This window comes from Lissotriton helveticus, chromosome 6, assembly GCF_964261635.1.
Source record: "Lissotriton helveticus chromosome 6, aLisHel1.1, whole genome shotgun sequence".
NCBI lineage: Eukaryota > Metazoa > Chordata > Amphibia > Caudata > Salamandridae > Lissotriton > Lissotriton helveticus.
Genome location: NC_136067.1, coordinates 1,919,147,854 through 1,919,724,569, shown reverse-complemented (window position 1 = coordinate 1,919,724,569; position 576,716 = coordinate 1,919,147,854). Strand labels below are relative to the sequence as shown.

The 576,716-nt window shown below is 45.9% G+C and overlaps 1 protein-coding gene and 1 long non-coding RNA gene across 4 annotated transcripts; one reads left to right on the top strand and one right to left on the bottom strand.

The window, feature by feature from the left end:
- Positions 1 to 104,038: 104,038 nt before the first annotated feature.
- On the bottom strand, positions 104,039 to 396,887 carry LOC144763879 (inositol-trisphosphate 3-kinase B-like). 3 transcript variants are annotated; one of them, XM_078649872.1, is made up of 8 exons: positions 396,406 to 396,887; positions 345,930 to 347,412; positions 206,953 to 207,052; positions 185,417 to 185,630; positions 169,397 to 169,601; positions 145,420 to 145,521; positions 139,856 to 139,927; positions 104,039 to 108,334 (listed from the first exon to the last, which is right to left on the bottom strand). In XM_078649872.1, the coding sequence occupies exons 2-8, from the start codon at positions 347,235 to 347,237 to the stop codon at positions 108,119 to 108,121; spliced, it is 2,217 nt and encodes a 738-aa protein (XP_078505998.1). In that variant the 5' UTR covers positions 347,238 to 347,412; positions 396,406 to 396,887; the 3' UTR covers positions 104,039 to 108,118. The 3 variants fall into 3 exon arrangements, with proteins under 3 accessions (XP_078505998.1, XP_078506001.1, XP_078505999.1); XM_078649875.1 differs by lacking the exon at positions 396,406 to 396,887 and adding an exon at positions 395,694 to 395,714; XM_078649873.1 differs by lacking the exon at positions 396,406 to 396,887 and adding an exon at positions 354,494 to 354,728.
- Positions 396,888 to 396,898: 11 nt separating this feature from the next.
- Positions 396,899 to 409,103, top strand: LOC144763880 (uncharacterized). The gene is made up of 3 exons (XR_013596268.1): positions 396,899 to 397,129; positions 397,614 to 397,689; positions 409,003 to 409,103. It is a non-coding gene; the product is annotated as an uncharacterized LOC144763880 (long non-coding RNA).
- The last annotated feature ends 167,613 nt before the right edge of the window (positions 409,104 to 576,716 follow it).

Below are 576,716 nucleotides of genomic sequence, written 5' to 3'. Positions count from 1 at the left end.
GGGACGCTTACGGGCAGCTGTGCGCTTTACAAGTCCAACACATTTACACACACACATTGTATTATCACCAGCAGCATGGCTGGGGCAATGAGGGGTGTAAGCTGCAGCGCCTCCTGAAGAGAGCACTGACACTCATTTTTTTGTTTACAAATTGAGAACTTGTGGGTTTCATTTACTTAAGGGTTTAAATGCGCTTTTAAAGTCTCAGTATTCTCATTTTCATAAGCAGGCCGAGTTCCAAGAGTGTGAGAGGGGCAGGAGAGCCTTCAAGCCCACTCACGGTCCTTTCACAAGTGCAAATGCCTCTGTTTGTTTCTTTCTAAATGCTTCAAATGGGCCAGAAGCCCCACTCTCTGCTTAACTTTCTTTATTTTTTTGCCCATTAACTACGCTGCATTTTTTATTTTAGATTTGCAAAAGGTCTCTTGATAGTTTACACAGAAACGCTTTTTCGAATGTAGGCGTCACCTTATCACTTAATGTGCCATTAAAATTAACATTATTGCACACAGATTTGTATCAAACCTTCTATGCTTATGGAAAAGAAAACACATTTCGGCTTTGGTAGACTTTGAGATCCTGTGGGCAGCTTTGAACTCAGCAGGAATGGCAGGCGATGTTAGCAGCCCAAACTGCCCCATGGTCATTCTGTATGTGGCAATCAGCCCCACACAGAAGGACAATGGGCAGGGAGGGGCTGCTCTTGTGCTGGAGCATAGGTGCGAGGCGGCCTCTCACAGGGAACAGTTCTGTTCCCTGCAAGGCCCAAATTACGGACAAAAGGCGTCCGTTAAAGAAACCTTCACGGACAACGGATGTGAGGTCCAATTTACGGACGGTCCGTGAAATTTATGGACGGTTGGTCACCCTAGTGCACAGCCAGCCCATCAATCCTCCCTGCAGAAGCAATGGCCCCGCCCAGTCCTGACACTCGGCTTGGGATGGGTTGATCAAAAATAAAATAGTAAAAAATAAACTTTATTACCATTTGATTTTTCATCACTGGGGTTTTCTGTGGGGTCTTTTTGTTAGTTGGGAGGCACTCCTCCGATCTAATTAAGGAGCCGCTCGTGGCTATGCCTACCACATACAAGTCTTAAATTGATTACTGGGCTTACCTGTTGCATTATTTAGTCATACACTTTATCAATCAGAATTCTAGAAAGGCAGCATGTTTCAGAATCAAGGTGTTAACCACTTTCGTATTTGTAAAATGCCTGTCCCTTTCAGTGTCACGGAATGTCTGATCATTTTGAAGTCATTGCATGTATCTCCGTTTGTCAATGATGACGTTGCCATTAGTTGAGGAATCATGTAGTGGCGACCCCTCCGCTAAGGCGGAGGAGCGTTGCCCCACTGCTCACTGAGTGAGCATTTAAAAACGGAAAAATAAAATTAAAATAACTTAGAATAACTGTATTATAATTCAATTTAAATGTACTGGCTCTATTTGGGGGTGGGGCTGGTCTGTTCAGAGTCTGGTAGAGGAGTGGTGGAACCCTCCTAAGTGTGCATGAATGTTTGGCCGGCCCTCTGCAACCCAAGCTGCATTACAGCCTGGGTTGAGAACATGCCCAGGGTCTCATTTCCTGTCTGAGCGCGGAACCATGGCGCTCAGACAATCACAAAGCTGCATTGCAGCGTTGTGATTGGATCAGGGGAGCTTGGGTGCTTCGTGCCTCCACAGAAGCCAGGAAGAGGACTAGAGGATGGATGAAAGGTGGCAATCGGCTGCATCCAGATAAGTGGTTTTTTAAATTTATTTTTAATTCCCTCCTCTCTCCCTCGGCTCCCCCCCACGGCCGTTTGGTAGCAGCCTCTACTGGAGTCATGTCCTATAATGTGAGAATCATCACATGCCCATCAGTTTCTAAATGGTGGCACTTTCAGGCCATCCAACTGTTTCCTTCCCAGGCTCTTAGCTGCATAGGGCATGGACACAATGAGGCTCCAACTCTCATCCTCACTGCCTTCTAAATACCCATTCACTGCCAAATGCCCACACCACTCACCCTCATTGCCTTCTAAACACCCACTCTGACACATGCCCACACCATTCACCCTCTCTGCCTTCTAAAGACCCACTCTCTGGCACATGCCCACACCACTCACCCTCACTGCCTTCTAAACACCCACTCACTGACACATGCCCACACCACTCACCCTCACTGCCTTCTAAACACCCACTCACTGACACATGCCCACACCACTCACCCTCACTGCCTTCTAAACACCCACTCACTGACACATGCCCACACCACTCACCCTCACTGCCACATGCCCACCCCTCTCACCCTCACTGCCTTCTAAACACCCACTCTGTCAAATTCCCCTCTCTCTCACCCTTACCGCCTTCTAAACACCCACTCCCTGCCACATGCCCACACCTCTACCCTCATTGCCACATGCCCACCCCTCTCACCCTCACTGCCTTCTAAACACCCACTCTCTGGCACATGCCCACACCACTCACCCTCACTGCCTTCTAAACACCCACTCACTGACACATGCCCACACCACTCACCCTCACTGCCTTCTAAACACCCACTCTGTCAAATTCCCCTCTCTCTCACCCTTACCGCCTTCTAAACACCCACTCCCTGCCACATGCCCACACCTCTACCCTCATTGCCACATGCCCACCCCTCTCACCCTCACTGCCTTCTAAACACCCACTCTCTGGCACATGCCCACACCATTCACCCTCTCTGCCTTCTAAAGACCCACTCTCTGGCACATGCCCACACCATTCACCCTCTCTGCCTTCTAAAGACCCACTCTCTGGCACATGCCCACACCACTCACCCTCACTGCCTTATAAACACCCACTCACTGACACATGCCCACACCACTCACCCTCACTGCCTTCCAACCACCCACTCACTGCCACATGCCCACACCTCTACCCTCACTGCCACATGCCCACACCTCTACCCTCACTGCCACATGCCCACACCTCTACCCTCACTGCCACATGCCCACACCACTCACCCTCACTGCCTTCCAACCACCCACTCACTGCCACATGCCCACACCACTCACCCTCACTGCCTTCCAACCACCCACTCACTGCCACATGCCCACACCTCTACCCTCACTGCCACATGCCCACACCTCTACCCTCACTGCCACATGCCCACACCATTCACCCTCACTGCCTTCTAAACACCCACTCCCTGCCATATGCCCACATCACTACCCTCACTGTCACATGCCCAGACCTATCACCCGCACAGTCCTATAACCACCAATATATATATGCCCACGCCTCTCATCACCTCACTCACCTGAACACACCTCTACCCTCACTGTCACATGCACAATCCTCTACCCTCACTCTAACCAAACCTCACCTGTCCCTACATGTATATGCACACATTGCCTTCTAAATGTGTGTTACAATATCTGCCCTTACTTTCATTTAGAAGGCTTCAATTATAAAATGTTCCAAAGCAATCGAGACCTCCGGTGTGTCTCGTTTTTATAAAAACAGGAATGCCATGAACACCCTATGGTGAATTCATCATTGTTTTCATGTAATAGATACCTGACATTTGTACCTGTGCTTGTAGATCACATGGTGCCTGGAAGCCTCAATGGAACTGGCGTTTTAAACATGTGCACAGTTACGTCAATATTTACCAGAGCCCATTCAGACTGTACTTTTAATTATCTTTTCATCTACAATGACCTAGTCTGTATAAAATATGCTCAGTATGGGCTTTCCAACAAAAATGGATATCAACACCACATCCGTTTGCAGTTGAGCTGAAGTTTAAAACAGGTATTTATATCAAGACGATCACCCTGAAGAAGTTCCAAAGCAAGAGCGAAACACATTGGCTGATTCGTAAATATAAATTGTGGGAATAATCAGAGTTTTCAATGAGAAGCAAACACAGATTTAAGTCAAATATCTACTTACTAACTATAACACATAAGGAACTTGCGAGGAAATGGGATGTATTATATGGCATGATTGTGCGACCTCGCTGTGTAATAAACTTACCAACCCCTTTAGGACCCTTAGGTTTTATTTGTCAAACTTTAGCTGTGGCTCTGAGCAGCAAGGCTTACACAAAGGAACAATTGTAAAGCATTTAAACAGCACCAAATAATTGAAGAAGAAATCAACCAGACACTAAAGGAATCGGACACCAGTTTATAAAAATAGACTGAATTTTCATGTATTGTTGGACATCACAAAGAAAAAGATCCACTGGAGGGCTCTGGAGATATAGAATTTACAAAGTATAGTACAACAAAGTATTCCTCTCAACTGCGCACAAGCTCTGGCCAATTCAACAAATTTGACACTTAAAAAACGGTTTCACTAAAAAGATTGGACTAGGTGTAATGCAGTCAATTGGAGTCACTGTAGGTGACCAGCCCTCTAGGGAGCTAGACAGAGGGACCAGCAACATCCCCAAAACAGATACCTCAGCAGGTGAAGCAGTCCTCAGTCAGTTCCAGGCACTTTTATCCTTTGCAGGGCTTTCCTCCAGAAGTGGTCCTGATGCAAAGAATGAAGAATGCTGAAGATGCTCGAGGATGGTTGTAGGAGACTGGTCCAGATGCATAGGTGGGGAGGCTTGATATGTTTCACAATGGTGTCTTTATTCAGCTTTTAATACGATATAAGCATGCATATGTGTAAATGAAGACATCTTCCGAAAACGATGTTAATCCCTTTTTCATCTTCTTTTTATCCCTCTAGGAATTCAGGCGCAGATGGGCTCCCCAGATTCTCGGCAAAGAGAAAGGGGTGGTAACTAACTATTCATGGGTCAAAAAAAGAATTATCCGTCACCAACACCTTTGGTGGGTAAGAGGGAAAGGGGCGTGTCACAGTGGAAATTAGAAAAAGTAGTCAGCGATTCAGCGAGACTGAACTCAGTCAATATTCTCTCTGTTTCTATAAATAATACTTTCTCCCCTTTTGTTTCTCTCTTCAATCAATCAATCAATCAATCGATAAGCTTTATTCGATTTGTAAAACCAGAATCATAAAAGCATACAAGAAATAACACGTTAAAATAGATTCCAGTACATAGTAACTAAAGACATTAAAAAAAACATTATTTAAAAATATCCGATGGTTAAAAAACATAAAAATCAAGGGAAACCATGATATATTGCGACAGGACAATAAGTGGGTTCATTATAGTGTATACCCGTTCCATGAACTATGCCCATTCCAGTTATGTTGGGTTTACATCGTGTTTCTAGATCTAACAATCGCCCTCAGAAAGGTGGATACAACTGAAATGGTGTGTGCATTGTCTAAAGTTTTTAGTTTATGGTATGCTCCTCTACAGGTTCGCAGGCCCCATGATATAAGTAGAGGTTTTAGCAATCTTTCCCTTGGGTAACTGTAAAATGTGCAGAAAAGTATGCAGTGGATGTTAGACTGGTAAGAAATATTGTCACATGGACAGATTCTTTTGTCTCTTGACCAATCGTTGCAGTGAGGGAAACTAATTATTCTAAAAAAAGTATCCGTGCAAAAACGGGTCAGAAGCATACGGTTAAAAGGGGTTTGTTCAATCAGGAGATACTGCTGTACCCCCTCAGTAACAGTGATCGAGTGGTGTTCCATGACCGTGCTCTTAGACTTTTCTACCCGCCATCTTTACTCTCTAGATGCTGTAAGAGGAGTTTTTTCAGTGCTGTTCTGGGCACATTCACCATGCTGTCTGGATTACAAAAGTATTCTGGATGCCCAATGTCTTTCAGTAGGTCTTTGACATAGCTAATCCATTTGATGTTACCCACTCCGTCTAATGCCAGACAGTCCTTTCATACGTCTCTGTTCAGAGTGGTCTCTGGATTTACCCAGACATCGTGCCATAACAAGACAGGAGAAGATTTTATAATATCTGTAATGTATGGCAGGGCTAGTTCAATGTGAACCACATAGGTTGCGGTGCTCTTTGGGGTAGCCAATAAGTAGTGATGGAGCAAGAATTTGCACGTAAGCGACTTGCTTGGATCAAGAACCTCGAATAACAGTAATAAAATATAACCAACATGTTTGTCTTACTAATTTCCCCTTTATTCTGACATTTTGGGTATCCCAGTGATGCTTGCCTATGTGTTTACTCATCTTAACACGCTTGCCACTAAAATGGCCGCTGCTTGGCGGGAGTTCGTCTGCGCATGCGTCGATCACACTCACGTGACGTGACGTACTTGCAGTTCTGGTGGGAATCTTTGCGCTTGCGCATTAGCATTAAGATGGCCGCTTTGTGTTCTCGCATGCCGAAGCTTGCACTATCGCTTTCTGCATTTCTGTTCGTTTGCACTAATTTTAATGCTATAAGTTAGTATAAAGTAAGGGGAGTCATATAGGGATTCCTGGTATACAGTGTATTCATTTATTTCTATGTTCTAAATTGTTTTTTCTTACTTTTCATGTATCGTAAATCCTTGGGCCTGGGAGGGATTCAAAACCCCATCTTGGAAGTCCCTACTGCGCATGTCATCCTGGCAGAGGGAAGAAAACCTTGTACCAGTGGAACCCAGCCAGCTGGCAGCCACAGTCAAGATGCTCATGAGAACTGACCTGCGACCCAGCAGGACGAAGCTGAACTGTACTGCAACTGACACAATTGTATATAATCTTTGTAGTCTCCATTGTATTTTGTAGAATATGTCATGGGAACCCCAAATTCAATAGGCGGTCCCAAAAGATGCAAATTTGGACTTGTAGAAGTTTATCCTGGTTGGTGTGTTGACCTGTCCTACTTGAGGACCAATCGAAATTGCGGATTCTTACACTTGCAACATTTGGGGGGTGGTACACTGACCCGAAAACAGTATAACTAGCCTAGGTTTAGCTAGAGAAATTGTCCGACTTGTCCGACCCAATGCACTCAGTAGGTGACTGATACAGAGAGCTGCGGAGCACTCTGTCCGTAATTTCCACAAACCCAAGCGGGGTTTTAAAACTCTAAGTGCTGGCGGAGCACTTTGCTGGGGAATTCGATAACCCAATCGGGGTTCTGGCTGATAGCTGCAGAGAGGGTGGAGCGCAGGCGTTGCTTCCGAACTGCGGGTGCTGGTCTTATCTTGGTGGTCCTGTCCTGATCCTAATCTGGTTTTCCTGTCCTGTCCTGGGGTGTCCATTCTGCACCTGCTGGCCTACTGGCGACTGTCCTTCCTTGGGGTTTCTCCTGTCTTTGACTGACCCGGGGCCAGGGTTGGTCTCCACACCGTTCTAGGTAAATATAAATCTGAGGGAGCCCATTTTGCACTCTCCATTACCCTGCTTTGAATAAATTCGTACTTGCCCTTCATTCCTTTTTCTTACCTTCCCTTTGCTGACAAATGATAAAGTCCTACATTGTAGTGGTTATACTAGCATGTTCCAATTTTTCCCCATCCTATAAGCACTGTTCTAAATACTACTCATACAATATATAGATGTTCCTTTTCTTTACCCATCCTTTAATCGATTCAAGTAATTGCACCGTCTTATTAGTATGGTCCATTCTTACTTTACCTATAGTTCCTTTTCATGGGGAAATATTTCACTGTGAAATTCTAGTATGTTCCCTATTTTTCCCATCCTTTATATATCATACTGAGTCAAAGCGCTGAAACCTATGTATGTTCCCTGTTCTTACCTTCCCTTTAGACTCATAAATGGTTGGCCTGATTTATTTCCTATATGGATACGTGCTCTTTATAATTTTAGTTATTGACAGTTTATTGGCTGTAAACCTTATGCTTTCAGAATCTGACTAAACTAGATAAAGGTTTTTTGAAACTTTCTGAGTTTGTGGTTATTTTACGAGTGCAAATATAGAAAAGGTATTTTGGTGTCTGCCTTTCTTTTACAGCTAGCTCCCTGATCCATTTTGGTCATTAGGTACCCGTGACAGTGGAATGGTAAGTCGGGTACACTGGAAAATACAATAGGAAGGAAGCAGGGTTACTGGTAGTAGAGTGTAAGGTTACCTGATTAATAAATATGGTAAATTTAATTTTATGGGCCCAATACGTATATGGTAAACTTATGGTCGGGTGACCTGCGCGCTCTATCAGTAATTTTCTGGTAGCATAGGAAATGGTTAGGGACTAGTTAAAGTTAGGTAGGACTAGTTAAGATAGGTAGATAGGTTATTGGCTGCTAACTGTGAACATTTTATTGCTGCTAAAAGTATTGATAGATCAAATGAAAAAGTGCTTATTGCTTTGAAAATTATGAAATGTTTTAAATTGTTTTTCTTGCTGCTATATTGATATATGTTTTAACAAAAACTCGTTAGTGATTGTTATATGTTTGTCTGGAATGCCGGGGGGCAGAATAGCGGGTGGTGAAGAAAATACACGTCGCAGTGAGGACACTTACTCAAGGAAAATTGGTGCAGGTTAGGCAGAACTGGAAGCACTGATTAGGGTTTTCTGAATGAATGTTTGAATAAATGGTAGCAAAGAGTTCGCTGGCAAAACTTCTATTGTGATATAACCTAGTAAGGGTCACATGGAAGGAGTAGCAGGTTCATCTAAGCTTGATTGGTAGCAAAGGAGTTCACTAGTGAAACTTTTGGCTTAGTATATATCCCAAAGTGGATGAGTCAAAGGAGTAGCAGGTTCACTGATGCTTGTGTGAAGAGTAGGCAGAAGGGATCTACTCGCAGTATATGAAAAGTAAATAGAAGAAGTTTACTTGCAGTGAAACAAATCTTTTTTTTCTAGACACTCGAGTACAGTGGCGAATGTGTTTTACGTTGTAAAATTAATAGAGCACTTGCACTTTAAAGGGTAGAAATCAAAGCGTTTCTTACCTTGTGAAGGAGGAAGTCAGTTGTGGAGCTGCGCTGACGTCACTCAGTGCCGCACTGGTATTGGTCAAAACAGCGGGCGTATAGCTGAGACGGAATTGTAAAGGAGGGGGAGCACAGGAGCGTGAGAACTCGTTTACGAGAAACGCCACGCACCCATTAGTTGAGGTTATTTGAAATCGCACATTTGATTGGTTGCACGAAAATAAAAGACGCTTTTGTATTGGAAGTGATTTTGTAAACAAAAGTAAGTTGCGGAAAAGAATATGTGGCATACGTATACTCCAGAGACTAGACCTGATCCAAGATATCTAGGGTTTGCTAAAGAAAAGTAGAAAGGGTGTAACTGTAGCATTATGTACAGGAATAAGAGGAAAATGACCTTAGTAAAAAAGGTAAACAATTATTTCAAGAAAGACAAGCCTATCAAAACTTGAGAAGGGGTTGTCATTCCACCGCCTAATACTCCCGCATCATTCATGATGTTTGATAAAGGGTACCACTCTTGTGTGTGGTTGGAAAATTGGGTGGAATATACTAAAAATGACGGAGTTTTGGCATTTCCGTTAGATGGTACATTTAATAGCAGGATTCTGTTCAATTTGAGAACCCGAATTAATGATTTGCATCCCAGACCCAGATTAACGCAATATGAGGCCTTAGAGGAATGGGAGATAGAGGCTTTTGAGCGAGACAAACCCCGAATGGACAAAGGGTTAACCAAATGGTATCCAAAAGTGAAACAAGAAATCCGAGAGAAAAGAATGAAACAATGGAGACAAAATATGATAGTAGAAGGACTATACCCGATGATGGCACTAGAAGAACCCATGGGAGGGAAAAGGACAGAAAAGACCAAGCATCTTGTAAAGAGGGGTCCACACAATTTGGTTGTAGATAAATAAGTTGAGTTTAATCAGTGCACATGAAGAGACCTCCAGCTCCTTCCACAGCTTCTTCTTACTGGCACAACCTCAAGAGATAACATTCTAAACACCTAGCAACTAACAGAGAATTCTATTCAGCATAGATCCCAACACATCTCCCCCATTACAAATAATAAAAGAAATACAACATGAATAATAGCAATGCAATTACACGCCCAAGAAGATGGGAATAAAGTATAAAAGATCAACAATGCATGAAGATCAACAATGCATGAAGGACAAAAATACATTAAGGAGTTGAACACTTCGCAACATTACCACAGCTCCAAGCAGAACCATCTGACAATATAAGAACATTTCTTTTGACACACTTAATTTGCTTGGGTTGAGAGAATTTACTGTCACCCTTAACTACAAATCCACCCTTCCTTGTCACAACCCAATCACCCACTTTGAAGTCGTTCTCACGTACTCTTCTTCTCAAGTTATACAACAAAGCAGAATCAACTTGTTGTTTATCAACACCACACTTCACTCCCCTACGATCGACCCATACACACTCCTTATTTCTCAACCAACCTGGAACCTCCTTCACACCTGGTTCACGACCCTTAAGAGAAACAAATGGTGAAACACCAGTAACAGAGTGCGGAGTAACTCTGTAAGACCACATCATTTTTTTTAATTCATCTGACCACGTCAAACCATTAGCAAGAGACAATTGAATATTTTCCATTAGCAATCTGTTCACCCTTTCTACTAATCCGTTAGCCTGTGGCCTAAACAACGCAACCTTTTCATGACAAACACCCATTCCATCCAGAAACTCCTTCATCTCCCTAGAAACCAACTGCACACCGTTATCCGTCACTAAAGTTTTCGGAATCCCTTCGTTCAAGAACGCTCTCTCTAAAAACCCAATCACTCTCCTAGTGTCAATAAACTCAGTAGACTCCACCACAAACCATTTCGAATGATAATCTACAAGTACCATCAAAAATCGGTTACGCATTCCCAGTTTATGGATTGGACCCAAAAAATCTATAGCTAATTTCTCCCAAGGACGTTCTGGAAACTCAACACAATGGAGGGGAGGTTCTCTAACTACTTTGGTCTTGTCACTACTTGCACAAGCATAACAATTGTTCACAATATCATCAATCTCCCCATCCATACCCGGCCACCAGTAGGATTCTCGAATTCTCCTCTTTGTCATATTACGACCTAAATGGCCTTCGTGTGCTAGACCCATAATTTTAGATCTGAGACTGCATGGTGGAACCAATCTATTCCTACGCCATAATTTTCCATCCGCAACACTCAATTCCCCTTCAACATGAGAAAAGCTTTTCAACCGGACATCGCCATCAAACTCCTTAGACCAACCCCTAGTCACATTTTCCATCACTGTCATCAATAATTGGTCATCACTCATAGCACTTTCCCATTCAATTTTGTCGAATGCCAAAATCTCATTGCAACTGGCACTAAATTCATCATTTTCAAACCCCTCAGATACTATCGGCATCCTGGACAAATAATCTGCAACTACATTCTTCTCACCTTTGACATATTCCATGTCAAAATTGTATTCTAGAACAGATAATATCCACTTTGATATTCTAGGAGTTACATTCCCCTCCAGGCCTCTACCACCTTTGAATAAATGCACTAGGGGCTTATGATCTGTTCTTACTCTAAAAGGTAAACCCCACAGAAAATACCTGAAATGCTTGATACCCCAAGTACAAGCGAGAGCTTCCCTCTCAATTACAGAATAAGAAATTTCTGCTCCTTGAAGCCTCCTAGAAGCGAATCCAATAATTTTTTCAACACCATCAGAGATTTGAGACAATACTGCTCCAAGCCCCACACTACTTGCATCCGTGGTAACTAAAGTCTTGGCCCGAACATCAAAATGACCTAAGGTTGGTGCATGTAGAATTCCCTCTTTCACACTCTTAAATGCCTCCTCACATTCTTCACTCCATTTGAACACAACACCATTCTTCATTAGCAATCTTAAAGGTTCTACAACATTAGCGAAACTTTTAATAAATTTTGAACAATATTCCGCTAAGCCTAAAAAAGACCTAAGCTGATCTTTACAAGTTGGCGTAGGAGCATTATTGATCGTAGAAACAATGCTTTTTTTTGGTTTGATTCCAAGGCCCGAAATTTCATGACCCAAATAAGTCACACAATCACGCTTAAGTTGACATTTCTCTTTCTTTATAGTCAACCCATTCTTACTCATTCGCACCAACACTTCCGTCAAAACCTTATCATGGTGTGCACAATCTTTGCCAACAACCAACACGTCATCTTGGAAACACAAGACATTCTCTACACCCGCCAAAACCTTTTGCATCATTCTTTGAAATACTGCTGAAGCAGATGCTAGGCCAAAAGGCATTCTGCAATATCTAAATGCTCCTAGGGGAGTCACAAAAGAGGTGAGGTGACGTGATTCCTCGCTCAAATCTATTTGGTGATATGCAGCCGACATGTCGATCACACTAAAAATCACTCCACCACCCATTGCACTCAACATTTCAGAAATGTTGGGTAAAGGTTGTCTGTCTACCCAAATATTCCTATTCAATCCATTGTGCTTTGCACGCGTGGGTTCGAATCCCATCCTCGTCGCCAATGTAAAGAGGGGTCCACACAATTTGGTTGTAGATAAATAAGTTGAGTTTAATCAGTGCACATGAAGAGACCTCCAGCTCCTTCCACAGCTTCTTCTTACTGGCACAACCTCACGAGATAACATTCTAAACACCTAGCAACTAACAGAGAATTCTATTCAGCATAGATCCCAACACATCTGATGACCGGTGGGGATTCAAATGATGATTATTTGGAAGAATTGGTAATGAAAAATCCACCTCCTTATAATGAAGGATTAAGACCGGTAAGTGCAAGAGACACCTGTCTAATACCTCCTTATCAGGAGGAGCCGAGATCTTTGAGCCCAGGGAATCCGTTCCGGAAACCTAACTATGATTATGACACATCTGACTGCCCCGAATTATACTCCAACCCTGACTCCGCAAATAGTACCTGAAACAAGCCTGGAAAGAGTACTACAGGAGAGAGAGCGAGAGGTTATAGCTAAACAGAGAACAGAATTAATTCAGAAAATTTCCCAACTAAACACAAGTCCTGAAGCCTTGACAATTCCAGTAACTATTGGACCAGTTGTTCCTTTGTACGGGGATAAACAGGGGTGTCCCAAGACACCGATTATTACCCCGGCTGTAGTACAGCCAAGAAAAGAGCCCTTAATTATAGATGATCAGGCAAGTGAATGTGAATCTGTAATTTCCTTGATGGATTTGCCAGTAAGGGAGCTGGAGAGGGGTTCACAGAGAAAGAACACTCCTTTCAATTCAGGAGAAGTACAGATTGAATCTACTTCTGGTACTAGAATTGCCACAGTAGTGACTTCTGAAGAAATCGAGAGATGGAGTCGAGAATTAGAGAAACCTAATCCTCAATCGAAACCATTAGATATTTACAAATTAAGAATAGAATTGGAAGAACTGATGGCTGGAAATGTGGGGTTAGATAGACTAAATACTTTTTCTGAGGAAGAATTGCTGTTTATCTGCAAGAGTATCACCCGTAATACCAGGGTGTTCCATGAGAAATTAATGGACACCGCGGCTAGTATGGGAATAGATATTGGTAAATCTAAAGTGTTGCAAAAACCCTACAGAGCAGAGTTTTCAGACAAAGATTTAGAAAACATGAATGTGTCAGGGAAAAAGGTACAGATCAGAGAATTGTTGAACCTGTTACAAAAATGGGGAGAGTTAGAAAAATGGAAAGCCAGATGGGCAAAGAAAAAGGCGGAGATTAGATCAAAACAGACGGCTTCCGAATATGTCTTAAAAGAAGCAGATAAGGCAGAGAAATTGTATCCTATGCGAGAAGTACCAGGTGGAAAATATGTGCATGTTCCATGGTCCCGACAGGATATTGTGTCCTTTACCAATGATTCCCCAAAATTACGAGAAAAACCTGTGGATTGGTACAGGCAGGTAGAAAGATTTGTGAAGGTTCAGAAGTGCCTTTGGAAAGATTTGGATGGTTTCTTTGACATTGTAGTTTCTGTAGATTTGTGGACAGAATGCAAAACTGCTATTGATTGGCCTAGTGAGGAATTCCCGAGGGACCCTAACACAGGGGCTCCTTCTACTGACGTAATGAAAAAGTACAACCAGGTAATGTTGCATCTGAAGGGAAAAGTGCCTGCAAAGGAAATTGATTGGACCCGAATAGATAGAATCACCCAGAATAGAGATGAAACTGTGCATTCCTATTATGAACGACTGTTACAGGTGTTCAAAACGTACAGTGGTCTAGACAACATCGAGATGAAGGACATGACCCATTTCATTTACAGGTTTGTATTAGGCTTAAGACCTGAAATTTCACAATGGATCAAAGACAATAAAATCTGTTGGCAGTCTAAACCAATTGATGAGGTTCTGAAGTATGCCAAATATTGTGAGGATGAAATGGCAGACAAACGAAAGGCACTGAAAGAAAAGGTCATGTGGGCACAGGTAAAATTGGCAGAACAGCAGGAACAACAGCTAAATAAATTGACCAATAACCAGAATCAAGGCCCCGGGGGTGGGGGGAAGCCCAGAGTAAAAATGAGCAGGGAAGAGGCCAAAAAGAAGTTCCCCTGTCACGGGTGCGGACAGATAGGGCACTGGAGAGACGAGTGTCCTCATGTACAGAATGGTAATGTCCAAATCACTGATTTAAATCCACAGACGCAGAATGAGAAACCACGAAAGACCCAGCAATAGGTAAAAACAGAATCAGTTGCCTCGTGCACCTAGACAAAATTTTAGGAGCAAAGCACAGCAGGGTGAAGACACCGAAGTGTGGGAAGTAAGGGAAAATAAGAATGCAGCAACCTCACAATTTCTGTTAAATGACATGTTTCTCTGTGATGACACCTACTGACGGTGCCTGAGGGGGGAGGACGAGGAGTGCGGGCTTGGTGCCTCCTTGCCGGTGGACCAGTCAGGGCCATACATTGAAGGAAAGGTTGAAGGAAATGACGTCACCTTTCTGTTGACACTGGTGCTACCCGTTTTACTGTGAGAACAGCAGACGTTCCAAACCTACCCCTCTCGGGAGAAGCAATCCAAGTAGTGGGCGTTTCTAATCAGCTAATTAGTACCCCTGTTACAAAACCTATGGAAATCAAAATTGGAAATTTTAAAGAAATGCATAGATTTGTTGTTTGTGACTCCAGTCCTGTGAACCTATTGGGATGAGATTTGCTGTGCAAAATTAACTGTACTATCTTTTGCACACCAAAAGGCGTCGAAATTCAAACCCCAGACGAAGATGAAATTTATAAATTAATGTTAGCAAGACCAGACTCAGAAATTAAAAGACTGACAATGCAGGACTTACCTGAAGAGCTCCAAGAGACAGTGAATCCATAAGTATGGGATTTTACTGGAAAAGATGTAGGATTAATGGAAAATGTGGACCCAATTAAAATAGCCATAAAGGAAAATGCAGCATACCCAAATATTAAACAGTACAAAATGAGTGCAGAAGTAAAAGCAGGAGTTACCATTGAAATAAAAAGATTGTTAGAAGCAAACATCATACAAGAAGTAATGAGCAGCCCATGTAACTCACCCATAATTGGAATCAAGAAACCTAGTGGGAAGTACAGGGTAGTACAGGACCTGCGCAAGATTAACAAAATTGTAGTCCCTTGTTGTCCTGTCGTGCCAAACCCTGCAGTGATTCTATACCAGATTCCATGGAATGCTGGATGGTTTACCGTCATTGACCTATGTCATGCATTCTTTTCAATTCCATTGCATCCAGACAGCAAATTTATTTTCTCATTTGAATTCGACAGTCACGTGTACGTCTGGAATCGCGTCCCTCAGGGGTATACAGAAAGCCCCTCAATCTTTAATCAGATTTTGAAAAAATGCCTTGAGACCCTAATTTTGCCCAGAAAGTCCGTTTTGGTGCAATACATAGACGACCTTTTGGTGGCGTCTAAAAGTCTAAAAGACTGTGTAATTGACACCATTGCCTTGCTAAACCATCTAGGTGAAGGGGGGCATAAAGTATCACCAGAAAAGTTACAATTTTGTACCACATCAGTGAAATATCTGGGGCACCAGATAGAGAGAGGTATCAGGAAAGTCACCTCAGAAAGAATCAGGATAATTCAAAACATGGAATTACCAAATACCCAGAAGGAAATCAGAATGTTCCTTGGAGTTGTAGGGTACTGCAGGCAGTGGATTGTGGGATTAGCAGTCCTAGCAAAACCATTAATAAAGATGACCAAGAAAGGAGAAAGTGACCCTGTAGATTGAGATGATGAAAGCATGACGGCTTTCACCAAATTACGAGACTGTCTCTGTACTGCTCCTGCCTTAGGAATGCCCGATTACTCAAAAGATTTTGCACTGTTCTGTGACACACGAGATAATTGTGCACTCTCAGTCCTGACCCAAATTCATGGTTTGACTCGACGTCCAGTGGCATACTTTTCTTCCACATTGGATCCAGTAGCAGCTGGATTACCTGGATGTCTGAAAGCTGTAGCTGCAACTTGCATGAGTCTTGAACAAAGTGAGTCCATTGTTATGGGACATCCAGTAAGACGCCGTTTGGTGTGCAAAAGATAGTACAGTTCATTTTGCACAGCAAATCTCGTCCCAATAGGTTCACAGGACTGGAGTCACAAACAACAAATCTATGCATTTCTTTAAAATTTCCAATTTTGATTTCCAGTAACAGTAATTGCATTGATTTTACTGAGTTCAGTACCAAGCCACGCCCAGATATCAAAGAAAACCCTCTGTATAGTGAAGATTGTGAGCTGTTTATAGACGGCTCATGCATGAGACATGAGGATGGGGGCCGGAGTGCCTCCTACTCAGTATGCACTCTAGAGCGACCAGTGGAAGCATCCTATTTACATGGAGTTAAGTCTGCACAAATAGCCGAATTAATTGCATTGACAAAAGCTTGGAAATTTGGGAGAAATTTGAGAATAACCATATAACCATATATACTGATAGCCAGTATGGTTATGGGGTTGTGCATGACTTTGGCCAATTGTGGCTACAGAGGGAGTTCCTGACTTCTTCAGGCACCCCTATCCGAAATGGAAAATATGTACAGGATTTACTGGAAGCGATCCAGTTACCAAAAGAATTGGCTGTGGTCAAGTGTGCTGCTCACAAATCTGGCAATGACGATGTGACAGCAGGTAATTGTTATGCTGACCAGTTAGCCAAACATTGTGCAAAATACAAAATGGCAATCAACATAAAGGTTGGGGGAAATGGAAGCAGCTGCCAACTTTTGATGCTAGAGGGAGTGAATACATGGGAGGAAGTGAGAGACTTGCAGGAAGCAGCAGACCCACAGGAGAGGCAAAGATGGAGAGATTTTGGTTGTCGTAGGAGGCATGAAGATGGTGTCATTGTTTACCTTGATGATATGCCTGTGTTGCCAGACTGTATGATTGCTCCTATGGCTAGGCTGATACATGGAGATACCCATGTGGGCAGAGATGCGATGATTCGCATGTTCCGCCAGACATGGTTCAATTTGAAATTCAGAAGTGTAGCAGAGGCACTTTGCCAGAGGTGTTTGACCTGCCAACAATTTAACCCTGGAAAGAAAACTATAGTGCTACCAGGGAAAATTGGAAAGTCAGAAGGTCCTTTTATCAGACTACAACTTGACTTCATTCAGTTGCCCCCTTGTCGAGGAATGAAATACCTACTTGTCACTGTCTGCCTGTTTTCAAAATGGGTGGAAGCTTTCCCTGCTCGAAGAAATGACAGCATCACGGTAGCAAAGTTGTAACTTTGGGAACTAATACCTCGTTACGGTTTCCCAGTCTTAATTGAATCTGACAGAGGAAGTCATTTCCAGAACGAAATAATAAAACAGATCTGTGAAGCATTCAAAATCACGCTACATCTGCACTGTGCATATCGTCCAGAGGCTTCTGGAGTGGTAGAACAGATAAATGGCACAATCAAATCAAGATTGGGAAAGATGTGTGAATACACTCAACTGGAATGGCCAGATGCTCTGCCTCTTGTGTTGATGGGACTCAGAAGTATTCCAGATCGGAACACGGGCTTGAGTCCCCACGAAATCCTGATGGGAAGAGCAATGCGGCAAGCATGGGTACCAGGATACAAATTAATAAGCATATCTGATGATTTGGTACTGGAATACTGTAAGGAACTGGCTGACCAAGTGCGTTCTATCTCTTGCCAGGTTGGGGGAGAAGACGTCGCCAGGCCAACGACTCCAGCACATAACCTGAATCCAGGTGATTGGGTCGCAATAAAGAAGCACACTCGGAAAAGCTGCCTCGAACCCAGGTGGGGAAAGTCACGACAGGTGATCCTGGTAACCACCACAGCTGTAAAGTGTGCAGGAGTACCTCGCTGGATCCATGCCAGCCACACGAAGAAAGTGACTGAACCAGACCTAACTGAAGCTGAAGGTTGGACAGCTGAAGGATCCCACGACATCGGTCCTGAAGTAGCTGAAGAACAACCGAGCTCCAGTCAAGAAGAGTGGATTCCATTAATCGATCTGACAATCGACCCTATAAGAACAAGAAGTCAAGCCCAGTTAGATAGACATTGGGATAGTGAGGACGAGACAGGGGAAGAAGAAGCTACTCAGATCATCGAAATCCATGTAAAATCTGATTCTGAGGAGGACCAGGTAGGGAGAGAGCAGGTAATTGACACTCCTCCAAGAACCCCTGCACTAGAAAAGGGACAGATAGAAATTAGGGCGGAAGTTCATGCGGAAGAAAATCAAGAGTTCGAAGAGTGTGAACAGGAACAAGTAGGGTTAGACAATTGTGTTCAGGAAGAAGAGACCGAAACAGATCAAAACCAAGCTCAGCAAACACCTGAACAAGGCCAGTTTAGGGACCAGGCAGAAGAAACAGATGAAAGACCTGGACCTAGTCAGTTAGGGAACAATACAGGAGTTGAATTTGATCCAAATGTGCCACAACTGAACGAAAACAAAAGAGTGTTTGAAAAAGGCCAAGACACAGTGCCAGTTAAAAGACTCAGAAAGGTTGACTCAGTTCCTCGATTTGTAAAAAGGCTGAGATTGCGTTTGAAGACAATAAACGAAGAGCCTAACCAAATAAATGAGGTTTCGAGTCAAAGTGACCCAGTGGTGACAAAACAAAGGAGAAGAAGTGCTCGCATTAAAAAGCTGAATAACAAGTATTCGAGCCCTGAATGGACTTACTATGTACTGGAAGAATTAGAGAATCTGGAAATAAGTGATGCAAGTACTGAAAGTGACGAAGAATTGATTGCTGAACAGAGCGAAGACGAAGCAGAACCACCCTGAAAAGGTTACTCGAGTAAGCAAATTGTGCAGAGTTACAAAGAGGGGTTGAAGCTTGTTTTGAGCTGAAATGTCTGATTCTTCTGAGACTGGGAGACCGAGACGAGGTTGTTGTAAAACATGCTGCCAAGTATGTTTATGTAGTGTAGCAATAGTACTGATCCTCTGGATAGGACTAACAATAACCCTTCCTTCTATGATGAGCAAGAACCCTAGTTTGTACCCAAATAATAATTTACCTGACGATACTGTAGAATCACACACTAGAAGTACACCACAAAGAGTAGACTCATTGGACAAACCACTTAGCCTGAAACGGAGACAAATAGACATAGAAGCACCAGATGAGGAAGGATTACACTTTAACAAAATTAAGAACAAGACACATTTAAATGTTTTCGCAAACCTGTTATTGCATTATGTAGAAACTATGGAAATAGACGACTGTTATGTCTGCATGAAGCTACCTACTTCTGTGGCTGAAGGCGTGACTTATCGTCACCTGCCCTTAACCTATGGAATTTCCTGTAGTATACTAACTAGCTTATTTGACAAAAGAGGACCTTTACAGTATTACTATTCAAACTCTGACATAACGTTTTCTGAACTTTCTGTTCGAAGAAACCTGAACCCTGTACATACGACTAGAGATGTAGCCAAGTACATGAGTGATTATTTTCTAACTGTAGGAAAAATTAATATAGATAATGCACATAAAAATAACCTGACCTGTTCTTTACATGAAAAGGAAAAAGAATTTCTGGACATGGTAGAGAAGAGAAGAGAGAGTTTCCAAAAGAAAGCCAAAGACAAGAACCATAAAGTTCCTAAATGGGCAGAGAGTATAGGGAGCACCCCAAATGGTGGAGCTAATGCTGCGATGCTTCTGGATTTCGAAAAGAAGGGGAAACTCTGTCTTAAAAGGGAAATGACTAGTTATTATAACAATATTTTCATTGGTTCCAGTGAATGCGAACATAATTACAAAGTAATTGGAGGTTGGGGTTTCAAAGATGGGACAGAGCCTGTGTTTCCTGGAATTTATTTTATATGTGGGAACAAGGCTTATTTCAAATTGCCTGACCATTGGTACGGGAGTTGCTATTTTGGTATTGTCTTCCCAAAGATATACCATGTGGGGAAAATCACTGGAAGAAATGAAGAAACTAACCAATTAGTACGCAATAAAAGAGAAAGTGCTGGTGAAATTGTAGGAGATATTTTTAGCGCAATAATACCTGCAGTGGGAGTGGTTCTGAACACACACAAAATTTGCAAATTGTCAACAGTAGTAGATCGGTTATCTACCGACACTGCTGGAGGTTTCCTGATGGTCAATACTAAAATGGTTGCGGTCAGATCAATGGTTTTACAGAACAGACTTGCCCTTGATACTCTATTGGCAAAAGAGGTCGGAGTCTGCAGAATGTTGAAAGCGCAACATTGTTGCACTTACATACCTGATAAAAGTGTGGAAATCCAAAGGTATGTAAGGAACATTACTAATTTGGCGAAAGAACCCAAACCACTGGAGGTTGACAGTGCCTGGAAGAGACTTACTGATGGTCTCTCCGCCGTAGGTCATTGGTTTGCTAATTTAGGTAGAAGTTTGTTGATTAAAGTACTGGTGCCAATTGCAGGAATAGGTTTAGTAGTGTTCATTATATTCGTCTGTTGTAAATGTCGAAAGCACCAGAAAAAGTATACTGTGAACCAGAGAGGAGTAAAGAGAAATGTGGATGAACTCGAATTAGAAGACATTAATAACCAGCTTTATGAAAGGGTGAAAAATTCTCACCCTAATAAAGAAACGAAAGAGAAATTGAACAGAATGTTTGAAGAAATTGAATTGGGCAAAATGTGATAAGTTGGCATCTGGTTCTATTGATTTGTGATGATATAAAATATCATCAAAGAGGGGATTGATGGAGCAAGAATTTGCACGCAAGCGACTTGCTTGGATCAAGAACCTCGAATAACAGTAATAAAATATAACCAACATGTTTGTCTTACTAATGTCCCCTTTATTCTGACATTTTGGGTATCCCAGTGACGCTTGCCTATGTGTTTACTCATCTTAACACGCTTGCCATTAAAATGGCTGCTGCTTGGCGGGAGTTCGTCTGCGCATGCGTCGATCACACTCACGTGACGTGACGTACTTGCAGTTCTGGTGGGAATCTTTGCGCTTGCACATTAGCATTAAGATGGCCGCTTTTTGTTCTCACATGCCGAAGCTTGCACTATCGCTTTCTGCATTTCCGTTCGTTTGCACTAATTTTAATGCTATAAGTTAGTATAAAGTAAGGGGAGTCATATAGGGATACCTGGTATACAGTGTATTCATTTATTTCTATGTTCTAAATTGTTTTTTCTTACTTTTCATGTATCGTAAATCCTTGGGCCTGGGAGGGATTCAAAACCCCATCTTGGAAGTCCCTACTGCGCATGTCATCCTGGCAGAGGGAAGAAAACCTTGTACCAGTGGAACCCAGCCAGCTGGCAGCCACAGTCAAGATGCTCATGAGAACTGACCTGCGACCCAGCAGGACGAAGCTGAACTGTACTGCAACTGACACAATTGCATATAATCTTTGTAGTCTCCATTGTATTTTGTAGAATATGTCATGGGAACCCCAAATTCAATAGGCGGTCCCAAAAGATGCAAATTTGAACTTGTAGAAGTTTATCCTGGTGGGTGTCTTCACCTGTCCTACTTGAGGACCAATCGAAATTGGGGATTCTTACACTTGCAACATTTGGGGGGTGGTACACTGACCCGAAAACAGTATAACTAGCCTAGATTTAGCTAGAGAAATTGTCCGACTTGTCCGAATAGCTGACCTGTCACCGACCCAACGAACTCAATAGGTGACTGATACAGAGAGCTGCAGAGCACTCTGTCTGTAATTTCCACAAACCCAAGCGGGGTTTTAAAACTCTAAGTGCTGGCGGAGCACTTTGCTGGGGAATTCGATAACCCAATCGGGGTTCTGGCTGATAGCTACAGAGAGGGTGGAGCGCAGGCGTTGCTTCCGAACTGCGGGTGCTGGTCTTATCTTGGTGGTCCTTTCCTGATCCTAATCTGGTTTTCCTGTCCTGTCCTGGGGTGTCCATTCTGCACCTGCTGGCCTACTGGCGACTGTCCTTCCTTGGGGTTTCTCCTGTCTTTGACTGACCCGGGGCCAGGGTTGGTCTCCACACCGTTCTAGGTAAATATAAATCTGAGGGAGCCCATTTTGCACTCTCCATTACCCTGCTTTGAATAAATTCGTACTTGCCCTTCATTCCTTTTTCTTACCTTCCCTTTGCTGACAAATGATAAAGTCCTACATTGTAGTGGTTATACTAGCATGTTCCAATTTTTCCCCATCGTATAAGCACTGTTCTAAATACTACTCATACAATATATAGATGTTCCTTATTCTTTACCCATCCTTTAGTCGATTCAAGTAATTGCACCGTCTTATTAGTATGGTCCATTCTTACTTTACCTATAGTTCCTTTTCAGGGGGAAATATTTCACTGTGAAATTCTAGTATGTTCCCTATTTTTCCCATCCTTTATATATCATACTGAGTCAAAGCGCTGAAACCTATATTAGTATGTTCCCTGTTCTTACCTTCCCTTTAGACTCATAAATGGTTGGCCTGATTTATTTCCTATATGGATACGTGCTCTTGATAATTTTAGTTATTGACAGTTTATTGGCTGTAAACCTTATGCTTTCAGAATCTGACTAAACTAGATAAAGGTTTTTTGAAACTTTCTGAGTTTGTGGTTATTTTATGAGTGCAAATATAGAAAAGGTATTTTGGTGTCTGCCTTTCTTTTACAGCTAGCTCCCTGATCCATTTTGGTCATTAGGTACCCATGACAGTGGAATGGTAAGTCGGGTACACTGGAAAATACAATAGGAAGGAAGCAGGGTTACTGGTAGTAGAGTGTAAGGTTACCTGATTAATAAATATGGTAAATGTAATTTTATGGGCCCAATACGTATATGGTAAACCTATGGTCGGGTGACCTGCGCGCTCTATCAGTAGCGAAGAAAACGTTTTTCAATGCATTGGATGGAATCCACCTGCTCAATCCCTCAGAGGCCTGCCCCATATTTGCCAGTCGAAATGCATTTGGCCTTATAGATCTGGAGGAGTTCTCTAACTGGTCCACCACCTAACTTTTTTGCAAAATTAATCAGAGCACCCGTGGCTCTTGAAAACGCAAGGCCCCTAGTGGTTACAGCCGGTTGCCATGAACCCTTTCTCTCAAAATTGATACCAAGATAGCAAAATCTGTCAATGAGCTCCACCTTTCTACCATCCAAAAAGATTGGGCAGGGTATCCTTCTGTTTTTGGTTCCGCATGACATAGTGTATGTTTTTGAAACATTCACGCGGAGGCCTCTGATTTTCATAAATTCTGAGAATTTTTCCACCTCCTTTTGCAGGCCAACCCTTGTCTGAGACAAAATAGCCACGTCATCCGCGTAAAGGAGTATGGGAATAGGTGTCCCATTTACTGTAGGGTAGTCGTGGTAGGCTTCAGTAAGGTGATGTCCTACCTTATTGATGTATAGAGTAAAGAACAGGGGTGCCAAGATGCACCCCTGTCTTACTCCTCTATGGATCCGGAACATGTCAGAACACTCACCCCTCCTGCCAAACCTGCCCCATTGTAAAGCTCTTTGACAAACATAAGAATTTGATTGTCCAGACCAATCTCAGATAGAGTTTGCCAGAGCATCTCGTGGTCCACGCAGTCGAATGCGGAACTTAGATCCACATAAGTTACGAAGAGATTTATTTTTTTGGCGTGGATGTACTTAGCTGTTATTAAAGCCAGATTGAGTCCCTGCTCAATGGTTCCTTTGCCAGCCCTGAAACCATATTGTAGGTTGGAAATGACCTCATGCTCTTCCATCCAAACCTGCATTCTATTTAGGATGATCCTACCTGCGACGTTCATTAGGCCATCGAGTAGCGAAATTGGTCGGTAGCAGGCAGGATCATTCCTGTCCCCCCTTTTGAAAATCAAGACTACAATAGCCTCCGGCCAGGTGGAGATGAATCTCTTACAATATGAGAGCAATAAAGTGATAGCCCTATTCCGTGGGATATTCGGCAATGTAAACAAGAGAGGGTCTAGATCAGATAAAAGGATTAAACATCTGCCCTAGCCCTTTTCCACAGACAAATTATATGGATGTAACGATCCTTTTCTACTTCTTATCCCATTGCCTTCTGGGATTGGCAGTTCTTTTATACATGCTGTTGTGAGAAGTTATGTTTTCTTTTATCGAAAGAAGCAAGGGTTAATCCAGTTGACCCATTACCAACACCTTCCGTGTCCCATGTTCTTTCCCACACCATCCTCCCGTCTGGGTTAAAACAACACTTTTGTCCCCGGGAACTCAGTCGCTACGCCGCAACTCTCCAGAGTTGCGGCAGCTGACCAGCATCTTCTGGGGCAGTCCACCACTCCTCCGGACCGGCCTCGTCTTCTTCTCCCCGACAATGTCCATTGTCTTTCTCCTGTTCGGCATCTTCCTTGACAGTCTCCTGTAGAGTCGAGCTCATTCTCCTCTCTGTGAGAACTCGAGCAGCGATGCCTTCTTGAACGACCTCTGTCTCTGTACCCCAAATGTTTGAATGCTCTTTCATCCTCTCCTCTTTTGGTTTCTGTGGTTCCGTTTTCTCCTGGCGGTCTTCATCTGATTGGTTGCTGTCGATATGGGTCTTGCTGAGACTGCTTCTCAGTCCATAAAGGGGGTGAGGTGATCCTGGTCACAGGGTCAACATCCCTTGAAGGTCTCTTGGTGCTGGGAGGAGTCCTTTACCGAGTGTCACGGTCACTGGCCATCCCTTCCTAGGTCATCAACTCTTTATCTGGGGTCCCAGTAGTACCCTGATAGCATTCACGGGTTCAGCGAACTTGGGTGCAACTGTGTGCATTAGGTCCTGGTCGCTGGTGCTGCACGGCAGTGGTTGGCAGCGGGTTGAAGACTTTGGGCTGCTGACTTGCTTCATCAAAAGACACGCAATTGATGGACGGAATGCAGAACAAATCACAACATTCACCCCCAGTCAAGAGATCTGGGTGAAATCCATCATTCTTTTGCTCACCATGTCACCCAAGTTTAGACCTGACCATATGCAAATCAGTCTTGACCCTGTGCCTCATGGGAACAGTCCCCCCCCCAAACTGCCCAGCTAGGTCCTCCCTGGACCGGACACAAGCATCCTAGGACCAGTTTCCGTGTTTCGGGGTTTAACCCCTCATCAGCCAGGATAGCTTGAATCCAGTGGCGCTGTGAACCGGGGGCCCACGTCTGGCCTTACCCAGCACACTTATGGTGGGAAAGGAAAAGACACACAGCTTCTTCAGCTGTTGTGTACCTGTGATGCAAACAGGAGGCCAGTCATCTGGCTCTTGGCTTTGACTGGGCTCTGGAGAGGACTTTACCCTGAGCAAGACAGAGCAGGCACAGTCTCTCTTCTTTGCTAGCCACCATATGTAGCAGGTGGAGTCAATGACAGTGCAGTTTCTCTGCTGGTTCCATGGTGCAGTAGGGCAGTCCTTCAGTCCCCTCTTCCAGTCCAGTTGAGTATGGGGTGCCAGAAGTACCCTACTTATGCTCAGAATATGCCATCAGTGTAGGATGTAGTTGGTAGCCAATAGGCTACCAGGTTCCCTCTCACCTGATGACCACTTCCTGCAAAGTGTGGCATCTGGGCATCCCAGGATGCACCACTCTGCCCCCTCTTCCCGCAAGTGGAGCTCCCCAGCTCAACCCAGGGGTGTGGCTACCAAGGGGGCTACACGCACCTGGAAAACCAGTTTGGCAACTGCTTTTCAGCCTTCTGTCCCTGATGCCAGCCTGTCTGCCTGAACAATAGAACAGCCCCTCTCCCAAGTGTTATCCATTTGCCCTTCAAAAGCGGCTTCTCCTTTGAAGCTCGCCTTTTGGGCCAAGACCTGTGCGACGTCCTGCAGGAAGGAGATGGCACCTCCTTCCAGAGCAAGCCCGTATTGAATCCTTTCCTGCGGGTCAATGGCATGTCACCTCAGGAGGTCAGATATCTGTCTCAGTGTCAGGATCCCATGTGCAACCAGTATGGGCACAGGACACTAAAGGCAACAAAGTGGCAACTTTGTTAAAGTTTAAAACTGCAACTTGTTGCATTAATTTCGACTTGAGAATCAAGTAGGGCTTTATATAACAAGTTGCTTGATACCTTGGACGGCCCACTTTGGTTGCACCGTTCCAGAGTCAGCACATCTGAGGGGTCGGTGTATAACTCTGTACTCACTAATTGGGCAAGGACATGTACATGTTCTGCCCATGAGATATGTTGCACCCTGCCTTTGGACTCCATAGGCCTGCCATGGGGTGACTTACACATAGACCATGGGGGGAAGCCTGGTTTTGCCATTACTTTAAATTGCAAAGTTGGGCTAGCAGTTATGTCCTAATCTTGGATCATAGTCTCGATGTTTTATTTCTCACTGAAACACGGCTCACTCCATCCACACATGTAGAACCTGCTTAGGCCCTCCCTTCAGGTTATCACATTCAAAGATGAGATAGACTCGGAGGCAGAGTGGGCGGTTTCGCAATTATTCATAGGTCTAATATTGAGTACATTTTGTCCCATGGCCTTATTCAGTACTGTGAAAGCATGCTATTCAAACTTCATTGTAGCAAAAATATTACCTTCCCAGGCTTTCTGATTTTCAACCACCAGGCCCTTCTAAAAAGTTCAGGGAATCTCTAACAGAACGCTACTCTTCGCTCCCACTTCAACTGTCTAATTTTTACATCTTTGGATAATTGAATCTGCACCTTGATCTAATCAATGATGAGGGAATCCAATACTTTACTAATGACTTGGGTACCTTGCAATTAGCTCTATTACTAAATCTTTCAACATATAAGGCTGGCCATATGCTAGACCCTGTTTTTTCAAGCCTGTCTATTCTTCAAACAGCTGCCCCCATCCCAGTGACCTGGTCAGACCACTATACAGTGCCCCTGACCACTGATTTTCCCAGCGACGCGAAACCTTTTATTAGCGGGAATCCCAAGTTGAGAAGGCAATGGCAGAAACTAGACCCATCTGCCTTTTTAAGTTATATTGAGAGAAGTGTGCCCCCACTAGACTAACATATAGCGGGCAGAGGCTTCTACTCAAGTGTGGATTAGTTCTTCCTTGAATCATTTTATTCCTATTAGAAAGCAGCCCTCAACTGCTTGATTTAGTGAAACATTGCTCACAGAAAAGAAGCAATGTAAAAAACTAAAGCACGCTTGACCAAATCCTACGATGCTGAAGCAAAAATACACTATATGAGAGCGATTAACTGCTACCAGAAGATGATCAAAAGCACCCGTGCCGGCTTTTTAGCAGATTAAATGATAAATAGCAGTAATCCTTCTAAGGAAATCTTCTTTCTTGTGAATAACCTGATTAAGCGGACATCCACTCCTGGATTCGCGGAAACCTCAAATAGTCACTGCTACGAACTTGCAGATCATTTTGTAAATAAGGTCAGTGATGTTTATCTTCACTTTAACAAGGGTGAGGAAACAGTTAAGCCTGTCCCTCCTGACAGAGGGACCAACCACACACAATGGACAGCCGTGGACCAACTTGCTCCACTTGATATAGAGTCTATCTCTATCCTAGGGCGCCAAGTAAACTCTAGATTTCCGGATAACCCATTAAAACGTTACTATCTTAAAATTCCAGGAGAGCATCACACCTATTTACTTAGACCTCACTTTTTTCTGCCATTCCTGTCCAAGGTTGTGGAGAAACACACAAATATTCTTCTAACCATATTTTTTGAACAAAAACGAATACTAGATTGTTCCCAAAATGGATGTAGATCACCACACAGCACCACAACTGCTCTTTTAACAGTTAAAAAAGCTCTTTGCAGCACAACAGATGTTGGCAAATCCCAGACTGCTACTCTTAGATTTAAGTACAGCCTTTGACACAGTTCTTAATATCTATAGGCACAAAGAAGAAGGTCAGAGCATTAAGATCCAGCACCAGACGTTACTATGTGTCGTGGCCTCTATGTCCTTATAGCATATCGGTGCACTGGGTCTGGGATGTGACCCACATACATCCCAGAAAGGTGGTATACAATACATACCACCACAGACAAATAAACACAGATGACCCTGCCCTCAAAAAACACAAGTGAACTTTTTGTGAAGGCAAGTAATTTTGTCCAGTGTGCATCTGTATTTTAAAGAATGAAGCTTATGGAATAAAAGAATAAAGTCAACGTTTTTTCTACAATAAAAAATACGACCGTCTGGCTTTTTAATTTGGGAAGCTATCTGTTTACACTTTGTTCTGTTCTCATACTATGGTGTATAGTTGCCTTCACAAATAGTTCACTTGTGTTTCTCGAGTGCAGGGTCATCTGTGTTTAGTTTTTAATATCTATGTAAGAACTCTAGCTGAGCCGATGAAATACTTTGGGATCTCACTAGTGTCATATGCTGACGACGCTCAGCTGATCATCTCTGTGTTGCTAGAGTCGACAGATGACTGTGTTCACTTTAAAAACTGTCTAACAGGCGTTAGTGGCTGGATGCACATCAACTGCTTAAAACAGCGATCCTACTGTTGGGCAGGCACACCCATCTGTGGAGGGGTCAATGGTGGTCCTCCCTCCCCCTGAACCTAAAGGGCCCTCCCACTGAACCTAAATCTGTGGTAAAAAAAAATTGGGGTATGGACGGATGATTCTCTATTCTTTGAAACCCAAGTTAAGACTCTAGCAGATGTCGCCAAGGCATTCGATTGCGTATGCTGGACGTTTTTGTGGGCGGTGTTGGAATCAATGGCCATTAGTATGGGCTTCATCAAGGCTATAAAAGACTCTAGCCGGTCACTGTTTTGGCATTCTATAGAACCTTAAGCCCATCATGGGACTCTTGCCAACTGCAATCCTTCTAATTTCTTGCCTGGACGACTGTAACATCCTCGATTTTGGCCCATAAATATCTGTCCAGAATCGATTGCAGGCTGTCCACAATGCCGCCGCTAGGCTTTTTTGTCCCTCCATAAATTCAGTGCTGCTTCCCAACTTTTAGGTAAGCTCCACTGGCTACCTATTCAGAAGAGCAAGAAGTTTAAGGCCTTATGCATCTCCCAATAAAATCCTAGACACGCAAGGAGCAGCCAGTCTAGCTGCCTTGATGCAAATTGACATGCCCTCCAGACCATTATGCTCCGCTGATCTAAACCTGAGTCACATCCCGCGCTACATCAGATCCAGAATGGGAGGTTGCTCCTTCCTTCTCATAGCTCCCACCTTATGAAACTGTATGCCACCACACTTCAGAAAGATCCAAAATCACCTACAATTCAGGAAATAGTTGAAGACCTGGCTGTTCTCCATCTAGGATGATACTCTTGTTCTCTCTCATTGCTGCTTTGTCTCTTTAATGATTAGTGCCAGGAAGCCCTTTTTGGAGCAGACTTGCGCTTTAGAAATCATTTTAACATAGCATAACAGTTTAAACTTGTCTTTCAGCCTGCAAATGGCAGGCTGGATGTCTCGTTTTACGTATATCACACTCAGGGGCATAGCTTGGTTACTAAGTTTGGGGGGGTTTAAGATTCAGATTTTTCGACAATAACGCTGCCATATAATGTTAAAATGCATTATACGACAAGTTCTGTGCATGGGAGGTCCTTAAGGGACAGTGGAAAGGGAGAGGAATGCAGTTTGGTAGGAATACCATGTGGGAGAAAACACAATATTTGGTCAAATAACACACATTTGTGAAGACTTTCAGAACAGAGTGAGGGAGAGCATGTGTATGTGCATTTTTGTCTGTGTGTATGTCAAAATCTGACACCCCACAATAACCAACTGAAGTAACCTGTACCCAACTATTTACCAGAAAATACATTTATTAGGGGAGTGTAACATTCCAAACACCCCCACGGGAGCAACGTCCCTAGTCACACCCAGGGTGGCACAACCAGTGCTGCAATCCCTAGAGTGACCCTCAACCTTACATGCCCTGGGTACCCCTAGTATCATTTACTAGGTTCTTACAGGTAGGAGAGCTTGGCCAATTGGGTATGAGCCAATTCAACATACCTGTTTAAGGGTAAGGGCACAGGCACTGACTGCTGCAACACTGCAGAGGGATCAGGGATCCTTGGAGGTTGCAGTGGTCCTTTGGCGGTCTGACTGCCAAACTCCTAATACGGCGGTCAGACCGCTAATGTGGTGGTGCGGGCACCGACACTGCAGCAACTGCGGTTCATGGGACCGCTGTAGTCATAATCAGGCCCTTAGTCTCTGAAATGGAACTAGAAATCCTCCCCCTAAAGCCGCTGTAAAGTACTCTCATCAGGTGGATACTTGGCAGGAAAAGCTCTGAGCTGGAAAGTTCTCTCGTAAGGTAGATACTTTTTGCACCTGCGCCAGGCCAAGATTTCTACCTTCTGACTTGGTCTCTTTTTTTGGGATTCAAAATCCTCCAGCAGGATAAGTCTGAAGATTTTTCTGATGAAGTCCTCTCGAAATCAGACATCTTTGCCATGAGGTCCCACTGAAGGTCTGGAAAATCCAAAATGCTTCTTAGTTCTAACTTTTCAGACTTTCTTGAGCAGTTCCTTTTGGGATCTCAAGGCCCCCAAAAAATCCTTGCAGCAGAGGCCACCAACAAGGTCCAGTTTCTACTTGCCAGCTGGTCACACTAACAAAAGGCGTCTTGCAGCTTATGGTGTCCCTATAAGCACACAGGAGGCTAGCCAACTGACCCATTTATTTATTTTATTTAAGAAGCTTATAAAGCGCACGGCTACCCCCGACGGGGATGTCCCAGCACTACAGACTGCAAGCTGGAGAGAAATGAGCTGCTTATTCGATAGTAAACAACCAAGTTTTCAGTTTGCTTCGGAACAAAGGCTCCGAGTCAATGAACCTAAGATCCAGTGGGAGGCTGTTCCAAAGTTTAGCTGTTACTACGCCGAACGCTCTGCCCCCGCTTCTGGCACGACGGAATCTGGGTATCACCAGGAGGCGTAGGCTATTCGATCTCAGAGACCTGACAGATTGAGACAGTTTAAGTCTCTTTCTCAAGTATCCAGGGCCTAACCCGTTAAGGGCACGGAAGGCAAAAATCAAAGCTTTGAACTGGATGCGACGGGCAATGGGGAGCCAGTGCAGCTTCTTCCGGTATGGAGCAACCGAGTGGCGAAAAGGAATATTGCCAATCAGTCTCACTGCGGCATTTTGTACTATTTGCAAACGTTCAATTTGGTACAAAGGGGCGCCCGCATAGAGACTGTTGGCATAATCTAAATGCGATGTAATCAGGGCATGAACAATGGTTTTGCAGGAATCCAAAGGGAGGTAAGGAAAGATCTTCCTGATCATACGTAGTTTGCCGAAGCAAGCTGCAGTGATTTGCAGGACAATGCATTATCAAATTGAAAGCCCAAGTTTCGAGCTGTCTGGACTGGGACCGGAGGAGGATTAAGTACAGTTGGCCACCACTGAATGGCAGGCACCGCGGTTTTCTGATTAAAAAAGAAAACCTCAGTTTTGTCGGTATTCAGTTTAAGGTGGTTAGAGGTCATCCAGGAGCAAATATTGCTGAGACAGTGGCGAAAATTGATGAAATTGGTGTCAGAGTGATCTCTAAATGAAAACACAAGCTGAGTATCATCAGCGTAGGAGATCTCTCTGACCCCCCCAAGATTCCACCACCTTCGCCAGCGGGGCCAGGTAGACATTAAAAAATAGCGGGCTCAAAGCAGAGCCCTGAGGCACTCCGCAGAGAAGAGGTTTACCCTCTGATTCGAAAGGTCGGAGAAAGACCTTCTGAGTCCGACCTGTAAGGAAAGATCTAATCCAAGTCAGCACAGTACCTCCAATTCCCGACTGCCCCAGCCGATCCAACAGTATCTCATGAGATACTGTGTCGAAAGCGGCGGATAGGTCGAGGAGGACCAACATGGCCTCCTCGCCCCTATCCACACACTCACGAATAGTCTCCGATACCTCTAAAAGAGCGGTTTCGGTACTATAGCCTGTTCTAAATCCAGACTGCGAGTCATGTAACAATTGGTTGGATTCTAGTTAGTCTGCCAGTTGTTTCTGGGCAGCCTTTTCCAGGATTTTTGCTGGCTTTGGAAGGAGAGAAATCGGACGGTAGTTGCAGAATTGCGAGGGATCCGCATACGTTTTCTTCAAAATCGGGACTAACATTGCCTGTTTCCATGCCATGGGGAATTGACCCGTGCGAAACGAGGAATTCCAAATTGAAAGGAGTGGGCTGATCAGTACAGGGGCGAGATTGCCCATCACCTTAGCAGGAGCCGGATTAAGCGGCGACCCCAATTTGCATTGGACAATTAGACTTACGGCAGTCTCAGAAGTAAGCTCTTTAAAAGAATTCAGCGAGACTTTCTGAGAGTCCGGATCACTGGTCGGAGGGGAGGCCAGAACCGGATTGAATGAAGAAGTTAACTTAATAATTTTGTCCTGAAAATAGTCCGATAGCCCATTGCAAAGTGCCTGGCTCGGAGAACTCTGAACCATCATAGCGGGAGGGTTAACGAAGTCCTTCACAATCTTAAAAAGAATTTTAGTGGAGTTCTCTGCATTCTTAATTTGCTGGGTATAAAAATCTCTCATAGTGGACCGTTTTAATTTTTGAAATTTGCTTAGGGCAGTCTTGTAAATCAATTTAGACTCAGGATCATATGTCTGCCGCCATTTACGTTCCAGCTGTTTACAGCGGCTTTTTTCCTCTCGCAAGGCGGGGGAGAACCAGGGGGCAGAGGGCCTAGATCTAGTGGAGGTGATAGGTTTTAATGGGGAAATGTCATCAATAGCAGCTAAAAGAGCAGAGTTGTATTTCGCCACTTCTTCGTTAAGGTCCTTAGAGAGAGGATCATACTGATAAGAGAAGCGAGGATCAACGGCATCACATGTGACTTTATGCCATTTTCTCCCTATTTCCCCATTAAGAGTTGAGGGGATGGGTAGTAAAGGGGGAGTAAGATCAAAAGGAAGGAGGAAATGGTCCGACCAGGTAAGGGGGAGTGAGGGAAGAGTGGTGATACCAGGATGATTTGTAAATATCATGTCAAGAGTGTGACCTGCTGTATGGGTCGGGCCCTGAACTAATTGGGACAAAGTTAGTCCTTGCAAGGTCTCAATTAAATGAGACGCTTGTGGACAAGAAGGATTATCAGCATGAAGGTTAAAATCTCCTAGTACAGTAAAGTGTGAGTGTCTGAGGGAGAAATCCGCTATCATATGCAAAAGAGTGGCTAATGATGAAGTTAAAGCATTGGGGGGTTGTATACTAAGATGCCAGCCAGAATAGTAGTAGCTGAATCCAAGATCGTAAAATACATGGCTTCAATAAGCCCTATATTGGTTAGTTTCTTAAAAGTCAAATTAAGATGTGACTTTAGGATGATGGCAAGACCACCCCCAGTTTTAGCGTTATCACGATTGATACCTACCAGTCGGTACCCTGAGGGAATGGCTAGGTGAATGTCAGGTTTTGAAGTATCTTTGATCCAAGTCTCCGTGAGAAATAAGATGTCCCAGGCATTTCTGTTTGCCCTGGCCTACCCCCGCTAAACCTCCTGGCCCTGTCTGTTCTGTTCCTTAGAGCTCTCAGCGCCAGGAAGCCGCTTTGGCCATCGTGCGCTCTACAAATAATTTCATTCATTCATTCATTCATGGGTATCGAGTGACATCCATATCTCACTAGCGTGACGAGGGAGGGAGCGGCAATTGATCAGAGCAGCCTTTAACATCCGAGGGTAGCTCGGGCATTTAGCCAAATTCGAGGGCTGAAGGGGACGTTTCAGCCAAGGGGTGAGAGTGAGCTCACAGAGTGCACATTTGAAAGGAAGGCCCTCTAGGCTGAATGGGAAGCAGCGGGCAGCTGGCGCGCAAGTGCCTTGACTCAACTCAAGGAGCTGAGTTCTAGTCCAGCAGATCTTTTTGGCCAAAATGACAGAGGGACCGGCGCTGGGCGCGGGCCGGGCGCAGACGGGCTTGCGCCTGCGCGGACGGGAAGTCCCATTGTTAATATCCATACTAGAGGAGGGTGGGAGGCGTCCAAGAGCTGGACTGCTACCTTGCCTCCCCGTAAGATGGCGATTAGCCCTCTGACAGCCGGCGTCAGCGCTTCAATCGGCTGCGCCGGGAGGGAGATCTGAATACCGGGAGCCTTGGAGCGATGCAAATCTCGGCCACAAGGATCGGCAAAGTAGGTAAGCCGATAGTTAAAACTGCACAATTAAAATATTTACAACCTTAAAAATCTTACGATATGATCAGCCAAATGTGAAATTGTGAGAGATAGTAAAGAAACGCCCCCGGCTTCCGCCTCAGGGGAAAGTAGCAAGTAATCTGCAAGTGAGCTGAGTTTGGCGCCTTAAGTAACCAGGGAGGGCGGGAAGCGTCCAAGAGCTGGACCGCTACCCTGCCTCCCCCTAAGATGGCGATTAGCCCTCTGACAGCCGGCGTCAGCGCTTCAATCGGCTGCGCCGGGAGGGAGATCTGAATACCGGGAGCCTTGGAGCGATGCAAATCTCGGCCACAAGGATCGGCAAAGTAGGTAGGCCGATAGTTAAAACTGCACAATTAAAATATTTACAACCTTAAAAATCTTACGATATGATCAGCCAAATGTGAAATTGTGAGAGATAGTAAAGAAACGCCCCCGGCTTCCGCCTCAGGGGAAAGTAGCAAGTAATCTGCAAGTGAGCTGAGTTTGGCGCCTTAAGTAACCAGGGAGGGCGGGAGGCGTCCAAGAGCTGGACCGCTACCCTGCCTCCCCCTAAGATGGCGATTAGCCCTCTGACAGCCGGCGTCAGCGCTTCAATCGGCTGCGCCGGGAGGGAGATCTGAATACCGGGAGCCTTGGAGCGATGCAAATCTCGGCCACAAGGATCGGCAAAGTAGGTAGGCCGATAGTTAAAACTGCACAATTAAAATATTTACAACCTTAAAAATCTTACGATATGATCAGCCAAATGTGAAATTGTGAGGGATAGTAAAGAAACGCCCCCGGCTTCCGCCTCAGGGGAAAGTAGCACCTTTCAGTCCTCAGTACAGGCGGGGGAAGGTACAGCATTTCCAGCATCCATACAGGTCACAAACAGTTGAATTGTGTTGGACTATTGGTTAATTGCAACTTTTGTAGGATTCACTGGGCAGTGGAGAGGGTTGACTCCTGGACATTTGCTAACCAAAAAGAAAAAGGTTCACAAGAGAAATCCTATCTTGCAGCACATTTGGTTTGTCTAACTGAAAATTATCCCATCCCAAAGTGCACTATTCTGGGTTAAAAATCCAATGTGAAAGAACACTTCTGCCCTTGGAGATGGTTGGTGTCACAGGCAGCGGGTGTGTCCAGAGAAATGAGCAGTCGTACCCTCCTCAACCACATCAAATTGGTTCTGGGGACAGTTCCCCCTGCCACTGGGCTGGTGCCAAGCTGGTAATGATAAATGATGATAAAGGGCTGTAAATTTGTGTTCAAAACTGGCATGATTCAATAAAAAAACGAATTACCCATTCTCCCCCTTTAAAAGGAAAAGAGAAATAAAAAATAATAATAAATATAGTATTGAATTAAGTGGAACAAATATAATCTTCAGGTTTCTTAGGTTTAACAATGTTTCTTCCAAAACTACTAATCTTACTACTATTACTCCGTTCAGGAGTAACACAATGATTGACAACATCAGAATTGTCAATATTGACATCAACATCATCCCGTTCAGGAGTTTGAGAAGAGGCAGGTGGAACAGAAACCGGATTACAAATGGTACTTGGAGAAATCCACCAATATCTGTTAGAATTACATTCCATAACATTGTCATGCACAGCTTCACAGAGATCAATATTTCTCACCAAAGATAGTTTGCTCATATGATAAACAGAACCATCAGCTAATTTGACTGTATTTTTAGAAACTTTAACAATTTTCCTATGTGAACTAAATTAGCTTTTTCCTTTGGCAATCTTCCAACTGGATTTAACACAGACCCATTGACCCGCATGTAAATTGACATCTTTAACACCATGTTTTTCATTAAAATATGCACTGTTCTTTTCTTGAGATTTTACAATACATTCCTTAATATCATCAGCATCCCAATTTACTTTGTCACCCTTGTTCATCCAACCAGGATTTACTTAAGAAAAAGGTATTCTACTCCTCATGATGCTGAAAGGACTAAAACCTGTTGAATCATGAACAGTAACTCTGTAACTCCATACCATCTTCATTAATTCAGCATCTAAATTTTTCCTATTATGTAAGGCTTGCTGAAAAGTACCTTTTATTACTCTATTAACCCTTTCAACAATAGCATTTCCCCTGGGATGATAAAGGGCTGTAAATGTGTGTTCAATACTGGCATGATTCAAAAATGGTTTCATTTCTAATGATTTAAACTGAACACCATTATCAGTGAGTACAGATTTAGGAAAACCTTCTCTAACAAAAATGCCTTCAAGAAATGTTATCACTGAACTTGTGTCAATCTTTCTTACAACTTCCAACTCCAACCATCTAGAAAATAAATCCATTAAAACAATAATGAACCTTTGGGAACCATCATCCCAAGACATGGGTCCCATAATATCCAAAGCTACATTCTCCCAAGGTGAATTAGAGCAAGAAAGAGAACTTGAAGGAGGATTTAACTTTCTTTGTGACTTATCAGCTGTTCCACAACTAACACAAGATCTGACAAAACGTTCTGTCTCAATGTCAATTTTAGGCCACCAATATAAGGATTTGACAATACGCTTGGTACGCGAAATGCCAAGGTGTCCTTCATGACATAGTGAGATGATTTTATTTCTTAAACCAGAAGGTGGAATAATTTTCTCCCCTCTAACTAAGAAAAATCCTTCAGTACTCAATTCATTTTTCACTTCCCAAAATGCTTTCAACTCACCTGGAAGTTAATTTTTCTCAGAATTAAGCCATCGATTCTCAACCTTATGTTTTACAGTCTGTAACAACTCATCATTGGATTGTGCATCCATCCATTCTTTCTCCTGTAATCCTTTGCAGTCTTCGTTAACAAAAATACCTCTGCAGTAGTGTTTATCCTACCAGGAAGATACTGTACCGTGTAAATAAAGTCTTGTAGCCTCATTGACAACCTAGCGATCCTAGCAGAAGCCCTAGACAAACCATCAGTAGTAAGCACTTTTGTTAGTGGCTTGTGATCAGTTCTCACTATAAATTCCCTTCCTCAAACAAATTTCCTAAAATGTTCGAGAGCCCAAACACACGCTAATGTCTCTCTCTCTATAACAGAATACCTTTCTTTGGCAGGGGAAAGTGATCTAGAAGCAAAATCAATTACATTTTCTCCACCATTGACATTAGCTTGAGGAAGAACTGCGCCTAATCCTTTTCCACTGGCGTCAGTGGTAACAAATGTTTTCGCTAAGGAATCAAACCCTTTCTAAGTAGGAGATTTAACTATTGCTGACTTAATATCAAGAAAATAAGATTGACATGCTTCTGACCAAATACATTTGCTTTTGTTTTTAAGTAGTCTGTGTGTGAGAGCCCGTCCGATATTTGCACTGACACTTTTCTCTTGTTATTAACTTTCTGATTTTAGCCTTTTTCTGCGCCGGGTTCTCTCTTTAAAATCTGAAATTGTATTTTTGTGTTGTTGGTCATATTTTTTGCTCATTTGCACTAAGTATAGCTTTTCTTACTCCGCTTACCCGCACTTTAAAATTTTTGCCATTTCACTCGCTATTTGAGCGAGACTCTTTTCCTCCCTGGGTTCCACCGCATCGCCATCTGGGGTGTGGGTGACCTCGGGCTTTCTAGAGGGCGGTTTACTGAAAGGTGGGCTAGTGTTCGAGTGGGGGTTTACCGCACCTGCTTGCCTATTTAAACCGGGCAATGCTAGCGCGCAGCGGGCGCGCGCAGCAGGCACGCGCAACGGGCGTGCCGTTGGCGCGCCAGAGGCAAGCCCGTCTGCGCCCGTCAGCGTCCCGGAGGCTTCCAGCGCCGGTAGCGCTGTCGGTTCTAACGCTAGGGGCCCCACGCCTCAGGGGATTAGCTACGATATAGGCTTCCTTAGATCTCTGGAAAGAGGAGATTGTTGTCGCTGCCCTCTCATTCCTGACGTCTACAATGACGCGAACAACATTGCTGCTTGCACACGCTGTGGCTGGAAACCTCCGGTAACACTTTCTAGCTCCGGCTCTAGGATTCCTTTCACTTCGGAGCCGCCTATTATCACGACGCCAGGTACAGCCAAGCGTTTAGACTTCCCTGTTTGCTACTTAACGCACGCTCGGTGAGCAAACATGCTCTTGAATCTTTTTAATTTGATCACAGAACTTAAATCCATGTGTATGTTCCTGACTGAGACATGGCTCGGCGATTCCTCCGGCCCTGATGTATCAGTTGCCATTCCCCCAAATTATCTTATTTTCAGGAAGGACCGGGCCGTGGGCAGGGGAGGAGGAATAGCGATTGTGGTAGACGCGCGCTACTCCTGGTCCATTATTCCTACAGATGAGGTATCGCGAGGGGAAACACTTGGTTTCCTTCTTTCTTCTTTTTACCCTCACCACTCCTGTGCTGGTCGTTTGGTCTACAGACCGCCGGGCTCTAGCGGCACTTTCTTCGAAGTTCTTCATAGCGTCATTTCTCCTTTTTCTATAAAATACAAACATTGTCTGCTCCTTGGCGACTTCAACATTCATATGGATGTAGAGGAGGATGCAGACTCGATTAAACTGTGTGATGTCACGAAACCACTTGCCCTCACTCCTTTTCTTTTTTCCGCTACGCATAACAGAGGACACACTATAGACCAAATCTTTTCCACTAAACACATTATTATCGCATCCCCTCTCCCTCTGATCTGAACCGACCACTTTTTGCTTAAATTCAATATTGTGAATCCAGGAACACTCCCCCTCCTGCTCCTTGTTCTCAACCTAAGGCCACTCGTTCATATCATACTGTCACACCGGAAATGCTAGCGGACTCACTCGTCGCTCATCCCTGCGGGCTAACAGGCAGTCTGGAGGAGGACCTTGTCCTCTTCCAGGCTTGGCTCACTCAACGCTTGGAAGAACTTGCTCCCCTCTCCTCTCGCTCCCCCATGAGTTCTCGTGCTTCTGAGCCTTGGTTTACTTCTGCGCTGCACGAAAGCAGAAGACATTGCAAGATAGCAGAAAGAGAATGGCGTAAACATTACAGTCCATTATCTAAAAGCTCCTGTAGGGAGAAGTTGAAAGTTTATCATAGGGTTATCATGAGCGCAAAAAAAACATTTTGCCACGAGAATAGAGTCAGCCACAAATTCCAGTAGGGAAATCTTTACGATAGTTAGGGAATTTACATCGCCAAAGACCTCAACATCCAAACTTCCCGCTTCAGAAACTTGGATCAATCAGCTGGCCACTTTTTTCGTGGACAAAATTAAAACTATACAGGCATCTTTTGGGAGGCAGGACGCATCTAGGGAATCTATGTCTACTCCTTCTGTTTCTCACGTGCCCCTGGTAAGCCACTCTCTCTCTCGGAGTTTCCGACTCTGTCCCCACCCGCTTCCTTGGAATTATTGCTGAAGGTAAAATCTGGCTCGCCCTCTGATCCCTGCCCTGCAAAATTTTTAGCTAAGATGGCCCATATTATTTATCCTATTATTAACCCAGTTTTGAATTCCTCTCTGGAGTTAGTGGTGGTTCCCAGCATGTGGAGATAAGCTCATATTCTGCCACTATTAAAGAAGCCTAGTCTGGACCAGAGCATGCATTGTAATTATAGACCTATCTCCCTTCTGCCTGCCTTAGCGAAGGTAGTGGGAAAGTATGTACATGGAACATTATCGGCCTTTCTGGAGGAGGGGAACATCCTTCATAATAGCCAATCCGGGTTTCGTTCCAATCTGAGTACGGAGACAGCCCTGCTGGAGGTTACCGAATCCATCAAAGAGGTACTTGACATCGGAGGGAAGGCCATGCTGGTCTTACTCGACCTCTCTGTGCATTTGATACCGTCCCTCACAACCGTCTTCTTGCTAGACTATAGGAGATTGGTCTTAGAGGGACGATATTTGACTGGTTTAAATCGTTTCTTTCAGGTCGCCAGCAATCGATCTGGGCCCCTCCTTTCTCAGCCTCCATTCCTCCTTTGGAGGTTGGAGTCCCACAGGGATCTATTCTCAGTCCGACTCTTTTTAACATTTATATGTCCCCATTGGCTACTCTAGTTGAGGCTCACTGCGCCCAAATTGTATTGTATGCTGACGATACGCAGCTTCTTTTTACCTGCGACAAAAATGCAAATTTTCCGGGCAATCAAATCAAAGGCTGCCTTTCGGCAGTTTTCGCCTGGTTCCAACTGAATCAGCTTAGGTGCAATTCAGACAAATCGGAGGTTATTTTCCTTGGAGGTACACCAGATGATAATTGGAAATCCTGGTGGCCCGCTGATATGTTCCCCCCTTCGTCTGCCACAGAGTCGGCCAAAAACTTAGGGGTAAAAATTGATTGCAGCCTCAATTTTAAATCGCACATCCTTACAGTTGCAGGTCAGTGCTATGGCTTTTTAAAATGTCTCAAAAAATTCCTTCCACTTTTTTCTTTTTCTCACAAGAGGATTATTGTGCAAGCTCTTATAGGATCTCGGCTGGACTATGCAAATATACTTTTTCTCGGTCTGCCGGAGTATCTAATCACTCGCCTCCAGTTGGTCCAAAATTAGGCTGCCAGGGCTATATACGGCCTGAGTCGTAGATCAAACACTTCTGGTCTGCTGAGATCTTTGCACTGGCTTCCGGTGCGAAAACACATCTTGTTTAAGACACTGACCACTGCCTTCAAATCCTTACACGGAATTGGAGCAACTTACTTGAGGAAAAGGGTGCACTTTTATTATCCTGTCCGGTCCTTGCGATCTGCGTCTCTGGCCTTTGCCTCTGTTCCTAAGGTCAAGCGAGCACGTATTGGCGGGCGCTCATACAGACTTTTGGCCCCCCAACTGTGGAACAAGCTGCCAGTACATCTCAGACAGCTAAACAACCTCCTCTCCTTTAGGAGGGAGCTTAAGACCTGGTTATTCTCACAGTAAGCTTTTCTCTCAGTCTGACTAGGTTTCTGAGCGCCGGGACACTCGGTTCGAGTAGCTGAGCGCTATACAAAATTAACATAACATAACATAACGTAACATAACAAGTAAAGAACGCATTTCATGGGTTTTTTCAGAAAACTTTTCCACAAACTTGGAGTAATACTCCGCACGTCCTAAAAAGGAACGAAGTTCATCCTTGTTTTGTGGGGATGGAGCTTTGCGAATTGCTTCAAGTAATTTTTCTTTAGGTTTAATACCATCACAACCAATTTCATGACCAAGGTAAGTAACTTTAGATTCAGCAAATTTACCTTTAGTAATTTCTCCAGTCAAACCTTTTTTCTCAAGTATCTGCAACACCATTCTTAAGGTATCATCATGATGTTTTTTAGTTTTTCCCATGATGAGAATATCATCTTGGAAGAAATAACATCACGGATATCTCCAAATAACTGAACCATGAGTCTTTGAAAGACCGCAGCCGCCGATGCCAAACCGAAAGGCATACGACGGAATTGGTGGCAACCAAATGGTGTGCAAAAGGCAGTTAATTGTTTAGATTCAGGGTCAAGCATAATTTGGTGATACGCTGAAGATAAGTCAAGTGTGGAAAACCATTTTGCATCTCTAGTTAACGACAGCATCTCATCAATATGCGGCAAAGGGAATTGGTCTACAATAATGTTGTTATTTAATCCTCTTAAATCAACACAAAGATGGACCTTTCCGTTGGAACGCCTTGCGACGACCGACGGAGAGAACCACTCAGAGGATACTATAGGTTCAATTATATTGGCATCAATCAATTTGTCTAATTTGCGTTTGACCTCATCCCTGACGATGAGTGGAATGTTCTGTACTTTGTGAATTTTTGGAACAGCATTGCTCTTTAGCCTAATTGAATGCAAAAAACCTCTTAACTTTCCAATTTTCCCACTAAAGACATTTGGAAAATCATTTAGTGCCCATGTCTTTGTATCTTCAGCATCACAAGCCTCTAGAACTTGTTTGGGGCTATTGGGATTCAAGATTATGTCAAGCTTCCATTGATCCTTCCATCCGAGAACAGATGGTCCTTCCCTAGCAACATATAATTTACACAAATCATGTCTACCTTTGAACCTAAAAATCAACTCCTGAAAGCTAACCAGATCAATTTTTTCACCTGTATAACTTTCAGGATTGATATCAGGCTCTTCTAAGTGACAACTAATGGTGGAGTGAAAATGCTTCGTCCAAACATTTTCAGTGATTATAGTATATGGCGAACCTGAGTCCGCTGCAACTTGTAAGTTAAGTCCACCAAAAGAAATCCAACATAAAGGTTTGTTATCACCCTCATCTGAAATTTACAAAACAACTTTCTTTTTGTGTTGCTTACTGTTATTCTCATATTCACTATCATCTGATGTATCATCATCAATATCACTTTCTTTAATAAAAGCTACATTACTCTTTTTTTTGTAATTCTTGCGCCTGCATGCCTTAGCAAAATGTCCAATTAACCCACATCCTAAACATTTCGCAGCTCTAGCAGGACATCTATCATACCAAGCAGCATGATAACTGCTGCCACAACGATAGCAAATGTATTTGAATTGTTGTTTTTTCTTATTAAAACGGTCTCCTTTCTTTGCATCTTTCCTATCATTCTTTGAGTCAACCAACTGAGAGGTTTTGCTCTTATTGTCAGAAATTTTGTTGACTGAATCTGAAGAATCTTTTTTTTCAGAGGACAAAGTAGCTTTAGCGCAACGCTCCGATAATTCAGCCTTTTTGACAATAGCTATAATGTCCTTCAAGCTTAAGTCTCCTTCTACCCACAACCTATCTTGAATGGCTTTTTTGTTGGCATACATAACAATTTGGTCCCTAATCAAATCTTCATGCAAGGTGCCGAATTCGCAATTAATTGACAACTTCCTTAAAGCTGAAACATAGTCTTCAATGGACTCATGTTTCTCTTGTTTCCTTTGAAAGAAAGCATGATGCATTACTCCAACACAAACAGCAGGAGAAAAATGTTCGTCAAAGATCTAACAATGCAGCTTTGAAAACATCAACATCTCCAGATCTGTCCTGCTTATGTAGTTGACCGTAAACACGTTGTCCTTCAGGGCCAAGACAATAGATTAAAATTCTTTTTTTTCTTTCAGGAGAATACAATCCACTACAATCCTCAAGATTGGCTGTATAATTAAAAAAATACTCCTTCCATTCATTCCATTGAATAATTGGTTCTCCGGGAGAGGATAAAAACTCTTTGGGAGTGCTTAAATGGAAAGCAGAATCACCTCTCAGAGGTGCTTCACTCCGAGTATCAGCGTCTGTGGACATCATGAAATAAATTCAAAATAGCAAAGTTATTGAAATGAAAACACTTACTTCTTTTTATTAATTTTTTTTATTGAAAACATACACAAGGCAACCACAGAATACATGAATGCATAGACAGATGAGGGTCGTCCACATTATCACATTACAACAAAGTAGATGGCAATCGATGGGGGGGGAGGGAGGGGAGGGCCCACCGTGAGAGATCACGGGGAAGATGGGACAGAATCAGTTGCGGACACAGGCGGCACACAGATATTTCCCCTATAACGATTCCATGGGCTCCAGGTATTATTCCATTTACATGGGCGGCCCCGAGCCAGATAGACAGTCTTTTCCCGGAACATGCACCAAACCATGTTTTCCTTCCATACCTCGATCGTGGGCCGCCTTTGGGACCCCCACAGCTGCGCTATGTTCCGTTTAGCAATCATAGCACCCAATGTCACCCACTGAATCTGTGCTGCGTTTAGATCAGTTGGCTCCCAAACATTTAACAAACATTTCCTAGCTTCCGGTAAAAGAGCCACCCCTGTTACATTTTGCATCACTTCATGGACCTTGCCCCAATATTCGACCATAAACCGGCATTCCCATATGATATGTAAGAAAGTTCCCAATTGACTACAACCCCTCTGACAGAGCCCCTCCTGTGTAAAACCCACGACATAGACCCTGTGCAAGATTTTGAGCTGTACTAATCTGAGATGTGCCGGAATCGCAACCTCCTTCGGAGAGGAGATCGCCGACTGCCAGTCCTCATCGTCAAGTTCAAGGCCATCTCGGGTCCACTTTTCACGTAACAATATCAAAAGGTCAGCCCTACAATTAATCAGCTTTTTATAGACAAGGGAAATGGTGCTATCTGGCAAGTGACCATCCAATAAGCGGTCCTCTAAAGGGGTCGCCTCCGGTATCTTTCCCCCCTCAGGGAATGCAGACATCAATGCGTGACGGACCTGTGCATAACGAAAAAATTCCGTTCCACTCAGCTCGTACTCATCCTGAAGGGCTGCAAACGTCTTAATCTGTCCCTTCCCCCAGAGGTCCCCAACTTTAGAAATGCCAATAAGGTCCCATTTGTCAAAACTCTTGGTGTTCCATAGTCTGCCAAGCCTCTCAGAACCGAAAAGGGGGGTCGCTAATGTTAAACAATCTTTGCATCCAAGCGAAGCAGTGGCATCATGCCATATGCGTACCGCCGCTCTGGTCGGCCCGGTCAAACTCCTCTCCACTAACCTCGTGTATAGTGCTTTATTATAATTGCCGCCGGGAAGTATCCATCTATTCATGGCAAAGCCAGGATCCGAGTCGGTCCTGTACGTACCATGGTTAATAGCCCCTACTTGCGAAGCCCAATATTATCTTTTTATGTCCGGGAGAGCAATTCCCCCATCATACCAAGGGAGCGTCAGTTTAGCTAACGATATACGCGGTCTACCATCCCGCAACAACTTCCGTTGTAAACCTTCTAACTCACGAAAATAGCTAGCCGGGACAATATCAAGAGTATTCTGGAGGGCGTAAAGAAAACGAGGGAGCGACATCATTTTGAAAAGAGCCGCCCGTCCCAGCAGAGAGAGTGGAAGCTTTCGCCAGCCCGCTACGTCACGCTTCAATCGAGCCAAGGGAGGGAGAAGGTTTTTTTCGTATCTGACCACGGGATCTCCGGAGATGTATATCCCAAGATATGTAAATCCCTCCGTAGCTATCTGGATCGGACAATTACGAGGCAGGACAGGCGCATCACCGCTTAGAACGTATAGAAAGGATTTCGCCCAATTTATAACTAGTCCTGAGTTCCTACCGTTAGAGGCTAAAACATCACACAGCACGATCAATGATTTTCTGGGGGAAGTCAGGTAAAGCAGTATATCGTCCGCATATAAAGAGATGCGGTCTTCAAATTGCGGCGACCAACGAATACCCTTAATCGAAGGCTCCCAGCGAAGCCAAGCAGCGAGAGGTTCGAGGGCCAGTGAGAACAAGAGCGGGGAAAGCGGGCAGCCCTGTTGAGTGCCCCGCCCAAGACAAAATGGCGCCGAAACACGACCATTAACAACAACCTGAGCGAGGGGCTCCGTATAGAGAAGACGTACCCAGTCGATAAAGACCGGACCAAAACCAAATTTAGCCAGAACCGCCCACAAAGACGGCCACTCGACAGTATCAAAGGCCATCGTGGCATCCAGCGACGCCAATACGGCTGGCTCACGCAGTGTAGAGGCCCTCGCGAGAACCCCGTGTAGACGCCTAAGATTCAGCGCCGTATTCCTATGCGGTATGAAGCCCGATTGAACCGGATGAACAAGCTGGGCTGTATGTTGTGACACATGTGAGCAGGTCTTTTTCAGTGGCCCTGTTGGTTGTTTCCAACAGTGCCTCCCGATTTTGATTTCTGGCTCTCTTTTTACATTTAGTGATCACCTTTTTAGGGTATTGTCGTGCTTCCAGTTTTTTGCAGAGGTCATTTGCTTGTGCCTTATAGTCGTCGATCTTGCTGCAGTTCCTCCGTAAACGGAGGAACTGACTGTAGGGCAGATTCTCCCTCAGGGGACGCGGGTGGTAACTGTTAAAAGATAAGAGACTGTTCTTTGCTGTGGGTTTGAAGAAAGTTCTGGTCTGCAGATGGTCCTGCTCAACGTAAATTGTTATGTCCAGAAAGTCCAGGTTTTTCTTATCGGCAGTGTATGTAAATTTTAACCATTCATCCTGAGCGTTCAGCCATGTGTGGAAATTTAACAGACTTTCCATGTCGCCTTCCCAAATGAGGAGTATGTCATCTATGTAACGCTTCCAGAAATGGATTTGATGTTGGTAAGGGTTGTCTATGTTGTTGATGACCATTTGCTCGAAGTTGCTGACATAGAGCCCTGCCACGCTCGGGGCAAATGTGCTGCCCATCGAGGTCCCATGGCATTGTCTGTACAGGGTTGTCTCATATTCGAAATAATTTTTGGTCAGTGCAAGTCTGCAGCACTCCAGGACAAAGTGACGGGGGGTTTTAAAATATGGATTGGCATTTTAAAACCCCCCGTCACTTTGTCCTGGAGTGCTGCAGACTTGCACTGACCGAAAATTATTTCGAATACGAGACAACCCTGTACAGACAATGCCATGGGACCTCGATGGGCAGCACATTTGCCCCGAGCGTGGCAGGGCTCTATGTCAGCAACTTCGAGCAAATGGTCATCAACAACATAGACAACCCTTACCAACATCAACTAACATCTGCAGCATCCTAACTTCTGCAAGCATCTCCTGGCCTAAACCACGATTTGCCAACAAGCGAACCAGAAATCTGAAAGACCTCCTAGTCCACACCAGACCCAGACTGACCACACCGCAGAATCAAAGTACCCTTTGGAATCTCCCGCCCATCACAGGACATTTCCCATGTGGATCATGCTCGGTCTGCCCACTAACCAGACCCACAAGAGAAATACAACTCCTCCCGCACCTAAAATGGACTCTAAAGAACCACACTAATTGCAATACAACACATGCAATTTACATGATCACGTGCCCTTGTAATCTCAATTACATAGGCATGACATGCCGCAAAGTAAAACAAAGAATCTGCGAGCACCGCAGCAGTGTTAAATGTCGTAAAACAACGACCAAGATGGACAAATATTATCTAGAACAAAGTCATACAGTGAATGATTTGCAATGGATAATTCTCGAAACCTTGAAAATCAAAGACCACAATGCGGAACGGATACTGTTCGAAAAAGAACAGAGGTGGGTACACAGACTTGGGTCTGATGTGCGAGGTCTGAACGACAATATTCCGTGGGCCAGCTTGAACAGATGAATATATACATAGTATTGAAGTGAATAGTCGACCGTACTGAATTAAACGAGTTTAGAACTTACGCTATTAAATTAAATTCCTTGATGGGAATTGTCGACCAATTTTCTTCTTGAACATTTTCTCACTGAAACACACCCACCGACACAGGAGAGAGCAGTAGAGTCTTTCTTCTAGCTCTATAATTACAGAAGATAAAATAACCCCGGAAGTGAACTAACTCTACCGGGTACAGGACGGCAGAGTCAGCACAAGTAGTGCGGGAAGCGTGGAGCTACAGGTAACATCGTGAGTGGAGCTCTAATGGCTCCTACAGATAAGTACACCCTGAAAACTAATCTGTTACCCCTCATTATTACTATTTTTAGAAAGAGCCCTTTTCCCCCAGACTCCCTGTTACCCGTGGAAGCGCAGAACGGAGTGCGCGGAGGTATGTGAAAGTGTCGAATGATTGTCACAGAATAATCACACATGTATGCTATTATAGACATCTCGTAGACATAATCGGCACTTAATATTTAAACATTAACCGTGTGTTAACCTTTTACGACTTTAGCAATTAAGAGCCCCGGGTATAGCTAACAAACAAAACAGGACAAAACTACAGACTAGTTACCAGGTCCATGAGTATGTGGCAACTGCCAACAGTAATTGGTGAGTGTACAAGTATGGATCGTTTTTAATTTGCACAGTACGTACTGTATAGAAGTCCCATCACCCTCACCGAGGTCACCCTCATTGTTTATATTCACAGGCACAACATTGACCTTCAACCAGCAAAGGACTAATATGTCGCTTTGCCACACATACATCACCCGGTCCTGAAGAAAGCCCACCGACCCCCCAGGCAACTAGGGCTGAAACTAGTCGACCTTTTAACTCCAAGAAAATTGATAGCACGAGAATCCTAATAATTCTCTTGACGCATATCTGTCCATATTTTCACCACTAACTCGAATCCGGAATAATAAATATCCACTCTGGCTGTCCGAGTTGTTTTAACATCACATTCACCACTTGTCACTGGACACTACTGCTTTTAACCTCGGGTTACTACCTCCTGGCGGAGGATGCATACCAACTAACCCCGTGATTATGCAGACACGAGAGTGTGATAGCGGAGAACCAAGATATACCGCTACCAACAAAGATACCCACTCACGTGTATGAGGGTTTTTTACCAAGGGACATCCCAGCAACCTGATAACCCAGGTTAGCAGGACAAGTGATCCAACCCCCCCACAATTGATTCATAGATATAACGTTCCAAGGAAAGTGGTTGGATCCAACTCTTTTTTCCTCCTCCCCACCTTTTGATACATGAGTGAAATACCTCACAGCCAGGTCTTCCTACCCAACCCCCTCCCGCGCACCCACCCCCCATTGGAGCCTTAGGTAGGCAGAGGCTAACTTTTTTAAAGTTACTTTTCTAGTATATTTAACCGAAATACATACTTCACCATTTAGTTATACCATTAATAAATATTAACACTGGTTGAGGCATCTCTGTAGCTTATCTCAAACCAAACGTAATAAAATAGTATTGTAATTGCACTGCACCGTATACTCTGCCCTTAGTGGGAAGTTGAATGTGCCAATTGAGCATTAGCAAATAGCAGTCAGAGTACATAGACTGGGGACTGGAAAACAGCAGCCTGGTGTACAGATTTCAAATGCTAACAATACCAGTCAGAAAGAAAATGGGTTTGACAGCACAAAAGGGAAGTTTTCTAACACTTGTTACCTGTAAAATATTGTGGCCTTCTGGCCTCCATCCCTTCTGCTCAGGCACCAAGTTTCCACGGTTGTCAACTCAGCAGCACAATACTATTGATGACAGCATAGGAGAACAGAACTGGCTGACTACATAATCTTCAAGCAGGATAGCACTAACACAGAGGTCTGAGCAGCATAGAAACACAAAAGATTATAAAGAAAAACCATGAGAGAAATAATGCTTCTTTGGCAAACAATATATTACTACATGTAGCACAAAAGACATTGAAAGCACTGGTATATCTGGATCAGCACTAAACTCTGCTGTGTCAGTTACTTGTCATTGAGTACTAAAACTATTACCCTCATACGGGTTAAATGCAGAAGTATTTCAAAAGAGATTTCTGGGGCTCACATGCATGTTTTATGGCCAGCCACTTGCATGAGAGAAATGGACCAGCCCAGTGATGCAGGGCCACACAGGAACGGCAAACGCAGAGAGAGCTACTACAAAAGGGAATCTGTGGGTACATTTGGGAACTTTTCCTCAGGTATCGTCTAATGTTGTATATCCAGGTCTGCAGGAACTGCAGCCATCAATAGAGTTCCGGGTACACTGCCAGGGCACACACAAGGTGCCCTCTTGAGGCTGTAAGGGACAGCTCTTCCCTTGAGCTCTGTTAGAAATGGGGGTCTCTAGTTGGGAAGGGTTTGCACCTTGCTGCAAGGAGGGAACCTTCTTCCTAGTCAGAGTAAGGGGGATACACTTAAAAAATAACCCCTGCTGACCCCCTTGGTAGCTTGGCACTAGCAGCCAGGCTTATCTCAGAGGCAGTGTGTAAAGCATTTCTGAACGCATACAGTAATACAGTGAAAACACTACAAATGGACACCACACCGGTTTAGAAAAATAGGTAATCTTTATCGAAACCAAACAAGACCAAGACAACAAAAATTCCCAATACAGTAATCAAGATATGACTTTTTAAAAGGGAAAAAAATGTTCTGTTCAAAGCAAATTGCAGATGTGACACTTTTCACACAAAGTACCTTTGATGAGTTGCGCACATAAAGAAAAACTGTTGCACGGAAGGTGATGCGTTGTTTCCTTATGCCCAGGGAAGGTGATGCGTTGGTTCCTTACTTTCAGGGGAGATGATGCGTCAGTGCCTTACTGCCACGCAGGGGGGGGGGGGGGGCGATGCATCGGTTCCTTACTGAAGGGGGGGTGATGTGTTGGTTTCTTACTTTGCGGGGCGGTGATGCGTCGGTTTCTTACTATGACCTCAGTGTTCTTGCCGGCATGTCGCCCAGATGTGATGGTGAGGATCGGGAATGCATTGGTTCTTGATGCAGCGACACTGCGTGGCTCTCTCCAGCTGCGGTACCACGATGCGTTGGTTGTTGCAGCCGCACGGCAGGGCCTGCATCGGAATCAGTGCACAGGATTCAGTGTGCGGTGATTTCTCGAGCGGCGGCAGGCGGTAAGACGATTTCTTTGGCAATGCGGCGGAAAAAAGTGCGGATGTGTCGTGCTTCTCTAAGTTGCTTTACTTTTCCAGCTCCCAGCGGCAAACCGCCTTCAGAGGTTTAAAACAGTAGCAGGCACCTCTTAGCAGGTCATAACTCCCAGCAATGAAGTTCATGGGAGCGGAGGGTGAAGTCTTTGGGTCCCTGAGACTTCAGAACAGGAGGCAAGCTCTTTTTCAAGCCCTTGAAGATCTTTCTCAAGCAGGGGAGACAGTATACAGCAAAGTCCTTTCCTTGGCAGAGACAGCCACTGCAGGCCAACCCCCCCTCACCCGACAACACCCAGCAAAGGTGCATTACTTCTCCTCAGTTTCTCCAACTCTTCTCCTTGGCAAAAGTTCCTCTTGACTTCCAGGAGTAATGTAAAAGTCTGGGATCTGGGCCCCACTTTTTATACAGCAAATCTCTTTGTTCTCTGGTGGCAGAGAAGCCCTGTGCCCCTTCAAAACCAGTTCTGTCCTCTCTGGTGCGGCTGTCATCAGGAGGTGGAGACAGCATTGTGTAAGGCAGACCAGGCCCATTCAGGTGAAAGAGAATCTCTTCCCCCTACTCTAAATGCAGCCAAGGAATATTGAGCCCAGCCCTGACTCATCCAGGAACGGCAGTACACACCTCAACCCCCCAGTGGCTGTCTGAACAGAATGCACATCCCCAGCCCCTGTCACTCCAAAACCAGACCGTCACTATACAACCTAGCAGAGGCACATAGGATGGCTAAGCTAGAAAGTACCTACTTTCTAAAAGCGGTATTTTTAAAACAAGAATGTAAAAACCATCCTCACTAAAAGAAGTATCTTTATATTCTGAATTCAGGCATAATAAACGTTATTCTCCCATCTTGTTCCCATGGGCAGGTATGCTTATCAGTTGCTATAAGCTGTCTCCACATTCTATCCTATGGGACAAATAGCCATTCAATGGTGAAAAACTTAATTAGCAGTGTTTCACTATGAGGACACGCCACACACATCAGAGCATGTCCTACCTTTCACATACACTGCACCCTGCCCACAGGGATGCCTTGCCCTACCTTAGGGGTGACTTACATGTTTGAAAAGGGAAGGTTAGTGCCTGGCAGGGGGGTGCACTTGCCAGGTTGACATGGCAGTACTAAACTCCACACAGGCACCGCAATGGCAGGCCTGAGACTCTATTGCAAAGCAGCTTGTGTGGGTGGCACAATCTGTGTTGCAAACCCACTAGCCGCGTTTGGTTTACAGGCCCAGGGCACACACAGTGCACTGTACTAGGGACTTAACAGTAAACCAGATAAACCATTTACAGGGAGCATTTGCACTTTGGGACTGAACAGCAGTGGCAAAGTGTCCAAAGCATCTCGACCAGCAATAACAAATTTCAACCCACAGAAATATAACAGGCGGTAAAGGGAATAAATACATGGGAAACCCACGCAAATTATGCCAGTTCTAACAGGCTGACTCCTAAGTTTTAGGGTACCAGTTAGTGTAGAAGGGTTTGAAAGTAGGTTCTCTCACTCTCTCAGGCACACATGCTATAAAGGACCACTTACCTTCAAAACACCACCACCAGGAGAGGAACAGAAAGATGATGAGCATGCAGTCTCCATTCTAGTTACAACATTTTTGCATCTATAAACCCCACAGAGCCTCCTTAGGTGATACCACCCTCTATTTCTTTTCTGCTGCAGACAATGCAAAGGTGGGGTGCTCATTTTACAAAGGGGAGAACTGTCCTTAACCTAAACCCTCTTACTTCCCATGCATCTAGAGACATCATTTTGGATTCTGAGTTACCCATTCAGGGTCAGATCCAAACAGTTGCGAGGGAAAGCATTGGTAGGCTGGATTAGGTATAGCCAACCATATCTAATGTGGCTGGTTCCTCAGTGCATGTGAAGCAAGTGGACTGGCAGAGCACCAGTTTATTTCCCTTTTGCCTCTCCTTCCAGACAAATGTAACCAGACTGGTGGGGTTAGTGGGGCAGAATTGAGGGGTATGTGGATCTGAAGAGCTGGCAGGACATCGCTTGATTTTCCATATTTTCTCTCCTTTCCTGGTGGATAGGATCCGAAAGCGGATATGTGCTGGAAATGTGCCAGTAACATCCCAACTTTAGTTGTATCCTGGAAACAGCCCATGAAAAGGTACAATTGACATCCCAACATGTGTTGCCGCAGGGGTGCAAGTCATTTGTATGATATCTAAACACTCCCTCAGCATTTCCCACTAACTTGAGTTTTAGCTGGTGTAATCCTGTCACAGGGGTTACTGAGCCTCCATCAGAGGTGTCCATGTTAGACCTATGTAGAAGGGAGTGAATTGTCCCCATTACACTGATTCCCTGAAGGCTGCATGGATGTAGGGCAGCTCATGTATCGATCCAAGGTTTGCTTCAACAAAATAGCTCTCAGCTTGCCTAATGCATATTGTGAGGGTAGATTTCACATGGCAGGGAACTTGTGCTGTGGCCTAGCAGTTGTACCGTGGATAGCAGCCTGCATATCTGAGTAATATATATATCTGTTGAGCACAGAGTGGCAATACCATTGTTGTAAAATCTATGCAACCCCAGTAAGCCTCACTATGTATACATGCATCCCCAGTAGGCCTCTATGTATACATAGTCATTGGCCTACGTTTGGCCAGCAAGACATATGCTCTAGGTTTAACGCATATTGGCATATAAATACCAGCTTCATGGGCAGTATCTAACCTATGCGGCATTTATGTGAAGCTGACATGCACTGCAACATAAAAAATCACCTTGCTGTACTGTGTGAAAGCAAAAGGGCATGAATGCACATTGATTCCATGATAAAGTGCATCCCTGTCCTTTCATACGGGTGGCATGCTTTTGGCTGCCTAGCATTAAGGCAGGCACCCTTGCATCATGGTGCAAGGGGGCCTGCATTGTAGGCAAAATAGTTCTTGGGCAAGTAAGAACACTATTCTGGGCACTATACCACTGCAAATCAGTGTTAAAGTGCACGTGCTCTTCCCCAAAAACATGGTAACATTTGACTTAGCCACAATTAGCATTTTTAATTTACTTATAAGTCCCTAGTGAAATGTGCTACATGTGACCAGAGACTGTAAACTAAATGCTACTAGTGGGACTGCAGAACTGATTGTGCCACCCACTTCAGTAATCCTCTAAACATGCCTCAGGTCTGCCATCGAAGTGCCTGTGTGTACAGCTTTAAGCTGAAATGTCAACCTGCAAGTTAACACCCTTGCCAGGCCCAATCCTTTCTTTTTACTACATACAAGTTACCTCTAAGGTAGACCCTGCTACCTGCACTCACTGTAGCATACACGCGCTCGATGCCTGCCGATTCAGGGCAAGGCACCGAGCTTCAGGGAATCTGTGGCGGCCATCTTGGGGCGGGACAGAGCGGCGAGAGCGCTCTAGTGTGAGGGATAAAAGGAGCCCTCAGACAGAGTTTTCCGACCTAGCGAGCACTCGGGCAGTGTGTCATCTCACTGCTGAGACACCTACTCGAGGAGAACAGAATTGCCGATTTTTTATTGAAGTGAAAGTTTTAAAATTGTATTGTGTAATTGAGTTGAACTAGCGCATTTTATTAAAAACACAAATATTGTTATTAGCATACTTGCCTGCTACCTGCACTCACTGTAGCATACACGCGCTCGATGCCTGCCGATTCAGGGCAAGGCACCGAGCTTCAGGGAATCAGTGGCGGCCATCCTGGGGCGGGACAGAGCGGCGAGAGCACTCTAGTGTGAGGGATAAAAGGAAACAGCCCTACTCCGCGATAGCGGACGCGTTTTGAGCGGACGCGCCTCGTCTTCGCCGGAGTCCAGCCAGAGTCAGCCCGTCTGTGCCCGTCCGGGCCAGGCCGGGACATAGGGCACGACCCTCCGCCCACCTCATAGTAAAGATATGCTAACAGGTAACCAACTCAGGGCGTTACGCCCTTTTAGCCATGACATGTGTATAACTTTGAATCCTCTATTAGCTGGTGCACAAACATGCCCGAAGTGTACCCTTACCTTGACTAATTACCAGCCTTATCTCGATACCCCACAGGGGACTGTTTTTAAATCCCATCACCAGAAAGTGAATTCGAAGGAATTTTTATTCCTTCTGATTAACTGCCGTTCACTGCCCCAGCATAAATTAGATATTTTTCACCTATTGATTGATATAAAGCCCACCGCCATATTTTTAACTGAGACATGGCTTCATGATGGATCGGGCCCTGATGTTGCAACTGCCCTCCCCCCGAGCTATGCTATAGCTAGGAGAGATAGGGTAGGACAAATAGGAGGGGGCATTGCTATCATCTACAGCAGAGACTACGTGTGCACTTTCGAACCTGCAGCTATCCCTAACTGCGAGGCTGCCTCCTTTAAAATTTTCCTCAGTCCAAATTTCACCTTTTCCGGCCTATTAATCTACCGACCACCAGTAAACAACCCCTCTTGGTCAGTTGACTTGGCAGATTTTATCCTACCCCTACATTTAAAAGCCCAAAACTATACTGTACTAGGAGATTTGAATCTCCATCTAGATGACATCCAAAATAAGACCTGTAAAAATCTAATAGATGACCTCATGGTGTTGGACATGACATTACGAAATAGTGGTCCAACTCACAAAGCCGGACACTTGTTGGACCCTATAATATCAAACATGAACGAACTTTCATGGCTTAACACCACGCCTGTGCCTTGGTCAGATCATTTTCTTCAAAGGTTCGCCATTTTGCTAGAGCCCAAAAAAGGTTCAATTTCGACTCCCAGAGAATCTTTTAGAAGAAACTGGAAATTCCTAAACTTGGATGACCTGAACAATGCTTTGAAGGATGATCATCCAAATTTGGATGGAGACATGGATAGCATTGCAGAGTTAACACAAAAGTGGCTAACTGGTGCCGTTGACACCTGCTTGCCCCTAGCTCGTTGCAAAGGGAAAGTCCATCGCCCTCCTGCTCCCTGGTTCACAGAAGCCTTGAAGAAAGAAAAATCGACCTGTAAGAACCTAGAGAGGCAGTGGCGAAAAAATTACGATCTTTATCAAAAAGAAGTTTACCGAAAGGCCAGAAACTGTTACCATTCAGCATGCATGAAAGCTAAAGCTTGCTATGTTACCAATACTATTAACATGGCCGTAAATAAATCCCAGACTCTCTTTAACACGGTAAAAGAGTTAGCGGGGGATAACGCTAGAGCAGAATCTACCCCTCTTAATACCCAGCAGTGCCAGGACTTGGCCTCGTTCTTTACGAATAAGATTGAGAACATTGTCTCTAGTATTAAAAATGCCAACATGTCAACAGACGAACAAGGGAATAGTACCTCAGCCCCTAGAGTAAACTGTCGTCTTGACGCCTGGCCGCCTATTAAATTAGATATACTGAAGGAATTATTAAAATCAATCAAATCGGGTTCCCCACGGGACCCTATTCCTGTCAGTATCATAAACACATTAGAGGATGCTGCTTTAACTCCCATAGCAGAAATACTGAATGCCTCCATAGAGCAAGCCATAGTTCCTGCTCTATGGAAACATGCTATGGTCAGCCCCCTACTTAAAAAACCAGGCGCAGACCCTATGATATTGGCTAATTATCGCCCAATCTCTTTGCTACCGGCCTTTTCCAAGATCTTAGAGAGGCATATCCACAAGGCACTCTCAACCTATGTAGAAAACAATAATCTCCTACATTCGTCTCAATCTGGGTTTAGGAGTGGTTTTTCTACTGAGACGGCACTGCTCGGGGTCACAGAGAAGATCAGGGAGCTTATGGATGACGGCCAAACAGTAGCATTGGTCTTGTTAGATCTCAGTGCGGCCTTCGACACCATTTCTCACTCCATACTGTTAGACAGGCTGGGGGAGAATGGTGTCGAAGGCAGAGCTCTGGAATGGATTAGATCCTACCTATCCCTCCGCACTTTTCAGATCTCCTCTTCGGAGGCATGCTCTGAGGTATTCCACTCTCCTCACGGTGTGCCACAAGGATCAATTTTGAGCCCTCTGTTTTTTAATTTATACCTACGCCCACTGGCCAACCTTGCAGAAAATTTTGGCCTAAGTGTAATGACCTATGCAGATGACTCACAAGTCTTATTCTCACTTTCTAAATCTGATGTCTCTACTCCATCTGCATTAAAAGTAGGTCTCCAAAAAAATTTTTGTTGGATGTCAGACAACCAACTAAAACTAAATGGAGATAAAACAGAGGTTCTCCTGTTAGGAAATAGCAAAGATCTCTGGAATGATTCCCATTGGCCACCATCATTGGGTAAACTTCCACCTCCAGCCTCTCAGGTTAGAAACCTTGGGGTCACCATTGATGACTGTTTATCCATGTCCCAGCAAGCTAACAAAGTAGCAGGTATATGCTTCGCCATTCTCAAATGGTTACGCAAAATCATCTGGATGCTGCCACCTACTACCCAGAAGACCGTGGTCAATGCCTTAGTGACATCCCGGCTTGATTACGGTAACATCTTATACCTGGGCTCAAATAAGGCAGTGATAAAGCGTCTGCAACTAGTGCAGAACGCTGCGGTTAGACTGCTTTGCAAAATCCCCAGATCTGCTAGGATCACTCAACATCTCAGGGATCTGCACTGGCTTAAGGTCGAGAACCGTATTCGTTTCAAAGCCTTGAGCTACCTATTCAAAATTAAAGCTGGCACGGCCCCCAAGTATCTTCAGGCCCTTGCTAAGCCTTACCTCCCAAACCGCAACTTGCGTTCAGGTACAGCGGCAAACTTTGTAGTACCAAGGTTTAAACGAGCCAGAATAGGCGGGAGATCGTTCTCTTACCTGGGGCCAATGCTGTGGAACACACTGCCCATCCACATACGCAAAGAGGAAAGCTACGTGAATTTTAGAAAGAGCATAAAAACATGGTTGTTTAATAAATAATTGCTTTGTCTGTTTCTCTCCCTAGTGATATTTTGAGTGTTTTGCAGTTCTGGCGCCGGGAAACCCTTTGTGGGTAGCTGCGCGCCTTACAAATGCTATAAAATAAATAAATAAAATAAATAAATAAACCCTAGGCAGCCCCAAGGGCAGGGTGCAGTGTGTTTAAAAGGATGGACATGTACCTATAGGTTTTACATGTCCTGGTAGCAAAAAAAATGTAAATTCATTTTTCACTACTGAAAGGCCGACCTCTCCCATAGGTTAACAATGGGATTAACCTATTACATTTTATATGTATAATTTCCAATTTAGAAAAGTTCAATATTTCAAATTTAGTGTCTCTGGACTCACAATTTAAAATCACAACTAATGGTAAAGTTGGATTTTAGGGTACAAGTCTGAAAATACCACTTTTAGAAAGTTAGGTAACAAGGGGAGTTCAGCCCAATGGGCCAGTTTCTGACTGGGCCGTAAATAAACATGTAGCAAGGGGGAAGGCCAGGGCCTGTTTTGTTTTGGAGTCTTTAAATTAACGCTAGACCAAACACTTTATTTTCATTTCATCTGGTACTTTATTTATACCTTTTATTCCACTTTTTAAAAAATCTTTGTTTTATTCTCAAAGCAGAAAGAGACTATAAAGTCCTTATACAGAAAATGCTATGTACATATGGTTCACAAAACATTAAACAACAATATTGTGTTTCGAATACACAATATAAACAAACATAAGTGAGAAAAATCATAAACAAAACATCCTATTATCTTGATGATCTTGTGTTACCTTTAGCATCAAGGTCTGAGTATTATTTCATATCTAAATATTATTTTATAGACATTTCAAAGATGTTATATGCATCAATGTTTCAATTAAGAAAGAGGGAACACGGGAAAACTGTGGTGTCAAATACATGGGACTTTTCTATGTATATAGACCAAAAATAATTTCACAATTCCTCCATGTTCATATCCTATGTCATGATGACGCCAACGTGTTTCGAGTCTCTAATAATGAATATGTGGACTCTCATCAGGGCTCTTGATTTTTGGCAGCACTGCTTGTTTATGGACAGCAGTGTGTGTCCTGTCAGCTCGGTTATCTCTATCTTTTCTTCAAGCTGGAGTTGTTTGACTCCTGCCTATTTATTGTTTCAGTTATGACTCTGAAAGCCATGTTCACTATTAAACAGCGGGGAATTTTTCTTCGCTTTAATTCACTTACAGGAACATTTACAAGCTTTAAAAGCTTTGTGTATTGGCTCACGCCCTCGTGACGTACTTTAACACGAAGATACTGCAAGTGGGCCTCAATACTTGAGTGTATACACAGCACAACACAGGGAGTCTCCTTACTGTAAGGCCCTGTGTGGAAGGGAGAGGACAGGCAAGTGTTGGATTCAACATTTTACTATAGATTGCTGCTCCCTGGCTGCGCAGGGACACAAACTGCTGCCTAGCACCAATGCAGACAGTGTTGTGCAAGGGGGTCTGCATTGCTGACTGGTTTATAATTGTGCAGGAATTCACACTTGCCCGGACAACATTTATCTTCATTGGCATTTTCTTTTTGATAAGTGTGCCACGTCATGCAGCTCACGTACAAAAAACGAACACTTTTTGTCTTGATATCTCCCATTCCCCTCCCCTAGGGAGGTGTAGCATTGTTACAGGGTCCCTGTTCTGGCACATGTGCAAAATTGAATGTGAAAATGACTTAAAACATGTAACACCTCTCTGGGGCAGAGTAACACAGATTGCCTATTTTGGCCAGTGGCCAGGTGCCCTTGCACGTCTTTGTTACTGTCATTTAATGTATTGGGCTGCCATTGTGCATCCTTGTCTGGCACAAGTACAATAAAAATGCATGAGGAATATTGGCATGAGTGTCTGGCTAGTCTTGGTACAACCATCCAGAGTTATGTACTGATGATTATTTTTTGTGTGAGCAATGAGGTATTCACAATGGATAAATATGTCATATTTACTTTGCAAAATGTATGTGGAGGAGTAGAACAGTGTTTTAGCCTCACACCTCCCATTTATAGGTGGTAAGTATTTATGGACTTAGCAAAATCGGACTGTCTCTATCAAAAAAATGCAGCTTGTTGTTATACACTGACGTTACATAGGCAGACTACACACTGTGCATCGTACCGTTGCAATGGATGTAATTGGTGTAGGTACACAAAGACAGCCTGTGCAATTGACTTTAGATCACTCTTCTTCAGCTTCAAAAAAGTGGCTTTGGGTTCGAGTTATATCATGTATGTAGACATTTCAGAAACAACCATACAAAACTCATTATGGTTTTTACATTGGTTTGTTTTTCCAGACATTCAGATCCTCACATTACAACCTGTAAATAGTGGATTTGTCATCTCAATCAACGCATATCCAAAATGATTATGTATTGTGCAACTAGCATTCCTTTGGTTACACGTGACTTCACATTTCCATGCATTTAATCTGATAAGTGAGGAGGAAAAATTGTCATTAGCAAGTCTAGCATTTTCTTCTGAAACAAGTGGACAAGATAAACTACCGTATAAACAAAAAGTACAGTACTGGGCTCCAAAGAAGGTGGCTTGATGTCCTACACAGGACAGTTAGAAAAACTGGCCAGGGGACACAAGTGTTTATCAGGAAGTTATTTTCCGGAAACTGGGGAACTTTTATCAGAGGAGTTAGATGAGGTGTTCTGCCTTCCCTGGGAGTTGTGGTGTTGGACTGGGAAGCAGCTGGGTAATGTTACTAGCCTCAGGCACACACACAGAGGCAGCAAGATGTGGATCTGTTTATTTCTGACTGACACTGCTCTCTAAGGGGGCCCATAGAGGAAGCTTTCTGTTTTCAAGAACCTTCCACTTGCATGCAGTATTGAATTAATTCACAATGGTTCACTGTTGTTTATGTAACTAGTTGGTTCCAAAACCTTTAGACGACATCAGTTAACAAGCGTTCAATCAGTATTTATGTAGTGAGTTTGTGTTGAGTATAGGGATATCTGACGATTCATAACACTGCAATATCATTGTGGAAAATGTAAATATTTGCACACACAATCATGACTTACAGTTTCATTGCTCTCTTATGGAAACATTAGCTACAACAGCCCTTGAATTTGTGGCTGAGCGAGAGATACTTTCCCTTCTACTAGGGATGCTGCCCGATTTCTGATCGATTTTGCTGCTAATTTAAGACTTAATCCATTTCTGATTTTGCCTTTTATTCCGCAATGTTCCTATTATTGAGAGCTTTCATGGCGCTGGCTCTTAGCATTTATTGAGTTTTTAATGCATTTTAATATTTCTGTATTATACCTTTAAATTTTGGTAATAAACGTTCATTGTTTTATTTTATTTCCCTTTTGAAGTCACTTTTTGATTCAGTCTTTTTCGTACTGACTATTTTGAAATGCTGTTTTTAAACTTGTCTCTGGGACACATTGCTATAAGATTTTAGTTCAACACTATCCCGATACACCCAACATCCAGACATACTACTGAATGATAGATTCTAAGGTCACAGCGCACCCACAGAGGCATCTGTTATCACTGACATGGGAGAAAGAACTACTAGATGTGTCTGGTCAGCTGGGTTTTTCTTTGGTCATTATCCAAATTTCGAACATTTGCTATAGTCTAAGCAATTGTGTTAAATGTCGGTCCTTGCTGGCTAGAGCTCACTACAGGCCCAGAAAATGATCTACACCTCCTTTGTACAGAACAGAGCGCCAAGAAGTGGTGAACACTCAATGTCATTTTCTTTGACTTCCATGCTCCAAAATACCTTTCCATCTTTTCCCCTTCTTTTGAGGATGCTACGGACAATTTGTGAAGGTAGCTACAGTAAGGATGGTAACTCCCTTCTAGCCAAGGAGGCCTTGGGCTTTCTGCAACCTGGCAGTGGTTGCTACCTTCCTTCAGTCCCCTTCTGTTCTCAGATTGGACCAATCCCCTCAACTGCAGGTGAAGTTCTAAATGAAAGTGTCCCTCTCAATCCAGGATGCCCAGTTACACTAACCAGCAATACCAAATATAAGGATTTTAAATATTGCTGTGTTACTATATAGTTACAAGATATTGCCACTGCATTCTATATTTCTTACCGGGATGGGTACCTAGAGGGGGTTAACATGATCTTCCATCCGGGCAGCTAGAAGCAATTAAGTTTTTCAGAAATTCTTGAATAGTTTACTGGTGGTTAATTCATCAACCAACTTTATCTCCCAAACAGGATCTTAGTCTCTTTTTTCTGGATAGTTGCATTTTCACCTTTATTCCATGTGGGGCAGGAAAGTTCCTTTCAGTTTTTTGTCAGTATCGCGCCACATAAGAGGAGGGGATTTTTGTATATGTACAGGGTTAAAGATTCCAGGATCTGTGTCCGCTTGACAACTTGCCCCTCGTTTTATAGTTCTGGCAGATACAGTATATTTTCTTCTGCAAGAGACCCAAGTCACACATTTCCTAAAAAGTACTATACTGTGTGTTAGACTCTTGGGTGCTCAAGTGTAACCAACTTGATTGACTACTAACCAATGACCAGACAATGGACAGACCGTGACACTATTAAAGGTTGTCATTGTTGCCTGAACCCTAGTGGGGTGACCGCCCGCATACCAGCCATGCCTGGTAAATCTGAGAAGTAGGTCATGACTGGACCCCCTTGTTCTTCCTAACCATTTGCGAAGGGTGCCTGAGCAGGTTTTTCGAGTCCACGGAGACTGTGGTGGCGTTCTCTTTGGTAACCGAGAACAGATGTAGAAGGGCGGGCCGCAGATTTCTCTTGCTCCGGGGGTTATATATGCCCCGTTATACTTCAAGGACGTATGACTGTCATTTCGGCTGTCATCCAGTCTAGTTGAGATAGTGGGTTATACTTGCCATAGTACAATAATAAGAATTCTTGCCCCCACTACGGATATAGTATTCAAATCATTTTGAGGCTCAACCCTATACATACGGTCTTTCCTATTATTTTTCAGAAAATAGAGGTACATGTGTCAAGACTGTGTCGGTAGAACCCCCTCTGATCCTGGAGGTATATGGTTGCTAAATCGATGCCCTTATAAAGGCTGTTTGTAAGGTGCATGTGCAAAAGCTTTGGACCATTCGACCGGGACTTGAACTCTGAGAACGTTCCCTCTAGTCTAAGGAAATAAAAAGGACCAATGATATTTTGTTTGATGAGACCGTGACCTGAAAACACTTGGATTACCCTATTTGTTGACCTCTGTGCTGGAATTACAAAAGACCATCGAGCCCTGAGGAAGTTCCATTGGAAGGAAACGCGTTGGCTGAGGCTTTTTAAAGATTGAAAAGAATAAAGGACTTAATTTTGGCAAAACTGGAAGTTTTCTTTGAACTTTGTTCCTTGGTGCACCATCCTGGTTTTCAAAAGTTTAGCATTTGTATGGTGCTTTCCCCTTGTTGTGAATTGTCAACCATAAGAGGATGGTCACTTGAGAATAGAGTGAAAGAAAAACTGTTTTGCCCCCCCAATCATCCCCTCCCTTTTTTCCATTTCCATAATTCGTGCTTAATTTGAGCCAGTGGTTTCCAGTACTGGCACTTAATTGTCAGCACCGGCTGTAGTGATAGTCCACCACATGGTGACGCTGTCGGTCTAATTTTGAGATGAGCACAACAACAGAGTTAAAGAAGTAAATATACATTAAAAAAGAATAATAGTTGCCATTCATGCCCTTATTATAGCTTTGGGGGCCTGGAATAGTCTGAATTGTCACACTTGGAGTGCAATGGTCAATTGTTCTGGTACAGTAAGTGGCAGCACTGGCAGGGGCAATAAGCGGTACAAGCTGCAGCGGCCTCCTTAAAAGGGCCCAGGCACTTTATTTATTTAACAAATTAAGCACTGCACCTAATGTGCTGCAATAATTATTGAACAGAGTCAAAGCTGCAGAGAAACTCAGCTGTTGTGTCTACTTCCCACTCGAAGGTGTTTTTTGGCAGCCAGGTAAGCACCCATTGGTATTCAGAGAAAAGTCAAGCGTAACTGGCAATCATGTAGGCAACGTACAACTGAATCCACTTGAATGACTTTGAAGTGAAACTCCAGTCCCTCTTGTCTAATGTGTTCTTAGCAGATATGCACAGGAGTACTTTTTGTGGAATCTTCATTTTGGAGGGTGTGTGTTCACTTCTGTGCAGATCGCTATTGATCAGCAGGACTCGCATGGAGTTGGGTCATTCCCAGATATAGTCACTACCACTATCAACACCTCCATCAAAGTCTTTACAACACATCTGTTAATACACCCAGTGGAGTGAAGGCAAATGTATTCTAAAGTCTTATGAGAACCATTTGGCTTTGCTGGATTGTACATTTATAATTCCCACAAAGACCTCAACTTTTTGATGCAAGTATTAAGTGACTCTGGTCATGGGTTGGCTTAGTAGAGTCGTTAGATAAATAATCCTCTGGGTGAGTGGGGAGAGTAATTTATTTGCACTTTGTTAGACATACATTTAGAAAATGTGTGCAGGTCTTATTTCTCCCCCAAGTTGCTGTTAAAGTCTCCATTGCTCAATTCATATGGATAAGACTGTCACAGGGGGGTCACAGGGCTGAGCAGAGACTCACCGGAGGCCGTGAGGGCAACGGCCGCACTGCAATCATCACCGGCGCTCACTTTGCCGTGCGGGGAACGGCCGCGCCCGTGCAGTGGAACTCCAACTCCCAGCTGCCCCACCGCACCTCTGACGGCACTACTGCGCCCGGAGGCGCCATAAGACCGAGGTGCTCCGAGAGCCTACTGGGGGTCACAGGGCTGAGCAGAGACTCACCGGAGGCCGTGAGGGCAACGGCCGCACTGCAATCATCACAGGCGCTCATTTTGCCGTGAGTGGAACGGCCGCGCCCGTGCAGTGGAACTCCAACTCCCAGCTGCCCCACCGCACCTCTGACGACACTACTGCGCCCGGAGGCGCCATAAGACCGAGGTACTCTTTGCGCTATGCGAGATGCGCGCGGGCAGAGCCCGGGCAGAGGGGGGGCCATCTGTGGCCGTCCGGGGACGGAGGAGGACGGGACGGGCCCGTTCCCTAACATCTGCAGATTGGAAAGCGCCTGGGAAAACCCTCGGACAAGATCCGGGTCAGTACATGACACTCCTTTTGCCATATGATTAACAGGTGACGGTGAGAGGCACCTTGAACTAGAGACGCTTGGGAGTAATAGTGGGCGGGTGCCATTGCCTGGATATCTACTGATCAAAGTGTGGTGATACCTGGAAATAAACTGCTGCCTGACCCATAAAGAAAAACGACTAGCACATGAACATGGCAAGCACAGTGCAAACAAGGTCATCAAAATTAACTAATGGTACCCCTCTAGTCGCCTCTAATGGTAGTAAATCTAAAGGTATCCCTAAATTGATCCCGGACAAACCTACTGCCATTGATAGAATGCTACGTCAAGCATTAGGGAAAGTAGCATCGGAGATTGAGAGAACAGAGAGAAGTCTCTTACTAACTCCCCAACCTACTCCACTAACCCTGGAGCTAGACTCAGAAGACCAAACATCGCTATTAGACTCACCTGATCTTGAGATATTTGATATCCCCTGCGCTCAAGAGGGGACCTCACTGGTACGGGAGATAACCTCCGGGGTGGAAACACCACAAACCAGCGAGGCTAAGAAAACTAAGAAGAACAAGGACAGGCGTAAGAAAGCCACCCCGAATAAGGGCCCGTTAGATAGTTCCACCACAGATAAAAGGCCCACTGGGGAGGCTGCATTAAACACACAAGAGCCCCCAATGTGGCTAGCCCAAATAATCACCAACTTACAAACCCATCTAGAACAACTTATTACCAATCAAACTAAATTGATTCTTAGCAGATTGGACAAAGTAATAAGTTTGGTTAAAACAAAGGGGCTGCCAGGTGGTAGTAACTCTGCCCCTCCAGGTAAAAATCAATCGAGGGAGGATACTATCACTAGTTTAGAAACGCCATCTGTAAGGCAACATTACTCAACAACCCCTGACTCCACCGAACACACAACTAGAAGGCCCGACATTGCTCCCACCGACTTTGCCCGCTGCCAGTAGAGACGCACCTCAGGGAGCGTCAAAGGGCACACATCGAGTAATGGTTCATAGACAATCCACGAACCCCCCCATAAGCCAGGACCCACCAGAGAACAACACCAATAAGGGGCATTTTAACACAGCAGTAACCCTTAATTTACCCCCTGACGCAGCACCATATGTAATTATCCTTACAGGAGCCCCAGTGCTGAGGCCAGAACAGGTGGAAACATGGCGAACTCAAAAATAAAACCATGTTCTGGTTAAATAAGTGCAGGCCCCTGGTGGGCATGGAACAGGGTGAGATAATAATGGTCAGGCGGGTGAATTGGGTGGGAACCAGACCCAAGGAGGACACCGGGGACTGTGTGGTGGCGAACTTTAGAAACAGGCAGGTCGTGGATCAGATATTAAGTTAGGGTCCAACCTCTGAGATTAGCAACATCAGATCCATGCCTCTTAGTTTTTTTATCCCAAAGGGGTCCATAATCGGGGGAGTGCCACTGGCGAATTGAAAGCTAGGGAGTGGAATTTAGTGGCGCATAATCGTAGACCGCACCATGTAGGCATAAGGAACCAGGGCTGGATTGATCTTCAGAATAGATTCGGCCCTCTGTCCACCCTAGAAGGAGTAGATTGACTAGGGACAGATACAAACCCTAAACATATACAAGTTAGGGACAAGATTCATGGACAGACAAAGACACCTTTGATTAAAAACCTCAAAATGAGTTAGCGCAGAGAGGGGAAAAGTAAGGGGGCAAACATGGCAGAGAGTATCCAACCAGGTAGGGTAAGGGAGATCGAGTCAACGGGACTAGACAGTACTGATTCAGGCACGCAAGTGATAAATACAAATAAGGTAGCTGACCCTAATGAAATTACCATACTGGAAGGAAACGAACTTACTTATCCCCCCAGAGTCAGGTCAAGAAGAACAGCTGGGCGGGACGGTTTGAAAATACTATCCTGGAATGTGGCAGGACTAGCGGCCAAATATGAAGATCAGGAATGGAGGCAATACATCGCCGGGTTTCATGTAATATGCCTGCAGGAGACCTGGATGATTGATTGTAACCATTGCTCCCTGGAAGGGTTTAAGTGTTTCTCAGTCCCGGCACACAGGTCAGCCCCAGGGAGAGCTATGGGAGGGCTGATCATATATGTAGACCTTCTTATACAAGGGGCTGGTCCAATTTTAACTGGGCATCACAGAATATGATGGCTGTGGGCTTTCGCTCAAAAGGGTTAAACATCATCCTGGTTAATTGGTATAACGTGGTGGGGGCAAATGGGAAAGGAAATACAATAAAAGAACTAGATTCCCGCCTAAATGCCCAGCTGACGATGGTGCCAACAGCAAAATCGGCAGCAGCCCCATCTGTAGTCCTGGTAGGGGATTTTAATTGTCATCTCTGCGCAAACCTTAGGCCGCTGAATAAGGATTGGTCACGGTGTACAGTGGAGAAAGGCCCACATTTCTCGCATTCTATGGAAGGGGTGGAGTTAGATAAGGTGCTGGAAGGCCATAACTTGGTCCACACAAAGGACCTGATAGAGATGGGCAGTGGCGAGGAGCTCAACCCTACCTTTAAGGGCAGAGGATGTAGGTCTCACATTGACTACATTATGGTGTCACCTATACTTAAAAGCTGGGTTAGTAGGGTGGACATAGAAAATAGCATATTTAGCGACCACAACCCCCTGATGCTAGAATTAAAAGGCGTGACTATTAAAAACATATCATGTGGGGTAGGAGCGACAGGGAAGATATCGGACCAAGGGAGAAGACTTAGATGGTCTAAAATAGATGGTGATAAGTTTTACAAAAACCTAATAACTACAGGGGCAGATCCATTAAATACATGCCTCGACCCCAACATTGAGGGAGTAGGTGTAGTAATTGCATTTGAAAAGATGGCACACCTCATTGATGGACTATTAAGGACCACTAGGACGAGGACACCATTGACCCCTGAACCTAGATGGTTCGATAAAGAACGCTCAAAGGCACACAAAGAGCTCAAATCTAGCCTAAAAATAACACCTAGAGACAGTATTTACATAGCTCAATGTAGGTTGAACTACAAGAAAGCACAAAAAACCCGTAAAACCAGTCTCCAATTACAAGCTTGGGCGGATCTAAGAGAGGCGGCGGAAAGAAGAGATCTAACTGAGTTCTGGAAAATTATAAATAAACCATGTTTCCAGGACTCAGATGCCCCTCAAATTTTAAACACTATTCTGCCTGAGCTGTGGCACTCCCATTTCAGTAATTTATATAATCATACGGGTGAAATAAACAATGATGAAGGGCAGAGGTTAAAACTGACTGCACGCCTAGACATCACCCTGGCTGAAGTAGAAGGAGCAATCTTGGGGCTAGCTAAGAATAAGGCGCCCGGCCCGGATGGAATTCCTCCTGACCTATACCTCAGTAAAATTGAGCTGTGGGTGCCGATTCTCACCAGGGTCTTGAACACGGCAGTGGAGGCGGGTCTGCCGCGCTCTTGGTCCTCGGCCACCATAGTTCCAATTTTTAAAAAAGGAAACCGAGACGATCCCAATTGCTATCGCCCGATATCTCTGATTGATGTCACGGCGAAGGTCCTGGGTAGGGTGGTTTTAAATCGCCTGACCGAATGGGCAGATACCCACCGGGTAATAACGGACACGCAATATGGGTTTAGGGAGGGGAGGTCGACCACGGACCAATGCCTGAATCTTTACTTGTTGGTTGCAAAGTACACCATAGCTAGCAAGGAAGCTGTCTATCTGGGATTCATGGACCTCTCTGCGGCATTCAATCATGTGAACAGAGAGAAGCTATGGGCCCTGATGAAAGGTTTAGGGGTGGACCAGAATTTAGTTAACGTCTTAAAGGTTTTGTACTGGAACACAACAGCGTCCGTCCGTTTTAACCAAGACGGAAGTAAGACCTCACCATTTCCATGCACTAGTGGAGTGGGGCAGGGCTGCATCTTAGCTCCTTTTTTGTTTTCACTCTATATCAATAATTTAGACAGGGATTTATGTAAACTTGGAGTGGACTCCCCCCAAATAGGCACCCGCCCAGTTCCCGTCCTGCTTTATGCGGACGACGCGGTGTTATTAGCCCGGACACCGCGGGGGTTACAGAGGCTTATTGATGGATTTGTGAGTTTCATGGTCTCACTTGATATGACGGCAAATCTGGACAAATCATATGCTATGCTCGCGGGAGCCAGGCCAGATAAGAAATTTGCTTATAAGATAGGAACCCACAGAATGAATCTAGTGCAGTCCTTTCCCCATCTAGGTGTACTATTTGATGGGCTTCTAAAATGTAGATCTTTAGTGGACAAACACTGTGCCAAATTGGTGACTTCATCTGGTGCCATAATGGGGTATGGGAGAAGGCTGGGGAGATGGTCTCCCGAGCAAGTGATGTATTTGTACAGATCGATATGCTGTGCCAAGGCAGCCTACGGGGCGGAAATTTGGGGCTTTGTGAACATACACCCGGTCCAGGCAGAGGAAAACAAATTCTTCAGTAGGATACTGAAAGTTCCATCTAGTACATCTGCCTACATTCTACACGAGGAACTGGGAGAACCCTACATTGAAGACAAGATTAAGATCAGACCTCTTTTGGCCTGGGTGAAAATCTGGTATAACCCCGAGGCAGACCTCAGTAGACAAATTATCACAGACTGTTTGAAACGAGACAAATGGAGTTCTATCCCCTGGCTAAATTATGTAAAGTGTACCCTGGAGGCTATTGGCTGTAAGAATCTCTTTACAGAACCTGAAGCCCTTACTGCCCAGAACAAAACAATGGTTAAGAAAATGTTTGGGGAATGGACAATTGCCAGGAGGGCAGCTACCGAAGAGTGGAAATCTACAGTGGGGGCTTATAGATTATTGAGAATAGAGAGTGGAAGGGAACCCTATCTCTCACTGATTCATAATGCACAGGACAGATTTTACATGACCCGTTTTAGATTAAACCTGTTGCATCACTTGCTGGCTGATCCCCCTGGTTTTACCTTAACGGTCGAGCAGAAGGGTACATGCGGCTGCGACAATAGGTCTCCACAGGATACCCTTCATTTTGTTTTATTGTGTCCTTTTTATTCATTACCTAGGCGAAAGTTCCTGGTGGGTCTACTGAAACGGGCCAGGTTTAAACATGCTAAGGTAGCATTGGTGTTCTTGCAGATGGCTAATGATGCATATACCCTTTGCTGTATTACGAGTTTTATTAAGATGGCAGTGAGGCTAAGGAACTCAAGAGAGATGAGCTAAATATGATGCCCTATAATTTGAGATGTTGGATTAACTGAAATGAAATGTACTGGATGAACTATTTTTTAAATATTTTTTTAATGTTTTTTTATCTGTTTTTATGTACTTTTATGGTATCTTTTTAAGTGCCGAATAAAGAAATATTTGATTTGATTTGATTTGACTGTCCATGCTTGCTTCATAAACAACCTGAAGGCCAGCAATGTGCCAAGATTGTCTTCATCATATTTGTGTTCCAGTTTAGTCCAGAAAGATTCTGAATTCTCTTCCAGAATAGTATTTAATTAGCTGTAGATATCAGTACAGACTGCATGGATATGAATTCATTGTAACACAGTACGTTCTTCCTGACCACTGGGTCTGGTGGCTCAGCGGATTGATGATTCTACTGCAGGGGCCAGAGTTTGACCTCGCAGTTCAAATCCTAGTTGGTCCACTCAGCCTTTCATCCATCTGAGGCCAATAAAATGAGTACCATTGAGTTGGGTAGCAATAAACATTTGTTATTCAGTGCCAAGTCCTAGCAATAGATCTCACTCTCTGGTACTCACATTTGCAACCCATTATCAGCATTAGGAGAGCCACATTACATCAGGAGGACCCTTCTCCCCAACGTGATCCTTTATTCTCTAACATCACTACATTTTTAAGATCTGAATTTTCAAAACCCTGGTCGAATCATTGTCTTAGTTAGCTTGATGTCGATCACAACAGTGGCATGCCCGGTAACAAGTATTGGGACAATCTGTTTTATTAACTGATTTACCTAAGCTCTTCCCTTAATGATCCAATTTATTCTGGCTTTGGTCTTGTAAGCCTGTAAGTAAAGAGACTGACCTCCTTCCCCTGGTGGATCACTCTTCAACACGCCTTTAGCATGTAATTCTGACGGATTGCTTAAGATGAACCAGCTACTGTACAAAGCATACCCTTTTTTGCTTTGTGATCGGTCATATATATGTTTATGTTTATATATGCTTGTAAAGCGCTCAAATGCCGAGGCGTCTTGGCGCTGTGGTGTGTAGAGGGAGTGACTGGGGGGGTTGAGATCTTATACGGCTGTGAACAACCAGGTCTTTAAGCTCCTTCTGAAAAGCTGGAGGTTGGATTGAGTCCTCAGAAGGAGTGGCATCTTGTTCCAGAGTTTGGATGCGAAATGCGTGATTGCTCTGCCCACCTCCCCCCCCATCTTGCCCGTCTTATCCTTGTGGTACCACTGAGGCCCTGGTTGGCTGATCTGAGGGAATGGGTGGGAGTGTAAAGTGTAAAAAGAGCTTGGAGATCCACAGCACCACCGCCATAAATTGCTTTATGTACCACAGTTGGAGCTTTAAACTTGACACGCTGTTTGGTAGGCAGCCAGTGCAGGGTTTTTATGCCAGCCGGAGTTGGCTGGCCTCTGGGAATACCCAGTAAAAGTCTTGCTGCAGCGTTTTGCAAAGACTGCAGTTTTTGCAGCTGGTACTTGTCAATTCCCAGAAACAGGGCATTGTAGTAGTCAAGTTTCGATAATAGGAGAGCGACCATCACGGTCTTTTGGAGGTCTTTAGGAATGTACGGGAGTATTTTCCTCAACGTTTTTAGAAGATAAACAGTTTGATTTCATCATGCTGTTATCTCTGGGCCAAAGTTCAGTTTGGTATCAAAAATGATACCCAAGTTCCTGACTTTTTCTACTGGAGAGGGGCAGTCTCCTGCCTCCGAGGGCCACCAGGACTGCTACCATAGCGATTGTCCCGGCCCGAACTCCATCACCTCCGTTTTGTTGGTGTTTATTTTCAGATGGTTCTGACTCATCCAGGCCATGACCTCAGAGAGGCAGATGTGAAAACTGGCTGCTATGGTCTCTGGCCAATCACTTATAGAAATGACAAGTTGAGTATCATCGGCGTACGAGACCAAATCACAGCCATGCCTTCTGATGAGGTTTACCAGCAGGGTGACGTACAGATTGAACAGGGTGGAGGAGAGGGCAGAGCCCTGCGGAACACCACATGGGAGGATGAAACTGTCGGATTTTAAATCATCCCAAAACAGCCGCTGCTCTCTCGCCTCCAAGAAAGAGGACAGGAGGTCTAAGGCGGTCCCCCCTATCCCTACGTCTCCCAGTCGCTTTACCAGAGTGATATGGTCACGGTATAAAATGTTGCTGAGAGATCAAGGAGCACAAGGATCGCTCTCCCTCCCTTACCACCACCCTGTGGATTTTTTCTGTGGCAAGGATTAAGGCGGATTCAGTGGAATGGTATGAGCGGAAAACGTGCTGGGAAGGGTCCAGTAGTCTTTTGTCATCGAGAGGTTTAGTTAGAGCTGTATTTAAATGTTTTTCAAGCACTTTGGCCACCATTGGCAGGCATGCGATGGGTCGTTAATTATGAGGGTCAGTGGGATCTAGATACGTTTTTTTTAAAAGAGGAGTGATAGATGCTGTCTTCCAGATTTCTGAGTAGCAACCGGATGTTATAATTTGGTTAAGGACTGGGGTGAGGTTTTCACAGACTGTATGGGCCGCCTGGTGCATAATGGAAGGTGGGCAGGGATCTGTGGGCGCCCCGGATTTTATAGAAAGTAGAAGTTTATGCGTTACTTCATTTGTAGGGGGCTGAAAACATGTCCATATACAGGGAGGGGCAACCGTCATTGAGTTCCTGACGCGGGATGTTGTATTTATAGAAAAATCATTACAGATTCCTTGCACCTTCTGTTGAAAGTGTTTGGCCAATCTGTTACAAAAACCTTGGCTGGGCTTGAAAGTATTTTCTTGTTGTGGTTTAATTAACATGTTGACAGATTTAAATAATTCTTTTGTGGAGTTTCCCGCCTCCTTGATTTTAGTAGTAAAGAATTGTTTTTTGTGGCAGTGATAGCTTCCTTATATTGAAAAATAGTGTGGTTATATATATGTTTTTTTGGTTATCATAGTCCTGTCTCCAAATACGTTCTGCGGCACTGCAACAAATCTTTAGATGCTTAAGCTCAGGCGTATACCATGGTGATGATCTTTTAGCCTTTTTGACCGTCACCAGCTTTTCTGGTGCAACCTGATCTGCAGCTGACAGCAGCCAGTTGTTGAACTGCAGGGCAGCTTCGCTATGGTCGTTTCCCGAGAAGGCGGGACAAGGAACAAGTGCCAACTCAAACACACCATCTTTCAATTTTCCCCACCGTCTAGTTCGTATCTTAGATGTTTTAACTTGTGTATCAGAGTGTGGCTGTTCCACTTTGAGACCAAAGTATATAGCTTTGTGGTCTGTCCATGGAAGAGCCGTCAAACTAGAAAGAATGATATCGGGCTGCTTGTAAAGATCCCATCTAGCGTGTGCCCTGCCAAATGTGTCGGTTCTTTTACAATCTGGCTGAGGTTGAAGTCCTCTAAGTAATCCACCAGTCTGGCGGTGTCAGGGTTATCTTTGGAATCCATATGATAATTGAAATCCACCAGAATTGTAGTGTCCTGGGAGTCAATGTATGTTTCCAACAACGCCAGGAGGGCTTGGGGGAAAGTTGTTTTAGTGCCGGGTGGTCGATAGACAAGAATTTCTTGGAAACTCTGGAGATTTGGTTTTATACAAAAATGCATAGCCTCAGCAGGAAGAGTGGTCATTTTGTCTGTCTGCACTTTGCAGTGATCCCGGTAGATGATAGCTAGCCCTCCCCCTTTGCCTGTCCCTCTGTCCTGTGATAGGAATGCGTACCCGGCTGGTATAGCAATGTTCCAGTCGGGCCTGGAAGTGAGATCTGTCCATGTCTCCGGTATAAAAATGAGATCAGGGGAGGTAAGTTGAATTAAATCTTCCAGCTCATGTTTATGCTTGGGTATCGAGCGGGCCTTAAGCTGTAGGCCCTCAATGTACTCTTTACTCGTGTTACTAGGGGTCCTGTGTTCCCTTTTGGCGTCCCGAAATCCGCTGCCACGTTCACTGTTTCCCTCTTTAATGGGATTTATACCATTTCGCCCTTCTCCGGTATTAACTGCAGGCCAAAAGCCCGAGCATGTTTTAGGGTAGATTGTGAACAGGCATTTCCTACATAAAAACTCAGTCTCGGTGATGTCTTGAGGCGGCAAACAGTGGGGAACACACGTGTCTGGACGTAGCTCTAATAATTCGGACCTACCGTATGTGTGTGTGAGAGGTGAGTTGACATGGGGTTCTGGCCCTGGGCCCGCTCCGGCCACAGGCGCGCCCGCTCCAGCATGTCTGATATTGGGGATTTGGGGGGGTGGCCGACCAACGGGAGGCTCGCCCCCCCGGGGAAGTTTGGGGCACCGGAGGAGGGGGGGGGGGGAGGGGGAAGTTTGGCCATATGGGTGCGCCGTAGCGGCGCTTTTTGGGCTGGTTGGGCGGTTTGGGCTCCTTTTGGGCTGCCTGGGGACGCGGGGGTATATAGGTGGCCATTTTGTGTCACCGCGCACGTTTGTGGTGCGGTGACACAGCAGTCAGGTCGGGGAAACATTTTGTCCACTAGTGAATTCGCCCGGCGGTTGTTTGGCGGCGGTGCGCGGCTTGTCCGAACCGTGGGAGCGGGCTGAGGAGTGTGCGACGCTCCGGCGGTGTGTGTTGCGGTGATCCAGGTCGGCGGTAGGGGGCGTGAGGTCGGGGATGGCGGCGACGGACCCGCGTGTTGTGGAGGCACTGAGGCTGTTGGCAGAGGCGGGCCGCATGGACTTAATGCGGCCCGACGTGCAGGTGAGGCCGCCGCGGCGCGCTGCCATCGGCGCCGCGGCAGCTGTGGCGGCGTGCGACCCTCCGAGGTCGCGGGTTGCTCGGCGGGGGGGGAGGGGGGGCGGGGGGGCGGAAGGGGGAGGCCGGGCGGTGGCCAAGGCTCCGGCGAAGGCCGCGGCCAAATCAAAGGGGGGGGCGCGGAAGGCCCGGGAGGCGGGGCGGAAGAGGCCGCTCGTCTTCGTGACCGGTGGGGAAGGGGGGGTGGGGGGAGGGCGGGAGGAGGGGAGTGCAGCGGTGGATGCGCGGCCGGAGGGCCTGGGAGGTGTGGGGGAGGGGGGTGGGGATCGGATGGTTGTGGAGGGGGAGGGCGCGAGCGATGGTGGGGGGGGGGCGGGGGGGTGACAGTGCGGAGGGGCCTGCGGGGGGGGAGGGCGCTAGTGGCGGTGGGGAGCGCGGGGAGTTGGTGGGGGTGGGGCTGGGGGGGGCTGCTTCGCCGCTGCTCATTGAGGAGACAGATGTGGAGGAGGAGGGGGTGGGGGGTGGGGGGGAGGACACGGAGCTGGACTGGGGTGAGTCATCGGAGGAGGAGGGGGGAGGGGGGGCGAGGGGGCAGTTGGCGCTGGGGCAGGGGGCCCGGGGGGGGGAGAGGGGCCGGGCGGGGGTGAGAGGGCGGGGTGGGTCGGAGGCGCTGGGTGGCGGGAGGGGAGGCGGCGGCTTGACCGGCGAGGGGGGTGGGTCGGGGGGGGCGTTTGGGAGGGGCGGTTTTGAGGGGGGGGCTGGGGGCCGGGAGGGGGGCACAGGCGGGCGGGTGGCGAGTTTTGGGTGGGGTACGGGGGGCAGTGGCGTGGCCTGGGGGGAGGCTGGGGGGGTGGGGCGTGGAAGGGGGGTGGGGCCGAGTTGGGGTTTCGGGGGGTGGGGGGGGCCGGGGGGTTGGGCGGGGGAAGGGGCTTGGGAGTTGGGGGGAGGGAGTGTCCCGGCGCGGCGCGGTGGCCATTCGTCGGGATGGGGGAGGGGTGCGGCGATGGGGTGGGGTTTTGGCGGTGGGGGCAGCGCGTGGGGGGCGAGGGGGGTGGTTTTTACCCTGGCATGCTGGACTCCACCTTTTTTCCTTGGCAGGAGCTGTTGGTAAGGCGCTCGGGGGAGCAGCATGCGGCTCCCACCCACCGAGTGGATGGGCCGGCTCTGTTTGGTGCGGACGGCCGAGCTCCGACGAGGGACCTGGCTCAGGGACTGGGCGACTGGAGGCGAGACGCGTCTCCGCCGGCCCCTCCCCGATGGGTCTCTACGGCCGCCGGGGTTGGGGGAGTAAGGATGGACACGAATATTTCTGGATTGCCTGCGAGTGTGGTGCCTAGGAGGGGGAGTGTGGACTTGATGGATTTAATGCGGGTGTGTCGTGAGCGGGCGGGTTTGAGCCGGGTGGAACTCCAGTTGGGGGGCCAAAGTGGTGTGGTGCCGGCGGATGGTGAGTCTGAGGAGGAGGGAGAGATTCGGGAAGATGGGGGGGCTGGTAATGGTGTTGGAAGTGTATTTCAGGTGCCAGCACGGCAGGAAACTCCCAGAGTGACGGCCCCCTCGGCTCAACTGGTTAGGCGGCGGGACCCAGCAAGGACGCCGACCTTGACGCCAGGTAAGACAGGTGACGGCGCGGGGAGCGCTAAGAGGCGTTGTGTGCAGGTGTCCGTGGGGTCTGGGGGCGATGGGGAGGATGGGTGGCGGCTGGTGCGGGGTCGGTATGTGCAGGACGCGGGAGTCGGTACCGACGGCGGGGGGTCGGACGGGGCTGCGCCGGGCGGAGGAAGCGGGGTTGCGGCGGCGGGCGACGCGGCGCCGGGCGGAAAGGAGGCGGCGGGGGGAAGTAAGGAGAGTTGTGTAATCCCGGTGCGGAGGCTTCCGTACATGGGGCTGACCAAGCCGCTGGGGGCGCACCTTTCCGCGGCTACGAAGGAGAAGATTTGGAAGGGGGAATACATCGATATTTTGAAGCTGCTGCATAGGGAGTTGACATCGAAGGAGGGGTCAAAAGAGGAGGAGCAGGAGTTGGCTAGGCGCCCAAGGGTGCCCCTGACGCTGGACAATTGGTCGGCGGCGTTCCTAATTTACGCGAGCGTGTATTGCGAGAAATTCCCGGACAGGTGCGTCGCGCTCTTTAAATACATGGACGTGGTACGACGGGCGCAGGTGACGTACGGCGGGTATGCTTGGTCGCACTACGACGAGGAGTTTCGGGCTCGCTTGGCGGGGGACCCCGAGGCCCAGTGGGGGGAGCTGGATTCTGATTTGTACCAGCAGACGATGGGAGGGGCCAAGTTTGGCCGCACCGTCTACACGGCCAGCGGTTTGCCGCTGGCGTCCCCCCCCTTTTCGGCGCGCCCCACCCGTGGGGGGGTGGGTCAGGGCGCCTCCGGCAGCCAGGCCACAATCGGGGCCTGCTGGGATTTCAACAGGGGTGCCTGCGGGCGGGCGGCGTGCCGTTTCCGGCATGAGTGCTCTTCGTGCGGACGGAACCACCCGGCGCTGCGGTGTTGGGGTTCCGGGGGCCCCCCAGGCCAGCTGCCCCCGCAGGGGGGTGGATTTGCCAGAGGGGGGTCAGGCGGGGGGAGGGGTGGGGGTAGAGGGGGGGGAGCAGGGGCTCTGGGAAAGGGCTCGTACGCCGGTTAGGATCGAGCGGATGGAGCCCTGGTTGGCGGCGTATCCGCGGGCGGAGGATGCTGCGGTGCTGCGCAGGGGTTTTCGGGAGGGTTTTCGGTTGGGGTACGAAGGTCCCCGGATAGCTCGCTGGGCGGAAAACCTAAAATCGGTGAACGCGCACAAGGGCATAGTGCGAGAGAAACTGTTCAAGGAGGTCAGGGAAGGGCGGATGGCGGGCCCCTTCGCGGCGCCGCCGCTGCCAGGTTTGATCGTTTCCCCCATCGGGGTGGTGCCTAAGAAAGAGGAGGGGCAGTTCCGACTGATACAGCACTTGTCTTGGCCGGAGGGGGAGTCGGTCAATGCGTACATTTCGGCGGATTTGGCGTCGGTGACGTATTCGTCGGTGGACGTGGCGCGACGTCTGGTTGCGACGGCGGGGCGGGGTGCGCTGTTGGCGAAATGCGACATCAAGTCGGCTTTCCGACTCCTTCCGGTGCACCCGGCGGATTACCAGCTGCTAGGGATCCAGTTTCAAGGTCAATACTTTGTGGATAAGGCGCTGCCGATGGGGTGTTCCATTTCGTGCGCACTATTTGAACGGTTCAGCTCCTTCATTCAGTGGGTTTTTTCCAGGCGCACAGGCTCGGAGTCAGTGACGCACTATCTGGATGATTTCTTCCTGGTGGGGCGGCCCGGTGCGGCGGATTGTCAGCGGCTGCTGGATGGTTTGGCCGGGTTGATGGGGGAATTTGGGGTTCCCCTGGCGCCAGAGAAGACGTGCGGTCCCAGTACGGTGTTGTCCTTTCTCGGTATCGAGCTCGACTCGGTCGCCATGGAAGCACGCCTGCCAGAAGACAAACGGGTGGCGATGTTGGGTCTGGTGGATGACATGTTGGCGAGGCGGAAGGTGACGGTGCGGGACGTACAGGTGTTGTTGGGTCATTTGAATTTTGCGTGCCGCGTGGTGCGGGCCGGACGGACGTTTTGCCGGCGTTTGGGGCTGGCGTTGTCGGGTTTGCCATTGCCGCATCACCATGTGCGCCTCTCGGCGGGGGTGAAGGAGGACCTGCGCATGTGGCGGGCTTTCTTGGAGCGTTTCAATGGGGTGCCGATGGCGCCGGCGGAGGACTGGGAGTGGGAGGTCACCATGTACTCGGATGCGGCGGGCGTCGGTGGTTTCGGCCTGTACTGGGAGGGAAAATGGTGTGCGGAGCAGTGGCCGGACCATTGGCAGGCGGGGGGGAGGAGCATTGCGTTCCTGGAGTTGTTCCCCTTGGTGGTGGCTGTCACGGTGTGGGCAGGGGCGTTGGCACACAAGAGGGTGCTTTTTCGAGTGGACAACATGGCCGTCGTGCAGGTGGTGAACAGGCAGTCGGCTCGGGATCCTCAGGTGCTGAAATTGATGCGGGTGTTTGTCTTGCGGTGCTTGGACAATGACATACTGTTTCAGGCGCGCCACGTTCCCGGTGTGGACAATGACATTGCGGATGCCTTGTCTCGTTCACAGTGGGAGAGGTTCCATGGGCTAGCCACGGCGGCGGAGGAAGTCAGGACGCCGGTGCCGGAAGAACTGTGGTCGGTAGGCGAGGCCGGGTCTTTCAGTTGGTGAGGACGTCTGTGGCTGTGTCGACTTGGAAGGCTTACGAGCTAGCGTGGGAGGAATTTCTGCAGTCAGGTGCGGTTCGGTGTGGGGACAGGTGGCAGCGCGAGGAACAGGTGGTAAGATTCATGTTGGCGCTTATGGACAGGGGCTTGTCGCGGGTGTCAATTGCGGGAAAGTTGTCGGCGGTGGCCTTCATGGGGAAGATGTGGTGGGGTTACCCTCCGTCGGCGGGGGAGTTGGGAACCAGGCTGCTGGAGGGGTGGGCGAGGGAGCGTGGGGCGACAGTGCGGCGGCGCCGTCCCATTTCGGCGGTTTTGCTGGCAGGAGTGATTGGCGCGCTGCCGGAGGTGTGCAGGGATGTGGGCGAGTCGGTGCGTTTCTCTACGTTGATGTCATGGCTTTTCTTTGGGGCGTTTCGAGTGTCGGAGCTGCTGGGTGCAAGGGGGCGGCGGGGGGTGCTGTGGGGAGAGGTGGAGGTGCGGGACCGGGAAGTGGCGGTGTGTTTGAGACGCTCGAAGACTGACCAGCGGGGGGTTGGTACTTGGGTGGTGCTGGGGCCGGGCGACACGGAGGGGGTGTGCCCGGCGGTTTGGGGCAGGAGGTTGATGGCTGAAAGTGGCGTGTCGGAGGGGGAGGTGTTTGGGCGGGGTGGGGGGGGAAGGGTGACGGCGTCGCAAGCGTTGTGGGTCTTGCGGCGGGCGCTGCGGGTCCTGGGGGAGGATCCCCTGGCGTTCGGAACGCATTCTTTTAGGATTGGGGCAGCGACGGAGGCGGCACGGAGGGGTTGGGGTAAGGAAGAGATTCAGAGGCTGGGTAGGTGGAAATCGGACGCTTACAGGACGTATGTGAGGTTGAGGGAGGCGGATGGTGCTTTGTCGCAATGATTCCCGATGTTAATCTATGTGTCTTTGCAGGTGCTGTGGCGGGGCCGGATGTGGCTGTCCTGAATCTGTATATTGTGGGACATTCGTTCGTCAGGCGGGCTGAACGAGCGGAGTGGGACAGACATCAGGCGCTCAATTTGGGATTGGATCCGGGGTTGTATAGATGTCATTGGAGGGGAAAAGGGGGTAGGCGTTGGCATGAGTTATTGCCATTGTTAAACACGTTGGTAAAAGGGGGGGTGTGCCCGGATGTGGTGGTAATTCACCTGGGCGAGAACGACTTGGTGCAGTGCAAGGGTTTGGCGCTGCTCAAGCAGATGAGACAGGACCTGCAGGAAATCGGGAGGCGATGGGCGGGCTGCCATGTCATATGGTCAGAATTTATTCCCAGGCGGGTGTGGAGGGGAGCTGAGCGCCCAGGGGCCATAGACAGGGCTCGAAGGAAGATCAATCGGGAGATGCGCGTTTTCTGCGCCAAGGAAGGGGTGGGGAGGATGGAGCACCCGGAGTTGTGCTATGGTGCTAACTATTTCTTCCTGGAGGATGGGGTCCACCTGTCCAGGTACGGCATGGAGCTGTACATAGTGCAGTTAAAGGAGGCTATAGATGGGGCCCTGGGGGTGGTTCGGTACCCCAGGAGACAGGAGTCCTAGTGGGGGGGTCGAAAGTCGTAAGCGACTTTCGAGTGGCGCTGTCCTAAGGAAATAGGGTGGTTGGCTGGAGGCCTGGGACTGCATGGTAGCGGGGGTTTGGGGTCATGGAGGTCATTAGGGGCATCTAGTAGAGGGGCAGGTTGATGAGCGTATGTTGTTGGATTACTGTTGCAATGTTCGGGTTTGCATTTAGGGGTGGGGGTGGGGGGCTGTTAGGCAGTTGTTATTTAGTGAGCAGTAGTTTTGTGCGGCACAGGCCAAGGGGGATGTTTTATATGTGCACCTGATTCCAATAAAAGCGGCCTTTTTCACACACTTCTGGTGTCTGTGTCCGTGCTTCCCCCCCCCCCCCTCACCTACTGGTGTGCCCCAATGGGGATTTGGGGGGGTGGCCGACCAACGGGAGGCTCGCCCCCCCGGGGAAGTTTGGGGCACCGGAGGAGGGGGGGGGGGGAGGGGGAAGTTTGGCCATATGGGTGCGCCGTAGCGGCGCTTTTTGGGCTGGTTGGGCGGTTTGGGCTCCTTTTGGGCTGCCTGGGGACGCGGGGGTATATAGGTGGCCATTTTGTGTCACCGCGCACGTTTGTGGTGCGGTGACACAGCAGTCAGGTCGGGGAAACATTTTGTCCCACCCTCCCTCCCTTTTTTGCAGGGTTCCTTCGGGTTTTTTGTTTTAGGCCCACGCTGTTTTCCCCTTGCGGGGTGGGGGGGGGGGGGGGGGGTGGTCGAGGATTTGTCCCGAGGGGCTTTTTTGGTTGAGGGTGCACTTTTTAGGTTTGAGGTTGTGTTTTTTGTCGCTGGAACAGGTGCGTTGTGGGGCGCTGTCCTAAGGAAATAGGGTGGTTGGCTGGAGGCCTGGGACTGCATGGTAGCGGGGGTTTGGGGTCATGGAGGTCATTAGGGGCATCTAGTAGAGGGGCAGGTTGATGAGCGTATGTTGTTGGATTACTGTTGCAATGTTCGGGTTTGCATTTAGGGGTGGGGGTGGGGGGCTGTTAGGCAGTTGTTATTTAGTGAGCAGTAGTTTTGTGCGGCACAGGCCAAGGGGGATGTTTTATATGTGCACCTGATTCCAATAAAAGCGGCCTTTTTCACACACTTCTGGTGTCTGTGTCCGTGCTTCCCCCCCCCCCCCCCCTCACCTACTGGTGTGCCCCAAAGTGATGGTGGGCGGGACGGCTAGAGCGTCAACATCAGTGCAATGCGGACCCGGCAACTTCCGGGTACCTCAGGGGCCGAACGCGAGGGAGGCAGGGGTCGCGCTGAATGAAGACTGTGCAAAAATGAGCAGGTGAGAGCTGATATTTAAAAACACATTGTCGGAAGTTAAGAAATTTAGAACACGACCTAAATGTTTTAAAATAGAAAACGCCGCTAGGAACAAATATTCAGTGTCCCAGCAGAGTGCAAATAAATGCAAAATACAACCAGTAAAAGTTTCGGTGAGAGAACCAGGGCTAAAGCCTTACCCCCTACACGTTAAGCAATTTAGAACACGACCTTTTTGTTAGGCCACTAGAAGGAAGGGGCAGAGGGGTTAATATTCTTCAAGTCATGCTCTTTTCAGGGCTCTGTGTTCATGCTGCAGTGTTTTAGATTAAGCCTGTTCAGTTTAGTAACAAAGCAATATCCACCACAGATGCTGCATCAGCCTTGTCAACTCATTCCATACAGGACATGTTTGGTTAAGCTTAGAACAAGTGCTGGTCCTGCAAGAAGCTCCCGGAAGTTGTGGATCCAGAGAGCACACACATTTCAGACTTGGCCGCCTTTGAAAAATTGTGCCCTGTGACGCAAGACCTTGCAGGACAAAAAGTGTAAATGTTTACTGTACATATTAAAGCCAGCCCCATAATTACTTCTGAAACTCCAACTTCTAGACCTTCTTGCACAGACCGCACCAACCAAACGTGTTCATTATTTATAAAGACCTCACTTCTTTTTTCAGTTCTGGTAATAGAGCTCTAGATCTGAGAGGTTCAGCAATTTTAATTTACCTATTTTCTGCAAACAAAAATTGTCAAAATAAATCAAAAGGGACAGGCTACATTTAACATTCCTGGACTGTTTTTTGAATAATAATGTAAACCAAGCCTGTAAGAGAAGCTTGGACCAAGCAAACTAAAGCAGTTGTGGTCTTTTTTTTTTTAATCCGAAAACATTCCACACCTTTTAGGTGTAACTACTGACAGCCTTAGCTATCTGCCAGAGTTCATGTCATCAACAAACAAGATACAGAGAGCAGCTTTGGGCTACCCCATTTAGCCATTGGTTAATTTAGGCCGGCCCTCTTCAGCCATTGGTTGAACAAAGTGTCTCACATTTGTTAGTGGCGTAGAGTCCCGTGGCGCATAGTGGAATAGACTGTTGAAGTGTCGTAGAGTGGAGAACAGTGAACTGGCAGAGTGGAGTACAGTGTTGTAGAGTGGGGTAAAGTGAAGTATTGTACAATGTGGTAGATTATAGTAGTATAGAGTGCCGTAGAGTCGAATGGAAGAGTGGAGTGTCAGAGTAGAGTGGCGTAGAGTAGAATAGAGGAGTATACAGTGGAGCAGGGTAGAGTGGACCTGTGTACAGGGGAATAGCAAAGAGTGAAGGGGCGGAGAGTGGAGCAGCGTTCAGTGGAGGGGTGTAGAGTTGAATAGACTAGAGTTGAGTGGCAGAGTGTAGTTGTGTACAGTGGAATATTGAATAGTAGAGTGGCATAGAGTGTAATGGGGTACAGTGGAATAGGGTACTGTGGAGTGGGGTACAGTGGAATGGCATACTGTGGAGCTTTATGGAGTGGTGTACAGTAGAATAGCATACAGTTGAGTAGCGTAGAGTACAGTGTCAGAGTGTAGCGGCGTACAGTGGAGTGAGGAATATTATAGTGGTGTACAGTAGAATAGCATACAGGGGAGTGGCACAGATTGTAGTAGTGTACAGTGGTGTGGAGTGGCGGAGTGAAGTGGCATATAGTGAATTGGTGTACAAATGAGTAGCATAGAGTAACACAATGGAGTGGTGTGGATTGGAATAGCATAGAGGGGAGTGTCGTACAGTGGATTAGTGTAGAGTGGATTGTCGTGGAGTATAGTGTAGTGGCGTAGACTGGAGTGTCGTGGAGTGGAATACAGTGGAATAGCATACAGTGGCCTGGTGTACATTACAGTGGCGAGCAGTGAGGTAGAGCAGACTGGCGTGAAGTAGAATAGAGTGCACTGGTATAAAGTACAGTGAGGTACAGTGTAGTAGTTACAGTCAAATAGCATAGAGTGCACCAGCAGAGTTGAATGGCATAGAGTCGAGCTGAATACAGTGGAGTAGAGTAAAGTGGCGTACACTGGAGTGGAGGAATGTACAGTGTAGTAGTGTATAGTGGAGTAGCATAGACTGCAGTGGAGTGGTGCAGAGTGGCGTAGAGCGGAATGCTGTACAGTGGAGTGTTGTAGAGTGAAGGAGTAAAATGTAGTGGGGTAAACTGTAGTTGCATAGATGAGTAGCATACAGTTGAGTGAAATAGAGTGATATAATGTTTAGTTTACTTGTGTACAGTGTAAAGAAATACAGTGAAGTGTCATAGTGGAATAAAGCAGAATGGCGTAGAATAGCCGAGTGTGGAGTGGTGTGTAGTGGAGTCAATAGAGTAGTGGTTCACAGTGGAGTGGCGCGCAGGGGATTGGCACACAGTGTCACAGAATGGAGTGGTGTAGCGAGCAATAGAATACAGTGGAGTGGTGTATAGTAGATAAGAGTGGAATGACATCGAGTGCAGTGAAGGAGTGGAGTGTGATAACTGAAACAGAAGTAACTTGAAAGTGTGTGAATGGATGGAGATGTAATGTGTCCGGAACATTCATTATGAGGTTCAAATGGTCATTTTGGTAGTGTGTGAATAGTGTAAGTAGTGTTAAAGTAATGTATCTTAAAAAATATAGTTATATATTGCACCATGGCATAGCGAGATAAGTTCACAGTATACCAAGGTACATGTGTATGAGAGAGAAGTCAGTAAGGAACAAGTTACTTACCTTCGGTAACGATATATCTGTAAGAAACAGTAGTTAGTATTAGATTCCTTACCTTAGAATATCCCCAGGCGTCAGTCTGGATCCGGAAACTTTTGCGTAGCAGTACCCCTGCGCGTCGGTAGGCGTCGTCTGCAGGCGTCCCCTGCGGCTCCGCGTCCGTCGTCGGCGTCGTGCGCCGTGATGACGTCGCTGGAGTATATAGACGCTGCCTCCGCGCGCTGACGTCAGTTCTTTGCACACAGCTTTTCCGCGCCAGAACACGCAGAGCCATGTGAGAACCAACACTGGTGCCATTTGAAACTAGGGCCCTGAAAGGGATGTCCTTAACCCTAGGTATCAGTTCGCAGAACGGGGAGGAATGGAGGGGCGGTAAGGAATCTAATACTAACTACTGTTTCTTACAGATATATCGTTACCGAAGGTAAGTAACTTGTTCATCTGAAAGAAACAGGTTAGTATTAGATTCCTTACCTTAGAATAGATACCCCAGCAATACCAACCCCGGTGGTGGGTCTGCGAACCAATACAAACCTACACCAGAAAGTCCTGGAGGACCGAACGGCCAAAGAAGCCATCCCTCCGGACTTGACTGTCCAGGCAGTAGTGCCTCGCAAAGGTGTGCAGCGAGGCCCACGTAGCCGCCTGGCAAATGTCCTGCAAAGGGACTCCCCGGCCCAGGGCAGTAGTAGCCGCCGTGGCCAGAGTGGAATGGGCTCTGAGCCCAACAGGAGGCTCCTTCCGAGCCAAAGAGTAGCACGCTTTGATGCACAGGACGACCCACCGAGAGATGGTTCGTATTTGTACCGCCCTTCCCTTCTTCTCACCCACGTAGCCAACAAACAGTTGATCATCCACCCGGAACTGGCGTGTGCGATCCATATAAAATGAAAGCGCACGTTTTGGGTCCAGACGATGGAGCCGCTCTTCATCTTTTGAAGGATGCGGAGGCGGGAAGAAGGAGGGTAAGGTGATGGACTGCCCGATGTGAAAAGCAGAAACTACTTTGGGCAGGAAAGAAGGTCTAGTTCTCAGAACCACCTTGTCTGGATGAATGGACATGAAAGGAGGTTTGACAGAAAGAGCCTGGCGCTCACTCACTCTCCTGGCAGAGGTGATGGCAACCAGGAAGGCCGTCTTTAAGGTCAGGAGACGGAGAGGACAGGAATGAAGCGGCTCAAAGGGAGCGCACATCAAGAAAGTCAGAACCAGGTTCAAGTCCCACTGAGGCATCACGAACGGAACAGGTGGATACATGTGCGTGATGCCCTTCAAGAATCGCGTTACAATAGGGGACTTGAACAAAGATGGCTGATCAGGTAGCCTTAAGAAGGCGGAAAGGGCAGAAAGGTAGCCCTTGATAGTGCCCAGAGCAGAGCCCTGCTGGGCAAGAGAGAGAAGAAAGAGGCCTTTCGCCACGTCCGAGTTCAGACGCCATTCGTGATCCACCGAGCACCGACGGCTGAGTTCGTCCGCCCTGGCGTTCAGAGAACCTGCCAGGTGTTGAACCGTCAGAGTCACGCTCTGGCGTTCCAGCCATTGCCAGAGACGCAGAGCCTCCTGGCAAAGGGTCCACGACCCCACTCCGCTCTGCTTGTTGCAGTACCACATGGCGGTGGTGTTGTCCGTGAACACCTGCACTACACTCCCGTTGACAAAGGGGAGGAATGCCTTCAGTGCTAGGCGAATCGCCCGCAGCTCCAACATGTTGATATGGAGCCGGGACTCCGCCGGAGACCAGATGCCTCTGATCTCCGCCTCTCCCAAGTGGCCTCCCCAGCCCTGGAGGGACGCGTCCGTCACAACTACGTGCTCCGGTTGGGGAAGGGAGAGGGATCTGCCTCTGACCCAATCGCGGTCCGTAAGCCACCACTGCAACTGTCTCGCAGTGCCCTCCGAGATCAGGACATGGTCGGATAGGTTGCCTTGATGCTGGGCCCACTGAAACTTCAGGTCCCACTGCAGAGCCCGCATCCGCCACCGGGCGTGATGCACCAGAAGGATGCAGGAAGCCATCAGCCCCAGCAGCCGCAGCGTCAACCTGACCGAAACCCGGGATAACGGCTGAAAGATGGGAATCAGAGCCTGAATATCCCGGACCCGCCGTTCCGGAGGATAAACCCGAAACTGCGCCGAGTCGAGAACCGCTCCGATGAAAAGGAGCTTTTGAGAGGGACACAGGTGTGATTTCGGCACATTGATGGAAAACCCCAGCTCGTGCAGGAGGTCTGCCGTCATCTGAAGGTGGTGGACGACTGTCTGGGGCGAGCCCGCCTTCAACAACCAGTCGTCGAGGTAGGGGAAGACTGAAACCCCTAACCGGCACAGATGAGCTGCGACCACCGCCATCACTTTCGTGAACACCCGTGGGGCGCTGGTAAGGCCGAATGGGAGCACGATAAACTGAAAGTGCTCGTGGCCTACCGTGAACCGCAGGTAACGCCGGTGGGCCGGCAGGACGGGGATGTGAAAATACGCATCCTGCAAGTCCAACGCTACCATCCAGTCTTGCGGGTCTAGAGCAGCCAAGACCTGAGCCAAAGTCAACATCTTGAACTTCTCCTTCCGGAGGAAGCCGTTGACGTTCCGTAGATCCAAGATAGGACGCAGGCCCCCCCTTGTCCTTCTTGGGTACCAGAAAGTAGTGGGAATAGCAACCACACCCTACTTCTGGCCCAGGAACGCGCTCGATGGCCCCCTTGGCCAAGAGGGCCGTAACTTCCTCCTGCAGAAGTGCCAAGTGGTCCCCCGACACACGGTGGTTCTGCGGTGGCATGGCTGGAGGAGTGGTCTCGAAGGGGAGGGAGTAGCCCCTTCGGACGAGCTGCAGCACCCACCTGTCCGATGTGATAGTGCGCCAGCGGGAGTGGTGATGGCGAACCCTGCCACCCACTGGCGTCACATGGGCCTGAAAGCTCGGACTAGGAGGATTTGGAGGCCGATGCTGCGGGGGGAGGTGTGGCCTGACCGCGCCGTTGTCCCCGACCGCCTCCACGGCGGAATCCACGGCCGCCACCGCGTTGAGAAGTGTTCTGCGGTGCGTGGCTGGCAGCACGTGTGGGACCGCCCCTTCCTTGGCCACGAAATGAGCGAAACAAACCCGTTTGCTGGCGCTGGGTCGAGAGACCCAAGGACTTGGCCGTGACCCTGGAGTCCTTGAAGCGCTCAAGCGCGTGGTCCGCTTTGTCGCCAAACAGGCGACTGCCATCGAACGGCATGTCCATCAAAGTATTTTGGACATCCGCCGAAAAGTTGGTGGACCTCAGCCAGGCGTGGCGACGAATCGCCACCGTCGTGGACATCGCTCTGCCCAGCGAGTCGGTCGTATCAAGACCACACCTGATGGAATACCTCGCCGCGTCTCGGCCTTCAATCAAAGCCTGGCCGAGCTTGTCCCGTACCTCCTGCGGGCATTGCGGCAGACACTCCGCGACCGTATCCCACAGAGAGTGGGTGTAGCGGCCCAAGAGGCATGCGGTGTTGCAAGACCGCAGTCCCAGACTCAGGGACGAGAAGACCTTCTTGCCATACTGGTCGTACCTCTTTGATTCCCGGTCGGGCGGGGCAGACGGGAATGCGGTTTGGGAAGTTGAGGCCTGAATCACCAGACTCTCAGGGGTGGGATGGGTGGACAGGAACTTGGGGTCGTCCGGACACGGACGGTGGCGTCTGGCCACGTTCCTATCAACAGGCGAACCTGAAGCGGGCCTGGACCACATGCCCAACAGAACGTCCGTCAGGGCTTCATTGAACGGCAGCAGAGGCTCCTGTGGGCATGACTGCGGTTTGAAGACCTCGGTGAGGATGTTAGGCCTCACTTTTGCGACGGGGAGCTCAAGGCGCAAGGCCTTGGCAGCCCTCATCAACACCACTGAATAAGCATCCCCAGCCTCCGAGGCCACAGTAGGAGGCGAGACAAAACCAGGGTTAGGAGATTCGTCCAGACCACTGGCATCACCCACGTCACCTGTCCAGTCCACGTCATACTGACACTCGTGTGACAGAGGGTCCTCAGACCCCTCCCAACCCTCTCCATAATCTTCATCCTCACCATATTCAGAGTCAACGATGTAGACCGGCTCCTCGGGGCCAATGGGCCCCATCGGCGCCGGACTCGGCGTCAGACGACGCCGGTCCGACTCCGCACCCGGAGTTGGAGAGGGAATGGGGGTGGCGCCGCCCAGAGCCGGCGCTGGAGCTCCGACGCCGGCCGGAGCCGGCGTCGGAGCCACGGCGCCGCGCGGAGGCGGCACCACGGGTTGCCCGATGGAATCGGCGCCGGAGAGGCCGGAGGACCAGCCGGCGACGACCCTGAAGGGCCCAGCGGCGCCGGGGCCGGAGCCGGCGTCGGGGCCGGAGCTCCCGACGGCGTCGGGGCAGGTGCACCCGAACCACTCGGGCCCCCGGACGGGACCACCGGGCCTGCAGGCGCCGTAGGCCCCGCCGGAGGAGACAGCGCCCTCATGGCCATGAGGAACTCCTCTATCTCCTCGCGCGACGCGCCTTGCCCGCCCAGGGACCGACGGATATGGAGCAGGCGGCGTCGGCGACCCACGCGGGGCCGCGGGGGTGGGGCCACCCGAACCCCCGGCCGCATCGCGCGAGCGTCGTGGGTGCGATGAAGACGCCCCGACTTCTTGTGCTTCTTACCCGAGGAACCGGAGGAACGGTGACTACTTCCGGAGCGCTCGTGGTGGCTCCGCGACCGTTCTCTCGACCGCTCCCTCGACCTCCGGCCGGACCGGGACCGCTCTCGACGCGGGGCCGACACCCGGAGCTCGAGTAGCTTGCGGGACCGCTCCCGTCTAGCCTTACTCGTCAAGGCCCGGCAGTCGACGCAGGACTCCACGTCGTGGTCCGCGCCCAGACACCGGAGGCAGAGTCGATGGTGGTCGGTGACCGACATCGTGCGGTCACACCCGTCACAATTCTTAAAACCAGGCATCCTACCGGCACCTTAAGAGTTATAGAGTTATTTAACAAAAACTTTGGTCAAAAGACCGGAGTACTGCTCTTCGGATCTGCGCTAACTGGCGCGGAAAAAAGAAGAACTGACCTCAGCGTGCGGAGGCGGCGTCTATATACTCCAGCGACGTCATCACGGCGCACGACGCCGACGACGGACGCGGAGCCGCAGGGGACGCCTGCAGACGACGCCTACCGACGCGCAGGGGTACTGCTACGCAAAAGTTTCCGGATCCAGACTGACGCCTGGGGATATTCTAAGGTAAGGAATCTAATACTAACCTGTTTCTTTCAGATAGATAGGCTAATGGCTGTGTTTTCCAAAGGTAAATAGGATTCATGAAGTTTTTTGCATTGTTTGGCTGTCTACTGCATTTCGCTGCATTCTGGGTTACGGTCTTTGATATGGGCAAGTAGTTGGTTTTATTTTTGTTCCCCACATGTTACTATTTTATTAAAGTGGAAAATATCAAACCTACTACTTACCTATAGCTGAAGGAATAACGCAGAACACAGTCAAAATATACCTAAAAACCAAAATGGTTGCCTTTAACTTTGGTAAAAACAGACATTAGCCAATCACAAAAAAACTTGTCATCACTATGTACAGGATTACTTTTGCAAAATAGCACAAAAGCACAGCGACTACAAAGATCACTAAATTTAAATGCCTTATAACTTAAAAAAAAATACTTACCCTACTTATCTTTACTACCCGAAAGGATCATCTGTGCACCATAACGTGTAATCCCGCAAACTTTCATTCAAATTAGTCCAGCCGGTTTCAAGCTACACATGCGTACAAACTATATGGGAAAATGCATTGGTGTCTGAACACGTTTTAGGACCCCCCCTCCCTTTTTCCTTCCATCCCCTTGACTATATTCCCCAAAACTTTGCATACTCTGCCAAGGTAGAAAGAGGAATAGGTTTGAAAATTTGTGTACATTCATCAAACGGTCACAAAGTTATTAATGGTCAATTATCCTAGAAATCCTATCTCTGGTAGCCCTAATTATAACCACAGAGTGGCTTCAGCCACTGTGTGTAGTTATAGTTCCATTATTAAAAATATATATATATATATATATATACATATTTTTAATTGCATGGCATTGTAGCATAATTTGGGCGCTGCACCATACATCATCTAAAAAAAATATATATTAAAATTTGAAAATACACTGCTGTACACTCTACTAGTAAAATATGCGAATTTTAGTGCAGTTTGGCTGGGTTATGCTTGAGGGTGGAAAATACAGGTAAGTAGTAGGTTTTTATATTTTTTTGCTGCCTATTATCACTTAAAGTGGTAATAAGGCGGGCAAAATAATTATGTTTAATTTTTTTAAAAATGTTACAGAGTTCCACATTACTGCCTTGGGAGTATGCAGTACCCAAAAAAAAAAGAAATAAGTAAACGCAAAAAAAATGTAAAGAGAAAAGGTACATTTGATAAAAAACAGTCTGGTACTTCATAACTACTAGCGCAGTACACTCTAAACTTCCAAAATATATAGAAAAATAAAAATTGTTTTCTATACCTGTTACCCTTTACATAAAAAGGTAATAGGTAGGGGAGGAAACACTTACTAGTTACCTTTGTATAAGGACCTTACCCAAAATACAGCCAAAGTATGGGATAAATTACATAATGCCTTCCCATCGGCATGTACCACAGTATACCACAAAAAAATACCGCACTATACCTTGGAAAAATGTATCATTATTGACCAGATTTATTATTGTATTGCGTTACCCTAGTGTCACGCGTAGTGTCATATGGCCAATGCAATACTTGAGAGACTGATGCAAAGCCATCATGCAGGGCCTGCGTTAATTGGTAAATCTGGATAAATACACGGCAATGCAAATAGCGGTCTTGTGTTACTTTTCACACTATATTTTATATTCCTATCTAGTTTAATCTATATCCGTACGGCTCTCCATTCCAAGTAGCTCCACTTTATGCTATTCAACTGTATGACACTTCACGCTATTCCACTGTACACACCTCAACTCTAACATACGACTCAACAGCATGGTATTACACTTAACCCCACTCAGTGTACTCCTCTACAGTATATACCACTCTGCTCTATGCTATTTCACCCTACACAACTCCAGTGTATGGTATTCAACTTTACCCCAGTACGCTGTACACCTCTCCAATCTACGCCACTCCTGTGTACGCCAGTCCAGTATATGTTATTCCGCTCCATGTCACTCCACTGTACAACCATTCCAATCAATGCTATTCCACTGTGTGCCACCCCATTGTAGCACAGTCCACTCACTGATTTATTCCACTGTATGCAGATCTACTGGAAGCTACTCTATTGTAAGCGACTTCAGTGTACGATACTACATGCCACTCCATTGTAGGCAATTGCATTGGATGCCATTCCACTCTTCACCATTTCACTATTCCAGTCTACCCTACAGTACGCCACCTCACTGCCAGTCCACTGTACACTATTCAGCTCTCCTCCAATACACTGTAGTGGAGTTCCTATTATCCCAATAGGCTCTGCGCATTGGAATAATACCTTCAATAGTAAAGGCCTAGACCAGACGTTAACTAGGTCTACTACTGTCGATATTAGACTTAAAGTTTTGGGTTTGCCAGCTAGCTCAGAGTTCACTAGAAACTTTCTCGAATGTTCAGGAAGGAATTAACTTCCCTGATTAGACAAGAAGGGATTTAGGTTCTGACAACCATAGAACATGACAACTTTGCTCTCCCCTAATCAAGAGTGTATCTCGAGAGTCGTGTGAACAAAAGGCAATTTATTTTACTCAGTCAGTACGTGCATTCTTAGTCTCATCAGAATGTAGAGAAAAGGAAGAGACGGGCGTGTTCAATAAAAAGGTGTTATTTATTGATCAGTCTCTTTTCTCATACAAGAGAAATGGATCGATATTATTGCAATACTTATAGCTAAGTAAAGTGCATACATTAAAAGCAATAGTATGAAATAATACTGTAAAAACATTGATATGGTTTCTAAGCCATAAGTTGTTTTAAAATGAATAAAATATATTACATACACATATACATTTGACTAAACGTACTCAACTGGTGTTTCTAAATACGCCTACCCCGTGTACCTGACCTAAGCCTAATACGTGGGCGGGAATAGAAAGTTACAGTTTAAGTTAAGTTTGTTTTTGCCAAGTGAATAACTAAAGAATTCTCTGCGAGGGGTTATTCAGTTCTGTACCTGGAATCTAGGTTGAATGAGGGATGGTATCTCTCTCTCTGGTCTCGATATTCCAGGCTGCCTGCGAGGGCTACCCGAAAGCGCCGGTGCTGGATTTCTCGGCAGGAGAAAGCAGCGCGTCTCGTTCTCAGCGCGTCAGGAAGGCGGGGCTGCGCCAGCGGGGTCTGCTCTGCTCTTCGCTTCGGCAAGTATGGCTGCTCCGTCTCGTCACCACCGCGTGTGTTTGCATAGGGCAATATCGGTAATATTTATACCTTTAAGGTGCCGAGATTGACGTAAGGATGGACATAGATACGTCAATAAGGATGTCATACGACTTCCTCGTTAGCACATTCTTTTGCTGAAGTTCTCGGTGAAATCAAAACAATGGCCGCAGGGTTTTGCCCAGGTTGTCATAGGTTTGATTTGTTATGAGAACTCCGTATGCCTTATCAGGGGCTGGAGGAATATCGCTTGTCTAATTAGATCGCAAGCGTTATGACCTAATCAGATAACACGTTCCTGTGCCGTAGTGTGACTGCGTCAGATAACGGTATCTGCATCATGGGGGTTTTCTGCCTCATGGGCTGACTGCTAGTTAACTTGTTGGTTTGTTTAACCAGAATAGGGTCAGGAATAGGGGGATCGATTCAGAACCTATAGGAATACATCACAACACTGTATACAACTTCACTCAACGGCACTCCACTGTATATTTTTCCACTTCACTGTAGGTAACTGCAGTCTATGCCACTATAGTCTATGCGATTATACTGTAAGTGACTCAGCCATATGCCACACCACTGTATGTTATTCCACTCTACCCCACTCAACTGTACACCACTGCAGTCTAAACCACTACACGCTGTTCCACGCTATGCTGCTGTACTTAAGGCTACTTCACTCAATGCTAGTCCATTGGATGCCGTTCCATGATACTGTTCGCTATTCCACTGTATCCCACACCACTAAACTGTACCCCACTCCATTCTACACTATCTTATTGGAAAGCATTCTACCCAATGCCATTCCACTGTATCATATTCCACTCTACGCTACAGCACTGAACGCAATTCCACTGTACACCACTGCATTCTACAAAACTCCACTGTACACTACTGTAGTACACTGTATAACATTTGGCATGACTCCACTCAACTCTCTTGGACATGCAACTCGACTATATGATTTGCCACAGCACTGCACTATACTCTCCTCCAGTGTACTCTATGACACTTCGACAATACTCCAAACGACTCTCCTGCAACCTATTCCACTATGCCACTCCTCTTTAGAACACTGTACTCCACTCAGCCAGTCTACCACACCCTGCTCAACTGGGCAACAAGCCCAATCCACTGTTTAACAAAAGGCATTACTCCACTGTATAAGACTTTATTCCACTGTATGCTATCCCACTCCACGACACCGTATTCCACTCTACAATACTACACTCTACCACACAACAATCTACAACACTCTCCTCCATTGTACTGGACAGCACTCCAATTAACACTAATAAATGGAACTCAACACTGATTTGAAACACATTTATTAGTAAATAAAACCACTGAAATTCAATTTTAAAAAACAGAGGTTAGGAATAAGTTATAGTTTGGAAAACGTTATTCATGCTTTCTATACACACCCAACTTAAACTAGACAAGTATTAGAAATTCTAAAGTTATAGTAATAACGCACAATTTACTACTTGTGTAACGATATAACTGTAAGAGACATTAGTTAGTGATAGATTCCTTAACTTACAATATCCCCAGGCGTCAGCCTGGATCCGGAAAGTTTTGCTTAGCAGTACCCCTGCGTGTCAGTAGGTGGTATCCTGCGGCTCCGCTTCCATCACTGGCGTCGTCAGCGCCGAGATGACGTCACGGAGAGTAATTAGGCGCCACCCATGCGCCTTGACGTTAGTTCTGTACACGACTTTCTGCGCCAGGAACACAGAGCCATGCAAGATACTGACCATTGGTGCATAAAACTAGGGCCCTGAAAGGGATGACCTTAACCCTAGTAATCAGTCCGCAGAACGGGAAGGATGGGTGGGGCGGTAAGGAATCTATCACTAGCTAATGTCTCTTACAGATATATTGTTACACAAGTAGTAACTTGTGCATCTGAAAGAGACATGTTAGTGATAGATTCCTTACCTTAGAATAGATACCCCAGCAATACAACTCCGGTGGTGGGTCTGCAAACAAAATTACACCAGGAAGTCACGGAGAACAGAACGACCAAAGAAGCCGTCTCTCCGGACTGGACTGTCCAGGCAAAATGAATGGTAAACGTGTGCAGCGAGGCCCACGTAGCTGCCTGACAAATGTCCTGCAAGGGAACGCCGTGTCCCAAGGCAGTAGAGGCTGCCCTGGTCGAATGAGCACGCAGCCACACAGGAGGCTCCTTCTTGGCCGTGGAGTAACATGCTTTGATGCACAGAACGACCCACCCGGAAACGGTCCGTTTGTGCACAGCTCGAACTTTTTTGGCGCACATGTAGCCAACAAAGATCTGGTCATCCACCCGGAACTGTAGTGTATGCTGCAGATGGAAAGCAAGCGCACGTTTTGGGTCCAGATGGTGGAGCCTCTCCTCTTCCCTGGAAGGATGCCGAGGCGGAAAGAAGGTGGGACTTCGGGAGGGAGGTCGAAAGATGTCAACTGTTGCCGCTCAATCTCCACACATGGAGGTGGAGGCTGGACAGGTTCGGGTGAAGGACCGTCCCCTGCTGCTTGGACAGAAGATCCTCTAGAAGAGGCAGACGGATCGGGGGATCGATGCTCATACTAAGTAGGTCAGGATACCATACTCTTCAAGCTCAATCCGGAGCCACAAAAATGACTTGGGCCCGGTCGCGCCTGATCTTCTTCAGCACTCTGGGCAGAAGTGGTATAGGTGTAAAGGCGTACAACAGACCGCAGCTCCACTCGAGACGAAAAGAGTCTCCGAGCGAGTGCCGACTTGGAAATTCCAACGCACAGAACTGATGACATTGCGCGTTCTCTTCGGTGGTGAATAGATCTAACCACTGCTGAAAGAGACCTTGCGCCACATCCGACTTCAGATGTCTTTCGTGATCCATCAAGCACCAGCGGCTGAGTTTGTCCGTCCTAGCGTTCAGAGAACCTGCCAGGTGTTGTACTACCAAGGTAATGCCTTTATGTTCCAGCCATGTCCAGAGGTGCAGAGCCTCCTGACATAGGGTCCAGGACCCCACCTCGCCCTGTTTGTTGCAATACCACATGGCAGTGGTGTTGTCCGTGAACACCTGCACTACACTTCCCCGGACTGAGGGAAGGAATGCCTTCAGTGGAAGTCGGACAGCCCGAAGCTCCAAAAGATTGATATGGAGCCGGGACTCTGCCGGAGACCAGAGGCCTCTGATCTCCGCCTCTCCCAAGTGGCCTCCCCATCCCAGGAGGGACGCATCCGTCCCTACTGAGTGCTCCGGTAGGGGAAGGGAGAGGGATCTGCCCTGGACCCAATCGCGATTTGTGAGCCACCACTTAGTGTCGTGCAGTGCCCTCCGAGATCTGGACATGGTTGGACAGGTTGCCCTGATGCTGCACCCACTGGAACTTCAGGTCCCACTGCAGAACCCGCATATGCCACCTGGCATGTTGCACTAACAGGATGCAGAAGGCCATCAGGCCCAGGAGCCGGAGGGTCATCCTGACTGAAACCCGGGATAAAGACTGAAAGATCAGAATCATAGCCTGAATATCCTGGACTTGCTGCTCGTGAGGATAGACCCGAAACTGCGTCGAATCCAGAACCGCTCCGATGAAGGGGAGCTTCTGAGAAGGACTCAGGTGCGACTTTGGCATGTTGATGGAGATCCCCAGCAAATTCAGGTGGTCGGCCGTAGTCTGAAGATTGGTGACTGCCTGGGGCAAGCCCGTCTTCAACAGCCAGTCGTCGAGGTAGGGGAAGACTGATACCCCTGACCTGCGCAGATGAGCTGCAACCACCGCCATCACTTTTGTGAACACCTGAGGGGTGCTGGTAAGGCCGAACTGCAGCACGGTAAACTGAAAATGCTCCTGGCCTACCGTGAACCGCAGGTAATGCCGGTGTGCCGGCAGGACGGGGAAGTGAAAATATGTATCCTGCAAGTCCAACGCTACCATCCGATCTCCAGGGTCAAAGGCAGCCAAGACCTGAGCCAGAGTCAGCATCTTGAACTTCTCCTTCCGGAGGAAGCGATTGACATCCCGGAGGTCCAAGATAGAACACAGACCACCTTTGTCCTTCTTGGGGACCAGGAAGTAGTGGGAATAACTCCCTACTTCTGGCCCAGGAACGCACTCGATGGCCCCCTTGGCCAGGAGGCCCGTGACTTCCTGTCAGAAGAACCAAATGATCTCCCGACATACGGTGGCATCGAGGTGGCAAGGCTGGAGGAGAGGACTGAAAGGGAAGGGAGTAACCTTGGCAGATTATCTGCAGCACCCACTTGTCTGATGTAATCTCGTGCCAGCGGGGGAGGTGGTGGTGGATCCTGCCACCCACCGGTGTGGGGTGCTCACCGAAGCTCAGATTAGGAAGGTTTGGAGGTGGAAGTAGCAGACCGGAGGTGAACGGACCCGCACGCTGGTTCCCCACCCCGCCCCTAGGGAAAACGTGAACACGGCCGTGCTGAGGCTGGTTCTGCACAGGCCTGGTGGAGGGGCGTGCCTGGGTGCCTCTACCCTGGCCACAAAAGGAACGAATACCAGGAGTGGCTGGGTTCTTAGTAGAAATACCCAAGGACTTGGCCGTAGCCCACGTGTCCTTAAAGTGCTCCAGTGCACCGTCAGCCTTGTCACCAAACAGGCGGGTGCCATCAAAATGCAAGTCCATGAGTGAGCTCTGGACATCGGGTGAGAACCCAGTCGAACGCAACCAGGCGTGGCGCCGCAACGCCACAGTCATATAAATCGCCCTGCCCGAATAGTTGGCGGTGTCCAACCCACACGAAAGGCGAACTTAGCCGCATCCTTACCCTCAGCAATCGCCTGAGAAAGGACAGCCTGCACCTCCTCAGGACACTGAGGCAACAACTGAGCAACGGCATCCCACACCGCGTGGGAGTAGCGGCCCAACAAGCAGGCAGTGTTCACCGACCGCAGCCCCAGGCTGGCCGAAGAGAACAACCGCTTCTCAAACTGGTCCTGTCTTTTAGAGTCCTTATTCGGCGGGGCCGTGGGAAAGTCACTCTGCGACGTCAAGGCCTGAATGACCAGGCTCTCAGGCGTAGGGTGAGTGGTCAAGAAAGCGGGGTCGCCGGGAGCCGGTCGGTGGCGTCTGGCGATGTCTTTATCCACCGGGGCCCCTGTGCCTGGCCTCGACCAAGTGCCTAAGAGGACCTCTGTAAGGGCGTCATTAAAGTGAAGCAACGGCTCCGACGAAGTAGACTGTCTGGAGCACCTCGGTGAGGAGGTTGGTCTTGAGGGCCACTGTGGGGAGGTCAAGGTTGAGGGCCTCAGCTGCCCGACGGAGCACAATCGTGCAGGAGGCACCCTCCTCCATAGTAGGCAGGGGAGAGGCGAACCCCGGGTCAGAGGAGACATCGAAGTCACCTGCATCCTCCAAGTCGTCTGCTCAATCTTGCCGGTCGTGGCGGCAAAGCCGGAGAAGGGACGAACGGTGTCTGAAACTGCGCCAAGAACGGCACGGGCCGGGGTCGGACCGGCACCGCCTCCCAATGCGGATTCCAGGTCGGAACAAAATGGTCCGGGAACCCCGAGTGCGACGCCGAGGGCGGACCCGGCAACGCTGCACCTCGTGGCGCTGGAGCCAGCGGCTTAGGATCCTGTGGCACCGGGGATGGAGCCGGTGGCAAACGGGATCTGGACACCGGACCGTGGGGCCCGAAGGCACACGGCGGGAGCCCGAGGCCTTTAAAGGCAGTCCATGGCAGCAAGGAACTCTTGCATCTGTTCGGGAGTTGCAAACGGACCCGGGTATAGGGGGTAGGCCGTGGGACTCCCAGGCTCCAGAGGAGCCGCAGGGGCAAAGCCCCTGTCCCCCTTGTCTGCCTCCGAGGAGCGACAGGGGGACGTTGGAGAGCGAACACGTTTCTTCGACTTCTTTTTATGGCATTGCTTACCGGAATCTGAAGGCGAAGACTTGGAGTCCGAGGAACGACGGCTTCGGTCCCGCGAGCAGCCCTGGACCTGCAGCGGCGATGTGACTAATGCTGGACCTCCAGCAATTTATGGCGCCGCTCTTGCAAGGCCTTGGGGGCCATGGCACCACAGTCCCGGGAGTCGTGATCGGTCTCTAGGCAGTAGAGGCAAACATCGTGGGGGTCCACCACTGACATATTCCGGCGTCAGGCCCCTCAAGACTTAAAGCCGGGCATCCCTACGTGTACCAGGAGAAAAAGTGGGGAGACAAAAGTCTCAAAATAACAGTCAAAAAGTGACTAAGGTACGTGCTCAATCAGGATCTGCTCTTACTGGCGTGGAAAAAGAAAGAACTGACGTCCGCGCGCATGGGTGGCGCCTAAAAACTCTCCGTGACGTCATCTCATCGCTGTCGACACCAGTGACCGACGCGGAGCCGCAGGACGCCACCTACTGACGTGCAGGGTTACTGCCAAGTAAAACTTTCCGGATCCAGTCTGACGCCTGTGGATATTCTAAGGTAAGGAGTCTATTGCTAACGTGTCTCTTTCAGATTTAAATTTATAATTTACACCTCACCTTCAAATTGCTACAAGGTGCACACCAGTGTTGTCACCTCATTCGCCACACTACATTAACTATAACTAGCACCTTGTCCATGCACTGATTATACTCTTCCATATTACATCACTTACACCATGTGAAATCATAGTATTCATAACACTTATGACATCTCAAATGACAAGTTGTGAGAAGACCGTGCATGGTTAAGGTGCGAGATATAGTTAATGTAGTGTGTCCCAACTATAACTTATCCCTAACCTTTGGGTTTTTTCCCATTGATATGCACTCATACAAAAAATCTTTCGCTGTTTAATATATCTCCGCTGTGTATTGGCTCTGCTTTCGGGTCCCAGGCGCTCCTCCGGAGAGTGCATAGTCCACCCGTAAATATCTCAAAAGCAGTTCCAGAATCCGAAATATGAACAAACTCATGAGCCTTTGTCATTTTTATTCTTCAATAAAGTGCACAACTGTAAGGAAAACAACTCAATGCGGACTCCTCTGGGCTTGTTCACAGACAATGGTTCAGTCCTTTTACTATACACCATTTGACCCCTACAACCATTTCTTCTTGTGGCACCTTGGGATTTGTAGTCTGTCTCTTCCCCACAGTGTGCAACTCACCCTTTGGATTCTACCCCGGAACAGATTTGCACACAGAATCAAGCAGACATTTTTATTTCTTCAGTCAACATTGGTCAGACCAAACTTTCACAATTCTGATATTATTGCATCCTCCCAACGCTGAATCGGAGATGGAAATGGTAAAATCTAGAGAACTCAGGCATACTAACAACCGGCACCAGCAAAGTCAGTCTGTTTGACTTTAATGTGTTAGAGCATCGAAAAGCAGGCATGCACAACAGCACAGACTGTTTGTGCCCCTTATGTATGTTTACAGTCATTCCCCAATACTTCAGTACTGTTGTAAAGCAGAACCACTCAACGGCAGTATACTGTACAGAAACGGAGGTCGCCTTTGGCTATATTTGATGTCCCTCCAGTAGTCAGGGTGCACAATGACAAGGAGGTTGGTGCTGCGCCCGTCTACTTCTAGTTGCCCTGTGGTGATGGTTTTAACAATACCCCGCTGAGTAATATCACCTGCAAGACATTTTAATACTGCTGAACCTCAGTCCCTTATCTCAAGGTCTCCTTTGCCTTTTTCTGCGTCCAGCATCTCTCGCTTCACCTTGAAGGAGTTGAATTTGCTCTGTGGGCAGTCATATCATCATCCATAGTGCAACCTTATTGTCCCTGCCACAGTCTTAGATCTTCCAGAGACACCTTGGCTATGGTACCTTTTGGGAAAAAATCCCGAATAGGTGGCTGCTCCTTCGGCATCCTAGCAGCCAAGATGTGGAACACTCTACCCTCCCATCTTAGGATGGAAAACCCTTCCGCAAGATGCTCAAACCGTGGCTATTTCAGACGCTGTAAGATCTTTGGCGGAGTACCCCTGTCCAGTATGTCTTGTTACTGATGTGAGCTTAAGTTTGGCAGTAGGTAAGTAAGCCAATCCTAGAGCAAAGACACGCCTCTGTGTGTAACCATGCGCTTTAGAAATCAAACTATTATTATTCATGTAGTCTAGTATTTATCACTTCCAAGGTAACATTTTCTAACAGTAAAGGGGCATCCTCCAGACGATTATTCCTTTGGTGCGTTTCCCAAGGCCTTCTTTCCAGTTCCACATAATCTTGCTACTGCTATTTCATGATGAAAGTTTTATGGATATAGTTTTTGGTGGACAGAAGTTGCTCAAAGAATAAGAGGCTAGAAGACCTACTTCAGCTCACTAGCTACATGTGGGCAGATTCCTGCCCAATTTCCAGATTTCACTATTTAGCAAGTGTCCAGACTTTTACACCTGTTGTCAACAAATGCGTACATTTTATTTTTATACAGAATGTTGCTGAAAGTTCGCACCAATTTCAAAAATGTACTCACCTGGCATTCAAAAATGAAGTTCTCTAATATAATCCAGATTTCAGTATGTGACCAGAAATAGAGTCTCAGTTTCCTCCTGCACCAGAAACTGTAACTATGCATAATGCAAATCACATGTGTAACATACAACCTCGGTAGACAGCCTGCGGCCTAGTGTTGCTGTCCATCACACTGTTTTGTAAACAGTTCTGTGCGAGTTTTGGGGTTGCCTCAGAGTGGGACAACTGCGCCTTCTGCGAATAACAGATCCGATACTATAGAGACATGCATAGATTTCTCATAATGCACCTCATAGGAGCATGCTTGACAAAACAGAGGTGCATTGGGAAGCTAATGTGTTTCATTTCTAAAGTAGCAACTGTCCAAATATGGTAAAGTAAAAATGGTCCTATTATTCAGTTTCGTATTGCACACAGACAAGCAAAATTCTGTGTCAGATGCAGTGCACTTACAAAATGTACAACATATATTAGTGATCAGACAACCTAATTAGATTCCCCAGGATGCAGTGCAAGACTACCAGAAGAGGAACCTGCCGCTAAAACTCACCCACTGACATTTTAGGAGGACAGGGAAGTGAGTTTTGTGACAGTCATTGGCAAAGCCAAGTTGTTTTGTCCTTGTAACATACTGGCTTTTTCAATGGTTTTAGCAATGCTATACAACATCCATGATGCTGTGTAGCAAGGCTAAAGAAAAAATACATAGGACATGGAAACCCACGTAATTTTGTAGCTGTGCATCTACAAAAAGATGAGGCGCCCTTTAAAAACCATTCATCTAATGATCGGAGTTGGATCAGTGGAAACAAAAAGCAGGTTTTAAAAGTGGGAGCGGGGCCAGAAGCAATGTCGGGTGGGGAAGAAAAGCAAACAGGCGAGATAAAATTGCAGAATAGGAAAACAAATGGTTAAGAGCGAGACATAAACGTAGAACCACATGGGCCAGAAAGTAACTTCAGGGGGACAGCACACTATAGGAAGTGTTTCACAGAGGGGGGTCAGAAAAGAAGCACACTGGAAAAAGAGCAGTGTGGGGAAGAGGAGCACACTAGAGACTGCTGGAAAACGTGCACTCTCGTGGAGTGCTGTATACAAGAGAAAAAGTAGGTCCCTAAAGGCGTGCAGAGGAAGCACAGAAGCCAGCCAATCAAAGAGATATTAAAGAAGCTAAGCTCCAAGAGAGACAAGGCAAGCTATCAAACAAGAAGAGAAGCAACAAATATGAGCACATTGACGATCGGTTTAACTCCTTGTCATATGTACAGAGTATTCTGTATTCAGGTTCTTCATCCCAAAAAACAAAAGCGCAGACAACACGGTTCACCTTACAAAGGCTTCTTCAGGGCTGCAACCATATAAAAGACAAACATAACCGATCACAACAACAAAACAAGATGTAACACTGTACTTTTCTTAAATATTTTTTGATGTAGTTTACCAATTGTTTTATTTTGTGTTAATGTGTGTAAAGATCTGTTTCATATATGTTTTGTCGTTAAGTTGCTACTGTAATTTTAAATGTTTTTTTTAACTAGATCGTATGTGTTGATGTTGTGCTAACTGAGTTTTTCGAAAACAAATGGCCATGGTTCTGATATGTTTGCAATGTGCCAAAAGGATTGATTTTCAGATAGAGTTCAGTGACGTGATTTTGTTAAGTCTTGTTTTTCATTTTTGTGATCCGTTATATGTCTTGTATATGGTTGCAGCCCTGAGGAAACATTTGTAAGGTGAAACGCGTTGACTGCGCTTTTGTTTTTTGGATGAAGAACCTGTAAATGTAAATGTGTAAATGTATGAAACTTATATAGCGCAGGACTTCCCCTGGGGCATCTCCGCGCTTGCTTAGGGAACCCGTCCTGGTATTCCCCTGTGAGGTAACCCTGGAAGGGTATCCACAAGGTGAAAGCCAGGCATCCCACCGCGAGGGGCCGATGTGGAGATTAAGCAAGCTATTGCCCAGAGTCGCAGAGTGTGAACCCGAGAGTCGAGAAGGCACCGGAGCGAGAATTAACGAGTCCGTGGAATTATTGAGCCCAAGACCCGCCGAGGCGGGAAATTGAACCCTGGTCCAGGGCCGAACTCAAGCTCCAGGTCTGCCGCCTCGAACCCCTGAATAAAGAAAAAGCTGCACATATGACAAGAACCTACGAGTTGCGTCTTAACTTAATTGTCAATGCACATGTTTGTTCATGGTCTTTCTTTTTAGTGTAAAAAATCTTTAATGTGTGGTCAATGAGCAGCTGGCCATTAGAGGGGGCAATGTGGTTGTAGTGATTACTTCAGGTGGTGCGGCATTGGGTTCCCTGGCTGCCAGTATTTGTTCACCATCAAATAAGAAGCAGGTAAAAGAGAATAACAGAAAAGTCAACCAATGGGTAAGCAATGGGGGGAGTGCAAGCTCCTCCAAGTTCTTGGTAAGCCCACAGTGTTTTTCACAGCCAGACAGCTTGCACTGTCTGGCTCGACCTAAAAAAGATGCTTTAAACTGGATAATAACACTTCTTCTCACCCTCTCTATGAGTGATCCAACTCATGTATTTACTCAAGGTGTGGCATATGGTGCTATAAACCAATGGCAATAAGAAAGGTCTTTGTTTTCTGAATTATCCATCATTTCAATGCCCTCCCAGTAGCCCATCGCATCATCTTTAGTTGGGGACACTGCAATATTGTTAATATTGCTTTCGCTCCAACCCTCTCCCCTCAATACCCTCTGATTATTAAGTTTCTTCCCTGGCAAATTCTGCCCATATGGATAAATGAAACCAGTGCCCTATATAGACTTCCACACCTTTACGTCAGTGGATCAGTCCTTCTACTCCTGCTCCAAATATGAATTTCCGGAAGGTCAATCACAACAGCGCACACTTTTCCTAAATTTCTTTTCCAAAAAACACAAACACTAATATTCCTTTTAAGATGACTTTATTAAAAAACAGAACTGAGGCACTACGTTGGTGTTGTTAAGAAACCGCTGTATTTTTACTATGTTACTAAATAACCTGCAGAACATTCACAGCAACAGTTCACGAAAAGTTCAAACAACTTTATAGGGCAGTTAATCTGCCTCCCATCCCCCAACCGAAACAAAAGCGAATGAACAAGATTATGTACATGCTAAAAGACAACCGGCAAACCTAACACTAACTTAAAAGGAAAAGCATATCTATCCACGTGATTTATGGTTCAGAGTCAAGAGCTGCCTTATATATGAATATTTAAATGAAATAGTTAAATCCATTAAAAAACGGAACATGCAATTGGGTTTAGTGTTTTGTGCAAATGAAACCACTAAATAAATATAAATAAAAAACTTTAAACTCCTCCTAAGGAATGTGGAGGCAACTCTGTAAGGCACTTCTGCAAACCGAATGTTTGCGGCTCTACGACATGGACAAAGCTGAAAGAACAAACTGTGCTGGTATAGAGATCAGACTTAAAACATTGGTTTTCATACAAACTTATGTCTATACAACTCTGCAGTACATAAAGTCTGGATAAAAGGTGAATACTCCAAAGCCTGCAAGCATCAACGTCTCCTGTCCAGACCACGCCTTTTGGGTGAAACCATCAGCAGTACCAAGACATCCTTTAATGAATTTGAGACAGATCACAGGGCTCAAACAAGTATTTTACATCGGAATCAGCCAAAGTTTCCCAGGGAAGGAATGCTTTGTGAGTTTTGCAATGAAAAAGTATCACATGACGGCTCAAGCCTAGGATATTTTATGTGGCAGAAAGTAAAATGAATCAAATTCTTCTTTCACGTGCTAAATACCATTTAACATTTTAAGTGCTCAACCATTTGCAGGTATTGAACTTCTGCAGCGCTCGACCTTCTGGAGCTTACATATAAAAGAATCCTTACACACGACTAGCAGGGAATGTTTTCAGATCTGGAATGAGAAGCACTGAGCTGTGATCCTCAGCGTGTACATCATTACAAACATGGGTGTAGCGGCAGGCTATGAACACAATGGAAAGTTAAACTGGAACTTATTTGGCTTCTGAGAAACCCCACCCAACTACATTTAGAGGTGAAGGTCTCTTAAAAAAATATACAAAGCTGGATGATTGAATTGTAGATTCAACAGTCTTACGTAAACTGCACGCAACATTTTCAGATGGAGACTTCTGCAGAGGATCTGCATTCCCTGAAATTGTATGTCTGCTTCCACCAGAACTCCACACACTTATGTTTATTCCCAATTCGGCCCCTTTTCATTGTACCATAGCAAAATGGTGTACAAGGACCATTACGTGTACATTTGGGACGTGCTCCCAAGCTCCTTTCGGTTGTTTGAGAAGTCTTAGTCTGGGCGCCTGAGTAGCCATACATTTTACAAGTTTCCAAATTGCCTCTTTGTTGGTACAGGCTTTGCAAGCCGAAATAAATTAACTCAATCTACTCTAGATGTAGAAACAAAGTATCGGAGACCCCAGATTAAGGGAATGTTCACATGGATCAAGACCAACCATTTTGTCAGGAACTCTAAGGAATTGTGTTCATCTGAGTAGCTATTTTAGGCACAAAAAGGGCCTGAAGAACAGTTGCCCAAAGACATTTGCTACAGTCTTAGTGGACATTTTCAACAGCCTCGGTAAACCAGTTAGGATGGGTCAGTGGATCAACATCTATCAGTCTGTTGCTGGGGCGCTTCTGCACATTCTCAAGTGTCTGTCGTCTGAATTAATGGAACGGTGGACAATACGCAACAACGCTCATATTAGATCAGGTTTCTAACTCCAATAATAAATTAAACCCAAAAATATTTTAAAATTCAAATTACTGTAGGAAAGAGTAGTTTTTCACTTTGTGATTTTTTTTGTAAATTTCAAGTGTATGAGACACAATATACAATAATCTGTCCTAATGTACGTTATACGATGAATGTTGTCTCTAGCATTTTTTACTTTATAGAAGTTTATTTATGTTTTTGAAACCGTGGTCATTCTTTCTCAGGAAATCTCAAGCTTCCTGCTCAAGAGCACTAGCGCTTTTTGATTTAATGAAAAGTTCTTGTCCATGGATTGCGGCGTCGGCTGACTGGCAAATGTCTGTTCAAGAACAGCAGCACATAAAGCAACTGTCTACATCTGGGCAACTTTCAGACCCCAGGTAAGGAAAATATACAAATATTTCTAATTACTGCTTATTAACAATTAAAACGTGTGGAATAAGTGCAGGCAGGACCCTGGAACATTTTGAGACATGTTTTCCTAAAAATGGGTATATACAATGGCGATATAGATATACAAAGAAACCTTGTATTCTTTATAAAAATACAAAAGACTTGCCCTCCAGGATTGCGTTCTTCATTTCAGATGTTTTAATTCAAACAGCAACGCGTTTCGACCTTGGCGGTCTTTTTTAAAAGCCAATTTGCATGTGAACACAATCATCATATAAAGTGCGAAAACATAAAAGACAGACAATCCACAGGCATGGATATCGAGGACAGACCACATTACTTCTGTAGATTCCTTACAATCCATCCAACTTGTCTACATGGTTATTAACCAGGCAAAACGGATTGTCTGTCTTTTGTTTTCACACTTTAAATGGTGATTGTGTTCACAGGCAAATTGGCTTTTGAAAAAGACCGCCAAGGTTGAAACGTGTTGCCATTTGATTTAGAACATCTGAACTGAAGAATGCGATCCTGGCGTGAGAGACGTTTGTATTTCTACAAAGAATCAAAGGTTTCCTTTCATATTGCAAACTGGTCCCAGCACCCGTGTCTCACACCGGCCCCGCCCCGGTGGATGTCACCAGCAGTGTTGGGAGGTTATAATATATATACACATCTACACATACACACATTTTAAATCCACTCCGCCACACACAAAAAACACCTGACAAAAGATTAAAAGTAAAACTTGGCTTATAAACTACTTATTGTTAAAAAAGACAACAAGAGTTATGAATGTGCGTAGCAGGACTGCTAATTTTTTTTAGCAAGACTTGATTATGGATTATTCCTGGCGATTTACTTCTGAGGCTCTGCTCAAAGGCTCAAGACATCCCCCAACATTCATTCTCACCTTGTAAACACAGGATGCTTTTAGCTAAAAAGACCAGCCTCAGCAGCAGTCGTCTTGCCAACATCAGCCACCAGGGGGCAGTTGAACGCTGCACTGGTGAGTCTGCTTTCCAAATAAAGAAGAATCTGTAACGAAAATTTCCCTTGGACGATTGTCCTTTTTGGTATTGCTACATTCAAACTCCACCGCAAACCCTAATCAAATACACTAACAACTTTAAAAACACACATATATATGAAGGACTTAAGATGTACAGCTGCATGTGTGTCAAGAGCACTCCTAGCCCGGGCGGTCAAAGATGGAGTGCTCTGCCGAAAGGTCCTGCGAAGGATCCGTAGGGGGAAACGGAAGTACGATGTTCCTAGCCAATACAGGCGTTGTTTGCCTCAAAATGACAACCCTGATTGGACAGTGTGTTTCCGCCATCTTAGAAGAGGTTACAACGGATGGCAACGAGTTGCGCTCTTCTATGAGGCGACACTTATTTTGTGCAAACGGTACTGATCAGGTTTTTGCCATAAAGAAGTGGTCAGGACTCACTCAGATGGACTGTTCGCAAAGTAGATTTTTAAAAAAAAATCTCCTTTTAGACCAACTTCGGTTCACATTCTTCTTCCAGAAGAAAAGGAAGAGGTTCCCAAACGGCACAAGAACTCCAAGGCCGGGGCAAAAACAAATACAAACAGCTGGCCCTGCATAAAAAAAAAAGCACCCCATAAAAAGTACTGCACAAACCTCACTTTCATCCCGTGGTTTTAAAAAAAGTCATCTGCATAGCTCAAAGTTAAAGAAACTTTGTTCTAGAACGTGAACTGTAAAAAACATAAAAGCTCCTTTTTGGGAGAAACGTTTCCTATTAAAATTGCTAAAAGTGTCTTGTAGTGCAGCTCTAAAGAGTGTCAGTTCCGGCAGGTCTGGAGAACAACGGAATGAAGGGAAGGAGCTATAAAATGTCTTCTCGGAGAGACATCTCAGTCAGAATATCGATCAGATTGTCCAGGCCTATCAGGTATCCATCCTCGCGGTTTCCCTCCTCCCAAGGGACCCTGTGGTTCAGGACCTGGCCACCTGGGAGCGCGGTGGTCTTCCCGAAGTCGATCATCCAGACTTTAGCCTTCTCGTTCCTGTCGTGGACGAACAGAAGGGAGCTCCCGATTACCTAAAAGGAAAGGAAAACCACAGTTAGCTTTACAACTCATGATAGTGTGCTACTTACTGAAAAAGCGCTTTGACGCCCAGTCAGGGGTAGTAAGCGCTATATAAATGCAATTACAATACAATAAACTAGAGGTGGGCGAGTAAACACATTAACAGGTTGAGCCGAACCACAGCCAACTGTCTGGCTGGGCTCTTAGAGCCCGGCATGAGCTGAGCCCTGACAAGAGTTGGCATCTTAATGACGCAACAAGCATCATGTGAAAATAGGACAGTTTACTTAAAAAAAAGTATTTTTCGAACTTGCAGAAGTGTTTCACCTTAATACATCAGATTATTTTCGTACAATGCAGACCTTAAGTTCATGTATTGGAAAGCACTCGTGAGAGAACGAAGAAAAAAAGGCTTTGTAAAATAAAATATCTGCCTATGGCCACACAATTTGGTCAAGTGTGGAAACTAAGACTGGTCTCTGGTTTTCTGGTTTCACATTATGCTCTAGACTGGATCGCGTCCTACCTTCGAAACAGAACGAATGTCATCCATACCCCACCTTTCTCGTCCAAACCGTACTCCACAAAAGCAGGGGTCCCTCAAGGTGTATCATCTCGCCCATGCTTTTCAACATCTCCATAAAGTAACTATGCAGATGACACGCAAATACTCCTTCAACTGGAATGTCCCAAAGACATTGGAAAATCACCAATTTTCAGCTATCTCAGAGCCGTGGATCAGTGGATGACTTGGAGCCATCTCAAATTGAATGCTTCAAAAATGGAAATACTCACGTGTGGCGATTGGAAACATTACAACCCGCTTGCTGCATGGCCTAATGAACTGGGATCACCGCCTAAAGTATCGAAGGAAGTAAGAAAACCTCGGAATGACCATGGACTCCAAGCTGTCAATGAATGCCCAAGTGGACAAACTAACAAGATCAAGCTTGGTCACTATAAAAACACTGCGACTAATTTTCCCTCATTTGGGATATCGCACAAGGTCCAAGCTACAATCTCCCTTGTTCTGTCCAAACTTGATTACGGCAATAGCCTCTACCACGGATCACCTTTAACAACCATGAAAACGGATTCAGAACTCAGCTGCCAGACTCCTCTTGCATATCAAACCGCAAGACCACATCTCCCCTGCGTTGAAAGCCCTGCATTGGTTATCGGTTGCCAGAAGAACCACGTTCAAGCTGCTTTGTATCACCCACAAAGCAATACATGAAATGGGACCGCTCTTCATCAGGAATAAAATCACCAAACACATTCAACAAAGGAACCTCCGCTCTAAAGGAGAATCTCGCCTCAAAATCCCAAGATACAAGAAAATACCATGGGTGGTACATCCTTCTCTGTTCAAGCAGCCAAACTATGGAACTCTTTACCCCCCAACATAAGATCCACCAACAACCACCTTAACTTCAGAAAACTACTCAAGAATTGGCTCTTCTCCACATAAGCATCATACGCAAACAGAAATTTACAGCATATCCCTCTGTATATAAGCATTTGATTTCACCATACATATGTACCTATCTTTGTGTATTGCTTTGTATAAACATGTAGAATAATTATGTTGTTGACAGAAAAATAAATAAATCATCTTTCGTCTACATGTACTTACTTCCATTGTGCATCTATGTACCTTCCATGTACCTGGATCCAATGCACCCCCCTATTTCTCATCCTGTGCCTCTATCAATATCTTTAATCTACATATACTTACCTCCTTTGTGTATCTATATACTTTCAATGTACTTATGGATCTATATATTTATCACTTTCTTCTAATTTAGCATTTCCAATGCACTACCCTATTTCTCAGCCTATACTTCTCTCAATATATCTTCTAGCCCACCCTTCTGACTCTTCTCAAACTTCTTTCTACTACTCTGTCCAATGCACTACCCTCTCTCATATCCTATACATTTATCAATATATCCTCTGCATCCACTTTCTCATTTATCCCAAACCCCACACCACTACTATGACCCCCAAAATAACCCTTTCTAGACTCTCTCCTACTCTACCCCTCCTTGCATCATCTGACACCTCTTTTACTATACCGATCCCCTAAAACAAAACTTTCTAAACTCTTCCCTCTGACTCCTCCCCTCAAAAACCCCTCTTTACTCATCCAAAAGGTTCCTCCTACTGCTAAGACCAAACAAAAAAAAAACCTTCACTCTTATCCCTCCACTATCCTTTTCAATCAAAATTAACAGACTAACATGTTCACTTCTCAAATTCCATATTCAACTATACCAATTCACCACTAATCCTTTATGGGTTCCAGAGTAGGTGCTACTCGCCAATAAAGCGTCTCAACACCCCATCAGGGTTACAAGGGTTACAAGCGCTATATAAATGTAAACCTTTGCCCTTTTCTACCCCTCCTCAACCCTCCTCAATCCAAATAACTGACTAACATATCCACCACTAATATTACTTTCATGTTTCACCATACTAATTCAACATTAATATTTATGGGTTCCAGAGTAGGGTGCTACTTGAGCTTCAAATCCCCATCAGGGGTAGTAAGCGCTATATAAATACAAACCTCTTTCCCTCTTCTATCCCGCCACCTACCCTTCTCTACCCAAATAACTGAATAACATATCCACAACTCAAATTACTTCAAATTTTACTACACTAATTTTCAACACTAATCCTTTATGGGTTCCGGAGTGGCGTGCTACTCACCAGAAAAGCGCTTCAACACCCATCAGGGGTAACAAGTGCTATATGAATGCAAACCTTTCTTCCCCTTTTATCCCTCCGCTATCTTTCTCACTCCAAATAACTGACTAATATCCACCACTGAAATTAATTTCATATTTCACCATATTAATTCACCACTAATCCTTTATGGCTTCTGGAGTAGCGTGCTTCAACACCCCATCAGGGGGAAAAAAAGGGCTATATAAATATAAACCTTTTTTTCTCCTCTATTCTTCTGCTATCATTCCAAATCCAAATAACTTAAGAACCTATCCACCACTTAAAATGTACTTGCATGTTTCACTATACTAATTCAACACTAATCCTCTATGGGTCCCGGAGTAGCGTGCTACTCGCTTAAAAAACGCTTCAACGCCTTATCAGGGGTAGTAAGCGCTATATAAATGCAATTACAATACAATACAATTATGCAATTCACCCACTAGCCGTGCTGGATCTGGAAAAAATTACTCTGGGCACCCATAAATTGGGGATCAAAATGTGGCAGAGGAAAGGGTGGTAGTCACGTGGGGCAGAGTTTGAGAAGCAGAGCCAGACAGTAACCCTACACATTTCTTTTTAAACTGCAGCAGAGAAAATGGTAACGAGGACAAATGTGAGAGCAAATATTTTCTAGCTTACTTAATTGGTCATAAAGATGAAACATTTTAAAATATCAAACATGATTAAGACACCTGATGTATAGATCTTTGTTTGCCCAGCAGTTTTGAGGAGGTTAGAATAGTAGTTAGATAACTTTGGTGGTTAACGCAGTTCTAGTAGAGTACTATGTTTTGCCAATTATAACTTTGACCCCTAAGGTAGCGTACAGGACTAATGTGCTTGCTGCAAAGCACACTGCGCAACATGCAGATCGCAGGTTTGTATTTTATATAGATAGGCAAGTGGGCTACTACTTTGGACACCGAGATCAATTTGTTACTTCCAGTTCATATCCTAATATAACAATTTTCTATTTAATGGCATCATTGAGCTGCATACAAACTCTAAGTCATGGGTTTAGAACCTTATGTTTTTTCCACAATCTGTTATTCTAAGATTGTAAAGGAGGACTCCTTTGGGAATTAAAGTCTTATAAGTACAAACATTTACACTCACTGAGTTATATTTTAGATCCCGAATGTTTCTCCTGACTGTTCACTCTTCGCATACGTGTACAAGTAGGGACGATGTGATTCCTACACTTTATAATCCCAATTGTCTCAAGTGGCATTCCTGTTCATAGATTTACACACTTGTAGGATTTATTGTCTGTGATGTAAAGCACCGACATCCCGCACTGGGATGAATAGTGCTATAAAAACTAAGTGAGAAAGACATTATTAGACATCAGTCAGTTCAATCATCATTAGTCCATCCAATTACATCATCATAAAATATGGTGTTTCGACCGAAGCCATAAAAGATCCAATAAAGTCTGACAATACAATTAATAACATTAAAACTACTAGATACATTTACATTTTTGCATTAAGAACATAAAAGGACAATGCAAAAAATAGTACTGCCTGGTTAATAAAAATTATAAACATCCATAGGTACATAACCATGGTGTGCTAATAAAAGTCCTCAGATACCACCACATCTAGGTCAAATTAGCCCTATGACAGCTTATCGGCCGCATAGTTCCCAGGAACTTGCTACCCTGTAGACCAACAAAGGACAAGTATCTGCTTCCAGGATCCTCATGGCTTCAAGGTGACTAGAGGTGCCCAGTTGTCTACAGATGGGTGGTAGCTATGCTGAACGGGGCTGGACATAGGCAGGACATACAGACAAGACGTGGTACAGACTAAGCTTGTAGTGCAATTACTCAAACAGATGAATCTTGCATTCTTACAGTGTATGCAAATCAATAACACAGGTGGGTTGAACTAAGTCAAAAACCTGCTTTCAAGTTGAACTTTCTCTAAAGTACTTGTGAAACAATAAGCAATATGCCTTTGTGCCCTTCCGTTGGATTGGCACCTAGGTGTTCGGCTCCAGATGGCTCTCAGCCAGGATGAAACTTGAACAAAAAAAAGGCTGTTGGCCCACCAAGTCAGGCATTTGTGCCAAGGGTGAAGTGGAAATAAGTAAACCCCCGCACCACCTGCAGGTGGCTGCACCACATGGAATACAGGCAACGTGTGGGCACTGCTGAACTGTGAGCCAAGGGTGGAAAATGAAACAAGGACAATTTTTAGCATATTTCCCTGGGCTGGCCAGACGCGGTCCAGAAATAGCTGCCGGAGCGGAATTCCAGTGAGATTCCCCCCTACTTTCCAGCACTGCCCACTAGAAGACTACCTCTTTCATTCCTTTTTACCACCAAAGGCTCAGGCTTTGTTTTGAATTCTTGGCGCATGGGTGGCAGGCAGAAGGCAAATGAAAGCTCGGCTTGTTCTGGGCTCAAGTGTCCAAGAGGACCTCGAGCTGAGCCCGCGTGAGGCCTCTGGCTCAGGCCTTAAGCGGCTCGAGCGCATGGGGCACCTAGAAATGGAGGGTCAGCTTCGGCATCCGGTCACACCGCATCTCATAAAAGCACTCCTCATGTGTGTACCACAAGCACAAGAAAATGACAAAAATTCTAGGGAAGCATTTCTCATCCACTCCTTGAATAAAAGTTTACCAAATATGGGGTCTGTAGGGATCTCTTCCCCACTTATCAGAGAAAAAGGTGAGTGCAAAGGGGCTGGGCTTGAGGGACAGCGTGTTTCCAAGGGATTAGAGTGTCCCTGTGGGCCCTTTCCAGGGCTGCCACAGCATGTGCACCAAAGAAGCTGGGAGGTACAATGTATCCTGCGTGTCAGAAAGGAAGGATGAGGTCTCTGATTCTGCCTGGTGAGTATCAGAGCCTGGACAGGTTTGTTTGGATGTCCGCTGGATGGAAGGGTTGGAGTGAGGGAAAGTTTGACTTCGTTGGCGGCTTCCTTCCGAAAGAGTGAGCGCCTGATCCTTCAGCCGCAATTCTGCATGACTGCAGATGCCTGCCAGATGGCAGCTTGTGAGGGTCTGGAGGATGTGAGCAGTGCATGAGACTGGTGTGTATTTATTTGTAATTACTCAGGTAAGTGCCCTTATGGACATTTAGAGCTCTAGCCCAAGACTTTTGTGCAGTGGACCTGGTAGATAGTATAAGAATACTTTGCAAAACAGGGGCTTGGTGCTCACAATTCAACACTGAAGGTAGCTCTTACCTCCAGACCTCTGTTAATGTCAATGAGATGGAGCATAGCACTGAAGCAAAATTCAAAACTGCCTTCCAAAGAAAGTGAACGGAAAAATAATTATATCCAGAATGCGTAGCGAAACTGGATTCACATTTCTCAGGATGACATGTAGAGGAGTATACAGAAAACAGACTTTTATTCCAGCTAGACTAGTTTAATTTTGGTCTCAGAAAGCTGCTGTAGCTTTACACTGAACCTCTGCTTATTTGAACATGATTAAACTTTAAGCAGTGTTTAACATGAGGTCACCATGACTAGGCAGACACAGAGTTCAAAGACCCTGTGGTCTCAGAGTCTGAGCCAACTCACACAGAAACTACTGAGAGCTGAATACGGTCCTCATCGGAGACCCCGCCTCACCACTTGATTGGTTGGCAGAGCTTGAGGCCAAACATCTGCAGGACGTGACGCGGATGTAAGACAAACTACACTTCAAACCAGCTCCAGAGATGGAGAACAGTGGCCAGACATAGAACATTCAAACGTCAGTTTACTTAAGGACTAAAATAAGCTTGCAGCTGGAGCTGGGATAAAGTAGGGGTAACCATCTAAAATCGGGGTTAATGTCATAGAATAAAGCAATTTCAGACAGCAATTAAACTCTGGCTGTAGTAAATGATAGAAAATGGTGATGCATGAACTACATCATTAGCAGGAGAAGGTTGGGGAATGAGCTGGGCTCGAGGGGAGCAGAGGCAGCTTGCATAAATGGTAGGAGACACTGGATAAAGGCAACATTCACCCTGCAGTGTTCTCGGAAGACGGTCCCAGCTAGAGATCCACTGATGTCTCAAATCCTTCGGAAGATATTCTCGATGCACGGGTGTGAGGATAATATATTCGCCCATAGCAGGAATCAGACTAGGATAAAACATGGGATGTCCATCGAAGAGGCATCTCCAGCGTGACTCCCCTTGGGGCTTATGTCCTTGCAAGGACTTAATTTGGCTCCTATCCGTTTGGGAATATTTTTGTAGGATTGCTTTGGTAAACCATTTGCATTAAGCAGTCTTATTAAAACTTTCAGTTTCAAATCTGGACAAGATCATAGATCCAGCTCGCCTCAAGCTGTGCAATTCTGGAGCAGGACTGGAAGATTGCATGGCTGTGGGGGGAAAGACTTTGTTGCCCACACTGCAAAGTCGTGAACTGGATTTGTCCAAGTGCCAATCAATGGCGGTTCATGACACCAGGTGTCCCTCCATTTTCTCGTCAATTCTTCAAGGTGCCCGGACCAGATCACTGAGAAGCTTTACAGAAAGGCGGTAAAATGTTTACCCGGAGCTTTGGTTGATGTAACTTTCACAGGATGGAGGTGGGAGTAAGACTGAAGATGGTGGGACAAAGGCTCATGCAGTCAGTTCTTCCCAGGTTGGTGCATGAATTCAGCCTACAGGGTGGTCTCTCGTCTTTAATGACCCTGTAGTTTCAACAGCTGCCCAGCTCTGGTGCAAGCCTGGAGTACTTCATAACACTCTTGTGAACTCTTGCCAGTCAGTTTGGCAACTGATGCACTACTGAAACTAGATCAATCACAGTAATGGGGCATTCAACGTTGATAAGGCCACACTGGAATACAATTGGAAAGAGGAAAATGTGCATACTGCAACGGGTGTTGAGAGAATAGTTGGTAAAAATGGAAACCAATAGAGTGGAAATATCTGTGCAAAATAGAAAATGGAAGTGTGCTTACTAGATTACAGATGGAAAGGGAATGTGTGCTTAGGAAACCAATATTAAACTCAATGGCATCATCTTGGAGAATTAAAGATACTAAACTGAGCGCGTGCTCGGACATACTGTGCACAGGGTTAACGTGCATGCTAGAACAGAATGGAACATGTAATAAAGGCGAACCGGAAAATAGCACTGTAAGCAATATGAAGTATTTACAAATCAATGGAAGAGCATAATTTCCCATTACTACCACCCAAGGTCTCACTTTTCAGTTTCCAATGTGCATCCCTATAAACAAATTGGTAAACTGGCATAATGAAAAATTGCTAAAGTATGCAAAGTGGGGGACTAGGAACATCACAAAATAAGCACACTGAGGTATTGCAAAAACGGGCAAATGTGTATACTAGGGAATGAAGACCACTAGTAATGTAGCCACATTAGCTCATCTGTTAATGTACGATGGGCTGGATAATGGAATATTCAATAGAGTTTAAATGTATGTTTATAGTAATGTGGGTGTTATATACATTTCCAACATGGGGATAGTGGTGCATTATGGAAACCAATGACGGACATTATGAAACCGGCAACCTGTGCCTACTGTGGCACTATGGAAACCAGTGATGGGGACATACTTGGGACATTACACAAACTGATAAAAATGCTTACTGGATATTACTGAAGATAGTAATGAGAGCATTTTGCAACTTTATACCAAATGGCACCATACGCTCACTCTAGACATGATGGACACTTGTAGCCAGTGTATATTGGAATATTGGGTCATTACGTGGCCTGGTAAGTGGGAACCGTAAGATATTAAAAACTGGCATGAAAATTAATGGGTAAGTTATGTAGTGTAAGAAAAACCAAAATGCACTGAATTCAGTACACAGCACAAAGTGCAACACTAAGGCGTACTTATATTTAGAAATCACCAAGCACAGGCACCAGGCAAGTACCATGTGCATCCCAAACATGCTCTGAATATGGCCTTAAGACAAAGACTGAGAATTAGACTCTTTACCCAAGAAATGTAAACAATACTGGTCAAGGTTTATTATTACATAACTCATGAGGATTACGGAAAAAAGTGAAGTAAAAATAAAAATGTCCCACCTAATAAAAGGACTACCACATAATTATTACAACGCCTTTTTCAAATGTATTTTCACTGTAGTGTCTCTATTCACAATGTATATACTATGTACGTGTAATATTGTAACCATTTACATTTGCTCAACTGTTAATATGTGAATACATTAGAGGAAGAAAGAAAAACAATGTATGGACAAAGCGTTTGTTGAAGTGAGAAAGTCCACAATATATGACCTTTGAAAGTCAACAGGTAAGATAACTCAACCATAGTTACAGATTAGCACTGATCAGGACATAAGGTAAGACATCATTAAAGGTATCTTTAATAGATCTTTAGCTAAAGTTCAAAATGCCCTCTTCTTCATGAGGATAGTCGCAACTCACGCAAAAGGTTTAGCAGGGTGGCCACCTTGTTGCAGCCCATTTTGAATCCAGTGGGAGGCAAAAAAAATAAATAAACAATTTGAAAGAAATAGTACCGCCGAATATTGTTCCATGAAAGATTGACATAGAACATAATGTCCATGGTGTAGACTAAGGTACCACTTTTTCCGGATCTGCTCTGCTGGCGCGGAAAAAAGAAGAACTGACGTCAGCACGCGGAGGCGGCGTCTAAGTACTCCGACGACGTCATCACAGCGCCCTGGACGCCTACCGACGCGCAAGGGTACTGCTACGCGAAAATTTCCGGATCCAGTCTGACGCCTGGGGATATTCTAAGGTAAGGAATCTATCACGAACGTGTCTCTTTCAGATTATCCATACAGATAAACGTAGTCTCCTTGAGGAACACCAGCTTCAACATGGTGGTAAGCTCTACTGGATTCAAAGTTTGAACACTGTAGAAAGTCAGACCATATGCAAAATAAAAGTTACATTTGAAAAATAAATATATTTAAAGGTGTAAGATTTTAAGTAGGATCAGAAATCAACTGGTTAATAGAAATAGCTTATCAGAGCCTGAAATTAAAAGCTAATTCGAGGTACCTTATAAAATATATGGGGCAAGGGAAAATGTCTTGAAAAAACTACATTTACACGCAGCAGTAAGTAATGGTTGGATATCTACTTCGGTAAGATTGCTGCTAAGTTTGGAGTTACTTCCAACTGTAAGGAGAAGAGCAAAAAGAAAATTCACAACAGTTGTTAATTTCCAGTTATCCAGTTGTAAAGACTTCTCATACAGAGAACTGCACACAGGTATAGGATGAAGAAGGAAAATAGTTTGTCCATTAAATAAATCCACCCCCACAATGATATACAGGATGTTCCCTACCCTTTCCAGATAGGAAAAAGGTATGCGCCACCTCCCTTTAAAAGAGTAGTTTTGTTAGCGTCTCTCCATTGGGAATTCAATTTGCCAAAATATGTGTGACTGGCATTACACTGCAGGTCTTGTTGGGGTCCATTGCTTTTTGCAAGCACCAGGTAACGTAAACACCTTCAAAGCCCTATTCCATTACTCCTCCTCCATTTATGAATGTGAAAATCAAAACTGGCTGATTTCTTGCATTTTTGCGAATGTAGCCAACAATAGTAAAATTCTAGGAAACATATGGAATTTACTATAATAAATTGCTTTTTTCGACACCCACGTGTGGCCAAGGTGACCAAACTATTTGGAAACTGGGAGGGATCTGGGTGTCTCCTTAGAAGCTTGAGAAGTAAGGCATATATACCAAGATAGATTGAGATTGCCCCTTTTGGATTCAGACGGTCTTCGAGGGTGGGCGGGGGGAGGTGGGGGGTTCAGCTAAAGGTCTCCTGCATGGTTTGATAACAGGTCTATTCTCCTCTGCAGTCCTGTCAGCTCCTGCCTTAGGTCTTCACTGCAGGAACTGATCTTTCTGAAAGTCACAATTCTGCGATTAGGTTATTGCAGACTTCAGTAGCGATTTCCTTCTATGGATTATTGCGAATGGTGGATGACACTATGAAACAGCCCATCTTTAGTTATGTTTCGGGTTTCTTGTGCCTCAGCCTTAGTGATCCGTGTCCTTAACCAGCTATGGGCTCTCTAAAAGATGGTATGAGACAACATCGCCTTAGGTGCCAAGGGTTGTCCATTGTCAACCCTAACCAGCACTTGGTCATAAATCCGCAAAGTTCAAGAACAAAGTTAAATTCACAACTCAAGCCTTAGATTTCAGTAGTGCCAGAGACGTCAATGGTTAATGACCCATATAGTCTATAAGTCCCACTCACATCTGCTCCCACCGTCACATCCTCTTCGGAAACATCCGTTATTCCCTCGTTCATTCTTACATCTCGTTCCCACCTCTCTCAAATCGTCCCAAATGTTCCCCTCGGTCTTGCACTGTTTGTAAACTGTAGCTGCCATTTTAAGGGCATTAACATGTGTATTGTTTATTAATTAAGCCACATTTTAAAACTGTGCTAAAAACGGTTATTCCTTGTGAAAATAATCCTTTTCTACTTTTTTTGCTTGGTTTTATTACTTTCATATTGGGATGTTCAAGGTCTAGTTGCATGCTCGAAAGAAGAATGAAAGGTATTCATTAGACAACTTTCCAACACAAAAAGCCTAAAGTAATCTAGAGGAAAACTTCACAGCAGACCCTTGCCTTTAGGGCTGGGCAGAGTCAGTCACATGTCGACTGCTGGATGGGCCACTGACCATTTTTCCCCCACTGCAAGATTACATTCTTTTTTAACACCAGCTGGAGTTTCTAGCTTGTGTCGTCAGTACAAGCATTAATTCACAGCACTTAGATTCAAAATGTTGTGCTAGTTGGAGGCAAAATGTATCATTTAAAACGGCTTACATTTTCCTCATGAGCAAACGTTCACACCCCCCACCTCAACTTCTTGCCCTGAAACTCCAGGGATCGCAACAGAACTTACACTGTAGAGGCTGTATGTATAAATACAAGTCATTCCCCAACTGGGTGTCATGTCGTTTTTCTCTCGGTCACAATAAAACAGCGAAGAGATGATTCTCATAAATCAAGACATTGTTTTTTTCCACTTGCTATATCACTTGGAAAGCGAAATAGACGGCAAACATCTAATTACACTTTATAGAGAAAGCTGAATGAAATCAAACAACACCTCATAAAACGCGCAGCTGCTTCAAGCAGACGCGTCCTGGCGCTCAAGCCAACACTACAGGCCAGCCGGCTTAACACAGAAGCGAAACACTGCCAAATAACCGGGTTTTGAGTGGTTTTTTGAAGGTTGTCGGAGACTCAACCCGACGCGGGTTGGGTGGAAGGCAAGAAGCTGAACACTGCGAAATAACCGGGTTTTGAGTTGTGTTTTTATTAAGGTTGTCGGATACTCAACCTGACGCGGGTTGGGTGGGAGGATGTTCCATATTTTAGCACTGAGAACAGTAAAGGACCTGCCTCTATGGCGGGACTTCAAGAATTTAGGGATCCGTAGGAAGCGGCTGTTGGATCAGAGTATCCTCTCTGGGTGTGTTGTTGCAGCCTGCTTGACATGTAGCGTGGGGCCTCAAGGTTGAAGGCTCTGAAGGCCAGGGTCAAAGCTTTAAATTTGATGCACTGTTCAACTGGGAACCAAGCGGAGGTCTCAGATGAGGAGAAATGTGATGGTGATGCGGGACTCTCCTTATTAATCTCGTCGCTGTGTTCTGGAGTAACTGGAGTCTGCATATCAGACACACCAGGAGACAAGGTAAAGGCTATTAGAGTAGTCCAGGCGAGAGGGGACTATAGCATGGACTACTGTTTTTCGCGTCTCCTCAGGGACACAAGATGAAGGAACTTTAAGATTTTCAGGTTCATGAAACAGACCGGCGAGATTTGTTTAATTTGAGGGTCAAAGGAGAACGAAGAATCAAAGATGATGCCAAGATTTCTTGCCGAAGTCGTTGGCTTAGGGGGAGCGTTAAGTTAAGCATGCCACCAAAGGGTTGGCTGTGGGGTACCACTCAGATTAAACATCAAGACTTTTATCGGAATTTAATTTTAGGCAATTTGCCTCCATCCAGGCAGTGACTCCTCTGAGACACTCTTTAAAGTTGTAAAATTCTGCCTCAGTGTTGTCATGGAAGGAGAAGCGCAACTGGGTCTCATCGGCGTATGACACTACCTTAATACCTCAGGACTTGATGCGATCTGCCAAGGGGGAAGGGTAAAGATTAAACAAATGGGGGCTCAGGGCTGAGCCCTGTGGCACACCACATGCCAGTGTTTCAGGTAAAGAAAAATGTGGGTGAATATGCCCTCCAGGAAGGATTTGACCCACAAAAGAGCATTGCCCTGAATACCCAGATTGCTAAGTATGTTCAACAGAATGCAGTGTGATAGTGTTGAAAGCTGCCGACAAATCAAGAACAAACACCATGACTGGTGTGCTCTGGTTTAAATTATCTCTTACAAACTGTCCCCTCCAGAAGAGCCGTCTCCATGCTAAAACCTGCGCGGAAACCTAAATGCCATTCATGGAGAATAGAATTGACGTCCACAAAAGTAGACAGTTGTTGGTTGACAGATTTCTCCAAAATTATTGCTGGTCATGGGAGGAGAGATATGGCCTATAGTTGCAGGAGCAGCAGAAGAGAGGACTGTTTCCAACATGAGGGGAAAACTGCCGAAGTTAGTGAGTCATTCCAAATGTTATTGAGTGTTGGGATGTTGCACCATAAGTCTGACAATATGGGGAGGACAAACACCATCCGGGGCGCTGGACGTACATTTTATTACCTCGTTCAAGGAGAATTGCTCAGAAATCATTGAAGGATGGTTTGCAACAGGAGGAAGCCCTGGGGAGGGTTTCAGTCTTCCATGTATCTGTTGAGCTAGTGACTGAAACCTCCCTCAGAGACTCCAGGAAGGAGGAGTATAACTTTTGGATCTTCTCATCAAAGAAGACCAACCTCTTTTCTCAGAGTTCAACAGAGGCAACAACAGCAGTCTGGGTCCCTTGAGGGGAAACAAAAGCGCTCACCATTTTAAACCACTCCATGGAGGAATTTGCTGCCATCTTAATCTGAAGTGCAAAATGTTCGTTCATGGCAGTGCATGTTTTTTTTTTGCAGAAGCTCCAAAGTACCGCTTTGTGGAGAGACTTCGCATTGAGATCATATGATTTCCTGCAGTTGCGTACTAATTTTTTACATTGATTTTCCTCTTTTCTGAAGTACTGGAAAAACCGGGCTGCGGAAAGCCTCAATCTTTTCATCACGTACTTCAAGGAAGCAAGGTGGTCTAATGAGTTCGATATCCAGCTATTAAACTGCAAAATGTCCTCCTTCTTACAGATTTGGAGGAGAAGAGCTGAGGGACTGAGCCAACAATTCCTCTGCCACTTCCTTTTCATTTCTGGGGTAGTGATATTCCTAATTAGTAAGGAGGGACCCTGAAATGGGAATGGAATGCTAAAGTGGTCAGATCCGCTGCACCGTGTCTTTGACCTGCATGCTAGGGATATTAGTGAAAATCAGGTCAAGCATATGGGCCGCCCAATGGATAGGGGCCTGGACATGTTGGGTTAGATTAAGACCTGCCACAGTCTGAAGGAGTTGGGTGGCTAAGGCCCCTGATCAGATTGACTTAATGGAGTGAATAATGTACTGTGGTGTCAAATAGGGCAGAAAAGCAGCTGCCGAGGCAGTCAGGAGGTCTATACTCTTAACACCTTCAGCGCGGCGCAGATTCCTGCGCTGTGCTGAAGGTTCTAATGAGCCTACCGGCTCATGACGGAACGGTTCCGTCATGAGCACAGCTCACCCGACGCTCATGACGGAACCGTTCCGTCATGAGCATCGAAGGGGTTAACAGGCCAAGAAAGGAGAGATTTTAAAACTGAAGACACAGCCCTCAGTGTTCCCACATTGGCTTTGTGGAGTTTTAGATGCTTCAAAAGAATCCTTGAAGAGAATAGCTGCCCTGCCCCGACCCTGTTCCCGCCTCAGTTTTCCACTAAGATGCGGTAGCCTGGTGGAATAGCCAGGGCAAGGTCGGGGTTAAAGCAGTCATTTAACCATCTTTCTATAAGAAAAACAAAATCCCAGGAGTAGTTGGCCAGAAGGAGGAAGATTTTGGATGAATGCTTGGGAAGGACCTACAAGTCGATCAGCCAGGGCCGGTTTTGTGTGGCGGTAAAAGCGTGCCCGCTTCGCAAGTGATCCGTCCTCTATCCAAGGGATCACACTTATTTAAAACTAAACCACACAATAAACATTCTTACCCATTCCAGAGGGACACAGGACCTTATGTGAGCAGCAGGGGATTGAATTCTCTAGGATATCTAGAGAATTTGTATTCTCTATCTATCGCTACAGATGCAAGTACGGCATAGCCGCTTCTGCAGGATCACCACTACTCGAACCAAGTGAGTGCCCCACACATCGCTAAATCTACCACCATTCTCCTTACAGAGTGCAATTAGTACGGGGCCCCCACCGCTTTGAAGACTCATGACGCCATTGGCTTCTGGATAACAAGTATGCAATCTGTCTCCTATTTATTACCACTTTTTCCACCCTATGGTAATACCTCAGCAACCAATTGGAATAGACTTGTATAGAGTGTGTGTTTCATGTTATATGTTGTGTATGTCCAGTATTTGTCCCATTTTTTACAGGACACTGCACTAGCCCTGATATTCTCAGGGTTACGAATAGACACTGTATATTTCATTTTACAGGTCACGATCTTCACATCTGGAGTGATTCTACTCGCCTAATGTTCCTTTTGTACATCTGTGTTCTTTTTCAGATTGACATTAATTTATTACCTTGTTCCAGTTCAATTGACCATAATAGGCACATTTGGCAACATTTATACATTAATTCTACACATAACTTTTCCTTAAGTTTAGACGGAATCAGACTGTCGCGCGTGAGTAGGGTAGGGATCTGTGAACCCGTTCTGAACAAGAAGCAGCACGCTTTGAAGCATGTTGACATACGCAGGAGGTTTTGTACATTAACCCCTCCCCTGCTGGTGATGGAATCGCTCCGTCATCAGACACGGCCGCGCTGTGCTGTGCTGATGACGGAGCGGTTCCGTCACGGCCCGCTCGGAGCGCCTGCGCGGCAGCGATTCCGCACCTGCGCTGAACGTTCTTAAGAGCGGGCGGGGCCGTGACGGAACCGCTCCGTCATAAGCACAGCGCAACCGCGTCTCATGACGGAGCGCCGTGCGGCCGCCCCACCCCCTTAGCGCTGCGGCGGAATTGCCGCCGCAGCGAAGGGGTTAAATACATCAAACCTCCAGCTCACCTTTTTAACAATACCGGCACAGAGGTTTATTAAAATTCCTTTTACTACTCACTTGCTAGGTATTTTTTAACACTCACTCACCATCCACTCCTGACCCTACCACTCACTTAACAACCCCCCCCCCCTCACACTACACATAGGGGCCTATTCCGATGTTGGACGGACCTGAGTCCGTCCGACATCCGCCAGGAGCTGTAACCGACCCACCTGCTGTTGTCAGTTACAGTCCTGCTAGTACGATGCGACCGAACAGGGTTCGGTCGCATTCGTATACTTTACAATGCAAGCATGCATTCCGAGCGGAATGCATGCCTGCATTGTAGAAAGCAGGGGTGCAGTTCATCCCTGCACCCTGTGGCTGGCACCCCAAGGTGCCTGCCACTGGATGAGGGATCAATGGAGGGGCATCAAAGGTGCCCCCAGGCCGCCATCTGGCGGCCTCACAACCATGGGGCCCTGCTGGGGGGGCCCCCAGAAACAGCTTCCAACTGCCTTTTCGTGCGTGTGGGTGGATTCTACTTGTTTATAAGTTATAGTTTGGGGAGATCGAATCCACTCCCTGTGTCCGTCCGGGCACATTCCCTCTCCACTCCCTCCTTTGATATTTATGGTACCTTATTTTCAGCCAAACCAGCCTGTTTGCATTTCGAGATGCTGCAACTACTCAGAGCTAAAAGAAAACTGACTTTTCAACAGCCTTAAGAAAAAAAATGAGCTTAATTTGATTTATAAGCAACAAACTGGATAGAGCAATCCCTCTTCCAAGGTACAGTGAGGCGGGAGCTCGGTGTCCTAGGCTGCATCGCAACAGAGGGAACAAAAGTTGGATACTCAGAGCACACACCACTTAGCCAGCGTATGAAAATGGAAGTGATGCTACTACTCAGGAATGCAAATTACGTCGATGTTTCAAATTACAGCAGACGGGGTTCTTAGGAAGCTAAAAATGGAAGCACAAGAAAACAATCAGACACGGAGAAGCACAGAGCCAGATGCCAAAATTCAGTGGCGTTCACTTATCCTGAAAGGGCTCTGAGAAGACAATAGGCAGATGGTCAGTCAACACACTAAACCCTCAAGAGCAGGTAACCAGATATCGCCTTAAAACCACTCCAGCTCTGCAGGCGTTTCACCGACTGAGGCATCACTACTAAACATAGCTGCCAAGGTTTCAGATTGCCATGAGTGACATTTTCATAATTTCAGTGTAATTAGGAGTGACATTTCAACCACTATGAGTGACACTTTCGCGCGAGTAAAATCAAGCAGTAAAGGCGAGGGAAACATACATATCAGAAAGGACAACAATTTGAGAAACAAGAATCTAAGAAAATCTTAAAACTGCAACAAATCACCAGAAATGGAAGGGCACTAAACTAGTGCGCTTGTAAACTGATCGTAGTTTTGGGAATATGCAATATCATTGGTACAGTAAAGTGTTTTCAACAGGTATATTAACCCCTCTTCGGTGCGACATTACTGTGGTTGAGTTAATTTAATAATACCTTGTCTCTAGTAAAGTCACAATAGTACACTACTGCATCTAGTTGGGGGGGAACACTACCTCCCTAGTGTTCCACTGCAAAGCACGCCGCAGCATTAGAGCGGTCGCACAACAGCTCCAACAAAGCTTCCCAATTGCATAGGCCCTCAAATTATCCACTTCTACAAGGTGGGAACAACCTCCTAGCGTGAAAGGTAGACGCACGCATACATCAGAGGTAGGGGAGCAGGCCACAGACACCCACAGCTCGGATGCACCACCGTCACGCCAGCTTTGTGCACAACTTTGTCCACACACCCCGGGGCGCAGCACATGAACGTCAAGTCACCAAAATGGCAGGGGTCGCAGAAGTGACATCACAGCCTTTGACCTTCAATTTCACTCACACACATATGCTTACACATACACAGCCATTTCACACTTGCACACACACTCGCATAAACTCACCATCACCCGCAAGCACGCACACAACATACATTTAAAAGCATTATTTTACTCACTTCAGCTGTCAGGGAAGTGACTATTCCAGCTAATTGTACTCCACTTGTTTTTATTACACTAATAATAAATAATAAAACATAGCTGGCCCAGTGTTCCTGGCACTGATGTTGCCCCCTCTGAGGCCAGGGGTCGCAAAAGCAGTATCAGTGGTCGTAAGGGGGAGCCAGGGGGTCACAGCTGTGACCTCTGGCGATCCCTAAATGATGTCCATTTCACAGCAGAATGTCCAATCCTAGCTTTGCCTTTTGAGCTTCCTGGTTACATGACTGCCAGAGCAAATACACATCTCTCATTTCTATTTGGGACCTAGGAGATACCGCTATTGGGAATACTACTGTCCGTCACTCGATCTTTTTGATGTGGAACATGTCCAAAGGAAGTGTCAGGTGTCCCTCTAGCCCCCCCGTCCTACCTTCCTGGCTCTCTCCTAATACAAACTTAATATGAAACATTCCATAAACAATTCGACCAGTGAATATATTGAGCCCACTTCTCTCTACCCATCCTCTTAGGGATGAACTGGGACCGCCTTCAAAGGACCTGGCATTTCCTTGTCTATTTGAAGTTGAACCAGAGACGATACAACTTGAAATGTAGAAAAGAAAAGGGGTTTCTCACCACGTTAATGGGGGCCTGAGGTGCACCGGGCCCCATGTGCGCCGCTTCTCAATAACTAATTGCCACCGCCAAAAGTTAAGGCAGTTTAGAAACGCTTAGTAAACCATTCCGAGCTAAATTTAAAATACTCCAGCAAAATTCACAAAGTTCCCAAATTTCGTGTTTCGTGGTGTGCGAAATTGCAGATTTTTTTCACAAAATTTCATGAAAGTCCATGAAAATGTTGTGAACTGAGGTTTTGAGAGTTCAAAGAGGTTCAATGTCTATTTTTTAAATGCGCATATACCTTGCATAGTAAAGTCTGGTGAGAACAGTGGGAGACTGGTTCGCACTGAAAATGTCTCCACTAGAGACACTCTCTGCTTGAACGAGTCTGCTACAGGTATCTCCACGGACTATTTTTTTATAGCCATGTGATCTGAAAACGTAATTAAACGTTCTCATGAATTCTTTTGTAAAAATTATGCAATCTTGCACACCCCTAATTTGAAAATGTCTTTAGGCCAAACGTTCACAAACACAGGACACAGTGTACCACCCCTTGTCCACGGAGATGTCACAACATGTGGGTGTAAAGAAACAACACTACAACTAGCTACTAGGATTCAAATACCAAGATTTTGACTAGCCCTACTGCCAGGTATACCACAAGGACTGGGACTCAGCTTCCACCAAGGACAAGTATATCGGGGAGTGTCCAGTTATCCAACCTGCATTCAATGTTTGTAGTCACTACTGTTGTGACCCAACACATCTACTTCTGCTCCTCTTGCATTACAGGATGCTGCGTCACCAACCGGTCCACTTCGCTATTTGGAGTGATGTGTGGAAACCTAGTTTGCAAGGTAAATATCCACCAGGGGCTCAAGCTGATCATAGAAATCAACCACCCAAGTCTGGCACCGCCATGTGTCCGGCCCCATTTCTAAAGACCTTTTGCAGGTAGGAACGTCCTCATAGGTGCATGTGAGGAGGTACAAAGCACAAGCCTACTAGTCCTCCTAGCTCTCCCCAAGGTCTGCTCCTCTCGACATTCTAGACCAGGTTGACATTGGACGCATCACACCCATCCACTTGGCCAATCAAACACGCTTTTCACATACTGGCAGACAGTCACTGCCCAACACAGTTCACCAACCCGACACTTCCTCTGCTAGGGGAAACCTGCAGTTATTCCATACACCAATATATGTAGTACTGTCACCTACAAGAGGATACACACAGTACTTTAGTTCTCATCATTCAACTCACTCGTATGAGGTCACTAACTTGTCCACTCACTCTGTAGTGAGGGACCAAAAGGCCACAAGTGGTCAAATGCGCCCCCTCCTCGCCCCATTTGAAGTAGGAGGTATATAGACCAATATGTAAACACCCAGGAGAAGCAAGTTTAATTAACCTACCGTAAAAGGACAAGCCATAGGAATCGGCCCTAAGCACGAGTAAGCGGTGCCTATCGAAAAGGTCCTAGTGCATTCGTGCAACATCATCCCAGAACAGAAGGAAGGGAGTCGCCAACACTAGCCACATTTACATACTGTGGTCTTTCTTCTCAACCCGAGGATAGAATCCTTAACTTTGTGAAGAGGGACCTAATTAAAAGCCTGCCCGTAGGAGGAGTAGGGTGCCGCTATCCCAGAAGTAGGATTCCACGGGCAAGTTCTGGCAAACTACTGTCTCACTTTGGCAACAGGCCCCCTGTGAACATCTTCCACAAAACATTTCTCCAGTTTCCTGTACTGCAGAATAGGAATGCCCCCCTTGCTGTCACTAGGGGGGGGACACACAGGGCCTTTAATAACACCTCTCCGCCGCCCCGTTACCAGAACATTTTTACCATTTCCACCCAAATAGCAAACTCAGTCCTGCTCCTCTCCAGTCTGACTTTTATGAACAGATCATATTCCACTGTTTCCATCATAATAATAGTTATTTTACTGCACTATTTATTTATATCACTTCAGCACCCAGAACAACTTCCATCAAAGCCTCCAGGACAGAGGTTTTATTACTAACACGGCGAAAACATTTACACAGACTGGCTGAGAACTTAAGCCTTTTCCCTTCTTTTAAACATATTTCAAGCCTCCGCTCTAGGTTCCTTTTTCATCACATTCAGTGAATTGCTTTCAGTGGTACAAAGCCTTAGAAACGTTCCCATTGTTCCTGTGGCACTTACGTGGCGGTGGGAGAGTTGCTGGAGTAAATATTCCACATGCCCTTCTCAGTGGCCACCCAAATTTAGACACCACCTTCTAACATGGTCATGCTTTATATACCAGATGGAAATGGCCATTCTGGAATTGTAGCTTCCAGCCATATAGGAGGACTTGATGGAATGGAGTGACAGTCAATCCAGCTATGGGGAGAGATCCATGAGCCAACATTCTTCATATGCCCCCATGATCTGGTGAATCTCAGGTGTCTGGCATTTTCCAGAGTCTCTAAAGTGATCAGGTTCTGCCCGGAGTCTTGGATTGGTCTATTCAAGAATATCTGCTGTAGTATAACTCCTTTATCAGGGTTTGAGGGCTAGGTGTATAATTGGGTCTAAGCAACTTCTGTCCTCTTTGTGTTACAGTCTCTATAGCCGGTCAGTAAGCTTTTTTTCAGAGTCACACAGTTTACGTAGGTGCACTGTACACCATCCTTCCACTCCTTGCGATGTCTAGAGGCTAGTCTGAAGGAGCGGATTATTGTGCAGTCTGTACAGCTGAAAACAGACATCTCAGAATATGGCACCGATTTTGGTGTGCAAATAAGTTAGGGATCTGCAAAAAAGTGTTATCTTTAATGAAAAAATGTTTTTAAAAAAAAGGTTCTAGGTCTCTTGCTTTTGGGGAGATGACTGGGGACGAATATAAATTTGACCAGTGAAATTAGGCAACTCCAGTGGAGGGCAGTATGTGGGCAGATGCATAAGAGGCTCTTTTGTTAACTAGGTTCTCAGTTTGTTCTCCTTTTGGGACACATGCAGAGTAGTGGGGTCAATCAAGTCAGGAGATAATATTGTGCAATCCATTTTTTTTTTTAAATCTTATGGCCTAAAGAAAATGATCTATTTCTTGTGTTGCACACAGGAGTCTGGTACATGGGGAAACACTGCAACAGTGAGGATTAAGGAACAGCTGGTAGATGTGGGAATAGGCGGTGCAACCACCCCATTCATATGATATGAAGATGGGGCTTGAAATCTTGACATGCACCATGGTAGAAAGCAACATGGAAGTTGGCTCCAAGCCAGTGATTCTGACCATGAAGACCTTAGGTAATATTCTTTTTGGTGAGTATGTAACTGCACACTCCTCACCTCCGAAGATAGCCTTTGCACCAGACTGGATCTGGAGTTTTTTTCATAGTGGTACTCCCATGTGCCACTAGGAGGAGTTTTGTGGTTCCTCACTTCCTTCAAGTGTTGGAGTGGCGAGTATATATGCACCATCCTTGCTGCCATCAGTTTGTCATCTTTACACTTTCTGAACTGTCAGGTGATATCTCTCTGCATCTGTTAGTAACACTGTGCTGAATATTAATCTGGAACCTTATGACATTAAAAACAAGCAACTCCACAGGACAGGGAGGTGGGAGGGCAGTGAGGAATCTGTGGTCAGATAAAGTATCCAGTTAAAAGTGCATTACTGAAGGTAAATAACTTGTACTTCTTACGGATACCACAAATTCCTCCCCTTTAGAACAGATTCCCAAAGCAGCATCTTCCCAAGGTGGTGGGCCTGTAGAGTGGGATCAGACCAAAAAATCATGTATGACTGAGCGTGTGAATTGTCTATCCTGCAGGACCAGGCTCTCACGGCAGTAGTGCTTTGTGAATCTATGCACTGATGCCCACATCACAGCTTGGCAGATGTATAGAATAGGCACAGTGGTAGCATTCTTAGCCCCATTGGAATGGGACCTCAGACCTTCTGGAGGCAGTTTCTTGACCAGTGAATACCAGATCTAAGTGCCGACCAATATCCACCTCTACATGGTCCCCTTCTGCACTGCCTTCCATTTCTTTACTCCAGAGAACCGCACAAAAAGCGGATTGTCACTCAATGGTCCTTGGTATGATCAATATCAAAGCCCTGTTGGGGGTCAACCAACGGAGCCTCTCCTCCTTCTCGGGGGTGGGAGCTAGGGGAGTAAAACGAGCTGGGTTATGGATTTTTAAATGTGGAAGAGTGTCGTGACATGGTAACATAGAGGACAGAGTCCTTCTCAACAATCTGTCTGAGGAAAAGGTGGTATAGGGCGGTTGCACTGAAATTGCCTGTAATCCACTCATGCTGACCAAATCACCTTGAAGAAGGTGGTCTTCAAGATGCAAGAGCATCTATGCATCCGCTCAAATGGCATACAATGAGAAATAATATGTCTCAAGACCAAGGTACGGGCCTAATGTAGCATCACAATCTGCGTGGGAGGGAACAAACCTTTAATACACCTTATCACCACAGGTGTTTTGAGCAAGAATGGCTGATCCAGAAAACAGAGAAAGCCCAAAACAGCAGACAAAACAACGTTTATAGTGCCCACTGCAAGGCATTGCTGGGCTAAAGAAAAAAACTAAAGGACAACAGACAGTTTTGCCTATAAGGGGACAGTGTTGCGAACACCATACCAGGTTACCAATTAATCGCATCGTCCTGCATGAACAGATTTTGTGGAAGCACGTGGCAGGAAAGACGACTTCAACACTTCAGGTGGCAAATGAAATGTGGTGCATGCCCGGCGCTCAGGCTCCATAAATGTAGGTGTAGATTGCATAGATTCAGGTGGAAGAACCTTCCCTGTTGTGTAGAAATGAAGAACTCAAAGTAACAGTCAGGTCAGAGGACAGATGCTCATGCCCGGGAGTTCTGGGTACCACACTCTCCTGGCCCAATCCAGTGACAGTAGGACCACTTTGGACGGGTTGTTCTTGATTTTCTTTAGAACTTAGTGCATGAGAGGTAGAGGTAGAAAGGCGTGCAGGAGTCCCTTGTATCATTCTAGCTGGAATGAGTCTCCTAACAAGTGTTCATGCAGGAACTCCAACGAGCAACATTGCTGACACTGCATGTTCAAAGGTGGTGAGAAAACATCTAGTCAGGATTATCCCCCATTGTTGGAAGATATCTTGTTACACCTTAGGATGCAGAAGCCACTTGTACTCTGCCAGATGATTTCTGCCCAGTTCATCTGATCTGGGATTCAGGTACCCTGCTGGGTGGCTTGTGATCAGGAAGATGCCCGGGCGCTACACCCACCTCCAGAAATATAAAGTCTGCTAGCAAAGGCCTGGGACCCAACTCCACCCTGCTTGTGGCAGTACCACATGGTGGTAGTGGTGTGTGTGAGAAGTGGCGCCAACCTCCCTCCACTCAATGGACCACAGGCAGGTCTTAACAGCCAGGCAAATAGCCTCCAGCTCCAAGAGACTGATATGGAGGTGGCCCTCCACCGGAGACCTCTAATCTCCATCTCATATGACCGCCCCAGCGCAGCACTGACAGGTCACCGCCACCATCAGCTCAGGGTTGGGAAGGGAGAGGGGGCTGATGCTGGACCAATTGCATTTCAGCAGCCACCATTGCAAATTTTGGGCCGTCCCCCTCTGAGACCAAGATGGTATCCTTTATGCGGAGCCCATCATCAACCACCACCTGCTTTGGCACTGGATTAGTGCCAGAACCAAGAAGAAAACTGAGCCTCTGCCAGTAGTTATGACATGGTAGAGGCACAGGGTTAGAGTCGGGGTGCATGACAACTGGTTGCGCTTCTGTAATTTTGCAATAGACATAAGTCTAGATCTGGCTAGATCATCCTGCAGTGCTGGTGTCCTGAACCAGCTTGGTTCAGGGAACAGAGTGGCAACTGTATGGGAGTCAGTACAGCCCGGTAATGGGTCTCATGAGGACCGACAGTGCCAGGAAGAACTCGCCGTTGGTAATCTGTCTGGAGGCCACTGCAGTTCTCTGGGGACCCAAGACACGCCAGAGGAAGCTTGAAGAACAGTGAAAATGTGCAGCACAACCTCTTTGAAGGCCTCAATTTGCCACTGGGCTGACGAAAGCCCAGGAAATTCAGAGTGTGTCGAGAACTGAAAGGAGTGCAACTTGCATTGTTATTCTATTGCACCTTCTTTTTGGAGTCAGACTAGTGGATGGGTTGAGTCTGCTTTGCGGTCTTATGCTTGCATTTGGACTTGGATTTCGACTTCCAGGGAGACTCAGCGCAAAGCTGTATGGTCAGAGAAAGGGGCCCAAGAGTTGGAGCGGGACATACATGAAGAATGCGACTTCACATGTTCAGCAATGTACAATTTTGCCTCCCAGTATTGGATAACCTTTAGGGGCAGGAGGGTGCACTTATCACAGGACTTGGAGTCGTGTCCTAAGCCCACACACCAAAGATGCACCTCATGTGGGTCCATGGCTGACATCTGATCCTGCAGTCAGGGCATGGCTTGAAGCCCGCCATTTATGAGGGGACAGCGTTCCCTAGCACACTGTGAAATGTTTTGGAAGCCATTAGAAAACCAACAATCGGGAGCAGAGTGCTGGATGCTCGCCCGAAGACACAGAAAGGAACAGACGTCAGCGGGCAGGGTTGATGCTCATATGCAACTCGCCTCTGTCACTTCCGGGTAAGGGTGGAGCCAATGAGGAGCTACACAGTGCCATTGTGCCAAACACCGCTATGAAAAAAAATCTCTGGATTTAGTCTCATACCGGAGATTATTCTAATTAGAGGAATCTGCAATTCGAAGTATCCATCAGAACTCAAACAGTAAATGTCGAACGCTAAGGTCAGTCTTTGAAGGATTGCAAGATGTCCACTGAGGGAGGCTTGAGCTGCTTAATATAAATCTCATCATATATTAGTACACAGACTATGAGAACCATTTTGGGATTGTACGGTGATGTGGATAAGGTTATTCTATCCGCGTGGCATGTTCCAAATAAATACAAAATGTTAACAGCCACTTCTCTGGTGTTTGGGAGCTTCTTACGTAAAGTGTTTTCAGATCAATTCCATGGACTGGATCCAGGCTGCCCATTTTCTCTGTAAGTGGTTCCATGATGGGATACCTTCATCCGCTAGAGCAGTTGTTTGAAATATGTGTCTATGGATAGAGGGAACGCTGGGATGCAAGATTCAGCAATTATCATAGCTACCTCTGTCCTTTGACGAACCACACTCCCTTTTATGTTGCTCTTAAAGCTCAGCTGAAAACCAAACCAATATTGTTGGGGGATCTTATTCAATAAAAGTTAGTACTGTAGACCCATAGAATCTGGTCCTTGGAGTCACCTGGGAGAAGAGCTGAATTCAGATGGCAGGGTAAACAGTGCCTTCAAGGGAATTCGTTTAAGTAAAGTTTCTTAATTAACAATGTGATTTCTGGAGAATCAATTAATTATTCTCATTGGAACCCAATTCAACTGAATACAAATAAAATTAAACAAACATGACTACATATATGACAAACATAGGCAAACGCAAGGTGTATAGAAAATAGGATTTTATCAGACAATTAAAACTGATTCATATGGTATACAGAAAAAACATAGGACTGAAGGTTGACACTAAATATATGTACAAACAACTCAACAGAACCTATTGACGCCTATCCCAAAAGTATATTGAAAAAACAAACAGGATGAAGCGGAGGTCGACGTTTCGGTCTCTTACAAACTACTTGACGAGACCATCTTCAGGACTGGTGATATTTTCAATCTGTATATTACAAAATGTAATCTGAAACAGAAATGTTTTCAATTACAAAACTTAACTAATAACCTTAGCATATACACCTACATTTGTCACAACATAAAAACATTACAAAAGACTTTACATAGAACATCTTGACGACATAACAGATTAGATATTTAAAGAAAATAATCCAATACATTTTCTTTTGAGTTGTATTCTTAATACCAGTCTCCATTTATATAACAGATAGACATAGGTCAACTCTAGCAAGTATTTTTGACTCACGACATTGGTTCTACTGCATGTGAATAATTAATGCTCAAGAGAATTATTATACAACACTGTTAGTTTATTGATATCTATACAGACAGTGGCCTAGATGATGTTTCATAAGGTCCCTACCAGAGGTCAAGTCACTTGGAATTAGAGTAACCTCAACTGAGGTAAATCTTATATAAGGACGAGCAACTTACAGCGAGTCTTATGTATGTAGCAATTGAATTGCACCGACAGAAACACGTCACACTTATTCAGTGCAGAGTATGGTACTTCAAGGCGATTAATGGTCTCCGCAAATCTAAGGGGATATAAGACACCCTATTATTCTAGCACTCTTATGTCACTATATGGACATTAAACCTAAATGTGTTACCTCGACTGTGGTGACTCTTATACAAAAATAATAACTTACAGCGAATCTTGCGGCTATAGCAAAACAATTGGACCAATAGACACACGTCGCGTTATTCAGTGAAGAGCATTGGTGCTTCAAACCGATTAAAAAGCTCAGCCAATCTAAGGGAATATAAAACGCCCTATTATTCTCACATTCGGATGACGTTGTAAGGACCTGTTTGTGAAATAAACCTGAATCGGTTACCTTAAATTACGATGAACTGCATAAAAGCAGGGTGCCGCTTTTGCTTGCAGCGTAAGTCTGGCAGCTGTCCGACTGAAAACAATCTGTATAATGATACAGAAGTGTGTACATTATAATATGCACTGTTCGAGTTTAGCCACAGTATATTAGGGGATTGTTTTGGCCGCTTACCAAACTGGGAGAACTGTCAGTTCGGCACATGCAACCTTGCTTCAAACTTCCAGGGGCTTCGGTCAATGCTAGAGGAAATAATTTAGTGTTAGGGTTCGTCCTTCAGCTATTAAGCGTCATGGGTCTAAGGCCGAGCTCTCACTTAAAAGCATAACTTACCGAAATCGCGATGAAGACGGGCCAAAGTACTTGAGCATTAATTATTCACATGCAGTAGAACCAATGTCGTGAGTCAAAAATACTTGCTAGAGTTGACCTATGTCTATCTGTTATATAAATGGAGACTGGTATTAAGAATACAACTCAAAAGAAAATGTATTGGATTATTTTCTTTAAATATCTAATCTGTTATGTCGTCAAGATGTTCTATGTAAAGTCTTTTGTAATGTTTTTATGTTGTGACAAATGTAGGTGTATATGCTAAGGTTATTAGTTAAGTTTTGTAATTGAAAACATTTCTGTTTCAGATTACATTTTGTAATATACAGATTGAAAATATCACCAGTCCTGAAGATGGTCTCGTCAAGTAGTTTGTAAGAGACCGAAACGTCGACCTCCGCTTCATCCTGTTTGTTTTTTCAATATACTTTTGGGATAGGCGTCAATAGGTTCTGTTGAGTTGTTTGTACATATATTTAGTGTCAACCTTCAGTCCTATGTTTTTTCTGTATACCATATGAATCAGTTTTAATTGTCTGATAAAATCCTATTTTCTATACACCTTGCGTTTGCCTATGTTTGTCATATATGTAGTCATGTTTGTTTAATTTTATTTGTATTCAGTTGAATTGGGTTCCAATGAGAATAATTAATTGATTCTCCAGAAATCACATTGTTAATTAAGAAACTTTACTTAAACGAATTCCCTTGAAGGCACTGTTTACCCTTTCATTTAATAACCCAAGCCCTCAAGGGTAATCTGGGTCGCTCACTTTTTTGTACCAGAATTCAGATGGCAGCACTCTTCAGAAACGTTCTATGGAAGGTAGAATCCTATTAAAAGGACTTCAGCTCTAACAAAGTTTGAGTTGCCGCATCCAGTATCTTCATCTAACATTTTCTGAAGGCATTTGATAATAGTGCACCATAGAAGCTAAAGTGGCGTAAGAGTATGTCATGCATCGTTCTGCAGTTCTCCGGCAGCAGAGATAGCCTAAACCGTGGAGTTTCAGACATCCACCCTCAAAGTGTGGTGCTGTAACCAGGGACATTTACAAACTCCCTGTGCTATCATGAAAACCCTCACTTGAGCATCCCTTGCTCCAAAGAATTATTTCTCCTGCAAAACTGGAGCTCACTCAGACTTCTCTCTGGACTGTACATAAGATTATTAGAGGATCTTCATTCCCGCCCCCGTCGGGCACACTTGCAGGATAAGTGGCAAAACTCGGAAAATTGGACGGCTTGAGATCCTAGAGACACACGACGGGTATCTTCAAAAAGCGAGACTGAAGCCTAACTATTTCAATTTGTTACATGACTGGCACTTATCACCTCAGACTATGAGCAGCCCGCCTTACTTACACATCAGTCTGTTTGAGGTGCGGTTACCAAACTGCTCCATCCTGTGCGCCCCTCCAGCCATAATGTTGACTGATTATCAGCACTATGAACACATGTAATAACAAACTTACTTCTGTCTGCCGGATTCATTTTTCTTCACTATACCATGGAGGTGCCCGACCTCAACGCCACATGAAGAGGTGGGTGGACACCGTACTGGCTGCAACATACATTCTCAGACAGAATCAACGGTCTCCCCTTCTTATGCAGATTGGATGCCTGACATGTCTGTGGCAGCACCCCACGAACAAATCATTCACCGGATGCTGGACCAAACCCCTGTTTATGAGTGTATTTGGTTCACCATTCTTCCAGTGACGCCCCCCCACCCCTCACCAAACTTACTCTGAGCTGTGACTATCTGTACTTGAACCTCTACCCTTTTGTCATTTTAAAACTTTTGCTGAGAGATAATAAGTCTGCTAGGCACAAGTGCAATGTCTCTACATCTGATTTTTCATACTTCAGTAAGGATGCCTGGTCACAGTCTCTTGGTTTACCTTGCAGACTGTGTTTGAATTAGGACTGTATTCCATATTATTACTTGTTTGTATGTGCCACTTAACTTTGAATGAACTATTTCTAAGTCTTGTATGATGTTATAAAATTACCTAGAAATAAATATTACAAAAAACAAAGAATGTCTTCATGCAGAAAAATGAACTGCACTGAAAAAGAATTAATGGGAGCGTATATTGCTTTCCTGATGGTGGAACCCACAGAGGACAGCAATGGTTTCTACTGTGTGGAAACCACCATCAGTTAGAAGTCCGCTTTTCAGTTTGAGTAAATTAGGTAGGCCTTAAAACCCCAGGTGCACTTTGAAAAGACTGGCCATCAGCAGGCACAACTTAGCCTTGCTCGGAAAATCAGCACTAATGATTTTCCGCCATTGTTATTGTGAGAATCTAAAGAGACTGGAAAGTACCAACCTCTACACAGTACATTTGATCCTCAGGCACCACCCTCAATAGGTACCTTAACAAAGACGCTAAGACTTATTGCAGCTCTTGCTAGATGCTTGCAACACCAGTAAGGCGTACAATCAATGCACTCATTTCTTTGCATTTTGTGTTTCAAAGAAGATCTCTGGCTATTATGGGTTCTGTACGAAATAGTGACTCAGGGCTGGAGTCGTTTGTGTTCTGTGGTTTGAGTGGAGGTCTATCGGAGCGGAGCATGAAAGTATTACCCCAAAAGGAGTCAGTATAGTCTCAAAGAATGAGGAGGTAGTGCTGTCGACAAAGATTCTTTGTCTGTTCTGAGGAGTTAAAGCTATAAAGGTGGGAGGAAAGAAGCACATTTTTAGGTGTTGCCTACCAGACAGTGCTAGCTGTCCAGTTGCAAAAGACCTATTGTAAAGTTAGTGGGATTACAGCCCACCTATTCCTTACCAGCAAATTACATTGTTATTTATTTGCTTGCTTCTCTACTTATTCTTGTGGTTGTCACTTCAATGGAGCATAGCTTCTTTATGATCCTTTCTACTGGCTGACTGTATCCTTCCCAACTCACATTTAGGGAACTACTTTTTTTTAGCACTCCATGAGAGTGCATGTGCTCTCTAGCCCTCTCTCCCTTGTCTGTTGCACCCCTTCAAATAACTCCCTGTCCTTCGCATTGTATTGCTCCCCACACCTACCACCTAGTCTGTAAAAGCAATAGGAATATCTTTGCTGGGTTCCTGGGGTTGGGCTGAGGAGCAGTCTTCAAGGGTAATTTTTGTTTATTCTCCTGCATTCCATACATTGCATTCCAGCATAAGCTTAGGCACACAAAGGCTTTTTATTGAGCTTAGGAAAGTGCAGTCTACAGCACTCACTCAGCTTGTTTCTAAATTATTTAGCATGACACTTTTCGTAAAGGCCCATAAATCTGCTCCCTTGTCTACTCCAGAGGAGTAAATGGATGAATGCCGTGGAAAGTAAATTAGGCCTTGGCAAACATTTCCCTTTACATTCGGACACTTTAATATTCCTTTTAAATTGCGTTCAGTTTCCTGCTTGAAAAGTATTTGAAAAAGAAAACTTGCCATTTACATATTTGAAAATACTGAATTCAATGTACGGTTCTGAAATGCCATATGATAGGCTAGCTTTTTCTCTGGTATTTTGAAAGGTTTTGTTTCCTTTTCCACAAACATTTATACTTTACAATCATTGGCAAAGCACACCACTTCGCTTAGAAAGATGAGACCTATTGCCTTTGCTCATTTCATTTCAGTTGCCTGAAGAGCCTTCAGAGATTTAACCACTCGGATAGCTCTTGCTTGAGGCACTAACCAGGTCCTTTCAGCTTTTGTAGAACTTAAAGAAAGATAACTGAGGGGACAAGGTAGATTGTAAACAGCCACTAAGCATAAGTAGGAGGGAAGAATACCAGAAAGTCTAGGTAGCAGTGGGAAACAACTATCAAGAAGTTCCTCAAGTGGGTAGGGAAACTCACAGTGTGAGTGACTTGCAAGTTTAGTCGCTGCCTTAGTTCAGACTTTCATGTCTCCTAGCCAGGAAATCCATTTTTATGACCAACAAAAATCCAAATCTCATTTACATACAAAGCAGTTTCTACAATTTGTATTTTTACACTGACAAAGCACAATTTGGCTCAAAAGTTTACAATTTGTTAACGTTTGGTGTGTACCTCGTGGGCTGCAAAGAAAGGTGATTTTTCGAGAGTGCCACGAACCTCCTCCAGCCGGTCCAGATAAGACACCTGAAAGATTTCAGACAAGAGGAAAAAATACATCTTTAGACACAGAAGGGACCCACACTAAATACTTCCATTTAAAATGATCAGAACAATGATCAGGGTAGGAACCCCCTAATTCACATCTTAACTAGAGACATGTTGCAATAAAGCTTACCAAGACCACACAAAGCCCAATTGCTTCATATTTGTCTTGCAAGATAAGGGGGAACAAAAGCTGTTAAAGCATAAATCATACTGTGGCTGAGAGAGTGCAGCACCCAAACTATGGGTGTAATTCTGGTGTACGTTGTTTACAACTGCATTTATGCTTTGGGATGCACAGTGTGCTGCTACTGAGATATACAGTACTTGAGATGTTAAACACGTAAATATATCTTCATAATGCACCAATATATATTTTAGCATGTCTAATTCATTCTGAGATGTTCTTGGCAACAATTCAGCTATTGGTGAGAAAAATGTGTTAAATTCACATGTTGAAATGTATTTTCTAAGATCTACAAGCTTCAATGTATTCACTTTAAGTTATTAGTTCTTTTAATTTTGTTTATGTGGTTGAAGGTCTGTTGTGCCTGTGGCAAAGGTAAAATTTGGGAGTTAGGAGTCACGAAAGAGTCGGAAAGACATTGTTATACATGCCCCAAAATAAAGAAATGGAATTGATCAAACAGAACTCTTTAAAACTGAAATTCGAACAATATTGAAACCATTTACAGCTTCAATTTATAATTTAGGAAACAATCCTAATATGGCCTGCACCGGGGGAAAATATGTTACTCCGATTAGAATATTGAAGACGGAAACTGAACTTACTTAACAGGCAGTGGGATATTTATTTTTGCATTTTAGACGTACAGCTTCCAGTATAGAGTATTCGATGGTATTATTAGTGTCTGAGAAGCTGCTTACTTGTATTCATAAATATAGACTGGTGAACTGGTGTTAATATGAATGTCTATTCAATTTAATATCAACTATTGGTGCTTGTTTGCACCTGTATTATAGTTTTGTTAATATTTAATTCAAGCAGTATAGCTTTATTGAAGTTCTTCAAGCACTCCATACACATTTTTATGTATTCCTTGCATTAAGTACACATGGGCTTTGGCTGCAGAGGATGGCACAAGCTCAAGATTTACAGAACTCAAATAAACCTGTTTTACATGAGCTAAATGCAGGCATAGCCCTTCCCCCTCAGCTAAGTTCTTCCTATGTGAAAAGGATTGAGGTCTATTTATCTTGAGACTGGCAGCGAAAGTGAGGCATCACCTCTCCCACAAGTGTCACCCACCGCACCACATACATGTTAAAGAGTAAAGTGCTAGCTTGAGTTGTGGAAGGGACTGCTATAGAAAATGGATATAAGTGGATGGATCATAATGACATATGGACATACAAGAAGCAAAGAGAGAATGCAAAAATACAAAGCAACAAGAAACTCGTCAAATGGGTACACACTCAAAAAGTATTTCTTCATAAAGGTTTAGAACCTTAAGATCAGAAAATACAGATTGTAATAGAACATTTTTAGCCAATATTGTGGTGCACAAGGCCTTGGAATCGAAAGATTTCTTCCTGGGACTGCAGACGGACTAAGGAGCCAAACCGCTTACCCTGAAACAATATCTGGGCTGATAGTCTAAACATTTCGAGGTGGCTGATGGACTAGCGTGGAGGTGTTTAGAGTCTGTTTCAAGCTCGCCTTTAGAAACCTCTTCATGTCCAACAGCAGCCAGACACATACCATACAACATTGCTTCAAAAATGTCCCTTCATTTGGGTGGATTTATCCGCAATAAGCAGGGAGGCATTTAGGAGTCAAACTGCTGTGGGCATCCAATGAAGCATTCACTCTTCCAGCTGTTGACTCATGTGTCCAGCAGTGCAGGAAAGGGATAGAGAATGGACAGTGTACTATGACCCCTCCTCTGGTGAAGGGAGGCTCAGAGGTGGATTTTTGGGCAGTGTACCTTCCTTCCAGATTGTGCCTTCACTCTAGAGGCCATGTGCCAGCAGTTGTACTTCTGCTTCCACCCAATGGGATGTAAAGTGAACTTGCCGCAAACATGGCTGTGTGAAATGCAGTGGAAGGTACAAGACGTTCGAGAGACTGGCTGCAAGCATGGGAACCAGGACAATCCGCAAGAACCGCAAAGATTCAATCCACAAGCGCGTCACGATCCGATGCAGAGTGACACAAAACTGGGCAGGTCATTCATTATGAAGTCACCATTACCCTGTTGGAATGTTAGGACTCTAGCGATGCCTACAAATCATGATTCTTTGAGAGGCTCGGGCTTCCATGCCTCCATACTTATGGGCTTCCCTCCAAGCTCTGTTCACATATACTGGTGCACTGCAACACTGACGTCTCTAACAGCATCACCAGGGAGGTGGTGAGCCTATTTAAAGTCCATGGTAAAGAGATGTGCATGTTTTTACCCATTGCCAAGTTTTTTGAGATATCAAACCAGATTCGAATAATGCCCAACTAGACCAAGTTGGAGAGTGCCGTCATAACACCACCTTAAAATAGGGGTGCTAGTGATGCAGTTGAAAGGTTTACAAAGCGCGTCAAAGTACAATTGGATGATGCCAGCTCTGATTGTATTCAGCGATCAGTCCTGAATCGCACATTTGCTTTGGAATCAATCTTTTCCGGAGGTCCTTGAGCTTTCTCTGCCGGTTCAAACACCAAGACTAAATTGGTCTGCTCACTTCCAAATCCATTATTCTTGTACCACCGGCCGCAATGGCATTGTGCAATTTGTTTGCCCCTTCTCATATGAAGGACCGGCTGCAATTGCATTTCATGAGATATCTCCTATCTACTCTCTAACCTACTGCATTTGTGGCGTCTTATGAAGCATCTTGTCTCAATTTTGCTTACGATGTCCTTGTTTATCCTTGAAGCCAAAAAGAGCTGCAAATGGCTTTTCCCTTCTGTCCCATTTTCCTTTCAATTCTCACCCATGCTGTTAGACTCCCCTGTGAGTAGATCAGTCGCACTTGATTGGAACCACTTGTTAAAATACCCACTGAAGACCAAAAGACCTCACTCATGTAGTGGACAGCAGTGCACCCTTCTCCACATAATGAATACACAACTACTTCTACACAAGAGATGCACTTGATATCTGTCCTGTGTTCTTGCCTCTTCCTGTGAAATACAGGCTTCAAAGAGATCACTTTAATCCTATTTTGTCTACTGACTAAATATTCGATTATGAACCGTACTGCTCAACTTTCCCCATATACATTGTTGAATTTGGCCAATTGGCATGAATGAGGCCTAACACGTCCACAACTGTTTTATCCCATAGAAAGCAGTGAACCATATGTTCGGTGACCAATACCTTTAGCAAATAATGTCCACGTAGCATAAGTCATCAACTTATATGTTTCACTTGTAATGTACCCATTTTTTCTTTGCCAAATTTCTATTGGAGTGTGCCTTATAATTTGGCCTTTATTACTTTGGGTTTTGTCTGAGTCTGGATACATTTCAGTTTTGTTATGTCAGAGGCTGTTAAATGGTGTATTTAAATTAGACATGAACTGGTAGAGATGCAGAAGTATCACCCATGAGATTTGGGTGGGGCTAGAGACATGGTATAAGGTAGAGCAAAACTAAAAACAAAAAACAAACCTGGATCCCTCTTCTAAAACAAAACTATCTTCTCACATAATAGAGTCTTTTCAAAGCTGCACTTTTGGCAGGTGTTGAGTGCACCTACAGGTTAGAAGCTACCCGCCCGTGTTGTCAATCTGAATGACAGTTCTGTGTCCTCTAGGGATGGGGGTTCACCTGACCCACAAGCCAACACTTGCAAAGTCACCTCACACGTCTCCTCATAAGGAAGCAGAGACTGAACCAGATGCGCAACCCGAACGCACCTCAATGGGAAAATATCGACCACCGATGTTAGTGTTATTTAAAATCTAGTACATTAGAGTTTAGGGTTGCATCCCGCCCCTACACGGGTCGCAAAACAGCACCTTTTTTTGTGCATTATTTTTGTATTTCTTCGTTTTACTTATGTAAAAGTCCTCTTCATAACTCTAAGTGGCCACTGGGTTTACAGTGCTAATGACTGGGCCATGCTGTGCATGAGTTTCTAGCCTCTCAACCCACCTTCTTGTAAGTTTGCCCAGTGGTCGAAGTGGGCGAGATCGGAGGGGCACGATGTGCCCATACTTTAATTGGAGGAAAATAGTTGTCCTTTAGTTTGTAAAAAGACAAACATCCCGGGACGGTTAATTCCTTCAGCTGGAATGCTTCCGCAGAAGTGTAAGGCGAGGAATCTCCCATGCTGGGAAACTGAGGGAGGGGCAGAGAGGTAAAGTGGTAAACAAGCCTTCTTGCCAGGGTGCCTGCTTCCCTGAAAGAAATGTAAATGCGCGCAACTGGTCAATATGCAAATGTAATGGGTGCTTGGAAGTCAGTATTGGCTTTCATTGATGGAATCACTTGAAGCTTCCTGACGACAAAAATGTTTTTTTCTTGAGTTGTATTGCAAGGGAGTTCCCAACTGAGCTGTGAAGTGTGTGCTTTTAAAGGGCAGTTATAAAATGTGCACTACAAATAGTCTGGTTATTACTCAAATTAATTTTTTCGGTTTACTTTATGTTAAATCTTTTTGCGCATTTTGTAGCTCTCCATCTTATGCTATCCATAGTGTTTTCTGCCACAGACTGGGACCTCGTAGCACTAAACATACACGAGTCACTATTCCCCAAGGCACCAACCAGGATGCAATTCTGTGGCTCTCTGGTTACACACACATACCTCTGGGGCACTATAGCTAATAGAGGTTTCATAGTGCACTATAGTAAATTTCCCACTGGTTAACTTAATTTGTATTTATTTTTCATTTAAACTGTGCGTTATTTTATGTTTAGTTACTGAAGGTGAAAGACCGAAAAAAGTTTTAAAATATCTTGGTTTTCTAGACATGCCTTTGACCGCGCCCCCAGCTTACTCACCCCGCCCTAGGGCACGCAGCATAACAGTTCCCTTACTTTTTTTTATGCACTTCGTTTGCTGGCATTGGCTGATTGATTCCACTACCTCTGTAGAGCTCTCTGCTTCCCAGTGAAAAGTACTAATACTGGTTGCTAAAGGACACCAGTGATTAATTAAGCACCCCTTTTTATTCCAGTAGGCTACATCTCTGCCTGAGATACTAGCTTTATCCAGAGGTAGGTAATTCTCAGTGGCCTGTGTTCAGATTCCTGAACCAGTGCCAAATGTTGGCTTAATCTTATTACAAGGAAGCGCTGCTGCCAGCACGGAGTGGATGGCAGGGCCGCCACTTGACGTCGGGTCCGGAACAACACTAGACCAATATTAGCTCAACAATTACACCACACCAGGGACCCTGACATTGGCTCGCGGCCTCCAGGTGTTTCATCAGCTGGATCCCCAAGGAACCCCGGTGAGCACCTGGCAGCCCATCAGAGGTGGTTCCCTCACCACACAAGCTCTGACTCACCAGGATATTCCGGTTCCCTCTAATGAATTCCCTGAAGGCCACGATGACTTGTTCCTTTGTTTTGGTCTTCTTGAAGTCCCTGTTGACTGTGCCGTCTTCCTTCTACGAGAGAGAGAGTGAGAAAAGGCAGAAGTCAATTAACTGCTGCTGAGAGCACAAACAACCCCATTACACACAAAATGGCGGATAGGACATCGTCCTGTCCCTAAAACAAAAGGCTTCAAAGAACACAATTATCCGGGTTTTTTTTGTGTGGTTTTTTTGGGATGTCACATACTGCCTAAAGGAATGCCTCCTAGTCTGGGGCTCAGCCACGGAAACTCGCAGGAAAGAAAATCGAAATACCTGTGGGGCGAACACTAGCTCATGCATTACAGAAGACCAAATATCCAGCCTTCCAACGGCCACAGCAGCGCTTGGATGCCTGGCTTCACCTTGGGGGTGCCCAGGAGTGGACATTTCACAAGGAAAAGCCAGGAAGCGATCCACAGCGGTATGAGTGCAGCACCGGGACGCCCCGTCGCGTGGGCAGCCGTGCGCTTTACAAATACAACACATTTACATTTAGCTAGTTTATCAGCATGTTCAGCAACATTTCTAAAATAAATACATATATATATATATATATATATATATATATATATATATATATATATATATATATATATATATATACATATACGTATAAAATCACCAAGAAACACAAAAATTAAGGTGAAGTTATGGTTAGGTCTGCTTATAAACCTAATGTATGTATAAAAAAAAAAATCTCACATTCACTGAAAAAAAGCAGTTAAAGCGCAGTTATGGATACAAAATAAAAAAATTAAGCCACTAAAATTTGCCAGTTACAGTTCAGTAAACTATCCATAACATGACCCAGTCACCAACTGCTTATAACCTCAAAAATTACATCACTCGTGACAAGTTAAATGAAGTCACAGGTGACATCACTGATTTCACATGGCCCATGGTGTTAGGGTGTGCTCACCCAGTCCCCTTATGTACAAAAAAACATTTCCAGGACTGGGGACAGAAAATCATTTCTTTCAATGTTGTGGCAGCCAACCCGCTTTTGGATCCATCATGGACTTTGCCAATAGTTTTTTTTTTTTTTAATCTTGGGATTCAAAAATATATATGAATCTTCAATAGTCCGCATAACTTTTTAGGTTTAACCTAGTCATGCCTAACGCGGGCCGCTCTTGAAACACTGAACCCTCAAAACCTACTGAACAAATTTACACCAAACCAACAAAAACACAATCCTTTATTAAAGTTCTAATTTACCAGCTGAGGAGGTACAGATGAAAAGATGTTGCAGAGACGAGAAATTTGAGGATGATCTAAGGACATGGCGGGAACTCTGTCACGGCCTACTGGTCGAGGAGCCACAGACGAGCCCACGAAGTGCATCTGAGGGGAGTGCTTACGTGAGTCCTGAATGGGACGAGGATTAGAGCGGGAGGGACTCACATTAGATTGCTATGAAGGGTCCAATGGTTGGGATTGTAATCTTCCCAACCATTGGACCATATGTATGTCTATTTGCCATTCTTCAATGCTAACTTCGAAGTGCACACCAGTATTAAGTTTTATTCAAAATGAATAAATAAAGTGAATAAATAAAAAAAAGTTCCAATTGATCTGTGCAGCCATTTTATCTGTTTCATACACACACAATCCTGCTTCCGCAGAAACTTCCACAGAAGAAGGCACGTACTTGCGGCTGTATGGATACGGCATTTTTTATTTTCTCAGGTCGCCCTCGTCCCCGAGACCAGAGCGACGTGTTTCGGCTTCGCAGAAGTCTTTATCAATCTCAAACATATATATAGAAATGTATACATATCTATGTCACACATATACACACATGTACGTGTCATGGCAGTGAACAAAGTTGTGCCAATAACATGTTATTTGAAGCAACTGTACCTATAAACATGTATGTTATTACTACAGTGCAAGGTCAAATTTGAGTGTATTACCACAGTACTGCAACATTGAAATGAGAATCACTTTTTTGCCTCACAGATTGCATGTAACAATTATTCTACACATGGAAACAATCGACTAATAGTGACAATATCTCGTGAGTGATTTTACCTTGCTACACAAATGTAACCCCTTGCATCCTGGTTTGGGTCAAATACATTATTTAAAGCAAATATATATGAAAAATACATTTGCAAAAACCATACATACAGATGTGCAGAGTATATGCTATTTATTACCATTTTTGTTAGAGCAGAGGGTCATCTTCTCCTGTTATGTTATTGGTGTTTTATAGTGCTAGTCCCCTGTGAGGGTATCCAGGAGCTAAGTAGCCAGTGCGTAAGGCCAGCCCTGGAGGGCCTACTCCAAGAGCCAGGTCTTCGGCTTCTGGTGTAAGTCGAGAAAAGTGGAGGCTCTGATGTGTTGAGGGAGGCTGTAGGAGGCTTTAAGAGCCAAGTGTCCGAAGGCGCAACTCCCCGCTCTGCTTTTGTGTATGAGAGGTGTGTGTGCGCTAGTGAGAGACTGCAGAGCAGATGTGTCTGGAAGATTGGTGAAGATGAAGGAGTCTTTAAGGTAGGCAGGGCCTGTGTTGTGGAGCGCTTTGTAGATGTGTCGTTTGAAATGTATGTTGTGGATCGGGACCCGTGGAGCTCCCTAAGGTGTGGTGTGATGTGCGTTAGGTGTGGGTGGTGGACGAGAAGTCTGGCTGCTGTGTTTTGACCAGTCTGCAGTCTTTTAGTTAGCTGGTTGGTTATCCCTGCTTACAGGGTGTTCTCATAGTCTAGTCTGCAGTTGAGGAGGGTTTGGGTGAGTATGTTCCCGGTGTGGTCAGCTAGCCACATGAAGGTTTTCTCGAGCATCCTTAGGGTCTTGAAGATAGACCAAGCTACTGTGTTGACTTTGGCGGCAATGTGCAGTTTGCTCTCAATGATGATTCCGAGGTTTCTTGCTTGTGAGCAAGGTGTTGGTCCAAGATCTGTGGGCCACCAAGTGAAGTCCCACGGTGAGGGGTTCTTCCCCGAGACCACTCCTTCGGTCTTATCAGAGTTCTGTTGGAGGCAGTTGGATTTCATCTAGGTGGCCACTTCGGTCATGCATGTAATGAACTTGTGATTTATGGCCCCCTCCCCACACTCAATAGGAAACAATTACAATGGAAACCATTTTATTGCTTAGTCCTCAGGTCGTCATCCATTTTCTTTACTTTGTTATTCCCCTTCCAAGCACATCAGTTATTCCATGTTTCACAACTTTTTAAACCAATGCACCTTTTCATCGGAGACCTTGATCTCACAGTATCTTCTCTCTCATTTAATGCCCTTTTAACCTATTTCATTTGTTTCAAAATTATGTGCCAATATACTAATCGTTATAAGTTCTTATGGGCAGTACCCCATGCATTTGTACACTCGGAAAACCGAACGGCGATTCCTCACAGAATTATGATCAACCAGCACACTTTAAGCTCTTCTCAATTCAATGTGCAGAACATTTTATATAAGGCCATTCACTGTATTTTTGATTTAAAGTGTGTAATGCATATTTGTTGACACTTATAAGAAATTGCTCAGTAGAATTAATTAACATGAAATACATACGCAAATAAATATCCATTTAGATTTGCGGTCCCGAGCACATGATAATCCGCAGTGCAGGTCATTTATATGTAGTCATTGATTTTGCACCCAATTCACAGTGTGCAATGTGCATACGTGAACAGGTATAGTCCCAATAGATCCGCTGATGCTACTTTTTTACCTTCATGAAAGGTGCAAATGCATATACACCCCTATTCACAGTACTTCCAATCCAAAATGCACAATATGTATTCACGTGGACGGGTAGATCCCAATAGTTCAGCTGATGCGACATTCCCTTAGTTCAAAGCACAAATGCATGTTTATCTATCTCTAGTCACAGTACTTTCGATCTACAGTGCATAATGGATATATGTAACGACCCTGTCTTAATGTCTATTAACAATTCTTCAGGTCTAAAGTGCAAAATGCATACATGTATACAGACATGTATCAAGGATCATTGAGGGATGTTCATCCAAAGGGCAGTTATGCATCCACTACAGTACTCTGGTAAAGTGCATGATGTATCTATGAGAGTAACCTATTCCACTGTGTATACACTGTACCCCTAGATATAAAGTGAAAGAAAACATGCAAAATAATACATTACACAGATGTTTAAAAAGAATATCCTGAAGTGCAAATGCATAAACATATCCATTCCTGAAATCCCTACTCTGTAGAGCAAAATGTATATGTATAGGGCAGTGGAAACGCTTATGTCAGACTGTTTTAGACTTCTTGCAGGAGTATTAAAGCAGTACGTGTCACTATCCCCTGTTCTTGGGGTTCGTGAAGTCATCGTATGTTCCTCCCAGGGTATCCCAATAATACAAATAAACAGGAGACTTCGTTTACAACGCATTGTTACATTGCATGCCATTACAACGCAAGTCGTTACAACGACTTGCTGTAGGGGCAGAAGGTGTTGGATTTGTTGGATTTTCAATCCAACACCTTCCCTACTGTTGCACACACTGGACGTGGAATAGTAAATGATACGATTCCAAAATCCAGCGCCCCCTACAGCAAGTCGTAACGACTTGCGTTTTAATGGCATGCGTAGGAAACACATGCGTTGTAACGAGTGCTATTCCAAATAAAGTGTTTTGTAGGAAAAAGCTGCTATGTGCAATCATCTTAGGTATCAAGGGCATATGCTACCATCGTATCTTTTAGATTGAAAAACTGTTGGATTCGATATTCCTCAAAGGTTCAAGCATAGCAAAGCTAGTTTCAATGGTGTACATGCAAATGAACACGTAACTCCACATCTGTGTTGTGGCCCCCTACAGTCTCTGTGCGCAATGTCACTATCAGTCATGACTCCTCTCTCCACAGCTCCTTTTCTCTGTCTCCTCCTCTTGGTGGACTTTAAAATGTTTAATCCCGTAGTCGCTGAAACTTGCAAGGGACCGTTCATGGTATTCTACAAAGTGACAGGCCACGAAGTAGCACTTATCACCATTTGTGATCGCCAGCATGTGCTGGAGGAGCACGTTTTTACATCTTGATGGTGCTCCTCACATATAGCTTGTCACATCCACATTTCAGTATGTACTACGTGATCCATATTGCAAGTAATCCTGTCATTGATTAAAAAATGTTGGCCCTCAAAGGTCTGCTCGCTTTTACAATTCAGTTGATGTCGGCAAGCCTTGCAAGAGCTGCACTTGATAAAGCCCCTGTAATTGTTATACACACACACACACACACACACAACTACTCCCAAAGGAAGGAAGACAGGCACCCAGAAGTGGTGTAAGAAGCTCAATGTTTTATTTACGATCACTTCGGTGATCCTATATACAATTCTGAGCATCTTTCACCACTTCTCAGTGCCCATCCTCCTTCCTTTAGGAATGGTCTTGAGGATATGTAGCGGTGACTTGTCCCTTGTCTGCTTGAAGGAACAGCAGCACCACAGGTGGACAAAACCACAGATGAGCAATATTCTTTATACATACCTATATTATATATACACACATTAATATACGTGTTCAACAGCAACAAGGAAGTGCTAAACTACATATATAATGCAGTATCAATCAGTAAACTTGAGCAATAGCCTGGGTGTTAATGATATCTTAAGTTAAATTTAAATAAAGCGTCATGGTATTAAGTCAAAGTAAATACAAAACAGAGGTTAAGATTCCAAAAAAAGTAGCTTCACATTTGAGTTGATACACCCAAACCATAAACAATTTTTTCAGCTTGCTTTCCCTCTAAAAGGTAGCCCCTTTGAATACCCTCACCCAGCTACAAGGTTTCCCATGACAACCACCTATAGCTTTCATTCTTTCATGTGAATGACACACTGTGGATACACCAGGACCTAACATTTCACCCACGTCGCTTCCTTCCCATCCCTCATATGGCTGAGGCGAACTGATGCCTCATGGTGTACTATAAATAGGTTTCCTTTCTATCACGTTGTATTTGTTATGTATAGGACTTCAAAAGTCTCGTAACATCCCCTTCCGCATTCTTAAACAGCTTCCTCCGAGGTCCAGGCAGCTGAGAGATCAATGGAACCTTTGTCCGCCATCCTTTACTTAGCAGCCACCTCCCTGCACAACCTAATTTCTGCTGAAGTCTTTCGACAAGTACACTTTTCCAATTTCCACCACTAACTGCCCAGTTTATGGGCAGCTTTGAAGAATCCTGTATCCAGGGTAAACAACGTGTACCACAAAACTTTTTCCCCGCAGGGAATTACAACGCGGTGGTTACAACGACCGCGTTGTAATTCCGCATACCATTACTCCATAAGTCGGAACAACGACTTTTGGAGAGGGGAGAAGGTGTTGGATTTAAAATCCAATACCTTCCCTACTGTCCGCACAGCCTGGAATTGGAATAGTAAATTATACTATTCCAACATCCAGCACCCCACCTCCGCAAGTCGTTGTTACGACTTGTGGGGTAATGGTATGCAGAATTACAACGCAGTCGATGTAACAACTGCGTTGTTATTCCCTGCGGGGACAAAGACTGTGTGATAACGAGGTATATTTGTATCCAGTTACAGGGTCTTGTAATCTCATTAGTAGGAACTTGAACATCAGGCGTTCTGGCTTAAAAAAAAACACAAACATAGTAAGTATCACATTTCTACTCTTGTGCAGATCTAATAATTTCAAGCAACATTTTAAACTTGCAAGGACCTGGAACCTTGGTGTAATGCAGATAGGGAGGGGGATACGGTTACAAATAAAGACATAAAATCTGATGTTTCCCCTACTATTGATGGGACGGTGCAGTCACAAAATGCAAATCAGGTGTTCTGGCAAAGGTTAGATGTAAACATGGAGCAGCATAAAAGGGAAACCCGCAAACTGAAATTCTCCACCCTACTGACAGATCACTTACATAAAGTTGCAGTGTCTCAACCAACGCCAGTGTAGCTTTGAGACTTCAAAAAAAGAACGAATGTGAGTTGAAAGGACAAAAGGCACCTGCCCTACTCCCACTCTGACATACCATCCTCAGTTAATACACTGACTGCTGTAAGCAAAAACAGCATTCTGTGTGTCTCTGTTCCCTTCATGTCCAAGCTGGTGTGTAGGGTTCGGTTTGTTCATGTTCACTCTGTGTCGAAGCGGATTTGTACCAACCTGGGTTCCCACATCCCCTGTGTATCTGAACCGGTGTCTAGACTGCTGACCTCGAAGGATGTAATAGAATGTTGGTGTGTGTAGTGGACACTGGGAGATCAGGACAACTGGAGGGAGGGTGCAGCTTAGACTGAAGAGAGGTACTTGGCACTCCTCAAGTTACGTCCTTAGGTAAACAAATAGGATAACCTTGTCTACCAGACTGCTTCCTCACTCATCTTTGAAGAATGTTTAAGATTTAACAGCTACTCAAGTGTGGAAGGCTCAAATTCTGGCCCAACTTTTGCACCAATGAACTCATAATCTATCAAGGTGGCCATCCAAATGCCATCACCCTCCACGAAGCCTGAAAACACTTAAGTGGATCAAATCCCCAATTACTACCTTCTCTTCGTGGATCACTTTGATTTCTCGATCCCACGTCCTTTCCTACCGGATGTCCTACCGGATGCTCTAAAAGACAGAAACAGCCCAAATGCAGCAGAAAAAAATAAAATAAGCATCTGACAGCTGTCTATTGGGGTCTAACCCATCAACAGAGGAACTCTTCACCCATCAAGAAAATGAGTATGCAGGATCAACAGCTGAATCCAGAGAAGTCCAACTAACTTATTATTGAGATTACAACAGGTATCGCTGCATTTGTGGAGTGGTGTGGCTCACTGGTTAGAGGCGGCAGACCCGGAAGCAGAGAACGGCCCGGGACCAGGGTTCATTTCCCGATGCGGCAGGGTCGTGGACCAGGGTCAGCGGACTCGATAATTCTCGCCTCGGTGCCTACTCTAACCAGGGATCACACTCGGCAACTCTGGGCATTAGCTTGCCTCATCTCCACAACGGCCCCCCACATTCGCCGGGGATGCCTGGTTTCACCTTGGAGATACCCAGTAGGGACCATCTCACAGGGATAGCCAGGACGGGTTCCCCAGCGGTCTACAGCGCCACGACGCCTCAGGGCAGCAGTGCGCTTTACAAGACACACACATTTACATTTACATTTGATTTTCCTCCCTAAGATAAGCTTTGGAGGAAATGTCTCCAAGAGTGATAATCACTAGATGAAAGGGTCTCTGGCACTCAAACGATATTAGAATCCTTCAGGGTCAAATAAAGGAATTAAAGCAAAATGTAAAATACTCAAGCCAAGAACAGATAATTGAGGGAAGCAGGGAGATGACAGGGGTAGCAATCTTCAGTCTGATTGGTTTACTAAAGGAAGACTGAAGGCAGCCCATATCGATAAATTTGTGGAGCAATTGCTACGAAAATGCATGGAGGAATAAACCTACTAGCATAGGGTCAAAGATCAAACAGCAAAATAAAAGTGGAACACAGAGGTAAAGGGATCATTTACATCTTAAATGTGTACGAGTGACACAGGGACTTACAACTACAATGCATGCTGGGATTTTAAACATTTGAATTTTACATAATCCGGCACCTGCAGCCAAGTTTAAGGCGCGGATGTTTGTATTTTACTGAGGTTGCCAAGAATGAGCAGACACCAGAGTGTACAATATGAGATATTTGAGACAAGGCAGATTTGTGTGCCTGTTACATACTATCCGAGTGACGCATGCACAATGAATCTGTGTTACTGATTCAAATTAAAGGGGTCCCATACTGCAAGAGCACTGGTCTGCAACCAGAAGTCTGCAAATTCAGGGCAAAAAATCTGATAATCCTCACAACCCTCGCAATTTTCTGCCAATAGATTCCGGCAGGTCAAACTAGCTGAAATGTATTGGTGGAAAAGACTCAGAAAAAGGCAAAATATTGCAGAACTAGGGGCCTAAAAAAAAAAAAAGATTCTGCTCGTTAGGCTTCATTTCTGTTTTGAAAATTCAGAATATGAGGAATTTACCCTACCTGGTAAATACCTCATCATGGGATAAAGGTATTTAACTGGAGTTAAATACAACACCCTGTGCTGTCCAACTTCTGAGGGCCTCAATTGGGAACCCCTACCCTTTTCTTTACTTTTTGGGGGGAAGGGGAGAACGCAATATCTGTGGTCATTAGACATCAAAGTTGTAGCTGTTGCGGATCAGGTCGCCAAATGGCTTTCAAGACATTTCTATTAGAACACCACATACTTGAGCGAGAGATCCCATTCAAGTGATGTAAAATGTGAGTTTGATTAAGAATTGCAGGATTGGACTCTTGGCCCCTGGAGATCTCCATGAAGGTTTACATTGTCCCTGCGAAAGCACTAAAGGCGGGCTAGCATTGATCCCACCCCGATATCTACATGCTCCTCCTCCACACAGTAACACAGCTCACACACCAGTTTTAGATGTCCTTGTTATGTTTTGTACCTGTACGTGCACTCACTGTGGGATTGCAAATGTCTGCAGTTTATAACTGTAGCACCTCTACCAATAGTTTAATGGCGGTGCATCTTAACGGTCGCAGGCATCAGAGTAATATTAGACTAAAGGAATTGTTACTATAAAGCTTGCTACAGTGACTCGCATTTATTTTCTATATATTGCACCTTCAAAAACTATTTACAGTGACGTACCGTATTAACTTATAAATATTTTACTGTACAATCAACTAAAGACTTCTATTCCGCTAATGCAGTCTCTTCCTTTAGTAACCCTTTTCTTCTGACAATGTTCCTTTTGTAGGACTCCAGGATGGCTGAAAAACAGACTTGTCACACGAACATGACAAACTGGTGCAGGTGTAGCGTAGGTGGTGCCAGCATTGTTAGGTCAATGTTTTTTGGTATTAATGCATATATTATATAGCCTCTTTATTTCGTCATTTACATGAAATATGCTTATAATCTCAATTCAGTCTCCACTGAACAAGTATTAAAAATTAGAGTTGATCCCAGTCAGCATACATTAGCAAACAGGACAAAAAATTGATTTAGACTCATCACTACCAGAACAGACACATGCTACCATTCAGTAGTTTCCATAGTGTAGTGGTTATCACGGTGGCTGGACCATTCCTTGTGCGGAAGATTAGTGTAAAGGCCTCGGACAGGGCCAGGGCTCTTAAAGGTGAGATAAGGCAGCATCAAAAGGCTCCCATATATCAATACCTATAACTTCACCACCTTTACTATACCAGCTGCAAACTGTACACCTAGGAAATATCACTCCTGAAGAAATTCCTTAGACTTAGTGTTTTGAAATCTAAACCGATTCAAACCATTGTGATATTTCCAATGTCTGCATGCAAGTCTTGCACGTTGAACAAGAGATGGTGTGGCGTAATGGCAAGAGCTGCCAACTTTGGAACTTGAGAACAAGGTTCCAGTCTCTGCGTCGGCTCACCATCCTGTGATTCTGGGCAAAGCACTTACAGTTGCAGTGCCTACCAAAAATGAATGCGTCCTTGTGCAATGTAACTCGTGCTCATGTAAAGCGCTCCCATACGATCGGTCGAGCTTGTGCTATATAAAACAGACCTGCTTCAAAGATCAAAGCCATACCTCTAGACTCCACACATGTCGGGGATGAGCTGTTCCTTCCTCGTCCTCAATCATCAGCCCCCACTGGCCTTGTGATGGTCACTTGTGGCCAAGCACTGGCCTCCTGCTTGGCGGTCTTGTTGCCAACAAGCCTGGTTCTGCTCCTATTTCAATATCCCTCCTTAAGCGCCACTCATTTAGTAGTAAATATTCCCCATTTTCCAACGGCTTCGCCATGCCCCTGCCATCTTTACTACTAAAAGAGACCTCAGTGTGCAGAGAGATATCTGCACAAAAGTTGTGAGAGGTCGAGATCTCTGGCCGGTGGTTTATGAATAGCATTGGCGGAATCGGAGTATGGAGGGACAGGAATGAATATCCTGGGTTAGTCTGAACCCTGCAGCGGGCAACCACCCTGATCAAAATGAATTTTAATGGGGTGTTGCTGCAGTGTCGAAACGGTTTCTATGTTTTATCCACTCGTATGGTGAATATATAAACTAAAAAAGAATTAAAAAAAATAGTGAGCCTGAGAATGAGTACTACTTAAATACTACTTCCCATTCTCGAAAGCGTTTTGTGAATATAGCTCATAGTAAACATACACAAGTTGTAATTCAAAACAGCCAGGGGAATTGTGCATATCCGGCTACAATGCCACAATTCAGTTCTTCACATAGGCCATCTGGACCTTTTTAGGTCTCGCCTACCAGACCGAGCAGGCTGTTGGAGAAAATACCTATTGTCAGCTTACAGTGGGCTAATTAGTGCCCATCTATTGCTTACCACTGGTCCACTTTACTGTCACTCATGTGCTTGCTTTTTATTTGTTAGATTGTGTGTGCTTTTTTCTTCCACTTGTTGAGTTCGTCCAACCCCTGGAGCACGGACGGATTACTTGTGTCCTTCCACTGCTTAATTTTCAGGCACTATTATTTTCTTTTTTGTTAAGCATTCCATGAGGGTGCACCGCCGTACTCTGTGTTGCTTTGTCCCCCATGTGTTTCTCTTCTGACCCCCTTCATGTTGCACTTGTCCTCGTGTACCTCTCCCAATGCGTTGCTTTCTCGCCTGCGTGCTACTCCCCTGCCTGCTCCACGTTACTCTCACCCGTTGCTTCTCTCTCACATCCCACCCTCCGTGTTGCTTCCGCACCCATTCAACACACATTTGCACTTTTTTTTTTGTTTACTAATCCAACTTGGTAAATAAAAATAAGTTAGAGGTATTCTGTAGGCGCACGCAATGAGGGCTCCTACAAAATGATGGAGCAGCTGCATCAAAGTGTGTTTTTTTGTTTTCTTTAGCAATGCTGAATAGCATCGGGGTTGTTCCAAAGGTGCGCCCTAGTGTTTTTGCCAAGGTATGTTTAAATTGTTCTGTAAAACAATTTTGGACCCCCAACGCCTGCTAGTATGGTTTAGTAATATTTTTGTATTTGTCTTACCTACATTTTTTCTATGTGTGTATTTGTTTACTTACATCGACCCTGTAAAGCGCTCTGATACTCGTAAGGGTCTTGTTCGCGCTATACAAAACGTTCAAATAAATAAATAATGAAGGCAGAACCACTGTCCATGTGACACCTTTAGGGTTAAATGTGGCAACTATGTAATATAAAGTGCTTTCAGAGTCGAGTGTGGTTGAGTGCCAGTAGCAGTGATGTTTAGTGTTAAACGTGGACAGAGGAAGTAGATAACATCTGTTGTTACAATAAACCTCGATTTTAAAGGAGAATAGGACTTCTTTGAAGTGCATGTGGCATAGAAAAACAGTTACAAAATGGCAAGAGGTTCAACAAGAACGACAGGGAAGACGAAAAAATAAAATGAGTACCTCAATCGGAGCGCGATCAGTTGAAGAACAGCAATCAAGCTAAAGCAATCAGATATTGGTCTATTCTCCAGCCGAAAGAAGAGGAAGTGAAGCCAGCAGGCACTGGCCAATTAGAAGGCAGAAAATAAGAGTGACAATGAAGACAACTAATGCTACACCACTGTGTGGGGGAGGGGGAGCTGCAAGCTACTTGTGTACAATATCTCTTGCAAGTGAAAGCGCATGCATAGTATATGCTGAAGCAAGCAAGATGTAAAAACACAAGGTAACCATAGAGTTTGGTTTCTGGTACTCGGGGCAGAAACCAACACACTGACTGCTAGGAAATATACATTGCACTCGCTAAAGCATAATGCACACTAAAAACACAAAACTCCTAATCAAAGACAAAGAAGAATCATTAAAAACAATCTAGTTTGATCAATAAATAAAATAACTAACGGTAAAATGCAGACGGACAGCGACCAGATAATCAGTGCATGCCGAACTATGGCTGGAATGGTAAGCGGAAAGTGATGTCCGATTGAAGCAAGTGGCGCCTAAGCTACCACCTACCTCCATGTTAACAGTCTGTTTCTAGGCAACAGTGCTGTGTGGTGATTGGTGCCCATGGGTCGATACTGAAAATGAGGAGCGTGAAATCAATCTCGGAAACCAAATGGTGGTTGGATAAATATGAAAATATTCGGAATGGGCTGAGAGTGACCCTCCGGCATGGGCCCAATGACATTTATGTGGCACAGAGGGACGAGCTCCGCTTGGTTCTGAAGACTTTGCGTAGTGTTAACATCTCACTGCCTGTATTTTACAAGGATGACCCACCGCTGGACCCACCTTCTTCCAGTTGTTCAAGCACTTGTCGATAAAGTTCCCATCAAAAATAGCCCAGACCACAATATTATAATAAAAACTACACATTATATTCACTTTATTAAAGGGAAGTTCTGATTCGTCACATAATGATAAAACAATGTTACAAAATGTACAATTTCCCCTAAAAATCTAATTTGAAGGGACCTTATGGTAGTGATCCACAACCCAAAAAACACTGATAGTTGCCAATTGTGATGAGCAACAACCAGAATTTGCCCCACAATGGACTTTGCCTGACCTCACCCAAAGTCAAAGGTACCTCAAAATACCACCACTGAAGAGACCGCATCCGCCATAACCATCAGCCATTACCCAAACCCTTCACTAAAGGTCTGTCCATCAGAAAAAGACTTTGATGGTCCTGCATGCAGCCCTTATTCCCCACTGATGCTGCACATGGCCTTCACAGCTAACCCTCAGGCTCAGAGTGCAACCCACTGCGAAGAGACAACCCTGTGCTGGCGGAGGGGTGAGTGTTAGGCTGGACTTTCAACAAGGCTCTCGGCACAGAACCAATTCACCTGCCCACAAACCTAGAGTCTATTGGTGTTGTCCTTTGGCTACTTCCACGACCTTTGGGGTTCTTCGCCTAGTTTTTAAAACAGGCCCTGCACTCATGATTTTAGCAGCGAGAGGTGGGAATATTGACGGGTGTTGCCTCCGTCCAGATTGGTGCGCCCATCCTATGAGATAGATCGAAAGCATTCAGCATCCACCACGACCCAGGTCCTCGGCAGACAAAGTGGCATAACTTTGGGCGGACTCTGACCCTCGTTTTTTTCATTTTCCAAAGTCTTTTTGCTATACCCCTAAGTTGACCAACTCAAGAGTGATTGCACACGTTCCTCAACTCTGTTAAAATGTAGCCAGAATGGGGATTTCTTTTCCCAGGGCGTTATGGACTTTCCTTGAAGTCCATGGACCACACAATAAAAAGGTTAATTAAATATTGTGGCCCTGATAAATTGATAGTCTATTCGCCTAATCCACGTGCTCCTAGGGATTTTCCCTTCGTACACAGGTATTTGTGGATTATTCATGATGTCTCACATCATAAAATTAGCTACTGATACATACATTGTTCTTTGCGACAATCAAAGAAGATACCACTGTAGTCAGTCGATCCTGACATGGTAAAGAAGACGATGCCCCCTGAGCAAGAAGGACCCTTGTTCAATTAATATAGAGCCCTGGATGGTCCACATCTACAGACCACCCAGAGATTCATTATCCATATGAACATCAAATTAATACATTGGAGATCATGCAAATACGTTTTGTAACCTCCATTAAAAAAACTACAAGTGGATTTATATATACTAGGCCTCAAAATGGTATATTCTGTGTAAAAACAAATCACATGAAATCTGGTTAATTCAGCTGAGCAGGTTTTACTGTAGCAAAAAATACGCATTTATATGAGACTTAAAATGGGAAAAGCTACTCATATCCTACATCCAGTTTCACACTGTTCCTTTACACCACTTGTTACCCTGTACAATGTCTAGTAGAAATGCTTAAACTCAAATAGAAAGTACAAATTATCCTTGGTTTTTCGTAGCGAAGAAGTGATTAGAAGGCAACAGGGGAGAAGTGCAGGTTATAGATGATGTGAAAGGTGTTAGTAAGTGCAGCATTGCCAATTGGACAAGATAAACAGAGGTCAAAAAGATGTTCAAGGGGGAGTGAAAGTGAGGGATGCAAGGGGTAGCGGAGAGGTGCTTGTGACAGCAAACCGGATGGCTATCACTAACCCAGGACAAAGTACTACTAGTATTAAGAATGAGTAGACAGCTGAAAGATAAGGGAGAGAAAATGGAAGAACATGGCTCGAGAGAAGAGGAAGGTTTAGTGGAGAATTGAGAAGAGAAGAGCCAGGCAAAGACCTAGAGCGATCATACATTGAAGAAGAGATACAGAGATGGGTGACAGTTGAAAAGGATAGTCCAGAGGGTAGTGCGATGGTTCAAATGTTTACTATGGTTCCCATCTGGTTAGGTGTATTCATAGAAGTTTCACAGCACCTTCAGCACTTAGAGCCCTGATTAAGCTAGTTATAGATTTGCCGCCGTCAGCAGGAGCTTGGATCCAGACCAGAAGCAAATGTGGTTCCTTCTTTAGGAGATCCAGAAACTGAAGGCAATTACAACGGATGACGTCACTTCGCATTTGATGAAGTCAATTTAGGGAGAAGCCCAGTTACGAGCAATGTACTACATGTAGTTTGTGTTTAGGCTAATATGCATTATGAGGGAGGCCAATCTTCTTTCGGAAATTTGGTTGCATTCTGGCTTCAACAGATCTCTTTTCAGGGCTGGCTGTTGACCCTTGAGGGAATGGGCAATTTGCCATTCCTGCTCCTTTAGCAACGGGGCACGCGCCACTCGCTTCTGAGTGGCTCCTTCGGGAGATGTCTGATTGCCTTGCTTCAGCACCGGACCTGTGATCTGGAGGGATCACCCGCCCTGTGATCTAGAAAGATCACATACCTGGCACAGGTGCTCTGCAGATATATATAGAATATTCTGGCATAGAAAAAAAAGCAAACTTTGGCATTGTTTAGATTCCACTAGAGGAAGAGTTGCTGTCCTATCATTTGCACGTTTAACTGCAGCCCCATCCGGCAGCAGTCGGTGCATCAACGAGCAGCGGGATTGCTTTAAATAAACGCCCCCGCGGCCATCCTGTTACAAGCCTCCCCGCGGAGCGCGCGGCTCTGATTAGGCCCCGTGGCCCGCATTCCACGCGCAAATAGAGACCAGGCCCTTCCTGTGTTTTGTTACCGGGAGTGATCTTTTGTTCTGTGTCAGGGTCAAAAATCAGCTCTGCAGCAACCTGGCCTGATATAACTTCACATTTCCGACTTTAAAACAAACACCGAACAAAACAAACGTGGGCAGGAGACTGCAATCCCCAGTGAAGATTGGTGACATTTCAGAAAACCCACCCACAAAATCACATTTAAATTTAGTAGCATCTGATATAGAACACTGGCACATGCAAAGCTAATATAGAAGGTCTTCCATTGGTTATATAGGTAAATGAAAAGAAATGTCTCAAAGCGATCCTCCTTATGTATGGCTGGGATCGGCCTGAAGTAGAGGGTTCCGATAAAGAATAATGTGCCAACCTTATTTTCCTCTGTCCACACTGGGAGTCTAATAGGACTCACCCTGCATTCCCATATTGAAGAAGCCTCGATTCGAACCTGGTTCCTCATGTTCCAAATAAGTACAAAATGTGGTTAACCAACCACAAAGGATCCGCTCCTTTTGAATGAAACTGCTGAGTTTATTAACTCTCTTATTCATGTATTCTTTTTATGTTCATTGCATTTCATCAAATGATAGCATCACAAATGGAGATATCGTTAGTTTCATGATTTCTTTTATTGATTCCTCCTTTTTTGAAAATTCATCATTATTAAAGAAAGTTCGTTGTATTCATGAAAATTTCAATCGTTTAAATCATGCCCAATGCATTTCGGGTTAAACAATAGTAACCCTTCGTCAGGGGCCTGTTGAAACATAAGAAAACATTCAGGACCTTAGCATTCAGTGCAAAGAAAAAATATATACGAATATCACATGTGTAATCTGTCGCTGTAGCCTACTACCGGAGTAATGTATTAATGTCAACATTGTGATGAACAGAAAAAATGTTAACTGACGTGTTTAAAGAAAAGTGAACTAAAGTACCGTCTACTGTGAGCCCATTCGTCAGAAACCGGGTAGCTCTAAATTTAAACATTACGCTAATTGTTGCCATCATATCTATGCCGAAAAACCGATTTAAACGAGAGTAGTCCAGGGTAGATGAGGATAAAAAACATAGAACTAAACTTACGTGTTGCATACGGCCGTGGGTTCGGATCGGAGTTCCGGGTCACATGGGTGTGTTAGTGGCCTATAGTGGGGTTTTTTAATCTAAAAAAAATGGTCACGTGTACGCTGTGTGAAAAAAGATCTAAAATCGACGGCTCTAAGTGGTGGCATATATTGACATGCTTCGTAAACCCTACGTAAAGTGAGACTTTTTAAAGATTACGAATTGAATTAAAGCACAAAAAATGTGAAGTTTGGTAACTAAAGTTGTGGACGTATGGCGGTAGCCATAGTTACGTACAATCCGTCCTGTGATTGGACAGTAGTCCGATCACGTGAGTGCGACGTGAAAAGATGTCGAGAGGTCAAATACTTGAATACTGTGATTGGACGGTAGTTCCAAAGTCACATTCACTCCCATCAGCTATGCAGCGGGTCACTCCCATCAGCTATGCAGCGGGTCACTCCCATCAGCTATGCAGCGGGTCACTCCCATCAGCTATGCAGCGGGTCACTCCCATCAGCTATGCGGCGGGTCACTCCCATCAGCTATGCGGCGGGTCACTCCCATCAGCTATGCGGCGGGTCACTCCCATCAGCTATGCGGCGGGTCACTCCCATCAGCTATGCGGCGGGTCACTCCCATCAGCTATGCGGCGGGTCACTCCCATCAGCTATGCGGCGGGTCACTCCCATCAGCTATGCGGCGGGTCACTCCCATCAGCTATGCGGCGGATGAGGCAAGGGTGAAAAGCGGAGGTCTGGGAGGAAGCAAAGATTGTATCTAGGCTTGCACGGTTCCGCGCCTTCAGGGTCATAAGTGTGGCAGACGGCAGTGACCTTCTTACTCATACGGATGAAGGAAGCAAATGTCTGAGCCCTCAAGTTTCCTAGGATGGAGCATCCGGTCCAGGTTTCCGCTTTGTGGAATAGTAGTCATGTTGATACCATTCTAAAATCACAGCCATGAAGCTATACCAATGGCAGTGATATGGGACCTGTGAACTCAAGAGGCACCACCCTCACAGAACGCATTAAGAACAGCACCAATAGCGGAAAGGATATCTTCCCCATTGTGAAGGACTTGTCTCCCTGGCAGCATCACTCCCTCAGGAGACCTCTGCAACCAACTGTCCCATTTATTTAGCAACAAGATCAACAGCATCTACAACTGCGAGTCCCAACAAGACTAGTCAATCCTCGTGGGCCGCCTAACCATCATCCCAGACAACCAGAAGACCACCTGGCCCAACATCAACCTCCAAGAAACAGCAGCTACCATGTGACCTATGCACACTGGAGCACTATCAACCCCATGCCCCCATCACATGTGCACCAAAGGACTGGAAATCAGCAGCATGGCCCTCTTCTCACTCTGAAGCACTTAATCACCACAGCCACCTCCACAGCAGCCTGGACACATGCCACAGTTCTACCTCTCCTAAGAAGCCCTTAGCAAACTATGCTAACTACCGGTCCACCTCCCTGCTACCTTTTCCAGCAAAAGCATTAGGGAAAATTATAAACAAACATCTAGTAGCCCACCTCCACGGCAACCCGTGTCTCAACACCACCCAATCAGGTTTCAGACTCCGCCACAGCACTAAGACCACCGTCATTGCTACCACAGATGACATCCGACTGATCATGCACAGAGGAGACACTGAGCCCTTATCCTTCTGGAGCTTTCCACTACATTTGATGCAGTGTCCCACCCCATCCTTATTCAGCACCTACACAATGCCGTCAGCCTGCCTGACACCTTGCACCTCATGCGCTGCCAACCTTTTAAGAAACTGGTTATTAGTTGTGGCCGGGTAAGTACCCACTTCAAGTAATAATCTCAGTCCTAGACAGGGCGAACGACTAAAGTCACTAAATAAACCCTGGCTAAACCCCCTGGTAGTTGTGGCACAGAGCAGACAGGCTTAATTTGGAGGCAATGTGCAAAGTATTTATGCAGTACCAAAACAGACTAAGTAAAAAAACTGTACATCCCAAAACAATTTGAAAAACAGAGTAAAATGTAATTTAAAAAAATGAAACTAAAATGACAAAAATCCAATAGGGGAACTGGAGAATAAAGTTGTAAGTAGAAATAGCACTAAGAAGCACAAAGTGCCAAACAGACCCAATGGTCGCTGTAGTACAGGATCAAGGCGCAACATGACACTGACCGTAATAGAGCATGGGTGAGACATACTAACTGGTCAAATATTTTACCTTTTGACTTCAGTTTTTTTTAAGTCCCATTGCACCACAGGAACACACTTATAAAGCCCCCAGGACCTCAGGGGAGGCACTTGGGAGACTCATAGGGTGTCAGGTAGAATCTAGTCAAGATCCAGTTGCCACTGATCAGCTAGGCTGTTGCAGGGAAGATCTCTCTATATACAATACAACCCTGTAGCTTTAACAGGAGGTCAGTCGTATGTCCCTTGGAGTCCACTTCCTCATCCTAGGCACAGACGGGCAAGCAGGTGCAGTCTTCTAAGCTCTTTTCAGGTCTCGCACAGCAGGTTCAGTCCTCCTCCACAGGTCCAGGAGTGTTCCGACATGGGTGCTAGGAGATGCACATTTATGCCTGCCATGAGCTAGTGGGTGGGAATGTCCCACATGGATGCCCTAACCAATGGGGAAACATTTTCCTGGGGCTAACCCTAGCCCACTTTGAGTGGGGTAGGGTTTATAAGATGGCTGCAGTCTTCGGTTACACTAAACTAGGACTCCTAGTGCTGGAGGTGTGTAGAGAGTAACTATGGTAATCCTAGCGTCCTCACACATCTAACAAAATAAAAAATGTAAGCAGGTCATGCACCGAGAAAAACCTCAGAGACAGACGTCTGGTAGAAAAATAGTGGAGTTTTCAACAACCTGGCAGTAGATACACACAAACTGATTTGGCATCCTGTTTCCCTCCTTTGAAGAGTGGTCCAAATGTTATATGTAAACCCAGTAGACCTATCAAACTGGCTTTGGGACTGTAATGTCAAGAAGAGGTCCATTGTGATTGAGGTTTGCCTGGCTGTGGGAACAAAAGAAGGACCCTGTCCCAGTGTCCGCTAACATCTGCCTGTGGAAACGGCACCAAGTGTGGAATTAAAAATCCCAGCACAACAGTCAAGCAGGATGCGACATTCAAGGGATTAGATACTTTAATGACAAAAGGAACCTCACAGCCATACTCTGCATATTCTGTCAGGTTCAGATGGGTCATCTTTGCCAATACAGGTCAGCCTTTTGTTTGCTCATCCTGTGAGCAAGTTCACACCTATTCAAATACTAATTACTAGCTGACCCAAGTGGGAGAGGAAAATGCAGATTTAGCTTCCAGGGTCTTCAGGCAGGGCAGGGGTACATTTCTAAAAGTCCCCTTCTAAAATATTGATTACAAATGACTTCACCAGTAAAATAGGCTTGTAATATTTCAAAAAGTAAAAAAATGACATTTATAGCGGTGACCTAGCTAGCGATAAGAATGATGCTAATTCCAATGCTTTTCTATGGAACAACCAACCTTTTTACAGTGAAAATAGCTTTCAGGCTTTCACTTTAATGACATGAACGTTAAACCTTTAAATGCTATGCATTATGGGCAATAAGGACTAGTTAGGGGTGACTTAATATTTAAAACCAAGGTTTAGGCCTGTCAAAAGGGGTTGTTTTGCCAGGTTAAATTTGCAGTTTAAACCTGCACAGCCAGGCTACAATGGTATAGCAATAGGAAAGGTTGACCCGGTCATCCCAAGAGAGCTTAGGTACATATAATTACAGATACAAAGACAACAAGGGGATCATTTCAAAACTGACAGTTACAAATCGACCTGGTTAACATTCATTGCATCCGGAAAGTTAAGATACTTTAACACTCGGGCATATCTAGACAAAACATGTATTTCTTTTTCATAGGTACTTAATACAACAAAAAGTAGATAAAATAATGAACAGAATAAGGGTTTTTCTTTTTTTAGTCTTATATAGCGCAAACTAGACCAGAAGATATGGGGTAGCAGAGCACTTTACATAGCACCAGTTTTGTTACATGAGGACACATTCATTTTTGTTAGGCACGGGGAGATTAAGTGATTTGCCCAGAATCACAGGATGTTGAGCGTCCTTGTTGAGACTCGAACCCGGTTCCCTAGCTTCGATGTTGACTGCTCTAGCCATAAGGCTACATCCTCTCCCCAATTACACATATTCCACCATTCAACAGACGAAATGACCCATGAAAGTCCAAGATCAAACTCAGTCAACAGGGTCACAGGTATTGTTGTTTTATCCTTGCAATGAGGTAACGGATAGATGTAAAACTTACTTATGTGTTGACCAATCAAGATTGACTTCACGGAAACAAGTAGTGGAAAGATGTCATAATTTCTGCCTTTAAATAGTTAACCTCATCACTGCGGCCTGAATTCCGCCGCAGTGCTGAACATTCCAATCGCGGGCGTGGTTATGACAGCTCCCGGCCGTCATCAGCACACAGCCAACGTGACTCATGAAGGCCGTCATGAGCATTGAAGAGGTTAATATTTTAGACCAACCTCAGGAAAATGCTTAGAAACACAATACCCAGTAGTTTCAATGTTTCCAGACCATTGTTAACAAATGATGGGATTCTTTCAGATTTTAAGTATCAAACTCCTATGCGGAATGTTTACATGCATTGAGATATTAATGCTTGGGTTCTGAAAGTCAGAATGCTAACTTGTAGTCCAGCAGCTTTGTCACTGGGTACTGACAAATTCACAATAGAAAGCCTGGAGACATGCTTGGCAGGTCCACTGTAGTGGCTGGAACAATGAGTGCTTCAGTCCACTGGTAGCATTTAGTTTACAGGCCCTGTGTACACTTGGTACCATATACTAGGGACGTATAAGTAAATTAAATAAATTAATCAGGTGTATATCAACTGTGCACTCTACCTCTGCTAACCAGTAGTACGGTGCTTGTGCTCCTCCTTTCACCATAGTACAGAGTCCTATAGCCAGCAAAAAAAAAAATTGTGGGTGATCCTGCCGACAGGGTAAATTTCCAAATTACCTCATGGGCAGAGTACCACAAGGATCTTCGCTCAGCTCAATGCTGTTAGACACCTGCATGGCCCCACTCACCAGCATCATTCAGACTCCTAGAATCAATGTAATATAATACGTGGACAAAACCCATCTCATCCTCTCTGACAAACCTTCAAATGCCCGGACTAACTTCTCCACCTGCATGTCTGAAGTCGCCAGATAGAGACCAACTACCTCAAGTGTAACAGACAAGTCAGCAGTCATCGTCGGCAAAGACACTTGATATGGAACTCCAACTGGAGGGCCTGCCAATCTGAGACCCACTCCCAGCCCTACCAACCGCACAAAGAAACTAGTAATAGTGGTTGACTACAAGCTCTCCATGATAGGCCAAGCGAAAGCGGTCTCCGACTCCTGCTTCCACACTCTAAAGATGCTCAAGAAGGTCTAAGTGGATTCCACTCAACACCCATAGAACCGTCACCCTGGCCCTCATCGCCAGCTATCTGGACCACAGGAGCGCAATATATGTAAGAATCACACTACTGACCAGGGAACTTCAGACCATGCAGAACTCAACACCCAAACTCTCATTGAGACTCCCACAACACTCCACACCTAAAAAAAAAACATCCAAAGGCTTCCACTAACCTACCACACACCTCCAGTCTCCCAGACCCTTACTAGGTCTCACAGTATATATAGAACCAGATCAAGCAGCTCTGCCTTCCTTTAGTTACTTCACTTCTAAAGCCGGTTATGACCTGCCTCAACATCAGAGCCGCCTCCTTAGTTCTAGATTTGTGCAAGAAACAGAAAACTTGGCTTTTCATCTAATTCTCGGCCCTGGGGCAGGCCTATGCTGAGCCTGCTTCCAGCGTCAGGATACCCTCATGGGTAAGTGGTGTGCTTTCCAAATACCCATAACAACAATGCAGGCATTACAAAGTCTTCTCTAATCGTTCTGAACAACTTGCCGGTCATTGATGGATCCAGCTGCATGCAAGAGCTCCTCCTAAAAGACACTAAAAGGCAGGAACCTGAGAATTTTCACTCAAAAACAAAAAATGATTCCACTGTTTTCTACCTTGCTCAACCATCTAATTTGCTCAAGACTTCATATAATTCAATTGTCTTTCGCTGCATAAAGAGCATGCACTACGAGCCTACCCTTATAACTGTGCTGTTGGCAAGCAAATTTCTGACAGTAATATCCATTCATCTTTGGGACAAACTAAAGCAAAACGATCATCTGGGTTTGGAGGCAAGACATTGGACTCATTACTATTTGGTAGCATACATAGAAGTGGCAGGGGTAGACCATCCTCAAATCTGTCCTGCGTGAAAGGTAAATCTAACAGCACCTTCTGCTCAGTGTTTAATGGCAGCAGCTGATGCTACCTCCTTCAGGGCAAGTGAAAGATGTCAGTTTCATCATTAGAATGGCAAGGAGTAGAAGCTGTTGACTTGTCCTGGAGAAGGCAAGGAACGCATAATAGAGTGTTTGTGTTGAATTCGCTCTAAAGGCGAATACAGCTGGTAGATTACGATGGGCGGACTTGAAAGGGGACAACACTGACAACGCATTAATGCTTTGAACATAGGCCAGGGCTACAGCCAATGATATTTGCATCATGATCTCCAACAAATTGTACAACATGAAAGACTGGCTTTGAATGATTAAATCTGGTGAACAGAAATCAGGCAGGGAATGACAATTCTAGGCATTTCCTAGCCAGAGACAAACCATAAGGGTATAATACATTTTAGACAAAGCACAAATGCATTGTGGGTCCCATACCTTTATTCCCTCAATCCGGAAGCCCAGTGTTGCTGTTGAACTGATCGTCTCCCTCCACTGCATGTAACGCGGCTTCGTGACTGCGCGCTGCAACGTCTCCTCTTCCGTTGGTGCCTCCGGATCCACCTCGATCATCTTCTGATACATGTCCTTCCGAAGGCTTGGCTTCTTCCTGGCCTTTGTTAGTTCTTCCTCCAAGTATGTTCTGTTTTAAGAAACAAGCCCATCACATGACCATTTTAGAAACACAGTAAACCTGCATTACAGCAAACTGAAAACCCAGTTTGCCATCTCAATAACATCCACGCGATAGACTTCGCAACATTGCTAGTAAAGACATCAGAAGCCCGCATAGAATAATAAACTACTGATCAAGAGGAAGCAGGGATATATACCATTCAAACTGTGTTTTTACATTTGTCAATCAAGGATTGAAATTTAAGGATAGACATAGGCATATCCATGAGCTAGTTCAGCAGATGTAAATATTTAAATATTTTTATTTTGGAGAAAAAAAACATTGTGTTGGATCGAACAAGGTAGTCGTGAGTACGAAGGGTTAATTGTCCAAGGTACAGCAAAAAGCACCTCTGAGGAAAAACATTTTCAAAGGGAAATTTTAAAAGGTATAATAAAGTGGTCTGTGGGGTTGATGAAGTCCAGCAAATGGCTATGAAATGTCACAATGAGGATCAAAGAGTTGTATTAACCAATGCCTAAAACACCAACTGTTCAAGAGCAACACCTAACTCTTGCTGAAGTTAATGGATTGAAGCAAACCAGCAACACCAACCTGACTTACAGATGTCATCTGATCAACCTCTGAAAAATAAGGGCACAGCCAGAAGGCCTGATTTGAACGTGCTGTCTATAGCATGAGCCTGTGCATACCAGAGAATGGAAGTGACTCTGAGGCTGGCAGTCTCTGTGGCACTGCTACGAGCCGTCTTGGCAGAGGGTCATCTGAGGGGGAAGAGGAAGAACTTGGTGTCTAAGTATTTGGAGCAAAGTCAATCTTGTACATCAAAAGCTTAATGAGAAGTTCAATCTCAACATTATTCTACAGGACTAGTATGACAAACACATCCACTTCAAACTGCATTAGACTGCAAGTCGTATGTGTGCACAAGCACCTCAAATCGAACTGAATAAGCAGAGTAATGCTAAAAGAAGATATTTCTATCCAACTACTGGCATCTCTTGTCGGGGGGGAGATGTCAATGCTCTAGTCTTTGAGGATTCAAGCCAACATTTACCTATACAGACGACCACAATAAACACCACTCAGCTATTGCATTTAGCATATGTGATTTTGTTCAAGAACCCGTAAGTAGACTATGCTCTTACGGAAAGGACGGCAGAGGAAGTGAATTGGGATGTAGAAATGAGAAGAAGGAAAATTATTAGGGGAGTGGGAATGGAGTAAGGAGAAGAGTAGATGAAGAGGGCGGAGAGGAGAGTAGTATTGGTTGAGCTGTGGAGAAGGAATAAATAAGCAGGCAAAGGAAATGAGACAGGGAATTGGATAAGGATGGTGGAATGGATTTAGGCTTGGATGAGGTAAGTGCTGGTACTTGTGGTATGCAGGGTTTTGTAATATGCTTCTGGACAATTATGGAAGCTAAAGTTTGGGGTTTTGTAGCATCTCTTCATGGGGCTGAGGCTTAACTGTGTGCAGGCTCCATATGTACAGCTTGCAGATGAACAGCAAGATAACCAGAATAATTCTCTGCACTCTACATGCCTTTAGATATGTCCCAGAACCAGGCTAAATTTATGATTTCTATTGCTTAACATTTGAGCTAACACTTTTGGGGAGCCCAGCTAATCATTAAACAACCTGATTCCAGAGATCAACGTAACTGAGCAGTATCTTGCCTTAACTATCATCCAAAGACTGCAAAGGGGTCAACCAAGAAGTCCTGGCGTCCAGCATGCGTACTAGCACTGCTCATCTTTTACATGACTGGATCCACTCTGAACATTCAGTGTGCATCATATGGAGTTAATCACTATTGATACAAAAGGGGATGATGGACGGAGCGTTTGAGCAAATCAAACACTCAACCCCAGTCAACTGATCTGGGTTTAATCCATCACCATTCTTTAGCCCACTCAGCCACCCCATTTCAGACATGGCTATATGCGAATCAGACTGACCCTGTGCCTCATGGGAACAGTCCAGCCCGAACTGCCAAACCATGCCTTCCATGGACCGGAAACAAGCATCCTGGGACCGGTTTCTGATTCATAATCCTCATCAGCCAGGCTATCTTGAATCCAGTGGCCAGGTGAGCAAGAGACTCACGTCTGAGCATACCCTGCCATACTTAGGGCGAACAAAGCGATACAAAAGGGGATGATGGACGGAGCGTTTGAGCAAATCAAACACTCACCCCCAGTCAACCGATCTGGGTTTAATCCATCACCATTCTTTAGCCCACTCAGCCACCCCATTTCAGACATGGCTACGGGCAAATCAGACTGACCCTGTGCCTCATGGGAACAGTCCAGCCCGAACTGCCAAACCATGTCTTCCATGGACCGGAAACAAGCATCCTGGGACCGGTTTCGGATTCATAATCCTCATCAGCCAGGCTATCTTGAATCCAGTGGCCAAGTGAGAAAGGGACTCACGTCTGAGCATACCCTGCCACACTTAGGGCGAACAAAGCGATACAAAAGGGGATGATGGACGGAGCGTTTGAGCAAATCAAACACTCACCCCCAGTCAACTGATCCGGGTTTAATCCATCACCATTCTTTAGCCCACTAAGCCATCCCATTTCAGACATGGCTTTATGCAAATCAGACTGACCCTGTGCCTCATGGGAACAGTCCAGCCCGAACTGCCAAGCCATGTCTTCCATGGACCGGAAACAAGCATCCTGGGACCGGTTTCGGATTCATAATCCTCATCAGCCAGGCTATCTTGAATCCAGTGGCCAAGTGAGCAAGGGACTCACGTCTGAGCATACCCTGCCACACTTAGGGCGAACAAAGCGATACAAAAGGGGATGATGGACGGAGCGTTCGCCCCAAGTGTGGCAGGGTATGCTCAGACGTGATTCCCTTGCTCACTTGTCCACTGGATTCAAGATAGCCTGGCTCATGAGGATTATGAATCCGAAACCGGTCCCAGGATGCTTGTTTCCGGTCCAGGGAAGACATGGTTTGGCAGTTCGGGCTGGACTGTTCCCATGAGGCACAGGGTTAGACTGATTTGCATATAGCCATGTCTGAACTGGGGTGGCCGAGTGAGCTAAAGAATGGTGATGGATTCAACCCAGATCAGTTGACTGGGGGTGAGTGTCTGATTTGCTCAAACGCTCCGTCCATCATCCCCTTTTGTATCGCTTTGTTCGCCATAAGTGTGGCAGGGTATGCTCAGACGTGAGTCCCTTGCTCACTTGGCCACTGGATTCAAGATAGCCTGGCTCATGAGGATTATGAATCCGAAACCGGTCCCAGGATGCTTGTTTCCGGTCCAGGGAAGACATGGTTTGGCAGTTCAGGCTGGACTGGTCCCATGAGGCACAGGGTCAGACTGATTTGCATATAGCCATGTCTGAACTGGGGTTGCCGAGTGAGCTAAAGAATGGTGATGGATTAAACCCAGATCAGTTGACTGGGGGTGAGTGTTTGATTTGCTCAAACGCTCCGTCCATCATCCCCTTTTGTATCGCTTTGTTCGCCCTAAGTGTGGCAGGGTATGCTCAGACGTGAGTCCCTTGCTCAATGGATTCAAGATAGCCTGGCTGATGAGGATTATGAATCCGAAACCGGTCCCAGGATGCTTGTTTCCGGTCCAGGGAAGACATGGTTTGGCAGTTCGGGCTGGACTGTTCCCATGAGGCACAGGGTCAGACTGATTTGCATATAGCCATGTCTGAACTGGGGTGGCCGAGTGAGCTAAAGAATGGTGATGGATTAAACCCAGATCAGTTGACTGGGGGTGAGTGTTTGATTTGCTCAAACGCTCCGTCCATCATCCCCTTTTGTATCACGTTATCACTATTGCACATAATTTCCAGTCTACACAATGTGACCAATGCATGGGCTGGGATGCTAGTCTGCAGTGACAAATCTCTATTATTCCCATCCACCACCCACCACGTGACGATCCAAATACTTTCTGGAAACCCTTCAGAAAGGACCATCTTAAACTAAAGCACAATCACGAGTCACTGTTGATGACGAGGTGGAAGAACTGTTCCAAAAGCTGGAGAGAACACCCGAGGGGTTGTCACGCCCACTTCAATACTCTTGTGTGAAAGAATTGCACCAGGAGTGCGTCAGTCAGCCCCTAACCTGACCTGCAGGTATTTTAAGGTCCTCATTTTATGCAAAAAACATGATTGCCCCAGTAGAGATTTTCTGCCTGGAAACCGTGGCCTGAACAAATTCCTGAAGTGAACTGGAAGCAGAGAGCAGGCTAGCCCTGCTCTGGGACAGACCTCCAACTTCTCTCCAAGCATACATGGTCACTAATGCCTATCCCAGAAGATTTGACAAACAAATGGTATAGAGAATCATGAAACAGACAAAGACAGTTTAAAGGAGTAGCTTGAAATTCATGCAATCAAACTTGCTTAAAGTTGTCTCCACAGGTGGAGACTATCCTACTTTGAACTTAGCATGTTTAATAGATAGCTTTGCCTACCACAAGAGGCACCCACGGTTTGTGGGGCTCAGACTGGAAGCAGCCTGCAGGTTGGTTTTATGAAGAATTAACCTCCATAAAGGTAATTAATAGCAAATGTTAAGCACTCATGCAGGAGAGGCACAAACCATGTGTAGGAAAGTCAACTAGAGGCAAGGCCTGCCTTGTCCACTTCACAAAAGAACAAACCTTTTCACTATTTTTTGTGTTTGCCCCATCTTCACACTGATTTTTAAAGTGACTTCTTGTACCATCATTTTTAATTTGTAATATTGATTGTGGATGGTTTGCCAATAGCATTTGCATTATTTTTGGTTTTCCATTGGGTTTCTAGTTCACCAGAATCTACAGATCAAAGCAGTGAACAAACATGATTAGAAAACCATAACGCCAACTGCATGGGCAATCATTTTAAACAGACCTCTTTGAATAGGTTGTGGTGAGGAACCTTAGATAAGGGTGTCTGCAAAAAACATGAACCGATCCCCTTGCCCTCAATGGAGATTAAGACTTAATCAGGGTAGATGGATCCCATCCAGATTGAGTATATGGAGTTAAGTGGCCCACCCAGTGATCCACTTAATGGCCCCACCCAGTAAGCTGTGCCTGCTCCATTATTATAACGGATTACCTTAGGTGGGTGTCCTGGCACCATACTGCCTCCAGATGCACCACCTTATATCAATAATATGGTCACCATCCCATGACCTCCAAGAGTGGCAAAACTGCCCCCTCAAGTCCCCACTTCAGGATGCACCCTGGATCCCGATACTCAAGATATCAACGCTGGCATGAAGCAAATCAAGGGTTTCCTCTTGCAGCACTTTGCACTCGTGATTTGTTTCTGTTCTGAATGGTGTGCCTTGCTCTCCTCATGCAGGAATTTCAAATCTCCAAATCAGAGAGTGACATAATGATGCCAGGCTTGCTGGTGGAGGTTAAGGAGAATGATGTGCTCTGCACTGCAATGAAAACCACCTAGATCTCTTGCTGCAAGGTCGATAGCTAGTGGAGCTTCTCCAGGCGGAAGGTAAGGAGACTGTGGGAGGCCTGCTGAAAGAGGATGAACTTTGCATTGTGGTGGAATCTATCTATCCTGCTAGTGCTGTCTGTCATGATGACCTGGGGCTCTAGGCAAGGAAGAGCAGAGGCATCAGTGGAAAGTGTGTAAAAACTGACTCTGCACTTGTGCATTTTCCCTGTGAAACACAACACCCTTGGTGTGGTCTAGCCTCGAACGTTTTTCTGTGAACCCTCCTTTTCCCAAAATGTGTGTTGTTGACAGTAGGTCTCTAGCACTGGTCAGCAGTGGAAAGTGCACAAAGTGCTTGTGCGCTCTCCCTAATATATGGCAAAATTAGCTTACACCTAATGGGTGCATTTAATATACCTATAAAACCCTACTATTTGGCCATACATGTACCCAGGGCCTGTAAATGCTACAGCGGGCCTGCGGCACCCACTGTACTACCTACTACAGTAGCCCTTTAAAACAGGTCTCAGGCATGTCATTGAAACCTGCAGTGCAATTTTAAAACTGCCAATTCGACCTGGCAAAATAAAACTTTTGCCAGGACTAAATCTTTCTTTTTTAAAAATATAATTCACCCCTAAGGTAGGCCCTAAACAGCCTCCTGAGCTGGGTGAATTGCATTTGAAAAGTAGGACACATGTTTCCAAATATACATGTCCTGTTAGTGCACATAACTCCTAAATTCGTTTTTCACTACTATAAGGCCTACCTATCCCACAAGAGAACATTGGGTTCCCTTATTAAATTTAATATGTGCTAACTTTTGATAGGGAACAGGTAGAAATATCCTATTTGGACTCAAATGAATTGTAATTTAAAATCCTCCTTAATTTGTGTTTATTTTAATTTTTTTGTGTTTTTTTTTTATCGCCAACTAGATCCGTAGATATCCGATATCAGAGCGCTTTACATATGCACCAGTTTCATTACACAAGGACACATTCAGTTTTTGTTAGGCACAGGGAGATTGAGTGATTTGCCCTGAATCACAGAATGTTGAGCGTCGTTGCCGAGACACAAACCCAGATCCCCAGCTTCGAGGTCGACCACTCTAGCCATCAGGCTACATCCTCTTCCCTCTCCTTAATGGCAAAGTCTGACCTTAAGTCAACACTGAAAATGGTACGTTTAGAAACTTGACATTTCTTATCCTAGCCATTGGATGCCTGCTGCCAGTGTCCTAAGTCACATGGCTGGGAATAGCTTAGCTGTTGGACGTAGTACATTCCCCCAGACAGTGAGGCAAAATGGGATGAGTTGTTGGCAGGGCTGGGGGCGAAGCTGTTCGCTGCCCCACTATCACGTCAAAGGGCTGTTTCTAGCACCCACACAAGTAGTATTTTGTCACCCCAATACTTGGCAGGGGAAGGGAAGAGCTTGCCAGAGCCAGATGTGGGGGTATCATAGAAGATTACCCAACTTCCAAAGCCGACACCAGGTATAAATATTGAACACTCAGAACCACTCTGAGGTCCTTTGGAAGGTTTTGGGACTGCCTTGTTCCCCAGAGGACTGCCCAGTTACTACCAGAGGATGCCCTGCAGCTTGAGGCTTGGCTTGCACCCCATAGCACTGCCCTAATGCTTGTGTCCTGTCTTGATGCTAAAATACCGGACTACCAGAGTGACTCTGCAGGCTAGTTGGCTGGCCTCTTGTGTGAGCGACAGGGACACAAGCTTCATCGACCTTGAACTCTGCACCTAGCCTCTGGTGGAGTGAGTCCTAACCTCCCAAGAGGTTCTTCTCTGCAGCATCAAATCCTGTTCAGCAGGACCGCCGAGCCACAGTATCCGACCTTGTGGAGTCCACTTCTGCCACAGCTTGCAGCTTTGTGCCACTGGAGATTTTCGACTTCCAAAAATCTGAAGGTAAAAAATCTTTATTCGGCTTTATGGCGACAGTCTCCCCATAGACATAGACAACCTCATTGGCCAGGAAATCCAGCTTCACCAGCTTTTTCCCTTCATCGTCAACACCTTCCCCAAGACTTTGTCCAGCGCTCCACAGGGACAAATCCTATTCAAACACAGCCTGCTACCTGGCATTGCAGAACTACCTTCTCCTACACTTTTTTTCAGAATTTCTTCCAAGTCTGAAGGTAAACCAAGCCTGGGTCCAATCCACCTTGAATATCTTACCCACGCTCCCTCACAGTCGCCCTTAAATTTTAACTTTGCCCCGTCTCATGTGACCAAATATACACAATTAGCGCCTAAAAGATCAAAGCACCATTTTTCACTAAAAACTTGAAAATTACATACCTCAGATTCTTCTAATTTGGATTTCATTTGCTTTGGTATTATTTTATTAATTAAATCTTTCTCTATTTTTCTAAATTGGTGTTGTATTTTTCTTGTGTTTTCATTTTATTACTGTTTAAGTGCTGCATAAATACTTTACACATTGCCTCAAAGTTAAGCCTGACTGGTTTGTGCCAAGCTCCGAGAGGGTTAAGCACAGGTTAATATAGTGACTTTTGTAGTTCACCCGAACAAAGATTGTGCTTGTTGCTTGAAAAGGGTTTTCACCCCTCTCAACCAATAACCCAAGTTCTAACAGTTCACCTGGTTGTTGAGCCACAGCATCTCTTTAAGCATGTTCTGCACTGAATGCTAAATTCACTATCTAAAGGACGTTGGATAAAATGGAACATCTGTGTCACAACACTCAACTACCTAGAGGAGTTGAGCATCTTAATGCAGAGAACCTGGAATCCTGACAAGTGTCAAGTGAGCATGGGAAAGTGCTAGGCAGAAGAACAGACTAATAATCCCACAACATTGCATTGTTAGAGGAGTCACCAAATTAGGAATATGCAGCATCAAGCTCACATGGCAGCTATTTTAAAATAAGGGATTCCCCTTTTAATCATGTTTGAGGTTTGCTTTCCCAAGCATAATGATAAGCAGTATAGATTGTTTCCTGTGGGGTGCACGTTGCAGTGCAGTTAACAGCTGGGAGCCTACTTTGAATTTCTTACCAATGCACCAGAAGAGTAGTAGAACAAGTGTCCCTAGCCAGTATTGGGAACCACAAACATATGGTGTATTTTCCACTGCATTTATTGGTGGAGGCATCCTAGACTTCCAGGGAAAGGGGTCATCTATCTCAGTGAAAAGCCAGATGAAGATTTCTATCATCAGACTACGTCAACAGAACTATATTTATAAGGTACGCAGTCCTTACTCTGAATTTCAGTGCAATCAGAGCCATCGGTAAAAAAGTTTACATGGAGGGGAACCTGCCCAAGCTATAGTTCTGGTTTGTGCCATGGAAATTAAACAGAACTCTTGAAAGCCTATATGATGGTTTGGAACAAAGCATAAACACTGTACAATAATCTCGCCAGCAATGCGCAAGCGCATTGGCTCAGGCGAGACCTAAAAACACAGCACAGTAAATTTTAAGAAAGCGGATTCTAAAAGAAAACCAGAAGCACAGTTCTAGATCAACTGTAAATGTCTTTTTTTACTCCAATATGACATTGAACATTTGAACTCCCGGATGCTGAACAGGATGTTTTTGATACAATTCCTCTGGACACTTGCCCACTATCAGACAGGCCGCACATTATGGAAGCAGAGAGGCACCAAAGCATTCAATCATTGACAAAAGAACTGGAAAGAGCCAGATGGACTTTGAGACTTAACAGGATGCATGGGGGGTGTAGACGCCTGCTACCTAGCACTTGTGTTCCCATAAACCCTGGGTCAGGTTGAGGTCAAGGCATAGAAGGTCAGCCAAAAAAGGTACTGGAAGCAAACTGTTTAAAATAAAGCTTCATATTCTCTTGACCCAACTGTTTACAACCTCCCACAGACCTGTCAATCCACTGTGCTCACTCTTCAGATACAACTTACCGGAAGATCTTCAAAAAGAACTCAAGGTTATTCAAAACTTTTCTTCTGTTTATCTTGGTTGGTAAAGGGTCTTTTGCAGACAGTCATAGTAGGTCAATGAGATTCTTTCCAGGGAAGGAAAATGCAATCCTCACCACAAGTGCTTGGTCTGATGTGGCTAAAATCTGGACAGGTTCACCAACTTCCAGGTGGCCCACTTCCTGGTGTTCAGAGAGGTTGTCCCTCTATCTCTTGAGCATTACTCAATTTCTGACTAATGTTTTGCAACTAACATCAAGACCTTTCATGCTGTTTATGTGGATACGCACCCAAGTCACTATGAACTCCTAACACTGTCCCAAATGGATAACAGGAACACTCATACAGATGATGGGCCCAAATTGTCCTGAAACCTATTTCAGAGTGCTACATTACATATAAATGAATATGGGTTCTTCCCAGTCAATCCCCATCTCCATGTAAAGGAAGGGTAGGTTTAGAGAGGTCAATTGTTCCTTGTTCAATTCCCTTATGCATGAACATCTGAGTGCCAGCCCCGCCTCTCGTTGATCTTTTACATCCATTACCTAACATGTGGTTATTTAATGCCATGCTTCATGTATGTGCATCCCATGCTTTATGTCTATGCCTACATACGAGCAAATATAGTTAACCAAGTTTACTAATATGATCTTCAACTTTATCGTGGTCACGACTGTACAGGGCTTTGCTGGAAAGCGAATGTTGAACTCCAGAACCAAAAGTGTGGTGCAAAAGGAATTGGGAAAGCAGCTCAGTAAACCAAGGCCATCTTGACCCAAATGCCTTAAAGTAAGATTTTTTTCCCCCAATGACCAAATTGTAATGAATTTACCTGTGGTACACAAACAAGGAACATCACAGAATACAGGAATCAATAATGAATTTGTGGATGACAGAAGACAATGAGCCATACCTCTCTGGAAGAAGAAGTATTTGAACAGTTACAAAAAAAGCACTGGCAAAGCCAGTAGTCTGGCTTACATTTCGAGTGCCCACTTAAATATTTAAAAGCCTGCTGCAGTGCTTAAAGAATGCTTTCTAAATACACTGCACTTCTAAAATAGAGAACTTAATGTGGGAGTTGTAAAATAGTCCCTCATGGATTGGAGATGCAAGCACTCCACAGAAGGTGGAATGGATACACCAAACCACCAATAGCATAAAGTTTGAGAGAAATACTGCTCTGGTTGGAGTCAAAGCCCGCTTCATATATATTTTAAAGAACTGGTCACAATAGGTCAGGAACATAGCCGACTTGTCAAGCCAGCCAAAAGAATCACAAAAACAAAGCTGAAAAAAGTTCATTCCAACAAAAAAGGGTCCACACTGCAAGCTCCTCAATGCAGGAAAAATAGGTCAATGATACAATGGAAGACTCGGATGTAAAAAAAATATCTTCTTTACCAAATTACATCAAAGCACAATTTCTCATGGCAGCAGCTTGCCTGCGGTTAAGATGCTTAATAAGGGCGATATATTTTTATCTATCCCTTGTAAAGGCAAATGTCTTCCAAGGGATCACAGATTTATTTTTCCTGCATCTGGGAACTCCACTGAGGCGTGGAACCTTTTTCTGCTCGAATGAACTTTTTTCAGCTTTGCTTTTGATGTTTGTCAGTGATTGTTGGTACCCGTTTATCGCGCCAGCGCCACAGTATCTGTGAGACACAGTATCATCTCTGAAAGCAGTTAAGATACTAAAACGAATCTCTTTAAAGCAGTCATGAAACCACCAGGGTGTTCACAGGTTTTTAATTTCAAGACACAAATGCAAATATGTGGGACGCAATTAACCCTCATTTCCCACAGAGAAAAATGTGCCCTTATGGCCGTTAATCAAGAGAAAGAATTATCTGCCTGGCTCTATTAAAGTCACTTTAAGACAGCTTCCATATAATCTGACCCTTTGCAAGCAGACACTGTCCTAGCTCAATCAACCCGAGAATATGATAACTTCCACTAAATGGGATATTCCATTTTTGTTTTTTAATTATTATTAATGGCTACCCCCCGTGAGAATGCTCATGATAATGCACTCTATTTTTTGGTATGTAAAAAGCACTACACTGTCATCTTGTGGTCAGTTTACAACACTTTGTTAAATAGCTACACAAGCAATGGCCTGGATCTTATTAAGAAAAATAGTTGTTTGTGCAGTTATACCCAACTAACTTTTTAAGTGTTAAGGATGGAGACAATGGTATTCCCAAGAGAGCCAGGGTGTTGGTCACCAAGTAGGTAGGGAACATCCACACCAAAATTCTGGGTATACTCCCTGTGCTTTTTTTTCCCTATCTATTTATTCATGTAGGCGTGCTCCCTAATATGCATGTAAGTATTGAAAAAGCTTCCCAACCACATGGCAAGACAGGGATTTGTCCACTAGGAAGAAAAAAAAGCATTTAGTGGAGGATAAAAAAAAGCTGAATGCATATTTTCTACTGACGATTGTCCGACACAGTTTATCGGTATAAGGGTAGTGCCTCTGGATACTCCGGGAACTATACGAGTGATGTGGATTTCGGTCAGTACATCTATGGATTTTTGTGGACCCCAAGAAGCACGAAATGGACTCGAGTGGTAACCGATTAACTACGATTACAAGATTTACTCTTTTGAAGACAGCTTTGTGATGTAGTCCTTGCTCCCCAGTTATTACTTAGTTGACCTCTGGGAGCACTGAGACCCCAGTTTTTGTTGGAGGCAAGGAGGCTTAAACGGCAGCTGGCCTCTGTCCGGGTAGCTGCATCACCATTTTACCCTTGACCTGGGGGCGAGCAGGAGGCTGAAGCGGGAGCTTCCCAGAAACACTGTGACCGGTGATCTCTATGGAACTTTGACGATGCCCCCTGGGCTGAAACCTAACTGTGCTTACCGTGGTGCCCGAGCAACCTTGACAGATGCCCGGTGGAGCTGTCCTATGCAGCTATAGAGGAGTTTGGCTCTGGTTCATCACTCGGCCGTCACTCACCCAGCCGGACTTGGGACATTTTTTCCTCGCCTCCCCATTGTGTTTCCTACCTGCTTCCCTTACCCCTGTTCACCATTCCCCCCTACCTTTTCCCTCCGCATAAGACATGTGTAAGCGCTAATAACTCACATTATTGTGTAATCTCATGTTTTTTTTCTCCTATGTCTATACTTGGCTATGTAACTATGTAACCTGTAACTCACGGATCCTCATGTAAAGCGCTCTGATACCTCCGGGTCTAGCCAGCGCTATATAAAACTATGCAAAAAATAAATAAATCATCTAGTAATAAAACATACAATAACAGGGGGAATGGGGGGGATTATGCAGCCGGTGCGAGTGCCAACAGCACGCTAAGCTATGAAAAAGGAATACATTGGACTCTCTGGAGGAGCCGGTAGGAATGCCATCAGCCCCTCCCAATAGGAAAAGATGCCCCTTTGTTTAAGAATGTTTCCAATATACAGGTCCAGTTTTGAGCACTGTGAATGACTTGTGAAATTCACGGTGACAAAGTGGTTTAAATGCACCACACAGTATGTGTTCGACTAAAGTTTTGTGTTTGTTTTTTGTGAAATGTCAACATTTTCCGCCTGACTTTAAGTAAACAACATTAATAAAAAAACATGCATATAATAATGACCGCAGTTCTCTGTAGGGACGCGGTGTTCCTCTTAATGGAGCACACGGCACTGCAGTAATGGACAGATTGTAGCGCAGCCTAGAATTATTGCAAACATTTGCCTCATCAGTTGCAGAATAGACCATCCCAGCTGCAGATGCTGCCAACAACTGCTTCGCAACTTAGACTAGACACAAACTAACTTTTTGGTCGAGATTAAGAATGTCAATTTGGGTGCTGGAGCACGACCCGAAAGGCAAATCCATGATAACTGACAGAAAAGAGGAAAGAATCGCCCCTTTGAGTGAGATATTTCATTTACTAAACCTAGGGTGTGGCCATCAGCCAAGTTCTCAAGGGTGTTTAAAAAAGTGGATTGGACGTTGATCTTCCAACTCTATGCTCATCAATTTACCATCCAAGCCATATTTGGATGAAGGCGCGTGAATGGACCTCTACTGAGGGTTGTCCACCAAATTAAATAAAGGTTATGCACAATTACAGAATTATTAAGAGCCTTACCGTTAGCAGCTCACAAAAGGCATAAACCTGTAAAGAGTGCTTCCCTACTCCGCCTCACCTGGGGTCTGACAGGGTAAACAACGTTTACCACTAATCTTTTTCCCCGCAGGGAATCACAACGCGGACGTTACAACGACTGCGTTGTGATTCCGCATACCATTACTCCGCAAGTCGAAACAACGACTTGTGGAGGGGGGGTGAGGGGCTGGGGGTTGGTGTTGGATTTAAAATCCAACACCTTACCTACTGTCCGCACAGACTGAAGTTGGAATAGTAAATTATACTATTCCAACATCCAGCGCCCCCCCTCCGCAAGTCATTGTTCTGACTTGCGGAGTAATGGTGTGCGGAATCACAATGCGGTCGTTGTAACGACCGCGTTGTGATTCCCTATGGGGAAAAAGACTGCAGGATAACAACGTACATTCGTCTGTCAGAGCCTACTGATAGATTAACCTTGGGTGGGATGCTGGTCTCTTAATTTTTTCCCCTCTTTAATGGATGTGGCTAGCGAGTCGTTGGAGATCCCAAGGAGTTCAGTCAAGATCTTCCTTCAAGCTTATTTGATACACGCTACAGATCCCCTCGAGGGATACTGTGAAACAGAGTCTGGAAGCGTTCCATCTAGTGCACCGCGGAACCTGTTTCCATGTGGCATTGCACCCATGCATGTTAAGTATCCGTGACAAGTCTCGTGGCTGGCAAGTCCCAAAATTGGCAAACACCTTTGGCTATGCAAGACCCCCAACCATTACAAAACATTAAACCAACCATATAGCGAAAGCACCATGCCAATAATCCGACTGAACAGAAAACAGACTCTTATCTTCAAGACCAGGGTAACAGAGCTCAGACAGTGCAGCAAAGCCATACTAATGGCAATAAAGCCCTATGCAAATCTCTGCAAAAGAACAGCAATTGCTGCTAGACTAAGTGAACACAGGACTTGCAACGCACAGAAGGTAAATGGCACCTCCTACTGAATTATGCAAATATCAGTGTCTAGACATCCTGGAGATACAGGAAGTACTCAATGCAATCTGAAGCAGTCTATATTCAAACCATATTTGCTGATATGGAATCACGGAGCGTAAAAATCCATTCATTATTCGCTGAACTACTATGTACTACACCACAAATAATTTCTCGGTGGCTGAATTGCACCAGCCAATCCAAGCTGTCGGTTCATAGGCCCACTCTTGAGAAGCTTTCCCTACAAGGCCTCCAGCGTCAACATAGCTCACTTTTATATACCGATCCCCTACATCTGCTCCAGCAGTCGGCGAGCCATTATTGATGTAGTGAAGATTCAAGCAGGTAGGAAGCAACCTAGATTGTTTGCATTGCAACTCAAATGTTCTTGCAGAGTTCTCATGAAGGAGGGTTGTCAGTGAGTATCACACTCCCCATTGTGTTCATGAGAGAGAACTGAAAGAAAACAGGATACACTTATCAGGTACTCTTGCATGGTCATTGACTGGAGCAAAGTTCTGGGGTTGCTGGCTGCTGAAAGGTCCGATTCCGGTCACATGGAGGGCGGAGCGTAAAATACCACGCTTCATTTTTAAGCCAGTGGTAGCAGAGATGCTATGGATGCTTGACTGGGAAACCAACAGCTTAGTAGCAGAGAGGTACTGCCCAGCTGACACACGTCTGTCAGTCTATTACAGGATTCTCCAAAGTCGGTCCTGGAGGGACTGGGTCCATGCCAGATTTGTAAGACAAATACATTTATCAAAATGGAGATATGATAAAAATGTGGCATGGATCCAGCTGTCCAGGGCCGACTTTGGAGAACCCTGGTCTATTATAACAAACCTCATGCAACCTTCACTTCTTTCTCAGAGTAGAAATACTGGCTGGCCCGTGTAAGCAAGGGCAGGGAAGACTATCTCTTGGGCTAGAGAGCTCTCATCAGTGATGCATCAGCGGAGCCTGAAGAGGTAATATCCTCACAAGCAGATAAACCAGTGAGCAAGAAGGGGGGATTCAGTTAATTAATTCTTCCTGTTTCAAGAGATGGAAGCAGTTCAGAGTTCAAGCGTAGAAAAAAACAGTCCTACATCACTCCAAGACTGCTTTGCTTACTTGTCCCCTGTGCATTATTATCCTTGCTTACCCAAGTGTCTTTGTGTCCCAGATTATTAACACAAATGGGGGAATCTGGACCATCTAGTAATGCGAATAAAAAGTGAAATATTTATGCCCTACGGGTCACTAACTGTCACTGCACGCGGAACAAAATGGAACTCAACACATAATTTGTTACAAGGCCCACCACGACAAAATTCGCAAAAGTGAAAAATCATACAAGAACACAACTCTCACCTGACTCCCATCTTGCAGTCCATGACACACGGCGAGTCGAAGTCCGAGAGTAGATCCTCCATCTGATTGTAGCGTTCACCTTCCTTCATCACGTCGCCGTGATAGGTGGGAACGTATGGCCTCAGGATATCGGTCATCAGCATATCCAAGCACCGCTGTTCGCATTCACAATGCTTCTTCAATATCTGCCCGTTGGCTGCAGCTTGGAAGCTACCTACAGAGTAGTAACAGGACAGTCAGCACAGTTCAGATGGGTTGGAAGCAACTGTTTGTGTAGCACTCACCAAGCAGTTCACCCCAAGCTCCTACAAGCAAAGCTTCATTTACAATGCTTTGCTAGAAAAGACAGCCATCCATTTGCAACAAAATTTACTGATACAGAACAGAGAGAACTAGGATTTACCACAAAAAGGAGTTACTGACGTAGAACAGAAAACGTATGAAAGAAAGGGGGTTGGCTTCGAAACCTCCAATTTCTTTCAAATTTAGAATGTTTTTTTTTTAAATTACACACAAAAAAGCACCGTAAGTAAGCACTCATGGTCCACAAGTAATAGTTTGTTTTTGGTTGATATGCTAGGTTGGTAGCTTGCAGAGAGCTTAAGGCTGCCCTAAGGTCGCCCCAGTGCACCGAAGTGAGGCAGGAGAGATGTGGAAGAGGAACTAGTGGCGAAGAAAGGGGGGAATGAGTGAGCTATGTGAATAGTTACTTTCAGAGTTATATCAGTTAACAAAATACAAACTGGGAATACCAACTGAGTTGATCAATTTCAGAGCAAGTGAAGGTTGTTCACAAAAATAGCGAAAATACTTGACTTTTTTGTTTTTTGATTTTTCCTTTTAACCCCGTGCAGCTGTATGGATTCTACCATTTATTAGAAAAAAATATGATAACACCTATTAAAACATGCTTAGGTCAGTGTAGTACGGCTAATCCAACTCCTTATGGACATCACAATGGACCGGACAGTAATTTCGCCTGTCCCTGAACAAGCCATTTCACATTAGAAAGCACAGTAAAAACAATTGGTTATGCTTCCTACCCCTGCTTAACTCATGTTCGCAGAAGAACACTGAAGCGAATCTTAAATTGCAAGAAAATGGTCTGTGGCATCTGAGATCAGAGACACTCATTCAGATGACGACCCTCAACATTTACAAGGCTCAAATACGGACCATTCACAGGTTCACCCTCAACAAACGGAGATTTCTACAGAGTAAAATAATATTTGTTAGCAAAAAGTAAAATTTGATTAACTGATAGGTTCGTGTTATCAATTATGTGCATACCTGTGTCACTTCTTGAGTAATGTAATGTAATGTAAGCACACATTTTTATAGCGCGGCTATCGCTCCGAGGAGCATCTTGAGTATACTTATTATCTTGACTTACAATTTTCCCCTGAACATTGTCACCTTTTAAACCCCCGTTTCACCGCACATGGTGATTTACAAATACACGGTATTAATTAGGCGTTACCATATTGTTTCATATAATTCGATTTGAATGTATAAGTGATATGTAAATGCTTATCTGCAGCTCCCTCTAGCTGTGTGCACTACTCCCTTGTTTACTCAGATAGAGACATTTAGACAGTAGATAAATAAGGTAAGTGCAATGCCATTCGGAATTTTAATAAGTGAAATTAAGGCCCTACAAGATCAAATTATGCTGCGAGTAAATTGGAAGCTCAGGTCGCCAGAGGGATACGAAATGACCGTATACCTTGTAAATCAAATTACCAGCAGAACTACTTCTAGTTTAATTCAGCTGTGTGATACACATTAAAGGTAAAACATACATGGATCTTCTTGAAGGGGCTAAACAAGCTCCAATCATTACCAGGCAGACAAAGGTAGATTTTACTTCCTTTTCAGTACGTGTTACTCAATATTCACAACCTTCTGTATTTAATACTGATTTGTATTGGGCTTTTAGTAGTTTTTGCAGAATTCTTATACAGAACAGTCTATACAAGTACATGTTAAACAATATAACAACAGGGCCTCATCAGCAAATAGCCATGGCTTTTTCGGCCGTGATACATCTATATTGTATGTTTGGAGAGTGGCATTTAGGCTGTAGAATGTAGGCACCTCTTATTGTTTGTAGTCAATTGTGTATGTTGTGTAGGGAATGGCAGAAGCAAACATGGACGTTGAAGATGGTTGTAAGGGAGTAAAAATGGGTAAAGTAAATATGTATAATGTTTCCATAGGTACCCGACGTTAGGTGAAGCGTTATTTGTGCACAGATGATGTATTGAGTTATTTGTGTTAGTGCACGTGTGTTGCATGAGTTTTTAAGTTCTGTTGTGGTTGCTACGTTGTACTGTAAATTGGAGTTGCAATCCATGTTGAGCGTGTTAGCATTTAATATATAGCCATTGCTAATGATCTTGGTGGAAGGTTCTACTGTTGTCAGTTCGGGCAGAGCTTTCAACAGAGTATGGTCCAAGGTGATGTGTTCTTCCATAAAGCACCCGATGACTTATCACTGGTTACTGCATCATCTATCCCGCACCATGACAACCATGTTGGCGTTGGACAGTATCTCAGAGGACAAAGAAGACCTTCAGAATGGCATCCCTTTGTGGATACAACTAGGACTGGGAGTTATTTTAATTAGGCCGGAACAACTTGAGTAACCTCGGTAATTCCAAGCTACTCTTTTACGCAAAATTACAAATAAGTACACAATTAAGTCCAGTCATGTACTTAAGAGTAATTTGGAGGGGAAATTAACATTAGCACCTTGGGCTTCTTGGCATCAAAGGAAGCAAGCAACTGGGTCACATGCTTGCACTTATTCTCATTGTCCAATCTGATGTCCCATCTGCTGGCCTTGAAAAGTCTTAGGAAAAATATCAATCTTAGTAGCTCATTCCAAGATAGTTTTAATTATCCAACGTCAATGCTCCACTTAGTAGTAAGAAATCATGTCTCAATGATTTATGTAAATCAGTCCAGCATAGTAACAAACGATATTGAACAAGTGGAGGTCGCGTTCCTGATGCCTCCTCGGTATCAAATCATCTTTTGATGGCACAGTGTTTTTTCTGTATTGAACACGGAAGTTCGGAAGAACTGCCGTGTAGCTACATCTTTGGTAGTGGGATGTTTTTGTGGCCTTGAGAGGCACCAATACTGGGTATCTCTTACTTGTTAAAATACCGAATAAGTTTTTCTATAGGACTGATGTGCTGCTGTTGTTGCCACCACTGCCTCCTTGTTTAGTTTGTAATATATATATATATATATATATATATATATTCTCGCTCCTTGTTGCGTCAAGCCGCGCACTCCTGCACGGGTGCGTGTCGCGAGCGACGCTGCTCGCTATAATCTCCGCTACTTTTCTTCTCTTTTTGTAAAGAAAACAGCACTCGTGGGAGTAGGATCTAAGGTTTTATTATTCGATCCTTTGAGCACCAGACGCGTTTCGGCTCCTGCCTTTGTCAGTGGTACACTGACGCGCCATTTTTTTGACTTTTTTATACACCACATGTGACACACGTTTCAAGTAATAGAAACAGGACTGCATAGAGCGCCATCTTTCAATGTCCACATAAATCATACATGAAATGACATTCTCACCCTTATATAAGGTTATCATTTCTCATTGCGCCCTGGATGGGCTTACATTCATTTCTGTACTATGCAAAAAATTACAAACCAAGTTATACCTTGCGTTCACTCATTTCGCCCTGAATGGGCATTCTAGCATTTCTATGCGTCCTGCATCCAAAATGTTTACACACTGTCCAACCTTTCCCCATCACCATTTTAAAACCAAAAGATTTCTTTTAGAGTCTCCCATTCACGAAATTACAAAATTTACAAAGTTATTTTACTCCTTATGAACAGTTCACTCTCTATATACACTAGAAATTCATTTTGCATTCATCCCAAATGTACTGTCATTTCCTCGTGACTGTTAAGACCTCCTGGGGTCTTCGTGCCGATATCTATAATGTGCCTGGACTCTAGCCTTCTCAATTTCTTCAATCTATCACCCCCCCGGGGATTATTCGTCACTTGGTCCAAGGCAAAATAAACTAATTGGTCACTGTTGCTGTTGTGGTATTGTTTGTAGTGCCTCGCCACCGGGTATGTGGGATCACAGTTTGTGATTGCTCTAGAATGTTCTAGGATACGCATTTTCGTTGGATTCACTGTGCTCCCTATATACCTTAGTCCGCAAGGACATACTAAACAATAGACAGTATAGGGTGTGGTGCACGTTAGGAAAGACTTAATTTGTCGTTGTTTCCCTCGAACCTGGTATGAAAGCATCTTTTTACTGTTTCTGCACGCTTTGCAGCGTCCACATGGGTAGAAGCCTGGCAAAGATTTCCCAAAGGGTTCTATAGTTGGACGGGGGAGGTAACTGCTCGTTAGAGCGTTTCTTAGTGCCCTCGCTCTCCTATAGGTTATCATCGGTTGTGTGGGGATGTCTGCACCTATGATAGGATCCGTGGTGAGCAGATTCCAATTCTTTTTCATCACTTTACGTAACACCCCTGCCCCTTCCCCAAATATTTTTGTAGGATGGTGGGAGGAAAATATAGCTTGGGATCCCAAATATCAAGAATGGACACAGTACATACTGGTCTGGTACAGATACATAGATGATCTGCTGATCATATGGAGGGGACCAGAAAGCAAAGCGGAAGAATATATAGAGAGGTTGAATGTTAACTGTTATAACTTACGCTTCACACATGAGATAAGTGAAAATGAAGTGAGTTTCCTAGACCTAAAAATAAGACTTGAGCAGGGCAAAATAAGCACACAACTGTATAGAAAACCCACAGCGGGGAACTCTACCCTTCATTCCATGAGCAGCCACCCTACCAGTTTGATCAGGAGTATACCGTATGGTGAACTCTTACGTATTAAACGAAACTGTACATCAGAGGAAGACTTTAAAGTCAATGCCAGGGCAAGTATAGAAAGATTCAAGCTGCGAGGCTATGGGGAGGAATGTTTGAGAGAAGCCCTCAAAAAAGTGGAGAACATCCCACGTAAAGACACACTACAGGCAAAAGAAAGGGATCTAGAACAAGATGGGAACCTCAGGCTAATCACGGTATTCTCGGAAGGGGCAGGGGTGTTACGTAAAGTGATGAAAAGAATTGGAATCTGCTCACCACGGATCCTATCATAGGTGCAGACATCCCCACACAACCGATGATAACCTATAGGAGAGCGAGGGCACTAAGAAACGCTCTAACGAGCAGTTACCTCCCCCGTCCAACTATAGAACCCTTTGGGAAATCTTTGCCAGGCTTCTACCCATGTGGACGCTGCAAAGCGTGCAGAAACAGTAAAAAGATGCTTTCATACCAGGTTCGAGGGAAACAACGACAAATTAAGTCTTTCCTAACGTGCACCACACCCTATACTGTCTATTGTTTAGTATGTCCTTGCGGACTAAGGTATATAGGGAGCACAGTGAATCCAACGAAAATGCGTATCCTAGAACATTCTAGAGCAATCACAAACTGTGATCCCACATACCCGGTGGCGAGGCACTACAAACAATACCACAACAGCAACAGTGACCAATTAGTTTATTTTGCCTTGGACCAAGTGACGAATAATCCCCGGGGGGGTGATAGATTGAAGAAATTGAGAAGGCTAGAGTCCAGGCACATTATAGATATCGGCACGAAGACCCCAGGAGGTCTTAACAGTCACGAGGAAATGACAGTACATTTGGGATGAATGCAAAATGAATTTCTAGTGTATATAGAGAGTGAACTGTTCATAAGGAGTAAAATAACTTTGTAAATTGTGTAATTTCGTGAATGGGAGACTCTAAAAGAAATCTTTTGGTTTTAAAATGGTGATGGGGAAAGGTTGGACAGTGTGTAAACATTTTGGATGCAGGACGCATAGAAATGCTAGAATGCCCATTCAGGGCGAAATGAGTGAACGCAAGGTATAACTTGGTTTGTAATTTTTTGCATAGTACAGAAATGAATGTAAGCCCATCCAGGGCGCAATGAGAAATGATAACCTTATATAAGGGTGAGAATGTCATTTCATGTATGATTTATGTGGACATTGAAAGATGGCGCTCTATGCAGTCCTGTTTCTATTACTTGAAACGTGTGTCACATGTGGTGTATAAAAAAGTCAAAAAAATGGCGCGTCAGTGTACCACTGACAAAGGCAGGAGCCGAAACGCGTCTGGTGCTCAAAGGATTGAATAATAAAACCTTAGATCCTACTCCCGCGAGTGCTGTTTTCTTTACAAAAAGAGAAGAAAAGTAGCGGAGATATATATATATATATATATATATATATATATATATATATATATATACACACATACACACATACATACATATATATACACACATTTTTTAAGATGGACCATCATTACCAGCAACGCATGATGCATTTTATTTCATAAATGTATCATATTACACATCAATTAACAGCCTTCTAATTAGCAACAGATTGAGCAAATGAGGTGCGTTAATCAGACCCACATAATGCTTCTCGAGCTGAAAAGTTGCCTAGAAAGGTTCATCACGAAGGCATATCAACAATCTCATTGGGAAGGTGGTTGGCTGACTGATGAACAATGTGGTAATCCGATGGTCAAATTGGAGTCCCACAAGGCACGCTCCTCCGCCTTCTATCGCTTTCAGCTTGGTAATTGGACTTGCATTCAATTGGGCAATGCTAACACCTGAAATTTATAGCATGCAGAAATGCCAGAAGGTAGTTAAACTGGGCACCAGGGCAAGAGACATTGCATTACAGTAGATCCACCTCAACAAGCATGCCCTGGTCACAAACTGCCTAGATTAGAAAAAGCAGTGAATGCAAAGACAAAGCACCTGAACTCTGCCTAGCGGTGGGACAGATGTATGAGGACAGAGACATCCTTCCGACTCCAGTGGCACTTATTCAACACAGAAGGGAACACACAAGTCAACCTAAATCAGATGTGGAAGCAGGGTGAAGGAGAGGGACACTTGCTCCCAGGAGTCACACACAAAAGCTCAAATGCAGGGGCTCTTTTACAGAAAAGAAAAGCAGACAGTCGTAGCCTGCTGTCGTTGGAGCTACCGATAGTCCGTTTTCTCCCACCTCTTCCAAAAATGGTGAGTTTAAGCTTGTGTCAATGAATATCCAGAAAAGTGGCAGGACTCCCGACAACGTCACAGATTCAGTGCACCGACAGACTGCTTGGAAAGGGTGGGCTGGCACGGGCACAGTTTACAGCCAGAAGGTCCAGGAAAGGACGTTCAAGCTTCCCTCAAAAGAGGTTGCCAAAGCAGGCAGGGAAGAGTTTTTCTTCAACACCTGATCTATTGGCATCTTGTTAATACTGCTTACAGGGGACCCTGATGGTTCACCTGTAATACTGTGATTACAGGTTCCGCCTATCACAGCATTTATCATTGATATAAGATCAGCTCTAGGGGCCTGATTCACAGTCAAAATCCTAAAACAAAATCCTAAGCTTACTACCATTTTGGTATTCACAGAAGGCACTTATTTTGGTAATCACAAAAGGCACTTACTCATTTCAGTGTTCACAGAAGTTAGGAGTCCTAACTTTACTACTCCTAAACTGAGAAAAAATCCTAACTTTAAGACTTTCGGTATTCACAGAAGGCTTTTAGGAGTCCTAAAGTTAGGACTCCTAACCTCTGTGAATACCAAAATGAGTAAGTGCCTTCTGTGAATACCAAAATGGTAGTAAGTTTAGGATTGTGTCTAAAGTTAGTTCTGTGAATCGGGCCCTCAGAGTCTGTGAGATTGGACCCTGAAACCTTCAATGAGATTCCATGAATAAGGCTCTTCAGAAGAACTGATAAAATGCCTTTAGCTCACACCAACTCTGCCTACCACACAACTTCCAGTCAGCTTCAGTCCCAACATCCCATGATGGCATCACACACATCGATCGGTGAACACCTGAACATAATCTGATCAGTCCGACACAAAACACACGAAGACCAACTTAAGCAGAGTCCAGCTGCAGCCCGAGTCATTTCCAAATTCAGAAAACCTGATCACACTCAAAGTCATGAAAAGTACAAGTTTGGGTGGAATGAATAACTACTAAAAGGAACAAAGTAGGCAACAGTTAGAAAGGACGCTGGCCCTTAAGGCAACTTAAGAGGAGCAAATGTTCTTGGCACATGGAGCATAACGTTTTAGGATCACGGTAAAGGTACTTTTTCTAAACTATATATAAAACAGAGGTATAAATTAAATAAATAATATATGGAAATGAAAATAAAACCACTGTGGAGATCTACACAAGGATTCTCAAGAGGCCACTCCTGTCTCAAGTCAGCTAAGCGGCTTGCAAGGCCTACTGCGGTGGAGTCAATCTAGGAAAAAAACACTGCACACGTTGGGGTGGAGGACAATATAGTCTTACAGCTGCCCTGTGCATGAACATTTAACAAACACAGTATAATGTTTTTCATTCACAGATTCGGGTCTTCCCTACCTGCGAAAAAAACAAATGTGGACCTGCCATGTGGGGAAATCCAGAAATAAAAAATGTCATGAAACACGTTTGTATAAACCATGAAGGGCAAAGCCAACATTTCTGCCACTGGCAAACCAGTGTGTTTTTTTTTATTGCAAACACATGTCATAAATATACCTATTAAAAAAAGCTAACATACCATCGTCCAAATGTAGCAGCCATATGCTTGCAAAACAATTTAAAATAAAGAAATAAAAAATTACGTATACTTTTAGCGGCACGATGTGGATGTTTCGTAGCATGCATGAAAACACGAATAGCATCCTTTTTTATTTTCAGACGCATCACATGGAAATAGTGCAAATAAAAGGTTAGGTTTCCTTTGGGTGACTTTAGCATGAAAATCTAGACAACAGTGAGAATAAAAACAGAAATATTGGAACAATGCATCTGTTGGATGTGCATACAAAATACCACCCCTTACAATGTAAGGCAGCAAATGGTTGAAATGGGTCAAAGCTATGTCAAGCAGACAGGGGAATGATGAAGGCTGACCCAAAGTCTTTTTATGCATGTGTACATGCATGAATTTTTTATTGATTTCATTTTTGATTGCATGAGAGTTCTCAAACAACTAAAAGCTGTCCTAGGACCGACCAATGCCAAGCAAGGGCCACCAGGCAGTCCATTAGTTGGAGGTCTTTTATCTTCCACTCTACGGTGAAGGATTGCCAACGGCCACAGCCAACCCAACGCGCTCTGTTGGTTCTCACAATCTTGCCAGCAAATCCTACAGCCTGTTGTACTCCAAAAGCACAGCAGCAAGTGCTCTCCTAGCCCTTTGACAAAGTAGGAACCATTACTTCATAATTTCATATTGCCCGCCACCTATAAACCAATTGGTTAATTGAGAACTTCAAAGCAGGCAAAAATGTCACAGAAGTGGCCACAGGGCAGATGGATCGTAGATGACCATCAGGGCAAAACGAACATACGATGGCCTGTGATTAGACAGCGTTGGAGAAGCATGAGGACTAACCTCATGAACCTCAGAAGACCTTTTAGATTAAAACAAGCAATGTCAAAGCCAAGGAAAGTTGGTGGAGTTACATTTATTTCATTTACTGGTAGAACGTTCGACAAACTTAAAAGGAAAAGAAATGAAACGGCCTAAAAGTGGGGCCCATATAATTACAGTGTATATGTTTTAAACGAATATAAATACACACATACATAGACAAATAACCAGGTACAATTTACAACTTTCAACAAAAATGCATTACAGAATTTCCCAGCATCCATCAAAGGGAAGTGGCATCACTGTATTTTGCCATCCTCCACAGTATTCGATGACTAGCTCTAGGACACCCCCGCGCCGCACGGCCACCAGCTGCTGCGTGTGCCTCCCCTCCTTGTGCCTCGCTGCCCCGGCTCCGCCGCATGACCACGCCCCCTGCCACCGAGCGGCGTGGTCTGTGCTAGCTTCCTGGCCTGTGTACCTGTCTCTGGTGTTGCCATTCGATTTGTATTGAATTGTATTGTATTGACTTGTAAACTGTCCTGTTGATTTGTTTTATTCCCCCATTTGTGCCTGTTTCGCCTTCGTTCTTTGCCGTCCCCGTCTCATCCCTCCCCGCTCCCTGCTTCCCGCCATCACCGCTAGCCCCGCCCCTTTCTTTGTGTACCCTCCCCGCTCCCGCCTCCCAGCTGCTCCGCCCCCCCCGCGCACTTGGCCATATATGGCGACCGTGCGACGCAGGTGAGTGTGACCTAGCTCTAGGACACCCCCGCGCCGCACGGCCACCAGCTGCTGCGTGTGCCGCCCCTCTTGTGCCTCGCTGCCCCGGCTCCGCCGCATGACCACGCCCCCTGCCACCGAGCGGCGTGGTCTGTGCTAGCTTCCTGGCCTGTGTACCTGTCTCTGGTGTTGCCATTCGATTTGTATTGAATTGTATTGTATTGACTTGTAAACTGTCCTGTTGATTTGTTTTATTCCCCCATTTGTGCCTGTTTCGCCTTCGTTCTTTGCCGTCCCCGTCTCATCCCTCCCCGCTTCCCGCCATCACCGCTAGCCCCGCCCCTTTCTTTGTGTACCCTCCCCGCTCCCGCCTCCCAGCTGCTCCGCCCCCCCGGCGCACTTCGCCATATATGGCGACCGTGCGAACGCGCAGCGGGCGCGCCGATTGAGCGCCGAAGGCGCGCCAAAGGTAAGCCCGTCTGCGCCCGTCCGCGCCAGGACCGCGCCCAGTGCCAGGACCCCTGGCCCTCGACGACCCCTGCCCACCCGCCTGACGTACACCGCCGCCACCCTCAACGCACTCAACACCGACCGATTCCCAGGATGCTACCAAGCCACCCCTCGACGCACCCACGGACCCTTCAGCTGCCACGCCTGCAAGTTCTCCTGCATCCGGACCTGCCTCGCACCAGCACCCGCCAAGTCGAACACTAGCAGCAACCACCTCAAGTGCATCCTGCTCAACACCCGCTCCGTCCACAGACACGCCATCGAACTCTGGAACCTCCTCGACACCACAGCCCCAGACGTTGCCTTCCTCACGGAGACCTGGATGAACGCCTCTTCAGCTCCCGACATCGCCATCGCCATCCCAGAGGGCTACAAGATCACCCGGAGGGACCGCACCGCCAACCAGTTGGGAGGAGGCATCGCCATCATCCACAGGGACACCATCCGCATCACGACCAGCACCGACGACACCCTTACCACCGCCGAACACCTGCACTTCCAGATCCACACCGACCCCAAGACCACCCTCAGAGGCACCCTGATCTACCGACCCCCGGGACCACGCACACAATTCAGCGAGGACATCGCCGACTTCGTCAGCCCGCATGCCCTCCCCTCCGCTGACTACATCCTCCTGGGGGACCTCAACTTCCACCTGGAGAACAACAACGACCGCAACACCACCATCCTGCTCGACAACCTCGCCAACCTGGGACTCAAGCAACTGGTGAGCACCCCCACCCACCTCGCCGGACACACACTCGACGCCGTCTTCTCATCCAGCAAAGACATCGCCTTCAGCCACTCCACTGGACGGACCACAGCTGCGTCCACTTCACCTTCGATAGAACGACGATCCACCACCACCAGCAACAGGTTGCTCGAAGGAACTGGAACAAGATCACAGCCGACCAGCTCGCCGCCTCCCTGAGCCAGCACCCTCCTGCCAGCTCGGCGAACCCCAGCCAGGCCGCCGACAACCTCGCGAAGTGGATCAGCAACTGCGCGGACGAACTCGCCCCTCTGAGGAACCCGCCCAGCAGACCCGGCAGCAAGAAAGCCCCATGGTTCACCGACGAACTCAAGAGCTCCAAGAAGAACTGCCGAGCCCTCGAGAAAGCCTGGAGAAAAGAACCTATACCGGACAACATGACCACCCTCAAGCTCGCCACCCGGAAGCACCACCAACTGATCCGCACCGCCAAGAAAACTGCATTCAAGGACCGGCTGGACAACAACGCACACAACTGCAAGGAACTCTTCAACATCGTGAAGGAGCTCTCCAACCCCAACGCAGGAAGCAACAACATCACCCCTTCGCAAGACCTCTGCAACTCCCTCGCCTCCTACTTCCACAGCAAGATCGCGGACATACACAACAGCTACAACATTCAACCGACGCACGCCACGACCACAGCAACGCCGCCCACCACCACCCTCCGCGCCTGGACTCCGGTCAACACCGAAGACACCGTCCGCATGATGAACTCCGTCCACTCCGGATCTCCGACCGACCCCTGCCCTCACCACGTCTTCAACAAGGCCGACGCTGTCATCGCACCCCACCTACGGGACATTATCAACACCTCCTTCGACACCGCCACCTTCCCTGAGAGCTGGAAGCACGCCGAACTCAGCGCTCTACTCAAGAAACCCACAGCGGACCCCACCGAACTCAAGAATTACCGCCCCATCTCGCTCCTCCCGTTTCCTGCCAAAGTCATAGAGAAGACCGTCAACAAACAGCTGGCCGCCTTCCTCGAGACGAATGGATCCCTCGACCCCTCACAGTCTGGTTTCCGAGCCAACCACAGCACCAAGACCGCCCTCATCGCCGCCACCGACGACATCCGAGCCCTGATGGACAACGGAGATACAGCGGCCCTCATCCTCCTAGACCTCTCCACGGCATTCGACACTGTCTGCCACCGCACCCTAGTGCAGCGCCTCAGCAACGTCGGAATCCAGGAGAAGGCACTGGAATGGATCATCTCCTTCCTCGACGGAAGAACACAGAGAGTCCGCCTACCACCGTTCAAGTCAGAGGCCACCGAAGTCATCTGCGGCGTCCCTCAAGGATCCTCGCTGAGCCCCACCCTCTTCAACGTCTACATGAGCCCCCTCGCGGCCATCGCACGCCAACACAACCTCAACATAATCTCCTACGCCGACGACACCCAGCTGATCCTCTCCCTGACCAACGACCCCGCCGCCGCCAGAGCTAATCTGCACGAAGGGATGAAGGATGTAGCCGAGTGGATGACAACCAGCCGCCTGAAACTGAACTCAGACAAGACGGAGGTCCTCATCCTGGGCTCCTCGCCCTCCGTCTGGGACGACTCCTGGTGGCCCCCCGCCCTGGGCACCGCACCCAAACCAACGGACCACGCACGGAACCTGGGCTTCATCCTGGACTCCTCCCTCTCCATGACCAGGCAAGTCAACGCTGTCTCCTCGTCATGCTTCAACATCCTTCGCATGCTACGGAAGATCTTCTGGTGGATCCCCACCGAAACCAGGAAGACCGTCACCCAGGCCCTCGTCACCAGCCGACTGGACTACGGCAACGCTCTCTACGCCGGCACCACCGCCAAGCTCCAGAAGAGACTCCAGCGGATCCAGAACGCCTCAGCCAGACTCATCCTCGACATCCCACGAACCAGCCACATCTCCGGACATCTGAGAGACCTGCACTGGCTCCCCGTCAACAAAAGAATCACCTTCCGTCTCCTCACCCACGCACACAAAGCCCTACACGATCAAGGCCCGAGCTACCTCAACAACCGAATCAACTTCTACGCTCCCAAACGCCACCTCCGATCAGCCAACCACGCCCTCGCCGCCGTCCCCCGCATCCGAAGAGCGACAACAGGAAGAAGGTCCTTCTCCTACCTGGCCGCCAAGACCTGGAACTCCCTCCCTCCCGACCTGCGCCTGACCCAAGACCACCTCTCCTTCAGGAAGAAGCTCAAGACCTGGCTGTTCGAGCAGTAACGGCACCCCCCCCCCCCCCCCAAGCGCCTTGAGACCCTACGGGTAAGTAGTGCGCTCTATAAATGTCTTTGATTGATTGATTGATCCCTTGCCTGGGTGTCCGAAGCAAAGTCTGAGTCCAAGGGCATCACATATCTGGACCTCAAGACACCATTCTCATCTCAAGAGAGCGCAAACACTCACCATAATCGTACATTTAACACCAGTAACCTCATCCAGATACTGCTCACTAGAATAAACACAGCCCACACCACACCATCGTCAAAGCATGCTCACCAATGCCCATACAACACAACCCAGAATCTCTCTTCATCAAAGAAGCAGACTTCATATCCTACCCCACCTACGCTTGACATCCTTTTCCCATCTGGCCACAGCATTGAACACAGACCCCGCATCTGAAAATTGAAGTCATACTAAAGTCAACAAAATTCAACAAGGACCTGCACCCATTTTCAACGGGGCCACACCAAACGCTTTCGAGTTGCTCCCCTGCTACTCTGCCCTCAGCATACTAAACCGCCTTTATTAATTTCCTCTACGACTGCCGGAACCCATAAGGACTTTATAGAACAAACAACATCTGCCTCCATGCAACACTCCCATTGCACTTTCCTCTGAGATTTAAATCTTCCCAGTAACTTTAGCACCATAACCAGGAGGGAAGCCGTGACTCTGCAACACTCTGGAAAAAAAGACCACCTCATCAACCTAATCTCCCCCCAATCTCTTGATCATCTCACCTTCCCTTTTAACATCAGAAATGCCACTCCCCTACAATAAGGGCAGCAGAAAAAGGAGACTTACCTTTAGCTCCTTCAGAAACCTCTATCAAGAAGGACAGCAAGTAGAACTAACCAACATATTCTGACATTTCCTGCCCTAAACGTATGTCATGCTTCAACATCTACAACAACACTCTGAAGAATCACATTGGAAGCTATGCTCCTCAGAAAACTCGCGCCTCAAAGGTTAAGCCACTAACCTAGTAAACTCAAGAACTTCCTGAAAACAGATTCGACATACGAAGACTGGAGGAATGTAGTATTCCAATGTTCAGCATTATAATGTATTTGTGTGAAAACAAAGAACTGTAGAATAATATTGGTGTAGGTTATAAAGTCAGGTGGCAGTTGCACTGGTAGGTTAGACCTAAACAATTCATGTAGTTTAATGACTGCCCTCCTCCCATCTGGGTTGATGCCAGAGAAAATACCATCAAATATCTAGTTATCTAAACCAATTTAATAATTTTACAATGTTCTGTGCCCCAAAAGTGCAGGCAGAGGCAGCTGGATAAATGAACAGTATGATCATAGCTGTGTGGAGTGCAAGCACTTTGTGGAAGCACGCAAACACTGCCCAATCAAAACACATACTCCTGGCGCCCAACAGGTGGAATCAGCCAAAGCCTGCCTCTTGTGGCGATTCTCACAAAATTGCCTGGCAAAAACGGAGCCATTAAACCCGACTATGAAAAGGATAAATAATAAAGCACTGGCAAAGTAAACTATTGGTCCATCGGCCCTGGCAATGAAGTGTACATTTTTGGGTGAATGTGCCACAGTGCAAGAGTGCCACTGGCTAAAGTGGACTGACCCATTGCCACATGTTTTTAACTATGATGGACAGAAGCACACATGAAAGAAATTGAGTAGAATACTGCTTAAGGAGGACTGATCTAAAGCCTGTGTGTATTTATTTAATATATCTTTTTAATTGTCCATGAAATTAGAGAGATAGCTCAACCGGTCTCTAGGACAGACCTTAAAAACATGCAAAGTCATTTGAGATGTGGCAGACCGAATCCCTACAACACCCAATTGTCTGATTTCATTAAAGATTACTGTCCAGTACACATAAAAAAAAGGTTGGATTAGTTTAAAGGTATACATGTGATATTTTTCTTGTATGCTTATCCTAGGAAAAAATGCATGATATTTATTTTGTTTCCGAATAGAAGGAGACACTAAGCTAGCAAAATCAGTCAGATTACATAAAAAGAGAAAAACCACAAACAGTTAGTCATTTTACGATGGAAACAGGTTATATGTACTGTGAGGTACATGTTCGAATCGGTACAACACAACTCAGAATGAAGCTTTTTATAACATTCGGAAATCTAAACTGAGGTATTTGATAAAAGGAACTTTTCCCCAAGGCTGGTGGGCATGCTTGTGCAGGAATGCCTGTGTTTCGGGAACACTGAAATCTAACTCTGCTGGGGCAACCACTTAGTTCTGAGACTCGTGAGAACTAGCAACTGCTGTTGGCTAACTGAAGTGTCCTAGAGTGCTCGAGTCTCAGATTCACAGTCCGTAGGAGGGCTGTGACAAAGGAGGTCTGCAGGGAGGAACGCACTTGAACACCAAGTCCCATGTTCTTCTGTCAGAAACAGGCATGCAGGCAGCACTAGTCATTTTTGGGAGACTATTTATTCATTGCAGTAATTACTTAGGTCTCTGTCTCTTGCAAGACATTTTGTTAGCTTATGGGGTCCTAGAGTGTGTCCATTGCTTACCTTTGGAAGGCTTCATAGTTACTCCCATTTCCTTCCGTCTCCTTGGTAAGCACATGCCAGCTTCACTTCCTTTGTCCCCCCCCATGAAGCTTGGCCCAAGTACTGTTTCCTTGTTCCGCTGTGCGTCCTTCCAGTTCTCATGCTTTTGGAGGTACTTTTTTTGTTTTTGTTTCTTGCACCGTCATTATTGCTTGCTCGGTCATCTTTGCTTGCCCCCCCCATGCCCCATCGCTCCCACCAGCCTCCCGCCTCTCCCATTCCTTCCACAGTTGATTGTTGCTTGCCCTCTCCTTCTGGCCGTGGGGATGCTGCCCCACTACTGCTGTGCCTTGTGTCACTTGCCACTCTCATGGTCTGTTGAATTGCTGCCCCTTCCTCCAGGTGTGCAACATGTTCCTAGCCCCTCCCGCTGCCCCTGGTGTTGCTTGCACCCTCCCGCTCTCCTTCCACTGTCCGTGTTGGCCCGTACCCTCTGTTTTGCGAGTAATGCTGGATTCCAGACTATGAACATTGTAGCTTTGAGAGTAACAGTTGTTTTTGCCATGCACTTAACTACTTAGGAAATTATAGATCTGTTTGAAAATCGGGTATCTATGACCATTTGCATTAAGTTGAAGAGCTCAGGCAGCTGTAAGAACTTAGTTTGTGACATCAACAAAAGCCATTCCTGCCATTTGAATAACAGCCTGACCATATTTGTTCGGTCCATACATATAACATGCCCGGAACAACAACAAAAAATGGATCTTGCAGGTAAGGACGCAGCCATCATTTGTTCTACAGGAACCGGGAATGACAGTTCCTTTCAAGCTTTGAGTCACAATGATTATTCTGTAAATAAATTAAATAGCCCCTACGATCTATGGGAGCTTTATCTTTTTATACAGACACACACGGGCATGAAGCATTGCTTTTCATAAAAAGAAGCAAAAAACACGAGGGAGACAGGTATTAGTCGACTGATATTTCCACACACCTGCGACAGGCATATCTTTAGTTGGCTTTTTGAGGCCTGGGGTAATTATTATTCGTTGTGGTGCCCTTAGACAGGACTGAAAGGAATGACACCCTAAGGTCGCTCAGATGCCCAAGAAAGTTATATCAATTTCGCAGGAATTAGATTATTTTGCCGCCCATACCTATTTGGCAGGTAGAGCCAGTGGCTTGGCCCATCTAAAATTTTAAGTGCTGATGAGTTTTAATGAAATGCATTTGACAAATATAATTACGGCGTTTTAAATGCAAGGCCCTGTAGTAACGGCTACTCGTAAACCCCTGAGGTCTGTGCTCTAAGGGGGAGGGGGGTTGCGTTAGACCATTGGTGACTGGAAGTTCTAGACCGATCTTAAGAAGAATTAAGTTTGAAATAGAAAAAAACAGACTGGGCAGAGCTGTGGCACTTTAAGCAGAATGAGAAGAGAGTTAAGTTAACATCTTTGATCTCGCTGACAGTTTTTGATGACAGCTAAATGCTTTAATCAAGTGTAATGTGGTCATTACATTCGATCAGTATTTTTCATTTCTAAACAGTGAAGTTGTCAAGAGATTGACGTCAACATAGCAGATTAACTCACTTGCAGGGAAATAGAACACTTTCCGCATTGCCGGTCTAACCCCTTTGTCAAGCATGTTGGCCTATAACCGTTCTATTGAGTGATGTGTTTTTATAAAAACTCAAACGTGTCAGGCAAAATATACACTGGACCCACAGCTTCCTATTGCTTATATACAGCTGGTTATGTGCTAAGCGCAAAAGCAAAAGTAAAAAAACAGTCTTTAAGATTAAAAAAAAAGCATTGGGTCGTAGCACTTTTTTTTTTATAAGGAGGGTGATGTCTGCGCGAACACTGATAGTGGGAGGAGAGGGCAAGCAACATGAGGGACAACAGGAGGAGGCAAGGAACACAATAGTAGGAAGAGGTAAGACAGGGCAAGCAACATCACGGATAGCAGGAGGAGGGAGCAAGCAACACAAGGAACAGGCGAGACGAGGGCAGGTGTGGGCAAGAAACAGAACAGCCAGTGGGAGGAGAGCAGGAGAGCAACACAAGTAGCAGGAGGGTGGGAGGGGCAAGTAACACCAAGGATAAACACATGGACTCTGTGGAGGGCTTCTACAAAAAGAAAAAAGTAACCCGGGCCGGAAAGGGCAAGCAGTGGAAGGACACTCAGTGGGCAAGGAAGCAGTGCTTGGGGCATGAATCCCGGGAGGGACAAACACTTGCAGCAAGGAAATAAGACAACGCCAACTAATGGTAAGCAGTGGGCAGGCTCTAAGCCCCCTGCAAGCTAACAAAATGTCTTGCAAGCACCAGCGTATGTGCGGGCTCAGGCGAGATCAAAATAATGAGACAGATACAGTAGTTTCCTGTTGTGCTACACACAGAACATTATCCACAGCAATGAGAAAATCAGCTGAATTCTGAAGAGAAAAGATGATCTCAACATTTACTCAAGTGGAGAAGTGAATCAGATCTTAGATGAGCAGCAAAAGGGCTTGGGTTAATGGAAAACAAGGTAGAGAGGGGGATTAACATTTAGGGGGATCAAGGCCGGAATATGCGATCACTTGTATTAAGCAAAAGATACTGCTTAGTGGCCGAGTTGCGCTGTTTGTAGAAACTGCTAAAATTAAGTTCACCTGCGTTCCAGTAAAAGTGATTTTAGTGTCAGAAGTAAAAGAGGAGTAGTGCACCTATGTATGCCACGCTGAGCTGGGGTTACACTATTTATCAGACTTCATTAAAATACAGCCAATCCTCTTATCTTATGGCACAAGATCTGGTCTTTGGAGAAAACCACCATTAATAGGGATAATATAAGGGATTGTCAAATTACAATGGGTACTCAACATACCTTGGTTGAAGAATATTAAAGACTTCATGAGTGGCTTAGGCCACCCGGAATATTATGAACAGCCGGAATCTATAGAGCGCATTAGCGGAAAATACCTCAAAAGAGAGTGCATGATGCTACTGCAGTCTTTAAGTGGAGAAGGGTGGCTCAATGATTAGAGCGGCAGACCCTGATGCAGAGGTCTGGCCCGGGACCAGGGTTCAATTCCCGCCTCGGCGGGTCTTGGGCTCAATTTCCTCGGATCTGATAATTCTCGCCTCGGTGCCTATTCTAATCATGGGTCCCACTCAGTAACTCTGGGCATTAGCTTGCTTAATCTCCACATCGGCCCCAACAGCGCTGGGATGCCTGGCTTCACCTTGGGGTATCCATGAGTGGGCATTTCACAGGGAAAAGCCAGGGAGGGTTCCACAGCGGTATGCGTACAGCGCCAAGACGCCTCACAGTATAAGTGCGCTATACAAGTACAAATTCATTTCATTTCATTTAAGACTATCCTCGGAATTACTGAAGACGACTGCATGTAATAACCAAATGATATTGACAACCTATAATATACAGCCTTACTTACAACTCAAGGTTGCAGGATAGATTGGTTTTAACTCGTTTTACGTTAGGCATTTTTCATCACCTAACAAGCTTTCCTGTAATTAACAACTGGTCAGGCCCGCTTTGTAAATGCCCAGGCAATGGGATGTCACATCAGACAACAATTCACGTGGTGCTCTTTTGCAAATTTTATGAAAATCAAAGAAAGGTCTGGATTTTACCAATTTTAAGGACCCTTGGCCTCAGGCAATGTCGTACAGCTTTTGTATCCCTTCAGTTGCTCGCCAATAGGTACACTATGCAGTCAATGGCAATGTTTTTAAAGAAGGTGATTAGATGCAAAAAGGCCATCAAATTGTGATTTTACAGTGAAGTAAATAGGGTTGTATTTTATGACATCTTTTAGCAGCAGTAATTGTTTCTGAAAGCTTTTAATTTTAAATAAGATTGTTATATACCTAATCTACTTGTATAAGATTTTTTAGCCTGTGAACAGTAATTGTATTTTATACATGTATTCTGCTTTTCTGGTTTCCACTAATTAAATCGAATAAAGCTTATTGAAATTGAATTGAGTAGTGCACGCAGGAAAGTATAGAAAATATAAGTTTCTGCTACTATGAACTCGGAACAAAGAACACCATCCCAGTTCAAATCCTGGAGCCTGACACATTGCACATCTAGTTCAGGAACTCCTTGAAAGGCTCATCTCTTGAAACAGTAGCTCATTGTGTAATAAACTTCCCAGTTCAGCCCCTCAACCTGATTTCTCTTTATGCACCAACTTGTAATCTCGCTCTACTCATTTACATTGTCGTGTTGCGCTGTATCTAGGTTTGCACTTTATAAAACCAATGCATATGTGGCTCAAACTCAAATGCGTTGAACCAGAGCTTCCAAATGTTCTACTTACCTCAACAGCCGACTCTCGTTCTACACCCCCACCCGCCAGCTCCGCTCCACCAGCCTCACCCTCACAATCGTCCCACGAATACGTAGAACCACCTCCGGAGGAAGATCCTTCTCCTACCTGGCAGCAAAGACCTGGAACTCCCTGCCCACTCACCTACGACTGACCCGTGACCATCTCAGCTTCAGGAAGCACCTCAAGACCTGGCTCTTCCAGCAGTAGCGCCCCCCCCCCCCCCAACCCCCCCAGCGTCTTGAGACCCTCGCGGGTGAGTAGTGCGCTTTATAAATGCTTTGATTGATTGATTGATTGACTATCATGCATGCATTACTTGTAAGAATGTAAGAACTGAGGCTGCAACCCTGGTAACTACATGCATGGTATGTCCCTACTAGGTGCACAGGGCATGTCAATGACCTTCTTTGGGAAGGTCAGAACGCCATGTCTGATGAAGGAACAGGTAGGGTGAACAGAAAACCTGTCCTAATGAATTAGGCCTCACTCCTGGACATGGCAATACCAATCAGATGCCTTCACTCTGAAAGTGTAAAGGGTTTTGCACTGCAATGACAAAACCCCTCACCATCAACAGAAAGACACTTGGTTAGAGTTTTACGCTGTCTTCCAGTTGACAGCTTAAAACTTGCCCATATTAGGACTATTAAGAACTTCCAATTTGAAAGTACATCAGAAGGTGGATCAAATGTGGCATCAGTCCAAGTAGGAAGGTGCGCATTTTATAGCATCTATAACCCCAATAAAGAGCAGCTAATACTCTGCATCACAGTCTGAGGAAGCAGATTTATGAGAGCATCCCCTTCCATAGAAGCCACTGTGATTCTAAAGCAAATCCCTTTACATCCTAGAAGGGGCTGCTGAGAAGTTCACACTGCTGAAAAAGACCCCAATGTCGGGCATCGGACACACGTCATGAAGTTCACCCCGAGAGGCTCGATTTCCACCACAAATTAAATCCACTGTCACTCACCTGCATGTCCAGCAAGCTGGATCCAGGGGTACCTCTTCTTGAAGGACATGACAAATGGGGACCAGTGCACCATGTTCTTGATCTTTCTCCATGACTTGCTCTGCAAAAATAGAATATAAAAAAGACATGTCACTCAATAAAATACAAATTTTTATGAAATATAATCTGGATTTACAATTTTATTCTTTTGTAAACTCCTCTGAATGTTCCAAAATGCACTTTATTACATATGTAGCATTAGCTGCCATAACTTTATTCAGGTGCAAGGAGACTGCTTGGTACTCTGTCATTGCCCACAGGGTAACAGGATGTGGAACAGTTCTGATTTACATCCAGAACAATGCATATAAATAGTTAAAATGTGTCTGTCTCTCCAACTGTAATAGAACGTCTAATCGCAAGAAAATGCAGGTTTCACCCAAGATATTAGTACAACACTGTATGCAAACTATTCTTAAGATCATTGAGGTAATAGATTTCAAACTAATCTACGCACTTTCAGAGGTTGATTCTAAATCACATTAAAGCTTTAAAGTGCTGGATGATGGTCGATCAGCATCCGGAAGCGATGCAGCTCCTAAAAGGGCATTCTTGGTTGAGATGACAGTAAAGCTGCACAGATAATCCACTCCAAGGTAGCCAAGTCCCAGAGGCAGTAAACTAGGCATCCTCCCACTGAGAGATTCATATTTTGACCTGGTACTATGGTACAAAGCCCTCTTCACGGACAACAGCTGCGGTCGCACAGAGGGACAATCTTCCACACAGAGCATAAGTGGGATCTTGGCTGGGTGAAAGAAAAGCTTCTACGGATCACCTCCCCGATGCAGGTCTCTGCACGTCAGATATTAAAGGATGAAAACTGAGAATCCAAGACCTTTGAAAAAAGTCAGAGAACTGTAGAGGCAAACCTATCCATTAGGTCTTTGGCAGCAAGAACAATCCTTTGTTAGGTTCATAAAAGGGCAATACCTTTCAAACTTAAAGGAACAAAGACCAGAGTAACAAACCTCTGCAACTCATCAGTTCTTGGAGGAGAAAGAAGGAAACCAGTGAGGAATCTTAACAGTCGGGTCGGACGGAGGCAGAAGAAAATTGACCGGGGCACTAAAATTAAAGTGGCCCCAATAAGTGTACTAAATAGCTAAAAAAGTAGTCCAAATGGCAAATCAGGTCAGTTTTGAACTGGCAATATCATTTTATGAGGGTATTTTATAAAGGTATTGGGGGGGCTGCATGCAAGGTTTGTGGTAATATCAGGGAAATCAAAAGTGAAAACAGGCCCAACTGGACTTAAAACAGGCCCACAAACTGCTGCTGCTAAAAAAACACACAATAACACGTTTCACACACTGGTCTGTTCGATCAGCCCTTCGGGCACTGCCTAATTGCCCCATTGACCAGTCCGACCCTGCTCCAGAGGCATAATTGAGTATCGATCCAAGAGAAAGGCTGTGACAGGCTTGAGCTCAATAACAGCTCAGTAATGAACCTGGAAGTGGGACACATCACAAACATCTGTGGGTATAAATCCACTGGGCCGACTGGGCATGGGATATAGTGTAAGCTTTATGAAGTGGCACACGCCCAACAGAGGTTACACACAAATACTAAGTGTGCATGAAGCGTGTGCTCTGGCATCAGGAAGTGAAATATTGGAGCCGAGCGTGGAAATCACAAATTCAAAACAATACAATAGGTGAGTAAATGAAAGGGAAGAGGGAGATGGTTTACTATCACTCTTGTTCCAAGTTATAATCCCTCTAGGATTTAGGCGATGCTGAAATTGTCCATTGGAGCGGATATGACGTGAATCAACCAGAAGAGTTCTGGTGTGGGGTAGCCTGGGTACACTTGTCCTAGGACCGTTTACTGCCAGAACCATTTCAGGATTTAAAGCAGTCTTTTCATCTGATGCTGTTCCAACCGTACACATGCCTTGTGATTGAATCCAAAGAAACACACAGTAGGCTGGTAATCATGGTTGGGAGCTGAAGTAGTGTTACCCGGGGCACCTCAATGAAGGGATGGGTCGCGCAATGGAAGGAGACCTGGGAATCTTCCCTCGCCTCATCTCCAAACATCTCCTTGACCATGCGATTCTCCTGTGTGCATGTTTCCCACACGCACACTTGTAGAACTACAGACAAGCGAGTTTAAAATATATTGGGTGAGGAAATGACTGGTTGTCAGGCAGAACTCTGGGAACTAACCATATTCTCCCACAACATGTCCTCTCTTAAGAGGCCATGGACGTGGGCCGTTTAGTGTGCTACCTCATGATGGCCTAGTATATGGTGGTTTTTTGAACAAGGTTGCAATGATAGCTGGTGGGGGGGGATATTTTCTTTGTTAGAGAACTGCTTTATGAGGTGCATTCTTGGTAAAGCTGGAATGTCTGCGCATCATTAATATTTCTAATGTAATGCCCGAGAAGCAGTCATAGGTTTTAGGACATCATGATTGCGGCTGGTTTCAGGGGATTTGTTAGCGAAAAAACAAGAACTGACAGTCAATCTTGTTCAGGAGACTAGCATGAAAAAGAAAGGACTGTTTGCTCATCTGTTTACAAAGCCAACATGGTTTATCAAATTTATTTTTGGAGAAAATTTGAGGGAATTCAGAGGAGACGGATCTTCCTGGATAACTTTACACAGTATTGACCGCTTCTCAATCCCATCAAACATGGCAAAGGCCATTTTAACACATTAACAAGAAGCAATGGCGAGTTGTCTGTATAGACTATAAAAATACAACTGACAAAGATGACAACAGTGTGCACACTCCAGAGCATGCTGCCCTGCACGGGTGCGGGGGTGGCACTCCCTTTTGTAGGAAAATGCAGCCAATTTGTTGCTTTGTTTCGAATATTCTAATAATTCAAATTCTATTAAACCATGGGGAGGAAGAAAAACTCCCTTCCCCACCATAAATCCTGGACTTAACAGTATAACAAAGCCATCAAGATGCAATATTGGTGAAGAATAGCTGGGAGCACATCGTGGCAATCCACGCCCTTGCGTATCTGAAGAGTGCACAAAGAAGCCAGCCTCACACAAGACAGTCCTCAAGACTGGAGAAAAGAAGAACTTCACAAGAACACAAACAGCGACCACTCGACTGAGAACTATAGTGCGTTTTAGTCTGGTTTTCGCTGCAACGCTATTTGTATCACCGACCTAAGATCGTTGCCTGTTTAACCACCTGCAGGAAATTGTGTCTGGAGGGAAAGCTTGAAGGATAACAGATGCCTGTACTCTAACTTTTATATACAAAACGAGATAAAAGACCAGGCACACCTCCAAGTAATGAAAAGAAAGAGAAAAAAAAAGGCTTCACACACATTGTGCAAACATCCAACGGTGATTTACAATGTTAAGTGAAATTCAGTTTTTGTGCTAAGCCATAGGGAAACTTCTTCGGAAGATTAAAAGATTAGAATTGTAAAAACCAAAGTAAAAAAAATGTTAAAAAAACACGCACATCTTCATTTGTAATGAATGCAGCAAATAGATGTGATGTTCAATAAGGTATCTGGACTTTCCCTACAAGATAAAGGCTTAAACCTTTAATACTCTGTTATCGTGCTTGAGTAAAATAGTGGTTTGTCCCACTGCAACCTACCTTGGATATGAAAAGCACCAATGCAGTTGCCTACACTTGTGAAACAAAAGTACATGCATCTGTGCACATAAATTGCCAATTAACTCCTATCCCTTAATCAGGGGGTAGAACTTTCCCATAACTACGGAATTTGAGGGGTGATTATTCTTTAAGGGTGGGAATCCTCCAATGCAGGGATGAAGGCTCTTGCAGAGATAAGGGCCCTACAATATGCTGTAAAATCCTATCTCACAGAAGAAAATAACCAGTCACTAATTAGCTAATGCCTCTGGTCCAAGTAATCCTGGTTGATTTATCAGAGGGTATGTCAGGGGATATGCCCGGCTCTTCGCAGCAACAGTTGTCAATAAAACTCCATGTATGATCCATCATTATGTTTGTGCAGACGGTTTAGGATTGCTAACGAAGATGTGGCAAAGTCTTAATTACAAGTTTTGAGATTTGCTCAAAACTGAAGAGAATATGCTGTTCCCATACAAACAAGCATTTTCTGCTTTTAGGAGTTAAAGTACCACGCGCTGGCAGGGGGAACCACTTTCAATACTGTCCATGGTTTTAAGGACTGGTTACTTTCAATTGATGTTCATTTTAAAACAGAACATAATGAATCCTGCAGTGGGTGTTTAAAAGTAGAGGGCAATGCATTTTGCTAATGGAGCTGCGTAATTTGGATTTCACCCTGAGATACTGTAATAGTGTATTCTAATCGTGTGTATTCAATACTCGAATATATTTTATTTGATTAATGTTACTAAGAGAAGATGGTATTGTATATTTAAAGTACTCCACGTGGAAACTAATGAGATTTATAAAATGTGTGCCTAGAAATATTAATAAAGATTCCTATAATACTTATATATTAACATGTTAAGAGAAAGATAGGCTTATAACGAATGTGAAGCTGATATATGTATGTGTACACTGTTTAGACACGTATACATGTAATAAGGAATTATAGTCATATTGATGTATCTTAAAATGACATCCTTTACGTTTATATTTTACAATGTACTAATTTGTTAAGAACTGCATTTGCTATGGGTTTAGAAATATGCATGCATTTGTAACCGTGTGTATTGTTAAGTTAACATGATTTTGAGGCCTCAAGCACAGTTTTCAGCACAGGTTCATGTTTCAAGTCTAACATTTATTTGCATTTAACCTTCAAATGTAGAATGCATTTGCTAGCATTTTTGTTTCCACTGCAGGTGCAGCCAAAGCCTCATTAGTTAGTAAAGAAGGTTTTGTGTTTTAGAAAGATAGCGAGGTATGAGAAGATGGACTTTTTACTTGTGTTGTTACACGGTCGACTTTATCTAGTTGGTGAGCGCTATTTTCTTTAATGCTCTTCCCTATTCCACCCACGTCGCAGCACGCCCCCACCTTTTATATTATTAGTCATGCATTTTTTTCATTTCCAGTGTGGTCTGCTTTCACTATAGCGGCTGCGCTTATTTAATTTGCAGCGTGATCTGCTTTCACTTTTGCGGCTGCGCTTATATATTTAATTTAAAGCACGACCGCTTTCACTTTAGCAGATGTGCTATGAAAGCTTTATTTATTTATATTTACACTGTGTAAAAGTGCCCCATACGCGCTTTCACTTTAATGATGGCCACGCCCCTTTCTGTAGACGCTACTCACTGTAACATGAATACGGCGAGCAGCGTCTAAAGAAAGGGGCATGCCACCATTAAAGTTGTCTCACATTTGCGAGAGTTTGAGCTATTTGCATTAGAGAAGACAATTACTTTTATATACGTGTTGCTTTGAAAAACACAAATAAAAGGCATTATCATTTACAATGCCAATAGCTTCAAATCTCGCAATTGCAAGACCTATTGCATTGAAAATGCTTGTTAAGGTAGTGTAGGGAGAGATGGTGTGTTCATGCTTACCTTTGATAATGAACTGATGAAATTTAACGTTCAATTCTTTTTCCTTATTACTTGCATTGTCATAACCGAATTAGTTGAATGCTTTTATTTTATATAGGGTAAGTCTCTTTAGGATATTTGGACTCATTCTGTATGTCCTATATTTCTGTACTGTAATGCGGAGACTGATTTATATCAATCTATTTTAGAATTTATAATTATTTCTTACTAATCTCAAATTTAGTTGTCGGGTAGTTATTATGTAACCACATTGGTTATACTGTATTGTGATTTTAACCATGATTGTCTCTCCCTCTAACTTCTCAAGCGAGAAGTAGAGGGAGATGTAATTTAGCCGAGAACAGTCTAGATCCAACTCCAGTGGCCAGAGTCCAGATCCTAGGGTTGAGACTTGAAGAATACACAGAGTCCCAATGACATGCGTCTAAGCAGTGGCGGCGTATTGGTAGAGTTATGTGCATGAAGATTATGCTTGTAAAATATTGATTGTGTGAAATCTGGCGGAGATTTGAGAATTTTGTGAATGTGGTGTTTAAGTTGTTGAAGTGATTGGATCTGATGTGATTGAAGATACCAGGACACATAATAAGGGTCCAGAAGACACAGTTGTATCTGCCAGCTACGGTTTTGTGGGGTTTGTCGTGAGACTTCATTGACGGCCCAATTGAGATAGGGAACTTTTTCTTTGTATGCAAGATAGAGTTGTGATTAGTGTAGTGGACCTTTTGTGCAGGAAGGAAACTATACCGATTTAAATGATTCCCTGCTGGACGAGGTTTAATTTGCGAGCGTATGTGTTCGAGTGAATGAATTCTATAAATTCTTTTTAGTGGAGCAGACGATTATTTGTGCTTTTTCATATAGTTGTATAACAATAACAGGAGGGGACCCATAGACCACGTTGGGATGGGTATATACTGTAAATTAGAACAATTCCCAACAGGTATCAATTAGAGGACAGTTTCAAAGGTGTATGCAATATGCATTACAAAAATGAACAGAAAGGAGTCTCTGCAGTTTTTTGAAAAGGGTATTATTCACCACTTTAAGAGCAAGGCGGGTCTATAGCATAGTAATACAGTTAAGCAGCACTGTACAGATCAAATCGTGTGACAACCCGGTAGCACTTGGTGAAAAGTGATATATACACAGATATATACAGTGGGTGATAGTGATAGTGATAGAGCAAGTGCTGGGGTGAAACAGCGTGGTCGGCGCGTTGTGACAATTAGTGAAATTTATAAAAAGTAGTGGCTCCAAGGATCAAGTTGTAATCACTTAAAACAAGAATAGATAAGTTTTTTCAGGAGTACAAAACATAATGGGCGCCATAGAATTTAAGCTGTGTGGTCGACGGCGTTTCGATCCCCGTCAGTCGGGATCGTCATCAGGACTGGGTTGTCGATGAAACAGTGATGGCCACCCAAGGCAGAGTAGCAAGGGTGGTAATACGGGAGTTCCGTACTGGGTCCGCGGCAGGAGCTCCTGCATTCATTGCGAGCACCAGCGCTTTGCGATAGTCTTCATCGCCCCTTCGCCCGGATTCATTCAGACGCCGGCTGTTCCCGCTGAACCAAGCCCTCCGAATTGCCGTTCAGCCGCGGACCCAGTACGGAACTCCCGTATTACCACCCTTGCTACTTGCAGGTATTCATGGCTTCAGCTCGGGCATCGCCGTCTCTAAAGTTAGGGTTCATTGGCACGGTAAAAGTGGATTACACCCATATCCAGTTTGGAAATTCAGAAACCTTGCACTCACTCATCCAGTGCTATTTCCCTTTGGCCTAATAGCTGTTGCAAGGAACATGTATATCTCTCCCAATCTCAGCACTCATGAATGTGTGTGTTCCTTGATCTACAGTAGTGAACACAGCCAGAGAACTCTCCCTAATTGGCACCGGCATTCAGAAACTCTGGTTATGCGGTTTGTTTCCTCTTGTGTGTTGAGAAATGTAACCAGTTCTTTCTTTTGCCCTTTCCTAATGGATATGTTTATCTGCTACCTTTAAATCCTATCACTTTGGCTCCCTGCAAGGGGGCATTGGAAGGCCAGCTGAACAAGGAGCTTCATCAGTGGCTCAACCTCCCAGATTACTGTCCTAAAGAAGTTCTGTATCTAGGACACAGCTCTACGAAACACTTCTCGAGCAGAGCCCAAAACATCAAATTTTACGGATGTGCTCGTAGATAGATCCTTGGGTCTATATTGCCTCATGATGGGTTGTGCATGGTGGGGGTCTTTGAGTACAACAGTCTGTTAAGACAAGATCCTCAAGGTTGGATTGTGTGTTGACTAGAAATGGGCAATCTTCACTAAATCCAGCCAGGCTGTGGGGGGTCGGTGGAGGGGGAAATGAGTATGGAAAATGCAGTTTCTCCAACAGTTTTAAATTGCTATAGCACATGGTTCCAGACACACATTCCGACAGATCAATACGATGAGGGCACTCATCGCCTGAGACTCTAGGTTTCAATCACAAAATTCTTTGAAAGAACTAGCTAGCTTGGACCTGTGCTGGGTATCACCTGGCTGGACAAACCAGCTTCACAAAACTGAGCTTATCTACACACGAGTGTGCTTTTTACGTACAATTAGCGACCACCTGCAGTAGTGGCAGGTCCAATTACACTACAGATCACATTATAGGCAAGTCAGACATTTAAACAAAGTCTTTTTTTAGTCTGTAAAGGGACTTTTACATGTTATCACTTAACTCAGATTAAGGAATTTTGCTAGAACTTACTCACTGTACATCAAATTTCCACTGTTGCGATTCTCTAGGAAAAGGCTGTGGTTTTAACAAAAGATTGTTAATTATATTAAACATCTTGCTGTTACAACAAATTGGTAAAGTGGTATTAGTTCCCTCGAAATCTGGAAAGCAAGTAATCAATGGATTTTTCACCGGTCAAATGCACATCGCTCCCCATGTACTCAAAATCTATACTGTAAAGTATTAAAAAAAAATCCAACTAATGTAATTCATTAGCAATTTTTTTTACCTATCACAATTTTCTTTTTGTGGACTTGGTGCAACAAAAGATTTTGCTGCAAGGTCAGCGTATTCACCACTCTCAAAACTACCACGGTCGGGCACCAAGATGACAATTAATACAAGGCCACAAACTCCTTGCTTGTTCATTTCCCAATTCCCTTTCCAACTGAACCAACCTTCAAAAGTCCCAAAAGCCACCTCAACCCTATCCTGCTATTTGCTGTTTATTAAAGTTCACTTTCTTCTCACACCCACTCACCTTCCACCCATTCCCTCTGGAATCGCAATGATTGTGTTATAAAATGAATGCACTTCATTGTGTGAAGTATCGCAGGCAGTTACCCGAGGTATGTTGACTAAAACACTGAGCCATAAGAAACTGTTGACCTTGAGTGCACCAATCAGACATTTACAGTTTCTTTATACAGCTGTACAAAGTTAATTTGACTTCAATTTATAAGCCTCCACTAGGGCAACTGCAGGAGAAAGGAGAAGTGTAGATGGTAAAGGAAATTTCACTCACCCAAAAACATGTAAATAAACAGGAGGGCCCTGGATGAAAATTAAAACTAGTAACAAATTAATTAAATGGAACATTCTTAGAATCTTGTAGAAGACTCAAATGGCTCTAGCACGAGAACCTGAAGCAAACCAAGAGGACTTCTATTGACAGCACAGTCAAAACAGCAATGTTGTTTCTTGGCCACGGTTTTCTTGATTATTATTTTGATACAAGAATCAATGTATATCAGCAGTCTCATCAACAGTTTGATAGAAAGCAGCAACATGTGCCTTGTTGTTTCAGGTCCATGTTCAAGAAATTGAAAGTTCTGGCCTTAAAGTAGGCGAATTCTTTATTAAAAGAAAAAATGTTAAACTGGAGAAATGCATGCCCTCTTCAAGCCCTGGTTTGATCACTACATAAGCATCCTGACTCCACCAGCATTAAAGGGGGAATAACAAATCTATTGGAGCTCCCTTTGCCGCAGCACGGCCACTCATGTAGGGTTTGAGTCGCCAGAACCGACCACTAAAGAGTTGCTACCTAGTATTAGGTCACCATGGCATTCTACAAAAATAAAGACCCATACAGCCCCATGAACAGTCCCAACAGCTACGCCCTTTCTGTGAACAGGCAAAAAATATATATATTCTACAAAGACTACATTTTGTGCCGAATTGCAGTTATATTTCACAAACTAGTATGGAAGAATATGTTGTAGTACTTTTGCTGTGGAGAGACAACTGATGCCATCCATGTTGAAAGATCATGCTTCATGCATTTAACAAAAACAAAAGGAAGGTCCTGAAACAATCTTCTATAGATCCCAGAGGTCCTTGCCTATTTTCATGAACAGTCCCACAAACATTCACAACAGAAGACCCCCGAACAACAGGATCCTCCACTAAGACACCACTTAGAAGTGTGGTTCTCGTTCCGTCCACGAGGAGCAGAATACAGTCGCCCCAACAGAACGGTCTCCAGGTGCATATTCAGCTAGTTTAGGAAAGTTCTAAGAGTAACAGGAAGGTTGCTAGTGCCTTCCGGACGTTGATAGAGAGGCGTATGGCAATGTTAGAAGGAGAGCGGGTTGGATTGTTTCCTCTCTTCTCTTCCAATTCATGGACATAAGTGCCCTCAACGAATACAAAAACAACAGTTGATGGACAGAATGCAGAACAATGTCATACATTCACCCCAGTACAGAGATCTGGGCCTAAATCCATTGTTTTATTGCTTACTATGCAAATCAGTCTTGACCCTGTGCCTCATGGGAACAGTCCAGCCCGAACTACCAAGCCAGGTCCTCCCTGGACTGGAAACAAGCATCCTAGGACCGGTTTTAAAGGTCTAAACTGGGGTGGCATGGTGAGCAAAAGAATGATGGATTTAACGCAGATCTCTTGACTGGGGGTGAGTGTTTTGATTTGTTCTGCATTCAGTCCATCAATTGTGTGTCTTTTGCTTTCTCAACGAATAGGCAAGACCATCAGTTACCTACCTAAATCATTTTCCACCACTTCAAGGAGGGTACCTCACATACCAGTTCCCAAATATGGCTAAACATAAGCTTTGTTTTGCTTCCAGCAGTGTTAAAAAAGGTTCTGTATCTTTTGGCTTCCGTGGAACAGATCTACATGGTCTTATCTGCTCTGTGTTTAACTTCACTTATCTCAAACCTAAAGCAAACTCTGGTCGATCCCCTTCCGTCAACAGACTTCCCTGAAGGAAACAACCTGCTTCACGCTTTAACGAACAGGGCCAAGGCAGAGGGTCACAAAACAACTGATGTGCAAATCGACTATTTCACCACACCTTCCTACATCTATAATGTGCCAATAATTTTGTTCACTTTGTAACATTCCTATAAAATACGGGCCATTACCAAGCAGAACCAAGGAACAAGGTCAAATTGGAAACTACAACACGGTTTGCAACGTAACCAGTTGTTGATTCTTCGATTTCTAGAGAAATTGGCCAACCACGCAAAATAAAACAAGCATTTGCAATGTAATAAGTCTTGTATTTACGGGAGTTTAAGCTATGGGCATTGTAAATGACCATGCCTTTTATGTTTTAAAAAACAAAACATAAATAAAAGGGATTGTCATTTACAATGCAAATAGCTCAAACTCGCGTAAATGCGAGACCTATTGCATCGCAAATACTTGTTAATAATATGTTCACTTGCTTCTGAGATCAAACCCTATGCATAAGGTATGAAGGTACCACCTGCAAATGTGCGGTGCTTAGAATGTACAGGTCATCGCACTTACACGTTCGTATTCTGTGGTTGTTTTTTGGGAAAAATGTAATACCAGTCGCCTACTCTTTTTATAATGCCCGACTGAAAAAGATGCCTGTTAAATAGATGCATACATGACAAAATGTAATATTGGTTTAGAGAAACGGAATGAAGTTGAGTATGAGCCCGAATCGGTGTTCAAAGGTAGCACTAAAAGAGATGACACTTTTTTGGAATAGGTGCCTCCGCTGCTTAGCATTAGCAGTATTACACTAAAGCAAAGAAGGGGCATAGACCTAGACCCGGTGGGAGATTAAATGAACCTTACTAGACTGAGAAGGCTTCAAGTGCATACTCCAATACAGCATGCCTCGCAGCAGCGCATGCGCTGCCCAGGCTCGACCTAAAAACCACTTCAAACAATCAAAAATGTGCATTTGATGGAGATGAATAAGAGTAAGTTCTTTAGAGGAGCTACTCCATCGCTCAATACCGCATTCTGTGTGGTGGCTGCTCTGGTGGACCGGTGCCAGGTGGAAAAATATTAGAAACTTTATGGAACATAGGGGATTAGCAGAGGTAGAGAATGGCTGTTTTGAGTTTATGATCCAGTGAGGGCAGAGAGAAGGGAATAATACAAAAAAAGCTGGAAGGGAGGTTTGGACCCAACTGTTCTGAATGCTGGAATAAGACCCATGAATACAGTTGTGCCATATTGTGAATCAGCCTGATGCCTACAGAGCTAGACAGATCGTACAAGTCTTACTACACTGTAGGTAGGGACACATTACAGCTTTTTACAGAGTGTAAGAAGGGACCGGGGGGGGGGAAAGAGAGGATCATTCTTCAGTACTCAAGCTTATTGTCTTCCACAATGTTAATCCAAATCGTCCAACAGTGGAAGGTGGGGTTATGGTGGATGCTGTGAAAGTTCAGCGGGTGTGTGCACTCAGACGGTTGATGGTGCAATTAAAGTAGACTGCCTCATTTAGCTGCTGCAAAGAACTTAAAGGGTGCCAGACCATGAGGGTGTGAAAATGGAAACTGCTGGAAAGAGGGCGGGACTTGGAATGGGTTTGAGGGTTGGAAGAGCGAATGCTTCTGTAGCAGTGGATTAGAGAAGATTAACGTCTTGGCATGGCTGTTCACTAAGCAGCAGACACCACTGGGTGGCAGAGAGCCAACAGGACATGCCTGCAGAGAACCTATAGGAGAAGGAAAATATTGAAAAATGCTGTGAGAAAGAGGTGAGAGGGCCAAACATAATTGTATGTCATGAAGACAGAAGAAAGTAGAGTTGTGGGGGAGCTACATCAGAGCCTTGAGACGCTCCAGGGAGAGTGAGAGGTTAAAAGAACATCTACCACAAAATAGCCACACAAAACAAAAACATTCTTTAAAATTCCTTTTTTTGCAGCAAGCAGGATTAATTACCCCAAGGAAGATGCCCTTTAGTATCCAATGGTCAAAATCACGTCATCCACATCAATCCTCCCAACCCTCAAAAAATGAAGGCAATGAACGCAAGTCAGACCAGCGTCCATCATCCCAAGTGAAAGTCTGGTCAACCTCTGGAAAAATACCATATTAAAATATAGGAGAACCTCCTCTATCCTGATCACAAGCAAACGTGGAGTGGCCGGGAGAAGTTTACGAGAACTCCGAGTACTACGAATCACAAAAGGACAAATCCCTATACAAATTCCAGAAAATCTATTTCCAGCTCAGAAGCGATTTGAGAGATCGGTAGTCTGATATTGCAGAGCACACGATGGACCAGCGCGAAGCAGAACTAGAATGCCGCTGGACAAATGCGCATAACAGCAGAGCATTCCCCTTAGTGACGGATAAGGGGGATACCGTACAAATATATAACAGATTATCTCAAGGAAAACTATGGAGTGCATTTAGTTTCGCCGACCCAATGCCAAAAGGCTGGGCCAGAACATGCAGAGCCTGCAGCAGCTCTGGCGAACATATTTTCAGACTCTCACCATATTTTCAGCCCAGGGCAGTGTCTTCAGCCTGTTTCCACTGAGGCTGCTCCCCCCTTGGCAGAGAAGAACAAATGTGACAGTCAGTCTGCGTTGGCCTAATGGCTGTCCCTTGTAATGTTTCCATGGACAGACGGTCAAAATGGAGGTTTGTTCTTAAAAATGTAAAACTAAAACCTTTGCAGCGCTGGAATTTCAACCTTTAAAATATTTTTTTTCCGTTTGGTACACCATAATGTACCTGGACAGCCAAAAAAAAACCTTCAACTAGGGGTCAAAGGCCTGCCCTAAATAGGGTGGGCCTTTTAGTGTGATGTTGATTTCTACAGGCCTTGGGGGGGAGCCAGCAGCAGCCCTGCCAGTGGGAAAACTGCACCCCCCTGATCTCGGAATGAGGCGTTTTGTGATAACAGGGATATGGATCATAAGGCAGTATTTTGGAAGATGCGAGATTGACAAGTACAGCCAAAATGACCCCTTCAAAGTATCCCAATGGCTAACCCAAAGAGGTTCCCATATGAGAGCTTTAAAGAAGAGGCGACCCAAAATGTTTCTTTCTTCATAAAGTTGCCTCCAGCCACCCTAGGCGAAGGTGAGAAAATCCATTCACACTACTCTTATAAAATCAGATAGACCTAGGAGCAGCTTATCGGTAACCGATCCTTACCTCGCAAACAAACTCACAAAAGTGGGCCAAAAAAAAAAAAGACCTCTAAGAAGGTCCAACACTCTTCTCAGCCCCCTAAATTCTAGACTATCAAATCTCTCACCCGATCCCTCTCTGGGAACGCCCGTAGAATTTGGAATGCCCTTCCTAGAGAATTTTGTAACAACCAATCCTACCTTCAGTTTAGGAAAAATTTTAAGAAGTCTCTTCTCAATAAATTCCTAAAACTCATCTACTTAAATTACTGTTTGATCTACCAAATACCAGATCCAACAATTTCACTGCTTAAACTGACCTCTATTTCTACCCCTCTCTACATACCCCGCCACTACCATATACTGCATTAATATATGCCTCCCACTTGTATCCATCTTGTATAAACGACCCCTGTTCACCTCCTGCTCACCATATAATGCAAGACTTTTTCCTTCCCATTTTAGGTTACCTCCCCTGAATGATGTTTATGTAACCCATGTAAAGTCTTTTTGTATGACTATCCTTCCCACTTTTGTTATACGTCCTGTAAACAATGTATATGTAACCCATGTAAAGAGCTCCGATGCCCTCGGGTGCATTTTGCGCAATGTAAGACTCAAATAAAAAAAATTTAAAACTACACAAACTTTATTGCAGATTATTCGTCCCTCCGCAGTAACAGTATAAAATGACATGGTTACATAGGCTAATTGCTGGTCGCGATCAGCCATTGACTCAGCAGTTCATATATTCTTAGAATGTCCATTGGTATATACATGTTGGGAAAAGGTATTTAATACAATTAATGAAATTCTTGTGATTCAGTTGCGGTAAGCTTTCTTGAGCATGTTCTTAGGAAATTTATCTCAGTAATTTAGTGGGTCTTCTGAAATTATGAAACTACTTGATTTAATAATAATGCTAGCTTTACAATGTGTTACTACTATCTGAAATAGATGCTACTAAATTATCTTCTGTAGCATGGTGGTGCTCTAGCTGTCATAATTATAGATTGGCTAGCGTGCACACTTTCTTGATGGTTAGAAATCGAATAATATAATTGATGAGTTTATACTTATCTAATGGTAGTGTTCCTAAGGTCCTTAGCTTACCAAATAACGATACTATGGAAGCTTGCAGACCCAACACATTTTACAAGTTCCTTTTCCTTCAATTCAGATTATACTTGTATGTACAAGAATTGTTAATGCTCACCACATTTGTTTTTGTTTTTTACTAAGCATTGATTATTCACTGTGTAGTTTAGCATGTTGGACTTCCTTTAATATTCACATCGGTCTCTTTCCCTTTTTCCTCTTTCTTTATACAAATAAAATGAAAAGGAGAAACAAAAGGCTGTTATTTTAAACTTTGCTGATACTTTGTGACTTATGAAGATTTTATCTATTTATACTATGTCATCCTTGGAGATCTAGTGTATTACAGAATGTTATTTATGTATATGCATTAGTTTATCAAGCATTCATTGTTGTATTGCTGCATATTCACATAAAATGTATTACTTTTTACATTTAAAATAAAATTGGGCGCAGTGGTACCAAGGGGCAGACTGGTGGCACGCCAAGCAGGCATGTGTGCTTTATTTCTGACAGCGTCAGAAAAAGTAATTTTTCCTCGTGCCACGAATAGAAAACCTAATTTTATATCGATTATGGAGCAAGTCCAGCGAGTCTGCTAAAACCTTGTCTTTTTCAGTTGTAACAGAGGCACCTTTCCTAGATCATGGCATGTCATTTGAACTAGGTCCACATACATACTTCCTGCACCATGTGATGTAAGTACATTTTTTGGCATCCTCGTGAAAAGTGAATGCACTTGTTTAAAAAAAAAAAAAGAAAGAAAGAAAGAAAAAGACTGGGCAAATTTTGAGTCTGAATGTAACTTTAAAATGGGCCCTTGCCGCACAGTCAATTTCCCCCACAATATAATGAATCCTTATACCGTGAAGTGTGACATTCAAGTGAAGGAATTTTACATCTAAAAAAGGAATTTAACTTGCAGATGCGTGTTCCAAGGAGAACTCTATTAGATGCAATAAAGTCCTACCCAGCTGGATGCATAGACTTTTCAAGTTGTAGAACTTCAGACACCAAGCTGGTGCCACGTGAGCTGGATGTACAGGTATTAGCTGCACCCTCTTGAATCACAATAAGTGACAGGGGCCTCGCCCCACTTTTCACCAAATAAATGCCGTCTATTTTCACCCACACATTCTCCCACCCATGCACACGGTTCCACCTTATGCTAGAAAGTGCGAGCACCTCCGTGGCAAAATGGACGAAATGGCCAAACTATTGAGTTGGGATTTTGTTGTTCCAAAGACAGAGAAAGGGGAGGATAGTTAACTCCGAAAGGGCCTTAAACTGCACGTTCAAACGTGCAATTGAACAGTATGTCTAAGTACACTGCACACACTAAACCCATCAAGCCCTTCCGAGGGCAAGGAACACGTCGTTTTTGGTAACTAACACCAATAAACATCTACAAATAAAGTTGTCCAGTGACGAGTAACCTTGGAAGCGAAATGGTCTTAATAGGGTACGGTTTCCAGGCGTCGGTGCGCGCGGTTCACGTTCAAGCTGTAGAAGGCCTCGTTTGTTTTTCCATGCCCTGGGGGCCGCTGCCTTCTGCTCGGTGAGGTACAGGGAGTTTCCCTAGTGATTACTGTTTACATCCTGGAATCGCCGTCTGCCTCGGTCAGGTATGAGGCAGCCAACTTTTGAAAACTCTTTCAGCCTCCCCAGGCAGGCTGTCCTCGCCATCACCGGTGTGCAAGCCTCGACAGGTAGGTGAGGAGACGGACGGCGTCGGGCACCAGCTTGGCAGGTGACGTCACAAACCTTGACTCCTTCTAAACCGGTCGAAGTAGACCTCGAAAGGTGATGTTGCATGCACCTGAAGGGCCAGTGAAGGGATTTTTGCCAAAGCCACGCCCCCTCCCATTAACCAGACTGCTTTGGCGGCAAAGGGCAGCAGGCTGCTCCCGGATAACATGGCTGCCAGGCAGCCATTACAGCAGACTACGATTGCTTTATGTTGTAAGGTAAATTCCACAGAATGACCAGAGGTAGCCAGGAGGTATATTCCATGTAAGAGGTTTATTGGTTATTTGTTACAGGTTTATAGAGGTCTTAACACCTTCGCTGCGCTGAACGTTCTGCGCTGGGGCGGAGCGTTCTATTGCGCGCGCGGGGCCGGAACGTTCAACGGACGTGCGCAGCACTACCGAGGTAGTGCACGTGACATCCATTAAACGTGCGCCGCACTGAAAGGGTTAAGTAGGTCAGCTAAGGAGGAGATGCATTTGTAGGAATCAAGGTATAACACTTTACTCGTGTCATGGACTGGAGGGCACACTTGCGTCATGACAGGAATACCAGGGTCAGCACACCTCGCTTCCCAGAAACAGGGCCCTTCACAGGCAAGGATGAATTGGTAAGGTGGTGCCTACCACCCTCCAGCTGCTGCACGTGTCGGCTTTGGAGCTCTGCACGTGGCCGCGTGATGGGCCCACTATGCACTCGCTTGGGCGTGGGTACAAGGCAGCAATTCCAGCCGTCACTGCAGCTCCCTGGGCTGTGACAGGCTCGTTTAATTGGTAAAAAGGTTGGGAGAGGCCCCTCCCAGTGTCTGGTGTGCTGTGCTTCCTGACCAATGAGCATCAGGATTCACTCCTTCCCCTCTTCACCCCACCGGGTTAGGGAGTAGGGGTTGCATGCTACAGGGACCATGCTGTTGGACACAAACATTCTGGGAGCTCGAGGAGGTGGGCGATGCTGTCCGCAAGGGTACGCGGCAGATCGTGCTGCTCGAAGTAAAGAGATTCTTGGCACAATGCTAGCTGGGACCAGGAGCAGGCCTCAGATACACCATGCTGTGCAGCGTGGGGGGCGATGAAGCGTATGCAGAGTGGCTCAAGGCATCAGACTGCGTGGAAGACAGAGTGACAGGCCGGAAGGCGTTGGGTACTGAAAGGCAACAAGATGCCAAATGGATTGAGTTTTTAATCTGTCAGGTAGTGGATGTTTGGGCCACTCATCCTTGGAGGTGGACGATGATGCAAGAGCATTTTCACATGTTGGGTTAATTGCCCAAAACGATTTCCATGCCCCACAGCAAGACTTTTCCTTCAGCGCAGGACTCACCTGCCAGCCTTGTTCCTCTTGGTGCCATCCATCAGACTTCAAGGGCACCTGCAGTGCAGAAAACACCACCCTTTTCCCACCTTCTCAGTTCTCATCCCATTGCCTCCAGCAACAGTCTGCAAGTCCGGCACCATCACACACCGACTTCCATTGCAGCAGCAGGGTCACTGAAGTGTACACTATAGGAGTCTATGCATAGGAGTCTATGCAGAAAATAAGGCCCTATGCTGAGAATGCACTGTTACGCAACCATGGTAGATGCTGGTATGGGGTTCACACAGAGGCAACCGGCTCAAAAGTAAGGAAATACCATCAAGTACCCAGATTAGGTACTGTATTGGGTCCACCCTGAGGCAATAGAGAAACAATCAAGAAGCATGATGAGCAATCAGGGTATACACTCTGTGGGATATACCCACAAAGGACAGTCGCTCATCCTCCCCGCAGACACCGTTTGAAACAGCCATGGTATACCAGCAGAAGACATGGATCTGACTGCCCAACGAGGGCAAATGGAAGAACCAAGGAGGTCACCGCTTTGTACGGTCTATTGGTCTACCCAGAGGAAGGAGGTGAGGAAGTCAACAGTAGAAGATCAGGCTAAGGGATTAAGGGCCAGATTTACAAAGGGTTTTAGTGTTCGCATACCCTTGAACTCAGTAAACCTTAAAAAGGTGTGGGGGCTGTGAGCAATAAAACCCCTTTTTAAATGTACCAAGCTCAATTAAAGATTCAGAAAAGGGTTTCTGAATCATTAAAGGAGTTTAGGACACAATACTCCAAATCTGTATTCGGAAGGGGCGTGTTTACAGAGCCCCTTACAAATACTAATTCCTTCTGGTATGTATAAATATTTTCAGGCAAACAATATTTTACCAACTACATAGAGGTAGTGGTAACCCATTTGCACACAGAGGGGATGTCCAGGGGATGCCTTCCACTTTGTGAATGTTGACAAAAACATTTTTTAGCAGCAGGAAGTGATCCACTGCTTACGCCTTAAAAATAATAATAAAACATTTTGTGAAACCGTTTTTGAAAGCATTCCATTTTCCCTTCAAGGAAAATAAGCTGCATTTAAAAAAAATTGCTTTGTTTAAAAGTAATCAGACATGGTAGTCTGCTGACCACGGCAGACCACAATCCCTGTAATGGCAGTGAATTGAAATAGGCAGCGAGTACGAGCACTTCAGTGGAAAGCAGCAGGTACTCTAGGGTGGAGATTATCGCACTTCTCAGTAAGAATTCAGTACCCTAGGACCGCGAGTCCCAGCACTTCTCAAGTTGAATCAGGTACCCCCTACGTCTGCAGGTACCTACACTTAGTAGGAAGAAGGTAATCTAGGACAGAGAGTACTCACACGTATATATGATCTAAAAACCTTACCACACTATCGGTCATCCTCCATGAAGCCATCAGTTAAACACCAGTTAATGAGACTACGCTTTGGACTAATCCCCCTGGTGGCGTAGAAATATGGACGGAGGTACAAGGCAGATATGTCCTCTCAGTGCCGCTTTTGCAACAACAGGGAAGAAAACTGAAGACATGTCTTGTGCATCTGTAGAACTTTACTCCCCCTTCAAACTTTTTGGTTGCGCCCCATCTGGAGAATTCTTAACGTGCGGACATGCCAAGAAGCCTTAGAGGAGTGTATGAAGAGGGACTCCGCTCAGATGGCCGCCCGATTCGTAAAATGTATGATTAAGATGAACTCAATCTTACCGGCAGATTCCACCCATGAACCTCTGCTGTGTCAGCTATGAATTTCCTTTCTTTTTAAACTGAGTGCAGAAAGTGCTTTTTATGTTCTTTTTTGTATGAACTGCAATGATTTTAATTGTGCAAATAAATCTATCTAAAAAAATCTATCTTCTCAGTGAAAAGCAGCAGGTATTCCAGGGCAGTGAGTACCTGCACTTCTCAGGTGGAAGCCAGGACCCTACGTCAGTGACCACCAACACTCCTCAGTAGGAAGTAGGTACTATAAGGCACAGAGTACCGCAACTTCTCAGTAGGAAACAGGGGGTACTCTAGCACAGCGAGTACCAGCACTTCTCAACGGCAAGTGGCAGGCATTCTAAGGTAGCAGCACTTCTCAGTAGGAAGCAGGAATTACTCCAGGGCAGAGTACCAGCACCTCTCCGGTGGAAGCAGCTACCCTATGGCCATGAGTACCTGAACTTGTCAGTAGGAAGTGGAGACTTTAGGACAGCGAGTACCTTCAATTCGCAGTAGGAAGCTGGTACCCTGGGCCTGTGAGTACCAGCCTTTTTCAAGTAGAGGTCAGTACCGTAGGACTGTGAATACCAGCACTTCTCAGGTGGGGGCCGGTACTGTAAGACAACGAGTAGCTACACTTTTCAGTAGGAAGTAGAAACTAGAGGGCACAGAGTACTGCAACTTCTCATTAGGAAGCAGGAGGTACTCTAGGACAGCGAGTACCAGCACTTCTCGGCTGGAAGCCAGGACCCTAAGCCTGCGAGTACCTTCACATCTCTGGTGGAAGCCAGGACCCTAGGCCCGCGAGTACCTACACATCTCTGATGAAAGTCAGGACCCCAGGATCATGAGTACCTGCACATCTCTGGTGGAAGCCTAGTCCCTAGGCCTGCGAGTACCAGGACCCTAGACCCGCGAGTTGTACATCTCTGGTGGAAGCCAGGACCCTAGGATCGTGAGTACCTGCACATCTCTTGTGGAAGCCAGGACCCTAGGCCCGCGAGTACCAGAACCCAAGGATTGTGAGTACCTGCACATCTCTGGTGGAAGCCAGGACCCTAGGCCCACGAGTACCTGCACATCTCTGGTGGAGGCTAGGACCCTAGGATCATGAGTACCTGCACATCTCTGGTGGAAGCCTAGTCCCTAGGCCTGCGAGTACCAGGACCCTAGACCCGGGAGTTGTACATCTCTGGTGGAAGCCAGCACCCTAGGATCGTGAGTACCTGCACATCTCTTGTGGAAGCCAGGACCCTAGGCCCGCGAGTACCAGAACCCAAGGATCGCGAGTACCTGCACATCTCTGGTGGAAGCCAGGACCCTAGGCCCACGAGTACCTGCACATCTCTGGTGGAAGCCTAGTCCCTAGGCCTGCGAGTACCAGGACCCGGGAGTTGTACATCTCTGGTGGAAGCCAGGACCCTAGGATCGTGAGTACCTGCACATCTCTTGTGGAAGCCAGGACCCTAGGCCCGCGAGTACCAGAACCCAAGGATCGTGAGTACCTGCACATCTCTGGTGGAAGCCAGGACCCTAGGCCTGCGAGTACCAGAACCCAAGGATCGTGAGTACCTGCACATCTCTGGTGGAAGCCAGGACCCTAGGCCCGCGAGTACCTGCACATCTCTGGAGGAAGCCAGGACCCTAGGCCCGCGAGTACCTGCACATCTCTGGTGGAAGCCAGGACCCTAGGCCTGCGAGTACCTACACATCTCTGGAGGAAGCCAGGACCCTAGGCCCACAAGTACCTGCACATCTCTGGTGGAAGCCAGGACCCTAGGCCTGCGAGTACCTACACACATATCTGGAGGAAGCCAGGACCCTAGGCCCATGAGTACCTGCACATCTCTGGTGGAGGCTAGGACCCTAGGCCTGCGAGTACCTACACATCTCTGGAGGAAGCCAGGACCCTAGGCCCACGAGTACCTGCACATCTCTGGTGGAGGCTAGGACCCTAGGATTGTGAGTACCTGCACATCTCTGGTGGAAGCCAGGACCCTAGGCCTGCGAGTACCTACACATCTCTGGAGGAAGCCAGGACCCTAGGCCAACGAGTACCTGCACATCTCTGGTGGAAGCCAGGACCCTAGGCCTGCGAGTACCTACACATCTCCGGAGGAAGCCAGGACCCTAGGCCCACGAGTAACTGCACATCTCTGGTGGAAGCCAGGACCCTAGGCCTGCGAGTACCTACACATCTCTGGAGGAAGCCAGGACCCTAGGCCCACGAGTACCTGCACATCTCTGGTGGAGGCCAGGACCCTAGGCCTGCGAGTACCTACACATCTCTGGAGGAAGCCATGCCCCTAGGCCCACGAGTACCTGCACATCTCTGGTGGAGGCCAGGACCCTAGGCCTGCGAGTTCCTACACATCTCTGGGGGAGGCCAGGACCCTAGGCCCACGAGTACCTTCACATCTCTGGTGGAGGCTAGGACCCTAGGATTGTGAGTACCTGCACATCTCTGGTGGAAGCCTGGTCCCTAGGCCCACGAGTACCAGGACCCTAGACCCACGAGTTGCACATCTCTGGTGGAGGCTAGGACCCTAGGATTGTGAGTACCTGCACATCTCTGGTGGAAGCCAGGACCCTAGGCCTGCGAGTACCTACACATCTCTGGAGGAAGCCAGGACCCTAGGCCAACGAGTACCTGCACATCTCTGGTGGAAGCCAGGACCCCAGGCCTGCGAGTACCTACACATCTCCGGAGGAAGCCAGGACCCTAGGCCCACGAGTAACTGCACATCTCTGGTGGAAGCCAGGACCCTAGGCCTGCGAGTACCTACACATCTCTGGAGGAAGCCATGCCACTAGGCCCACGAGTACGTGCACATCTCTGTTGGAGGCCAGGACCCTAGGCCTGCGAGTTCCTACACATCTCTGGTGGAGGCCAGGACCCTAGGCCCACGAGTACCTTCACATCTCTGGTGGAGGCTAGGACCCTAGGATTGTGAGTACCTGCACATCTCTGGTGGAAGCCTGGTCCCTAGGCCCACGAGTACCAGGACCCTAGACCCACGAGTTGCACATCTCTGGTGGAGGCCAGGACCCTAGACCCACGAGTTGCACATCTCTGGTGGAAGCCAGGACCCTAGGCCTGCGAGTACCTACACATCTCTGGAGGAAGCCAGGACCCTAGGCCAACGAGTACCTGCACATCTCTGGTGGAAGCCAGGACCCTAGGCCTGCGAGTACCTACACATCTCCGGAGGAAGCCAGGACCCTAGGCCCACGAGTAACTGCACATCTCTGGTGGAAGCCAGGACCATAGGCCTGCGAGTACCTACACATCTCTGGAGGAAGCCAGGACCCTAGGCCCACGAGTACCTGCACATCTCTGGTGGAGGCCAGGACTCAAGGCCTGCGAGTACCTACACATCTCTGGAGGAAGCCATGCCCCTAGGCCCACGAGTACCTGCACATCTCTGGTGGAGGCCAGGACCCTAGGCCTGCGAGTTCCTACACATCTCTGGTGGAGGCCAGGACCCTAGGCCCACGAGTACCTTCACATCTCTGGTGGAGGCTAGGACCCTAGGATTGTGAGTACCTGCACATCTCTGGTGGAAGCCTGGTCCCTAGGCCCACGAGTACCAGGACCCTAGACCCACGAGTTGCACATCTCTGGTGGAGGCCAGGACCCTAGGCCCACGAGTACCTTCACATCTCTGGTGGAGGCTAGGACCCTAGGATCGTGAGTATCTGCACATATCTGGTGGAAGCTAGGACCACGAGTACCTACACATCTCAGCTGGAAGCCAGGACCCCAGGCCCGCGAGTACCTGCACTTCTCAGCTGGAAGCCGGGATACTAGGCCCGCAAATGCCAGCACTTGTCGGTACCTACCAAGCAGGGCCTGGCTGCTGTGTTCGTCCTGCTCCGTTGAAGACGGGACTCTGGCTATCACTGCATGAGCGCTCATAGGAGGGGAAGGTTACTCCGGATTATTCTATATGGTGGAGGCTATTTTAAGCCCCACCTTGATTTGTTAAGTAAATTGCATCCTCCGGAAAAGCACTCGTGATTTGTAAACACCAGAGAGGCCTGGTCCAGTCAAATGAGCCATTTTCATTCATCCAAATGAGCCCGGCCTCGGAGGCTGGCCGTGCACGCGCCGCGGGGGCCACGGCCGTGCCAGGCCCGCTTTTCAAGGGCCTTGACCTGCAGGGGTTCCCCCACGGTTTTTGGCTCGGTTCGGTGGCAGAGTGTGAAATGCTCTAATTTCCACCCCTCTGCACACCGGCGCGCGACGCCTGTCACCCTGCACGCGCACGGCGCGGCGCGGCCTAAGCGTGCACAGGCGCCCCCGTGCCAAGCGTCAGCGAGCCACGTGCCACATGCATCTTCTGCCAGCCCTGGCTCCTTAACAACCAAAGCCATTGGCATTAGTAATCAGGTTCCTGACTTTCAATGCTGTGAACTTTGCACCCGTGCTTACAAAGCGTGGTTGGCTGAAAAGCTAGAAGTGTGCAAATGTGTCGCACACTAGGATTCACCTGACAGCTAGGCCCGAGCCGCACAACCCATACAGGCATAAACGGAGCGAAAACCCCAAAAGGCCCACACTGAAAAAATACGTCCCCGCAGTGCCCCCTTTTATGAAGCAGGGCAGGGCTTTAAGTGGGCCGGGTCCTGCCGTTGCTCATCTCCGTCAGTGCTTAAACACAGGTGACGAGACGGGACCTATTTTTTGCCCTCACTCTTGGGGTGAAAGAAATTCTTAACTGCATCAGTGCCAACCTTCACTGCCTGTGATGGAACATCAAAGAGACTCGTTATTGTTCTTCTTGGTCTCATCATTTCAGAATGGAAGCATTTCTAATATTATATACAACGAAGCCGTAGTTGTTGCTAATTTATCAAATGAAACTAACAACCTTTGGCAACGCCATTAGCCCTGGCTTCTTGTTGTATGTGTCATTTTACTGTTGTACATCAGGATGCAATGAGAGAAACAGCAAAATACCAGACAGGGGGCCCACTATGCTAATCACAGATTTATAGTTTAGGTGTTTAAGCCACGCCCTTAATTACATCGAGAGTCCCCCCCACACAGTTTTTTTCATGTCACTTAGAGCCCTCAAGCAGGCTCAAGAACACCTTGAACAATATACATCATGCTCATACCAACTTTTGGCCCTCTACTTCCCTTGTATCCAATGTTGAGGGGTCCACCTTAGGCCCAGGAGGGCTGAATCCTACTAGATTTATGCCATGTATGTGACAAGCATTTACTATTTTTAGGTCTAGGTTTTGACATATTGCTTACAAAATACATAAGAGTGAGCTTAGGGTCCACTATTCCAGATGCTGGCCTTTCACCAGCCTCTTTTCAGCCACTGGCTTAACGCTTTGTGACTCAGCCTAAGGCATTAGCTGTTTTAGTGTATCCTTCCGTCTCCACTCAAGAGCTTTCAATTGAACTGAATGGAGGACTATTTTACATCTGTGGCACGTTGTCCACGCCTCCTGGTTACTTCCTGTGTCTTGCTCTAACATGCCAACGCTGCATGCATTACAACATCAATCCCAGCCCAGTTAGCGGTGTTTATTTTGCGGACAAAGGGTGGGACTACAACAAATGTTAATGATTGGACAATACAGTCCCTACGCCTACTGTGACTGCAACACAACAGTGAAAGGGTATCTAGTAGCTGAGGGAGCGACATCACTTGCATCGTCTTGGACATCACTGGGCACAAAAAGGCTCCACAAACAGGCAAAGTTAACCGGTCTGAATTTGGCAAGCTGGAGTAATGGTTAATGGGTTTTTTGGAAGCATGCACTACATTTAAAAACAAAAGCCACCTAAACATGGGAGACAAATACTTGCAGTATTTTAAACTTTCAAAAATGACACCTCGCTAGTATTTGTATAGTACATTGCGGGTGCTCTTTAATAGACCGGGGGAATTGGACCAGGTAAAGAAACCTTTAGTAGTTTTCCTGTGATTCGCAGGTGAGCAGGGTTCCCTTTTGGCACAAAGGCAAGTACTTTTAGATTGTAATCTCTGCAACCTGAAAAAAGTTTAAACAAGAGTGGTTGACTTAAAAACGGATTAGGAATAGGAAACAGAACAAGACAAAGGAAAGCATTGACTGGTGCTTATGTGCACTACTGTTTATGCAGAAGTGCCCTTTATAAGGCAAACTGCTGCAAGAGAGCCAATGGCTGACGTGGGCCGACAAATGATCCGTGCCTTATGGGGTCATGGACGGAAACAAAATGTGAATAACAACTTAATAGACCAATGGGTGAAGAGGACTGGCCTCAAGTGCCTAGATGTATGTATAGGAAATTCGCTTTTTCAGCATGGTCACCACAGATTTTCACCTTTGCTGGACCTTCTTTGTATTGCTAGTTTTAGAACGCTGCACTTTATCCCCTGTTAATCAGTAGTAAAGGGCCTGTGTTTCCTTTTAAAATACCGTCGAATTGGCATACTCCTAATTGGCATATTTAACTTGCATAGAAGTCTCTACTTGATGGTACAAAGTGTACACAGAGCCCGGAAGCAAAATACCACTATTGGACAGCAGCACCTATGGTACTACCAATACAGTGGCAGTGAAAACACTGATTCAGGCCTAGCATTGTAACCGGACAGCAGCTGTGTAAAAATTGCAATTCGACCTGTTTCAATAAACAGCTTTGCAGGTAATAAAAACCTCCCTTTTAATTATTAAGTCCACCCTATGTACTCATGTAGTCCCAAGGCTGGGGTTATGGTATTTAAAAGCAGAAATTGGGTGTTAACATGTCCTTACAGTAACCAAAAAGTATTTTCACTGTAGGAAGACTCTGCGTAGAGCAACACTGGATGGGGATATTCATTATTAACCCTGTATATCTGGAATAGAACCAGAAAGAAATTAACAGCTATTTTTAATAGTTTTCAAAAATCCAACTTAATGGCGGTCAGGTTTTTATTAAATATAAAGGAAATGTGAATTTTAGAACGTTACCTTTTCCCTGCCTGAAGTTCTGCAGGTTATTTTGCACTGGCTCTCCAGCTTTTGCTTGCCTTTGACGACCCTTGAATAGGTACGAAAACGGTCTGAAAAGTCTCCCAGAAGTCAACAGACTGACATGAAAAGGCAGATTGGACTCGTCTGAACTTCACAGAATATTCAGGGTGAGGACTGTGGGAATCCTTTTGGCAGCACAGCTTCAAATCCTGCTTGACCGATCTGTTGAGCTCTATGCAACACTGGGGGTACATTTAAAATGGGGAGAAAAGGATGCCGACACAATTCTTGGGCATGCAATGTCTAGTTGCTGAAGGATCCTGCTTTTGTCCTACCAGACGTTTGACGCTGGGTTGATTTTTGGGTACAGTCCCTGCTCCAAACTAGATTTTAGTGTTAGATGTGGGAGGATACTAGAAGTAGCATATTATAGTACACTCACTCACTCCCCCAGGCCACAAACATACAGCCCACAGAGTCCCCAAGTGGAGTGTGGCCACAGACCTTCATCCTGAAAATGTCCAAAATGGATAGGTTTGGCCATGGCAACTTTTACCTCATTGGTTAGGGTGTGTGCAAGAGTCATAGCAACCCACTAGCAAGTGCCAGGTAGAAAGGTGGCAATCTCCAGGCACCCACTTCAAAATACTTTCTGGACCTTGCAGAAGTTCACAAGAGGACTGCGGTCTGTGACGGGAGAGGAGTCATGATGGACTGGACCTGCTCCTTCTTGCACCTAGGACAACGAGGTGAACTCTGAAAGGTTCATTGGCTGACTAGTGTGGCAACAGAGGGAAAACAGGCTGCAAGAGGCTTTTTCAGACGTACACAGCTAAACAGTGGCAAATGGGCCCTGCTGTTGGCCTCGGACGCTCTCAGTGTCTCCAAATGCTCTTCCTGGGGGCCTTATAAGTGTACTCCTATGGTGGATTGGGATTTAAGATTAAGTCACAAAGCAACATATTTGACCAGGACAAACCTGGTTTGTGTATCCGATCTGCGCTCCATCGCAGTCAGCCTCAGAGTGTGCCTTGGTCCCAGTCTACTGAGACCATTAACAATCATTGGGGCTTTTTAGTGCCAATTCTACTTAAAACTTTAAAAACATCACTCCTCTGTTTCCCCTGAATAGATTTTTGTCATTTTGTTTATTACATTTTACTCTATTTGTCTAATTTGGTTAAGGATTTCTATTGTTCTGGATTTTGACTTTTACTATTTAGGTACTGCAAAAATAATTTACACACTAAGTTAAGCCTATCTGCTCAAGGACACATCGACCATGAGGGTGAGCTCAGGTTAATTTAATGATTCATTGTTCACCCTGACCAGGGTCGTGATTATTCGTTGAAGTGAGTAGTCACTCACCGCAATCAATAATCCACTTTTTAAAAGTATGTATATGTGAATTAATATTTTTTTTAAGACTTTCTGATTGCATGAGGCTGGTCTGACCGCTAGTCCACACCAAAAGAAAGGGCGTAGCAGGTCCCAGATTAAATCAAAAGAAAGGAGTCCATCATTTTCAGTTGCTATTAGAATAATAGTTGTCAGCGCTCTACGCTGTCCCTGCCATAAGCGTCATCGCTTAAAACGGATGTCACAGCGGCAGCACCGTTATATATGTGTTAAGGTGCTGTCTAGGGTACATAAGGGAAAACCATAAATTGAGAAACTGAAAGAAGACAAAGGCCATGTATACTCTGCAATGTCATGAAAGAAAGGTGACTTTCAACATTATATTCTGCGGAGGCGTATTTTATTCTTTACGGTCATAGTATTGCATTCACCCTCAGATATGCAGCTGCAGAGAGTTCATAAGGAAAATGTACTGCGAAAAATGATATCTCCAACATAAAACTTTAATTTGGCTTGTCTATTTAAGCAGTTTAATATTCATTTCAAATGTTACTGTAGCTTAGGATATGTGGGAACATGCACATTTCTCCTTTCTTGACATGAGTTCCACTGGTGCAAGTAAACGTACTGCTTTAAATGTTTCAGGGCAATATAATTCAGACGAAAGAAAAGCAAGCTATGACAAAGCCAAACGGTCTGGTATTGGCTACCAGCCTTTTGGCTTTGCCAATGCTTGTTTTGGCTTCATGGTTGGGTGAGTTGCAGAGGCATTTAAGGGCTCTTCATTCTGTTTGGATGTGCTCGTGAAAGATTAAGATGCAGTCACTTTAATGAATTTAACTTTATTGTTCAATTAATTAGAATTGTTACAATATTCTATCAAACAAGGGAAATTTAAAATCTCACTAAATTTTACTAAGACTGAAAATACGTTGAAACGATTAAGATAATAAAAGAACTATTGCTAGAACTATCATTCTGTCTAGCAGGAAGGTGCTGTGCATAGGACTTAAGGAGGAGTTTTATCATGGTCTCTCTTGCTTGATGGCCGACTGATTACTTTTGTGTCTCAGTTTTCAGTTTCAGCGCGGCCTGGATTTTAGTCTATGACTTTCCCTAATTGGGCCACTGTTTGAGTTATGTTAACGGAGAAGGACAGGTCTGAAATTTCTCTGCAACTTGAAAGGCCATAAAACCTATAGATGGGAAGAACCAAGCGCTGCCACTCACTAACTAGCTTTGGGCAGCAGCACAACAGATGGAGCCAAGATTCACGGTGGTAGCTGCAGAGTCGACAGGCTACTAAGTTGTCCTGCCGGGCCCAAGTTGAATTAAAGTCCATAATAGGCAAAGCGAGAAATCTCATGTAGATCATTCTTTTCCGGACCAAGACTGTCCGGGCTTGCTCAAGGTAGGGCTGCGGTGTTCCCACAATGTTGAGGCATCCAGTGAAGAAGGATTGTATTGATGATGCAAACTTTCCAAGTCCCTTTCAAAAGATATTCTCTTGACCTGTATGAGAACTGTTTTTCTGCAGGCTATTACTGGGATGTCAGAGTTGTGCAGATTTTCGGCATCTATATCCAGTACTCTGATGGCTACTGCCAACTGCACTTGCCATGGAGAGCCATCCTTTTCGAATATAGTTTTTTTTTTGCCTTTTTAGAGACAATACTGGGGCTTACAGAGTTCTAATATAGTATTTTAATAGATCACCTGAGCAAGTAATGTCCGGACGGTTGAGACCCAGCTCCAACCTTACTCTTGCTCTCCTAGCCTGTCAAGGTAGAGCTAGAACCTTTTTATAGGCCAGAAGGTTCATGAGGAACTTATTAAAGGCACCCTGAAAAACTAAATGGCTATAGTTGAGAGAGGGCACTAATTTTGCTTTGAGAACTTTCAAAATAGGTTCTGCTGTTAGGCTGTGAAGTAGCTGGTTAAGGCTTTTTTAGGAAAAGATAATACCAGCCCCTTTTCTTCTCAGATGTTTTAGGTGGGCTGTAGGTTTAGACCCTTCCGATAGCCAGAAGCCTAAATAATTGCAGCTTATGCTTGTTTAAATTTGCAGAGCACCAAGTCGCCAGTGTGCGGTCTTCTTTCGTTGATACTTCCGGAAAATAAGTACCCTAGTCTTCTCCTGATTCACCAGGAGTTTGTTCTGTTGATTGTATCCATGCAGTGCATTTAGGGCCTTCTGTAAGGCGGTTCTCGTATGCTCCTAAATTACAATGTTGTCCGCATACTGGAGTATTTGGAGCCGCACATTCCCCAGTCTTGGAGGCAATAGACTTGCCCCCTCCAGAGCTTTTCCCAGGTCAGCTGTATACAGATTAAAAAGTATAGGGGCAAGTACACACCCTTGTTTGAGACAGTTATTGGTTGGTACCTTGGCGGTAACTGAGGTTTGGCTGATTTTAATAAGGACCCAGGTCCCCCGATATAGAGAGATTATAGCCTTTAGCAGCTGTTGGGGGATTTCCCAAGAATGCAGTTTTACCCACAGCTTCCCACGATCAACCCGATCAAAAGCTGCACTATAGTTCACAAAACAGCAGTAAAGGGGTAACTGTGATGGCTGGGTCACTTAGTGTGACAGATGGCCCAGTACTAGGATGATATCTATAGTAGAGCTTTGAGACCTAAATCCTGATTGCAAAAGGGGAAGGATGTTGTTATCTGTTGCCCAGGATTCTAGTTCTTTGAGAAGTATAGGTTTTCGCTTCAACATCTAATAAAGCAATAAGCCGATCATTTTCAGGTTTTGTACTTTCCTCATTTTTATAAACAGAAAAAAGTATTGAACCTTTCCACGATGATGGAATGGTGGAAGTGGCGAAGGCATGCTTAAAAAGTGGTGTTAACTGTTCTGCCCAAAATCCGTGCGAGGCTTTGAACACTGATGCGGGAACTCCATTGGGTCCTGGAGCGCCATCTGTCCTCATTTTTTTAATCAGGGTAGTTACCTCGGCCACAGTGATGTTGGGAGTTTTGACGACTTTTTCTTTTATTGGAGATTGTTGATGAGGATAAGTTTGATGGATATTATGATGGGTTGAGTACATTCTTTTTGGGTGTGCTCATTGTGAAAGATTAAGATGCAGTCATTCAAAGTAAAATGAGCCAATGGCTGAATTGGGCTGACCAAGTGCCTCATAATCAGGGCCAATGGATTTAAGTAGCAGGGTAGCTCCAAATTAGCCGCCAGGGTTGACTAAAGTATGCGGCAAGAAAAGGCAAATGATGTGGCATAATGCAGCATACTTTGCAAGTTTTACACACGGTAGTACATTGTGCACTCAGATGTCAACTCATTAATACCAATTTAACAACCAAATACAGAGATTAGCTACTGAAAGATGACCAGATAACCAGAAAAGGGCCTTCCACTGCGCGAGAACACGTAACACCATTTAAGTAACTTTTGATACGTTTGAGCTAGCAACTGTCTTGTTCAAATCTTGCAGGTGATGGATTATGTGGCAAATGCAGCACATTGATAATTATACAAAAAAAGCCACAGTACTGCATAATGCCAGTGGCCCTGCTCGTAATGGTAAACATCGTTTACAACGATGTTTTCACAACGCGGTACCTTTACACCGCGGCTGTGACAACGCAAGTCGTTACCACGACTTGCGCTGGAGGGCGCTCAAGGTCTAAAAATAGTTAATTTACTATCCTAACACCTTCCCTAGGGTCCACGGGGACTGGTGTTAGAATAGTAAATTAAACTATTCGAAATCCGCGCCACCCCAACGCAAGTCGTGGTAACGACTTGCGTTGTCACGGCCGCGTTGTAAAGGTATGCGTTGTGACGGTACGCGTTGTACCGTCATATATCCGCTCGTAATGTATTCTGTATTGGTGAAAGAAAAATGTGAATAAAAGGCATTTGCTAACCTCAGACCTAAATGAAAAGATCTTTGCCTACGCCTGGTCTATACATCTAGTTACCACTTTAATGGTTTAGGCGTAGTTTCAAGTTCTGCTACTTGGTCTGCCTTTCACACTGGCTGCTGAAAGCAAGTCTTGTGAAGTCAGCACTCAAAGGTGTTAACACAAACACGTACTTCCGGAGATAAACATTATATTAATGTTTAGATGGCCATTTGTAAAGCGCACATTCAGCCCCTGGAGAATCTTGGCGCTGAATAGGCAACATTTGTCACCCAGATCAATGGCATTCATTTCATCGACCTTAGAATGATGAAAAGCTGAGTGGACCTGCCGGGACGCGTGTTTGTCACAGTGAGGTCAAACAGGCGTTAATTCACTGGGCCCCCTGACCCCCTGCCTCGCAGACTTTATCCACATGCATGTACATTTGGACAAGAACACAACCCCAGACAAGCTATTCTAGCCTCCAGGACTGCAGGTGTAAACATTACTAATGGTATCCACTTTATGCAGCCCATAATTATACAAGAGCGAGATAAAAAATGATTATTACATCAGGCGCGTGTGCAGGGATACCTAAATGCAGTACTTGCAGAAATACTACTCGAGGGTACAATGTTCCACCGGTGCAGGGCAGGAAGTGGTTTCTCTAACCCAGAAGGGAAATGCTCGCTCGAAACAGGAAAATGGAACTTGAGCACTTTCCATGACATGGGTTAAAAAGACTCAGTTCATGGTTGGAAAAAAAAACCACTAAGAGACTAGACAGCGAAAAAAAAAATTAATGTATAACCTTACGCTGCCGACACAACCACAAACAGCCTTTTCATCATGAAGGGAAATGGTGCAAGCCCAGGGCAGACATGATCTGCTCTCTTCATTCAGACACGCTTCACAAAGGGGTCTAAGGGTGGACAGGGCAGTCCGGGGCAGATTACAGAGCAGGGGAGGCTGCCCGGGCAGATGACGGAACAAACGTGGCAGATTACTGAACACAAGTGTCAGCCTGGGGCAGATTACATAACATGATGTGCACTGGTGGAAAAACAGCGTAAACTAGTTTGCACCATGTTTTAGAATTTGCACCAGTGCATGTCGGCACCATTCTCTGAGGGCATGGCAGCAGCGGAGAGCCTTCTCTTTCACAAGCACAACGCTTTGCTCTACGTTTCCCCCGCCCCCCCAACTGCACTTATGGTTTGCCTCTGTTAAATGATGAAGGTGCAAAAAGCGAACAGCAGGGGCGCCTCTAGGCTCATGGCGGCCCTGGGCAGGGAGCGTAGGTAGGGTGCCCCAGAAGAGGGGGTCGGGGTGGAGCCCCCAGAGCTCAGGAAGGTGTTTAAATAAAACGTCCAGAAAAGGCGTTAGATGACCAGTACCTGCAGCTGCTCCTACCCCTCCAAATTCGTCTCAGAACGATAACATTTAGGAGAAGGGTATTGTGACACATAACGGGAGGGAGTGGGTAGGGGAAAAAAAGAAGCCAATCAGGATCCAGGAGGAACGCAGGCGCGGAGGCCAGTGAAGAGAGGGGGGGTGGAGGGGGGAGGTGTCAGGGTGTTTGGAAGTGGAACAGAGCCGGAGGCGGCCAAATCCCTGCCAGGGGCGGCCACGCAAATATGGATCCATCCTCAGAGGATTATTATATTAAGGATATATATATTGGCGTGGTGGCCCTGGTGGTTGGCGGCCCTGTTATGTTATGTTATGTTATATTTATATAGCGCGCGGCTACTCAAAAAGAGTGTCCCGGCGCTTTAATAATGAGACCTACAGCAGAATAACACAACACAGTGATAAAAACAGAGTGGAAGGCAGAACAGAAAAGAAAAGGAAAAACAGCCTAATGGGCAAACAACCAAGTTTTTAGACCTTTCCTAAATGCAAGTAAACTAGTAGCTCCACGGAGGTGCAGGTGCACAGCTTGCACATGCCTAAGGCCGCCCCTTAGAACAGCCATGTTACTGTTCGTTTTTTTTTCAACTTCATGTTTGCCCTGGTTCAACATGCGTCCTGTTATCTGCTGCAGCAGAATATATTGGTTCGATCCGGAATTACACAAGCAGCAAAAATGGTGAAAATAACACTGTCCCCTCTGTTGCACCTGGGCGAAGCTTAGGTGTCTGGATTCTTCCTTCAGCCTTCAACTACTAAACGAAACATTCAGGACAATTTACTACCTTCATGTGCATCAAACTAACTGTAGATTAGAAAGAAATACTTATAATATGTAGTGTGCAGGCAACAATTGTCGCGCTCTCCCCCCACACTCTGAAATCCTGGTGGTATAGTCCAGTCTCGAAAGAGCCCCTTACCCACCATGTCCAGTATGGTTCAAGGTACAACACGCCATGCTGGACACATCGCTCTAACCGCCTGATTACCGCGTCCAAGACTAGTCCGCGGGCAGGGAGGGCGCCATGGCCGTTAACCGCGGGACGCACTTTGAGGGCCCTCGCGTCCCAGAGACACACGTAGTCACATAAATGCATTGGGCGGCTTCTCCTGCTATCATTCTCCTGGTGAACCTTTGAGGCTTGTCTGGTCTACTTTGTCACACACCAAAAAGAGTTTAGGTGCATTACCTCAATCTCGCTGGACTGGATGCCTCGGCCCAGGAGGTTGGTCGTGGAGCTCTGCGCAAGCATTAACCATTTGAGTCGCACCTTCAGTAACTGCAGTATGCAGGATGCACACAGCTCACTGCAGCAGATACACCCTTACCACTGTACTGCACCACTTCATGGCACTTGACAGATTTTATTTACAGATGGCTAGAAATTCAATGAAGTTTTCACAAAAGTAATAAAGTTTGAAAGGCTATCAATTGAAATGAGTCCTGCAGGTCCGCCAGTTCAAAACCCAAGGAGGGTCAGCTCAGCCTTTCACCCTTCGGAGGTAAAAAACAAGCATTTACAATGCAACGGTTTCGCCTTTGCAAAAGTTAGAGCTATTGGCATTGTAAATGACAACATTTTTATTTATGTAAGCAAATATCCACCAAGCACTCGTTCTCAAATATAGTCTTTTTTTCAGTGTTCAAAGTTCATTTATTCCAAAAGATCTTCATCAGATTTCTTCATCCAATAAACGACAAATACCAGCCAACACGTGTTTCGTCTGATCAGTATATGATATACAGACTTCTTCAGGGCTGTAATTAATACAGTAACCAAAAATTACACGAAATACTAAATACTGAACTCAGTATTTACAATACAAATCACCAAAGAATTCACCGAATCCGTGCAAAAAGAAAAAGTCAATCTAAGAAGTACCCGTCACCAAGAGTAAAGCTTGAAAACCCAAAGTGTGTCTATCTTACTCTAGTACCCAGGTATGAGTACATTTGCTTAAAATCTTATATTTATCAATCACCTACAATACCAGTTAGGACCCAGTCACCAACCACACCAGCAGGTTGGTCATCGTGTAAATGATAATAATAAAACATCTGCAACTCACCATTATACTTAATACTAATGGTTGTGATTCGTAATCCTCGCAGCAAAAATCAAAATCCTCAATCCAAACCAATCGTCATAATAATCTGTAAACAAAACTAGTATCTCTTAATATACACTCTATTCGTATTGTCACACACATGTATCAAACTGAGGTTTAAATACACTTCACTATCTTCCTGCTCATTCATTGTATCCTCCAAGTTGGCCAGTATATAGTATACCTACTGGCTAGAGATGTATACCATTTTCTCACAGACTTCTCTGTGCTCTGAATTTAAACCGTCTGGAATTATATACTAAGCATTTGTATCAATCACCACTAAGTACCTTAATATGTAAGTTGAATCGCCTTCCAATAATTTGATTCGTCTCGCAGTTATATATTCAGCATGGTCTAAATCCGACCCTCGTGAATATTCCACACTCTCTCGTTGTCCACGTATCTGTAGACCGAGATCAATATATTACATATATTCGTATACACTCTTGTATCAATAACGTCGTATATGCTACGTTTACCAAACTTCAAATATCTGTATTATTCTCAGTAAACAATAAATACCTCAGTAGTTAAGCAACTTCTCAGTCCAATACGATTCCTAATATACTCCGTTCCTAGTCAGCGGTGCGACACTCTCTAAGTAATCCAAAGTTATCGCTATCCTCATAACGGTGGGCTGCAATCAGAAAATGTGGCACATTAACAAGCGCCCTTTTAGCAAATAAACATCTTGCGCCCAATGTCCTTATTGTTATTTAACTCACCGCATATCTGCTCCACACTCCTCTATCGACGGTCGCGTTTGACTTGCGCGCCATCTTAGAGAGGCAGTAAATAGTCTAATTCGCGGGCGCCATCTTAGAGTGGTGTGTCTATGAGTATGCTCACAATCTTGCACAGTATTCCCAGTCCTGACTGCAATATACACACAATCTATCCACATTCAGTACCTTAATGTTAAATCTAGAAATATCCGCCGCGTAATTAATAATGGGTCAACCTGAGACCATCGTGTTATGCACGCGTGCCAACTTTGTGTAATAGTCTCGAACTGCTTACGCAGGCGCCATCTCGAAATAGTTATTTACTAGTATGTCATGTTACCAATTCTAGGATTGGGTAACTGCTATTTCACCTTTCCAGATAGTCCCATAGACTCAAAGCAAATAATAATCCATTATTACAACGTTTCGTAAAAGAGAAAGAAAAATAAGTACTAATATTATCAGCGCAACACCGTGCGCTATTTACATTCATTACTGTCGACAACCCATCGCTTTACCGCCCATCTACAGGAACTACATCTTCCACATTTGTGGAAGCCTGTAGATCTCTCTGTGAGCCAGTCAGAACTTTTAACTATAACAATACGGGTGATCATCAGATTAACATGTTTATTAACTGTGATACTACTTATGTTGTTTATGTTATAGTTTGTTCTTGTAATCAGATTTATGTTGGTAGCACCATCAGGAGATTAAAAGATAGGATGGTTGAACATTTCCGAGCACTAAAAACAGGGGACACCCGTTATCCAATAGCATCTCATATTGTTAGGAATTTTCACGAAAAAGAGAAACATGTTTTTAAATATCATGGAATTGATTACATTAAATCTGATGCTAGAGGTGGGAATAGGCAGTTACAGCTGAGACGTAGAGAAGTTATGTGGCTATTGAAGCTTAAAGCAGTTGAACGCGGTTTGAACATTGACCATGAATTTGAATACTATCTAGGACAACGGTGAACCACTGAGTTTGAGCAGAATGTATGGCTTTACTCTGATAGAGCTTTAAAGATGTACATATGAATTGACTGTACCTTGTACTATGTAGAGTCTAAAGGATGTACAGAAGAATAGATTGTATTATGTATGTTACTATAACCCCCACCCTGTCTTCCTTTCATACTCTTCCTGACTCCTGGGTTCACAGATAATCTGCTAAACTAGAGCAGAATGCCAATACCATTGGGACCCTTTTAACTGATACACGCTGCCAGATGTGGGTCGTTGGACCTGACCCTGTTCATCTATGAACTATCGAATATTACTCACTGTAGTAACGTATTAGGTTAGTGCAGTATTATTAATTAAACATATGACTTGAGATAGCCATAGCGATGGGTTGTCGACAGTAATGAATGTAAATAGCGCACGGTGTTGCGCTGATAATATTAGTACTTATTTTTCTTTCTCTTTTACGAAACGTTGTAATAATGGATTATTATTTGCTTTGAGTCTATGGGACTATCTGGAAAGGTGAAATAGCAGTTACCCAATCCTAGAATTGGTAACATGACATACTAGTAAATAACTATTTCGAGATGGCGCCTGCGTAAGCAGTTCGAGACTATTACACAAAGTTGGCACGCGTGCATAACACGATGGTCTCAGGTTGACCCATTATTAATTACGCGGCGGATATTTCTAGATTTAACATTAAGGTACTGAATGTGGATAGATTGTGTGTATATTGCAGTCAGGACTGGGAATACTGTGCAAGATTGTGAGCATACTCATAGACACCACTCTAAGATGGCGCCCGCGAATTAGACTATTTACTGCCTCTCTAAGATGGCGCGCAAGTCAAACGCGACCGTCGATAGAGGAGTGTGGAGCAGATATGCGGTGAGTTAAATAACAATAAGGACATTGGGCGCAAGATGTTTATTTGCTAAAAGGGCGCTTGTTAATGTGCCACATTTTCTGATTGCAGCCCACCGTTATGAGGATAGCGATAACTTTGGATTACTTAGAGAGTGTCGCACCGCTGACTAGGAACGGAGTATATTAGGAATCGTATTGGACTGAGAAGTTGCTTAACTACTGAGGTATTTATTGTTTACTGAGAATAATACAGATATTTGAAGTTTGGTAAACGTAGCATATACGACGTTATTGATACAAGAGTGTATACGAATATATGTAATATATTGATCTCGGTCTACAGATACGTGGACAACGAGAGAGTGTGGAATATTCACGAGGGTCGGATTTAGACCATGCTGAATATATAACTGCGAGACGAATCAAATTATTGGAAGGCGATTCAACTTACATATTAAGGTACTTAGTGGTGATTGATACAAATGCTTAGTATATAATTCCAGACGGTTTAAATTCAGAGCACAGAGAAGTCTGTGAGAAAATGGTATACATCTCTAGCCAGTAGGTATACTATATACTGGCCAACTTGGAGGATACAATGAATGAGCAGGAAGATAGTGAAGTGTATTTAAACCTCAGTTTGATACATGTGTGTGACAATACGAATAGAGTGTATATTAAGAGATACTAGTTTTGTTTACAGATTATTATGACGATTGGTTTGGATTGAGGATTTTGATTTTTGCTGCGAGGATTACGAATCACAACCATTAGTATTAAGTATAATGGTGAGTTGCAGATGTTTTATTATTATCATTTACACGATGACCAACCTGCTGGTGTGGTTGGTGACTGGGTCCTAACTGGTATTGTAGGTGATTGATAAATATAAGATTTTAAGCAAATGTACTCATACCTGGGTACTAGAGTAAGATAGACACACTTTGGGTTTTCAAGCTTTACTCTTGGTGACGGGTACTTCTTAGATTGACTTTTTCTTTTTGCACGGATTCGGTGAATTCTTTGGTGATTTGTATTGTAAATACTGAGTTCAGTATTTAGTATTTCGTGTAATTTTTGGTTACTGTATTAATTACAGCCCTGAAGAAGTCTGTATATCATATACTGATCAGACGAAACACGTGTTGGCTGGTATTTGTCGTTTATTGGATGAAGAAATCTGATGAAGATCTTTTGGAATAAATGAACTTTGAACACTGAAAAAAAGACTATATTTGAGAACGAGTGCTTGGTGGATATTTGCTTACGTTCAGTCATTTATGACAATTACCGGGTAGTGGTAACCTACTCGCTCCGCTTTGAGCACCAATTGGACTTTCAATTGTATTTACTTGCTTATACATGCTGTGCGCTTCGTAATAACTGTTACCATCATATTTTGTGTGATTTTTATTTATGTGTTGGTTTTGAAAACAGATAAATAAATGGCATTGTCATTTACATTGCCAATAGCTTAATCTCTCGCAAATGTGAGACCTATTGTACCCTACTGGACGAGCTCAGCAGACAGCAATTACTACCACACACACACACACCCAGAGCCAGCCACACACACCTAGAGCCAGCCACACACACCCAGAGCCAGCCACACACACACACACACACACACACACACCAAGAGTCACACACACACACACACACACACACACCCAGAGCCAGCCACACACACACCCACACACACACACACACACCCAGAGTCACACACACACACCCAGAGCCAGCCACACACACACACACACACACACACACACACACACAGAGCCCCACACACACACACACACACACACACCCATAGAGCAAGCACAGCCAGGGGGCTGGGAAGCAAGCACAGCCAGGGGGCAGGGAAGCAAGCACAGCCAGGGGGCAGGGAAGCAAGCACAGCCAGGGGGCAGGGAAGCAAGCAAGCACAGCCAGGGGGCAGGGAAGCAAGCAAGCACAGCCAGGGGGCAGGGAAGCAAGCAAGCACAGCCAGGGGGCAGGGAAGCAAGCACAGCCAGGGGGCAGGGAAGCAAGCACAGCCAGGGGGCAGGGAAGCAAGCACAGCCAGGGGGCAGGGAAGCAAGCACAGCCAGGGGGCAGGGAAGCAAGCACAGCCAGGGGGCAGGGAAGCAAGCACAGCCAGGGGGCAGGGAAGCAAGCACATCCAGGGGGCAGGGAAGCAAGCACATCCAGGGGGCAGGGAAGCAAGCACAGCCAGGGGGCAGGGAAGCACAGCCAGGGGGCAGGGAAGCACAGCCAGGGGGCAGGGGAACCAGGGGGCGGGGGAGCAAGCACAGCCAGGGGGCGGGGGAGCAAGCACAGCCAGGGGGCGGGGGAGCAAGCACAGCCAGGGGGCGGGGGAGCAAGCACAGCCAGGGGGCGGGGAAGCAAGCACAGCCAGGGGGCGGGGAAGCAAGCACAGCCAGGGAAGCAAGCACAGCCAGGGGGCAGGGAAGCAAGCACAGCCATGTTTCCTGTGCTTGGCTATTCTGAACAAACCATTGGTATCCGGCCTGCCACTCAAACGAAAACAACTCCCAGAATACCTTAAATAGCTAAATGAAACCTCAGAAGTAGAAACATTATGTCCCGACTACACGAGAGAGGCTGCAATTGTAACTGTGAGGGACAAATACCACTGAACTGGGAAGAAGACGGCATACAACTATAGTGGAGGAATAACAACCTCGTACACTACTGCATACCACTGTGCTTTGGATCCAGGAACACCACAGGCACAGGTTTGGACGCTACTTCAGAAATGCCACAGCACAAAAAGAATAACATTACCTATTCGTTTTACATCAGTTATTAAAATCAAGAAGTCCACATTGTTCACAATATCGGCATCATTTTTGGGGAGAGTTGTTTCCAGGGTCATGGCTCGTCAAATCACGTTCCAAATTGAGAACAGCAATGACACTCCATTATGCCTCGGTACAAAGAGCCTCCCGGTGCCCCCAGCAGACGGCGTCCCCTACCAGGCAGCATGCTCCACCTCCCCCTTCGCTCACCTGGTGAACCTCTTCATGACTCCCGCGCCCTCGGAATGGTGGTGTCCAGAGGGCTGAAGCTCTCATGTCCCGCGGGGCTTCGGCGGCTGGTGACTGCGGCAGGCTCCTGCCTCCTTTTCATCACTGTCCCGGTCAAAACACACAGAAACAAGGAGGCTGGCGGGGCGGGGCCGGATACAGTCTTCGAAGCCAGGGCAAGCCCGGAGGCCATGCTCGGGGCAGCGTGCGCAGAGTAAATACATCCTGGCGACTTAATCGCGCACCGGGGCGGAGAAGAGCTGCGGCAGAGGGAAGGATGGGCGAAGCGAGAGTGGGGGGGAGGAGAGCTGCGACGAGGAGAGCTGCGGGCAGAGGGAAGGCGAGAGCGGGGGAGGGAGGCGAGGCAAGAGCGGAAAGGAGGAGGGCTGCGGGACGGGGGAAACGGAGGACAGGACGTAAAAAGAAAATTATAACAAAATGCTGCTTACCTGCTCGTAAATAAAGAAATACATCCCGGCAACTTAAATCGCGCAACCCACCACTGCAAAACACACGTTCAAAATGGCCAAAACATGCAGAAAAAAAAAAAAACATCCGCCCGTCGCATGACGTTGTAAAAGGGGCGGAGAGAGAAAAAATCAGCGGAACGCCCACGAACCTGCTCGGACAATTATGGACAGATCTCTCTTCCAATGGCTAGCCTCCATTTATGGAGCTAGCCAATGGAAGAGAGAGGCGGGAGAAAGCCCCGTACTGCTAAACAAAAGATTTCGCCTGCTCGACATAGCTGCACAGTGGACGCCAGGTGAAACCTAAAAAAGAGTACAGATATCGACAGAGCAGGGGTGTAAGTCCCAAATTAGATGGGGAACACATTGCTTGATTACTTTATGCAGATGATCTGGTAATCTTAGATCGAACAGAGATTGTTCTGCGGAAGAAGCTGGATGTGTTGAACGGATATTGTAGTCAGAAAAAACTTATTGTAAACTTGAAAAAAACACCAAGGTTTTGAGATTTGGCAAGAAAAAGGAATTCAGTTGGTTCCTAAGATCCACAAAGCTGGAAATAGTAAAGAAGTACAAATATTTGGGAATTTGGTTTGAAAGATCACTAAAATGGGAATCTCATTTGAGGGCTGACCTCAGTCGGTGGGCTGAAAGAAATGTATAGAAATTATGGAGAAAGGTCATGTAGACCTGTCTTGAAAGCATATAAGGCAATGAGAACGCCTTAGTTCCAATATGGAGCCGAATGATGGTATGAGTGGCAAAAGAGGATGGGATATTGAAGAGGGAAAATGTATTAAAAAATCTATTGTCCCTACCCAGGTCATCTATGATTCATCTGTAAGAATAGAAACGGGCATGGTATCTTGGGAGGTAATGGCACGCATGACATTAATAGGATTCTGGCAAAACCTGGGAAAAAGGAGGAGCAAAAAATAGCAGAACGGTGCTAAACGGAAATCTTGCAGAGTGATCTGAAATGGGCAGCGGGGTCAGGAAAACAGTATAAACAGTATGCAGGGAACTGGGTGTTTAACTGTACCCTCAGGACTTGTTGATTTAATAAAACGAGAACTGAAGAGACTAGGGAAAGAATCTTCTCAAAATCAGGACTGCCAGTACCTTGAAGAGAAAAAAATATGTGGATTTTATGATTAAGTCATGGCAATCTGATTGACAGTTCCCATACATAGATATATTACCCAATTGCTGTTTTAGAAATGAAGTATGAAGATTACGAATAGGAATTAATCCTTGTTATACAAATGAGGGGATAAAAGGGGTTATAACGAATCCTGAAGAGAAGTGTATCTGCAACTTAGGACCAAAATGCGATATTTTGCACATACTATTAGATTGTTTTAAGGTTCTTGCTGCACGAAAACTGTATTCACGACCAATATTTTCAAAGTACGGTATTAAGAACCATGCACAGGCAGCAGAATTGTTCACAGAAATGTCCTATTTTGACATAGCATGTGCACTTGGGAGATTTTGTTTGAAGTTAAAAAAGTTTTTAAAAGTTTATAAAATTGGGACTTTTATGAATAATATTTTAGGATGAAATGAATTAGATTAGGAAAATTAAATAACTTATCATGGAATTGTAATTTTATTATGTATAAATTATTTAATGACATTGCACTATGAAAAGATCGAAATGCTCTTTTATGTTTAAGGACCAAGGGTCTAAATAAACATTCCTTTTGATTTGATGTGACAGACTAACACGAATTGTGCCTAAAAGTGTTCCATGTGTTAGATGCAAACGCCATAAAAATAAGGTGTCTTCAGATTTTTAAGCAACACAGCATACTTACTTTCTCTTCCTTAATCTGTTCTTTAAACACCCGCCTAAATCCTGCAGTACAACTCACAAAAGATACAATGATCCAATTCTGTGCCAAAATGCATAACAGCAACCAGCTCATTTAAACGGACGTGCTTTTTTTTTTAACACAATTTGCTGGCTGCCCTTCCAGTCAGGCCCAAATTGCTTGCCTAGTCTCCAGGCTGGTTTTTCAGAGATTCTGCATGGTTTATAATTGGGTTCCAAGTTTTACGGTATTTAAAAAACAAAATCTCCATTTCTATTCATCTATATTTATTTTGTTATTTTTATTTGTACATATTCATTTTGCTTAAAAACGAAACTGTAAGTAGTATATTTTCATTTTTTTCAATTAACAGAACGTGCGTTGATTGAACATTATTTTCTTGCAGATACATCTCTTACGATTTTTGCAGCTGCCTCTGCCATTCACTCTAGTGTCATCAATGTTCTTATTAATTCCTCTTTGAATTTTTTTTGCCTTTTTAGGGAGCTGGAGAAACCGATCTAGCAGTTCACTTGTAGGAAGAAGTGGACACTAACGAACGAGTGAAGGAGTGCGTGACAAGTACTCACTTAAACATGAGACGGGCTACGTGCACCATCCGCAACTTGCCTTAGGCTGCTGGAGTAACTGCACCTGCCTGGGATGCCTGGCTCCACTCCACAAAATCCCGCAGACATCACAAGATGGCCGCTATCCACAAGGAAATACAAGTTAAGGTGACATTACAAGATGGCGGCTCTCCACAAGGAAATCTAAAGGTGACATCAAAGATGGCCGCTATTCAGAAGGAAATCCAAGTGAAGGTGCACTTTTAGAAACTGGTTGCCAGGCAACTGCACAACACCTACATGAAGATGCACCTTTAAACTGGGTCCCTCTGAATCTTTTGGGACAACTTTAAATCGGGATAGTAAGTTGGCCTGGGACAGACTGTCCCTGTTCCTGAACATAAAGTGACGTAGTTGGCTGATGTGGAGTTCATGTTCTGACTAGGAGACAGCTGCATGACTCAGCCAACACCAGCAGTTCAGTCTCCATCTGTAGCCAGCCAAGAGAGCGGTGTGCGCTCCCTCATCCACCAGAAATAAGTAAGACTGAACTGCAAGCCACAGGCTCAGGAACAAACAAACTTGGAAAATATAAGATCACTTTGACTAAAGCTTTACATCTCACAATTTAAAGTGGTCGAAGAGACAAACATGCAGAACATTCACAGCATAAACTAGGGAATCCACAGGTCTTTTTTTCTAGGCCAGAACAAACTTTCATAACCTACTAAATATTAATTTAAATGAATAAAATTCTAATCTTTCTAAAAAGAAACATCAAATGTATGTTATATTTATTGTAAGCAATAGACATGCTAGCTGAAGTAAATGTTCTAGTCCTCACCAGTGTCTAGAACTTGGCATGCATTGTCCAACCATGCAGCACCCTAAAAGTGAAGGCCTAAAAAGTTAATACTTGGCAATACTATGAAATGTCAGATCAATGCAGTCTCCTCTGCTTGGTACCACACCCTCCGCATGCTACGAAAGGTCTTCTGATGGCTCCCCGTCAGCACCAATAAAACCATCACTCAAGCCCTAGTTACCAGCCCACTGGACTATGGCAATGCGCTCTACGCAGGAATCACCACCCAACTCCTGAAGAGACTCCAGATGATACAGAACTCTGCTGCCAAGATTGTCCTCGACCTCCCCAAACAGATTTGCATCTTCCCCACCCCCCAACCCCCCTAGGAACATCCACTGGCTCCTTATCTAGAAAAGATGCAAATTCAAGATGCTGATACACACTAAAGCCTCCACGACCAAGGACCAGCATACATCAAACACTGCCTGAACTACCACCAACCTTCAGACACATGCGCTCCGCCACCCTTACACACTCCCCGCACCCGTCACAGCTACAGTGGAGGACGATCCTTCTTCTACCTCGCCACCAAGTCTTGGAATTACCTCCCCCTTCAACTCCAAACATCGTCTCTCCCAGAATACAGAAAGAAAGAGATTCAAGACTTGGCTTTTCGACTAATCCCAGCAAGAGCCCAGCACCTGGGTACCCCCACAGGTTATTAGCCACACTCCATAAATCCAAGTTGATTGAGAGAGCTTGCATAGTATCCAGCTTCTGTGATTCCAATGAAAATAGCAGCATGTTTCACAAGGAACATCTAGGTGCCCCTCAAGTTCCACCGGCCCCGGAAAACTGGCCCGACAGTTGACGTCTTTGGTTTCAAGAATCATCATGGACACGATAAACATGGAGGTGACACTCCATAGACCTCTGACAGTCTTAAATCCTGCAGGTGCACCAGCAACACGAAAGTAACCTTTTTACTTTTCTATTAGGCACAGATGAATTGAAAGGCGTAGCAGGGACTCTTCATCTAGTTATTGTGGTTGTCAGTAGTTCAAGTGGATATTTCAGGTCTTGTGGATGTTTGGCTTCAAAGCATCGGATAGAGCGGATATGACATCCAAGAGGGTTAAATGAGTGAATTCAGTCCTCCACTACAGTGTGCGTGCACCGCTTCAAAACCCAAGAGTTAAACAGCTTGTGGTCACTGGACCACTTTGATAAACACATCATCTGACCTTACTCGTTACAAACGCTGATAATACATAGCACATTTTCTCCTAACCATATAGCCCTGTAGTGCTTTGAGACTGGTCACACTGTTGACAGTTCAGGAACTCTTAATCAACCGAAGTGAAGTTGATAAGGTGCCACTGTTTATTAGCTGCGGATCAGTGCCCAGAGTATTTTTTGTTTATTTTTAGCAAAGGTTTAAATTGATTAACTGCAGTTTAGTGGGTGTGTTGAGTAGGGAGAGGCGAAATTGTTCTTTTTTTCCAGTCTTAATGCAAGTACTCATAAAAAATAAATGAACAAGTTCCTTGCTCTTTCTGGTGGATACTCTAACCACATCAACAGGCACTTCGTGTGATAATGTAGTGTTAGCAGCCTTAGCCATAGTGCAATGGGTTGTCAGACCTTCCAGCTGCTGCTTCCTGGTGGGAAAAAGAAAATTAATTTAAAAAAAACAACAAAAAAAAACTTACCTGCAGTCCGGTTGCTGCCTATCAGTCTTCTTTGCTGCTTCCAAGGGCAGGAAGCACCCAGGCTTTCAGACTCCCCTAGCCAATCACAACACTGCTGGTAGCAGCTTTGTGATTGGTCTGAGCACCATGATTCGGCGCTCAGAGAAGGACTGGGGGCCTGGACATGTTCTTCACCCAGGCTGTAGTACAGAGGGCCGGCCAAACAGTCCTGCGCACTTAATTGAGTGCTTACAACTTCTCCCAGTTCCTGTCAGAACCAGCCCCACCCCTAACCAGCCGAGCCACAGAAAAATAAAGTTACAACATTCCTAATTATTTTATTTTTCCTTTTTCAACTGCTCACACAGCAGTGGGGCATTGCTCCTCCGCATAAGCAGAGGGGCCACCCCTGCCCAAAACTCCGCTCTGTCCCTTCATGGATAACAGGAATCCTTCAGATTTAGACAAATGACCCACAACGCCAACTGACTCATATAAAACTGGCCTGAGACCAGAGACCACTGATCTTCCCAACCCAGTAGAGATGTGTCCATCACCACCATCAGCTCTGGGTGGGGAAGGGAGAGGGCCTGCCACTGGGTGAATCTTGTTCAAGCAGCCACCACTGAAGATTGTGAGCACTCTCTTCCAAAATCTAAAGGGCATTCAATGATTTTCCAGATGCTGGGCCACTGGAACTTCAGATTCAGCAGGAGACTTAAAGGCCAAGAAGTTTCAGAATGGCTCTCACCAAGATCCTGGATAGAGGCTGAAACATTGGGATCAAAGCCTGAATGTCATGGAGTCATTATGGGAGAAGGAAGGCCTTGGACTGCACTGTATCCAGTAGAGCTCTAATGAACAGCAGCCTCTGCAAAGGAGTTGTGTGCACCTTAACTTGATTGTGAATCCCAAAAATGTCAGGAGGTTGGCCGTTGATTTTAGGCGGGTTAAAATGGACTATGGAGAGCCTGCTTTCAACAGCCAGAAATCAAGGTAGGGGAAACTGGTCCCTCCAACATCTGAATATGAGCAGCAACCATCACCATCATTTTCGCAGAGACCAGAGGGGCACTGGTGAGGCTGAAGGGGAGTGCTCAAACTGAAAATGCTTCTAGCCTACCTTGATCCCTAGATACAGCTTGTGTTACTGCATAACAGGGATATGAAAATAGGTGACCTGCAGCTCCAAAGACATCAGCCAGTCACCCAGGTCCAGATATGACAGGATCCGGGCAGGGTGAACATTTTAAATGAGTCCTTCCCCAGGACGGCGTTCAGAGGTCAAAGGCCCAAAATCGGTCAGAGATCCCAGTCACTCCGTCCTACTTCAACACGAGTAAATGTAGCACAAGTAACATCCCACTCCTCATTCAGAGAAAGGCTCGGGAGCCCTCTGGTTAGCACCTTTGGAGTGTAACACTAGCGCCTCTCGTAACATAACAGATTGTGACCTCTGAAATTCGATCAGATGAGGGCGAAGGAGAAACAGTTGCCAGTGCAAAAAGAAAAGGTAGGGCATACCTATGCTGAACAATTTGTAAGACCCATCTGTCAGACATGATGGATCACCACCCCGGGAGAAGTGCTGAATCCATTTCTCTACAGGACGGCTGTGCCACACTAAGGACAAACTAAAGTGGCTTGGTGGCGGTCATTACAGGGGGAGCTGAGATAACTGGTGCACTTGCTGGCCGGCACGTTGGCTGACAGACCCCTTGTGCCCGGCGCTGAAAGGACAGAAGTGGCTGCTATAGCAGCTGGGGAACTTTTCTTGTCTATTTGTCAGCTTCTTTGAGTAGTCTCTCAATTTTCTGAGTAGATTCGGCAACTGCTTGGCCGGGAACAACATACCCAAGGAGAGTGCCGTGGCTCTGCTGTTTTAAAAATGCTCGTCAGCAGAATCTGCTTTTTCTCCAAAAAAGCTCGAGTCATCAAAGAACATCTTCAAGATAAAGGCTTGTACATATTACAAAAATCCTGCGGAATTCATCCATGCATGTCACAATACACTGATGCCAACCACCCTTCTCAGGCATTCAGAGGAATCTGTGCCAGCATTTTCTACTCTGCATTGTCTGGACCAGAAATCCCCAAGATCTTCTAGGTGCAATATCTCATTGAGCATACATGTAGCAACCCAATAAACCACACTGACTGATCCTGATCTCAATGCCAGGCTCACAGAGGAAAACATACGTTTTCCAAATGCCTCAATCGTCTGGGGCTCCCTACCTAGAGAAGTCATGGGGAATGATTTTGGTTTCACCTTGCAGGTTGGAAGTCTGAACAACCAGGCTCTCTGGAACTGGATATTTAGGGAGGAAATCCGGATCCCTAGGAATCAGTCTGACACCTGGCCACCTGCCTATTCACTGGAGGGAAGTAACAGGACTTTGACCAAGTGCTCATCAAAGTATGGGTGAGGGCCATTTTAAAGGCAAGTCAGGCAGTACGATGACTGGATCAACTTTTGTAATGTTGGCAAGATATCGGTCAAGATGGGGCTGAAGTTGGTTCAGTATAAGACAACGGAATCAGCACTGAGACTTCTTCCGACACAGGTGCGTCAATACCAGTGTCTGAGGAACAGCCCGGTGCAGATTTTGTGAAGCAGATTGGATATCTGTACCAGAGTCGATACAGGTCCAAAATAGATGCCAAGGGATCATATGGTGCAGGGATGGATCCACTTGCGGGATCCAGACAGGAGGCACCTGCGGTTCTTTGGGGCCTGAGGGCAGGTCAGAGGGAGCCAAATATTCGGCAGCATGGCCGCTTTGATGGCTTCAATCTGCTGCGGCGTTGCAGTTGGCCTGGGTAACTACGGTGCACCAAAACAGTCGGAAACTCAGAGGAGACAGACTGACAGTGATGCTCTTACCGCTTCACTTTTTGTGTTTGAGCTTCGATTGGGACTTACCGGATGACTTTGACCGTGAAGTAAATCTATTGCAGGAGCAGCAGAGGGGGCAAGATTTAGTCCTCACCTGTGACATGAAACAGCAGCAAGGGCAGTGACTTCTTAGATTTGGATACATACAGCTTCATTTCAGTCCCGGATTACATTTGGGTGCGGAAGGTGCACACTGATCACACAATTAAGTCATGTTGTGAGCCCAAACACCAGGGACACGCCTCGTACAGGTCCGTGACCAACATTTGTTTTCTACAGTCACAGCATGGTTTAAAATCTGTAGTCTTAAACTGGGACACTGTTTTCTAGCACACTGGATTTAATTTGAGGAGGAGTCAGGGGGCAGACTAATTTAGAAACAGAGCTCCAGATCTGCTTTTAAAGGTGCAGAGGAAACGAAGGAGCCGATATCAGTGGGAAGGGATAGCGCGTATATGCGGCTCCACTAATTTACTTTTGGGGCAGTACAGAGCTACTGCTGAGCCACATGGAGTCACCTAGTGGGGCACTGCAACATTACTTCCCCCCTATCAATCTGCCTTTTCCCCAGTCCCTCACGGTGTACCCCAGGGTTCCTCTATCAGTCCGATTCTCTTCAATGTTTATTTACTACCACTGGTCTCTCTTATTAAATCACATAACATGACCACAGTAAATTATGCTGACGACACCCAGCTTATTGTTTCCTGGGAGGGTGAAGACTCTATTACTTTAGAATCATTCCACGACTGCCTGAGAGATACTGCCGGCTGGTTACACCATAACTCCCTCCAATTTAATTCCTCTAAAACCGAGGTCCTGTTTTGCCCAGCCAGCCGCATACCTCGCCCTCTGCCTGCTGATTTCTGGCTTCCGGAAAACTCGGACAACCCGCCACCTGTGGCCAGTGTGCGGAATCTGGGCGTCATGCTGAATAACAAGCTGAGCATGGAAACGCAGGTCTCGAGAACAGTTGCTACCTGCTCTGCCCTTCTGAGATCACTGCGTAAAATCTTGCCACTACTTCCACTATCCGCTAGAGCACAGATAGTCAGGTGTACCATCCTTAGTCGTATCGACTATTGCAATGCTCTCCTGCTGGACTCCCCCTTGGTACTGCTGGACCGTCTCCAACGTGTCCAATCAGCAGCAGCCAAACTGGCACTGGGATGGTCCAGGAGATCCTCAACCACTGCTGCCCTAGCCGGGCTGCACTGGCTTCCCTTGAAGCAACGAATTGCCTTCAAGTCTCTTTGCCTGGTCTTTAAGGCACTACATGGGCTAGGACCTATCCCTTTACAGCGGATGTTCACCTGGTACACTCCAACCAGAGCTCTCCGATCTGCTACAGCTCGACTTGTAATAGTTCCCAGATTCAAGAGAGCCAGGATTGGGGGAAGATCATTCCGAGTGGCGGCTGCAAAGCTCTGGAACAGTCTGCCTGCTGACATTCGCCATACTTCACAGCTCCTTCCCTTTCGAAAACTAATAAAGACTTGGCTTTTTCCCTAGATTCCCCTTCAGCACCATTTAACACTCCTTCCCCCTTCAGCACCATTTAACACTCTCCCACTGTTTTTCTATCTTAGGAGTAAGCCACCCTAGCGCCAGGATGCCTGCCAGGCGACAGCTGCGCTCTATAAATGTTTTAAATAAATAAATAAATAAATACTGGAAAAAGTTTCTGGATTGAGTCTGGCACCTGGGGAGCATTCTTAGATGTGGAACCTGCAGTTAGAATTATCCATCAGAAAGATTGATTACTTCTTTCAATATGCTTGGACAGGCATATGGATGAATATTCTGTCTGACATATGCCCTCAAGTACAAAAGTCACAAGGAACTGCTCAGTGTAGTTTAATTACAATTCCTCAGTCACACAGTGAAGAGTGCCCGCACTTCGCATGTGGCCGTAGCAAATAACTAGTGTCACTTTTAGGAAGACATTTCTAAGGAAATCGGTCTTCAGTGGGTTCACGAATGTGGAAAAAAGCATGAGCGGAACAAACACTAAAATTAAACTAAATACACGCAGCATAATAACTGATTTATTTTTGTCCAAGCATAAGTTTGTAATTTGCCCAGCCCTAGTATTTAGATGTTTTTTGAAGGACTTCATGGTTTATTTTGAACCCTTAGGGTGCACAGATGTCCAGGGCCAAGCCGGAGACTTCTGTTGTTGCACAACTTAGATGCGGTGTTGTGCATGCGAGGTCATGATATGCTTAAACTAATTTGCTCAGGGTTGTATTTCAATCTCAGGATAGGGTGTGCTACTGAGACGGATGCACCTTGCCAACAACATGGCCTTGGTGATATTGTGGGAGACTGAAGGTGCCAGAAGGACCTTCTATTGCAGTCGGTGGAGAAAGAGCCAATTAAAGTCTATCTGGATCAGAACCAATAAGAGGAACTGTTAACAACCCAGGGCATCTGGGAGAATGTAAATGCAAGAGCTTTAAAATTGTGTGGTTGACAGGAACCTTTATGAAGGGTAAGAAGGTGCAGCTGAGAGATTCATTAAATGTGCGCATATCCTGGATGGTGGACAACACCGCCATGAGTGAGGTGTGCCTATCTGGCTTAAAGAGTCTATGGTACACAAGAACAAAACCAGAGGAGACAAAGTGAGTGACATGGTTTAACTTGAAGGTGACGATCCACAATTTACAAATTTTTCTTTGAGAGCTGAGGGTTGTAGAGTTGGTCTATCTTTTCCATTTTATTTTCTATTTTTATGCTTTTCTTTGGATCGCTACTCGATCGCATATTGCAATTGTTTTTATTAATTGAGTAATAAATAAATTGAGTAATAAATAAATTGAGTAATAAATAAATTGAGTAATAAATAAATTAAATTAAATGCAATGTGAACTAAGGGAAGGTGTGTCCCATTTGATTTTTCCTAGACGGCTGTACCGAGCATTCCCCGAGGGCTCAGATGATCAGTGGAATTCTGATTGGAAGTAGTCATAGGCTACCTTACATGGGACTGCAGCCCAGATTTCACATCCATGGAGAGACGAGGGTTCTCAGAGAAGGGGGCGAAGAATAGAGTAGGAGCAGGCTATGTGGAATTCTTAAGCAGAGAAGTACAAAGGAAAGCATTGGATAGTGGAGGAAAAGATACTGGGGCAAAAAAATAGAAATTCTGAGAAATTGCCCGCTTCTTAGAAAAAGAAATACTTGTGAGATCCATGCATGTGTGGACTAATAAGGAATTCAGCGAGGTATTCAATTTTCCCAGGAAGAGGTTTTAAGGTCCACCTAGATCAGCAGCACAAAGAATGCTGTTTTTGTTCCTCATTATGTTCTGCACAAATGGTGGATTAACTGCAGTTTAGACTAAGTCAGACGTTTCCTCCTCTGGTGGCACTGTTTGTCTTTACAACACAACTAAAATGGATATTGTGGGCCCTTAACAAATGCATTAGCATTATTGATGATTGAGAAACACCTCTTAATTCCCCGCTCATGCACTGAGCACCAATCAATAACTGACCCCCGTTCAGAACCACTCATCATAGGCCCTGACCCCATCTGAAGGAAGATACTAGGCCTCAACTGTAGGGGTGGGGCTAGTTTGCCGCTGAAGTCACCATGTCTATGCGACTACTGTTCTGCAAAAAGAGCCACGAACACGACCCAAATGCTCAGAGGAGCGCAACAGCTAGTAGCAAGAAAATCTCATATGTCCTATGTGCAAGTAGAAAGTATAAGGTGGTATAGGACAGAAATCTATACGTCATTAGGGCGAAAGCTGACAATCCCCCAGAGGTGGCACGCTTCATCATGGGACCCCTTTTCACATGGTGGCTAAGCCACCACATGTGCGTTCCTACCCTGGCAAGACAGGAGAGCTCTGGGGGGTGAACTTTAGTCCAGCTTCCTGGGCCAAGGATCCCAATGGTGTTGACATTAAGGTCAAGAGAGGGATGCAACTAGATCTCCTTCCTGGTGAACTAGTTTCATTTGTTATCCCCAGTGGGTAGGGTTAAAAAGGTATAATTAAATGATTCAACCCTTGTTAGGAAGGTCAACATGTTTCAGCCCTAGACGAAAGAGGCTCAGACCGGGGCCTCTGCCTCTTGAGCATAAGGGCAAGCCACAGTCTTCAGATGAAGTGTAGCAGCACAGCACAGTGGCAACAGTTCTTGAGGTCACAGCGGCACAGTACGAGCCATGCTTCCCAGTCACTGCCGAGGCACCAAGCTGCCATAGCTGTGGTTCCCACCTGGAACCACGAACAGGAGGGTTGGTCACTGCCAGCACCTGTGGCATGCACATCACTTTCCTCAGTCCTTCATCTGGCAAACAGGGGCCTTCTGCAGGGTTAGAACTCTCCATCATTCTCTCAGGTGCCCAGGCATGCTGGCATTTAGGGGATTAACGTAAGATGAACAGCTTCTTGTAGCAAAGCTATATCCAGGTGATGTGCCCTTACCTCTGGGAAGCTGTCAGACTTCAAGACACCAGCTCTGGTTGCACAGCAGTCCTCCGAGTACTCTGCAAAGTATTCACTTCCTTGGATGAAGCGAACTTGGAACTGGAACTACAAGAAGTCATCTTTTTAAACAGTTAAAGAAGAGGGGGAGAGGTGGATACTTTGAGTGCACTTTTATAATTGGTTTGAGGCGGGGCTCATTTCAGTATCCCTTTCCAAGGTGCTTTCGAGATGCAGCATTTGTGTAGGGTGTTTTTCCTCCCATGGTAGTCTCCAGACTGCAACACCCACAGCAGAGGCACAAAGAGGTGTGAGCTTAGTGCATCTGACTATCATCAGCCACACTGAATCGTGATCAGGGGCAGTGCTTTGAATGGAAACATAGAAGTGCAGGTACTCAGGATTTAGGGTACCGGTTTGCTCCGGAGAAGTGCCAGTGCTGCCCCATTGAATGTATTGCAGCAGTGCTGAGAAACGCACGTTACTTTCCCTTTCAAATTAAAGAAGTGCAGGTACTGAGTACCGGAGAGTACCTGCCCATTTAAAGAACTGTCAGGAGAAAGTAAACACTGGCCTTGCCCAAGCAGCCCCATTCACTTTGAACAACAGAGGCTGCAGTCAGTACCACCCTCTTCCAAATGGGAGTGTTACAGAAAGTCCAATTGGCAGTCTCTCAGCAAAAGCTACATTTTAATTACTAAAAGAGGCCTTATGTACTCACTCCGGTGTCTGGGTCTCTTCCCTACAGCTTGAGGCAAGTCAGCCCTGCACTGCCATTATCTGGGAAAACAACCTCACCTCCATCTTGTGCACAGGAAAAGGAGCACCCCAAAATAGACCCAACAGGTCTCCATAGCTCTCTTGCCCACCCCTGTACACTATGCATGTACCATGCAGGTCACAAAAACGACCAACATACATTGGGGCGGTGAGCCCCAGGATCAGGATTACCAGAACTTTAACAGAGTAGACCACCAGGACTCAACGCAAGTGATGCAGATAAAAAGACCAGGTCACGGCTATGGATTCCCTAAACACGGTACGGTGCCACCACCTCTCGGCCCTAAACCCATCACTGGGAGAGTAGTATGCTGGCAGTACAATGGATCACAGGAAAGATCTAGGGGACTTCACTCATGACAAGAGACGGATCTTGGAGTCTGCACACAAACTAACTTAGTATTAAGCTAGTGCCACACATTAAAAAAACAGGTTACCAGATACATGAAGTCAAGCTCTCCAGGCCATGGTTTTGAAGAATATGTTTAATAGATGAGGCAGCATCACAGATTGTGCAATCTTAATGGTCAACTACACCGGAACCACTGACATGGGGGAGTCAAACCCAGAGTTGCCTCAAACACATTCCTAGCAGTTAAGACAGGTCTCCACAGTACCCAACATCACTAGTTTGCATCACACGCTCCACCCTCACATCGCTACCCCTCCCACACGCCCCATTTTTACCAAGGCTGTAGATCAGGCACCCCCCACCCCACCAACCATAGTGTTAAGTGGGCAACTATGGAGTGGACTAGGGAGGACGTAAAATACGTGGCACATTTTTTAAAAGGGGTTCGCAGAAAGGAATTTATGGATTAATATCCAGGCATTTGATAGTACCACAACAACGCCTTGTGATATGGGCCAATCAATTTTCATCTTTGCACCCAAGTGGTTCGGTTTCAAGGAGGCATAAAACGAGGGGTGGTCACTGAATCCTGCTTGGTAGGGATGGCGGAGTCTGCCCTCTTTTCACAGACACTGAGAAGGGGCTGAGGGACTTTGCATAGATTAATACAACACAAAACAAACAGAAAACAGGGAGGTTAGAACCGCAGGCAGGTACATTCGCGCTTTTGCTTCAATCGACAAAAACTGGGGCAATGTGTCTTTACTGGGGGTTCCTAGACGTGGACAGAGTCCCATAATTTTCTGTACAATATACAAGTTATACTTCACCAGGCAAGCAAATTAAAGCTAGGGTAAGAAGGAAGGAGCAGCGCAGAAGCAGAGCTGTGGAGGCGAGCGAGATGCTCTCGAAGGCTTTCTTGCTGCGGGCCAAGGTCCCCGCATGTCTAATAAGGTTTCTACACGCTGTAGCATGCTGCAAAACACCAATTATAAATCTGCGATGCTGCCAAGGCCCATGTTTTCCACAAATGGCCAAGACGCTCCTTTTATTAATCCCTTTCTTCCCCCGTGGCAGTCTCCGTAGCTTTTGTTCTTTTATCGCTGGTACTTATTAATTAACGAGGGTATAGCTGCACCTTGGCTACGCAAAGTCAATAAGGAAAACGAAGAGCTGGTGCTCTTCATCTGAAAAAGGGAATATATGGAGGTTGTGACTCCGCATTCTGCTTCACCCTCAGCTGCAGCAACTGAGGTCCAGGGGCGCTCGCGACCAACGCGACCCTCAGGCCCAAGGCGAGCCGACAGACTACCACACTTTCCAATCAGGGAAGCCAGAGTGTCCCCTTGTCATCTTGTTTACGGGGGTCTCCTCTGGGGCCCGGTCTGCAAAAGACGGAGGACAGGGCTGAGATACAAGTTTATAACAAGCATTTGCAATGCAACAGGTCTCGCATTTACGCGAGTTTTAGCTATTAGCACCTTTTATATATGTTTTGGTTTTTGAAGCATTTACAATGCCAATAGCTCAAACTCGCGTAAATGCGAGACCTATTGCATTGCAAATGCTTGATATATACTTTTTAATATGGGATTATTTGGTGTGCTAAAGCTTAAGGTATGAGCAGAACATATAGCCAGCACAAAATATGATAAGACTGCGATGAATGAGAATTGAATTGACATGTACTTAAGTCTGGTAAGTATTGCACGTAAAAAACAAACACACCTTTCAGCTAAATGAAAATTTTGAAACCGATTTACCAACACCACTGAGATGTTAAACTACAAAAACCAAGTGTTTTCCAAAATGCCCCAAAATGTAGTTTTCATTTAAAAAACATACAGACGTATAGCACTAGGATTGTTTTGAGAACTGAACACACGGCGAGATGATTGAGTGAGAGTCAAAACATGCTATTCAGACACAAGACACGCATCGGTCGGTCATCTTTATCGTTATCAAAAGGAAAACGTCCTGTTTATTCAGTCTTGTGAAGGCCTAGTGTGTTCTCAAACAATAAGATATTTCTTACAGGCAGGTTCTTATGCCACGGAGGTGTGACAAGCTGCTACAGTACATATAAAGGGGGGTTTAAAACAAAAAAGCAACTGGGATTGGGGGTGACACCCCTGTGCAGACACCTCGTTGTGGTCTGCTGCCAGGACAGGTGACTGGGGCTTTTAAGCACTGTGAAAAGGAACAGACAAGGAACACAAAAGAACAGAAGCCAGAATCCACCAGGTAAGTGATGACGTACTGCTATTCTGCCTTCCGATTGGTGGGTTCTGTCTCTGCCTTGAAGGTCTGGGACGGGCTAGGCTCAGATCTTGTTTAGTTCTCATCAGAGCATTTTTATTTAACGCGAAACCGACCCGAGGGAGCACTTTACACGAGCCCCAGTTACATAACACAGGGACGCATTCATATTGTGAACAAGGGAAGGAGAAGCGATTTGCCTGGAATCACAGGGTACTGAGCCGATGCCGGTACTCTAGTCTGATTCCCTAGTTCCAAAGTCAGCATCTCTGTAATAACCCATCCTCTCCCAGCCAATAACATCGAGTGCTTCTAGACACTGAGTCTGAGCACAGGCAGCGCTCACCACAGCAAGTGAAAACAAACCTGAGGGAGCACTATACACGAGCACCAGTTACATAACACAGGGACGCACTCATATTGTGAACAACGGAAGGTGAAGCGATTTGCCTGGAATCACAGGGTGCTGAGCCGACGCATGGACTAGAGTATGATTGCCTAGTTTCAAAGTCAGCATCTCTGTAATGACCCATCCTCTCCCAGCCAATAACATCGAGGGGTTCTAGGCACAGAGTCTGAGCACAGGCAGCGCTCACCACAGCAAGAGAAAACATATTTCAGCTAAATTAAACCAGCTGTGAAATAAAAGCACACTGACTCTCCTGACGTCCGTGCCGATTGCCCGCCTATGTCGGAAGAATGGGTTAAATTACATTAAAAACAAGCTCCCGGCATTGCGCAAAGGCAGCCGCTTGTTTATAATTGCATCGGGCTTTCACATTAAGTGAAAGCGCAATGCAAAAATAAACACGCGGTTGCCTTTGGCAAAGCCGAATGAGAAGAAAAAAGTGCGTAGAGACTAATTAGGAGACACTGTCTCCCGCCGCCAGTAAAGAATGCAATCCCGGTGGGCAGGGCCAAAAGCGGACAGGGTGGAACTAAAAACCCTCCTCGACAATCATAACACCCGGTTTTGCACAATTGGTGACGAAAAATGGCGCGCACCAATGCAAAACACGGGTGGAGCAGAAAGCGAGCTTCTGGAATCGTATCGATTCCAAGAAGCCCTCGCCTAGCGAGAGCAGCGCATGCGCGCTGCTAACGCCAGTCAAGACCCAAAAACCATCAAAATTGGTTCTGTTGGGGACACAATAGAATTGAAAAAAACATATTGAAAACATATACGGAAACAATATTTCCAGTGAACTATTAATTAGAAAACAAATGAACACTGACCACAATAAAAGGGAAGGTAAATCTTTAGTATTTTGTTTTGTCTTGCTTTGGACAGCTTACATAATGCATTTCTGATTAACTCGCCAAAACTAAGACTAGGAATAAATTAAGCATTTCTGATTAACCAATTTTGCTGTTTATATCTCTTACTCAGGTTCTGAGGGTTACTGGATTACCCCAGTAATTGTAATGGGAGACCTAAAAACCAAGCATGATCCATTGGGCTCACAAGCTCAACACAAATATTTTGATTAACTTCTCCGGGCTGGACCACGACTCAGTAATCGTGCCATTCACATCATCAACCCAGGGTGTTATAGGGAATAGTGCACTGCAGGATACGCATAGCACAGCAATAACAAGATGCACATTGTCCAACCCCTGCAAGCGGCTCCAATACGACTCCATGGCACAGTAGAGCAGTCACACACTATTCAACCCCATGCATGCTGCTTCCACTAACACTCCATTGCATGGCAAAGCAATCACAAAATACTTTTTCCAACCCCTGCAAGCTGCTCCAATAAGACTGTGGCACAGTACAGCGATCACAAGATACAATGTTAAACCCCTGCATGCAGCTCCAATAAGAGACTGTGGCACAATGCAGCTATCACAAGACACAGTGCAACCCCTGCAACGGCTCCAATAAGACTGTGGCACAGTACAGCGATCACAACACACATTGTTCAACCCCTGCAAGCAGCTCCAATAAGAGACGGTGGCACAACACAGCGATCAGAAGACACAGTGCAACCCATGCAAGCGGCTCCAAAAAGACTCAGTGGCACAGCACAGCAATGATAAGACACTTTCCAACCACTGCAGGCGGCTTCAATAAAACTCCGTGGAACAGTATAGCTATAACAGGACACATTGTCCAACCGCTGCTGGCGGCTTCCAATAAGACACTGTGGCACAGTACAGCAATTGCAAGATGCACTATCCAACCCCTGCAAACGGCTTCCAATAAGACTCCACGGCACAGCAATCACAAGACCCAGACAATCCGACCCCTGCGAATGGCTTCAAATAAGACTCTGTGGCACAGTACAGCGATCGTAAGACACTTTCCAACCCCAGCAAGCGGCTTCCACTAAGACTCCATGGCACAGTACAGCAATGACAAGACACTGTCCACCGCCTGCAAGGGGCTCGAATTACACTCTGTGGCACAGCATGGCAAACACAAGACACATTCAATCAAATCCCTGCAAGCAGCATCTAAGAAGACTCCAAGGCACAGTAATCGAACACTATCCAATCCCTGCAAGCAGCTTTCACTAAGACTCCATGGCACAGCAGTCACAGACTATCAACCCCCTGCAAGGGCTTCCAATAAGATGCCATGGCACAGCATAGCAATCACAAGAAACATACAATTCAATCCCTGCAAGCAGCTTCCACTAAGACTCCATGGCAAAGCAATCACAGGATACACCATCGACCCTCTTCAAGGGGCTTCCAGCAAGATGCCGTGGCACAGCATAGCAATCAAAAGACACATTATGCAACCCGTGCAAGCGGCTTCTACTAAGACTCCATAGTACAGCAGTCACGCTATCCAATCCCTGCAAGCAGCTTCTACTAAGACTCCATGGCACCGCAGTCACACTATCCAATCCCTGCAAGGGGCTTTCAATAACACTTTGTGGCAAAGCATATCAATCAAAAGACACACTATGCAACCCCTGCAAACAGCTTCTAATAAGACTCCAGGGCACCGCAGTCGAACACTATCCAATCCCTGCAAGCAGCTTCTAATAAGACTCCAGGGCACCGCAGTCGAACACTATCCAATCCCTGCAAGCAGCTTCTACTAAGACTCAATGGCACAGCAATCACACTATCCAATCCTTGCAAGCTGCTTCTACTAAGACTCAACAGCACAGCAGTCACACTATCCAATCCCTGCAAGCAGCTTCTATTAAGACTCAACAGCACAGCAGTCACGCTATCCAATCCCTGCAAGCAGCTTCTACTAAGACTCAACAGCACAGCAGTCACACTATCAAATCCCTGCAAGCAGCTTCTACTAAGACTCCAAAGCACAGCAGTCACACTATCCAATCCATGCAAGCAGCTTCTACTAAGACTCCAAAGCACAGCAGTCACACTATCCAATCCCTGCAAGCAGCTTCTAATAAGACTCAATGGCACAGCAATCACACTATCCAATCCTTGCAAGCTGCTTCTACTAAGACTCAACAGCACAGCAGTCACACTATCCAATCCCTGCAAGCAGCTTCTACTAAGACTCCAAAGCACAGCAGTCAAACTATCCAATCCATGCAAGCAGCTTCTACTAAGACTCCAAAGCACAGCAGTCACACTATCCAATCCATGCAAGCAGCTTCTACTAAGACTCCATAGCAGTCACACTATCCAATCCCTGCAAGCAGCTTCTACTAAGACTCCAAAGCACAGCAGACACACTATCCAATCCATGCAAGCAGCTTCTACTAAGACTCCATAGCAGTCACACTATCCAATCAATGCAAGCAGCTTCTACTAAGACTCAACAGCACAGCAGTCACACTATCTAATCCATGCAAGCAGCTTCTACTAAGACTCCAAAGCACAGCAGTCACACTATCCAATCCCTGCAAGCAGCTTCTACTAAGACTCCAAAGCACAGCAGTCACACTATCCAATTCATGCAAGCAGCTTCTACTAAGACTCAACAGCACAGCAGTCACACTATCCAATCCATGCAAGCAGCTTCTACTAAGACTCCAAAGCACAGCAGTCACACTATCCAATCCCTGCAAGCAGCTTCTACTAAGACTCCAAAGCACAGCAGTCACACTATCCAATCCATGCAAGCAGCTTCTAATAAGACTCCAAAGCACAGCAGTCACACTATCCAATCCCTGCAAGCAGCTTCTACTAAGACTCCAAAGCACAGCAGTCACACTACCCAATTCATGCAAGCAGCTTCTACTAAGACTCAACAGCACAGCAGTCACACTATCCAATCCATGCAAGCAGCTTCTACTAAGACTACAAAGCACAGCAGTCACACTATCCAATCCCTGCAAGCAGCTTCTACTAAGACTCCATAGCAGTCACACTATCCAATCCCTGCAAGCAGCTTCTACTAAGACTCCATGGCACAGCAGTCACACTATCCAATCCCTGCAAGCAGCTTCTACTAAGACTCAACAGCACAGCAGTCACACTATCCAATCCCTGCAAGCAGATTCTACTAAGACTCCATGGCACAGCAGTCACACTATCCAATCCCTGCAAGGGGCTTTCAATAAGACTTCGTGGCAAAGCATGTCAATCAAAAGACACACTATGCAACCCCTGCAAGCAGCTTCTAATAGGACTCTGGTCCAAAGTAGATGTTTTTACATGACCTAGACGGTGCACACTAACTTGGGTGACTTGTGTTGCAATATGCAGAATAGTGCACCACACTGCTCTAGGTGGGAGCTTACAATACAATTCCCAGCTTGGTTACAGTTCACTGGTCTCGGTCCCACTTTCACAGGTCTTGAGTTCCTGCTCATCGACCCACCGCAGAGTCGGACCCTGGGTCCAACAAGTCTTGACTCGCTCAATGCGCTGGCCTACAGATCTCAGATCGAGTGCGCAAACATCACTGGGCTTTACACTGATATGCACTAGAGGAAACTGCAAATAAAAAAGCACAAAACTCATTCATTCTAGCAAATATAATATATGGACAACGTTCTTAGCTGCTTCTGCCACTTAACATCCTACATCTGTGTTGACCGCGAGGGCAACTCAACAGAATGATGGGGTGGGGGGCACCTTCCTTTCTCACGGCAGGCCAAGGCCATTCCCCGTCTTCCACCAACCCCTTCGTTGCGAGTGCCTCAGCCAAGAAAAATTAAAATGGCCATAGTCTTCACAGCCAACTACCTGACCACCTCCTCATGACAGAAAACACCATTTACTAACCACACAATAGCATTCTCCTGAAGCACGAGCACAGGCTGTGTACAAGGTGGCCTTAGCCACACAAGAACAAACCATCTCCATAACGATGTGAGTAGCCATTTAGGGATCGCTTGCTCCACCCAATATCGCTATTGTTCTGCTATTTGGTTAGTTATGAAGGGTGCGTAAACCTGTAAAGTTTTAACCGGTGTGATAGGAGGGTAAAGCAGTAATGAACGTGGTTTACATATGCGTTTGTGTAAGGCAAGCGCCTAGGAGGTTTGTGCGATCTATCAAAGTAAGACGTAAGCCTAAGTGAAGCTGGCATCGACTTGCAGGGAGCGCCACACCCAGGGCCAAGAAACCCCTGTCTCCGAGCTTAATTAAATCAATCATTAAGTGGTTTGCAGAGAAGGGTTAACCATCAACATGTGTTGGAAGTTCCATCCGCTCTCATAAGAAAGTGTGTACACTCTAAAGAGAACAGACAGGGCAGCAAACATTTTTTGGCAGTTCAGCTGCCTTCTCCAAACTCAAAATGACCCCTCCAGTCTTTTATAGCAGAATTTCAGAAGAAAATGGTTCAGTGACCACAAAGACGAAAAGGGGAAATTCCTCTACAAGCATAAATTTAGGAAGCTACTAGCATTGCCAAAAAATTCGGAAAATGACTCTGGCTTAGATCCCGAGCCTGTCAATTCTCTGGGGTGAATGTTTGACATTATTCAGCATTCTGGCCATCAATTTTTCTTTTTGAATTTTTCACCCGAGTGGGACGGGTATGCCCAGCTGTGGGTCCTTTGCTCTCCATGCCACTAGAGTCAAGCTAGCCTGGCTGATGAGGGGTGATACCCCGAAACCAGTCCTAGAATGCTGGTTTCCTCTCCACGGAGGACCTCGCCTGGCAGTTTGGGATGAACTGTTCCCATGGGGAGCGGGATCAAGGCTGATTTGCATATGGCTGGGTTTAATCTGGAATGGCATGGGGAGCAAACAAACTATGGACTTGGGCACAGATCTCTGTACTGGGGTGAATGTATGACATTGTTCTGCATTCTGTCCATCAATTGTCCTTTTTGCATTCGTGAATTTTCTGGAGCAGCGATTTAGCATGGCTGAATTTGAAGCTATATTTTTTACGAGCTGCAAGCAGGATAGGGAAAATTTAGAAAGTGCTAATGAAAGTGCCAGCCTAACAAGGAACTGATTGCTAAGCATTACTTTGCGAAGTATGAGCAGATGGCTGAGACTTGTGTAATCAGACTCAATTCATCGTCGAACTTAAGCCAAAAGTTCCTTACCACACCCAAAGGGCAAATAAAAGCTCCCATGTCTTCATGACTAGACCCCTACCAAAGCCGTCACTGCTGTCAGTACACCGGCCAGACTCTAATCTCACTGCCGGTGCTCTGAAGATGCACCCCGATCATGCACCAGTTGGCACTATGTGGGTATTTGCTGTGCGTGAACCGTAGATGGTTTCCAAATTCCAGATCTACTCTAAGTGACACAACCAAGGAAACAAGCATTGGAAATGCAATAGGTCTCGCACCATTAGAGTTAGTGTTTTTAGAATTGTTTATGGGTTTTTTTTGTAAATGTTTAACATTTTTGTTTCCTGTAGCCAATGCTAAAGAATTACAAATAAAAAAAGCCATAAACATTTCTAAAAGCTCTAACTGAAATGGTCTGAGACCTATTGCACTGTGTGAGGGTGAGGGGTTGAGGGTGAGTGAGGGTGAGGGTGAGGGTGAGGGTGAGGGTGAGGGTGGGTGAGGGTGAGTGAGGGTGAGTGAGGGTGGGTGAGGGGTTGAGGGTGAGTGAGGGTGAAGGTGAGTGAGGATGAGTGATAGTGAGGATGAGTGAGAGTGAGGGTGAGTGAGGGGTTGAGGGTGAGTGAGGGTGAAGGTGAGTGAGGATGAGTGATAGTGAGGATGAGTGAGAGTGAGGGTGAGTGAGGGGGTGAGGGGTTGAGGGTGAGTGAGGGTGAGGGGTTGAGGGTGAGTGAGGATGAGGGTGAGTGAGGGTGAGTGAGGGTGAGGGGTTGAGGGTGAGTGAGGGTGAGTGAGGGTGAGGGTGAGGGGTTGAGGGTGAGTGAGGGTGAGGGGGTGAGGGTGAGTGAGGGTGAGTGAGGGTGAGTGAGGGTGAGTGAGGGTGATGGGTTGAGGGTGAGTGAGAGTGAGGGGTTGAGGGTGAGTGAGGATGAGTGAGAGTGAGGGTGAGTGAGGGGGTGAGGGGTTGAGGGTGAGTGAGGGTGAGGGGTTGAGGGTGAGTGAGGATGAGGGTGAGTGAGGGTGAGTGAGGGTGAGGGGTTGAGGGTGAGTGAGGGTGAGTGAGGGTGAGGGTGAGGGGTTGAGGGTGGTGAGGGTGAGGGTGAGTGAGGGTGAGGTGTTGAGGGTGAGTGAGGGTGAGTGGTTGAGGGTGAGTGAGGGTGAGGGTGAGTGAGGGGTTGTGTCTTAACTTTGGTCCCAGCACCATGAAACAGGAGTCTCTTGAGGGGATAAAGGTGGGCCTGGCAGTCAAATGTGTGCTGTCATTGGCGAGGAGTCAAATAATCAGTGATGCCTCTCGTTGCTCTTAACTTTGGTCCCAGCACCATGAAACAGGAGTCTCTTGAGGGGATAAAGGTGGGCCTGGCAGTCAAATGTGTGCTGTCATTGGCGAGGAGTCAAATAATCAGTGATGTCACTTTCGCTATCCTCAGCGAATTAATGAGCTGATGTCCATGTGCATATACATTCCACTCTGTACCGCGAGGATTGTTGTGGGTGAAAAACGCTCTTAAACTTATATCCTGGAGGCGTGATCCAAACCAGGTTTTCTAGACGCACAACAAAAAGCAACGGTTTATAAAAAATATATAATTGGAGAGGTTAAAATGTGATTCAAATAGTAATTCAATTCCCCCCCCCCCCCTCTCTCGCGGTCCTTGCTTCCTGGAAGGGAGCCAAGCCCTTGGGGCGGGGTGCTGCAAAGCAGGACAGGCTGTGGTATGCACGTGCAACAGGAAATGAGGCAGCCTGCGCCCACGAGGACTCTCTCGAGCAGGGTTAGGTGCACAGTTTGTTTAGAATGTGTCCGTCCTATAAGCTGAATGTTGCACCTTTGAACTTGTCGCGGGAAAGGCAGAGTTTTGTTTTTAATATACAAAATGTTTTACCTCTGCAGAGACGTCTGGTCCTCGAGGAAGGAATGCATGGTTTCCCAAAGTCCAGCAGCATGCCCTACTCCCAGAGTCGAGGCGAACATCCATCACCCCATAAACCGTTTCCCACAGCTTTTTACGAAAGTCAATAGATTACAGATATAAACAAGACGGAGGGAAGGAAGATAAGGGGAGGGGGGAGGAGAAATGCGACACGGCGGGCAGGGGAGGGGGCGGAGCAGGGAGAAGGAACAGACGAAGGAACGGCAGATAAGGGGAGGGGGGAGGAGAAATGCCCCCTGGAGGTCTGAACCTGGTGCTTACTTCTGGAGGGCGTTGGAACCACCCTGTGAGAAGCGGCTTATTGTGGCTCGAGGGACGGAGGGAGAGAGCAGCAGCCCGGGTGGGGCTTTTTCCTGTGCGCGGGATGTTTGTCAAGCATGGTCGCATTTCAGTTACAGGAAACGGTACCCACGTGAGAGCCGGCATACTGACCGCGTTGCTCAATGTGGGAAGCACGTGGTGGCTGACGGGGGTGGGGGGGGGGTATATGGGATGTGTGCGTTTGAACATTGTGCACCTAAAGCAACTGCTTTCAGCGTTGATGAAGCAATAAATGTTCACGCTCTTGAGCAGTCATCTGTGCAACTCCCAAAATGCACAGTAATCGGCCGAAGCACACTTGCGTGCAGTTGTGACATTAATAACTCCCTTTTAGGGTTGGACGCTTTGCTGTGAACTCCGTGAACTGCAAATTATTGTAATGTTTCTGAAGAAAAAAAGCAAAACTCACGCTTTTTTCAATGAAAAGTAACAATATAGATACTTCAAAGTTCTGCTCAGACTGTGGAGTATTCCCCAATCATCGGTGTGCTTATACATTGCGAATTCAGAGCTACAGATTTATCTATACTGGCCGTAGGCTGCTTTGGAGCGACACGGCGGGCAGGGGAGGGGGCGGAGCAGGGGCCTGGCAGCTGGCAGGGGTCAGGGCATATCTAAATTTGAGTGACACAAAATGGGACTATAACTAATGTGGCAGAGATATGGGGAGTGGGTGGGCGAAGCTAATCCCCATATGTACGTTAAAAATGCTAAAAAAATCTGCTGCTGTTTTTATCTCACCATTAACCGATTTCCAAACTCAAAAACCGTGCAAGAAAATAGCAGCAAGGAATTATCACAAGCACTCAGTGGGATTCCATGATGGCGGTACATCAACTACTGGGCTGAGGTGGACTGGAACTGACCTAGGAGGGGGGAGGAGGGAGGAGAAATGCGTCTCGGCCGGAGCAGGGGGCGGAGCAGGGAGAGCGGGCTTTTAAAATGTACTTCACACGGCCGGCCGGCCGTGAAAGCCTTTGATGCCGCAGGGGGTGGAGCGGCACCAGCTGGGAGAGTAGGCAAGGCAGGCGGCTGGGGGCATGTGCACGCGCTTTTAAGCTCAATGCGCATGCGCATTGAGCTTAAATTTCTCGTGCACTGCAAGGAATCGCCACGATTCCTTGCAAGTTGGATAAAGAGTGGATAAGCCACCATAGTCTCGCTTGCTCGATGCGCATGCGCATCGACAGGCGAGACCTAATAAAAAGGCACCCTTCAGATGACAGCTGTAACTAACTTGTCTCCTATTTGATCACGGTGTGAAAACATTTTCATGGTGTTAAAGTTGGTGGTGTTTGTCAGATTGGGTCAAAGCTTTGAAATTGCCAAGTATATGTCAAAAAGGATAACCAGCGTTTGCTCAATGCCGGGTAAAAACAGAATTAAGAATGTCTATATGTCCAAATGTCTTATGCCACATTTACATATATGCACCTTTGTTAAAAAGGAAAATAAGAATATTTAAATAAAAAAGGGGGGATAAGCAGCATGTGGGGCAAGCCTGTCAAGAGAGACAATAAATAAATACAGTCTTCAAGGCTCCAAATATTATCACGCATGAAAAGCTTCCATAGTACACGGGAAGTACAGTGGTATACTCGCAGGTTAGTGCAAGATACAAGTGCTAGTAATACCATTTCACTATGACAACCACATTTTTCACCCGACTACACAATGGAAGCTACATGGAGTCAGATCTCTCAAGCTTTGAGTTTGGAGGCCTCATATGGAGGCGAGGGTAAGAAGATATATGTTGGCGAGTGTGTACGCCTCTGACATGGCACAGAACTGTAACCTTGTACCTACTTCAAAAACACTAGTTATACCGGATGAGGGGTCAACTGCAAACCACACAATGGAAAATATGACACCAAGCGCACGGTCAATGCTTCGCTTTGGCACAAACGCTCTTTGGTCGTGACCACGGAGTAATGACTTGGTACAAACCATTTCAGTAATGTCAGTGCCCGTCTCACACACGTACTCATGGTAGTTGGTTCACGTGGGCAGAGTTTAGTCGTGCAAAATGTATTCTCAATACTGAAACGGTGTATCGACTGAGTCCTTCTGAGACTGGGTATCCCCCTTCCCAGCGCCCCCTTGGGTTCTCTGGTCTTTACTTAAAAGTAGAAGCTAGCAACAAGCCTTACCACAGCTTAATTTGTGCACGTCGCAGTGTGTGGTGGGCACAGGCACTCGCTTTTGAGGACCACGACTTTTTCAACTTGTGACTTTGATGAAAATCCAGAGCAAGAGAGAAAAGGGAGACAGGAGGAGGACAATGATAACCTTGTAAAAGGAGAAAGCAGGGGATTGAAAAAAGTCCAACATAAGAGTTTAATAAAGAGGTAGCGTGGGCGGTAGTAAAAGAAGCAAAAGGGGCAATCGAAACCAGGAAGCCTAGGTATTAGGAAACTGCAGTACATAGTAGTGTCACTGAAGGTTAAGAAAAGCTGTGGGACCACTCATTTATTTGCACAAATTAAGCACAGCACAAAACACCAGAAACTGAAGACTACCCATACATTTCGCAGCAGGGCATATCTAAAATACTGAAGAAACTCAAATCAGTAAAAATGACAAACACAAAACGGGTTACTACGTTATATAACTGATATGACCCACAAAGGCTACCAGTAATGGTTCAACCACAGATCTGAGTAAACTCAGGGAGCGTCAAGTTATCATTCGAAATGTAAATTCCAACTAACTATTCGCAAATGTTTCAAAATAGGATCCGGGTGCAGCATATAGGTTCTGGCACATTGAGCTGTATATGAACCAGAGGGGAAAAAAGGCAACATTTTGTAAAACAAAAAAATATCGCGATAGTAACAGCTAAAACATGGCCCAGAGTAAATAAAAGATCATTGTGAACAGAACACGCAAAAAAAGACACTGAAACCAGAATGTATGATGAGCTCATGGCTGAAAAATTCCCTTGAGTTAATTTTACCTGGAAATCCCGGTTATGCTATAGGTGGGAAGGCACCATAAAAACATGATCCTTGGGGCTTTTGCGGTGAATATGGATTTGATAAGATTGCCACATAATCCGTAATCGAATGCATGATTTGCAGTTTTAAAAAAATATCAGCTTCCAGCTAAAATGTTCTAAAGTTATTATAAATCGTGCACACAGGGTGCAGCTCTGTACCTACAAGTTGCTGCTGACTGATGGATGCAGACATTTGAAGTGCTGACGTCTGTCCAGAACCTGAACCAGTCTTTAAAGGTTCACCGATTTGTGGCTTTTATCACGTATGTTATTGTAAGTGCAGGGAATATTTCTTGAAATTGTTGTGTTTCACAGTTCACACACATTCCGGACGCTGTTCTAAAAGTAGCAGTTATTTCATGAGGCCATCTTACACGCATACCTGTCAACTCGAACAATCTCAGTGTGTGAGGAGGGGGCGGGGCCTCGAGCCGAGAAGTACCTGCACTTTTGAACTCCACACACCCCCTACCCCCTCCTGGGGGGGGGGGGGGAATCTTATCAAGGCAGGTGCCTATGTCCTCTCCTGGGTGTTTTCACATCCCTTAATGGACATTGGCAGTTCAAAGCCTCTCGAAAACAAGCTGGAAAACCAATATTTACAGTAGTTTTCAGCTCGTTTTCCCTGCCACAGTGTGATATCAGCTACTCACCGGGTGACCGTGTGATGGGAGCCGATATAGTGTGTCACACTGTGGCACCGTGTGAGTTGGCAGGTATGCACACGGTACATCTCCAATGAATGCTCCATATATCCCAAATCACACTAGGCCCTGCCATAAAATCCAAAGTAAAAATGAATGTACAACTCTGCATAGCGGTTTCTGAATGAGGCAGAAGCTTGCAAAGCCCTGCACTGTAAATACGGGGTCACCAAACTAAAGGCAACTTTTACAAAAACAATGGAACGCGCTCAAGAACTTCAGCCACATTTTTTTTAATCGCAAGTTTTTTTTACAGCGTGTTCACGCATTCTATTTAATTGAGATGTAGGTATAGCAGTGGTAATAAAATTGAGTTCTTCCACTCAAGGCAGAATTTTTAATTAGTCAACACATTTAGAAAAAAAAAAATCTGCTGATTGTGTATTTTGACACCACTGAAAGCCATTTTTTCGGTTTTAATAATGTCAAAACAGCTGTACGGTAGCCACAGAACGTAGCACGACGTGCTTTAGTCGTATAATAAGCCACACTATTTGCCTTCATATATCGCATACATGAGACACCCTGCCGCATAACTTGGCCGACCACTACCCTGGTTACATGGGGGCGTGATAAGTAACTACTGTGTGGGTCCTAGCTGCACTGGGGGCTGCAAGACTTCAGGGGGCGGGAGACTCTTCTGCAAACACGGGGACAAGGTTTAAAGTGACAGGAATTCAACTGTAATAACTCACTGTGCAGGTCATAAAGCGGATTTAGAAAGGAAAACAAGACTGGTATTACAAAAGCACCCAACCATGTCACAATCCAGCACTATCCAGAGCGTCCACTTAGGCGCTATAGGCTATAGCTGTTCGATAAGCATCCGTGCATCGTCGCCAAGTTTGCTAGTGCATATCACACTACACATATATTGCGTCACTGCCTGGGACCTGTTCCCGTGGTGTGTGTCAAACCAGCAGCACAGTAAGAAATGTGGAAACGTTTTTGTTCCATGCACACAGTCAGATACTTAACGGTGTTTACCCCTCCTTTCAACATTACTCCGCATTTCAGCACCAAACTTGAATTCATGGTTATTGATAAAAGCAATACTTTAATGACGTATCGGTGGGGGGGTCCATTCTGATCCATACCGAGGAGGGAACACCGGGTATCCGGTTCTGGGCTCTCATGTGTCAGGAGTTAGTTCAGCTGCTTCAACTGAAGCAAACTAACTATAAATCCCATAACGCACCACGAGTGAATCGATGCAGAGGATTGTTAACACGTAGAACTAGAGCAGTCCTAGATCAAATAAACATGTAGAATAAATCCCTCCTACCAAACGCACAGCTGCCCCACAAAAATCCAGGTCCATCCCAAACAAACCGCCCTTCGAACGAATAGCGAAGCTGCCCTGAAGAAGGCTAGAATACAACCACATCACAGCAGTCCAGGAGGAGGTAGAAACGGCATTCTCAAAACCAGCACCACCAACCTACAGGACTTGATACTTTCACAGAATACAGCACTGGTATGATATAGCATTGCAAGAAGCAGGGATACATATCCAGCAAACCGTAATATCCAAACAAAGCATCGAAAACGGTGCAAAGGCCAACAAACAACAATTCCCACAAAGCCCCAGCCTCTCCAGGTCAGGACACATCTCCACCATACAGCACCGTTATCAAATCAGCAAAGCTGATCTTCCATTTCCCCAGCACACAACACTGCTCTCCAACAGCACAGCTGGCCTCCAGGGGGACAAAACAAAACCACCCTAGTATATCGCACTCTCAAACACACACTGGCCCACAGGCTTGGATACTTGGCAACATTAAGCCCTACTCTCAAACATTGCACTGCGGTTCTGCAAGAGGCCTGGGTAAAACCAAGGCCACTGGAATTATGTGATTGTACAGCCTCAGCGATTTTCCAATAATTTAGATGTGCTGTATTTGTCACATAATGTGTCATCTAAAATGTTGTTCCTAGCTCAAACAGATTCAAAAGTTACAAAAAACGCAGCGACACGTGCTGCAGCGCAGTGAAAGACCTCTGCGAAGGTTGGCCGGTCATCTTTCTGTTGCTTATTGCTATATTTTGGACTAAAACTGATACTAATGAAGTGCAACCAGTGACCAGACAATGTTAAGTTAAAAATAGTAAAATAATGAAATAATCCCACCACAAAAAGTGCCTAATTACGCGGCATAATTTTCATTTTCGTGCCGCATAAGTTATTCACATGTGCCGCATAATGTGGCCGTCCCCTGACGCTTAATTCCAGTGTCCCCGAGTATAACCAGTTAACCACTACAAACACCACTACTGTCAAACTACGCGGAGGCCAGCATACTTCCACAGTTTGCATGTTTACTATCAAACACTGCACAGCTGTGCTGCAGCAGACGAGGGCACTTCAACATACATCACAATCTGCAAGCACAGAGCAGATCTAAAAGGTCGGGCTATTTCCCCAGCATACAGCACTATCAAACATTATAGCTGGCATGCAAAGAGGCTAGGAAACATGCAGCAAACAGAAGCATTATGAAATACAGCACAGCAGATGCGAAAGAAGCAAGAGTTTACAGAAGGCGTGCACGTAGAACAGCTAATCTGCAGGCCGGGGTAACCCCTCAACACACAGAACCACTCTCAAACATGGTGCAGTGTGCCTGCAGAGGGCCTGGATACTTCCTCCGGCTGCAGCACTGTCAAAAGTGGGCTGGGATTGGGGGGTTCGCGGAGGTTGAGAGGCGTGATGGGCTTCCTAGCAAGCAGCACTCCCCTCAAACAGCACAGCTGACCTCCAGGGGCCAAGCAACATTTCAATATACAGCACTATTAGCAAACAGAGCAGAGCTGGCTTGCAGGAGCCCAGAATGCTTTATCACACAGCACTGCTCTCGCGCCCAGCACAGCTGTGCTGCAGGGGGCAGTAAGCATCCCCAGTACACAGTACAGCTCGCTCGCGGGAGGCCCGGACACTTCCGCAGCACGTGCGCCGCATGCAGGGCGCGCGCGAGGCAGTCCCCACTGTAGCCCTATTGTAGCAGGACAGGTCCTCCCCTGTTCGAACGCCGGTGCCCTGGCTGGTTGCTAGGAGACCACGTGACGTGCCGCCGGCTGCAGCCGCATTTTCCATGACACCCCGCGCGCGCTCGAAGCGAACAAACAGGCGGCCCCGGGGAGGCCCGCGCATCCGGCGCGCGGGAGAGGGGAGCGCGTGCTTACACCCCTCGGTCGATGACACGCTCCTCCATTACCAGCCCCCGGCTGGGGCGGGGCGCGCGCGCTTAATTAAACGTCAAGGGATGCTGGCCACGAGTGCCTGTAAAGAGAAAGTCAACACTATACAGCAGTGTAGAGAATAGGTAAACAACTCAACAATGACAGCGTGGCTCAAAGGACCCGCACAAAGAGGGAGCCTGGGGCGACCGGTGGGTGTGTTTAATATGGGGGGGGGGGGGGGGGGGTGGAGGCGGAGAGTGCCCCCACCCTTCTTAAATAAAGAAAATGAAGCATATCATACAGTATACAGCTATATACCATAGGGACATTTTTTACTAATAACAGCGGGGTGAGTGAACGGTGTGGGGGCCGAAGGGGGCTAAACAGTAAGACTCATTGGTAGAATATACTGCATTTTAATAATATGCTACATTTTAATAATATGCTGCATTTTAATAATATGCTGCATTTTAATAATATGCTGCATTGTAATAATATGCTGCATTTTAATAAACGAAGACTCAGTGCAATAAAAATGCAATTTACAATTACAATTTTGATTTGATCATGAAATGTGAACACATTCTGTGTTAAAAGTCCCGTCACCTCTCCCTGCGGAGAGTACAGTGGAGTAACAATTGTGAAGCGCTCTGACACCTTCGGGTAAAGTTCGCGCTATATAAAAACGCATAAAATAAAAATGAAAATAAAATGAGGGTACGGGTGAAGAGGGAGCAACACTGGGACGTATGCAACATGGAGGGTATGGGGGTAACATCAGGCGAGTGCAAATGGGAGCAGGCAAACGGGCGAGAAAGCAACACGGGTTGGGGGGCTGGTTGAATGCAACAGCGAACTCAATATGGAGGGAAGCGGCACACGGGCAACAGAGAGCAACACTGAGTGCGGGAGCAGAGGCACAGAAACGAGAAAGCTGGAAAACACATACACTTTCATGGAGTGCTCAACACAAAAAGAAAGCAGTGGCAAAATAGTCATGTTCTATAGGAGGGACAAACACACGAGTGACAAGTTGGGACATAAATAAGAAGCAGGCAAATGCATGTCAAGAAAGCAACCAATTAGTGCACTCACCACACTCAAAACGTAACCACTCCTGCTACTACAAAGTACACATCAGGACGCCACTATAGGGATACCAGTCCAATAATATATCATCAAATTAGACAATGCCATAACAAATATCTAACATGGGAATGATGAAATGGGTCAGCCCAGAAGACGAGACACAGCTCAACTTGAACTTGCATCAGTAAAACACTATCAACAAAGTGATGTTTGAGAACACAAGGCCCTTTAACCCCAGGTTACCGGTTTGAGGAAAAAAGGCCTTTTTATCCCCAGGTTACTGGTGATTTAAGAGTGCTTTATTTGTTCAAAATAGTCTCACCCATTTCGTCGCATCCGCTCCCTCTACGCATTCATTAAATCGCCAGTCACTGCCAAGCAACCAGGATATCATTCCCCACAGAAGCTACACACTCCACATACCACTGTTCCAGGATATGTTGACATGGTAAACATCTCTTATGGCCTAACACTACATTAGTGATGCCAGGACGTACACTCTTCCATTATATAGTACTGCTGCCAAGAAGGGAGGCAGAAATCTTCTCTAGTATATCTCCTTGCTACTGGCAGGGCCACTGGAACTATGTGGCAGGGGCAGACTAAATTCTTGCAGCAGTGGTGACTAAATTAAGCAGCAAGGAAAAGTAAATTATGGGGCATAATGCTGCACGGTTTTTGACAGCATTATTTTATTATTTTGTCATTTATTTTTTTTGCACAGGTTAAAACTATCAGGACAAAGGTTCACCTCATTAGTCCCAGTTTACCACCTAAATACAGCAATAAGCGCCTTTCTGTTGATCAGTTAACCCTGAAACAGCCCTTCCACTGCACCACAACATGCGTGGCGGTATTTGTAAATCACTTTTAGACAAAAACATTTGTTAAAATCTGCAAATGATACAGCAGATGATGGATTATGTAGCAAGTGCGGGAAATCATAATTATATGGAAAACATGGCAAAAGCAGAATTAATTTCAGTGACTCTTCATACTGGTGACAGTACGTAAACAAGAGCCTTTTGAAGTGCTCTCACTTCCACAATGGATCCCCAGGATTTCTGCTAAAAATAGACTATGCCATATCCATATTACGCCTGTTGAACAGGATAAAAAATTGAAACTAATAAAGACAATGTTCCACCTGCGATTGATGCGTGTGCCTGAAGTATCGATGGTGTGCTATCAAAACATACCTTTTTGAGTTAAGCTTTCACACAGGCTCCACGCCTAGCCTTCCTGTCATTCTTTCGCATTCCCATTAGTTTTTTTTTTAACCTTGTTAATACCACCTTAAATTTATAGTGCTACCCATCCTATTCATCACTTCCATGGCTAACAATTAGCTAACCGCCTACTATTCTACGTATAAACTAGAAGCAAGATTTTGTTTTTCCCAATCTAATCTGGATTCCATATGCTCCAAGATTTTTTATTTTTTAAAGTTTTATTTCTTCCAGGCAATCGGTTGTTCACACCTACGCTGTGAAATTTTGGACGTGGCTTCATCCACTTTCTCTTACTTGAAAAAGAGCACAAAAAATACAATGGCACAACCACCTAAGCACACGCAATGGAAACAATGCTCAGATAAAGTAAAGTCAAGTTTGACTCCTTTTTCCACAGAAGTCCCACAAGGTCTTAAATCAACACGCGTGTTATGAAACCCAAAAACCTCCCAGTGATTAGTTTTATCTTCCACCTGCATTACATCGGAACTGCTCCTGAAAGTTCAGGCAATGCTTTTTAGGTCTGGCGTTAGCCAAGACCATATAGTTTTATAACAATTATACATGTGATATACAGTAGGACAGCCATCTTCTTCCATTGGCCTGTTCTGTGGTAACTCACATTTTTGTTCAGCCAATTATAGGATTCAGTACGCGGCAATGGGTCCGCCCATTTCAACATTTGGTTAATATCATTGCGAGTGAGCTCATTCTGCCATTTCACAAGGATTGCACCCACACACAAAGTAGTTTTCTTAAGTGCAAAGGACTAACATGGCAATGTGCGCTTTTAGAGACCAAAACATATTTTTGCTTTTAGCCATATTTTAGTGTTTTTTTTGTTTTTGCCGCTGTTGATGGAGGGGCTCAGCAGATTCGCCAATAATAACCAAAATTGCAACTAAGCAAATCAAGCACTAGGGAAGCCAATAGGCTGTTAAGCAACACCAGCTGTATTGGTTTCTCAATGCTTGTTCAGAGTAGGTGTATCTTACTCCCTGCTTACTATGTAGTTTATAAGAAAATATATATAAGGGAGGGTCAGTCACACACAAAAAAACTACTTTAATTCCGAGCAGGCCTGTGATGCACTAAAGGGATGTGGATGGATCTGCAAGGAAATATGCTACATATGCCTGAAGCTCACACCTTCACCAACATGCATAATGGAGGCTTGCTGGATACAATTTGGAACAACAACTTATGCCTCCCCATTTAAAAGTTCACCAGCACCACGGGGCAGCAGCATGTTACTGGGACAATGCTTGACAACAATGTACTTTTAGGTTTTGTGTTACACATTACACCACGTTCTTTGTTCAGTTTAATTAAATCAACAGCCGAATTAAATGCACCTTAGTTTCCCTCCTCGCTTCACCAAAAGTATGCGTGAATATTCTGAAGGGACATCCAGTTTTGTCCCCTCATAAACACTAAAAACAATAAAGGCTGAACATTTCTGCAAACACATGGATTGACAGGATTCCTGCCAATATTATAATTAATATCCAGGTATACGCCGCCCCTGGTTTAAAAAAAAAAAGCAATGGCAAAGCCAGTAGGCCTTGTTTTATGTGCTAGCGCATGCATCGTTAATAGTTTAGAGCAAGAGGCACTGGTGAAAGACAGCATGACCATGCAGAGAGGACAACATGCGCAGGACACTCTTACTGCCAATAGCATGAGGTGGGATTACTCAACTGGGTTTACCCAGGACTTGACAAAGCCTCAAGCCAATGACTTTGGAGGAGGTTGGTTGCAGAAAGCTGATGCTTAAAGTGGGCAGATCGGAAGCGCTCTGCGTTTTGTTAGCAATTGGTCAATTTGACAGCAGCTCTGTCAAAACTAGCCCTAAAAAGAAAACTGGTCCATACATTATTTACATTCGGCTTTGCTGACAAACTACATACCATGGAAGTAAAGCCTTCCACTGGCTGAGCCCTGGGGCGGCCCTTCAGCCATCACGTCGGGAAGAGCAGCTGGAGGAACTTTGTATAGAGGTTAGGAAAATGGCATGATTGAAGGGCCAATCCACCAGACACGGTTGGTGCCAGGTTGGTCACCAGCCAATAGGGTCACAGAGATGAGGGGCGTACATGTTGTGACATGCAGAAGATCTGCATGTATCAATGAACAGGGAGCCAAGGACATGGCCTTTGTCGGCGCATGATAGGACATGGTTACAATAAGAAGAAAAGACTGCTCAGGGCCCCAAGTACACCAGTGCAGCTCATCCTGTCAACATGAGATATTTGAATGAACCGAGGAGGATGGCACGACAATGGTAAAGGGGGTGCTGTGTACACTATAATTCAGAACCCACACAACTACTGATTTCTAGGGAGTCTTATCAGGCAAGGACAGCATAAAGGCTCAGGGAAAGAAATTAAACTGCTCAGGCTCAATCAATTCTTTCAAGCAGGCATACCAGCAGTCAAATCTAGATCTGCTAGCACCAAAGACAACCACCAAACCAAACTTAACAACAGTACAATCTCTCTACCCTCAAACACTGTGGTCCAGTGAAGCCATTGCAATACACACAAAACCCCAAGCAGTTCCTTAGCTGGCCTGCTCAAAGGGAAGCTTGGATCAGAGGGGGTTCCTCAATCTTTGTAAAGTTGCAGATGGTCAATGGAATTCTAATCCCCGCGTGCTGCCAGTAAGGTAGTGGGAAACTCCCCTACCTTCCCACATATAATTTACCATGGAGAAAGGAGTTTGTCTCATGATCCTGGGGTGAATGGGGGAGGAGGTGGTGTTAGTCAGCTGACCTTCATCTTCTGCCACACAAACACTTATTTGAACATTTATTCCCCCTCCCGCTGTCACAACCAGCACAGCCTGGTGCGAATTATAAAGTCAGGGAGTGCCGCGTGAACAAATCAGTTTTTGAAGCACATTCTGTTCCTCCCTCAGCTGATGTTTGTGTTTCTTCAGTATGTTCTATGGAATGGGCTTGTCTAATTTGCTTTCATGCGTTTCTAGTCATGGGGTCAAGTGTTACAAAAGGCCCTTTGATGAGAGTTTGTAAATTTAGGAAAATGAGCCAAGGGCGGGCACACATTCCTTGTCCAATTGATCTAGAAAGCATATCTTTCAATGGCTGCTCTTGAGAAATACATGTAAGAAATAATAACAGAGCAACTGTTTTTCACTAGAACCTCAAACCATCCAAGCTTCAACGCATACATGATCCCTCTAAACAGTATCCTCTGCTCTCAAGATATCAATGTCCTCTCTTATGCCAATGACAGCAAACTCATTCTCACCCTCAGAGTCAAGCCACCGATAACCCGGATCAAGTTCAATCACATCTCCTTTCACAAACCTTCCACACACCTCTGCTCGTCCCGACTCCTACTTGCACAAATCCCACACATACGGAAAGCCTTCCCCTACAGCTCCCAAAGTATGGAACGACCTGCCACTACACCCAAGAGCCTCCTCCTCACTTCCTGAATTCCACAAGTAGCTGAAAGACCAGGTTTTTTGAGTAGTCCACTAGGCCCTATGTGCGCCTTGACTCACACCTCCTCATCACCAGGATACCCTCAAGGGCGAAAGTGCGCTCCACATATCTGCATAACATCTAATCCTGTCTGAAGTTTAAATTAAGTTTACAATTAAAATTTGAAATAAATATTTTTGTAGAGACAGGAGCACTGCGTTAATCCTGATTTGCCGCGGCTCTGCTAGATGGCAAGCTCTCCATTTGCATGCTACGCAGCAAGGCTGCACAAAAGGAATTTGCTCCTAAATTAGGCCACGATTCTGCTCTCCTTCTCCCAACAAAAAGATCTGAGGAAAGAGTCAGTCTTCGCTCTCGGTCTCTTGTCTTTTTGCGTTTGACCTCTACGTGCATCCCTCTGTGCTGTACTAAGAAGGCCGCTGCAGGTTAACGCAATACCTTACCAAATAATGCACAACAAATCGAGTTACACCATTCCCCAGTACAGGGACAGGGGTGCCAGCTCCCACAGGAGGGTCGTTTCAACAGGGAAAAATCATAGCTAGTGGTAAGATCAGCATTTCTAGGGCACCAATTAGTAAGGAGCCCCCTCGCCTTACCTGGCAGTCAAAGGTAGAGTAATTTACATGAATTTGTTTCCAACAGAATGAGAAAGTACATGTAGGTGTGGTCTCCCACTACTCTCCTTCAGCAGCGGGTACAACCATCTTTACTCACTTGGTCATGCAGCAGAGGGTGCACAGTAACAGTGATTCTAGTCATGGCTTTGAATGAATGTTGTATGGTAATGTGAGGCATTACAAGTAGATAGCATGGGAAGGGATGGGCATGTGTGTGGAAGCAAAGAACTGTAGAATAATAGGTTAAAAGGTCAGCTGGCAGTTGCACTGTCAAGCCAGACCTAAAAATTCATTTGGGTTACTGACTGATCTCCTCACATCTGTGCTCCTGCCACAGAAAAACACCATAAATGAACTAGTTGACATTGTTTTGTGTATCCTCTGAGGCGGAAGCCGGAGGACTGCCTTTTGCACCCTGATTTTAAAAACTGCTATTCGTCTGTTTTGATTTTACAAAAGCATTGACCATACCTGCATTTGATTGCTTCGTGTATCCTCTGAGGCGGAAGCCGGAGGACTGCCGTTTGCACCTTGATTTTAAAAACTGTTATTTGTCTGTTTTTGATTTTACAAAAGCATTGACTATACCTGCATTTAAAAGCGCTAGCTACACGCGCTAAAGCAGCCCTCCTAAGACCCCCCCTGACACAGCGACATCCAGCGCTGACACAGGGGAAAACGCCCATACCGCCAGCGCGGTTCCAAGGCGGAGCCACGCCCACTACGAGGCCACGCCCGTAACTCTCTCCACAAATGTGCCGGCCTTACCAGCGCAGCAGACGAGCGCAGCGGACGAGCGCAGCGGGAGCGCCGTTTGCGCGCCTAAGGCAAGCCCGTCTGCGCCCGTCCGCGCACGGCCGGGCCTAGGGCCAGAACCCCTGTCGGACAAAGCTGCCTGTAAGGTAAGCTACTCACGTCGGGACCTCCTAAGTCTTAGACCTACCATCGCGTCTCCCTGTGAGTATGTTCACGATCTTGAGGGACCTTTCATTAGCTGCACCTACTGCCACCCAGCCCAGCTCAAACTCCATAATCGACCCTACAAGCCCCCAGCCCTTAAACTCGCTACTCTGAACTGTCGCTCTCTCCCTAAACATGCGATGCTAATTAATCATCTCATAGAGGACCATGAGATCGACATTCTGTTCTTGACGGAAACGTGGTTTTCCCTACATTCGGAGGCAGATATGGTCCTAGCCACCCCACCGGGCTTTCTCATCCAGTCCCTACCTCGCCCCTTAGGAAGGGGTGGTGGTGTCGCCATCATTCACCGGGATTATCTCCCCTGCAAAACCATCGATGCGCAAATCCTTAACTCTGAAAGCCTCCAGTTCACAATTAAGTTGGACCCGACTAACTCACTTACAGGCCTCCTAGTGTACCGCCCTCCCGGCCATCCAGGTCCTTTTTCCAATGCTCTCCTGGACACGGTAGCATTACAGGCCCCCTCTATCACCAACTTCTTGATCTTAGGAGACCTGAATATTCATCTTGATGACCCTCTTGATACTGGGGCAGCCGACCTGATCACTGATCTGGCGGCTTTCGACCTCCACCTCTTAAACTCCGGAGCCACACATAACAAAGGTCACTTGCTGGACCCGGTGTTCACGAGCACCCTCACCATGCAAGCCAGCGAGTCATCCCCCTCCCTTGGACGGACCATTTTTTAGTCCCCTTCCAACTACCAGGACCTTTCAGGAAACTTCAAAAACCTCCCACTTACACCAGAGACAGGGCTTGGTCCAAGCTCCCCACGGAAGACTGGGCCAGGACCCTAAAGTCAACTACCCCTGCCTACTCAGTAGATCCGGCTATCGCCGATAGTAAATTCAGAGAGTGGATCACTACTTCCCTGGACTCCGTACTCCCATTTAAAACCCGGGAGGATAAAAAGGGGAAACCAGGATCCGCCCCGTGGTACACCCCGGAACTTCGGATGCTACGCAAAAGTTGCAAGAGAGCCGAGCGGCTATGGAGGAAAGACTGGCAGCACGCCAGCAAGGAAGCTTACCAGAACTCAGTTAGAATTTATAAATCTGCCCTTAAGCGCTCTAAAGCTTCCCATTACGACACTCGGATAAAAGAATCCACCAATTCAGCTAGGGAATCTTTCCTAATAGTAAAAGAGCTATTGAAAATACCAACCACTCCCCTCTCCAACACCCCCCCCGGTAGACCGAAGCAACGAACTAGCCACCTTCTTTAATGACAAAATTGTCCGTATATTAGCATCCCTTCCCCCTCCCTGTTTCTCTAACCACATGGACAATGAATCACCCCTCAGCCAGACAGGAAGCTGCATGCGCCCCCAACTAGCAACATTCAGGGCAGTAACCTGCATCGAGGTAGACGTAACCATGGCCAAAATGAAAAGCGGATCACCTTTGGATCCCGCACCCATTAGATTTCTTAAAACCGTAGCCCCCGTCATCGTTCCTACGATCACAGAGCTTATTAACAGCTCGCTTGCCCAAGGATCTGTTCCCACCAGCTGGAAGAGTGCAGTGGTGAAAGCACTCCTAAAAAAAACCCAGCTGGACCCAGCAGACATGGCAAATTACCGGCCAATCTCACTCCTCCCTGGCATTAGCAAGGTAGCTGAGAAATTGGTTAATGGACAACTGTCTCAGTTTCTTGAGGTGAATAACATCCTACGGCAATCCCAAACTGGGTTTCGCCCTGGCCATGGCACAGATACCGCCCTTCTTGCCGTCATCGAGGAGGCAAGGCGCATCTTGGATTCAGGAGGGTCAGTGGCAGTGATCCTCCTGGATCTCAGTGCAGCCTTCGACACAGTTAACCATCGTGTCCTTCTCCATCGGTTGGCGGCAGCAGGGCTCACTGGGACGGCGCTCAGGTGGATAGAGTCCTTCCTTGCCGGGCGCTCGTTCCAGGTATGGGACGGCAATCACCATTCGTCCACCCTCCCCCTCACGAGCGGGGTTCCCCAGGGATCATCCCTAAGCCCTACGCTTTTTAACGCCTATATGGCCCCCCTTGAAGACGTGGTGACACCCTTCGGGATCAAAATAGTGAGTTACACTGATGACACACAGTTGGTCGTCTCTCTATCCCAACTGGACGACCACCCAGATAATCTGGCAAACTGCCTCACGGAAATCCACAGCTGGATGTGTGAATCATCACTCAAATTAAACGGGGCAAAGACCGAAGTTATGCTCATGGGAAAGCAATGGGTGACCATCCCCCCATCGGTCTGGCCAGACGTGTTCGGGGAAATCCCCACCCCGAAACAAGTAATTAAGACCCTAGGAGTCTGGCTAGAACCCGAGCTTTCAATAAAAACGCAAGCGGCCAAAACAGCAGGAACCTGTTTTGGGCTCATGCGCACCACCCGCAGGATTCTCCCCTTACTCCCGCCCGCATCCAGAAAACTCCTAGTCCAAGGGCTAATATTGTCATGGTTGGACTACAGTAACATGGTCTATCTGGGAGCCCCAGAGGCCACCATGGCTAAACTGCAACGAACACAGAATGCAGCAGCCCGACTACTTATGAATCTTCCCCCCAGAGTGTCAGCTAAACCAGCCATCAAGGCCCTGCACTGGCTACCAGTGCGCCAAAGGGTGGAATTCAAAGCCATGTGCACTGCATACAAACTGATTAATGGAGCTGGCCCTTCGACCCTCAGTGACCTGATAACTCCTTATAAAGCCCCCAGACCCCTTCGGTCTGAGAATGAACATCTGGCCAACATCCCTAAATTCAAAAAGACACGTACTGGAGGCCGACGCTTCTCCGTGAAGGCTTCCACCGGTTGGAATGGCCTCCCCCGTACCCTCAGATTGGAACCCAGTTATCTGATCTTCAGAAAAAAATTGAAAGCACTCCTATTCCCTAAATAAACGTCCCCTCCCCTACCTTCCCTCTCCTCTGGATATCACAACCATTACAGCGCGGGGATGCCTTCGGGTCACCAGGCTCTCTACAAATCGTCAAATAAATAAATAAATAAAATAAATAAGACACGTTTACAGCATTGAAATATCATGTGTGTACCACTGAAGGTTCATGCTCAGGCAGCTGGATAAATGGGCAAAATGATCAGAGCGGTAGGTATGGAGAGCAAACCCTTATTAGAAGAACATCGCTTCAGCCCAAACTAAACATTTTCTCCTGGTTCCGGACGTGGCAGACCCAAAGCCCCCTTCTAGCGATGCTCACATAATTGTCTGGCGACAGCTGCACTGTCAAGCCAGAAAATAAAGAATCGAGTTCAAGGATGTCAGACACACTAGACTTGCAAACTGCATATGACTTACCTGGGGGTCATTTCCTGAAACATAGACCTCAAACGCGCAGGATTAGGACGCACTGGAGGAGTGGGGAAGCCGAGCCGAGGGCACTAGCGGGATTCAGGTATGTTGCACTGTTAGTAGAACGAATCAAGACGGTGTCCTGTCTCTATAAAGCGATACGGAGGGATATGCAAAAACCGCTGGAGCGCCTGCGAACACAATGGGAGGAGGATCTCGGTAAACTAATACCTGAGAAGGATTGGGACAAAATCCTAGAACGCACCCCGAAAATATCTAGGAACGCGCGCTTCAAATTATTTAACTACTAATTGCTGCATAGGGCATATTTGACGCCTGTTCGCATCAGGAGATACTTTGGCGCGGGGCTCTGCAGCCTGCCCGAGGTGCAGAGAGAGAGAGGCGCACATACTACACATGTTCTGGAGCTGCCCCGCATTGCAAATATTCTGGGGGTAAATTAGGCAAATAATAGGGGATCTGATCGACAAGGAACTCCCACAAACCCCAGAACATTTCATCTTGGGATGGTTCCCCCACCCAGGAAAAAACATGGTTAAGGGAAAGTTCCAAGACCATGCCTATATTTTAGCCAAGCGGGAGATAGCTAGAAACTGGAAAGCACCAGGCGTGCCGAGACTCGCCACCTGGAGAAAAGAGCTTGAAAGATGGCGGGGGTGGAAGGGAGACTGCTACTCCTAGAGGCCAGAAAGGGGATAGGTAAGATAGAGAAGGTCAGGGCCTGGGAGGACGACTAATGGCGGCAGACGGAGACGCCCGCAGTGAGGCGAACACTCAGAGGGCAGCAGAACCAGACCCAGACGACAGACAAGAGGGATGACCAGCCACACAACTAGAGGAAACAGCGAGAAAGCACATGTTTATTAGGGACCTCGCGCCTGACCGCCTCTTAGCATACACTTACCGCACTGCACTTATTAGCACGCAACTCAAGGTAGGAGGGAGGGTAGTGTTGTTGGGAATCGGTTACTGGTGATGGCGCACCAAGAATGGTTCACAATATACACAACTGTATGTACTGTCAATATACAAATGCCAATAAAATATGGTTTAAAAAAAAGGATGTCTGACACACTTGTGCCAGACTTGATCATCCACAGCCGTTTACTGTAAGACAAAATGCAAGATACACACATTCATTTCCATTATTGAAGTGTTCCCTTCATTCCTCTTCCTGGCCTCTCTATAGAAGAAGTTACTTCCTCAATGAGGTGAGCCACTTTATGGAGGAATCACATGAGGCTAGATCAGGGGAGCATAGCTCCATTTGGTCAGTAGACAAATGGGCTCAATTTCAGAGAAGCTGGTAATTCCCCACAAAGAATAGCAGGTTCCTTCTCCATCTCATTAAATCTATATGGGCTCTCCCTGGCTCCATTCTTCATCTTATGGTGCACTTCTGGGAGCTCTCACAGGCTTCATTCTCCATGTCACAGTGCACCTATAGGGGCCGCCCCGGGTTTTGTTCTTCATCTCACAGTGTACCCATAGGGGCACTTTCCGACATGATGGCTAAATATTTAAAGACAACTTCAGCATGTTCAGTGCTCCAGATCGTTTATGAAGCATCATGCCCCACACAACTCCGAATCACACTCCTCATGGTGTCCCCTCAGATTGGTCTTATGTCTGTGGACCGCATGACATCACATCACACCTAAGACTATAGGATAGCCGGTCCAATGGCCATCCAAAAGACAACATCTGCTCTTCTCCCAGGACCTCCTGTTTCTGCTATTCTAGGATCCACCCACCACAGCTGCTGGAGGCATGAATGCCTCACTGAAAATACTTCAGCAACACCACCCGATAAAAGCCCACTACTTTGGCAAAAGTAAACGTATTAGGCACATCGCACCGGTCTGCGGTTAGTCATGCAATGAAACATTTGTCTTGTTTAGACATAGCCGATGAATGCCAAATAAAGCGCTTGCTGCCAAATATAACAGAGCACTGTACTATTACCCAATGCAAGAGCGCTCATTTGAAACGGACCAATGATAAATGAAATTCAAGTCACCCCAATGGGCTCTATACCCGTGGCCCAATTGCTGCTGCAGATTAATTAACCCATTGACTCGGTCATGCTGCAAGGACTTCAACTTGTAAGGTCATGTTGGAAATGTAAACGTAAATGTAAATCCAGTCTTTGTAAAGAGCGAAGTTACCCGAAGGCATCCCGCGCTGGGGGCCATCGGGAATATCAAGCAAGCTATTGCCCAGAGTCACATGGTAATGGGCTGACCTGGTGCCGGGGATCGAACCATGGGCCCCAGATTCCAGCGTCAGTCGCCCTGGCCGCGGTGCCACACCTCTTCCCTGCGAAAGCAAAATCCAGTCTGCGTTACTGGTAGAGCACAGCTACTGCTGCTTTCTATACCGTACTCTTACTGGGAAAGAGTAGCCCGGATACAGCTGCAATCAGTAGCGCCACAATGCAGACAGCAGATTTAAAATCTACCTAATTAGTTTAGCCAATCAGTACAAGATTGTATGTGGCATTAAGGGATCTGGGTAGAATATCTCCGGCAAATGTCTAGTTTAGGCATACCCTCCCCCCAGGGCTTTGAGACCCTCAAGGGTGAGTAGCGCGCTTACAATTCCCTGATTGATTGTGGTTTACATTGATCATTATGCCACTGGGCATTAACCCATTTCACTGAAAACATGACCATTTTTGCTGGCTAGAAGTCATGCAATTTGTGATCCGAATGTTGCACGCCCCCTTACGATCCCAGATGTGTGGTTGAAGTGGTTTAAATGTGAAAGATCAACTAAGTTTAACCACAACAGAGCTGCTCCCGGTGTAGAGGTTCTAAGAGCAATTGTTTTTCAGTTCGTGAGTGCAGGCATCTCACAAAATGTGAAGGACTAAAACTTGGTTTGATAGAGGGCGGGCATACACCTGAAAACAGGGATGCACTTCTAAACTAAGTGGGGGCCCAAAAATAAAAAGTGAGTTAAAAATCCATTACAGATGTCCCTTTGACATCGGTGGGGGGGGGACTATTATATCCCCAACACACCGACCAGGTTTTTAGAATACCATACAGATGCCAGCAATATTAAAGTTATTGTGACATCTGTAATGGATTTTTAACTCACTTTTTATTTTTGGGCCCCCACTTAGTTTAGAAGTGCATCCCTGTCGTCAGGTGTATGCCCGCCCTCTATCAAACCAAACAGGAAGGAATGACCGCGAGAGTCTGCTACCTGGAACCCATGTTCCATCAAGCCCACGTGAAGCTTTGCACACATGACTGAGTTAAAAATGCATTGGAGTCTATTGTATTAGATTGATCTCACTCAAAATATGTATACACAGTGGAGTATTGAGGTAATCTCCAAAACCGAGCTTTCGCAGTAGATATTTCTGAGGGTCATATAAATTACAGAGATAAAATTTGCATCTAAGTAGTTAAAGTGGACAACACTACATAGGCAAAGTCATCTCAGCGCTGCGAATACATTTGACCCGCCCTTGACAAGACAGCACCACACTTTGGAAGACGAAAACGATAAAAGACTTTCTTTGATAATGTCAAATTTGGTGCTGCTTGAATAAGAGTGGACCACGGTTATTAAAGGAATAGGTCCAAGACATTGTTTGAATGGCTGCAAGGGGAATTTGCAGAAACTGAGGCATGCCTGAATCAAAATCCACTTCAGAATTTGGAGCATTCATAGTTAGTCATTTGTAAGGAAAAGGCAAAAGGTGGTGGCCCAATAGACATGAGTTATAGATCTATCAAACAGCAGGAGAGCAAGAGAAAAAAATGCAGAAGCCCATCATTTGTTTTCATATTCCGATGAGCTGGAAGCCTCAAATATTTTTTTTTGCAGATGACAGCCTTCTACATTTCCTTCAATTTTATTGTGAACATCAATGTTTCAGTCAAAAGGTTTACAATTGCGTGGAGTGTGCTTTTAATTAGAGAAACATACGGCAAGTTAAAAAAGATCCCAATGATAACTGACACTAGGAGGGGGGGAAACAGCAGAGTGGGAAAGCAGATGTTTCATAACGCATGTGAGCACCCCAGCACATCTGCATACCTCAAAATCGTGCAACAATTTCTTCAGAAGTCTGCAGTTCACCAGCTATCATCTCCTGGTCTTCCAGGAACCGCCCATGCTTAATCCCAATCGACATTCTTTAATCTACTCTCACCCCTTCATTAGAACTTGCTCATCTGCGAACTGTGTGCATCACTGGTTAAAGATTGCTATGAGTGCACACCAGCTCCATGAAGACGAAGAACACTATCCCACACAGTGGCACTGTGCTCCAACAGTCCATCTGCCCCTGACCCAGGTAAGCACGCGTCCATGCACAAAGCATCGTTATGGTCTTATAACCCTTAATGCATCCACTTAAATGGACATTCTACCCATGGGCCTTTGTCCTCCTCTGAACAATTTGCTTGTTCTGCTTCCCTGAGTAAAAACAAATACATTTTAATTATAGCTATACCCAAAGCTGAAGGTATCCCATAATGCACCTGTCAGACCTCCAAATCCGAATACAAGGAGCTCCGGGCATTTCTTTTTTATGAGAAGGATGAATAACAAGCAGCAACATGGCACGAAAGCTGTGCTACGACACAGATGCACAACCCAAAAAACTTTCACCCACAACTTGAACATCTTCTGAAATGATTTACTGCACAGTTTTTTTGCCACAGCCCAATGTTTGGAGCTTTGCGTCAAAATGAAGTGCTAAATATTAAGATTCCACAACAATGTTAACATAAATAAACCGAACTATGGACAAAAGCAAGAATTGGCAAATTCAATAGGCCTGGCCTTGGCAGGCTGGTGCAATAGTATTTTTTTGTTGCAAATGTGCACAAAAATAAATAGAATAAAGAAAACATGCAACCATATATAAAAAAAAAGTCTACCATGTGCTTACAACAAAATATTAAAATTAAAAAACGTTAATTGATGTGGCCATTTTACCATGACATTGTTTAATTTACCAATTTTACTCGTATTGACCACTGCCTAACAAACCACCAAAATTGTGAATTTCTACAAAGTGACTGTCACTTAAAATCTTTATAAAAGTCATTTTAAAAGGAGAGGAAAAATAAGTCATTATTTCAGTGTGCAGCCTTAGTGCATAAATAAATACCTAGTATGTAGAATTGATTAAAAAAACTCAAATAAAACACACTTTGAGCCAGATATGTCACAGAGGGACTCCTTTACAGTATATGTAAACAATGTGCAAAGACTGTGTAGACATTCAAAGGGAAGAGAATCAATGGGATAACCACTGCCCCAAGCTGTATGCCATGATCGGTGGACGCAAAATGTGAATGACAATGTAAGAGACCAATGAATGAAGCCTGCTGACCAAACGTCACTCCATGTATGTATACTATGTATAAATAATTTGGGACAACAGTCTTTTTCGACAGCTAATGGCGTTTCAAATGCCAGACTTAATACATGTGGGCCAATACCAAATGTTAAGTAGAGCTACTGTACTGCATTCAAGTATTTAATTTCTAGAATGATTCCATGTTATTACCAGTGTGCAGCAAAACTGACATGAGGAAAAGGCCCGTTTACTACATCGTGGATTGCATGTTACAAATACTTTTCACATGGAACGCCCTCTGCTAATATTTGCAGGGCTTCTTCAATGTGATGCAACTTGCTGCCGAGATGCAACCCTTTGTATCCTGTATTGGTTAAATACCTTTGTTAAAAATAATGTATAGGAAAAATGGCATAACCATATATGCATATTCACAGAGTGTAATAAGCTATATGATAATATTTTTGCAACATTGCGTATTGGGAGCTTAAACCTGTAAAAAAAAAATGAAGGCACACCCCTTTAACCTATTGACTGAATAAAGCTAATAAAGCATATGTATGGGAGGCTTATACCCAAAAAATGTTTTAATCACTTCAGATGTCGTCTTTTGACATTTGAATTCAGAGTAATGTGTAACTTAAATGACAACACTAGGACTATCCCTTGCATGAAGATTGCCATTCAAACTGCAGGATGTACTTCACATTTCAAAACATTTATTAGCCCTAGTATGGGACAGTCGGCACATGCAAAGGTACAAAACAGGGTGTCCTACAGTACGAAATTGATATGCATTTCAGTCACACACGTAGTGCTAAGCACTATTACTAATCGTTGTGAAAAAAAGGAAGTGGACATTCTCGCTGTTGTGGTGTTTTTTTCTTTGAAAACTTGGGTGTTTGCTCGTAAACAATAGCTGGAACCTTCTTCATAAATCTCTACTGGGCAGAAGTTAAAAACTACTTCTTTTAGTCGTAACTGGTTGAAAATCTGCAGCGAAAAGTGTTTGCTTAGTAGAAGCAACGACTGAGCAAGCATTGACACAAGGGGGAGGGCCAAGCAATATTGTGGTAGGGGAAAAAACAAAGAGAGGAAGATGGGAAAACAAGCATTGGCAAAGCCAATAGGTCTTGCCGTTTGGCTTTGCCAAAGCTTTTTGCTGCCTCTGTTCAGCATTTTAACAAATAGAGGTGTGCCGGGGGTACCTCACGGACCACTGCAAATGGGGAGGGGTAGAAACAAAAAAATGCATACAACGGGAGGGGGCCGCATCATGTTTAACACGGACAACAGGAGTGGGGGCAGGAGCCTGGTGAACATTGACAACGGGAGGAGTAGAGGGTGGTTACCTCACAGGTCGGCGCAAGTGGGCAAATGCAACTAATAACTTTGCAAATCAAACTTCATAAATGAAAAAGAAACAGAAACCCACAGTTATCAGCGCATTTCAAATCGTCACGACTACCTTATTTACAGAGATTATCTATCCCTCCGATATCAAGTTTAGATGTTTGTTTTGGGCTCTCAAATAAAGTACTTCTTGGGACGTGGAATAGAGAAACAAAGGCAAAGACGAGTTCAGCAACAAAGCAAATAACAATAGGCTGGCGAAAAACATGCTAAGAAAAACAAGGAGTAGTGGGTGCAAACATGGAGCGCAGGCTGCAAATGAAAACAAGCAGCTCAAGAGGAGTTGTGGGGCGGGTACATAAATGCAGCTGCTGCCCTGTGCGCGGCTGCTCGCTCCCGCAAGCAAAACGCTGTGGGAGTGAACCTTTTCAAAAGCGGTGGGACATGCGCCTGCCTTTAGCCATTTGCAGGCTACGATAACGAAATGACACAGGCAACAACCAACCCAATGCTTGGGAGGGGGGGGGGGGGAGTCAGACCCACACAAAGTAGTTAGAGTGCTTACAAGAAGCCTTGCAGAGCAGCGCATGCGTGCTGGTTCAGGCTCGACCTAAAATGTACCTCAATCCCAGTGTGAGCAGTGGAAGGATACAAGTCAAAACAAACTATCAGTACTTGGCCCAAGCTCCACAGAAGTATTGAAACAAACTAAGAGAAAGTGAAACAGGCACACGCTTAAACAATCAGGAGCAAGCAAATTGGATTCACAATGAAGCGATCAAATGGTAAGTAATGGCCGGGCGCCATGCCCCCTTTAAATTTACAAAATGTTTCACATGCTTTGTCTCAAGCAAGACCTAAAAAATAATCCAACCATGTGTAATGTTAACAGATGCTCATGTAAAACGCCCCAAAGCCCATGGTTGAGCTATATAAAAAAAATAACAGCAAAAAATGTAAAAACCACCGGGTTTTATTTAACTGTATAATCTAATTATATTAAGGGCTGCATTACTTCTTGCTCTTTCTTCGCAGCAGCAGCTAAGAGAGGAAAAAGACTGGGCAAGGAGCATCACCGACGCCTCTACCCGCAATGAGCCATAAGGAGAGAATATCATGGCAAGAGTGAGGCATGGCTTCTGCATTTTGAAGCCCTGTTAAGGAAGCGACAGGAAAAGCTTAATGTGACACAAAGCTCGCCTGACACAGCAGGAGACATGAGTGAGAGCCAGGGCCGGACTGGGAACCAAAACCGGCCCTGGCAAAGTGCTCGACCGCCCCCCCCACCCCTCCTCCAGGGGTGTTGGGGGTCCTGCCGAGCTCTTTGCCGGGGCCGGTTTTTGGCCGATTTTTTTACAGGGCCGTTTTTGCAGCAACACGGCCCTGTAACAAAAACGGCCCCCAGGGGCCAAAACCGGCCCCCACCCTTGCGGCGCACCGGGGGATTGCCTGGTGCCCGCAACGGCCAGTCTGGGCCTGGTGAGAGCCCAGTGCCAAAATAGGTGGAAGGGGGAGGGTGAGTGAGTGAAAGGTGAAAGGGGGAGGGTGAGTGAGTGAAAGGGGGAGGGTGGGTGAGTGAAAGGGAGGTGGGTTTGACAGATATATGTAGAGATGGATGAGTTTGGATAGGGACAGGAAGGAGGGAATGGTGAAAAACTGAAACAGATCAAAAAATTAGTTAACAATAGATTGTAAAGTGAAATGGTGGCTATCAGGGGGTGCATGGAAAGATGAATGGATAGATGGTTGTAAGGAAGAGTCAAAAGAGCTCTTCTGGGAATAGTCACAATGACTTGCTTTGCTTGCTTACTTGCAATAAGAGCTTTGGTTTAAAGTGGGGGGTATTTTCATGTTTTGGCTGCTCTCTTTGGCTAACCCCAGCCCTAACAAGCATTTGCACCGTCAATAAGTCTGGCATTGGCAGGCAGCCTTCTGGCAATTATTCTTTTTGTCATGGTTTTTGCAAAACTTTGTTTGGGGAACATGCCAAACCCTCTATCATTTGCTACATGGAAAAAAAAGCTTTATGGTCTCAAAAAAACACACATTAACAATAGTACTCCAGAGCACTGAAGGCATTGGGCATTGTGTGGATGTGCTCCTCGTGAAAGGGCAGCAAGCCGTAACTCGTAGTAAAGTCAACCAGTAGATGAAGTGGGCTGATACATTGCCCCTAAATACATGCAGGAGTGGGTGGAAGAAAAAATGTTAAGGACACGTACCACAGACTAATGGATGAAATCTGGCGGAAATCCCTACAGGTGACTGTTATACACATACTTTTAGTAAAATCAAAAGATCTTCGCTAACACAGACCTAAAAAAGTAAATCAGTCTGGCACTAGAGAAAAAAAAAGTAAAAGAGGATACATTACAGAACAGTTTCAAATGGACACAATGCCATGCTTTGAAATACCAGCGGTCAGAAAATCAAAACTCTCCAAAAGGAATTTACAACAGTATATGCAGGAGATGGGACCTGATAAAGATGGAATGTACATCAGAAGTCTCCTGCTATCACATCAGGCTCTAAACAAGAACATCACACTAAAGTAAATTATAAAGGAAAAACAAAAACACTGGCACTGAAGGGAACTAGCTTCTGTGTTGATGTGCTCCTTGTGAGAGGGCAAAATGCAGTCATTCAAACGGAAGTTAACCAGTGGCTTAAGTAGGCTGACCCACTACCCATGCTATAGGCTGTAGAGGGTGTAAGCAAAATGTGAATGACAGCGCAACAGACCAATAGATTAAGAAATGTGGCTGAAAGTCCCTATATGCAAAGTATATTATACATATTTTAGTAAAATCAAAAGGTCTTGGCTGACACCAAACCTAACAAGCATTGGCATAGCCAATAGGTCTCACTTTTGGGACCTTATCAGTATTTAGGTATGCAGCACAATATCCATAGTGCAACAACACCAACTGTTGCATGGCTAAACACTTATGAGCAGACGCAGCAGACGCGCTGTAGACTTGGCGCTGACGCGCTGTACAGGGAATCTTGCGCCACTCCCCCAGACACGCACAAGCCACGCCCATCTTGCGAGGCCACGCCCCCTCTCTCTGACGTTTAAATACCGCGCGGACTACCAGCGCGCCAGAGACTAGAAAACTCCTGAGGCGAAAAGCCGGGAGTCGAACTGTGCTGTTGTTTGTTAGCCTGTTTTAAAAAATATTTTGATTTCTGTTTGGTCTTTTAAATTCACTGCCCTCCCTGAGCACTCACTTGGGAATAGAGCGCCTCCTGCAGCAGACGCGCTGTAGACTTAGCGCTGACCCGCTGTACAGGGAATCTTGCGCCACTCCCCCAGACACGCACAAGCCACGCCCATCTTGCGAGGCCACGCCCCCCCATTCCCTTCCCCACCGCCTCCATAAAAACATGTGCATTCCCCGAACGCGCAGCGGACGGGCGCAGCGGGTGCGCCGTTTGCGCGCCGAAGGCGCGCCTAAGGCAAGCCCGTCTGCGCCCGTCCGCGACCGGCCGGGCCCAGGGGCCAGGCAGAATGGAGAAATCACCAGCTACTCCTTCGGGGAACTCCGCGCCTTACAGAACTCTGGCCCTTCTTCCCTCGATCCTATTACTCATGCACGCTTAAGGATCAACAACATTCATACCCATCAGGTATCGCAGGATCCATCCTCTGCTCTGTCCCAGAGCCCTAATCTCTCTACCCCGCCCTTATGTCCTGCTGCTCGGACTCTTGACTGCTTATACCTCAATACCAGATCCCTGGTAAAACACCAATTAGATATCTTCCTTCTACTTCAATCAGACAGACCCGACATGTTGCTTGTCTCAGAAACTTGGCTTACGACAGATTCCTTGCCAGATATACTTGCAGCCTTACCGTCAGACTACTATATATTATCTGCGAATAGAAAACCAGGAAAAATCGGGGGTGGCGTCGCAGCTATCATCCATAAAGACCATATGTTTACCATCTTACCCTCTTTAGATCTGCCAGATACTGATAATCTGGTAATTAAATCGGATAACAACATAGGAACTATGGTACTAGTTTTGAGCTATCGTCCACCTAGATCCATGCCGTCTTTCCCTATCTCTCTCTCTGAGCAACTGGCTGGCCTGACCGTTGACTTCGACAAAGTCACTTTGATGGGAGACCTTAACTATTGGTATAATCATCTGGAGGCTGGACCCCACGCCTCAGAACTCTTCGAGCTTCTTTCCAATTTAAATTTTTCTCAACATGTCCAAATCCCCACCCACGATAAAGGTCATATTCTAGACCAAATCTGGTCACATAATACCCCCATCTCCAGCCCCACCGCTTCACCTTGCATATGGTCCGACCATCACCTGTTGCAATTCTCCATCACTTTGCAGGGCAACTTAAATACTCCTGTGCCCTTGGGAGGGACGGCCAGGAAATGGAGATCGCTTAGCCTCCCTGAGCTCTTATCTACCCTAACAGATTCCCTCCCGGTTCCGGTTTCGGACCAGGACATCAACCTGACGGACAAAGCACTAAATGACCGGCTCTCATCTGCTTGCGAGGCACATGTTCCTTTAACCAAGTTTGCTCGCGCTCGTCGTATGGACGCCCATAGGTGGTTTTCTACAGAGTTAAAAACTCAAAAACTAGAACTCCGCCAATTAGAAAGAAAATGGAGGCAGGGCTATCACGAAAAAGATAGACGGCTATTCACGACAGCCCGGAGGAATTATAATAGTTCCATTTTAGCCGCTAAGGCAGCTTTCTTCTCTAATAAAATCTCTACGGCTCAAAATAAATCGAAAGAAATTTTCAAAGTAGTCAACGATCTATGCAACGACACCCGCACTTCCCCTTCCCAACCCCCAACTCAATCACTTTGCGACCAACTTAACGATTTTTTCCGAGAGAAGATTGATATTATTAAAGCTAGCATTCAGATGACTCATACCAAGGCAACTAGCAGGGAAATTTGTGAAACCCCACACAAACTTCAGTCAATCCCCCATATTGATCTTCCCAAACTAGTGGAGCTCATGAATCGGGTAAAGTCTGGTTCTCCCAATGATCCCTGCCCCCCGCATATTCTGAAGGAAATTTATTCTATATTACCTCAGAGAATCCTCCCACTTCTGAATAAATCTTTATCACTTGGAATAGTCCCAATTTCATTTAAAAATGCCACTCTGGTCCCATTAATCAAAAAGCCGGGTGCTGATGTAGCTGTGCTCTCTAATTATCGGCCCATATCTCTTCTTCCGTTTGGGGCCAAGCTGCTTGAAGCTCATGTGGCTAGCTGTATCTCTAATTTTATTGAGACATCCGGCTACCTTGAGCCAAATCAAGCTGGTTTCCGCCAGGCACACTCCACCGAGGCAGTTATTCCTGGGTCCTCGACACGCTAAGGCTCAATGCCGATAACGACGATCATCAGGCCCTTGTACTTCTAGATCTATCGGCCGCGTTCGACACGGTGGATCATACCATCTTATTACACCGTGTCGAACAGGCCGGCCTCAGCGGGTCGGCTCTCGCCTGGGTCAAATCCTTCTTAATGGACCGCTCCCAGGCTGTTAAACTGGGAAATTTTACGGCATCCAAACTCCCCACTACATGCGGTGTCCCTCAGGGGTCGTCATTGTCTCCCCTATTATTCAATCTATATTTGAAACCACTGTTGCAGTCTCTAAAGAATAGGAAAGTCACCATCTACCCCTAAACTCTGTGGATGCGGCGGAAGAATTTCAGTCCACGATGTTGCATATCAAGGACTGGATGGATGAGAATCACTTGAAGCTCAATCCCGGAAAGACTGAGCTGGTACTCCCTGGTAAGAGTATGATTAGCTGGGGCCCTCACTTTTGGCCACCCTCGATGGGATCCCCCCCTAAGCCTTCTCAATCGGTGAAGAGCCTTGGAGTCACCCTTAACGCCGATCTTTCCCTGAAAAATCAGGTAGGAACAGTGATCTCCTCCAGCCTCTTTCAACTTCGAAAGATCAGAAAAATTGCCCACCTTTTGACACACTCTGCCCTCATCCAAGTGGTGATCGCCTTGGTTCTCTCTCGCCTTGATTTCTCGAACTCATATCTGGGCCTCCCCCTCACTCTATCCAGACGACTACAGATCGTCCAAAATCAAGCTGCGAGGTTAATATTCAAAAGTAATCGAAGGACTTCGGCTAAACCCCTGCTAGCCTCTCTTCATTGGCTTCCTATTGAGTACCGGATCACATTTAAAGTAGGCTGCCTGGTTCATAAAGCACTCCACGGCAAAAGCCCCAGGTTCATTAATCATCTAATAAATAAATATGAACCAAATCGGAACCTTCGCTCTGCCCATCAGTCTCTCCTTAAGCTGCCACTGTAGAAGAAAAAACGACTTGGAGGATGTCGATTCGCCTATCTTGCCCCAAAGACCTGGATCAGCTTCCCCCTGTCTCTCCGGTCCTGTACTAACCTGGTGAAATTCAGGGGTGATCTGAAGACCTGGTTATTCAAGCAAGCGCACGGTTAGACCACGGTTAGACCACTTCCTTACCATCTGTCTCCCCTCAGCGCCATGAAACCTTCGGGTGACCGTGCGCTTAACAAATTCTGAATAACATAACATAACATAACATGAGGTCCCAAAGGCGAGACATATTGGCTGTGCCAATTCTTGTTGGTGATGTTGTCGGTGTGCATAAGTAGTGTGCTGATAAATTCCTCTGCATACATGTGCCAGTACTGTTGGCATATGTGTTCTCTATGAGCGCCTTTGATACCGCCTCTCTGTGCAAGAAAGCCTTACATAATGGGAATGTTTGATGTGTTTTAGGAATGTACAAGTGTCATGAAGAAGGCACCTAGGTGCTATTGAATTAACCAAATTTCACAAACTTAGGCTGCGAGGAGAAGAGTTCTCAAAGCCTTTCCAAAGGCATAGTGATCTTCAAAAGTGATGGTCCAGTTTGTTCCGGAGTAACACTGTGTGTACTGATAATGCTTCTCTTTCTGATCATGCTTTCTAAAAAATTAGGGACTGAAAGAATGACGAAATACCATGATAAAAACCGAAGTAAAGGGACTACAGCAAGACATTTTTCAAAGCAGATGGGGTAACTTAATAGAAGGTTTGGTTACAAACACAGAGAACCCTGAACTCTCTATGTGTCGTTAATTGAGAAGCCACGGTAATTATGAAATTCTGAAAGTAAGCAATCATTGCCTTTTTGAAATCAGGCTTTCTGATACTGAAGAAGAAAGGCAAACAGACACAACTAGTATAATGTATCGTCAACAAACCCAAGGTGATCCTGAATTTTTTTTATGGTAATCGGTCAATGAACGGCATCCAGGGGACTGGACTTCTGCCTGTTGGGCTAACACCTGTGCTGGGCTGCCTGTGTGCATCCCTTTGGTCTCCCCCAGTGATCTTGTGAGGCTTATTGGCTTCCCGGGTCTGATGGGCAGAAGCGCGTGGTAATCGCTTTCTTCCTGGTTGTACTGTGCTCGGAAGCGCGTGACGAGTACTGGTGAAAGGGCCCTTGGTGTGTGGAGCAGCAGGAGGGGAGAACTTGTTATGGAAGTGCTTGGTGAGTGGTGGAGGTTGGCGCACTAGTTTGTGCAATTGCTAAGTGCGGGGGAAGTGCTCCGTTTTTGGGAGAACTGCTGTTGAGCCAGCATGCAACCATAGGCTGGTGCTGACTGCTCCAAATCGGAGTGCCCTGGCTGCGAGGAGCCGATGCGATAACTCCGCCGACCCCCAGTTGCTCAGCAACCAGGAAGTGCCTGAAGCGGCTGCACCAGTGGGCAGGGCCTACCGGCAAAACGAACAACACAGGAACATTGAAGCCGTCCTGAGGCCGTACTTCTGGAACGTCCTGCAGTGCAACATGGGAGGGCCAGTGGGGAGAGTGGAAGACCGGACCCAGGTGAGGTCATGGTGAGGTCATGGAAATTACCCACCTGCTGAGTGAAAGAGCAGGTCTGGGGCAAAAGTAGCAGTCTGGGAAGCCTTGGAGGGCTCGGAACGCGTTTCTAGCGGGTGTGGGACAGGGTTGTGTGCTGGTGTGCAGGCGAGGGTGGTCTCCAAAGATATGCTGGAACGGGAGTGGTGTGTGCCTGAATGCGTGCGCGTGCAGTGTGCTCTTTTTCAAAGCACATACTCGTGCTTGTGGCACACCCCTGTGCGCTCCCGCAAGGTGTATGCCGCCACAGTACGAGTATGTGCTTCGAAAAACAGCTGAACGTCGGCTAAAGGTCTCCTATGTGGTGCATGCGCACTGCGCAGGCGAGACCTAAAAATTAATTAAGAGTTGGTTAAAACTATGAAAGGCTTTGGAGTTAAGCAGTGAACATTTTTCTAAAACAATGCGTTTTTGAAACATTGCCATGCTTTGCATGACAGATTTGAATATAGTTTATAAACACCTGCACGAATACCAAAGCCCCAACATCTGTTAGGATTCCATGAAAGAGGGCTTTGTTTCCGCACGACCGGCCTGCACCTCTTCACTGGCGGGACTGGTTGGCAAGCAGAGGAGAAGAAATTCTATGAAACAAGAGCAACAATTTCCAATGCAATATTGGCACAAAATGGAGCTTCAGCAATACGAGCGTTATGTACATTGGAGTTGGGGAGAGGTGGGTTGAGTCTACAGGAAAGGAGGGGTAGAAAAAGGGGGCTGATGGTGAAATGTAGGAGGGGTAGTGGGCAGAGGGAGCTCAGTGAGGGCCAGAGTAAATGCATGGACGTCAATCAAGATACCAGGTGTGATGAAAGGGAAACCATGAACTCTTTGACATCCATGACATCATTGCTTAATTTGTTCCTACCCACTAGACTGCCTCGTATATGCGACAATGTAACTTGGTCAAGGAGCAAGGTATTGAAATACCTTAAATCAACATGATCTGTGGATTCTTGTTCAGTAACTCTGGCATGAGCCAGGATCTTTTGATTTTACCAAAGTTATAAACATATGTATAAAACATACTTATAGGGGCTTCCCTCCAGCCATCTCCCATCCATCGGTCGGTTGCTGTACAATTTGCATATTTCTTTGGTTCAATATAGCACAACGTGGCATGGTCTCTTCTCTCATTGGTAAACTTGGCTATGAGTGACGCCATTCTGCTCACAAGAAGCATATCCACAAACAAAGTAGTTCTCTTCAGTGGCAGGAGCTACTATGGCAACGTATGCTTTTTGAGACCAAATAAAGATATTTACTTTAGGCATTTTTAAATATATAGGCAAGGGACCAGCAGCTCACCCAACAATAAAGTTCTACAAACAACAAGTCAAAACAAGCATTGACAAAGCCAAGAAGCTGACAGCCAACACTAGTCCTATTGGCTATGCCAATATCTATTTATGTTCTTGCTGCTGAATTCATTCTAGACCTATGGATAGGAATAGTAATGCTAGGAGTATCAAAGCAAATCACACATGTACCACATCCTTTCTTTCCCTGCCTACTTTTAGTGGAAAACCAAGGATAAATGCCGCCATGTTTGGTAGGTGAGAACAGCAAGAACACCCAAGTAAATCTGAATGAAATTAAATGTAACTGAAGGCAGACCGACTTAATTTGTAATTTCCTTAAACTGAAAGAGAGGGAGTGTTGAAAAGGGAGAAGCAGTTTAACAGGCAATGGAGTCTTGATTAACCAACGAACAAGAAGTTGCTTAAGTCACTACATTCGGTGTCTTAAGACGCTGCCGTGGTGTGGCCACCCAGGCTGCACATACTCAACAGCATGCAAGTCAAAGGCATTTTAGATGCAGACACTAAAGTCACCAGCAGAAAGAACACTTTATGCCGCGTCTCCAATGGCCAGCTGAAGACTAAGGCAATAAGTAAAAAAAATAGAGCACGCACAATTTTCTACTTGCAAGTAACATCTGTTATCTTAAAGCCAACTAAACTCCATTCACTATTGGTAGGAAACCTCATCTCCTTGAGAAGGCTTGAAACTGTACCAAACAAAGAGCAAATGACACAGAAGTATGCCATATCCTTTCATGGCCAGCTGAGCATCCTCTACACAGCTTCCATCCAGTTTCCCAGCAACCACTTAACCCCCAACTACAAGAAGTACATTAAATACACAAAAAGGGTGTGAATGGAAATGTGTGACGTCAACAGATGGCTTTCGAATGATGAGCTAAGAGTACTGTGGAGTTGCATAAAGTCACTCTTAAGTCTCACTTCTTTGTCAATATCTGGCAAGATCACCAGAGAGGAAATCTATCAACACATTGATCTATTCTTGAACCGCTTGATCGTGACCATAAGATGGAGGGATTGAAATCATCAACAATTGTTTGCTAGACCCGAAATCTTGTTGGGGCTTTCAGAATAAATAAACAGTTGCAAGAAATTAAAAGCCATTCTGAATATTTATTTAATATACATGTCTTGGGTCGTATAACTCAGCCTCCATCTGTCTGCCCTGAATAGATTCAAATGCCCATTGGATTTTGGGGACTCACTGCAAGGAAATTAGAGACATGTAGCTGACTAGCTATATACCCCCGAAGTTCTTTTGAATCATTTAATTCGAAAACCTCACTGTCAATGATCCAGCAATGGTTGTTGTCCTGAAGGCGGCCATTGGCCCTCACGGAAAGACTAAACCTTGACAACATATGGCTGTCCAAAAAGCATACTTGCACTGGATGCAATCATGTGCTTTAGAAGGACAAATGTAAATCTAGATTGCTTTGCACTTTTGTTCAATAAGGCGATGTGATTTGGATAAATATGATGATGTAAAGTGTCTGAACTGGTTTGCAGGAGTGTAACATTAAATAAACTTGAGTGCCCACTTGCAACGTTTGTGGATAGAAATTGTTGAAATGTTTTACTAATGGGCTTTTTTTTGTAACTTTAGTAACTTGAATAGGACAAACGTTTTGACTTATTTCTGAATGACTGTTAGACAAGAGACAATTCTAGGATATTTTAAGTGCATCTGTAGTTTTGTTCTAAATAGACTACTTGAGTTCTATTCTGTCCATTAAATGGTTAATGACCAGAAAACAAAATGTGAGTAGACTATAAATTATTGAAGTCTACCCAAAAAGAACACAGTTTCTATTAGTAACCACAGATATTCGTAGCAAACGGTTTGCGCAGTGCTGTCCGATTAAAGTGGTAGTCAACCAGGGAGTAGTTGTTAGGGGAGAGCCGTTAAAACAAGTATATGTTGGTGCTTCTGATGGGATGAAGTGGTCACGGACTCCATCTTAAAAGAACGCTCTAGATAAACTGCACTTGGATGATCCTGCAGTTAAAGAAGGCTCTGGAGTCACTTACACCTGGGGCGTTCTCCATCCCACAAACACCAAATCAAATTCTTCCTGGGTAAGAGTCTCAAGGTATCCTCCGTCTTCAGCATCTAAATAAAGAACTCCAAGGGCAGTCGGCATGCAGCTAACACACTACTCAAGGCATGCTGCCCTGGAGAGAAGGATAGGAGCCAGAACATCTGTTGGCGTGGAAACTGGATGGTACCTTCAGGTTAATCTCCCCAAGGGACTATGACGAGGATTTCCAACTCAAGGGTCCTTTCAACCTGCCACCTTCTCAGGATGATGCAACAAACAGCGGAGTAAACGCTATGGATTATACAAAAAAAAGTAATATGCTATGCAGGAACAAAATAAGCCTACCTGGTGCCCCTCCATACTGCACCCAAACACAAATCTGCCTTTGCTGGGGACATCATGCAGGATCATTACACAAGAACAACCACTTCAAACTGGTAGACTGCGATGGAAAGGAGAGAGGAAGGGAATGCGTACAGAAGTGCCCGGCCCAGACCAGGAGGAAGGCTGTCCCATTAGTCCCTTTTCAACTACCCAGCCTCAATGCAGAGCAGCAGGAGAGCATCACTAGAATTGTTCTGAATGCACAAGAGGTAGACTTGTGCAGCCTCCCCAAATACAAAAGATCTAGCCGTACTCTTTGATGGTAAACCTCTGGCTTCATTATCCACTTCTCAGCCTGCCCAACTACACATCCAAATCCCAGTAGAATGACAGCAACCATAAACAGCTGGTTCAACACATGGTGTGCAGTTTCCAGTGTTTGCAATGGTTAGAGGAGATCAATGCAATGGAGTGGTGAGAAGTCCCAAGGCCAGAAAGAGGCTGTGCAGGGACCGCTCTGAAGATAGACCATATACACAGGTCCATGCGGGCATCCTAAACTAGTTGTTCCTGCAGAAACAACCTTGGAAATAACTGCTGCATTCCATGCCCCTGTTGAAAACCTAACATATTGCATTAGGTGTACAGAAATATGAACCACAGCATCATCCCCTTAAGAAGATGGACTTCAGATCTGCATCTTTCCAACGCCTACAAATGGAGCCTACTCAGAATGATCGATGGTGTTTACAAATGACTGGGAATCGAAGGCACTGGACAGATATGTCATTTTAGATGCCAGTGGGAGTTTGCGGCTGATAGGAAAGCTTGGAGATTAGCTTGCACTGTACAGAAATGAGTACAACTTGAAAAGAGAGCCAGAATCCTGCCAGAACTAATAAAGCTTATTGCCCTTTTGGGTTCAATGAAATGAGTTCCAGAGTCTGGAAACAATAGTGATTATTAGAGCACCCAGAATTAGAAAAACTGCAGTATTGGACACTATTAATACAGAGGCACTTAGTGTTTGTGACTTATTGTGACTCTGTGGGAGTGTATGGCTTCTCTACCACCCTAAGGCTTTATCACCTATTTCACATGGCTAAAACGTAGAACCTGAAACTAGTTCCATATGTTAATAGCACCATGGGAGGATGGGGGGGAGGGGCGTTTGGAAGGGTCCAAGAAAATATCTTTCTTGTAAATAATTTCAGTATTTACGGAATTAAATAAAATCACCTGCAAAATTCTACTGAAATGAGCAGACCATTGCAATGGTGATTTTTCACACATTCCAGTCTAAAGCCCTAATTTCAATATCCGGCTTCAAGGGACACATTCTAGTATATGTAACCGGGAATTAATTAACAGATTGGGCACCGCTATTTATACGAGCCTCCCACTGCAGAAGCTGAACTGTTAGAAGCTATGCTAGATTTCAGAATTTCTTTTAAAAAGATTTTTGAAAAAAGACAAAAAGGGTTGAGAGGGAACAAAGGAACAGCTGCAAAATGTCGCTTGCACGGTAATTGTAACCAACAAAGCACATCTAGGACAACCCTCTTACTGTGCATTTAACATAAAGGGACATGTACATTGGTAAGGCAGATTTCTAAAAGTAGCACCTGCATCGCATTCTTAAAATATTCGCTGCGGGTGGAGGGGCGGGGAGCCAACGCTTCAGGCCATCCCAAGCAAATGGCATCTGCTAAGTACACCGGGTTGTACAAACACCTGTCACCTAAACACACACGAGAACAAGGCCCACTGGAAAACCCAGCTAGAAATAGTCACCAGTCAAAGCAAAGGTTCTTGCTTTGCAAAGCGTGTTGCTTGCCATGCAGATAGCGGTGTACGGTAGGGGTTGATTCAATCTACTGATTAAATACCCCATACATGTGGGCTCTTGAGAAGGCTGCGTGGTGGCCTGAGCGGCATTCTCAAGTCTCCACATGTGCTAAGTACATTATATATATATGTATATACACATACATACACACACACACATATATATATACACACACACATATACACACAGACATACACAACCCCTTAACTGGAAATCTCAAGGTTTCCTCCAACACCTTCTCAGGCTTCATGTTGATCTGAAGCATCTTTACAATAGACCAAAACCAGACAAATGTGAACTACTGTTGCACTTACTACACACTATGCTCCGTAACGGCAGAACTTCCCATAGTAGAGCTAGAAGTCATACATATATTTGGTCCTGTGTGCCCTGAGACAACCAGTCTCATCTACATCAGCTCCACCGGTTTGTCAACTCCTAGGAAATTGCGTGTTTTCTTAACATTCCATAGTATCCAACATCCAGTCTGTCAACACGGCCGCTACACAAAACATAACCTTGTCACGTCAGTTTATACAGTATGTCACCTGCATCTTTCCAGGAAATTTGAATGCACCCGTGGAACCAAAAAATGAACCCATGAAACCAACACCATCTGAAACAGAGTCATTGGTTTGGGAGGAGATGGTTCCAACCAAATTAATACACACACCCTGGTTAGTTCAAAACACATTTGACAAAATCGCTGAGGGAAGGCTTCCAGGTGTTAGGTTGCTCTCCAGCTAGGTCTCTTGCCGGGTCCAGTGCTATGTGGTCAGGTGGGTACTTGGGGTCAAAAGTCCTGAAGTAGGCAAACAGGGTGGACAGCAGTTCCAGGTCCTGGATGCACGCAGAAGTCATAATTCCTTGAGTTAGTCCTCTTCTTCCGGCTGGAGTCTTCTTTCTTTAGATTAAGTATTCCATGTTTCAGGAATATTCTGAAGAGGTGGTGGTTGAGGTGCCTAATTTATGTGTCACCAGCCAGGAACTGGAGAAATGTCACCCAAGCCTAACTATTTTCTCGCAGTTCTACAACCTCCTTTTGCAACAATTACTCTTTGCCTTACTGTGAAATTAACCAGGAGCCCCAGTTTCCATGTGGCAGAACCCTTCTGCCATTTGGCAGGCTGGTTGTGGCATTCCTAGTTTTTGCCTAGAGGGCAGCACTCTCCATAATGCAAAATTACTTTTCAGCACTTTCGTAAAAAAACATAGTAAATATTTAACAATCACCAAAGTATTCAAGAAGTGGAGTTAAAATAGTGCATTTGACTCCTGGAATATTTGGAGGCTGGGATGAAGAGTTGCACTTTCCCCAAATATTCTATGACTGAAGTTAGAATAGTAAATTCGACCTCCCATTGTACCCCCACACCCATTGCTGCCCGAGAGTGCAACTCGGGGCAAGAAGGAAACATATTTTAGATGAGCCCTCCTGCCACTTGACAGGGGTCAAACTAGTGCTTTACTTACTGTGAATGGAGCCTGAATGTCTAGCAGGGTCATAGGAATGCATAGGATAAGTCCTCGATGTTATGTTACATCAAAATATTTGTAAAGTGCATGGCTGCCCCAGCAACGGGATGTCCCAGCGCTAGTCTCAAGAAAGGGTCGACAAGCAGAGGAATTACAGGCAAGGTTAAATAGAAAGCAACCAGGTCTTCAGGGCCTTCCTGAAAGCCCAGTGGTTCTGAATGCTCGTGATAGAGGAAGTGCGTTCCAGAGGGCAGGTGCTCTGGCGCAAAAAGTGCAGCCTCCTGCTCTTGACACGAGGGACAGATGCCAAGTTGAGATTGGCTGAGCGCAGAGCCCGCGAGGGCAGATAATGGCGAAGCAAATTGGATAGATTGGAAGGACCCTGAGAGGCTAGCATTTTATGTGCAGTGCACAGGACCTTGAAATGGATTCGCTTATCCAAAAGGGAGCCAATGCAGCCTGTGCATGAAGCTGGAGACCGAGCAAAACGTAGGAAGGGAAAATAGCAGTCTTGCTGCAGCGTTTTGGGCCAACTAGAGTCTTCTGGTTACCGTCTTATTAGATCCTAAATTCAGGATATTACAGTAGTCTAGCTTCGAAAGTATGGTAGACTGAATGATAAACCTATTCTTGGATTTTCTGATTCTCACACATGCCAGGTTGAGTCCCCGTAGGAGTCTGAAACAGGCACCTACCACCGATGTCGCCTGCGCTTCGAAGGTCAAGGCATTGTCGATCCAGACACCTACATTTTTTACCACCACCTTGGTGTGTGGGGGTGCACCCAAAGAAGGGGGCCACCAATGGTCACCCCAATGGTGGGTACCTCTTCCCAAGAGAAGGATTTCAGATTTACTTGAATTCAGTTGCAGCAATTGGCCGCCATCCTCTCTGCAAAAACCACCATGTCGCTTTGGAATTCAGCCAGATCCAGGGTAGGACTGTTGGAAATCAAATGCTGGGAATCATCAGCATAGGATACGAGCGTAAGCCCCCGGGTTTTCGTAACCTGAGCTAGTGGTTGAATATAAATGTTAAATAGAGTAGGGCTCAGCAAGGAGCCCTGGGGAATTCCATGTCACAGAGCGTTTGGTAACTATATGGGGAGGAAACACCTGAAAAGATCGTTCAAAAAGAAAGGAAGAGAACCAGGTTAGTGCAGCTCCACCAATACCAATCTCCTGTAAACGCCGCAACAAAATACCATAAAATAAGGTATCAAAAGCGGCGATTAAATTGAGCAGAAGATCGGTCTTCTCCTAGAGAGCCAAGCAGAGGCTCAGAAACAGCAAGTAGCGTCGACTCAGTGCTATGTCGTAGTCTAAACCCTTCCTAAGAGATATTCAGAATTTGGTTAGTCTCCAGAAAATTTGTTAAGATAGTGTTAATATGAGTCTCAGTGATTTTAGAAAGAAAGAGCAGTAGGGAGATGGGACGGATGTTTTCTGGTTTGGAAACATCCAGAGCAGGATTTTTCAAAAGGGGAATAACTTTGGCATGCTTCCAAGACGCCGGTACAGAGTCTGATGTCAAAGAAAGATTTATCAGCTCGAGACAGAGTGGGAAAAGATATTCCTGAAATTTAAGAAACAGATCTGGCTTAAGGGGATCAACTGGTGAGCTCGATTTGACTTTGTTGCAGAGTCTGTGGCTCTTCAAAGGATACCTAGGTGGAAAAGGTTGCGGATGTGGCGCGAGATAACTAGTATGAACCTCTAGACTTAAATCCCTAGTGTTGGAGGTAAAGTTAGAGTAAATATCTTTTACCTTACTAATAAAGTACTAAAGCCAGTTCTCGCATTCGACATTAGAGGCTATGCACGGCTCCGCTGCTAATGTGTGTTTCATGAGACCATTAAGGAGAGAGGTGGTGATTTTAGCGGGGTTGCTGCTGTTTTTTTATTTCATTAGCAAAGTGCTCAGCCCTAGATTACCAAATCAATTTATAGAGTGAAGGAACGAATGAATGAAACTTTATTTGTGTGGTTACTCAAAACCATAACAATAGAAAAAGAAGAACACTGCATTTAAAAGAGAACAATGTAATTAAAATCTAGAGGTCTAAAATCCAAAATCTAAAATGAGATGAATCTGTGTGCACAGCAAATGTTAAAATGTTTCTTTTACACACTTCAATAAAACCAATCAGGTGATAAAAGGTAGTGGGCAGCCTCCGCACGAGTACCTGCCTGGTTGCTTAGGGGGTGGTGTCCATCAATTTTATGCGGGTATGTTGTACAAATTTGCCAAAGATAGCCATGTCCTTCACTGTGTCCAGCGTGTAAAGTCGATGGACTGCCTCCTTTGCGGTGCGAGTGCCCAGTTGAAGTAGGATGGGCCTGAGGTAGATTCTGCGGGCTAGACGCAGAGCCGGGCAGCAGAGCGTTTTAATAGAAGGATCATAGGATCATCTCCAGGCACCTTTCAGTTTTTTCTGGCTGCTCATTAAACTAAGGGCTGGTCTGTGTTCTCTTTATTATAGGTCGATATGGCAGGGATGCACATGTCACGAGCATGCCTAAGCCATGTCATGGAAGAGACTATTTGCTACTGCCACGTTGGAGGTCAGTTGAGGGCTCTGTGTTCAAAGATCTCTAAATTTGTTGGAATCGAGCTTACGCCAAGGGCGTTTTAGAGACAGGGGTCTAAGTGAGCAGGTAGTTTAGAGCCCTCAGAGCAAATGGACATGGAAATAAAAAAATGGCGTGTCAAAGTCATAGGAAGAGGGGTGTGGACATGGCAACTCCAAGTGAAAAGAGTTAGTGAAAAGACTGTGCTTTGTCCTGCCAACTGTGCCTGCCCATTGTCCGATAACTGCTGACCACTCAGCATGGATTATGTAACACTGCCCTGTAATTCCTGGCCTCATAGGTAGGCCATTGTATTCAGAGTCATTTACTCTCTCATCTAAGGATGTGTATTCCAGCTTTGGAGGTGTGATAAGTGGCAGAACTAGTTTGAAGCTGTACAAAAGGGCGTGGTAATGGACGGAGCATCTGAACAAATCAAACACTCATACCCAGTCAACAGATCTGGGTTTAATCCATCACCGTTCTTTAGCCCACTCTGCCACCCCAGTTCAGACATGGCCATATGCAAATCAGTCTGACCCTGTGCCTCATGGGAACAGTCCACTAGTTTTAAGCCAGCTGTGCCTTAGGCAGGTTAAATTATATGCATAAAGTTAATTTCCACTCAAGTTATCAAAAATCTGATTTCACCATTAAATCAGATTTTGAAAATTAAGACCGAAATAACTTTTATAGCATTTGAGACATCTGTAATTTAATAGTTTACTTTACAACTAGGTCGGGCCTGTAGAAAATGTAGCTGGACCTAAACACAGAAATAGCCTTTAGGCCTTCAGTCACTTCAAAGCACCCTTTTTTTAATATGCAAGGTTTATACATATTAGGCACTTTGCCTGTGAGCTTAAGACGTACATTTTAGGGGCCACTTTTTAATATTCAAAAATAGGGTTTTCCTCATGGTCAATGCCTAATGCCAACAAAAAAAGGGTGCAAAAAATCCGTTATGACCATGCAAGAAAATGCAAATTTACAACAAAAACTGTTCAAAATCTGTAATCTTCTCGACATGCACAGGATAGAAGCCCACTAGAAGCATAACTGGACTTCGTAATGCCTTTTAAAAATTATCCTTTTATCCTCAAAAAGGCACTCTGTATTCTGAGAAAGGATGGGAAGAATCGTTGCTTGCTACCATCTCAAATTAGGCTGCATTGATGCAGATTCCTCATCCAGGCAAGCTTTTATAGTAATTTGCTACTACATTGACTCTACTACATCAACCTATCGACTACATCAACCTTCTTCTAGAGGTTCCTCTCTGCTTCCCACCCAATCCTCCCTAAAGTGCTCCATCCAGAAGCGTACATTTCTTAATTTGGCAAACTGATTGAGAAATTTAAGGCTGACCCACTCCAAGCCCAAACTACAAATCACAACTAACATCACATCAGTCTATGTAGATTTAGATCCGGAGATAGTATTGAGACAGGCACTTCAGATCCTGGCTGAGGTGCTGCATATTACATGATCCTGTCTGCTTGGTAGCAGCCCTTGATCTCTCTGAAGCTGTTAATAGATCATGAGAACTTAAAATGCACACTTTTCTCATGCCTAAATCTCAGTGTTGCACTGATTCTATTCCCTCCTCTTTAAAAGTTCACAATTTGTGAAGCATAACCACCACAGATCTGTGGTCCTTCCCTTGAAGTCCAAAGTACCCCTGGTGGTTGAGCGGCAGGCAGAGATTGCAAACTGGGTGTTGGTCCTTCTGCGCGTAATTGTGGTGGCAGTTGGCGCAGAATTTAAAGGGCGTTTTGTCCTTCACCGTGCCTAGGGAGCCCCCTGTGTGCGCATTCTCTGTAGAACATGGAAGTTCTCGATGGTTTCCTCCTCTTTCGTCGTCCCCGTTACCAGACTCGCAGTCTGGTATGTTGTAAGGTGATTTTCGTCGTTTTCCTGTTTTCGTGGATTCTTTTCTCCAAAGTTCTGGAGCTCCTTCACTCACGATCCAGACCCAACGGCAGAAAAAAAGGAATCTGAAGATGGCGACAAAAGGTGGGAGCTTCCGGAGAAAGGGTATCGACATGACGAACAGCCAACAAATAGTGGTTTGTCGATGCCCATCTGGGCCACGAAAAAAAAAAAAAAAAAGAAATACAACAATTCCGGACCCAACCACTAGATGGCGGAATAATGCACAGCATAGTGAATCCAGAAAGATTCACTCTACAAAACCACCTGAACCCCAATGTTTGCCAAAATAATATGGCTTCAGAATATTCAATTGATCTAGAGGCTAAAGACTGCACTCCTCATCAGGGTAAACAATTTAGCAGAGTTGTACAGAACACAAATATTAGACGCAAAAAGGACAGAGTTCAAGATCAAAAATAAGTGGATAGGATTTTGTTACAGAAAAATTAGCGGTACAAGAGAATATAAAATACATTAAATGCCATAAATGTCCAGCAGAAGTACAGAATAAATGCAAATTTATTAAACCTCTAGTTTTCTTTTGCTCTAAGAAAAAGTAACAGGACATCTACAAGGAAAATGGCAAAGTATGCCCATCCATGACAAAAGGAAAGCTAGCCTGACTAAATACAAAAACCCAGAGGTTTTATTGCAAAACCACACAAGCCATTAATTGATTCTGCAAATTCAGCATGGTATGATCATGGTTAGGGTTATTTGTCAAATCATAAGGACTAAAAAACGCACAATTATTTAACCACCAACCCATTTCTTCAGGTAAGAGAAATCTTCCACTGTGTCCTCAGCAACTGCACTCTGGAGATGTAAATTATGTACATTACAACTGAAACATTTCTTGAACAATGGCTCATGGAGCTCAAAATTCTTCAGCAGGGGGGAGAAAGACACCGATTGGTTGGGGGGAATGAGCAGGAGAGATTGAACAGAAGACACGAAACTGCATCCACTTGAAAAATAATGGCGCACCACACAATAATGTGGCATTATCTAGACTTCTCAATAACCTATATAACTTGTAGGTGTTATTTGCACATTTCAAAAACCGCTTTCGCACTAGAATTTCCAGTGTAACATAACATCGCCATCTACCAGTACGAACATGACACCCAGCTTTATCTTCTAGTAAAAACTCTAGCAAACAGAAATTTGTTCTGCCCATGCTCTGTAGAAATCCGGATAAAATGATCCTTCTTTATGCAAAGTCCCCCCCCACCCCCAAACAAATATACCTCCTCTATGTCAGAAGATTCCATACAACACTTGCCACAACAGCCTCCCCCAACGTAGTTTTACAATAAAAGAATAAAAGAACATTTGGCCAACCTGATTTAACAACTTTTGCATCACTGAGGTACACAATGGTGTTGTTCTTTATCAACTGCAATTGTTGAAAAAAGAAGGGAGCATCGTTGCAGGTATTAATTTCAGATTTGTTACATAAGCTCTAGTGTTAGCCCGCAAAGATTGTGGCAATACCAACTGGGAAGGTACTCTAAAATCTGCTCTTACGACAATGAAGTCAGTCCCCCAATCACCGACACCCGTCTAGTGAAGGAGTCACATTATTCACCCCTTCCTAAAAATCTTTATTTTTTCCTGGAGGCAAAGAATGTTTCAAAAACTGCTATGCCTTTTATGTTCAATAACCACACTAAGTGACAAGTGTGCCAGTGGCTCTCGAAATGTCATAGGAATCACTTGCGTCATTCAATATTCCATTCACTAAAAAACAATAAGGCTCTTAAGCAGGGCTTATCCTGCTTTACTTCTGAGATGTGGACACTATACCCGATGACACCTACCTGATCTCCAAACCTCTAGACACCATATATTTTAAAAACTCACTTCTCCTCCAACTCTAAAACCTACACCTCACTTCTTGACCACTTGAGATCATGAAGGGTTACTTTTACCATTTTGATGTAAAGTGCTTTGTTACCCTGTGACAATGATTGTGCTGCAAAAACGTTATTATAAAGTCAATGTACATGTCCCACACTAAAGGGGGCCTGTTGCAATATACCTTTTTCAGAAAGACACTGGCTCAATCATACTGGAAAATGCAACTACGAAAAATGAGGAAGAACCAGCAGCCAAATAATTCACTGAGTGGGAAGGTATGGCCTTGAGACCCTACGGGTGAGTAGTGCGCTCTATAAATGACTTGATTGATTGAAAATGACTTGATTGATTGTATGGTCATCAATGCAAACTGATAAAATGTACAGTTCTGACAGTTTGCAACATCCAAAAGGCACACAAAGAAAATGCTTCTAGGACAGCCATTTATCAAACCTTAATTTATCAGCCGGTGTTCAGGGATTTCATTGAAACCAAAACACATCTTGGCGATTTGATTGCGACCAGAAAGTTTTACAAAATGAAAAGAATCTCAGAGATTGTCAATTGTTTGAGGTGCAACAAGACTACTAAAGAAAGAGAAACAAAATGGCAGGCTACTAAGAAAAGTACAAGAACATTTACATTTATAAGAGGCCATCTTTAGCACAATGCCAGAACTAATCAGAACACAAGCATTTTTAATGAGAAGCAAGGCCATGGCCAGAGTCAACAACAAAATTCACTCCAGTCCTGGCAACAGAGCAGGAATTAATTAGAGACATTAATCTTGGTATTGGATCCTCTTGAGCTGCATGTGATTGAGGAAGTCAAGTTCAGTTGAAGACTCACAGCGAGCCATTACGGAAATTGAAGAGTGGAGTAAGCGGTTTTGCACGATGTGAAAATGTAGACATGCCTATCCAAGCCGTATGGAAAAAATGTAAAGAAGGTCAAGCAATACAGAGAACAAACAAGGTCCAAGCTTCAGTCAAATTTTGTGCCATGCAAAATCTTTTCCTCCCGCCACAAACGTGTTTAACAAACATCAACACGGTTGGCGAGATTTCAAAACATGCAAATCTTTTTTCCATCCACGGTTTTGTTTGCACGCTGTGGAAAGTTTACCTAGTCCAATCTAGTGACCTCTTGTAAAAACAGAAGAATCCCTTATTCTGTATATGTGCTAGAAAAATGTACAAACTAGTCCCTTTATATTTTATCTTGGTTAGTTCCATTGTATTTCTCTCAAGGATAACCAAAGTGGCAGAGAACAGTGTATGACTTTTGGTGGCCTAAACTAAGCTCCCTTTCCTAGCTATGCTGGATATAAAAGTGTCTTAGATACATCAGTCTCCCCATTCCAAAGAAAGCAAATAGCAATAATGTTCTATCCAGTGGAATGCCATGAATAAGACAGCCACATATGTGAAATAAACCAATTGTAGAAAGTAACTTACACGTTCCAGAACACTTGAAATGGCCAACAACGTGTGGTCCTATACTAATGAGGTCAAGTCACATGCTTCCTCTATCAACATTTCTACCAGATGAGTTAGCACATATGGTTGAGGCATGCATTGAGGCATGCATTGGGGCTCCTTGAGTTTCATGTTTAATATAACTAGCATATTGTCGTTTGGCGACTTAGGAGAGTTGTGCAATATCTTTGAGAGGAAAGGTTAAGATTAAAAGTTTGAGAACCAGCTGCAATACCTATGGGTTAGCAGTACAAGAGTTAAAAAAAAAAAAAGACAAAAAATATCTGACATCTGGTGCGGTTTATGAGGCGGTGAGGGATTTCCTTGATGAAGGGGAAGCAATTAACTGGTGATCTGTAGGTAAGGCTGCAGACAATTGATAGGTAAGGATAGAGTGTCACAAGACTAGTGCTAGGAGGGGAGGTTTGAGGTGAGCAGAAGAGTGCAGGGGCATGAGCATTTGTGGGTGCGCGTCGCACCTACTCCATCAATGGGATGCATGGTCACCTAATCAACTTCGAAGTTTATGGCAATAGTTGGTAGCCTAAAATACGATTGGCAATTAGCTTAAAAAATAAAGTTCTAGTCTTAAGCTTACCTGGAAAAAAAATGAAAACCTCAAAAGTCAAAAGAATAGAAATAGAAACACATTGATACACATTTACAATAAATTCAACACACCCTAGTTAATATCAGGTAGTCATGACTGCCCCTGCATCCAACTTTACTGCAAACTTTCTAAAGCAGTCACTACAAACAAGTGTCCACCATAAGGAAGTGCCTTCAATCATCGTAATTTCTAGATAGGACACAAGGTAACTTCCCACACTGGAGCCTATTGACATTTGGCTCAAAGGGCTTTTACAGCAACAGTTCTCCTACACCGCATTAAAAGGGCCCCTGCAAGCGGGATCTGTTCCATTGATAATAAACACCGACGTCAGTGTCTGAAAAGTGGCCCTCAATATTACAACTGCTCCCCAACCATGACCAAATGAGTCGTTTTGATCCACTGAAACATGCCCACTCTCACATTTCATGCCACTGTGGAGTCTTACGAAAACTGACTTAAGTTAGGTTTAAGGTCAACTGCGGATCCATACAAGTCTTCACGGTCAATGGTGTTCAAAGGGGCAATCACCCAGAATAAAAGAGCTTAAACCTCAGCTTAATATCTGAATCAAATCCAACTTTTCACAGTGCTATAATATTCAAAAAAGTCATTAGTAAAGTGGGACACCATTTGGGCTTCCAGTTTTGAAATACATCTAGCAGGTACATGTTACATGGTTCTGCGTATGGACACGCCTGTGCTGCCGGCAAAGCATTCCCCATGCATTCCATTCCCCACCCACTCCCATAACTCCTTAAAACACAAAACACCATATAAACAAATTGCACAACACCAGGAAACCACCTCATTACAAAAAGGAAGCAAATATTATTCTTTTGTGTGATTCATGTAAATAGCCTTTTGAAGCAAGGAAGAATCTACCTGGAGTCGTAACCCTTCTTTCTCGTCCGTCACCACGCCAGCAGCTCGGATTTTGCAACAAATATACCACAATAATGTGCCAATAGGAGTTTGAGCAACAACACAGCATGGAGACACTAGCGAATAGCTGGTGAGTGAATAAGGAAAACTCCTGAGTATTGGCAGGAGACGCTGGATGTACTGGCGCGTGCCCGACTATTGGAGAGTGTACAGCGTCCTGATAATCGGTCCCCACAAGACACAACGACAAGTGGGTGCTGCACAAAGGGTACAAAGCCTGGCGGGTGATGCTGGGGCATCAAATGATAAAGTAGTGCTTGTCCTGTTCAGGCAGCAGAGCCCATTTTGCTCCGGACCTTCAACTCACTTGAACAATTTCCCCTCATTCCACCTAGCCAAGATACATGGACAGCATCACCCCTGAGGGAGGAGGAAATTTAGAGGACAAGGGAGGAGGAAATTTAGAGGACAAGGGAGGTGGAACAATGGGGAACAAATGCAAAGTGCAAAGAAGAATGCCATCAGATAGACAACCTGAAGAGTCCTGGTGATGATCCAAGAGGGACATCCAGGAGGCATGGTCTGAAGGCCTTTTGGACCCCAGAAACCTCCACTGTGTTGATGGCTTGAAGCAGTTGTATGGGTACTCAAAACTTGTAGGTGATTAGAAGGGCCGCTGGTGAAGATAGGCCGGACAAAGTGGACATGGGGGTTTCAAAGGAGATGTGTAAAGCAAAGGTTGCAAAAGGGACACATATGATGAGAAACAGGAATATAAGCCAAGATTTGGACAAGTCTAGTGAGGTACAAATTCAGGAAGTAACAGCTCTGTGGGCCAATGAATCCCAGTGAGCTAACAAGCCACAGTATAGCCTGCAACTTCATTCACTATGCAGGAAAACAGAAGGCAATTAAATAAAATGGAAGCTCTGTACCATGGGCAGAAACCACCAGACAAAAACACTGGGGCAAGAGTAAGTGCTGCTTGTGGCTCCTCAACACCACCCAGCCTAGGGGTCCTTATAGAACCCACAACATGAACCCCGAGATGGAACCAGACTAATACCCGATAGTGGAAACCAGCTTGCTTCTAGCTGCGGCTGCCAGATCTGCAGTTTCACTCCTCTGACAAGTAATGAGCGGTCTTAGAAAAATCACTTAACGTCAACTATGTTACTTCACATTATATTGCATCCACATGCATCTATAAGCAAATGCTTAGCTGTAAACATAATAAAATACACGTCTTAAGTATGAAACCTACAAGATAGGAGTTGTATTATGATCATGCAACTAGATGGTGGCTAGCAATATTTCATTTACATGCGGTGTGAGACAGCTGAGACCACATAATTGTTCAATCAGCAATGGCTGCCTTAGTATCACCGCAGACAACTGCTGGGGTAAAGCTCATGTTTTCATGCAGGGCTTGCTACGTCAGATTTTCCCATGAAGCAGTGCTATAATCGACTGCAATTAGTATGACATGTACTGCTATTCGCCACACCTAAAGAATAAAGTCAAAGCACTATAAATTATAAGGTATTGTCAGAAACAGACTAAAATTACCACTTATCACTGAGCAAAGCTTTGTGTGCAGGCAAACAGATTGGTACTTTAAACACTCAATTTGAAAAGTTGTATTTAAAACTGGAGTTCATGCAAATTTACGAACACCTACGTAAGGCCTGGTCTTTGTCACAGTCAACCCCCTGTGGCTGCTTCCTACACAAGGACCTTCCTTCAGGCCTATATAATGTTGGTCTTCGCCAACTGGGGATGAAAGCATTTCCTAAGAGACATCCTCTATTCAATGCCCCAAATGCGGTCTATCATTAAACTCCCACTAGTACAGTTGTACTTTGTTACTCCAAGGTTAGTGGCTTAATAATTAAACAGAATATTTCAAGTATTACCCACTTCCCCCACCAGAAATAAAATCTTTTGACTGGCCCTCCTTACATGGCTAGGAGGCAAAGCCAGGGCTAGAACTGACAGTACGGATTGTTCAGACTTAATATTCACCCTGCACAAGTGATCGTCGAGTTGAACACGGTGCTGCACACTATGCAGAAACATTGCTTTATTATTCGTAGAGCACAAGCAATGCCAGAAAATGGCCGCTTCAAGGCACATTGCTGATAAAATAGTAACACTACAATGCATAGATATACAAATAACTAAACACAACACTATACTCAAAGCACCATCTTAAGTGTACAGCCTGTTACAAACAGCAGCAAACCCCAATGATACCCAACGATACAAATGAAATATGAAAAAACAAAGGCACGTGTACAGCCAAAAGTGATGGGGGATAACGCGTAAAGTGCTGATGGCGAAGGAGAGAGTATCACTAAAATAGATTTAATAAAGAGCAAGGGAAATGCATGCACTAGCAGTCAGACATTAAACAGCAGGGTCTTGACAGGGAGGGGCCCCACCTTGAAGACCCCCGTACTAAGTAAATCCATGATCAGAGGTGAAGATCTTTCCCGGTCGAAGCCCTCACACAAGTGAAGCCCTTCCTCCTATATATTTTCAAGGTCATAAGTGTTGTAAATACTATGCTTTCAGATGGTGTAAGTGATGTAATAAAGGGTATACCCAGTGCATGGAAAAGGGGCGAGTTTCAGTTAATGTAGTGTGACTACCGAGTTCAATACAGTCTCTGGAGGGGTTATATTAATGTGAAGGTGTTGCATAATATATAAAATTAAGGAATAACTACAACATTAGAATGTCTAATGTGTGTGTAGTTTAAGTTTGGCTTGTATATAAAGAACAACGTTTTCCTAAGTAAAACAAAGTTTTAACCTTTGTTTTTTCATTGAATATGAGGTACACACACACACACACACACACACACACACACACACACCCCCCCCCCCACACACACACACACACGCACACACACACCCAAACACACCCCCAAACACACCCCCAATGGCAAAAAGGTATTGTTACTCAAGTGTGTGATTCTGACGTGCAGGTACGGATGCTACCAGTACGTGCGTGTCAGGGACATGGAGAAGGAATCTGAGGGGCGGGAAACCTCAGGCACGTGCCGGCAATAAGAAAGAAGGACATGTTCTGGAAACCCTACCGTTCATCCTAAAAACATTGCCTGCATGCCGTCCAGCTTACTCCTCTGATTTAGGGTAATAAACTTTATATACTGTACATGGAAGGGTGCAAGTGCTCATTAGAACATTACTACAACTTTAGCTGGGTGTGCCTATAATATATTTATTATAATCATGGGGCAGTAAAACTGCAACAATCAGGACAAGGGAACGCATGGACCTCCCTGCATAATATATTTACGCCTTGAGTATATTCTTCAGAGACCTAATAATCCCTGGGGTTGGAACATAGCGGGGAATGTCTTAAAAAACCAAGTCCATCACCGGTGTAGAAACGTTTTGAGGGTTTATATTTTTGTTTGATTAACAATGTATAATATAAGGAGGAGGAGAGCACACTGCCTCACACCCCAATACTCCATTTGTCCCAATGCATCATGGTAAATGCAGTACATGACAACACTTACTTCAGTAGTAGTCTACGTTTTCACCATTGTTGGTGCAGCATGCGCTGTGTACTCTAGACAATGTACAATATGCATTTTCACACAATTTACTTACATAGACTGAATTAATACAATTTCATTTGAAACAAATGTCCTATGATTTATAGAATTTTATTTAATATATGTCTTAGCTAGGCCATCTTTCTGCTCAAAACACCATCTTCAACAAGATGGAAGCCTCCTTTGTCATCACTCCCTTCCCGCACACATCCTCACCCCCGAGGCTAGGCAGTACACAGTCAGGCAGAGAATATATGAAAAGTAACAATCCTAGGCAATCCACTTTATAAAATTAAACATAAATGATACAATAAAAGAAAAATATGCAAAATATGGAGAAAACATAACAAAAGACTGAACTAATACAATTTCATTTGAAACGAATGTCCTATGATTTATAGAATTTTATTTAATGTATGTCTTAGCTAGGCCATCTTTCTGTTCAAAACGCCATCTTCAACAAGATGGAAGCCTCCTTTGTCATCACTCCCCTCCCGCACACATCCTCTCCCCCCCCCCCCCCCCCCCCCCCCCGAGGCTAGGCAGTACAGAGTCAGGCAGAGAATATATGAAAAGTAACAATACTAGGCAATCCACTTTATACAATTAAACAAAGGATACAATAAGGGAAAAATATGCAAAATATGGAGAAAACATAACAAAATACCAAAGTGTGCAAATGTATCCAAGTTTTAATAAAAAATTACTAAAAACAAAATTACACAATTCATTACAATCCAATACTCAATTTGTATAATCATATAATAAAACCATAAAAAGAAGTGGCAGATAGAACACAATTCTGTATCCGACGCGCGTTTCGGCGTACAACAAACGCCTCACAGTCAGGCAGAGGTCTCAGTGTATTTCCACTGTTATGGTCCTGCTCATTGCGACTCTTCCATGGTGCAGATGTACTATTGTTATATGTAACTGTATTTTCTGTTTCCTCTCAGAATCTACAAATTCAAAGAAAGTCATATTGTTAATGTTTAATCCGTTGCATGCGTCGGACAGCACCCAGTCGTCCGACGTCACGGTGGGCGTGTGTGTCGGACATCCAGAGGCCGTTCGATTTGCTCATGCGTGGAATTCGCCTGCACAGCGGGGGAATTCCAGCTGTGCCCAAAGGGTTAATATTAGTTCAAACATCTCCGGATGACAATCGCATAGAGGGTGTTGAATAATTATTCGACGAAATTGGATAGTACTTTGATGCTTAACTTTTTATCTAGAACACAATTATTGAGTGGACCCAATTACTTAATGAAATGCGTTACTCAGCTGATTTGATGTTTGGAGGGGTATTGTAACGATTGGACACGCTAAACCTCATGAAATTGAGGTTTAACACCATCTCCGATCCAATAACTGTGGGAGGACTGATTGAGGTAAATTTTGGGGTGTTTATATTTTGGGGTACAATTTTGCTCCCACACCGGCACCAAGAATGGCAGTGCTCAAATAAAACCAGTCGTGAGGGATTTAAACCCACTGGGATCGTGCAAAGTGATGCATTGAATGCTTGGCCTAAAAACAGCTTTAATTGTCTCACCAGACTCCTGCAACCCAAACAATAAAAACAAATAAATAATCAATAGAATACAAATACAGTGGGTGGGGGGGCAGCATTCTTCTTTAACTGGTCTGTTCTACTTTTATTCAGATTTTGCTTCAGCCCACCACAGCATACAGCATGGGACAAAGCCTACCTACTTCAGGCATTGACTCTCTTGCACTGTGACTGAAGTCAGGTTTCCTGCTCAGAGGGGCACATCCACCTATAAAAGAAGCACACTTCAGTGCCAGGGCTAGTGGGTCAATACCCTACCTGCTAAAATTATTTTCTTTCTACTTTATATCCGTTTTAAAGTGCCAGTATTTTAACTTTGTTTAAATACATGTTCTAAATACACCTGCATCCCTGGAAGCACCCTACTATTCTATTAAAATTATGTGCTATCACATGGTTAGTTTAGTCTTTGATTAACACTTTATTGCAAGCATAAGGCCATTACTTTAATTGCCAGCATAGTCTTTTTTTCTTTTATTTTTGTGGCATATTTTTACAATTTAAAGCAGATTTGCTATTGCATTAGTTGGCCAACACCAGACTACTGACTTTGCCAATGTTTGATTCACTGCACTTTTCTAAAGCCCCCACGAAGCATTACTGCTGCCAAAGTGGCACTTCATACAAGAAGAACGCCTCACAACGAGTGTACTGGGAAAGTGGCTAACAACGGAAAAAAAGTTTTAGGTCATGGTACATAATGTTATGCAGAGACCTTCTTTCAAGAGATGAGAGATAAGTTTCTCTTCGGATGGGTGGTACTTTCCACTGCTTAATAATGAGGGCCTGGAAGACACTGCTCTGAAAGCACACTGCCTGCACCAGAGTGAAAGAAAGCGGAGTTAACTGTCAAGACTGCAGCTTATCGACGACTGGACCAGCACGTACTGCTTATCTTGTACCCCGGCCAGCCCGCCTAACAGGCTGTCCAGCACGATAAGCCTTTTACGGTTTTTCTACAGACAGAGAAAAAATAAAGTACCCTAATGAACAATCACTGGCAAAGCCAATAGGCCTGGCCTTGGCATGCTGGTGCCAGGAAGTTTTTTATTTTTTATTATTGCAAGCATGTGCCACAAAAACAAACAAGCATTGGCAATTGCATTAGGTTTCGTCTCTGTTTAATTGTTTTTTTCATTGCTTGGTGAGCAGTTGTGCAATATAAGTTAAATAAACTCCATCTAAGTGTTATGACTTGTTTATTGAGAAAGGCAATATATTGTGTAGTGAGTGGTGGTACTATAAGGCACTCTTGTACCTTCGGGTGATGTTAGTGCTATATGAAACTGACCCCAAAATAAACCTGTGAAAAGCAGGTATGAATGTGAAGGTGAGGAGGGGTGGGTGTAGAAGATCAATGCAACGGTAGTTGACCGGGGGTAAATTGCGCAGTGTGGGAGGTGCACGGGCAACATACAAGAAACGCCGGCAGGCACACACACTGCAACAAAAAAGCACCACCAATATTAAAAGTTAGTGATTTATAACCAAATAAAACGCCAGAACAACTCCGCGTTCCCAGGCCATGTTGCACACTAGCATGGCTGCTTTCAGCGTGGCTAGAGGTTAGTGTTGTAGAAAAGCATGGGATGGAGTGTTGTAGATTGAAGTGGCGTGGAGTACAGTGTGATTTCAGCAACAGAAGTCCCGCTAGTTTTAATATTTCATAGTCCATTTTCACTATTGAATCCTAACTTTCCTTTGTCGCGTCAGCCATAATAAAAGCTACACAAGCTATACATTCAGGTAGGAGACGTCACCCAAAGCCAGCAGGGCACCGGAGCAGAAGTGGTGACAGAAATTCGAGGATAGGTTATTTTGGAAATGCTGCAAAGTTTTTGTTTTAATACCTTAGCGAAATTGAAGTCTGGAGCATAATTACATCTGGAGCAGAAGGGCAAGTAAGCAGGGACCTTAGTGAACTATGCAAAACTATGCTCGCCTAATGAAAACTTTCTACACTTCAACAAGCTCTCATCCTTTCAAATGAAACACCAGCTTTATTTTTTAAAACAACATAAAAGCAGAACTTTCTATAGGATAAAAGTGTAAAATATCAATGACAAAGACCAAAGGCGGAAAAATAGAATAAATTAAATACATTAAAATAAAAAAATAAAAAAAGGTGATGGCTGGAAACAAAAACCCTTTAAAAAATACTGTTTTACAGCGGTTGCGCAAAGGCCACGGACAGGAGGCGAGGAAATCCCAAGTTGATCCAAGGGGACAGGGAAGTGCAGTGATGAGAGATCAATTAGCAGCAGCAATCAGCAGCACAGAGGATTTAAGCGGTAGAACACCAAACAGTGATAAGGACCTGGTTTCATTGTTCGCAGAAGGTCTCCAGGAAGCAGAGATAATTCTGTCAACAACCCACATATTGACACTGAAGCTGGAACTTCACTGGGCTGCACCAACTCACGCAATGCAGGAGGGACAATCGTCTATTTATTGGTTTGTGGTTATTTTACGACTGGAAAATAGATTTGGTACGGCTTCTAGTGTAAATAAGGTTTATTAACTTTGAGGATGATGGTCTAAAGGGGATAGAAACAGAACAGAATGACGGGAGGCAGATTGAAAATTTTCTGGATAAACCAGAAGAGTCCATGATCAACTCCCACCCTCCAGGGAATTCTGCCACCAATTTGCATGTTGGTAACATCCAGAACGTACACATTTTATGTTGTACTTTTATGGTGGAAACCTATCGATAGGACACGGAGGGCGTAAAATCACAAATACCAGTCCACCCACGTAGAACAGATTTCAATTAAACTGGTGAGCGCAGAATATGCATTTAAACACAGAAAGGGAAAAACGCTAACAGAGCAAGGAAGGGTCAAGTTAGGAGTAAGAACATGTAAGAGGAAATGCATTATTTTGACTCGAATGCACTTATTCTTTATCAATTTGCTGCTGCAAAAGTCTACCAAAAAAAGTAATCTAAGAAGGCAAAAATAATTTAAAAAAACGATTTGAATTTACAGAATTAGGAATGATTTCACCCTTGCAAATCGAATTTGCTCTTATTCGAAAATCTACAAAATCAAAGAAACTTCTTGTGTGCAGATCTACGTCCGAAACCATACCAGGATGAGTCCACCAACAATATTTGGTGCACACTGATAGCCAACATGTTTGAAGGTATCCACCACCATTCTGCTGGTAGTTTCACCACCTAAATATATCCGCTCCTTAAAGGGAGAGGAACAGTTTTTTAGGGTGGTATTAGGAAGGGAATACCCCCTTCACAAAAATGTGTGTGTAGCGGTTTCTCCAGAGTGAAAATATTTGCAGTAAGGGAAAAAGAAAGTGTGCAAATGCACTCAGGTCACACTTCTGTTTATTACTGTATGTGAAAAAGGCTATGGATATGCATATGCGTACCCCTGTAAATCTGCAACAGTTACCGAATTAAAGTAGTTTTAGGATGTTAGAATTACAAAAAAGAATTTTAAAAAGTCAAATGTCCTCCAAACATAGATGGATCCCTACATGAATATGACATTACGGGAATTTTGAGATTTGGATTCTAGACAGCCTTGCAACAGCGATCTAGCCATCCCACAATATTGCCAAGATCAAGAGTAATATACAGCTGGCAGTGCAGAAGTCCAAAGATTTTTTTAAATTCTTTTTACAGCAAGATAGGTCTTGGTTTCAAAATTGAAAAGGTTCTTTCACTGATTCGCCAGTGGTTGAACAACCGTGGGTTGGGTCAGAGAAGACATGCTTAACTAGATGAGCTGGGATGGAATCCAACAGACATGTAGTTTTAATTGGCTTTTTACTGCTAGCCCACCTATGTGTATTGCTCCAGCTATATAACGCCAACACCCTATATTCAGTTACGGCCATTATGCAACTAACCAGTTTCTGATCAAAGTTACAGACTCCTTTGCACACGTTTGATAATTCAAGTAATATACATGTGTTTCCACCATACAACAATCATACATTCATGAATAATTAAATCCTTTTTAGTCAAGGTTTTCTTTGGTGTTGTTTAATTTCTGGAGACGTCACAGCCAACACGTGTTTCGTCGTTAGGGGAATGTAACCCACGACTCTCTCAAGGCTATTCTTCTTTATGTTGTTCTTTAGTTGTTGAGGTGATAATTCCAACCCTCAAGGGGTTCTGTTTGGGGACCTTGTTCGTATCTTGTGATTCTTTGAGCTATAACCAGTGTTTTGGTTTTCCGATGGGCAGCTTTCGCTGTCGTTCTCATTCTTTTAAACTCCGTCCCCTCTGCTGTGTGTGTGAAGCAGTACCTGTTTCTGATCAAAGATAATCCAGACTTTCAGCAGAATGCCTCTTTGTATGCCAATCTGCATTTGCCGGTCCACAGACGCAACCCGTTCGCATCACAGCCCTCAGAGGGAGGGGCCAGATGCCTGAATACAAAACTTGCGGGGATCAAGTCATAGAAGCCCCGACTCTGTAGTGTTTGATTCCCAACACTGATAAAACCATCTGTACTAGAGGGTGCATACCTGCAAACAGAATTCATGCAGCAGACTCCCTGGGACCAACTCTAGGATACCTGGCCTGGAGAATACCATTAAAGCTCGTCACTTGACAAATACGCATGATGTGGCCTATATAGGGCTCTTACACTGCATGAGGAGTGTTCTGGTTGCCCTGAAGCTTACAGGACAAGCATCCGATACAAGTACACCCAATGCACCAGAACAAAGGCGAGAGAGGGTACCAGAGGATCTTCGTGAAGCAGCCCACCTCCGGATGCCAGTCGGAGAGAAGCGGTGTGCGTCAAGTCCTTGCACATCCTCTCCAACATAATGAGTTCCTGTACCATTGTTCCCTCTTACACATGTTCCAACAGCTGCAAGGCAAGGACAAATCTACACAGGATGACCACATGCTCATGTTCCTTGAATTTCCTATTTCTTAACCCATCAAGTCCTGCTTTTATCTACCCTGAGGTTTGCAAGATGAAGTTTTCCATAGGAAAGCATCCTTCTGTCTTCTATTTGTTTCCCTCCTGCTGCTATGCATGCCCGCATCACTGCTTTCAAGAAAAAAGCACGAATGCACTAAAGCACAACTGTTGATGGCCCTCTGTGCATCCTCGCTACTGCCCCTCAGCCGACACTCCCAGCGGGTGCATATGTAAGGGCTCATTTACTCCCTTTTTAAAGTGAAAATGAACTTTCAAATTGAAAATGTTCAGACCAAGTCCCCCCCCCCCACCAAGGCAGAAGACACACATACCCTTTATGTACGTGCACAATGAAACAGGTAAACACATTTACACGTTTGATACTTCAAAATACACTGCTCACAACAAAGAGGATATAATGTGCTTTTCAGCAAAGTTAATACATTTAGTGTCATTATTTCAGCAACAGTTAATATCTCATATCTAGGTATTCAATACATACACCACCTTAACATGCATTTATGATGACATCACTCCAGAAGGGCATGCTGGGAAATAGAGAACCTGCTGTTGTGGTTTGGTGGGGGGCAGCCTGGGAGCTCTGCGTGGAATTACGGTCTAGGAGTGTGTGTCTCGGAATCCATCTCACCCAGAAACAAGGTACAAGAGCAACTGAGCATTGTGCAGGTTTTGTTCCTGCTCTGGTGCCATCTTTATCCTTTACTCTTCACTAAACCAACGGAATTCCCTGAATGCTTTTAGTGTTCTCGATTCAACATGCCATACATTTTAGTACGCATGCCATCACTTTCTTCTTTGATATTAAATCCCAGCTCTCCCTGCCAGAGGGCACTTGGTTTTGACGGCACAGCAGTGATGGACTTGGGACACTTCACGTACCCTACAAAATTCCCACACAAAAAGACTGGAGACTGCAAGCAGGCCAAGCCAACCCCCTCCCCCCTCCCCCCCATTAGCACCAATATAGTTTGCGGCTTAGCCCAATAAATGGTTCCATGATAGGGTATTACAGATTACCCATATACAGATTTTACATTTGGTAATACATGTCGAAACTTGTCAGAGTTCAGCTGGCTCGGTCAAAAGTTGGAGTCTTTACTGGCCCAGCTCAGTCTTTCATCCTTTTGAGGTCGATAAAATGAGTGCTGCTGTGCTATGTAATCAGTCACCATTACTTCCTATTTGCAAGCCTTTTTGCGGTTGGCACCAGACTGGGGACTGCTCAAAGGTCAGCTCAGTTGCAATGACTAATTGTAGCCCTTTAAAATGCACAGCAAGGTAGGTCTCTGGAACATTCATTATCGGTTAACTAATGCATCCACCGAGGTTTAGGTAAAACACATGGTCAGTGGAGTCGGGATTTCTTAGAAATCCCTCTGCTTTGGGGTATGTTTGACAGGTTAATCAAAGTACAGCAAATATAACAAAAACCTCTGGCCCCGGAGTCTTTCAAATTAACTATTTCATGCAGATCACGATAAGTCCCAACCTCTCTGCAATAGGGTTATGAACAGCAAAATGGCAGGATAGAACTTAGCAGTTAAAAAAAAACAAAAAAAAATGTGAATCAAAAATAGCAGAATACAACTTAGCAGCTTTAAAAAAAAAAAAAAAATGTTTAAGTGTAAATCAAAAACTCAATAGCCAACTTGCATTTATCAAACAAGAACACCGAATGCCCTCCAAGCCTCGATCAGTCGCCATTCTTGGTCCGAAAACAAGTTTACATGTCTACTTGTACCTCCAACAATCAACAAGGAGGCAATGCGTTAAGATGCACCTCGCGCACTCAGTTTCCTTTACGTAAAGTCTACAGCGACCGATGCTGCTCACTTATGAGCCGAGTTCATGTCAATTGTAGACTTTGCAGAAATGCGCCATTTTGATTAAATCCTCGGCACATACCTGCTGAGTGAAAGCGGCCGTGGATTTATAGTGGTGAGAAAACAATCCAGAACAAAAGGTTAGAAACATGTTAAAAGCAGATGGTAATTCAGTTCCATGCAAAAAAACACTTAATAGATGCTGCATGTACAACTTCATCAAAAGAGATCAAAGGAGATATCCCTGAAAGGGGTTTAAAGTAAATGGTGAGCCGCCATCTTGTTCCCATAGGAAAACAATGTGGTAAAAATAAGTTTAAAGAAAGGCTGTTACTGCACCCTTCAGTTTTGTGAAGCGTGGTCATTTCAATACACTCAATCGTAATTTGGTCACAAACGTCACTTGCATGTAGCTTGGTTTGCCAGCAAGGGCACTGGGAGCGAGGCCTCGGGCACTGGGCCAATGCCGTGGGTAGGATCCAGAAACCAGCCACATGGTATCAATAATGGCGCTGCACGCCCACCCTCCATTTTAAATGAGGTTGTGGAATGGGCATTGTTTATTGGCAGCAAAGCTTGCACCTATCAACAGAACTGAAAAGGAGCAATACTGAAACAATTAAAAAAAAAAACACGAATCTCTTCCAGGAGTGGAAAAATTATAAGTTGGTAGACTACACAAAGCCCCCACTGCTAAATTCAGCGTAGAAAACAGCGGTAAGGTTTAGGCACGGTTAAAAACATGTGGTTCGAGTAGTTCCAAGAAGCAGCTAAGCCACAGAAAACATGCAAGGTTTGCGCACAAACCATATCTTACGTAGAACACTGGCTTCAGAGAGTCCTTTTTGCCTCACTGAAGCCCATAAAAGTACAAATAAAGCCTAAACTTTACGGTCATTGGCGAGCCCCAAGGAAGACCAGTCTCCAGCCAGTCCGCCCCCCTAGTCCTACCTCCTTTCTCCGCCTTCTCTTCTGTAACCATAACATTTGGGCATCTGCAATACTCCTACCCCTGCAACAAATGCTTTTTGGATCCTTCCATTTGCAGGTTGCGGTGTAGATGACGGGCAGGTTTGTCAAAGGCAACTTTGTAGGTCTTGGTTTTTGGCCAACCATTTTTAAATTCGACACGCAACAGAGGTCTAGTTCAGACTGTACCACTTAACATATCTTCACCAAAAAGTAGCAAAAGTCACCTTAAGATGAAGAGAAGGCAAGAGGATCCATGGCTTTGAAAAGGTAGATAAACATAGCGTGGTACTAGGGGGGGCATTCATTATAGCACAAGCACAAACAGAGGTCTATAGTAGTCTAGTATGCTGTTAATTGAAATATTTTTATTTTTTCTTATATAAAAAAAAAATCCTGGAATGCCAGGGACAAGTTATGTCTTTCATTGCTGAAAAGGATGTCTAATGGTGTCCCATTAATAGTTTGTGGCATAGAGCAAGCCTGCACTGAACACCCTAGTCTTTTTTATTGATTTTCTGGAAAGTTAGACAAATTAGTTTAAGGAAATTGAAGCCAGGAGAAGACACTTATATCTACATAGCGGGCAGTGTTCAGACGAAAGTATTAGACTATGGGTCAGTGTGAACTGCTGGATCAATTACAAATCAAAACCACGGGGCACAGGGAAATTGAGTTTGTGCTGCATGTGATCATGTACACAGGCCAACATTTTGCATCAAGTTATCAAACAGTGGGGTACAAAGGCTTTTTTATGTTAAATTATGTTCGTACAAGCACTAGGTCAGATGCCAATGGAGGAAAGGGGTCTTTAATAATTGAGATCATTATACAGACTAAGGCATGAGGGTGTCTTGGATCACTTATTCTTTGGCTTTACCTGGCTGCCATGAGACGTTACGGATCCGGCGACATTATACCAATCCCATCCTCTTGCAGTTTCCCATCCCACCTTCCTGCCAAAACTGGGTGGAAAGGCAATAACAATGCTTTATAGAAATATTTTAATCATGTGCGGGGCAAGCACAGATATTGGCGAAATTACAAAAATGTGTATGGAGTAAATGTAACTAAAAATAATTGAGTAGGTCAGTACAGATGCAGAAAAAACTAACATGAAATTGTGTACTAAGGACAGTGGGATAATGGCCTAGCGGTAACTTTTACCACAAACATATTGGAAAAGGAACATGCACAAACAGACGACTTATAGAAAACTGTTTACATTGGACAGGTTAAAAGACTATTTTTGGAGAGTCGCAGGCATGGGGAAAAAAATTTGCTCTATAATCCTAGAATTAGTCCTTCACACCGAGTAGGACAGCATGACATTGTTGGCTATTGTCGATTTAAAGGTATTAGGCTTAATACCAGGTCTGGCAGCCCAATGGACTAATGCATCCACTCTCATTCAGGTATTTTCTACTTCCCCTTAATGTGGGAATGGCTTCGTCGCTCGACTCTGTCCCTGCCATTGTAGATTTGGCTTCCATCTGTCTTAGGAAGCCAGGGGACCACACAATCTATTGCAATCCGTGGACCATGATCCTAAGGAGAGGAACAACACTTAAACACTTCTATAGGCCACAGGATTATTAGATACAACCTCTTTCTACACGTACTGCAAAACCACGCATTTTGCCATGCATACTGCCATTTAGATGGGACTAACACTTAGGACACTTAACCATCTCAACATGACCTTTCCATCTTAATTTACTTTAACTATCACCCAGAGATCATTAAGGCAACTGCAGTTCACATTTTAAATTGTTCTTTTGATTTGACCCTCTTCCCTTCTCATCCATACCCCGTATAATTATCACAACATCACCCGACAACATCTCCCTTAAACCACTTTGCCAAGACTGGTGTCAATGCTTCCAAGATATCCTATCCTCCTAAACTCTTTGAAAAGCTCTAAGGAAAAATCGAAAGAAAATCTTCAGACTTCCCATAATCCCTTTTTGCAGACCAATAGCACTGCATGTGGAATGATGCTCTTAACCTCTTCAGCGCGACGCAAATTCCTGCGCTGTGCTGAACGTTCTATTGGGCTTATGGACTCATGACGGAACGGTTCCGTCATGAGCACAGGCCAACCGACGCTCATGACGCAACTGTTCCGTCATGAGCACCGAAGGGGTTAAAACAGACTTATGCAAAAAGAATAATTGATGGACAGAATGCAGAACAATGTCATACATTCAACCCAATCAGTCTTGACCCTGCAACCAATGGGAATAGTCCAGCCCGAGCTGCCAGGCCAGGTCCTCCCTGGACTGGAAACAAGCATCCTAGGACCGGTTTCGGGGTTTCATCCCTCATCAGCCAGGATAGCTTGATTCCAGTGGCATGGAGAGCACGGGACCCACGTCTGGGCATACCCGTCCCACTCGGGGTGACAAATGCAAAAAGAACAATTGATGGACAGAATGCAGAACAATGTCATACATTCACCCCAGTACAGAGAACTGGGTCTATATCCATTGTTTTTTTACTCACCATGCCATTCCAGTTTGAACCCAGCCATATGCAAATCAGCCTTGACCCTGCGTCCAATTGGAACAGTCCAGCCCGATCTGCCAGGCAAGGTCCTCCCTGGACTGGCAACAAGCATCCTAAGACCAGTTTCGGGGTTTCACCCCTCATCAGCCAGGATAGCTTGACTCCAGTGGCATGCAGAGCACTGGACCCACGTCTGGGCATACCCGTCCCACTCGGGGTGACAAATGCAAAAAAAAACAATTGATGGACAGAACGCAGAACAATGTCATACATTCACCCCAGTACAGAGATCTGGGCCTAAACCCATAGTTTGTTTGCGCACCATGCAATTCTAGTTTGGACCCAGCCATATGCAAATTAGTCTTGACCCTGCCCCCAATGGGAACAGTCCAGCCCGAACTCTTTTGCAATTGTCGGCCTAAGTGGGAAGTGTATACCCAGACGTAGGTCCCTTGCTCACTTTGCCACTGAATTCGAGTTAGCATGGCTGATGAAGGGTGATGCCCCGAAATCGGTCCCAGGATGCTCGTTTCCAGTCCAGGGCGGACCTGGTTTGGCAGTTTGGTCTGGACTATTCCCATAAAGAACAGGGTCAAGACGGATTTGCATATGGCTGGGTCTAAACTGGGGTGGCGTGGTGAGCAAAAGAATGATGGATTAAAACCAGATTCTTGTGACTGGAGGTGAATGTTTGCATTGTTCAGAATTCCGCCCATCAATTGTTTCTTTTGCACTTAAAACAGACATGTGCACACTACACCAACTCATGGTACATTTCCTTATAAAATACTTTTTGTGCCTTCTCCCGGTCCAACATCCCCCTTGGAGGAAAAATAGTAAACATTTTAAAATTAAAATACAGAAGCAAGCTTACAAAAGTTAACATGCTGCAAGCAGCTAACCATCCATTACAGCCAAGAAAAGATAATTGGGAGATTGTTGACATCAACTGGTGGGTGGACCACAAAACTTAAAGTTGGTGAACTTGAGAGTTAACCAAGCCGTACTAACTGAAGTAACAGGAAGATGAGCAGAAAAACTAGTTGCTGCATATGCAAACATTTGAAGATGTGGATCAGAAGTCATGGGAAATCTTGGAACAATCTTTGGAAATGTCACAGTAATGCTATACATAAGATAAACACTACAAGGCTAGACCATTCCCCCAAACAATAGCTCAAGTAATACAAGTGCCTATGAGAAAAACAGAAAAGGTTTTATTATACAAGGATACAGGGACTTGAAGATTAAATCTGGAATTCGATGCATAAAGGTCACAATTGATGTATAGCTAAAATATAAAAACTGTTATTCTGTCGATAGACAAAGTTTAACGCAAGAGTCTGATAAATTTGGAAACAAAAATACCTTATTTGTAAATCGATGTAAATTGATGAACATGTGCTGGAATAATGGATAATCTTGTGTAATGATTGGTCACCTTTCAGTAAACCATTGTACAATTATTTTGAGATTTTCTTGATTAACAAGTCTCAGAACAGGAAGTAACTTAATCCATACAGAACGTCAAGTACACAAAGATAAAGTTTTTAGGACTCGGTCTAAAATGAATAATGCAACCATCACTCTTCTTAAGATACCCGAAATTTTAAAACCTTAAAACGTAAATGCCAGAAACGCATGCAATAATACAACCAACTTAAATCAAATGACTGACTGATGTCATGAACATGACCATTAAACAACTCAATGCACATATCTATGGTGATCAGCAAGGTCAGGTAGTGCAAGAGACTCTATTATTGACACCTCCACCTGGGGCAACAATTAACACTGCCTACTCAGAGTTTATCTACCAAAAACCTACCCATATTTCCCTTTACCTCTGAGCTTGAAAAAGCACTAGAATTTGTTATACATACCCTTATGGACTCAGGAGTTCAAATCAAATTCTGTCCTTTACCATTTGAAAGCTTATTCCAAAAGCACAACTACTATTTAACAGTAAAAAAAACGAATGGAATGCTATTGACTTCCATTCGATCAAGATAGTCTCCCGGATATCTGTAAATTTTACCAGGCTGCGCAGCTGGTGACTGGGTATTTGCACGGAAAGACAAATCGGCTCACTGGGTAGATCACTGGGCGATGGGTAGAGGTGGATACCTGAAAGCCTTATACACCAAAAAAGCGATCAACAAGCTCCCAATCCACACACAAATAACAGTAAGACTATGGAGAGAAGCAAACACATTTTTGGGCTGGGAGGGGATATTGACAGAGCACACCCCCCTATGGGAGAGTGACTTGTTGACAGAGGTGAGGGATCTACAGGGGTTTCGCATCTGGGCCCGACTGTGCATTGAATACCTGGGTAACATCTGGAAAAGGGCGAAAATAATTGACTTTGAGAAACTACAAGCACAGTATCAGAAGTCCAATTCTGAAAATGTAAAATACATACAACTGGCACACGCCGTAAGATCACACGTACACATAGGAGACCAAGCCCATCTAGAAGAAAGAGATAGCCCATCTAGAAGAAAGAATATTAGCAGAACCAATACCTGATAAGGCAACATCACTCATTTATAAAACAAATTATAAACCATGCCCCGGATCAATTACTGACCCTTGGGGAACGGTGGGAGTCAGACGTGGGGATGTTGTCAGAGGAAGACTGGCTTGAAGTCACACGAAGTCCTAGAGAAGTAGCTATAAGGGCACGCTTCAGATTGGTTCAAATCAGAATCGTGCACAGATCCTACACAACAAGATACAAACTCTACGCAATGGGCAAATATGATTCAAACAAATGTGCGAGAGGTTGTGGGGAAGCAGGCACCTTTCTTCACACAATATTGGGCTGCCCTGAGATACATCGATACTGGGCCACAATTGTTGCAACAATGTCCAAGGTTATAGGACAAGATGTCCCAATGGAAGCCCGTTGACACATACTATGCGTCACAGGGAAAGATTACTGGCCTAAGTATGTCAAAATATGGTCAATGCTGGCAGATATGGTTGCAAAACTAAATATAGCCAGAGCATGGGCAAGCCGCTAGCGCCAACAATGAGGAGAGAGTGGAAACAAGACCTTGACTGGTGCGGTTTGGCAGAGACGGTAAACTACCAAAGCCCAGGCTGTCCCCGAAAATGAGATAAAGTATGGAGAACATGGGTTAAATACAGAGGATTGTAGTATCTGGGACTGTGTTTAACTACACAATTGGTGAGGTTGTGGTCGTCTTGGAGCGTAATTGAAGGACAAATTATTAATAAACTTGGAAACTAAACAAGTGGGGGATATAGCAAGGATTGCCTCCGAGTACCAGGGCTTATGGGGTGACGAAAACATTTTTGGTTCTGTACTATGCATAAATGTATTGAAAACCCAAAGTAAAATAAAAGGGAATTGTTAAAGAAAAAACGGGAAAAAACTGTCAAACGCACCCCCCTCCCTGTGCGTCAAAGGCACGCCTGGAAGGGGTGGGGACAGGGGAAGCAAAGATATTCAAAACATGTTCTCAGGCTATCTAAAGAATATGAAAATTAGTTCTCCAAGATTCACTTCATGGAAATTTATCTAATGGATACTCTAAAAATCTGGCATGGATTCCAGGTATCTATAACTTACTTGAGGCTGTTAACAGGCATTGTATCCTTTGATTGCAGTAACTGGCAGCTTGAAACCAGCATGCTGAAAGTCTTTTTTACCACCCACTTAACAGGTCACATCACACCAGCTACCCTTTAATTTTCCATCTCAAGATGCTCTCCCTTAGTAAAACAACATGTAGCCTTAATCTAAAAAAACATCTCATGACCTCTTCTATTTTCAACATAGTTAAGTAACTTTCAATTGTCCGGACAATTCTGTTATTACTCATTTTAAGTACAGATCACATCAAAGAGGACAGGGTTGCTGCCATGTTACATTCATTAAACCGGTCCATTCTCAAATCTTTACCTTATAAAGCTTTACTCTACTCTGCTAGGAGGTTTTCTTGGTTTACTCAGCAGTTCACTGCTGTCCTGATAATTTCATTTTTACAATACAGGGTTTCAATGTGTTTAATCAGAGGTGAAAACCCAAATGTCTTATTCCTGAAAATGCATCGATTTCCCCTGGGTACAGAACTGGCCTACTCTTTACAGCAAGGGCAACCTTTCCAAACCACTGGTCACCACGAGTGCGCACTAAAGACGACCCTTGAGTATTTGCTTTGGAGTTTTTCCAACTTTGGAGCTTTAAAAATACACCATATCTTACATGTTCCATCAATAATGCGGTCAGTCTTGGGGGGTAGGGCCCATAACACCACAGAATTAAAAACAGACTGTAAAGGAGCAAAACAGTTAGGATGAAGAAACCTACAGTTGTGCATTTTATGCATTTTACAGAAACTAAGATCTAAGATAAAGATACCATTCCCAAAATCTGAAACATGTGCTTGTATATCTTTATGCAAAAAAAATGAAGGCGTAGAAATAGCCATGGGAACCTGCGACTGTGCAAGAATGCCAGGATTACACCTGGTGAGGTTTTCATAATCCCTACAGAGTCTATGTTCACTCCAATCCGACACATACCTATAGGAGGACATTTTCAACATCTTTGATAAGTAAACCCTTAAACTTTTAGAACTAGGGTCGTTCCATTACTCATTTGATCCATGAGTAATGGGCCTGGCCATTTGTAGTTAACAGCATGTTCTGTCAAGCTTAAGGTAAATTTAGCAGCATAATTTGCAAAAGCCTCAGCTAATGCAACTCAACACTGAGTTTTTGTTCATCAAGCTTTTAGGCTTTCAATAATCTGGTACCAAGAGGCTTGGGGTGGTTCTGTTCAGTTGTTTCATTTCTTATTTTTAAGTTTCTTTAAAGGATGTCCGAAAAAAGAAGTATACTGTGGATATGACGTGGGTGTGATGCCTCGTGGATAATATTCTTCTGTGTTCACTTGCGTCCTTCGCGCCTTCTGATTACTATAGATTTATCAAGTACTTAACATAACAATTCTTTTTGTCTTGCTGTTCACTCATAACACAGACTAAACTTGGAGTTCACCTTTTTGTGGTCTGGCTCAACAGCACAACTGCCGCTAGATAGTTGTATCACATGAAAGGGTGTTTTAGTTACACCCATATGTTGTGAGCCAGGAGTATATATTTGATTGAGCAGACGCATGATTGTACAAACAAACAAAGAAAGTGCTTATCCTGCACATAGCTGTCATTGTGTTTATTTATTCAGCTGCCTAAGCTTGAACTTTCAGGGTCATATACATAGCATTGCAATGCTATTGAAATGTATCTTGGAGAACTAGTTAATTTACGGTGCTTCTCCGGCAGCATTGATGGGAGGAGGGAAGACATTAACCTACTAGGATGTTAAGGTCTGGCTTGACAATGCAACTGTGACCCTTTTAATCCAAACTGTTGTTATTATACAGTTTTTTTGCTTCTATGCAATACATATGAATTCCCGTGCGATTAAATGGTAATGCTTCACATTATAATACAACATACCTTTAATTAGAACATTGGAATGTGGAGAACTCCATTGCAGACAATGGAGTGCTCCGAGCTTCTACAGGCTGGTAAAGTCCCGCAAAGCAACATTCCAATGTTGTTTAAACAAAGGCCTCTCGGAGCCCCAAAGTATTTCATTCCCCTCGGGCTCCGAGAGGCCTTTGTTTAATTTGTTAGAACATTCTGCCTTCTAGTGGCAGAATGTTCTAATAGCCTTATAGTCCTTTGTAGCTGGGCTATACAGGCTATTAAAGTCCCGCTCCCTTGTTAAAGGACCTTGCCTTCGGCTCTGGCCTTTAACGCTGGAGTGGGCCTTTAATAGCCGGTATCGCCCGCTACAACGGGCTATAAGATGACCTATTGCCAATGGTTATTGATCAAGTGCCAAAGTCGGAATGTTACACTGGTTTTGTGTGTCAAAGGTCAGGAACTTAACCGCAAGACCAAATCTCCTACAACATGCATCTAAGTTTATCTATTGTGTGCAGATTTTAAAAGTCAATCACGTAAAGGATTTTGGCTGCTCTCAGTGTTTCAGTCAGAAATGGGATCCTCCATGAACAGCAATTGAATTCCTTACGAAAACGTGAAATTTGCCATTGTGGTCTAAACCAAAAGTTGTCGTTCCACGCCCCCTCCCGTCCCAAACCCGAAGGCTTAGATTTCACTGTACAGTGCACCAATTCTAGCAGAGGGTGGCACAGTTAGCAAAAGATTTGCCAGCACATACGGCTGTCAAATCCAGTGAACAGAGCAAGCTGTTTATAAACTGTGCTGAATACACATGTCCAATGGAGTACAGTACTAAACAGGAGCATGTGCAATAAAGCACAACAGCAGAGCAGGATAAGATAAGGACATGCTGGAAAGCCACATTTCATTCACTTAAATTTCCATGGCCTTATCTTAATCCTAATACGCTTATCTATAGGAAAGAATTTATTACTGCAATCTACTTCTTGACAGCAAACTCGGTCATTAAAATGAAACTGGAGGCTTGGCTTCAGGCTAATGCCCAAAGAAGTTATTACAGGAAGATAATACTGGGAGGAAAGAACCCAATAGTCTGAGACGACATCCTGCCTCCATTTTGTGCACTCTAGACCGGCTTGTGCAATTTCTGCCCACAGGTTGCAAGGCGATGCATCACATGCATTTTTACCGCCCTTGCCCACCCAAAATCAGAGTGCTAGACTGTTGGGACAAGATACAGCCCAAGAGTCCGCCCGGTCACAGGGGAGGGGGCAGTGGCATGGGGAGGGGGGTGCGGTGGGTGCGGGCCACCCCGGGTGTCATCACTGAGTGGGGTGACAAAAATGGCAAAACTGTGTTTTAAACACATATTTTTGCCATTTTGTCAAGCTTCGCACCGGGTACGCTACTGGGAGGGGGACTATAGTCCGTTTATCCTGCCTAAGGCGACACTGCTTGTTCGTGCTCAAGTGAGTCTCCTATGACTCGGATCCTTCACTCTGCTCCAGAATTTGTGGGACGATTGTACTTACATAGGATATAGCTGAAAAGTGCAAGTTGAGGATGGCACACAAAATGCAGACATCTGCAACATGGTTAGGGTCATTCTAGCTTTCTTGTCACATGGAGTCGTCCACGGGCCTGTGCCTTAGATACCCCTGGTAGGTCCACTGGATGCCCATTGCAATTTCACGTGCAAGCAATATTCATCCCAGGCCACAAGCAATCAGCTAACCAGTTACATTCAACAGTAGTGGATTGCTCACAGCTGGTCAAAAGAATCTTGCCCATTATACAGTAATGTGAAAAATAAAAAATAAAAAATAGTATGAAACCTTGCTTTTGGGTTCCATTTCACTTCCTCAATTACCCCTCATTTCTAGTCCCCTCTCTATGTAGATCAACCTCATCTTCCAGTATAAGAAGTCCATGACCATGATCTAGGGACAAAAGCTTGTTGGCAGAATATTATTTCACATTACAGAATATATCTTTTACATAGTGTTGACTTGTGTGGTACAGGACCTTCCCACAGCAGCTTTTCTTTTCATCAGAAGATATAAGCCCACCACAGAGTTTATCGTGTTGTAGAAATTTGATTTAGATCTTCTGGAGAAACACCTCTCTAAGCTCCTCGAAGTACTACATTGGATGTTTGCTTCGGTCCGACAACTTCAACCATCCTGTGCCTCGTCTTTTCTTGGGTGCTCGTTTGAGTCACAAAGTCAGGCCCGCTGCTTGCCTAAAGGTAACATGTTGCCTTCATTCCATGTTTTGCTTTTCAAGTATCCACCCTCAGAGTCTGTGATCTTGAATTTCAATGCTGTTCCCAGGTTTGAAACAGTCCTCCCTTGAACACACAAGCCTACTTTTATCATTCATTTAAGGAGCACATACAGACCTAGGTTTATGAGAGCTGGTTGTTGACTTCACTGAAGGGTGTATTCACAAATCTAACTTCACATTCGCTGTAATATGTAGGTACGTTGAACGTAAAATAAAAAAATGTGAGTGTTACGATATTTTAAAATCAGACACTACATGGACCAGCTGTCGCGCTCAGTCATTCTTAACCATGACTAGGGGGACCTGTCCAATCCTCATGGAATGTGGGGTGGAGACAGACCCTCCGCACCTTCCTATCTGATGCAACCAACTGGCGGAAGGAGACTCGACAACTCATGGGCCCACCTCTAGTGCTGGCAATCATCAAGTTAAGTATCAAGGAGCAGCGTTTAATGGGAAAAAGAGAATGCAGCCACCATACGTTTCTACTAACCTTCCTTGAATAAAGTCATAACCTCAATCTGGAAACCGCATCACTGATGCAATGTCCGACTCGCTTTACTACGCATGGAGCTACACAGCTTCCTAGCCAATCCCATCACACACACTTGATTAAGAACCCTACACTCAAAACATCAAAACATAAATATGGGCTAGGAGTACAGGACTATATAGCTCATATCAAAAGCAAGTTGTCTCCAGGTGTCAATGGCAGCAAATGGCAGCAAATATCCCATGGTGTGAGACACATGAGCAGTGTATCAAGCTACTGCGCTCTGTGTTATTTCCATTCATATGTTCCGCATCATTGCAAGGTTCTAAATTTGGAGTCGTTTGACCGGTTTAGTCAACTTGTTTTTGCTACCATTCCTGCCTGTACATTTGTCCAGTAAAATCTGCAATTAGGCACATTGCATGGGTTTATAAGAAATAGAAAAACAAGGTTAGGAGAGATTTAGGAATGACTGGTTACCTGGACAATGGCATTAAAATATACCCCGCTTACCTTTCTGCCTGTGGGGACAAAAGCAAAGTGTGCAAATACTCTTACATATGCAAACAGTTTCCTTCAATACCACAACTCCAAGCAAGTACTGATAGAGAGGACAAAGGCACAATTTAGTTATTCTGGACTTCCCGATTAAGAAGTTTTCAAAGTTAGAACAGGAAGTGTTAAAGAAAGATGCGTCCCACTACGCACAAATGCGATTTCTGGCAAGGTTTGTGTGGCACATTGACTAAGGATTTGGTCTCCGTTGTTGTGGACCTGTATTTGCGTTGCTCCCTCTTAACTCTTTAATAAATGTCCTGCAGCACCCACCAATGCTGTAATCCCACATGCATACACACCTGGTGAAAGGCCATGCATTAGAAACTATGAACTGCACTTACCACTCGCGGTTTGGTCTGCTCCACCGTCTGCAGGAAGGCAGGTGTCGGATCAGTGGATCGCTCAGGGTCACTAGAAACCTCCTCCTCCGACTCTTCCCAGGAAGAGGAGAAGCCCGTAGAAGAGGCCGAGGAGGAAGATAGCTTCCTCAGGCTGGGCGCGTGAGCACGGGGGCTCAGAGACATGTCCAGTCCGTCTTCCTGTCCGCCCAGGTCCGTGATGATCACTGCTGGTATGCTCCCATGGTCTATGCGCCTCGCTTCCTCTTTCATCTCCTTTGGCTCCAAAGGAAGGTGGCATAGCTGAGGGCCATCAGATTCTTGCCCATCACGAAGAGTGGCAGACTCCGTGCCTAGCTCCTTGGCCGAAGATGATGAAATGTCCTCAGAGAAAGTTCTGGTGGAGAGTGGGTCTGTGAACACGCTGCTCTTTTGCTCTGGTGTTATTCCCGGAGAAGAGGCTCCACCATCCTGTTCTTTGGGACAGAGAGGAGGGCTATGATCCAATTGTCTATGACCTGCTTCCTCCTGGTTGACGGGCTCCTCCACCCTACAGGGGGCACTCACTTGGTCTCGGTCTTGAACCCATTGTGTTATCAAGCAGTCCCCAGCAGCTCTGCCTGGAGCCGCGAACACACCCAAAGGCGACGGTGATCTTCGTCCAAGTCTTGGGCTCCGAAGCAGGTTACTGGGGCCTGCACCACCTGGGAGGCTCTGAGCCAGTATGTGTGCCTCAAACAGTCCAACTTTCTTATTCACCTCCACGTTTTGCAGCTCTCGCTGGATCCGTGCAGTCCGCTGCATTTCTTCCAGCCTCCAAGTGGGGTCTGCATTGGACTCTGATCTGACCCCAACACAGCCCCCCTTCATTAGCATCAGCAACTCATTTGCTCGGACTGGTGAGAGACTGTAAGGGGAAGTGGGGTATCTGGGGCTGTTGCAGCCAGATCCTGGACTTGAGGGGCGCCCATCATCTTCCTGTCGACCACGCCAGTTCGGGCTTCTGCTAAAGCGCCGGCTTCTGGATCCTCTTTCCTCTGGATTGGTGGGACTCTCTGTACGCCCACGGTTCTGTGGATTCTGTTCACCGCCTTCTCTGGAGCTTGGGAAGACAAATGCAGATTTCCTGGGAGACCCAGGGCTGAACGGTCCACTGCCGAAAGCCTGGCAGTAGGAGTTGTGCCTGTCCGGCACGGGCAGCACTGGTCTTCTGCAGCTTGGGCTTGGGGGCGCCTTGGTCATGCTGCTGCCGGACTTCACGCTGTTATTCATCATCACCAAGCTATTCAGGGCAAAGCAATAAACAGCCATAGTACTGAGCAAGGGCAGAAGAGGGATGGAACATGCAACTGGGAGTGCTCTTCAGCAAGCCTTGGAGATCTTTCTAGGGCCCTCTGTCCTGGATGAAGAGCAACATGGCATCTGGATAAGTGATGAAGAGGAGCTGAAGGCTTGACTCCCGCCCAAACCTCCATAAACAAATCAGCTGGAAAAGAGCAGAGACAAAAAACCAAATGAGATGGGCGAGCAGAGTAATGATCAAACAGGTGTAAGCATGAGCGACGCGCAGCAGCATCTGACTACGCCGGGCTCGAGCGGTGTGCCAACATTTAGTGCTTGATCTACGCTTACCCCCTCCTTTCGCGAAGCACCTCCTTGTCTGCGTGCACTGAATCTGTGCATATATGGTACAGGACATAACAGCGTATTTGCTCAAGCATATTAAAATCGCCTGCAGCATATTCCATTGATTCTGCGCCAACTTCACTGGCTGCCTACAATGTTTATGGAGATGTTTAAACTGGTTACCATGGTTTTTAAAGAGCCACCTGGCACAGAATCTATTTGTCGAACAGACCACTTTGCTCTAAAAATGTACCTCGGCATTCCCTGCCATCAGCTGAGTGGACCATGCTACTCAACAAAGGTGATCAAACATCCAAAGTGCACAACAGGTCAGAACATCCATGCACCCAACCCAAATGGACCGCACCTCTTAGGGCACCTTCCTCACCCCCCCCCCCCCAAACTAACCCAGTGTCATTCACTGTAATGGACAGGAACATCTGCACCAGAGATCTGAACACCAAGTGCTTGCGCGAGCCATGACGACAACTTGCACCGGGGCAGGTTGGGATTCGGTAACCTGTTCTGCCATCTCTGTGAAGTTTTAAATCAAAAGCTTCAAAAGGGATCAGGGATCGCATTAAAAGAATAACGAGCCGATCCCAAACATTTAATTGTAGGTCCTGCGCTTGCTTCCTACGTCAGTCAGTGAATCAGCAACAGAGTCATGCCTTTATTTAATCATTGCTAGCAGACAAGGGTTAGGGAGCAAAGTATCTCTTGAAAGGGTGATTGGAGACCCATATATTTCAAGACAACTGAAGGGGTAAAAACAAGGAGAGATGGCAATGCAGAAGAAAAGGGGTGCTTTGTTGGTTGTTACAGTGCAAAGAGGTGCTATAACAGGTGCATTTCGAAGCCTTTAGTAGGGCCAACCTCAAGCTGCATCAGGCAATGGTCCCACGAACAAGCTATCAAAGTACCAAAGGCATATTTGGCTTCAGACACAAATTCGATTTAGGAAAGGGTACTAAAACCTTTGTTTTGGGGGTGATTAGAGAAATGCAGATGGTACAGTCCAATATAGCAAAGAATGTCCAATGTGCTTTCTTAGACTAATGCAAAGTGAGTGACACTGACATACACGGATTATCCAGCATATCAGATGCAGAAGGGTGTTGAGTGTGTCTAAGGCTTGACTCTGCTACAGGTACCATAACTCTGGCTAGTAACTTACTCACGTGGTGATGTAAATACTACGTATGGGAGTAGTGCCGCATCTTAAGGTAGCGCCTAGTAAACTCATTTGCATTAGGGGCTCAAGAATGTTACTGCTGCAGTTACCTGTTACAGTACACAACGTTCAGCCCTGCAGCCACCGACGGCCATGACTGGTTTTTGATGTAGCACTATTAACAAGGTAAGTACTGACTTACATTGGACCACAGAAGCAATTAAAATATATATATATATATTTAAGTCTATGCGCTGTTGCAATCACCTCACATCAATGAATGTCTTCAGCGGGTGGCAGGAACCATCACATAAATGGAAAGCCATTGCTTCTGATGTGCATAGAGGACACCGTTTTTTTAAACAGTTAATCTGCTCTAGAATTTAAATTGATCACAAAGGCTGCATTTTATAATGTCTTACAGGGTTAAGACACCTGCTGCAGAGATCACCGTCTACCCAGAAATTTATTTTTTATTTGTTAACATTTTATGGAGCTTTTTAATTTGTACAAAAGAAGAGAAAATACATCCACTACTCAAATGGAAAAAGGAAACCGCGAGAAGTAACCAGTGGTAGAATGAGTTTCATTTGTCACCCGCAAGTCAATATCAAGAAGATCCCCTGGGTATTGTACTGTATTGTAATTGCACTTATATAACGTATACTACCCCCGACAAAGCGTCAAATCGCTTTTTCGGCAAGTAGAAGGCTACTCTGGAACCCATAAAGGATTAGTGTTGAATTAGTATAGTGAAATATGAAAGTAATTTGAGTGATGAATAGGTTAGTCAGTTAATTGGATTCGGAAGGATAGAAGAGGGAAAAGGGTTTGTATTTAAATAGCGTTTGCTACCCCTAATGGAGTGTTGAAGCGCTTTTTTGTTGAGGGCTTGGAACGAGTAAAAAGGGGTGTGGAGGGGAAAAGTCAGAGGGAAGAGTTTAGAAATGCTTGTTTTGGGGGATCGGTACAGTAAAAGAGGTGATGCTTGGAGGGGTGGAGTAGGAGAGAGTCCAGGAAGGGCTATTTTAGGGATCAGAGTAGTGCTAAGGGGTTTGGGATAAATGAGAGAGTGGATGTAGAGAATATATTGACAGAGGTATAGGGTGAGAAATAGGGTAGCTTGGGTGACAAACTAGTTGGAGGGGTAATACGGGATGAGAGAAGCTGGGTGACATTTGTTGAGTTTCAATGGTTTCCTGCAGAAGCTCAGTAGTCGTTTCGGGTTATACTTCGAGTGAAAATAATAGAGAGGATAAAAGAAGAGAAAGAAGGGTTATATCAAAAGAGAAAAAAAGGGGAGGGGGATATCCAGTCACATAAAATAGGTGTGACACCCAGTGAGAGAAGCAGGTCAAATAATGTGAGTACTGTTGTATTGAGTGGTGGGGGATTGGGGCGAGCCCAGGGCCCTAGCGCCATTAGCACTGGGGACACCACAACGTTTCAGTGGAAGATGCGGTTTAAAGTTGTATTGATACTTTCCCAGTAAAAGTGGACCATTGGGCAGTGGAAAATCATACGTTCCAGGTAGCCCACATCTGAGGAGCAATTCCAACATCTGTTTGAGTTTAGCAGGCCTACTTTGCAGAGTTTAGCAGGAGCCTAATAGTATAGTAACCAGTATTTAAACTGCAGTATGGCCGGGGAGATCCTGAGCTTGGTAGCGTGCTTCCAGATGAGCAACCAGCTGTTTTCCTTTACGAGGGTATATCCTTTAAGGCAGGAGTTATGCCATGTGTTTTGGTATTTGGAATGGGGTTAGCTGCCAATCCCTAAAGAATGTTATTTATTTATTTATTTTGTAGAGTTTTATATAGCGCGGAACTAGACCCGAACCGAATCAGGTATCAGAGCGCTTTACATAGCACAAGTTACGTTTTACATGAGGACACACACTTTCATTTTTAGGCACGGGGAGATTAAGTGATTTGCCCAGAATCACAGGAGGTTTTCTTTTAACGTCGTTACCGAGACTCTAACCCAGATCTCCAGGTCCGAGGTCGAGCGCCTTAGCCATTAGGCTAACTCCTCTCCCTCTCTTTATATTATTATTGTGGGAATCCAGGAAGTGAGCAACGGCAAAGGAGCCCTCACAGGACAGCCTTGGCGGGCAGAAATGCTTGAGCGGTGGAGGGTAGGTGATGGAGCAGAAATGCCTGAGGGGTGGAGAGGGCAGGTGATGGAGCAGAAATGCAGGAGCGGTGGAGAGGGCAGGTGATGGAGCAGAAATGCCAGAGCGGGGAAGAGGGTAGGTGATGGAGCAGAAATGCCCGAGCGGGGAAGAGGGTAGGTGATGGAGAAGAAATGCTTCAGCGGTGGAGAGGGTAGGTGATGGAGCAGAAATGCCTGAGCGGTGGAGAGGGCAGGTGATGGAGCAGAAATGCCGGAGCGGTGGAGAGGGCAGGTGATGGAGCAGAAATGCCCGAGCGGGGAAGAGGGTAGGTGATGGAGCAGAAATGCCCGAGCGGGGAAGAGGGTAGGTGATGGAGCAGAAATGCTTCAGCGGTGGAGAGGGTAGGTGATGGAGCAGAAATGCCTGAGCGGTGGAGAGGGTAGGTGATGGAGCAGAAATGCCCGAGCGGTGGAGAGAGCAGGTGATGGAGCAGAAACGCCTGAGCGGTATAGAGGGTAGGTGATGGAGCAGAAATGCCCGAGCGGGGAAGAGGGTAGGTGATGGAGCAGAAATGCCCGAGCGGGGAAGAGGGTAGGTGATGGAGCAGAAATGCCTGAGCGGTATAGAGGGCAGGTGACGGAGCAGAAATGCCTGAGCGGTGGAGAGGGCAGGTGACGGAGTAGAATCGCCTGAGCGGTGGAGAGGGTAGGTGATGGGAGCAGAAATGCGTGAGCGGTGGAGAGGGTAGGGGATGGAGCAGAAATGCCTGAGAGGTGGAGAGGGTAGGTGATGGAGTAGAAATGCCTGAGCTGTGGAGAGGGTAGGTGATGGAGCAGAAATGCCCAAGGGGTGGAGAGGGCAGGTGATGGAGCAGAAATGCCTGAGAGGTGGAGAGGGCAGGTGAAGAAGCAGAAATGTCTGAGCGGTGGAGAGGGTGGGCAGGTAAATGGGCACTAAAATAAAGTGGTAACTGGTGGAAACATCTTTATTTGCAGTTCAGACCTATTGTGCGTTGTTTGTGTGAAAAATCGATTTTAAATAGCAATCTTCTTGTAGGGAAAACTACTTGTGTTTCTTTACAAAAACAAATAATAATTAAACTAGTCGCATAAGGCCCCTTGGAGCCACCTTTTTGATTGAGAATCCCCATGGAGCCCGGTGCGCCAGACGCCAGAGGAATGGCATACAAGATGTATCCTTGTTGAAGTGACCTGATCACTAGTAGCACGCGACTAGGACTACAGGTCTACGACCAATAGATAGGGTGGAAGCCCTACTAAGGCTACACACAGATCTACTAGTCAGTCCCGAGGAAGACCCCACCAAGACGGTTCTAATATCGCACATTTTACAGGGGTCGAAACGTCAAAGCTTTATTGACAAGTGTTGATAATCGCCCAGGATAACAAAGAAATAATTTGACTATTCGCTCACTGGGCTGATATCTCTTTTTTCTAAACTTCACACTGCTTCAGATATAATTTTTATTTGTAGTATATGTCCATGTATTTTGTGTAATGTGTCTTGACATGTAAATATTTAAATGTTTGTGCTCACTCAAGTATTACATGTTATTGCAGAAGAACTGTTTTGTGTGTATTGAAATATATGTACTTAAAAGAATGTATACTCTCCTTTCAAAATACTGATATATAGATAAATATATTGTGTGAAATAATACAAGAGTTTTGTGGTTTGGTTTGGATAAAAGTTGTAATTCGCTTTTGCATTTGGTGACTGTTCTCATCCGGTTGGAGAGACAATTGTATAAAGATAATTTTTGATTTCTTTGAGTGGCAGAACCACTTTTTCACATGTGTAGCTAGAGGGTCTAGCTACTTCGATGGGTTTAAAAATGTACCGGACATTAGCCACGGCAAAACCCATGGCTAATGCCGAAAGATCAAAGAAAACCATACCACTCCAACCACTAAAGACAACACCCTACTGCAGGCAAGCTTTTCTATATTCGAATTGGTAATCCGTGAAAGAATCGTGCAGCGGGAGCCCCAGGGCATGATCAGAAAATGGTGCATTTGTCAGGGAGGGACAGACAAACAACTCTCTTCAGGTTTTATAAGACAAGTCCCTGCTCCTCCCTACTCAAAGGAAGGGGGTCTGCACTCCAAGTCAATAAACCCCACAGGAACTTCACAGGTCAGATGATTTTCAGAAAAAACAGGCAATTAAACATAACTAGAATATCTGAAATCTCCATGCCCCTCTTACATTACAGTACTCTGGAATAAACATGCCTAAAATATGTTCCTCAAAAAGGTGGGGAAAGTCCAACCAAGGTGTTTTTGGGGGGGTTTCATAAAGAGAAGTTGAGCACTTGCTTGTTGAAAGGAGAGGTGTATCGGATTTTTCAGACCACAATATACCAAAGGGTTTACAATGGTGGAGTTTCTCTCCCTAACTTACAGAACTACTATGGATCGGCAAATTCCTGGTGGGTGAAGGGAGCACTAAGGCACAGGATGAACTCACTGCACCTGGACAGATACAGAATGGAAGGAGTCGGATATTTACACTCTAGGTGTGGAGGAAGAGTATGGCTGTGATGCTAAATCCTACTTAAGTAGTTGTCAAAGTAGAGGAAACAGCAAACTCCTACATGGGAGGTAAAAGTTAAGTAACCCAAGAAAACCCACTTTGGGGAAGAACCGACATGCGAGACGTCGCTGGACTATCCGAATGTAGGAAGTGTGACCCGATAGGCGTTTTATAAGTAGGGGATTTCTGGGGGAGATACTGGATGAGGTCGTTCAAGCAATTAAGCTAAGGAATTGAACTTCACCTAGATCATTTTTAGATACATCCAAGTAAGATATGCAGTGACTAACTAGGACCAAATGTGGAAGGGGCTCCCTACTGGAAGCTGCATCGTTGGTTAGCACGGGAACCACTGGTGCAGCGTGAAAGATTAAGGCATTAACTAACAAGGCACCGAACACAATCAAAGACCAAGGGGGAGAAAGATGTTGCAGGACCATCCAGTGGCTGCAACCAAACAGACTAATTGGATTTTCTTCAGGAGGATTTGAGGTGTGTGTGTGTGTGTGTGTGTGGGGTGGATGTGGGGGGGGGGGTATTTGAAAGCCACAAAAACCAATGGAAGGGTTATTTCCCCACAAAAAGTTGCCCTTTTGGTCCTGCCACAGGTCTGCGCGAAAAGAGATCACTGCAGAAATACTAGCCAATAAAACGCATGCATTCAAGAAGGGGGCGGGACACTTGTTCAGCGTTTGAGTCGCAACAGTTGAAAACACCGGGGATGACTTGGGTGGGAGGCCTAAATATTTTTCGGTTTTCCCAAGTTTCAACCTTTTGATACAAGGACAGCAATCTCCAGTGACCACAGAAGAACTCTGGCAGGAGCCACCAGAAAAGATTTATTTTAATTTTTAGGGGGACCCTGGGGCGAAAATATCCATATAGAACCCCATAAACAGCCCCCAAGTCAACTCTTAAATGAGGAAAATTGTGTGAAAATGCGTTTAACCCTTCACACTGGTACTATGAGCTACACAAATGCCGAGGCACAAAAAAGTAGTACTATGCATACATAGCCTGTCTGGGGCAGACCTCAGCATGGCCAGGAACGCCGTCCATTCAGAAATAAATTGTGTACCAACACGGACTACTCACCAGATAAGTAACATTCTGCCATAAGGTCACACAAGGTACCAAGTGCTGTTAGAGCCGAGGATATTTCAACTCATCAGGGATTTCTGTGATCACGCAGAGGCAGGAGGCTGCTGCCAGAAAGGACCAAGGGAACTGAGCAATTTATTCCTTCATTAATTAGCATCTAATAGCAGGCGCGTTCCGATACCAGAAATACCCTGAAAGAAGCATAAACTTGCGAGAATGATCGACTATATCCTTCCACTAAAACACTTGAGGAGAAATACAGCTGGAATTCCCTGTGCCGTTTTTATAAGCGCACTGACGTGTACAAACTACGCAAGGGCTTTTCCTAAGCACTCTTTTTGAAGCTTTGCCAAGATTATGTGAAATGTCTGAAGGGCACGTTTAAAGGAATAAAGGGGGCGTGCCCCAGGGCCATTTACTGGGATGTCAAACATTTCAACTGGTGGCCACGCCTCCAAACGTTAAAGACTTCAAGCCTGTCCGAGCCCAGACACCAGCAGCTGGTGGCTCAGAAAGACGGGGTTGTTTGAGCCTGTCGTTGCAAAAGCACATTTCAAATCAGGACTATGAAATGACCGGCCATGAAAGAGACCCGTGACCGACGCCCCTCGGAGACCCCCTGGCGCCCTCCCTCTTGCACGTCTATAGACTGCACGCTCTGCTGGGGTATGGCTGCCTGGCATGCAGCCATTCACAAGCGCCTGTCACGTGTACCAAGGCCGTTTGTAGCACTAAAATCCGGACATACTGGTTCGGCTACTGCTGGAACAAAGTAAAAATAATGGCTTACGGTACACATGAGGATTGAGTGTGTTTTTAGATGCAAGTCAGGCCTGCATTCTAAGAAATACTTCTTGGAAGACAAAAATACGGTAGTAGGAATGTCTGGGTTAAAAGTAAAGCTCACTGTGCATATTTTAAAGAGCTGGTAACAATAAGACTTTAAGACAGCTGCTGTGTCAGACCAGACTTAAAACTGGCGATAGTGGTCGAGAAATGAAACATGAAAAATAAAAAAATAAAAAAAGTTTTGCTGAATAAACAAGGACGAATGAGGATTTTTTAAATCCCTGGGGAGTACTTCTAGTTAGGCGCACCAACAATTAATCAAAAACTCCACGGAATCAATGAACTTGCGACAACAGTTTTTCAAAATAGAAGCGTAAAAAGAAAAAAAGCCGCAAATGAAAAGAAGGCGAGGCCACAAGATTTCGTAGCGGGGTTATTTGTGTTGCTTTAGTTTGTCGTCAACAGGAAACCTCCACCCACTGCTCGTGCAGAGCACAGCATAGGGAGAGGCCATCCCACATTCCAGCAGCTGGGTGGAGGTAGAAGGCCTGCAGGGGTTAAAAGGGCAGCGCCGCCATGAGGGCAGGAACGGGACGAGCGTTCGGTCGGGAAGTGCGCACTTGAGTTGGAGAGTACAGGACTGCCCAGATAGGAGGGGACCCGGATACAATACTACCCGTAGGAACAGCGACAACACACAGCACGGAGCACCCTGCAGAAACCGAGCAGCACGGCCGCGAGGGCTGGGGGCTTTAAACTTGCACCCCACCCCTTTTCCGCTTGCCTTCTTCCCGAAGCTAAAAAAGATAAACTCATTTGGGGTGGGAATAGGAAGTTTTAAGCATGACTCTGCAATTCCATGCACCACTTTGAAGAGCTGCATGCATTCAACGGTGATGGATTCAACCCAGATCTGTTGACTGGGTGTGAGTGTTTGATTGGTTCAGATGCTCCGTCCATCACCACCCCCTTTTGTACCGCTTTGTCGCCATAAGTTGGCAGGGTATGGTCAAACGTTGAGTCCCTTGCTCACTTTGCCACTGGATTCAAGCAAGCCAGACTGAAGACGGCTGTAATGCCAGAAACCGGTCCTAGGAAGCTTGTTTCCGGTCTTGGCAGTTCGGGCTGGACTGTTCCTATGAGGCACAGGGTCAGACTGATTTGCATATGGCCATGTCTGAACTGGGGTGGCAGAGTGGGCTAAAGAACGGTGATGGATTCAACCCACATCTGTTGACTGGGTGCGAGTGTTTGATTGGTTCAGATGCTCCGTCCATCACCATCCCCTTTTGTACTGCTTTCAATCCAGGAACATGCAGAGAAACTATGGGTTCTCAACAGTAGCAAAGCCACTGGGTCACGGGCCTCAGTGCAAGGAAGAGAAGAGGCCCTCTGCTGGTTTTGAATGATAAAATACTGCAATATTCAGGGCTCAGTGGGCCCCTCGGGCCTCTTGGCCTCCCAATGGGAGCTATCTCTGCCCCGGGGTTCAACACAGGAGATGGACAGGGCGGATCAATGCAAAGACGAGGGCCTTCAAACTGGAAGCCAAAAGATTCCTAATGAGCAAATTCTTACCATAGGGGGTGGAGGCACTCAGAAGGTGGTTGTTCTTGGTTTCTATCTCCATGGCAAAGCGAACAGTCACGGATCGTCTCTTCTGCATAATATTATACTCTATACGTGTACCACTGTTTACTGTTTATTGTATTTTCACAATTGCTGTATAAATTTTATTTTTGTCCTCTCTTCCAACCCACTGTAAAGCGCTCCGATATCTTTCGGGATCTTGTTTGTGCTATATAAAACTTTATAAATAAATAAATGATTAGCTCCAGCCTCGGTCTAGGCCCAGCTGAGGCGACGTTCAAGGGCTCTCCTGTGAAATGGTTTAAGAAATTATATGCAGGCTTAACTTTGGACAGTGCAGAGATGCAAGACAATGTGTGGAAGATAGAGGTTTCAGCTCTATACATTTTTTTAACCATTTTTTACCATTAATCCCACATGGAGTACATTTCTAATGATCTCGGGTGCTGGCATGCACCACTTGCCAAGTGCTGCTTGAACGTCAGAGAAAGGACCCATTGGGGTTCTCTACCCTCCAAGTTCTTGCAGGAAATCTAAAGCACCCTATTTCTTGCAAGCTGCTCTCTAAGCCTAGGACCCCAGGCCAGATATGCAGAAAGCGGCCAGGTGAACCACAGGAGCCACTGCTCTTAGAGCCTAGGCCAGATCTGCAGCAAGAGGCCGGGTGAAGCACAGGAGCCACTGCTCTCAGAGCCTAGGACCCTAGGCCAGATCTGCAGCATGAGGCCGGGTGAAGCACAGAGCCACTGCTCTCAAAGCCTAGGACCCAAGGCCAGATCTGCAGCATGAAGCACAGGAGCCACTGCTCTCAAAGCCTAGGACCCTAGGCCAGATCTGCTGCAAGAGGCCGGGTGAAGCACGGGAGCCACTGCTCGTATTGCCTAGGACCCTAGACCAGATCTGCAGCAAGAGGCCGGGTGAAGCAGAGCCTAGGACCCTAGACCAGATCTGCAGAAAGAGGCCAGGTGAAGCACGGGAGCCACTGCTCTCAAAGCCTAGGACCCTAGGCCAGATCTGCAGAAAGAGGCCAGGTGAACCACAGGAGCCACTGCTCTTAGAGCCTAGGACCCTAGGCTAGATCTAGCGCAAGAGGCCAGGTGAACCACGGGAGCCACTGCTCTCAAAGCCTAGGACCCTAGGCCAGATCTGCAGCAAGAGGCCGGGTGAAGCACGGGAGCCACTGCTCTCAAAGCACGCGACCCTAGGCCAGATGTACAGCAAGAGCCCGGGTGAAGCACGGGAGCCACTGCTCTCAAAGCCTAGGACCCTATGCCAGATCTGCAGCAAGAGGCCAGGTGAAGCACGGGAGCCACTGCTCTCAAAGCCTAGGACCCTAGGTCAGATCTGCAGCAAGAGGCCAGGTGAAGCACGGGAGCCACTGCTTTCAAAGCCTAGGACCCTATGCCAGATCTGCAGCAAGAGGCCAGGTGAAGCACAGGAGCCACTGCTCTCTAAGCCTAGGACCCTAGGCCAGATCTGCAGCAAGAGGCCAAGTGAAGCACGGGAGCCATTGCTCTTAGAGCCTAGGACCCTATGCCAGATCTGCAGCAAGAGGCCAGGTGAAGCACGGGAGCCACTGCTCTCAAAGCCTTGTTATATAGCTCCTATATATCCTTATATCGTGTTAAGTTAGCATAGGTACATTTGAGATTTAAACGCCATTTTTCCTTTCTTGCAACTTCTGCACACGACCCTTAATTGTTGACTTAGCTTTCAACCTAGTTGTTTGCCGTGGTGTATGTGAGAATAATATGTTATTGCTCTGATATCAGTTTTTGTTTAATAAACCATGTCTGCACGGAGAGTGCTGAAGTTTCAGGAGCAACACGATATGGAATTGTTATGAGGTCTGATCTCCACGCCTTCATAGTCATAACACAAGTGCAGCCTTTGCCAACTTGGGCTTGAGGCGGGATTGATATTGCTTTGCACGAGAATTGTTAACACACTTGATGCGGTGCACATGCAGAGAGAGCTGGTGTATGCTGATGTGATTCCTTCATGCTAGGACACTAAGGTATGGGCCCGCCCTAAAACAACCCAAAGAGACCTTCTTAGCTAATAATATAATATATGTGTTAGGGAGGGTGAGATATAAGTGTTGTTAACTCTTATTCATTACAGCATGTTAACATGCTGTCACCATTCGCTTTTTATGTCTTAGTAACTATGCTGATAATTTTGATACTGATAATAAGTATACTTGTATTATCTAAGATACTGCGCCTGAGAAGACGGCATTAGTAAATAAACATTTCAAATGCACATGTGTCTTCTTTACTCCATGTTCTGGTTTGTAATGATAAATATAACGAAAGAGTGTTCATGAGTCCCACGTACCCTGAGGTACTGTAAGTTCATGTTCTGGTTTGTCTAAACATTGGGAGTTTGATATGTCCAATGAGACACTGTAGCTAGCTCGGTAAGGGGTGAGTTGGTTGCTAAGGTAAGTTTTGGGACACCCTAATTTGCCGAGGTTCCACTCCTCTGTGCACAGTTCCGTGTGAGTACAGAAACCCTGCAACATGGCGCCCAACGTGGGGCTATGAGTTATGGAAGGAAACAATAGACCTTAAATCGGTTTGGGGTTCAAGGGCCTGGCAGGTACGAGGCACTGAGGCTTTGCACCGTGCATGTCTCATCCCGAATCATATGTTGTTTTTAAATGAAACCATTTCCCAGACCACATGCTTTGGATTGGCTACATCTAAAAGGTTAAACACCCCGTCTTTCCCGGAGTTGGAGGAATATGAGAATTGGAGTAATTTTACTCAATTGTCCATTAAAGATATACAGGCTCTGCTTCTTAATTCCTCCTTTAACATTTCCAGTATGAATCCCAAGGGTTGGCTGCTTTGGCACCGTAGTGCTGATTCTTGCCAAAAAAGATTTTTAAATATAACTGACGGTTTTAAGACTGTTAGATCAGATCCCCGGTTTGATTTGAGTCATACTGTCACCTCTTACTCTGTGGGCAAGTTGTGCCAAGCTTGGCTGAAACATTCAACTTTACCTGCGGTTAAGTATCACCTTTCCAAATTGAATGCAGACGTGGATTTGAATGATTTCATTAAAGGCCCAGCTAGTGGCAGGTCGAAAAGGTGGTTATATGGAGTTTACAATGAAATTTGGAAACTCTCACAGATTGAGGCTGCTTCACGCCTTAGGGCTATTGATCAGGCGAATCTTGAGAAAGTGCTTGCAGTGGTTGACAATAGCATTAATGTGCTTTCCTCTAGAATTTACACATTAGATAATATTGTGTCGTCTGTTGTTGATATTGTGCATGATGAAGTGTCAGTATTATACCATGGTCAAAATCAATTACGGTCAATCATGCAGTTTGCATGGACACTTCAGACTCTGAAAATGGGTAAAGTTCCCTGGGGATACATGAACGTTTCCTCTTTATTTGCACCGTTTAATTTGACAGACAAACAACGCTTGCTTTCAATGCGTGATGCTTCCTTTTCTATGCTACATATTGAAAGGTTGGAATCTTTACCTTTTTCTGTGGCAGAAGCCACTGCTGCTACGTGGCTTATCCACGGTTTAATAACGCTGCCTTTTGCTTTATATAAGTTTTCAAATTGTATGAAATATGTGCCAATAGGTCGTTTTGAACCCTTAGGTAGCGGTTTTCTTCATGAGGTCTGGTCACTCCCATACACATACAGATGTTTCAAGGATGAACAGGAGGTTTATCTAACAGGGGATGAGTGTACTGAGACGCCAGATCATTCTTTAATGTGCAGACACATACAGTTACACGGTTCATGTAACAAGGACCGACCGAATATGGCTTGCGTTTTACAGGGCACGCCAGTTCCTGCTATCATCCCCACGTTTAAATTGTTAGAGAATGGTAGTTATTTAATGCTCAATAATGAAAACTGTTGTGGGTTAATTAAAGGTATAGCTTTCATAGTAACAGTAAGTGAGCGAGTTATTTGCTGCAGAAATGTTCTTTATCCTCCCACACGTGAACATAGGGAGTCTTCCATTTGGCCACAGATACCGACCTTGGGAGCAGAATTCAGCGGCATGGCTAGAATAAGAGCTCTATTGTCCCAGAAAGAGGTGGCCTTGAGCTCGGCCCGTGAAACTTTCGTGCTTCACATTGCTAACACGCGTACAGAGGTTCAGGCTCTTTTAAATACTGATTTGCCTTTGCATTTCGGAGCCATGGTTCGTTCTATCTTTAACGCATCCTCCACAACGGGCCTAGCACATTTTTTTAAAGTTGTTAGCGGTGGTCTCGTGACTTCCTTTGAGAAGATTTTTGGAGTCATCCCTGCCTTCTTCCATTCTATTTTTTCATCCTTATTTGGAGGGTTCCCGTTTTTACTTGCATTAGCGGCTGGCGCTTTCGTGGTTTTCTGCCTTTTTAAATATGGATGCCCTTCCTGTGCAAGACCACGCTCAACTGCTACTGACGCGGTTTCGCAACCGCATGCTTGATTATTATGGCACACTGCCGTTGGCGACTCTAAGCACGGCGTTTGGATTATCTTTTCGGTTCTCTTATTTCACCTGTGTCCAGCCTGTATTTCGCTGCCTGACCTGTGATTTCCTTTGGGCCATTGATTTGTGTCTCTGCGGACCGATATCTTCTGACGTCGATTTTGATCAACTGATGAGTCCTATCATTGCTCACGAGTTGGTTTGTTCTGACGAAAGGATTATGGCCTTGGCGGTGGCACATGGACTAATGGGTCCCTGGGATGTGTTGTCGGCAGCGCAAAATTTCTTGGAACGAAGTTTTCTTGAGAACCCACCGAGCTGTCCTCTGATGGTTATAGAGGATCCGGTGCTGGGAGATCACGTATGTTCCTTTCATCTTTTAAATTGGATGGCTGAACTGTTTTCGGATGAGGACAGTGACTTCCTCCTGGAGGCTGTTGCAGCTTACTTTTCATATACAGTCTTATCATAAACAATGCCTCGAATTGACATGCTGATTAATAGCATTTCCTTGATTTTATTGACTTTTGGTCAAGACATTTTATTTTTTGCTTGCCTATTGGCTTGAGCCACATTATAATTGTGGGCTATTTTTTAGCATTAGTTTTTATAATTGAATTTTTATTCATGCTCATTTATTGTTGGATTCTGCTCTCATGTGATGGCACTTCTGTTGTCTTATTTATTCCGTTCTCGGATCATGGGGGGGGTGTTATATAGCTCCTATATATCCTTATATCGTGTTAAGTTAGCATAGGTACATTTGAGATTTAAACGCCATTTTTCCTTTCTTGCAACTTCTGCACACGACCCTTAATTGTTGACTTAGCTTTCAACCTAGTTGTTTGCCGTGGTGTATGTGAGAATAATATGTTATTGCTCTGATATCAGTTTTTGTTTAATAAACCATGTCTGCACGGAGAGTGCTGAAGTTTCAGGAGCAACACGATATGGAATTGTTATGAGGTCTGATCTCCACGCCTTCATAGTCATAACACAAGTGCAGCCTTTGCCAACTTGGGCTTGAGGCGGGATTGATATTGCTTTGCACGAGAATTGTTAACACACTTGATGCGGTGCACATGCAGAGAGAGCTGGTGTATGCTGATGTGATTCCTTCATGCTAGGACACTAAGGTATGGGCCCGCCCTAAAACAACCCAAAGAGACCTTCTTAGCTAATAATATAATATATGTGTTAGGGAGGGTGAGATATAAGTGTTGTTAACTCTTATTCATTACAGCATGTTAACATGCTGTCACCATTCGCTTTTTATGTCTTAGTAACTATGCTGATAATTTTGATACTGATAATAAGTATACTTGTATTATCTAAGATACTGCGCCTGAGAAGACGGCATTAGTAAATAAACATTTCAAATGCACATGTGTCTTCTTTACTCCATGTTCTGGTTTGTAATGATAAATATAACGAAAGAGTGTTCATGAGTCCCACGTACCCTGAGGTACTGTAAGTTCATGTTCTGGTTTGTCTAAACATTGGGAGTTTGATATGTCCAATGAGACACTGTAGCTAGCTCGGTAAGGGGTGAGTTGGTTGCTAAGGTAAGTTTTGGGACACCCTAATTTGCCGAGGTTCCACTCCTCTGTGCACAGTTCTGTGTGAGTACAGAAACCCTGCAACAGCCTAGGACCCTAGGCCAGATCTGCAGCAAGAGGCCAGGTGAAGCACGGGAGCCACTGCTTTCAAAGCCTAGGACCCTATGCCAGATCTGCAGCAAGAGGCCAGGTGAAGCACAGGAGCCACTGCTCTCTAAGCCTAGGACCCTAGGCCAGATCTGCAGCAAGAGGCCAGGTGAAGCACGGGAGCCACTGCTCTCAAAGCACGCGACCCTAGGCCAGATGTACAGCAAGAGGCCGGGTGAAGCACGGGAGCCACTGCTCTCAAAGCCTAGGACCCTAGGCCAGAACTGCAGCATGAAGCACAGGAGCCACTGCTCTCAAAGCCTAGGACCCTAGGCCAGATCTGCAGCAAGAGGCCAGGTGAAGCACGGGAGCCACTGCTCTCAAAGCCTAGGATCCTAGGCCAGATCTGCAGAAAGAGGCCAGGTGAACCACAGGAGCCACTGCTCGTATTGCCTAGGACCCTAGACCAGATCTGCAGAAAGAGGCCAGGTGAAGCACGGGAGCCACTGCTCTCAAAGCCTAGGACCCTAGGCCAGAACTGCAGCATGAAGCACAGGAGCCACTGCTCTCAAAGCCTAGGACCCTAGGCCAGATCTGCAGCAAGAGGCCGGGTGAAGCACGGGAGCCACTGCTCTTAGAGCCTAGGACCCTAGGCCAGATCTGCAGAAAGAGGACAGGTGAACCACAGGAGCCACTGCTCTTAGAGCCTAGGACCCTAGGCCAGATCTGCAGAAAGAGGCCAGGTGAACCACAGGAGCCACTGCTCTTAGAGCCTAGGACCCTAGGCTAGATCTAGCGCAAGAGGCCAGGTGAACCACGGGAGCCACTGCTCTCAAAGCCTAGGACCCTAGGCCAGATCTGCAGCAAGAGGCCGGGTGAAGCAAGGGAGCCACTGCTCTTACAGCCTAGGATCCTAGACCAGATCTGCAGAAAGAGGCCAAGTGAAGCACGGGAGCCACTGCTCTCAAAGCCTAGGACCCTAGGTCAGATCTGCAGCAAGAGGCCGGGTGAACCACAGGAGCCACTGCTCTCAAAGCCTAGGACCCTAGGTCAGATCTGCAGCAAGAGGCCAGGTGAAGCACGGGAGCCACTGCTCTCTAAGCCTAGGACCCTAGGCCAGATCTGCAGCAAGAGGCCAGGTGAAGCACAGGAGCCATTGCTCTCAGAGCCTAGGACCCTAGGCCAGATCTGCAGCAAGAGGCCAGGTGAAGCACGGAAGCCACTGCTCTTAGAACCTAGGCCAGATCTACAGCAAGAGGCCAGGTGAAGCACGGGAGTCACTGCTCTTAGAGCATAGGCCAGATCTGCAGCAAGAGGCCAGGTGAAGCACGGAAGCCACTGCTCTTAGAACCTAGGCCAGATCTACAGCAAGAGGCCAGGTGAAGCACGGGAGCCACTGCTCTCAAAGCCTAGGACCCTAGACCAGATCTGCAGCAAGAGGCCAGGTGAAGCACGGGAGCCACTGCTCTCTAAGCCTAGGACCCTAGGCCAGATCTACAGCAAGAAGCCAGGTGAAGCACAGGAGTCACTGCTCTCAGAGCCTGGGCCAGATCTGCAGCAAGAGGCCGGGTAAAGCACAGGAGCCACTGCTCTCAGAGCCTAGGACCCTATGCCAGATCTGCAGCAAGAGGCCATGTGAAGCACGGGAGCCACTGCTCTCAAAGCCTAGGACCCTAGGCCAGATCTGCAGCAAGAGGCCAGGTGAAGCACGGGAGCCACTGCTCTCAAAGCCTAGGACCCTATGCCAGATCTGCAGCAAGAGGCCAGGTGAAGCACGGGAGCCACTGCTCTCAAAGCCTAGGACCCTAGGCCAGATCTGCAGCAAGAGGCCAGGTGAAGCACGGGAGCCACTGCTCTCAAAGCACGCGACCCTAGGCCAGATCTACAGCAAGAGGCCGGGTGAAGCACGGGAGCCACTGCTCTCAAAGCACATGACTCTAGGCCAGATCTGCAGCAAGAGGCCAGGTGAAGCACGGGAGCCACTGCTCTCAAAGCACATGACCCTAGGCCAGATCTGCAGCAAGAGGCCGGGTGAAGCACGGGAGCCACTGCTCTCAAAGCCTAGGACCCTAAGCCAGATCTGCAGCAAGAGGCCAGGTGAAGCAAGGGGGCGTGGTTTGGGCGCCGACTGGGATGGCGGCGTGAGCCCGGAGCTCCGTCTCGGATCCCGTACTTATCCTGCCGTACCTCGCCAAAACGCCGGCGGAGAGCCCGGGAACCTTGCCATAGGAGCGGGTTTTACCGGGGCATACTTTGGAACGACGGCGGATGCTCCAGGGCGGGGTAGAGAGCCAGAACGGTCCTTGTCGGGGATCGCGACCGAAACCCCAGGATGGCGGCAGCTCCGGCTGGAGGCGGAGGAACTGTGGACCACGGTGCTTCCCGGCAGAGGTGAAGGGTGCGCTGCTGCCCTGGAGACGCGGCGAAACAGCGGCCCGTTGACGCGGTGGGGTCTGGGGAAATCCGTGAAGAGGTGTGCGCACAGCTGCCCGGCGGCGGGCGACCGGGAGGTCCTTCCCCCAACCGCTGTCCTCGGCTGCTGCATGAAGTGGGCCGCCCTGTGAAGAGGGACGGAGACGGCGGGACCAGCGCTGGTCAGCAGTAAGGGACGGCAGAAACGGGGGCCCATGGAGAAGGGGAGCGAACGCATTGAGGAACAGATCCCCGGACCAGCGGCTGGTCGTCCACTCGGCGAGGGGGCCCTGAGAGGTATCCGGCAGCTAGGAAGTGCTGGCAGTGGTGGCGGGAGGCTGGATGCCGGCCCTTGGAGGGTTGAATGTGAGACTTTTGTGCTGACGTGGAGCTGAATTGCGATTGCGCTGCCACCCACAATTAGAGTGGACAGGCGTGGGAGACGCCGGCGAACATCGTGCTGAGCGGCAGGGGCTCCTGCGGGACCAGAGGTGAAGATTGGGGCTGGGAGCTCCGCGGAGATGGAGGGACGGTGAGCTTCTTCCCCCCCTCAGGCTTGACGCCCGCGCGTGATACAGAGCGCTGAGTAGCAGGGGTCCAGCTGCGGGCACCGGAACGAAGGGAGTCTGGTCGGGGGGTTTGGTTGCGGCGAGGCCCGCCGACTGCCAAGGGGAGGTTGGTCCCCGAGAGGAGCGAGTGGACGTCGGCCATTTTGATCGCCTGAGGGATCTTCCATACACCGGGCGGTCTCTGGCCAAAAGGAGACAGTTAATACCCGGGGCACGCACGGTGCTGAAACGTACGGGGGCCCGTCCCCAGGGAGTTGGTGCTAGGACTGCGCAGGCTGCCTCTGGGTGCTGTCGCGACAGTCCGAGTAGTATCCAAGATGGCTGATGTTGGTGGAGCGGCGGCGGCGGGGCTAACTCAGGGTCACACGGAAAAGCCGAGCATGGATAGCACGCTCCAGGAATGCCCGGATGCTACGGCGCAGGAACGCAGACTGAATGCACGCCTCGACAACATATTGGAAGCGATTACAGCGACCACGGAGGCGCTGCATCAAGATATTGCGCAGGTGGCCACGGGACTGGGCCTATTGAGGGCGGATCACGCCAAACTCTCGGATAGGGTGAAGGACAACGAACTGCTTCTCCAGGAGCTCAAACCGGCGGTGGTCACTGCGGAGCATAAACTGTCGGACATCCTGACCCGACTGGCGACGCTGGAGAGAAGAGCGGAGGATTCCGAAAGTCGCAACCGGAGGAACAACGTACAGGTAGTGGGCCTGCCGGAAAAAAATTGAGGGGGGACGACGCAGTGGCATATATGGAGCACTGGTTCAGGTCCACCGTTGCTCCTGAAGGCTTATCTCCGTTCTTTTCGATTGAAAGGGCACATAGGGTCCCTTCTCGCCCACCCATGCAGGGTCGGCCCCCCAGACCGATGATTGCTAGGCTTCTGCATTTAAAAGACCGAGACTTGTTAATACAAAGAGCGAGAGCAGAGGGCCCCTTCCAGGTGGATAATAGCTCGGTCACAATCTTCCCGGACTATACACAGGACGTTCAACGGAGCAGAGCTACGTTTCTAGCGGTCAAGAAGGAATTGAGAGAGGAGGGAATACAATACTCGCTACTCTTCCCAGCTAGACTGAGAGTGATCCTAGACGGTGCGACCCAATTTTTCCAAACTCCGGATGAGGCTTGGTCGTGGCTGGAACTGTACAGAGCAGGAACTGACCGTCAGCACAAAAGTGGGAAGGAGAAAAAGGGACCAGTTCAGATCCGAAAGTCTCAGCGGATCCGCAAACGAGACAGGCTCAAGCGGGCGATGGGAGGAGACATGATGGCGGCGGAAAGGAAGGGAGCGCTGGCTGCGACGGCGACCATCACGGGGTCACAGTGTGGAGAGGTGGTGGAGGATTCGGAATCGGAGAGCGGGGGAAGGAAGTCTGGAGGAGAACTGTCGGAGGCGGACAGCTCTGCGGGGCCGACGGTCACACCTCAGACGGCGGATGGACTGTTCAATGAATAAAATGTGGGCATGGTGGTGGCCCTCCACTGGAGCACAACTATGCTGATGGCTGGCACTTGGCAGGTACTCTGTTGACACTTTCATATGGGATCACGGACAAGGGGTGAGGGTTGGCCTGCCCCGGGTCGGTGCTGGAGCAGCACCCGTTGCCCTTAAGGCCTCCTGTGGTGATTGCCACAGGTTAGTAGAATGTGTGTGATGTTACAGGTTTGGATGGGGGCTAAAGCAGTGCTATTAGGTCCTGTCCTGGGGAATGGGGTTGGGGAAGTTTGTTGGGGTGTTTTGGGGGGAGGGTATGGCTGCAACGATGCGGGGGGTAATCTGACGCTGCTGAGGGGGAGGAGGGATGTCGGAGATGGGCTCGTTACCTGATTTGAAGTGTCTCACATGGAATGTTCGTGGACTCAGGAGTATGTCAAAGAGATACAAAGTGCACGCCTATCTGGTGAGGAGGGGAGTTCAAATTGCTATGTTGCAGGAGACTCATTTAACCAAGCAAGTGTGTGAAGCATTGCAAAAAAGGTGGCGTGGCCAGGTGTTTGGTACCTCGTATTCAGCGTTCGCAAGGGGGGTACTGATATGGATTAGGGCGGGGATCCCATTCCAGATCACGAGTCAATTGGTGGACCCTGGGGGTAGGTTTGTAGCAGTGGAGGGGAGACTATATGGCTGTGAGGTGGTCTTGTGTAGTGTATATGCCCCCAATGTTGATCAGGCCCGATTTTTTGAAGTCCTCACGGGATCGCTGGCCCACTTTCTGGCGGGCCCCATTATACTAGGAGGAGACTTTAACTCAATCACCGATGTAGAGTGGGATAGATCGCATCCGCCACTGGCCGACTCCCCGGTGCGCAAGTTGTCAGAGCGTAGGCGGGAATGGCAGAATGGGTGGAGTCTGCTGGATGTGTGGAGAACGCAACATCCTACTGTTAGGGATTACTCCTTCTACTCGGCATTGCACGCTTTGCATGTCAGACTAGATTCCATACTGTGTAGCGCCCCCATAGCAACCATGGTGATACACACTGAATACCTTGCTAGAACCATCTCGGATCACAATCCCTTGCTGATGGCGGTGAGATGGCAACGGGCGAGGTCTGCGATCCCGACATGGAAGCTACGGCCGGATACTCTGGAGGATTTGGTGTTTGGTGACAGGGTCAGACAGGAAATAGAGAGCTATTTCGGTGAGAACGAGGGCTCGGCCGACACGAGGTCGGTAGAATGGGACGCAATGAAAGTGGTGGTGAGGGGTGTATGCATGGGCAGCTTCTCGAATGTACGGACAACGGTTCTGGCAGATCTGGAGAAGGCGGAATGCGCGCTGAGAGAGATTGAGCGGTGTAGACCTGAGCGGCTGGATCTGCAGGATCGACTGTTGGAAGCGAAAGAGGTGGTGGCGAGAGAAACGGAGAGATTGCGATGCTACGACTATAAGCTATACCTCACAAAAGTCCACGCGGAGAGGGATAAGGTGGGCACATTGCTGGCGAAACTTGCTAGGCAGGACCCAAGAAGTAGCACGATTATGAGCATACGAACCGATACGGGGGAGGTGGTCCATTCCCCAACAGCGATATTGCAGCGGTTTCAGGCGTATTACACGGGCCTCTATGATACTCAGCTAGAGGTGGGACCCTCTGAAATAGGCGACTACTTAAGCGAGGTTCAGCTCCCGGTGCTAGCTGAGGAGACGGCGAAGGAGTTGGGCAGCCCGATCTCCTTGATGGAGATCAGAGGGGCTATTACGCAGATGGCCAGGAACAAGACGCCTGGGGTAGATGGCCTGCCAATTGAGTTTTATGCGAAGTATGTTGATGTATTGGCGCCTAGATTATTAGCAGTGTACACGGAGGCGGCGACCATGGGATGCCTCCCTGATTCTATGAGGGAGGCGCTGGTGGTACCGCTCCTGAAACCAGGTAGGGATGCATTGGAGGTGACATCGTATAGACCCCTCTCTATGCTGACGGCGGACTACAAGATCCTGAGCCGCATATTGGCCACCAGACTGCTGCCGCACATGACCATGCTGGTCCACGAGGACCAAGCAGGATTCATCCCTACTAGAAACACGGCCATTAACACCCGTAGACTGATCCGGATACTGCAAGGGGCCTTGAGCTCGGACTATGCCTCTGCTTTCTTATCGGTGGACATTGAGAAGGCTTTTGATAGCCTCGAGTGGTGTTACCTGGATGGGGTACTGGAGAAGTTCGGACTGGGTGGAGGGTTTGGACGTTGGACGATAGTCCTTTATTCTTCTGCCACTGCACGGGTGCGAGTGGGCCCGCTCATATCACCCACCTATCCGGTGCGCAGAGGGACCAGGCAGGGGTGCTCACTCTCTCCCCTTCTGTTCGCTCTCGCGATGGAACCACTGGCAGCGAAGGCTAGGTTGGAAGATTCCTTTAACGGAATCCACCACGGAGGGACTACTCATTACATCTCGTTGTATGCTGATGACCTATTGCTGTATTTAGAAAACACGGAAGAGGCACTGGAAGGGGCCATGGGGATGCTCTCCTCCTTCGGCGGTATGTCGGGACTTAAGGTGAACTGGGCTAAGACCTGTGTTTTCCCGCTGCGCACGGATATCCAGCGCCCTCCTCTTGCAGTGGATGTGATCTGGGCGGACAGATGCTTTACGTACCTGGGAGTTCGGATCTATCACGATGCGACGAGCCTTTTAGAAGGAAATGTAGGGAGGTGTATCAGGGGACTCCGTGGCTGCATGTCCTTCTGGGCCTCTATCCCTTTGTTGGTGCAGGGTAGAGTGGCATTGTTAAAAATGGTGGCTCTCCCTCGGCTGCTGTATTACTTCAGAACATTACCTATCTGGATCCCTCAGAGGGTCTTTCGGGACCGGAGGTCGATGATTATTGAGTTCATCTGGGGGCATGGCAGACGTAGGGTGGCGCTGCATACCATGACTAGACTCAAACTCGAGGGCGGGATGGCAGTGCCGGATTTCGAACTATACTACTTAGCAGCTCAGCTTCAGGTTCTGACACAGAATGTCGCTAGAGAATTCAGGGGCCCGGATCGGACCCGTGGGACAGGTATCCAGAGACATGTCCTCTCCTATATAGTTATGCAGCAAAGACTGGCTCTACACGAGTTAACCTTAGAGGAAAAAACCCTTCGGTTGTGCTGGAATAGGAGCTTGAAGCGTGCAAGGGCGGCGCGACCCTATGCCCCGGAGATACCGATTGGGATGCTGACTGCGCTGCCGCATGGGGGAGATTGGTCGCCGCTGTTGGCATGGGAGGAGTTGGGCCTACACGTCATAGGCGATCTGTTTGTGGAGGATGTGATGGCCCCTTTTGCGGTGTTGCAGGAGCAGTTTGGCCTCCCGGATGGGAGTTATCTCCTACATGCGGCGGTCTCTGCAGCGATGCAAAAACACTGGAGGGTAGGACTGACGGAGCCGAATACGACCATGGCATGCCAGTATGTGGTGATGGCCGCGGGAACGGTCAAGGCGGTAACCTGCCTCCAATCGCGGATGTTGAACGAAGGGCTAGCACCGCTCACGGCACTGAAGACCAGATGGGAGGATAGCATAGGCAAGCCTATTCCGGACGCGGAGTGGGGCCACATCCTGGCGCGAACATGGAAAGGTAGTAGGAATGCTAGGTTCCAGCAGGTTAATTTTTTCCTTTTGCATAGGGCTTACCTGACCCCGGGGAAGCTACGCCGGCACTTTCAAGTGCAGGACGCGGAATGCCCGAGGTGCTCGGTGCCAGGGGTTGAACTGGATCATATGATGTGGGACTGCCCAAAATTGGGTACGTACTGGTCTGAGGTGGGCGCTCTTCTGAACGCGATCACGGATAGGGAGGTGGAGTTTGATATGGCAGCATGTCTGTTACTTTGGTTTCCTCACACAGCAAAGACGAAGGTCACAAGCAAATTTATTGATTTGGGGCTCATGCTAGCTCAGAGGGAGGTTACATGGCGCTGGAAAACCAAGGAAGGCCCGGCGATTAGGAGGTGGACGAATGAGTTGATGAAATGGTCGAGATGCGAAAGTGTACTGAGGATGCGGCAGGCCACCAGATTGGGGAATGAAAGGAGCCTGGAGACGGCTAGGGCTTGGGAGACGATTGTGCAGGCTTTGTGTGATTATTTGACAGGGGATGAGGAGGAGAGACTTTCTGAGACTGCGGTTCCATGAGACCGGAGGCGCGCACACCCGAACGCTATTGAGAGCACTCCATTATGTATGTCACCGATAATCACAACCCGCATCGGCAGCAGTTCGGGGGAGGGCGGGATTGGGGGAGTTCTTTGACCACCCTGGTAGGGCTAGGGACGCGGGTAGCGATGGGAAGGGTACATTGCAAATCAACATCATAGTGTTTTAGCGGAATCCTGACCCGCAGATTAGTGGGTACAGGAGTTGCTCGCATAGTTGGCACGGCTCTTCCAGGGGGGATCTGGGGGGGGAGGGGTGGGGGAGTTGTTGAGGGGACACAAAAAAGCAGATGCATAATTATGTTGTTGACCGGAAACCCCTCTGTAACATGATAAGAGACCTATTAATGGACTTTGTACTGACGCCGCCCGGCCTCCGGGATGTGGGCTGATGGGCTGTGTACAACCTTGAGACTGTATGGTACCTTGTATCGAGGGGGTGATGATGGTTGTGCTATCCCGATGTTTGTCCATAAATCTGCAATAAAAACATATTTCAAAAAAAGAGGCCAGGTGAAGCACGGGAGCCACTGCTCTCTAAGCCTAGGACCCTAGACCAGATCTGCAGCAAGAGGCCAGGTGAGGCACGGGAGCCATTGCTCTCAGAGCCTAGGACCCTAGGCCAGATCTGCAGCAAGAGGCCAGGTGAAGCACGGAAGCCACTGCTCTTAGAGCCTAGGCCAGATCTACAGCAATAGGTCAGGTGAAGCACGGGAGCCACTGCTCTCAAAGCCTAGGACCCTAGGCCAGATCTGCAGCAAGAGGCCAGGTGAAGCACAGGAGCCACTGCTCTCTAAGCCTAGGACCCTAGGCCAGATCTGCAGCAAGAGGCCAGGTGAAGCACGGGAACCACTGCTCTCAAAGCACGCGACCCTAGGCCAGATGTACAGCAAGAGGCCGGGTAAAGCACGGGAGCCACTGCTCTCAAAGCCTAGGACCCTATGCCAGATCTGCAGCAAGAGGCCAGGTGAAGCACGGGAGCCACTGCTCTCAAAGCCTAGGACCCTAGGCCAGATCTGCAGCAAGAGGCCAGGTGAAGCACGGGAGCCACTGCTCTCAAAGCACGCGACCCTAGGCCAGATCTACAGCAAGAGGCCGGGTGAAGCACGGGAGCCACTGCTCTCAAAGCACATGACTCTAGGCCAGATCTGCAGCAAGAGGCCAGGTGAAGCACGGGAGCCACTGCTCTCAAAGCACATGACCCTAGGCCAGATCTGCAGCAAGAGGCCGGGTGAAGCACGGGAGCCACTGCTCTTAGAGCCTAGGACCCTAGGCCAGATCTGCAGAAAGAGGCCAGGTGAACCACAGGAGCCACTGCTCTTAGAGCCTAGGACCCTAAGCCAGATCTGCAGCAAGAGGCCAGGTGAAGCACGGGAGCCACTGCTCTCTAAGCCTAGGACCCTAGACCAGATCTGCAGCAAAAGGCCAGGTGAACCACAGAACTACTGCTCTCAAAGCACATGACCCTAGGCCAGATCTGCAGCAAGAGGCCAGGTGAAGCACGGGAGCCACTGCTCTCAGAGCCTAGGACCCTAGGTCAGATCTGCAGCAAGAGGCCAGGTGAAGCACGGGAGCCACTGCTCTCAGAGCCTAGGACCCTAGGCCAGATCTGCAGCAAGAGGCCGGGTGAACCACGTGAGCCACTGCTCTCAAAGCCTAGGACCCTAGGCCAGATCTGCAGCAAGAGGCCGGGTGAAGCAGAGGAGCCACTGCTCTCAGAGCCTAGGACCCTAGACCAGATCTGCAGAAAGAGGCCAGGAGAAGCACGGGAGCCACTGCTCTCAAAGCCTAGGACCCTAGGCCAGATCTGCAGCAAGAGGCCGGGTGAAGCACAGGAGCCACTGCTCTGAAAGCCTAGGACCCTAGGCCAGATCTGCAGCATGAGGCCGGGTGAAGCACAGAGCCACTGCTCTCAAAGCCTAGGACACTAGGCCAGATCTGCAGCATGAGGCTGGGTGAAGCACAGGAGCCACTGCTATCAAAGCACACGACCCTAGGCTAGATCTACAGCAGGAGGCCGGGTGAAGCACAGGAGCCACTGTTCTCAGAGCCTAGGACCCTAGGCCAGATCTGCAGCACAAGGCCAGCTGAACCACGGGAGCCACTGCTCTCAAAGCCTGGGACCCGAGACCAGATCTGCAGCAAGAGGCCGGGTGAAGCACAGGAGCCATTGATCTCAGAGTCTAGGACCCTAGGCCAGATCTGCAGCACGAGGCCAGGTGAAGCACGGGAGCCACTGCTCTCAAAGCCTAGGACCCTAGGTCAGATCTGCAGCAAAAGGCCAGGTGAAGCACGGGAGCCACTGCTCTCAAAGCCTAGGACCCTAGGTCAGATCTGCAGCACGAGGCCAGGTGAAGCACGGGAGCCACTGCTCTCAAAGCCTAGGACCCTAGGTCAGATCTGCAGCAAAAGGCCAGGTGAAGCACGGGAGCCACTGCTCTCAAAGCACATGACCCTAGGCCAGATCTGCAGCAAGAGGCCGGGTGAAGCACGGGAGCCACTGCTCTCAAAGCCTAGGACCCTAGGCCAGATCTGCAGCAAGAGGCCAGGTGAAGCACGGGAGCCACTGCTCTCAAAGCACGCGACCCTAGGCCAGATCTACAGCAAGAGGCCGGGTGAAGCACGGGAGCCACTGCTCTCAAAGCACATGACTCTAGGCCAGATCTGCAGCAAGAGGCCAGGTGAAGCACGGGAGCCACTGCTCTCAAAGCACATGACCCTAGGCCAGATCTGCAGCAAGAGGCCAGGTGAAGCACGGGAGCCACTGCTCTCAGAGACTAGGACCCTAGGCCAGATCTGCAGCAAGAGGCCAGGTGAAGCACGGGAGCCACTGCTCTCAGAGCCTAGGACCCTAGGCCAGATCTGCAGCAAGAGGCCAGGTGAAGCCCGGGAGCCACTGCTCTTAGAGCCTAGGACCCTAGGCCAGATCTGCAGCAAGAGGCCGGGTGAAGCAGAGGAGCCACTGCTCTCAGAGCCTAGGACCCTAGGCCAGATCTGCAGCAAGAGGCCAGGTGAACCACGTGAGCCATTGCTCTCAAAGCCTAGGACCCTAGACCAGATCTGCAGCAAGAGGCCAGGTGAAGCACGGGAGCCACTGCTCTCTAAGCCTAGGACCCTAGGCCAGATCTACAGCAAGAGGCCAGGTGAAGCACAGGAGTCACTGCTCTCAGAGCCTAGGCCAGATCTGCAGCAAGAGGCCAGGTGAAGCACAGGAGCCACTGCTCTCTAAGCCTAGGACCCTAGGCCAGATCTGCAGCAAGAGGCCAGGTGAAGCACGGGAGCCACTGCTCTCTAAGCCTAGGACCCTAGGCCAGATCTGCAGTAAGAGGACAGGTGAAGCACGGGAGCCACTGCTCTCTAAGCCTAGGACCCTAGGCCAGATCTGCAGCAAGAGGCCAGGTGAAGCTCGGGAGCCACTGCTCTCCAAGCACGCGACCCTAGGCCAGATGTACAGCAAGAGGCCGGGTGAAGCACGGGAGCCACTGCTCTCAAAGCACATGACCCTAGGCCAGATCTGCAGCAAGAGGCCGGGTGAAGCACGGGAGCCACTGCTCTCAAAGCCTAGGACCCTAGGCCAGATCTGCAGCAAGAGGCCAGGTGAAGCACGGGAGCCACTGCTCTCTAAGCCTAGGACCCTAGGCCAGATCTGCAGCAAGAGGCCAGGTGAAGCACAGGAGCCATTGCTCTCAGAGCCTAGGACCCTAGGCCAGATCTGCAGCAAGAGGCCAGGTGAAGCACGGGAGCCACTGCTCTCAAAGCACGCGACCCTAGGCCAGATCTACAGCAAGAGGCCGGGTGAAGCACGGGAGCCACTGCTCTCTAAGCCTAGGACCCTAGGCCAGATCTGCAGCAAGAGGCCAGGTGAAGCTCGGGAGCCACTGCTCTCCAAGCACGCGACCCTAGGCCAGATGTACAGCAAGAGGCCGGGTGAAGCACGGGAGCCACTGCTCTCAAAGCACATGACCCTAGGCCAGATCTGCAGCAAGAGGCCGGGTGAAGCACGGGAGCCACTGCTCTCAAAGCCTAGGACCCTAGGCCAGATCTGCAGCAAGAGGCCAGGTGAAGCACGGGAGCCACTGCTCTCTAAGCCTAGGACCCTAGGCCAGATCTGCAGCAAGAGGCCAGGTGAAGCACAGGAGCCATTGCTCTCAGAGCCTAGGACCCTAGGCCAGATCTGCAGCAAGAGGCCAGGTGAAGCACGGGAGCCACTGCTCTCAAAGCACGCGACCCTAGGCCAGATCTACAGCAAGAGGCCGGGTGAAGCACGGGAGCCACTGCTCTCAAAGCACATGACTCTAGGCCAGATCTGCAGCAAGAGGCCAGGTGAAGCACAGAGCCACTGCTCTCAGAGCCTAGGACCCTAGGCCAGATCTGCAGCAAGAGGCCAGGTGAAGCACAGATCCACTGCTCTCAGAGCCTAGGACCCTAGGCCAGATCTGCAGCAAGAGGCCAGGTGAAGCACGGAGCCACTGCTCTCAGAGCCTAGGACCTAGGCTTGATCTGCTGCAAGAGGCCGGATGAACCACGTGAGCCATTGCTCTCAAAGCCTAGGACCCTAGACCAGATCTGCAGCAAGAGGCCAGGTGAAACACAGATCCACTGCTCTCAGAGCCTAGGACCCTAGGCCAGATCTGCAGCAAGAGGCCAGGTGAAGCACAGAGCCACTGCTCTCAGAGCCTAGGACCTAGGCTTGATCTGCTGCAAGAGGCCGGGTGAACCACATGAGCCATTGCTCTCAAAGCCTAGGACCAGGGCTGCGATGTCGGGAGCTTGGGAGGTAAATGCTTTTCTCGTGTTGGTCTGGGAATTCTTTTATGTCATTCTTGAAAATTGAAGTTTTGGCTCAAATCAGGGAGAAAAGCACTACAGTAATTCAGATTGTTCAAGCATGGCGCACTCCTCCTGGTGCCTGCTGGTGCATCCTAGAAGGATTTGCACAGAAAGGGCATCAGCGACCATTCCATTCTCCTCCCAGGGACCCGGAGCGAACCAATGAATGTGCATCTCAGCGGATCAGCTTGGAGGTCGAGCAGATTGGTTGACAAAACAAGCATTTGTTTAGTGAACTAACTTTTGCTGTTCAAACCTGGAGACAACGGTCAACTTAAAAATCTTATTTGTGCCACTGCCATTTTTCAGGAATTAGCGTGATCTCCAAGGGGTTGTCAGGAAAGGGTGCCCTTACTGATTTCCCTGGCACACTGTTCCGTACCGTGAAGGAGCATTCTTTGGTGGAAACTAGGATTCTGCCCAAACAGGTTCATGTGGCCACCAATTCTGGGACCCTGTCCCCCTCCCAAGACATCAGTTTGGAACCTGGGGGTGACAATTGACGACAAGTTGTCCATGACTAACCATGTCAACAAGATAGTGCACACCAGGTTTGGACTGATGCGCAATCTTAGGAAAGTTTTCAAATGGATCCCCCTTCCATCTCGCATGCCCTTAGTCCAAGGCCTAATTATAAGCCGTTTGGATTATGGCAATGCATTACTTGCTTTCATCAACGAGAGTCTCCTGGCAAAACCCCAGGTCCTGCAAAACATCACGGCCAGAATGGTGCTTGATCACCCCCCATGCACCTCCTCTGTGCCCAGTCTTAGAACACTCCACCGGCTCCCAATAAAGAAGCGCATCAACTTCAATGTATGCTGCCTAGTCGACAAAACCATCAATGGACAAGGACCTAAATACCTAGAAAAAAAAAACTCACAAACCTTTTCCGGTCAGAACCCTCCGGTTCGCACAGTTGGAAACGGTGACAGGTCTTTTTCCAAAATAGCCCCAGAAGCCTGGAACGCCCTGCCCCTACAAATCAGGACTGAACCCAACCACCTGAGATTTCGAAGAAACTTAAAAACTTGGCTTTTCTAGCTATCTGGCTTCCTGTTTCCTTTTCTGAGCATCTGCTAAGCGCTCAGAGACCTACGGGTGATTTATGCGCTATAAACACAAATACAAAATACAAATGTGGTCAAATGGTTCAAAGCTTGTCGACTAGGTAGGTGGGCTCGAATAGTTGCTATAGTGGGGGGGGGGGGGGTCGGGGGGGGGGGGGGGGGGGGGGGCAAGGGACCAGAGCAACCATTCAGGAAGCCAGAGATTCATATAAAGTTGTAATGAGCAGGGCCAAAAGAGACCATGAAAAATGCTAAATGGGAAGCTTTATTAGCTGCATCCAAGGTGAAAGACCACTCCTCCTGGCAATTAGTGGCCGATAAGGGCCCCAATTGTGCCTCTCCGCTGTGTAGTAACATAGCGGCTGACACTTGGGTCAAACGTTTTACAAGCCTTTATGCCCAGGATGGGAGAAGTAACTAGGGGGCCAAGTTACCAACTACTAGCCCGGTATTGGGCCGGACTAGAGGAGCAAATGAGGTACTGATTTTGGCCACACATGCAAAAGGCCTGACTACTCTGAGGGAGTGGGAAAAAAGTCTCAATCATCTAGTGCCTTCCCTGTTGTTGGCCCGTCCCTTCAGATTCATCATGCCCCTAGCCCCATTACACTGAAAGAAGGTGACGCAGCCATTGACTGGATTACATCAGGAAAAGCGCAGGCCTTGATAAGGTGCCTAGGGACCCGTTTAAAGCTGAGAAGGAGATTTGGTGCCATTATTTTGCACCTCTATTCAACAACATCATGAATGGGCTTACCGTACCACAGACATGAGTGCAAATTGTCTCATTATACAAGGGTACAAGGTTCGTCCCTTCAAAATATAGCCCCATTAGCCTTATTGGCAGCTCACAGAAGCTTTTTGCCAAATTTTGTTGAGTAGATTGCAAGCATGGATTGAGGAAGCAGATGTGTCGACGCCCCTCCAAGAAGGCTTCAGGGCCAGGACAAGCACCATTGATCAAGTGGTACAACTAATCTATTGGAAACATGTCACTTTGGGGAGTGGGCACCTTTATATCATTTTTGTCAACTTACGATCTGCTTTTGGTCTAGTTCCCAGCGAGGGCCTGTAGGCAGTTCTAACCAGCATGAGGGTCCCAAAATACCTAGTTGACGTGTTTAGGAGACTACACCTGGATAAATATGCCCAAGTTGGGTATGGCCCCTCAGAGGAATTGACAGATCCCATTCCAGTGACTAAGGGGATGAGACAAGGGCGTGGAATAGCCCCCACTTTGGTTTTGTTATATATCAATAACTTGGCTAACATGCTAGAACATTGCAAGCATGACGCTCCGCCTCTGGTCAACAGGAAAGTCCCAGCTCTCCTGTAAATAGACAACATGATAATGGTCTTGAGACCCCCAAATGGGTTTCCAAAATCTTCTGGATCAGTTCAGAGTCTTGTGCAGACAGAGAGGGCGAGAGATTGATACTAGCAAAACCAAATATATGGTATTGAACCTTTGCAAGACGGCTCAATCACACCCAGTCCTCAATGGTACCCATTTGGAAAGGGTCCCCACCTTTGATTACCTGAGGAATACTCTCAATAAGCAATTTGGCTGATCACTACAGATTCACAAGTATAAGCTCAGATTAGAATAATAAAGCGGTGGCCTTTTCAGAGCCCTGAAGGGATCCAGCTTTTGGCTGATGACACTGCATTGCAAATTTACAACTTGCAAGTGGGCGGGGCTATATGTTGGGGCGCTCTAGGGCATGCTAATGCCAACAATCTGGAGTGGCCTAAAAATAGTTTCCTCTGGCTCCCCACAAACCTTCCCCCTAGCACTTCACTGGTACCACTTTTCTTAGATCTTGGAATTTTCTCACTTACGCATAGAGCAAAACTTAGACCTCTGATGTACTGGAGGGGAATCTGGTCCTCAGTAGACTTATTACCCCACCGGCTAGGCTTGGAAGATATTATGAAACTTTCTGGGGCCACCAGAATTCCTTGGTTGAGGTATATTAAGAATACACTTGAGGAGATTGGGTGCAGCAACATGTGGATTCACCCAGAAACGTCCAGTGGCATTTCTAAGTCTACGCTCATGGAGTGGTATTGGAGACACGTAGATGGCACCACAATGGGGGAGCAGGTTCTCTAACGTCTACCTTTTTGGAAGTTAAAGAAATATATCTTCTGGAAAGGTATATGAACATATTTGAGCCTCCGAGGGCCAAGACATTTTATATTAAGTTCCGAATTGGGACTTTGCCACCAAGATCATTTACTGCGAAGTGGGGGCGCACCCTCGTTTATGCTGAACCCAACCTAAGCTGCACATTTTGGCCAGAGTTTAAAGAAACAGTAGATATTGTTCTGTACTTATGCCTGCGGCATCATGCTCACAGGAGGAAATGGATTTTGAAGTTATGCCATATCTTGGGCATTAGGGACTACAAAATTGCACCTAGGGGTACTAAGGGCAGACACAGCTCAAGTAATTGTCTTTGCCGTCTCCTGGTTTCTGCTATACATGTAGAGACAACAGACAGAAAAAGATTGCCCCACTGCCGACCAGTACATAGCACTTAATATCCTTGTGTGTCCTAGTTGCATTTTGCGGTCATTTATGGTTTTTCCTTATAAAGACTGTTTAGCAGAAAATAACCGGTATAGGTGTTGTTGGATGAAATCCACTTTTGCTTCCAAAAATTGTTGCGCTGTTCCCTCGACATGCTGCTAGTCCTAATTGTGGATATCTCACAATTTTAACTGTGGGTATTGTAAACATTTGAATTATTCTGCATTTTATGCATTATGTTTAAGTGTTTTATTCAATTTTTTGTTTACAATGTAACTTATTGTGGTGGCTTTATGGCAATTGCCGAAATAAAGCTCAATATGATGATGAAAAAAGGGTGGTCACATCCTATTTTTTCTTGAGGAGGCTTTCTAGTCTAGCAAAAGGGTTGTTTACTTTTTACGGTCAGTGGGTCTCTCTTAAAACCTTTCGGGGTCCTTGGGATGGATTGGAGACTGAACCTATTGTATACATATTCTCTAAGATTTGAAAATTCTTGCCCTCCCTGTAGGAGCTAGCTACCTAGCTGGAATTTACTTTTAGTCTTTCAGATTTCACCGAAACCACCTTTCAAACTTCTGCACTCAGTGGATCTAAAAATAAAGAAAAATAACAAAATTAAATAAATATTTTTTTGCTAGTCTTAACTAGAGAGTAGTTTCAAGTTTGGGTCCTTTCCATCTTCCTAAGGGTCAATATGAACAATAGATGACCTTTTTCTGAATTTATGACTCGTCCGTCCACCCTGTAGAAGTTTCAGCTCCAAGCTGACAATGGGAGGAGGGTACCAGGTTTATTTAGAAAGAGTGGATTCTTTCTTTAAGGCAAATTCAAGCATGGTGCATCCATCCAGCGCCATTGGTTCACATACTTTATTTCTAATGGTGCTGGCATTCAAGCTAACCCTCAATCACTGGGCCTTCTGGGAAAGTCTAATCAAGGCTCATCGCCCCCCTGGGTTCTTCATGGATTGGAATCTGTAAGAGCGATACGTGGGCAACATCTACTTTTGTACATCACCGCGGTCTCCAACGCTAAGGGAGAAGTGGTGTCGATTGAGAGTCTCTTTACTAGGAGGAGAATATGTCTGAAAATTCAGCAATAAAGTTTCAAGGGTGCTGAATCATTGTTTGCATAAATGTGTTCAATTCTTAAGAAGGCCAATCTAGCTTCATCCAGAATATTCCATAGAAGGCAATGACTGCAACAAGGAAATAACTTTCAATTACGTTCTTCCTCGTTCCATTTATTAATTCCCACTTAACCCAGTTGGTTAATAGTGGAAAGACCAAATGTTGGTGGAGGGGGGGTGCTTGTGTATAGTAAAGTGTCTCTTCTGAGTATATACACCTGCACAAAACAATGTAGGGAATAGATTGTTTTTTTGACAGCGGACTGGAAAATGGGAGTCCCAGTCGGAGTGAGAAACATACACTAAGAGGCTATTACTAGAATGGGGAATAATGTATTTAGTTTAATGGAATTATAGGTAAGCCATATGAACATGATGTCATTTCGTATGCAGACGACACTCAACTTGTCATCACCATGAGGCCAAACCCTGAATCCACTAAACAAATTTAGGGACTGCATGACGAAGACTGCTTCCTGGATGATGGCAAATTTCCTTCAGCTGAGCTTCAGTAAAATGGAAATTTCGTTTTTTGGGGAGGCACACAGTCAACCTTTCCGTGAAAGAGCACGTCAGCTCAATCTCTGGTACTTGCTTTGGTCTGATGTGCATGCTCAGGGAAGCTTTTCATTGGATCCCTCTGCAGACCAGGAAAACACTCATCAACGAGTCGCCTGGACTAGAGAAATGCCTTAATGGTTGCAATGAACAACGGCCTCTTTGCCAAACTCCAAGTTGTTTAGAACATGGCGCCTTTTTGGTCTGCAACCTTCCTCCTCACTCTCCACCGGAACCTATATTGCGATCTCTTCTTTGGCTTCCCATAAAAGCGTGCCCTCTTTAAACGTTTCGGTCTGTTTTTTAAATCCTTGCTCGGGAGTGGCTCATACTATCTGAAAAACAAGCTGAATCCATACATTCCGGCTCGCCACCATAGATCCAGCAAATTACTGCTGTTATGTCCTAGGCGCATTCGTACGACTAGGCATGCTGGCCCCTTCTTCTCTTACCTGGCTCCCTAACACTGGACCCAGCTGCCCCTGCAACAAAGCTGTTGTCCAGACCTACCTTCATTTAACCCCTTCAGCGCTGATGACAAAGCCAGCTCGTCATGGGCGTTACCTGAGCTACGCGGATGACGAGCTGGCTTTGTCACCTTACGCGCGATTTTCAAATTTCAGCGCACAGCGGGAAAACCCGCTAGCGCGGTAGAGGTTAAGAAATCCTTAAAAACCTGGTTGTTTGATCTCCAATATCATGAACTGTGACCTGGGTTGGCTGCCCCAGCGCCCTGAGATCCCTTCGGGGCGATTTGTGCGCTTAACGGATCCATATAATATAACAAACAATGCTGGCCTAGTTATGTGTCCGTTCCCCACCCAGTAAGTCCAGACACCAGTTAGAATCTAGTACTGGATGATCAAACATTCAGGTTAACTACTCTGGCCAATCACGTCATCTCTAAAAGTGAACGGCGGGGTGCCTTGATCAATATGATTAGGAAGGGAACAATGAGGAAATGGATAAAGGCCTTAAAAAAAGGGAACCAAAAATAGCTTTTGAATTCCAGGATCTGCTTAAGGATACCCACCAGAGTGGTGTTTGTCAATAACATGTCAGTGATACAGCAGGACATCTGACAATGTCAGAAGTTGTGCGAGAGCATGACACCAAGCGATGTTGGGTTCTCTAGACCGCAGTATCCTCTTGTATAGCATGCTATAAAAATAAAAATCAATTTTGAGGAAAAAAAAAAAGAAACAAAATGAACACCACATGGTTGGTTTCGTTTTTTTACAATTTTATTAGGCCTTTCTGCATAAACTAAAGAGGACCAGTAGAGAGATCTTGCAAAGGCAGCTTAGTTTACACTAACATTTCAGTAACAATTACAAGCAGCCTCTTCCTTAACTGGAACACTTTTCGCAGATAACTCATCCATACATTTGTACACCAATGCATAATTTACTTGCTTATATTTAAGGCCTTAACCCAGAACACAGCTAAAGTGTAGTAAAAACAAAAACAATTGCCTACCTTTTAATTTTTGTAAAGGCAGCCAATTGTATAATGTCTTGTCATCGCCATTTACAGAGAGTGTACCACAATTCTACTGCGGTATACAGAGGCACAGTATATCACGAGGGACATACTCCTCATTGTAATGCGTTATTCTTGCCTCACGCATGATGTCACAAAAGTAATGCAATACTTAACTCAGATTTACCAAGTAACGCAAAGTCACCATGCGTCCCCCTGCATTGCTAGGTTGATCTGGAGAAACGCAAGGCAGCACAAGTCTCTACCTTGTGTTACTCTGGACACCCTAACCTACATTCCTCAAATAGATTATATGCATCCATTTTCACACTACGCCTCTTTACAATAGACTATGCCACACCACACCACTGCACGTCACAACACTCCATTCTACACCACTGCACTCTACAACACCACACTATATGTTAGCAAACTGTATGCCACTCCAGTCTATCACACTGTAACATGCAACTTACTCAAGTGTACTCTATACCAATACACTCTGCAACACTATACTCCACAACACTTTCCGACACACCACCCCACCCCACTGTACGACATGCTACTCGATTATGACACTTTACTACACTCTGTGCTACTTCACGGCACTCTACTGTATGTCATGGAACTCCACTCTATGATACTTACTCCAGTTTATGGTACACCACTCCACTGTACAATACTTTACCTCACTCTATGCCGCCCCACTTTATGCCACTCCACAAAACTACTATTCTATGCCACTGTATAACACTCTACTCCACTGTATGCCACTCTTTGACACTTTACTCCACTCTAGGACACTATGCATCTCCCTCTATGCCAATATACCCCACTTTACTCCACTATGACGCACTACTCCACTCCATTGTATTCCACAACACTATGCCACTCCACGATAGTCTACCATACAACAAAACACTTAGACACTGCACTGAACACCACTGCAGTCTACTCTGTCCTACAAGACTGTACTTCATTCTGTGCCCCAACAGTGTAAAACTCGGCTCCCCTCTATGCCACTCCACAACACTATACTCTAGTCTATGTCACTGTATAACACTCTAGGACACTTTATGCCACTGTACTCCAGTCTATGAATCTCCCTCTATGCCACTCCAACCACATTTACTCCACTCTATGACACAGTACTCCACTATGCCACTCAACTCTACCACACTTTAACACACTGTAGTATACTGTACGTCACTCCACACTATCCTCCATGACACCCTACAACAGTTTCCAACACTGTACAACACCACTCCACTGTACGACACACTTTCACGACACTTTACCCCCTCTACGAAACTCCACTCTACTGTATACTAACACTGTGCCCCTACACTTCACTATATAACACTACTTCACTCTATGACATTGTACGACACTACTCCATGGTATGCCACTCTACAACACACTACACAACTCCATCTATGCCACTACACCCCACTTTACTGCACTCAACTCTATGACACCACTCCACACCCCTCAACTCTACCACACAATACTCTATTCTATAGCACTCTACTGTACTCTAGTCTAAATGAATATACGGCACTCTAGTTTACTGTATGGCACCGTATGACACTATACAACAATCCACGCAACTTTATGGCACCACACCCCACCCAACTCTATGGTACTACTCCACTCTACACTACTCTAGGCCACTCAACTCTACCACACTGTACAACACTCTATTCTACTCTGTGTCACTCCACTCTACTTTTCCAACACTTTCCAAGACTCCGACACGCCAGACCACTCCACTGCAAGACACTTCACTCTAGGATACCTTACTCCATTCTACGGCACTTCACTATACGATACCTTAAACCCACACTACACCACTCTTCCACACTGCTGGAATGTAGGACACACTCCTCCACACTATGCATCTCCACAAGAGAATTCTACACTCCATGCCACTGTATGAGACTCTACTCCTCTCTAGCTCCATACACTCCACTGTACAACTTTGTACTCTATAAGAATTAACATAGCATGCCAGTGTACTCGGCAAGACACCACTACTCTGTATGACACTTTACTCTACTATACGCCATGCCACTCCACAGTACTCCACTCTGCTGCTCCACAATACTCCACTCTACATCACTCTCCTCTACAGAACTGTAGGACAGTCCACAAAACTGGACTGTAGGATTTCAAACACATTTTAACCCCTCCCATGCTCATGACGAGTTGAGCTCGTCATGAGCCACGGCGCTCCGGTGCTCATGACGAGTTCAGCTCGCCATGGCCCGTGGAACGCTCAGGTGCGGGAGAATTCCCCTGCTGTGCTGAGCATTCCACGGGAGCCGGTGCACCTGTGACGAGCTCAGCTCGTCATGATCACAGGAGCGCCGTGGCTCATGACGAGCTGAGCTCGTCATGAGCATGGGGGCGCTGTGCGTGCCCCCTCCCCCCAGCACAGCGGGGGAATTACCCCCGTAACAAAGGGGTTAGTAAAATAATAAGATGAAAAAAAAAATTTGAAATTCTATTTAAAAAAAAAAAGTTAAGGAAAAGTGTTATAGTAAGGAAAAGGCAGCATGCACGTTATAACTTTAGACCGCCTAATGTTTGCATAGTTTAAGTTGGGTTTGTATAGAAATAATAAATAACGTTTTCCCACCTACAACTTATCCTTTGTTTTTTATGGAATATATATCAGATACACACAATGTTGACACCGCCATGTACATGCTCTGCTGGGCTACATGTTTTGAATATTAAACACAGCTCATTAGTCTTAGAGTGGCAGGCTACCATACAGAGGACATGGCTCACCTGTATGAGGTGGGGATTTATTTAATGCGATTTTATATAGCGCGAACATTACCCGAAGGTGTCAGAGCGCTTTACAAAAGAACCAGTTGTGTTACATAAGGACTTTGGATTACAAGAGTTACATAAGATATATGAACAGAAAAATATTGCAAATGTACAAGTTGTGAAGGCACTCAAGGAAGAGATACAAACAGATGAACTCTAAAATCACATAGGAGTGGTTGTAAGTACAATGATCTACGACATATACAAGTGGTTGGAGTTATATCAATACAAATTGCAAATTCACATTTTAACAGCGATTAGGTTTGAACAATTCTATATTACATATTAGGGGTGTACCTGTTCTCATTGAATATATCACACACTCTGGGAAGCAATGGTTGTCCTCAAGCAGGGCAGAACAGGGTTGTTTCTTACAAAAACAGGAAACGGGAGATGGTTTATGGGATGGCAGCGATCAGAAGATGGTTGTAAAGCCCAGGGTCTTTAGGGGGGACCAGGGTAGGCAGTGGGGGACATAGGTTAGCCTGGAAAGCCTTGAGATTCCAAATGGAAAAGCAGGCTGGGGAAGTAATGAATGGGGGACAGATGTGGGGACATCTCTGTGCACGCAGCAGGAGTCTGTGGGGTGGAAAGGGGTGGGGATACCCTCACAAGGCAGGTACAGCACTCAGAGCACACTCAACAGGAGATGAAAAGGAATGGAGATATCCAAGGGCAGACATGTACTGTCAGCACACACGCAGCAGGAGGTGCAAAGGAATGCACATACCACACGAGGCAGACAGGGCAGTCACATAGCACAAGGCTGCAGAAGAAAACGAAAGGGGACACAGGCAGACGCAGGTCACTCGCAGCTCACACTCGGCAGGAGTCTGGGGATACCACCCAGGCAGACACAGGTCACTCGCAGCTCACACTCAGCAGGAGTCTGGGGATACCACCCAGGCATAAGCAGGTCACTCGCAGCTCACACTCAGCAAGAGTCTGGGCATAACGCAAGGCAGACACAGGTCACTCGCAGCTCACCCTCATCTGGAGTCCGGGGAGATTCTGGAAATATCAAGTACTTACTTGCACCAACTTTGGTGAAACACTCAAACTTTTTGCCCTAACTCTTCAAGTTACACGCACTGCATATACCAGAATGCAGAGGGGCAATCCGGAGGAGAGGCTAGCAGTGTGCTCCCATCGTTGTTTCCTGTTAAAAGGGCTCCCGTGAGCCCCCAAGCTGACGAGCTTTTGGAGATGCATCTGCGCGCCTAAGAGGCAACGAAGCCTGTGACGATTGTTTGGCGGCCTTTTCAACCACCCTAGAACTTTTCTCTACTGATGAGGGATACTATCCCGAAACACGTCTCGTGTCTGGAGATTCTGGAAATATCAACTACTTACTTGCACCAACTTTGGTGAAACACTCACAAACTTTTTCCCAAACTCTTCAAGTTACACGCACTGCATATACCAGAATGCAGAGGGGCGATCCAGAGGAGAGGCTAGCAGTGTGCTCCCATCGTTGTTTCCGGGGATACCACCCAGGCAGACGCAGGTCACTCACAGCTCACACTCAGCAGGAGTCTGGGATACCACACAGAGCAGACGCAGGCCACTCGCAGCTCACACTCAGCAAGAGTCTGGGCATAACACAAGGCAGACACAGGTCACTCACAGCTCACACTCAGCAGGAGTCTGGTAATAACACAAGCAGACAGCACTCGCAGCTCACACTCAGCAGGAGTCTGGGGAGACCACACAGACAGACGCAGGTCACTCACAGCTCACACTCAGCTGGAGTCCGGGGATACCACCCAGGCAGACGCAGGTCACTCACAGCTCACACTCAGCAGGAGTCTGGCGATACCACACAGCAGACGCAGGCCACTCGCAGCTCACACTCAGCAAGAGTCTGGGCATAACACAAGGCAGAAGCAGGTCACTTGCAGCGCACACTGAGCAGGAGTCTGGGGATCCAACACAGGCAGACGTAGGTCACTTGCAGCGCACACTCAGCTGGAGTCTGGGGATACCACACACGCAGAAGCAGGTCACTCGCAGCGCAAACTCAGCAGGAGTCTGGAGACACCATTCAGGCAGAAGCAGGTAACTCGCAGCGCACACTCAGCAGCAGTCTAGGGATACCACACAGGCAGAAGCAGGTCACTCGCAGCTCACACTCAGCAGGAGTATGGGGATACCACACCCGCAGACGCAGGTCACTCACAGCTCACACTCAGCAGGAGACTGAGAACACCACACAGGCAGAAGCAGGTCACTCGCAGCTCACACTCAGCTGGAGTCTGGGGATACCACCCAGGCAGACGCAGGCCACTCACAGCTCACACTCAGCTGGAGTATGGGGATACCACACAGGCTGAAGCAGGTAACTCGCAGCGCACACTCAGCAGGAGCATAGGGATAACACAAGGAAGACAGCACTCGCAGCGCACACTCAGCAGGAGTCTGGGGATACCACACAGGCAGAAGCAGGTCACTCGCAGCTCACACTCAGCAGGAGCCTGGGGATAACAAAAGCAGACAGCACTCACAGCGCACACTCAGCAGGTGTCTGGGGATACCACACACGCAGAAGCAGGTCACTCACAGCTCACACTCAGCAGGAGTATGGGGGTACCACACAGGCAGAAGCAGGTCACTCACAGCTCACACTCAGCAGGAGTCTAGGGATACCACCCAGGCAGATGCAGGTCACTCGCAGAGCACACTCAGCAGGAGTCTGAGGATACCACACAGGCAGAAGCAGGTCACTAGCAGCTCACACTCAGCAGGAGTATGGGGGTACCACACAGGCAGAAGCAGGTCACTCACAGCTCACACTCAGCAGGAGAATGGGGATAACACAAGGCAGACAGCACTCGCAGCGCACACTCAGCAGGAGTCTGGGGATACCACCCAGGCAGACGCAGGTCACTCACAGCTCACACTCAGCAGGAGTCTGGGGATAACACAAGCAGACAGCACTCGCAGCTCACACTCAGCAGGAGTCTGGGGAGACCACACAGACAGACGCAGGTCACTCACAGCTCACACTCAGCTGGAGTCCGGGGATACCACCCAGGCAGACGCAGGTCACTCACAGCTCACACTCAGCAGGAGTCTGGCGATACCACACAGCAGACGCAGGCCACTCGCAGCTCACACTCAGCAAGAGTCTGGGCATAACACAAGGCAGAAGCAGGTCACTTGCAGCGCACACTGAGCAGGAGTCTGGGGATCCAACACAGGCAGACATAGGTCACTTGCAGCGCACACTCAGCTGGAGTCTGGGGATACCACACACGCAGAAGCAGGTCACTCGCAGCGCACACTCAGCAGCAGTCTAGGGATACCACACAGGCAGAAGCAGGTCACTCGCAGCTCACACTCAGCAGGAGTATGGGGATACCACACCCGCAGACGCAGGTCACTCACAGCTCACACTCAGCAGGAGACTGAGAACACCACACAGGCAGAAGCAGGTCACTGGCAGCTCACACTCAGCTGGAGTCTGGGGATACCACCCAGGCAGACGCAGGTCACTCACAGCTCACACTCAGTTGGAGTATGGGGATACCACACAGACTGAAGCAGGTAACTCGCAGCGCACACTCAGCAGGAGCATAGGGATAACACAAGGAAGACAGCACTCGCAGCGCACACTCAGCAGGAGTCTGGGGATACCACACAGGCAGAAGCAGGTCACTCGCAGCTCACACTCAGCAGGAGTCTGGGAAAACCACACAGGCAGATGCAGGTCACTTGCAGCGCACACTCAGCAGGAGTCTGGGGATACCACACAGGCAGAAGCAGGTCACTCGCAGAGCACACTCAGCAGGAGTCTGAGGATACCACACAGGCAGAAGCAGGTCACTAGCAGCTCACACTCAGCAGGAGTATGGGGGTACCACACAGGCAGAAGCAGGTCACTCACAGCTCACACTCAGCAGGAGAATGGGGATAACACAAGGCAGACAGCACTCGCAGCGCACACTCAGCAGGAGTCTGGGGATACCACCCAGGCAGACGCAGGTCACTCACAGCTCACACTCAGCAGGAGTCTGTGGATACCACACACGCAGAAGCAGGTCACTCGCAGCGCACACTCAGCAGGAGTCTGGGGATAGTAACACAGCAAACTCAGGGCACTCGCAGCGCACACTCAGCTGGATTCTGGGGATATTACCCAGGCAGACACAGGTCACTTGCAGCGCACGCTCAGCAGGAGTCTGTGGATACCACACAGGCAGAAGCAGGTCCCTCGCAGCGCACACTCAGCAGGAGTCTTGGGACACCACACAGTCAGATGCAGGTCACTCGCAGCGCACACAGTAGGAGTCTGGGAATACCACACAGGCAGACTCAGGTCACTCGCAGCACACACAGTAGGAGTCTGGGGATACCACACAGGCAGAAGCAGGACACACACAGCACACACTCAGCAGGAGTACACACAGCACACACTCAGCAGGAGTCTGGGGAAACCACACAGGCAGACGCAGGTCACTCGCAGAGCACACTCAGCAGGAGTCTGGATACCACACAGGCAGAAGCAGGTCACTCGCAGCTCACACTCAGCAGGAGTCTGGGGAACCACACAGGCAGAAGCAGGTCACTCGCAGCGCACACTCAGCAGGAGTCTGGGGATACCATACACGCAGAAGCAGGTCACTCACAGCGCACACTCAGCAGGAGTCTGGGGATACCACACATGCAGAAGCAGGTCACTCACAGCACACACTCAGCAGGAGTCTGGGAAAATCACACAGGCAGACGCAGGTCACTCGCAGCACACACAGTAGGAGTCTGGGGATACCACACAGGCAGACGCAGGTCACTCGCAGCACACACAGTAGGAGTCTGGGGATACCACACAGGCAGAAGCAGGTCACTCACAGCTCACACTCAGCAGGAGTCTGTGGATACCACACACGCAGAAGCAGGTCACTAGCAGCTCACACTCAGCAGGAGACTGAGAATACCACACAGGCAGAAGGAGGTCACTCGCAGCGCACACTCAGCAGGAGTCTAGGGATAACACAAGGAAGACAGCACTCGCAGCGCACACTCAGCAGGAGTCTGGGGATACCACACATGCAGAAGCAGGTCACTCACAGCTCACACTCAGCAGCAGTCTGGGGATACCACCCAGGCAGACGCAGGTCACTCGCAGAGCACACTCAGCAGGAGTCTGAGGATACCACACAGGCAGAAGCAGGTCACTAGCAGCTCACACTCAGCAGGAGTATGGGGGTACCACACAGGCAGAAGCAGGTCACTCGTAGTGTGCACTCAGCAGGAGTCTGGGATACCACACAGACAGACATAGGTCACTCACAGCTCACACTCAGCAGGAGTCTGGGGATACCACACAGGCAGATGCAGGTCACTCGCAGCGCACACTCAGGAGTTTGGGGATACCACACAGAGCAGACGCAGGTCACTCGTAGCGTGCACTCAGCAGTAGTCTGGTGATACCACACACGCAGAAGCAGGTCACTCGCAGCTCACACTCAGCAGGAGTCTGGGGATGCCACACAGGCAGAAGCAGGCCACTCGCAGCGGACACTCAGCAGGAGCCAGGGGATACCACCCAGGCAGACGCAGGTCACTAGCAGCTGACACTCAGCAGGCGTCTGGGGATAACACAAGCAGACAGCACTTGCAGCGCACACTCAGCAGGAGCCTGGGGATACCACACAGGCAGAAGCAGGTCATTCGCAGCTCACACTCAGCAGGTGTCTGGGGATAACACAAGCAGACAGCACTTGCAGCGCACACTCAGAGCACCACACAGAGCAGACGCAGGTCACTCTTAGCGTGCACTCAGCAGGAGTCTGGGGATACGCCACATGCAGACGCAGGTCACTCACAGCGCACACTCAGCAGGAGTCTGGGGATACCACACAGGCAGACACAGGTCACTCACAGAGCCCACACAGTTGTCTGGGGATACCACAAGGCAGACGCAGGTCACTCACAGAGCACACTCAGCAGGAGTCTGTGGATACCACAAGGCAGACACAGGTCACTCACAGCTCACACTCAGCAGGCGTCTGGGGTTAACACAAGCAGACAGCACTCGCAGCGCACACTCAGCAGGAGCCTGGGGATAACAAAAGCAGACAGCACTCACAGCGCACACTCAGCAGGAGTCTGGGGATAACAAAAGCAGACAGCACTCACTCAGCAGGAGTCTGGGGATACCACACAGGCAGACGCAGGTCACTCACAGCTCACACTCAGCAGGAGTATGTGGATACCACACAGGCAGAAGCAGGTCACTCGCAGCTCACACTCAGCAGGCGTCTGGGGATAACACAAGCAGACAGCACTCGCAGCGCACACTCAGCAGGAGTCTGGGGATACCACACACGCAGAAGCACTCGCAGCTCACACTCAGCAGGAGTCTGGGATACCACAAAGGCAGACGCAGGTCACTCGCAGCGCACACTCAGCAGGAGTCTGGGGATACCACACAGGCAGATGCAGGTCACTCGCAGCGCACACTCAGCAGGAGTCTGGGGATACCACACAGGCAGATGCAGGTCACTCGCAGCGCACACTCAGCAGGAGTCTGGGGATACCACACAGAGCAGACGCAGGTCACTCGTAGCGTGCACTCAGCAGGAGTCTGGGATAACACAAGCAGACAGCACTCGCAGCGCACACTCAGCAGGCGTCTGGGGATAACACAAGCAGACAGCACTCGCAGCGCACACTCAGCAGGAGTCTGGGGATACCACACACGCAGAAGAACTCGCAGCTCACACTCACCAGGAGTCTGGGATACCACAAAGGCAGACGCAGGTCACTCGCAGCGCACACTCAGCAGGAGTCTGGGGATACCACACAGGCAGATGCAGGTCACTCGCAGCGCACACTCAGCAGGAGTCTGGGGATACCACACAGGCAGATGCAGGTCACTCGCAGCGCACACTCAGCAGGAGTCTGGGGATACCACACAGAGCAGACGCAGGTCACTCGTAGCGTGCACTCAGCAGGAGTCTGGGATACCACAAAGGCAGACGCAGGTCACTCGCAGCGCACACTCAGCAGGAGTCTGGGGATACCACACAGGCAGATGCAGGTCACTCGCAGCGCACACTCAGCAGGAGTCTGGGGATACCACACAGAGCAGACGCAGGTCACTCGTAGCGTGCACTCAGCAGGAGTCTGGGGATACCACACATGCAGACGCAGGTCACTCACAGCACACACAGTAGGAGTCGGGGGATACCACACAGAGCAGACGCAGGTCACTCACAGCTCACAATCAGCAGGAGTCTGGGGATACGCCACATGCAGACGCAGGTCACTCACAGAGCACACTCAGCAGGAGTCTGGGGATACCACAAGGCAGACGCAGGTCACTCACAGCTCACAATCAGCAGGAGTCTGTGGATACCACAAGGCAGACGCAGGTCACTCACAGCTCACAATCAGCAGAAGTCTGTGGATACCACAAGGCAGACGCAGGTCACTCACAGCGCACACTCAGCAGGAGTATGTGGATACCACACAGGCAGAAGCAGGTCACTCACAGCTCACAATCAGCAGGAGTCTGGGGATAACAAAAGCAGACAGCACTCACAGCGCACACTCAGCAGGAGTCTGGGGATACGCCACATGCAGACGCAGGTCACTCACAGAGCACACTCAGCAGGAGTCTGTGGATACCACACAGGCAGAAGCAGGTCACTCGCAGCTCACACTCAGCAGGAGTATGTGGATACCACACAGGCAGAAGCAGGCCACTCGCAGCTCACACTCAGCAGGAGTCAGGGGATAACACAAGCAGACAGCACTCGCAGCGCACACTCAGCAGGAGTCTGGGGATACCACACACGCAGAAGCACTCGCAGCTCACACTCAGCAGGAGTCTGGGATACCACAAAGGCAGACGCAGGTCACTCGCAGCGCACACTCAGCAGGAGTCTGGGGATACCACACAGGCAGATGCAGGTCACTCGCAGCGCACACTCAGCAGGAGTCTGGGGATACCACACAGAGCAGACGCAGGTCACTCGTAGCGTGCACTCAGCAGGAGTCTGGGGATACCACACAGGCAGACGCAGGTCACTCACAGCACACACAGTAGGAGTCGGGGGATACCACACAGAGCAGACGCAGGTCACTCACAGCTCACAATCAGCAGGAGTCTGGGGATACGCCACATGCAGACGCAGGTCACTCACAGCGCACACTCAGCAGGAGTCTGGGGATACCACACAGGCAGAAGCAGGTCACTCACAGCGCACACTCAGCAGGAGTCTGGGGATACGCCACATGCAGACGCAGGTCACTCACAGCTCACAATCAGCAGGAGTCTGGGGATACGCCACATGCAGACGCAGGTCACTCACAGCGCACACTCAGCAGGAGTCTGGGGATACCACACAGGCAGAAGCAGGTCACTCACAGCGCACACTCAGCAGGAGTCTGGGGATACGCCACATGCAGACGCAGGTCACTCACAGCTCACACTCAGCAGGAGTCTGGGGATACGCCACATGCAGACGCAGGTCACTCACAGAGCACACTCAGCAGGAGTCTGTGGATACCACACAGGCAGAAGCAGGTCACTCACAGCGCACACTCAGCAGGAGTCTGGGGATACGCCACATGCAGACGCAGGTCACTCACAGCGCACACTCAGCAGGAGTCTGGGGATACCACACAGGCAGAAGCAGGTCACTCACAGCGCACACTCAGCAGGAGTCTGGGGATACGCCACATGCAGACGCAGGTCACTCACAGCTCACACTCAGCAGGAGTCTGGGGATACGCCACATGCAGACGCAGGTCACTCACAGAGCACACTCAGCAGGAGTCTGGGGATACCACACAGGCAGAAGCAGGTCACTCACAGCGCACACTCAGCAGGAGTCTGGGGATAACACAAGCAGACAGCACTCACAGCGCACACTCAGCAGGAGTCTGGGGATACCACAAGGCAGACACAGGTCACTCACAGCTCACACTCAGCAGGCGTCTGGGGATAACAAAAGCAGACAGCACTCACAGCGCACACTCAGCAGGAGTCTGGGGATACCACACAGGCAGACGCAGGTCACTCACAGCTCACACTCAGCAGGAGTATGTGGATACCACACAGGCAGAAGCAGGTCACTCGCAGCTCACACTCAGCAGGCGTCTGTGGATAACACAAGCAGACAGCACTCGCAGCGCACACTCAGCAGGAGTCTGGGGATACCACCCACGCAGACACAGGTCACTCACAGCGCACACAGTTGTCTGGGGATACCACACAGGCAGACACGGTATTACCAGCTCTCCGTATCGCTGGCTACATACAGGCTGCTGTGAACTGCTGGCCAACAATTGCTCAATTTTTTGTAATTTCTATATCAAAGCGCCTAAAAAATACGCGCCCACATTTTTTCTCGCTTTACACCCTATTCACTCCTAGCCACTTACAAGGGATGGGGCTAGTACAGCGCTGCGCAAAGCGCTACAAATGACACATTTAAACGTTCGTGTTTGCTTCCAGTGGCCCGTGAGGTATGATTAAACTTGTTCCCTGTCTGGATTGCCCGAAATATCCCCCAGACTGGTCTTACGCCCTCACAGTCCCTCGTCCAGAAATACATTCCTGCTGCTCATAAAACTAGCAAAAAAAATGACAGCGTCTTACCCATTTCCTCTGCTCGAATGCGGAGCGGACGGGGGTGAACGCTTGCAGCGGGGGTTCGAAACGTGCCCGTGTTCAATGCATGGCGAGAGGGGAAAGTTACACACACGTCGACAGACGTTCTTTATGAGCACAGAGAAAAATGCAAACAACATGTCTGGATATGCACACACGTGAACCGTGACCCCGAACAAGCATTCGCAAAGGCGGACTTTCAACGTGGAAAGGGGCGATGGCAGGGAAGTGGGACAAAAGTCTCCACCTTTTAAAACTTGTGATGGGGCTGGGAATTGTCATGTGGAACATGCAAGGGGAAAATTCCATCTTCACAGTGGTTTAGAAGAAGTCTATTTTTTTATTGTTAAAAGCAGTAATGTTTTTATATAGCGCCGCGAACCGCACTCCTGTTTCTAAGCGCTAACAACGTCTATACAACTCTACAGAAGATTAGTAGCTCCAGACTGGACCAATTCTAGATATACTACGGGTTTACGTGGTAAAAGCAAAATCCTACTGAGACAACACATGCTCAAGCGCTTCGACGCCTTGTCAGGGTGTATGAAGCGTTAAATAAATATAATTCATATGCAGCTTGCACAAACTATAACACGGGCTCCCTTCACCCTGCTCTCTCCACAGCAACGAGGGAGCTGCAAAGCGCAGGGTGGAGGCACACTCCGCCTCCCCCAGGTCACAGAAGAATGCAAGCCCTCACCTGCGGTGTCAAGCGGGGGCCCTGGTGCAGCCCCCCGGGCTCCTGCAGCCTCTGCCCGGGCTCACGGTCCCATCAGCGCCTGGCCGGAGCCGCAGGAACGCAGCTGCTTGCAGCTCCCGCCCGCTCCTCCCTGCCGCCTGCGGAGTCCATTTCCTCCCGGGAGGGAGCCGCGGCATCAGGCCCCAGCCCGTCCGTCCTCCTCCTCCCCCCGGCCAGGCTCCGCCCCTGCCTCATAGGTGGCGTTCCGCCTCGGCCCCGGTGCGCTGCAGAGGTCCCCGGGCCGCGGCTCTCCTCTCTCTGTTCAATTAGAAGTCAGGAAGGAAGTTGTGCAGCCCGTCCGGGGCCGATCGGAACAAGTTTCTGCTCGCTCTCCTGCCGCTGCCAATGCTTGGCAGGCCGCTGCAGGGAAACACTCGGAAATGTTCCATTGTTAAACTCGAAAAATGTCGCAGCCTTGGGCTTTAAAGATGCAGCGTCTATTTTTATTTTTGTATTTCTACATGGCTCCTTATTGTCAAACGTTTCGAGCCGTATGAGGACACTGACCAAGTTTATTGTTTTATTTAACTTTTTTGGGGCATCGCGCTGGCTGCAGAAGGATGCCCTCTTCGTGGTCGCCCCCGGGGGAATGCATTGTATAGTTTTCCGTTGTGGCCGCTGCACGAGGCTTCCATGCAGTTTACAGTTTATTCTGGAGTCTCAAGTTTGCCGCCTGCGTTTTCAGGTTTGTTTACACTAAAATGTTTTAGGGAGAAAAAGAAACAATACAACGAAAAAAAAGTTTCCCTTTTCGGTTCCATTTGGAACAACGCAGCATCCTGTTTTTTGGTTCTTTGGAATTTTAAAAAAAGTTACAGTCGTAATGCTTTGATGTCTCGACTGTGAGCTGTTAAGCAAATATTGCAAAACAACCATTGTCAAAGCCAACAGATGTGGCTTTTTTATAGTAAAAAATATTGTGTGTAGTGCAATAATGGTGCAATTGCTAGAAGTTATCTTCCAATACTCGGCTCAGAGATTTCTAAATCTTAGAATTCACAGTCGCAAATTTACTGTAACACTCAATGAAAAACATTTGCGAATTTCTACTGGCACCTATGCACAGGGCTTTCCACGTGCTCACTGTTACATAATGTACAACTGTGCACACAAAAATGCTTTCGGTCCTGTTCAATGATATATTTTTTCTTTTATTACTTTTTCAACAGAGAAAACTATTTTTCCCTTTGGAGAACCCACATGGTCTGCCCTCATACATTTCGGGGCAGTAGGAAAAGAATTTGTGTGAGTATATACTTTCACAGTGTAAAACGTTCTTTTTTGAGTTGCAAAAGTAGATTTACATTTATAACAAGCACTGGCAATGCCAATAGGTCTGGCTTTAAAGGAATATTACATAGTAATGTGAAGCATTACAAGCAGATGGCATGGGGATGGAGCTGCATTTATGTGGAAGTGGAGAACTGTGGAATAATATTAGGTAGGTTAGAAGGTCAGATGACAATTGCACTGTCAATACAAACATCAACAATCCAGGCAGGTTTATGACTGTCCTATTGCTATCTGTGATGCTGCCCCAGAAAAACACCATACATTATCTAAGACCCTATATTAGCTTTACAATGTCAAGTGTATGCTCCTGAAATTCCAAGCTCAGGCATCTGGATAAAAAAACAAAATGATCTCAGCGGTGTAGAGGGCAAGCACTTTTTTGGGATGCGCACAACTTCTCTCCAGGGCCGGTCTGGAACCCCAAAGCAGCCCTGGCCATTTTGACGGACCAGCCCCCTGCTGCTTTTGTTACTGGGGGCCGGTATAGCAGCACCACTGAAACACCTGCCCCCAGTAACAAAAACAGCCCCCACTGCTGCAGAATCAGCCTCACCCTTCCAGCCTCTCAGGGCAATGCCCAATGCCTGCTATAGCCAGTCCGGCCTTGCCTCTCCCCAATCAAAACATGTACTCATGGCTCCGAGGATGAGGTCCCAACCAAAGCCCCTCTCCTGGTGATTCTCACATAATTGTCTGGCGACAGCTGAGCTGTCAAGACAAGACCATGAAAAGGCTAGCTGTATGCTTCAGATAAATATACATGCAGAGATAGTTTTGTGAATCGAGCCCCTCCCCTCCACCGAGTCCAAACTTTTCTTATTTACTGAGCCAGCTTAACCTGTGAGGAATGTCAACTAATTTGCCACCCTAAGGGAAAAACATATTACCTTTTTTTCTAACCACTCCAGTCCTTCGTTGAAGAGCGTCACAACCTTGCATGATGCGATGTTTACCACCCAAACAGCGGAACCACCCCATCTGTGAGAAAGGGTTTTCGAGGACCGCGATGAGTAAGGCTTTGGCTCAGAATAATGATGATTACTTGAAAGTAACTGTGCCATTCAGTGTCAAAGGCTTTACATTATTAATGCTTTACCTTGGGGCATCCAAAGCACAAGAATGAGCTACACCTGAAATGCTATAGACCTGCATCTTTTATTGTTAGTTTCAGCAGTACTTGTGAACTGTATTAAATGCACCTTCAAGATACCATCACTAAAAATTGAAGATTACTCACACCTATTATCATATGGTAATGATGGGGAGGCCCACATAGCTTGTAGCACAAAAACAGAGAGAGGAGGGTCCAAGGGAAAAAGGTTGGAGATCTGCAAGGAAAACATTCCCCTAGAAGATACACTTTTCACACAAACAAATCCTTGGGTCTGAACACGACAAAACTAAATACGTAAAGTGACAGACTGGAGTCTCACATAGTTCCTAAATGGGAGGAATCCCTTTCAGGACGAATACCCTAACCCACAAAAGGTAGCATGCATCATCATCTGGTTATCTCCTCTTAGTGGAAAGACCTAGTCCCACTAAGGGCTACAACCTCTTCACTAAGAAGTGGGAACTCAGGGATGTTTTGAGTGAAACTACCCTATGGAGGATATACTAAATCCCATAGATGAGAAATGCTCTAAGAGCAGTAGGGAGCGTGCAGCGCAAAATAAATCTAAATGGTGAGGTAGTGAAGTTAAAACTGCCTAGTATGGAACAAAAAACTTTTAATGGTTTGCTCCTACTGACAGGATTAAAAAGACAGTACCAGAAGCAGTATGGATTTAAACTGCTCTGTCTTTAAGAAGAGGTCTACATGTTTCAGCCCTAATTAATCCCAGAGGTATCAGGGCTTTCGTCAGGACCTGAAAAAGATTGCTGCTGCCTGTGAAAGAAATGTGTATATATGGTGATGATATCAAGCCAGTTATCCCTTCAATTTCAGTTTCTTGGATATCACTGTTGTACCCAAATTTCTTGGACAAACGGCCACACCTCAACCTGGCAACAGCTCAGGGAAGGAGGCCCCGCTCTGTCCGTCGGTACCCCATCTCGGTACTGAACTGCGACCGGAGGCCCACATAGCATCATGGAGATGTATTAAGACAGGATTCACTGATCCTCAAACCAGGATGACACCATACCTCAAGCATCTGCCTTGAACCGATTCTGGAACATGAATCCCGCTTGATTTATAAGCTTTAGATATCTCCAGACAAAACCATCTATCAGTGTAGATTCCAAAGACCCTCCATTTGGTCCATCAAAAGTAAGAAATAGGGAGACACATGATCATCATGTAGAAGTTTACTGGGACATTGACAAAGCCGTCTTAATATCAAGATCATGGATTGACTCGTATTCTGGGCAACAAGATTAAGGAAAACCCCAGAATGGAAAATGTCTGATCTAGATGAAATTGAGATGGTGTATGGGGCCGACTTCTGCCGTTGTATGTGGTCGGAGCCATTTACAGGGTGTTTGTTAAGAGTATTGTGAATGCATATGTAATCTAACAGGAGTAATCACACTCTGCATATAATAATGAATAGTAGGGAGTTAAAAATAGACGCTAACAGCCATGTTGCATTGCGCCCTCCATCTGAAAAAAACAATTGTAATATTATTAATGGGACTCCTAATAGAGCCTAATGCCCATGCCCCGGCAATAATGAAAAGCAGGTAGAATGTTCAGATTACTCTGCCAAGGATTGCTTGAAATGAACAAGTGCAACAACTGATGGACTTTTCATGTTCTATCTTCTAGTTACGGGTCAACAATGACCATGTACCGTCAAAGGGGATATACCTAATAGTACCAGTCCTACTCGGGATGCTAATATAAAGGACGCACAGGTATGACCGTTTAAATGAAGAATCCCAAATATGAATGTGATATATTGTATAAATATTATCGATATAAACCTCATGCCAATGAGATGAACTAATATTGGGCAATTTTAAGAAATAAATTGCAAAAATAATGACGGATGTAATTTTAGATACAATGTAGTAGTTCAATGCCCACACATGGGAGGATTGGGTGTAATTAATGACAGATTTCGCAGCCAAGCAAGCCATCATTTCAAGTATCTCGCTAGTACTTGCTTGTTTAAGTAATATGATTGGAGGAGCAATAATACTGCAGTGAATGCTACGAATTTGGTTTATCTGGACCTTTTTACCGAAGCTTTTGTGTTTTGCCTTATTTGTTATGAGTTGGACTTTTCCAAGCTTTTGTGTTTTCCCTTATTTGTTATGAGTTGGACTTTTCCAAGTACTCACCTATATTTGCTGTTCTCCCAAAAATACTGCATTAAATGCTATGAATTTGGTTTATCTGGGCCTTTCCATCTAAGCTTTTCCTTTCAGCTAACAGAAATGTCTATAAAGTAAATGTATTATATGGTTTCAGAAATAAGACGATACTTACACAGAAGTTTCCCATTCTGTCTTATTTTTAAGGTTTAATAAGAAGATGGTCTTATACTGGTAATAGGAATAAGATCTGTGAAGCAGAGTTTATACAGGTATCATGGTCTCAGAAAATGCATGATTGGGTACACTTTATAACTGAATGAGTTGATTGTTCCCAAACATTTGAGTGTAAATATGTAAATGGAGTATTAATGTTTATATGTATGTATGTGTCACATAAACATTCCTAATGGTGTATATATGTGTGTGTACATACGAGGTTTTAAAACATTGTATGTTGTCTATGTTTTGTAGCCCTGAAGAAGTCCTTAAATAGGACGAAACGCGTTGGCTACCTGTGCAGAGAAAAAAAAGAATAAAGATTAAAGAAACGTGTGAACAATTTCAACTGGTGGAACTGTTTTTTGCTATTATTGTGTGCGGATGAAATAATTTCTGTAAAATGTTCAATGTGAAGATTTTTTTTCACATAATAGGAAACTATGAGGTCTTGTTTCCTTTGATCTTCGCACCATATGTTTACAACCTCCCAAGGTAGAAATACGTGCGGTTTTAAATCCAAGACCTCTTTTGTAAATCATTCTGCTGTATTTGGAGAACCCAGCACTATTTTTGTGATTAAGGCCTAGACACTCCATTATGAACTTTGAGGATAACCAGGAGGCCATGAAATCCTGTGGCAGCCAGTAATATGGAATCACTGGCTTCTAGAAGTGAGGGACTTAAAGAAAAGTTTATTAAACTTGAGCGTCTAAGGAAACAAGAATTAAGTAAATGGTGGGATGGGAACTCCATGCACAAATATTTAGAGAATAGGAGAATCCCTAGAGGACTACGTATAATGATATTTCCCAGTTTCGAAGATCTTGACACAGATTTGCTTAAATATTGGGAAGATGGATTGTATGAAGCATCATAAAGAATGATGGAGCTTTTAGTTAAAAATGCTGAGAGGAAAGTTGCTAAATTAAGAGAAGAGCTTGATAAACTAGAAAGGGAGATCAGAGAAATGAAGTTAGATGATGCAACAAAAAAGAATTATGAAATCCTAAAAGGTGAACAAGCAAGTTACCAAATATACTTGAGATAAGAAACAAAAGAAGATCTTGAGGGACCAAGGAGACTATAATAAGGGAAGAATCTTTACCTTCGCAAAAAAGTATGAAGATATTCTAATCAGGCAAGCATCAAATGGTCCCAATAGAACCAGGGACATAATTATGTCATCGAGTAGTGTCTCCCTTTCCTTAGTTGAGAGTGAACAAGGGGAGGCATCAGGCTAAGATATTCCAGAACAACCAGCTTTGCCTTTTTTAAAGGAAGTTCAAAGATATTATCTGGGAAACAAAAAGAAACCAATGGGAAAAGGAGGAGAACAGGGAGGGGCGGATGCAAACATAAAATCAGCCCTCCAAACCAGACAGCAAACCAAGTTCAGCCAGAACAGAAAATAGATCTCCCCACACAAATGGGTACTTCAAATACAGCAAATGATACTGACAACATGAGTCTCAAGATTGTTAATCTGTCGAAACGTACTCTGTCTGCTTCTGAAGAGAGTGTATTAAGCAAAGGTCTAAAATGATGTTTATCTGAAAAATGTGATTTCACAGATGCACATATTGATTTATTTAAATAGTGCGGAAATTAAAATTAAGGCAATTTTTCAAGGAACACCAGACCACTCGTGTTGATGTACCAAATGTAGCCCTACAGTCTTCATTGTCTATAAAAGATGTAAATGCGATACATATACTCACCACATTAGAAGATGAAGACACATATGGTAATATAAGGGAACTAGTGAATGAATTAAACATTGAAGAGGATCTAACATTAGATAGTAGACTGAGACCCCCATCCAAATTCATTCCACTATCACACAATGACACGACTATTGAGAGGTTTTATAGAAAAGTAACAGCTGAGCTTTCTCAGTTAGAGGACAAACAGTGGAATAACAAACTCTATACTCGCTGTCCTAACCTCTCTAAAAAAGAAAGGGATGCCCTCACTGACTTGAAAAATACGCGAAGCAGACAAGGGAGGCAATGTTGTCATTTTAAACACAGAGGACTTCTTGGGAGAGCTTAATAGACAACTTAATAATGAATCATGCTATGAGAAACTGAGAGGAAACTCCATTCCTGAAAATGAATGCAAATATTAATGCACATCTGATGGAGTGGCATGAAACTTGCCTTCTATCAGATATGGAGTATAGGTACCTAAAAGCTGAAAACTCCTGCTTCCCATGTATCTATTCGCTCCCGAAAATTCATAAGACCCTAATGAACCCTCCTGGTAGGCCCATAATATCGGGTAATGGAGGGCTGACTGAATGTTTATCGGAGTACATAGACGGATATTTACAACCTTATGTGAAAAACCTTCCGTCTTATCTAAAGGACAGTTGTGATGTCCTAGATAAATTGGAAGGCTTCAGTTGGGACAGTGAAGACTTGCTTTTTGTAACTATGGACGTTGAAAGTCTATATACTTGTATACAAATAAGAATTGGATTGGAAGCACTGAGATTCTTCTTGTATAGAAGAAGCACCAGTCATTTTGACAATACTCAAATGTTAATAGAAATGACTGAAATGGTTCTGACCAATAATGTTTTCTTACATGATGGGACCTGGTTCCTTCAAAGACAGGGAACAGCGATGGCTTCTAGATTTGCTCCATCTTATGCAAACCTTTTCATGGGGTTGTATGGGTGTAAACCTATGGAAGAGGAGCCCAAAAGTGGATTGACAAAATCATCCTTTATGGTAGTTACATTGACGACATTCTGATGATTTGGAATGGTAGTGTTGAGGCTTTGATGGAATATCACACCTATCTTAACACAAACAGATTTAATGTCAAGTTAACGATTACCTTTTACAAAAGGGAAATTGACTTCCTTGACCTCAGACTGTATTTGAAACATGGGAACATTGAGAGTGAGATATTCAGTAAACCTACTGCGTGTAATAGTGTGCTACACTCATTATACTCTTTCTAGGTTTTGTTTTGACTCCTACAGTTCGGTGTAGTCTAATGACTTTACTCTTTTACAACTTTCCTTTGCTCCTGTGTTTCATCTGCCTTCCAGTCCCTAAGGGCAATTCTCTTGTTGTTTTGTTGCCAATTGGTATGTACTTTAGTATTCTTGTCTAGCTCAGACATATCTAAATAATATGATGAAATCAGAGATATGTGAAAACTATGCTATCTTTGGAGAAATTCTGCTCTGTCTGGGGCCATTGGCCCGCACACTGCTAGATCTTGAATTGAATATGCATATATTGATCATTGATTTGGACTTTAATAATTGATGTTTGTTATAAGAATGTCTGTCTGTCTTACTGCCTGTTCCTTCTTATGTGTATTGCCTTAAACGTAGATTGATGTAGATATGGGTTAGATACGTTAGCCCATTTTTTATCTCTGTATAGTATATGTCATACTTGTTGTAAGTTTTGTCTTCTGATATGTATATTTATTTGTTTGAAATTAACAGCCCTGAAGAAGTTCTCCACTAGGACGAAACGCTTCGGCTGTACTGTGTGAAGAGTCATAACCTTTTACTCCATTTTTTTAATCCACTGGAAATGGAATAAAAAGAGAGAAATTGAAGAACATCTTTATTGGATATGGACTATATAATTGTTCTTCCTGTTTCAATTTTGATGTGTGGTGCACCTGTGCTTGTGTTCTGTAGTGTGCTACATGCTTCGAGTTTCCATCCCCAGAATACCATTAATGCCATCATATATGGTGAGATGGTACGGGCTCGAAGAAACTGTAGTGAGGACGAACAGTTTTTAAGGACCATCAAAGACATCAATAAATAACTTTAAAGATCAAGGTTATGACAATGTTTGTCTTGAAAAAGCAGAGCTAAGGGCCAAAACATTGGATAGAAAACAGACCCTGACTGGAAATATGGGCAAATCAAAGTAAAAAAAGAGCAGCACTGACCCAAAAAATAATGTGCTGTTTATAACACAGGACAACCAACACAGTAATCACATATTTAACATGTTGAGAAAAAATTGCCCATATTGAGTTCAGATACAACCCTGCCGGATATTATTCCATGCAAACCGAAGGTAGTGTATCATAAAGGTAACACCATTAAGCAAAAGCTCTGTCCAAGCTATGTAAGAAAAAAGGACACAGCTCAGACAGAGAGAACATGGTTACCTATTAAACCGAATAGTTTCCATGTTTGTGGCAATTGCTCCGTATGCCGCCAGGGTAAGAATAAAACCACGGAGTTTATGTATAACACCAACAAGACTCACCAAATCATGTCTTTCATTAATTGCAATACTACACACACAGTCTATGTAATTGGCTGTGCTTGTGGGAAAATCTACATAGGATGTAGCATACGGTGCCTCAAAGTAAGGATACAGGAGCACGCACGTGCGATAAAAAGCTTTGACGAAAAATACCCTGTAGCAATGCACATAAAGGAAGAGCATCCAGAAAATAGAGACATCTGGTTTCAAGCCATAGAACATCTTGCCAGTGGTGAGAGGAGGGGAATTGAGAACTCTCTTTATGCCAGAGAGAGGCGAAATGGATATGTAAGTTGCGATCAACTCATCAGGGTTTGAATAGCAATTCAGAAATGCAGCATTTTCTATAGAGTGCTTGTGTGTGACGCACAATTAGAAATACCTCATTGTCTTTAATATGCGTTCATGCACCATGCTCTTAGTATACGTGTATGGCATGCACTGTGTCCTTAGAAATATTGACTATGTATAACAGTTAAACATTTTTCATATGGTTACTTATATTGGGCACTGTGTTTCACTCTGACTTTATTGCCTTGAAGATGAAGGCAATCATCAATGTAATCTCACTTGTTGGAAGTCATTTTTAAAATAAAATCAGCTTTGCAGTGCTGGACACACCGTAATTGTAACTCTGATGTATAAATAGACATCACTATCAATTATGTTGTCATTTGCTTTTGAAAAAATGGTATTGTATGGCTTGGGTCATCAGAAGAATTTAGTATCAGATTGGACTTGTGAACCCATTAAGGGATAGTGTTGCCCATCTCTGTCTGTATCTTTCAAATGGGCTGTTTGAAGGGGGTGACATAGAGAGTGCACTGACAACTGGTGCATTATGACTGCCTCTGCCAAGGTGCGATATTTTGACATTAATGAGATATGCGTGCAATTGTGCATGCGCAACCTCCATGGACAAAACGAACCTCAATATCGTATCTACTCACTGACTCATGATTTAATGTTAGAATAGGCCATAGAGGGGCCAAGTTTCGGTGAATAATGTATTACAGGCAATTTTGAAAGATAGCTGCCAACTTGACACATATTGTGATCGCCGTGCTATGGTACGATCACTTGAGATGAACAGTGTATGCGTGTATCTTGATGTAAACCATGGACAAAACGAACCTTAATATCGTATCTACTCACTGGCTCTTGATTTAATATTAGAATGGTCCATAGAGGGGCTACGTGTCAGTGAATAATGTATGACAGGCAATTTCGAAAGATGGCCGCCAACTTGACACATATTGCGCACCCTCATGCATAAAATGGATACTTGCCCGGAACATGATTTGAAAGGTGAGCGTGGCGCGGATGACAATGTAATGTTAGAACAGTGGGTTTTTTGGCTAAATGGCCGAGACCCAGGTACATATTAAACTTTAACTTTGTTACGGGTAAAGCGCATATGGTTTATGGATTTACCTTAATGCATGGGACTGGCAGAGCAGGGCCCAATTGAGGACTATTACCCTAAGGCATTCGCGCATGATGAGACGTCTATGCATGTGGTTAGACATGACTTTAAAAAATAAGTCTATGCGTGCGGTAAGACATGACAATCTTAAGTGTATGCATGCGGTGAGACATGACAATTTTAAGCCTTGCAAGTCCGCATTTGAATATATTTGCCATTATGAGCCTTGTGTTGGCCAGAACCACAATAAGGTGGTTGCGGGCCTCCATGCATGAGTTGCAACTGTGCAGGATGCGCTTGACATAGGGTGCTCATAGCAAGCATGGAGCAAACATGTTGGTTGTTTTAATATGATATTTGGCTTAATACAGGAGTGGCACAATAGACTGAATGTGCCACAATCATGGTGATTTTTGTCTAATATTGTAGAATTACGTAAGGCCAACAAAATTGTGTTCACACATAATGGATGAAATTATGGAATCTGCATGTCTTTTATCTCAGATTTTTAGTATGATAACAACCAGGAAAGTGGTCACCTCCATGTAAATATTGTGATCAACATGCATAACGAGACGTTTACAGGATGTTTGTTAAGAGTATAGAGACTGCATATGTAATCTAACAGGAGTAATCACACTGCATATAATAATGAACAGTAGGGAGTTAAAAATAGACGCTAACAGCCATGTTGCATTGCGCCCTCCATCTGCAAAAAGCAATCGTAATATTATTAATGCAACTCCTAATAGAGCCTAATGCCCATGCCCCGGCAATAATGAGAAGCAGGTAGAATGTTCAGATTATTTTGCCAATGATTGCTTGAAATGAACAAGTGCAACAACTGATGGACTTTACATGTTCTATCTTATAGTTACGCGTCAACAATGACCATATACCATCAAAGGGGATATACCTGATAGTACCAGTCCTTCTCGGGATGCTAATATAAAGGACGCACAGGTATGACCGTTTAAATGAAGAATCCCAAATATGAATTTGATATATTGTATAAATGTTATCGATATAAACCTCGGGCCAGCAGCCAAGCAGGCCATCATTTCAAGTATCTCACTAGTATTTGCTTGTTTAAGTAATGTTGTTGGAGGAGCAATTATTTTGTTTATGAATATTATGACCAGGTAGTAATAGATAGATGTATGGCTTCTATCTTGTAGCTACGAAGAAAGTCCACTAAAACAAAATAATCCGTAAGGTCATAAATCCACATGCACCACTCCAATCAAAGGCTCGAGGACATACAGGTATTGCTTCTCAGAGACGCATGTTCGCACATGTACAAACGTCTTGAATATAGAAACAGATAAGCAGAATTTACATCATAAATCCTGATCTGGTATTTTGTTATTTTTATATATCTCCCAGAAGGGGTACCATAAGGCTTGCCTGATTGGAGAAGATAGAAAAGTGGTGCAATTAAACGGATTATTGATGAGGTAATCATACAATATTATAAGCTTTTGTGTTTTGCCTTATTTGTTATGAGTTGGACTCTTCCAAATACTCACTTATATTTGCTGATCTCACAAAAATACTTCAGTGAATGCTACAAATTTGGTTTATCTGGAGCTTTTTACCGAAGCTTTTGTGTTTTGCCTTATTTGTTATGAGTTGGACTTTTCCAAGTACTCACCTATATTTGCTTATCTCTCAAAAATACTGCAGTAAATGCTATGAATTTGGTTTATCTTGTCCTTTCCATCTAAGCTTTTCTTTTCAGCTAACAGAAATGTCTATAAAGTATATGTATGATATGGTTTCAGAAATAAGACGATACTTACACAGACGTTTCCCATACTGTGTTATTTTCAAGGTTTAATAAGAAGATGGTCTTATACTGGTAACAGGAGTAAAATATGTGAAGCAGAGTTTATACAGGTATCATGGCCTCAAACAAATGCATGCTTGGGTACACTTTATAACTGAATGAGTTGATTGTTCCCAAACATTTGAGTGTAAATATGTAAATAGAGTATTCATGTTTATATGTATGTATGTGTCACATAAACGTTCCTAATGGTGTATATATGTGTGTACAAAAGAGGTTTTAAAACATTGTATGTTGTCTATGTTTTGTAGCCCTGAAGAATTCCTTAAATAGGATGAAACGCATTGGCTACCCGTGAAGAGAAAAAAAAGAATAAAGTGTAAAGAATAAAGAAACGTGTGAACAATTTCAACTGGTGTAATTGGTTTTTACTATTTTTGTGTGCGGATCAAATCATTTCTATAAAATGTTCAATGTGAAGACTTTTTTTCACATAATAGGAAACTATGAGGTCTTGTTTCCTTTGATCTTCGCACCCTAAGTTCACAACCTCCCAAGGTAGAAATAAGTGTGGTTTTAAATCCAAGACCTCTTTTGTAAATCATTCAAGTCTAGAGCTGCTAGCTTTGGTAGTGGAAAAAGTTCGAATTCTGGAATCAGCACAACATGCAGTGGTTCTGGGCGAATCACCTAACCTTCTGAGCCTAGAATTAATGCAAACACAAGGAGATTATGGACAGAGAGCTGAAACTTTTCAGACACTCACCCCCATTCACAGATCAAGGCTGAATCCATCATTGTTCTTTAGCTCACATCGCCACCCCAGTACAGGCCCAGCCATATGCAAATCAGTCTTGACACTATTCCTTATGGGAACAGTCCAGTCCGAACTTCCAAGCAAGGTCCTGGACCGGAAACAAGCATCCTGAGACCGGTTTCAAGGTAACACCCCTTATCAGCCAGGCTGGCTTGAATCCAGTGGCCAAGTGATCAAGGGACCTACATCTGGGCATACATGGGTCCCTTGCTCACTAAGCCACTGGATTCAAGCTAGCCTGGCTGATGAGGGGTGTTACCCTGAAACCGTTCCCTATTCTGATACCAAAATCTTCTAAAAGATATTGGCAAAATGTCTGGCCCCTCTCATTTATAGTATAGACTCTGATCAACATCACAGGTTTGTTCTCGGCAGGGATACCTCGGCTCTCGTTAGTACCTCTATCACAGCCTTCGAAGTTTCTGGCAAATTAAGAGAACATATCGGTATGATAATGCTGGATGCAGAGAAGGCTTTCGATAGAGTAGCATGGGATGCCCTCTGGTCCACTATGACTGCGTTCGGATTTGGAAGCCGGTTTATCTCTTTGGTTCAGAAATTATATAAGAACCCAGTAGCCAAAGTTAAGTTAAACAGCTTTCATCAACATATTTCCCAGTCCGAGGAGACACATGGCACGGGTGCCCACTTCCCCATTTCTATTCATCCTATACATTGAGCCTTATTTAACACACTAGCGGAACCCAGGGTTCCTCCCAGTATGCCTAAATAGAATAGACCTTAAGATTACTGCATATGCGGACGATATTTCCATCTTCTCTGTTAGTCCAATAGACGTCACGCTATAGCTCGTATTTCAGAAGAGGGGGAGCTGTTTGGCTCCCTTTCTGGGTACAAGCTTAATTTGGCTAAGACAAAGACTATCCTGAATTATCAACCGGATACCATGTCAACATCTTTAAAAGTTTCAGCTACTGCCACTTATTTAGGTATCCACCTTAGTAGCCAAGAGGTGGATATAATCACACTCAATTATGAGTCACTTCTTAAATCGGTTACAGTTAAATTACGCTCTTGGCATCGGCTTCCTCTCAGCATCCTTGGCAGGTGTAGTGTTATCAAAATGAATATATTGCCTACGTTTTTTTATTCTTATTTCGTTCGATCCCTTTACGGGTCCCTGGATTTTTCTTTAAGCGTCTAGAAAGTGTTATCAGTAGCTTTAATTGGGGGTACAGGTGTGCCAGAAGGGCTCTAATATTCATTAAATTGACTTACAACCAGGGGGGCTTTAAGCTCCCAGTTTTTTAGCTATATTATTGGGCCCTTTTGCCGGGCGGATCCAGAGCCTGTTAAATGGGCTGGATGCCGGCCTGTTTTCATTCACTTACCAACAAGCTTGTGGACCATCGATTGGATTTATTCTCTACAAGATTATTGATCCAAACTACTACAAAAGGGTCCGATTTAAAGTAGTTAGGAATATAACTAGGATATGGCAGGAAATCTGCAGGATATACTCTTTGCCTCTGCCACATTATTTTACTATTTTATGGGGCAACCCAATATTCCCAGGAATATTCCAGGACAAAGTTGGGATAGCCTGGCAATGCATGAGGGTCGATAACCTGTGTCAGTTGTATGATGGCCAGGGGTTCCACTCATTTCTGTCACTGAAAGAGGAGTTTTGTCTTCGCAGAATTGTTTTTTTAAATACTTGCAAATAAGGGATTATTTCCTACATGGTCAGCAATTGCAAGATATGCCCTTTAGTTCTGAAATATTGTTTGGTATTTATGGGAGGCCTTTCAAAACCTCAATTAGTTCATTCTATCAAAGACTTATTTCATCAGTATATAATGACATTATGCAGATATCTGGCAAACTAAGGGGCCTGTTATAAGTTGCGGTTTTCCTGCATCCTCCGGGCCGGCGGAAGCCACCGCCGGCCCGGAGGATGCGGGAAAACCGCTGTGGAGCCTCGAAAGACCCACCGCCATATTAGGATGGCTGGTGGGTCTGGCATTCCGTCCGCAGCTTTTCCGCCGCGGTCGCCTTCCGCGGATAAGCATACGGACTTTCACTTCGGGGGCCCGTTGCGGGCCCCCTGGGTGAAGGTGGGGTGGGGGTGAACATGGGGGGTACCTATGGTACCCCCCTGCATTTGCGCACACAAAGCAGCAGGCACTGCGCGGTGCCTGCCGCTTTGTGCATGCAAATGCGATGCATGCATTTTTAACCTTGCGGTGGGTGCAGCTTGAAGCTGCACCCGCCGCAATGTTAAAGATAGAGGATGTGACCGCCACCCTGGCGCTCACATCCTAATCTGCACGGAGGGAACGCCGCAGCCCTTGCGGACGTTCCCTCCTTCTCAGGGGTCGCGGACGGACTCAAGTTCGTCCGCGATCATAATCGGCCCCTTAGTCGGCTTCTTGCAGACAATATGACTGCAATTGATATACAGGAGTCCTTGAACACTCTAGATCAATCAGTAGCCTATGTTAGCTTGAAACTGCAGCAGCATAGGACAATCTTTATGTTGTATTGCACGCCAGAGCTTATCTCCAAATGGGCAACTTCCAGAGTTTCTGATAAGGCGTATTGCCCGAAATGCAAGCTGTACGCGGCAGACCTTAAGCGTATGTTTGTCGATTGTCCTATGTTATAAGCATTTTGGAATGACATCTCCTCTTTGCTAACAGAAATCCTCCTTGGGTTTGAATATGAGGCTACCCGCCATGAGAGGTCACTGGCCCCTATCATCATTGTATGCGCTCGTCTATATATTGCTAGGGCTTCGAATTATGGGCTCTGCTTAGACAAGTGTTCGAGTCCGAATTGGCCCTGGCTAAGGCTGGAGGCCTACGCTCTTGTTCAAGGTTAAAAAGGATCTAGTTTAGTCTGCTATGGGAATAGTCCTGCTAGATCACCACTAAATATCATGATGTTTTAAACAAAAACCTTTATTTCTTTTCTTTTTACTGCCCTACCCTGACTATGTTTTATGTCTCCTGCTTTGGGCTTTACTCACTCAATAATGTTCGAATTATGTGTATCATCCCTTGTATTCGTCTTAAGGGTTGTTGATTGTTACTTTGTTTTGGGTTGTACTCATTTGTTTTTTGCTGACGTAAAATAATAAAAAATAATTTTAAAAATGAATAGCAGGATCATACTCCAAAACAATCCTCCAAATACCATTACCTAATTTTGTCTGGCAGACCCTCTCTAAATACTTAAATATTTATTTCCAAAATTCTTGAATAGGGGCATACACGCCAATTACATGTGACCAATTTGCGACAGCTCCCGAATTGCATCGAAAGCAGTGGCCTGGCCACCTGGGGTTAACTTGTGCTAGAAATTGCGGAGGTCTGTAGAGAAGCCACCTACTAAAGAACAACATTCTGCGCTAATTGGCTCCTCTCAGAACCATAATATTCAGTGTAATAATTTCATCCCATATTTTTTTCGTTAATTCCAACCCTTCATCCTGTTCCCATTTTTTAATTGCTTTTTGGCAAAGATGAGGGCCGTTTTTGGTAACATTGTAGGTGTTTGAATGAAGATGAAGATTATGCAGAAGTAGAATAGCAGGGACCTACCATCACAGTCGAGGAAAAAGGCATGCCAAGTCATTGTGTTGATTAGTGGTTCTAACTAGGGTCCAGGGACCAATGGGGGTCCGCAACGCCTACTGAGAAGTTACACAGCTGCTTAGAAAATTAAATAATATTATTAAAGCGTATCTAAATAAAGAAGTAAAATGTAAAGTTGAAAGTTTTAACCCCTCCCATGCTCGTGACGGAGCCTCGGGTGGGCTGTGCTGGTGACGGAGCGGGTCCGTCACGGCCCGGCCGCCGCGACTGCGCAGCGCGTTCTATTGAGCGTGCGGGGCCGTGACGGAACCGCTCCGTCACAAGCATAGCTCACCCGAGGCTCGTGACGGAGCGGTTCCGTCACGAGCATGCGAGCGCCGTGCGGCCCCCCCTGCTCCCTAGCGCTGTGGCGGAATTGCCGCCGCAGCGAAGGGGTTAAAAGGAGCTGTAAATGTGAAGGAATCTAAAAGTGTAGACTAAAATTTAAGTTGTTATCCTTAGATTGATTTGTAGGAGCAGTGCAAGTGCATCGAACATAATGTAGCATGGTCAATGGGTGGCCTCATTTAAATTTTGAAAAGCTCCAACCTTCCAATGAACACATTTTGAATTAAATATTTAATCATTTGTGTATTTGATAAATGCATGTTTTTTGTATTTTTGTTCATTGTGTTGTTATTCAAATTATTGAAACTACTTGGGCCACGGTCCCTGGATTCCAATAATAGCACAGTGGTTGTCTCCATATTCCAATAAAGATTCAGTGGGAGTCCCCAGATTCCTAGAATGATTCAGTAGGGATCCCCCTTATTCCAGTAATTATTAAGTGGGGTACACAGAAGTGAAAAGGTTAAGAACACTGTAGTAGATGCTCCAAATGAAATCTAGACTGCAAGAAGCAAGAATCAGGGACAAAAATAGTGGTGGGTGGGTGATAAATGCAAAAGAAAAAGAGGGCACAAATGCATTGCGACACATCCATCACTTGTTAAAACTTCCTTTACATATAATTCAAACAGGAAATGATAACGCAAGAAAACATAAACTTCATCTTGGATTGGCAACCTCATATTGAAATCTCTGGATTGACCACCATCGTGGAAAGGGTAGTTCTTAAACGTTGACCATGCCTTTTTCTTGCATCAGCTAAACATGCGAGGAAGACAACCAAGTTTGACATCTTTCATCCACTACCGAACTGCTCAGTCCTGCTACCCCATCCCCAAGCGATACTCCTCACAGAGCGCGGAACACACCTCCTGATGAATGAAGAAACACTGGAACAGTCTACGCCACAAAGATACTGGTAATCAAAAAGGTCCACCTCCGAGAAGGTTAGTGTGTATCCTGCTGTTGTTGGAATACACTAGATGTGTTAAGATACCCCTCACACACTAAAAGGGCCCTTGGTGTCATGCTTCATCATTGGGGTCTTCCCGCCCGGCTGCCGGACGGGGCAGTGCTGCAACAAGCGACTACGCCGGAGCACTTTTTTTTAATGTGGGTGCTATGTGAGTGAATGGGAGTGAGTGTCAGTAGGGTCGGGGGTGATAAGTGATGTTAAAAAATACCTGGCCTAGTGGAAAGAAAATTTTTAATAGGCACTGGCTGGTATTATTAAAAAAAGTGATATCGGAAAGGTTAAGCTAGTTAGTGGGCTCACTTTCCTGTGCGGGTCAACATGTTTCGGGGCGTCATGCCCCTTCGTCAGGACCGGGGTCAGATCCCCCTGTCACTCACTAAATGTTGTTTCCACAGTGTGTGTGTATACCTTACAATGTGAAGTACTAATTTATCAATGTGTATTGAACATATATTTTATGTAAATACACTGCCCTTGCTAATGCTAGTATACTTGGTTGTATGCCTGAAAAAACAAGAACCAGGAGTTATAAGTGCGCGTATCCCAAAGCGCTTCGCTCTTAGGTACCTGTGAAAGAAGGTGAAGAAAAGACTAACACATAAAACACATACAGATGTTGCTGGATGCCCTGTGTAAAGTACAGAATTCAGCGTTGAAATAATGGCCAAATATTGTTATATACATAACCACAACTGAAGAACACACACAGTCAATCACACACTACAACAGTAAAATTAGGTAAGGTATGTACAAGTTGGTAGATACATACTTTGCAAGGAGGGGTGCAATGCCCCATGAGCCAAAACAGGACAGATGGGTAATATTGGGTCCAGCTGCAAGTTTTTGAAAATAAATGGGGAGAAGGAACAAAAAGGAACAAAAAGGAAAGAAAACCTGTTGATTTTCAATGGCTGCTTCGTGATGGAGAGAAAAAGCATAAAGGACTGATGCTTGTCTTGGAACCGGCTATGCCGTACTTACTAAACCCAAAGCCTCGCGGTGCTTCCTCCTCTGTCCGTGGCTTCCGTGAATATGAGAGAGGAAGCTTGGGAGGGGGCTTATATAGTCAAACTAATTGGGTTAATTGTTTAGCTAGATTGGTTAATCGTTCTCTAGATGGGGACACGTGTGGTAATAAACACGAGTTGGTCAGGACGGTAAACGCGGTGGCCATTTTTAACTAGTCAGATTGTGGCTAAGGCATCCGAATTATGGCCGATAAATGTGTTCATTATCCACGCTCATTCATAAATTGATAGCGGACATAGCGGGGGAAGGAACAGTTGCGGCTCCGGTAAAGCCGATGCTGTTAGGTAGCGCGCATGCGCAGTTAAAAGAAAAGCCGATCGCGCATGCGCGACGAAAGGGTTCCGTCGCCGCGCATGCGCGGTAGGCCACCCGACCGGCAAACAGTGTAATGACTAAAGTTATGTGAAGAAAAGGGGGTGGAAAAAAGGAGTCCTTGACTCATGTGAACAGGGACAGGTAAAAAAACGTCCAGATGGGCAGATTGTGTCCAAGACAGGCCAGCAGATAATTCTTTTGGGATGGGATTAGGAGGGGTTGGGTTATTAAGTGATACTGACGTTTTTAAATAGTGATACAGGAGACATTGAAATCACTAGCTGGATGTATTATCAGGAGATGGTCTAGTCATTGCGCATTTGGTTCAGTTATTAGTTAAGTTGGGACCAGGGTATGTCATCATTGAGGCCTGTGTGGTGGGTGCCCAGCCGGTACACACAACGTTGTTCCTTCATTAAAAGGTTTTTATCACTGTTGAAGGCTTCCATGACTGTCCATTTTAGGTCATGGACGCTATGTCCCATGGTCAGGTAATGGGTAGACATTTTCGTGGTAGTTTTCTTGCATCGTATATTGCTGCGATGTTCCCCCATTCGAATCTTTACTGGTCTGCTGGTCATTCCTACATACTCCTTACCACATGGGCAGGTGATTAAATAGACAACGTTGCGACTATTACAGTTAGTAAACAGGCGTTGTTCCCATATTGTTTGGATGGAGAATGTAATGGTTTGGCTTTTCCGCGTGTACTGACAGGATATACAAGTGCCACATGGATGGTGGCCTCCGACTGACGTAAGTCTGGTAGGTGCAACAGGCCCTACATTTTTAGGTCTAGTGTGGACCAACAGATCTTTTAGGTTTTTGCCTCGTCTGTGCGAGAACATTGGTTTTGGGAGGTCAAGTTTACCACAGTCTAGGATGCTCCAGTGTTTATTTACAATCTTGGTAATGCGGTTGGAGTTGGTGTTATATGTTGTTACACAGATAGGTCTCTTCTCCGTTTCTTTTTCCTCTGTGTCCTCAAGTAGGGCTTCACGATTGTTATTACGGGCTCTCTTTTTACATCTCTTCACAATTGTACTGGGGTAGTTCCTATTCAGTAGTTTTTGTTCCAAGTCCCCTGCTTGGGACTTAAAATCATCAATGTTACTACAATTGCGTCGTAGCCTCAAGAACTGCCCATAGAGTAAGTTCTCCCGGAGGTGGCGCGGGTGGAAGCTATCAAACAATAGCAGACTGTTTTTTGCCGTGGGTTTGAAATGGGTACTGGTCTCAAGTCCCCCATCTACTGGATAGATATTAAGATCTAAAAAGACGAGGTTCTCTTTCGAAACAGTGTGAGTAAACTTGAGGAATTGATCCTGTTGATTTAGCCATGACATAAAATGGTTAACCGAATCCTGATTGCCCCTCCAAATGACCAGTACATCATCGATGTATCTCTTCCACGTTACTACGTGGTTTTTAAAGGGGTTGTGATCGCTGAGGATCTTGGTTGACTCGAGGTGGTGTACATACAGTCCGGCTAGACTGGGGGCACATGTGCTCCCCATACTCGTGCCGTGCCTCTGTAAGTAATATGTATCTTCGTATTGGAAATAGTTTCTTTTGAGTGTCAGGGAAATGCATTCCAGTACCACTTGTCTAGGTGTGTGGTACTACCATGGTGTACTGAAGAGAACCTCCTCTATGATCTCGAGAGTTTCTTGGTGGGGGAGGCTCGTGTAGAGGCTCTCTACATCCAGACCCATGAGAAGGTCTTGTTCTGGGTCAAAAGTTATTTCTCTCATCAATTGCAGAACGGCTTTTGTGTCTCTCAAGTACGTGCTAGTTGCTTGCACTAGGGGTCTAAGAAACGCATCCGCGAATTTAGACAGCGGTTCTAAGATTGACTTGATACCAGAGACTATGGGGCGTCCAGGTGGATAAGGAGCCTCCTTATGAATTTTGGGTATTGTGTAAAAATATGGAGTTTTTGGGTTTTCCTGAATTAAGAATTCACTCTCTTTTTTGGAGAGCCAGTCATGTGCCATAGCTTCCTCAACCATTATCAAGATACTGATCCTGACCTCTTCTGTGGGGTCTTCTCTCAATATTTGGTAGTTGCGTTTATCTTCTAACAACTTTTTACATTCTCTGTCATAGTTCTGATAAGTTTGTATCACAGTAGCTCCGCCTTTATCGGCCGGCTTGATCACAATGTCTTGGTTGTTGGCAAGTTCATGCAAGGCTGTTCTTTCTACTTTTGAAATATTTTGGAAGGTTGTGTTGACATCTATTGGTAACTCCTCTAGATCCTTCATTACTGCTTTCTCAAATGTTAGAAGTTCGACTGGTATAGTGGAGTCTAGAGGGGTGAAGGTTGATTTTCTTTTGAGACCCGTGTCTGATTGGTCAGTTCTCTCATTATCGGAGTTCTGAAAGAAGACCCTTAGTTTCAGCTTTCTCATGAACTCTTTCATTTCTTGACAGATTTTGAATCTGTCCATTTTGTTGGTTGTGACAAAGCCAAGCCCTTTTTTAGGCCAGCGCCAAGGCCCGCGAAGGGGAAGAAACCGAAAAGGCACGCGGGTACATTGGAACCAACAACCAGTGACACCCCTAGGAGTGTCAACCAGGAGCCAAACAGCATCAACCAGTCGGGGAAGCTAGTGGTGAATTTATCTGATTTGCAACTAACAGCAGCCCAAGAGAGTGTATTATCTAAAGGGCTTGGCTTTGTCACAACCAACAAAATGGACAGATTCAAAATCTGTCAAGAAATGAAAGAGTTCATGAGAAAGCTGAAACTAAGGGTCTTCTTTCAGAACTCAGATAATGAGAGAACTGACCAATCAGACACGGGTCTCAAAAGAAAATCAACCTTCACCCCTCTAGACTCCACTATACCAGTCGAACTTCTAACATTTGAGAAAGCAGTAATGAAGGATCTAGAGGAGTTACCAATAGATGTCAACACAACCTTCCAAAATATTTCAAAAGTAGAAAGAACAGCCTTGCATGAACTTGCCAACAACCAAGACATTGTGATCAAGCCGGCCGATAAAGGCGGAGCTACTGTGATACAAACTTATCAGAACTATGACAGAGAATGTAAAAAGTTGTTAGAAGATAAACGCAACTACCAAATATTGAGAGAAGACCCCACAGAAGAGGTCAGGATCAGTATCTTGATAATGGTTGAGGAAGCTATGGCACATGACTGGCTCTCCAAAAAGAGAGCGAATTCTTAATTCAGGAAAACCCAAAAACTCCATATTTTTACACAATACCCAAAATTCATAAGGAGGCTCCTTATCCACCTGGACGCCCCATAGTCTCTGGTATCAAGTCAATCTTAGAACCGCTGTCTAAATTCGCGGATGCGTTTCTTAGACCCCTAGTGCAAGCAACTAGCACGTACTTGAGAGACACAAAAGCCGTTCTGCAATTGATGAGAGAAATAACTTTTGACCCAGAACAAGACCTTCTCATGGGTCTGGATGTAGAGAGCCTCTACACGAGCCTCCCCCACCAAGAAACTCTCGAGATCATAGAGGAGGTTCTCTTCAGTACACCATGGAAGTACCCCACACCTAGACAAGTGGTACTGGAATGCATTTCCCTGACACTCAAAAGAAACTATTTCCAATACGAAGATACATATTACTTACAGAGGCACGGCACGAGTATGGGGAGCACATGTGCCCCCAGTCTAGCCGGACTGTATATACACCACCTCGAGTCGACCAAGATCCTCAGCGATCACAACCCCTTTAAAAACCACGTAGTAACGTGGAAGAGATACATCGATGATGTACTGGTCATCTGGAGGGGCAATCAGGATTCAGTTAACCATTTTATGTCATGGCTAAATCAACAGGATCAATTCCTCAAGTTTACTCACACTGTTTCGAAAGAGAACCTCGTGTTTTTAGATCTTAATATCTATCCAGTAGATGGGGGACTTGAGACCAGTACCCATTTCAAACCCACGGCAAAAAACAGTCTGCTATTGTTTGATAGCTTCCACCCGCGCCACCTCTGGGAGAACTTACCCTATGGGCAGTTCTTGAGTCTACGACGCAATTGTAGTAACATTGATGATTTTAAGTCCCAAGCAGGGGACTTGGAACAAAAACTACTGAATAGGAACTACCCCAGTACAATTGTGAAGAGATGTAAAAAGAGAGCCCGTAATAACAATCGTGAAGCCCTACTTGAGGACACAGAGGAAAAAGAAACGGAGAAGAGACCTATCTGTGTAACAACATATAACACCAACTCCAACCGCATTACCAAGATTGTAAATAAACACTGGAGCATCCTAGACTGTGGTAAACTTGACCTCCCAAAACCAATGTTCTCGCACAGACGAGGCAAAAACCTAAAAGATCTGTTGGTCCACACTAGACCTAAAAATGTAGGGCCTGTTGCACCTACCAGACTTACGTCAGTCGGAGGCCACCATCCATGTGGCACTTGTATATCCTGTCAGTACACGCGGAAAAGCCAAACCATTACATTCTCCAACCAAACAATATGGGAACAACGCCTGTTTACTAACTGTAATAGTCGCAACGTTGTCTATTTAATCACCTGCCCATGTGGTAAGGAGTATGTAGGAATGACCAGCAGACCAGTAAAGATTCGAATGGGGGAACATCGCAGCAATATACGATGCAAGAAAACTACCACGAAAATGTCTACCCATTACCTGACCATGGGACATAGCGTCCATGACCTAAAATGGACAGTCATCGAAGCCTTCAACAGTGATAAAAACCTTTTAATGAAGGAACAACGTTGGGTGTACCGGCTGGGCACCCACCACACAGGCCTCAATGATGACATACCCTGGTCCCAACTTAACTAATAACTGAACCAAATGCGCAATGACTAGACCATCTCCTGATAATACATCCAGCTAGTGATTTCAATGTCTCCTGTATCACTATTTAAAAACGTCAGTATCACTTAATAACCCAACCCCTCCTAATCCCATCCCAAAAGAATTATCTGCTGTCCTGTCTTGGACACAATCTGCCCATCTGGACGTTTTTTACCTGTCCCTGTTCACATGAGTCAAGGACTCCTTTTTTCCACCCCCTTTTCTTCACATAACTTTAGCCATTACACTGTTTGCCGGTCGGGTGGCCTACCGCGCATGCGCGGCGATGGAACCCTTTCGTCACGCATGCGCGATCGGCTTTTCTTTTAACTGCGCATGCGCGCTACCTAACAGCATCGGCTTTACCGGAGCCGCAACTGTTCCTTCCCCCGCTATGTCCGCTATCAATTTATGAATGAGCGTGGATAATGAACACATTTATCGGCCATAATTCGGATGCCTTAGCCACAATCTGACTAGTTAAAAATGGCCACCGCGTTTACCGTCCTGACCAACTCGTGTTTATTACCACACGTGTCCCCATCTAGAGAACGATTAACCAATCTAGCTAAACAATTAACCCAATTAGTTTGACTATATAAGCCCCCTCCCAAGCTTCCTCTCTCATATTCACGGAAGCCACGGACAGAGGAGGAAGCACCGCGAGGCTTTGGGTTTAGTAAGTACGGCATAGCCGGTTCCAAGACAAGCATCAGTCCTTTATGCTTTTTCTCTCCATCACGAAGCAGCCATTGAGAATCAACAGGTTTTCTTTCCTTTTTGTTCCTTTTTGTTCCTTCTCCCCATTTATTTTCAAAAACTTGCAGCTGGACCCAATATTACCCATCTGTCCTGTTTTGGCTCATGGGGCATTGCACCCCTCCTTGCAAAGTATGTATCTACCAACTTGTACATACCTTACCTAATTTTACTGTTGTAGTGTGTGATTGACTGTGTGTGTTCTTCAGTTGTGGTTACGTATATAACAATATTTGGCCATTATTTCAACGCTGAATTATGTACTTTACACAGGGCATCCAGCAACATCTGTATGTGTTTTATGTGTTAGTCTTTTCTTCACCATCTTTCACAGGTACCTAAGAGCGAAGCGCTTTGGGATACGCGCACTTATAACTCCTGGTTCTTGTTTTTTCAGGCATACAACCAAGTATACTAGCATTAGCAAGGGCAGTGTATTTACATAAAATATATGTTCAATACACATTGATAAATTAGTACTTCACATTGTAAGGTATACACACACACTGTGGAAACAACATTTAGTGAGTGACAGGGGGATCTGACCCCGGTCCTGACGAAGGGGCATGACGCCCCGAAACATGTTGACCCGCACAGGAAAGTGAGCCCACTAACTAGCTTAACCTTTCCGATATCACTTTTTTTAATAATACCAGCCAGTGCCTATTAAAAATTTTCTTTCCACTAGGCCAGGTATTTTTTAACATCACTTATCACCCCCGACCCTACTGACACTCACTCCCATTCACTCACATAGCTCCCACATTAAAAAGGTGCTCCGGCGTAGTCGCTTGTTGCAGCACTGCCCCGTCCGGCAGCCGGGCGGGAAGACCCCGATGATGAAGCATGACACCAAGGGCCCTTTTGGTGTGTGAGGGGTATCTTAACACATCTAGTGTATTCCAACAACAACAGGATACACACTAACCTTCTCGGAGGTGGACCTTTTTGATTACCAGTATCTTGACAAGAGGAGGACGAGCCCACCTCGGTGCAAAACCAGCACCACCTCTTCCTTCCCTCCTTTTTTGATTTCCTTAATACGCCACAAAGATACCCAGCCATGAGCTGAGTGCTGTGTTGTTCAACACCATGCTCGACTGCACAATGAACACACCATCTTCCTCTAAGTGCTTGATGCTGCTGGTAAGCTTTCAGCATGGATGCAACAGTATGTCTCCTCTGGAAGCTCCTGGTTCGATATGCAGCTGGACAAAATGACAAACCAACAAGGGAGCATGAACAGAAGAAGCATCTTCCCAAGAATGTTCACTAGATAGATGATCTTTCCAGTCAAATAACAATTGAAGATTGATTTATGAATATCCAGAAATCACAGAATTTATTAACCTCACATTCTTATTGTCTTGGAGGTTCAGATAGCAGTGGACGATAAGGATTAGGAACATATGGTTTAAACTGGGAAGAATGAACAGTCGAATGTGCCTTCCAATTGCGAGGCAACATCAACTTAAAGGCCAGGGGATTACTCTGAAGAGTAATGGCAAATAGACCAAAATATTGTGTCCAGAATTTGACTGGTAGTGTGTGAGCAGGAAGAAAATGAGAGGAGATCCAAACCTTAACTCTAGGAACAAAAGGGAAGGAATGTGATCTTGATTTGTTAGCATATTTTGTTATCTTGAAAGTAGAATAGTGTAAACTTTCAGAGCCCAATTGTCTAAGTTTCTGGAACTTACACAAATAATCAGTAACCACTGGATGAACAGGATCAATACGAGAAGCAAAGATCCAAACTCTTGAATATAAACACTACATACAGAAAAAGGTGGCCCCTTAGTACTATGAGTTGCATTGTTGTATGAAAATTCCGCAAATGTTAAGTAGAAAGCCCAATTACCTTGGGCGGCATTACCGAATCATTGCAGATATTGTTCTAACCTTTAATTGGTTCACTCTGTTTTTCCATTATATTTGGTATGATAACAAGAAGAAAGTGCCCCCTCAATTTAGTACAGCATAATTTTGACCTCACTTTTACACATCACAAATGCATAACCTAAATGTGCACTTAGCACGTTTCCTGTGTGATCTAACGAAAATTAGAATGAAATGTTGCACTTGACATTATTATTGAGGTGCATTCTCTATAGAATTAGGGAATTCATACATAACACGGTGTGCCCTAACTCATTAGATGAGATTTACTGGTTAGATGATTGAATATTGATATCTTTTTTATAAATCGCGACAAATGCCCAAGGGCATCTTGGCGCGAACATAAGAATAGGTAGAGAGCACCAAGTAAATTCGGACTTAAAGAGAAGCCGAAAAGAGCCACGTTTTAAATTCATTCCTGAAATTAAGTAACTTCAACTGAAGTTTGAGTTGTAGACGCCGTGTGTTCTATAATTTACAGCTGACTACACAAAGCTCCTGCTGCCCCATGAAACCTTTTTGCAGTTGGGTACTACCAAAGCCCTGGGAGCTACAGAGCGCAGGTTTCATCTGGTTACATACTACTTGAAACTTTTCTGCAGTGGTTTTGGACCAATCCCATAAAGGGATTTATGCGCCATACAAAGCGACTTAAAGGTCACTCGCTTCTTAATTGGAAGCCAGTGTAGTTCATCTAACATTTATGACACTGAGTGGAACTTAGGTATCTTCTTTAAGAGATGGGTGACAGCATTCTGTATAAGCTGAAGTTTATTAAGTGTGCCTAAGTGAAGACCCTGGTAAAGAGCATTGCAATAGTCCAACCTAGACAGCACTAAAGCAACAACCACTGATTTTTGTGGCTCATAAGGAATAAAGGGAAACATTTTCCTTAGCATTTTTAAAATGAAAAAGCAGGACGAGGTAAGTTTGCTGACCTGATCTCTCAAGGTAAGGTTAGCATCAAACAGCAAACCTAAGTTCCTAACTTTAAGAGCTGGACTAGGAAGAGTACCAAGAGATGAAGGCCATCAAGATGAGTTCCAGAAGGAGAAGTCTTTACCCACAAGCACAATCTTGGTTTTGTCAGAATTTAGCTTAAGACAATTAAGCCTCATCCACTTGGCGACCTCACACATACAATTGTTGACCCGCTTAGCAGCGTCTTATGTAGCATTTAAAATTGGCACAATAATTTGTGTATCATCTGCATAGGCAACTGTAAAGAAGTCAAAAAGTCTAATCAATTTTACCAAGGGGGCAACATAAATATGAAATAATGTAGGGCTCATTGATGAGCCCTGAGGCACACCACAGGGTAACAAGAAGATTTTGCCCTGAAGCCCCAGAGACAGACGGACTGTTCCCTGGTGGAAAAAAATGACAACGTCTAAAGCTGGTCCGCAGATCCCAATATAAGGTAAGCAATCGATGAGGACACCATGACTCACCGTTTTGAAAGCCACGGACAAATCAAAGAGTATCACAGTTGCCCTCCCACCATTGTCCAAGATAGTTCTGATTTCTTCTGAGGCTGCCACCAGTGAAGTTTCAGTACTGTGGTTAGATCTAAACCCATGTTGAGCTTCATCTACGATATCGTACTTATTCAGGAATTCGGAAAGGATGATGTTGAGATGCCTTTCAAGATTTTTTGCCACCATGGGTAGACGTGAGATAGGAAGGTAGTTTTGCTACTCATTTAGATTAAGAGAACATTTTTTCAAAAGGGGGTGTATCAAGGCCTTTTCCATTCCTTGAGAAACTGAGCAGTGGTAATAACACTACTCATTAATTTAGTCAGAGTGGGAGCAACCGTCTCAGCTAAATCCTGGATAAGTTTTGAAGGACAAGGATCGGAAGGCGCGCCTGATTTACTGAAGGCAATGAGTTCAATCTTCCGGTCGTCATTAAGAAGCAGAAACCTGCTAAGCTCCTGATTATTGAACTTACAAATACCTTCATGGGAATGGTAATGCTGACTAATAATATTCAAGTCGGACTGCAGGGACTGAACATTTGATTGATGGCTATGGGGTCTTGGAACAAGAGGAAGGTGGGAGGGATAAGGTGGTGGGGTCGTGGGGATGTTGCTTGATGCTGACATACTTGTTGTGTATGGCTTTTTCTTGCTGCAAAACAATACAAATGTTTTTTTAAAAAAAATAATATTCAAGTCAAAATCATTATAAACTACCTCAACCTTGTTCCTCCAAAAATTAGCCAAACCATCACATAACAACTGACTAGGAACAACTGTAGAAGTGGAGATCGGGCCAGAGAGACTTTTGACCATTTTAAACAATTCTTCAGTAACGTTTTTTGCTAAATTAATCTTATCAGTAAAGTATTTATATCTCTCTTTAATAATCAGATTATATTTCGTCCTTTCCGTGAAATTATAGACATTTCTCCAAATTCTCTTGTCTACAGCATTTTTTTTTAAATCTCTATGATGCCATGGTTTCGTTCTGTAACTTTTAACTTGTTTTAAAGGGACCAATTCTGAGACAGCTGCAAGAATCCATTCCTCATAGTTAGCATTATCACATTGGGATTGTTAATCAAGTGGGGTTGGGTGGTGGCCAGAATACTCCCAAATTCCTTAGTGTCCACTTTGTTCCAAGTCCGCTTGTTAATTATTGTGGCCATAGCAGTAGCTGTATTGGGAACTAACAGCTAGATTCACCAAGCCGAAAATGGCTCGCAAAGGGTCAGATTCTGAGAATCTGGCCCTTTGCAAGCGCAATTTTTGCATTTGGGATTCATCATCCCAAATGCAAAAATCGCTAATAGCAAAATCTCAAATTTGCGAGGAATTGCATTTAAGGAATCTCTATTTGAGATTCCTTAAATGCAAATCATTAACCATTTTCAAATTGCGAGATCGCAATTTTTGGCCGCTATTTACCGCAAAGTCTGACTTTGTGGTAAATAGCGAAAAAATAGAATAAAGCACTTTAGTGCATTTTTCTCAGTTGCATGTTACACATACACATGTCCTTTGGACATGTGTGTGCGCAACACCTGTGTACATTTGCTTTTCAGGGGTGCTACAGGGTGTCCTTTGGACACCCCTGGCACCCTTGAAATCGCATCCTTATTTGCGATTAGCAATTTGCTAATCGCAAATAAGGAAGATGTAGGAATAGCAATATTTTTTGCAATTCCTACATGAATCCCGTTTTGCAAGTCCTTAATAGCGATTCCTTAATAATCGCTATTAAGGACTCGCAAAACGGGACAATGATGAATCTAGCTGTAAGGCTATTAAACTAAACTCAATGGCCTTGTGGTCTGACCAAGTTAAAGGTAACACTGCGTCAAGCTTTAAATCAGGGTGACTTGAATATACACCATCTAAGATGTCATGTGACCTGCCTCATGCATAGCAGAGTTCACCATCTGTGTAACATTGACACAATTTAAGGAGTCTATCAGTTGTACAGTTTCTCTGTTATCAAGATCCTCCAACTGAAAATTAATGGAAACCATCCTCACTTATTTTGAATGTGTTGACTCTAGAAATGATAATTAATTTATGTAAAGTGTGCACTAATGTTACACGTATATTTCATAACAAATGTAGGTCTTATTCATACTTACACAAAATGTTACTGTATACCAAATGCAATGTGAATCCAATGTACTAATACGTTATATTAATTTGTGTTTAAATGTGCACACGATTATTAAATGTGCACCATTGATGTAATAGTTTTAACTTGCCCTTACTAGGCCTCTTTTCCACTCTGCATAAAATACTGTTTTCCATTTCTGCTGACATGACTTTTCCCTTGCAGGTGCATTCACAAATATTATTAGTTTGAGAATTATTCCAACACTGTATTAGCCTTAGAGAGAGAGCCCTGAGAAGAAGACCTTGACGAAAGAACATGGAAAGCCAGAGCGTAACTGAAGATTCCTATTCAGCAATGTTAACATATGGGTTTGATGGAGTGATGGAGTGGTGTGGCTCACTGGTTAGAGGCGGCAGACCCAGAAGCAGAGGACGGCCCGGGACCAGGGTTCTATTCCCGATGCGGCGGGGTCGAGGACCAGGGTCAGCGGACTCGATAATTCTCGCCTCGGTGCCTACTCTAACCAGGGATCACACTCGGCAACTCTGGGCATTAGCTTGCCTCATCTCCACAACGGCCCCCCACATACGCCGGGGATGCCTGGTTTCACCTTGGAGATACCCAGTAGGGACCATCTCACAGGGAAAGCCAGGACGGGTTCCCCAGCGGTCTACAGCGCAGAGATACTCCTTCGGGAGGCGATTCTAGCGCTTTAGAAACCCACAATTAATTAATTGATTAATGGAGCAAGGACACTGTCGTTCCCATGTTTAGTGTGGGATAGTTTGCCAATGTTTCAGTTAACAACAAGAGAATTGAGTAAGACAATAGATCCTCTGATGATGCAAACAGAAGTGTGATTTTATTGTGAATAACTGGGGTCTACACTGCCTGATGCTGTAGCAATTTTCCTTGGCCTTTGAGAGGATGAGACCTCTATGCCTATTCTCTTTGATTCTTGATGCGTGTGGCTTAGGCTAATACTTTATATAATAAATTCCCCTGACCCAAGAAGACTCTTGACCAAGCTTCTGCAATGCTGACACCTTCCAAAACTTCCTGTACTTCCCTAGATTTTTTGATTTTTCTGCAGTTTCCTGAATTTCGAGATTCTTTAGACTATTGAACGATCTTCTTAGTTTGGACTTTAGCTTAGACGATTCTAGATTTACTCATGCGCAGACGAGATGATCGAAAACTCTTCACTGAGCATCAGAAATGGATGGGGTTTTTATGTAAAAAAATGTTATTCAGTTTTTATGTATGGTACAACAGCGGCCCCAGGGCATACACATCAATAAATGTCAATAAAAATGCCACCATGTACCAGTAGGAAAAGAGAATATAAACAGTTAACCTACACTAAACTGAGCACATATTCGGCACCCCAACCGCTCCCCGCACAACTCAATCATTAGCACATTGTGTCTAACTAAATAATGATATCAAATTTACAGAGGCTACACAAGTGATTTGCTTTCCCACAGTATGAGGGATTCCAAGGACTCTACTACCGGTAAGTCACTACCTCTATAACCTGCCCATTGTTGCCAAATCCTTTGGTGCTCCTGTAGGCAACCTCATGCCTGGGACACTGCTAATTCCATTCCCATGCACCAGTCTAAGACTTTTTTCCACTTTCCTAAGGGTGTCGATGTGGCGCTCTTCCCCTGCTGGGCAATATCCGGTTTAGCAAGTGTGAGCCCTAGTAATAAGAGGTGCTGTTTGTACCTATTGTCACATGGCAGCCATCTTAGGTGGGGCAATGTTTTTCTAAGCTCCCACTTATATGTTTTTGTAGACTCCGCATCAAGCCTCTAATAACCACAGAAGCAATTTATCGCTGAGTTTCCTGTTTGAGCCTGGCTTTGTCTAGATTCCTGTTTTAGTTTTGTTTTTTGTTGACTTCCCTAGATTTCCTGGTTTTTCTAACTCCCTGTTTTAGCCAGGTATAGATTGTCTGAACAACAGCAGATTCGTACAATATGGCCCAAATTTATTAGGATCTCTTTTCCTACCCTCCTTCAGCACGCCTCCTTAGCTATCTGGTATCCGGTAGAGGTTCTCTGCTACTCTTGCCTACCACGCCACCCAGCCCGCTTTTATCTACCCACTATCTCCTCCGCAATGATTGTCGCTTCCACGCCACCCAGCCCGCTTCTTCCCACCTACTATCTCCTCTGCAGTGACTGCTCTCCATATCCCACATCCCGGTCCACTACCAGGACCCTTGTGACCCTACCCACTACCACCTCCTCAGGTATTGCCCTCCCCCCTTCCTCACCAACTCTCCTTTTCCCACCCCTCTCATCACTACTCGCCCCCCACGAGGCTCACACTCTCTCCTCACTTATCTCCTTTTACAGTCTCTCCTATTGTGCTACCCTTATAATGGAAGCCGCAGGCACACACTCCTACAACATCATTTACCCCTCCGACCTCACAAAAAAATCAGCCAAACAATTCAAACATAATTTTATAAAACGCCACCCGGAAACACTCTTTGCCGACCCTTATTTTTCTTCACACAACGGGATTACAACCATAGACCTCATTCTCCACACAAAACGAAGAGCCCAATGGAGGAAAGCATTCCTCACCTCACTCTCGATTTCTTCTTCAAGGAAAACCGCGCATGGCATTTGTTTATACATTTCGGCCTCCCACTCTTCCTGGCGACAGCAACCATCACCATTAACAATAACGGCATTATCCTTATCCAAGCCACAGATCGCAATCTTTCTCTCATGGACAACATCTTCCCTACCATCAAAAACCTAGTGTCCCAACCTCATGTGGGTTCCCAATTTCTATCTCCTTCCAGTACCATCACACAGGGAGTCTCCTCCCCCAATCATCCTGACATCTCAGACCCCCAACCCCTCTGCCCCCTCCTACATGTCCTCCCCATGCCCCTCTGGCGTCTGACTCTTATGTTATCCACACCCAGACGAACCCCCTAACCTCACACCCCTCATCACCCCAACAACTCCACACATTCGATCTCCCGACACAACCGTCACAGCACCTGTCCCATCATCGGACACTGATCCTTTTCATGACAAGACAAAAGCTACCCCCCACCCTAACACCAACATCTCTCTTGTCTCGACTTCCTTGCACTCTTTTGCTACTCCTCCCAAACTCTCACCCCGTCTTAGCCTCCCCAAGCAAAGCCATGCCTTGCCACATGTCCTGACCACAAAGGAACCACGCATTATTATCCCCTGAGCTCCCCATGCCCTCATCTACCCTCACCACTCCTACATTACAGCCTACCACCCCATCTTCTCAGCCACCTAGACCCTCCAACATCCCGCCTGTCTCTACACCTATACCCTTCACTGATTCTCATCATACGTACTCTCTCCTCAACATCCACCCCTCCACAATCTTAGGCTGACACAGGTCTTGTCCTCACACTACCGCGATTACAATACGCTTCAGGATGAGCACTCCACGCCTCCTACGTCCCTCTCCCCAGCCACATTACAACAACCTACCTCTCCAACTAAGACCTTTACAGCCCCCATTCATCCACCCACCTACACAATACTACCCCCAACATTAGCCTTACCCACACTTCTGGAGCCCCCCGATGCAGTTCACAGCCTTCTACTCCGGTCACATCCGACCCCAACCTTAGATTTGATGAAATGATGTTGGATCTACTCCAGATTCAAAAAGAACTCCAATCTCTCAAGGATCGGATATCCAACCAACCTGAGCGTAATTTTTCCTCAAAAGCATTTAACCTGAACTACCGATCACACCACTCACCTCACACCCCTAAACCCACTCTACCCATTCGGAATTCAGTTCCCCTTCTCAATACACGCTCTCGTCCTAATCGAAGCGTCAATACATTCTCTGAGAGCGATATCCTAGTTCTTCTTCAATCTTACGCACCCTCTACCAATATTTGCATTACCGCAACTCAGTTGACCATCCCTACTCTCCACCCTAACCCACTCCGAGTTGCCAGTCACAATAATAGAGGGATCGTCGAGAGCAACCTTACACACGTCCATCTCACCCAAGACCCTTCCTGCTCCCTCCTTACTCCCCGGCTCAAATACACACTCCTAAACTGTAGATCGGCTTCCAGACATGCTGCTGACATAGCTGAGCTCATCCTTTCACAAGAACTAGACCTGCTAGTGTTAACTGAAACCTGGCTAACTGATTCTTTCACACCACTGATGGACATTCTAGTTTCCCTGAACTACGACATCATCAGATTAGACAGAATTGGTAAGATAGGTGGAGGTATAGCCTGTATTCATCGTAGTGACATCACGGTAAATAGAGCCACATCCCCGGTCCTCACGTCCTGCGAATACGTCTGCCTAGATCTTTGCAGCAACGGTAAACAAGCTTGTTCATTGCCCATCTTCTATCATCCACCAGATGACAATCTCATTTTCTCGGAACATCTCATGGATATGATTTCAACTAACAACGGTATGCAAAACAACCAAATATTCCTCGGTGATTTCAATCTCCACTGGAATGACAACAACGACACAATTGTCAAATGCCTCAGAAGCTTCCTGGATGATCTAGCTCTGACCCAAACCTGCAATGGCCCTACACATAAGAAAGGTTCAACCCTGGATCTAATAATCGCAAAAAGTGATGTAATTTAAATGGAATCGATACAACCCTGAGACTGGTCTGATCACCACATCATTACCTTTTTTTTATCAAGGAAACAGTCAAATTCAACTCAGTTCAGACCACGAAACCAAAGATCTGGAAAAGAGACTTAAAACTACTCAACACAAACACACTACCTCTCTCAAGCTACAACCTTCTATTGCCTCCTGCTGGCACCACAGACGTGCATGATCTCACCAACCACTACCTTAACTCGATGACCGCAATAATCAATGAGGCTGCCCCTCTTCAACTTAAGAGAGTCTCCACTAAAGACTCAAAACCGTGGTACAATAGCCTACTCAACGAAGACAGACGCTCTCTCAGAGTTGCTGAACGCACTTGGAGATCAGTCCCGACAACGAGTCACCTCAAATTACTAAGGAAAAAGAGAAACGCCTATCACAAGAAGATTCAGCGCACCAAAGCAGACTTTTTCAAACACCAACTAGACCAAGCTAGAAATTTCCCCGAAAAACTATTTGAGCTAATCAAAACTCAATCTAAGGACGCCCCTCAACGGTTACAAGACGCCGCCCAATCGCAACCCAACTGTGAACAATTCTCCGCCTTCTTCACTCAGAAGACCCTCAACATCGAGAACGATCTCTTAAAGGACCGATTACTTTATTCTGTGCCACACTCACAAACCCCCCCGTCATCACCAGCTACAACACACCAAATCCCTTCAAAGAGTTTCCCAAAGAACAATGCCGCCTGGTCGTCCTTTGACACCTACTTGGAAGAGGCTTTAGGTAAGATTCTAAGGGCCAGATGTAGGTAAAACTTATTTACCGATTCTTAATTACCGAATTTTACCGATTCGGTAATTAAGAATCGGTAAATAAGAATGGGGGGTATGTAGGAACATCCAGATGTTCCATTTACCGAATCGGTAAATATCTGTATTTACCGATTCGGTAAATACCGACCGGTAATGCTCCATTCATTCCTATGGGCTTTGAAGCCCATAGGAATGAATGGGGCATTACCGGTCGGTATTTACCGAATCGGTAAATACCGATTTTGACAAGGGTGCAGGGGGTGTCACTTTGACACCCTCTAGCACCCCCAAAAAAGGTTCGGGGGCCATGTGGCAGGCATACCTGCCCTAAGGGCAGGTATGCCTGTCATATGGCACAGGTGTGCATGCACACATGTGCATGCACACCTGAATCGGTATTTTACCATCAAATTGAATTTGATGGTAAAATACCGATTTTGTATGGCTTGTGGGACTCAGAAGAGTCCCACCTACATCTCAATTTTACCGATTCTGGAAAAATACCGGTCGGTAAATTTACCGACCGGTATATTTACAGAATCGGTAAAATTACCGATTTGCCCTGTTTCCTTCCCCCTACATGCCAAATGCCAAATACCGGTCGGTAACGGCCGAATTCGGCCGTTACCGACCGGTATTTGGCTACCTACATCTGGCCCTAAATGCCTTGAAACCCTCCAACCACCTCATCGACCCGCTCCCTGCTAACGCTGTTAAAGACCTAACCCCATGGCTGCTTCCGCTATGGACCAAAATCATCAACAGTTCACTCCAACAAGGTTGCATTCCAGATACCCTCAAAGTCGGTCAAGTCTCACCCATCCTTCAGAAACCAACAGCTGACCCCACGAATCTTAATAACTATCGTCCTATATCCAATATCCCTACCCTGGCCAAACTGCTTGAAAAATGCATACACCAACAACTAACAAAACATATCGCCCACTTTGACCTCCTTGACAACCACCAATCAGGCTTCAGAGCGGAGCACAGCACGGAATCAGCAATGACTAACATTATTGATGATGCACTTCAAATCCTGGACCAGAACGGCTCATGCCTACTCATCCTGCTGGACCTATCCTCAGCTTTTGATACGGTCAAACACAAGAGTTTGCTGGATCTGCCCAGACTGAGGATGGGTCTCTCAGGATCTGTGCTAAACTGGTTTACCTCCTTTCTTCATAACCAAACACAACAATTCAAGATTAACAACCCAGTTCCAGTAAGACTGGGCGTCCCACAAGGATCCTCACTTTCCCCGACATTGTTTAACTTGTTCATGGAGCCGCTCACCGAAATCCTTCAAGCGACTAACGTGCAATATAAAATGTACGCTGATGATACACAACTGTATCTAAAGATTAACACCTTAGAAGACATTAAACAGCTTAACTCCACACTCATGAACACACAAACATGGTTGGCAGAAAATCATCTCAAACTGAACGCTCTAAAGACTGAATTCCTACTCGTAGCCCCCCCGCTAAAATCCCTTTGATGCAAAACTTAATCCAACATCTCACTGCACTCAACGTGCAACCAACTATTGTGGACTCCGCAAAATCACTGGGAATAACTCTGGACAGCAATCTCAGCATGCAGAAACACGTCAACAATTCTACAAAGGGAGGAAAGTTCCAGTTAAACATTCTAAGGAAGTTGAAACCATTCCTACCAGTCAATGACTTCAAACAGGCTGTACAAGCGCTAGTTATCCCCGTGTGGATTATGGTATTGTCTCTCTATGCGCCCTCCCAACAACGACTACAGCCCCTCTCAGAGCATTAATAAACTCTGCAGCAAGACTCATCACCGGCTCGAAAAGAAGTTCCCACATCTCCCTGATCTAAAACCCCTGAATTGGCTCTCGTTCGATGCAAGAATTCAGCTAAAAATTGCTTGCATGACACATAAGGCCTTACACCACAAGGCACCCATTTATCTCGCACAGAAACTGTCAATCTCTGGCGGCTCAAGGTCCTCTAGGGGTGCAGACAACCTTCTGCTGAAACCTCAAAGATTCAATAAAAAAAAAACATATAAACGATCCTTCTCTGGGATGGCGCCTAGGATTTGGAATACTCTTCCCCCCGAAACCAGATTGAATTCTTCTTTCATATCTTTCAAAAAGGAAGTAAAAGCGATTCTCATGGCAAAATTTACTTGACCACTCTTCCCGGCCCTGAACCTTTTCATCCGATACCCGCTGTTTATGTTCTTGGAACAACTATGGTCCCATGCTTCGGTATTTTTAAGACTCCTTCTGTGTGCTTTATTTTATTTATCCTATGCTTGTGTCTTGCTTTTCATTTGGTGTAATCATCTTCGTTCATTGTAAAGCGCTCTGATATCCGCAAGGATCTAGTTCGCGCTCTATAAAACCTTCTAAATAAATAAATAAATACATTTCGTCTGTGCTGTGGATTCAGACAGGCTATGCCATGATGGTACCTTACCAAGACAGGTCAATATCTTATACCAGTAGGGTTGGAGAGTGCTGTAGCTCCACACAGTATGGAGGAAGGTGCCAGTTTCTCAGCTGCACCTAAGGCACACGGGCGATGATATTGCACCCATGCGCCGAAGGCCCTGTCTAGTGTAATAGGCTCAGTGAATGAATTTGAATTAAATCAGACGGTCGCGAGATGCTATAGCGGCACCATGAGCACCCGCCAGTGCCTCCGTCCATATATCATCTGAAAGATTGTTTTTTTAAAATTCTTTTTATTAACCATAAACATATGCTTCCATAAAACAGTACAAGATACACAGTGGTGGGTGAGCATGTACAAAGATATAGCAACGTTCAAAATGCACTTTACCCTCAGTCCTTCGTTGCCCCAAGGTGGTCGTGGATGACCAAAACCACATGCTCTCTGGCTATGGGCCCCCTTCATGCAGCTAGGCTGTGGCCCCTGTAGTTCATCCAGGCCCCCCAGATCTTTTCCCACTTACGCAGGCACCCTCTGCTCTGGTATATAGGCTGCTCAGCCCGTTGACACCAGTCCATATAGTTTTTCCAGCATTCCACAATTAGTACCTCCCCGGTGCCCCAAAGTCGATCAATGTTCTTTTTCGCCACCCCTCCTCCCATCCACAGAGTGTGAGCTAGATTGTGGCCCATTTGGGCCAGACTATCTCTCCCATCACTCCTAGGATATGCCACCTAGCATCTACCGGGACCGTAGACCCAACAACCGTAGACATCACCTGGGCAAGGTTTTCCCAGTATCCTTGAATCTTAGGGCACGCCCAGAGTATATGAAAGAATGTCACGGTCCCACCACAACCCCTCACACATTCCTCCGATACACAATGTCTAGTGTTGTATTGTTGTGTGTAACTACGGTTTAATATATTTGTCTGATCTTATGTGTGCCTATGTCCCCCATTAATAATCACCCTTCCAATGGATGGAATTCTGGGAGTTCTACCAGTGTTGCAAGGTATGGGGACAGAGCATGTCTCAGTTGCAGGTATTTGTAGAATTGATTATGGTGGATGTGACATTCTTCCTGTAGTTGCTGGAAGGATTTAAGGACTGTTCCTTTCATTACATCTCCTAGTGTGGATATAACAATAAGATCTCACGTGTGAAACCCGGACAATGTTCCAACTTGTCGAATATAAGATCCCTGCCATAATGGGGTCGTCTGTGTTAACCACCCCTCCCAAGCCATCTGCCGGACCACGCATCTCCACAACTGAATCACTGCCTTGGTGACAGGGGGTAGATGGTTCAAGCGACTGCAGCTATACAGTAAGTTGAGCAACAATTGCTCCTCCATAATGCCTCTCTCAACTGCGAATGCTGGGACCTTGTGAGAATTGTACCACCATTCATTATTATTGAGAAAGTGGGAAGCTGAGTGATAGGCAAATATATCGGCCGTGGTTATCCCGCCGCAGTAAGTGGATTGTGTACACATTCGCAGTGTGACTCATGTAGCCCCGCCGCCCCATAAAAAGTTAGTGAGGATTGCATTGATTTGTGTAAACCACGATTGGGGGATACCATTGGGGTAATTCTGAAGCCGATATAGAATCAGCAATAATGAGACCATCTTGAAGATGGCAGGCCTACTGTAAAGGGATAGGGGAAGAGGGCACCATGCCCACACCTCATTTCGGATCTTAGGTATTAGGGGATTTATGTTGCGTGTCCAGGACACTGTCTGATCGGGTGATATAAATACACCCAGGTATATGAAACCCCCGGATAGGTGTGTCAGCTGTGATGCCCATTTGCCTCACCCCTGATCGCCGCAGACTGGGAATAATATGGATTTGGTCGGATTTGTGCAAAGACCCGACGTTTCCCCAAACACTCTAAGTATCTGCAGTATCCATAGGACCATAAACCCCGGATCCCTAAGGAAAAACAGGACGTCGTCTGCATACAATGTGATCTTGTCTGGCACTTCCTGGGACCAGTTGAACCCTCGGACCAGGGTGTCCCATCGCACCCAAGTTGCCAATGGTTCTATAGCAAGTGCGAAGAGGAGCGATGATAAGGGGCACCTCTGTTGCGTGCCCCTACTAAAGGAAAATGAAGCCAATATGGCTCCGGCCACCTGCACAGAGGCAGAAAGATATGTGTATAAGAGGCGAATATAAGATAAAAATCTTGGGCCGAGGTTTAGGGCTTGTAATAGAAGGAATAAATACTCCCAGTCCAACAATTCGAATGAGTTATCGATGTCTACCTGTAGGACCACCGTGGGGCGTCCAAGCTTAGGTACCTTGGCAAGGGCGTTGTGCACACGCCTGATGTTGTGGCGTGTGGAACGTTGTGGCATAAAGCCAGAGTGGTCTGGATGAAAAAGTTCTAATATGTGTGGTAGGAGGCATCTGCAAGGATCATACATAAGAGTTTGGCTTTTAGATTTAGTAATGAGAAGGGGCGATACGAAGATGGGTCGTCAGGGGGAGCCCTGGTTTGAGAAACTAAAATTTTTGCATGGCGCCAATCGGGTGGGAGAATCTCCTGTGCAAGGGACTCCTGTATTGCTCCGAGCAGGTGAGGGCTCGTCTGGGAAATGCATCCTCTAAGGAACTCACTTGGGAACCCATTTGGACCCGGGGCCCGACCAGGGCGCATGGCATGAAGAGCGATGGTGAGCTCTCCCAGCGTGATGAGGGCGTCTATTTGGTAATGTATATTATCTGAAAGCTGCTTTGGAGGTATATCACACAGGAATTATCTAATTAAATCTGGGGATAGGAGTTCCGGTTTTTCTGTATAAGTCTGTGTAGTACGCGGCAAATGCTTGGGCCACCGCATGGGGATTTGGGGCCACTGCATGGGGATTTGTGCATAAGGTGCCGTCTGCACCCGAAGTACTGGTATTGGGGCCTTTGACATTGGTGCTTGACATAGGCGATGCAATGTCTTGCAAGACTTGTCGCCCCATTGGTATATTCTGTGCTGGGTCACTTGCCACGCCTGTTGGGCTTAATTTGTGAGTAGTTGGTTAAACTGTTGTTGGGAGAAGCCCGTATCTCGTCTTCGAGAGCTCGCTGACGAGACTCCAGATTTACCTATCTGTGCAAGGTGGCGCCGCCTTACGCCAGCACAGTAGCTGATATCGACTCCGCTCATGGTGGGCTTGAAGGCCTCCCACAGAACTACACCCATGGACGTGGACTCTGTGTTAAGTGCAAAGTAGTCTGAGACGGCCTGGTGAAGAGTTGCCTCGTACTTGGGGTCCCTTAAATGCCAAGGTGACATTCTCCAGCAGAACCATGGTCGCTGAGGTCCTATATGTAGTTTAAGTGTCATGGGGGAGTGATCAGGGAGTCCCCACGGGAGGATAGAGGCAGATGCAACTCTGTGGACATACGACAATGGAAGAAACATGCAGTCTAGCCGGGTTAGGGACCCATGTGTTGGCGAGAAGAATTTATATTTACGGTCAGTTGGGTGGTATGCCCTCCACACATCAGACCACCCGAATGAGGATGCTAGGAGATGTAACTTTGGTTCGCATGTGATGCGATCGCGTTTGCCAATGCACCACATATCTATTGGTTGCATGGTGTCATTCCAGTCCCTTCCCATCACAGACAGACCATCATGTAGGGCTCCCCATAAACGTATGACTTTCTCCACAAAGTTGTGTCCAAGTTGTGGGGGGGCGCATGGCATGAAGCGGTGGTGAGCTCTTCCAGCATTATGGGGCGTCCATTTGGTCATGTATATTATCTGAAAACGGCTTCCGAGGTATATCACACAGGAATTCTCTAATTAAATCTGGGGATAGGAGTTCCCTTTTTCTGTATAAGTCTGTGTAGCACGCAGCAAATGCTTGGGCCACCACATGGGGATTTGGGGCCACTGCATGGGGATTTATGCATAAGGTGCCGTCTGCACCCGAAGTACTGGTATTGGGGCATATGACTGTGTTACTTGACATAGGCGGTGCAATGTCTTGGACGACTTGTCGGCTTATTGGTATATTCTGTGCTGGGTCACTTGCCATGCCTGTTGGGCTTCATCTGTGAGTAGTTGGTTAATCTGTTGTTACGAGAAGCTCATATCTCATCTTTGAGAGCTCGCTAATGAGACTCCAGATCTACCTATTTGTGCAAGGTGACGCAGCATCGCACCAGCACAGTAGCTGATATCGACTCTGCTTATGGTGGGCTTGAAGGCTTCCCACAGAAGTACACCGGAGTACGTGGACTCTGTGTTGAGTGTAAACTAGTTTGAGACGGCCTGGTGAAGAGTTGCCACATACTTGGGGTCCCTTAAATGCCACAATGCCATTCTCCGGCGGAACCGGGGTCGCTGAGGTCCTATATGTAGTTTAAGTGTCATGGGGGAGTGATCAGAGAGCCTCCGCGGGAGGATAGAGGCAGATGCGACTCTGTGGATATACGACAATGGAAGAAACATGTAGTCTAGCCTTTGTAGGGACCCAGGTGTTGGCGAGAATAAGGTCTATTCTGTGTCAGCTGGGTGATATGCCCTCTACACATCAGACCACCCCAATGAGGTTGCTAGGAGATGTAACTTTGGTTTGCTTGTGACGCGATTGTGTTTGACAATGCACCACCTATCTGTGGGTTTCATGGTGTCCTTCCAGTCCCTTCCCATCACGGACAGACCATCAGGTAGGGCTCCCCATAAACGTATGACTTTCTCCTCAAAGTTGTGTCCAAGTAGGGAAGGCAGAGAAACTGCCCGAGACCAGGGAATCCCCATATAGTGTACCTGCCACTACGGTGTACCGCCCTCCTGAGTCCAACCAGGTTTGGGTTCATTTAAAGGGGATCCTGCTATGAACAAGGATGGCTGTACCCCTAGACCCCCGGGTGAATCCAAAGTCGTATATTTGATTGAAACCATAGCGTATCAGGCAGGGGACTCTATTGCCCATCATGTGGGTCACTTGCATCAGCAACACATCGACAAAAAGTCTCTTGGCTTGTTTAAACACAGCTCGCCGCGTGATTTCATCTAGCATCCCCGCCCATTCTAGGTCACATATGAACAAGGGGGGTTGACCCATATAAGTCACTGGGACCTGGGTTAGATAGATACTGAGAGGAGAGGGTCCCAGTGTATTTGAGGAAATGATTACATACACTTTATCAATGGAATTACTCAACAACAGATGATTTTATCCACACAGTTTAATTCACAGTGGGATAAAGTATATTTGATATACATCATTTCAAAAACAATCAACTGTATTATCGTCATACAGTGCCCCGAGGAGGGAAAGGGAGCGTGATGGTGAGGAGATAGTGCAGTGGTGAGATTAAGTGACAGTAAAATCAATCTTTAAAGCACTTATTTATGCTATCAAAAAAGTAGCAACAACTTGCATGCCGCATAGTATTATTAATCAAAGAAAGGCAAACGACAAGGAGTACAGTGTATATACAATTTCTGGCGTGACGTTGCCACAGTAAAAACAAACAGTCGACGTTTCGACCCTCTAGTGGTTGCAGGATCGGTTAACCTTGCTGTGGGGTCTTCATCAGGACCATAGGGGAAGGGGCAAAGGACCTATTAAGGATATAAATTACGTATTAGAGGGTACTAAATAAGCCTCAGATATATCACATAGGTAGAGACAAACTGGTTAGAGTCTTAGCGAGAGCCATGGTGATTAGATAATATTGCGTAGTATGAATACTTAAAGACTTAAATACAATATATGCCCGATGTTGGGGACACAGGGCCGGGATGGACGCCTAGGAGAAGAACGGGACTGGTAAGCATAGCCGAACTTTTCCGGAAGCAGGCCGAGAGAAATTCTTTACTGGCCTACAACAGCCATCACCCTCGGGCCCTTCGAGACAACCTGCCCTTCGGGCAATTTCTCAGAATACGCCGTAATTGTTCCTCCAAAGAGGATTATTTCTCTGAATCACAGGATCTGGCTGATCGTTTGCTGAACCGTGGCTATCCAAGACGTTTGGTCAAAAAGGCCCGCAAACGTGCATGGTTCTATCCCCGAGAAGAATTACTGGTGCCAAAAAATAGAACCGATCTGGAGCAGAGTCGTATAGTGTGCGTTACGACCTTTAACACCAAAAGCAACAGTATCAAGAAAATCATTAATAAACACTGGCACTTGGTATCAGATGACATCAAACAACCCATGACTCCACTTCACGCATTTAAGAAAGCCAAATGCATTAGGGACCATGTTGTTAACTCCTTCTTATCTTCTGAATGTCAGCCTACGATTAATGCCTTATGGAATCTACCACCCGTCACTGGTCATTCTAAGTGTGGCCGGTGCAAGGCCTGCGACTCAACCATACAGACTAAGGATTTTGTACACCTAAATTTAACTGTCAGACTCAAATCTTTGTTTTTACTGTGGCAACGTCACGCCAGAAATTGTATATACACTGTACTCCTTGTCGTTTGCCTTTCTTTGATTAATAATACTATGCGGCATGCAAGTTGTTGCTACTTTTTTGATAGCATAAATAAGTGCTTTAAAGATTGATTTTACTGTCACTTAATCTCACCACTGCACTATCTCCTCACCATCACGCTCCCTTTCCCTCCTCGGGGCACTGTATGACGATAATACAGTTGATTGTTTTTGAAATGATGTATATCAAATATACTTTATCCCACTGTGAATTAAACATTCTAGGTCACAACATGATTCTCACCGGAGTGGGCAATTTCAAGTCTGCCATTGGTAATTTCTTTAAGGTGGTGTGTGCATGAACTAGGTGTGTGGGAGCAGGAAGGTGCTTATGTCTGTGCCTAACCAAAAATGAACAGTACCTATTTAAAATGAACATCCCTAACCCCCTTCCCCCACACCTATTCCTCGAGAAACTTAAAGTATCTGTCGCAGTTGGAGCACTCTATGCCCGAAATTTATGTTAATCTTTTGTATTGCTGTAATTGAACTTCACACATAAGTACCTCCTTAATTGTGCTATACAACTTGTTCAGTGTTCAAATGACATCAATTTATCCACAAATTCCATTAATTGTATGTGGTACGGTCATGTCCCCAGTTGGGTATGGGAAACAAACATAAATAGGCATACCCATGTCTGTTCCAATGTATGCCCTTGTTATGATTTGATCTGATTGATAATCCCTTCACATTTAGTCATTTCCTAATATTATGTTTGCATTACGTGTGTGTGTGAAAATCTTTACTTGGCATATAAAAAATACCATAAAAGATACAATTCATATAAAATACAAAACATATCATTAGTCCATATAGTTTTTCCAGCATTCCACAATTGGTACCTCCCTGGTGCCCCAAAGTCGAGCAATGTTCTTTTTCGCCACCCCTCCTCCCATCCACCCAGTGCGAGCCAGATTGTGGCCCATTTGGGCCAGACTATCTCTCCCGTCACTCCTAGGATATGCCACCTAGCATCTACGGGGACCGCTGACCCATCAACCGTAGACATCACCTGGGGAAGGTTTTCCCAGTATCCTTGAATCTTAGGGCACGCCCAGAGTATATGAAAGAATGTCCCGGCCCCACCACAACCCCTCAAACATTCCTCCGATACACAAAGTCTAGTGCTGTATTGTTGTGTGTAACTACGGTTTAATATATTTGTCTGATCTTATGTGTGCCTATGTCCCACATTAATAATCACCCTTCCAATGGATGGAATTCTGGGAGTTCTACCAGTGTTGCAAGGTATGGGGACAGAGCATGTCTCAGTTGCAGGTATTTGTAGAATTGATCATTTGTGGATGTGACATTCTTCCTGTGGTTGCTGGAAGGATTGAAGGACTGTTTCTTTCATTACATCTCCTAGTGTGGATATAACAATAAGATCCCACGTGTGAAACCCGGACAATGTCCTAACTTGTCGAATATAACATCCCTGCCATAATGGGGTCATCTGTGTTAACCACCCCTCCCAAGCCATCTGCCGGACGACGCGTCTCCACAACTGAATCACTACCTTGGTGGCAGGGGGTAGATGGTTCAAGCGACAGCAGCTATACAGTAAGTCGAGCAACAATTGGTCCTCCATCATGCCTCTCTCAACTGCGAATGCTGGGACCTTGTGAGAATTGTACCACCATTCATTATTATTGAGAAAGTGGGAAGCTGAGTGATAAGCAAATATATCGGCTGTGGTTATCCCGCCACAGTAAGTGGATTGTGTACACATTTGTAGTGTGGCTCATGTAGCCCCGCCGCCCCCTTAAAAAGTTAGTGAGGATTGCATTGATTTGTGTAAACCACGATTGGGTGATACCATAGGGGTAATTCTGAAGCCGATATAGAATCCGCAGTAATGAGAACATCTTGAAGATGGTAGGCCTGCTGTAAAGGGATAGGGGAAGAGGGCACCATGCCCACACCTCATTTCGGATCTTAGGTATTAGGGGATTTATGTTGCGTGTCCAGGACACTGTCTGATCGGGTGATATAAATACACCCAGGGATGTGAAACCCCTGGATAGGCGTGTCAGCTGTGATGCCCATTTGCCTCACCCCTGATCGCCGCAGTCTGGGAATAATATGGATTTGGTCGGATTCGTGCAAAGACCCGATGTTTTCACAAACACTCTAAGTATCTGCAGTATCCATAGGACCATAAACCCCTGATCCCTAAGGAAAAACAGGAGGTCGTCTGCATACAATGTGATCTTGTCTGGCACCTCCTGGGACTAGTTGAACCCTCGGACCAGGGGGTCCCATTGCACCCATGTTGCCAATGGTTCTATAGCAAGTGCGAAGAGGAGCGGAGATAGGGGGCACCCCTGTTGCGTGCCCCTACTAAAGGAAAATGAAGCCGATATGGCTCCGGCCACCCGCACAGAGGCAGAAAGATCTGTGTATAAGAGGCGAATATAAGATAAAAATCTTGGGCCGAGGTTTAGGGCTTGTAATAGAAGGAATAAATACTTCCAGTCCAACAAGTCGAATGATTTATCGATGTCTGCTTGTAGGACCACCGCGGGACATCCAAGCTTAGGTACCATGGCAAGGGCGTTGTGCACACGCCTGATGTTGTGGCGTGTGGACCGTTGTGGCATAAAGCCAGAGTGGTCTGGATGAAAAAGTTCTAATATGTGTGGTAGGAGGCATCTGCAAGGATCATACCTAAGAGTTTGGCTTTTAGATTTAGTAATGAGAAGGGGCGATACGAAGATGGGTCATCAGGGGGGTGCCCTGGTTTGAGAAACTACAATTTTGGCATGGCGCCAATCGGGTGGGAGAATCTCCTGCACAAGGGAATCCTGTATTGCTCCGAGCAGGTGAGGGCTCGTCTGGGAAATGCATCCTCTAAGGAACTCACTTGGGAACCCATTTGGACCCGGGGCCCGACCAGGGCGCATGGCATGACGAGCGATGGTGAGCTCTTTCAGTGTGATGGGGGCGTCTATTTGGTAATGTATATTATCTGAAAGCTGCTTTGGAGGTATATCACACAGGAATTATCTAATTAAATCTGGGGATAGGAGTTCCGGTTTTTCTGTTTAAGTCTGAGTAGTACTCTGCAAATGCCTGGGCCACCGCATGAGGATTTGCACATAGGGTGCCGTCTGCGCCCCGTAGTACTGGTATTGGGGCCTATGACATTGGTGCTTGACATAGGCGATGCAATGTCTTGCACGACTTGTCGCCCCATTGGTATATTCTGTGCTGGGTCACTTGCCACGCCTGTTGGGCTTAATTTGTGAGTAGTTGGTTAAACTGTTGTTGGGAGAAGCCCGTATCTCATCTTCGAGAGCTTGCTGACGAGACTTCAGATCTACCTATCTGTGCAAGGTGGCGCTGCCTTACGCCAGCACAGTAGCTGATATCGACTCCGCTCATGGTGGGCTTAAAGGCCTCCCACAGAACTACACCCAAGGACGTGGACACTGTGTTAAGTGCAAAGTAGTCTGAGACGGCCTGGTGAAGAGTTGTCTCGTACTTGGGGTCCCTTAAATGCCAAGGTGACATTCTCCAGCAGAACCATGGTCGCTGAGGTCCTATATGTAGTTTAAGTGTCATGGGGGAGTGATCAGGGAGTCCCCACGGGAGGATAGAGGCAGATGCGACTCTGTGGACATACGACAATGGAAGAAACATGTAGTCTAGCCGGGTTAGGGACCCGTGTGTTGGCGAGAAGAAGGTATATTTAGGGTCAGTTGGGTGGTATGCCCTCCACACATCAGACCACCCCAATGAGGATGCTAGGAGATGTAACTTCGGTTTGCTTGTGACGCGATTGTGTTTGACAATATCTATGGGTTGCATGGTATCATTCCAGTCCCTTCCCATCACAGAAAGACCATCATGTAGGGCTCCCCATAAACTTATGACTTTCTCCACAAAGTTGTGTCCAAGGTGTGGGGGGGGTGGTGCATGGCATGAAGCGGTGGTGGGTTCTTCCAGCGTTATGGGGCGTCCATTTGGTCATTTATATTATCTGAAAACGGCTTCGGAGGTATATCACACAGGAATTCTCTAATTAAATCTGGGGATAGGAGTTCCCTTTCTCTGTATAAGTCTGTGTAGTACGCAGCAAATGTTTGGGCCACCGCATGGGGATTTGGGGCCACTGCATGGGGATTTGTGCATAAGGTGCCGTCTGCACCGGAAGTACTGGTATTGGGGCCTATGACTGTGTTACTTGTTAGCGTGGGCGTAAAATCCGTTCCGCTCGCGGATTTTGCGGATTTTCGGTGAATTCGCAATCCGCGAACTCTCGCAAATTTGCCGAAAATTCGCAAATCCGCGCAAAGCGGATTTTTTTGCTTGGTTGCACTTGCCAAATAGAATACTATACAATTTTGCGGCGCGCAGCGTTCACTTACCGTCATTCAGCTTTTGAAGAGTTGTTTCTCTCCATGTTTGCGTGTGCTGCGCCATTTTGGATCTTGCTGCGGGATCCCGCGGGAGTTTGTCGACCGCGATTACGTCATCGCGGCTTGCCACCTTGAACAGCGAGAATTTGGCCACGCAAGTACGTCATAAAGGCCCGTGATCACGCATCGCGGGGGTACTCACTCAGTGGTGCATGGGCCTAGTCTTTCTGTGTGGTCTCTTTAATGTAAACATCATGGAGGGTATGGATGGCATTGGATTGTGGTGATTTTTGTGTGTTTTTCGATTTTTTTGGCTGTTGGGGCCTTTTGCCCAGGGGTACTCACTCAGTGGTGCATGGGCCTAGTCTTTCTGTGTGGTTTCTTTAATGTAAGCATCATGGAGGGCATGGATGGCATTGGATTGTGGTGATTTTTGAGTGTTTTTCGATTTTTGGGGGTGTTGTTGGGGCCTTTTGACCAGGGGTACTCACTCAGTGGTGCATGGGCCTAGTCTTTCTGTGGGGTGTCTTGAATGTAAACATCACGGAGGGCATGGATGGCATTGGATTGTGGTGATTTTTGTGTGTTTTTCGATTTTTGGGGGTGTTGGGGCCTTTTGACCAGGGGTACTCACTCAGTGGTGCATGGGCCTAGTCTTTCTGTGGGGTGTCTTGAATGTAAACATCATGGAGGGCATGGATGGCATTGGATTGTGGTGATTTTTGTGTGTTTTTCGATTTTTGGGGGTGTTGATGGGGCATGGCCATGTGGGTGTGTGGAAAATTAGTACGGTCTGGTAAACATTATCTGCGCCATCTTGCCTTTTTCCCTGATGCCACACTTTTTGTCGTGCGCACCCGCCATTTTAGGTGCCTCGATCAGAACAACCCTTTTTGCATGCCACTGGCCCCCGGCATAGCCCTCCTCCCTCACAAAGCCCGCACTCTGACAACCCCCGCTCGCACATGCCTTGGGTCATAAACCCCTCTTCAGCGCAGCTCTGCCTCAGAACCCCATCCTGTCCCCAGCGCGACACCTCCCTTCCTTCTTTTTATGGTCCCAGGCCCTTTTTGATACAAAACCCCTTTTCCTGTGTGCCCGTTTGTCTTCCTCGTTCCCAGGCCGACACCTAGCTCTGCCGATACTGTTTATTGCCCCTCCCCGTACAGTAGAAAGCTTCCCTCATCAAAGGACCCTCGAGTTGATCAATGCCCCCACCCTATGAGATCCGATCAAACCCCCACATTCCGTGAACCGGCGGAATGTCCAGCTGCGCGATAATCATCACCTGTCGTGACCGGGGTGGGGACTTCTGCTGTATATGTGTGTGGGAACGGGCTTGGAGCGGGGATTCCGAGAATGTCTTTCCGTACATCAAAGCATTTGCCATGAATATGTTATAGGTAATAAAGCAATAAAGCTGTGTATAAGAGGCCAGGCCTCAGAGATGCGGTTAGAGCACCTCAGAACGATACCTGCTGTTTGAACTGATGTGTTCTCCTCCGGAGAGAATAAACCTTGTTTCCTGCCTTCCCGTCTCCAGCGCCTGCCTCTTCATTGATTAATAATTCGTGGGTTAAAGAGGCGATACCGCCGGGCAAATATCGATTGTCCCTTGACCTTAGATTTAACAATTGGCATCCCAAGCGTGGGGCCCATCAGCGACTCGTGGATCCAGTGGGAGAGGTCCTGACGACAGAGTGAACGACTGCAACGATCGGGAGAGCTCTTGCCCAATAGACCCTCGTCTGGCAGCCGATCATCCGAACTTCACTGGTTCCGAACAGACCTCTCCCGAGTGATCTACGGTCCTGACTGGGAACCATCAGGAGTGCTGCGAGGAATACAAAGAAAAGAGGACGATCGGGCGCTGGATTCGGAAGACAAGAAACTGTCCATACGGTCCGGGTAAGGTCGTGTAGACACGACGAATCACGAAATAATTGTTTAATTGTTCAGAAAATACTAGTATTACTCTTTGTTGACCTATTTGGAGATTCACTGTCTGCACACGAAGAAACAGTAGGCTCTTTTCTCTTTGCAAACAGTGAAGGATAGGTAACGCAGCCGTCGCGCCTATCTTTCTCCCCCACTGAATCGATTATTTATTTACGGCCACTGATTAACTGTTTTTGACCCCGAGCTACTGTTCGCGGATTGTTTCCTGGAGATTCTCTGTCTACAAACAGGAAAGAACAGGTTCCCCTTTGCAGATAGTGAAAGGGTAGAGGACGCAGATCTTTTGCGAATCTACTTATTCTTCCCACTGGTCCTCTTTTTGTTCATTTGATATTGGTTCATGAGGTATTCACTGCTTGCAAACAACGTGGAATAGAAATATTCTGTCTAGTCTTTGCACACAGTGATAAGATAGGCAGTGCTGACTTTTTGTCCCTCATTGTTGAGCTGTCATGTCTGTCTTCTCCCCACTGGTCGATAACTGGTTCAGCCCGGACCGTTTATTAGAGGTGGATCATCTAGCTCCGCTGGAAGGCACCCCTAATAAAGACATGTTCATAAACTATGGATTAGTTACCATAGCCTATAGTAAACTGTGGCACAGGTATACCAAAGAAAGTCAAGAGAAACAGTGGCCACTGATAGGATCCTTCGATCTTGATAAAATAGAAACGTTAGAAATAGCCCTTCGTGATAATAAGACAACGCCTATTATGCTCGACTGCCTCGGTATGTGGCGCAAAGAAGCAATGCAACGAAAGAATAGAGACGAGGACAGAGCAGGTAAAGGAACATATCGACAGGACGACCCCAGAACACAACGTCCCGAAAGTAATCCCCCGACACTACGCACAGGACGGCCAGACTTAGGGCAAAACCAATGTGCTTTTTGTAGATATGCCGGGCACTGGAAAGCCCAATGCCCGACTCTACTGAACGTGAGTAGGAGCAGAGGACCGACAGGAATAACAGGCCGGCAGAAAGGGAAAAGGCGTGAGGCAAAGATGAATCAGACTGACTTGAACAGGCCAGATAGAACCACCACGTTCGATTACGCCCGATGGCACAGATTTCGCCAAGCCGATTTCAGCGACATGTTCGAGTCCTCATAGATCAAACAACGATAAGACGGGAAAACCCAGTGTAGCTCTAAATTGACAGACGACAAACCCCGAAGAAACCCGAAAGAATAACGTGCACACATGATCAAGCAACCTTACGTTTAGCCAAGTAGGGAAAAGTCTAGGGTATTTCGAGGTAAGGGTTACACAAGTATCCTTCGCCGAGAGGACTAGGGAGATTGCCAATGTCTGAAAACCTACTACCTCCTTTCTTCCGCATCCTTATAGGCATATAACTAAAGCCTGCCCCATTGCTCTAACAAAAAGTATGCGCAGCATATAGAAATAAGATAATTGTGGCCAATAACTGTTTTATGTTTGTCTTGGGTCTTTTTATATAATACTTGTACTGTCTCCCCGTCTGAGTTTGTGTGTATGTGATGCATGAATCTGCGTCATCCCTCTGCCTGTGTTACCGTGTTACTTAAACTTCTGTTAACAGAAGCTTTAGCATGAAACAACCTGGAAAGAAAGGAATGAGAAAACGAAATCCGTAAGCCACTGATGAACATGAACTTTTATTTAACATGACGAACAAGAAACAAATAACAGTAAGCTAGAAAATGAAAGTCAGCAGAACATTCGCCCCCCCCCCATTCTGGAACCTTCCAAAGTAGGGCAGGGTTACGGCTATGCCCAGCCGGCAGCAACCCATATAAGGCGGGTCCTGCTGCCAACAGTCGGCCAGGAAATCGTAACATAGGGTGGAGCCGGAGGAGAGACAAGGGCCAGCGGGACCCGGCCAGGGGATCACCCTGACCACACCGGAGAGTTGTAGGGGGGGAATGTCTATGTCCTCGACCCCTCCCTCTCTCTCTCCCCCAGTCCGGCCCCGGTGGCACGTGAGAGTTGCAGATAGTCCCGCCACATGTCTCCCCGGTCCGGCCACCAATGGCCAGGGACTGGGGCCAACTGGATCCGGCTGCAGCCGATGAGCCAGGGAACCCGTTCATGGGGCCAGAGCAAGAGGCGTCCGGCCGACATCCACCGGAAGCCCGGCCCAGAGACGGACGGGACATTTTTCCCTTTCTCCTCCGTAATGGCCGCGACAACGCGCCAGGCGCCACTTCTTTCTTTTCTCCTCCGTAATGGCGGCAGCAACACGCCAGGCGCCACTTGAATAATGGCTGCGACAACTCTGGGGAGAGGGATGTCTTGTACATACCTCCGCGGAAATTAGTCCAGGTCGGGCTGGGAGGGAGAGGCGACACGGACGAGCCTCTCCCACCTCCACGGATCGGAGGTTTCCCAGCCCCCGGCCCAGCGCCGAACTCCTTCAGCCAGGCGGTGGTGCCAATACCTGCGTAGCACCGAACATACCATGGTGGCGCCCCAGTACTTGCGCAGCACCGAACATGCAAAGGTGCCGATACTTGCGCAGCACCGAACATGCAACGGTGCCGATACTTGCACAGCACCGAACATGCACCGCAGGTGGCCATACTTCCGCAGCACTGGACATGGGTTCATTCCAAAAGGTCTCCTCCACTCTTGCGGACTCGACGAAGGGCGGCTGCTGCAGGCCTCAAAATGGCGTCTGGGCCGCCTGGAAGGCGGGTCTCGGCCGCTAGAGTAACTGTGAACAGCAACGTAACTCGGGCGCTTGCCCACCGGAGCACGAGCCCCCACCTCCAACAGCACCCCCACAGCCTTGAAGATTCTACAAAAGTCCCCGGAGCCCTCGGCCCCTGCAGGCTTCCGGTGAGGGACAACTGCCTTGACCGCTAACGAAATAAGCATGACATAGCCACTCCATCTGTTAGCATGAATTCTCGAACTGCCGAAAAGGACTCTGGTCCAACTGCCGGTTGTAAGGAAACCTTTTTTTTCCTTGATACTACTTCCGGACCAACCCGGCCCCGCCCAAAATGGCGCCGGTATCAATAGGAACTCACGAACACCTCGTGGTGTTTTTCTTTTTTTGCTAAAAAAAGACTCGATGTTCTGAAAAATATATATGATCCTTTGTACTCTTGACGAAAAAAAGGAAGGATTCACTCGACGAACATGTGAAAGGACCTCGTGAAAAATGTTTTTCAATGTACGATTCATTATGATATTATCATATCTGACATGTAACCTCGCTTATGACACACTCCCATGGTATACCTATAGGAATTTGATTACAACTAGTCCAACTGTGTTTCCAATTATGAAATGAATGCCCCTTGGTCCCTCAACTATTCGATAGACGTTTTTAGTTCCCTGCAAATGAATGAATGAACCTTTTTAAACATGTTTTTAATCCTACAAGATAGCCCCCCCTCTACTGCACGCACTTTAGCCATTGCCGTATCCGGCCAACCCCGATCACACTGTCCTATCGACATGCTGAACGATTGTGAAAATAAAGGTTTTCGAAACTATGAACGGGTATTGCATGCTTTATTTAAAATATGGGATCGGCGGGAGAGTTTTTTCTGTGCACCCTACTCTGCTCTCTCTTTAAGGTTAATAGAAGATGGTTGCCCAGCCCCGGATGGAGGATCGAATCTAAGACACGACACTCTGCCGTCAAATATGCGACTGACTCAGGGACTCGCGCATGGAGAAAGACCTCGATTTCTGGGGTTGGGTAAGACGAAACGGTGTAAAAGATGGAATATAAAGGATGGGTAAAGCGAAACGATGTAAATGATAGAATATTATAAAGATACGACACTCAAAGGTACTAGGGAACAGAGTTGACCGAAGAGCTGATAAACCTTAGAACATCACAGCGTTGGAAGAGATTTAAGGACCCCGATAGCTAAGTCCACCTGCCAACTAGAAACCTCGCGCTAAGTGCTTCTGATTCTCTAACGTTTTCCTACTCACAGCCTATAAGGACACACTGCCCCCCCTTTTTTTGGCTCCAGAAACCACAACCTCAGGGATTCTATCCCGAGGAGATAAGACGAGTATGAGGTAAGTAAAAGACCTTTGTACCCGTGCTTTTGATGTGCTCGAATGTTGTCCCCCTCCCCTCTTTTTTCCCCCCCTGCAGGCCACATCGGAATCACGACCAAGGTACGGTGAAGATCTGAAGCCTCGCCATGTCTGATACACGAAGCGGACTAACACTGCCTGGTGGCACCTAAACACACCCACAAACTGCTCTTGTACCAGAAGCGCCAATAAATTGTATGACATGATGAAAGCGATCACCCTTGATCCGTGTTGCGTGAATGGACACCTGTCACGTATGTCTGAAACTATGAGATGATGTTTGTGTATGACTGACGCGTTGACTTAACTGGTTAAAGGACCGAGAATGCAAGAAATGCGGCACAATGGTGCCCTTTTACTCGATGCATGTCCCCTATACCCGGCCTAATGCTCGTCCATCCCAAACTGCATGCTTTCAACATTCTAACACGGACCCGTAATGTCTTATGTTGTATAATACGCTGAATAGCCTATCTTAATGCACGGCCACTCCCCATGTCGCACGTGTACTATTTAGCCTGTTGTTGCACATCTCTCTCTCTCTCTCTCTCTCTCTCTCTCTCTCTCTCTCTCTCTCTCTCTCTCTCTCTCTCTCTCTCTTTCTCTCACTCTTCCGAACGACTAGCACCTAAATTGGCAAACCGCCACCCCTAGTGCACCACCAATTGGCCCCAAATACCACAAGTATTTGCTCGAAATTTATCCTAAATAAAAAACCACCCTGACGCCGTGTCACTACCTCTCCTTTCTGCTAAAAAAAATTGATAAAACCGAGATTTGGCCATTAGGGAAAGGACAGGTAAGACGACTGAGGTTCCCTAATCTGACCCGAAATAAGGGAACTACATGTCAGCGGCTCCTGTGTTATAAAAAAGATGCCTCAGATAACGCGACCTTCCCCGTCCCGAATTGTCACAATACCCAAACAGTAAAGTTGAGCGAAACATCCTCATGTTCCCGGAACGCCCCCTGTTTCGTAACAGCTGCCCCAGACGAGAGTTATAAAACTGTCCCTCACCCCCGGTCATAAGAGATGGGTCTACTTACGCCCTTACCACAGTTTTCTATGTCCCTAGTTGTTTCCCATAAGACCCCTGTCTTTTCTAATTAAGTAGTCAGGCCGTAAGAGGCTACGCAGGAACCAGAATGATGTTTTACAAAGTTAAAAATTAGACCGAAGCGAAGAAATCATTGCAATGAACCCTGTTGAAAGCGAAAATGTTTAGGCAGGATGCATTGATAGAATGAAAAATGTTTAGCCTATGTTCGTCCCTCAGCAAGATACCTATCAGACCATGGTGATAGCACATTGCGCTTTTTTTGATATAAAGCCCAGGAGAACGGTATAACTTTGTAAGGCTCGTACTAGGAAGGTGGGTCTCCGTCAGAAGAACTGACGTAACTGAAATGCAATAACAGGTACCAGATCTCGTACCACGACCAACAAACACCAAAGTAATAGTTGTGAAGGAAAGTTATAGTAAATCCAGCAAGCCCATCATCAATCATTTATATGTTAATTGTGAACCCCAATATAACGGACGTTTCCCATTTTTGCCGGGAGCTGGGAGAGAAATAGACTTATGTGATTACCTTCCTCTGCCAATTCTCTAAAGACTGTCTTTTCAAACTCATTTAAGGGTACGACTGTCGGAGGAAAGAAGGACCGGATGTGGGAGCACGTGGCCTGACTACAGACTATGGAACATCTGCGACATTGGCCAAGGCGAGACCGCGACAGTAAGGAGCTGCAGGACGAGGCACTGTTTTCGACAAAATAAGAGGAAAGGGCTGACCTGATGCCCCTGCTCGATGTTCAACGTATGCCGAAAAGTCCCCGCTCTCTAAACTCGGTCATGAGCCCGCCTACCTGAAATTTTCCGTCCCCCTAGTCTGTTCCCGATCTGGCCCTGCTCCATCCCCCTTTTTCTCCGACCTACCCTAAAGGACTGCTCACACGCACATTTCTTCCATCTGAACCTTTTTGACAATCAACTCAAAGGACACAGGGCGAAAAGGACCTTTTTGACCAGAAACGCGAGGAAAAGGTCGTGCCCTGCAACGCGGGACCTAGAATAGAGCTGGACCCTTAGCTCCACCGCCGGTGCTCCACAGCGCCAACAAAAGACGACAAAGAATGCTGAGAACTCATTAACTTCGAACATTGACACCCTCAATCATCGTTTTTGCTACGTCTCATTTCTCTCCCAGCCACCATTGTATTAATTATGCCCCAACCAAACATGAACAGAACTCACATATGTAATGACCTATCAATTTACATTCAAAACGACTATAAGTAGCTGTGAAATGTACTCAATGCTCTCACTACAGAATCATTTTTGTCTGTTATTGCATTACTATGACTTTCCTGCAAACGAGCTTTATCTATAGACCCGCCTCCTAAGATGAAAGATTTTAAGATGTAATGTTTATAACTCCTTCACCTGGGTACCTACTTCTTTTCCTATGACCACCACAGTCGACATGAATTGGAAATAGGCCAGCAAGATGTCTTGGATATGTTAAAGGGAGGACTGTGGAAAATTAGTACGGTCTGGTAAACATTATCTGCGCCATCTTGCCTTTTTCCCTGATGCCACACTTTTTGTCGTGCGCACCCGCCATTTTAGGTGCCTCGATCAGAACAACCCTTTTTGCATGCCACTGGCCCCCGGCATAGCCCTCCTCCCTCACAAAGCCCGCACTCTGACAACCCCCGCTCGCACATGCCTTGGGTCATAAACCCCTCTTCAGCGCAGTTCTGCCTCAGAACCCCATCCTGTCCCCAGCGCGACACCTCCCTTCCTTCTTTTTATGGTCCCAGGCCCTTTTTGATACAAAACCCCTTTTCCTGTGTGCCCGTTTGTCTCCCTCGTTCCCAGGCCGACACCTAGCTCTGCCGATACTGTTTATTGCCCCTCCCCGTACAGTAGAAAGCTTCCCTCATCAAAGGACCCTCGAGTTGATCAATGCCCCCACCCTATGAGATCCGATCAAACCCCCACATTCCGTGAACCGGCGGAATGTCCAGCTGCGCGATAATCATCACCTGTCGTGACCGGGGTGGGGACTTCTGCTGTATATGTGTGTGGGAACGGGCTTGGAGCGGGGATTCCGAGAATGTCTTTCCGTACATCAAAGCATTTGCCATGAATATGTTATAGGTAATAAAGCAATAAAGCTGTGTATAAGAGGCCAGGCCTCAGAGATGCGGTTAGAGCACCTCAGAACGATACCTGCTGTTTGAACTGATGTGTTCTCCTCCGGAGAGAATAAACCTTGTTTCCTGCCTTCCCGTCTCCAGCGCCTGCCTCTTCATTGATTAATAATTCGTGGGTTAAAGAGGCGATACCGCCGGGCAAATATCGATTGTCCCTTGACCTTAGATTTAACAGGTGGGGGCCATTTTGAGGCCTGGTCCAGGGCCATGTGGTGGGGGTGAAGGGGCCATTTTGAATCCAGGCAATGTGCTTTGTGCCATAGGCCTGCATCCAATGTGCCTTGCTTTCATCCATTATGCCCAGGGGTACTCACTCAGTGGTGCATGGGCCTAGCCTTTCTGTGTGGTTTCTTTAATGTAAGCATCATGGAGGGCATGGATGGCATTGGATTGTGGTGATTTTTGAGTGTTTTTCGATTTTTGGGGGTGTTGTTGGGGCCTTTTGCCCAGGGGTACTCACTCAGTGGTGCATGGGCCTAGTCTTTCTGTGGGGTGTCTTGAATGTAAACATCATGGAGGGCATGGATGGCATTGGATTGTGGTGATTTTTGTGTGTTTTTCGATTTTTGGGGGTGTTGGGGCCTTTTGCCCAGGGGTACTCACTCAGTGGTGCATGGGCCTAGTCTTTCTGTGGGGCGTCTTGAATGTAAACATCATGGAGGGCATGGATGGCATTGGATTGTGGTGATTTTTGTGTGTTTTTCGATTTTTGGGGGTGTTGATGGGGCATGGCCATGTGGGTGGGGGCCATTTTGAGGCCTGGTCCAGGCAGGGCTTGGCCATGTGGGTGGGGGTCTAGGGGCAATTTTGAACCCAGGCAGTGTGCTTTGTTGTGTCATAGGCCTGCACCCAGTCTGCCATGTTTTCATCCATTATGCCCAGGGGTACTCTGTCAGTGGTGCATTTTATTGGTATTTCCATTTTGGGGGGTGGGTATAATAAAAATGCTTACTTTCAAACTATTCATTGAAGCGCTACATATGCAACATTTATTTAAATGATGTTCCTCTGGCTTCTTTTGCATTTAGGTGCAGAAAGACGAATCATGAGCCTCATCGTTCCTCATCAGTGCCAGGAAGAAGTCCTTCTGCGGTGTGTGCAGCACAACGTCACGTGTGGCCACAGACAACTCTGCAACTTGTGCAACTGCGGCCTGCTGTTCTGACATCTGAAGAAGATTGCCCCAAAAAAAGTTGCCGTACCTCCTCTAGCAAGAAAGTTGCCAGTAAGGAGCAGAAGAAGAAACTGGCGCCACTTACCAAGGAGACTGGTGTGACGACCGCCACATTTTTTGGGAAAAAAATAAGTACGCCTGCAGCAGCAGCGGGGTCTGCTGGGGACCAAGCTGGGAGCAGCACCTCCGCTCCATTGGGCTCAGTGCCACCACCACCACGCCAACTTAGGTCCAAGCCCTTGAGTGCTGCAGAGGCAGCCAGTATAGTTGTTCAATCACCATCGACCAGTGATGTTGGCTCATCGCAAGAAAGTAGCAGCATCCCTCAATCAACACAGGTTGTTGTAACTCATCTGACGAGTGTTCAACAACAACCACAGCCGCAACAACAACCACATGTGCAAGTACAAGCCCAAGTACATGTGGAAGGAGAGGCGGCGCAAGGGGAGGTGCAAGCAAAGGTGCATGGAGCGGCACAAGTGCCCACAATAGTTGTTCCTCCCGAAGTAGGGGCACATCAGGAAATCGACATTCAAGCCGAGGTATCACATGAGGAAGCCACTCCTCCCGATGATTCATTGTCTTCCAGAACCCCAGCAAGGAAAAGATCAAGGATGGTGTCTACTTCTTCTTCAAGCCCCCTTCCTTCTGATGATATGGATGAAATTTGGGAACCACCAGGGCCGTCTGATAGTGAGGCACACCATGATCTGACAAAGGTAGCTAAGCGTAAAAGGAAGGTCCCCGAAAGTCTCAGAGTTATGGAGTGTGATGATGACGCTGAACAAGAAGGGGCGTATACTCCTGCTGATGAAGACTCTCACGACGACGACGCAGTCATCATAGCCGTCACTCCAGCCTCAGCGGGCATGCAGCAAACAGACATTTTTACCCTATCCCGAAATGCTGCTGAGCGTGATGTTGGCGACGTGGCAATGGGACCACCACCAATGCAGTTAACTAGTACACCAACACCACCACCTACAGCTTCCATATTTTCTCGCCAGAAGGGACCTCCATCCACCTCGACCTCCATTTCCTCAATTAGTGGTGCTGTAAGTGCACAACGTACTAAATTTCGGCAACACACATCCTCCAGTTCATCTGGCATTAGCAGCATTCCCAGTATGGCCTCCTCCGCCCCCCCACAGACATTTGAAGTCAGCAGTTTGGGACTTCTTTAGTGTTAGCCCAACAAGGGAAAACATAGCCATTTGTACCATTTGTAAGGTTCGAGTTAGTCGTGGTAAGCTTGGTACCAACTATGGTACTGGAGGCCAGAGAGGTCATCTTGAGAGACAGCACACTGTCAAATGGCATGCGCACCTAAGGGAGATCAAGGATGCCCGAATTGCAAGTCAACAAATTGTATCCGTTGATGTTTCATCTGCTGATGACGAGGAGGAAGAAGAAGCGTCAAACATTTCTTCAGTTACACCCAGTACCCCTGTCAGCAGCACACCCCCTGCAAGATATATGAGCCACACTAAGAGTGTGGGAGAGAGTGAGACACCAATGCGAAAAAGTTCATCACAGAGCGTAACTGGGTCGCAAAAGTCATCATCATCCCGTAAAATGGTCCAGCCCACCATTAGAAGCATGTTGTTTTCAGAAGCGCCATATGAACGCAACCACCCAATGGCGCGTCTGTATAACACTAAGCTGGCTAAAATGCTAGCGCTGGACCTTCTCCCTTTTTCTTTTGTGGAAGGGGTGGGTTTTCTTGAAATGGTGGCAACGCTCTGCCCTAAATGTAAGGTTCCTAGCCGGTTCTATTTTGCCAGAGTTGCGGTTCCAGCACTACATGAAGATGTGCTGGAGGTGATTGGGGCAGCTTTGCAGAAGAGTGCTGTCCACACTATACATCTGACAACAGACATGTGGACCAGTTGCGCAGCCACTGATTACATGTGCATCACTGCACACTGGGTCTCTTTTTCAGGGGTTAAAGCAAAGATAAATGCAGGTGTTGACGAGGACAAAGTTTATAAAGCTTCTCGGAAACATGCAACAATAGCCATGTTTGCCATGGAGAAAAGTCATACAGGAGAAAACATTTTGCATGAGTTTAACACAAAGGTCTTTGAATGGCTGTCCCCAAGAAAACGCATCATTGGTTATGTTTCCACGGATAATGGCGCCAATGTAGTTAAGGCCATGGATATGGGTAACTATTTCAGAGTGCCGTGTCTGGCGCACTGTATAAACCTGGTTGTTAAAAAATTCTTGAGTGAAGAAAGTCCAGTCTCCGAGTTACTGACCACCTGCCGAAGAATGTGCACACATTTCAACCATTTTTTTAAGGCCCGGAAGCAGCTGAGGTGCCTGCAACATGAACGTAAATTGCCATTGAAAGCACTCATCCAGGAGGTGGCAACACGTTGGAACTCAACCTTCTACATGCTTGAGCGTCTGTATGAGCAGTATGCGGTAGTCGATCAGTATTTCTTTAAACAGGGTACACCTATGATGGACATGAGGATACAGGTAGAGCAATGGGACCTAGTTAAAAGCCTGACAGACATGCTTCGTCCTTTTGAGGTCTTCACGCGTGCAGTCAGCAGGGAGGACTGTCATTTGGGAAAAGCTATCCCATTGTTGAGCATGCTAGAGCACCGACTGAAGGCGGTGTGTTCTGAGTTTGAAAAAGATGGAAAGGAAGAAGCATTAGAGTTGGTGGAGAAGTTATTACACCGCCTACTTGGCGATGATCGTCTTGAAATGATCAACACAGAACAGCATTACATTTGTGCTACTATTCTGGATCCACGGTACAAAAAGACAGTGGCAGGCAGAGTATTCTTTCCTTTTGATGACGCAGATGTTACAAAGTACAAACATTGGATAGCTGTGTCAGCCACTCGGTTTGAAAGAGAACGGCAGGAAATTGAAGGAAAAGGCAGTACATCAGCATCAGCAGGCCATCCGCAGTCAAAAAAATCCACTTCTGCATTTGTGGCTGTGGCAGACGTGAGTGATTTTCCCTCTCAGCCATTAACGACACCAGCAACGGTATCATCTGCACCAGACACAACAGTAATATTGTGTGATGAAGACGATTGGCTAACTCAGCTTCGGTTTGCTTCTGAAATGGTCCCAGAAAAAAAGTAAGCAAAGTGGAGGAACCCTGGAGAACCTTGAGTCGATGGTGCAGGCCTATCTGAATGACTCAACAGAGGTCCATCTTTCTTATGACCCATTGGCGTTTTGGCATGGGAAAACAGTTGTGTGGCCAGAGATCACCAACCTGGCTATAAATTCCTTGTCTTGCCCACTCGCAAGCATGTCTTCTGAACGTGTTTTCAGTGCTGCTGGTGGCATTGTAACTTCCAAAAGGACCCGCCTCACGCCCAAAAATGTGGAGAGGTTAACAATGATCAAAATGAATCAGCACCTCATACCACCAGATTACAAAATACGAGAATGCACGCAGGAAGAAGACGAGGAGGACACCAACTTAGATGAGGGAAGTTCTTCTCTGTTAAGTGACCTACTCCCGTCTGAATTCGCAGAGTTTGAGGACGAGCTCTTCTTCCCTGACACCGAGCCCTGAAAATGAGTCAATGAATCACTAACTTTCTTTTTCGTCCTTATTCACTTTTATTCCTGTGTTTCTGTCTTTCTTTGTTTTGCAAAATCTATATAAAAATAAACTTTAATCACCTAATCACAAAAACAAGCTCATCAGCAGAACTGTCTTCACTTATTTGCTTATTGATTTGAAGGTGCCGCAGTCTGCATTCCTCAGGTTCACAAGTTCACAAGAACCTGCTCCGCTATCCTCCTCCTCCTCCTCCAGACTCCTATTTCCCTCAAAGCAGATGGCTGGATTACGCCCAATGAAGAAAGACTCTGCAATTGTGGGGGTGTTCTACTTCTTTGCGGGTGAGTTGACGGGTCTGGGGCCATTGCTGGGAAGGTCTAATACCGGATAAAAGTGGTTTGGACAAAATCGGAGGTAAAATTCTTTTTGCGTTTTTGCTGACTTGCTTGTCTTTGAGGTGCTGTTTGGGGGGGTTCCGGGTGTTCGCATTTGGACTGAATTCCAGGTAGTAGGCCCATTTTTGCTTTTTGCCTGTTTGGGGGTGTTCTGCTTTTTTGCGGGTGGCTGCAGGGGTCTGGGGCCATTGCTGGGAATGTCTAATACCGGATAAAAGTGGTTTGGACAAAATCGGAGGTGAAATTCTTTTTGCGTTTTTGCTGACTTGCTTGTCTTTGAGGTGCTGTTTGGGGGGGGTTCCGGGTGTTTGTGGGTGGGTTTTGTGGTCCGGGAGCACTGCTGGGTATAGATAGTTTTGATTGCAAGAGGATTGAAGCAAATCCATGGTGGCAAAGGGGAGTTAGGGCCTAGCTGCAGAGCGCGCGTGGAGTGATTTTGGAAATTTGCCTGAAAATTTGCAAGTCCCCATTTTTGTAGTTTTGCTTTTTGGCTGTTTGGGGGTCTTCTACTTCTTTCCGCCTGGGTTGACGGGTCTGGGGCCATTGCTGGAAATGTCTAATACCGGATAAAAGTGGTTTGGACAAAATTGGAGGTGACATTTTTTTGCGTTTTTGCTGACTTGCTTGTCTTTGAGGTGCTGTTTGGGGGGGTTCCGGGTGTTTGTGGGTGGGTTTTGGGGTCTGGGAGCACTGCTGGCACAGTCTAATGTTGATTGCATTTGTTTTTCAGGAATCCATTTTGGAAAAGGGGAGTTAGGGCCTAGCTGCAGAGCGCATTTGGACTGAATTCCAGGTAGGCCCAAAGTTTTTAAGTGTGGCTTTTCCCGGGTTTTTCCTTTTGGCTTGTTGGGGGGGGTTAAACTTGTTTTCGCCCAGGTTGACAGTTCTAGGGCCATTGCTTGAAAGGTCTAATACCCGAAAGAAAGTGTTTTGGAGACAATCCCTGGGGAAAAGGTTTTTGCATTTTCTGAGATTTCGCTCACTCTACTGTTTTCGGGGGGCTGTTTGTGGGGGTTCCTGGTGTTTGTGGGGGGGTTTGCGAGTCTTGGAGCAATGCTGGGTATGGATACTTTTGCTTGCTTGCAAGTGGTTTGAATACAACCCATGGTGGGTAAGGGGGGATTTGGCCCTACTTTACTTTCCAAGTACGTTTTGTCACCATTTTCTACTAGGCCTCGTTTTTGGAGATCTGATTGGGGGTCTTCTACATTTTTGCGACTGGGTTTAGTAAGGGTCTGGGAGCACTGCTGGGAAGGTTGAATTTTGTTCTAAAACACAGTTTACAGTACACCTAGCTTGAGGGGAAGGATCCGCTAAATTAATTCGCCCATACTTATTTATCCTTCAAAAGGAGACTCAGACAGAGTAGGCACTTTAAAAAATATTGTACTGCCTATTAGAAAACTCAAAGTGTGACTTTTTGCACTACACAGCGTACATACCTAATATTTATTTGTGAGTGGTGTTCTAATATCACTTCCTGTTTTTCCATCAATAATTACAGGCCGGGTTTCAGCCTGTGCAATGGGAAAAAAAGGATGAAGTCAGGCTTCACATTAGCGAGCCGCAATTCAGCATCCGCCAGGCAGGCAGTGGACAGAGTGTCTTCTGGTCACCAACATTGATGGACGGAGCGTCAGATGGAATGGAGGAGTCCCGCTAATAAGAGGAATGGTTGGATGCATGCAACTTACCAAATTCAACAGGACAACTACAAAAACATACAGATACAGTATCCGTTCTTTTCTAATTATCTTTTAAGTAATGTTATTGCTGTGAACTTCTATGAGTGTGACTCTGCATTTCTTTGATCTCTGCTTCTAAATTCATCCCTACAGCCATTCTATAGGTTTTACTTCTGCTATTTTTGAAACCTAATTTAATGTAAGCAGTGTTTCTCTGAGTGCAGAGATAGGCAAGTGAAAACGCATAATTATTACTGCAGCCCTGTACTGTCGCATTCTTTCATTCACGGTTGTCAAAAGCACTACTTACTTTTCAGTAACCATGCATGCAGTAGTGCATGCACTTCCTTTATGTCACTTACAAGATTTATGGATAGCTTTGTACCCAAAGATTTGTTTATTTTCAAATATTGTTTGTCCATGCTGTGCTTTTTTTTTCTTCTCTCAACAAAACTTTCCCAAAAAAACCCCATTCCCATCCATTTTCCAAACCCTAACCCTCTTCCCCCGGGCTGTGTGGTTTTGATTGATGTGTGACTAAATGATAGCAATAATTCCACACACTTGCTGGGGAGGATAAGGTCATAGCAACAGGCTGGTGAAGAAATCCGAGGATATATTCTTACTCAGCTTGACACTGAGTCACTATAGGCAAATGAAAGCAGATTTTCACGTGCGCCATCAACTTGATTGATCATCAAGAACATCCTCCTCCTAGACGTAGCAAATTAATATTACGCTGCTGTGTCCTTCACCTTCAGTACTATTTCTTGTAGTAGTAGCCAATGTCAAAGAAATTCAACGCAAGTACTTTTAATACTTTACCATTTGTTCGGCTACATTGTGGCACTGTTCTAGAGTACTGTCACCTGCTATATTCTCTATCGTACCGTTCGAATGCTACGGTAAGGACAAACAAGGTGTCATTTTCTTTTTTTTCAGATGCTGCATCTGCCACTGTGTAACACCACGAGTACCACCGCAATGATGACATTTCATCCGCCCAGGATTGCCAACCTTAATCGCCATTTCCCGTGCAGCCAGCCCTGTGCGTAGCCCTATTTCCAAACACAAATTACAGGTAAGATAAGCGTTTGGGGGGAGGTAGTATAATGGAGTATTAGGCAATACAATAGACTGAAGGCCCTAGGACTATTGAATTCACTTACTCTGTGACAGGCACTTAGTTTTGAAAACATTTGGGCAATTACTAGTACTTACACAACTTGCATCAAGATGCCACTTAAGTTTCAGGAAAACAAACTTACTGTTAAACCCCCACCCACCAGCCTCAAAAGCAGTAAAAAACACGTATGCTAAGATAAAGTTTAAAGTATATTTATATATCCCTAACATAAATAATCTCCCGCAAGACCCAACCCACCCCCCCTCCCAAACCCCAACGAATGTCCGTGAAAACTAAGTCCAAAAAAATAGAAAACCCAACTCCCAATTCCCACCCCCCAGAAGTCTTTAAAAAAGGGGCAAGGGACAGTCTCCTCCTACTGCTGGCTGCTGCTGTTGACTTTTTGGGCCAGGTCGGCATGCTCCTTGCGGAGGGTCTCGAGCAGGGTTTTGGTGTTGAGGAGCTCCTGCTCGAGGTAGGACACCCTCAGTGAAAGGCGGTGCATGCGTGCCTTGCACCTGCTGTGGGGGGCAGTTGATTTCTTTGCTGCTCGGCGGTGGCGGGTGGCTGCGGTACCCCGGCTCCGTACCGCTGGAGACCTGCTGCGCTGACTGGCTGACCCAGGGAGCGCGGAGGAGGATGCCGTGGATGTTGTCGACGTACTGTGCGTGTCCTCCTCCTCCTGGGCCACCAGCCGCCGATATTCGGCGACAGTGGCCTCCAGCCTCCGTTGCCGGGCCCTTTTAGCCAGCTCCTTCCGTGTTGGTTTGGAAGGAGCATCTATATGAAAAAAGAAAGACATAGTCTGTAACCAATGCTCTTTAAGATTAACACAAAATGATTCAGCAGAAAGTTGTGTCACAGTAGAACTAGCAACTTGCAAGCGCAGTACATAACTATTGTGGCCAGTATCTATCTAACCTCCCACTTCTTCATCCTTGCTCTAACATTAGTGGGAGTTTAAGGAATCAATTCTACGAGCACTATGGACTCACTCCATTAGAGTCGACTATGACAGTACACCAGTCTTATTCTTCTTCTTCTCTCTTGTTTAGTAAAATTGGTACGTTAACTTCTGCAAGACGGCATAATGCCAGCGAAGTCAACTTGCACCCGAGAAAAACAGACGCCCGCCATGATGAGTGAGACAGACTTGCGTTACTGTACCAGTCCAGTACATGCAGGTGGTGATGCTCTTACTTTTCTATTACGGGTGGCACTGAGAATACTCTATTACAAGGGCTACTGCTTAATTAATTTAACTTTCACCCTACAGTGCCAATGAATACTAGAAAAGGAAAATGAAGAAGATAAATAATCTGATTATCTATCACTGCACATGGTATGTATTTGCTTACATATGGGATGACGTTAGGTGCTTTGCTTTTTATTGAGTGAACAGTGATACATCCACACATGAATGACCGAGTTCTACTAAACTTATTAACAGAGGTAGTGAGTGGCCATCGTAATAGCCGGATATATGCTGTGCTTGCAATACAAACTACTGCTACTATTCATGGTAGTATTCGGACAAAATTACAACTTCTTTTCCTTGCCTTTCCTACACTGGCACGGACATGCGGGTGCGGTGTTACATGCTCTTCAAAGTAACACTTAGTTCATCCAGTGACCGTCTACTCTCTCTAGATACACATATGCTATCTAAGAGTCAGATAGTACCATGATCCAGGCATCCATCCATTCAAACTATATGTCAATCATTCTTCTTCATGTCTCTCATCTGGACTAACCTTACGTTTTCTCACGGAAAAACAACCTTTTCATTTTATTTGGGAAACCGCAAGCCATACATCCGTGCTTGACTTGCATTTGAATTTCAACCAAAGCATATATTGCGCACACATACAGTTTCTGTTTCACCCACCCAGGCTGTTCTCCTTCCACCCATCCTTGCTTCATCCTTCACCCAGCCATGCATCATATTCCTTCCCAGCCACCTCGGGCACCAATCAAACACGTATCATTCTTCTTTGTCAGTCATCATTACTTTTAACTTGCTCGTCCTTCCACACTTACTTACACCCTTCTTTCGCTTTTCGTTCATCCCATCCATCAAGTTCATCTCAGATCAGATTTGGATTCTCGAAAAAAAATTCACCGCCGAGTTGAAGTAAATTTAGAGGAGGCTACTACCTGGTTGATAAAAAAACTTTGTTCTAAATTTGAAAGTCTGCTCTGCTTAACTGTATAGTAACTTAACTGTAGAACATATATACTACACCCGTGCAGAGAGCACACTATGCAGTCTGCAATCTCAATAAGTAAGGAATATAAGAGCTTACCACTGCCCGGCACTACCGTGGCAACCCGCACAGCAGATTCGTCCGGCACTTGCACCGCCTCCTCACCAGAACTGTCCTCCTCCACCTCCGCGCTGGGCCCAGCACCAGATGTTCCACCTACAAAGTACATTTAAGAATGTTAGATGTCATAGACATACACCACTCACTAGTATTTTGTCTAGGAATGAAGAAATGTGAATACAGAAACCAATTTAATAATTTGTGACTGTCTACTCTAAAGTAAAAATGTCCCTTTTTCCAGGGAAGGGTGTTGTCTTGCTGCACTTTTTGGCACAACTGATGAATGCTTGCTTTTTAACACGCACCATTTTTCTCATAACAGACAGAAGCTTCACTTCTAAGAACAAATCATCATCACTAGGACGGAGTGACCAACGATTCAGCACCAAAAAGAAAAATTAAAGTTCCAACCAGGCGAGGGCTCGGCTCGCCCACAATAAATGGGTGAAATAAATCACTAAGCACTTTCCCATTTTTAATCAACCGTTTATGTTTTATGACAAGCTTGATTTTAATAAATATTTTTACTTTTAATAAAGCTTTAAAACTTAAATAGACTCTGTGGTTTTTGGTCAAGAGTGACTGAGCAAAAGGTTTTGCAATTTCCAAGCATGAGTCCGTGCCTCTGACACTTCTGGACTCTGACTCCGTACTCTTGCCCTGCGTTGGATAATCATCATTGGGGATCAATCATCGATGAATTCGGAAGCTAAATGACTCTGCCACACTATCTAGTCAGTATGGAGATTGGGGGTTCTTCAAAGTCTGATATCACTGAGGTATGTGGAAAGTCTACCTGCGCCTATTATAATTGATAAACAATGCACTATTTAGTGTCCATAGTTCTGTTTGTGCAGATTTGTCCCTGCAACAGTAGTAGTATGGATTGTCCTCCTATCCAAACCAAAAGTAAAGTAGTATCTTATTCTTTCTTGGTGGTCATTCACCTTTTTATTGTTGGTAATTATCAAAGCATAAACATTTAGAAGACTTGAAAAGACATTATGGACAATCCCAGAGGACTGCACTCAGTGCATAGAGCTATTGCTGACTAGAATGGGAGTTTCGTTTAACACCTTTTGCCAACTGTGCAATCTTAGTTAGCTACACAGACAGACTAATAAGAATAATCTAGTAATACCAGAGGGAGTCCTAGTAGAGGCAGGATAAGAATTTAGATACAGTCTACAAGAAGATCAAAGACGATTTAGAAAAAATCTAATGAGGAACACTAGGAAAAAATAGGTACTCTATATTAAAATTAAAACTTACCGGGGCCAGCAAAGGAGCCCTCGCCTGCCCGATCCTGGCCTAGAACAGCAGCAGCAGCCGATAACCCCTCCTCCTCTGTCCTCTTGCCCCTGGGGGGAGCTGATGTACAACATGAAAGAAAGAAAGACCCGAAAACATGGATGATTGTTGTCAACCAAATCAAACATTTCAAAAGAACAATAACAAAATATTTTGGCGAAATAGCAAATAGACAACTATTCCACGGGATATATTGACCTATCTCATGTGGTCTACTATGATATTAGTATTGCTTGCGGACCGTCGACTTGGAAAGTTATGTAACTCACTAAACAAACTACTAAAAAGGTTCGCCTAGGACTGGCAGGCAGCAGTCCGCAGCACGCGAAGTGACAGACAAACTCCATCGTGATTGCAGATAAGCGACCGACAACACTAAAAAGTTTCCTACTACATTAACCAGTCATTAAAATACTCAAACTATCAATCCACCACCACTATTTCTTCTTATTGCCAGGTGTAGAAAGGAAGGACTGGACTTGAGTCTGTAGGGGCAGATTTACAAGCCCCTTGCGGCTCTTTTGCTCCATTGTTGCGTGACTTTTGTGACGCAGCGGCAGAACAAAAGAGGCGCCATGGTGCGGCGTATATTAACAACGTGACGCATATGGGAGATGCATCACGTTGTAAAGCCCTGCGTCATCAGGAGGAGTTCCGGCGCAAGGGAGGGCGTTCCTGCGCAGGAACGCATCCTAAAAGTGGCTGAGGGAAATCTACAAGATTTCAATCAGTCACTTTTAGGACAATGATGCGTGACTCAAACCCTGCGCCTGCTTGAAGCAGACGTACGGCTTCACGTAGCATTGGGGAGATAGGGCACCCTAGAGCATTGCTGGAGCTGCGCCATCGTTGCGACGCAACTCCAGCAATGCGCCGCCTTTACGGCACAGATGCGTAACGCTTCGGTGACGTTTTGGGCCCATGGTGCGCCGCATTGTAAATACGATTCAGAAAAGGGGGTGGTGATGAACAGAGTGTCTGAATTAAGCAGACCCCTCTTACCCAGTCCAAAGATCAGGGCTTGATCCATCACCGTTATTTAGCTCACTGCCCCATCCCAGCTCAGAACCTGGCTATATGCAAATTAGTCTGTCCCTGGCCCAGTGCATCATGGGAACAGGGCAGACCAAACTACCAAGCCAATTCTTCACCAGAAAGGAGACAAGCTACCGGGGACCGGTTTCTGGCATTTCAGCCTCGTCGGCCCGGCTTGCTTGAATCCTGATGGAGCAGTGAGCAAGGGACTCATGTCTGAGTATACCCTGCCACACCTATAGTGGCCAAAAACGATTCAGAAAAGGGGGTGGTGATGAACAGAGTGTCTGAATTAAGCAGACCCCTCTTACCCAGTCCAAAGATCAGGGCAACGCTACTGAGAAGGAGAGCAGTGCACCTAAATGCACAGAAGATTTTGAAATATAATTTACCTACAATGTAATCGGCAGCATTATTGCTCTTGGTAAAAAACAAAAATGTGCAATATAATAACACACAGAGCGGGAGAAAACAGAGTAGTGATGAAATAGCTAGAAATAGCTACTACTACTCACCAAGCCCGGGGATCTCGATGCCGAGCACGTCCAGCAAGTCGCGTTCCCATTCCAGGAGATCCGTCCAACGGTGGGTGGCCTGGTTGTAGGTGCGCCGGACCCCAGAGTGTTGAAACATGGCCCGGCACACCTTCTCCCACCGCTTCCGGCGCTCCCGGAGCCCGTAGCCGTAAGCGATCTTGCCGCCTCCCATGATGGTCCTGGGGAGGCGGCGCTGGATATAAAAGACTAGTGCGGCCACCTCCTCCGCACTAAAAATCTCCCGAGCTATAACTTGCTCCCCCCTCAAACGCCCGCACGGGAGCCGGGCACGGGGTGCGGGACCCTTCCCCTTCTCGGGCTGCTTCCCGGCTCCCTTTACCATGGTCTGGGCAGAAAGGAAGGTAAATAATAAAGAAGAAATAGAATAGGGAAGAAGAAAAGAAAAGTTAAAAAAAGTAGTTTAAAATTAACCAAAAACAGCAGAAAACACAAAAATATAGAGCTAGAAAAATAGAGGGATAGATAATAAGTAAAATAGATTTAAAAAAACTTCAAACAAGCAAAGGATGGCAGAGATTGACAGAGGATACATAAAGCATGCCCAGAACCATAGCAATGAATGAAAAACAAGATGGCCACGCCCGTTCACGACCGCGTGGGTAAGTTCGCGCGAGATTTCCCCCGCGATCACACGCGAACATGTACTAGCGAGCCGCACACTTTGTGAGATTACACATAGCGCCCGGAAACGGAATTACGTCACGCAAACAAGATGGCCGCGCCCATGTACGACCGCTAGGGTAACTTCACAAACGTTGCGCTACAAGCGGCTTGCGAAAACGCAAAAAATCATGCGAACTAACACGCGGCAAAAAAACCAAATTGTGTATTCGCACGAATTCGCGGCTTCCGAAATCGATCTCGCCCGAATTCGCACACCGCGAACCGCGCGGAATTGCAGAAAAACAATTTTTGCAAAACTGAAAGCACTCAGCAGGTGCAAAAGTTCAATCTTATCATTAGTAACCATTCCCTCTATTGCTTCCTGAGGGGCCCCTTCAGAGTTCAGTTGCCTACTTGCAACTATTCTATGAACCTGCTCTGACCCTGACAGCAGGCTCAGAGAATAGCTACAAGTTTGCCACAAAGGTCCTGCAAAAAAAAATTACACTGCAACAGAAAGCAATTACAGATAAGGAAGCAGGTGCCAGACTGCAAGTTCAAATTCAGTGACACATTAATCAATCAGCCCCTAATTCATTCATGTCAGTTGAGGCAGGGCAGGTGTGCTTTTCCCCCCATAATCTACAGTGATGAAACAGAGGGTGGCATGGGTGAGCCAGAGGGTGGCAGTGGTGAAACAGAGGGTGACAGTGGTGAAAAAGAGGGTGCTGTGATGAACCAGACGTAGAAACAACATGGTCGCGACCGTTGCTACCCGACAAGTAAGTTCGCGTTTGCGAACTGGTAAAAAACCCTCGCAAAACGGCAGAAACACTTGCGAATAAAATTTTTTTTTAAATCCGCAAAATTCGCGAGAGTTCGCAAATTTTGCGGATTGCGAATCCTTAAATACGCAATTTCGCGGATTGCGAATCCGCAAAATTCACCCATACTTGCTTGACATAGGCGGTGCAATGTCTTGGACGACTTGTCGGCCCATTGGTATATTCTGTGCTGGGTCACTTGCCATGCCTCTTGGGCGTCATCTGTGAGTAGTTGGTTAATCTGTTGTTACGAGAAGCTCATATCTCATCTTTGAGAGCTCGCTAACGAGACTCCAGATCTACCTATTTGTGCAAGGTGACGCAGCATCGCACCAGCACAGTAGCTGATATCGACTCTGCTTATGGTGGGCTTGAAGGCTTCCTACAGAAGTACACCGGAGTACGTGGACTCTGTGTTGAGTGTAAACTAGTTTGAGATGGCCTGGTGAAGAGTTGGCAAATACTTGGGGTCCCTTAAATGCCACAATGCCATTCTCCGGCGGAACCGGGGTCACTGAGGTCCTATATGTAGTTTAAGTGTCATGGGGGAGTGATCAGAGAGTCTCTGCGGGAGGATAGATGCAGATGTGACTGTGGATATATACGACAATGGAAGAAACATGTAGTCTAGCCTTTGTAGGGACCCAGGTGTTGGCGAGAATAAGGTCTATTCTGTGTCAGCTGGGTGGTATGCCCTCTACACATCAGACCACCCCAATGAGGTTGCTAGGAGATGTAGCTTTGGTTTGCTTGTGATGCGATTGTGTTTGACAATGCACCACCTATCTGTGGGTTGCATGGTGTCCTTACAGTCCCTTCCCATCACGGACAGACCATCAGGTAGGGCTCCCCATAACCGTATGACTTTCTCCACAAAGTTGTGTCCAAGTAGGGGGGGCAGAGAAACTGCCCGAGACCAGAGAATCCCATATAGTGTGCCTGCCACTACTGTGTACCGCCCTCCTGAGTCCAACCAGGTTTGGGTTCATTTAAAGGGGATCCTGCAATGAACAAGTATGGCTGTACCCCGAGACCCCCGGGTGAATCCAAAGTCGTATATTTGATTGAAACCATAGCGTATCAGGCAGGGGACTCTATTGCCCATCATGTGGGTCACTTGTATCAGCAACACATCGACGCCAAGTCTCTTGGCTTGTTTAAACACTGCTCGCCGCGTGATTTTATCTAGCATCCCCGCCCATTCTAGGTCACAACATGATTCTCACCGGAGTGGGCAATTTCAAGTCTGTCATTGGTAATTTCTTTAAGGTGGTGGTGTGCATGAACTAGGTGTGTGGGAGCAGGTAGGTGCTTATGTCTGTGCCTAACCAAAAATGAACAGTACCTATTTAAAATGAATGTCCCTAACCCCCTTCCCCCACACCTATTCCTCAAGAAACTTAAAGTATCTGTCGCGGTTGGAGCACTCTATGCCCGAAATTTATGTTAATCTTTTGTATTGCTGTAATTGAACTTCACACATAAGTACCTCCTTAATTGTGCTATACAACTTGTTCAGTGTTCAAATGACATCAATGTATCCACAAATTCCATTAATTTTATGTGGTACGGTCATGTCCCCAGTTGGGTATGGGAAACAAACATAAATAGGCATACCCGTGTCTGTTCCAATGTATGCCCTTATTATGATATGATCTGATGGATAATTCCTTCACATTTAGTCATTTCCTAATATTATGTTTGCATTACGTGTGTGTGTGTGAATATCTTTATTTGGCATATAAAAAATACCATAAAAGATACAATTCATATAAAATACAAAACATATCATTATAGTATACAGCTTTTGGGAAAATTCTTACAGGGTGCAATTTCATCATAAACATCCTATCTTGTTCCTCAGAAAATTTCGGAAAACAGGAGCCCTAACTAAGTTTTAAACCCAATAAACATATATCACACAATAAATTAAAATACTATCAAATATTAATTCAAAACAACGAGGTATAAAGGCAAGGCAATAATTCATATGTCACACAGTGACTTTAAAATACTTATTTCAAAATGGCGAGGTGTAAAAGGCAAGACAGTAATTCATTGAGCTCAACCGTCCCTTGAAACCCTTAGTCTGAGAGCAGATCTTAAAAAATGTGTAATACTAAAAAAAGTAAAAGGATCTGGTGCCAATTTAAAAAATGCCAGAGTGACACGTGCCTGCCTAATTCTAGCTTTCTTTAAAAGACCCGTCAGAAAATATTTTCTAGGGAATGCGTAATACGGGCAAAGCAGAACAAAATGTATGGTATCCTGCAGAGACCTACTGTCGCAGCCACAGGGTCCTTTCTGTTCTGTGGTCGCTGTAAAGCCTGCCGGTACCACCAATAGGTGCTGAAAAAGATTTAGCCTGAAACGTGTTATTAAAAATCTATCATGAGCCCTGCATATAAGAGACAAATAAGGTTCAATACCCTCGGTAGACTTAACTACTAAATATTCTCTCACCATAGGCTTGATGAACTCTCTGTCCTCCCTCGCCCTCGTAGAGTACTTAACAAACCGTTCCTTGACAAGTACTTTTTCCTGAGTACTCATATTAACTGGATTAGTGAATAGGTCTACACTGCCCATTTTATCAAACAACTTCTTCACATACCCTAGCCAAGGAATTTTGAGCCTGTGTTCGAGAGAGAGACAATCTTGGATCACCAGCCTACTAAAGGCCACCTCCTCATTTGCCCAGATCTTTACCCAACATAGTAATGGTCTAAAGGCCATCAAATCAGTTATATAGCTGGTTCCCAACTCTTTATGGATAATATACAGAGGAGTACTCTGGGGGACTTTTAGTAGTCGCCTAAAATACTTCCATTTGCAGTTTGTTGGCCTCAGCAAATCCCCAAACCTCACTTCCGTAAAACACTTTGGAACAATACATTGAGCTATATAATTTTAGAACCACTTCTGGGGTCCATCGTCCTAGCCAATGTGCAAAATTAGAAATTGACCCTGTCGACCTTACCATGCTAGACACTTCTCCTCTAACAAGTGTTTAAAATGTAGGTGTTCGTCAAATAAAATGCCCAAGTAAGAGAAAGACTGTACTTTGCCTAAGGTGTAGGAACCTATGTATAATTATAAGATGTGCGTGACTTCTTTCCAATTTCCATAATGTATGATTTTGTGAGATTTGGGGCCAAATCCAATTTATCCGTAAAAGTAAAAAAACATCTATTAGAAGCTTCAAGCCTCGGGGAGTGCGAGCAAGCTGTACCGCATCATCTGCGTAAGAACCGGAACCACACAATTACCTATCCTAGGGCTATCTGCCTGTATCAAACTCAGTGCAGAGTCCAGAGCATTAATATATAGAGTAAAAAGGAAGGGTGCTAGTATACAGCCCTTTCTCACCCCACTAGAGCACTTAAAAGGGTCTGTTACCTGTTACCTGCCTCTCCTGGGTGTACCTAACCACCGCCGAAGTGTTAAAATATAAGGCCTTTAAAATATTAATTAAACCCGGGTCCACTCCAAGCTCACTCAAGGTCATCTATAATTTCCCACGGTTCACTCGGTCAAAGGGCGCATTGAGGTCCATAAACGTTAAGTACATTATTGTGTTTTTATCCAGGAGCCTAAATCGATATTACTATTTTATGCCCTTGTTCGGTTATAATCAATAATATCCCTATAACGGCATAGTAATCATATCCATATTCAGTCGTAGCACATGCTGTCACATTAAGCAAGGCTACTTCCCCAGACTCCTAGAAAGCACAACGAGTTCTCTAAACAAACCAAACCTCCAGCAACCTGGGAAATCCCCCTTGCTTTTGTTTTGATTTCGACCTAGAACTCCTGTAAAGCACTGTAAGAACGGCCAGTTCTTAGTGACATCTTTATTGACGTCTTATGTCCAACCTTACGTCAAACCCGGCACCTTTCAGGTATAAATATACCAACGTTGCCTTAAGCAAACACACGGTGGTGGTTTTGGAGCAGAGCAGCTATCTACTTGCCCGAGAGCCCAGCTGATGCGAGAGCCCACGGACGCTGCCCCTCCCTTTTGACGCACTGAGAGAGACGCTGTCTTTTCTCCTGCCGAGAAATCCAGCTCCGGTGTTTCCAGATACCTTCGCGGGTTACTGGGATATCGAGTCCTGAGAGAGAGATACAAGACCTCCTGCTTTCTAATACCCAGGTACGGAGCTGACTAAAACCTTAGAGAGAATTCTTGACTCAGATTCTTGGCAAAACCAACTTAACTTAAACTGCTACTTCCTTACTCCTTCCCACGTATTAGGCTTAGGTCAGGTACACCGGGGTAGGCGTAGTTAGAAGCACCAGTTGAGTACGTTAGTCAATGTATATAAGTATGTATATATTTTATCTATTTTAAAGTATCTTATGGCTAAGAAACCATATCAATGCTTTTACAGTATTATTTCTTAATCCTCCTTTTACTGTACGCACTTTACTTTACTATAAGTATTGCAATTGTGGCAATTCATTTCTCTTGTATGAGAAAGAAGACTGCTCAATAAATAACAACCTTTTAGTGAAAACGCCCGTCTTTCTTTTCTTTGCACTCTGGTGAAACTAAGTATGCACACTTGAATGAGTGAAATAGCTGTCTATTGTTTTCACACGACTCTAGAGATACACTCTTATTCTGAGAGAGCAAAGTTGTCATGTTATATGGTTGTCAGAAGCTAATCCCTTCTTGTCTATCCAGGGAGGTTAAACTCCTCCTCGTTTATTCGAGAAAGTTTCTAGTGACCTCTGAGCTAGCTGGCAAAAAAACTTAAGTCTAATATAGTCAGTAGAGACCTAGTTGACCTCAGTCCTACGTCTACACTGCTGAATATATTATTCCAATGCGCAGAGCCTATTGGGAATATAGGAACTACACTACATGGCACCCAATGTTTGGTAAGGCGATAAATCTAACGCAAGACGTTAGAGTAACTCAGTCGTGCTTTTTCACACAGACCCCTTTTCCCGTAAATACTCCAAAAGACGTCTGGAGTGGGTAAAAGATTAAGATCCGCCGGAACTTAGTAGGAAGAGATTCCTATGTAAAGTTTTTGGTTTAGTCAACGTTGAAGGATACAGTGTTCCAAAATATTGTGCACCTAATCTTTGTTTCCTTGAAACTTGATCTGCAACAAAAACCTTTCTGTCAGTAAAAATGTCAGAAAGTGAAGAAGAAAGGGAGGCAGCTAGAATAGCAGCTCGACTCCTAGCGGATGACACAAGTCTCCAAGAAAATGACCCGAGTGTTATACTCATTCCGGTCAACATAAGGAAAACTATAACTCTTAAACTTATAGAAAACGGACTAACACCGAGAGGTGGAATAGTCCTATTCGAAATTGAGGCCCATGAATATCGGCAGAATGAGGTATTCTATTCATGGATAAACTTTCCAGCAGCAAACGCTGTCACACACGACTTCCACTATTACAAAATAGAGGAACCTCCGGATGAATACACCCCTTTCGAGGAGGTTGAAATCCCATTAAAATACCAAGAGCACCTGCTCTGGTTTAAAGGCGCCCTAAAACATAACAATCACATCACCAGGCTCGGTCCACTAGGTAGACCAGGAGCAACGTGGCCGGTTCTAGCCAGCTACACACCACATCCAGACATAGAAAAAATGTCAGTACCAGAACTTTTAGCACAGCTAAAACAACTAATTAAAATGCATAGACAATTAGTCCAATATGTAATGCGGACTACAACAGTCCAACCAGCTATTAACATTCCACAGCTGACCCCTCATAAGGGGAACACAAACAAAATAACACCACAGAATATACAATCCTGTCTTGGTAAAACACCTGCAAAACGGGAACAAATTCCATTCTGGTTAGCACAAAAAATAACTCAAATAGAGGCAGTATTTCCAGATACTACCCCTACTGAGAAACACAGAATTCTGACTATCTGTCTTCCAATGGGGATCGCACCACATGTGGAGGACTGTGACACTTGGGGCACAGTCTTTGCTTCCATTTACACAAAAACACATGGTGTTCCGTCCATGGCGGTAATACCAGATGTACTAAGACAGATTCAAAATGAATACGGTCCAGAACCTGCTTTAACTCTGGGTATGAAACTACTGAAAGACTTCAAGCAGGTCTCGGCTATATTATTAGCAAACATAAAAGGAGAAGCAGCATCCGTGGCGATCTGCCAGAAATTGAAAGAAACAGACATAGCAGACCAACCAATTGAACTTGCCAGAATCATAGAAAAATCCTATGAAGAACTAGGAAGAGATAGTTTGGGTGGGAAACCAGTAAAACCCCAACTAACTGAAAATCCTGAAAAGATATTTATTAAAAATAATCTAAACACTCCAAAAACGAACTGGGATGGAAATAAACAATCCACTCCCAAAGAAAAAAGATTCCAGTCCAGAGGAAGGTCTCCTCGGCGGAGAGAAAGATCTCCGGACCAAGGACACAAGTCTCCCCAGAGGGAGTCCTCTGAGAAAAGATACAACCTTAGAAATAGGGATAATTTGAAAAAACCTGATAGATATCAAGATATTGATACACGTCCCTCTCGATCTTTTCAGACTTCCTCGCAGAAATCGGAAAGAAGAGGACGGTCAGAACACAGGGAAGAGCACGTCAAGTCCAAAGACAAGGAACCTGCTCAACAAAGTAAAAAGTTACAATTTCCAAGAAAGAAGGTAGCCAGTATTAAAATAATTAAACATGCCGAGGATACTGAGGACACAACTGAAAAACGGAGAGTGGGCACAGACAATGCTAGACAGCGCAGCAGAAGTGACCATAGCTCGCAAGATCCTGATGAATCATCTGGAGACAGTGGACACGAATGAATACATTCAGGTGGAAACTGCAGATACCAGAGTTAGCACACCTCATAAAATATACGAAATAACACTGCGTATAGAGGGAGATAAGACTAGGAAAGTAAGGGGTCTATTTTGGGATAACCTTTCCAAAGGCTATGACATCCTTTTAGCTGAGAAAGACTGGCCACCAGAGTTTGTCAGGGAGTGCCCTCATGGCGAAGAAATGATTATGCCTGCCTTCTCAAATCATATTCCGATTCTTAAAAAATATACATATGCAAGAAAATGGGCAGTAGCCCAAGCTCCTGCATTATACACAAATCATGTAGGATGGGATGAGGACTCTCCTCCTTACAAAATCCAGTTAAAATGATAACCCACTGCACAAAGGCAGTACCCAATTAAGCAAGAAGCTAAAAAACAAGTCAGGGAGATCTTAGATCAACTTGAATACCAGGGGGTGATTGAAACATGCACCTCTCAAATGAACAATCCTTTGTTTCCTGTCTCCAAGCCAGACGATTCATATCGTCTAGTTTTGGACTACAGACACCTTAATTCATGTTGCAAAACTTTTGCAGTACAAAACTCACACAGTGCCGCACTAATGAATAACATCGTGCGCAAAAAATACAAAACAACATTAGACATCTCTAATGGATTCTTTTGTCAAAACATAGCACCTGAAAGCAGGTATTTGACCGTTTTCTCAATATAGGGTCACAGAAAAATTTCTGTCGACTCCCACAGGGATTCAAGAATAGCCCAGGATTATTCTCAGCAAGAGTAACAGAGTTACTACAAATATATGATGATGAAGCATTATCTTATGTCGATGACATCTATCTAACAGATGATGACTTGGAGACTCACTTGAAAAGAGTGAACACCATAATACTTGGGTTTGCAGCAGAGGGTTACAAATTCAACTTTAAAAAGTCACGAATTGCCCATCTAACAGTCCTGTTTTTAGGATATGAATTATCAAGTGAAGGCAAAAGCCTAGCGGACAATTTCTTAGAGAAATGCGCTGTACTCCAAGCACCTAAAACGCTGAAGGGCTTACAATCAATACTAGGTTTCCTGAATTTCGGAAGAACATACATTCTAAATTATGCGGAGAGGGTTAAACCTCTCTATGAATTAATAAAACCTGATTTCAAACAAATCAATTGGACTCAAAAACACACAGAAATTTTGAGATCATTGCAAGCAGACATGTTAACTAAAACAAAATTGCAAACTCGCGATAACACACGCAACCTTGTAATCCGAGTCATCCCAGGAAGATGCAGATTCACGTACCTGACCTCTAATGAGGGAGAAAAGGTACCAATAGCTCACAAATCACACTTGTACACACAAGCTGAAAAAACATTCAGTATTACAGAAAACATTGTAAATGCGGTTCAAACTACTGTAGCAAAAGAAAGAGCCCAAGCACAAGGCAAAAGGATAACTGTTTTAACAGCAGAATCAGCCTTTGAGGCATTAACAAGCCCACACAATTTGACTAACGTGGCATTAGATCCAAAATGGATCGAATGGGAAAATTCTCTTGCTGCAGAAGACGTAAAATACTACTTTGACCCGGAAATGAAAAAATTAAAAAATCTAAAATATGAATTAGAATATCCTCTGCCAATCGAGATTCTGCCTCTACCACTTTACGCCTGTGTAATATATACAGACGGATCAGCACAACCCGCAGTTGGGGGTAAACACAATTACAGTGCTGCGTGCACGGTTGTTAAATGCCGGTGGCACAAAGGAAAATTGAGACCATTGGTAACTATGACTCAATCTGTAAAAGATAGTTCGGATCAACAAACTGAACTACTAGCTTTAAAGATGGCGCTCGATATTGCGGATCGCGAATTCCCCGCACTAATAGTGTGCGATTCGCATTACTGCATCAAATCTTACAATAATGACTTGCAGAACTGGGTTCAAAACGGTTTCAAAGATGCAAAAGGTGGCACAATCAAACATAAAACGCTTTGGGAACAGATAGTTCCTTTGCAGAAGGAACTACAAAAGACTCACGTGATACATACACTGAGTCATCAGCGTGATGGCGTTCACGTTGCAGGGAATTCATTGGCTGCCACAGCCACAGCAAAGGCAACTAATCCGGCTTCCGTAGCCACAAAAAAGCGTTCAGAAAAATACATAGACGGGGAAACCATGCTGGCGGTAAAAACGTCTTTACAAAACAACTGTGCAGCACTACCCCTGAACTATCCACTCAATTATACATAGTTAATAGATGCAAACTCCGTTCCTTTTGCTTGAATCCCTGGAGTGGGGGATAGAGTGATTCCAAACACGAACAGGAGAATCTTCTTGATTCAAGAAGCACATATGGGATTAGGTCTAAGGCACCAGGAGATCAAGACATCTCTAAATGAATTACAATCAGAATACTGGTGGCCGGGGATGAGCCTGCATAACTACAAATTTGCAAAGGGCTGTCAAAACTGCAACAGAGATCGCAGTGGCGAACCAGCTGGAGTATTGCCAGGACCCTTCTTTTAGAAAGCATAAGGCTATCTATACGCAGAAATCCAATAGGAGAAATGCGTCCCATTTATGTTTAAGACTAGATTCACTTAAAATGTAGACACCAGCGCTCGGCTGACGCCAGAACTGTTATAAAAGATTTGCGAGTCTATATTCGCACATACGCAATTGGCATGCTACATTCTGACCAGGGTCCTGCTTTTAGTTCTCGAGCTTATAAGGAGGCCATGACCAGCATGGGCATTGCATTGCGGTACTCTTGTCCCTTCCATCCTGAGGGAAATGGGATTGTGGAAAGAAAAAACCGGGACATAAAGCAATCTATAACGGCGAGGGAATTAGGTTCAGGTGATGGGTGGGTCCAACATTTAACAAGTGTCCAACGTAGTCTTAATAATCTGCCAAGAAATTCTCTAAAAGGTTTCAGTCCGTACAAACTATTGTTCGGGACTAGAATGTATATTCAGGACTTAGATAGTCAGACTTCAGTGGTAGAAGACAAATGCTTTGATATCAAAGATCGGTTGGCTATTTTACAGGACTTAAATGAAACAAGAAAAGACCTGAGCAACGTAAAGTTAAAAAAGCAGCCAACAGCCACTGAAGATAAACCACCTGTCCCAGCAAGGCCTGTCTGGATTCCAAAGATTGGGGATCTGGTCAGAGAGAAGATCGCGGTGAAGAAGGAATTTGGGCCCTCTTACAGAAAAGCAGTACCTATCTTAGCTATCAGCGGAACAAGATCAGTTGTACTACCGCCCCTTGCTGGTAAAAAGGAGAACCGAGTTGTATCCATCGACCTGGTAAAACCACAATCATGTGGCCAATAATAAGCAGTAGGCCCAGTGGACTCCCAAGAAGTAGCAGAACACCAAAATTTGCTACAATACAAGAGGTTCAAACTGAGAGACTAATCACACTTGATAAACCTGCAGTGAATAAAAAAGGACTATGCAACAATGCCATGGAACTTGTGCCTCTTGAAACCCAAATTGCAACAGTTCGTCAAGAAACACCAGTCTACAACGATGTAGCCTCAGACTATGCTAATGAAACAAAGAAAAATCCAAAAGCAAATGAAAATTCGGAAGCAATTCCAACAATTGACAGAACTGCATCTGGCTACTTCATCAATTTCGATGACTTTTCTGAGGATCCAAGCGAGCCTGAAGAACAGCCAACAACAAAAACTTTTAAAGACAAAGTAACAGAAATCTTTCATCAACTCAAAGAAACCATCTGATTTCTCCATGGATTGAATTTTGGATTGTGTTAGGTGTACTTTTCCTCCTGCTTTGGCTCATCATGGTTCTTTGTTTGGGAAAATTCATTGAGGGAAAATACAGTACAATGGACACAGCAAGTCAGAACATCAACTTGGTCCTAAAACCACACAAGTCATCTCACATCGAGAAAAGAGAACTATCATCAGTGAATGTCACAGCCAATCCAATACCCGGTGGGGTAGCATGGGACAAAACGGATTACGAAATCTATGGCCCGGTCGAGCTCTTGAAATATCAGTTCAAGGTTTCATTAAGTGACTTTGTAAAACCGAGTACATTCTCTGATGATTGGGACTTTGAAAGTATTGATGATATAATGTCAGATTTAGTAATGTCAGCAAAATTTACAGAACATGATTACTTACATGGTTCCTCTAATGATGAAGAAATGTATTGCTACAACCACTATGCACATCACTATTTGCACAAATCTGCTCAACCTAGAAATATTTTTAATTATAATCAATGGGAACATTGTGCAACTCCACCGAAAGGTAGTTAAAAAACATTTTACGGGAAATTCCCATATTTTTCAGGATTTAACACAAGTGATGCAGAAACGTTTTATTTCAAAATGTTAAATAAGACAGGAATGAAAACAATGCTGACTAATACTAAATTGATCTATTCAGAAACATTTTTTGAAAAATTGACTACATTTGGTTTCGAATTTTGGAAACATAACATTGAAACAAAAACCATCTGGGGTACAAAAGAATGGCAGGTCCAAGGCCTAGAAGCATTATTTCGAGCCTGCATGATCCCAGAACAAATTATATTCTTGAATGACACAATTCAACAGACAACCTGTCTTGGCCTAGCCAAAATTAAAGACTTAAACAAACCGTCTATTCCAAAGCCAACACCTGACAGTAATAGCACTACAGATGTTGAGATAGACGTATCCCATATTTTTAACCAAAACAGAACACATCCTGATTGGAAAAAATGGTTGATCTGGCCCACAGACACAAATAACTGTCAAGATAGATTCCTGAACAAAATACAGGGGTTCAAGTTGACCAGGTCAGACCCTAGATACTACCAGAGACAACATCCAGGGATAGTCACAACATACAGTGTAGGAAAACTCTGCCTCGAATGGTTACCAAAATCCACACTGGCTGAAATTAAGCAACACTTGACTTTACTTAAAGACGGTGCTGACTTGCGTGATTTCATAATGGGACCACGCAAACAGCGTCAAAAACGTTTCATAGCGGCAGGTATATACACTACTTACAACGAAGCTTGGAAAGTGATGCAAATTAAAACAGCAGAGAAAATACGAGAAATTGATCGTATTAATTTGGAAAAATCATTTTCTGTTGTGGACAATGGGTTAATGACTCTGTCCTCCAGAATATATTCACTGAACAGTATTGTATCCTCTGTTATTGATATCATAGAGCAGGACTTACTAATGTTACAACACTGTCAGTCCCAATTACGTTCTATTGTACAGCTTGGCTGGACGTTGCAAAATCTGCGTTCAGGCTATGTGCCCTGGCGTTTAATCAACACAATGTCATTATTCTCTATCTTTAACCTTACTGATACACAAATCAGTTTGGCACAGAAAGGAGCAGACTATACGATTCTGAGCATTGAAAAACTTGAGAGATTACCTTTGACAATGTCAGAAAGACCTGTCATTGAATGGATAATACATGGAGTAATCACAATTCCGATAACAACTTTCCAATTTAAATACTGTCAAGAGTATATACCAGCGGGCCAGTATGAAAGGTTGGGTAAAGGTTACATTAAGTCATCATGGAAATTACCTTATACACACACATGCTACAGTGAAAAGAAAAGGAATGTATTTCTTAGTGGTAACAAATGTAAAAGATCACTGAGCGGTACACTTCTTTGGGAAGGCATTAACCTGCATGGAGCCTGCGAAGGGTCTTCAAATAACCTTTCATGTCACCAGCAAGGCACACCTGCAACACAGATAGAGCCATTCTTTAGACGGCTTTCTAACGAGAGCTATATTCTAATAGTGGACCACAGCTGTTGTGGCATGGTGCCAGGGAAAGCCTATCTCGTCAGCGTGAGTTTCATGGTCACTTGCTGTATGCAAGTATTGTATCCAAACAGCACTCCAGATACAGAGGCAACAATTAGGCCTTCTTTGAATATCTCTTCTATTCGAATTGATACTTTAAGCAGAATAAAGTTTGTTCTTTTACAGACAACAGTGCCCTTAACGTCATCAAAAGAAACGTATGATCTGCAAGTCGCAAGGACAACGGCAGAGATACATACCCTTTTATCAACAAATTGCCCCGTGCATTTCGTAGAAATGCTAAGCCAAATCCTAAATATGTCAGATACCAGTGGCATCCCACATGTATTTAAGACAATTTTTTCGGGACTGTTAACACCCTTCGAAACTGTTCTGGGCATTTTTCCTAATTTTGTCCATTCTGTCTTTAGCGGCCTACCACTTCTTTTGGGACTCATAGCAGGAATTTTATTTTTGATCCTTCTGCTCTGATATGGCAAGCCAAGTCGCAGACAAGACTCCGGCAACAATGGAAGAAATGATCCTAGCTATACGCTATTGGGACCGCATAACTAAAGTCCTTGGATTAGCCCGGCTAAGAGATCTGAACATGACCTGGTTTCTTTCATTCAGACCCATCTGGCAGAATTGCATCTTACCTGTGCTTCGATGTATGCTATGCGGAGAAGAATGCGTGTTGGACGTCTGTCTTACACTACCATCAGCAGTACCAATGATATAGATACTTTGCTAAGTCCGATAACGGCTCATGCATCGTGTTGTCCCCAGCGACTACCCATACTGATGACGGCATTCGTTGAGACTTCACCACTACGATTAGAGGGTAGTGAAGTACGAGATGAGAGCAACATCACCCAGGTACGACCTTCTGTGAGCATTGCTGATCCTGACATCGACGATAGCAATCATGCTCGAGACTGCTCAGTTGCGGCATTTTTGAACTTAACTTTCACCTGAAGCCGTAGACAACTTTTTTGCGAGTCTGTCTGAAATGATGTTCTCCCCTGAACAAAAAGAATAACTTTTTAAGCAAACAAGCACACAGCGTTCCCTGAACTCTGAATTTGGCCTTCAGCTTTGATAAACAAAAGCTACTGAAAATATTTGGAACTATTTTTCTCCCACTGAAAGCAACATTTTATTTTTTCTTCGATTCCAAAATATTTACCTTTTTCCTGGCACATGTACTCTGCTTAAAGTAGAACTATTCTTAGAGAACAGAGCTTCTATTTTTAGGAACTCTAGATACAATATATTATCTCAGCCTCTAGCACATTTACAGAGACTGTATTTAAATGTGATGGAATGGTCTCGACCTTCTTTTCTGTATTAAGAGCCATTTCATGTGTAAATTTCGCAAATCGTTCAGCTAATCATATATATGCATCGTTTTAACTGAATGATTACACTGCTTGAAAAGCGTACAGTACCAATATCATTTTCGTGTATTTCGCATACACCATTTCAAATGCAAAAAAAACCAACAAAAAAAATGTATTTTGGGGTGGGTTGGAATACACATGCACCTTTAAAATGTTTACTATTGCTTAGTTTTAGTAATGATGAACATTAGATCGTGGAGTGGGTATTGTGTTTTTACCCAGGAGCCTAAATCGATATTACTATTTTATGCCCTTGTTCGGATTTATATCCCTCTATGAAGAAATTATTATTTGCTACTTCCCAGGTTTCTTGCAAACATATTATAGGAAATTTCTTCATATAAAGTAACCATTGCTCACTTTTTTAATTTGCTTGATAAGCCTGCTATGTTCCATGAGATTACCTTTATTTCTGCCCTACTGTGTCCTTCCGTAAAATCAGCCAAGTGGGAACTGCTAACCGTGGTAACTACCTCATCTGCATTTTCCTCCCTTAGGTTACTTAAATCCCTACTCTAACTGGAGGTTTGTATAGGGCGACCCAAATTGTGCTCCTCTTCCCTCACCGTTCTGCCTCTTTTGGCCATGGGAATAACACTATCTCAACCCACACCCACCCTAGGGCGTAGTCAATCAATGTCATTTAAGTCCCTTAGTGGGGCAAATGCATTATTTGTAACCATTGGATTGGCCCGCCCAGCTGATTCCTCCTGTTGAGATGCATAGAAGTGTTGTTGATCAAAGCCAACTGAGGGTCTACAGAAGAAACCCAAAGGAAACAGTTTAATCCCTGACTCTACTAGAAATAGGTTTTTGCTGTCAGAAAGAATCTTATGCGCAAGTTCAGGGTATCTAAGCGTGACAATCACACTGTCGCCTGGAAAACTTTCATGGTTCTACCGATCCAGGACACCCTCCTTGCAATCAGAATATGCTGATGATCTTTAATATTAAACCCTATATACCTACACATCCAATGTGCCACCTTATTAATCAACTGTGCAGGGGATCCCTCGCATGAGGCAGTATGCATTGGAACGCCAGTCAGGGCCACTGTGTAAGGGCAGCATGCTGGTGGGAGATCTATAACGGGTAAATCTAAGGTGCTCCTGACAGCTAACAGAGATTTCTCCTTTATTTGCTGCTGTCCAATGTTCTCCCTTATAACCCTTTCCTGACCTCTCTGCTGCGACATGCGGTTACCCTATGTCACTGTTTCAGACTCCCTTAGCCCTAGGTTCCTATTGCACCCCTCAGATTGAATTGTCTCACGATATAGTGGGGGTTCATGAGCTGTGCTAGTGCCCAAATTCCCAACTCGTGTGTTGCGAGGCCCTCCCATGGATTCCCCCTCCACCGAGCCACTCAGCACAGGTAGTTCAGGAGCCAGAAGAGCCCCAATTGGGACTTGAGCTACACAATTACAGGAACATACCCCATTAGTAGTTGGTACTGTACTTGACTTCTCAAGTTCCAACAGTTTACCCTTGATTGACATCAACTTGTTTAGAAGAGGGTTTAGGAGGACAGTCACCAGGGTCTCCAATCTTTTCCACTGGTCTGGGTTATCTACCGCATCCTCTGCAGGATAATTTTGGTTTTCAGTCATAAACTCAGGGCTGGTCCTTTATCGGGCTCCACAACCGTTTTGTCTAATGTAAATGTAAATGTTTTTGAGCTTGTAAAGCGCACTGCTACCCGTCCATAGGTCTCCTGGCGCTGTATAACTCTGGGGAACCCGTCCTGGCTTTCCTTGTGGGATGGTCCCTTGCTGGGAGTCCCCAAGGTGGAGCCAGGCATCCCCGGAATTGGTGGGGCCGTTGTGGAGATTAGGCAAGCTAATGCCCAGAGTTGCCGAGTGGAACCCCTGATTAGAGTAAGCACCGAAGCGAGAATTATCGAGTCCGCTGACCAAGGTCCACAACCCTGCCGCGTCGGGAATTGAACCTTGGTCCCAGGCCGACTTCTGCTCTCGGGCCTGCCGCCTCTAACCAGTGAGCCACACTACTGCTGTGTAGATTGTGGATTTTAATCATTGGGTGCTTCAATTTGGGTTTTCGTTTTTGCTTCTGCCTTTGTAAAGCGCTTCCCCTCATACGTTTGGCAGGCCACTCACAACTGCATGCTACCAATGATCTTGCCGGGCTTTCCACCCTGCCCCTCACTGCGCCTTTAGATCTGGTCACCACCTCACTGGTAGCCATGCCCAACACGGTAGCAGTGGTGGTGGGGGTGGAGATTGCCGAAGGCACCATCGTTAAAGGAGCAGAGAAATCGGGATCCGCCTCCATATTCTGGGCAGGATTAGTGCTATTAGACTCATCTGCATTGATAGCCCCCGCTGTGATTGTTATTGGAAAAACAACAGGCACCCCAACTATATTTAGGCCTGCAGGCTCAGTGCATACATAGTCAACGTTATGATATAACCCCAATGGTGATTTTGCCATGTTCATACCACCTATTGAGGACATTTTTTGGGCTTCAAGAGAATCCAAGGAGAGTCTTTTCTCAGTTAGCTGTATTTGGTGGGTCAGTGACTCGGCCCTGGTCAGGAACGCGTCCAGAGTCCCCACAACTCCCCCTCCTAATAATGTACCTACTGGGTTGCGTTTGCCCAATTTAGGTGGTATCTGAAGACACTTAATAAACTTAATGTACCTCCTCCGAGTATAACTTTGTATAGCTGTGCCTCTTTTCTGAGAGCTTGTACTCACTGCCAATTTTCAAATGAAGGAGTCCTGGCCCAGCCCGGCCTCCTCCGGTCAAGGATGTGCAAGGACGGGCCCGCGCTATGCCCGGACGTGTCCCGCGCTGTGGGAGGCCGGCAGGGCTCTTTTTTTTTTAAAAGACCTTTATTGTCGGAGATAAACAGTACACAGCGTTCTGCTGACATCCCATCCGGGCCAGCCGCACATTTTCAAATTCGTAGCACTTGCACAGAAAGAAAGGAAATAACACAGCCACTTCGCCGACAACCCGGAGGTCCGGCGGCGTTGAAGTGATTAATTCTGTAATTCGTGATCATGTGTGCATTCAGCAATAAAAGGATACAACGTGAGAAAAAACGACTGTGAGTCTGTAGGTCTTCATTTTCTTTTATATGCTCATACTCTAACTTAAAGAAGAACTCAGTGCTTTGGGAATGCTCGTCAGCGACCGTCTGTTAGTCATTACTCGCCAGAACACTTGCAAGGCACTTGAAGGATAAGGAGACGTCTCGTTCCTTAGAAGGGTGTGGGAGTGCCTGTAAGAGGGATGTAGTCGCACAGTGCCGCGAGCGTGGTAGTCATTGGGGAATAAATGACATGGTCAGCTCGTTAGGGATGCCAGGCATCCATTGTCGAAGCTGGGTAGTCGAGCTTCAGCCCTGACAGGTGACCTCTAAGACCCCATGGCGAGGTACGTATGATAAGCAGTAAGGAAGAATGTGGTCTAGGGGTTAGGGGGACCAAATGGTCGAAGAAACAGTTGTAACTACAAACGGGGAAGCATTTATGGAAGGAAGAGGGGGAGCGGGACGGAGGTAGCCATGTGGTGGGGGGGGGATATCAGCTATGCGTAGATAGCAATGCGGCAGGGTGAGCGGGAGGGGGGTCGCCTGCGCGTCAGACCCATGAGGGCAGGTGTAAGTGGATAGTATTGTTCCGCCCATAGGTAGCTGGAAGACCCCTATCTATGGCAGTATGCGTGGGAGCACCGGTATGGGAAAGTGTCGGGATCGTCAGCAGCGCAAGAATAAACGCGCGCCGCTAACCTTATACAGATGTCCAGCAGAAACGATCGGACGTAAGTCCCCTCGACTTCTCCCAACACAACACCCAGCAGTGAATCTACTGTCACTTCATGAGCGTGTATAGGAAGAAACCGGGAGGTGAGAAGTAAATAGTTTGATCAGGTTTTGCTGCACTCTCTTCTGGGTCTGGTCTAGGTTATCCACGAGATCACGGTTGAGGAAGGTACTGCAGCATGGGAAGACATAGAGCAAGAGTAAGAGTCTCCTCTGCATAGAACCAACACCCCCTATCCCTTGGTAATTACACCTACCAAAACACTATGAGAATGATCCGTGCGACGTTAGGGTGCTGTCCCTTACTCCAAGATACCGAGATATATTGAGGAAAGTTATATTCACTCCCTTCAAATGGAATTAATTAGTTCCAGCAAAACGTCTCTAACCTCCGGCATTTGACAGGTACTGTTCATGACAAGATGCAGTGTTTCTTGCCAGATCTCGAATTGCTCCCAATAACTCTTGCGAACAACTAATGGCCAATGTTCCAAACGAAAGTTACGAATTACAAAGAAAATACTTGACCTCTAAAGACAGGAAACTCATGTGCTAGAAATAAACACAGGAAGCGCATCCGCGCTGTAAGACTACTATCAGGGAAAAGGTTATAAAAGAAGAACGAGCCCGTTCTTCTTTAACTATACTTGCGTCCTGCAGCAGGAATAATCAGCTTCTCCTCTGACCTCGCAGGCTCTTGATCGGCGCTGGGCTGCACCCTCTGACCTCGCAGGCTCTTGATCGGCGCTGGGACACTCAATCTGAACACGCAGGCTCTTCGTCGGCGCTGGGCTTCTCGGTAACAATTCCGGCGGGGACAACACCTTCCGCCATTACCTGGACTACAATACCAATTGTCAAGCACCTTTCTGTTGTAAGGGAGGAGCCTATATAGGAGCAACCCGTTTTCCAGCCTTCCAACGCCGCATTGCCCTCTGGGACATGTAGTCCTTCTGATACGGACGCCCCATGCGACGTGCCTTAATCCTGGCTGTGGCGGCGAAAGAGATCGCGACAGAAAGACTGCACAACCATTAACACGAGACAGTCATTCGCGTAGCGTGCGATGACCGTGACCCAGAGGCCCCAGAGGTGACGCAATTGGCATAGTAGCAGTCGCGTCTTAGCATCACAGCAGGGCCTAGGAGGGGGGGGGAAGAGGTGCACGGAAGAGGCTCACTAGAAGTGGGCACAGCGCGTGCTGTTCGTCGCTGCGTGAGGGTGTAGGGATGATCCCTGGTCCGTCATGTAATCCCTTGCTCCACACATTTTTGTTGAAAGGACTGGAGGATAGCGTCCCAGTATTGTGCAATTGGGAATTTTCTTAGGCCAGCTGTTTCCTCACGCCCCAAAGCTGCGCTCTCCGTCCGGGCCCAGTTTGCCAGCGAAAGGCTCCAGTGCCGGATGTGTGGGGGCGCGTCTGCTTTCCACCGCTTGGTGAGCAGCCGTTTCGCCGTGATGAGTCCAAGATCCCAGAACCGGGCCTGGACTTTATTAAGGCGCGTGCGTTTGTACAATCCCAGCAAGCAGGCCTCCCATGTATTCGGTACTCGTTCATCTGTGCAATGCGCCAGCATCATGGTTACCCCGTCCCAATATTGTGGAAGGGCAGGACAGTGCCAGAGCATGTGTAAAAGGTCCGCTCCGGTCTGGGAACAGCGATTGCAGGCTGTATCCCCGACTGAGAAGTACCTGTTAATCTTGTCCGGAGTGAGGTAGGCGCGGTGTAGTATGTACAGCTGTATAATTTTAAAGCGGGGGTTACGGGGGACATTAACCGGTCCAGCCAAAATCATTGCCCATTCCTTATCTGTCCAGTCTCGTCCTCTGTCAGTTGCCCATTTCTCCCTCAATTGCACTGTGGCGGGATGCGTATGGAGTAGTAGTGCCTGCGCTAGCCAGTGGATTATGTGTGTGCCATTACTCATGACGTGTAGGTACTGTAAGAAGTTGTGGGTGGGTAATTCATCAGTAATGTCTCCCCAAGCCGTGGTCAGCGTATGCGTGAGGGTAGCGTGTAATAGGAATTGCCCAGCCGGTAAAGATGTGTCAGCGACGAGGGTGGCGAAGGGGAGGAGAGCACCATCAGAGTAAAGGTCCCCCAACGTTTCCACTCCTGCCGTGGTCCAGCTATCAAGTTGTGCGGCCGTTAGCGTCCCTGTCGCAGTCGGGGTGCCCAGTAAGGGGAGTACCGGGGCATATGGTGTTATTGCTCGCGTTAGGCGCAGGCAGCGAAGGAAGCATCTGCGCGCTACCGCAAGATGCATCTGTGACGGACGAGGGGTTTTGGTTAAGGGGTGGAATGGGAGGCCGGCAGGGCTCTTATCGCGCATCCGGCACGGAAGATGGCATTACGGCAGGCGCCGCAAAAGCGATGCTGGGAGAAGTAGGCTCCGTGATGGCCGTTCCCCTCACGGCAGGGAGATGCTGTGGTATGTTGCCGTTCCCCACGCGGCACGGCAGGCAAGGAGCAAAGCTGATGGCCGTTGCCCTCACGGCAGACAAGAAGAACTGCTGGTAACCGTTCCCCTCACAATTTGCATTACGTAGTATTACTGTAAATTGGTGTTGTATTCTGCATACTGTTGCCCTGTATTGTGATATTTTCACTTTTTTTCATTACTAAGATTTGAAAACCTCCCTAATGTTGTATGATTGAATCTCATCTTTCTGTTTATCTTATTTTATATCTGAATGAAGCATTTCTTATCCTACACTATGTGTATTTTGGGTGTCTTTTGGGGGACCACCCAAAAGGTGCAGGGTCACCCTATAGTCCACGGGTCCGGAATACAAACTGAGACCAACTCTGGAGCAAGGAGAGAAAGGATATTTTTTACAATCTCATGAGATGGAGAGAGCATCAACAACAGACACCCATAGCTGTCTGGGGAGGCAATCTGCAGAGCGCTTTGGTTCTGCACCTTATATACCCTTCATCCCCGACATGTGCGTGCTAGGTGAACAATAATAAACACCAATAACTAACAGACAACCAATGGTCAGTTCTGATACAATCAGCAGGTGGTGGCTGTTTGGCCCCTGCAGGGCATAGGTGAAAAAGGCATGATTATATATCAAACAAAGGTTAATCTGATAAGTCCACAGATGGTAGCGGTGAGGCCCCTGCAGGGTGTAGGCAAAAAGCATGTTTATATGACAAGTAAAGTTCAATCTGATAAGTCCGCAGATGGTAGTTTGTTGGACCCCTGCAGGGCACAGGTGAGAGGAATGATTACACAGCAAGCAGAGATCAATCTGATAGGCCTGCAGATGGTAGCTGTCGGACGCCTGCAGGGCGTAGTGTGCAGGGTGAGGACGATAAACATCTGGGAAACTCCCTGTCAGACTGGTTGAGCATGGGCTGGTTAGTTTGTGGCAGGCCAAAGCACGAACAGGGTGTGAGTGTCCGTGCAGGAATGTGGCAGGTCAAAAGTGAAGCTCCAGAGTGTTTGTGATACAGAGAGAAGGTCAGTCATGAAGGGTATAGCACAAAATGGTGCAGTGAATGGCAAGGTAACAGACCTACTTTCCCACAGTCCCTCCTTTTGCCATAGGCGAAACCATTTTTAGTCCATTACAATGTTCATCAATAGCTGTGTCTCAAATTCAGGTTTGATAGCATTTGTGCATAGGCCGCAGAGTGGGGGACCACAATGAAGGCAAAGTCAGCAAAAGAAGATCAATGCAAGAGGTATTAGGATAATCATTAGGACCTTCCATTCCCATGTCAGTAGAAGTTGACATATCAAAGAACCAAGGGATCATAAGTCTGTATCTTGATGGAGATCAGAGGCTATTCGATGGAGTGTGGAAATAGCCTTGTAGACAGACGATGAATGATCCGGAACATACACGCAACAGCTGGTGCCGATTATGCGACATGCTCCTCCGTGGTCAGCTAGGACGACATCAAGAAACATGCAATTTTGAAGAGTGACGAGGCGTACTGCTTGGAGCTCCGCAGTATTGTTGGCCAGAATACCAGCTGTGATGTTGACGGTGGCTTCCATGACTTTGGTGAGGTGGTGAATGGCTCCGCTGTTTGTCATCGGTACCCAGAAGGGAAGGTTTGCCTTCATGGCATCCAGGAATTGTTGAGAGGTTGTGTCTGTTTGTTCGACCACATCGTTGCTGCAGTGGGCGCGATGATGAAGAGGAGAAGCAATGTAGACAGGGGGAAGGAGGAAAGCTATGTAACATGTGCCTCCCCAGTTCTTGTGAAGCCGAGTGTATGCCTTTGTTCCACACACGTAGTAGGTGTTTGGGGAGGCAACAAGGGGCGGTGGAGATGTCGTATTCAGAGTTGTTGTCACAGCACAAGTGCTGACCCCAACGTACTCAATACCTAAGCCTCTGATACACATTAGTCCAGGAATGCGAACAACAGCTAGCGGTGGGGTCCGCTTGGTGGGTGTCGTGGCTTTGAAGCTGGAGAAGCGTATTCTGCTTGTAGAGTCGAATACCAGCATTTCTTCCTTCCCGTCCTCAGACATGTGTGTAGAATTGTTCTTTGGGCAAACAGCATAGCCCATTTTGTTCTGCCAGAACTCATCTTGCAATTGTTGGAGAGCGATGTCGGCAAGGCCGCTGGACCGTTGGGCGCCCATGATGAGCGACATCCAGGTAGTGCAAGAGGCGTGTATAGAGTAAGAGTAAGGGAGGAAGGCTATGTTATTCTCTGTGGAGTGAAGCAGGAGACCACAGACCCAACAGTTTGTTTTATTCAATACCTCATTATGTTGATTCAACATTTGGATGAAGGTGTTGTTCTAAAACTCTTGTCGCCTATTTTGGAGATAAGGGGACAAGGAGACATGGGAGTGATCAGGAGGCGTGGCATCAGTGGGCAATATTGTATCCTTGGCTGGTGCCCCTTCCTCTATGATCCAGAAGAGGATGGCGAAGATAATAGTGAGGAGGAGAGCTGTCGTCAAAGCTATTGACCTGTGTATATGCAGTTTGTTACATATGTTATGTTATGTTATGTTATGCATTCTTGTATAGCGCTCGAATCACCGTGGGGCATCTCAGCGCTGTGCATAGTGCTATCTTCTTGTTGGAAAGTTCCTTTGTTTCGTTGTTGGTCATAATCAGCCTTCTTTTGGACTCTACAGCTGTTGGAGAGAAAAGGTGAGCCCTACGCGTCGCCGGTAGATGGTGGTTGCTTCTCCTGGCTAGGCTTCTCAGTACCCCGCTACCTGGAGTACCGATCCACCCTTCCAGATAATATTACCGCCCTGCGACTACTGGCTCACCTCCCCTGTCTGGTCGCTGGAGTTCCAGAGGTCTGCATGGGTGGAGGTTGTATCTTTCTTTAGTTGGCACGATGTTATCTTTGAATAATTCCAGTTCTGGTTCTGGGAGACCACACACAGGGGGGTCGCACCTTAAAACTTCCTTGTAGGTGGACAAGGTGGGATCTGTTTGAGTGATGCTGGGGACCCTCCGGCAATGTATGGCATGGATCCAGGATTTCTTGCCTTCCACTCGCAGGGCCGTTCTAGTGGTCAGAAGGACTAGCAGGGGTCCTCTCCACCGGCGTTCCAGCATCTTATTGCGGGCAAAGTTCTTTATTAACACATAATCCCCGGGTAGGATGGCATGTCCCGGCCCGGTGGATCGATCAGGAAATGCTTCCTGGACCTGCTGATGAATGGAAGACAAAGTTTGTGTAAGTACGGACAAATAATCACTCAATAATTCACAAGGGGAATCAGACAATGTGGTAGCGGGGGGGGCCCAGATGTTCATTGGGCGTCCAAAGACCACCTCATATGGAGTCAATGAGGTGCGGGAATGCGGGACAGATCTTATTGATAGAAGGGCCAGTGGTAGCGCATCTGGCCATTTCAGCCCTGTAGGTTCTACTATTTTGGCTAGTTTGGATTTGTTCGTGGCGGTGGTTAGGGCAGTGTTGTCTCTGACCGGGTAAGCCTCCACCCATTTGCTGAACGAGCAAACAACCACCAAAACATATTTAAGGTTGTTGCATCGTTCCATTTGGATATAATCTATCTGCAGGACTTCGAAGGGTGATGTAGGGATGGCATATCCTGCTCGTGGTACCCGAGTCCCTTTACCTACATTGTAGCGGAGACAAACCAAACACTGTAGGACCAGCCTGGAGGCAGTAGACCGTAGTTGATTGTTATTCCACACTTCCTGTAATATTTTAGTCATGGTGGCAGCATTGGTGTGTGCTGGCAAATGAGTCATGTTCAACAATGGGAGGAGATAAGCATTTGGTAATTTCCAACGTTTTGCATCTTTGGATCGCCAACAATTTTCTTCATCAAGCATGCCCTCCTTCTCCCAATTTTGAAGTTCTTCAGAGGTGGCAGTCTCTGTTTGGGATTTTACTATGTACATAGGGGTATGCATTGTTTCCTGTGCAGTGGCCAGGGCTGTCTCATCAGCAAATGCAAAAACAAGTTGGCAGGGTATGCCCAGATGTGGGTCCCTTGCTCACTCTACCACTGGATTCAAGATAGCCTGGCTGATGAGGATTATGAATCTGAAACCGGTCCCAGGATGCTTGTTTCCTGTCCAGGGGAGACATGACATTGGCCGTTCGGGCAGGACTGTTCTCATGAGGCACAGGGTCAGACTGATTTGCATATGGCCAAGTCTGAACTGGGGTGGTGGAGTGAGCTAAAGAATGGTGATGGATTAAACCCAGATCAGTTGACTGGGGGTGAGTGTTTGATTTGCTCAAACGCTCCGTCCATCATCCCCTTTGGTATCGTCTCATCAGCAAAGGAATTTCCTAATCTTATTTCGTCTGTGACCCTCTTGTGTGCATTGCATTTAACAATAGCTAATGTTCTGGCTAGTGTCAAGGCTTGGAGCAATGCAGTGACTAAGTCACCATGCTGGTTGGGCGTACCATGTGACGTTAACAACCCTCTCTCCATCCAAAGGATACCAAAACTGTGGGATACTCCATAGACGTACTGGCTGTCGGTTTAGATGGTGACAGCGAGATCCTGGCTAAGGATACATGCGCGGGTAAGGGCTATAAGTTCTGCGGCATGGGCTGATTTCTGAGGTATGCGTGCAGTCTCAACAATGGTATTGGTAGTGGTGACCGCATAGGCAGCAGATATGGTACCGTTTGATAGTTTAATACAAGACCCGTCCACCCACAATTGGCCATCCTGTTCCGTGAGAATGGTGTCTTTTAAGTCTTCCCACCCCTTAGTCTGTTCTTCTGTTCGAAAGAGGCAGTCATATGGAATGTCTGGGATGTCAGAATCTGGAGTGAGCAGTGTGGCAGGATTCAGGGTCGCACATCTCTTTAGCGTGATATGGGGTGCTAACAGCGTAAGTTCGTATCATGTTAGTCGTGCACTAGTGAGGTGTATATTTGTCTGATTCAGTAATATGTCAACTGCGTGTGGAACTAATACCGTCAATCTAGATCCAAACACAATCCCTTCACTTTGTCGGATAGAGACGGCCGCTGCTGCAACTGCTCTAAGGCAAGAGGGCAGACCTCGGGCCACAGGGTCTAGGGTGGCCGAAAAGTAAGCGCATGGGCGTTGTTTGGTGCCGTGAATTTGGGTCAGGACCGAGAGAGAGCACATCCTGAGCACTCATGGGTGTAGAGGCAGAAGGGTTTAGAGTAGTCAGGTGTGCCCAATACTAATGCAGAGCAAATAGTGTGGCGTAAGTCTTGAAAGGCTTGGTCATGTTCATGTGTCCAAGGAAGAGGTGTGGGTGTATCTTTTGTAAGCAAAGCAAGAAGTGGCTTAACTATGAGGGAAAAATTTGGTATCTATTGGCGACAAAAGGAAGTGAGACCAATTATTGCATCCGGGTGGTGGGAGAGGAAAGGTGTAGTATTGTTTGGATGCGGTCTGGTGTGAGGGTACGTTCCTCCTTAGACAGCAGAGTGCAGAGATAGGTCACCTGCTGTCTACAAGACTGTAGCTTATTCTTGGATACCTTATGGCCCTGTGATGCCAAAAAGCGTAGTGTAGTAAGAGAGGCAGTGCGAGCCAGGGCCGGAGTGTCTGCAGCCAACAGAATGTCATCGACATATTGGATGAGAACAGCGCAGAGTGGTAACTGTATCTGGTCGAGCTGTTGTTTAAGGGCCTGGCTGTAGATACTAGGGCTTTCAGTATACCCTTGAGGAGCCCGACAGAATCTGTATGATCTGTTTTTTATGGTGAAACCAAAAAGATAGCTTGAATCAGGATGTATTGGTATAGGGAAAATGGCATTTTTTAGATCTATTACTGTGATGGTGGTAGCAGTTGAGGGGATCATTGTCAATATAGTTGTTATGTCAGAGACCACAGGATATTGTGGGACCACTATTTTGCTAATTGCGCGGAGGTCAATGACAAAACGGTATAGTTTCTCATAAGTGATCGTACGTTTCAAAACTGGAAGGATGGAGCTATTGCAAATGTTAGACTGAAGTTCCTCAACTACCCCAGCTGCAATCATATCATGTGCTATAGTCATTAGAGCCTTTTCGCCGTCTGCATAAATGTTATACTGAGGGAGGTGGGAAAGAGGTGCATTCTGTTTTACTGTTATGTGGATGGGATCCATCACAATTTCCCCCACGTCGGTGTCCGTGATGGCCCACAGGGTGTCAGGTAGCTGGGACAAATCCTGCTGTTCAGAATCAGTGAGACAAAAAAGGCGGGATTCATAACCAAGGGGGCAATCATTATCAAACATTATGACTCGGACATTCTAAGGAGAACAGCAAATGGTGGCTCTGAAATGCTTTAAGAGATCAATGCCCATCAAATTGTCTGGGCAGTTTGGGGAGAGTAGAAAAGAGGCCATCACTGTGTTCCCCTGATTGTCCAGGGGCACCTCAGTAGAAAGAGGGTTGGTGGAAGGTGTGCCGTCAAATCCTACAGATGTGACCGATAAGCCAGACAGGGGCACCCTAGGAATCAGCTTATGTGAGAGGGCACTTCTAGAGGCCCATGTATCGACCAGGAATTTTCCCTGAGTTCCAGCCACTGAAGCTGTGACATAGGGGCCTGATTGATCAACTGGAAGTTCCACTGGTTCCTTTCCCTGTCCCTGGCTGTCTCATGCAAATTTATTGTCGGGGAAGTGATCACCAGAAAAAACGTGTCTAAAAGCCTATCTATTGTTATCGAAGACATTGGGGCGTTGTTCGTTGGAGGGTGGGACTCTTTCTCTACCTCTACTCAGTCCCCTTCCCCGACCCATTGTATTACGCTGTAAAAGAGGACAATTTGCGCACCAGTGGCCTGTTTCCTTACAATACGCGCATTGGTCCTGGGACAGTTGAAGTGGGGGTGGGTGTGTTCCAGTAGTTGCGGGCATATAATTATACTGTGGAACTCTACCGTTTCCTCCCCCTCTAATGCTTATTTGGGAAAGCATTACTTTTTCTTTGAGTTCTTTTCTTTTCTCATATTTTTCCTCCTCTATCTTATTCTGCAGATGTTCATAATATTGGGCCATAGTCAAGATCTGTGTGGTTGTTGCAGCCGGCCATGTGCTTTCGCTACTCTGTAACTTTGTGGAGATGGGTGGCAACAATCCTTTAACAAAAGTCTGAACTAGTAAGTGTCGACCTGTCTCAGTCGTCGAGTCCTGTCCACTATAGTCAATAAACACCTGACTGAGGCAGGAGAAGTAGTCAGATGTAGTTTCCTCAGATTTTTGTTTCCAAGCAGTGATGGCTGTCCAATCTACTTTTCTAGCTGGAATTGTGGCCTTTAATTTTTTTACTATATTACCTGTCAGCTCTAAAATAGCTTCTGCAGGCCATTTCACCTGGTTTTCTGTCCCTATCCATTGTCGTCAAATCCTCACACTTATGTTTGAACAAGGCCTCATCATCAACTTTCCTTATGGGTCTCCAAATATCTGGGGACAGAATTAACCCAAAGAACTGATCTATGTCAGTCAGTGTCATTGTATAAGTAGTAATAACCATGTCCAGCTCTTCGTAGAATCCCGTAGGATTGTTCCGGGGGTCAGGCAAGTCCTTTTTGAAAGCTAAGATGTCAGCTCGAAGCCACGGAGTGTACACCCAGTTATATAACGTCCTACTTTTGGCGTCTGGACTATCCAGTCCCTCAGCAGTACCTGCCCCTCGAGTGGGGACAAAGACTGGAGCTGCTTCCCTTATTGGTGCCATATGACCTCCAGTCGCACCCTCCTTTACTAGTGGCTTTTTCCTCTTCCTCCTGGTCTCTCCTTAGACCCTCCATCATTTGTAGCGTGAGTGCTAACAAACTGTTGCTTTCCTCAGCACTTCCTCTCCCCTCTGTCAACTTACGATACAATCCTCTAACATGGACTGCTGGTGTCACTTTGTGGCGTTTCTCATAAAGAGAGAATATTTCATAAGCAAATTGTTGTAGGAAGTAGCCCTTTTGAGGTGGTGCATAGGACTCATAGATAGCACGGATCTGGCTAGAGGTGAAAAGATCCTCCAGGCAGGTGCGAACTAGACCATCCAAGGCCTGTTTCTGTGCAGATGTAATGCGGGGTGTGTGGGATCGAGCAGAAGATGTGGTCTCTGGGTCAGATTGAGCGGGTGGGGCAGTGGGGTCGGGAGGCTGGGGTTGGGCATTTTCGAAGGGTACATATCCATCGGCCGGCCATGGGATAGGATGGGGAGGGACATGGTCTGGGGGTCTGCTCGCTCTAGTGGTGTATGGCGCACAGAATACTGACCAGACACATTCAACCTGTGTTCTCTGTCTGTACACGCAGGGTTGAATGCAACTTTTTCCTGTTGTAATTCTATTAATGTCTGTTTATCGCTTTTTCGAGCCTCTTTCTGTAACTTTGCCTGAGCCCTTCTCTCTATATCGGCTCCCTCCTTTTTCCATTGGCCTAGGGCGTCAAACATAGCTTGTCGTGACCTTCGTCTAAGGAGCTGTATTTCTACAGCCTCAATTTTGTGAGATTCATAAGAACCATATATGGGCCACTGAGTCTCTTTATCCTTGGACGTGTATTTATGCCATAATGAATTATACATTATGGGAGAAATACCGTATTTTATGTACATCACCTTACTTGAGGTACCTTCCGGGGGAGCCGGCTGACTATCTTCTAGCACCCTCGATCGAGATATACAACAAACAAACCATCGTGCAAATTTACTAAACGCTGGCATGTTTTTCTATGTTAAAAAACGTCTCTACAGATTTCTAGTTCGGACAAAAAGTCCACATTACCCGCCCAATATAACTTTTTGCAAAGAGTGACTGACTTCTTACCAAAGAAAATCAAATAACCAAACAAATAACAAAAAGGTGTCGCAAACCAGTGACCCTACCAGAATCCTTTGTCTTTGTGAGAGGGGGCCCTTCGGGAGACACCATTACCGAGAACTACACCAACCAGAATTCCCCGCATGCACAGGACGGAGGCAAAACAGACCCCAGCCGGAAGAACGAAAAAAGACACCCACCATTCCTATTTCTCCGCAGTGGAATCCGGAGACAGAAGGAGGAGCTGAACCCTGAAGTATTAGGGATTCACCAGTAAAAGCAGACGCAACCCAGGAAGAAGCGTCTTGGACCAGCGGGAAGGAGGAGCCGAAGGAGTCGAGGACGGAAGAGGAACAACGCGTGGGGCAGGTGGCTGAGTTTTGGAGCCGAGAGACGGAGCAGAACGCCGGGAGTAAGGACAGCGACCCGAGCAGCGAGGAAGCGGGGGAGACCGAAGAGCCCTGGACCGAGGAGCGGTGGTATCCCCCGGAGGAGGCTGGAGAGCGAGCCGCAACTCTGGAGAGTTGCGGCAGAGCTGGTAAGTGACACCGCACCTGGGGAAATGTGTGGGGGGGAACTGTTGAGGGAGGCGGGTGGAAGGGAGAACTTTGAGGGATGGTGGGTGGAGAAAACTCGGGAGATTCTGGTTTTCAGTGCTCACTAAACCCTGCTACTAGCCGCACTGTCAATTCCCTAGACCTGATTCGTTCCCTGAATTTCCTTCTTTTGGCACTGCGTCCCTTATACTTCTCCTCCCTTTATACTTCTGCCTTACCTTCGTCCCCAGTCACAATCTTTTCAAAACTCTTGGCACTACCGGGTGTAGGTGACGGGTATATACTGTTGGCCCAGAAAACTGACAGGCTCCATTTTCTCTCCTCTTGGCAAGCCTCCGGGTGAAACTTGCGCCACGGACACATCAACTCCACGACGACACCGTCTCCCATCCGAAGAGGGAAGACCAACGCTGGCCTCTTCACCCAAACCCTCGGAAAGCGAGAAGACCCATTTAGAGGAGGAGACTTCTGACCCTGTCTTAAAACCTTAAACTGTGTCAACTGATATTAAAGAAACCCCTTTCGTCAATATATTCAGCCTCCGCGTCTGTATATCCGCCCTGCCCTCCCACAAGTGGTGAGAGAAGTGGAATCCAGCTGAGACATGGAGGCTGCCCTCACTAAGATGGCGGAACACCAGGAACACCTGGGCAAGGTGATGGAAAGGTTTTTGCTCGTGGTAGAGGGAGCCCGTGAGAAGATACTGAAGGCCATAACAGGACAAAGCCAAACGCATGGAGCAGCTATGGATAAACTGGCTGAAGTCCTGGGAAACCAGAGAGGACCCACTTCCCTACCTTCTATGGTGTTGCAGAAATATGTAAGCGGGGAGGATCCAGACTTCTTCTTCAATAACTTTGAACGTATAGCCACGGTGGCGGCTTGGCCTGCAGACAAAAGGGGACAATATCTGGGTCCTCTTCTGTCAGGTGAACTACAAGCAGCTTACCAGGCAGCAACGGTACAAGGAACAGTGCCCTATGCTGACATCAAACAATGTATCATGGACAGGCTGGGAGTGGATGATGAATCATACAGGATAAAGTTGCGTCAGATCAAGGAAGGACCTCAGGAAACACCACGTGCCCTGTACTTTTAGGTGAAGGACATGACTGACCATTAGTTGAAGCCAGCCACCATCGACAAAGATGGTGTCATGTCCAAAATCTATTTAGAGCAGTATCTGGCTTCCCTTCACCCCCCCCTATACAGAAATGGGTCCGGCAACAGGCCCACCTTACTCTTGAAACCGCAGTGGAAATAGCCTGTGCATACAATCATGCACTAGGAACTTTGGGGGCATTTGTTTTCTGACCTGCCTGACTCGCCCGCAGCTTCCCTGGTCCTGTGGTTGGTTTCCCTCCGCCGCCGCAGCTCCTCTCCACCGCAGCGCGGCTGCAGCAAGGGGGGACCACAATTACCGGGAGCCTTCGCGGCAGGAAGCCGCTACTGCCCCCATTACGTGCCCGGAGGCGCTTAAGGCAGAGGAGAGCCCCGGTGGAGCGGGTGCTCTAGGAACTTTGGGGTCATTCGTTTTCTGACCTGCCTGACTCACCCGCAGCTTCCCTGGTCCCGTGGTTGGTTTCCCTACGCCGCCGCTGCTCCTCTCCACTGCAGCACGGCCGCAGCGAGGGGGGACCACAATTACCGGGAGCCTTCGTGGCAGGAAGCCGCTACCGCCCATTCCGCGCCCAGAGGTGCTTAAGGCAGAGGAGAGCCACCGCGTTGCGGGTACGCACGCGGGCTGCGCCGGTCTAAGCCTGGGCAAAGGGTGGGCCCGTCTGAGCCCGTCCGAGCACGAACGAGGACGGGACAGGACCACTCTCTTTGATTTTCCCCGCATATTCCAACATCAAAAAGACTTCTAGCACACCGCATTGTAGCTGGCAAAAACTGTTCTGGTTACAGAGCCCTGTAGACATTGTGTCTTAACTTAACGAGGACATGGCTTCAAGTAGCACGGGGGAGGGGAGAAAGTCAACTACTGGAAGTGTTGTTGGGACAATAGACCAATTTTTAACTAGGGCAACGTCCATGTTACAGCTTGAAATAGATCTAACTGAGAAAAGGCTATCTATGGATCCAACCTTTGATAAGCGGTCCTCATTGGGTCTACTGGCCAACGCCCAATCCCCGGTGCTCGTAACTTTGCCCTAGACGCAATTGCTTGTAATGGAAAAAGTGGCTGAGACCGCATCTGTTGCTGCATCTGTTGGCCCTACTGGTGAGGGTAATCAACCGGCTGAAGCAGCAGGTAGCCTGTACAGTTCCCCAGTAAATATGGCACATGTAGCAACTAATCTAACTACACTTCCCCAAAGCCCAGGAACCACTAGATCGGGACTGTTGATCCGGTCGGCCCTGGACACTAACCCAGGGGCTATTAGAAAAGTGCCTGACCAAGTAGCCAGAAGAAAGCGCGGAGTAACTGCACTCACGAACAGGAAAATGAAGCTGCAGAAACGTGCTATTACGGAAAGGGACCCAACCGTAGTTGTCCTTGATGGATCGCACCCTGCAGTAAATTAGTCTGTGATCATTGAAGTTAACAAAGAAACGACCCCTCCTGAGAGCGGGGGTGACTTTTGGGCGAAAATGGAGCAGATATTTATAGAGTCCTGCCTCCCCATTCATGAAAGACTGAACTCTATTGAGCTAAGACTATCTCGTTTGGAATCAATGTGCTTACCAAAACAGGGTGGGGAGTCTGTGAGCAAAGGTCGGGGTTCCCATGGTCTTAGCCAAGTAGGCCCCCAGGGTACAATGTTGTTGGGCATAAATACAGAAAGAGTTATACCAGATCAACTAGGCACAGCGGGTAATAACCCAACCTTGCAGCCCGACCCTGTTGCACTCGATGCCCCGGTAACTACAAAGATTGTGGGAGGAAGGAGGGACACGGGGGTTCGAAGTCCTAACCAAACAACTTATACGGGTAATGGGTTGAGAATACCGGACACAAATAGGCCTTCGCTACCTCGTTTAGACCTGCCCCCAGAATCTATACCATATGTGGTGGTCCTCACTGGGGTCCCATCCTTGAGCCAGGGAAAGATGGAGGACTATAGCGACCTCAAAAACAAATGCATTCACTGGTTGAACTACAATAAACCTCTCCCAAATCGGGGAACAAGCGAAATCCTATTTGTTAGACGAGTAGACTGGGTGGGGTCTCGGGGGAAAAATATAGAAGGTGACTGTGTAGTGATCAATTTCAGGAATACTTGGACAGTCAACCACATTTGCAACCTGGAGACAGGTAGCCCAGAAACATCAATAAAATCCCTTCCACTAACTTATTTTTATCCGGGTAATGCACATTCAGTACCCATCAGGGGAGGGAGAATGTGAGTGGGTAGGGAAATCCAGGGCGGCAATCCCTTTATGGGTAATTCCAACTGGAATGGGCACCTGAATCGCCCCTTGTCTTGATAGGTTCCACCACAACAACAGATATAGCTCCCAGGAATCAGTAGACTGACTACGGAAGATTAAGAAAGCCCCACATTTCGTAGTGGATAGCATGAACCTACTAGGAGTAAAGGTTAGCTTTGCTGTGATGAAGTGTATTATTATTAAGGATGTCCTTTTGGGGGATGAAGGCAAATTGGGGGACAAAAGAGGCCAACAAGGTGGTGATTTCATTAGCAGTAATGGTGGGGACCCCAAAATTCAAATAAAGGCGGAAGGAGTACCTACAGAAAATGGAGTTGCTGGGGCAAGAGTACTTGGGACTGGTGGTGCCAGTAGTGTAATTGGGGTGGGGGGGACTGTCCTTACGGGCGACTTGTTGCTAAGGCCAACTAATTGTGATCTTAGTGCGAGCCCCACGAACGAGGAGGCAAATGGGAGTATTAATATCTTATCCTGGAATGTCGCTGGGTTAAAAAATAAATTGATATCTTAAGACTGGGGCATGTGTGGTAAATAAATAAATAATACCCTATTTTTGACTAAGCATATATCATAGCAGGTAGCTCAATAAATAAGAGTCAAGATTCGAGGTAGTAGGAGTTTCTGCAGGTTTATTACAGCATAAGGACAGGATCGGGACAACCTGCATAGGATGACCCAGCAGCTGCTGGGGCCGGGTCTAGGATGAGCGCGCTAACATTCAATAACAAAACACAGGCATATATACATAGCGCGAACACATAGCATTACATTGCAGTAGGCGTAGCAGTGGGTGGAGCAGAAGGCGTGACGCGTAGCAGTCGTGAAAGATAACAGTAAAAAGAGGTGTAACTGGGAGTATACATAGACATGTGATGCAAGCGTAACAGAATATGTCATGAATGGGCGGAATCATTGGAGGGGGCTACCTAAGGAGCCGGGACCTTTAACCTGATGGTGCGCGCAAACTGGCAATGACGTGTTACGAGGAGAAGCTGGGGGCTATGAACTCTGTGCTAGGAGCAGAGACTAAAGTCTGGAGGGTCGGAGCGACATGTACCTAAACCCTATCTAGTATCTGATGTTTAGGGAACATGTTGATATAAACTAGAAGTCATGAGGGGAATAGCTAACTTGATTCTAAGACTGGACCATGCATTATTCTACATGTAGTGCGTGATGAAGAATATTAAATGACCATTAAATACAGTATTTCTCTTAACGTGGAGACGAGAAGGCTAGACAATGACGGAAACTATTGATGCAGTTCAGTAGCTTAGGAATGCAGGGAAGGAGGACTGAACTGATAGCTGGAATCATAACATACTCTTGGCAGACTCAGAGGCAGAGCCAGGCTGCACCGGGCACTGCGAGGCAGGAAGTAAGTGAAAGGTCGAGGATACAGGTGGGGGCTGTATCGCTCCTCAGCGAGGCTTTCAGGAGACAGGAGCTGAATCTGATGTCCGGGCCCTTTTGAGGCCTAGAAACGGGGACTTTATAATGGAATAACGTGCACACTGGGAAACGTGGCAACGTAACTTTACATAGGCCTGATATTCGTAGTATTCACGAGGACTGGGAACTGACATACCAGAGGTGGACACAACTGTAATTGCGTCATTAATCAGACATGGGGAATAACATATGCATATTGGTCATGCACACATAACATATGATGGATGAGGCGTAGGGACACAGAACATGGCAAAATTTACTTTTCCACATTCCCTCCTTGTCACTACGTTTCCATCAGGAAACATCAATTTTCATGATACCATCTATCATTTCATACAGTATCATTTGCTCGTCTCGAATTATCTTGGAACGGGATTTAGAACGGGGCTTGGGACTAGGAATACAAGAGGTAGCACAAATGCCGCAAATCGCAGGGCCACATTGTATACAGAGGCAGCAGCTAAATATGATCGCTACTGCAATACCTAAAAAGGACAGGACTTTCCATCCCCAGGCGGAAATTATATTCCAGAACCAACCGGACCATGTCCAGGTGCCTGGATCTTGGTGTAACAGATGGGCAATTTTATGGAGTCTGGTTATAGCTGAATAAACAGACGGCGCGTTATTTGGAATGAAAATGCAGCAACTAGATCCGAGAACTCTACAGGCCCCGCCCCTATCGGCCAGTATGACATCAAGGACGAGACGATTCTGTAAAACGACAATTCTCATAAAGGATTGCTCTTCGGTTAGGTTACCTAGAGCGGAGGCAGTCTCATCTACTACTGCTTCAAGGGTTCTTGTTAACCTACGGATTAGTTTACTATTTACAACTGTACCTAAATAAGGGAAAACACCTTTATCTATATCAATGAATTGTTCTGCGGCGGTTTCAGTATAATCGACAATCGGGAGATTTCTCTTGTGTCTAGTATGTACTAGGAAGGAATTCCTATGGTAGTCAGGTGGGGCTAGGAAAACAGGTGGCAGTAGGAAGGCAATGTAACAGGTTCCCTCCCAATCGAGGGGCAGATGAACATATGCGGTTTGACCACAAACAAAATAAGAATGATGTGAAGCTTTAAAAATAAATTTCCCACTGTCACTATACTGGATAACAGTAGTACAGTCACTATGACCTACATGTATGGAACCATAACTACGGACACATAATTCGCCTTTGACAGGTAATACTGAAATAGCAGGTAAGTCTGGAGTAGTATCAGACTGAACATTCAGGACCATGAAATTCGACGAATAATTACCTAAATTATAAACTTCATTTTCTAGATCTAAACCTGTTCTGTGGGGGAAACCTTGCTTATCTGGAAAACATGTACTGTTAAGAAAAGACATATCTGTTGCGGATGACGTTAACGTGGACCATGCTCCACACGAACCATTATGTGAAAAAGGATAAGGAAAGAGTGGCAGAACTCCCTTCGGTGTCTGGAAAGGGGGGAGTCGACCACACACCCAACAATTAGTGGCATTGCTGGTCTGGTGTGAGTAATGTAACATACGGATAAATGAGTTGTTGCGCATAGCGAGGCGGTAAGAATATTCGTGAGGAGGCAGATCACTAAACGTGTGCTCTACTGTAGCATTAGCAGACATATTTACATGAGGAACTAGAAAATACAGATAGAACGCATAGCTGATGCAGGAAATCATAATGCTGATGAATAATATGAAACTTAGAAAAACGATACATCTGATTGAACTTTGACTGACTCTCTCACTATGGGGGTCTATTTTATACATGTCAGAAACAGTCTAACCGTTTCACCTAGGGGAGGACTTATACAATCAAACTGACTGACTTATTTTGCTAGACCTGAGCTTTAACTTATACTCCTGTTGCGGAGTTTTCTCTAACAGGGGAGGGGTTGTAATAATGTCTTTTGCGGGACAGTCCTTTAGAACAATGTCTTGACAGTCTTTGAAATCTTGGGAATCCTTGGAAATGTTCTTGGAAATGTTTTTAGAAACGGGTTTCAATCCATTGAAAAGTTTTACATGAGAAAGATGGACCCACCCCTTCCTGCCTTCCAACTTGACGGCAGTACGGGTGGTCAAGAGGACCTGACGTGGCTCCTTCCAACGTGGTTCCAGCAGACTTGATCTGTCAAAATTTCTGATCATCACCAAGGAGCCTGGAACGATTTCATGCGGTGCCACCTCGGTATTGTCTGGAAATGCGGCGGCAACCTGTGAACGACATGAGTTGAGGGCAGACATCAAGGAAGCTAGGTAATCTGTCAGCATATTACATGAAACATCGGTAATACTTCGGGGTCTAGGAGTACCCCACATGTTAGGGGGGCGGCCGAATACGACCTCATACGGGGACAGACCTGATCTGGAATGTGCAACCATGCGCATATAAAACAAAGCGACTGGCAGAGCTACTAGCCAGTCCACACCCTTGTCTTTACAAACTTTTGCGATACGGATTTTCAGAGTCTGATTATGTCTCTCGACCAGACCGGCTGCTTCAGGATGGCGTACACAATGGAACTTCCACTGGTACCCTAACAACAGGGAAACGTGCTTCATTAACTCTGAGGAGAATGGCTGACCGTTATCAGAATATACGACTCTAGGGAGTCCATATCTAGGGAAGAATTCACGAACCAACTGCTTGGCAGTGGTCGCGGCTGTGTAATCTGGAACTGGATATGCTTCTGTCCACCTGGACAAAGCGCATACAACTACAAGGACATACTTGAAACCTCGACATCGCTCCATCTGAATATAATCCATCTGGAGGACCTCAAAAGGGTGGTCAGGGGGCTGGAAACCACCTTGTTCCACCGGGACACTTTTACCTGGATTAAACTGACAACATATCATACAGGTACGGACTTTCTGTTTGGCTGCAGCTCGTAAATGCTTATTGAACCAAATGTTCTGGATACTGTCTAACATAGCTTTTTCTCCTAAATGTGCTGGACTATGTGCGGTATTGATAATGACTTGAACCATAGAGTCGGGGAGAAACCATGTGGCTCTACCCTTCGTTAACCATCCTTGATCTGTCTGGACCCCTCCTTGTTCAGACCATTTCTTGATTTCATCGGGAGTAGCATGTAACTGGATATCTATGACATCTTGTGTAGGGTCCTTAACTGTCATACATGTAATCGGATCTGGAGTATGTGTCATGTTAACTGGAATGTCTGGAGTCTGTGCTGTAAGCTTGGCTGTGCGATCTGCTAGATCGTTACCTTGGGAAATAATGTCAATAATTTTCGTATGTGCTTTGCATTTCATGATAGCAATGGATGTCGGTAAATGTATGGCATCTAACAGGGCTTGAATAAGGAGACCATGCTGAATCTTGGTTCCATGAGAAGTCATGAAACCTCTCTCTTGCCAGAGCACTCCGAAGTCGTGTACAACTCCGAATGCGTAACGTGAATCTGTGTAAACATTAACTTTCAGGTTCTTGGCATGTATACAGGCTTGTGTCAGAGCGACTAGCTCTGCTGCTTGAGCAGACAGGGTATCAATACGGTGTGTCTCAATAACTTCGGTGTCAGTAGTCACTGCATACGCGGCGACTAGTTCTCCTGTACTAGTTCTCATACATGAACCATCCACATAAAGTGTCAGGTCGGGATCTGGTAACGGAATGTCTGTCAGGTCTTGTCTTGGCTTTGTCGTAATGTTAATTACTTCCACACAGTCATGTGGGTCAGAATTTGAACTAACTGATGGTAACAGTGTAGCAGGATTCAGAACGTTGCAGCGTCTAATTCCTATGTGTGGCTGGAACAGTGTCAATTCATAACCTGTTAAACGTGCAATTGTCAAGTGCTGAGTTTGTGTTCGGTTCAAAAGAACTTCCACGGAATGTGGGACTTGTACTGTCAGGGAATGTCCTAAAACTATGGAATCACTTTGTCTGATAGCTAGTGCTGTGGCTGCAACTGACTTGAGGCACACAGGCAACGCCTGGGCGACTGGATCTAATGTGCTCGAAAAATAAGCACAGGGCTTGTATTGTCCTGCTTGATCTTGTGTGAGAACAGATAATGCTGTACCTTCGCGTTCAGTAACGAAAAGTGTAAAAGGCTTACTGTAGTTCGGTGTAGCTAGAACTGGAGCTTGGCATAGGGCTTTCTTTAACTCGTTGAAACTAAGTGTATGTTCAGATGTCCAAGGGAGGACAGTCGATATGGCTGCCTCCTGTGTCGTTAACTGTATCAGTGACTTGGCTAGAAATGCATACTGGGGAATCCATTGTCTGCAATAAGAAGTAAGGCCGATAAAGGCACGTACCTCCTTCTGGGTTCTGGGCTGGGGAAGACTCGCTATTAACTGGATACGGTCGGGTGTCAACTGCCTACCCCTCTTGGTCAGCAAGTGTCCTAAGTATACCACTTGCTGGACACAGAATTGAAGCTTCGAAGGTGACACCTTGTGCCCCATCTCGGCAAGGAAATACAGAACTGTAAGTGACGCTCGTTCGCAGTCACGTTCAGAACGGGCTGTGATCAGTAGATCATCGACATACTGGAGCAGGGCAGTGTCAGTTGGCATGTGAATGTTGTCTAGTTGTCTCTTAAGTGCTTGACTGTAAATACTAGGGCTTTCTGTGAAACCTTGAGGAGCGCGTGTGAACATATAGCTCCTTCCATTTAAACAAAATCCGAAAAGAAACTGGCTGTCTGGATGAATTGGAACACTAAAAAATGCATTCTTAAGATCTATGACAGTGAAAAACGTGGCTTCGGAATCAATGGCTGTCAATAGGGAAGAGATGTCTGGGACAACTGGGTACTGCGGAATAATACATTTGTTAAGTTCTCGTAAATCAATCACTAATCGATATACTGGGGGTGCATTTGGATCAGTACGTTTCATGACTGGAATGATCGGAGAATTACATACATTGGAGTCAGTTTCTACAACTACTCCTTGAGCCATGAGCTCGTCAATAATTTTGGATAAGGCTGCTACAGCCTCGGGTGGCAATCTGTACTGTCTGATTCGTGGTAACACTACACCTGGTTTGAGAGTCACACGATAGGGTGTGATTTGCATGTAACCTACATCGGTTGGACCTTGCGCCCATAAATGCTGTGGAACATTAGACAATCTTGAATCAAAATCTCGTAGTACATAGTGACCCTTGAAGTCACGTAGGAACAGACGTATTCCCTCCGGGGAACAGCAAATAACTGCACCTAATTCTTTCAGTGTTTTAATGCCTAACAAATTTTCTGGACATGACTTAGTAAGTAACAGATCAGTAGTGCGGGACAATGGACCTACTTCCAGAGTGACTGGCTTAGATATCTCATTAACTATTGGCTTTCCTGAAAATCCAAGGGAAACATTTCTTGAGCCTGAGAGCGGAGCCCCTGGAACTTCGGCGTGACTAATTGTGGTCCTACTTGCCCCTGTATCGATCAAAAACTTTCTGTCTTTCCCTAATACTTGACTGTGAACATAGGGACCTTCTTGATCTACAGGTATCTCGATGAGAGGCAAGCCTACCTCCCTCTCTAGGCTGTTTCATGAATATGGCTGGTACTCTGGATACTCGGACTGTGCATACTGGTACATCTGCGATGTAACGTGCTGTGTTGCAGCAATGGGCTGCGGTGCGGGAACTGTCTGTTGTGCATTCTGTGACTGAGGAATCTGTGAGACTTGTTCTTGTCTAGGCGGACGTGGTCTTTCTTTAGTCTTACCAGTAGCTATATTATGTTTCAGAACTGCACACTCGTTTATAAAATGACCTGGCTGTTTACAATAATTGCAGTTCCCTTTAACGGGAGCTGCAGGATGACTGGCTTGATTCGGACCCCTCTTCTGACTGTCTTGAGGAATAGATTGTGCAACTAGCACTTTCATTTTCGTGTCTTTCATACGTTTTCTTTCGTGTTCTTGCTCTTCCCTGATTCTATTCTGGTGATACTGGAGCATCTGGAGCATTTGGGACGGAGTATTTGCTTGCCAGGTGCTTTCGACTTTCAAAACTCGATTTTTAATTTGTGGACTTGAATTCTCGACTAATTTGGTAACAAAAAGGTGAGGGTATGACTCACTACTTGTCTTGAGACCACTATTGATACTGAAACATTTCTCAAATCTAGAATAAAAATCACTAATATCTTCATCTTGTTTCTGTTTACAGGCTGAGATTGCATCCCAGTCTTCTTTTCTCGTTGTCAATAATCTGGGTAAAACTTGAATCAATAATTCTGGTAATTCTTTACATTTATCTCCGAGACCGGTACCTGGTACTCGTGCCTTGTCTTCAGCTTCTAGAACTGCCCAATCGATCTTTTTCTCTCCCACCTCCCATTCTTTTTCCTTTAACTTTTCATACACCCCTGCGGGTAACAGGACCTTTAACATTTTAATGATATCTGGGTAAGTGTATTCTTCCATACGGAGCATGTCTTTTAATTCTCGATGGAACCCCGCTGGATCTTTATCATGACAGGGAATTAATTTCTTCATTTCAAGAAGTTCCATCTTTGATATTGGAGTGTATACAAACACTCGTTGCATTTCGCCACCCGTCCCTCTGACTGGGTGGACTTCTCGTAACGGATTCTGTCTGTCTATGTAAAATGATTTATTTTCTGGAGGTGAGACATGAACGAAATGCGGGTTCAAGAACGTTCTATATTTGTGACGCTGTTCTAGAATGACACTAATTAAATCGGTACCTAGACCTCTCCATTTGTACTGGAGTAACTCGTTCAGAATATCATGTAACGGACCTGGATCAGAGTGTTGACCCTCATACAGAGTAATGAGGTGCTGAATCATATACATACCCACCAGTCGTTGCTCGGCTGGGGGCAGTTTCAGAAACGTTTGTGCCACTATTTCGTCTGGAAAAGTGGTAGAATCAGTAATCCATCGGACTGCTGATCGGGCTAGTTCTTGTTCATGCATAGTACTTAACTCACTGTAACCGACTCGTGATTTCAAAATGTGATCGGTAGCTTGAAATACTTGTTCTAGAGAACCTTGTTCTGGTGCTGAATGATGAAAAATAAACTTGGGTTCTAGGCGTAAATGGCGATCTGGAAATCTAGATTTTCCTACATACGCTATTCTGGCGGGATTCTCGTCGTCTACCTCTTCAGTATCAGAGTTACTTTCTTTCTCACTTACTTGTGCTGCTTTACGTTGTTCGTGTATCTTTATTATCTCTTTACGGATTTTCTTGTACATACTCTCCATAGCACCGACGGTCTTGTGCTTACCCTCGGCTATATTATCACTCCACCTTGTCAGGATTCTCATTTCGGCGGGATCTTTAGACGGGTAATCTTGTTCTCTTATTAGACAATTGATCAGGAACTTTAATATCATGAGCTGAATCTCGGCTTTCCTTTGAGACATAATCTCGCCAATACTTTCTGGATCATCCCCTGTACGGATGAAACGATATATTCTGTCTAGATCTTCTTTCATATTCGGTAAGGTGACTAGATACTCGGTCACCCTCCTTACGCGTACGGAATATAAAACCATATTATACTCGCCTGGAACTGCGTCATAGACACATTCGCCAAGGGCTTGTCTGATTTCTGTGACAGACTTATTACTTTTAGGAGTACGCTGTGATGCTTGAGCATGTAATTCGAGTGCCGATAAACGCTTGTGTGGCGGCGGGGTTTGAGGAGTAGCTCCTCCTGCGGCCCCTAGACTGGAGTCGTCTACTGAGGCTCTACGTCCTGGCAGAGTGGGAAATGGAACTGTAGGCTGGACTTGTATGGCGGGCTGGACCGGGGGTACCGTAACAGGTACTCCGGTGTCTGGAGGAGCGGGAAGTGCCTGATTTACAGGGACAGGCGGAGCGCGGACAGGATTTGCATATTCGGGGACTGTGTCGTCCAAATAGGACGAAATAAAAATATCAGCTGCGGTCGGTTTGTGACGTAGCTTGGTCGGAACTAATGGTGGCGGGAAATTACTGGATGCCTCTGGGGTCGCTTTTGGCAAGCCCTCGGCAAGAAGAGGATACATACCCTTAATAAGGGCATGCCTCTGTCTGTCTGACTGTTCGGCTTTGACTCGTTCACCTATCTCGATTAATTCTCTTTCTTGGGCTCGTTCTTGGGATTCTCTACTTAACTCTGACTTTCTGACTTCCTTTTCCGTTCTTTTATGAGCTTCTTTACGCCATAACTCGATGGCATCTTTCTGTGACTGTCTGGCTTTCTTTTTCCATAATGCTTCTTCTACTCGCATGATACATTCGGCATCCCATGTACCCGATACGGGCCATCTATACTTTTCTTCTAACTGTTTGGTATACTCTACCCATAAATCTAGATATAATATGGCGCTTATGCCATGTTTCTGATACATAAAGTGACCTGGACTGTCCCTAGGCGGAACAGGAACTGCTGCTTCCAGCAGACCCTTTCTAGTTTTTAACTGACGTAACTTGGAAAATATAGGCATGACTGAACTGTAATCTGGACACAATACAATATACAATGAAAACACGAAATCACATCACACTCATACCACAACATTAAAATACATAAAGAACATTATAAATAACAGTTCGAGCAGAATATTACCTGAAATACTGAGAACAGAAATACAAGAATTTTCTCGAGAACGGAACAGACTAGAATTACTGGATGCACTGCTATAACAGTACGGAACATACCGGTCCCATAAAGGGACACATCAAGACCCGTATCCACCTAGGTGAACACTTCGTTTGTGAGTCTGGGCACCACCAACCCACGGACCAGGAGTCAATTTAGATTGGTCCTGTCTAGATACTACCCCAGCAATGGTACTCACCGGGCAGCACGGAACGGAAGGCCTCGGACGGGACTGGATTTCTACGACGACGAACTTCGGACTTCAGTTACGGGTGGGCCTCCGGATACCTCGGACCTTGGACTCTCGGCTTGGGCTCTGGTCGGGACTCGCCGCGTTCCTCCACCGTCTCGTTCGGATGCTGGACCGCCTCCTCCGTCTCCTCCGTGGGCCTGAGGGATACTTGAGCAGAAATATCTGCCACTGCGCAGAAGAGTTCCGTCACGACTGCAGAGGGTCAGGGGGTCGGCATGGCTTCACCGACGCGTGGGGAAAGGGCAAGTCCCTGTTCGGGCGCCATTATGTGGTAAATAAATAAATAATACCCTATTTTTGACTAAGCATATATCATAGCAGGTAGCTCAATAAATAAGAGTCAAGATTCGAGGTAGTAGGAGTTTCTGCAGGTTTATTACAGCATAAGGACAGGATCGGGACAACCTGCATAGGATGACCCAGCAGCTGCTGGGGCCGGGTCTAGGATGAGCGCGCTAACATTCAATAACAAAACACAGGCATATATACATAGCGCGAACACATAGCATTACATTGCAGTAGGCGTAGCAGTGGGTGGAGCAGAAGGCGTGACGCGTAGCAGTCGTGAAAGATAACAGTAAAAAGAGGTGTAACTGGGAGTATACATAGACATGTGATGCAAGCGTAACAGAATATGTCATGAATGGGCGGAATCATTGGAGGGGGCTACCTAAGGAGCCGGGACCTTTAACCTGATGGTGCGCGCAAACTGGCAATGACGTGTTACGAGGAGAAGCTGGGGGCTATGAACTCTGTGCTAGGAGCAGAGACTAAAGTCTGGAGGGTCGGAGCGACATGTACCTAAACCCTATCTAGTATCTGATGTTTAGGGAACATGTTGATATAAACTAGAAGTCATGAGGGGAAAAGCTAACTTGATTCTAAGACTGGACCATGCATTATTCTACATGTAGTGCGTGATGAAGAATATTAAATGACCATTAAATACAGTATTTCTCTTAACGTGGAGACGAGAAGGCTAGACAATGACGGAAACTATTGATGCAGTTCAGTAGCTTAGGAATGCAGGGAAGGAGGACTGAACTGATAGCTGGAATCATAACATACTCTTGGCAGACTCAGAGGCAGAGCCAGGCTGCACCGGGCACTGCGAGGCAGGAAGTAAGTGAAAGGTCGAGGATACAGGTGGGGGCTGTATCGCTCCTCAGCGAGGCTTTCAGGAGACAGGAGCTGAATCTGATGTCCGGGCCCTTTTGAGGCCTAGAAACGGGGACTTTATAATGGAATAACGTGCACACTGGGAAACGTGGCAACGTAACTTTACATAGGCCTGATATTCGTAGTATTCACGAGGACTGGGAACTGACATACCAGAGGTGGACACAACTGTAATTGCGTCATTAATCAGACATGGGGAATAACATATGCATATTGGTCATGCACACATAACATATGATGGATGAGGCGTAGGGACACAGAACATGGCAAAATTTACTTTTCCACACATGTTCATGGACAAACATGACATTTGCCTTATGCAGGAGACGTGGGCCCTGGATAACTATCAGCGGTGTGGATTTGCCACATTTAATACTCTTGCAACAAAAGGAGGTAGGGGAAGACCGTCAGGTGGGTTAAGCATTTGGGTAGCTACCCATCTGGGAGCCAAAGCTAAACTGTTGCCAGCAAATTCCCCTGATATCCAATGTGTTTTGTTGACCCTGCCAGGGAATAATCACATTGCTCTAATAAATATATATTCTAGGCCAACCCGGAGTGGGCAAGAGTCACAGGTCATCGATCAATTGAGTGAATTCATACTGACACTTGACCCAGAGTATTGCTATAATAATTGGGGGCGACTTCAATTGTCAGTATGAACCCCTAAGTAATATGGGCCCAGATGACCCAGACGAGGAGAATCAGTACTGGAATATCCCGGAACCCTCGATTCCACCGTCAAAGCATGGACCCCGTTGGTCTTACAAATTACCTCCCTTGCCTTGGCCATCTCCGTGAGGTCTTGTAACGGGCGATTAAAATCAGATAGACCTGGCGTTGTGACCTTTAATAGAGAAGGGCACACATCGATTATAGATTACATCATGATTGAATCTAGAACGTGGGATAAGGTCCTGGATTTCAGGATTTATCAATGGACGGACAGTGACCACAATGCCCTGGCATGACTTTAAAGCCAGGGTGTTGGGGTCTGTCCAATAATCAGACTGAGCCGAATCATGTCCAACAGCCTCTCCTCCTCCACAATAATAGGCGGAGAGTAAAATGGCCCCATATAATGGGCTCCCCTAACAGGTAGTCCCAAATATATCTTCAGGTTCTACCCAACCTTAACGAAATGGCAGAGGTAGGGTCTTTGGGCTCTAAAGCTGGGAGGGACAACAGGCCTATCGAAATCCATAACCAATTAGCCTCCAAACTGCTAGAGGTATTTTTCCCCAAAAAGATTTTCAAGGGAAAATCAGTTAAGACCCACCCATGGTACAATGCGAATTGTCGTAAAAAGAAAATGTACCTGATTAAAGCAATTAAGGCCAAGGACAAATTCAGGATTAAGGTACTTCGGGTACAGTATAAGCAAGTGATTGAGAAGGAAAGAAAATCTTGGGAGGAGGACAAAAGGGAAAAACTGAGGTCAGCTCTACAGCAAAGAGACCTGAAATCTTTCTGGCAATTGTTAGTAACGATGGGAGGGAAAAGAAGAATGCAATAATCCCCAATATAGCTGCAGTGGTATGGGAAGATCATTTTGGTAGTCTCTATGCTCGGCTGAACAATGGCGATTCTGCATCGATGTCCCCGTGCCCCCTTCATGAGTGCCGACTGGGGGGGGGGGGCACAGGAGATATCGATTTTAGAAGTGGAATGTGCTATTGCCAAGTTACTGCCAAGTAAAGCGCCTGGGCTTGATAAAATCCCTGGGGAATTATATCGGTCAGAACCGAAAATATGGGCCCCCCATCTCTGTGTCCTGTTTAATTCAATATTAATGGGGACGGACCCGCCAGAGACCTGGCGTGGGGCAGGAATAGTTCCTATTTTTAAAAACGGCTGCCCTCTACAACCTTCGAATTATAGGCCTATTAGCCTGATAGATATAGCACAGAAGGTATTGGGACGGATAATCCTGGAAAGGATCCAGACCTGGGAAGAGGAAAACGAGATCTTGAGTACCTACAGGCTGGCTTTAGAACAGGTACGTCACCCATAGACCAGATCTTCCGACTCCAGGTCCTTTATTGGAAATCAGTGAGTGTGGAGGGTGGCAGCCTCTACCTCATTTTGTGGACCTGCGGGCCGCGTTTGATCTGGTCCCCAGGGACAAATTATGGAGAGTTCTCCATGATCTTGGCATTCCATCTTACCTTCTGGGAGTATTGAGAAAGCTTCATCAAGGAAACTTTGCTCAGGTGAGATGTGGGAAATCGGGAGAACTGTCAGCAGGATTCCCAGTACAAAGGGGGGTGTGCCAGGGATGTGTGCTGGCCCCCACTCTCTTCTGTCTTTACATCAGTGGGCTCATAAAGCATTTGACAGGCATAAAGGTCACGGATGCCCTGAGATTAGCTACAGGTAGGGTGCCCGCATTAATGTTCGTGGACGACACTCTACTGCTGTCCCGAACATCCACGGGTATCTAACGTATATTGGATGGTTTTGCAGACTTTTGTGTGGAAAGTGGCCTGGAGATTAATCTAGCCAAAACAACATTCATGATTTTCAATCCTCCCAGGCAGACTTGACCAAACCCAGTTCTGAATGGTATACCCCTTGAGAGAGTAAAGACCTTTGAATATCTAGGTATTACTCTCGAGGAGCACTTGGGGTGGGATGCCCAGTTAGCCAAGTCTGCCCTAAAATTGACGCAGACTGCGGTGGTCTATATAAAATGTACAGAACATCAGTTTTCAAGCCCGCTGCTCCTGATGTAGAATTATACAAGGCTGTCAGGAATTCCCTCTTCCCTGATGCCCGCTACCCACAGCGTGAGCTATCGCGGGAACGGTGAAATCGGCAGGCGAACAAACTACACGTACCAGCATGCCTAGCGCGGGCCAAAACGCAGGCTGAAAACGCCCATAAAAGACGTACGCAGGAGAGGAAAGGCGTCGGATATTGAGATCTGTGCCGGCCTTACTAGGAACTGGAGACCGCGGACCCGTGTCTCACTGGAAACTGCCACGGACCTGATTAGAGCTTCTATTGGCAAGTCTTGAGGTAAGATTGAGCAGCTGCTCTCTTACACCCCCGCAAGTTCGGCTCCTCACGGTCAAGTGTCTGGCTAGGCATTCCCGTGAGAGGAGTGGGCAGAGACGCACACCATGGAGGTGTTTGCCTCGTCCTTTGTTTAGGGAACCTTGAACCTTGTGTGTGTGCTGCAGAGACCAGATACGCACACCACGGAGGTGATTATAGGGCGTTCTGTTTCCTTGGAGTTACGTGTTACAGGTCGAGCGGCTACTCCCTTTGACGCCATCCGGTAACATCGGTTGAGTGCCAGACCAGGCATTTTTGAGTTCGTTGCCCTAACGCTAGGGGCTCCTTGAGCCTTACCAGGCGCTGCATATCGGCCTCACCGATAGTCATCCTAGCAACAATTCGAACGGCATTGTCGGACGTTACTGAGCACAGTGCCCTCTGTTGGGGAATACCAGGACCGGTATTCATGCGGAGGACGGTTGGATTATAAGCCTTATGAGTGGACCAAGGCTGGTACGGGTATCGTTGCATAAAGCTTTATTGTTTCTTGTTCCATTGACATTATCTTTGGTCGTGGTTACACCGCGTTTCAGCGGGACTGCATTGTACATAATTGTGCTTTGCTTTGTTCATAGCAACCAATAAAATACCTATTGGATGTAAGCAGTGGTGGAGCTGTGTTATTATCTTACGATCTAGGCTCTCCCTCGACCCTGAGACCCTCAGGCAGATCACACAATATCCGACCTTCAACATTATATGTTTCTCCTGGTCGGGTGGAAAGCTATGGTCACCTCGGATGATGTACTGACAGCCTTGGCAGCTGTACAAAACGAACTCGCAGCCTCCAGACAGGAAACAGCGGATTTAAGAACCAGACTCGACACCATGCAAAGGAACCCTTTTGATGCAGGAACACCAACAGTAACCTCTTCTCCTGCAGTGGTGGTGGAGATGCCCGTCTCCATTCCCTTGGCCACACCCGAGAGGTACAGCGGAGACCCCAACACAGTGCAGGTCTTTCTAACTCAAGTGGCCTTACACCTGTCATGCAAACCCAAGGTGTTCCCCACTAGCCAGGCAAGGGTGGCTTTTCTCATTTCGTACCTAGCAGGGAATGCAGCACAATGGGCTGTTCCATTGGTAAGCCGTGACGACCCGCTCCTATGCGATTGTGGAGTCTTCCGTGAAGAGTTCCTGAAGGTGTTTGATAGACGGGCTGATTCCTATACCGCCGACAGGGAAATGCTGGAACTCCGTCAGGGCACCAACGATCCTTTACAGTATCTGAACACTTTCAGACGTCTTGTGGCCGAAACCAAATGGCCAGTGTTGGAACTGGGGTAGCCTGGCCTAGGGCAAGACATACATTTCAGAGGCACAGTGTTAAGGTTGCAGACCACCCAAGAATAAAACCACGCAATAGCACACAAAAGAAAACACTACACCAAAAATGTAGGAAAATACGTACTGCTTTATAAAAATAATATACTCTTTGTCCTTAAAATATATAGCTTAGAACATTTCCGGTCACTTTAGTATCAGCAATTATATCACTTAAACTGCTAAGCGAATAATCAATTAACTTCGTCAGTACTCTTACACTTATTGCTCTAGGATTCACAGTTCAGTACTTTATAATCAATCAGGTGAAATATTAATCCGCTAGAACCTTAGGAGAGAAAACTACAACTCAATATAAGTACATGCAGATTTCCTTTTTGAGATGAAAGAGCAAAACTTCTTAATCAGGAAATTAATACAGTCTTTGACAAGGTGCTAGCTTAAATCATCAACTTTACATTACTAGCGTTTCTAGCATTTAATTAGGCCTAGTTTCTAAATAGTGCCTAAAACTTTACAACTGGTCTCAATAATAGCAATAATACTTTTTAAACTGCTATGCAAGTCATTAATTAATTCCAATAGTTAAACATGCACCATGACCATGGCTGATTGGTAACCCTTCCACTTTCTTAGGCCAGATTAGCTGTACATCGCTCTTTATTTGGCTTCTCAGCAATCCTACTCCACCAGAGGGGGGAAGAAAGCAAGCTGTCGCCAACTGTTGAGTACTAGGGGTCTTGAAGACCTTTGTATTCTTTGCACCCCCCAGATGACCAGGCCTTTTGAAGTCAGTTAGTTAGTTTTTAACAGCTAGGCCACTTGTTTCTTAGGCCCTCCTCCCTCAGTTCTGCATCGAGTGGGGGAGGAAACCAAACGACTAGGAGACCTTACCGGAACTCTCTCAGCACTCCCTCGCTCTTCCCGGCTTACTTGTTTAGACGGCCGGCAGGCAGTTCCTCCGCTCACCCCCTCAGCACTCAGTCGCTTTACCTCTGGGGATCGGCCTCCTCGCTCCCACGCAGAAGAGCGGAGGCCCTCTCAGCTACAACTCGGGCCGCAGTAACGGTGATTCCGCCACACAAGCAGCGGCTCCTCACCACGAAGGATCGGTCCCACGGCACGTCGATCAGTCTGCCAACACTCGACGATCAAGAGACGTTCCACCGGCGCCTCTCCTCAGGGCAGACACTCCCTCGCCGGGCATGCGCGGAAGCGCTCGCTCTTGTCCCGCCTCTCCCGGCGGCCGCTCCCAGGAAGGACACTACTCTCCTGGGCCTGCTCGGTCCTAGGCCCCTTCTGTGGGGATGGTGATCGCGACAGCGGGCATGCGCGAAGGCGCTTCCAAGAAGTGTCTCGCCCTCCCCTTTTCTAAGGGAGACAGTACTCTTCAGGCAATGCGCCAGCAACGCGGAAGGCGCTCCGGGGTCCCGTCCACAGAGAGAAGCCTCTCAGGCTCAGTGGATCCCGGGGCAGGCGCTGTCACAGAAAACGATCAGCCCCTCAGGGATCCCGCTCACAGTGGGGTCGGCGCTGCCTCCAGAAACCGGCCAGCTGCACGAACAACCAGGACTTCCCAGGAAACCAGGGGACAAGCCTTCCTCAGCACCCAGGAAGGTAGGAGATCAGTGCCAGTTCGTTTCCTTTACCTCAGCGCCCACTCTGCCAAGTCCTTTTAGTACTCAAGTTGAGATGGGGGTTGGGGTCCAGGGAAGAGGGCTATTCTTCCTGAGTCTCTTTCTGCTGGGCAGAGGACTGCGCACCGCAGCACTGCAGTCTCCTTCTCCTTGGACTTCCCCTGTATGGTTTGGACAAGGGGCAAGCTAGGCGCCCAGGGTCTCCAGTAACCCTTCACAGCGGGGTCAGGACAAGTAACTAAAAGGGGAGTAGTGGGGTGGATCATAAGGCAGCTTCCCAGTCCAGGAGGTCAACCCTAAGTCTAACCTCTTCCCACCCTTAGCTACAGCCTGTCCTCCAGCTGACTTCCACAGGTAGACAAAATGGCTGCCCCACATTCCGCCTTTTATAGGCTGCCCTTCAATGGTCCAGCATGGACCAGAAGGTTCTGGAATGCCCTATGTTAGGCTATGGCCAAGTTCTGAGTGTGACAGTTGGGGCAGTTGGTGGCCACCATTTTAGGTGGTGCCAACTTTCCTGTCAGAACAGGCCTCTGGGCCTGAGGTAAAAGATTATGGGGGAAAGAAAGAACACCTATCCCCTTGACCAACACCTAAAAAAATAGTAGACACAAAAATATCAAGGGAGTGAGGGGCAAAAAGGGGACAAAATAAATAATAATGAGGAGGGACTGCGCAAAAAAATCCAGACAGGTCTAACACGCGTCCCCCCCAGCTGAAAGTGGGGAGAACTACCCAACCCCTTGGGAGTCCTCTTCACTAAGGCGGAAATACCTGGAGAGACCGTCTGCATTGGCGTGGTCCACTCCAGGCCGATGTTCCACCCGGAAGTCCATTCCCTGTAGGGAGATGGACCACCTCAACAGCTTGGGATTTTCCCCCTTCATTTGCATCAGCCAACGAAGGGGGCGGTGGTCAGTCTGAACCAGGAAGTGCGAGCCAAAGAGGTATGGCCGCAGCTTCTTCAGAGCCCACACCACCGCAAAAGCTTCCCTCTCAATTGCACTCCACTTCTGTTCCCGGGGAAGCAGCCTCCTGGATAAGAAGACTACAGGCTGATCCAGGCCCTCTGCATTTAGTTGCGATAACACTGCCCCAATGCCATGTTCGGATGCATCTGTTTGAACAATGAACTCCTTGGAGAAATCGGGAGCCTTCAGGACCGGTGCTTCACACATTGCCTGCTTCAACTTTTCAAAGGCTTGCTGACAAGCCTTTGTCCAAACTACCCGTCGAGGTTGTTTCCTAGAGGTGAGCTCTGTGAGGGGCGCTACAATAGTGCCATACCCCTTCACAAAGCGACGGTAGTAACCTGTGAGGCCCAGGAAAGCTCGGACCTCAGTCTGTGTCTTGGGGGGTTCCCAGGCCATGATTGCCTCAATCTTTGCCTGCAGGGGTTGCACTGACCCCCTACCCACCAAGTGTCCAAGGTACACAACCGACCCCTGACCAATCTGGCATTTACTGGCTTTGATGGTCAATCCAGCTTGTTTCAGCGCCTGGAGAACTGCTTGCAAATGTTGCAAGTGGTCCTCCCAACTGCTACTGAAGACAGCAATGTCATCCAGGTAAGCAGCCGAGAAACCCTCCATTCCAGAGAGGACCTGGTTCACCAGTCGCTGAAATGTGGCAGGAGCGTTCTTGAGACCAAAGGGCATCACACAGAACTGGAAGTGTCCCTCGGGCGTGGAGAAGGCTGACCTTTCCCTAGCTCCATTTGTCAAGGAGATCTGCCAGTACCCTGAAGTGAGGTCAAAGGTACTTAGGTATTGGGCAGCTCCTAGCCGGTCAATTAACTCATCCGCCCTGGGGATTGGATGAGCATCAGTTTTGGTAACTGAGTTCAGTCCTCGGTAATCCACACAGAACCTCAGTTCTGGTGTGGTGCCAGGTGGGGCGGCTTTTGGGACTAGCACCACCGGACTGGACCAAGGGCTGTTGGACGGTTCTATCACTCCTAGCTCCAGCATCTTGGCAACTTCGCCATGGATGCTAGCCTTCACCTTGTCCGACAGCCTATAGGTCTTGGACTTCACTGGGGGGCTGTCTCCTGTGTCCACATCATGGGTACACAGGTGGGTTCTTCCCGGGACAAGGGAAAACAGTGAAGAGTACTGCCCCAATACCCGTCGGCAATCCTCTTGTTGCTCAGGAGTGAGAGACGGGGAGAGAATTACTCCCTCCACCGACCCATCCTTCTCTTGACATGAAAAGAGGTCTGGGAGAGGCTCGCTTTCTGCTTGTTCAGCACCATCAGTCACCATCATCAGGATGACCTCTGGCCTCTCATGGTGGGGTTTGAGGCGATTGGCATGCAGCACCCGTAGGGGCTGCCGCGGTGTCTTAAGATCCACCAAGTAAGTGGCCTTACCCTTTTTCTCCAACACCTCAAATGGGCCTGTCCAACGATCCTGAAGGGCACTTAGCTCTCCAGGTTCCATCACCCAAACTTTCTGGCCAGGCTCCAACTCCACCGGGTGAGCATTTTGGTCATACCATTCCTTCATGACTGCCTGACTGGCCTCCAAGTTGTCAGCAGCCTGCTTCCACAACTTGGCCATCTGGCTTCTGAAGGCCAACATGTAGCTCACCACATCCTGGGGAGGTTTTCTGGGAGACTTCTCCCACCCTTCCTTCACCAGGCTGAGAGGCCCACGCACTGGGTGCCCATACAACAACTCGAATGGGCTGAAGCCCACTCCTTTCTGCGGCACCTCTCGGTAGGAGAACAACAAGCAAGGTAGGAGGACGTCCCACTTCCTCCGTAAGCTCTCTGGCAGACTTCTTATCATGCCCTTCAGGGTCTTATTAAACCTCTCAACCAGTCCATTGGACTGGGGGTGATAAGGAGTGGTGAACCGGTAGGTCACCCCACACTCCTTCCACATGGTCCGCATGTAAGCAGACAGGAAGTTAGTCCCCCTGTCAGACACAACCTCCTTCGGGAATCCTACCCTAGTAAAGATTCCCATCAGGGCCCTAGCTACCACAGGTGCAGTAACAGTCCTCAGAGGGATGGCCTCTGGGTACCGTGTGGCATGATCCACCAGAACCAGGATGAACCTGTGACCAGCTGTTGTTGGTGGATCCAATGGCCCTACAATGTCGATGCCCACCCTCTCAAAGGGGGTGCTAACGACAGGAAGTGGTTCCAGAGGAGCCTTTAGCTTCACTCCTGTTTTCCCACTGGCCTGGCAGGATACACATGTCCTACAGTATGTGTTGGACGCCACTTTCATCTGAGGCCAGTAAAAGTGGAGGACAAGCCGTGCAAAGGTCTTGTCCTGGCCTAAGTGTCCTGCCAGTGGTATCGCATGAGCCAATTCCAGCAGAAAGGCTCGGTATTGCTGCGGGACCACCAAGGCCCTTGATGAGCCAGGTAGAGGTACCTTGGGTTCACTGTAGAGGAGGCCATCCTCCCAGTAAATATGGTGGTGTCCCGTAGCATCACCTGCTGCCTGGGCTTCAGCCTGACGCCTCAGTCCCTCAAGGGTGGGGCACTCCCTCTGCCCCTTACAGAATTCCTCCCTGGTAGGACCTCCCTCCACATGCCATTCAGCAGGGATGGGTAAATCCTCCAGAGAGTCTACTCCCCCCTCTACGGACTCCTGGCCTACCACTGCAGGTGGCCGATCTGTCACATGGGGCGTGGAAGCCGAAGCAGGCTGTCCCTGTCTCCGTTTCTGTCCCTTTTTGGCAGCGGGTTGGGCCATTGTTCCAGGCTCCAACCCAGGCGAACTCCCTCTCCGGGCAGTCGCAGACCGTGTGCTTACACAGGCCCAGTCAGGTGTACCCAGCATCGCAGAATGCGTCCGGTATTCCACCTCTCTCCAAGTGTTGTGCTCCATGTCATTCCCCAACAGACAATCAACTGGCACGGCAGGGCTTACGGCAACTCGAAGTGAACCTGCAACCCCTTCCCACTCAAAGGGAACCTCAGCCACTGGATAGTGGCCCATTCTGCCGTCAGCCATCGCGGCGGGGTGGAGTACATTAGGAACAACCTGCTCTGGAGACACCAGTTGACTTCTCACCATAGTCATACTGGCTCCTGTATCTCTCAGAGCCTCCCCTCTTTGGCCATTGATGGTAACCCATTGCCCATACTTTGTAGTATTTGGGGGCACCTGGATCTTTGGTACCATCTCCCGCTCTCCCAGGGACACTAAGGTGACACCCGCCCACTCACCCCCCTTATCTAAGGGCAACTCCTCCCCGAGCGCTACACTAGCTACTCCTGGTGACTTTCCTCCGGTGGGAGGGGGTGGTCTCTTTGGGCATCTGACATCTCCCTTATAATGTCCAACACCACCGCATTCAAAACAGTGGAGAACCCTTGGCTGCTGGCTTTGGCCAGGATTAGGGTTTCTGGGCGGGTTTGCCCTAGGGGTGAAACCTGCTCCCTTACCTTGGAAATTATTTTGGGGACCTTTGGAGAACTCCTTCTTTTTATCTCCTCCCTCTTTCTTCTGGGGGGCGCCCTGTCCGGCTTTTTGAGAATCCCCTCCAGTCCCCTTGGAGGACACCCGGGTACTTGCCCAAGTGTCCACCTCCTCTGCAAGCTTCCGGGGATCGGTCAGCTTGCTGTCCACCAGGTGTTGGCGCAACTCGGGAAAACATTTCTCGAGGAGGTGTTCTTTCAAAAATAGATTGTACAGCCCCTCATAGTCTTTTACCTCGCTGCCCTTGACCCAACCCTCCAAAGCTTTCTTGGCGTAGTCTAAAAAGTCTACCCAATTCTGGTTACTCATTTTGTGACTTCCCCTGAATTTTTGTCTGTACCTTTCAGGGGTAAGTCCAAACTTTTTCACCAGTGCCACCTTCATGACAGGGTAGTGGGTTTGCTCATCCTGCTCCAGAGCCAACAAGGTGTCTCTGCCAGCAGGTGGCATGTATTTATACAGCCCACCTCCCCAGTGAGTCTCTAGGATCCCGTGAGCCCTTAAAGAAACTTCGTAGGCGGCCAACCATTTGGCAATGTCATCACCTGGGGTGTAACTAGCGATGACATCTTTAGGTAAATAGGGTCTGGATTCCCTGGTGTCCCCTTTCTTTTCGCTGCCACCATTGTCTGGATTGGGAGACATACGGATGAGAGCTTGTAAGTCCATCTCCTTGATGGTTCGCTCATGAGCTAACCTCCTTTCCTCCCTTTCCATATCCATCCTAGCTAATTCCAGCTTCATTCTCCTCTCCTCCCTCCTATCTTCTAGCTCGGCTTCAGTTAAACCCTTCTCCGAGACGCTGCTGCCCACCCTGGGAGGTGACCTGGTACCTGTCGGTAGATTCCCCCCTCCCGCTTGGTACAGCATGGCAGTCTCAATGACAGTGTCCCTGTCACTCCCTTCTGATTCTGGTACCTCCCCGGAATGAGCCTCCACCCATGCCCGTATGCTTGTCAGCAGCTCGCCTTTCCTGGCACCCTTTTTAAAAAACACATTTTGCTGCTGACACCAGTCCTTTAGTTGGGTCACAGTATAGTTATCCAGCTCTTCCACATTTATCTCCATTTTTACTAGAGTATAAACTTTTCACACAGGAGGTAACCAAAAGTGTCCTGGGGTCAACCTCCAACCACCACCAGAAATAAATTTAGAAAAAACAAAATTTAAATTAGGAGGGCCGCAGGGAGAAAACTCCTGGTGTAGGTTAGTGTATTGCGTTGAATTACTAGTGCGTAGCTGCAACCAAGTCAGTCATCCCACCGCTAGGCACCAAATGTTGGAACTGGGGTAGCCTGGCCTAGGGCAAGACATACATTTCAGAGGCACAGTGTTAAGGTTGCAGACCACCCAAGAATAAAACCACGCAATAGCACACAAAAGAAAACACTACACCGAAAATGTAGGAAAATACGTACTGCTTTATAAAAATAATATACTCTTTGTCCTTAAAATATATAGCTTAGAACATTTCCGGTCACTTTAGTATCAGCAATTATATCACTTAAACTGCTAAGCGAATAATCAATTAACTTCGTCAGTACTCTTACACTTATTGCTCTAGGATTCACAGTTCAGTACTTTATAATCAATCAGGTGAAATATTAATCCGCTAGAACCTTAGGAGAGAAAACTACAACTCAATATAAGTACATGCAGATTTCCTTTTTGAGATGAAAGAGCAAAACTTCTTAATCAGGAAATTAATACAGTCTTTGACAAGGTGCTAGCTTAAATCATCAACTTTACATTACTAGCGTTTCTAGCATTTAATTAGGCCTAGTTTCTAAATAGTGCCTAAAACTTTACAACTGGTCTCAATAATAGCAATAATACTTTTTAAACTGCTATGCAAGTCATTAATTAATTCCAATAGTTAAACATGCACCATGACCATGGCTGATTGGTAACCCTTCCACTTTCTTAGGCCAGATTAGCTGTACATCGCTCTTTATTTGGCTTCTCAGCAATCCTACTCCACCAGAGGGGGGAAGAAAGCAAGCTGTCGCCAACTGTTGAGTACCAGGGGTCTTGAAGACCTTTGTATTCTTTGCACCCCCCAGATGACCAGGCCTTTTGAAGTCAGTTAGTTAGTTTTTAACAGCTAGGCCACTTGTTTCTTAGGCCCTCCTCCCTCAGTTCTGCATCGAGTGGGGGAGGAAACCAAACGACTAGGAGACCTTACCGGAACTCTCTCAGCACTCCCTCGCTCTTCCCGGCTTACTTGTTTAGACGGCCGGCAGGCAGTTCCTCCGCTCACCCCCTCAGCACTCAGTCGCTTTACCTCTGGGGATCGGCCTCCTCGCTCCCACGCAGAAGAGCGGAGGCCCTCTCAGCTACAACTCGGGCCGCAGTAACGGTGATTCCGCCACACAAGCAGCGGCTCCTCACCACGAAGGATCGGTCCCACGGCGCGTCGATCAGTCTGCCAACACTCGACGATCAAGAGACGTTCCACCGGCGCCTCTCCTCAGGGCAGACACTCCATCGCCGGGCATGCGCGGAAGCGCTCGCTCTTGTCCCGCCTCTCCCGGCGGCCGCTCCCAGGAAGGACACTACTCTCCTGGGCCTGCTCGGTCCTAGGCCCCTCCTGTGGGGATGGTGATCGCTACAGCGGGCATGCGCGAAGGCGCTTCCAAGAAGTGTCTCGCCCTCCCCTTTTCTAAGGGAGACAGTACTCTTCAGGCAATGCGCCAGCAACGCGGAAGGCGCTCCGGGGTCCCGTCCACAGAGAGAAGCCTCTCAGGCTCAGTGGATCCCGGGGCAGGCGCTGTCACAGAAAACGATCAGCCCCTCAGGGATCCCGCTCACAGTGGGGTCGGCGCTGCCTCCAGAAACCGGCCAGCTGCACGAACAACCAGGACTTCCCAGGAAACCAGGGGACAAGCCTTCCTCAGCACCCAGGAAGGTAGGAGATCAGTGCCAGTTCGTTTCCTTTACCTCAGCGCCCACTCTGCCAAGTCCTTTTAGTACTCAAGTTGAGATGGGGGTTGGGGTCCAGGGAAGAGGGCTATTCTTCCTGAGTCTCTTTCTGCTGGGCAGAGGACTGCGCACCGCAGCACTGCAGTCTCCTTCTCCTTGGACTTCCCCTGTATGGTTTGGACAAGGGGCAAGCTAGGCGCCCAGGGTCTCCAGTAACCCTTCACAGCGGGGTCAGGACAAGTAACTAAAAGGGGAGTAGTGGGGTGGATCATAAGGCAGCTTCCCAGTCCAGGAGGTCAACCCTAAGTCTAACCTCTTCCCACCCTTAGCTACAGCCTGTCCTCCAGCTGACTTCCACAGGTAGACAAAATGGCTGCCCCGCATTCCGCCTTTTATAGGCTGCCCTTCAATGGTCCAGCATGGACCAGAAGGTTCTGGAATGCCCTATGTTAGGCTATGGCCAAGTTCTGAGTGTGACAGTTGGGGCAGTTGGTGGCCACCATTTTAGGTGGTGCCAACTTTCCTGTCAGAACAGGCCTCTGGGCCTGAGGTAAAAGATTATGGGGGAAAGAAAGAACACCTATCCCCTTGACCAACACCTAAAAAAATAGTAGACACAAAAATATCAAGGGAGTGAGGGGCAAAAAGGGGACAAAATAAATAATAATGAGGAGGGACTGCGCAAAAAAAATCCAGACAGGTCTAACAGCCAGTCTCAAAGCAAACGGCACTCTTCCATCAAGGGTTGAGCGACGAACTCAAGGACGTCGTAGCTCAGATCGACCCGCAGCCCAAGACTTGCGAGGGACTCATCAACTTGGTTCTGCGCCTGGATCACCGATTGAGCGAACGCAAAGGAGACCAAAGGAGAAAAGGAAAGCCTCTGCCTTCTTACGTGTCACTGGGAACCCCCGAGACCAACACCACAGCCAAAGCAGAACCAATGGACATCGGAGCCATCAGAGCCAGCCTATCTGCAACAGAGAAAGAGTCACGCCGCAAACAAGGCCTCTGTTTGTACTGCGGAAAGAAGGGGCATTATGTACGTGAATGCCCGGCCAAGCCAAAGTACAGTCGGTTCCGGACCAACCGGACTGTGACGGCAGCAGTGGACGTATAGGCGGAAAACGTATAGACTCCCAGACCAATGAAGGGGCCTCTCGGAGTCACACATGCATCCCTTCCTTGTCACGCCTGGATCAGGTGCGACAACAGCATCTGTTCATTACCATACACGTGGGGGTCCAGACACAATGGATTCCTGTGGTGGCCATGGTCGATTCAGGGGCCACAGGTCTCTTCATGGACCAGAAAGAGGCGCAACGACTAGGCATCACCCTGATACCCAAGGAGTTCCCGGAGGACGTGTATGCTGTGGACGGAAGAAAACTGGTTACGGGCCCTGTCGGGCACCACACAGGGGGAGTCCCATACGTTATGGGGAACAACACACGGAGGTGATCCATTTCAGCATAATACGAGCACCACAGTATGGAATCATTTTGGGTCTGCCATGGCTACAAAAACACAATCCCTCAATCAATTGGATGACTCACGGACTACACATGACGTCCAGTACTGTCTCCAGAATTGTAGTGTGAAACAGGTTTCCGAGGTCGGCGACCAGGGTGTAGCTCACGTGGTAGCCACGGTGGCAGAGAAAGCTGTTACTCTTCCCGGGGCGTAACAAAGCTACACGGATGTCTTCGACGAGGTACGAGCCGAGGTGCTCCCTCCGCATAGGGTCTATGACTTCCAAATCGACCTGGTTCCAGGAGCTTGTGTGCCCAGTGGAAGACTCTACGCCTTAGCAGAACCTGAGAATCTCCATTTGCGCTCCTACCTCGACAAGCTCCTTGGTCTTGGGTTCATCAGACCATCCAAATCCCCGGCGGCTTCGCCCCTATTCTTCATCCCTAAAGCCAATGGGGAATTGAGGGCTTGTGTGGACTTCAGGACTCTGAATGCAATCACCGTCAAAAACCGGTACCCCTTACCGCTCATTAGTGTCCTGTTGGAACAGGTGAAGAATCCCGGATCTACACAAAACTTGATCTCAAAGGGGCATACCACCTCGTGCGCATGCGGAGCGGCGACGAGTGGAAAACGGCCTTCAAGACCAGGTTCGGTCTCTTCGAATACCTTGTTATGCCGTTTGGGCTTTATAACGCCCCTGCGGCCTTCCAGTTCTTCCTGAATGAGGTGTAGATGTATACGTAGTAGTATACATTGATGATATCCTCATCTATTCCGACACGGAAGAGGAACATGTCCAGCACGTCGCAACGGTGCTGCGGAAGCTCAGAGAGAACATGCTGTTCTGTGAGCTCAGCAAGTGTGACTTCCATGTCACGTCCGTGGAGTTCCTCGGGGTGATGCTGAGCCCGAACGGACAGGAGATGGCAGAGCGCAAGATCAAGGCCGTTGAGGCGTGGCCAACCCCGCAAGGAGTAAAGGATGTACAGTGTTTCATCGAGTTCACCAATTTTTATCGGCGGTTTATCGACGAATTCTCCCGACTTGTGGCCCGATTACTCAACTGTTACGGAAGTCGCAGGCGTTTGGGTGGAGTACGGAAGCACAAGAAGCGTTTGTGGCCCTGAAGAGGGCATTCGTTATGGCTCCTGTACTAGCTCACCCCAATCCGGAATAACCGTGCGTGGTGGAGGCCGATGCTTCCGAAGTGGCTCTGGGAGCCATCCTGTCGCAGCGTCATCAGCACACGGGCGTGCTGCATCCGGTGTCCTTCATGTCCAGGAAACTGAACGACGCGGAAAGGAATTACCATATAGCGGAGAAGTAGCTGTTGGCGATTAAGGACGCATTCAGGGAGTGGAGGCATCTGCTTATGGGAGCCAGGCATGTGGTAACTGTGTTCACGGACCACCGGAACCTGCAATTCATGACGGCGGCTAGACACCTCTCTCCGTGGCAACTACGGTGGATGCTCTTCTTCCCCGCTTTTCACTTCCACATCACCTACAGGTCGGGCACAGAAAACAGGAAAGCAGATGCCCTTTCCCGACAGACTTCTGTTTCGGCGCAGGTGGTAGAGCGCGCAGGTCACCCGACTATAATTTTACCATATGCACATTGGGCCCATAAATTTCAATTACACCATATTTATTAATCGGGTAACCTTGCACTCTACTACCAGTAACCCTGTTTCCTTCCTATTGTATTTTCCAGTGTACCCGACTTACCAATCCACCACTACGGGTACCTATGACCACAATGGATCAGGGAGCTAGCTGTAAAAGAAAGGCAGACACCAAAATACCTTTTCTATGTTTGCACTCATATAATAACCACAAACTCAGAAAGTTTAAAAAAAACTTTATCTAAAGTTCATCGTTTTCAGAAAGCATAAGGTTTACAGCAATTAAACTGACAATAACTAGAATTATAAGGAGCACGGATCCATACAGGAAGTAGATCAGACCAACCATTTAGGATTCTAAAGGAAGGTAAGAACAGGGAACATGCTAGTAAGAATTTTCAGGAATTTAGACTAGACGTATAGTAACTAAAGGACGGGGAAAGATAAGGAACATGCTAGAATGTACGCCCTCCAAAAGTGGGCATAGTACGAGAATTTAGTCAATCTATGGAAACTCGAAAAATAGCATGTAACTATAGGGAAGGTAAAAGTGGAACACGTTAATATTCCGGAAGAATCATTTCATTTAGCTAAAGGAAGGTAAAGAAAAGGAACATCTATATTTCATAAGCTGTATGCAGGAACGTACTTAAAGGATAGGGAAAAATTGGAACATGCTAGTATAACAATTATAAGGTATGACTTTTTCATTTGTCAGTGCAAAAGGAAAGCATGGAAAATCAACATGCAAGAGTACGTCTTTATTAAAGCAAAGAAAAGAATGAAGGATGCAGAATAGATTCCTAGCACTATATTTACCTAGAATGGTGCGAAGACCAACCCTGGCCACGGGTCAGTTAAGGACAGGAGAAACCCCAAGGAAGGACAGTCGCCAGTAGGCCAGCAGGTGCAGAATGGACACCCCAGGACAGGACAGGAAAACCAGATTAGGATCAGGACTGGACCATCAAGGAAAGACCAGCACCCGCAGTTCGGTAGCAACGCCTGCGCTACACCCTCTCTGCAGATATCAGTCAGAACCCCGATTGGGTTAGCGAATTCCCCAGCAAAGTGCTCCGCCAGCACTTAAGGTTCTTAAAACCCCGCTTGGGTCTGTGGAAATTTCGGACAGAGTGCTCCGCAGCTCTCTGTATCAGTCACCTATTGAGTGCGTTGGGTCAGTGACAGGTCAGCTATTCGGATAAGTCGGACAAATTCTCTAGCTAAACCTAGGCTAGTTATACTATTTTTGGGTCAGTGTACCACCCCCCAAATGTTGCAAGTGTAAGAATCCCCAATTTTGATTGGTCCTCAGGTAGGACAGGTCAACACACCAACCAGGATTAACTTCTACAAGCCCCAATTTGCATCTTTTGGGACCGCCTATTGAATTTGGGGTTCCCAGGCTATGTGCTCTTCTCCTAACAATGGAGAATACAATTTAATATACAATTGTTACAAGTGCAGTACAGTTCAGCTTCGTCCTGCTGGGTCGCAGGTCAGTTCTCATGAGCATCTTGACTGTGGCTGCCAGTTGGCTGGGTTCCACTGGTACAAGGTTTTCTTCCCTCTGCCAGGATGTCATGCGCAGTAGGGACTTCTAAGATGAAGTGTCATGTACTTCCCCGGCCCAAAAAGACTCGCCACATGAAAAGTAAAGGAAAACAATTTAGAACATAGAAATAAATGAATACACTGTATACCAGGAATCCGTATATGATTCCCCCTTACTTTATATTAACTATAGCATTAAGATTAGTGCAAGACGAACAGCAATGCAGAAAGCGGCAGAGCAAGCTTCAGCATGTGAGAACACAAAGCGGCCATCTTAAAGCTAGTGCGCAAGCGCAAAGATTCCCGCCAGAACTGCGAGTACGTCACGTCACGTGAGTGTGACCGACGCATGCGCAGACGAACTCCCGCCAAGCAGCGGCCATTTTAGGGGCAAGCGTATTATGGTTAATAAACACATAGGCAAGCATCACTGGGACACCCAAAATGTCAGAATAAAGGGGAAATTAATACGAAAAACAGATTGATTATGTTCATTAAAGTTATTCGAGGTTCTTGAATATGAGCAAGTCGCTTTACGTGCGAATCCTTGCTCCATCAATCCCCTCTTTGATGATATTTTATATCATCACAAATCAATAGAACCAAATGCCAACTTTTCATAGTTTGCCCAACTCAATTTCTTCAAACATTCTATTCAGTTTCTCTTTTGTCTCTTTATTAGGGTGAGAATTTTTCACCCTTTTATAAATCTGATTGTTCATTTCTTCTAAGTCAAGTTCATCCACATTTCTTTTCACTCCTCTCTGATTCACAGTGTACTTCTTCTGGTGTTTTCGACATTTACAACAGATGAATATGACGAATACTACTAAACCTATTATTGCAATTGGCATCAGTACTTCAATCAGAAAACTTCTACCTAAATTAGCAAACCAATGGCCTACGGCGGAGAGACCATCAGTAAGTCCCTTCCAGGCACTGTCAACCTCAAGTGGTTTGAGCTCCTTTCCCAAATTTGTAATGTTCCTCACATACCTTTTAATTTCTACACTTTTATCTGGTATGTAGGTGCAACAATGTTGCACTTTCAGCATTCTGCAGACTCCGCCCTCTTTTGCCAATAGGGTATCAAGAGCAAGTCTGTTCTGTAAAACCATTGATCTGACCGCAACCATTTCGGTATTGACCATCAGGAAACCTCCAGCAGTATTGGTAGATAACCGGTCTACTACTGTTGACAATTTGCAAATTCTGTGTGTATTCAGAACCACTCCCACTGTAGGTATCAGTGCACTAAAAATATCTCCTACAATTTCACCAGCACTTTCTCTTTTAGTGCGTACTAATTGGTTAGTTTCTTCAGTGCTTCCAGTGATTTTCCCCACATGGTATATCTTTGGGAAGACAATACAAAAATAGCAACTCCCGTACCAATGGTCGGGCAATTTGAAGTAAGCCTTGTTCCCGCAAATAAAATAAATTCCAGGAAACACAGGCTCTGTCCCATCTTTGAACCCCCAGCCTCCAATTAGCTTGTAATTATGTTCGCATTCACTGGAACCAATGAAAATATTGTTATAATAACTAGTCATTTCTCTTTTAAGACAGAGTTTCCCCTTCTTTTCAAAATCCAGAAGCATCGCAGCATTAGCTCCACCATTAGAGGTGCTCCCTATACTCTCTGCCCATTTAGGAACTTTATGGTTCTGGTCTTTGGCTTTCTTTTGGAAACTCTCTCTTCTCTTCTCTACCATGTCCAGAAATTCCTTTTCCTTTTCATGTAAAGAACAAGTCAGGTTATTTTTGTGTGCATCATCTATATTAATTTTTTCCTACAGTTAGAAAATAATCACTCATGTATTTAGCTACATCTCTAGTTGTATGGACAGGATTCAGGTTTCTTCGAACAGGAAGTTCAGAAAATGTCACGTCAGAGTTTAAATAGTAATACTGTAAAGGTCCTCTCTTGTAAAACAAACTAGTTAGTATACTACAGGAAATTCCATAAGTTAAGGGCAGGTGATGATAAGTCACGCCTTCAGCCACAGAAGTAGGTAGCTTCATGCAGACATAACAGTCGTCTATTTCCATAGTTTCTACATAATGTACTAATAGGTTTGCGAAAACATTTAAATGAGTCTTGTTCTTTATTCTGTTAAAGTGTAATCCTTCCTCATCTGGTGCTTCTAATTCTAACTGTCTCCGTTTCAGGCTAAGTGGTTTGTCCAATGTGTCTACTCTCCGTGGTGTACTTCTAGTATGTGATTCTACAGTGTCGTATTATTTGGGTAAAGACTGGGATTTTTACTCATCATAGAAGGGATGGTTATTGTTAGTCCTATCCAAAGTCCTATCCAAAGGATCAGTACAATTGCTACACTGCATAAACACTGCATAAACATACTTGGCAGCATGTTTTACAATAACTTCGTCTCGGTCTCCCATTCTCAGAAGAATCAGCCATTTCGACTCAAAAGAAACTTCAACCCCTCTTTGTAACTCTGTACAACTTGCTTACTCGAGTAACCTTTACAGGGTGGTTCTGCTTCTTCCTCGGACTGTTCAGCAATCAATTCTCCATCACTTTCAGTACTTTCGTCACTTATTTCCAGATTCGTTGCGGTCACCGGGCAATTCCCCGGTCGGCCGCAAGGGTGCGGGCCGTTTTTGGGCCCCTGGGGGCCGTTTTTGTGACAGGGCCGTTTTGCAGCAAAGCTGCAAAATCGGCCCTGTAACAAATTCGGCGGAAAAGCGGCCCTTGTAAAGAGCTTGGTGGCATCCCCCCCCTCTCCCAGGGGGAGGAGGCGGGGCCGGCCGAGCACTTTGCCAGGGCCGGTTTTGGTTCCCAGTCCGGCCCTGTACATAGTAAGTCCATTCAGGGCTCGAATACTTGTTATTCAGCTTTTTAATGCAAGCACTTCTTCTCCTTTGCTTTGTCACCACTGGGTCAGTTTGACTCGAGACCTCATTTGTTTGTTCAGGCTCCTCGTCTATTGTCTTCAGTCGCAATCTCAGCCTTTTCACAAATCTGGGTACAGAGTCACCTTTCTTCAGTCTTTTAACTGGCACTGTGTCTTGGCCTTCTTCAAACACCCTTTTGTTTTCGTTCAATTGTGGCACATTTGGATCAAGTTCGTCTTCAGTATTGTTACCTAACTGACTAGGTCCAGGTCTTTTACCTGTTTCTTCTGCCTGGTCCCTAAACTGGCCTTGTTCAGGTGTGTGCTGAGTTTGGCTTTGATCTGTTTCGATTTCTTCTTCCTGAACACGATTGTCTAAGCCTACCTGTTCCTGTTCAAGCTCTTCGAACTCTTGATTTTCTTCCGCATGAACTTCAGCCCTAATTTCTATCTGTCCCTTTTCTGGTGCAGGTGTTCTTGGAGGAGTGTCTATTACCTGCTCTCGCCCTACCTGGTCCTCCTCAGAATCAGATTTAACGTGGATTTCGATGATCTGAGTAGCTTCTTCTTCACCTGTCTCGTCCTCACTATCCCACTGTCTATCTAGTTGAGCTTGACTCCTGGTTCGTATAGGGTCGATTGTCAGATCGATAAATGGAATCCAATCTTCTTGACTGGAGCTCGGTTGTTCTTCAGCTACTTCAGGACCGATCTCTTGGGATCCTTCAGCTGTGCAACCTTTAGCTTCAGTTTCGTCAGGTTCAGTCACTTTCTTCGTGTGACTGGCATGGATCTAGCGAGGTACTCCTGCACACTTTACAGCTGTGGTGGTTACCAGGATCAGCTGTCGTGGCTTTCCCCACCTGGGTTCAAGGCAACCTTTTCGAGTGTGCTTCTTTATTACGACCCAGTCACCTGGATTCAGGGCATGTGCTGGAGTCGTTGGCCTGGCGACATCTTCTCCCCCAACCTGGCGAGAGATAGAACGTACTTGGTCAGCCAGCTCTTTACAGTATTCCAGTACCAAATCATCAGATATGCTTATTATTTTGTATCCTGGCAGCCATGCTTGCCGCATTGCTCTTCCCATCAGGATTTCATGGGGACTCAAGCCCGTGTTCAGATCTGGAATACTTCTGAGTCCCATCAACACAAGAGGCAGAGCATCTGGCCATTCCAGTTGAGTGTTTTCACACATCTTTCCCAATCTTGATTTGATTGTGCCATTTATCTGTTCTACCACTCCAGAAGCCTCTGGGCGATATGCACAGTGCAGTTTTTGAGTGATTTTGAATGCTTCACAGATTTGACTTATTATTTCAATCTGGAAATGACTTCCTCTGTCAGATTCAATTAAGACTGGGAAACCGTAACGTGGTATCAGTTCCCTAAGTAACAATTTTGCCACTGTGATACTGTCATTTCTTCGTGCAGGGAAAGCTTCCACCCATTTTAAAAACAGGCAGACAATGACAAGTAGATATTTCATTCCTCGACAAGGGGGCAATTGAATGAAGTCAAGTTGTAATCTAATAAAAGGGCCTTCTGCCTTTCCAATTTTCCCTGGTAACACTATGGTTTTCTTTCCAGGGTTAAATTGTTGGCAGGTCAAACACCTCTGGCAGAGTGCTTCTGCTACGCTTCTGAATTTCGAGTTGAACCATGTTTGGCGGAACATGCGAATCATCGCATCTCTGCCTACATGTGTGTTTCCATGGATCAGCCTAGCCATAGGAGCAAGCATACAGTCTAGCAACACAGGCATATCATCAAGGTACACAATGACACCATCTTCATGCCTCCTAAGACAACCCAAGTTTCTCCATCTTTGCCTCTCCTGTGGGTCTGCTGCTTCCTGTAAGTCTCTCACTTCCTCCCATGTATTCACTCCCTCTAGCATCAAAAGTTGGCAGCTGCTTCCGTTTCCCCCAACCTTTATATGATTGCCATTTTGTATTTTGCACAATGTTGGGCTAACTGGTCAGCATATCGATTACCTGCTGTCACATCGTCATCGCCAGATTTGTGAGCAGCACACTTGACCACAGCCAATTCTTTTGGTAACTGGATTGATTCCAGTAAATCCTGTACATATTTTCCATTTCGGATAGGGGTGCCTGAAGAAGTCAGGAACTCCCTCTGTAGCCACAATTGGCCAAAGTCATGTACAACCCCATAACCATACTGGCTATCAGTATATATGGTTATTCTCAAATTTCTCCCAAATTTACAAGCTTTTGTCAATGCAATTAATTTGGCTATTTGTGCAGACTTTACTCCATATAAATAGGATGCTTCCACTGGACGTTCTAGAGTGCACACTGAGTAGGCAGCGTTCAGGCCCCCGTCCTCATGTCTCATGCAAGAGCCGTCTACAAACAGCTCATAATCTTTACTGTACAGTGGGCTCTCTTTGATGTCTGGGCGTGGTTTGGTACTGAACTCAGTCAAATCAATGCAATTATGTGCAAATTCTTCCCTCACATCCTCTGCAAATGAGCTGGGTAGTAAGGTAACTGGATTCAGAATATTACATTGTTCGATGGTTACATTTCCTGCACCTACAAGGATTCTCTCATACTTGGTCAGCCGACTAGGTGTGAGGTACTGAGTTTTTGTTCTTGTCAGTAAAATCACAACAGAAAGTGGAACATACACAGTTACTGGATGTCCCATAACAATGGACTCACTTTGTTCAAGACTCATGCAAGTTGCAGCTACAGCTTTCAGACATCCAGGTAATCCAGCTGCTACTGGGTCCAATGTGGAAGAAAAGTATGCCACTGGACGTCGAGTCAAACCATGAATTTGGGTCAGGACTGAAAGTGCACAATTATCTCGTGTGTCACAGAACAGTGCAAAATCTTTTGAGTAATCGGGCATTCCTAAGGCAGGAGAAGTACAGAGACAGTCTCGTAATTTTGTAAAAGCTGTCATGCTTTCGCCATCCCATTCTACTGGGTCACTTGCTCCTTTCTTTGTCATTTTTAGGTCTCGCCTGTCGATGCGCATGCGCATCGAGCAAGCGAGACTATAGGGGCTCATCGACTCTTTATCTAACTTGCAAGGAATCGTGGCGATTCCTTGCAGTGCCCGTGACTTTTAAGCTCAATGAGCATGTGCATTGAGCTTAAAAGCGCGTGCACAGCCGCCCGCATTCCTCCGACACCTTTGAAGTGAAGCTTAGCTTCACTTCAAAGGCCCGGCTTCTTCACACCCACATGCCGCTCTGCCCCGCTCCGCCCCCTCCCCTGAGTCATCCTGCCTGCCCAGACTTCTCCTCCCCCCTACTTACATCCCGCTTTCACTTGTTTTTTTGACTCGACGTTCCCCCCGCCCCCTCCCGCCACGCAATGCCGAGAGCTTGTTGACAATGAAAACAGTTTTAGTGATAGTCCCGTGGCATTGTCGTGTGTAATCTGACACTGAACTTTACCGGACCAGAAAGTATGCTTGTCTTTCATTGCAGCTTTGCTTTTTCTGACTGCCTCGGCAAGCTCCCATCCTATCGTGGCTCCTATCTTTCTAACATGATTTGGCCATGCCAATCTGCCTCATTTGTTTGTAATAGGAAGGAGGGGTTTGGTGTATATACTGTGATATATAACGAAGGCATTTCTATTCCCGGCCGTACTTTTTTTTCTACTCCCCCCTAATTATTCACGGCCGCGTTGCCCAGAGCTGCCACTTCTCTTTTTTTGTGCACACCTTTTTTCTTTTTTTTTTTCTTCTTTTTGCTTGCATTTTTTATCACCTCTCTCTTTCCACTCACCATCTACCTCCCTCCGCGATCTTTCTCGCTCTCTCCCTCCCTGTCTCACCCCCTCTCTTCTTCTCCACCGAGTCCTCCCCTGCCCCCCCTGCCCTCCCCACTGCCTCTTTTCACGCCGCTCTCTCTTCTCTTTCTCCCCTCCGTTATGTCACAGGTTGTTACCCGCGGAGTGAGACCGGCCGGGTGAGACCCGGTTGAATCAGCGTCTCTCGCCTGTCAGCCTCTCACCCCATCCCTCCCACCCCTCCGGTCCCTTCCCAGCTTCTCCCCGTCTCTCCCTTTCATCGTCCCCGCAGCATCTTCCCCATGGACCCCACACTTCCGGTCCGATTCCGCTCCACATCTACCTTTCCTCCCCTTCCTGCCCCCCTATTCCCTTTCAGTATTTCTCTTTTCATCCCCTCTCTTACGTTCCCTCGTGCCGCCCTTCCACCCCCTCTCTCTCTCCCCACCTCTCCAATTATGCTTCTGCCACTGTTCTCCCTTCCTGTCTCGTCTTCTCTCCCTTCGCTTCTTCCCAGTCTTTCCCACCCTCTTTCCCTCCAGCTCCCATTTTACCATTATCTTTCTTCCTATCTTCCCCTCTCGCTCTCTTTCACTGCCCTTCCACTCTCTCTCATTTTCCTCTCTTACCATCTCTCTCTTCTCCGTTCCCGTGGACTCTTTATTTTTCCCCCCTCTTTATTCACTTTCCTTTTCCCATCCACCCCTGCTCTCTGCCACTCCTCTCTCCCATGCCACCAGCCTTGTGGAGTGCTGGTACGCTCCCATTCAATGTAATATTACACCTCTACTGAGAAATTAAGGTACTCTCCCTCATGAGTTCTAGAGTCGCAGGCACTGAGTACCGGACAGTACCTGTCCACTCATGTCACTATGCTCAACCGGAAGCTATATGGAAATGCACGTGCGTGTGTTCTTTCACATATGAAGAAGAGCTTTGGTGACTGTAGCGCCTCGCCTTCTTCTCGGTATCAACTTTAAAATGGGTGCAATATTGTGATTTCGCCTCTCTCTCTCCCCACCTCTCCACTGACGCTGCTTCTGCCACTGTTCTCCCTCCCTGTCTCGTCTTCTCTCCCTTCGCTTCTTCCCAGTCTTTCCCGCCCTCTTTCCCTCCAGCTCCAATTTTACCATTATCTTTCTTCCTATCTTCCCCTCTCGCTCTCTTTCACTGCCCTTCCACTCTCTCTCATTTTCCTCTCTTACCATCTCTCTCTTCTCCGTTCCCGTGCACTCTTTATTTTTCCCCCTCTTTATTCACTTTCCTTTTCCCATCCACCCCTGCATTCTGCCACTCCTCTCTCCCATGCCACCAGCCATGTTGAGTGCTGGTAAGCTTCCATTCAAAGTATTATTACACCTCTACTGAGAAATTAAGGTACTCTCCCTTATGAGTTCTAGAGTCGCAGGCACTGAGTACCGGACAGTACCTGTCCACTCATGTCACTATGCTCAACCGGAAGCTATATGGAAATGCACGTGCGTGTGTTCTTTCACATATGAAGCAGAGCTTTGGTGACTGTAGCGCCTCGCCTTCTTCTCGGTATCAACTTTAAAATGGGTGCAATATTGTGATTTCGTTATTTTGTGTTTAATGGCTGAAACAGAAATGTCGAAAACGGCAATGGATTAATGTGTACTACAGCGCACTTCGCCAACATAGTGGCATATATATTTTTTCGGTTTACACATTGTCATGTCCGTTGACAAGAATTTGACCGAAATTACAAAAACATACAGAGGGATTTGCATGCAGACCGCTTTCAAATTAACTCTTTCAACAGAGTGTTTATGATTTTCTACACATTTTTTTTAGCGTGAACTTGACCCGAATGCACTGGAGCAGTGTACAGGAGCACCAGTTACATTACACAAGGGCACACATTCATGTGTTTTTTTTGTTAAGTATCGAGACTTTAAGTGATTTGCCCAGAATCACAGGATGTTGAGCTGCGGAGAATCGAGCCTATCTCACCACTTCTAAAATCAGCACCGCTGGCCGTAAGCCCACATTTTCTGGCCATTTTCTACAAACTTTTTTTTGGGCCAGTGCACTATATCGAAATATTCCATTTCAGCAGACTTTGCACTTATCCTCCCATAGTAATCAAAAACGTAAATAAGTGTGATTAAAAACTCACTTCTACACTTTATATCAATGGTTTCCAGCCACCATAAATGATTGTCAATAAATGGCCGACATTGAGAATACAAAGATATTGTGTCTGGTGAACAAAGGGACTTTTTTGCCCCGTTTTTTCTAGGTGCCCTCACTCTATCTATCTATCTATCTATCTATCTATCTATCTATCTATCTATCTATCTATCTATCTATCTATCTATCTATCTATCTATCTATCTATCTATCTATCTATCTCCCTCACTCTATCTCTCTATCGCCCTCACTCTATCTATCTATCGCCCTCACTCACCCTCACTCACCCTCACTCACCCTCACTCACCCTCACTCACCCTCACTCACCCTCACTCTCACTCACTCTCACTCACTCTCACTCACTCTCACTCACTCTCACTCACCCTCAACCCCTCACCCTCACTCACCCTCAACCCCTCACTCACCCACCCTCAACCCCTCACTCACCCTCACTCACCCTCAACCCCTCACCCTCACACAGTGCAATAGGTCTCGGAGCATTTGAGTTAGAGCTTTTAGAAATGTTTATGGCTTTTTTTTTTTAAATTCTTTAGCATTGGCTACAGGAAACAAAAATGCTAAAGATTTACAAAAAAACCCATAAACAATTCTAAAAGCACTAACTCTAATGCTGCGAGACCTATTGCATTTCCAATGCTTGTTATCAATGGTTTTGCTAAGACTGCTAATCCCACAATCCACTGACTACAGTAACCTACAACTCCAAGGAACATTCTGATTTCCTTCTGGGTATTTGGTAATTCCATGTTTCGAATTATCCTTATTCTTTCTGAGGTGACTTTCCTGATACCTCTCTCTATCTGGTGCCCCAGATATTTCACTGATGTGGTACAGAATTGCAGTTTTTCGGGTGATACTTTATGTCCACCTTCACCTAAGTGGTTCAGCAAGGCAGTTGTGTCAGTCACACAGTCTCTTCGACTTTTAGACGCCACCAAGAGGTCGTCTATGTATTGCACCAAAACTGATTTTCTGGGCAAAATTAGGGTTTCAAGGCACTTTTTCAGAATCTGATTAAAGATTGAGGGGCTTTCTGTATACCCCTGAGGGACGCGATTCCAGACGTACACGTGACTGTCGAATTCAAATGAGAAAAGAAATTTGCTGTCTGGATGCAATGGAATTGAAAAGAATGCATGACATAAGTCAATGACGGTAAACCATCCAGCATTCCATGGAATTTGGTATAGAATTACTGCAGGGTTTGGTACGACAGGACACCAAGGAACCACAATTTTGTTAACCTTGCGCAGGTCTTGTACTTTCCACTAGGTTTCTTGATTCCAATTATGGGCGAATTACAGGGGCTGCTCATTACTTCTTGTATGATGTTTGCTTCTAACAATCTTTTTATTTCAATGGCAACTCCTGCTTTTACTTCTGCACTCATTTTGTACTGTTTAATATTTGGGTATACTGCATTTTCTTTTATGGCTATTTTAATTGGGTCAACATTTTCCATTAATCCTACATCTTTTCCAGTAAAATCCCATACCCCTGGTTTCACTGTTTCTTGGAGCTCTTCAGGCAAGTCTTGCATTGTCAGTCTTTTAATTTCAGAGTCTGGTCTAGCTAACATCAATTTGCAAATTCCATCTTCGTCTGGGGTCTGAATTTCGACGCCATTTGGTGTGCAAAAGATAGTGCAGTTCATTTTGGACAGCAAATCTCGTCCCAATAGGTTCACAGGACTGGAGTCGCAAACAACAAATCTATGCATCTCTTTAAAATTTCCTATTTTAATTTCCATAGGTTTTGTAACGGGTACTAATTAGCTGATTAGAAACACCCACTACTTGGATGGCTTCTCCCCAGAGGGGTAGGTTAGGAACATCTGCTGTTCTCACAGTAGAATGGGTAGCACCAGTGTCCAACAGAAAGGTGACATCATTTCCTTCAACCATTCCTTCAATGTATCGCCCTGACTGGTCCACCGGCAAGGAGGCGCCAAGCACGCACTCCTCGTCCTCCCCCCTCAGGCACCGTCAGTAGGTGTCGTTACAGAAAAATGTGTCATTTAACAGGAATTGTGAAGTTGCTGCATTTCTATCCTCCCTTCTTTCCCACACTTCGGTGTCTTCGCCCTGAGGTGCTTTGCTCCTATAATTTTGTCTAGGTGCACGAGGCAACTGATTCTGTTTTACCTGTTCCTGGGTCTTTCGTGGTTTCTCATTCTGCGTCTGTGGATTTAAATCAGTTATTTGAGCGTTACCATTCTGTACAAGTGGACACTCGTTTCTCCAGTGACCTATCTGTCCGCACCCGTGACAGGGGAACTTCTTTTTGGCCTCTTCTCTGCTCATTTTTACTCTGGGCTTTCCCCCACCCCCGGGGCCTTGATTCTGATTACTGGTTAATTTATTTAGCTGTTGTTCCTGTTGTTCTGCCAATTTTACCTGTGCCCACATAACCTTTTCCTTTAATGCCTTTCGTTTGTCTGCCATCTCATCCTCACAATATTTGGCGTACTTCAGGACCTCATCAATTGGTTTAGACTGCCAGCAGATTTTATTGTCTTTGATCCACTGCGAAATCTCAGGCCTTAACCCTAGCACAAATCCATAAATGAAATGGGTCATGCCCTTCATTTCTATATTATCTAGGCCACTGTACGTCTTGAACACCTGTAACAGTCGTTCGTAATAGGAATGCACAGTTTCGTCTATATTCTGGGTAGTTCTATCTATTCTGGTCCAATCAGTTTCTTTGGCAGGCACCTTCCCTTTCAGATGCAACATTACCTGATTGTACTTTTTCATTACCTCAGCTGAAGGAGCCCCTGTGTTAGGGTCCCTCGGGAATTCCTCACTAGGCCAATCAATAGCAATTTTGCATTCTGTCCACAAATCAACGGGAACTACAATGTCAAAGAAACCATCAAAATCTTTTCAGAGGCATTTTTGTACCTTCACAAACCTTTCTACCTGTCTATACCAATCTACAGGTTTTTCTCGTAATTTTGGGAAATCATTGGTAAAGGACACAATATACTGTCGGGACCATGGAACATGCACATACTTTCCACCTGGCACTTCTCGCATAGGATATAATTTTTCTGCCTTGTCTGCTTCTTTTAAGACATATTTGGAAGTCATTTGTTTTGATCTAATCTCCTCCTTTTTCTTTGCCCACCTGGCTTTCCATTTTTCTAATTCTCCCCATTTTTGCAACAGGTTCAACAATTCTCTGATCTGTACCTTTTTTCCTGACACATTCATGTTTTCTAAATCTTTGTCTGAGAACTCTGCTCTGTAGGGTTTTTGCAACACTTTAGATTTCCCAATATCTATTCCCATACTAGCCGCGGTGTCCATTAATTTCTCATGGAATACCCTGGTATTACGGGTGATGCTTTTGTAAATAAACAGCAATTCTTCCTCAGTAAAAGTATTTAGTCTGTCTAACCCCACATTTCCAGCCATCAGTTCTTCCAATTCTATCCTTAATTTGTAAATATCTAATGGTTTCGACTGAGGATTTGGTTTCTCTAATTCACAAATCCATCTCTCAATTTCTTCAGAAGTCACTACGGTGGCACTTCTAGTACCAGAAGCTGACTCAATCTGCACTTCTCTTGTATTGAAAGGAGTGTTCTTCCTCCGCGAATCCCTTTCTGGTTCCCTTATTGGTAAATCCATCAAAGAAACCTCAGATTCACATTCACTTGCCTGATCATCTACAATTAAAGGCTCTTTTCTCGGTTGTACTACAGATGGGGTAATCATTGGAGGTTTTGGGCTATTCTGCTTATCCTCGTACAAAGGAACAACTGGTCCAATAGTTACTGGGATTGTCAAGGCTTCAGGACTTGTATTTAGTTGGGAGATTTTCAGAATTAATTCTGTTCTTTGTTTAGCTATGGCCTCTCGTTCTCTTTCTTGTAGCATTTTTTCCAGGCATGTTTCATGCACTATTTGCGGAGTTAGGGTAGGAACATAATTCGGGGCAGTTGGATGAGTCATACCTGGTCCTTCACCATAGATAGGTTTCTAGAATGGATTCCCTGTGCTTAAAGGTCTCGGCTCCTCCTGATAAGGAGGTATTAAACAGCCGTCTCTTGCACTTACTGGTCTTGATCCTTCATTATAAGGAGGTGGATTCTTCATTAGCAATTCCTCCAAATAATCATCATCTGAATCCCCACCGGTCATTAAATGCTTGGTCGTTTCTGTCCTTTTCCGTCCCATGGGTTCTTCTAGTGCTATTACAGGGTATAGTCCTCCTGTTATCATGTTCTGTCTCCACTTCTTCATTTTTTTCTTTTTGGCTTCTCCATGCATTTTCGGGTACCATTTACTTATTCCTTTGTCAATTCTAGGTCTATCTCACTTGAAAGCCTCTATCTCACCATTCTTCTAAGGCCTCATATTGCGTTAGTCTGGGTCTGGGATGTAAATCATTCATTCGGGTTCTCAAATTGAACAGAATCCGGCTATTAAATGTACCATCTAATGGAAATGCCAAAGTTCCGTCATTTTTAGTATATCCCACCCAATTTTCCAACCATACACAGGTGTGATACCCTTTGTCAAATAACATGAATGATGCGGGAGTATTAGGTGGTGGAATAACTATTCCTTCTCTAGTTTTGATGGGCTTATCCTTCTTGAAATAATTTTTAACTTTGTCTACTAAAGTCATTTTTCTCTTGCTTCCGTACATATTATAAGGTCTGCCTTTTAGCATCTGTTCTTTAGCGAACCCTAAGTATTTCGGATCAAGTAAAAATTCTGGATACCACATATACTTTGCAACCCTAGATCGTGCGCAAATGTGTTCTTCTGTTTACTATTTTCTTCCAATGCTAACACGTCTTACAATTTTTTCTCAAACCAATCAATTGCGCGATTTCAAAAGAATTCAACCAATGGGTGCGCGGCATTTCTCGCATACGAGTTCTCACGCTCCTGTGCCCACCCCTCCTTTACAATTCCGCCTCAGCTACACACCCGCTGTCTCAACCAATACCAGCGCGGCACTGAGTGACGTCAGCGCAGCTCCGCAACTGACTCCCTCCTTCACAAGGTAAGAAACACTTCGAATTCTACATTTTAAAGTGCAAGTGCTTAGTTAAATTTACAACAAAAACACATTCGCCACTGTATCGAGTGTCTAGAAAGGAAAGATTTGTTTCACTGCAAGTAAACTTTTCTATTTACTTTTCAAATACTACGAGTAGATCCTTTCTACCTACTCTTCACACAAGCATCAGTGAACCTGTTACTCCTTCGACTCATCCACTTTGGGATATATACTAAGCCAAAAGTGTCACTAGTGAACTCCTTTGCTATCAATCAAGCTTAGACGAACCTGCTACTCCTTCCGTGTGACCCTTACTAGGTTATATCACAATAGAAGTTTTGCTAGCGAACTCTTTGCTACCATTTATTCATACATTTATACAGAAAAACCCTAATTAGTGCTTCCAGTTCTGCCTAACCTGCACCAATTTTCCTCGAGCCACTGACCTCACTGCGCGATGGATTCTCCTCACCACCCGCTATTCTTTCCCCGGGGATTTCAAACAAACATATAACAATCACTAACGAGGTTTGTTAGAACATATATCAATATAGCAACGAGAAAAACAATTTAAAACATTTCATAATTTTCACAGCAATAAAACATCAATTTTACATTCGATCAATTAGCAGCAAGATTTTCACAATTATCAACAAATAACCTACCTACCTAACTAGTCCTACCTATCTTTAACTAGTTCCTAACCATCACCTCTGCTACCAGAAAATTACTGGTAGAGCGCGCAGGTCACCCAACTATAATTTTACCATATGCACATTGGGCACATAAATTTCAATTACACCATATTTATTAATCGAGTAACCTTGCACTCTACTACCAGTAACCCTGTTTCCTTCCTATTGTATTTTCCAGTGTACCCGACTTACCAATCCACCACTACGGGTACCTATGACTTCAATGGATCAGGGAGCTAGCTGTAAAAGAAAGGCAGACACCAAAATACAAAATACCTTTCCTATGTTTGCGCTCATATAATAACCACAAACTCAGAAAGTTAAAAAAAACCTTTATCTAAAGTTCATCGTTTTCAGAAAGCATAAGGTTTACAGCAATTAAACTGTCAATAACTAGAATTATAAAGAGCACGTATCCATATAGGAAGAAGATCAGACCAACCATTTAGGATTCTAAAGGAAGGTAAGAACAGGGAACATGCTAGTAAGAATTTTCAGGAATTTAGACTAGACGTATAGTAACTAAAGGACGGGGAAAGATAAGGAACATGCTAGAATGTACACCCTCCAAAAGTGGGCATAGTACCAGAATTTAGTCAATCTATGGAAACTCGAAAAATAGCATGTAACTATAGGGAAGGTAAAAGTGGAACACGCTAATATTCCGGAACAATCATTTAATTTAGTTAAAGGAAGGTAAAGAAAAGGAACATCTATATTTCATAAGCTGTATGCAGGAACATACTTAAAGGATAGGGAAAAATTGGAATATGCTAGTATAACAATTATAAGGTATGACTTTTTCATTTGTCAGTGCAAAAGGAAAGCATGGAAAATCAATATGCAAGAGTACGTCTTTATTAAAGCAAAGAAAAGAATGAAGGATGCAGAATAGATTCCCAGCACTATATTTACCTAGAACGGTGTAAAGACCAACCCTGGCCACGGGTCAGTTAAGGACAGGAGAAACCCCAAGGAAGGACAGTCGCCAGTAGGCCAGCAGGTGCAGAATGGACACCCCAGGACAGGACAGGAAAACCAGATTAGGATCAGGACAGGACCATCAAGGAAAGACCAGCACCCGCAGTTCGGTAGCAACGCCTGCGCTACACTCTCTCTGCAGATATCAGTCAGAACCCCGATTGGGTTATCGAATTCCCCAGCAAAGTGCTCCGCCAGCACATAAGGTTCTTAAAACCCCGCTTGGGTCTGTGGAAATTTCGGACAGAGTGCTCCGCAGCTCTCTGTATCAGTCACCTATTGAGTGCGTTGGGTCAGTGACAGGTCAACTATTCGGACAAGTCGGACAAATTCTCTAGCTAAACCTCGGCTAGTTGTACTGTTTTTGGGTCAGTGTACCACCCCCCAAATATTGCAAGTGTAAGAATCCCCAATTTCGATTGGTCCTCAGGTAGGACAGGTCAACACACCAACCAGGATTAACTTCTACAAGCCCCAATTTGCATCTTTTGGGACCGCCTATTGAATTTGGGGTTCCCAGGCTATGTGCTCTTCTCCTAACAATAGAGAATACAATTTAATATACAATTGTTACAAGTGCAGTACAATTCAGCTTCGTCCTGCTGGGTCGCAGGTCAGTTCTCATGAGCATCTTGAATGTGGCTGCCAGCTTGCTGGGTTCCACTGGTACAAGGTTTTCTTCCCCCTGCCAGGATGTCATGCGCAGTAGGGACTTCTAAGATGGAGTGTCATGTACTTCCCCGGCCCAAAAAGACTCGCCACATGAAAAGTAAAGGAAAACAATTTAGAACATAGAAATAAATGAATACACTGCATACTAGGAATCCCTATATGATTCCACCCTTACTTTATATTAACTATAGCATTAAGATTAGTGCAAGACGAACAGCAATGCAGAAAGCGGCAGAGCAAGCATCAGCATGTGAGAACACAAAACAGCCATCTTAAAGCTAGTGCGCAAGCGCAAAGATTCCCGCCAGAACTGCGAGTACGTCACGTCACGTAAGTGTGACCGACGCATGCGCAGACAAACTCCCGCCAAGCAGCGGCCATTTTAGTGGCAAGCGTATTATGGTTAATAAACACATAGGCAAGCATCACTGGGACACCCAAAATGTCAGAATAAAAGGGAAATTAATAAGAAAACCAGATTGATTATGTTAATTAAAGTTATTCGAGGTTCTTGAATACGAGCAAGTCGCTTTACGTGCGAATCCTTGCTCCATCACAGGTACCTGCACCGGTACACTCCATCATCCGTCCGAGGACAGTAGTAGGGGTAATACAGCCGGATGCATTCCTCAGGGGTGTCCAGAGTGGGATACGCTCCTTTTCCTGGAAAAGCTGGCTTCAGTGTCACAAGGAATGGCAGGTCAAGGATGGAATACCGGTGAACGGCCACCGTATGCTGCTGCCAATGCCACAACTACGGAAGCAAGCTTTCAGTTGGTGTCACGTATCGCCTTGTGCAGGGCATCTTGGGGCTGAAAAGACGGTGGCCTGTCTGGGTCGGCATTTCTGGTGGCCGTCAATGAGAGCGGACGTCAGGAGATGGGGAGCTACCTGCACTACCTGTGCCGCCATGAAAACGGATCATAGCCGTCCGCAAGCCCCTTCCTACGCCCGGCCGGCCGTGGGAGAACATATCCTTGGATTTTGTGGTGGGGCTGCCCGTGGACCAAGGATGTACGGCGATCCTGGTGGTAGTCGATTACCTCACAAAGATGGGACTTCATAGCATGTAAGCAAGTGCCCTCCGCTGGTCAACTGGCGTTACTGTTACTGAAAAGCGTGGTGAGGTTACATGGATTGCCCAGCATTATCGTGTCCGACAGGGGGTCCCAGTTCACGGCCCAGTTCTGAAGGACTTGGTGTTATGCGCTGCACGTCACGTCGGCCATGTCGACGAGCTACCACCCTCGGACGGACGGTCAGACGGAACGCTTGAACCAGTCTCTCAAGCAGTATCTGCATTGTTTTGTAGACCAGGGAAAAGAGGAATGGGTGGATCTCCTGTGGCTAGCGGAAGTAGCCTACAACAACGCCACACATAGCTCCACCAAGGCTTCCCCTTTCTACTGCAATTACAGACACCACCCCCGGTTTCTCCCGTTGTTGCATCCCGTCCTGGACCGTAGAATGCCTGAAACCTCCAGGAGGGTTGCTCACATCAAGGAAACGCTCCTGCTCTCTCGGAAGTGCTTGGAGGTTGCCATGGCAATGTACAAAGCCTCGGCTGACAAGAAAAGGAGACCAGGACCATTGTATGGGGTGGGCGATTACGTTTGGGTGTCAACCAGAAACCTAAGGGGTCGCAAGCACAGTGTGTTTCATCCGAAATACATAGGCCCTTATTGCTTCACCAAGTGTGTCAGCCCTGTGAACATGAGGCTGTGTTTTCCCAAACACATGCAAATCCATCCTGTTTTCCACGTTTTGCTGCTGAAACCCTCAACAGCACGGAAACGTACACCGCCCTTGCCGGTATCGGTGGATGCCGACGTGGAGTACGAGGTCCCTGGCATAAGGAATTCGAAGTGGAGAGGGGGCAGGTTGTGGTACTTTGTGGCCTGGAAGGGGTATGGCCCGGAGGAACAGTCGTGGGAACCGGTGTCGGGTGTGCATGCGCCCCGGCTGGTGTCATCCTTCCACAAGAAGCATCCTGCCTGTGCAGGCCTGTGAGGGGGGGGTTGTTGGGAGGCGGATGTACTGTCAGGAATTCCCTTCCCCCTGATGCCCGCTACCCACAGCGCGAGCCATCACGGGAATGGTGAAATCGGCAGGCGAAAGAACTACAGGTACCATCATGCCTAGCGCGGGCCAAAGCGCAGGCTGAAAACGCCCATAAAAGACATACGCAGGAGAGGAAAGGCGTCGGATATTGAGATCCGTGCCGGCCTTACTTGGAACTGGAGACCGCGGACCCGTGTCTCACTGGAAACTGCCGCGGACCTGATTAGAGCTTCTATTGGCAAGTCTTGAGGTAAGATTGAGCAGCTGCTCTCTTACACCCCCGCAAGTTCGGCTCCTCACGGTCGAGTGTCTGGCTAGGCATTCCCTTGAGAGGAGCGGGCAGAGACGCACACCACGGAGGTGTTTGCCTCGTCCTTTGTTTAGGGAACCTTGAACCTTGTGTGTGTGCTGCGGAGACCAGATACGCACACCACGGAGGTGATTACAGGCGTTCTGTTTCCTTGGAGTTACGTGTTACAGGTCGAGCGGCTACTCCCTTTGACGCCATCCGGTAACATCGGTTGAGTGCCAGACCAGGCATTTTTGAGTTTGTTGCCCTAACGCTAGGGGCTCCTTGAGCCTTACCAGGCGCTGCATATCGGGCTCACCGATAGTCATTCTAGCAACGATTCGAACGGCATTGTCGGCCGTTACTGAGCACAGTGCCCTCCGTTGGGGAATACCAGGACCGGTATACATGCGGAGGACGGTTGGATTATAAGCCTTACGAGTGGACCAAGGCTGGTACGGGTATCGTTGCATAAAGCTTTATTGTTTCTTGTTCCATTGACATTATCTTTGGTCGTGGTTACACCGCGTTTCAGCGGGACTGCATTGTACATAATTTTGCTTTGCTTTGTTCATAACAACCAATAAAATACCTATTGGATGTAAGCAGTGGTGGAGCTGTGTTATTATCTTACGATCTAGGCTCTCCCCGACCCTGAGACCCTCAGGCAGATCACAAAGGCACAAGCAAGAGCAGCCTCTATATACGGGGCGGAACTATGAGGTCATAACAGGCCTAAGAGTCTGGCCAGGGTCGAACACTTACTTATGAGGAATTTGTTTGGCTTACCAGCTAGTACTCCGCTGGTGCCACTAAGGTTCGACCTAGGGTTACTCCCTGTTGAGGAGGCGGTGGCCTTAAGGCCACTTACCTATTGGAGAAGAATCTGGTCTGTTCCGGAGTTGGTCTCATATCGTACTGCGTTTAAGGACGTGTGGGTTGCAACTTGGGGCCCGATGTAGGTCGGTCGGTAACGGCCGAAAATACCGATTTTCGGCCGTTACCGAGCGGAATCGAACCATCGGGATGTAGGAGTCCGAAATCCGTCATAATCGGTAAATTACCGATCCGGTAATCATACCGAATCGGTAAAATACAGAATCGGAAAAAACACAGAATCGGTAATTTTACCGAATCGCTAACATACAGAATCGGTAAATATACCGAATCGGTTATTATACCGAATCGGAAAAATACAGAATCGGAAAAAACACAGAATCGGTAATTTTACCAATTCGCTAACATACAGAATCGGTAAATATACCGAATCTGTAATTCTACCGAATCGGTAAAGTTACCGATTCGGTAAAATGCCGATTCTGTAAATAAGAAGTGTTAAAAATGAAGAGTGAGATGTAGGTAAGCTCAGAAATACCGAATTTGCCTAAAAATCGGTATTTAAGAGTCTGTATTTACCATGGATTGGAATCAGGTGGTAACCAGGTGCAACCTATAAAAACGGACCCAAAATGCAATTCTTCTTGCACTATGGCGGCATTTTATGTCATTGCAAGACGGCTACGGCTACAGGAGGAAGGAGAGAGGGAATGGCAGAGAGAGGAGCAGGTCTACAGGCAGAGGGTGACCCTGTGCATGCTCACAGAAGCAGAGATCCTACAGAGATACAGGCTGGAACCAGACACCATTTTGGAGCTAATCAGGGACCTCCAACCACTGTTGGACCACCCTACCCCAAGGGCACACGCAATCCCAACACAAGTGCAGGTGCTATGCAGCCTACACCTGCTTGCGTCTGGCAGCTATCAAAGTGTAGTTGCTGTGGCAGGAGGGGTGACCCAGAGCAGCCTGTCAAGGTTTTTCCACAAATTCCTTGACGCCATGATAGAGGATGGACCAATACATTTCCTTCCCTGCAACCCAATGCGGAACTGGTACAAACTAAAGCAGACTTTTACCAGATGGCAAGATTCCCCCACATCATTGGCTGCATTGATGGCACGCACATTCCGATTTGCCCCCCTGCTGACACAGAATACATATACCGTAATCGGAAGTCAACGCACACCATAAATGTGCAGGTGATTTTTAATGCTAAGTGCATCATCACAGACCTGGTTGCAAAATTCCCAGGGAGTACCCACGACTCCTACATCTTCCAAAGCAGCGGCATCCATGCACGGCTGACGGCAGAGGAATTTGGTGAAGGATACCTCCTAGGTGAGACACATTGTCAGACCCCCATAACAAAAATAGCAGTGTGAAGTACATGTATGCATGTGAGTAATGTTACCCCTTTTTCTTCTAGGCGACAGTGCATATGCCCTCCGCTCATTCACATTCACTCACCCCCTACCTCAACCCCTCAACACCCAGCCAAAGGAGGTATAACAGGGCCCACAAAAGCACAAGGAATGTGGTAGAACGGACCTTTGGCATCTTGAAAAGCAGGTTCAGATGCTTGCACAAGAGTGGAGGTGCAAGGCAGTATACCCCCATCACCTGCTGCAAGATGATTGCTGTCTGTGCAATGTTGCACAACCTTGCGGTCAAGAAGGGCACTGAGGTAGAGTTGTCAGACTACGAGGATCATGACGACGACATTGCTGTGCCACAAACCCAACCTGCTGGAGTGTCAACACCAAGTGATGGCAGATACAGACGGGAGGAAATAACAGACAACTATTTCTGAGTGAGTACAGATGAACACACAGGCTATGAATGTGAAATTATTTTTTTTTAATGTTGGAAGAACAGATGTGCAACAAGTGAAAATATGAAATTGTATGTGGGGACTGGAAATGCCCCGGGTTGCCTCACCCACACTGGCAGAGTTATTTTCTGAAGCGCTTCACAGTGCCACTGGGATGCTGATCACCCCCTTCCGCATGGCCTGCTGCCTCTGCGGAGCGCCTGCTGCTCCTGCGCGGCTCTGACACAGCGCTAGCCGGGCTGCTGCGGCTGCTGCTGTCCCCAGCCTCGGCCACGTCCAGGGCAGGATTGACCACTGTATTGGATATGATGAGGGCCTCCATGGCACTGGTGATCTTGGCCATGCCCCTGGTCACCTCCGCAGTGTGTTGTGTTAGGCTCTCTTCCAAATTTACCCCTCGGCGACATAGCTGGGACGTTGCGGCGGCAAGCCGGTTAATTGCCCTGTTTTGGACACGGGCATCCCTGCGCCTTGTGTGCTCAGTATGTTCCATCTTGGCACAAAGCTGTGTGATGGCGGTTGTCATGCGTCCCATTCCTGTGGCAATGTCTCTGTTTGTTTGTGCCACCTCCTTGTTGCTTGCCACCAACTCACCAAAGCCCTTTGCCATTTCTACCATTTGCAGGTTGTGTGCACGCAATTGGCGGTGGCATGCCAGGATGGATTTTGCCTGCAGGTGCTGGATTCGCACCATGCTCCCCTCAAGGCCTTGGAACACTGTGCCCTCTCCTGATGGACATGCACTGCTGGGAGTGCGTGGGCGGCGATTGGTGCTGGCCTGCTGGGTGGGCTGCTGTGCTACAGGTGTCGCTGGTGTGGGTGCTGGTGCCTGACCCGCAGCTCCCGCCATGATTGTCATTGGGGCCACAATACTCCTCCTGGCTGGTGATGTGGCAGGTGCTGGCTGGGACCGTGAGGGGGAGTTCTCAGCTGAGAACACCAATGGGGGGGATTGTGATAGTTGGGGGGAGTGGGGAAATACGAGGGCATGTACAGGGTCGTCCTCATTGACCATGCCACTGCTGTCCTCCTCCTCCTCCTGCGAGGCATCCATGGTGCTTGGCCCTGCCACCACACTCTGCGCCGTCACTGGAGCTGTCGCTTGTGCAGCTGATGCTCCACTGCCTGCACTGCCTGATGTTGCCCCTAGGTATAAATAAGCATTTGTGAACTGAGTGCAAATGTCTTACAGTCACTACAATAAAAGCATTGCACATGTCACTTTCATTACTCTGATTCTTTTTTCAAGTGCCTTGCAAATTAATGTGCACTGACAAATGTTCCTACATTAGCTGACTACATTTCCCATTATGCATTGCTCATGTATGGTGCTAGCAGTACTGGACTGGGGTTTGACTGTACATTGAGGCTATAGGGGAGGTGTCTGGTTGGGTGTGTCATGCTGCGCATGCTTCTTACCTTTTGCTGTAGCTCTGGCTGAGCTGTCCATGTCCCCTACTCCCACCACACTCTCCGTCTCGATGGTCGTGGCCACCAGTTCCTCCAGGTAAGTCAGGGGGGGCGCGGGGTTTCTGCCTCCACCAGTCAGACCTGCCTGCTTGTGGAGCTCTGACAATTTCCTCTTGGTGAGGCTCCGGATGTCATAAAACCTCTTCTTGAGGTCCTCCAGGCTCCTGGGGGTCACACCAACAGCATTGACCCTCTCACTTATGGCACTCACTCTACAGTTTCCTCTTGGTAGACTCTGGGACTGTGAGGGACAGCCTCCCATAGAGCTGCCTGTGGACCCTCGCCACCTCCTCCACCAGTACTTGCAGTTCCATGCTGCTAAACTTCACTTTGCGCTTCCTCTCAGCCTTCTGGCTCACTGAGCTGCTTGCCATTTTCCACTGTCTGCAAAATCAGCTACCACTCTCTCTGCTGCTCCCTCTCACTGCTCAGCTCTGGCTGCCTCTCCAGAAAGTTCTGATGAGTTGCACCTGCCTGGGTAGCCACTCCCTGGTAGGGTGGGGGAGGGTGGTTCCACCTCATTGGCTGTTTGAATTGGTTTCACTTTTACTTGTTTGCCGATTCGGTATTTACCGATTCGGTATTTACCGATTCGGTATTTGCCGAATCGGTATTTGCCGAATCGGTATTTGCCGATTTGGTAAATACCGAATCGGTTTTTCCAATGCAATCCTATGGCCCTTTTGGCCCATAGGCTTGTATTGTCATTACCGATTCGGTATCTACCGATTCGGTAATTACAGATTCGGTAAGTATTGAAACACGCTACCGATTTTTACCGATTCGGTATTTTACCGATTTTTTTTCTCTACATCTCATTTTCGGATTTCAGAATACCGATTCGGTAAAAATCGGTATTTTAAAATCGGTAAATGACTTTTACCTGCATCGGGCCCTAGATCTAAGAAAATTTCATGGCTAACGCACATCAAGGACCTCTGTGATAGGATTGGCGTCCCTGAGTTATGGGAATCACCGGAGGTATCTTAGTTGGCCCTTGTTAGGGCTGATCTGGTAAATCAGTACAAATATCATAATCTGATGATTCTTCATGCTAGTTCATCAGTAGGAAGACTGACATCGCAGTTCCTCCACATAAAAGTAGAGCATAAGAAAGAGGAATTTCTTGATTTGATCTACCCTGCTCAAGCAAGAAAGCTGTATATGCAATTAAGAATGGCCAGTCTGCCACTCAGGTCATTTACTAGCAAAGGGGATGCGAACAAAAACACTGAGTGTCCTGCATGCAGACACCCGTTGGAAAATGAAATTCATGTTTTCTTTTTTTGTCCTGAATATGAGTTGTCACGTAAGTGTTGGGTGAAACACATTTGCAGGAATTTAGGATATCGTAACTGTGAAAATGCCCTTAGAGTGCTAAAATACGACACTAATCCCCCAATTGTATTCTCGGTTTCTCGTTTTTTAAATGGTATGTCCATAAAACGCAGAACTTTCATAATGAACTAAACTGTGACCAAAGGATACCAGATACCTAAATGAATTCCTTTGATAACTATTTGGATGATTTAATTCTATTTTTAGCTGAGTGTTTTAAATTTGTAAATTGGTGTATAAATATGAAGGAGCTTTTTAGTCCTAATTTATGTATTATCCAACAATGAATTTTACTGTATTACTGTATGTTTTATATGTGCACTTTTATGGCCCTTTGTGGTCGAAATAAAGTTATCAAAGAAGAAGAAATCCAAAAAGGACGAGACGACCCACCATGGAAAGTTGGTGGTCCAGGAACCCATAGGCCATCCCGGCCCCCACCCCCCAAAAAACCGGAACCCATGACCATCATTCCGGGAGTTGTTACCCCCGGTATTCCGACCACCGAATCCAGGACCACAGTGCTTCCACTGCGGTGGAATGGGACACATTGCCAGATTCTGCCCCCAAAAAGAGGAACCAATGGAAATAGGTATAGCACGGAATTACTACTGTTCCTCATCCAGCAGGCCTCTTCCACCTTATCATTGTATGGTAAAGGTCAACGGACAACAAACCCTGGCATTAGCAGATACTGGATGCCGTCAAAGTGTTATTAGTCCACAAGACCTGGAACCATGGATTGGACCCAGCGATGGTACCGTTGCCATACGTTGTATACACGGGACACCAAACAATATCCAACCACTCGAGTCCAAATCCAATATGACATCGAACCTGGTACTTCCCTGAAGGTGGGACTCATTCCTAACCTCCCAGAACAAGTCATCCTAGGAAACGACTATCCACACCTTTCCCAAATGATAAAGCACAATCCGAACAAAGGAGAAGAATGGCAGGCTGAAGCTCCTTTCTCTGGAGAAGAAAAACCAGATTGGCCTGTCCCCAAACCACGGAAAAGTCGTAAACAGAGAAGAGCAGAGAAAGGAAAAGCTCCCACTGTATTGCCTACTATACCGGAAGAAAACCCTTGGGAAACTTGGGACAGAAGTTTTCGCGCAACCCAGAGAGAAGATCCTGTATTACAAGAAGCCTGGAAAAACGCTTTAGACCAAGAAGATCCCCTTCATGTAGGCTCTTATTTCTTCATAAAGAATGGGTTGCTTATAGGAAAGGAAGTCCTACCCAAACACCCCAACTCTTGATTCCCATGCCCTGTAGAGAAAAGGTATTATTTCTGGCCCATAGCCATTTATTAGGGGGACACTTTGGGCAGACAAAACTGAGAAGCAGATCACTGAGCATTTCTATTGGCCCGGCATTTTCCAACAAGTAAAGAAAAAATAGGGAGAGCCAAGTATATTAGCACTCTCGACCTGTGTAAAGGGTATTGGCAAATTCCTTTACGTCCCCAAGACAAAGAAAAAACAGCATTTTCCACACCTGATGGGTTATACCAATTCAAAGTATTGCCTTTTGGATTGCATGGGGCCCCAGCTACTTTTCAAATGGCCATGAACTGCATTCTACGGCCCCATGAGGAGTACGCTGGTGCATATATAGATTTTTTTTTTAAACATATTTTATTGATTTTCAACTTCCGTATACAGTCATGTAAAGTGTTTGCTCATGGTTTATAGTGTGCTGCATATTCAAACAATGTTAAATTTTCCAGCTGCATATTGAAAAATCAGAATACATATCTGTTGCTCATAACGGATAATCTTAAAACACCCCTCGTAAATCCCCCCCTCCCTAGAAACTGTGGTCACATTCCAGATGCAGCAGCAGCAGCACCGAAACATGTGTACACCATCAATGTCCTGGTTGTTTTGTTAAGGCATAACACATCTTTGCAGTCCATTAGATAGCAAGGCCTAGGCAATCTGTGGTACTGGCTACACAAACATGGCATCCTTTAAACTGACATATCAACCTCCGCCGATTTGAACTCCTCCAACATAGCCTCCCACTCCATTGCTATTGGCATCTTTCGTAGTCCTCGTGCCTCCTCTCTGCGCAGCGCTGCGCCCTCTGCACTACCCCACTTTAGCATTTCCACATGCCAGCTGTGCACCCCAGGAGGGTTACCAGACTTCCTTTTTTTTTTTTTCAAATTGCAAAAATTCGTACATATATTACTGAACCAAAAAAAAACAAATTCTGAAGGTGACCCCCCCCCCCCCCCCATATTACATGAATTACATTAAGGAATTGGGAAAAAGAAGGGCACAGATATCCAATAATAAAAAGCAATTAGGGGAATCAGAAGCGAAAAAAAAGAGAAAAAGGATAAGCATAAGCAATACCACAAAATGAATATATATTCCTGTATGTGGCAATTTCTGTAGAAGAAAAAAAAAAACGCTTATTACTCCGCCGGAGTAAGCCAGTCAGTGAGTTTGCCCCAAACCTCTAGACCCTTCTTCCGGCCCCTACGTCCCTTCCTAGCATAGACTGCTCTTTCAAGATGGTATGTAGCTACAAATCGTGCGAGCCATTGTGAATAGGAGGGAGACTCTAAATCTAGCCAGGCTGTAGCAACGCAGATTCTCCAGACGGCCATGGCTAGAAAAATGATTCCCTCCCTTTGAGTGTGTGGTGTTTCTGCTTGCGTTCCTAGCATGATAATGGTAGGATTTAGGGTGATTGGTTGAGAAGAAATTTGTCTTAAACACCCCTGTATTCGGGTCAGGGTGGGTATAAGCTTTGGACAGGAAGCAAAAATATGTACAGAGTCAGCTCCAAATACAGCGCATCTAGGGCAAAGAGTGCCTTGGCCAGTCCCCCATTTCGCAATTTTGTTTGGAGTGAAGTACAAAAAAAAATTGTTTTGAAGTGCTGTGCTTGTAGTTTTGCAGAGAGCAGGATGTTTTGAGACACGGTAAGAGAGTTAAAAAAAACGTTTTGAGGTACTCCAAGTTTGCCGTGCCACTTGTCTGCGACGTTTTGGAGGTCGTCCGGCATCGGATTATTTAGAATATTGTAGAGAAAACCAATTCGAGGGGTCAGTGGTTTCCGCAGCCCATTAAGAAATTCCACCTCCGTGAATCCTGAGGCGCCCCCAACCTTTTGAGAGAGAAAGTTATGGATAGACAGGTATTTAAAAGCATCTTCTCTCTTAAGGTTGTGCTTAATTAGGAGATCAGAGAAGGGAATAACTCCCTCGTTAGTGCATAAGTCCCCCAATTTAGTGATGCCTGCTCTGTACCACTCAGAGAAGTAGGCTTACCCAAAAATGTCTGGAAGGTAGGTGTTGTTTAAGATGGGAGAATAAAAGTTACCAGACTTCCATCGCATAGTGATATTCCTGAGAGCTAGTAGCATTGCCAGGTCGATGAATCGATATTGCACCTTATGTTTGGACATGTGTTTGCGTAACCCTAGCAAGCATTCCTCAACTGTATCTTGTAGCACATGGTGAGATGTCAGTCCCGTGACCTCCCTGATCATAACCCAATAGTCTAGCAGTTTGGGATATGCCCATAACATATGTAGTAGGCCCACCCCTGTTGCGTTGCATCTAGGGCAGGAGTGTTGTGTCTCGGGGAACATTTTGTCCAGTTTTTCTGGCGTCAGATAGGCACGGTGTAGCAGCCTAGCTTGAATGAACTTAAATCTCGAGTTCCGGGATACCCTCCTGGGGTGTTCCAGTATCACTGCCCATTCCTTTCCGTCAATTCCCGTCCTATCTCCCCCACCCAGATAGCTCGTAGGGGATCTAGGGGCATCCTAGTATGCGTGCTAATCCCACTCTTGCCCCTCAGAAAAACGTAAAAAAACCCTACCATGGCCAAAAGGGAAGCTTGGTACACCGAGGCCCTAAAAACTGAAAAGCAGGGATGCAGAAAATTAGAGAAAATTTGGAGACGAACAGGCAAGGAGGAAGATAAAACCCGTTATCTGGAAGTAATGACCTCCTATTATAAAAATATCAAAAAGGCCAGGAAAGTAGGCCTTACAGCCCAAATTGAAGAGGCAGGTAACTCTACAAGAGAGCTTTTTAAAATCATTCAGACTTTTACTAATCCTGAGGTGTGTGAGAGTCCAGACACCTTCACCCAGGTCTTGTGTGATGATATATCTCAGTTCTTTGAGGACAAAATAGAAGGGATATATAAAAAAATCACTGCAGTCTCAGATCCTTTGGGAAACGAGGTCCCTGAAATGTCCCCTATACTGACCCCTGTAACGACCCTTCGGGTAATCCCAGAAATAACTCTTGAGGGCCTGACCATACTTATTCATCAAGTAAAGACTGGCTCCCCCACTGATTTGCTACCTGCCAAACTCATTTCCCCTCTTATTGACATAGTAGGACCTCCCATCCAGAAATTACTTAATCTCTCCTACACTGAGGGCTTGCTCCCATCAGCCTGGAAGGAAGCGGTGGTGAACCCCATACGCAAAAATTCCATCTTACCCTGGTCTGAACTCTCCAACCTTCGTCCGATTTCCCTCCTTCCTTACATCAGCAAACTGGCAGAGAAGCATGTAAACACCATTCTTTCCAGTTTTATCGAAGCGACAGGGGGCCTGGACCAATCACAATCTGGGTCCAGGCCCAACCACAGCACTGAATCAGCCCTTCTTTCTGTGACCGATCAGATCAAAATGTCACAGGATAGAGGTGGCTCCATGATTCTAGTGCTGCTGGACCTGTCTGCAGCTTTCGATACCGTGGATCATAACATCCTTCTCAGCCGTTTGCAAGGAGTAGGAATCGGAGGCTCTGCACTATCATGGTTGGAGAGTTTTCTTTCCGGAAGGTCACAATCTGTCAGCCTGGGCCCCTTCCGCTCCACCTCTAGGGGGCTCACGAAGGGGGTGCCACAGGGCTCGTGTCTCAGCCCAACATTGTTTAATGTATACGTGGCCCCCCTTGCTGAGATTGTGCGGAAGTATGGGTTCACACCGATCTCCTACGCTGACGACACCCAGCTCCTCTACCCTTTTAATTCCCTTGACTCTAGAGTCAAAGAGAATTTTGCTGAGGGTATGAGGGCGGTGTCACATTGGATGGCGACGAACTGCCTCCAATGCAATGTCACAAAAACTGAGGTCATGCTCTTTGGTAAAGCAAGCATTCTCTGGTCCCCTGACTGGTGGCCGGTGGATCTTGGCCCTGCACCCACATCTAAACATCATGTAAAGAATCTTGGGGTGAAGTTGGATCAAAAGCTAACCCTGAAGGAGCACACCAACCACATTGCAGGACTGTGCTTTTATACTATTGGTCTACTTAGACGTGTCTTCCCGTATCTCCCTGCCACCTATAGAAAGACACTTGTGCAGGCTCTTGTGACCAGTCGTCTGGACTATTGCAACGGCCTGCTGACACTAGCAAATGCTGATGCAATAGGCCGTTTGCAGGTAGTCCAGAACACGGCAGCAAGACTGGTCATGGGCGCACCAGCTAGAACCCCCTCCAAACCCCTGCTGAAGGAATTACACTGGCTTCCTATACGACAACGCATTGATTTTAAGATCTGCTGCACGGTCCATAGGTGCATTTATGGTGTAGGTCCTAAATACCTGTCTCAATCTTTGGTGTTATATCAGCCGAGTAGGTCTCTTCGCTCAAGCAACCAAGCGCTTTTAAAACCTCCGGCCACAAAGAAATCCAGACAAGGAGACCGTGCCTTTTCATCGGTTGGACCTGCCTTATGGAACAATTTGCCACCTGATGTCAGATCAACTACCAACTATCTATCTTTCAGGAAAACATTAAAAACCCTTCTTTATCAAGAAGCATTCCTGTCCACTTAATTCACTTAGATGCACTGACTGAGAACTCTATAGCTGGCTCAGCGCGGAGATACCCTTACGGGATTGATTCCAGCGCTATAAAAGAAATTAAAATAAAATAAAAATGATATATCCAGCGGACCAGATGTCTCCCTCCCCCCATATAGTGTACCATCTTTACCAGCTCGTTATGTTCGGGCTCCTGGCCATGTGGTGCCCAGTGTTTCTTAATGTATTGTATCAGTGCAGCGTGTGTTAAAAATAAGTGTTGCGGAGCACCCGTCTCGTTCACAAAAGTGTCATGATCCAGTAGGAGCTTGTGGCCAAAAAGTTCCGCTACCGTGGTGATACCAGCCTCCGCCCAGGGTGTTATCTTGCGTTTAGTGAGGGTACCAGCGGTAAGTGGGATGCCCAGTAATGGTATATTGCCCGCGTACGTGGAGGTTGCATTGGCATACCTTAGTGACGCCTTCCAACATGCAAGTGCAGTGTCTAACAGTGGAGGCAGGTCTCTCGGTGCTCTATGACCTGGCAGTAATAGGGTATGTAGGACACCGTTGTCAATGTCCGTAGCAGTATACCCTATTTCATGGAGGTTACGTCCCGCCATCCAGTATGATAACCACTGCAACTGGCAGGCGTAGTAATACGCCCGGAAGTCTGGGACTCCCAGCCCTCCTAATCTAGTGCCTACCTGAAGCTTTTTCAGACTAATGCGTCTACGTCCCGTACCCCAAATGAGATCCACAAGCAGCGTGTTCAGTGTTTTAAAAGTGGATAGTGGCACCAAGAGGGGCAAATTCGTGAAATAATAGAGCAGACGCGGTAAGACTACCATCTTCGCTATTGCAACTCTCCCCATGATGGAAAAGGGCAATGAGGTCCAGAAGACAACGCTGGACCGCAGAGATCGTATTGTCTATCAAGGTTACCCTCCAACATATCGGCATGTTTTCTATAAACTCGTATACCCAAATATTTAAATGTAGTGGGTGCTACCTGTAGTATGGTATCCCCGAACTCCACTTCCATGGTCTCAGCATGATCCGTAAAGATAAAGGCGTGCGATTTTGTAATGTTTACAGCGAGGCCGGATAGGGTCTCGAATGGCTTATACAAATCACAAATTGGAGCTAAGGACTGGCGGAGATCGCGAAGATAGATAACAATATCGTACACATACGCCGAAAAAAGGTGGGTGGTGCGTCTTATCGGTGTTCCCATATCTGGGAAGGACTGTCTCATTGCTATCGCCAGGGGTTCAAGTGCCAGAATTAAAATCAGGGGCGATAACGGACAGCCCTGACGCGTCCCTCTGTGTATCATGTATTCGACCAAGATATGCCTACCCGTCCTTGTTCGCGCTGTCGGAGCCTTGTATAGCAGTCGCAGCCAGGTCATAAACCCCTCCGGTATCCCAAAGCGTGGTAGCACCCGAAACATATATTCCCAGTGGATCGAGTCGAACGCCTGCCTAAGGTCTAAAGAGAGACAGCCTGTGTGGGGGAACTGCTTCGGCGTTTCTGACATCAGATGGTGCAATTTCCTATTGTTCAGGGAAGTGCTACGCGCCGGCCGGAACCCTGTCTGATCCACGTGGACCAAGTGTGTCAGGAAAGGCTGTAATCTGTTGGCCAGCACTTTGCTTAGTATTTTGTACTCGGTGGGTAGCAGCGACAGCGGGCAGTAATTGGCCATTTCTGTATGGTCCCTGCCGGGCTTAGGCAATGATATAACCAGTGCCTGTGCGGTAGTGAGAGGCAGGGTACCCTCCTCCCATATCGCCTTATATAAGTCTGTTAATTGGGGCACCAGAGATTCCGCGTATGTAGCGTAGAATTCGATGGGGAGTCCATCCATACCAGGGGTCTTATTACGAGGAAGTCCCTTCATAGCAGTCCTGATTTCTTGTGAGGTTATGGGCCCCGCTAGGTCTTTTTGGGCCGAAGGCGTCAACGTGGGAAATGTCAGGGCGGGCAGGAAAGCATCCGTCTGCTCGTCGGGTACCCCCTCGGGTGCGCTATATAAGGAAGTATAATATGTCTTAAATGCCTCATTAATCTCTCCCTGTGTGCAAGCTCTCGTGTCATCTTCCTTCCTGATTTCATTAATCACTATTGTGGGAGGGATATCCCGGAGCAATCTAGCTAGTAAAGTGCCTGCCTTATCCGCCTCTACATGTGTTCTTCGGGTATATGTAGCGATCGCCCTTGGCAGAGCGGCAAGTCGCCGCAGACATAACGTTTTCAGTCGTATTCTGAAAAACTACCAGTCCCAGAAGGCCAAGCGGCGCTGGGAGGCTGCACAATGGGAAGAACTTACTTAAGCTCCACCCCTTGAACAAAACGGGGCTTGTCAATCCTGTTCCTGGTTTGTTCCATGTTGTTTTCGTATCTGGAGACCTTGCCTTGGAGTTTTGTGACTAGCCTGTTTGTCAAGCTTGCAGACACCCGCCGCGACGACGAAGTGCCTGCGTGGTCAGTTGTGCAGACACCCGCCGCGACGACGAAGTGCCTGCGTGGTCAAGCTTGCAGACACCCGCCGCGACGACGAAGTGCCTGCGTGGTCAGTTGTGCAGACACCCGCCACGACGACGAAGTGCCTGCGTGGTCAGTTGTGCAGACACCCGCCGCGACGACGAAGTGCCTGCGTGGTCAGATTACCAGCTTCCCAGCGCGTCCCTGTGAGTATAACAGAGCCGCGCTTGTTGGGGAAAGCAGTGAGGAGAGCGGGCTCGCTCTCTTCCATATACCTTGTTTGTTGTTCTTGTTTCAAAGCCTGAAAGAGGTACTAGTGCGGTTCGCACATTTTCTCATTTGTTCATCTGTTAGCTTCCTGTAATACGGGCGTGATTGAGCCCACAACCACATACTTCCCAAAAGGAGCATTTTGGGTTTCTTGTAAACAGTACATTGCTAATCTAGAGCCGAGGAGAGTTCCATCCTCAGTAATCCATTACAGGAGCTTGGTTGGGAAGTGAAGTAACTTTTCGTCACTTGTGGAGCAGACTTACCTGTATCCGTTGTACCTCCAGACTTCTTTCACGGACAATCCTTTCACGTCAGTGGTAAGTCCCAGAACACTGGGGAGGTGGGAATATTCAAGTCAGTTCGGAAGTACATTATCCTCTCTATATCTTTTCACCCACCTTCAGGGAGATCTTCCCAGTAAAGCCGCTGCCCCTAGATCTCGTCCTGAGAAGCGTAGAAGACCCCCACATCCATCCATCTGCTCTCCCTTGCGGCCTCCGGCTGTGCTCACTCCAATAGCGGTGATTGTCCCATTGTTGGGTGAAGGGCGGTGTGAGGTTGCGAGGACAGTCATCCAGTCGTTCCTGCTGGGCATAGGATTCAGGTTAGTGGCGCGTGCGATTTCTTGCGCTGCTTTCAATCGTTACAGATTGACAAGCCCAAGAACGCTAACCAGCCTGGACGATGGATACAAACACCATACTCACCTCTTTGTTGGAAAGCTTCTCGGAGTTACAAAGCGAGGTCCAAACATCTCGCGCTGAGAACCAAGCTTTATACAAGGAAGTGTCGGACTTGCGTCGAGAAATGTCTGATCTTGCCCATAAAGAGCCTAGTGTCAAGCCTTTGATACGGCCTGCTACCTTGCCCCCTCCTCCATCGTACCAACCTGGAGGAACCTTTGCAGCCCCTTCTACGTCCACAGACGCCGCCCCTACAGTACATATACTGCAGACTCATGGCATACCTCTGGCTCCTCCCGAAAGGTTTTACGGAGATCCCAAAAAGTTTGAGACCTTTCTAAACCAATGTCGCCTTCATTTCCTCTGCAAGCCTCAAGTCTTTCAGGATGAATCATCTAAGACAGCCTTCGTCATGTCATATATGGGAGGGAACGCATCCGGTTGGACCATTCCTTTGTTGGAACGGAATGATCCCATATTACATAATTTTGCCGATTTCTGTCTTGAATTACGTAAACTGTTCGACAGAAAGTCCCACATGTTATCGTTGGACCGGGAGCTGATGACCTTACGCCAAGGATCACAGGATCTATTGTCTTATATTACGACTTTCAACCGTCTCATAGTAGAAACAGACTGGCCGGCTCAGAAACGGATCTCTCTATTCTATCAGGGTCTTCGGGGGGAATTGAAGGACGTATTAGCACAGGTGGTGCAATTGCCCTCCACATGTGAAGAACTTATTGATTTAACAGTCCAACTGGATCATCGATTGTTGGAGCGGAGAGGTGATCGGAGTCGAGGGGACTCTCGGTTCTCCTATCCCATGGTCAGATCCCGACAAGCGGGTGAGGAAAAAGCCAAGCCCCAAGAGGGGCCAGAACCCATGCAAATAGGAGGAATACGGGGCCCCCTTACCAAAGAAGAAAGGGACCGGAGAAGAAGGCTCAAACTATGCATGTACTGTGGTAAATAATTTACAACAAGGGGTGGTGATGGACAGAGTCTCTGAATTAAGCAGAGTACTCTCACCCAGTCAAGAGATCAGGGCTAGATCCAACACCGTTTTTTAGCTCATTGCACCATCCCAGTTTCAGAACCTGGCTGTATGCAAATTAGTCTGTCCCTGGCCCAGTGCATCATGGGAACAGGGCAGACCAGACTACAAAAGCCAATTCTTACACTGGGAAGGAAACAAGCTTCCGGGGACCGGTTTCTGCCATTTCAGGCGTCTTCGGCCCGGCTTGCTTGAATCCTGATGGTGCAATGAGCAAGGGACTCACATCTGAGTATACCCTTCCACGCTTAGGGTGGACAAAATAATTTACAACAAGGGGTGGTGATGGACAGAGTCTCTGAATTAAGCAGAGTACTCTCACCCAGTCAAGAGATCAGGGCTAGATCCAACACCGTTTTTTAGCTCATTGCACCATCCCAGTTTCAGAACCTGGCTGTATGCAAATTAGTCTGTCCCTGGCCCAGTGCATCATGGGAACAGGGCAGACCAGACTACAAAAGCCAATTCTTACACTGGGAAGGAAACAAGCTTCCGGGGACCGGTTTCTGCCATTTCAGGCGTCTTCGGCCCGGCTTGCTTGAATCCTGATGGTGCAATGAGCAAGGGACTCACATCTGAGTATACCCTTCCACGCTTAGGGTGGACAAAATAATTTACAACAAGGGGTGGTGATGGACAGAGTCTCTGAATTAAGCAGAGTACTCTCACCCAGTCAAGAGATCAGGGCTAGATCCAACACCGTTTTTTAGCTCATTGCACCATCCCAGTTTCAGAACCTGGCTGTATGCAAATTAGTCTGTCCCTGGCCCAGTGCATCATGGGAACAGGGCAGACCAGACTACAAAAGCCAATTCTTACACTGGGAAGGAAACAAGCTTCCGGGGACCGGTTTCTGCCATTTCAGGCGTCTTCGGCCCGGCTTGCTTGAATCCTGATGGTGCAATGAGCAAGGGACTCACATCTGAGTATACCCTTCCACGCTTAGGGTGGACAAAATAATTTACAACAAGGGGTGGTGATGGACAGAGTCTCTGAATTAAGCAGAGTACTCTCACCCAGTCAAGAGATCAGGGCTAGATCCAACACCGTTTTTTAGCTCATTGCACCATCCCAGTTTCAGAACCTGGCTGTATGCAAATTAGTCTGTCCCTGGCCCAGTGCATCATGGGAACAGGGCAGACCAGACTACAAAAGCCAATTCTTACACTGGGAAGGAAACAAGCTTCCGGGGACCGGTTTCTGCCATTTCAGGCGTCTTCGGCCCGGCTTGCTTGAATCCTGATGGTGCAATGAGCAAGGGACTCACATCTGAGTATACCCTTCCACGCTTAGGGTGGACAAAATAATTTACAACAAGGGGTGGTGATGGACAGAGTCTCTGAATTAAGCAGAGTACTCTCACCCAGTCAAGAGATCAGGGCTAGATCCAACACCGTTTTTTAGCTCATTGCACCATCCCAGTTTCAGAACCTGGCTGTATGCAAATTAGTCTGTCCCTGGCCCAGTGCATCATGGGAACAGGGCAGACCAGACTACAAAAGCCAATTCTTACACTGGGAAGGAAACGAGCTTCCGGGGACCGGTTTCTGCCATTTCAGGCGTCTTCGGCCCGGCTTGCTTGAATCCTGATGGTGCAATGAGCAAGGGACTCACATCTGAGTATACCCTTCCACGCTTAGGGTGGACAAAATAATTTACAACAAGGGGTGGTGATGGACAGAGTCTCTGAATTAAGCAGAGTACTCTCACCCAGTCAAGAGATCAGGGCTAGATCCAACACCGTTTTTTAGCTCATTGCACCATCCCAGTTTCAGAACCTGGCTGTATGCAAATTAGTCTGTCCCTGGCCCAGTGCATCATGGGAACAGGGCAGACCAGACTACAAAAGCCAATTCTTACACTGGGAAGGAAACAAGCTTCCGGGGACCGGTTTCTGCCATTTCAGGCGTCTTCGGCCCGGCTTGCTTGAATCCTGATGGTGCAATGAGCAAGGGACTCACATCTGAGTATACCCTTCCACGCTTAGGGTGGACAAAATAATTTACAACAAGGGGTGGTGATGGACAGAGTCTCTGAATTAAGCAGAGTACTCTCACCCAGTCAAGAGATCAGGGCTAGATCCAACACCGTTTTTTAGCTCATTGCACCATCCCAGTTTCAGAACCTGGCTGTATGCAAATTAGTCTGTCCCTGGCCCAGTGCATCATGGGAACAGGGCAGACCAGACTACAAAAGCCAATTCTTACACTGGGAAGGAAACAAGCTTCCGGGGACCGGTTTCTGCCATTTCAGGCGTCTTCGGCCCGGCTTGCTTGAATCCTGATGGTGCAATGAGCAAGGGACTCACATCTGAGTATACCCTTCCACGCTTAGGGTGGACAAAATAATTTACAACAAGGGGTGGTGATGGACAGAGTCTCTGAATTAAGCAGAGTACTCTCACCCAGTCAAGAGATCAGGGCTAGATCCAACACCGTTTTTTAGCTCATTGCACCATCCCAGTTTCAGAACCTGGCTGTATGCAAATTAGTCTGTCCCTGGCCCAGTGCATCATGGGAACAGGGCAGACCAGACTACAAAAGCCAATTCTTACACTGGGAAGGAAACAAGCTTCCGGGGACCGGTTTCTGCCATTTCAGGCGTCTTCGGCCCGGCTTGCTTGAATCCTGATGGTGCAATGAGCAAGGGACTCACATCTGAGTATACCCTTCCACGCTTAGGGTGGACAAAATAATTTACAACAAGGGGTGGTGATGGACAGAGTCTCTGAATTAAGCAGAGTACTCTCACCCAGTCAAGAGATCAGGGCTAGATCCAACACCGTTTTTTAGCTCATTGCACCATCCCAGTTTCAGAACCTGGCTGTATGCAAATTAGTCTGTCCCTGGCCCAGTGCATCATGGGAACAGGGCAGACCAGACTACAAAAGCCAATTCTTACACTGGGAAGGAAACAAGCTTCCGGGGACCGGTTTCTGCCATTTCAGGCGTCTTCGGCCCGGCTTGCTTGAATCCTGATGGTGCAATGAGCCCCCTTTTCTGTATCGTTTTTGGCCACTATAGGTGTGGCAGGGTATACTCAGACATGAGTCCCTTTCTCACTGCTCCATCAGGATTCAAGCAAGCCGGGCCGAAGAGGCTGAAATGCCAGAAACCGGTCCCCGGTAGCTTGTCTCCTTTCTGGTGAAGAATTGGCTTGGTAGTTTGGTCTGCCCTGTTCCCATGATGCACTGGGCCAGGGACAGACTAATTTGCATATAGCCAGGTTCTGAGCTGGGATGGGGCAGTGAGATAAATAACGGTGATGGATCAAGCCCTGATCTTTGGACTGGGTAAGAGTGGTCTGCTTAATTCAGACACTCTGTTCATCACCACCCCCTTTTCTGTATCGTTTTTGGCCACTATAGGTGTGGCAGGGTATACTCAGACATGAGTCCCTTTCTCACTGCTCCATCAGGATTCAAGCAAGCCGGGCCGAAGAGGCTGAAATGCCAGAAACCGGTCCCCGGTAGCTTGTTTCCTTTCTGGTGAAGAATTGGCTTGGTAGTTTGGTCTGCCCTGTTCCCATGATGCACTGGGCCAGGGACAGACTAATTTGCATATAGCCAGGTTCTGAGCTGGGATGGGGCAGTGAGATAAATAACGGTGATGGATCAAGCCCTGATCTTTGGACTGGGTAAGAGTGGTCTGCTTAATTCAGACACTCTGTTCATCACCACCCCCTTTTCTGTATCGTTTTTGGCCACTATAGGTGTGGCAGGGTATACTCAGACATGAGTCCCTTTCTCACTGCTCCATCAGGATTCAAGCAAGCCGGGCCGAAGAGGCTGAAATGCCAGAAACCGGTCCCCGGTAGCTTGTCTCCTTTCTGGTGAAGAATTGGCTTGGTAGTTTGGTCTGCCCTGTTCCCATGATGCACTGGGCCAGGGACAGACTAATTTGCATATAGCCAGGTTCTGAGCTGGGATGGGGCAGTGAGATAAATAACGGTGATGGATCAAGCCCTGATCTTTGGACTGAGTAAGAGTGGTCTGCTTAATTCAGACACTCTGTTCATCACCACCCCCTTTTCTGTATCGTTTTTGGCCACTATAGGTGTGGCAGGGTATACTCAGACATGAGTCCCTTTCTCACTGCTCCATCAGGATTCAAGCAAGCCGGGCCGAAGAGGCTGAAATGCCAGAAACCGGTCCCCGGTAGCTTGTCTCCTTTCTGGTGAAGAATTGGCTTGGTAGTTTGGTCTGCCCTGTTCCCATGATGCACTGGGCCAGGGACAGACTAATTTGCATATAGCCAGGTTCTGAGCTGGGATGGGGCAGTGAGATAAATAACGGTGATGGATCAAGCCCTGATCTTTGGACTGGGTAAGAGTGGTCTGCTTAATTCAGACACTCTGTTCATCACCACCCCCTTTTCTGTATCGTTTTTGGCCACTATAGGTGTGGCAGGGTATACTCAGACATGAGTCCCTTTCTCACTGCTCCATCAGGATTCAAGCAAGCCGGGCCGAAGAGGCTGAAATGCCAGAAACCGGTCCCCGGTAGCTTGTCTCCTTTCTGGTGAAGAATTGGCTTGGTAGTTTGGTCTGCCCTGTTCCCATGATGCACTGGGCCAGGGACAGACTAATTTGCATATAGCCAGGTTCTGAGCTGGGATGGGGCAGTGAGATAAATAACGGTGATGGATCAAGCCCTGATCTTTGGACTGGGTAAGAGTGGTCTGCTTAATTCAGACACTCTGTTCATCACCACCCCCTTTTCTGTATCGTTTTTGGCCACTATAGGTGTGGCAGGGTATACTCAGACATGAGTCCCTTTCTCACTGCTCCATCAGGATTCAAGCAAGCCGGGCCGAAGAGGCTGAAATGCCAGAAACCGGTCCCCGGTAGCTTGTCTCCTTTCTGGTGAAGAATTGGCTTGGTAGTTTGGTCTGCCCTGTTCCCATGATGCACTGGGCCAGGGACAGACTAATTTGCATATAGCCAGGTTCTGAGCTGGGATGGGGCAGTGAGATAAATAACGGTGATGGATCAAGCCCTGATCTTTGGACTGGGTAAGAGTGGTCTGCTTAATTCAGACACTCTGTTCATCACCACCCCCTTTTCTGTATCGTTTTTGGCCACTATAGGTGTGGCAGGGTATACTCAGACATGAGTCCCTTTCTCACTGCTCCATCAGGATTCAAGCAAGCCGGGCCGAAGAGGCTGAAATGCCAGAAACCGGTCCCCGGTAGCTTGTCTCCTTTCTGGTGAAGAATTGGCTTGGTAGTTTGGTCTGCCCTGTTCCCATGATGCACTGGGCCAGGGACAGACTAATTTGCATATAGCCAGGTTCTGAGCTGGGATGGGGCAGTGAGATAAATAACGGTGATGGATCAAGCCCTGATCTTTGGACTGGGTAAGAGTGGTCTGCTTAATTCAGACACTCTGTTCATCACCACCCCCTTTTCTGTATCGTTTTTGGCCACTATAGGTGTGGCAGGGTATACTCAGACATGAGTCCCTTTCTCACTGCTCCATCAGGATTCAAGCAAGCCGGGCCGAAGAGGCTGAAATGCCAGAAACCGGTCCCCGGTAGCTTGTCTCCTTTCTGGTGAAGAATTGGCTTGGTAGTTTGGTCTGCCCTGTTCCCATGATGCACTGGGCCAGGGACAGACTAATTTGCATATAGCCAGGTTCTGAGCTGGGATGGGGCAGTGAGATAAATAACGGTGATGGATCAAGCCCTGATCTTTGGACTGGGTAAGAGTGGTCTGCTTAATTCAGACACTCTGTTCATCACCACCCCCTTTTCTGTATCGTTTTTGGCCACTATAGGTGTGGCAGGGTATACTCAGACATGAGTCCCTTTCTCACTGCTCCATCAGGATTCAAGCAAGCCGGGCCGAAGAGGCTGAAATGCCAGAAACCGGTCCCCGGTAGCTTGTCTCCTTTCTGGTGAAGAATTGGCTTGGTAGTTTGGTCTGCCCTGTTCCCATGATGCACTGGGCCAGGGACAGACTAATTTGCATATAGCCAGGTTCTGAGCTGGGATGGGGCAGTGAGATAAATAACGGTGATGGATCAAGCCCTGATCTTTGGACTGGGTAAGAGTGGTCTGCTTAATTCAGACACTCTGTTCATCACCACCCCCTTTTCTGTATCGTTTTTGGCCACTATTGGTGTGGCAGGGTATACTCAGACATGAGTCCCTTTCTCACTGCTCCATCAGGATTCAAGCAAGCCGGGCCGAAGAGGCTGAAATGCCAGAAACCGGTCCCCGGTAGCTTGTCTGCTTTCTGGTGAAGAATTGGCTTGGTAGTTTGGTCTGCCCTGTTCCCATGATGCACTGGGCCAGGGACAGACTAATTTGCATATAGCCAGGTTCTGAGCTGGGATGGGGCAGTGAGATAAATAACGGTGATGGATCAAGCCCTGATCTTTGGACTGGGTAAGAGTGGTCTGCTTAATTCAGACACTCTGTTCATCACCACCCCCTTTTCTGTATCGTTTTTGGCCACTATAGGTGTGGCAGGGTATACTCAGACATGAGTCCCTTTCTCACTGCTCCATCAGGATTCAAGCAAGCCGGGCCGAAGAGGCTGAAATGCCAGAAACCGGTCCCCGGTAGCTTGTCTCCTTTCTGGTGAAGAATTGGCTTGGTAGTTTGGTCTGCCCTGTTCCCATGATGCACTGGGCCAGGGACAGACTAATTTGCATATAGCCAGGTTCTGAGCTGGGATGGGGCAGTGAGATAAATAACGGTGATGGATCAAGCCCTGATCTTTGGACTGGGTAAGAGTGGTCTGCTTAATTCAGACACTCTGTTCATCACCACCCCCTTTTCTGTATCGTTTTTGGCCACTATAGGTGTGGCAGGGTATACTCAGACATGAGTCCCTTTCTCACTGCTCCATCAGGATTCAAGCAAGCCGGGCCGAAGAGGCTGAAATGCCAGAAACCGGTCCCCGGTAGCTTGTCTCCTTTCTGGTGAAGAATTGGCTTGGTAGTTTGGTCTGCCCTGTTCCCATGATGCACTGGGCCAGGGACAGACTAATTTGCATATAGCCAGGTTCTGAGCTGGGATGGGGCAGTGAGATAAATAACGGTGATGGATCAAGCCCTGATCTTTGGACTGGGTAAGAGTGGTCTGCTTAATTCAGACACTCTGTTCATCACCACCCCCTTTTCTGTATCGTTTTTGGCCACTATAGGTGTGGCAGGGTATACTCAGACATGAGTCCCTTTCTCACTGCTCCATCAGGATTCAAGCAAGCCGGGCCGAAGAGGCTGAAATGCCAGAAACCGGTCCCCGGTAGCTTGTCTCCTTTCTGGTAAAGAATTGGCTTGGTAGTTTGGTCTGCCCTGTTCCCATGATGCACTGGGCCAGGGACAGACTAATTTGCATATAGCCAGGTTCTGAGCTGGGATGGGGCAGTGAGATAAATAACGGTGATTGATCAAGCCCTGATCTTTGGACTGGGTAAGAGTGGTCTGCTTAATTCAGACACTCTGTTCATCACCACCCCCTTTTCTGTATTGTACTGTGGTAAAAGCGGGCATTTCATTAACGATTGTAGAGCTCGGGCTTCTACTTCCGGAAGGAACGTATTTCCCAGAACACAGGCCACCCTGTGAACGGAAGAGCCGTTGGAAAACTAATGGTCTTGGATCAGAAAGAGACCACTGATTCAAGACTCCAGTCTCCTCCGGTCTCCCCTTATGTAGCGAACACCCTTCACCCTGCAGTTGCGCACATGAATATAAACGTAACCCTACAGGTGGCAAATCAGAAACCTTTCCAGGTTGACGCTCTGTTGGATTTGGGGGCCACAGGGAACTATATTGATCAAGCTTATGCAAGGAGAATGGGTATTCCCTGTGACAAGAAAACAACGCCCGAGATGGTCAAAGCGGTGGATGGCACAGACTTGTCATCAGGACCAGTGACCCAACATACCCTGGCTTTGCTGATGGAATATGGAGCCCATCACTACGAATACATCCAATTCGACCTCATAGACGCCCCACAATTCCGGCTCATCTTAGGCATGCCTTGGCTTACTTTACATGACCCTTCCGTTTGCTGGTCAACCCGCACAGTACGGATGACATCCAAATACTGCCATGAACATTGCCAGAACAGAGACCATCTCCACAGTGTCCCGGAACCCTCACCTGCCTCTTGCTTAGCTGGGGCCTGCTCAGTTGACAGGTTCTGCTGTGCCACGGTTTTACCAGCGGAATACCACGAATACGCCTCTTTGTTCGATAAGAAAAAGGCCACTCACCTGCCTCCACATAGGGCATACGATTGCCGTGTGGACCTTGTTCCAGGTGCGGATCTCCCCTGCAGCAGAGTGTATGCCTTAACCGAAAAGGAGACACAGTATCTACGAACCTATATTGATGACAATTTGGCCACCGGGTTCATCAGACACTCCACGTCCCCTGTATCTTCGCCTATGTTTTTTATCCCCAAGAAGGACTGTGAGGAGTTGCGTCCATGCATCGATTACCGAGCCATCAACGGGTGACGGTAAAAAACCGATACCCATTGCCCTTGATACCCGTTCTTATGGACCAACTCAAAGGGGCGCGGTACTTCACCAAACTCGATCTTCGAGGGGCCTACCATCTCGTGCGAGTAAAGACTGGGGACGAGTGGAAAACGGCCTTCAGAACTAAATTCGGCCTCTATGAGTATCGAGTGATGCCGTTTGGCCTGTGCAACGCCCCCGCCGCCTTCCAGTTTTTTATGGATGAGGTGTTGCGGGGGTGTTTGGAGTCTTTTTGTATCGTCTACATTGACGACATTCTGGTGTACTCTGCCTCCCTCTCAGAGCACGTCACACACGTCAAGGAGGTGTTGGAGAGACTGCAACGAAACTCTTTGTACGCCAAGCTTGAAAAATGCCTTTTTCACGTCAAACAAGTGGCGTTTTTGGGTTATGTGATCGATGCCCAAGGATTTAGGATGGACATGAGAAAGGTTGAGGCCATACTCTCCTGGAAGACGCCGCAGACTATCAAATCCGTTCAGAGTTTTCTTGGTTTCGCCAATTATTATAGGCGCTTTGTCCAAGACTTTTCCAAGATCATCCATCCCATCACTTCTCTCTTGCGGAAGAACGTATCGTTCAAATGGGGAGAAGAAGCAGAAAAGGCCTTTCAAACCCTCAAGGAGAGATTTACACAAGCACCCATCCTTCGACATCCAAACCCCCAGTTGCCTTTCATACTCGAAACAGATGCCTCCCAATATGCTCTTGGCGGAATATTGTCGCAACGTCACCCTACTACTGGACAGCTTCATCCGGTGGCGTTTTATTCAAAGAAGCTGACTCCTTGTGAAATGAACTATACCATCATGGACAAGGAGCTTCTGGCTATTAAAAGAGCATGCGAGGAGTGGAGGCATTACCTCCTTGGGGCTGTGCACACCGTGGAAATCATTACGGACCATCGCAATCTCCTGTTTTTGAAAACCGCAAAAGCCTTGACGCCCCGTCAATTGAGATGGACCCTTTTCTTTTCCGATTTCGACTTCGTTATTAGATATAGACCTGGAACTCGGAATGGTAAGGCGGATGCTCTCTCTCGGTTGGGGGAGGATGACACAGGGAGACCTGCTGAATCACCCTCAATACTGCAGGGCGTCGAGAACATCGAGGCCTCCATTGCCTTGATTACCTCAGACGACTTTCTTGAGGATGTTAAGATCGCCCTCGCTGACCTCGACATACCCGCATGGGTCCTTGAAGAGCCAGATCATCGCTGTGAAAAGGATCACTTAGCGTATCATCACCATGCTTTATATGTTCCCCTCATTGAGCTGCAAACCAAAGTGATGCAATGGGCCCATGACTCAGTACTGGGAGGACACATGGGTGTGTACAAGACACTCTCTACTGTGGAACGGTCCTTTTCGTGGCCCAGCGTTCGGACTGATGTGAAGGACTACATAAAAAGCTGTGCGGTTTGTGCGCAAGGTAAATCTTCTCATGCTAAACCAACAGGATTGCTGCGCCCTCTACCTATCCCGTCCAAACCCTGGCATACCTTGTCCATGGATTTTATTGTAGAAATGCCTCCTTGTGAGAAGCAAACAGTCATCTTGGTGGTGGTAGATCATCTCACCAAGATGGGACACTTCATCTCCCTACCAGGTTTGCCTACCTCCGGAGAATTAGCGAAGGTATTCTTGCAAAACATTGTACGTCTGCATGGACTACCGAGTGTGGTGATAACAGACCGGGGTACGCAATTCACCTCTCATTTTTGGAAAGCGCTCTGTACCATCCTCCAGATAGACGCTCGCCTATCATCCAGCTACCATCCACAAACGGATGGTAAGACAGAACGGTTAAACCAAACCCTGGAACAATACCTACGCTGTTTCACCTTACAGAACACCACCAACTGGACCACCTTGTTATGGTTGGCGGAATTTGCGTACAATAACGCCGTGCATTCCACTCTGGGATGTTCTCCTTTTTTCTGTTTGAACGGATTCCACCCGAACATGCTCCCTTTCGAGTGGCCTGTTATTTCCTTAGTTCCCACCATCCAGGAACACCATGCGCATCTCCGAGCTGTACTAATA

What these genes read in the sequence shown, in the direction of transcription:
- LOC144763879 (XM_078649872.1), bottom strand. Translation starts at nt 347,237, where the DNA reads ATGGCTGTTTATTGCTTTGCCCTGAATAGCTTGGTGATGATGAATAAC. An exon ending in CCAGCTTGCTGGACATGCAG is followed by an intron (nt 185,631 to 206,952) that starts GTGAGTGACAGT and finishes ACTACTCTGTAG; the next exon opens with GTAGCTTCCAAGCTGCAGCC. An exon ending in TCCGGATTGAGGGAATAAAG is followed by an intron (nt 145,522 to 169,396) that starts GTATGGGACCCA and finishes TCTCTCTCGTAG; the next exon opens with AAGGAAGACGGCACAGTCAA.